General features: G+C 39.5%; 13 protein-coding genes across 33 annotated transcripts in view; 6 read left to right on the top strand and 7 right to left on the bottom strand.

Moving 5' to 3' along the window:
* The window catches only part of LOC129718631 (cytosolic carboxypeptidase Nna1), a 331733-nt gene extending 289152 nt beyond the window's left edge, over positions 1 to 42581 (top strand). For all 6 annotated transcript variants that reach the window (XM_055669583.1, XM_055669580.1, XM_055669581.1 and 3 more), the window contains 15 exons: positions 12319 to 12471; positions 13613 to 13845; positions 15792 to 15944; positions 16024 to 16324; positions 26593 to 26697; positions 26753 to 26928; positions 26986 to 27148; positions 27219 to 27377; positions 27447 to 27515; positions 39679 to 39811; positions 40670 to 40773; positions 40868 to 41277; positions 41339 to 41530; positions 41590 to 41847; positions 41899 to 42581. In XM_055669583.1, the coding sequence (XP_055525558.1) occupies positions 13775 to 13845; positions 15792 to 15944; positions 16024 to 16324; positions 26593 to 26697; positions 26753 to 26928; positions 26986 to 27148; positions 27219 to 27377; positions 27447 to 27515; positions 39679 to 39811; positions 40670 to 40773; positions 40868 to 41277; positions 41339 to 41530; positions 41590 to 41847; positions 41899 to 42442 (2838 nt within the window). In that variant the 5' untranslated portion in view covers positions 12319 to 12471; positions 13613 to 13774 and the 3' untranslated portion in view covers positions 42443 to 42581. The remainder of the gene's footprint in view (positions 1 to 12318; positions 12472 to 13612; positions 13846 to 15791; positions 15945 to 16023; positions 16325 to 26592; positions 26698 to 26752; positions 26929 to 26985; positions 27149 to 27218; positions 27378 to 27446; positions 27516 to 39678; positions 39812 to 40669; positions 40774 to 40867; positions 41278 to 41338; positions 41531 to 41589; positions 41848 to 41898) is intronic.
* LOC129718634 (glutamine-dependent NAD(+) synthetase) overlaps positions 1 to 42919 on the bottom strand; it is a 162911-nt gene extending 119992 nt beyond the window's left edge. Inside the window, exon 1 of one of the 2 annotated variants that reach the window (XM_055669592.1) lies at positions 42610 to 42919. The gene's annotated coding sequence lies outside the window, so the exon portion shown is untranslated. The remainder of the gene's footprint in view (positions 1 to 42609) is intronic. The other variant, XM_055669589.1, reaches the window with a different exon arrangement.
* A 9871-nt stretch (positions 42920 to 52790) lies between these two features.
* Positions 52791 to 57031, bottom strand: LOC129718630 (uncharacterized). The gene is made up of 6 exons (XM_055669577.1): positions 56550 to 57031; positions 56117 to 56158; positions 55487 to 55761; positions 53841 to 54967; positions 53607 to 53777; positions 52791 to 53294 (listed from the first exon to the last, which is right to left on the bottom strand). The coding sequence occupies exons 1-6, from the start codon at positions 56670 to 56672 to the stop codon at positions 53086 to 53088; spliced, it is 1947 nt and encodes a 648-aa protein (XP_055525552.1). The 5' UTR covers positions 56673 to 57031; the 3' UTR covers positions 52791 to 53085.
* A 7764-nt stretch (positions 57032 to 64795) lies between these two features.
* On the bottom strand, positions 64796 to 78289 carry LOC129718629 (amyloid-beta A4 precursor protein-binding family A member 2-like). Of its 5 annotated transcripts, none has more exons than XM_055669572.1 (11): positions 77914 to 78289; positions 75806 to 76835; positions 74899 to 75751; positions 74331 to 74784; positions 74124 to 74271; positions 73787 to 74032; positions 67917 to 67953; positions 67391 to 67530; positions 66275 to 67159; positions 66071 to 66211; positions 64796 to 66001 (listed from the first exon to the last, which is right to left on the bottom strand). In XM_055669572.1, the coding sequence occupies exons 2-11, from the start codon at positions 76577 to 76579 to the stop codon at positions 65930 to 65932; spliced, it is 3750 nt and encodes a 1249-aa protein (XP_055525547.1). In that variant the 5' UTR covers positions 76580 to 76835; positions 77914 to 78289; the 3' UTR covers positions 64796 to 65929. The 5 variants fall into 5 exon arrangements, with proteins under 5 accessions (XP_055525547.1, XP_055525548.1, XP_055525551.1 ...); XM_055669573.1 differs by having other exon boundaries at positions 67391 to 67512; XM_055669576.1 differs by having other exon boundaries at positions 75628 to 75751; positions 77914 to 78288.
* Positions 78290 to 78298: 9 nt separating this feature from the next.
* LOC129716746 (uncharacterized) lies at positions 78299 to 90126 on the bottom strand. Its single transcript, XM_055666585.1, has 3 exons — positions 89973 to 90126; positions 89585 to 89896; positions 78299 to 78418 (listed from the first exon to the last, which is right to left on the bottom strand). The coding sequence occupies exons 1-3, from the start codon at positions 90108 to 90110 to the stop codon at positions 78299 to 78301; spliced, it is 570 nt and encodes a 189-aa protein (XP_055522560.1). The 5' UTR covers positions 90111 to 90126.
* A 48223-nt stretch (positions 90127 to 138349) lies between these two features.
* On the top strand, positions 138350 to 288349 carry LOC129718628 (echinoderm microtubule-associated protein-like CG42247). Of its 7 annotated transcripts, none has more exons than XM_055669564.1 (13): positions 154541 to 155117; positions 155205 to 155257; positions 164827 to 164958; positions 189028 to 190761; positions 265213 to 265398; positions 275473 to 275984; positions 276046 to 276195; positions 276256 to 276523; positions 276893 to 277030; positions 277091 to 277351; positions 277407 to 277827; positions 277892 to 278797; positions 285797 to 288349. In XM_055669564.1, exons 3-12 carry the CDS (start codon positions 164944 to 164946, stop codon positions 278443 to 278445), a joined length of 4239 nt encoding a protein of 1412 aa, XP_055525539.1. In that variant the 5' UTR covers positions 154541 to 155117; positions 155205 to 155257; positions 164827 to 164943; the 3' UTR covers positions 278446 to 278797; positions 285797 to 288349. The 7 variants fall into 7 exon arrangements, with proteins under 7 accessions (XP_055525543.1, XP_055525539.1, XP_055525541.1 ...); XM_055669566.1 differs by having other exon boundaries at positions 277892 to 278814; XM_055669563.1 differs by having other exon boundaries at positions 154542 to 155117; positions 277892 to 278497.
* A 4242-nt stretch (positions 288350 to 292591) lies between these two features.
* LOC129718627 (complex I intermediate-associated protein 30, mitochondrial) lies at positions 292592 to 293814 on the top strand. Its single transcript, XM_055669562.1, has 2 exons — positions 292592 to 293306; positions 293366 to 293814. The coding sequence occupies exons 1-2, from the start codon at positions 292755 to 292757 to the stop codon at positions 293780 to 293782; spliced, it is 969 nt and encodes a 322-aa protein (XP_055525537.1). The 5' UTR covers positions 292592 to 292754; the 3' UTR covers positions 293783 to 293814.
* Positions 293815 to 293834: 20 nt separating this feature from the next.
* On the bottom strand, positions 293835 to 295283 carry LOC129718626 (probable cardiolipin synthase (CMP-forming)). The gene is made up of 3 exons (XM_055669561.1): positions 295114 to 295283; positions 294260 to 295048; positions 293835 to 294195 (listed from the first exon to the last, which is right to left on the bottom strand). The coding sequence occupies exons 2-3, from the start codon at positions 294986 to 294988 to the stop codon at positions 293950 to 293952; spliced, it is 975 nt and encodes a 324-aa protein (XP_055525536.1). The 5' UTR covers positions 294989 to 295048; positions 295114 to 295283; the 3' UTR covers positions 293835 to 293949.
* Positions 295284 to 302211: 6928 nt separating this feature from the next.
* On the top strand, positions 302212 to 396080 carry LOC129718625 (progestin and adipoQ receptor family member 4). Its single transcript, XM_055669560.1, has 7 exons — positions 302212 to 302367; positions 313671 to 314605; positions 363406 to 363621; positions 382196 to 382299; positions 382520 to 382657; positions 383857 to 383997; positions 384349 to 396080. Exons 2-7 carry the CDS (start codon positions 314179 to 314181, stop codon positions 384457 to 384459), a joined length of 1137 nt encoding a protein of 378 aa, XP_055525535.1. The 5' UTR covers positions 302212 to 302367; positions 313671 to 314178; the 3' UTR covers positions 384460 to 396080.
* A 14738-nt stretch (positions 396081 to 410818) lies between these two features.
* On the bottom strand, positions 410819 to 532862 carry LOC129718614 (Ca(2+)/calmodulin-responsive adenylate cyclase). Of its 4 annotated transcripts, none has more exons than XM_055669547.1 (13): positions 532482 to 532862; positions 522147 to 522772; positions 446901 to 447233; positions 446488 to 446841; positions 445534 to 446346; positions 445068 to 445307; positions 417860 to 418126; positions 417596 to 417793; positions 417223 to 417494; positions 416812 to 417166; positions 414410 to 416748; positions 413615 to 414300; positions 410819 to 413556 (listed from the first exon to the last, which is right to left on the bottom strand). In XM_055669547.1, exons 3-13 carry the CDS (start codon positions 447099 to 447101, stop codon positions 413135 to 413137), a joined length of 6147 nt encoding a protein of 2048 aa, XP_055525522.1. In that variant the 5' UTR covers positions 447102 to 447233; positions 522147 to 522772; positions 532482 to 532862; the 3' UTR covers positions 410819 to 413134. The 4 variants fall into 4 exon arrangements, with proteins under 4 accessions (XP_055525522.1, XP_055525526.1, XP_055525525.1 ...); XM_055669551.1 differs by lacking the exon at positions 532482 to 532862 and having other exon boundaries at positions 414410 to 415181; positions 415317 to 416748; positions 522147 to 522913; XM_055669550.1 differs by lacking the exon at positions 522147 to 522772.
* LOC129718615 (uncharacterized) lies at positions 454565 to 469825 on the top strand. The gene is made up of 3 exons (XM_055669552.1): positions 454565 to 455187; positions 456203 to 456237; positions 469768 to 469825. The coding sequence occupies exons 1-3, from the start codon at positions 454873 to 454875 to the stop codon at positions 469802 to 469804; spliced, it is 387 nt and encodes a 128-aa protein (XP_055525527.1). The 5' UTR covers positions 454565 to 454872; the 3' UTR covers positions 469805 to 469825.
* A 7264-nt stretch (positions 532863 to 540126) lies between the features above and the next one.
* LOC129717508 (uncharacterized) lies at positions 540127 to 557374 on the top strand. Of its 2 annotated transcripts, XM_055667460.1 has the most exons (7): positions 540127 to 540749; positions 554314 to 554376; positions 554451 to 554579; positions 554647 to 554936; positions 555048 to 555113; positions 555214 to 555873; positions 555930 to 557374. In XM_055667460.1, the coding sequence occupies exons 1-7, from the start codon at positions 540699 to 540701 to the stop codon at positions 556459 to 556461; spliced, it is 1791 nt and encodes a 596-aa protein (XP_055523435.1). In that variant the 5' UTR covers positions 540127 to 540698; the 3' UTR covers positions 556462 to 557374. The 2 variants fall into 2 exon arrangements, with proteins under 2 accessions (XP_055523435.1, XP_055523436.1); XM_055667461.1 differs by lacking the exon at positions 555048 to 555113 and having other exon boundaries at positions 540128 to 540749.
* Positions 557375 to 569690: 12316 nt separating this feature from the next.
* Positions 569691 to 571068, bottom strand: LOC129729652 (AH receptor-interacting protein). Its single transcript, XM_055688390.1, has 3 exons — positions 570919 to 571068; positions 570221 to 570847; positions 569691 to 570163 (listed from the first exon to the last, which is right to left on the bottom strand). Exons 2-3 carry the CDS (start codon positions 570829 to 570831, stop codon positions 569818 to 569820), a joined length of 957 nt encoding a protein of 318 aa, XP_055544365.1. The 5' UTR covers positions 570832 to 570847; positions 570919 to 571068; the 3' UTR covers positions 569691 to 569817.
* Positions 571069 to 576716: the final 5648 nt, after the last annotated feature.

Genomic DNA, 576716 nt, shown 5'->3' with positions numbered 1-576716 from the left:
AAGTACCCTGCCAGTCGTTGCCATCCAGGGTGCGATAGGTCTCGTCGTCCAGCACCAACCTCCCGGCCAAGTGCATGCAGCGATTTAGCCACTTTTTCCTCGGTCTTTCTCTTCAGCATCCTTTGAAGCTTCTTGTCGCTCAGGGTCGTTGGCCGCCGGCAGCCGGGCTTTTTTTCGATGCTCTGATCGTTGTCCAATAGTGTCAAGATGTTGTAGATGCCGGAACGGGCATACCCGGCGTCCACAAAGTGCCGCATGATATCCGTTTTTGACGCAGCGGGGTACCGTTCTTTGAACGCGCACACGGAGTAGCTCCACTTTTTTCGCCATCACAGTTAGAGTTTGACTGATAGAGCTGTCAATTTTTTTTTGCTAACTCATGGGTTACTATGATTAATGATGCATGAGTAGTTTCGTCAGTGCGATTAAAGTAAACCCATGAAAAATCGGCAATTTTTGTCCATTTTTCTATCGCAAACGTTACCTACAATTTTACCACAGGCAGAAAGCTAATCAAATAAACCGTTTTGACGGTAAAAATATTATCAATTCCCCACAGAGTGCTCAATTGGAAATTCAATATATTTCTACAGCCAAAACGGTTTGTTTAATTGACAAAGTGTCTTCGGCAAATTTTTAAGTAACAATTTTGTCCTCCTAAAAAAATATGCCCATCGAAAACTTGACAACTTTTCAATAAATGATTTAACAACATTTTGATCATTTTTCAAAGCTGTCATTTTTTACGACAGTTCAAAATTTTGTTGTTGACTTTAGGAAGTTTTTTCTTTCTATTTTTCATTGATTTTTCGACAACTTCTCGGAAGCTCTTGGTAAGCTTGCGTATCAATATGCGGAGCTATGAGAAGTACTCCGACGAAGTCTTTGGAAGCAATCTTTCATTTCCTTCCACTTTACAAGCGGTGCAACTGGAGCCGGTAAAGAATGCCCTAAGGCTGAACCATCACAAAAACTCTAGACAAAAATCTAACAGGACATATTAAAATACTGAAAGATTTTTATATAAACGAACTTATAGCTGGAGCTGGCTAGAAAATAAGCCAAATTCCGAGACTCCCTATAAAATCATTGAGACCGAACGGGAATCTTGGGGAAAAGGAGGTCCAGCCGTTCGACGGGGCTCAATAGGTTCAAAAATTAATAAAGCCGCCGGGGCTGGCATCACCGGGCCAGGAATAAATGAATATATCTCTATGGGAAACCAGCCAACAGTTTTTCAAGCTGATTATTATTACGCAATTATGGAATTTCCATAAGTCTGTCTAAAGAGAAATTACCGACACGCAATTATATGTATCTTCTCCGACAGTCAGGCAGCACTCAAAGCGCTTAAAGCACCTATTTGCAAATGTGTGTAGTGTGAGAATGGTCAATGGATGCGGGATTGCAAGTGGATGCTGTGTACACGGACTTCAAGGCTGCGTTCGATCGTGTAAATTACAACATTCTTCTACGAAAGCTGGATGAACTAGGGCTCTCTGCCATGCTCGAGAGATGGTTTCGTTCGTACCTGACCGACAGAGTTGTATGTGTCAGTCTTGGGTCGTCACATTCTGAGCCATTTACACCGTTTTCTGGAGTGTCGCAAGGAAGCAATCTGGGTCCGCTTTTATTTTCACTATTCATTAACGACGTTGCTACTGTATTACCTCGAGGCTTCTTTTTGCAGACGATGTAAAAATCTTTTTTCTTTTGAAAGATCTTGGCGTAGTTTTGGATAGCCAGCTTACATTCCGGGCACATTATGAAGATGTCATTTTAGGAGTAAACTAGCAGCTGGGATTCATTTTTAGAATTGCCGATGGATTCCGCGATCCACTGTGCATGGAGGCTTTGTACTGCGCCCTGGTACGTTCGATGCGCGAATCAGCGGTTGTCGCTTGGTGTCCGTTCAACAAGGTCTAGATTGATCGCATGGAAGCTGTCCAGAAAAAAAACGTGCGCATCTTCCTTGGCATGATTTATTTTTCCTGTATGGGCTTCCTCACTGCGACCAGAATCGTAGATCTATTGTGCGATATGCCCGGGTGTCTGCTGTATCCCGCACTTCTGTTAATAGCAATACCTCTATTGAGAAGTGGCATGCTTATTATTATTGTTCATCAGTGCTTGTGTGTAATGTGCTACTCTTCCTTACACGCTTACTGTTCTACTATACCGATACTCGTTCCTCTTGCCAAATATCACCAATTATAATTCCCTGGAGAAGTTTCGTCGTGCGTCCTTCTGGCCAGTTTTATTGATAAGAGGGACTTATTTTTTGTTAAGAGGAAGTCACGCAAAGGTATTTGTAGATTCCAGCGTAAAGGAAGGGTAACTGGTGGGGAGCTTGAGAATAAACCCATGCTTAAGTCCTTTTTGACATCGGATGGCCTGATTCTACTAAGATTCGAACCCATGACCATCCGCTTGACAAAGCGGACTCTGTAACCTTGCGGCTACGCAGCTCCCCTTCCTTGGCATGATGCTACGAGGCTCAAACAGTCCACATGAAATGTGGACGGACCTCTATACATTTCATAGATTTGTTGTGCAAAATTGGAGCAAAGATTGTAAGAGGAGAGAAGACACATTGGTTGTTTTAGACTTGAACTTTTGCGTGTATACAAAAGAAGTTAAAAGTTAAATAAACTGTAATTGAGCTCGAAATAGAAAAAAAACTTTTAGAGAAGGAAATGATTTACCAATCACCGAAAAACACCTTTCTAAGCGCTAAAAAAGGCTAGGAATGACTCAAACTTAAGTGTAGAATCGACAAACAATGCTGAAGATTAGAAAGGAATAAGAAATTAAATGTTCTTTAATTAAACTAAGAACTTTTCTGAATGAGAAAATCAAAAGCGCTTGTACAGAAATTAAGGTTAAAGTAGGGAACTATGTAGAAGTCACAACAAGCGTTTAGTTGGTTTCCACCCAACCGTTATGTAAGTTTATCATTTAGGTAGGTCTGACACGAATAGTGTGTTTCTACGAACAATTTCCTCGCCGATGATAAAGGCTGTCCGAGTTTCCCTAATCTTGAGCTATACCAGTGGACTGGCTGCGAATGTAGCTGTCTTCATGTGACCTACAACATTTGCGTAGTACGATAAACCACTGCGGGTCAAGAGGCAATACGAATTCATAATGAAGATAACAACGAGTTTCTAGCGAAAACATCCACCGGCCAACAGCGTAGAATAAATATTTTCACTGGAAATGTATGTAACCATCTGTTCACGAATTTTATCAAATACTGTTTTTCTTAGAATTACGCAGCGCCGGGAAAAAACTACGACCGACGCAAAAAGAAGCATGTCATTAGAACAAATATTCACATCCATTATTTTTTTCCACAGTGGGCGCCAGTGAAAGTTCACTTTAAGTAGAAAATGTTGAAAGAACACTTACCGCCGAAGGTAAAACAGTTCAATAAACTGTTATCAACTTCTTCGCCGTTTTCATCTTCCTACGTAAATATCGCCGCCTTTTCGAATCACGGTCTTAGCCCGCCGCCCAGAAAGTGCTGCCTAGCGTGAAACTTCCTGTTCGAAATGGTTAGCCCATTGTTTTAATTACGAATTGCTCCGTCGTTCGTCGGGGAAAAAAACTTTCACTTCGAAGTCCTGACTGTTGGGGGCGCAGATAAGGAGGATTTTATTTTCTCTACTACCACCTCATCGCATAAAGTTATACCTGTACCGGCACTAAAACCCACCCGTCATTGATATTTCGACGTTTTTTCTTTCTCGACATAATTTGACTAATGTGTTCGGAATATATTTCCTTGTGTAATTAAACGAAATTCTGCTGCCTCCCGCCGTGATTATAATCTGAACCGTTCGCGTGTGCTTTCGAAAGTATGTAACGAAACAGGACCGGGTGAGCTTGCTTCGGAATTATATGAAATTATCAGCTACAGACAGGTTCAAATGGGTATTACCTTTTTTCGTATCGCCCGCTCGGAAAGCGACAATGGCATGTAATGCAATTTAAAAGTGAAGCTTATATTCGGCTCACGGTTCATTATCATTGGCGAGTCACTTAAACGGTTCATAAAATTAAATTACCATTGAAATTGTGATGATTGCTTCATTGTGATCCTTGTTTTCCTCGCGTCGAAAAAAAGTCAATACAGGCATTTTATCTTTTCCCATGGTTCACCAAATTAAATTAAGTGATTTCTTGCCCGGTGGACATAAAAAATAATTTGCATTCATTTTCAGCTGATTAAGTGACCGTCGTAAAATGCGGTTTTTATGGAGGATTCCGCTACTTTGAACATTTAATACCTGTTTAATGTACACCACCAAGCTGATGAAACGATTTGATGTTTGGCGTGTATTGGGTTCGCCACAGAAAGTAGAATCAAAAGGCACAATTGATCGGCGTGCAGCCAAACCGAACCAAGCGCCAAAAACATTATTTCGAGTAATCGTCGTTCAAAGGTAGTCCACCCTAAGATTTTCTGAAAGCTGCTACAGAGAATTTTTGTTATAACATCATTATGAACTAATCAAGTGATATCATATATTTATGAAAGATAGATTATTAATTTCCACGTAGACTGGTTTAACTATATTTTTCAAAACATGGAAGATGGTCTGGTCGCATGCCGACCAATTATTATGTAAGAAATTTGCAGAACAGAATCCTACAATAGAATCCCAGAGAGGCGAGTTGTGAAAACCTTTATTTTGGTTTTCAAAAAAAAAAAACAATAAAAAATATACGGCTATTCTGAGTTTAACTTGTTATTTCTGTTTGGCCTTTAGAAGGGATTTTTAATAATTCTGAAGGTTTGGGATCAGTTTTCACCTAACATGTGCAATAATTGTTGGCTTTTTCTTGCCGCACTATCAGTAGTAAAAAATAAAAATATTTACTTGGCTTGATATAGCTTGTCACCGCTATAGGTCATCAAGTGTGGGCAAAAAGGTTTTACGGTATCAAAATATGGCGCAAAACTGTTACAAAGTAGAAAACGCGTAAGAAAACCTAATCCTCTAAATCACTGTAGACACGTTTCACGTTGGGGTTTGGGGTTTTACCCCAAATATATTCTGTTAGCAAAAACGTACAGAACGAGTAATTTTTTTTACAATTGTAATCATTTTCTCACTATACGAAAACAAAAGAAATCCTAATCAAAATTCACAGCACAAGCCCATGTCAGTTTTCAAACAAGAGAAGATCGCTTTTAAGGCCACAAATATTTGCAATATAATATTTCAAAAATCAAAAATTTAAAAAAATAGAAATTTTGTCCCAATTTTGAAAAGATTGATTAGTATGTTATCCATTTCCGTATGCCCTGGTCTAACGTTTTAGAAGCGGCATATAACGTCCGAAGCAGGGCGAGCGGTAGCCCTATTGCGAATCAAGGCATCGTGATCTTCGTTAAGCAACATGCTTGAGTTAAGACGATAATAAATAGTTTGGAGAAAGTTGCCACAGTTCATGAATATATAAAGAATACATTGGTCGACAGAATTGAAAAAAAATTGGCCTGAAGCTCTAACTGGGAAAATGAAAAACTAAAGCTTTTTAAGAGTTTCTGTGAGTTTTGGTGCCGTTAACCGCCGCGGAAGTGCGTCAAAATGTGGCAGAGTAATTGTTGCCCGGGTTCGCCGTTACTCCGTTTACTTACAAGAAAACTGCATCGAAGTTGACTATGAAAAAAAAAAAACTCTTAAAATTAGTTTTCCCGATAGCAGAAATATACATATGAATCACGTTAACTGACCAGTAATCTATACATATAAAAAAAGAATTCTGTCTGTCTGATCCATATAGGCTCGGAAACTACTGGACCGATCGACATAAAAATTTGTATGTAGAGGTATTTGAGGTCGAGGAAGGTTCTTGTGATAGTTTGAGACCCCTCCCTCCCCTGGAAGGGAGGACTCCCATACAAATGAAACACAAATTTCTGCATAACCCTAGAACTAATCTAGCAAATTTCTGTGGTAGTTTAATACCCCTCCCTGCTCCGGAAGAAGTGAGGGCTCCCATACAAACGAGACACAAATATCTGTATAACTCGAGGTTTTTTCAAGCAAGTAGAATCAAATTTGGCGTGAATCAAATTTGGTGATTCACAAGAGAATGAAATATTTCTGTGGTAGATCGACACCCCTCCCTTTCATAGAAGGGGGGCTTCCAAACAAATGAAACACACATTTCTTCATAACTCATAAATTAATCAAGTAAATGGAACCAAATTTGGCACGCGGAGGTTTTTGGGGGAAAAAATGTTTCTATGGTGGTTTCACACTTCTCCCTTATCTGGAAGGGGAGCTTCCATTCAAATGAAGCACAAATTTTTGCATGACTCCAGAATTATTTGAGGGCAAAAAATATTTTCATGGAGGTTCGATACCCCTCTGGAAGGGAGGGGTCCCATACAAATAAAATACAAATAACGAATAAAATAATTTCAACACAGCTTAAGAACTAATCAAGCAAACTGAACCAAATTTGGCATCAGAACATTTTTGGGGACAAAAAATGCTTTCATAGTGGTTCTACACCCCACCCTCTTCGAAAGGGAGAGATTCCATGTATGTGAAACACAAATTTCTGCACAACTCGAGACCTAATCGAGCAAATGGAACCAAATTTTGCATGTGAAGGTTATTGGGGGTGAAAAATGTTTCTATGATGATTTGACATCCCTTCTCACTTTGGAAGGAGGGGTGGGGGGCTGAAAAACAACCGAAAGTGACCAAATACCACCAAATATGGGCTCGTAACCGTGATAATGCATAGAAGCCAAAATTCAACCTCAGACACTATTTTGAATTCTAAGATGGCGATTTCCGGTTTCTGGGAAATAGCCCAAAATGACCGAATATCACCCGGCACCAGAAAAACGCTCAGAGGCCAGAAACCGACTCAACATGCCATCTTGAAATCCAAGTTGACGACGTCCTGTTTCTGAAAAAGTAGGAGGTTGTATCCAAGACACGACCGCATAAATGACGTAGAACTACGTACACTATTAACAAATGCATTGAGTGTTTCATTACCCTAGTAACACAACTGGTTTTATCAAAGTTTCATAGCGCTTTTTTGGCTGTATTGAGCGCTATAAAACTTTGATAAAACCAATATTTTTACTTGGGTAATGAGTTATAATGTCTACTAATGAAGGGTTGTGAATTTCGTGAACCGGATTCAGCAGTTAGCAGAACGTGGCGAGTTAAAAACCATACACAGCACACACACACAAATCATACCATATCATAGACACACACACATCATACCATATCATACAGACACATACACATCATACCATATCATACAGACACACACACATCATACCATATCATCATACCATAAACACATCATACCATATCATCATACCATAAACACATCATTCCACATCAACTCACCATATCATACACACATCATACCATATAATACACACACAGCAAGCAAGCGACCAATCAGAGGACGTTATTTTTATTTCAACAAGGCTTGACAATTTTCAATAGTGCAATAGTTCGTAGATTATAAAACATTTTTCTGCATTTGGGCAGATGCGTGTATAATTTTCCAATCGATTGCTGCAAGAATGAAGAAAATCGGTTGAAAACCAACCGACCTATAAGCATTTGAAAAGGGACAAATTTCGTCCCAGTTTTTTAGTTTGCATCTCTGTGTGGTATGCTAAAGTAAAACGTAGTTCTACGTCAAAACAGTGGAAAGTGACCAAATACCACAAAATCTGGGTATTTCTGTATTCATGATGATGCACAGAAGCCAAAACTCCGGTTTTTGGAACCGAAGACTTCTTTTTCTGGAAATCATCTGAACATTACCGAATGTCATCCAATATGGGTATTTTTAGAATCGAAGTGATGTACAAAAGCTGAAAGGCAAAGATGTTTTCATTTCTATAAAACCAATCATTAAAAATGATTTTTCTTTTGAGTTTGAACGTATACAATGTACGATTCGTTATGCATTTGCAAATTATGTAGGTGAAATCAATTTAGATTGTTTGATATCATTTGAATAAAAAAAGCGAACGGAACGAAGTTTGCCGAGAAATCTAGTCACTTATAAATGACAAAATTTTTTAGTACGTAAAAGCGCTTTACACTGACTTCAGTAAGGCATTTGCAGGTTGGAAAAGAGACGAAATATTAGCAAGAATTTTGCTGTTTGGAGACCTTGTTAACCTCTGCATCTCCACAACGGTAACAGAAAAGAATTTTTTGTTAGTAAGAAAGGGTTCGTTGGAACAGGATTCACCTTGATAAGTGATGCGATCATACATATATTTTATATCCATCTCTTTTTAGCTATGTCCGGTTTATTCCCTGTTCAGCCGGCTGATTAGAGATGTACAATGCGGTGATTTATATTTGGTACCAGTTTAGACCAACAGATAGTAAAATACAGTTGCGGCCACTTTTCGATAGAACAAAAATTTGTTCAACTTCTTAATTTGAGATTGATTGTTAACATGTAACATGTCAACAGAGTGGTCATTATGTTTCGGACAAAATTTCAACATAGCTTTGAAGTTTGATTTTTTGAAATTTTTGAATTCAGGTTTTTGAGAGAATGCGCCCTTCAGACTTGAAAACTATAAAACTATTTTGTAAAGCTTGCTTCCGATAGTATAAGAACAAAAACAGTTGCGTGTATTTCAATTATTTATCATTGAATTCAAGATCTTTTTGTACACAAATGTAGCATTTTCTTCATACTTTTGAGAAAAAACAGGTATTCTACGGTATTTTTCTATATTTCGATGCTTCGGAGAAATCGTTTTCTGCCGATCTTTCGCACGCTTCTGGGAATTACGCTTATACAGTGCCTCTACAATTATGGCTCAGGCACAATTATGGGTCACTTTCACGCAAATACGTCACGGAACTGTACAATTTTCATTACACTGGTGTTTTTTTATAACTCAGTTGTAACCCTTTTTATACGATTGATGAAATTATTGTGATGTTCGTACAAATTCTCAATATATTCGTTTATTTCCTAAACGGAACTGCTTTCTGCTGTTTATTTACTAAACGGAAAATCTCATCTGCCGCCTGTATGTCACCGGTACGGTCTTGGAATGAAAATGACGGTAAAATGTCCGAATGGTACCTTATATATCAAGGTTTCGTCAGTTACTTGGAAAAAGGGCGGAGCGCAGCAGAATAGAAAATGACAGGAAGAGTAAATTATTTTTGAAAACTGCCTGGTCGCGGTCACAATGAAAAGAAAAAAAGCGAAAACGCGATTATATGCTTATTTGCATGGCTTTAGCACCTGGCGTCCTTATGTTACCGGTACGGTTTTGGAATGAAAATGATGGTAAAATGTTGGAATGGTACCTTTCATAAATTTCCAGTAAGCATGGTGTGTGTACTAGAGCGAGTAAAACAACGACAACAACAAATCGTTCCGAAGTCATGTCGGTTGTATACTTTAGTGTCGGCTGTGCTTGGGTGGTGATTGGTTTGCTCGGTATCATTTTATATATTCGAATTGATGCACTTAACTTCAAGATAGACGTAGTCATAGGACTATACGGATAAAAGTATCCGTCACAGTATCGAAGGATTTCTTGCACTTTTCCTTTAATACTGTGTACTCCGCCTAATGCATCGTTCGGCCATCTTATTTCACCAGGCCTTCGTTTGATTAATATCTTTGACCTTTTCCTTTGACTTGAATCTCCTCTTCATACTTTATTCTTTATTATTTATTTGTAAAAAATTCATCTGACAAAAACAGCCTTGATGAATCTGCACTTGTCAAGTTGCCCAGTTTTTCTTAATAGTGCGGAACTGGGGGCATTTGGATGGATTAAGGTCTTTCGAAACAAACTGGACCCCTTTCTCTGCATACCATTCTTGAACGACTTTGCTGTGATGACAGCTCGCCAAATCTGGCCAAAACATCACAGGATGGTCACGGGATCAAAAATTCGTTTTGGAAACACTCTTTTTAGTACAGTTCCGACGTCATCGTCTTATTTGTAACGAAAACTTCCGTTCTCTGCCACAGCTGCAAGTGCCCTGCCACATCATGAATGTTCGTGCAAATTTGTCGGCTAAAACAAACTTGAAATTTGCCCGAAGTCAACCTTGACATAAGTTTCATCGTCCATCAGAAGACAACCGTCGAACTTGGTCAGCACCTAGTCGTAAAGCTTCCGAGCACGGATTTCGGTCACACTATTCTGTTTTATGGACTCGATACGACTTGATTCCTTTCCGGAGTGGAATTCTCATCACGGTTCTATGGGCAGCACCGAATTATCTGTCCAAATCGCGGTCTAAAAGATTGGGATTCCTCTTGATGGTCTTCAAAATCTTACCACGCAGTTTCCGGTTGATAGTTCCACTCCGATGATTAGCTTGAGGCTTCCGAATTGTCGTCAATGTTTCCTTTTACCGTTCGATGACGCACAATACGGTATATCTGGGCAATTTTAGCTGTTAAGCTAGCCTATATGCAGACCACAATGGATTTTCCAAATAACAGTGCACAATTTGTTCCCTTCTTTCTGCTTCCATGTTGATTGCATTTAAAATACAGTCGTTTTGCGGAATGTCAAAAATACATAGGTGCCGCTGATAAAATTACCGTTACGTGGGCGCCAAGAACTTCCAAATTCCTCCACCAGCAGCGCCACAAAATGAGCAAAAGTTTGTTCCAATTCTATATGAAGCAAGTTTTATTAGGTATTTCTAGCTTCCAGCTAGTTCTACACTATGTTGCGAGTTCTGTGTTGGCTCCAGTTATATCTAAAAAACAGTACGCTTTAAAAACGATCTTTCAACATTTAAGTCCACTTCTTTTCATTTTGTATGTAAATGTCATTTCCCTCATACTAAAAAAAAAAAAATTATTTGAGTTTACGAAGATGACGAAGATATATTTATGTTATCCGTTTGTTATAATCGTTCGATCGGGGAACACTTAAACTCCAGCATAAGTAAAGCAAATAGTCTAGCATTAAGCCGATTATCCACGATTTTTAGGACCCGCTCGCTATCGAAGTATTGATTATTACATATGTAAAACCCAGTAGTTTGTAGCGGGCCTAAAACGCCACACTCCTAAATCTCCGTATCTTCAACCAACTGGCTTTAGCGTCACCTCGAAGAGGGCCACTTGTCCGGCCAAAAATTCCGCCTCAGGACGGGTCAGGGTAATAAGCTGGGAGAAACGAGAAGGCACATGCACTAATCTAAGGTACTCCTTCTCGAACGACGCTATAAACATCAAGTGAATATTACTTCAGAAAATTCCGAAATCTCCAACACCGTACTCGTGATTTTTCATCACTGGACCAACTCTGTACAATCAGATTACCGTCCAGCTTACAGAAATAAGAGTGTGGGGATCGTTACCCAGGCAGTCCACCTGGAGTACCAACATAAATAAAATATGGAGTACCAAAATAAATATAAATAAAACAAGATACCTGGAAATCAACTAAAGAGACACGAGAGACACATAAAACTTGCTGATAATTGGAGGGAAAATCCCGGTGAGGTAATTAACCTCATATGGAATGCGTTGCCTAACTGGGATAAATGTATAATGTAATAAGGACATCAACTGAACCTGCTCGTAAGCTCAACTGAACCTGCTCGAATAAGTTGGGACATTCCCATGCCCGGATTAAAGGGGGGCGAAGGGGGCAAATGCCCCGGGCCTTTCGACACGAGGGGCCACCCTAGTCTTGGGTCAGACGTAAGACAGAGTGGAGACCTTTTTTTTGCTCGTCACCTTCCAGCGAAACGTTAAATCATTTCAACTAAATTTTTAAGAAAAGAAGGCTCCACGAAAATTGCTGTCCCGGGCCCCCCAGCTTCTAAAGCCGGCCCTGGGCATACCACAATAGATCAAATAATGGTAGCAGTCGTTCAGCCTCCGACAAGGGATGAAATGGCCCACTAGTGGGTACAACGGATCGGCGGAAAATCAGCAATATAAATCAGAGATTTTTGCCATTCTCAAAGAAGAATATTTTCAGTGGCGACTCGTGGCTGTTGAACCTACCTGTTCAACTAAAAGTTCTGAAAATCAGAGTTTGGAGAAGTAACTACAATTTAATCCGCGAATAAAAGCAAGTAATTCCCTATGTTACTACTTAAAAATAAAACTACAAAATAAGAAAATAAGAGCGTGAATTTGGATTTTAGATTCATGTTTTGCCTGACGTCCAAACGTGCATTGCACAGGTTGCACCTATGGACGAGTCGCCCCTGAATATTTTATACACTATTTTGTAAAAAAAACTCTATTGACTAACGTTTGTTCTTCAACATTTATTTTTTCTCGCAGGCCCTGGAGGAACGCATCTACCACATCAACTATGCTCCCGAATCGCCAGAACCTTACTATCAACCCACGGGGAAAGAGCTCCAGCCCCGGCCCGTTGGCGAAGAGAACGGAGTAATCCTTTTTAACTACAATCCAACCAGTGCCGTTCATTATGTAAGTTATATTTACCAAACAACAACTGCAGGATATTTTTCACACATGTCCCACCTCCCATCAATATCCGTTTCGTCTCGATTGTGCGTTGTGCCGATCTAATGCTTTTGCGTGGAACACTAATCAAGCAACGTTTAGGAGTGTCGGTTCTCTAAAAAAATCTTTCTTTTGCCACAAAACCCCTTTCTTTTCCACTTATCAACACACTCTCACACCAAAGACCCCGCCCAGTTCGCTCAGCTCGTCGCCGCCTCTGCTATCCCTGCTACCTCAAACTCCCGACGACTTTTACCATTGTTCTGCCACTAACGACTGTCACCTGCTGCTACAAGAATTAGCTTTGGAGTGCGTTCAATATCTTTTTCGAGAAGATTCCGCTGAATTCCACTTTCCTGCTACTGTCGATTTGAACGGTGATGCTGATTATAATCAAGAAATAATCGATGAACTCGCTCTAATTACCGATCAAGTTAGCCAGAGCGGTTCGGATGCAAGTAACACTTTCCCATTCGCACAGGACTACTTCTCGGACCGGTCGTTCACAAGTCCAGATTCGTACGATTCGCTGTGGCGTTACAATGGTGTTCGTCGAAGCGACAATGATGACGATGAAGATTCACACAGTAATTCTACAAGTAGTAGCTCCAAAGATGGGAATGTACTTCGTTATGACGCTAGCGAGTATGATGATGAAATAACGTACGAAGAAATTAACGATGAATCCGAGATTTTTACTCGGGATCAACTGGCCAAACTGGCCTTAGAGCAATTGCAAAGTGAATCGGAGATACTGAATAAGGAGGTCAGCCATTCTGACCCATGTCCAAATCTTCCCGAGGAACTGCCACTGGCGTACGCAGTTAGTAGTGATGAGTGCAGTGCAGAACCCAGTCTTCCCCGGATTCGCAGCTGCGACAGCAGCCACAGCTTCTACGCCAGCGAGCCGGAATCCGACAACGACTCGGAAGGCGAGCAGAGCAAACATGACGGGAACGACGAACCGCCACTCCTTCACATACACCACACTCGAGACGGCAACGGCAACGACGACGCCGACGCCGACGAAAACAACAACAACAAGCACACTTTCTCGTCTTCCACCGATAGCTCACCGACTCCTATCGTTCATCCTGTTCCGCAGTATACCCGCTCTACGGTGGGCGGATCCAAGGCGCAACCAACGGCACACCCGAATGCGTTCGAACCGGACGATCTGATCTTCGAGTCGCGCTTCGAAAGTGGCAACCTCGGCCGGGCCATCAAGATAACGCCGACCTACTACGAGCTGTACCTGCGGCCGGATATGTACACCAATCGGCACACGCAGTGGTTCTACTTCCGGGTGAAGAACACCAAGGCCAAGGTGATTTACAGGTGAGTGGGGGAGTTTATTTGCCTTTTAAATTCAACTATTGATAGTTGTTTGTAATATTCTATAACCGGTCTATTAAAACCGGCCTAGGTCTATATTAATGGGTCAAACACCATAGTGGACCACACCGAAAAACGTTCGTTAACGCAAAAAAGACACGGTTTCGGGCGAACAAGTGCAGTTTATTACTTTCCCGTTCTAAAAATAATTCTCACACGGTCGCTGCAGAAACGCACGATTTATTTTCCACCTCGACACAGGGAGCGCGTTTGTCCAGCCTTCGTGTGTGTGTGCGTTAGTATGACATCATTAAAAGCTGATACATGTTTGCCCGGAGGGCAACCTCCTCTTCACTATGCAACTCTTCAACGTACTGTAAATATTATGATTTTAAAACCACTTGTTGATGGTCGGTTTGATAAAAAGCAAAATAAAACTCACAAACTTTCTGTTTCAAAAATTCATTAGCATCAGCATGTACAGATCGATTTTGCTTTTAGAAGCGATTACAAACAACAGCTGCGAGGGTAATGCTGCAGGATGTTTAAGAATTGATGGTAAAAAAACTTCTGTTGCTGCTGTTGTTGCCTAAGTGCTTAGTTTCTTGGAAACATGAGTACAATTTTTTTGTTCGCTCGAAAACTTTACCCATCATGCGACGCTAACCGATCTCGCAAACTCTCTCGTGAAGATGTTTGTTATGTAGTAAAGTTTTGACGCAGCTGATGTGTTTGACAGAATGTTCTATTCAATTCACTTTAAACTTTTGCTTCATAACTTACGCGGAAGAAACGCTACAACTGGCGAGGGGTGGGCAGGCTGTAATCTCTTGATAGCAATCGAAGCGATATAGGAAATTAAACACACAAAATCACTGCCTAGGTGAGTTTGTTATTTTGTTGTTAAGAACACATGTACAAAAAAAAAACTTTTTTCAAAACGAGAAAATTCTTCCAAAATCAACTGCGATTTTTCCGAGCCCAACATCGACATGGCAAACGTTGGATAGAATTTCAAATGAGTTATTTTCATCCGTACCGTCAAAATAAGGCCGTATAAATTCACACTCGTCTCGCTCGGATATGACCAAGTCATATACTACAAATTGTAGAACTTTTCCGTTCCACGCTCAGTTCCACACGCTCACTGCTCCCGACAGCTGCTGTTGGATTGAAATAATTTATACGCCACCTTTAGGCGGAGGGCCGCGTGGACCCATTTATCAACAACAGACAGCCGCCCGAACGTAGCAGCAGCCGCGTTATTCACAGAAGGAGGTAGAGCTTTCCTTAGTCGACGAGTTGATTAAATCAGCAGGAGACCGAAGATCCATTCTGCGATGGTGAGTGGTTAACGCACGCACACACGCCCGGGTGGATTCACGCATTTTTTCTCAGCCTTCAATCCTGTAGTGCAATTTGCATACAAGAAATAGATATTAAAAAGATCCACTATGAAAGAGCGAAAATGAAGTCCTGGCAGGCAGTTTCTGTTATCGGTTTCGAGTCATAACTCAATTTTTCGCTGCATAATCAAACGATAAATATAGTTAAAATGCACAAAAAATTGAGATTTTTTTCGCAGCAGATGCTTACGTTTAATAAATTTGCTTCTATGTAAAAGAACACCAAATCATAATTAGTTTGATCTGCACATTTTTGGTGGTGCTCTCCGTTTGTTTTACAGCAAAGCGAAGGTTGCATTTTTTGCCTTCAAACGATTGCCTGCGGACCGGTAATTATGTTTGACGGTGCGAGTTGCGAAGAGTACAGAAAAAAGCCCATTCATCATCGCTACGACCTGAACTGGAGGGAGCTTGAGTAAATTTGCGTTCCGAAGTCGTTTCGATTTTTTTCCCATGATCAAAATAACAGTTTGGTGATGTGGAAGCTTTGTTTTGCGTTTGCTTTCTATGTTTATTCATCAACGGGTTTAATTTTCTCGACAGGTTCTCGATCATTAACCTGACCAAACCGGACAGCTTGTACAAGGAGGGTATGCGTCCGCTGATGTACTCCACCTCGGATGCCGAGTATAATCACGTGGGATGGCAGCGATGCGGTGAAAACATTTCCTACTTTCGTAATGATAGTGATAACGGGTAAGTTATGGTGCAGTGTGGAACAATCGAACTGGAAAATAATCTACTTTTCGGGCACTTTGGCGCATCTGTTTGGCAGGTACAACCACGGCAGCTACCATCACCGGCCAGCTGACGACGACGATGACGATTACATCGGAAATAGTTCGTTCACGCTATCGTTCAACATCGAGTTCCGATTCGATGGCGATACGGTTTACTTTGCGCACAGCTACCCGTACACTTATTCCGATCTGCAGGACTACCTGATGTGCATACAGCGGAATCCGGTCAAGTCCAAGTTCTGTAAGTTGCGGCTGCTGTGCCGTTCGCTGGCCGGCAACAACGTTTACTATCTCACGGTGACGGCGCCGTCGACGCACGAAGACGACAATCAGAAGGTAAGTGCTCTAGCAGAAATACCAGTTCGAACTTGCATTTCCTATCGCCATGGAGTCTTACCTGTAAAGGAATGAAGCAAAAGCTAATGATTAGACTAATTTTGTTTTTTTTATTATCATGTTTAGAAGGCATGTTGTATCTTGTGGACCCTGCCACTTAATTTTTTATATGGAAACAAAGAAAGAAAATTATTTTTGCACAATGTTTCCCATATCAATTATTTTTATACGTGATCATAATATAAAATAGAGCTAAACGTTTTTGTGAATTAATTTACATCTTTGAAAGGGTGGCATAGCGTGACCGGGTGACACCCGGGGGGCGAAAAATTTGAGTGTCACCCCTTTCCCCCTGGGTGTCACCCCCACCAGGTTGCAGTGGAATCATCTTGTTATCAAAAATCGTGGGAGTTAGCACGCTCGTTTTCCATTGCACTAAATCTAAATCTCATCTTTGAGAAATTTATACAATTTTCGAGGGTTACAGCTCGACCTTCACCTAATTGATAAAATTCTCCAATTTAAAACACCTGGGGCGGACCGCCCCCTCCGCTCCCCCCACGCTACATTAGTGGTCTATGCATAAGGGTCAATAACTAACGCGCCTAATGCGCCCGCGAGAGTTTATTTTAGAAGTTAAATATCAATTTTGAAACAATTATTTGCAGCGAGAACACTTTTCAAAATGGTCTGTTAGCATTTCTATTCATATTTTGGTTTGTATTGTTCTTTGAAATCTAAGACTTTTAGTTTCCAGAAAACAGCCTAAAATGCCACGTACTATCCAATATGTGTATTTCCAGCAACGGGATGATGCCCCAAAGCCGGAAATCGTTCTCACAATCCATGTTGAAATCTAGGGTGGCGGCTTCCGATTTCTGAAGAACAGTTTGAAGTTGCCTCAAAAGCCAAGCATAAACTTCAGACGTCATTTTGAAATCCCAGATGGTGACTTCTGGTTTCTATAAAACAACGCAAAATAGCCAAATACACCCCACTATGAGTATTTTCGACAGCCGGAGGCCAGAAGTCGACATCAAGCTGGCGACTTCTGGTATCAAAAAAACAGCATGAGATGACCTCAAAAAGGAGGTCTGAAGTGAATGAGTTTATAGAAGGTCGATTGCCTTATCAAATAATGACCTCAAATATTGATAATACCATCCAACAACAATGTTTTCTAAGCTGTGATGATATCCACAGGCCGGAAACCAGTTACAGATGCAATTTTGACTTCCAAAATGGCGTCTTCCGATTTCTGGTTGGATCAGATGGCCAAATTTTATACAACATGTATATTTCCGGAAACGCAATGGTGCCCTCAAGTCAGAGAGCGATCCCAGACGTCATTTTGAAATCAAATATAACACCTTCCGGTTTCTGGAAGGCTGAATGTCTGAAAAAAATATCTAATACGGATGTTTCGTTGAGCGGGATGATGCACAGAGGTCGGAAATCGATCTCAGATTCCAATTTGAAAACCAAGATTATTAAGGCAAAACGGTATCGGAGCCAGATGGCTGATTTCGAGTTTTCAAAGGCACAAGATTCGGAAAAAAAGTTGATGCACCACCTGTGAAAACACAACCTCATGTTCGCATCACCGTAGCTTAACAAATTGAATATAAATTGGAAATTTTAATTTTTAATTTTGCTTTAATAATGCAATGAACAAATATCAAAAGAAAATAAAAACAACTTACGAAATAATAATATTTTTTGGACAATTTAGTGTTGCCACGTACCACGGTGACGCAAACCTTTCTTTCCATAGCAGTCGTGAAAAGGCAGAGGTAAACTCGATCAACCACAACTGTTACACCCTCTTCCTTACAATGACGTGGCCGGCGCCGTTATCGATCTAAACAAAGCGGTAGTTACTGAATTGTTGTGCACTGGAAATGACAAACTAGTCCCAACTAGCCATATACGTGGTTCCTTGTGCAACTTTACTAGCTCAGATCGATTACGGAGGAGTAATTACGCTCAAGCTCAAGCTCAATTCAGCTTTGCTTGTTGATATTAGTTGAAACGTGGAGCCCGTTGTTGAGCTAGAAGTCGTTTTCACAAGGAATCGGTACTAGAAGAACAGTACTTCGACAGTTTTGGTTTTGAAGGCACGTGTTTTCCAAAACTCCGATTGTGTATTTTCTTTTTCAATTTTTTTTTTTTGATATTTCGTCCGTTGTGCAATTTTTCACATCATCATTTCCGCTAACGGAACATTTCTGGCCACGAAATGAACTCTACGGTCGACCGATTCTTCGTCATCAACTTCGAGGCAGTTTCAAACAGGCTCAAATGCATCGACATCTCTGACTTTCTTCAGCAAAAACTAGACTTGCCTCCGTAGAAAGGATGAATGAATACGGACAAATTCACTCTCTGCGAGAAGAAACCTGGAAAACTTGACCCGGCGTACCCAACGGCGTTCGTATTCTACAAATGATCCTTTTTAAACAGATTCCATTGCGGGCAGGTGTCGAGGGTCAAACGCTGTAACCGAAATGTACACTTCACCTGCGCGAAATATGCTCAATCATTGAGATCATCCGTTAATGATCGTCTAACTCTCGCGGCCGCCGCGGCGAACTAGGCCCAGTGAGACCAACAAAACTATCGACAAAAATAGCCAACGGAATGGATCCACGTCCTCCGTCTCAATTGCTAGTCAAATTTCAATCTCCTCGACCGGATTCCCAACCGAGACACCAACAAAATGGATACAGTGGACACCAACGGCATCGAATCACCACCTTTCTTTGGTGTTCCCATCGCTGAACTAAACAATAATATTTGTACTCGAAAAAAAACGCAGCAGACAAAAATGTTCGCCAAAAATTTATTCTAAATCGGTTTTTATTGAAACTTTCAGCGAATAATACATATGAATTATGTTTCGGAAAAATTGCTTTATTCAATTTCCAACTAATGGCATGATGCCAGGTCCGGCCAAAATAACGTCTCGCCTCCGTGGGACCACAGGAAGGGCAACAGACGCTTCTGGAGGCACTTGGGGTGGTAAATTTCGCTGTTGATGGAACTCGTTGTTATGTACGGTTTACTCAGTTTACCGCATTGGGATATGACCTACCAGAACAAGGATTTTTTGGCGAATTTGACCACTTACTCCTTCCTAATGTCTTCCAAAACATCGAACCGTGATTTGGCAACGTAGAACTCCAGCCCCGGTATCTGCTTTGCGTATGCCTTGATGTAGATTTCGTCATCCATAACCAAACACATCGGTTTAGTTAACCACTCTCGATACAGCTACCTTGCGCATGACCGCCGTATTTTGTTGATCCCGCCGGTACGGTGCCTTTTGGTCCATTACCGGTTAAAACGGCCCCAGCCATACGTTTCAAGTAGTGGTAGCAGGGCAACTATCACAGATGCATATACTAGAGAACGGATTCCAACAAAGTTCTGTTCTATCGGTCACTCTATTTCTCGTGGCAATGCAACCTGTCTTTCAAGCTGTTCCTAACGGAGTCCAGATTCTTTTCAACACCGATGACATCTTGCAGGTTGTGACTGCCTCTAAAAATCAACGCCTAGATCGGAAGCTACAAATTGCAGTTGACTCGGCCGTCAAATGGGCAAAAGCATCAGTTGGCAATATCACCGATCAAATCCACCATCTTTTATGGTAGTCCCAATCTTCCCCGAGCCAAAGAAAGAAAAAACTATTGACCACATCCCTGTTCTAAAAACGAATCAGCTTAAAATCTTGGAGGTAAGATCGAACTTTCTGCTTCAGATCCTACAGTAGACTGACCGTTAAAAATTGCACCACCAGACTACGCCTTCTGACCATCATTGAAGCAAGACAGCCTCCAGGTGCCCGTCACTCACTTTTGCAAGTAGGATCAGCGATTATTTCGGAGCGAGGCTGACCAACCATCACTAGCCCTCCACTCATCACTAGCCCTACATTCGCTATACTGACTGGTTTCTAACACCACTAACAACCGCCTGCAAGAAAAAAACTGCGAAGCTTCGAACCTCTCAGTGGTCCGCAGAACTCCAGATATGTTCATTGGAAAAACCAATTCTACTCCCAACATCTGCCGACGGCCTAGATCAACAGACCATGAATGGAACGCTCCGAAACCGCTCATCTTATGGGACGTAAAGCGGATGACCCTCCCGATAAGGTACGCCCTGTACGCTTACCCATGGGTTTCTGATCCAAAAATCTAATCCACCTGAATGCGAATGTTGTGGACGGTGGACGTCCGGCATATCTTGCTGAACTGCAAAAAATATCAAGACGCACGGACAAATGCCAACATCGTAGCATCGAGTCTACTAATATTCTTCAAGAACAACATAGATGATGAAAACCAAGCTATAACGTAACTCAAAGAATCCAATCTGTACAACCAGTCGTAATATAAGGTGGTAACAAATCATTTATGGAGTTTTTTTTTTTGGGTTAGTTAGACATCTTTAAATAAATATGATTGTTTGATGAAAATTGAGAAATTTAAAAGTATTTTCGTGAAAATAATATATCTCGGGATTGACTCATATTTCTCACATGAAATTTTCCAAGGAACACGATGAAATTATCAAATTAAAAAACAATGCTGCTTTTGACAAGAAAACGCAAAGTTAGGCCGGTCAGAAATGGTTGTCATCATCCATTATCTATCTATCAGAATTTTTCGGACGCCTTGCGTCTGAAAATTGTAAAGAAAAAGAAAAAGAGGTTTTGTACACAAAATGCGTAACTTTGCGACAAAGACGATGGTCCCACAGAGCGGGAGTATTCCAATCGACACCAACAATACGATTTTTCTAAAGAGACCCTAGATGATTAACTCCCAACACATTGAGCCAGGTCCGTGAAGGTCGTGGCCAACCGGTATGTAACATTTGCGGTAAAAAAATGGACTTCTTTCAGATGGTGGTGGAAAATGACTAAGACAGATAATTGAGTTTGATAAATTTCCATGGAAAGTAATTATGTTAGCTTACTTTCAAAAAAATTCTACGCCCTTGCGAGCGGCTTTCCGGAACATTCGCCATGGCTGACGAAACTATGTATGTAGGCATATTTTTGATGTCTTCCTTCGTTCTATTTAACAACTCCTCCTCAGTTTTCGGAACACTATTGTTGGACTAGATCTAACGCTTCAGGTTTCCCCAGAAATCCTCCATGGGATACAACTTTCCGACAGGCACTTCGTACTATAAATTTCCCCGTTCACAGTCAGTCCGGAGCAAAAGAAGAGCGGCTTTGACATCCCCTTCTCGCCAATTGTGAGCCAGAGCGGCATCTTCTTGGGGAACTTGGTGTGAGAAATGAACTTCACCTCGGAGCTCACTTCCTTCGTGGAGGAAGTAAAATACGAAGTGCCCTGCCAGTCGTTGCCATCCAGGGTGAGAAGGTCCCCTCGTCCATCACCACCGCCACATCGCGATTTGCCGGTTAAATCGACTTGACCATCTTATTTAGGCGCTGCTGCTGTGTCATTGCCAACAGCTGCGAGACCAGTGGACGAGACTGCCGCTTCCTAACATGTATATCCATGTTCGCCAGGTACTTTTTCACTGTTTGGCCACTTGCATTGAACTCCCGGCCAATTGCACTCAGCGATGTAGCATCTTGCCGTACAGAGTCCGCAACCGGACTATCTTTCGATGTCCAATAGTGCCAAGATGTTGTAGATGCCGGATCGGGCGTATCCGGTGTCCGTGAACTGCCGCATAATATCTGCATAATAACTCTGAGCGGAGTAGCTTCACTGTTTTCGCCATCACGGTTAGAGTTCGACTGATAGAGCTGTCAAATTTTTTTATGCTCGTCAGTGCGTGTGAAGGTAAACCAAAGAAAAGTACGGAATGATCAATATTTTTAAAAGTTTAAAGAAGATATTAATAATTGTTGGGCTACGCCAGTCCAAACGCTTTATAAAACCAAGCGTCAAGAAAAGCCAGCAATTGCTTAGTTTAAATAAAAAGGGACTAAGGACAATTACCGGACTGTTTACAGGACACTGTCCAAGTAAGCATCACCTGAAACAAATTGGTCAGTCAGATGACGAAATTTGTCGTCTCTGCGGGTTCGAATGTGAAACCGCAGAACATTTGCTCTGCCACTGCAGTGCACTAATACAGCGCAGAATAAGAGCCTTTGGAAAAGGAACTTTGAAGCCTTTTGAGGTCTGGTCTGCGAATCCTAATGAGGTAATACATTTCATACGAAATTCAGTGCCTAATTGGGAGAAAGGGTGCGATAGGACAACGATGATCACTCCCATCAATAGTGATATGTCTGCCACGAATACCTAGACTAAAGAAGAGGTATACCACAAAAGATCAAAATAATGGTCGCAGTGATCCAAATCTAACAGAAAAAAATAATTGTTTGCTGCCTCTTTCGACCTTCTTAACCGTTATGTGCTCGACGGAGTACCCGGGTACCTTTCAAGGTTTCATAAGATAAAATTTCATAGTCCACTGCAATCAAAAGTGATAAAACTCAGTGACATCTCAGGGCAACTTTTGATAACATTAGTTTTTATATAGCAACAACGGGGAAGGGCAAAGGAAGGAAGGTGGGCAGACTTTTTAAAATTCTTGCAACTTTGTCAATTTTCAACAGATTTCAATAGTTTTGGCACCAAAAGATTCCGGAAATTCGGATTTTCGGAAATATGTTCGAAACTAAGGAATTTAATGAATATTTGAAAAAAATTCTACAATTATTAGTTCAAAGTTCATAAAATTACTTCCACAGGTCATTTATAAGGTTTTGGATGCTATGGTCTCGTGTATTTTCAGAACCGGAATCATATCTAGAGATTGCAAAGCGACCCACGACGCCAATATGGATTCCAAAATGGCGACTTCCAGTATCTGGAATAAAACCAAAATTAGCCGATGGTTATGAGTATTTCCGGAATCGGGATGATGCCTAGAGACCAGAAATTAACTCCTGACGCCATTTTAAAATTCAATATGGTGACTTCCGGTTTCCAGAGAACAGCTAAAATTGTCCAAAAATCACCTCATATGAGTAGTTCCGGAATCGGGATGATGTCCAGAGCAGGGGCGACTCGTCCATAGGTGCAACCTGTGCATTGCACACGGGCTACGCCAGACAAAAACTATATTCCAAACGCAAATTTAAATTCATATTTTATCCATTTTTAAGTTTCACTTTCCAGCAGCAACAAATAGAATGACTTGTGTGTTTACGCAGACATGATTGTGATTACTTACTCAAACTGAGATTCCCAGAATTTGTAGTTGAACAGGCAGGTTCAAAAGCCACGAGTCGCCCCTGGTCCAGAGACCTGAAGGAGGACGACTTTCAGTTTTCTGAACCAAAACTGGCCGAATACCATCGAATATGGGTATTATTGGAATCGGGATAATGCCTGAAGACCGACATTCAACTCCAGACGCTATTTTGAAACTCAAGATGGTGGCTTCCGGTTTTCGGAAAACAGCTCATATTGTTCAAAAACCAACACATATGAGTAGTTTCGAAATCGAGACGATGTCCGGAGACCTGAAAACGACCACAGAGGCCATTTTCAATTCCAGAATGACGACTTCCGCTTTCTGGTAGAAAACTTGTAGGTCTCCGGACATCATCCCGATTCCGAAAGTACACGCAAAACTTTTCCTTATTACTTTAGAAGCAATAGCGCAAAATTCCCCTAAAGGTAACAAACCTATTACTTAAAAGGCAATAAAATTCTTCCCCAGTCAAGTAACAACACATACTGTCATTAATTTAGCACGTGTTACGGGAGTACGACTATCTAGTAATGGTCGTTTCAACCACATGCACGATTTTTTCTGTCAAAAACTGCTCCCTTTCCATCTCAAGAAAAAAAAATCACACACCGTCGCATATGTTGCACATGTTACAAGTTCCTTCAATCTCCAATTCATCCGGTGAGCGTGTATTAGTTCGCTCGTTGTATGCATACGGAGTAGAGAAAGAATATGACAAGAGCTGCCAAGCAGCATTTTCCCCGTCATAGAGTATGCAAACGTTGATGATTTCAAAGACTTGAAATGCGTCTTCAATTTACATCACGATCTGTAAACTGCGTTAGAGAAAAACAAAAACATTAGCTTTCTTGCAAGCTATCCAAAACACATACTCATTGGTTCATGGAAACTCATTTGCACCTGTTTGAAAATACAAAATTCGTGCCCATCCAGAACAATATTCGCAACTTCGGCAACTCTGTTCAGACAGTATAACATAATTTCATTTCAAATAAACACTGCGGGACAAAACGAAAGTGTTTCTAATTAGACATTTGAGGTTGACGGGTGAGATTCTCATTATGTGTGGATGAAGAGGACAAAAATTAATCTGATCGTTGCATCAATACAAATGCAGCGAGTGAAGTTTTGCTAACACATGCATTGCGGTGCTTGGCTGTATGTTATCCTGCAGAAACACATACAAGCGTGTGGCCGTCATAATTTTTGTTACTTTTCGGTTATTACTATTTGTGTATAATGCGCAGTCATAAGACACAATAAGTAATAAAAAATTGCCCCAAAGAAATAAAATGTTCCCCGTTTGCGTTGGGTGTACTTATAAGAGGTGATATTTGGTCACTTTTGCCTGTGTTTCAAAAACCGGAAGTCACCATCTTGAATTTCAAAATGGCGTCTGGAGTTGATTTCCGGTCTTTGACAAATCCCAATTAAGGTGAAACTCCGTGCCCGAATTTTGTCCAAATTTTACAAGATAATTTCCTCGAAAATCGTTGAGATCACAAGTGTAAAACTTTGATCGGTTGTTTGCCCTACCGACGCATGCATAGAGTAGCAATTCGGGCCCTATTTATTAAGTGGAAGCTGAGATTTTTACGCTCAAAATCGTCAAGTGATATGAAACCTAACCTGAAAATTGTACAAAATAAAGCCATCGTCCCGTTTCACCTTAAGCCATTAGGACAATATTCCAGTTCTCATCGAAAATGTAACAGTGGTTCTGCTCTTTTGTTAGGCTGGCTTTCCTAATTCCAAACGAAACGTTAACATTTAATCATGGGAGTTTGCTCCCCAGTAGCTTAAAAAAGGTTTTTTCTTAATATTTTTCGAGGTGAACAGAGCGATACAGAGAAATATTTTTTTTACATTCACTCGGTCACAGTCATTCCAGTATTATCTGGGATCTGGGTCTGTTAAGCATTGTGTATTTTCTCGAATAAAGGGAGGATATAGCAAAAATAAGGCATAATCTGTTTCCAGTATCACGGGCCACTTTAGAATCAGGTCGACATTATGGGCCACTGTTCCCTGTAATAAGGGTCAGTCAGTTGCTCGTCCAAGGAAATGAATAATATTTTTACTTTTTAAATAAATGAAACTTGCTGAACATCACCAGAAAAAGTTGTTTGAAAAGTTTGGTATATTGTAAATAGACCTGAAAACGGTCCAACCAACAAACGTAACATCATCATCAATTCAATCTCGTGTCAACTCGGGTGCAATAACACAAACGGCATTGGCAATTAAAATGCTACATGACTTACAAAATGCCAGTTGAACGGAGAACGTAAATTTTCCAACGACTAAAACTACCACTTCAATACGATGAGACAGAACTTTTTCCCCCATTAGAATGAGGCAAAATTATAATTAGTCAGGAGTGTAAATCCTCCTCCGACCTCCTCGTAATTCGCAGCTGTCGCCATCGTTTTTGCCTTGGTTGAATGGAATAAAGTAAGCGCTTCCCATCATGAAACGAGATACATGGCAAAACAGCTGTCTTTTCTGGTGAGCAAAGTTGAGATTTTACTTTTGTCATAAAGTTGAATCCATGTTCAGGAACGGAAAACGAGGTAAACGACGCCGCCACCCAGTCAGTCAGTCAGTCACTCACTCGACCGAAAACATCCCCTCGGCGACAACACGGTGTAAACCGTTTCCCGGTGACGTAGATTTCGCGGCTACGCCAGCCGCTCGTTAAGTAAATTGAGATCGACAACAATTCGATCTATGTGACAGTGACATCAATCACGGTTTCGCGGTTCGCGTGCCAATTTACCGCATTCTTGTGGGGATGATTACCAGACAGGAACAGACCAATGATCAGCTGCATTTGCGGTGATCTAATCGATTACGTTTTTGGTCTGTTACTTATCTATTTCTAGACGAGTAGCGACATCTGGTTAATCGTGTGACCAAACATTAATGCTAGACATAAGATATTTCCTCAGGTTACACGACAGATAGAATGTTCCTTAGATTACGTGATTTGGTCTATCTATTTTCAGAAGAAGAAAGCGGTTATCATCACCGCACGTGTTCATCCTGGCGAAAGTCCTTCCTCGTGGATGATGAAGGGTCTTATGGACTTTATTACCGGTGATTCATACGTGGTGAGTATCGTCTCCTTTCCAACAACCAGATTCTTCTAACCAAAACCCCGCCCAGGCGAAAAAACTTCGCCACAAGTTTATATTTAAGCTCGTGCCTATGCTCAATCCGGACGGCGTAATCGTGGGGAACACCCGCAGCTCCCTGACCGGACGTGATCTCAACCGACAGTACCGTACGGTGATCCGGGAGACATATCCGTCGATCTGGAACACGAAGGCAATGATTAGAAGGTGAGTGGCCAGGTTTTTCCAGTGCAGTAATACTGAGTAATGTATTCCACCCAACAGACTGATGGAGGACTGCGGCGTGGCCATGTACTGCGACATGCACGCCCACTCACGCAAGCACAATGTGTTCATCTACGGCTGCGAAAATCTGAAGCGACATCCGGACCGGCGACTGCTGGAGCAGGTTTTCCCGCTGATGTTGCATAAGAATGTTGCCGATAAGGTTCGATCGAAATTCCGCACCGCATTTCGAGTGAATCCTAACGTTTTCATTTTCGTACTTTCCGGGGTAGTTTTCTTTTGAAAACTGCAAATTCAAGGTGCAGAAGAATAAGGAAGGCACCGGCCGGATCGTGGTGTGGGTGCTGGGCGTCACCAACAGCTACACCCTGGAGGCTTCCTTCGGTGGAAGCACGATGGGAGGCCGGGCTGGGACGCATTTTTCCACGGCGGTGAGTCCGTTCATTGTTTACCTTTAGTTTGAGCAAATTGTTTAGTTTTCCTATCGCTATCCCTCGCAGGACTACGAGCACATCGGCCGGGCGTACTGCGAAACGCTGATGGACTACTACGACGATAATCCGATCAAAGTAAATTTTCATTTAAAACGCTTGCGAAGGCTGCGCAGGAAGGAGAAAAAACTGCGCAAAGCCCGACGCAAAGCCCAACAGCAGGCCTGGTGGTGGATTAATGAGAGCTAGCGATTATTTATCTTATTTGACACCGTTCGAAACGTTATTTAATTATTAACATTATGCTAAATCAATTGTTGACTGGGAAGTTTATCAAAATTCAAAATTGGAAATTTTGGTTGGTTACAATAAACATACGAGAATTTTTCACAATGACACTGTCTTGCGGATGGCAAAATTTTTCAATCAATTGTATTCTATTTGATGTGCTTTCAACGTTCCACAGTGAACCAAACTTTACCACCTACAAAACTAATAATTAAAAAAAGTTTTCAATCTCAAAGGTTGAACAAGGAAAAATCTGGACACACAGAAAAACGCACCCAGTTGTATACTCTATGAGCTAGTTACATATGGGTGCATAGAATCGCAGTGGGCGTTTGATGTCAGAACAAGTTTCTCGTTTACATCACAGAGTTACTGGAGAAATCGCATTACAAGTTTGCGCAATATTTTTGCACGTTCTAAAACTTTGCCAAATTAACCATTCCTTTGTCTCTTAACACAAAAAAGTTAGTATTTTGGATATATGAAAACCTACTGTAACATACGATCGCCGTACTTTAATATGGGTGGATTGGAACAAATGGAACATTAAGGAGTTTATAGTTTTATTTCTTCTATCTCTTAACACAAAAAAGTTATTTTTTTTTATTTTTAGTATAGTAAACTTTTCATACTTTTTGATAGTTTGCGATTATGCGGGTCATTCATATGAACAATTGTTTCGAAGATCTTATTAAGCTAAGATGAAGGTGAAAGGCGCTATGGAATTAAGTTCCACTTTTTGCCTTACCACTGTGCACCGTGAGTTAGATGAAGATGCGGTGTGTGGACACGTTGTACTCGCGATCTGTCGGATTGAGAAGATCTGATCTGTGTTGGCACGGGCTCCCATAAACCCGCTTAGTACTAGTGATAGACGACGTAACAGGATCTGTGAGGGCATTTTGTAAGCGGCATTGATAAGTGAGATACCGCAGTAGTTGTTACAGGTAGTTGTAGATGAGGCAGACGACTTCCTTTATTCACTCGTCTGGCAGCTTTCCCTCCTCTCAAATCCTGGAAATGACTCATTGCAGCGCTCTAGACAGTGCCTCTCTCCCATGTTTAAAGATCTTGCTCGGCAGTCCGTCTTTGCCTGCGGCTTTGTTGTTATTCGGATTCCCGATCTCACAAAGAACTTCATGAACATGGGGGGCTGGAACTCGGTGTCATCTGTTGCTGGTGCTCCTAGGTCAGTTCATGCTCCGTTTCTGTCTACTGTTGGATTAGGTGTCTATCGAAGTACTCCTTCTACCTGTCGACCACCTCACTGGCATCTGTGAGAAGGTTCCCATCCGCGTCGTTGCACATGTCGGCTTGCGGCACATAGCCTCTGCGAGACTTTACCTTGTCATAGAACTTCCGCGTATCACTGGCACGGTACAGCAGCTCCAGCTCTTCATGTGCACGATCCTCTGGTGATTTTTTCGTCTGAGAATCGTGGTCATGTCGTTTCGTGCCTATTTGTAATTGGCCGTGTAGCCGTTGCGGTCTCCCCAATAGCTGTGCGAATGCTGCATCAGCCGTTTTCGAGGGGCGATGCACCAAGCCCCCATGCGATGTGCCGTGGATAGTACCGCTTCGAGCTGTTGCGCGTATTTCTCCGCAGTCAGAGAGCTGCTTGATGTTGCGCCACGGGGTTCGGCGATATCGCACGTGGTATACGATCGACAGTTCTGGGCGCAAAGATACCGCAACTAGGTAGTGATCCGAGCCAATACCCGCACCGCGATTGGTGTGTACGTCGATGGTGAAATCCAGGTGATATCCAGGTTGTTTCGTGGATGTTCTTTCGGGGAAAATAGAGCAGCTCTCGTAGAGTTTCTCCAGCTGGGCGTAGAGCGCTTCTTTCTCTACATCGGGTTTTCCTTCGTGAGGGTAGAGTACATTTAAGATAGTGTAGTTTCAGAACCGGCCTTTTGTTCTCAACACCGGTACACAGCTCATTCGTTGTGCGGCAGCACTGGTAATACTGTGCGCTGCAGCCACAAATCTTACGTGCTAAAAAATTCAGTCAAATCGCTTCAGTAGATGCTGAGGAAAGCTTACCATCAGTTGAAAAAACATGGTTTCGAGAAGCACACCCAAACCCAAACATTTCGCATCCTAAAAAAAACACGAAAATTCTATATTTCGCATCTTTCCAAAGTGAGGTCCACCTTAAGACTCACAGTTTGTCAGATTTAAATGAATTATAACAAATTATAGCACTCATTTAAATAACCTGATTTTTACCAGAAAAACAAAATAAATTAAGTTGACAGAGAGGGTGAATTGACTTTTTTGCAAATCCTTTCGCGAACGGTTTACTAATTTTCTTCTACTTCAACTGGAATCTCATGGACAACTGCAAAACTTAGCGGATGTGTAAACAAGAAAGTCGTAATAATTTTCGGTTGACCCTTTAACTTTTGAAAACGCATAGCTGATATTATCATAATATCATCATAACTGATGTTGAATTATATATTATACTAGCTGACCCAGCAAACTTCGTCCCGTCTATTTTAGTGTTCAATTTAGTAATTTCAAACATTTCAAATTCATTGATTTCTTGAGATTTGTTTATATCGTTTGAAATGATTGGTTTTATCGGAATGACGACATCCTCGACTTTCAGCTTTTATACATCACCTCTGTTCCGGAAATACCAATATTGGGTGCATGTCAGTTATTGTCGTTGTTCTCCAGAAACTGAAAGTAGTAATCTTCGAATCCAAAATGGTGTCCAGGGTCAATGCTCGGCTTCTTTACACCATTTCGATTACGGAAATGTCCATATGTAGTAGTAATCGGTTATTTTAGGCTGTTTCTTAGAAGTTGCCATCTTACAATTCAGAATGATGTCTGAGGTTTTAGCTCCTTGCATTATTCTGGTTCCGGTGATACTCATATTGGGTGGTATTTGGTCACTTTAGGCTATTTTTCAAAAACCGGAAGTCGCCATCTGGGATTTTAAAATGGCATTTGTAGACAGTTTCTAACCCCTGAGCGTCATTCTGGTTTAAGAAACACCCACATTGGGTGTTATTTGATCATTTTCGGCTGTTTTCCAGTAACCGAAAGTCATCATCTTAGAATTCAAAATGGTGTCTGTGGTCGATTCTAGCTCCTGTTTATCATTCTGGTCTCGAAGATACTAATATTGGATGGAAATAGGCCATTTTTAGCTGTTTTTTAGAAACCGGAAGTTGCCATCTTACAATTCATAATGGTGTGTTTTCCAGTAACCGAAAGTCATCATCTTAGAATTCAAAATGGTGTCTGTGGTCGATTCTAGCTCCTGTTTATCATTCTGGTCTCGAAGATACTAATATTGGATGGAAATAGGCCATTTTTAGCTGTTTTTTAGAAACCGGAAGTTGCCATCTTACAATTCATAATGGTGTCTGAGGTCAATTTTCATTGCATTATTCTGGTTCCGGAGGTACTCATACTGGGTGGTATTTGGTCACTTTAGGCTATTTTTCAAAAACCGAAAGTCGTCATCTTGTACTTTAAAATGGCCTGTGAAATTAGTTTCTGACCTCTGGATGTCATTCTGGCTCAGGAAACATTCATATTGAATAGTTTTTTGTTATTTTCGGCTGTTTGGCAGCCACCGGAAGTCGCCATATTCGAATTCCAAATGGTATCTGTGGGTTATATTGGATGGAAATCGGGCATTTTTGGCTGTTTTCCCGGAACCGGAAGTTGCCATCTTACAATTTAAAATGTTGTCTGAGGTCGATTTGTGACTTCAGTGCATCTTTACGATTCTGGAAATACCCATATTGGGTGGTATTTGGTCATTTTCGCTGTTCTTCAAAAACCGGAAGTCATCATCTTGGATTTCAAAATGGCATTTGGAGACAATTTCTGGCCTCTGAGCGTCATTCTGGTTAAAGGAACATATTGGGTTGGTATTTGGTCATTCTCGGCTATTTTCCATAAACCGGAAGTCGCCATCTTGGATTTCAAAATAGCATTTGGAGACAACTTCTGGCCTCTGAGCATCATTCTGGTTAGAGAAACACCCATATTGGATGGTATTTGGTAATTTTTGGCTGTTCTCCAGACACCGGAAGTCGCCATCTTACAATTCAAAATGTTGTCTGAGGTCGATTAGTGCCCTTAGTGCACCATAACAATTCCGGAAATACCCATATTGGCTGGTATTTGGACATTTGCCGCTGTTTTTCGGAAACCGGAAGTCATCATCTTGGATTTCAAAATGGCATTTGGAGACAACTTCTGGCCTCCAAGCGTCATTCTGGTTAAAGAAACACCCATATTGGGTGGTATTTGTCATTTTTGGCTGTTTTTCAAGCACCGGAAGTCGCCATCTTATAATTCAAAATGTTGTCTGAGGTCGATTAGTGGCTTCAGCGCATCATAAAAATTCCGAAAATACCCATATTGGCTGGTATTTGCTCATTTGCCGCTGTTTTTCGGAAACCGGAAGTCGCTATCTTGGATTTCGAAATGGTATTTGGAGACATTTTCCGGATAGAAACCGGAAGTTTCCATCTTAAATTTAACAATGGCGTCTGGAGTCGAGTTTTGGTTCCTGTGCATCGACCCAATCATTTTAGGCTGTCTTTCGGATAACCTGGTTGAAATATCTGTTTAGTATGTATGGGAGACCTCCCATCATGAAGTGGGAGAGGTGTCGAACCACCAAGAAAATATTTTTGGATCCCAAAAACCTCCACATACCAAATTTGGTTCCATTCACTTGATTAGATTTTGAGTTGTGAAGGAATTTGAGTTTCATTTGTCCTCTCTTCCAGAAGAGGGAGGAGTGCCGAACCACCATGAAAAATTTTCTTACTCTCAAAAACCTCAACATGTCAAATTTGGTTCCATTTACTTGGTTAGTTGTCGAAATGTGCAGAAATTAGTGTTTCATTTGTATGGAACCCCTCTCTGGAGAAGAGGGAAGGATGTCAAAACAATATAGAGATATTTGGTACTCCATTTGGTTCCATTTGCTTGGTTAGTTTTCAAGATATGCATAAATTTCATTTGTATGGAACGCCTCCCTTCTAGAAGAGGGAGGGGTCGCGAACTGTCTTAGTCACATTTCTCGGCCCCTAAAACCCCTTTATACAAAATTTCACGCCGATCGTATCCGACCGTTTGTATCAATTCCAAATTCTTCAGTTGTCAGAATCACAGCAAGAGCTTTCGACTGTGTGTCATGTGACTCACAAAGTGCTCGAAAATAATACAAAAGCTTTTCAATTGAAAGCGACGGGTCGAAGCGTCACTATAACCTGATAATTGTCAATTGAAAATGACTTTGTCAGGCTCTGGTCCAGAGAGCGAAGAGGGCTGGAATTTTTCTATCTATTCTATCGGAGATTAAAACTATCGGAATTTAATTTCGACCTTTAGCTATTGTAAGCCCGTAGAATTGTATGATCCACTCGTGAAGAAACTCAATCTTGTACGGTTTCGGATTCGAAATTTCATCATCGGTATTTTTTCAGATTTTTAGCCACCACTAAAATTTGGAACAAAACAACCTGCGAAACAAACAAACAAAGACACTGGAGTCATTGTGATACTTTCTCTCGTTTGAACCAAAACTGTACAGGGAAGCTTCAAAATCTGTATTTTTTAAATTATAACCTCCACCAGTGCTGTAAAAAGTCGTGTTCGTCAAGCAGCACAGTTTTCTCTCCTGCTTCCTGCGCTCAACTATCGTCCCTGTATTGGTAAACCAATAATCTAAGCAAGGCACGCACAAGCAGTAACAAAATCAAACTGTTTGCAAGCAATTGTTGTACAACAGTAATGAAAAAAAATTAGGCAAACATAAGATTCTCCGTAAATAATAGCACCAACAATTAGTCTTTAGTTTTTATTTCTGTTAAGCACGCATACGACCGAACAGAGTCAACAGAAGAAGAATGAAAAACGAAACTCAAACTCTGACCGACGGAGAGAGCGGATTTTTCTTTTTACTTACGCACAAGTTTCAGTTAGTCCGGATGCAGGCAACTCGTACGTAGCAGTCGGCTTCTGTATGTGTGTACAGCTGTATGTTTGTGATGTTTATTGTTATTTTCGTGGTAGTATTAAAAAAAACTTGTTTCAGAATACATCTACTGTAAATAATAGCAACTTAAAATAAATGAACACTGCTTCAAAAACAGTAGCAGTTTATATTTTTACGAAGGCAGCACGATTTTTACTCATTGTTTTTAGTGTAACATCGTAAGAAAATTTTCACATATACACAAACACGTAATATTCACCGGTACTAATAAACATCCTCCAATCAGAACGCGTATCGTCGACTCGCCTGCAAATACTTGCTGCTATTCGAGGAACTAAACTTCGACCATCTGTTCGAGCTACCAAACTTGGCCGCCATGCGGAGCCAGATGGCCGAATTTCTACGCTATCCGGTACCACGAACCGATGAGGAGCAGGAAGTTTTACGCGAGGAGCGAGCCGCCGCTCGAAAGGCACGCCTCGAGGAAGCTGAAAGGCGACGCGCCGAGCAGCCGACAATGCGGCCACCGACGCCACCCACCGTGTTTCGCTTCGACTGGAAGAAGTTCTACTGGGCTTCCAATCGGGGGCACGGTGGATATCGCTAAATAGGCGTCCGTTTCACAACGGTGTTTGGTTCTCAGTTGTCTTAAAAGATGGTTTAGAATGCAATAAAACTTTCTACAGTTTATTACTTGCAAATTTTTGTTGACGATTTTACCGATACACTTCTTCGTTGGCATGCATTTGTTTATCGACACACATTACTGGATCTGTTCTGCAGAATACGACCTACATTGTAGTTGTTTTTAGAATCACCCGAGGTCGAATTTAAGGTTTCATTTCAAACAGTATTTGTCCGTGAATCAGTGACTGTGATTTCAATGTCTCCCAAAACAGCATGCTTAACATATACGTATTAGCTTATAGTTATGAAAATTATCGCAATTTCTTTTGAGTTTGTGAACCTCGAACTGCTACTACCATTTTTCTTCTGGTATAATTTTTGTTCGAAAATTTGTTACTTCATAAAAATCGTCCTGAGAATACAAGGAGGAGCTACCAACTTGAGAATTTAACTTAGAGTTAGTTTCCATTTTAGTATTTTTTCAACGACCCACTATCGAACCCAGATTTAGATCGCTTTTTCGCCTTCGGACAAGTCTTTAAGTACCCACGTCTGATTGATCTTCAATGCTGCGATTTCCTCTCTCATAGCAGCTATCCACAGCTCACGGTCTGGTTTATTCAACGCCTCGTTTTTCGTAGTTGGATCGCTTATTCACTCAATATCCCGAGTCGCAGCATTTTGTGTGTCACTTGTGGGAAAATTTTGACCAGTATGTATACGTACTATAGGTAATACATTTATTGTAGTTGCCTCCAGCGTTCCCGAACGCTGCGCTTTAACTCTAGCTGCTTGTCAGCCGGTCTTCCAAGTTGCGGTGGGAGCGCAATTTCGTCGTCCGCATCTTCAAATTCTCCCGAACTGCTGCTTACGTTTACTAACGACTCAACAGTTGCTATTGCCGCCTCATCACCTCCCAGCAAACAAATTGGTTCATATAACTTGCACTCAACTCTGTTAAGTGAATTCTTATTTGGTAAAAAATGACCATATAAGATGCATGAAATGCGCCTATGTATACAAATCTGGAGGCCATATACGTGCATTGTAAAAACAAAAGTCTTACGATTTTGTATAACTTCGCAGGCTATTTTAAATGGCCTCATTTGAAACTTCAAATTGCATTCTATACGACTTAGAAGAATGACGCGTTTTACAATTTTATATGACACGATAAATTACTTCATATATAATCTGATATTGCGACTTATAAGATTTAAATTTTATACGATATAAGCAAATTTTATGTTGCATCTTAAGCAATTTTAAACTTGGCATGCACATTTGAGCGACTTAGAAATAACATTCTTATACGACTTCTGGTTTGCTGGGCTGGTTGTTCTGGTAGACTGCCAGTTGCCTCATCTTCGGGTCGTACTGCAGTCTGCAAACCACCACACGCCCTATCGACGCATCAGAAAATTAGTTTTGGCCTGATGGTCTGATTCATGCACTCCGCAACGCCGTTTTTGCTCAAGTGTATACGGACAGGATTTTTGATGCATTTCTTTGTCTCGCTTCTACTTGCCTTGAATCGACCATTCACATATTATCGCCCTTTTCCGCTGTGGAAACCATCGTAAAACCTTTGCTGTAGGTTTTACTACTGATAACAGATTTGTCGCCAGCTCTGAAACATCCAGTACGTCTTGCACTTCCTCTGCTTCATCGAAGCAATCACGACACCCTTTACCTTGGCTGTCATGCAGTTTTTGTTTGCTGTGCCAACTTTATACGAGACCTCCTGCTCCGCTTGGAAATTTGATCCAGGCCTGGCCATGTGAGTAGTAGCACCAGAATCAGAGTTGCCCGGCACACATTGCTCGTCCGTTTTCGGGACAATTTGCTGCATGATGACCATGCTTCTGCTTTTTCAAACCGCCATCCTCGCGACGTCGCTGCTACTCCGCTGTAGGAAGCTTCTTCGTCACTACTGCTCCGCGGTTCATGCTTGCATTTACGTCGTGCAAGTTTTTGGCCTTTACGGCATCCACCTTCAAAGCCTGTCCAGACGCTTTCAACCCCATTACCATCGGTGCATAGTACTTTGGCAATCCTATCAAAAGTAGTGAAGCGAGCCGCTCGTCAGCCTCTGGAAACTTGCTTTCCATGAGCTTATGACTGGTTGAGACCAACGCATCCACTTTCGCTTCCGTGCTGTCGTAATTTTCGAGCCGAATCGACGTTAGGTGCTACAGAAACCCGATTCGACGATTGATTCCGTCGTCTTGAAAAGCGGTCTTGAGCTTGTTCCAGGTTTCTTGCGCATTTTTCGCATCCATCACCAGGCTGTTATTTGTCTTTTCGAGGCGTCCTCATCTACGACATTTTTTCCTTCGGTAATACAGCGCTTCCCTTGCCAAATCGACGTCATCTTCATGGCGAACGCCCACGAAACATAATTATCACGTCCTTTCAGCATTTCGATGGATAGTGACACACTGCTCCCACCGGCTGCACGAACCGTTCTTGAATCCGAACCTCCAGTTCTTGATCCGGATGTCTCCGAACCGGTAATAGTATTCCATTGCAAGAATTCAATTTTTTCTTGCTCTTAAAAATATTTCCAACTACTTCGAGAATCGTTTTGGTGAAAAAAATCACCACTTCTCTTGGATCGTGGATCACTTGTTTGCCAACATACACTCTGAAGTTTTTCTAGGCGATTCTGAATTAAATTTGGAATCTTTCTCTATTTCTGTTCCGTTTGGTCTTTTGTTTTTGCTCAATTTCAGATTTTTGAATTGGAAGCCGGAATAACGTTAGTTTCACAAGAGGGTATTTCTAAGGCTGTAATTTTCTCTGTGGCTTCGAAAACGGAATGTATCTGTATTTGTATATAATTTATCTAGCCTAGGTTCACATGAGTGAGGATAATAAATCGTTTCATAAAAATCTTCACTTAGCAAGTTGTTGTCTAAACATATATGACGGCTCACAAAAATCGTAGAGGTCTTCCACCTTGAGAAACATGCAAATGCAGGAGGTTAGCGGTTCGTTGAATCTAAACGTAGTGCGATGAAAACTAGGTCTTAGTAATCCAGAAGATCCAAGGTTGCGCTGTGAGGCACAGAAATTTAGCAGAAACGAAATTTTCGTGGAGTCGATTTAAGTATTGAATCAATGGCATTGATGATTTTAGCTCTAAGAAGCGCTTGATTAATTCTCCTGTGTCAATCAGAAGTGTCGAGTGCAAGTAAACGACAGCGATCAGGATAAGGAGGCAAGTTAATCGGGTCCTGCCAAGGCAGATTTTTCATTGCAAAACGAATAAACCTCTTCTGCACACGTTCGATGCGAATGTTTCATACTAGTTGATTAGGGCACCAAACAATGCTTGCGTGTTCAAGCTGAGGCCGTACCAACGAGCAATGCAATGCTTTTAACAAGTAAATGTCGTTGAAATCACGACTAATTTAAGAAATGAAGCCAAGTTAACTTGTGGCTTTAGCAATAATGTTGGAACGATGCAAATTAAAAGAGAGTTTCGAATCCGATAAAACTTCTAGGTCGTTGATAAGATCTACTCTCACAAGTTACTGGTCATCGTAATGATAGTCAAAGAATCATTGCCATTAAGTTTAACTTTACTGCGTTTATCAGACGTTATAGATTCGATACCGTCTAGTATCGTCCTTGGCAATGAAGCCAATGTCTGAAGACGTTAGCGTCATCATTTCGCTCTCCAACCCAAGTTCAGAACTCCGAAGAAAACACAATTATTTTAGTACCCATTTTGTGTGTGATTAATTTTGTGTACGATAAACAACAATCCAGCCAACTCCTGGTGGTATGTTGCTCACCTACGTGTAAGCATCGCATTCCCTCAACCACACACTACCCACCTACTAACACATGACCACAGAGAGACTACAAACACTTTCACATTACCACCACAATCACTAGAGTATCTACCGGCAGACCGTGTGCAAGTACATTTGGTTCATATCGAATTTGTACAACCCCAACCCGACGGCACCGAGTGAGGACGCCATCCAGCGGCGACTGGCGGAATTTGTTCGCATTCCGGTGCCGCGATCCAGGGAAGAAAGACGAGCCCATCGAAGGGAACGAAAAGCCGTGGTCCGGGAGCAGCTCGAGAAAAGGAAACGTCGAGAAGTGAAAAGTGATGAAACAAATACTGCACCCGATATGGACGATAATTCTGTTAGCTCTCAACAACAGTCAGACACAGGGCCGAACATCGGACCAGACTGAGAAACATGACCATGGTAACAACAAAACGCTAATTGATGTGTCTGTTATTTGTTATTGTTTGTAATGGGTTTGGTGATTGTTTTAGTACACGTTAAGTCTGAGCTTAGGACAGGTTAGTTTATGGTAGAGATCTTCAAATAATACTAGATTCTGCTTTCTCTCTTGTTTCGAATCAATCATAACATTATGTATCATAATTTCACATCGCACTTGATATTGGCAAAAATACTCATTGAATAGCGTGTCTATCGGCACAAAGTGCGCCAGTGTTTACACTTCTGCCTGAACCTGGCCAAGCCGGACTCGGTACCACCTTCGCGGGAGGCTATCCAGCGACGGCTGTCAAAATTTCGTACCATTTCCATTCCTCGCTCCAATGAAGAACGGGAAGCGCTGCTCCGCGAACAGCCGCCACGGGAGCAGGAGCGGATAAAGGAAAAGCAACAACGGGAAGCAGTGAAACCGACTCTGCGACCGCCACCGAAGCCAGTTCCGTTCGTTTTCGACAGACAAAAGTACTACTGGACCTCGGACAGACTGAGACGCTGAACCATCTTTTAAACCATCTTTTTGTTTCGGTCTTAGTGATCAGTGATTATCTTAATTTACGTTAGGGCACAACAGCTCATTTAGTAATTCTAGATTCTGCTTTTTTTGTTCGCGTATACTATAATTATACATCGCACTTGCTGTAAAACAAAAACAAAAACATCGAAATCATCAAACAGCGTGTCTATCGGCACAAAGCGCGCCAGTGTTTGCGCTTCGTGTTGAACCTAGCCAGGCCGGACTCGGTGCCACCCTCGGAGGAGGCTATCCAGCGGCGGTTGGCGTTCTTTCGCGCTATTCCCGTTCCTCGCTCGAAAGAAGAACGGGAAGCGCTGCGGCGCGAGCAACCGCCACGCAAACGCGTCGTTCGGCGTACGGTGAAGGTGGTGAAGCGACCTCTGAGCCCACAAGAAGAGATACCGTCCATTATTCTAGATTCCTACTATCTGTGAATTTATAGTTTTGTTAAATTACTTTAGTTGTAAACATTAATAAAGTAAGCATATAGGCCCAAGGCTGCACGTAGTTTTATTTGAGTTGGCTTAGTTTGCACAGCACCGAACGCACCAATAAGGAGACTTTTTGTTTCGCAAATGTCGGTATTCTTTCAACTTTGTCTACTTGTTCGACTTGAAGGAGAAACTTCGGATGAAGATCCTTACGCGGCTGTCCAAGGAAGGTTCCAGTGCAGAGGAACCACTCAATATTCCACTGTCGGACTATTCCAGTGACGAGGGGGACACCAGCACCAGCAGTTCGGAGGATGAGGGTGAGTACGATGCGATGTAATTAAAAACTAAAAATAGGTTTGCTCTCAGTTTGGGAATGCGCGTCACTACAAGCCCTTTGTTTCTAATAATGCTAAAGTTACTGCATTGATTCGCAGTCCGATGGGTTCAGTTTCCATTGTGAGATCATTTGAGTACGATCCACTCTTCTGGTAGGTTTCCGCATTTCAAATCGTAGGAGCAAGCGATCCTCTGCTGTACTTGTAGAGCTTCACCTCTTGAGCATACTTTGTTCGTTCGTTGTGCTCTGCATTCCTGAGATGGGCGGCGATTTCCCCCTTTTTAAGATTATCTTGACTCCAGTTTATTTTAAATCTGTCAATGCATGAGTAAGTGTTTTTTCAATTTTTTCAATGCTATTTTTTGTTACAATTTTTCTTCCATGTTACCAACCAACTGGTGTTCATAATCAACTTCAGCTTGAATCTAATAATGCGTTACTGGCTGGATTTCATCCAATCTCGATCTTTACTCCACTGAATATGGGGTAGGCTTACACGTACAATTGATTCTTCCATGCTCAGTTCAGCTGAAATTCGTGAATTTCGAAGCTCCTGAGAATGCCAGTTGGTTCCAAAGTATGATTAATTCCAAAGTATCAGGTCCTCACTCTTATTGTTGACGCCCGAGCTGCCTCAAATGGTGTTAAGCGTTGAAATCACAACCTAACAGAAGAGGTTTGTCAATGACCTACAAAACTAGCCACAAAATTATTTTTTATACCATTACGTATCGTAAATTCTAATTTATTATTATTAGCTATAATCTGTATCCACAAATTACATTGTGCATTTGCAACCAATGAATGAATAATGCTATGATATCAAATTCGACTTCAGCGGGCAAAGACAGTATGGCCGAACTGGAAGGACCGTGCTGTTCATCACTCAGGGTACCTCCATCTTCGCCGGTTCTCCCACAGAAGCTTAAGGATAACAAAAAAGTACGCATCTTCTATCGCCATGTATAATAATAGTAATATAAAAAAATACATTTTCAATAATGAGAAAAACACATTATCTCACTCAACCCAACAGAGAAAACAACCCCCCAAATCCTTCCGAAGGCGGTCTCGGAACGCACACCGAATTGTGCTGGACATTCCTACCGCCGAACCGGCCAGTGATTTCTTCGACTGCACATCCGATGAGGAGTCACCGTTTGGCCACCACCGTTTCGCCGCATCCGACACCGAAAATAGAGTAAAAAAGAACTTCCGACGTAGATACAAACGCCACTCGGACCGGATAAAGAAACTCACTGCCCTCGGTTGTGAAACACAGTTTCTAATGCCACCGGAGTTGATAGTTCGTTCGGCCACCAGCCGGTACGTTTCGGAGGACGAAGACGACAAGAACAAGATGGTGATTAGTATAATCAAAGAATTCCCTCCCGTGATTGGAAAGGAACGTGCGTGGCAAAACTTTCATCGTTCTCATGCGGAGAGGTCTATTTGCTAAATGTAACATTTAATGTGGGTAATAATCTTGAAAAATATCTTCCCACAGAACTCGAGAGCTTGGGAAGCCGATCACTCCGGATAACTTCTACCCTCAGATATCGTTCCGAAGATCGATCTGGACGGGGACACATTCTGATGGCTATGTCAACGAAATTACTTCAAGCCCGAAGCCTCTCTCCTGGCGCGTTCCCGCAGTGTTGGTTAAGTCCACACATTTCGATAATGAAGCTTTGCTCACGTAATAAATATTATTAATAAGGCTAAAGCATCCAAATTATCATCATTCGTCTTTTGTAGGGCCTGTTCCCAGAAGCTTGCTGCTTGGAAGGATGAAAAGCGCCACTTAAAGGAACGGCATCACAAAAGCATGTCACGGTTGGCTGCCGCTGCTGGATCCCGCGGAGATAAGGAGAATCGTTCTGCTATTAGCAGCGCTGCACCGCGATCAAAAGTATCATTGAGCGACCAGCATAGCAAGCAAAAACTTACTGTCGATAGGAAGCTAGGCGACAGTTTTGATAGCTCCGGAATGGTGAAAGTTCGAAAAAAAGCCCGGTTAGTAAAATGTTCTCAGGTCGTTAAAATATTAATCAACTTTATTTGTAGAAACACCCTCAATAAGATTGCAGAAAAGGCAGAAATTATTTCTAACCTTTCACGAGGCTCCCGTTCCGGTCAGTCACGCCGCGTAGCGGCCGCAGCATTTCTCTCAAGCGGATCACCGCGGAAAGTAACCAGCAGTAACAATTTGCTGACTGCCAGCTCTATGGTACAAACCATTCCGACGGGTGCTCCCCTGATGGTCTCCAGTCAATCAATAAAAACCTCAACCCAGCAGGGAAGCGGAAGCTCCAAATTTAAAACCGGAGGAATAGTTGTAACCGCTGCCCAGCCATTCCCAAAGCGCAAATCAACCCTGCGAGCTATACGAACCCTAATCACAGCCCTGCCATCGGCCGGAAACAGCAATCCTTCGCCTACGAAACTGCCTACGGCGCCAACAACGCACACAATCGATCTACAGCTGACCACACTTTGTTCCGAAACGGAATCGGAGAAGAACCTTCGGGTTCAAATTGCTTCGAAGAAGCATAAAAAGAAACGTACAGCAAACAAGGATAAAGCGTTCCGAATCATGGCATTGAACTGAACTAGACTTGCGAAACCCCCGTTTGAACGTTCGACCCACTAGAAGAGAAAAAAAACTCATGTTTGTCAGTGTGAAGAAAAAATAATCCTAGTCTATTCCGTGCAATCCAAAACAAATAAAGTTGCAATTTTTGAAGAAATTTTTTCACTTCAATTGATGACACTAACCTGAGTTGAAATCCTGTGACGATCAAATCACGAAACTGACCGCTCCAACACTCGAAACAAACGTGAACAAATTGTGTGCGTGAAATCCAAATAATTGATTTTTTCTGGTTTTGGTACACAACAGCACTATCTAATCGTTAATTTCACTGTCGTTACGTACGTTTTGCTGTTCTTTTAATTTGACACTTGTTTTGCATTGGCGAAATTCTGCCGGAGCGAATGAAAGTAAACAAAATAAACAGGTGTATGTGCGCAGAGTAAATGGAAAAGGCGAATGCTTCAAAAGAAGAAACGCGACAAAAACAAACTGGGTGTTCTGAAACAAAACGTTCACATCTTTCTTCCCACCAGCGTTGCCAGGTATCCAGATTTAGCTAGATTATCCAGATTTTTGAACATGTTTCCAGGTAGACAGCTTTGATGTCCAATTATCCAGATTTTTCATGGATGATCCAGATTTTATCCAGATTTTATTTTCTCTGTTCCGCAAAAAGGTCATCACTTCAATTTTGGCGCGAAGTTTTGCAATTTTGTCACCTCAAATTTTGCGTACCCCAAGACTTTTATTCGAAAAATTAACCTTTCACCCCACGAAATGACTGCCAGATTTTTTCCAGATTTTTATTTTGCCTTTTCCAGATTTTTGAAAAAATGACCTGGCAACGCTGCTTCCCACTGTTGCACAGTGGGACAAACTGTGTGCAAGAGCGGTCTGTATTGATTCTGTCGACTCTGATGATCTTTGATTTATTCGATTTAGCTTAAGAAAGTGAATGAAGCAAATATTTTTACAAATATTCAGAAATTAGTAATTAAACTCGGTACGCGGAAAAGTTGTCAAATTTTCAAGTTCAATACATTTGCCGAACAATATTGCATTTTTCGTCGTTCGAAAACGTTGGGAATTGTTTAAAGGTTTAAAAAGTTATGCATCTTAACCTGGAAAAAATACTGGTTTCCGAAAACGTTTTGTTCGGATTTTGTTTCGCTTGTGATCGTGTAAAATCATGATCAATATTAATTTGTTACGACTAAAAATGTGATTGTAGACAAGCTCGAAACGCCCTCAACGCGTCCAAGAAACATCAACTGTGTCTGTTTGCGTGTTATCAGTTTAGCACGTTTGACAAGTCATTTCTGTAGTTGTTATTGTCAAGCCCGTATTTGTTAGTTTATGCACATTACACACACACATCCACCATTAATGTTTCTAGGAGTTGTTTGGCGGTGCCACATTATTGAAAGTTTGCAAGGTATATGAGAAAATCTGACACTTCTGTATTTTGTTATCTCGTCTTTGATTAAAGACTATTTTTCGCTGGACTTGGTAGATTCATAAAAAAATATATCCTTTCGTAGAAATTTAGAATTTTTGCCACAAAAAGGTTAAAAATCCGTGATGAAATAGACGTATGGATAACAATAGACAGTAAATCTATGGGCTAACGGTCAAATTGCCGCAAACGCATATGCAACGTATCGATTGTGTTTGGGCCTTAACTCAGCCTTTCTGTATAGGAATGAAAATTTAAGCACAGAGTCTGTGCTTAAATCTGTATCTATGCCACAGACAAACAGACGTACACACTTAACTGCATAATGTTTTCTCGGTAAAGTAAAATACCGAGCTACTTGTAAACATTTTCGTTTACCGTTGTTCCGTAACAAAATTACTGAGAAATCGGAAACCGAATATGTTTACCGGAATACCGTAAATCTTTTTGCCGAAAAAATCCGTAAAACAGCAAATTTCCGAGTTCAGTAAACTAAAATACCGAATCTCGGAAGCTTGACATTACTTAACCGAGATCTCGTTGAACCAAAAAAGCTCTTACCGAGATTCCGAAAAATAGAACTGTCAAAATAACGAAATCTTCACTATCGGTTTTGTTCGTGTTTCGGCTTAGATGTAAAGGGAAGAGGTTTCGCGGTTAATCATCATTCCGGAGGAATCTGTAATATTCAGATTAACCTAAATTGTTGGTGAGTATACAATATTATTTCTCAGATCTTGTTTGTGTTTATTGCAAATATAATGCTAAAAGAGAACAATGAATTCTTCCCTTACTCAATTTTGTAGGTTAACGACTCGCTTCGCAAGATGGAAATTGCAGTGACGGATGTTGTTTTATTTCCAGGAAGCAACACAACTCTCCTGTTGCTACCAATGCTGTAATAAGTTGAATCATTTGACAAAATAATTAATAAAATTATACGGATAACTAAACGTTTTAATCATTTCCTGGATTTAACTGAGAAATCGCAAAATGCGTACTTCAGTAAATTTTACCGAAATTTTCGTAATAATTCGACAGTTGAAATTTCCGAGTCCCGGTAAAATGTTACCGAGAATTTCGTTAAAGTTTGACCAGTTGTCAATTGTTAATTTTACAGAATCTCGGTATTTCAATGTATTACCGAGATTTTTACCGAGATCTCAGCTGTTGAAATCTCGGTAATTCATTTTACCGTACTCGGTGATATTATCTAAGTGTGTACCAATCCATACAAAATTCTAAGAAAATTGTTGTTCCGACTAACTTGTGCGACACCCACTGGACATATTCCGCAAAAGAGAAACTTTCAGTCTTTCTGCTGTTTTGGCAGCACGGCGCTCAACAACTGTCAACTGAGTTCGACAGAAAAAAGCACACAAGCGCCACCACCGCTGCGGTGGGAATATTTTTTTTATTACTTTATTAGGGTGGCTTTCAGCCACAGGCTGGTTCGCCACCAAGAGGTGGGAATATTCCGCATAACTGTAACTCATTTGAATAGGGGCTTTTGATATAGCTGATTTGTACTAATTGATGATTGATCTTCCAGTAGGCACTACGTATTTTTTTCCTAAATCTCTACGGTTTTTCTTTGATTTTTGAATTAAAAAATTAGTTTTTTTCGAATTTTCACTTACTGGCAAGTATTGCACAAAGTGACACTTCTGCTGCTGGAAAATATAACTCTGGTAGAGCACAAAATGACATTTTTGTTACTGGCTTATGGAAAATATAACCCAGACAGTGCACAAAGTGACATTCGCTTATTTTTGAGTACCTGCACTGAATTCATTATAAGGTATAATTGGATGCCTTTATTTCATTATCATCAATCATGATGTATAGATACATGGTGTAACAGTTTAGTCAAAAAGAAGGCGCGCGGTGAGGTTGCTTTTTTTGCACTGGAGGAATGGAGACGAGACGTCGCTAAGTGACAGCCAGCAAATTACCGAATAACAACAGTTCATTTGTTTTCGCTGGTTATGGTAGTTATGTTTCTTATTAAGAGCCCCGCTTCAAGAGTCCTATTCCGAATGTGCCACTGCGTGCGACTTTTTACACTGAAGATAAAATACGCGCGTAACTAAACAAGAACCTAGGACCACAGAGAACAGACATTCATGTTCATATAAAGAAATTTGAAAATCGTGTGTAAAAATTTGAATCAAAATACGTTAATACACTAACGACATCTGTCTTGTGGTGCCCCAGTTGCACTGCATGAATATTGCTGTATCGATATTTTATCGATATCAATGCTGGGTTTGTAAGTGACAAAAGCGCCACATAGCGGGAGCATTACCACTTAGTGGTAAATGACGGTTGCAAGTTTTTACACATCTTTTGAAAAGAAGATGAACGTCTGTTCTCTGTGCTAGGACTTCAAATCTGATAACGATAAATGAAATTGCATTCTACAGAATCTACCACCAGAACAGCCGTTCATATTATACCTTGAATCTGGTTGAACGAGAAGCAAAACAGCCGCCCAACCTTGGACTGAAATGTATCGAGAATTAGATAGAATATTTGGAACAGCACTGAAGGTGTTGGAGGAAAAATGAAGCTCCAGAAATCTGAATTAAATGCTGCAATTGCTGATTTGCAACTACGTGTTGCCATCTACATTATTTAGTAGGATTTCGTAAACACCGGCAGAGTGAAAATGTGCTTTTGAACCGTCATAAATATCTCAATCATTTTTTTCCGGTACGGTATCCGATAAACTGAAATGGGCCGGATGATCGCCCCCGTGATTTGTTCCGGTAAGCGCTAGCAGAACAGAGCTAGTTTTACTTCATCCACTGCAGCTGAGTTATTAATTATTGTTTATAAACAATTCGATGACATGTCAACTGATTTGTCAACATGGCTGACTATGCGTTTTGACGTACCGTTACACCATGTATCTATAAACCTTCCTATCTGCGCTAGTGTTAGTGGTCGATTTCACTAACACTAGTTTGATTTTGGTTGCAAATAATCAACACGCTGGTAGTAACAAAAAATTTCCTCCTGCCCCGAGCTTTTATTCAAGTTGTAAGCCGATTTTTAGTTTTATTTCATCTGGTTTTCCAATAAAACAAAGTTTGTTAGAACAGGTAACACTAATGAACTAGGATTCATAGGTGCAATATTTTTCGAAATTGAATATCAGCTGATTTTTTGGTTGAAAACAAATCGATTTTATTAGGATACAGACTAAGCCTGTATTGGTGAGATCTGGCGTAGAAAGCTCTATACATCATGATCATCAATATCAAAAACTCCATACATAGAATTTAGTATTCGCATTTTATTAGGCTGCTGCGTTGTTTTTACCAAATTTCATTGATTGTTGTCTGTCTATGTCTGTATATGAATGATTTCACATTCAGGCATAGACTAACAGACATAACACTTCGAACAAACTTTCAATAAAATCATCGTTTGGATTTTTCTAGTACTTTACGTTAGTAACACTAGCACCATCTGCTGCCGTGCTCGCGCTGCCTCATGTATTTTGACATCAACGCTAGCGTTATTGCATTTGTCAAATGAGGAACCACAAAATTTGTATGAGATTGCATCACAGCGCCTCAGGCGGCGTTTTCGCGCGACGACTGTTATTCGATTAGAAATATGAAATGATCGTTTTTTTGTGGCAATGGAGCTAGGTTCCAGTGTTACGTCTGTTAGTCTGTGATTCAGGCTTATGTGAATGTATGCTGTTTTTGCGTATTCGCTTGGTAATATTTTCATAAGCTTGTATTACACTCTTCGACCAATGGTCAAATATTTGACCTTTTGACATAATGGTCGAATTTATTCGGCATCATGGTTGTTGCACAGACTAACAGACATAACACGTCGAACAAATTTTCAATAAAATCATCGTTTGGATGATTCCAGTACTTTACTTTAATAACACTAGCACCATCTGCTGTCTTGTTCGCGCTGCGCCATGTATTTCGACATCAGCGCCAGCGTTACTGCATGTGTCAAATGGGGAACTACAAAATATGTTTGAGATTGCATGACAGCGCCCCAGACGACGTTCTCGCGCGTTGACTGTTATTCGATTGAAAATTTGAAATGAACGTTTTTTGTGGCGATGGAGCTAGGTTCCAGTGTTACGTCTGTTAGTCTGTGGTTGTTGTTTGCCCCATGTTAAAATTGGAGAGTGACAAACAATTATCTTTGACCAAACTTTTATCTGTCAAACAGTGACAAATATTTTACGCTTGGTCAAAGAGTGTAATTCGGATTATTCGCGTTGAAAAAGATTTTGGAGGCTGTTCGCACTTATGTTAACTCTAATATGTTAACATAAGTTAACATGTGCGTGATGACAAAAGCAAAAATATTTCCTTCCTTCTTTTTCGCGCGCAAAAACCAAACAAATATCAGCAACACCGTCAACGCGAGTACAGCCTTTAAGCCTGTATTACACTGTTTGACCAAGCGTCAAATATTTGGCACTTTTTGACAGATAAAAATTTTGGTCAAAGATAATTGTCCTTCTCCAATTTTGACATGGAGCAAACACGGGCAAACAACAACCATGATGCCAAATAAATTTGACCATTATGTCAGAAGGTCAAATATTTGACCATTAAACAAAAGCCTGTAGTACACTCTTTGTCTAATGGTCAAATATTTGACCTTCTGACATAATGGTCAAATTTTTTTGACATCATGGTTGTTGTTTGCCCGTGTTTGCCCCATGTTAAAATTGGAGAGAGACAAATAATTATCTTTGACCAAATTTTTATCTGTCAAAACGTGACAAATATTTGACGCTCGGTCAAAAAGTGTACTACAGGCTTTAGAGTGTACGTCATCAATGTCAACCAACAAACAAAGGCCCTTTAAAAGAGATACACACAAAAAAATATTACCAAGCGAACACGTAAAAACAACGTTAATCTACGTAAACCTGAATGTTTTCACTAATTTAGGTAAATACACTAAAGTTGCTTTTCACGCGGGGGATACGTGCCGCGTAAAAAAAACGCGTAAATTCCGGAATCCGCGTAAAAAAACCGCGTGAATTCCGGAATCCGCGTAAAAAAGCCGCGTAAAAAACCGTTTGAAAAACGCGTATAAAGCGACCTTAGTGTAATACGCATAAAAGTTGGTGAAAACAACGCAACAGCTTAATAAAATCCAAATGCCTAATTTTGGGTAAAAATTTGTATGGAATTTTTGATGTTGATATTGATGATTCAAGGTACCTTCAACTTGACCTAAATGATGACTTCCGTGCAGGTACTCAAAAGTAGATAAAATTTGACCTGAAAGTATTTACCGTCCCGCACAGAAGGGCTGATTTGCGTCAAAAATACGCATATTTGTGTGTTTTTATTTTTCTGTGTAGACCATTTTACGAGACGTTCGAAATTCAATTCATGAATGAAATTTCGACAGGTCACACTTAAAATGAAACACCGAATTCGGTAAAATTTTACCGGAATCTCAACAGCTGAACGTTCGGTGAACTCTTCGGTGTTTCCGAAAATTACCGAACAGTTTGTGTAACCACCAACTGAGTATTCGGTAATTTTCGCAGCTTTTTGGTAATGTTCCAAACCGAGCAGCCAGTAAAATTAACCGAAAGAAACTGTAAAAATGAACAAAAATACCGAACGCACCTGTAAAAAATACCGGTGGCAGAAGAAGCCGGTTATAAACGAGCCTGCCGGTACCGTCTAAAATCAAACTAAACTAACCAGATTACTTACGAAAAATGTTAGCGACTCGTACATCCTGTTTCAGTAATTAACCATAAACACTTTCCAAATTATAAATATCCTAAGTTCTACTCGCAACAACAATTAAAACAAATCAGCAGCACCAGTAGAAAATATTCGCGTCTTGCACGGTTGCACGTATGAGAAAAATAGCCATTACATTCACAATTTTGCATTTTTCCAGATTGTTCTGTAAAAAGTTATACAGATTCCGGAGAATGGAAAATTAAGCAAATATTTCGGTAAAAATTAACTAAATTATGGTAAAACTTACAGAACTTACAGAACAGTTGTTAATTTGATGCTTTTTTGCAGGAATACCTGGTATTATTACACTTTACCGATGGGTTATTGTAAAAAAATACCGAACTTTTTTTTTTTGATTAAGTGTGCAGCACTGATCCGTTGACATAACGCACTGCTAGAGTCAAAGACTGTTACGATGCTGCATTTTCATAGCTTCCTTTTTTGCTCTTCATAGACAGTATTGTTAAGGTGAAACGGGATTGTGGCCTTTTCCTATACAATTTTGAGGTTAGAGTTCTTTTACTTATGTATTTTGATCGTAAAAAATTCGGCTTCCACTAAATTAACAGCACTCAAATTGCTACTTTAGGCATGCAACAGTTGTGAAAACAATTGATCAAAGTTTCATGTACGTAGTCTTCATAAATCAAGAAAAAATTAGATTGCAAAATTCGAGTTGATCGCGACCACGTCCCGATTCACCTTAATTGCGGGAGATTTTTTTTCGCAAGAGGCATGAAAACCGCATTAGAAGTGCGCAGGTATCGTGTTGGTGTCTTTCACAAAAAGTGCGCAAATCAAATTTCCGTGCTGTAGAAAACATTAACACGATTGGTCGTATAGGCGCATTTCTACAAGGTTTTTCCGCTAGACAATTTGAAGGAATCAACTATAATTTCCGATTATATAGTTTCTCTCCAGTATCGAGAAAATATCGGGGCGATAAATATCTGCCGTCGACTATTACCATTTGCGAAGCAGTTCATGAGGCACTACCAGGCGGGATTCATGGGTGCCCGCGCCACCACGGCTCAGATATTCACGGTTCGGCAGGTTATGCAGAAATGCCTCGAAAACAACGTGCCCATACATCATTTATTTTTCGATTTCAAATCGGCGTACGACACAATCGATCGAGACCAGCTATGGCAGGATTCCCAGACACACTTACGCGGTTGGTCAAAGCGGCGGTGGATCGAGTGATGTGTGTAGTTCGAGTATCGGGGGCACTGTAGAGTCCTTTCGAAACCTGAAGAGGTCTATGGCAAGGTGATGGTCTCTCGTGCCTACACTGTTTAACATTGCCCTGGAAGGTGTCATTAAAAGAGCGGGGATTAACACGAGTGGCACGATATTTCAAAAGTCAGTTCAACTGTTTGGTTTCGCCGACGATATCGACATTGTAGCTCGGACCTTTGTGGAGATGGTGGATACGTACATCGGACTAAATGCCGAAGCCAAACGGATTGGGCTGGTCATCAACGCATCGAAGACGAAGCATATGAAAGGAAGGGGTTCACGAGAAGACAGTGCTAACCTCCCACCTCGAGTTCAAGTTGGTGGTGATGAACTCGAGGTGGTCGATGAGTTCGTGTATTATGCATTAAGTTGAAAATTGGAGTTGTCGACTAGCGACATTCGGTTTTTTCTCTCATACCGTACATTATACCTAACGTTGGATGTAATGCGCTGTATAGCAAATCAGATGCGCTATACAGCGCACTACTTCCGACGTTAAGTATAATGTACGGTATGAGAGTAAAATCGAATGTCGCTAGTCGATAACTCCAATTTTCATTTTAATGCATAATATCTGGTCTGATGACTGTCGACAACGATACCAGCAGAGAAATTCAACGGCGGATTATGGCAGGAAATCGAGCATACTTTGGTCTCCGGAGGACGCTCCGATCGAGTAGAATTCGTCGCCGCACCAAGTTAGCCGTCTACAAGACGCTGATCAGACCGGTAGTCCTCTACGGGCATGAGACATAGACTATGCTTTTAGAGGACCAATGCGCCCTTGCGGTCTTCGAGCGGAAAGTGTTCGTACCATTTTCGGTGGACTGCAGATGGAGAACGGAGTGTGGAGAAGGCGAATGAACCACGAACTGCAGGAGCTGCTTGGGGAACCATCTATCGTCCACACCGCTAAGATTGGCAGGTTGCGGTGGGTTGGGCATGTTGTAAGGATGTCGGACGATAGCCTGGTATAGATGGTTCTTGAAACCAATCCGTCAGGGACAAGGCCTGGTGCATAGCGGGCAAGGTGGATCGGTTAGGTGGAAGACGACCTGCGGGTCCTACGCAGACTGCAGAGTTGGCGAACTGCAGCCATGGACCGAGTGGAATGGAGACGACTCTTACACACAGCAAAGGCCACACCACGGCTTGGGACTGTTTGATAAGGTAGAGTATCAGGGCGAAAGTATCGATCCAGCTTGATATCGACGCTGCTTACATCGATAAAAAGGCGATATTCAGGCCTCAAGGCATCGGCACCGAAAATATCGATACGGTATCGGCCAATGCTAGTTCTAGAATGTCTCTGGAGTACCGCAAAGTATCAATCTTGGACAATTATTTTTTCGTGTTATTCGTCAATCATGTTTCTTTACCACTTCCGGATGGTTAGGTATATTTACTGCGAACAGCGATGAGCGACTGATCTTACGTATGGTGGGCCTAAAACTTAGTTGTACTTTTCTATCGTACTCAGGAGCTTATCTTGTTTAACCAAACTGTTTCTCGTCAGCCTCTACCTATAGCGACGCAGGTTCGAGACGTGGTAGATATTTAGATCAGTTGAGCATAGCTCTGTTTCATGTTCAAGATAACATATTTTTGGTGTGATCCATTTTAGAATCCTGCATCGTTGTCTAAAGCAGCAAATCACCCAGTTAATGTTAGAAGGACGAAGCCGAAGAGGAGGTAGAGAAGGTCAAAAGCTTCGTGCCAGTAGAGTCTTCAACAAAGATCTTGGTCATCAGTGTCATCAGAAGTTTCTCGAGCACTCGGAAGCGAAAGTAGTCGTACAAACAGAAAATTAAACACAACAAAAAAATAAATTGTTTGTACGTCTACTTTCGACAACAAACTAGAGACGTGGTCATCAAACAGCAAACGCCAAATTTAACGAGCGACACATGTTCGTAGTATATATTTGCATAAATTGTCCTGACACAATTACCGACATTTCAAATTTCGCATGGAGTAATAATTTCAGCGAAAGAACCACTTCCGCATGCCAGAGCCGGCGGGTTGTTCAATGAACAGTTAATGATAATGAATAAATATAGAACTAATACAACTAACAATGTATAATAATGCAGAAAAAAATAAATGTGCAATAAAAAAAGTATGTGGAAGATCGGTGCCGTAGCGTTGTACTTGAGTTGCGCTAAATCGCACCACATCATGTGGTGTGCTTTTCTATTCTATTGTTCATGATGCCTTAAGGAACTTAAGCAGTTCAGCAAGCTGGAAATCTGATCCAGCGTTTGCTTTTCCTGGTCCACCAACCGCTGTCGCGCCGTTTGTTTCAACTGGTACAATTCTTCCATGGTTTGTTTCCTCTGCTGGAGCTGATCGTTGCGTGCCCTCTGCAGAGCGTTGCGTCGTAGCAGACGTTTGCGAAGTACTTGGTCTATGATGTGCAAGGGATAAATTATAAGTAGGATGGGGTTTATGTACAAGGGGGAGAGGAAAAGGAAAACAAACGAAAGCCAAACGAAAAACAAAAAAATGGAGGAAATGATAATATAGTAACAGATGTGAGTCACCTAACTATCGGTGACGCACTATGCAGTTGTATCGAAATCAAAGTGTCTAGGATAGTATGAAACTGTACAATAAACCTAACCGGGAACGTTCACTACTGTCGATTCGCTACGCGAATAACAAACTATTACGGGCGTTCCGTGAATGAAAAAAAAAAACTAGTTATGTTGAAATTTACCCCGCTGTTGGTTCTGCTGAGCAACGGTCGCTTGTTGTTTCTTCTGGAGGCATACCGGACATATGTTGTCCCTCTGGCGCAGTAGCTGCGGGTTGAAAATGCTGTTACTGTGGCAGCGCAGATGATAAATGTTACAACAGTACACACAGGCACTGAGAGTGTCAGAAGAACCTGCCAAAGAATTTTTGTTTAAGAATAAGCTACAGTTTCCGTTCTGGTAATAATATTACTAACCTGATTTACTACAAACAATGCAGATTTTATTCTCGAGCTCGGTTAATACAAGCTTGTCGCCGACTCGAGCTGTCGATGCTGGTGCCGCTGTTGTTGAGGAAGCCGACGATGACCCTGACGATCCGGAACCGGAACGGATGGTACCAGCACCGGTGCTGGACGCTATATTTTCGAAATGCTCTCGTTTTTTCACCCCACGAGTTGCCGGAGGGGAATACAGGATGGGGCGTTTGTTTCTCCGACGGGTAATGTGGTGCATCTGCTGCTCGTAATAGTCGATCTTACCGTAATGAAAATCCTTCCGTTCCGTGCTGTTGCAGCTGCGTCGTTTACGCTCGGTTTTTCTTGTGGCAAGTGCTTTGCTTTCCTCCAGTGTCAAGAGTCCGAAAAACTTTAGGAATACCGGCTGTTCCAGCTCGTAGATGTCATTTGGCTGGGGTTCGATATATTCTTCGATCGGATTGGGAGCACGATCAACGGAATCATCGGAAGCCTTAGCGGAAATTGGAGTGGAAGAGCGAGAGTTTGGCGATGAATCCGATGAGCCACCGACGGAGAGACGCTTGCTCGGCAGTGGATCACTCTTGGTCTTAGTGATGGCTTTTGTCTGGCGTGTGAATACCATGGCAGTAGGTTTCGAGGCTTCGGCCGGTTGGCTCATGCTCAGGCTGCTGTTTTTTGCCTTGTTCAACGCCTGCCGCAAATTAAGGCGACTTTTTTCGATGGCTACCGTTGCCGGCAGTTCCTGAGGTTCGTAGTCGGTTTCAGACTTGATTTGTAGCTCTTTTGGGGGTGCTTTAGTGGCGATCGGACGTGGCAGCGCTTCCGAAAGTGGGGGCGGTAACGCGCGGATTAGTTTCTTCGGTACGACGATCAATTCCGGGGTTATCTGATTGAGGGCGGCCTCATTGACGAGACTTTTGGCGTTGGAGAACGTAATATTGCTGAAGGGTGGCTGGGTGGCACTGGAAGAGCTTCGCGAAGCGACGCGTTCCTCTTTCGGTTTCAGCAAAGAGATCTGCTTCTGATTGTTCTGGTAGATCGTGGTTGGCGAGATCGAGGAACTGGTGCTGCTACGAGACTCATCCTTTTCCTTCTTTGGCCGTGGATCGTCGAAGGAGGCGAGCCTGTTAGAATAAGATAAGAATGAGCCATGAGTAAAAAACAAATGATCTTGCTGATGGCAGTAAAGTTCACTCTACAAAACTTTTTGTAAATGGTGCGTTTTAAGATTTTTATCAAATGTGATTTCATTGTGTGGCAATTGCGTTTCATCTTGATTATTATTTGTTTTTAATTCATATCATGCGCTAGAAAAGGCTAATTTCTTGTTCGCTTTTCGGCCCAAAAGCTAAGATCAAAATAATGGAAGGCTAAGTTAACTGCAGATTTTATCGAAATAGGTACAAGAAGTAAACATTCACGGTCGTCTCAAAATGGCACAATGAAGACATAACAAAGAAAATGTAAAAGTTATACATAAGCTATGATTGCTGTTTAAATTTAAATCTGAAAACTAAAAATAATTTTCCAAATGTTTACAATAACTAATAACATTATTTCCTACCAGACTTAAGATGACTTTAAAACATTTATCACCGGTTTAAAAAAAAAAACGAAACAGTAAAAACATTAATTCTACTTACTCATACTTATGCACCAGCTGGGCTTCGTTCAGCCGTTCGGTGACATTCCGGGGCGTGTACTTGGTGTTGAAGGACATCTCATAGTGCACGGACAGTGCCCGGGTTACGTACCCGTACGCAATTTCCCAGTCGTCCTCCAGCAGCTCCGAAGTGGCCAGCTGCTTTAGATAACTTCGAATTGACAGGTCCAGTTCCTTAACCAGCGGTCGCTGCTCGTTGCCAATTTCAACTATTTCCGCTTCCAGTTCACGCAGGTAACCTTTCAGCTTATTAGTCTGTGCGGATTAGTAAGACGGAGGTCAGTAACAGTAACAGTACAAAGAATGCTTCTTGAATTGTGGCTGTGCGGGTTTGCAGAATCCATCGTCGAGTGTGAGTGACGTTTCTCGTTTAGCAACTACGTAAGTTGCAAAACAAAATAGCTTAGCCCTAATTTCAATCTTCTGCTGGAACTCAACTCGTGTTTTTTATGATCAACAACAGTGTTTTTTATGATCAACAGGCTAACGTACAGTTTAAAAACAGCCTAATTATGGTATCACTTTCGATGGAGATAGATTCTGCAAATCAATTCAGTGTACTGAATATAATTTTTACCGGAGCAAGCAACAAAAATGTGCACCCTCTCACCTGACTCTGATTCAATCCATTGGATAATTTTGCGGCCAACAGCTGAAAGAAACAAAATCAAACACGTACCGTTTCAGCAATTTTTATTTATGAATGATTTACATACAGCAGTGCGTGATTTTGCCATACGTTGCAAACAAACAGACAAAGCCGTATTGATTCCTCAGTACTAGCAATAAGATATTAGATTAGAAATGTGATAATCTTATCTCGGAAGGATCTAGCTAATCAACATGGCAGTAAAGTTTGCACCACAAGAACTGTGAGCAGCATGCCCAACCGGAAATAGTTACTAACAAATCGACTTTTCGGTCATGCTGCAGCAGCCGATAATGTGACCGTGAACTCGAGTTCATCGTAATAAAAAAAAGTTAATTCCAATTATTGTTCCTTATACGCATGTTTGGCTATAAAGCCATTCTCTTTAAATTACCTGGTGCACTTTAACGAAATGACGCAGGGATCGCTGACAGTACACAAGATCGTCCTTCAGTTCGGTCGGTATTTGGAACCGAAGCATTTTCTCCTTCAGCCCTGCGACGTTCACCATTAGCATTGACTGCTCGCCGTAATTAGTTTAAACAAAATGAACACACTTCTTGCTTTGCTTATCACCCGAAAACCTAAATGTTGCACTTTAAAACAAATAACAGTTCCGTCACGGTGCTGCCAGCCAACTAACAACTAGACAAATTTAGTATCAAATTCTGCTACCCACTTCACACTGTACTGACTGACAGACTTGACTGACTATCAGCACGACTCGAGCGAGTAGTCGTCGAATAAGGAGAGTATAATAGGTAAGTTTTCATGAGGTTTTAAGCTGTGCTGCGGTGGCTGTGAGAAACCGAATATTGAGCTCCTAAACTACCCGACCGAGCCAGCTTTGGCAACTTTGATCGACTAGACACATAATGGTGTAGGTATGGGTGTAAGAACTAACCGGGAGCGGAGCGGAGTGGAGTGGAGTGGAGCGGAGCGAGACCGGGACGACGAGATGCGATTCTCTCAAGTGATTTGGTACGCCCTCTCCGCTCAGCGCATGAGTTTGACAAACCAAACGCGCGCCCGATAGCCATATGTGTTTTATAACAACGGTACGCGAACGGAATTTAAAAATATTGTTAACCGTAATTCGCGTTGACGGTGTTGCTGATATTTGTTTGGTTTATGCATGCGAAAAAGAAGGAAGGAAATATTTTTGCTTTTGTCATCACGCACATTTTGACAATTGCATATGAGAGTTAACGTAGGTGCGAACAGCCTTCAAAATCTCTTTCAACGCGAATAACCCGAATTGAAAGTTTTGAATATTTGTTTTTAGCTTATTATCTCAAAATTCAAGATAGACTCTTTGAATAAGTACTGTTTTGTGAATATGCTTGACCTGAACTCACGGAAGGGGTTAACGAACGAAAAATGCATTCACCTCGCGTGTATGCTCCATTTTGATAAAACCATGGTTCGCGAATGTACGGAAGGTTGCCCGCACAGTGTCAAGCGCTTGCACTGGAGAGCCACGTGAAAGGGAAATACACTGAGGGAAAAAATCGTTGTTTTTGATAATGTATCAATTCTCGCTGAACATGTGAAAAGGGCCCAAGTGCCATATGTAAACAAGCCACAATTTCACGTTTTTCAATGAATACAAGCTTAATCTACTCGTACAAATAAGATTGTTTGATTGAGAGTAAATTCTTTTTTCAATAAATCTTATTGGTAAGAGCAGATTTCGCTTGTATTGATCATAAAACGAGAAAATTTGGCTTGTTTACATATGGCACATGGGCCCTTTTCACATGTTTGGCGAGAATTGGCGTTCTGTGCTTTTATACATTTCACCCTAAGAATAGTTCGTTTCGGATTTTAATAAACACCATTTCTCGCGTAATTTTTCAAAGCGACTTATCTAACATTGAAAGACTCTCTTTGTTTACTTTTTTTTTAGCCAATAATAATGTTTTTTTTTTTCATATTTCATAACATTCAATGCATAGTAAGCAAGACAGTATTACTATCTCTCGATTAAGGGGAAGAAAGCTTAGAAAATATATATAATGACGACGTAATTAACGAAACACAGTGAGAGATGAGAGAATCTGTCATTGTTACTTAGGTCCCTTTGAAAAATTACGCGAGATTTGATCAAAATAAAATCTACTTTTTTATGCCAATTTATTTTGTCACTAGAAAAAATAAGATTTTAGGAAATCAGAAGAAAGAATTATAAGTTTCCGTTAGACTCTACTCTACTCTACTCTACAAATGCGTATTTCGACTGTGACATACAGTCATCATCAGTGCTTATGTGGACTGGTTTAAATTTTTAAATACGATTTTGTTTATTTTATTGAATAGATGTATATTTGCTGTACACATTCATACTTGAATTACCTTTCAAAGCGATCTTTCAATGGTTTGTTTTCATTATTTCCTCGAAACTTATGTCAGTAAGAACTCATGCTTTTTGGGATCGTGACTTCCTGTGTTTTGTCATCGCTCGCGAAAACAATTACAAATCAAGAAGAACTAAGCGTGATCTCAGACTCCAAAAACAACGAATCAAGGGGTAATATCCACCAAAATATTTGGTTCTTGTTATTGTTAATTGGCTGAAATCATACTAAAACTATCCTAGAATTTAGTTATTTTGTTAACTATTAGAAGTTACCTATGATCGATATCGTGTTTCAAATTTGAAGTATAGAGGTCGCTGCATAAAGTCTCGACTGTTATAGCGTTTCTCCAGCACGTGTTTACGTACAATTTCCTTTTGTTTAGTCGATCAGCCGTTCTCGTTGTGTACGTTCTTTGTTTGAGTTTTTCCATACTTTTCACTATGAGTTATATTCGAGAAGTACTTTAATATGAGTGACAAGTTCGAGTTTTGCGTGGGATCGGACGCCAACCGCGTCGAGGTCGCTGAGCATCGCATGTCTCATATCGCGAAAGAGGCTAGGCGCAACCTTACATCAGATAAAAAAAGGAAGAAAAGGAAAATAAAGCCCAAGACGGCGCAGGGATAGCTGACTGAAGGTAAGAAATATATTAGGGGCTTTATTATTGCGATTCTTAAGGTTTATAGCATTTTGAAACTTTAAACGCGTTTTTCTCAAAACCATGTTTTTAAAATCGGCGAGCAGTAAAACTGAAAAAGTTTACATCCGATTGACTTGAAATATTAACTGTAGCTTCTTCATTAGATTGTCTAGTAAAGTACACACGATTTTGGCGATTGATTAACAACAAAAGTTATAAAAAATTAAAGTCGACTTTTTTTGTCGAAAAAGGTTTTTTTTGCAAACCGTTGCCATTGCGAAGCAAAAATCTAAAAATATAATCATGTGAACTTCACTGGGGACACTTATGTAGATAGTGAAAAAAAAAAACGTTTTGATTATAGATGGAATTGGGCACGACTTCTACTGCTCGCCGCAGAGAAAAAAGCGGTTTACGGCAATCGCTGCACAGCCGCCATTTTGTAAAAAATAGCAATAACTTTTTTTCTATTCTCCATGAGTTGCTTAATCCAATGATATATTATTTATATACCTTACATCTCAAATGTCCTTTCAAAAAATAATGAAAAAGCCTTTTTTAGCATTTGGTCGATATTACCCCTTAGAGCATCGCTTAATTTTTCTTCTACGCCTTCTTCTCTGAAAATGCTATCCATATGATTGCCTTTAAACAAACTTTCAAACGCTTTAGTCTGTTCGTGCCTGTGTTAGTCAACCCACCTAAAGATAGATGATTCACATAACTACTATGGTACGCATAAGTAGGTAAGTGAATAAAGTTGGTGAAGTTATCACCAAAATAAGGATATTTGACTCGGAACTTTCTAGTGATAGCAACAACTACATACTCGAATCAGTCCTCTTCAGTGGTTAGCTTTCGTTTTTTCGTTTCGGTTTCAATCATAACTTTTATGTTGCTATAGGGCGTAAACAATACAGGGTGGCATTGTGCAGCTCAATTCGAACAATTTTCGAGCACGTCGCATACTGCCAGTTTTGCTTTAAGCTCAAAAGGAGCTGTCATTGTCATTTGTTCTTCGGCTCATCTAACCCGAAAAGTCGAAAAAATACGATAAACGAAACATAACGCCTATCAGCGATCATTTAAAATTAATAAATGTGATCATTCAAAATTAATAAAATTAACATTTATTACTGCCTAAAATAACGTGACTCGACGACTGATTAAAAAGGAAGCCAAAAATTAACAATAACCGTTCTGGAGTACTTCGTGATAAGGTCGTATGTCTGAACGTAAACAAAATGAGTGAGAGATGATTTGTGCTTGTGAAGTACAAGGGATATAACTTTCATTCGTTTTGTTTACGTTTAGACATACGACTTTATCACAAAGTACTCCAGCATTGTTCTTCTCTTGTCATATATGTGCCTACTAGCATCGTCATAGTGACAGAAACTGTCTTTCGAGAGCTCAGCGTCGTGGAGAGCGCACTCTCAAACGGGGGGCACTCCAACAACTACAGTCGTCACTTCCACTCATAAAGGTCGTACGGATCAAATCATGTCGACGGCCGGGTATCCCTAGAAGATTGCCCAGGAATTGGTACCACTGGATCTGCCTCAACTGCTTATTCAAATTCGGTTGAAGCGGACGAGGTAGACGTTGATGTTGTTGGAGACTGAACAGATAACAACGGGGTTGATACATGACTGCACAGCTGATCAAGCCGCGGAGTGGTTGATGATTGTTTTGGTGTAGAGCCTTGCAATGTTCCAGATGACGATGGCAGTGTTTCGAATGGTGTTGGCGTTGCCGGAGTTGGAAGCGAACCTTGCGGGGTTGGACTAGGTTTAGACAAACTCCAGGCTTCAAGCCATATAGCAAAACTACCGTTCGTCCATGAGCTCGTGGTTGATTTTGACAACAGCTCAAAATCAAGACGAGAGCCGTGTGGTCCAAAGCTGATACGCAAAATACTCATCAAGGGGGATCAAGGTTGCAAAAAGTAAGATTTCTCTTTTAAATCAGCGCTGAAGAACTGAGTTCCATTAGCTGACACTAAGATTTCGGGTATTCCCAAGAGAGCAAGTATTCCCCGTAGTATGTTGGTGGTAGCGTGAGAAGTGATACGTCGAGTTTGTATCATCTCAGGCCATATTGAGAAACTGGCGACGGCGATAAGATGATATTCACTATTGACAAGACCAGTGAAATCAACAACAATACTGACAAGTCTTGCCGAAGGCACTTACTTCTTCGTCTAGTGAGGACCCATAGCTTCTGAAGAGTGCCTTCATCCTTTGAATCCCAGGATGACCCAAATGTAATTGTTTTAAACATTGTTTTCGATATTGCACCGGGATTACGAGTCGTCCTTCAAACAGGATATAACCATCCACCAAACTGAGCGAATTATGTACAGCTTGGAATCGCTTGAGGTCCGGCTCGATGGGTTGCGTTACCATCTCTAACATACCGAAAGACCGTCGTCCGTGGACGCGGATGTTCCCTTGAGTCTGGCAAGTATTGTGTCGATGGATTGTTGGAATGCTTCTGGAGCGATCTTCACACCCGGCGAGAGACAATTGTAGTGTTACAATCCACGGTGGGTATTTACAGTTAACAACCCACGGCTTGCTTCATCAACCTCCGCTTGCAGAAACGCGTCGGAGATCAATCTGACTGAATACTGTACAGCTAGCCAGTTTGGCAAAAATATCCTCCGGAAGAGGTAGCGGGTATTGATGAGGCTGCAAGGAGCATTTTAAGCCCGCCGAATAATCTCCGTAAATTCTAATCAATCCGTTCGCTTCACGTACTACATCTATCGATACGGCTCATTCGCAACAATCCACTGGCGAAATAATATTCAGTCGCTCTAAACGATCGAGTTCCTGATTCGAGCTCGGCAGAACAGAAAACTGGTTTACACTGGTCTTTCAGTCCCGTTTTTATTTTGGTTTTATTACACAAGCCACGTTCATCACTGAACACCTTCGAAAATGTTTTCTACAGGAAGTCAGTAGACATAGACACACGAGGTCACTTTAAAATGACTTACGGGAACATAAGAACTAGCACAATAATCGCGAACACAAACGGAACACGACGAGTGATCAGGCAAGACAGTTATTGCTCTTACAGATATAAAAGGATAATATAAAAATTAGGTACCTTTCGTGTACCGGTTTCGGGCTACACACTGCGCACCGACAGGGCGAGATCCCATGTCCAACTGGTTGAAATTCTCGCACGTTGTATCGCACGCGTCGAAGAGAGTGAGCTGGGTCCCCGTTGTCAAGTTGAAGAGAAATGAGTTGATCGGCGTATCGTCATCGTTTATCAATGGTTGTTTAGACGTCGCAATGTAGATTGACTCCCAGGCATTGAGGATACCAATTTTACTGATGCTTTTGATCAGACCCGCCAGACACACGAGATAGCTGACAGCAAAATGTGTCATCGGCATGGACCAAAAATCAAAACTGTCTACTAAATCAGATCCGAGGAGTTGCAATTGTTTATCAGTTACTCGAATCACTGCTTTTTTGATATCTTCGTTATGCTCATTTAACAACAAATTTCACCAAACAAGTGTCAAAACACTCCCCGAAGCTATCTTCGTTTTCACTGTAGCTGGAACCAACACTGGAATTTCCTCTCTTCTGCCAAATCTTCTTGCTGATTACTGTTATGTCGGACGCTGTATCAAGCTGCAGTTGTATTTCAACTCCAGGGAACGAAACAGAAACAAATCTTCGATTTTCCTCATCTGCATGGATTTACTGTAACCACTTTGCTGGTCACAGGATACTTCCCTCGCTTTCTCGCGATTTCTGCATTAAAGTGACCAAAATTAGAAGTAGACTCAATCATTGCCCCATTCCCCGATTCTGGTAAGAAGTCTCGTTGTTAGATTTTAGTTCGTAATTCGGCATCACTTTCAGGTTTACGTTCACATACATATATCAGGCACTTCAGAGAGTTTCCCTAGTTCGAACTGGCCACAGAATTTATTAACCCGGAAAACGAAGACAATGTGTTCTTCAGTTGAGTTTGTGGAAACTTGGAGACATCTGTACCGTCGGCTGATAACAGATTTTTTGGCACCAAAAAGTCCCTTTAACTTTTCTACCGTTCTACCTTCTACCAGTGTTCCACCTAAATGAGAAGAATCCTTTTCAAATAGGTCGTCATACCGCGAATACCATCAAGCGAATGTTGAATTACTTTCTGCCTCATAGTGGAACTCTTAAGTAATTCCCGCAAGAGAGTCCAAAATTTGTTAAGGGTTAAAGGTGGAACTTGCACGTTAATTGATGACGCTATATTATGGAATAACGCTTGTTGTCGATCTTCGCTCTGAAGGAATCGTTCTTCTAACCGCTGTTCATTTTGCTGTTGCCAGAGAAGAAGCGGATTCAACTGCTTCTGGTACTGCAACTGTTGCTGCTGCATCATATGCATCAGCTGTGCGAGAAGGTTTACTCATTCATCTTTTAAGAAATCAAGTTCTCTCGCGAAAACCGTTAACAAAACCGACACGATCATCGCCACTTTTGTGTCGTTATTGGGCGTACATAATGCGCGGATCAAACGCTGATTTACCAGATAAAAAATAAAATTGATTACTGCCCAGAATGGTTTAAAATTGGCTGGTTAAAACGGAAGCCAAAATGAACAATAACCATTGTTCTTCTCCTGTCATAAACGCGCCTACCAGCATCGTAATAGTGGCAGAAACTGTCCGTCGAGAGCCCACTTGTTCCAAAGTATTCGATTGATCTACCCATCATTTTGTCTTGAACTTCCATCATTAAAAACTCCTCTTCAGAGAACCTGACCTGACGAAACAAACTGCAATTTTTACCAAGAATGATCACTCTCAATCGCTGCAAAAATTTCACTGCCATGGGATGATCATTTCCCCCACCTCGTGTCCGCACTGCTGAAAACAAATTTTCGAGAGCGTCTTGATTTAATTTTGCTGTCGTTACGTATTAGCTTTCAAATCCCTACTTCATTATTGTCACATAATAAACGCTTTTTGGAATATCTGTAAGAGATTGAATGAGTCATTGAGATTATTCAATAAATTTCAAATAATACCTGCATATACGACTTATTGATTGGAATAAGCTCCACTAATGGATTCAAAACTTCATCCTGCTCGCGATGACACATTCCGTGTAACCTCTTCAACCTGGTTATCTTCTGGGCAGCGCGAATTCTTCCCACCAACTCTTTATGATAAGAATAAAATTTACTAAACGTTTGGCCTCGAAAGTGCTAACCCTACGCTGCAACGCAGCGGCACATTTCACGAATTCAGCTGCCCATTGAACAATTTAGAGTTTTTTTTGACACGTCGAATATTGTCCTTGAGAAAGAATATATCAGATATTTCCAAGGAACCTTTGGATTCCAAAGAGAATCACGCTTAATAATAGTACTACTGTTGGTCTTCGTCGTAGCACTTGTTTGGCCGATTTTTGCATTAGAACCTCGAATGTTGGATTGAACTCAATAAATTAATTTAATAATCTAGTAGTTCCCTCCTGACGAGACTGCTAGCTCTCCCGACACTGAAAGCGTACAGACGACGAGTGGCATGTTGGACCAACATCGTCTCTCAAACGTAGTCCTATGCGTTAACAAAGGACTTTCTTTCATCATTATTCAACACGAAAGCCAGAATGATTGCTTCGACTTTATAGCGATTTGTTTTCGTTCAATATTGTTTTTTTTTTCTCAACAACCTTTTTTTTCTTGCTGCTGATTGTTTTGGGATGATTACTTGCTTATTATCACATTAAATATTTATTCTTTCAGTTTGCTTTTTTCATTGGTTTTTGTTTGTTTGTATAACATACATTGTAGTTTCTCTTTAAATTGCCATCCACTATTATTCCTTTATTCGCTTGCTCGCCACTATTTTGTTTTAGTAACAGGTGATTTTACACCGAAAAAAGAAAACGAGAGTCTCGACAGTATGAATCTGCCGTTTCTAGCGTACTTGTTTGTCCCTGTTAAATATGCTCCTGCGGGCTGCAGGCACCGCTGCGCGATACGTATTTATATTACTTTACTAAGAATAAATACTTCTTTGTTTACATTTTGTTCTCCGATTGATTCTGTTCTGCCCTATACCGTGAACTCTTGTTTCCTGTTTGTTATCAAAGTTACTCTGTTGCTATTTGAGAGATATTAGAGATGTGATTCAGATTGCTATGGTGTGTATCTGTGTGCCGAAATTTGATGACTACAGTTAGGCATTTTTGCTTGTAAAGAGTATTTAGTAGTTTTGGCGCAAAACTATGCAGTCCATTGCTAAATGTGGCTTGGAAGATAAATGCGTTCAGTGAGTTGTTTTGTTCGTGGTTTGCGTTAGAGCGCGTGTATAGCAATTTTAGTTTAGTGGTTAGGCCTCAAAACGTGATGTTTCAAGCTGAGTTTGATCATTGCATTGGTTTTGAAATTTTGATCCACCGAGGAGCTTGCCCTTTGAAATCCACTCGTCGCAATGGTAGATTTTGCAAAGTTCCTTTCTTGTTTTAAGTTTATAGAATATTTTAATTTATTTATATAACAACCTAGCATCTTCGTCCTCTATTGGTTTGCCTTCAAAAATTTATTGTATCGACATTAAAGCGTCTTTGCTTAACAATTTACATTATCCGGTGAGAAATGGTCAACGCTGAGCCAAACACGTCGAAAACTTCTCCGATAATGTCCCCCTTCTTCTAGACTATAATGTAACTCGTTCCGAATTATTCGCCTATACGGATCGCTGATCCATTTTCAATGCCGTTGCCTGTATCACATTCCCGCTTAAATGTAGACGGGATTTTCCTGCCCAGTGAGCAACCGGAACATAGAAGTGGGCATGGTTTTCATGTGAATCTATGAAAAAAAAAAAGATATTTCATTGCAAGACAGACGTTAGAGAAAACCTTTGCATTCGATACTTACCTCACCCACCGATGTTGCCAGCAAGTTCACGATTTTTTCATGCGGCACCGCCACTACACTTTGACTATTAATTTCTATAATACGGTGACCAACGCGAACTCCGCCTCGCTCGGCTATACCACCCCGAAGTAGACTACAAATCTGTGAAATATTGATGAAGATAATAATTTTGAGTCCAATAAACTCGTAACTCAGTCTACCCACCACTCCATTCTGTACACTAAAACCAAGCTGATATTTAGTGTTGGGCCGCTTGATTCGGACCTCCACAACCGGAGCGCACGGTACAACGGTGAACTTAACAGCCGTCTGATTCTTAGTGTTCTTGATGTATCCCTGACAGGTGGACAGCGGGAGCCCCACCAGGCTCAACCCATTGATGGCGATAATTTGATCCCCGATGTTCAGCTGGCCGCAGCGAGCAGCCGCTCCGGATGATGACAGATTCGCAATCACAACCGTCGGTAGCATCGATCCCCAGCCGGACTCCACAATCACAACCCCCAGAATTTCGCCCTTTGTTTTCGGCACCACAACCTCTTTTTGCAGCTCTTTTTTAGCGAAAATTTCCAGCTCGTCACCGAAAATTTCCTGACTGTTTAATACCTCCTGGTAATCCATTTCCTTCATGAAGCTGTGATCCTCAATTCCGTTCGCCTTCAGGAACTCCATATAAGCTACTTGGAAGGCCTGGCCGATAGACTGCGCGATGAACTGTGCCTCGTCGCTTTCGAACACATGGCAGATCATTTTGGGCGTCCGATTTCCTCGCGCCATAGATTTTTTCGGCGGTGGACTGCTACCTCCAACTCCATCCGTGGCTGTGCTGTTGTTGTTGTTGTTGAGGGTTGATTGTTGTGCACTGGTAAGGGCCGCTGCCGGATCTGCCCCAGTGTCACTGGCATCCTGTGGAACAAAGCGCCGTCGGGCCATCAGCACCACGAGATCGCCGATGTCAGCAATGTATGAAATTGTACGCAGCGCGTGATCCATCATGATCTCCTTCAAATCAGTGTTTAGCACCATAATTTTCTCGGTCGATATAAACAGGTCTACCTCAGTGCTGGGCTGGGATTCCCCTTCCGGTGCCTGTGGGGTAGAAAAATAAAAAAGATGAATATAAGCGCTTCTTAACGCGGGGAAGACAGCTTGAAATCTAGCGTCCTTACCAAAGCCTTCAGCGTTATCGAGATTAGCGCGCGCAAGCGAGAGCAATTTCGGAAGAAAAATAAACAGTGGGAGTTTTTTCTTGGTTAGCGCATCTATGTCGCAAATATCTGAGCTGGATGGGTGATATTCGAGGGGGAGCTGATTGCTTACCTTAATTCTGGACACGGCTTCCTCGGCCTGCATCATGCGTGTAGACTTGGTAGGTTGACCTTCGCAGACCAGCTGAGTAGAACCGAGGTAGCGTGCGCGAAATAGTACGCCCTCAATGAGCACTGCCGGATCCAGGAGATCTGAAGAGTAGGTTCAGAACAAATTACGTTTATTGTTATGACCCGATCGGAGGAGATTATGCACTGAGTTAAAAGCAAAAATAGAAAAACGATGTTTTCTCGTATGGTCTAGTGCATAACAGAAGGCAGCGTTAAACTTTAAAACTGAATTAATAAACAACTCGGGGACACTTACAACATTGGAGAATAACGACATCCACGAATAGAAGGAGGCGTGCAAAAAAAGTTGGCTTTTGAATATTTTTAAGGTGTTTTTTTAGAGTACGCTAGGAAACTATGTTTGGGATTCTTGAACATCTGTTGCACAAGCGGTTTATATTTGGAAGGTATGAATAAACTTGTGACATTGAAGCACACACAAAGCAACAATTGAACAATCTACTTACCCTCTTTCGTTTTGGACTTCCCCTTCTTGTCTGGATCCTGGAAATATGAAAACAGTAGATAAGCGTAAGGAATAAAGAGACAGTCAAGTTTGACATAACTCACGATGCAGCCTCCAACAACAAAACAGCAAATTTAAGTGAAAGTTTTACTTTCAGACGTGTTTATGGCAATTGTCATGATAAATTTTATGTATATTAAAATAACGTGAAATAAGGGATTTTCTGGCCCAAAAGCGTGTCTTCCGGAGGATCTCGATAAGTACTAGTTAGTCTGACCAGTATCGTAGCTCGACACTCGCTGGGAGGCTGGCTTGCCTATCATTTTTTTACAAATCTGTTTCCGCAGCCTCCGTAATTATTACTCCTATCGTTGTACATGGCATGGTTTGACAAAATCAGATTCTTTGTTCGCTGAATCCCTTATCATCCAAGTAGCAAGTTTGTGCTCCAAAAAATTGTATCTTCTGAGAGCTCCACGTCTCATTCGCACACTACGGGTTGGCGCGTGGCGATCGCCGAAGGCACGCAATATGATCGTAACCACTGACATTACCCAACAGTCCCGGGCCATCGGCAGGAGATTGCCTAGGGGTGGTGAAGGTCGTACACTGGATCGTCGATTCTTCGCAAAAGCCACAAGTATCCGGAGGCATCTCTGATGAAGCAAGTAGTGCCGATCCCATCAACCAAACGCACTAATTCGCCCATTGAAGCTGAAGCCGGTAAGGTCCCAATTATGGCAACTGGAGCCACAGGAATCATATCCGTTCGGATTTTAGGAAGGTACGTATCCTTGGTTGGAAAATGGCTGGACACGTGTAACTTGAGACCCTAATGTGGTTTTTCACCTCTGTCCAACAACTCCTATTCCAACCTCCACGTGGTGCCGACCGGGATACGAGTAACCTTAGCAGAGATCGGGTAACCAACCCCCGGTGGAAACTATGGTCGTATGCTGACTGGGAAGGGGGTCGTACGCGGCTGTATCCCCAAATTAGGGGCGGCGTACTACAGCGTCTGACTCGAAACGGGCGGCTGAATTATGGAATGCTGTATTCCGCCAGCTACACCTAAGATGGCAGCCCCATCAGCAGTATGTAGGTATCGCGACCCTGGCAAGGTAGCATACCGAAACCTTTCTTCAACCACGAACAACGAAATTAGAAATACGGAACGGATCAATCGGCAAAGACCTAGGCTACGAACACGGAAAAAGATTAAGGTAAACGATTGGAAATTGGGTACTTGGAATGTCCGATCTCTCAATGAACCGGCGAGGGCTGGCTTGCTTGCTCAAGAACTACTGCGGCAGGTAGTCGAAATCGCAGCGATTCAGGAGGTTCGGTGGCCAAATTCCGGAGAAAGGGAATTCCGTGCAGTAGACCCTACTGCACGCAGTTCTTTCAAGTATCACATCTACTACAGTGGCGGCAAAGTAGCGGAACGGGGCGTCGGTTTCGTAAGGCTGGGAAATCAGCAAACGAAAGTCATCCGGTGGAGCACCCGTAGATGATCGTATACGCGTGTTCAGGATTAAGGGCAAATTCTTCAGCTACAGTGTAATCAACACCTACGCACCGACAAACGACAAATCTGATGAAGTCAAAGATGAGTTCTATGACAAGTTTGAGCGAATCTATGACGAGTGCCCAAAACACGACGTAAAAGTCGTCATCGGAGACGCAAACGCACAGGTTTGGAGGGAGGAATTCATCCGTCCGGTCATTGGAAAACATAGCCTCCATTCGTCAACCAATGAAAACGGCCTGAGGCTGATAAACTTTGCCGCGGCTAGAGGAATGGCCATATCCTATTTCCATATATTGGGAAACACACCTGGAGGCATCCAAATGGAGAAGCCTGCTCCCAGATCGATCACGTACTGATTGACGGTCGGTACTTTTCGGATGTTACTGATGTTAGGTCTTTTCGGGGACCAAACATTGACTCTGACCATTATCTCGTCGTTTGTAAGGTCCGCGCACGGTTGTGAAACGTGCTGAAATCTCGCACAGAGAGGACGAAGCGTTTCAACATTAAGCGGTTGAAAACTGATGGCGTGGCAGCAGAATACGCCAGAGAGCTGGATCAACGGATCGCAGAACAGCAGGAGGAAGGAGTGGAAGACATAAATGGGCTGTGGAGCAGTATCCACGGCGCCATTGAAACGACTGCGAGAGAATTGGTAGATCGACGCGTGGGAGACAGCCTCATAATCGAGTGCTTGGGGAATAGGCGTAATATCGCTGGCGACCTGAGTCTCCTCCTGCCACAAAATACCATCGATGAGGCCAGGAAAAAGCACGAGGAACGAGATTGAGTGAAGGTGGACGATCAGGACTGGGAGGGTGACTGCATCCAAATAGGTGTAGACAGACGCCCCCTCGTTCGTAGCGGTCTGCTCTATGAAGAAGGCTGGTTGTGCTACATCCGAGGGATGACACACCAAACGGTTCAAGTTCTGCCGAACACCGGCCATAGTGGAGGTTGCGGGAAACGCTTGGGTTACCGTAGTAGGTAGAAAGCGTAAGGAAGATGCGACGCACCAAGATGGCGGGGCAGCCAAAAGACTAGAAAAGATTAAGAATACGTGGAGACCAAATGTGCATTGGGGGTCTATTCTAGTAGCGCGCAGCTCATGGTTGATGCGTCTACGCCATTCTCCGTCATCAGTCTGTTCTCCACCGTTGATGGTTCGCAGTACCTTCCGTTCGAAAACTCCAAGGGCACTGAGGTCCTCTGAGAGCAGTGTTGTCGTCTCTAACCCATACAGGACCACCGGTCTAACTAGTGTTTTGTACAGCTTCAGCTTCATACGGCGGCGCATTCGATTAGATCTCAGCGTCTTAAGAAGTGCAAAGTAGGCACGATTTCCCGCTTGAATGCGTCTCCGGATCTCCTTGCTGGTGTTCCTAAGTACACGAACTCGTCTACCACCCAAGCCCATCGCCGTCTACGATGATCCGGGGTGGAAGGCTTTGTTTTTGATACAGGCTGCCTTGAAGTCGATAAAAATGTAATGCGTGGACACGTTGTACTCACGACATTTTTGCAAAATCTGTCGGGTTGTACAGATTTGATCCGTGGTTGCGCGGGCTCCCATGAAGCCTTCATCCACTCTTCCGGCAGTTTTCCTCTTTCTAGATCTTGGAAATGGCCCAGTACAGTGCTTCACCCTGTTTGTAGAGCTCACCTAGCAGGCCGTCTTTGCCGGTGGCTTTGTTGCTCTTCAGCCTTCCAGTCTTCCGCTGAATTTCTTGGAGGTCGGGGGTTGATACCCGGTCATCTACTGCTGGTGCTCCCAGGTCCGTTCCAGTTCCGCCTCAGTTCGTTGCATCGCCATCCAGATGTTCATCGAAGTGCTGCTTCCACCTGTCGACCACCTCGCTATCGTTCGTGATGAGATTACCTTCCGCATCCTTGCAAAAGTCGATTCGCAGCAGATAGCCTTTACGGCACTGGTCAATCTCTTCGTAGAACTTTCGCGTATCATTAGCAGGGAATAGATCTTCTAGCTCTTTATGGTCACTATTCTCCTGCTGGCACTTTTTATGTGGTCACGCCTGTCTATACTTGACCAGGTTCTTTCTCGACTTTACCCTCAGATGATTTACACAAGTCAGGCTTTTCTTTGTCACCGCTGCCTCGCATTGCCGATCACACCAGTCTTTTCGACCACTTGACGCCTCTGTTCCTAGTGTCGTCGTCGCGGATTCCCTAATGGCCATGCGGATCATGATCCAGCCATCCTCAAGAGAAGCTGCACCGAACTCCTCTACCGAGTAATGCCGCTTCAAGCTATTGCGAGCGACTTCGGCAGCTTGTGGGTTCCGTAGCTGCTTAATGTTAAGCCGTGATTTCCAAGTGGCTTTGTGGATGTCCTGGCGGGGAAAGAATGTACTTCGGACTACCAATTCTCGGGAAGCTGCAAAGTTACGCATCCTTGGCTGTCGTAGTTCGTCTCGGTGTGCAGGCTTTCGTGTTCGATCACCGGTTTAAACAGGTTTTCCCTTCCGATTTGAGCGTTTATATACCCGATAATGATCTTGATGTCCCGCTGCGAATATATGTCGTCCTCCAGCTGTGAGGCTTACTCTTTAACATCAGGTCTTCCACAAGGCACATTGATGATTGAGTAATCGTAGAACCGGCTTTTAATTCTCAATACACACATCCTGTCGCTGATCGCCTACCACTTGATCACACGACTTGGCATCCTGCCCAACACAATAAAGCCGGTGCCCCGCTCATTTGCTGAGTCACCGCCCTGATAGTGCTGGGCCCTGCAGCCACACTTACTCCGTAAATTTTCTCGTTTCCGGTAAAGTTCCTGCAGCGCTACGATGTCGAAGTAACGGGGTTCCAGATGTTCCAGTAGGATTCTGTCGCCCGGGTTGTTTAGCGGTCTACAGTTTCATGTTCCAAGCTCCCAATCGGTGTTTTTTATTCGTCGCCTAGGTCGTTGCCGATTGTTCCCATTCGTTTCTTCTTCTTGGATATTCGTAGTAAAGTGTTATTGCCTTGTCACCTTACTAGGGTGGCGATGGCTAACCTCGTGACAGGGTTGCCGTCTTGAGTGTAGCTGACGCGACAGCGCATTCTTTACTTCAGCCGCTCGTCTGGAGTACAGACGCTGTTTGGGCCGCTCCTACTGGAGAACAGGCGCACCGAATTTTTGGGCTAAGGCACTTATGGCGGCACTGACTCGCCTTTTTGGAGTCGTTAGGAGTGTAGAGCTCACTACGCCTCTCCCGGCCCTAACTAACTCCTGCTTCTTGTTTCTGGGGTATCTATTAATAACATTCGCAGGTAACTTCCGTATCTGGGAGTCGTTTCGCTATCCACAACCTGCTACTCGTCAAGTATCTTAGACATAGTCCAGGGGTGGTCGGCCAACCTGCTGAACATCTAATCTGTGAGCGATGACAGCCGAGGTTATGAACGAGAAACTCATCATGATAGGCCTATCTATCTGCAGAGGATTCTCCTAAACAAACACGAAAGGTGTAAACGGTAGGGCAAGCAACCCGTTTGGTTCCGGAAGGGAAGGTCCACTCTGGATAATATTGTTTCTGTCACCAAGACGTCTGAGGTAATACGCCAGCCAAAGAGAAATGGCATCTACTATTGCGCAATCGTCACGCTCGACGGGAAGAATGATAAGCTTGTAAGTTAAAAATTCGAGTTGACCACAATCTGATAAATGCCGTTCTTCATTTCTTTTACTGCTTTCTTCGCCTTTCAACTTTGCTAGATTTTTCAATGTCGTGTTAGTTCTCTTAGCATTTGTGCAACTTGATCCACCTGTTTAGCTCGTTACGCTACCATACTTGTCTTACCGACCGGATTCATGACAAGCACAATTATCGCAAAACTACGGGTCATATTCGTTAGCCCAACTTATTCGCTTTTGGGTCATGCGACAAACAGCTCAATGTTTATCAGCATCTTCCTGATCACACAGTAATCATCTCTTTTTTTTGTGTTGTCCATCGGACGGCTAAGACCAATGTTGGTCCATCTCGCCACAGCAATCATCTTTGGTCTTTAACTCCTGGAAACCTAAATTAACACACTCCGCTGATAATATTTTGCTGGCATAGGCTCAAAGGTTCGCTATTAATCGTCTTGCGTCGGTACGAATTTTTCACTCTGAATGTTGTTTAGTTGTATGTCATTCAAGCCATCCTGCACAACAAGTCAAACTGTTTTTACCCAAACTTGAAATCAAATATTACAACTTTTATGAAACGGAGTTAAGAAATACTGTTAAATAAATGTTATCATGAATAAATACTTAAGTTGCTGCTGGAGGCTGTCTGACAGCAAGCTGACGACACACAAGCCAAAAACACACAAACTTAACGCACACTTTTATGCATAGGGCTGGACGCCTCCACCACCGGCGAAAGCTGTTTCAGATCATCCGCGTCACCGGGGGACGCCATCTTGACGCTTCCCCCATTACCGTACACATTCGTTATGCCAACATTGTTCACCGGTGATTCGACCGACAGTTGCGTTCCGAGACCAGCTCGGATGGCGGTATGGTTTTTGCTGATTAGCGGTACCGTGGGTGAACGGGCCGAGCGGATTTTCGGCCGTTCCGTCCAACTCTGTTTGGGTGATGAAAATGGTAGGAAAAAGAGACGCAAACGAGAACACCGATGTGAACATAGACTGGTATATTATGTATATCAATTTTACCTTATCATCCACGAATCCGTGCTCATCTAGCCGCTGCTGGCCGAGCAGACGGTCCGTTTCCAAATCCGTATCTGCTTCTTCCTCATCCGCACTGAGTAGCTTTGCCGGGAGGTCCGAATCTAAACTTTCTCGCGATTTATCGTAGGATCTAAAAAACAAAATAGAACTAAAATAAATTCACTTCTGCCTTGAAAAAAAGTTCAATACCTTGGAACCCACACCGGCGAATCGGAACACATTTGTTCCAAATCCGGGTTCAGTGTTGAAGTCCCTTCGGTTGAAGGCAGTATTTTGGTTTTCTGCAGAGCAGCCTTGATGTCCTTGATTGCTTCTTGCACCTCATCGCAAGAATCGAGGTGCTGATTTTCGTCATCCTGCAGCTGCTCTGAGGCCGACTTAATGGAAGATAGAAATTGGTGACTGGTGTCGTGTTCCCCGTCAGTCGCCGTATCGGCTCCGGCCGCAATCGCTTGTTGGTGATCCATTACGATCGAGATACCGGACCCGGGAAGGGGTAGGTTATTCTCGTTATCTGAAGCATGACCACTGGATAGACCGTCCTCCAAAATTGGCATGCTGCTGTACAACCGAGCGTAGTCCGTTCCGGTTTCCCCATGCCCACCTACGTGTCCGGGTAAACCATTTAAATCCCCAGAAAGACCTGAAAGAAGTAGGTGTTTCAATTTTTATAACCGTACAATTTATCGATGATTTGGAAAGAATAATTTCTAAACTAAATTCCAGCATGCGAAACACACAAAACAGTGTTACCAACCGTATTCATTGCCGATGTAACGAAGCGATACCTCTGAGTCTAGATCACCGCAGTTGGAATCGTAGTCGGTTGTTTCTGGAGAGAGGGTGAAATTTCTCAACTTGCTGTCATCTTGCAACTGTTGATGATGATGCTGCTGTTGCTGCTGCTGTTGTTGATGCTGTTGGTGGTGGTGCTGCAGATGATGATCCGTTTCCGATTCTCCACCACCACTGCTTCGACTGCCAGAGTCAATGTACAGTTCAATGTCCTGTGTTTCCCCACCACCAACTCCATAACCATGATAATGAGAATTATGAGAATGATAATAGTGCTGTTGATTATGAGCTTCAGTTTGATGCGATGCATTACTGCCACCATAGTGATACTGACGATTGCTATTACGCTGATAGTATGGATAACTATTGCTGAGATGAGCTCCGATTGTCCCATTCGAGTCTCGATCATCTTGCTCGTTACTACAATCGTTCATATTGGGTGGAGAAGCCGATTCGCTTTCCCACTCCAAATTTCCGTCGCGCGGCTTAGCAGCTAACCGCTGTCCGACATAGGCATTGCTTTGAGCGTTTCGGTTAGTGGAAGCGTAGGCGAAAAAGTAATCATCAACTCCGCCACCGTCGTTCTCGACAACACCGGTTAGTAGGTTAGTCGGAGTCGGGTTACTGCGATCACCCTCGTCCAGATCATTGTTAGAGGCAAAATATTCTGCGTAAGAAAGGTTGAACTTACTCTCATCCGCTTTCCTACTGAGTCGCGAGTCTTCATCGTCGTTAAGATTGATCAATTCCGAGTTAGATTCACTAGTTGCGGGTCGCTGCTGGTGTGTTTCCGAAGAACATGGCGAAATTACCCTCTAGAAAATAAATCAATCAATTAATCGAAACTATCTAAAAGCGTGATCACCTACCTTTGGAAACCCTGGTCTCGCCATTCCGGATGGCTTGTTCACCACGCTACCGGAGTCGCTTTCGTAACGGTCAATATTTCCGAACCTCCTTGGGGAACCCTCGTATTCCGCTATCGTCAAACCACCAATAATCCGTTGGATCTTCGAACTATCCACATCGTAGTAATTTCGTTCGTCAATATCGCCATCGCGGCGCCCTTCGCCGGACCCACAGCTATCCTCATTTTCCGAAGGCACCGGTGAACTGCCGAGAATGTTTCGATCGTCGCTCATTCTCCAGCGGCCCCCACCAGTAGTCCCATTTTCTATGTCGTCGAACACGACCATTTCTCCATCGGAGAGCATCGAGAAGGATGAAAACTGCTGCTGTCCTCCGCTTGGGATACTCGCTCCCAGCCCACCGCCCATCTGAGTTGGGCTAGAGGGATTCGTAGAGTTATTGCTATCATTGTTTCCTCCGGAACCAACCGGACTGCGCCCGACCTTGATCTGGTGATGGTGCATCAGCGAGCTGTGTTGATAGCGCAGTTTGCTGTCCAAATCGGTTAGATCGGGCGAATTGAGAACGGTGCTGGCCGGAGTCGTGTTCGGAGTCCGGTGGGTTGCCCGCATTTCCCAAAGCAACCGATCGGAGTCCTTGCTGTAGATTGTATAATTTTGCGGGCGTCCAGGTGGTGGTAACCGTGGCCCAAGTGGAGGACCGGTACCACCACCACCGGTGCCAGTGGGCGCACCGCTGGACGGTTTCATCTGGGTACCGTTCGTGTAGGACATATCGAGATTACTGCTTAGTTGAGCGATTTGCACCGGGCTGCTGAACGGATGAAGCGTCAATTAGTGCACGCTAGTTGATCTGGTCGTCCGGCAGGAGACGCAAATTTGTTGTTATTTCTGTATGTTATTTGGTTAAACGTAATTCAGTCTTGCTTATTTGCTGCAGTGTAACAACGTGGCGGCAACCGTTGAGATTTGGTAGAAACGTTGCTGTGATAGGTGATTCATATTGCTTGCAGTAGAGGAATTGTTGACTCTGAATAGAAGAGAAGTAATCGTTAGTTTCGTTAAAACAAGTGTAAAAGTTTGTGATATTAAACAATAGATTAAAAATTGCTTCCCCGCGGTTTGTTCTCGTGCCTAGATTGTGCAGACTTGAAATCTACATTATAATGAATCCATATAACATTAATGTATGGGTATTTATAGACTTTTTGAGAACAAAGAATGTTTTTTTTCTGAATTCCGGTATTGTTTTTTTTTTATTCAGGATTGTCGTTCTACCTAAACTGTCTTGTATTGTTTGTCCACAACCAGCTCGATTTCAAATCTTGTACATTCTAGAAAACTGAATCGGTAAAAGTTGCTTTGAATCCAGTAACTAAAAGATGTATTTAAACTATTTAAACTAAAGAGTTTTTATAATTGTTGGAAATAATTCAGAGACCAGAGACAAGGTCTCATTACAGTTTATACGTTGTTACTATAACATATAACAATCGAGTCTCACTAAAGATATAGCCAAAAAAGCTCGCACTTTCATTAGAATAAAACGTGATTAGAATTCATATAGATATATTCTACTTCTCAGTGCTCGGAAATCGATTATTTGGCACGTTCATCTTGGCGCCCATTAAAACGCGAACGCTTACGGAATGATTAGTTAACTCACAACATAGCACAACGACTAATAAGTCATCCCGAATGATCTAATGCCAGAGGTGTGTCTAATTTAAATATGTAATTATAACGCTAGCTTCCAGCTGTAACAATCTCCGACCAGCGAGGAGATGATTCAGTCTTCCCTTCAAAGTTCCACCTCAATCATAACTTTGCACTATTGCTCTGCTATAGTTGTTGGTAGAACGCAGAAGAGAAAAACCCAGCGGCCCTGGCCTATGGTCGCGCACGTCACGCCAAATGTGGCTCGTTTCACGGTACCGCAGCGGCCTTCCCCGAATAGCGTGAAAAGTCACACTACTTCTATATTTGGAACAATATTTTTTCATCTTTCCAAAGTCTTGAGGAAAAATCAATAATTTATCGTCATCTCCACACCATCGCAGAATGACTGGCGAGACCTGACCCAAAGTGGAACACAATGGAAAACTTACCCGTTAGCGTGAGCTTCAGGCCAGATCGTTACGGCTAATCTGTGGTTGCATTTCCGCACGATGGCTGCAAACTATTTCCGAAACACATAAGTCCCTAACCCTGGGCAGGGGGAACGAACAAGAATTTTCTCCTTATCACCGCGACCGCTATCAGCCCGAGCGAAAATTCTCACAGACACATCACACGCATTAAACTTGGGCACTATGCTGTGTAGAACGTTGACACACGTCTTACTTAGGACGAGATTTGGGGAGAGGAAAAACAATCACCACAACCGAACACACACCCCGACCGAACTCGTATTTCCTCAATATAAACGGAGCTGTTGCGACGTTCGTTCGAGACAAAACAACACTTTGCTGGCTGGTTGTTCTGTCAAACATTTCATTTTGGTGGCCGTTTGACAGTTGCTGGCATTCTCTCTTTTCTCTTGCGACCCACTGCAAAAAATATGAAAGCAGTACATGCATTCACACCAAGCTTCACATCGTGGTACAGGTCTGTCTGAAAAATACGTTAAATTGTTAAGGTTTTAGCTTGAGTTTTAGTTAAATAACAAACAATAACTGAGAGATGAAATAAATGAAATAAAAATGATGCTACGTTATTAGCTTAAAGTTTGATAACATTGAAAAATATTAAATGATCACATATTTATAGTAGATAAGGGTGCGTTAATGACAAGGTATTCTGGACTGACCAGTGCATCCGTAGTAGCGAGGCTGAGACGTGTTAGCTTTGCAAGTTGCATAAAGTTGTATAGAAAATTTGACTAATTTGTTCATTGTAGCGTAAAGGAATTCTATCTTAGGCTTCTTTGTAATCAAAACCTTGTGTTATTTAGAGTGCCTCTGTCAGTAGACATAATCTTAATCTCTCAGAAACCGTCATTTATTTTGGTTGATTTTACTTAAGTCTCGTGTACACTATTTACTTAGAGAATTCGATAAGTGTAGTTTAGTTTTAAGCAGTGCTGGGATGTATGTTAGAGCAAATTTCTCAACTACAGTTTAATCAACACCCACGCACCGACAAACGACAAATCCGATGAAGTCAAAGATGAGTTCTATGACAAGCTTGAGCGAATCTATGACGAGTGCCCAAAACACGACGTAAAAGTCGTCATCGGAGATGCAAACGCACAGGTTGGGAGGGAGGAATTCTTCCGTCCGGTCATTGGAAGGCATAGCCTCCACTCGTCAACCAATGAAAACGGCCTTAGGCTGATAAACTTTGCCGCGGCCAGAGGAATGGCCATATGTAACTCCTATTTTCCACGCTTTAATATTCGAAAGCACACCTGGAGGCATCCAAATGGAGATGCCTGCTCCCAGATGGATCACGTACTGATTGACGGTCGGCACTTTTCGGATGTTACTGATGTAAGGTCTTTTCGGGGACCGAACATTGACTCTGACCATTATCTCGTCGTTTGTAAGATCCGCGCACGGTTGTCGAACGTGCTGAAATCTCGCACAGATAGGACGACGCGTTTCAACATTCAGCGGTTGAAAGCTGATGGCTCGGCAGCAGAATACGCCAGAGAGCTGGATCAACGGATCGCAGAACAGCAGGAGGAAGGAATGGAAGATATAAATGGGCTGTGAAGCAGCATCCACGGCGCCATCGAAACGACTGCGAGAGAGGTGATAGGTACGACGCGTGGAAGACAGCGTAATGGCTGGTTCGATGCCGAGTGCCAGAGAGCGACAGATGAGGAGAACCGTGCCAGGAGCCGCATGCTGCCTGCGGCTACGCGTGAGAACAGAGAGAGGTACAGGGTGGCAAGAGCTGCCGAAAATAGAACCCACCGTCGGAAGAAGCGCGAGTACGAGGAGCAGGTGCTCGCCAGCGCAGAGGACAGCTATGCTCAAAACGACGTGCGGAGATTCTATAGAACTGTCAACAGAGTCAGAAGCAGGAATTTCCCTGTGTCGGTCATGTGTAATGACAAGAACGGCAACCTGCTTACCGACGGTTGCAGCCAGGTGGAAGAAGCATTTTCAGGCGCTATTCAACGGTGAGGAGCCGGATGAGCAGGAAGCCAGGTGGAAGAAGCATTTTCAGGCGCTATTCAACGGTGAGGAGCCGGATGAGCAGAGCAGGAACAGTATTACGATTATGAGTGACGAACAAGCTGTGAAGCCACCAACTCAGGAGGAGGTGAAAAAGGCGATTAATGAGCTGAAAAACGGTAAGGCCGCTGCACAGTGGTTTAAGATAGCAATTTCGCGAACTTAATTCTATAGTTTCTAAGTGCTTCACTTTAGGACTATAGTGTCTTCGAAGCAATTGCTTATATTGAAATTGCTCACATTATGGTGTTATGCACAAATGTTCAACGCTCGTTCTCTAAATTGTGACGAGTCGGACGAGTAACTTTTCCACCTCTTTATAGTATTAGTCTGAAGCTTCAAAATGACGGTGAGTGTAAGCTTCCGGGCGTCCCCCTTTTTCTCCAATCCGCAGGTGAAAATAGAGTAAATTATTGTTGAAATTGCTTATATCTTTCCAACTAAAAGGAATCTCAGCCCAGTGTCTTTGTAAAAATTTTAGAACATGATAAGGCCTGAAATTCTCTAGAACATTGTGTATAGAAAAAAAATCAAACAAAAAAGTTAGAAGCAAAAAACTGAATTTACGAACATTGTCATACGAAATATAAGTTTTTTCAAAAACTACAATACCTAGAGAAAAACTCTTGTAAACAAAGTTGTTTGTAATAAAATTATCTACAACTTTGCTGAAGACAACTTGGAGTTTCATGCAGAAACAAAAAAAATACAATTTTTATTTTTGCCATCGTAGGCTATGGATGTTGTTTCATAACACCATAATGTGAGCAATTTCAATACAAGCAATTGCTTCGAAGATAGTATAGTCCTAAAGTGAAGCACTTAGACACTACAGAATTAAGTTCGCGACATTACTATCGTAAACCACTGTGCGCTGGGACGGTAGGGCGGTATCCCGGCCGAACTTCTAAAAGCGGGAAGCAAGCGGCTGTACTATGCGATCCACCAGATAATACTAAGGATCTGGGTGGATGAACAAATGCCGAAAGACTGGTTGGAAGGCCTCATATGCCCTATCTATAAGAAGGGCTATCGAGGCATAACGTTGCTCAACTCCGCATATAAAGTGCTCTCCCGTATCCTGTTCTTCAGATTGAAACCTTTAACGGAATCCTTTGTAGGCGTACACCAGGCTGGTTTTCGACAGGGACGTTCCACGACGGATCAAATATTCACCCTGCGACAGATCCCCGATAAGTTCCGGGAGTACAACTTACCGACTCACCATCTATTTGTGGATTTCAGGGCGGCATACGACTCAGTGAAAAGAAACGAGCTGTGGCAGATTATGTTGGAACACGGTTTCTCTACTAAACTAATTAAGCTGAGTCGTATGACGCTGGAGGGATCAAAATCGTGCGTGCGGATAGCCGGCGAAACATCAGCCGCAACCGTAACGTTGGATGGACTGAGGCAGGGCACATAGGGGGAACTGCTAACAAAAATTGATTCAAAAACTGGCCCCTTTTAAAACCTATGAAAGTGGTATAACTAGTATAACGGGGCATCGATCTGTCAATTTGAATTGTGACAAAAAACACTCACACGCAGCACTTGTTCCTGTTAGAGCATCTTCAGCGATCTATTTTCGTAACAAATTTATACTAGACTAGTTGAACGCTCCCGGCGATGCACGGGATCAGAGGTTTCGAAGCCAAGATTTTTTGTTTGCTTCATTGTTGCATTAGCTCAACCCACTTAAAAAATATTTCACATCTTATATGTCCATCATCACTTTTAGTACTTCAATATTCCGAGAACGCACAGAACGGAAGTTTCCTTATTGGATTGCATTTTGTGATTTAAGGCTGATTTACAGAAACTGGAAGTCGCCATTTTGGATTTCAAAAAGACGTAAGGAGTTCTACTTTTGGAAATATTGAAATTGTTGGCCAAATAGCTCTTTAGGTTATTTTGCTGAAACCGGAAGTCGCCATTTTTTATTTCCATTTTTATTGGCACTCACTTGTAACCTTATTCACACGATTGAAATGATTTAATTTTGAAAATGTCACCGAGAAAAATAATTCTGCTCCGTGCATTAAGTAAAGTGACCCATAATTGTAGAAATGCTACATTTTGCGGTGTTTTTATTACTTTTGCATGATAATACATCACGACTTAATGAAATGATCAAGCTTTTACAACATTATCAAGCTTTTACAACAATGAAATAACTTTTTAGATAACTTTTTTTGATGATTTTATAGACTAAATGATCTTGAATGCCGAAAGCGACCCATAATTGTGTATTTTGCTATGCAAATGATATTTTTCTTCCTAACCGATTTACACACATCAGCTGCAATAAAACTAATTGTCGATCGAAAGTATACATCAGAACACAGAAATAGATAGTAAAGCATTCGTGGTTGATAATTTTTCCGATTTTATATTCATTTTTGAACTTTCAGGCAACACGTTGACTGACCCATAATTGTAGAGGGACTGTATAATACGTATAAATTTCAAAAAAAGTATTTTGATGCGTTTTTCTGTATTCTGTATTCCCCGTGGCTCTGTGGTTAACGATGTCGATTGGCTCTCACACGGTTGTGATATCGGGTTCAATCCCCGATCAGGTCGAAAAGATTTTCTTCGGCTCAGCACTGGGACACGGTGTATCGTTGTACTTATCCAACAACATGCAAAATGTGCTAAAAACAATATAGATAGCGAATTCTCCCAACTAATCTGGTTGATCAAGAACGCTATTAGAAGGCTAGCGTGCGATATTGTTGTGCTGTATACATAAATCATCTTCAAACATACGTAGTTTTGTGAATTATATCTCAACTTCAGCATTGAGTTACCTTCTATTTTTCCTCAAAACGAACGAACATTTTAATGAAAGAGTAATCACATGTCATCGCATTGAATTTTGATTTAGAGGCAAATTCAGCTAAAAACTCATGATTTTGCATGTTTTACGTAGTTTTGTGAATAATATTTCAAGTTTTAGTAATCAGATACTTTTTACTTTTCCTCAAATGTCTTTCCTGAACGTTAACAAACATTTTAATGAAAAAATAACCACATGTCATCGCTTTGAATTTTGATTTAGAGGCAAATTCAGCTAAAAACTCATGATTTTGCATGTTTTACGTAGTTTTGTGAATAATATCTCAAGTTTCAGTAATCAGATACTTTTTACTTTTCCTCAAATGTCGTTCCTGAACGTTAACAAACATTTTAATGAAAAAATAACCACATGTCATCGCTTTGAATTTTGATTTAGAGGCAAATTCAGCATAAAAAGTCATAATTTTGCATGTTTTACGTAGTTTTGTGAATAATATATCAAGTTTTAGTAATCAGATACTTTTTATTTTTCCTCAAATGTCTTTCCTGAACGTTAATAAACTTTTTAATGAAAAAATAATCACATGTCATCGCTTTGAATTTTGGTTTAGAGACAAATTCAGCATAAAAAGTCATAATTTTGCATGTTTTACGTAGTTTTGTGAATAATATCTTAAATTTTAGTAATCATATACTTTTTATTTTTCCTCAAATGTCTATCCTGAACGTTAACAAACTTTTTAATTAATAAATAATCACATGTCATCGCTTTGAATTTTGATTTAGAGGCAAATTCAGCATAAAAAGTCATAATTTTGCATGTTTTACGTAGTTTTGTGAATAACATCTCAAGTTTTAGTAATCAGATACTTTTTATTTTTTCTCAAATGTCTTTCCTGAACGTTAGCAAACATTTTAATGGAAAAATAACCACATGTCATCGCCTTGAATTTTGATTTAGAGGCAAATTCAGCATAAAAAGTCATAATTTTGCATGTTTTACGTAGTTTTGTGAATAACATTTCAAGTTTTAGTAATCAAATACTTTTTATTTTTCCTCAAATGTCTTTCCTGAACGTTAGCAAACATTTTAATGGAAAAATAACCACATGTCATCGCTTTGAATTTTGATTTAGAGGCAAATTCAGCATAAAATGTCATAATTTTGCATGTTTTACGTAGTTTTGTGAATAACATCTCAAGTTTTTGTAATCAGATATTTTTTATTTTCCCTCAAATGTTTTTTCTGAACATCAACAAACATTTTAATGTAAAAAAAACATGTCACCGCTTATTATTTTTGATTTAGAACGATTCAAAATGATGATGATTACTGTACACCTCAGAGACTGAGGGAATAATATCAATAAGATCAAGCGTTACGGAATTCCATTTTTATATAGTAGATTTAACCAGCGAAACCTGAAAAGAACCAACTAATATAGACCAACTTTACGTTCTCCGCTGTTGTATATTTTGTTGTTTAAAACCGCAGACACTCTGTGAATCATTCAATACCCCATGCTATTAGTTTCCCATGAGAGTTGTTATAAAAAGCACTCAATATTTAACAAACGGAAATTCGATAATTTTCACGTACATTGAGCGATTACTTTGGCAAGCCACTTTATATCCACAAGACTTAATGGATTTGATGATTTAAGCCAAATGTCAGTGAAATTTTTCAGGATGGATTAGTACAATCGAAAAATTTCTGCTGCAAGTGAGCTTCGAAGGTAAGCGAAAAATATTTGATCGCGTAGAAAATCGACTTCCCTTTTTGTTTCATCAATCTCGTCGAATATTGCAGTTCTTTAAACTTGGGTTCGTTTTTGAGAATATTGTAACAAGCCTGCATTTTAACGTTTCCATTTCAGTGTCTTCGGGGAACACTTTTTTGGCCTCTCGAGACTGATCGTTCTTGGTAGTCCCACTACAATTGAGGCGGTTAACGAAGGCTAGATAGCCAACGTATTTGGCTACCTAGTGGCTGATGGTTGCAAACCAAATAGTTGAACCAAGGCGTGAGCTGTTCATCGTCTTCTTAGGAAAAACCACAAAAATGAATTGTGAATTGATGTGAAAATTTTTTGTTTTGTTTATCCCACATCACTCGCAAAACGCTTATATGGAAATAGCTGAAAATGTAATATTCAATTAAAATATGACATTTTGCACACCCGCAATTGGTGGTAGCGTGCAAAGAGCTTTAGAACGATTTATTTCAAATTTTAGATCAAAAAGTGACAAAAATAGATCAAAACGTATACGAGTTTTGAAGTTTTTCAGGAGTGACATTGTGCAGCTCGATTAGAACGAATTTTTCTATTTTCTAATCTAACATAACGCTCATCAATGGTACGATTTACTCGAAACGAGATGCGCAATGTCACCCCAGTTTAAATCTGGTATCTATAAAACAAAATTTGCAATAGCGGTGCTTCAGTGAATTTGAGTTTGTTCCAAAAAAAAAAAAAAAATAGAACAAAACATCGATTTGCACCACCGCTGAAGATGCCCTTATACTTGTCTTTTGAAGTTGATCGTTCAAGAGCAGTGTTGCTCACAATATTTTTTTGAAAACTGAAAGAATATTGTTTGGGTTTTACAGTTTTCATTTCAACAAAAAGAAATGTTTACAAACATAAGTACATCACTAATGTCGTTATCGATTTTATGGGTCACTTTTCTGTACATGCAGTGTTCGCGAACCACTCTAGTAAAGCTGCTGTCAAATTTATCATGTGTTCAGTTTTTAACGAAAAACGAAGTTTTTTGAACTGACAGTGAATGGCGGTGATTGTTCCCAACAGTAGAAGATAAATAATCAATCAAGAGTCAAAACAAACCATCGTTGACAATATTTGACTGGCAGTATTGGTGAATTTCTTCTTTGTGCGGGTGTATTCAGGTGCGGGAAAAGTGAACAAAATGAGCTATACTAAAATTTTAAACAAACCGGTTCTTGTACAAAATGTGCAATAGTGTGTGCTACACGCAAAAAAGTAAAACGATATACTTAAGTACTTAGCATTTTGTAGATTTCATCAATATAACTCAATAAACCGGTGCACCCGATGCAAAATCTTTGAGAGCTCCTGAGCTTATTCTTCAGTAAGTCCAAAGTGATGTACTGTTTTTGCCAATTCATTAAAACTCAAGTAACCATTATCAATAGGCATATGTAACCAATACTGAAGTGCATTATATATGTCTGGTGATCAGGTGGGATAATCTCTGATTTTGCAAGATTTGTTGATTGACTTAGACGACTTATCTCCATATTTTTGGACATTTATACAGTAGTTTTATAAGCTATGAAGCACCCAATTAGGATACATCAATTCAGCTTAACCTCTTAAACGATTACAAGTAGTTTAAAATCCGTATACAGTAAACGTCATCTGCTACAAATAACAGTCATCATTATTGGTTTCGAACCATCAGTTAAGTATAAGTTATTCTGTGAATCTGGCGGCACTGCTTGCAAGTTGAATAATATTTCAGTAGTGCTTGAAGGCATCAACCATCTGAGGGGTGCAAAAATTGATTTTTTTTCATCTTTTCGATAAAATAACTTTGCTAAAAAATATTTCCATAAACTGATTGATTAATCATCAAAATACTGCCGAAAATAGAATACTGATTTTAAATTTTTGTACCGCTTGTGGTATGATGTTGAAATGAAATAAAGGGTTATGTATTTGGAAACTCTAGTACCATCGACAACTATATATGTTTGTAAATTGAGATTTTATTTGAAAACCCAAATTCCAATTCTCCAATAAATTAATTTTGATAAGTAAATTTAGTGAGCACAAATATTGTTAGGAGATTAAAATCTAAGATGTATTTAATGCATGAGTATATTCACGCTTTTGGTGTTGTTTCCGCGGCTGACGCGTGAAATTTATTAAGTTCGAAAAGGTCTACAACCGCGTTATGTGTGAACAAAAACCTTCAAAACATACTGGGCTCAAAGTATTCTTCACTTTATTCAGTGTTGTTTACTGTTTTCTACCACATGCTAACCCAAAAATGGGTGTTTCGACAGGGTTTTGTTTCATTTTTCAAAAAGATGCAAATGTTTCCTTCCAATTAGTCATGGTTATCCCGAAAATGCAACTCCAAGTTGCTATAAGTACCTACATACTATTATTTCGTTTATAAGTACATACTATACCGCACTTGTAATAAAACTAAAAGATTTTGGTTTTTTATCCAATAGTCTGGTGACTGTTCTGTATGAACAGTATGAACAAGTGTCGCGAACATATACTAGCCTTATCATCAATTGCTCGACTTTGGGTTCTTCCTAAAATTTTCAATAAATGTTGTAAGAACTTAGAAAAGTAAAAATGCTATTGCATCGTTGTATAGCCCCTCGGTAGTATTAATGCTGGTATAAAAAAAATTGACATTTCGATGCCCCACTATACCACAGAGAAAAATTTAGCTGGACCCAATTTTTTTCATCTAGTTCCCCCTATGTGAGCAGGGGGATGCGCTCTCCAACTTATTGTTTAACATCGCTCTTGAGGGTACAGTACGAAGAGCAAACGTGGAAAGAAACGGTACGATCATCACGAAATCTCACATGCTTCTAGGTTTTGCGGACGACATCGATCTCATCGGTATCAACCGTAAGGCCGTAAAGGAAGCCTTCGTACCTTTTAAGAGGGAAGCAGCGAGATTGGGGCTTGTCATTAACTCTGCCAAAACGAAGTACATGGTAGCTGGCAGAGAGCGTGGAAGTCCCCGTGGTCTTGGTGCTGAGGTGGAGATAGATGGGGAACGATTTGAAGTGGTTGACGAATTCGTTTATCTTGGTACGCTTGTGACATGTGACAACGATATGAGCCGTGAAGTGAAACGACGAGTTGCAGCTGCGAACAGGGCTTTCTACGGACTGCGTAACCAGCTAAGGTCCCGTAGTTTGCAAACTCGCCCATACACATTTTTTAAAATCTAATTAGAGCGTAGATTTTGGTCTGAAAGCCTCTCCAACTTCCTTTATGTCAACGTTTACAGAAACATTATCTCATAAATTTATCTAATGGACAATAACAAAAATCTATGTTTCTTTTAACACCTGAAATATTAGTATCATACTTTAGCCTATGAATATTCCGTCGCAGTCACAGGATTAGTTCAAACACGCTGTTAGTTTCAGCTTTGAAGGTTTACAAGACGCAATATAATATGTTTCACTAGAGTACCATCGAGGATAAAGTAGCGAAGCAAGTAGTATTTACAGCAAAGAAATACTTTCACTATGAAATGCTATGCATTTGCAGCACTTCATCAAAGCTAACACGACTGCCACCCAACTAGCGAATCGTGTCCGTTAGTTGGGCGAGCTGACAGCTGGGCAAATTTTTCACAGGGGAGCGCCGATTGTTTGTTTTCTTCCTGCTTTGAAAAGATTTCCTAATTTCATTGCGGTAAGACTAGAAAATAAACTTTGCTCTTCTGTCTTGCTGCTGTGGTGAATATTAAATGCATTTGGTCAATACTTTTTTATACTAAAAATCCAACGAGAGGCAAGGTGATAAAGCGCAAGCACATCACTCTGCTTCTTGCCTATTTTTTTTCTTGGTTCCCCCATGGCTTCAAGAAATTTACGTGAATTGGATACCCAATTCCTTAAATAAAAACCACCACAAGAGTGTATAAATTTTACCACACTTGCAATTTTGAAAACTTGATCTACTGAATCAGCACCATCATAATAGGCTGCTACATCTCAAACAAGTCTAATCTTTCCTGGTTTTCCCGGGTTTCGTACCACATTTAGCGGAAGGTGTCAAATCCTGGCGGGTTGAGACTCCGCGAATTCTTCGACAGTAGCGTTAAGGGGATAACCCTTTGTAACGTAATCTCGAATCTGTGGATGTACGCTTTCAAATAATTCAGGATAAGTTTGGGAAAATTTAATTGATTCCTTTGGAGGCCTCAAAAATCATAAACTTATCGGAAGTCGATTACTAATGACTCCGCTTGGCGCATTTCATTTCAAATCTATTGTATGACTAAACCTACTTTTTGCATCCTTGATCCACCCTAATAAGTATTGAGCGCATCCGCTTTCGACCACACGGCTCTCGCCCCATTTGAGGTGTTATAAAAATCAACAGCTCGAACTCATGGACGAATGGTAGTAAGACACAATGGAGTTATATAGAAATATAATTTTTTTAATAAAAATAGATTGCGTTTAGTCAAAAACATCATATCAAGAAGACTGGGAACTCTACCTGAGATCGAGCGACAGTGTTGGCAGCGCAGTCTGTTGATTAAAAGTGGAACTGACGCATGCTAGTGTGTGTGCTGGCGATGCGAATGCAAGCCGAACGCACTGGCTGGACCACCACATACGCAAACTCTATCTTCGCAGTGATGTAGTTCATAGCAAACTTCCACCTTTGAAAGATGGAGTGCGCTGTTTGATTTGGCGCTTTTCATTTGTATGGGATCAATCCAGAAGTATGATGTTTTTGGTTTAGTAAAAGCAAATACTAAAAAGTTAGAACAAGATGTATAGAACGTATTTGATAGTTGTTTTCTTGATCAAAGTACAAAATAATCGGAGAAATTTCGATTTCACTATCACTGGGAAAAGCGCCATCTCTTGCCACTGGAAATTTTTTCAGGTGTCCCATTATAAGTTTAAGATAAAATTGCTCGTATATGAAATAAAATATGCATATTAATTTCACTGTCTGTAACTTGGAAACATAACGGCGGAAGCCTTTTCACACACAAAATAGTACTCATCCCGGCAGTTCCTTACCGCCCACTTGAAACCACCCAGTTCGGTCTGGTTGCCCAGTAGCACACACCGATCGTCGTTCCGGGCGTCATCAGACGTTGGCAGTGGCAACAATTCGCTCCAGTTGTTCCAAACGATTCGAGTGCCAGTCGAATGCCAGTGGAAATTTCCCAATTCAGCCAAATCGCTACCACCGATCCAGAAAGAGTTATTTCCGAACTTGTCCGTCTCTTTCAGCACTTTGGTGATCGCTTCCTGCTTTTCTGCTGAGGTGACAATTACCAGGTTGCGTCCCAAATAGTGGCAGTACTCGGTTGCCTTGAACCAATTGGCCTATTATTTTTTAGTATTACGATAAGTTGAATATTAATCAAGTAAACTTTAAAAGAATATTCCGCTATATACCGACCTTGAAGTTTGGAACCACCATCGGAGCGTTGGCGTCGCATTCATTTCTTAGATCTTTGTCATTACCGTTGGGGGTGACTATTGAGGAACTGGAATGGAAACAGTATGATAACATTAAAAGTAAGCCCAACAGCATCATTTCTAGTCTGTTCGATGCAGTTTCCACAGCGAATGAAGAGCGTTAGTCAAATGTGGAAAAATTGTTTCTGTTTGGGATATAATGATGAGCAAGATCCATGTCAAACGATATTTTAACGTCAGCAAAGTATGTGAAACTAAAACCGGATGATGATTCGATAAGTAAATCGTACGTGGTTGGGTTACCAGTCAGTTTCAAATTCTACAACACTCGGACTCTTAGTCAAGAAATGATGTTTTTGTGTGCTGATTGGTCAGTTCTTGTATGTACATTAAAAGTTGTTTCATTTTGTATACTTATCAAAAAGTAAATAATAAATTCTGTTTCATTAAGGCTGATTTTGAGGTCAATACCAGCAAGCTTGATTTTCCTTTGTAATTTATCATCATTTTCGGTGTACGTTTCATATACACGCAGTATTATCGACTGATATGGAGAGGCACAGAAACAAGTTCCAATGCTAAAATCGTTTGACTACTTTATGATTTTCGACCTCGACATTATTACGCACCAGTGTAGTAGGTACGCAGCACGATGGTCACGTCGAATTTGCGCAAATCGCTATAATCAGTCATTTAAGTTATTTTTTTTGTTTAAAACTGAGCAAATGTGACGTGGTGTTTCTGTTAAGCCTACTTTAAATTTGAGGAACAGTTGAATCTGTTATCATTTTGCGCGGGAAATAAAATGTCTTAATGTATGTTGCATAAGAGCTTGCGCCAACTGAATGTGAATCAGAAAGTTGAGATTTACATTGTAACAGAATAAACACAAGATCCCATGAAGGTAAATATTGTCTTATAAGTCATGATTATCTTCACAAAATATGGTAAATTGCACTGCTTGTTTGCACTACGAAAGACGGTCATTTCATTCAGCCATTACTTGTACTGCGGTAAATGAAAACGCGTGAGAACGGTAGTAATTTCCCTATCAGGCATCTAATTAGTGAACACATTTATTTACCACCGCTTACCGGTCGGTTACACAGTCAGCTGGGGTTTTCACCTGATTCTGTCAAGGCCTTGATTCACTTTAATCAAATTACTGGACGCGTTGGTGGCACGCAACGCAACAGTCGCCGATGAGAGCGACGCTCACATAGTGTGGCTAATGGTAGAAGATACGAGCGTACAGGTTTATATTGAGCTGCGGGTTATAAAATTCTTGGAACCCATTCGAGAAATTCTATGTCATATCAAGAAAGTTTTATTTTTGTTTAATTTGTTATTTCTGATTTTGATCAAGTTTTGCACAGTTGTTTGAGTTTCATGAAAATACCATTTCACTTTCTCCTAGCAGGCAAAGAGTCGTTTCGAAAAGGGCACTAATAAAAAAATATATGTAAAAGCTGGAACTAAGTATGAAATTTTTGTTATTTTTTTCACACAGTTTAATTTGCTGTGTGAAACTTATTATATTTTCAGCCAAACCTAATAATGGTGGAATGGAGTTTGGTTCAAATTCGTATTTCATGCCAACCTAACTGAGGGTCTGAGAGCACCCTCTCAGAATATAATGGAACATTGTGGGTGTGTAGGCGTTATTAAACTAAGCCAGTTTGCAAATTTATCCTGACAAACATTTGATAAAGTCTTAAACCAGAAGAATCCCAGAAAATTCATAAATTGTGCCATGGAAAATCAAAACAAACAAGGAAGAAAACAACACAGAATAAAAATAATAAACCTATTGTTATCTCACTTTAGATGTCGTCATGTGTTAATCGTTGACCAAAAATTCACATTTTTCATTATATTTTTACCCCATTATTTATTCTATCTTCAGAACCGAGAAAGAATTTTTTGAAAAAAGTACTAATTTTCATACGAAACAATTTTCTTTAATAAAATAATAGAAAAGACTCTATTAGATACACACTTATTCTCGTTTTAATTGTTCAGTAATTTTTATTACGGTCATATTCAGTAAATTTGGAAAAATACTGATCATTTCGTAATTTTCTCAAAAACAACTGATGTCGGTTGAAGTTTTTACCGAATTACCGTTATGCAAAAGGCACTTGACGAGCTCAGCAAAAAACATTACTGACCTTTTCTGTAAACTAAAGTATGTTCTGCACTTTCATAAAGTTCAGTAAATATTTGACGATCTGTCAGCATCTTCCTAGGTGTTGCTGAAAACTCTTCAATTGTTTAACTGTACTCTTGTTGTTTTTTACTTTATTGTTCGGCAATTTTTCTGCATCTGTGAAAACGAAACATCAAATGTCCGCCATTTTCAAATATTCAGAGTTCCGAAGCTGAGTTTTTAAGTGTTTCGCGTGTGATTTTCAAAAAAAAAATGGATATCTTACTTTCAAATCTACAAGAAAACGACGTGGAGGTACACGATCTATTCAGTCAGCATATGGAAATTTTTCCACCACAGGAGAGCAGTTTACTAGAAGCCTGCAACAAAAAGCCTGTATTCATCATAACATTAAACGTATCAAGTTTTTACTCGAATGTGCTGGGAACACCAGTATAATCGATCTAAACAATCCGAAACTCCTTTCTAAAATTATTCAACAGTTGCAATAGCAACTTTCACAATGGTTCATATTTCTCTCGTAACCATGAAAAAACTTTACGTTTACAGAATGCTCGGTTATTTGTGACGAATCGTCAGCTTTGTAAATTTACAGAACGCTCGGTAATTCGTGACGAATAGTCAGCTTTGTAAATACCGAATCATGCATCAATTTTTGATGAACGCTTCGTAAATTTTTACTGAGCTATCTTCTATGTTTGACGTTTCAGCGAGAATGAAATATTACCGAGCACTCGTCAAGCAAATAAATTGCTGAACAGATTGCTGATGGCTCAGCTGTTGAGAACTCGTTAAAAAGATTGCTGAGTTCGGTAAAAGAAACTAAGTGTGTAAATTATTTTTATTCTTTTTGCAAGCTGCATCTGTTGCAAAAATATTGAATGGCGAAATAGACTCGGCGACGCTCCTGTTCCAGCTAAACTGCCGTGCCTCTCAGCGTTCTTTACGATCAACTGGCCTACTACGCACCGCATCCCATCGGACGTCGTGTGCATTTCACGAGCCTATAATCGCTGCAATCAGGACCTTCTCGAGCGTAGAAGAACTGTTTGAGTTTGGTGAACCATCCCGCAAGTTTGTGAATAAGATGAACAATTCGAATATTTTGTAAACTTGACGCTAATTTTTATTATTAACTAAGACTACATACTGTCAGAGAATTTATTGTGAATAAAATTAAAATTAAAATTGAATCAGCAGAAAAAAAACACTGTGCGTTGCCATCGTTGTCTTTCAAAATGGCGCCTGAAGTTGTTTTTCAGATTTTGTTTGTTTACTTTAAAAACCGGAAGTCGCCAATTTGGTTATAAGGATGCTGTCTAGATTTAATTACCGGCCTTTGGACATTATATCTCGGTTTCAGAATTACCTTTTTTCCCTTCTACCTTCTAGAGACAGGGAGTTGCCAGTTCAGATTTCAAAATAGAATCTGGCGTTGATTTTTTGGCTTCTGCGAATCATTCCGATTACGAAACTCTCGATAAAGCGCAGCTAGGGAACGCTCCATCTCCTCTAACGACTGCTAAAGTAGTGGGCCGACGGCATTTATGGTTTTTTTTGATGAACGATGGAACTTCCGGCAGGCATTTCTTATTATAAATGTCCCCGTAAACGGCCAGTCCGGAGCGAAAGAAGAGCGGCTTTGACATTTCCTCCTTGCTTATTGTCAGCTACAGCACCACCTTTCTGAGGAACTTGGTGTGTCAAACAAACTTTACCACGGAGCTCACTTCCTTCGTGGAGGAAGTAACATACGACGTGCCCTGCCAGTCGTTGCCATCCATATTCGCCAGGTAATTATAACCGGTTGGCCGGTGGCACCACCGACCAAGCGCACGCAGCGATGTAGCCGCTTCTCTTCCTCTTTAGCATCCTTTGGAGCTTCTTATCGCTTGGGGTCATCTGCCGTTCGGAACCGAGCTTTCTTTCGATACTTTGAATGTTGTCCGATAGTGCCAAGCTAGTGTAGATGATAAAACGGGCATATCCGGTCTCCAAAAAGTGTCATACGAGATCCGTTTTTGTCGCGGCGGGGTACCGTTCTTTGGACGCGCCCCCTCTGAATGAAGTAGTTTCACTGTTTTTGCCATCACGGTTAGAGTTCAAATTACTTTTTTTCTGCTGACTCATAGGTTACTATGATTAATGCTGCATAGGTTGTTTCGTTAGTGCGTGTAAAGGTAAAACCATGAAACATCGACAATTTTTGTGCACTTTTTTAATGCAAACGTTAAGGCTCAACAGTTTTGTCTCCTCCAAAAAAATATCATGCAAAGTTTAAATCCAATCGGACTTCTGGTAAGGCTTCACTTACAGTAGTGAAAGTCTCACTTTTTTGTCCAATGAAAAAAATGCAGAAGAGTAGCTCTTGAAGTTTTCGAATTCAAAATATTGTTTGATAGCAAATCGATTAGAATCGATGCATAAAATCCAATCAAATCGATTAGAATCGATGCATAAAATCCATCAATCCATCAAAAAGCGGTCGTTCGCATATGTTCGCGGCAATTATAACTTTCGAACATAGAAAACATAACATTTTATTCGGTTTTGTCCGATAATTCTGTGTGGGCAAGTACCCACAGGGATGTTTTCCGAGTGGGTACTACTACCCATACTACCCACATTAACCGCCGCACAGTGTGTCCAAATCGAGAAACGGACGGCAAAAATATTTTTTCAAGTCCTATGATACCCATATCTTCTAGGAAGTTATTTCGTTTACTGATGTCCTTCATATGCTTCAATGGAATTAGTTACAAATTTCGCCATATAGAGGGCGCCATACCTAACTTTTGAACGTGACTTACTAGATGAATAGTTTTTTTCGCAAAGTTGTGTAGAATTTTATTACAAAACTATTTGCTGAATACCTCGAACCTCTAAAAATTGAGATTTCAGAGCTACAAGACGTTTTTTAAAAAGGCTTTTTATAGACTGTTCCGAAAATTATAAATACATCTTCTTTCTTGAATAAAACAAAAAAAAAACAGGATTTTTCGGGTCATTTTATTCTGAAATATAGATAGTAAGTGTTTTCTTTCCAGTTTCAATTCAAGTTGGGAATATTTTTCGAAGGATACGCGAGTTCTCTAACTTTTCTCTTAACACTCCTAATAAGCTTTTGCACAGTGTGTTCTTCGACCATTTTTTCCACTTTAAGCCAATCTTTTTTAAATTTTTCAACATTGTCCGCTGGTTTGACATATTTCCTCAGCTTTGCCTTGGTCAAAGCCCAAAAAGTTTCAATAGGGCGAATTTAAGGGCAGCTTGGAGGATTCATCTCCTTTGGGACACATGTGACATTATTTGTTTTATACCACCCTAGTGCATCCTTAGAGTAATGGCAGGAAGCAAGATCGAGCCAAAAGATTGGGGGATTATTATGCTGCTTAACCATGGGTAACAACCTTTTCTGCAAACACTCTTTCACGTAAATTTTACCATTCATTGTGTCATTCGTAATGAATGGACGAGATATTTTCCCACATTCACAAATGGCCTGCCAAACCATTACCCTCTTGCCGAATTTTTCGGTGTAAATGGCTTTCACTGGTCCAAGGACATCCTTTCCCTTCGGCGATGTATAAAATTGCGGTCCTGGCAGAGTCTTATAGTCCAGTTTTATGTAGGTTTCGTCATCCATGATAACACACCCCATTTTTTTGGTCAGAAGTTTGTCATAAAGCTTCCGAGCTCTCGGTTTCACAGATTCAGCTTGTTTTGGATTTCATTTTGGCTGCTTCTGCTTCCGACGGGTCTGCAGACCCATTCTTCCCTTGGCACGCATAACGTTACTCGCCGAGGTTCCGAGCTTTCTCGCCACATCTCGTACTGATACTGAAGGATGCCGCTTGTAGTATTCCTTAACCTTTTTGTCCATTGTGGGATCAACAGGCCCGGGTTTTCTACCACGTCTTGGGGCATCAGTAAATGTGCACTCTTCACAATACTTCCGCAATGCGGTTTGAACTGCTCCGACACTTATACCTTCTTCTCTGGCTAATTTTCTTATAGAAAGACCACTCACGGTGCCCCATTTGTGCACAATTCGCTTTCTTTGCTCGGGAGAAAGGCCACGCATTTTCAAAATTTCGCACTAAATGTTAGCAAAAATGACAGCATCTGTTTCTTTTGGATGTAAACAACAGGACGCAGCCAACGTTTGGTTGAATACTGCACGTTATTTGAAATGACGGTTGATCGTAAGTGTATTTATAATTATCGGAACGGTCTATAAAAGCAGTTTTTCATTTATATGTTTAACTCTAAGGCCTAAAACATGACTGTATATAATTGAGAGTGACGTGGTAAATCAAGATGAACAATTTCTAGTTATATATTGGTCATTATATACAGTATTCATGAATTAAAACTGGACAACATTGGACTTTGACCACTGTTATCAGTATCTTCTAGAAAGTTGTTTCGTTTACTGTTATCCTTTATGGGCCCTTCCACATACCACGTGGACAGCTTTGGGGGGGGGGGGGGGGGGGTATGTGTAATGTCCACGGTCCATACGAAAATTTTAAAATTTATATGAGCAGTTGTCTACCGGGGGAGGGGGGGGGATCCAAATCGTTCAAAATCTGTCCACGTGGTATGTGGATGGCCCCTTATACGCTTCAATGCAACCCGGTACAATTTTCACCATATAGAGGGCGCCACACCTAAATTTTAAACGTTACTTGCTAGACGAATGTTTCTTCTGCAAAGTTGTGCAAAATTTTATTACAAAACTGTTGAATATCTCGAACCTCTAAATATTGAGGTTTGTTTTCAAATTAGTATTTTTTTTTTGTAAAAGGTGCTGTATCTCTAAAATCTCAATTTCTAGAGGTTCGAGTTACTCAGCAAACAGTTTTGTAATAAAATACTGCACAACTTTGCAGAAGAAACTATTCGTCTAGCAAGTCACGTTCAGAAGTTAGGTATGGCGCCCTCTATATGGTGAAAATTGTACCGGGTTGCATTGAAGCATATAAAGGACAACAGTAAACGGAACAACTTTCTAGAAGATACTGATAACATTGGATTTTGAAATTTTCTATTTCCGCCCGTTTCTAGATTAAGCCCCATTGTGGTGTCTGTTTGTTGGGCTAGAAACGGAAACATAGTATACGCGCCGGCCTTTGTGCTATAAAGAGCGCACAAATGCATGTAAAAATCGGTAACTTCAGTTGGCCATTCATTCAAAACTACAAATAACCTATTGTAGTTTTGTGTTTTTCTTTTAGTCAGAAAGATACTCTATCGGATGGCTTCATAGAAGCTTAGATTCGTTTGTGCCTTTTCGAGTTTCAACTCAAATAAAAAGAGCCTTTAAAAACACTTTTCAATTTCAAAGTCCAATGTTATCCAGTTTTTATTCATGAAAACTGTATATAATAACCAATATATAACTAGAAATTGTTCATTTTGATTTACCACGTCACTCTCAATTAAATACAGTCATGTTTTAGGCCTTAGAGTTAAACATATGAATGAAAAACTGCTTTTAAAAAGCCTTTTTAGAAAACGTCTTGTAGCTCTGAAATCTCAATTTCTAGAGGTTTGAGGTATTCAGCAAACAATTTTGTAAAAAAATTTTACACAACTTTGCGAAAAAAACTATTCGTCTAGCAAGTCACGTTCACAAGTTAGGTATGGCGCCCTCTATACGGCGAAATTTGTAACTAATTTCATTAAAGCATATGAAGGACAGCAGTAAACGAAGCAACTTCCTAGAAGATATGGACAACATAGGACTTGAAAAATAGTGTTGCCGTCCGTTTCTCGATTTGGACACACTGTGCGTCGCACAGTGGCCGGAAGCATCATCTTCACTTTTGTAAAATGTTTGGAATACCTATTGAGTGGTCTGAAAAAAACTTTTTTTTTGCATAAATGTATGCTGTACGATCTGACCAATCGGTTGACACAGGTCGCTTAGTATGCATTTCATAGGAAATTTTCTCTTCTTTTCGAATATTATGGTCTCAATTTGCCCCTTTCTGCGCCGCTGAACAAAAATTTTAATTGAAAATAAAATAGTTTGAATGAAGGCGCATAGTGACTTGTGAAAGTTACGTTGTTTTACAGAAGTAGTTAGTAGTTTCATTCAATTGTTCTAGAAGAACATCATCGGCTTACGTTCAGATGTGGAAACAAGGTAAAATAACACATATAATTATATTAAATTTACATAGATATTCATTTTTCAAACCAATGCATTAGGTTTTAACATTTTACTCGTCATCGTCAGTATCGTCATGACTGAAAATTAATAATCCTCCACCTCTTATGTGAAAGTGCTTTTCGATTTGTTGTTGTGTCTAAAACTCGGAACTACCGGATCTGACGCAATTAGCAGCTCACGAAACATATTACCGAAAGTGCTCTCACGTGATCCTTTCCAGGCATTTATTTTCTCGTGCTTTCCGGATTGCTTTATTCATGCTTTCTTGGGCTCCTTCCGAAAGTTTGCCAATGGGACTCGAAGATTAAACGATTATTTCACATCCTTGAATTAGTAATTTGTGTACTGTTGTTGAACATCCATACAATTTTACGTAATAATGAACGGTAGCGTTGGATTTGAATTTTGATGCATCAATTCTTTCGCCACTCGAAATCGTTGCTAGCAGCGTCTGAAATCGCTGGATTAAATTTAAATCGACTCCTGTTATCTCCAAAGAAAATTCTGCATTGGGAAAAACGTATTACTGTAACACCGTTATTGCTATTGCCGAAACCAGCGTGCAATTTGTCGACATGTAGACCAAGTTTAACAAAAAATTCTTTTTTAATTCGCTGTTTGATGCTGTTGAGCTGATCGATGTTACCTGTTATCAAATATTGAGAATAGGTAATATTTCCATTTTATTCTACTCCGAAAATTTATTATGAAATTTAAGTTCAATGTTCGATCGCAGACAGACGTCCAAGCTGAGTTCCAAACTTGTGTAAATATTTTTGTAGTAGCAATTCGTAACCAGATAGCGCTACCAGTGACGCCAGGAAAAAAATGTATTGTAGCGATAAGGTCACCAGGTGGCGTAGTATTCAAGTGATTTTTAACGCAATTCTCTTTGAAAATTTACACGGAATTTTCAATCAATTTTGTTCTTTCTTGGACGTCTGTCTGTGGTTCAATATTAAATTTAAATTCAATATGAATTCTGCTATCTGAAAGAAACTGCAAATATCGACAAATCAATAAAAGTCTGTATACGGACTCTAAAAATCTTAATTTTCAGATAAATTTGCATATCTGGTATCCCTGATTACTATAATACGATGGTGACACACCACAAATTATGCACTAACGTATATAGACACTGTATTTTTACTAGTTCGAAAACACATAAAACTGGCAAACCCCCTTTTGACCATGTTAAACGACAAATGTTTACTTAGACTCAAGTTTTTTAAATCTATTCAAATGGGACCATTTTGCATATTTCAACATATAATATACTGTATAGTTCGTTTCGAATGCACATTTCTCTTAAAATAGTATAGCGTGAAAAAAGACAGAACAGTTAATTAATGGCAGTGGATTTTTTTTAAAGACAGCTAATTACACACAACATTGATTTTATATGAATGAATATTTCTTTGTTTTCTGCTCACGTATTTTAGAATAACGTATTTAACATTTTGTTTCCTAAATTAATGCGTTGTTATAATTGAGCCAAAAATGATATCTATTTCAATACTACATGATCGCAGTTTTCCAACTGCGAAATTTGGCACACAATCGGCTGGTTCACATTTTGACAGTTTATACTGGTTTGCTATATTCGCTTCGCCAGAAACTGACTATACTGACACCGTACTTATTTAAATTATATTTATAATTAAAATTTCAAATTATAATTTTGAAATGATTCATTATTATTGAATATTTTATATTTTATACTATCATCAGTTTCGCTGATGACTACTGGATCCTCAAACATAACAAAAGATGGGAATATTAATGAATAATGATATACATAAAAACACTACGACGTAATTCTAGCCATAAGAGAATTTTAATTGCCCTTCCCGGACGAACACATAAGATTCTAAGAATGCCCAGTCTATAGGGCTAGGATTCCTGAATGAGCATCGTGTAATGAGAATCCTTCAGATTCCCTAGGATTCCTCACATTGGAATCGTGAATCGTCCTTGATAAGGAATCCTGAAAAGGAATCCTCAAGACTGCCCTATCTATGGGGTTAAAATCCTTGAATGAGAATCCGTCGAATTCCCTAAAATTCCTCACATAGAAATCGTGAAGCATCCTTGATAAGGAATTTAAAAAAAGGAATCCTCAGGAATGCCCTGTCTATGGTGCTAGGATTCTTGAATGAGAATCGTGTAGTGAGAACCCTTCAGATTCCCTAGGAATTCTCACATTGGAATCGTGAATCGTCCTTGATGAGGAATCCTGAAAAAAAAAAGCCTCAAGACTCCCCTGTCTATAGATCAGGATTCCTTTTAGCGGACGCTATGCGAATCTTATATGTTTGTCCGGATATGTGTATGATTTTTTTCTATCCGCGACGTAACCTGGGCGAACACACAAGTATCGCATAGAGTCCGCGATGAAGAATCCTGCGAAAGAATCCTCAGGATTCCCTAGGATTCCTCACATTGAAATCCTTGAAAAAGAATCCTCAGAAATGCCCTATATATGGGACTAGAATTCTTGAATGATAATCGTAAAAAGAGAATTCATCGGATTCGAAAGCTTTCACTTCAAAGGATTCTCGGAATTGGAAACGCCAGGAGATTTTCACTCAAGAATCCCAGTCCCATATACAAGGCATTCTTGGGGATTCTTTCGTCAGGATTCCTTATTGCGGACGCTTTACGATCTCAATGTGAGGAATCCTAGGGAATCTATGCGCAACCTATGGGTGCGACTAACGTATATATGAGCTTATTCTAACCGGGACGTCAGTCATGTCGAATAGCCTGTCCTCGTTAGAGTCAGTTGTTCAAATTTGTAATTCTGTTCGCATATTCAAAGAAGTTTGTTCGAATTCTAATAGGTTGAAACAATTTCGGCTTGATGCTAGAAGGACGCAAAAAAACCACGTTAAATACGCGGAAATCTAATCTGCGTCGAAAAACCGTGGTAATCCGAAATCCCGCGTAAGAGACATGGTTGATTCAAAAATGCGCCTAAAAATACGCGTTCATTCAAAATACAGCGTAAAAAATATCCTCGTAAAAACCGCGTAAAAATATTCTATTAGGATCGCAGAGACGATTCCTCTCACGATTCTGTCGACGAGTCGCCGAGATTCCTAAATTTGGATTCTTGAGGTTTTCCATAAGCGATCCGAACAGATTCTGTTCGTATCGCAGAAACGATTCCTTTCACGATTCATTTGGATTCTGTAGGATTTCATGAGAAGGTTTTCCATATGCGACTCGTATAGATTCTATCCGTATCGCAGAAACGATTCCTCTCACGATTCGTTTGGATTTTTGAGGATTCTTGAAAAGGTTTCCCGTATGCGATTCGAACAGATTCTGTACGTATCGCAAAAACGATTCCTCCCACGATTCCGTCATCGAGTTATAGGAATCCTGGGAATTCTTACTCAGGATTCTTAGCGTGTTAGTTAGGGTTTAGAGAGATATTTTGCCAACTTTTTGAATTTTTGATACCAAAATTGAATTTTTCGTAAAAAAAATCAACCTTATATGGATTTTTCTGCTTTTAAATGAACATTTTGGGTTTTGTCCGACTTTTGTTCGGAGACCCGCCACTGTGCGTCGGTCGGTCTGGAAGATTTTTGCGGCGCGTTTTATTGATAACTTTCAGTGTTTTCGATTATTGAAATTAGTGGCTTTAGTAACAGATTGTAATGCATGTGAAATACTTGTGTTAAATGTTGATTATAAGTGGAACAGTGATTTATTCATTCGGATTTCCACTGAATAAAGTTCGAAGGATTTCTAAATGAATTGACTTGAGAGGTTGATATTTGACATCAATTGGTTTTTTTGGTGAGTTTTGTGCGTAACACAAGGCATCTTTTGTATCAGCTTTTCCTGTTGCTACTCGCCCGTGCGTTGCAATAATATCAAGGAAAGGCGGGAATCAGAAGGGTAAAGGCCCAAATACACACACGGCGTAATGACGCTTTCTTCATACAAAATGGAAGGCGGGATAGCGATCACGCCTTCTATTTTGTATGGAGAAAGTGTTATTGCGCCGTGTGTGTATTTGGGCCTTAAGTATTGATATTGGTGTTGGTAATATCCTACATGCGGTGAGAAGTAGAATTTGAAATGATATCAATGAGCTGTTGTGAATATTAGCGAATTTCTTCATTTCACCAGTTCACCTCGTTTTTACCTGGATCTAACCGAGCTGCTGTCAAAACCCTTTTTCATTCGCTTGATTTTGACTCAGTATAGATCTGGCGTGCTGCCAGAAGCGCACTATGAAATTTGTCAGTTTCAACCCTTAATAGAATGATAACACATATTAATGAGAACTCAATTTTTGCAAATGAGCAGTTTGGTTTTCGCCATGGGCATTCCACTACTCATCAGTTACTTAGAGTAACAAATATGATTCGAACTAGTAAATCTGAAGGCTATTCGACTGGAGTTGCTCTTCTAGATATAGAAAAGGCATTCGACAGTGTTTGGCATAAAGGTTTAATAGCTAAAATGTCAAATTTCAGCTTTCCGCTTTACCTCACAAAAGTGATACAAAGTTATTTAACTGACCGCAGTCTCCAGGTTAACTATCTAAATGGTAAATCTAATAGACTGCCTGTTAGAGCTGGTGTACCTCAGGGGAGTATCTTGGGCCCAATCTTATATAACATTTTTACTTCTGATCTTCCTGATTTACTACAGGTTGTGAGAAATCTCTGTTTTGTGACGATACAAGCATTTCCGCGAAAGGAAAAAGCCTTCGTGTTATATGCAGTCGGCTACAAAAAAGTTTAGATATATTTCCTTCATACTTGCAGAAATGGATGATTTCCCCTAATGCTTCTAAAACACAGTTAATTATTTTTCCTCATAAGCCAGGAGTTTCATTTCTCAAACCCACCCATAACCACGTTATTAAGATGAACGGTGTGGTCTTAAATTGGTCTGATCAAGTTAAATACTTCGGGCTAATTTATGATAAGAAACTTACTTTCAAAAAGCACATTGAGAATTTCCAGTCAAAGTGTATAAGTATATCAAATGTTTATATCCTCTTATCAACAGAAATTCTAGACTTTGTCTCAAGAATAAACTGTTAATTTACAAACAAATTTTTAGGCCAGCAATGTTATATGCAGTTCCCATCTGGACAACTTGTTGTGCAACCAGGAAGAAGACACTTCAAAGGATTCAGAATAAACTTTTGAAAATGATTTTGAAGCGTCCTCCCTGGTTTAGCACGAACGAGCTACATAGGCTCACTAATGTAGAAACATTAGAAAATATGTCAAGCCAAATTATCAACAAATTCCGACAAAAATTGACAACGATTAGCTCACTTTATAGTCAGTAAGATAGTTTCAAGTTTTGTTATATATAATAGTGTTTAAATGTCACCATTTGTGGCAGAATCATTTCAAACATTCAAAAAAAAAAAAAAAAAAAAAAAAAAATATATATATATATATATATATATATATATATATATATATATATATATATATATATATATATATATATATATATATATATATTTGTACGCTTTTTATATTATTGAATGTTATTAGCTTTCGCAGTTCAGTTGAAGTAATTGTAGGAAAATTATCAAACCTACTTGTCAAGGAAAAAAAAAGAAATAAAACAAAACTTGAAACAAGTATTTCACATGCATTACAATCTGTTACTAAAGCCACTAATTTCAATAATCGAAAACACTGAAAGTTATCAATAAAACGCGCCGCAAAAATCTTCCAGACCGACCGACGCACAGTGGCGGGTCTCCGAACAAAAGTCGGACAAAACCCAAAATGTTCATTTAAAAGCAGAAAAATCCATATAAGGTTGATTTTTTTTACGAAAAATTCAATTTTGGTATCAAAAATTCAAAAAGTTGGCAAAATATCTCTCTAAACCCTAACTAACACGCTAAGAATCCTGAGTAAGAATTCCCAGGATTCCTATAACTCGATGACGGAATCGTGGGAGGAATCGTTTTTGCGATACGTACAGAATCTGTTCGAATCGCATACGGGAAACCTTTTCAAGAATCCTCAAAAATCCAAACGAATCGTGAGAGGAATCGTTTCTGCGATACGGATAGAATCTATACGAGTCGCATATGGAAAACCTTCTCATGAAATCCTACAGAATCCAAATGAATCGTGAAAGGAATCGTTTCTGCGATACGAACAGAATCTGTTCGGATCGCTTATGGAAAACCTCAAGAATCCAAATTTAGGAATCTCGGCAACTCGTCGACAGAATCGTGAGAGGAATCGTCTCTGCGATCCTAATAGAATATTTTTACGCGGTTTTTACGAGGATATTTTTTTCGCTGTATTTTGAATGAACGCGTATTTTTAGGCGCATTTTTGAATCAACCATGTCTCTTACGCGGGATTTCGGATTACCACGGTTTTTCGACGCAGATTAGATTTCCGCGTATTTAACGTGGTTTTTTTGCGTCCTTCTAGCATCAAGCCGAAATTGTTTCAACCTATTAGAATTCGAACAAACTTCTTTGAATATGCGAACAGAATTACAAATTTGAACAACTGACTCTAACGAGGACAGGCTATTCGACATGACTGACGTCCCGGTTAGAATAAGCTCATATATACGTTAGTCGCACCCATAGGTTGCGCATAGATTCCCTAGGATTCCTCACATTGAGATCGTAAAGCGTCCGCAATAAGGAATCCTGACGAAAGAATCCCCAAGAATGCCTTGTATATGGGACTGGGATTCTTGAGTGAAAATCTCCTGGCGTTTCCAATTCCGAGAATCCTTTGAAGTGAAAGCTTTCGAATCCGATGAATTCTCTTTTTACGATTATCATTCAAGAATTCTAGTCCCATATATAGGGCATTTCTGAGGATTCTTTTTCAAGGATTTCAATGTGAGGAATCCTAGGGAATCCTGAGGATTCTTTCGCAGGATTCTTTATCGCGGACTCTATGCGATACTTGTGTGTTCGCCCAGGTTACGTCGCGGATAGAAAAAATTCATACACATATCCGGACAAACATATAAGATTCGCATAGCGTCCGCTAAAAGGAATCCTGATCTATAGACAGGGGAGTCTTGAGGCTTTTTTTTTCAGGATTCCTCATCAAGGACGATTCACGATTCCAATGTGAGAATTCCTAGGGAATCTGAAGGGTTCTCACTACACGATTCTCATTCAAGAATCCTAGCACCATAGACAGGGCATTCCTGCGGATTCCTTTTTTTAAATTCCTTATCAAGGATGCTTCACGATTTCTATGTGAGGAATTTTAGGGAATTCGACGGATTCTCATTCAAGGATTTTAACCCCATAGATAGGGCAGTCTTGAGGATTCCTTTTCAGGATTCCTTATCAAGGACGATTCACGATTCCAATGTGAGGAATCCTAGGGAATCTGAAGGATTCTCATTACACGATGCTCATTCAGGAATCCTAGCCCTATAGACTGGGCATTCTTAGAATCTTATGTGTTCGTCCGGGAAGGGCAATTAAAATTCTCTTATGGCTAGAATTACGTCGTAGTGTTTTTATGTATATCATTATTCATTAATATTCCCATCTTTTGTTATGTTTGAGGATCCAGTAGTCATCAGCGAAACTGATGATAGTATAAAATATAAAATATTCAATAATAATGAATCATTTCAAAATTATAATTTGAAATTTTAATTATAAATATAATTTAAATAAGTACGGTGTCAGTATAGTCAGTTTCTGGCGAAGCGAATATAGCAAACCAGTATAAACTGTCAAAATGTGAACCAGCCGATTGTGTGCCAAATTTCGCAGTTGGAAAACTGCGATCATGTAGTATTGAAATAGATATCATTTTTGGCTCAATTATAACAACGCAATAATTTAGGAAACAAAATGTTAAATACGTTATTCTAAAATACGTGAGTAGAAAACAAAGAAATATTCATTCATATAAAATCAATGTTGTGTGTAATTAGCTGTCTTTAAAAAAAAATCCACTGCCATTAATTAACTGTTCTGTCTTTTTTCACGCTATACTATTTTAAGAGAAATGTGCATTCGAAACGAACTATACAGTATATTATATGTTGAAATATGCAAAATGGTCCCATTTGAATAGATTTAAAAAACTTGAGTCTAAGTAAACATTTGTCGTTTAACATGGTCAAAAGGGGGTTTGCCAGTTTTATGTGTTTTCAAAAAAAAAAAAAAAAAAAAAAAAAAAAAAAAAAAAAAAAAAAAAAAAAAATATATATATATATATATATATATATATATATATATATATATATATATATATATATATATATATATATATATATATATATATATATATATATATATATATATATATATATATATATATATATATATATATATATATATATATATATATATAATAGTGTTTAAATGTCACCATTTGTGGCAGAATCATTTCAAACATTCCCCCTATAAAAAAAAAATCTGGTATCTCTGGTAGATTTGTCCTGACGCAGAGCAATGACGAAATTCGCCATATGTTAACGCACATACCTTTTCTTTCGTTTCGCCTATTGTGGAAAGTCCGGCTACGGACATTTTACCTAATTATATACTGTTGTTTTATGATTTTCTTAGCTTTTGTACAAATTTTGCTACACATAAACAAATTTTATTTAATTATATTGAAATTGTTGGTCGACGTGACAATCGACCATAAAAACCAGAATTTGATTGCGATTGTTCTTGAGTTTTCCCAACCAACAACTGAAACATAATAGAAAAATATATTGTGATCATTTGTTGCACTAATGAAATTCCAAGGTTTTAAGAAACATTTTTTGTTACTACGATGAAATTGTAAAGAAACAAGCAACAACTAAAGCTGCATCGCTGCTTCAAAAAACTTAACACCAACAACGTCATTCGCGTGGTTGGATTTGTTGTTAGAACGTGTAAACGGCATTTGAAAACCCAACCTTCACTGAATAGATCTAGTGGGTGGAGCATAAAGGTTGCCAACGTGATGCTTGCGAGATACACAAAACAAACACACAAAAATACTTCTAAAAGTTGCTGTCATGTTCTGAAGCCATGTAACAGCAACTTTCGATCGTTCGCCTTCGCCGAGGTTATTTACTGCGTTGTAACTTTTGCGTACTTGAACTAGAAGTCGTCCAAAAAGTGTTTGCTTTGAATTTCATTACCACGCTAAGGTGCTGATGAATTGAAGAAACGAAATTAAAAACTAATATAATGACCATTGGCATGATAAGGGAAGCTAAATTTGAGCTGAGCCATAAACTTGCGAATGTTTCTACAGCAAATGACGTAAATCAATTTTTTGGAAATACACTAAGGTCGCTTTTTACGCGGTTTTTTTACGCCGGTTTTTTACGCGGGTTTTTTTACGCGGGTTTTTTTTACGCGGCTTACGGAATTTACGCGGTTTTTTTTACGCGGATTCCGGAATTTACGCGGTTTTTTTTACGCGGATTCCGGAATTCACGCGGGTTTTTTTTCGCGGCACGTATCCCCCTCGTAAAAAGCGACTTTAGTGTAATCAAAAATAAATCGCTATACAGACAATCTTTTACCAATCTGACCATTTGCCGTTTAGTTTCTATTGCACCCTAGTTCGATGCATCTTCGTAGCTGAAATTTTATCATGCAGCATTTACCATGTTGTTATCAAATTCCATGCATAACTTCATACACATTACGGTTTCATTCTTGAAACTTGTGTTGAAACAACGTAAATGTTGCAATTGGCTCCTGCGCTTTTTTTGTCATTGTATAAGAAACTGAGATGTAGCTGCAACTTAGTTTCGCATAAGAATTTGTTGCTGTGATGCACAAAGTTCATAATCGAAACATATTTTGCTGCTTGGGTTGTGAATAAACGTAGAACTCTGTTTTGTTTGAAATGCATATTTACTTTTTGCTATGTTTTTTGGCTATGAATGCATGGAACTTTGCCAGTTTTTGTACTCAGTAGGTGTTTTAGTTCAATCATCTGACAGATGAGAGATTATCAGTGCGAAACGCCGTGTCTTTGCGCGTCTGCTTCGGTAGTAAGGAATAGAGCGGTCGTCCATAATGGTCCGGTGCAAACGCGTCTTCGGCCCGGGTGACTTCTGCTCAACCTTTCAGCCGGAGACTGCTCATATGTTGGTTCTGTCTAAGCACATCGCAAACCAGAGGATATTTCACTCGTCCGATGAATATCGCGATTAATCTTATGAGTATACCTTTCAAAAATCCGCGTTTACATAAGTGCGTTTGCTTTCTGGAAGGTATTCGGGATTGCTAATAGTAATGGATATAGTTACTTGAATGCTTCGGGTGATTTTCGGATGATTTCTGCGCGTGTCATTCGCAGAGGATCGCGGTGTTTGAATCGTTCGTTCGTTTTTGTCATGAACTAGCTTCGCGCGCAATAGAGTTCAATTCCGTCAATTACCACGGATTTTTTTCGTAGTTGTAGAGTTAGAAATAAACTCGGTCTCGGTCTGACCTAAACGGAGATTGTTATGGATCTATACTAAGCGAAAGTTACTGAATTGTTGTACAATAAATATGGCAAACTAATCCCAAGTTGCCATATACGTTGCTCCCTGTGCAACTTCACTAGCTCAGATCCATTACGGAGGAGCAACTACGAAATGTACGGTCGTCAAGCTCAAACTTGTCTATTTTAAGTGACAGGCTTGGTATGTATGTTATTGAGCGGTAAGTATAATCCAGGTTTTTCGAGTTTTCAGGTAACAGTTCGGCGATGATGTTGTGTTTTGGTGTTTTGCTGTTTTTGGTTTTTAAGTCGGCACCGCAGACTTCTCGGGTAGCTGTTGAGATTGACTTGTTTGTCGATTACTGCATTATTTTCTGCATCTTCCAGGTTTGTTGGTTTAATGTACCATTCAGTTTTAATTTGTTGGTCGTCAGTTCGCAGAAGGAGCATATCAAAAAATGTAATGCGTTTATCAATTTCCAGCTCGTACGTAAACTGTATGTGTGGGTTATGCTTTTTGAATGAGTCCAGAACCTGTTGTATTTTGTCAGGTGGGATCGACATCAACAAATCGTCTACATATTTTCATATGAATGGTGGCTTGAAATCTAATGTTCGTAGTACGGAGCAAGGATGGAAAATATCACTCACTCGGAGACTCCGATTTTTAATCGCACGGAATACTTTTGTTAGTTCTCATTTATCAACAACGATTCGGCAGCTTAGCTACAGATATGAAAAATAACACTGGTCGGCGAAACGACATTCCAGAAGCTCAAACCGGAAAAAATGAAAGATTATAGCTATTCAACCATTACGTGAAAGTGTCGCAAAGAGATTGCTCGCCGGTTTCGTCGCTTTTACGTAATGTTTACGAGGAAACTCATTTAAGTCTTTAAATACTACAAGGTATACAGCCCTAGGGTTGTATGAAATGGTAACGTGGGACTAAACACTGTAATTAGGGGATTTTTTGTTACAAAATATACAGAGCCTGCAGACTTTTTTTCTTTCAAAATAATATAGAAGCCCTTACGAAGGTTAATTAATTGGAAAACATAAGAAGATATGTCTAACAAAAATATTAACAAGTTCCAGCAAAAAACTACAACAATCAACAATTCAATTTTTGTTTTTTGCTTGATAGTTTTTTTATTTACCTACAACTGCATTCGCTGTTTTACGAAGACTGCTAATATACATACGTTTATTATGGTAAAGCTTTAAATAATAATATATCATCTAACCATTTTGAAATGTAAAAGGAGATTCTGATGAATCTTAGTAAATAAACCAAAAATTCACAAGCATTCGCAGGCTCTTACTCTTCTATAAATGTGTATATGTGGAGTTTACTCTTTCGATACTATCCGGTCACGATTATTTAGTGAATATCGAAGATAAAATGGAATAAATATCCGTTGCAAAATTCACAATTCTTGTGGAATAGTTTATGGTAATCATATTTATGAGATAAACTTTCAATCACCATCAACAGCAGCATTGCAGTTTTTCCTCGATTGCACACGAATAGAAATGTACGAACAAAAGTCTACCACTGCAACATGAATAGTACCGCTGCAGTACGAATAGAAGTGTACCGCAGAAATGTACGAATAGAAGAGTACCGCTGCAATCATAGACGACGAGAGACCTGCGGTTCTTTACTCCACTGGTACTGTTGCTTTTGCCAGCATGTTTTCTTTCAAGACATCAGTTTTTAAGAGGTTTTGAAAGCAGGTTTAGAAATTGTTCAGGAATCAAGATTGTTTCAAACTTTTCGGAAAACTTTTACCTTCGAGACATCATTTTAGTCTAAGTTCATGGAAGCAAAAATAAATTGACCTATTGGGACGGGGAGACTCTGTCACTTTTTATATCGATATTGATACAGGGAATATCACGGGGAACGGATGGTGTCCATTCACGCCGTCTGTGCTAGGGATGCTCGCATGTAATTGGTTCATTGTTCGCGTAAGTTTTCCTGTAACTTTTTATCAACTTTCACCGTTGAGCAGTGAAGTAATAATGATAACTAGCGTTTTATAAAATTGTTACACATTTTATCTATCCAACAACATATTGGTTATTGTTATCCATCTTGTGGTTATGCTGCTATTAACGTTTGAAATCTGACGCAACATTTGCTAATTTCATTTCCAATTTTACAGAATGCATCCCAGTATAGTAAACAAAGACGTAGTCCCACGTCAAAAAAAAAACCGGTAATGGCTAGGAATAGCTATTTCATTTTTGCCGGTTTTAGCTTCTGGAGTGCACCTGCGTTGGCCAGTGAAATCGTTAATGATAGTTACAGGAGAGTCAGTGCTGAAAATTTGAAAACGAAAATTTTCTCACTGATTTTTTTTTCAGTTTAAAAGTTTTATGTTGCAATTTTTGCAATCGTATTTCAACAATGAATCGATGATGTACATACCGTATGTACACATTCTTGACATTTGTCGCAACATTGTAGAACATCGTTTTACTCTATCTGCAAAGATAAAAATATTAGATACAGAATTTCTACGACAATTTTTCTCTAGAATATTACTACCGAGCTCTAGATCTAAATTTCCCTCTAAACTTGTTCTCTAGAACAATGTAATTGGCATTTCCATCGGTTCAGCAGGGAAAGGCGGCGCGCGATTAACGTTCGCGTTGGAGTGGGTGGAAGCTTTTGACGCGTTTTTGAAATGGCTAGGGGCACCAAAACTCTCAGGAATTGTTGAACAGCTATAATCTTTTAATTTTTCCAGTTTGAGCCTCAGAGTCGCACCCGTAGTTTTCTCCTTGAGATTTAGTAAAATAACTCTAAATCGGTTATTTTGAAAGATAGAAAAAAATACTTTTCTCTACAAAGTTACGCGAAATTTGCGGGGCTACAACGTTGTAGAACATCGGTTAACTCTATCTGCGAAAATGAGAATGTTAGATGCTGGATTTCATCGAAAATTTGGGTCACCCTAATATGTGATTACAGAAAAATGTGCACTACATCATATTGCACAATTTTGTACAATAAAGTTTTTCTCGAGAATATTACTATCGATCTGTATATTCAAATTTCCCCTTGCGCTCGTTCCCTAGGACGATTCACTTGGCGTTTCCATCGAACAGTGAAAGGAGGCGCACGACTATCGTTTTCGTTGGAGTGGGTGAGAGTTTTTGTCGCGTTTTGATAATGACTAGAAATATCAAAATTCACAGTAATGGTTGAATAACTATAACCTTTCGTTTTTTCCGGTTTGAGCTTTGGGAATGCACTTCATTTTCAGGGCGGCGAAAAACTTTCCAGAATTGAATTCTCTGATTTTCCCTGATATTCTCTAAACATAACATAATTTTCCCTGATATTTTCCAGCATTCAGCACATAAAAGTGCAACAAAAATGACGCAACTCTGGAATCCCAGTGAAAAAAGTATTCGATTGGATATGAAATCAAACAGTAGAGGTCTCGCATTAGTCTTTTATACTGAGAACATCCGTTTTAGCGCTTATAAGCCATTAAAGAAAGATTTGCGTCTCGTTTAAAAAAAATTCCCTGATTGTCTTTAAGTTTTTTCTGATATTCCCTGATTTCATTGACCAGTGTTATTGTTTTTTTTTTCATTCAATTTATTTATAAAAAACAAAGTCTGAATTAAAAGCGACTTTTCACGAGGTTTTTCCAAAGTGGTTAGTTGAAACTCTCAGAATAAAACATTAACAATGCGATCTGCCTTGGTAACGTCTCCGCCAACCACGCTCGACGCCTGGGTTCGAATCCCACCGCCGACATAGGTGTCGATGGTTGTGAGGTGGCGTGATCCACTCACAACCAACCCAACTGGTCTAGATTCAATCCTAGCCGACACCGGGAGATTTTCTGAGGCGAAAAATCTCTGGGATCACGCCTTCCATCGCATGAGGAAGTAAAGCCGTTGGCGCCGGTCCTTTAATAAACGGGTCGTGAGTTAGGGTCCTGGGTGTGGAGTCGTCTCCCTGGGCGTCGGTGATTGGCCACAACAGTGGCGGAACTAGACCGACGGTAAATAAGAGAGAGTAAAAAAAAGTAGGAGGGTGGTATTCAAGACACGACCGCATGACGTTGACTACCGTATTCTTAAAAAAAAATATTCCATTGAAGCAAATAGTAGAGAGAATTGCAACGCTTCTTTTACAAAACTTCTGTAACAAAATTTCGAGGCTCCAAAAGGTACCAGTTTCCGATTATTCTCGTCCAGAATTTCAGCCATTTTAGTATTTTGCAGTAGCCATTTATTACTAACAGCCACCAGCATAACGGGTGAAACCGGCACGAGATGACCGGTACTATTTTGTCTTTCCTCCTTTCAGCTGCTAACACCTCGCGCTGTCGTGAAATTAACATCAACATAAACATGCATTTTTGCAAGGTTTTTTTCTGCTGGCAACAGCAGTTGTAAAACATAAAATTCAACTAACCGCTTCTATTATAAAACTGCGAGGCACCAAAAGGTGCCAGTTGCCGATTTCTTGTTTACTGGTTTCCGTCCAGAATTCCAGCCATTTTAGTATTTTGCAGTAGCCACCAGCATCACGGGTCAAACCGGCACGAGATGACCGGTACTATTTTGTTTTTCCTCCTTTTAGCTGCTAACACCGAGCGTCCGTATGTACCCGGTACGGTTTAATAATGAAACTGATGGGGTGAAATGTTCGAACGATACGTTTTATACCAAGGCTTCGTCAGATAATTAGAAAGAGGGATGGGCTACATAGATGATGGAATGCTAGAGACAAATGTTTCTTGAAAGCTGCGCCGGCCGCTGTCATAATATTAACACCAACACAAACATGCATTTTTGCAAGGTTTTTTCCGCTAGCAGCAGCATTTGGTAGAACAGAAAATTCAATTTGCCGCTTCTGTAACAAAATTTAGAGGCACCAAAAGGTGCCAGTTGCCGATAACATTGTTGTTTTCTGGTTAATCTACTAAAAGCCACCAGCATAACGGGTGAAACCGGCACGAGATGACCGGTACTATTTTGTCTTTCCTCCTTTCAGCTGCTAACACCTAGCGCTGTCGTGAAATTAATATCAACATAAACATGCATTTTTGCAAGGTTTTTTCCGCTAGCAGCAGCATTTGGTAAAACAGAAAATTCAATTAGCCGCTTCTGTACCAAAATTTCGAGGCACCAAAAGGTGCCAGTTGCCGATTATAGTTTCCTGGTTAGTCCGTCCAGAATTCCAGCCATTTAAGTGTTTTGCAGTAGCCATTTACTACTAAAGCCACCAGCATTACGGGTGAAACCGGCACGAGATGACCGGTACTATTTTGTATTTCCTCCTTTCAGCTGCTATCACCTAGCGTCCGCATGTCACTGGTGTGGTTTTGGAATCAGAATGATGGGGCGCCGGCCGCTGTCGTAAAATTAACACCAACAAAAAGATGCATATTTGCAAGGTTTTTTCCGCTAGCAGCAGCATAAACATCGGAAACAGAAAGTGACAACAACAATAACAACAAAGTCAGATCGATTGTATCCGTTAGTGTCGACTGTGCTTGGGAAGAGAGGTAGTGATTGGCTGCGCGGTATGATTTAGACAATCGATATTAATAACCAATTTTTCAATAGTGTATCTCAAACAATAGTTTGTTTTTGTTACATAAATTTAACCGTAAAAGAATTTCTGATCGATTGATGCCAAAACCTCGAAAACCTGATTATAGATGACTGCAAAATGAGCGCTCAAAACCTGACCACTTTTCTCTGGTTTTCCCTGGTTGAATTACTAGATTTTTAAATTCAGGGGCCTAACTTCGATATAGACGTTAGTCAACGTCAAAAAAAAAAAATGCGATCTGCCTCTAGCGGTGATTTTGTAAAACTGTGTCAAACCACGAACAATCCGAGAGTTTTTTTTCTGGGATAAAATATTTCGATACTGGTAAAATGAAGATGAATTGATGTTCTGTAACTAAGTTGAAGTTTTACATCATGGGCTGTAATACGGTAAAAATGATTAAAGAGGTTTCTTCGGTGGAAGTACACCGTTTCACATGTTACTATCTTTAAAGTAAATCATGAAATTTTTTCTGGCTACTAACAGAATCTATTTTTTTTTTGACAATTTGATGAAGGCATAAAGCCAATTGATTGAAGGCATAAGGACAATTGGTCATAATTCTACAATAATAAATAAGTAAATAATAAATAAATAAATAAATAAATAAATAAGTAGAGACATTCATTTAGAAGCATTAGAATCATAACAATAACACTAGAACAAAATGAAAGATTATAGCTTTGAACCAAATTTTGGTGCCCCTAAAACAGACAACTTTTCCAGAGACTTAAATGATTTTTTTCGTAAACATAACGTTAAAGCAATGAACCCGGTGAGCAATTCCTCTGCGAACTTTTGACGAACTTCTGCATACACTAAGACACCAAAATTAACAGGTGTGGTTAAAAAGCTATAATCTTTTTAGGGAAACTTTTGAGCATTAGAGCACAATTTTTTTTTGCTTTGTCGACTAGAATTACAGTGATGAACTAATGAAGTTAATATTTTTTTTTGTTCTTACGGTCACATTTATCTTTTTTGAGGCTGTGAACCAATGTGTAAAAGTTTTGATCATTATTTCCATTATGCCTAATAAATCTGGATTTTTTTCTGATTATTCTTAAAAAAGTCACCACGATACGCCATATTGCGATACTTACGGGTAATGTAGAGGTATTCAATTAGGAGTGGATTGATTAACCAACAACTCAAATACGCCGCTTGCGCAAAAGACCAGTAACACGGTGGAGAAGAGTTTCCGTACTGTCCTTGCTGTGCTACGACATCTGATAGAGTCTCCAAAAACCAATTCGAATTTGGGTCAAGTTTCATATTTACATACGTATTTATGCTGCCTCTTGACCTTCAGCGGCAGGCAATAGCGTCTTTATGGTCGCCATGGCGGATCCGTCTGGTTAGGCAATAATATAATTTGCCTGTGCTGTGTAACCCTGTACCTACATTAATGTAAATATACAGCACCCTCTACGAATAACAATAACCCCAACCTTCTTATGGACGGATTATTGTGCTTATGATTAGCTTTGCTTTAATTATGCAGATGTACGTAGCTCCGAGTGGATCGAAAAGTTCTTCACGAGAGAAAAAAAACGTTGTGATTATACAACAGAACAAATCGAGGTGCCACTGAATTAGTAGTAGAAAAATCGGTTCCTACCAGTAGAGAAAGGCAACTGGTTAGGCGCGCGTGACTCTGGAGGTGTTGCTTCGGGCACTGCGGCACCTGTCCATTCAGTGCCACTAACGGTTAACACAGGAACAGTGCGGTGGAGGAATAGTTGACGCAGTGATAGCAGTAAAGTGTCATGTTTAAGCTTGCAGAATGGCGCACGGTTACTTGGTAACCCGGACTTTAACGGCAACGATTAAGGTAAGCCATAATAATGTTCGTTTGTTCAATGGATTGTTAAACGCTATAATCTACTTTTAAAATTTATGCTTTAGTTAAACGTAGGAAAGCGAATAATAAAGTATTTTTGGTTTCATTGATTGTAAAACCAGTTATTTTACTTTTGACCTCTGAGGCAACAATTAAGATCATCCCCCCTTCCGTTTTTGATATTCGTACAAAAAGATCGATTCCAACGAACTGGAAATATTATTCTCATTTTCAAACGAATCGAATGAATAAAATCAAACCACAGTGTTCAAACTGATTCGTACAGAAAAACGTTTGTACACTGGATTCTTTTTTTACGCGATTGTCTCTTTTACGTAATTTTATTTTACAGGATTTTTTTACACGTGGCGGATAATTTTATCAAAACGACGTGATCTTTTTTTTAGATGAATTGTTGAAAATTACGCGACTTTTTTACGGGATTCTTTTTCTGCGAGGACGCATCAATCGCGTAAAAAAAGAATCCAGTGTACTAAAAAAGAAATAAGGGCCTACGTATTATGAAAAGAATATATGAACATATACTATAGAAACCAATATTGTTAATACTGATATTTCTTGGGGGGTATTTTTGGGATATTTTTTGGGGAGATTTGCTTCTATAAAAAGTTAACAACTTTTTCCTGTTTTCACAAATATTATTATAAAAAAGCGTCACACAATGAATATTTAAAAATTATGATTTTACTTTCATTTATTTAACGGACTTCTGAGAGCTACTCGCATAAGGCTCGTTTTTTTTTCGAAAAGTAGCCTCAACACTCCAATTGTGATTGAGAAATTCTGTTGAAAATAAAAAAATCCGTTATTGTTCTTGTTTACTGTACATGGCCAGTACAGAAACATCAGACACATGCCATTTGATTACACCAATCGAACAGAATTTGATTTTCTTCAAAGTTAACATATCGATCGTTGACCTAGAAGAATGTTTCTGTACTACGTTAATCTCAGCTGGTTATCGAAAGTATTTTTTCAGTAGAAATTTCTATTTGGGGGCACAAGGATTCGTTTTTGTCGAGCAGCGACGAAAGCGAGAAACGAGTCATTCTGGCTGGGGCCTACGATAATTAACATTCCTTTTGAAGGACACCAAGAAAACATTCGGATATCTAATTGGTGGTTCACTTGGCCGAAGATGGAACAAAACAAAACAAAACGGTATGGCCATGGGCGCAACTACGGGGGGGCTGAAGCCCCCCCTAAAACGCGTTTAGCCCTCCCTAGAATTTCCCCGAGAATGATTGTATTCATTGTATACACCCAGCGCAAACGGGGAACATTTAATTACTTTAGGGCAATTTTTTATTACTTATTGTGTCTTATGACTGCGCATTATACACAAATAGTAATAACCGAAAAGTAACAAAAATTATGACGGGCACACGCTTGTATATGTTTCTGCAGGAGAACATACAGCCAAGCACCGCAGTGCATGTGTTAGCAAGACTTCACTCGCTGCATTTGTATTAATGCAACGATCAGATTCATTTTTGCTTCCCTTCATCCACACATAATGAGAATCTCACCCGTCAACCTCAAATGTCTAATTAGAAACACTTTCGTTTCGTCCCCCAGTGTTTACATGAAATGAAAATATGTTTTACTGTCTGAACAGAGTTGCCGAAGTTGCGAATATTGTTCTGGATGGGCACGAGTTTTGTATTTTCAAACAGGTGCAAATGAGTTTCCATGAACCAATGAGTATGTGTTTTGAATAGCTTGCAAGGAAGCGAATGTTTTTGTTTTTCTCTAACGCAGTTTACAGATCGTGATGTCATTTAAAGACGCATTTCAAGTCTTTGAAATCATCAACGTTTGCATACTCTATGACGGGGAAAATGCTGCTTGTCATATTCTTCCTCTACTCCGTATGCATACAACGAGCGAACTAATACACGCTCACCGGATGAATTGGAGATTGAAGAAACTTGTAACATGTGCAACATATGCGACGGTGTGTGATTTTTTTTTTTAACTTGAGATGGAAAGGGAGCAGTTTATGACAGAAAAAATCTTGCATGTGGTTGCACGACCATTATTAGATGGTCGTACTCCCGTAACACGTGCTAAATATATGACAGTATGTGTTGTTACTTGACTGGGGAAGAATTTTATTGCCTTTTTAGTAATAGGTTTGTTACCTTGAAGGCAATTTTGCGCTATTGCTTCTAAGGTAATAAGGAAAAGTTTTGCGTGTATATACATTCCATACTACTTATCAGAGCATCAAAACCAACACAAATTGAGATGTCGTCATTCATTGGCTAAGAACTAGTTCTGCACCCAGGATCGATTCTCAACCCTTGCTCTCTTACTCACCTTACCAGTCAGACGAGAGCTGTAGTAACTCGTGCTGTATCAAGAAGTCGCCAGTTTACTCGGTTTTGGGCTGTGTTTCATCAGTTCCCCAGACGTCTCATCACTCGCAAGTCTCTTTCGATCTAGTCGAGCCATCATGCATGCTGCGCCCCTTAATTTCTTGTGCCGGTAGGGTTGCTGAAGAGAAGCGATTTCACATGGTTGTCGTCCGGCATTCTTACGATGTGACCGCCCAACGCAACCTATTGTCTTTCGCCAGGTGTGCAATGGGGTTCTCTCCAAGCAGCGCTGGTTCATGCGCTGTAGCCATTATCGTCGTCCGTTTGTGCTCCACCTGACTAGATAGTCACCTTCTGTTCGCCGATAGGCTCCTTCTGATCGAAAATATCAAAAGGACTTCCGTAGAGGACTACCGGTTATCGAGGTTTTGTAGTTTTTTGTATCGAAGTGGTCATGTCCGATCATCACCGTGATTGGTGCGTACGTTTGTAATGTCTGAGAAGAACGGGCCGTCGTTGAGAACGTGGTCAATTTGTTTTGCTGTACGTTGGTCGAGGTAAGAAGGGACTTTGGACTGCTAATCCGCGGGAAGCTGCGAAGTTGGTGCACAGCAGGCTGTGCGGGCCGATAACCGGCTTATATAAATCTATCCTTCCGTTCATGTCCCCAACGACGATTTTGATATCTCTACGCGAGCAGCTATCGTAGAGTTTCTCCAGCTGTGCGTAGAACGCTTCTTTCCCTGCATCAGGTTCTCCTTCTTGAGGGCAGTGCACATTGGGAATAGTGTAGTTGTGAAACCGGCCTTTCATTCTCAACAAACAGAACCTGTCGCTGATTGCCTGCCGCTTTGGTGGTACTGTGCCTTGCGGCCACAAATCCACCGTACCTTCTCTCCTTTCAGGCAAAGCTCCTGGAGCGCAACGATGTCGAAGTGGCGGGGTTCTAGCTGATCCAGCAGAATCCGGTCGACACCCGGGTCGTTAAGCGATCTACTGTTACATGTACTGAGCTTCTAATCGTCGTCCTTATTTCGTCGGCTGGGTCATTGCCGATTGTTCCGGTTCGTTTTGAATTCTTGATTCTTCGTAGTATGTTTATTTCAGTATGCTGCCTTACTAGGGCTGCGATGCCTAGTCTTGCGACGGAGCTGCCGCCATGGATGTAGCCGGCGAGACACCGCATTTCATAGTTCAACCGTCCGGTCCGGATCAGTCGCTGTTTGAGCCGCCCCTAGCCTGTGGGGTAGACGCGCAGACAACCTGCTCTCTAAGAAGAACAACTACCCCACCGGTTCACCGGTTTTTCCTTGATTGCTCGTATCCCAGTCGGTACCACGTGGAGGTAGGAATAGGGCATTATGCCTTGAACCACAGTGGGGTTTATTTTATTCTAATTAGTACGGGTGAACTGTTAAAAAGCACTGCCCAGCCGTTTACCAAATCTAGCTCTCCTCAATATCGAATCATTGTTGCTGAAAGAGCTTGGCGTTGACGGTGTGTTCAAGATATCAGTACATCTTCGAAGATTCTATCCCGAAGTGATTTTTTCTGCTTTTACGATACTATTTTAAGCGTCATTAAATAAGCATATTCAAACTCTTTTTTCTCTTTTTTAAAATGACATACATGAAAACTAGCCCCCCCTAGAAATTTTCCTTAGTTGCGCCCATGGTGGCTGACGGATGCGATACATACCATTTGCGTCTGGTGTCGCGTATTTCACTTAGCTAACCCTCAGTTTTATTGACACGAGAGGAGAAGCATTGAAGGTTGGGTGAGTTATCAGATGATGTATATCAGTACTATAATTAGTTTATTGGCGCTTCATTACTATTCTGCAGAACATTGCCTATGTCTGGTTTGGCAAAGCTAAGCGTCACTCTAAACATTCTTATAGCGCGTGCCTAAGGTGAAATGCCCATTATCGTTCTGTTAGACCAATTCCAATATCTTTTTCTGTCTGATGCTTTTTTATTGTAATTGGCTGGGTTTTCTGGAGTCCTTTCTTGATACTGCGGATTCATGTCTGAATAAGTTATTATAACACTCGCCCCTGATTGCTTTTTTATCAATGTTGCATGCGCATCCTAGAAAATCGATGCCATTGCCTTGCCAGCGACAATCTGCGTTACCATTGTTGAATTTTAAATTTGAAACGATGTTAAAGGTAGAATTTGTGTCAATTTGAATTGCTTCAAACATGGAATTTGCCAGCAACATGGCGTTCATAAGATCGAACATTGCCTGTTGCAGAAAAGATAGTACACCTGCCGGAATGAGTCCCCAGGAAGTTTCGAACTACCTGGATTTACCGGTATTACGTTCGAAATACCTACAATGTTAGTATATGACAGGCGTGCAATGTACAGGATAAGTGATGCAATTGGAGAAATAGCAAAATGTTTTGAGTTTGTTTCAATTAAGAGATAAAATTTTGTTTACCTTGCTTTGCCCTAACAATATGTAAACGGACAGAGCATTGATAGAAACTTGACATATGGTTGCCGTTACAATTAGCACAACGAAAATTTTTATTCTCTTCCAATGGATTCGTGTTCTTTTTGTGAGAAGAGTTTCCACAAATTAAAAACTTTGAGTCAATGTGAATGAATTATGGCATGGCAAAAACGACATGCTTTTCACCTCCGCCAAATTTCCTATTAAACTCCAACTTCACCCGCACATTATTTAGGTTTGGGGTTCTTAGTTTTTTTTTCACTATTGGGGTTCTGCATTATTTTTTATCAGCGTGCCAATGGAATGTATGGGAACAAAATCGTCATGCAAAATTTCAACAATGGAATCTCAAAGCGCTCATAGTTTCACTTCTTTGACCGATGAAAAAATGCGCAGAAATTGTCGATATAAAACGGTCGAAATCCATTTTTTTAACTAGGTGTTTTAAAAATACATAAAGCAAAGAAACATTCTGTTGTCTCAAAAAAAAAAATGGAAAAAAAACTTTCTGGAGGAATCATTCAGCTCGAAAACTTTACGACTCCTCGATGTCGATTCTTTGAAGAAGATTTTTAGACATTTAGCATAATAATCCGATATAGGAAGTTTCATGTTTTTTTTTCTTTGATCAAAAAAATGAAACTGTGACTATTTTGAGGCACGACTTCCGAAAGTCCAATTGCAAAGGCTATGTTAATCTTCAAGACCTTTGTCAGAGACTTGTAATACTCAAGTACTCGTACGTGCGGAAAAAATAACGACCACCCGGAATCAAGTAGTTTGCTAGATTGATTTTATTAAACAAATTCTACTTAATCCTAATCTTCTCAAACCCCGGAGGGAATTAATTCTCTTTTCCGATATTTTTCCCTGTGATTCTCTAGTATTTTAATTCTTGGCCTTGTTTCTATCACCTATAGTTACCAAGAAAGAAAACTTCATCGTTTGTTTCATCGCCTACGTATTTCGATACCATGCGGATGTCGTTGTTTTTCCCTCGGGAAGCAACGTGTCTAGTATGAGCAGTTTTTTGTGGCGAAGGAGTCTCGAGAAAATATCCTTTTTCAGACTACGCAACAGGGGAAAGAACCTGTGACCTGGTTCTTGGAAGGATGTTGCTGCACCCCGATCAGAAGAGCATAACTAAAAAATTACAAAATTCTATCAACGCGAGATAAAAAAGCAAAGCCTTGGTGCTACATTCCGATTCGGAACTTGACCTTCTGTTTACTATACACAGACTTCGCAGCCAACCGTTAAGTGTACAGGACAATTGCGGGGCTAGCGCTACGATCCTACTGACACTAACAGTCTCTCCCGAGACAAGACTTGAACCTACGACGACTGGCTTGTTAGGCCAGCATCGTACCTCGAGACCAGCTGGGGAGGCAAAATCAACGCGAGATACAAATAACATATTTCGATACAATTTTGTATTTTTCCATATAATTTTGATAACAGAATTGTATCTGAATGTGTTATAATAACAAAACCTGAAATGAAGTAGTTCTGAAACAAGTCTAACTAATTTTTCGTTTTCATCAATCAAATTATATTGTTCTATATGCTATCTTGTTTTGTTAGAAGGCTGATACGTTAGTAACAAATTTTGATATGTGTTTGATACTAGTAGAATTATTTCTGTTACATAACGGGATTAAATTGAAAACACAGCCTGTAAGGTTTTTCCCGTAACAAACTAACAGCTTCTGTTACATTTTTGTTTTTCTTTCTGATAGGGACGATACAGCTAAACTAAATTCGTAGGTCCATTTTCATTGGCACCCTACTGATTAAATCATGCGATAAACAACAATTCGAATGTTGTTCTCGATTTACCCATTGACTGAACTACGCATCGGTTTATTTAAACAGCACGCGCGTTGCACGGTAAGCGGTATCGCTAAACGTAGCAAGAAAACACTGCATCTTATACGTTTTTCGCTCCTATTCTCTCTCTCTTTAATATTCGCCCGCACTCATATCTCTACTACAACGCAACCCGTATTAAGAGTGAATGATGTGAGCGCGCCAAACCACTGTTTTTCCAATCCAGTTGTGCTACATGATAGTCTTTGATTTAGGTTACTCTCTCTTTAATATTCTCAAAATTCCCTTTTGTTGTCGAAAATCACAAAGAGATGAGTCCTTTTTCCTCCCTGTAGAGATGCGTGGTTTCTTTTTTAGCCCTACAATTTTAAGCGATATGAAAAAAAATTGAAAAACAATATCAAGTAATAATATAAGTCTTGAGACAGACTAACCTGGTTAAAAACCGCACTGTCACAAACCACAAACTTTGAAGTTATAAGTAGTCAAGGGCCAATCCACAAGCAACCGAAAACATGTTCGAACTGTAGGACAGCTTAAACCGCACTGATACAGTTTAAATAATACACTTCAAACTACTTCTACCCGAATTGCCAAAGAAAATACTCACAGGGTACTAATATTCTAATTCGAGGGGACCGACTCTCACTCGGCTTCAAAAGAGGTGTTTTTTTTTCTTAATTTTTCGAAATGACAAAAACGACACAGAGAAAAAAAACTATTGCACTAATTCAAAGGGAGGTTAAGACAAAAACGAATTGTTTTTCTCTCATATATTTAACGCTGTTTCAAAAAAAAAAAAATACCAAAAATAAAGTAATTTTCTCAACAATTCATCTTATATTGATATTTGTTTTTTTTTTCATCCTTGTGAGTTACAGGGGAAAAAGAAGGTTTAATTTTGCACCGCCGTGCGAGATTGTTGAAAAGTCCGTCATTTGGTTTTTAATTCGATTTTTTTGGTCAAAACCAAATTTACCTTCAAATAAATGCAAAAGTTTATTTCTCTGTTTTCGCTTTTTTCTCCTCGAAACCGTAAACTTTTCACCGTAAAAAACTGATGAAAAGCTGACGTTCATAGTCATAGTCTCTTACGGACCGTCGTCGAGTTCGGACGCGCGTGCTGCACTATAGTATATATATACATTTTTTTTTACTACTTAACTTTTGTTTGTACCTCAAAAATTTTTTTTTTCATCCAACCGACGACGTGTGGAACGCGCGCAAGCATTCAAAAGTAGTTTATTTGTTTTTACTTGATACGGTCATTTGTTAACGTCGCGAGTGCAATGAAGTGCGGTATCGTAAACTGTGCGCAAGGTGACAATCGCTACCTCTGGCGTTGTCACGGAATCTGTAACCGAACATTTCATGCTACGTGCATAGGTGCACAAAGAAATCACGAGGAAATCCTGCGGACTTTTATGCTGCCGCTATGTCAGGACTGCCAGGAAAAGTTCGTGACCGACCTAAATCTTAAGGCTCTGACATCTCATCTCAGAAACATCTCAGAAAATATCGGAAAGACGCTTGAAGTAAACCATAAGCTGCTTTCAAATTATAAAAATCTCAGCGCGACTCATGATAACTTGCTGGAGCATATTGAAAAAAGCCTGAATGAAATTAAACTTACCATCACCAACGCCGCGAGCAGCAACAAAGCCAGTGCCGCAGAAATAAAAAACAAAATGTCAACACTTCTTGATACACATTCGGACACCTCAGCAGCTGTTGAAGCGATGGCTAAGTCAGCAGCGACAGCAGCAGCAGCAGCAGCTACAAACTCAACGACAGGGTCAATAAACAAACTACTCGCTACAATTGAAACCGGTTCAGCGCAGTCTAATGCTGATTCTGCTCTTCGTGAAATTCTCGACGAGGTAAAATTTGTCTCTGGAGCTATTACCAGTCTCCAAATTAATCAAACTAGCGCATCACAACAACACAAGTCACTGCATGAAGAATTAAATCAAACTTTGGCAGCTAACAATAAAGCTACGAAGCCCATAACGGACCATTCTTCGCCAGGATGGCGATTTTTGGGCAATAAATGGCGCTGGATGCCAGACTGGTCGGATTATGATGCTAGACAACGGACTCGTAGGCTCCAAGAAAAGGCTGCCGAAAAATCTAGACGAAACAAGAAACGCAGGAGGCGACAATATATTGAATCGAAAAACTTCAACAACAATCGAAACCATACCACCAACAGCAACAGCAACAGTAACAAGACAACGAATAGTAACTATATCAACAACAACCACAAGTTCACACACACTTACCAAAACGACCAGATCCGTGTCAATGGATCGGATAAACAATTACTGGCAACCGCCAAAGTTAAATTTGCCAGACCACCATCAACTATTGACCACCCTATAGCAGGCCTCGCAGTTCCAAATTTCATCAACTTCCGGAAGGGTGAAACCATAAACCCTTACCGTTCAGACAACCAGAACCAACATAATATTGAATCGCCACCAAATGAGAACACTACTTCGAAAGCAACATTAGAATCGCACCCAACATCGTGGTCGCTCGATCCCATGCGGCCTCCTGTTGTCAACCTAACACAACAATCAGCTGTTGAAGACGGGCGTTTTCTTAAGGCGCGTTTACGAGATCCAAAAATTATGCACCTTGTACGTCTTTACCTTGCGTACATGCATGACAAAGACCCAACGGTTTGCTACGACGGTATGACGAAAACCAGCATACAAATTACTTTGGCATCAGAGGGACTACCAGTAGCTGCGGAGGAGCTCAGGAAATTTTTCTTCGAGGTACATGAAGAATTCGGCGTACCGAAACAAGCGGCTTCCGAAGACCTCAATTCTTATAGTAGACACTTGAACAACCAGAGGATTCAATCCCTGCAACGCGCAAGGGAAAGTGCCGACAAATTTTATAGACCGATTTTTCAGAAATAATGACTCCATTCGATGAGAAAGAGAGTAATTCAAGAAGTGGCTCTGAAGAGTTTGTAATTTATTGCCAGAATTTTAACAGAATGAGTAGTTCAAAAAAATTGATATTCTTAGTAAAAAGATTAGTGGTTGTATGTATTCAATCATTATAGGAACGGAAACAAGTTGGTCTGAAAGTATAAAGAGTGAGGAGGTTTTTGGAAACAGTTATCAAGTATTCAGAAGCGATCGTGATCTTTTGTTAACTGATAAAAAATCTGGTGGCGGTGTACTAGTAGCCGTCAAGACAAAGTTCGATGCAGAGTTGGTCCCAACGATGAAGTATAAAGAATTTGACGATGTTTGGGTCAAAACTGTATTAAACGGTCAATGCCACATTTTTGCATCAGTATACTTCCCTCCACAATTTGCAAAAAAAAATATTATGAATTATTTTTAGAAACCGCCAACTCAGTAATTTGTAACTCTGACCCGGAAATTAAAATTCATATATACGGCGATTTCAATCAAAAAGATGCAGACTTCATCAAGGACTGCGATAACGAATCACTGTTGCTTCCTATAGTAGGAGATAACGAGGCACTACAGCAAATTTTCGAAACGACCAGTCAGTTAGGATTATATCAAGTAAACGCAATACGAAATGAACTAAACTGTTTTTTAGATCTCTTGTTCACAAACTGCTAATATAACAGAAATCGACCGTAAACTCAGTGTAGTCGACTGGCAATCACTTTTGCGAGGCAAAGAGGATATTGAAAAAGTCGCGAATACGTTTCTCTCTCTATTATACGAAATTATAAATGATACAGTTCCTAGGACGAAAAAACGCACTAACTTTTGTTTCAAAGATCCCGTATGGTACACGCAACAGATCAAAAACTTGAAAAACAAAAAACAGAAAGCCCATAAAATGTACAAACACCATAAATGTGAGACCAATCTGGAACGATACAAGAACATATGCAGCGAACTAGATGCAGAAATCTTATTAGCTTATGAGAATTATAACTCTAGGGTAGAAAGTAATATCAAATCTGATCCAAAGCAGTTTTACCGTTTTGCAAAGGAAAAAATGAAAACTAATAATTTTCCATCACGCATGCATTTTGAAGGTAACGAAAGTACCGAGTCTCAGCTTATTTGCAACCAATTTGCGATATTTTTCCAGACCGTTTACAAAAACCCGGATGAAAATAGAGATTTTAACTACTTCACGCATTTACCTGAATGTACCAATAGCGTATCAGTTCAAAATATAACTGTTTAAGAAATATTAACATCATTAGAATCCCTAGATGCATCTAAGGGTGCTGGGCCAGATGGAATCCCACCATCTATGCTTAAAACATTTGCTTCTTCTTTTGTAAAACCACTGTTTTGGCTTTTCAATCTTTCAATCAAAACAGGTGAATTTCCTTCCATGTGGAAAAAATCATTTCTCATCCGGATCTTTAAGTCAGGTAAACGCTCTGATATAAAAAATTATCGCGGCATAGCAATCATCTCTTGTATTCCGAAACTATTTGAATCAATCGTTAATAAACGAATTTTCGAACAGATGAAAAATAGTATTACAATCAACCAACATGGTTTTTTCAAAGGAAGGTCCACAGCTACTAATCTATTAGAATTCGTTAATTTCACACTCGCTGCAATGGATAGAGGTAACTACGTTGAAACATTATATACCGATTATAGTAAAGCTTTCGATAGAGTCGATATAACATTACTGATTTTCAAACTAAAACGCATTGGACTAGATAACCAACTCGTGAAATGGATTGAATCTTATTTGACGAACAGAACACAATTTGTCCGTTTCAAAGGCCATCTCTCTGATCCAGTGAAGGTAACATCTGGAGTTCCGCAAGGATCACATTTAGGACCCTTACTATTCATTTTGTTCGTTAATGATGTAACCCTTTTACTTAACCAGATCAAAATTTTAATCTATGCCGACGATATGAAATTGTATATGGAGATTAAAAACCAGTCTGACCACGAATTGTTTCAGTTGCAGATCAATACCTTCTATACTTGGTGTCTGAAAAGCTTACTTGATATAAATATTAAGAAATGTAATGTCATATCATATACAAGAAAACTTTCAATGCAAACTATGAACTATTACATAGGCCAACAACTTGTAGAGAGATGTACCAAAATGAGAGACTTAGGAGTGATCCTCGATTCGAAACTCACTTTCGTGAATCATTATAACACAATAATCAACAAAGCCAACAGTATGCTTGGTTTTATTAAACGTTTCAGTTATCATTTCAAGGACCCATACACAATAAAAACTCTTTTTGTGAGCTATGTTCGATCAATATTAGAGTACTGCAGTATAGTTTGGTCCCCATATCAAGAAGTTCATATCAATCGTATTGAATCAGTTCAAAAACAATTTCTGGTTTTTGCATTAAGAAAACTCGATTGGGCATCATATCCTCTCCCTTCTTACGAATCTCGCTGCATGCTTATTAATATCGAAACTCTGAAGAAACGACGAGAAACAACCATGATTACCTTTGTAAACGATATGATCTCACAACGTGTTAATTCACCAAATCTGCTGGAAACTCTTAACTTTTATGCTCCTTCTCGTCCTTTAAGAACGCGCAATATTTTTACTAACAATAATTACCGGTCACTGTACGCCAAACATGGACCAATTAACAGCATCATGAACGCATACAACAAACACTGCGAGATTATAGACGTTACCATGTCCCGGAACGCATTAAAAAGCGCATTACGTGCTAGAACTCGATAGCTTAAGATTAACGTATACATTAGAATTGTAGTCTACATTGATTGACGAAATAAATTCTTGAAATTCATAAGAAGAGCGTAAGAGAAGTCACGCATGGGCTGAAAAATCTCTGGCCTGATATAGAGATGGCGTTGCAAATGAAAAATCTTTGGGGTTGTCTGAAAGTACAATTTAGAATGAATGCTTCAAAAAATTTCATAATATGTTAAAAACTCATTTTTACGTTATTGCTGTCGAAGTGATAGCTTTGAAATTCACACATTAGAAGTAAACAAACCAGTTTGAGGGATCAATTATACATAAATTTATTCCTAACTATCAAACTATTCGCATTACCAAAAGAAAACCTCTAAGGTTCCAGAAACCTTATCCATTCGTTCACCCACGGTGATATCGTTGGCCGGACAGATTCCGGAACTTATCAAACATTAGTACAATGCCTCGCAAATCTTTCATTTTGACCATGTCTCGCAAATCTTTCACACAGTTGAAAGTTCGTGTACATCGAATCGTAGAAAATAAAAAGATTCCTCATCGCGTGTGCACTTTAGCAGTTCGGCAGACAAGTTTATAAGGTAACACAGTAATTTTTCGAACTAAATTTCTATTTTCAACAACGGCTTTTACCCGTTAACATTCAAGTTCATTAAGCAGACAATGTGTGCAGTAGGGAAAGCGAAAAATAAGCGAACTGGAAATATGATACAGATTTGGAAAAATATACCGCATCCCGAAGGGATTCGAACCCGCAATCTCCCTGTCTCCGGCATGGTGTTTTGACCAATTAAACTATGGGGGACGGTGGTACTGTTCCACAATCTATATGCGTATCACATTTTGAATGTTAACGGGTAAAAGCCGTTGTTAAAAATAGAAATTTAGTTCGAAAAATTTAGCCCTACGGAGCACCTTCCGTTCTTGTGCCGCACTAGCAAGCACGACGCAGACTGGCTTTGGTCTCGATCACACAGGTCTATAAGAGTTAACAGCATCAGCTGACTCTTCTGTGTGTGATGAGACATTCCTTTCAGTCTATAAATAACGCTTGCACAACAGTGTGTGTGTAGTTAGGGATAAGCAATAGAATAAGTCGGCAGTGGAATGTGATACGCATATAGATTGTGGAACAGTACCACCGTCCCGTGTAGTTTAATTAGTCAATTGCGCATATAGATTGCGGGTTCAAATCCCGTCGGGATGCGGTATATTTTTCCAAATCTGTATCATATTTCCAGTTCGCTTATTTTTCGCTTTCCTTATTGCACATATTGTCTGCTTAATGAACACAGTAATTTTTTTTTGCAAAATTCAATTTTATTATTCAACATAGTTGCCTTCGAGGGCGATACAGCGATTATAACGATCTTGCAGTTTTTCGACACCATTATTATGATACTCCTTCGGTTTTTCCTTGAAATAGCCCTCAGTTTCGATAATTACTCCATCATCGGTTTTAAATTTCTTGTCAGTGACCGTTCTCTTCAGGTCTGGGAACAGAAAATATTCGCTGGGGGTCAGATCTGAAGAATACGGTGGATGCGAAGCAATTCGTGCAATTCTGCCATCATCGACACGTTGTTGTTTTTTGATCGATTGAGAGCTCGCGCGGCACCCATTTTGCACACAGCTTTCGCATGCCCAAATATTCATGCACGATATGTCCAACACGCTCATTCGATATCTACAGACTCTTAGCTTTCTCGCTCAACTTCACTTAACAGTCGTTTTAAATTATTTTGTGGACTTTTTTATGTTTTCTGGATCAACAGCCTCTTTTCGACATCCACTGCGCTCAGCATCAATTGTGCTCACACGACCAGTTCAAAATTAATAAAACCAATATTCCACAGTTGCAATAACTGGAGCAGAGTCCAGATAATGTTTGTCAAGCTATGCTTTCCCTTTTTTTCACAATAACAAAAGTTGCTTTACTCTCAATGCTTCAACCAACGAAACAATCGACCGATTGCTGTCAATGTTTGACACGTATGGTGGATGGCGCTTTGTGATATTGAAGTAGATTTTCGCGAGATGCGCCATCTAGACATCAACCTTATAAATTTTTCAGCCAAACCGTTATACTCGAATCGAGATCGGTATTAAAGTGATCTAGCAAACAACATGTGCAATTGATCGCGCATATTCAGCTGTTTGGCAATTGGCAATTGTTTACGGAGGAAACACCCACGGTAATATCGTTGGCCGGACAAAATCCGGAACATATCATAATTGAAATGATCTGTTGTAATGGAGAACTAAACTGCATCGTCCGAAGGTAAACAAAGTATCTCTCGAACTCAGATTTTTTTTTAATAGGGGGATTTGTTAGTAGCTTAAGTATTAATGATAAATATTAGTAAATAATGAGTATGTGTGTCCAATCACAAATGGTGACTTCTCAACACTGTTAGTAATTTGTAATTTTAATTGTTAGGATTTGTTTGCTTTCGCAATTAGGACTTATCATTCGTAGGGATTTAAAACTACTTGTCAAGAAAGGAAAGTAAACTTACAACTAACTTAAATGCTAACTTATTGGCTATAAAGAGAGCTTATCGTAGCAATTGAGGATTGCAACGATTTTTGTCAAAAATTGTTAATAATTTTATTTGACATGATGATTCTAATGGTTCAACACCAGTAAGTCTATGTAATTCGAGTGTACCAAACCAAGGGGGACGCTTCAAAATCATTTTCAGAATTTTATTCTGAATCCTTTGGAGCGTTTTCTTCCTTGTTGAACAGCAACTTGACCAGATCGGTACAGCATAAAGCATTGCTGGTCTAAAAATTTGTTCGTAAATCAAAAGTTTGTTCTTTTAACAAAGTTTAGAATTCCTGTTAATGAGAAGATATAAACATCTCGAGTATTTGATGCACTTGGCTTGTATACTCTCAATGCGCTCTTTGAAAATAAGTTTTTTATCGTAAATTAGTCCCAAGTACTTAACCTTGTCAGACCAACTTAAAATAACCCCATTTATCTTGACAACGTGATTACTGTTTGGCTTGAGGAAAGAAGCCCTAGGCTTATGAGAAAAAAATATCATTTGAGTTTTAGAAGCATTGGGAGAGATTTTCCACTTTTGCAAGTAGGAAGAAAAAATATCTAAACTTTTCTGCAATCGACTGCATATGACACGAAGACTTTTTCCTTTTACGGAAATGCTTGTGTCATCGCAGAACAATGACTTTGTGCATCCTGGAGGCAAATCAGGAAGATCTGAAGTGAATATACTGTACAGGACTGGACCCAAGACTGAACCTTGAGGCACACCTGCTCTGACAGGAAATCTATCAGATTTTGAATTCTGATAGACAACCTGCAGAGTTCGATAAGTAAGATATTTTTTTAAAATTTTGATTAGGAAAATTGGAAAATTAAAAGTTTGCAATTTCGCAATCAAACCTTTATGCCAAACACTGTCGAATGCTTTATCTATGTCTAAAAGAGCAGCTCCAGTGGAATAACCTTCAGATTTGTTAGCTCGTATCATATTAGTAACTCTGAGTAATTGATGAGTTGTGGAATGCCCATGGCGAAATCCAAACTGTTCATCTGGAAAAATTGAATTTTCGTTGATGTGTGACATCATTCGGTTAAGAATAATTCTCTCAAACAGTTTACTTATTGAAGAAAGCAAACTGATTGGTCGGTAACTTGAAACTTCAGCTGGATTCTTAACCGGCTTTAAAATTGGAGTAATTTTTGCATTTTTCCATAATTTGGGAAAATATGCAATTTTGAAGCAACAATTGAAAATTTTCACTAAAAATTCCATTGTGCTCTCAGGGAGATGTTTGATTAGTATATTGAAGATTCCATCGTCACCAGGTGCTTTCATATTTTTGAAATATTTAATAATTGATTTAATCTCATTCAAGTTAGTTTCAATTATTTCTGCAAATAAAAAATTCTGGGAAGAAATTAAATCAATTTGACGTGTGACTTCATTTTCAATTGGACTCACAAAATTCAAATTTGAGTTATGAACACTCTCAAACTGCTGAGCAAGTCTTTGAGCCTTTTGTTCATTGGATACAAGTTCACAATCTTTTAAAACTGGAATAGGCTTTGAAGGTTTCTTAAGAATCTTCGACAGCTTCCAAAAGGGTTTTGAATATGGTTTCAATTTTTCAACTTTAGTCTCAAAATTTTGATTTCTCAGAAGAGTAAATCTATGTTTAATCTCTTTCTGTAAATCTTTATAAATAGTTTTAAAAACAGAGTCACGAGAACGAGAACATTGACGTCTGCGAACATTTTTAAACGAATTAGAAGTTGAAGATTTTCGTCAATTATTGGTGAATCAAATTTCACTTGAGCCTTTGGAACAGAATAATTCCTGGCATCAACAATTGCACATTTTATTGCTTCCAAAGCGGAATCAATATTTACTTCGTTTTGCAAATCAAGCTCATTATTAAAATTTCTCTCAATATGAGTTTCGTATCTTTCCCAATTAGCCTTGTTATAATTAAAAACAGAGCTCATAGGGTTTAAAACTGATTCATGTGATAAAGAAAAAGTTATTGCAAGATGGTCAGAATCAAAGTCAGCATGTGTGATCAAATCACTACATACATGACTTTGATCTGTTAGCACCAAATCAATTGTTGAAGGGTTTCTTACAGAAGAAAAGCATGTAGGACTATTCGGAGACAAAATAGAATAGTATCCTGAAGAACAATCATTGAACAAAATTTTGCCGTTGGAATTACTTTGAGAATTATTCCATGATCGATGTTTAGCGTTAAAATCGCCCATTATAAAAAATTTCGAACGATTTCTGGTGAGTTTTTGTAAATCACCTTTAAAATAATTTTTGTGCTCGCGTGTGCATTGAAATAGTAAATATGCTGCGGCAATAAATAAAATCCCAAGTTCAGTTTGAACTTCAATTCCCAAAGTTTCGATAGCTTTCGTCTCAAGATGGGGAAGAGCACGATGTTTGATTCGGCGATGAATAACAATTGCAACTCCACCGCCGGAACCCTGAATCCTATCATATCTATGAACCAAGTAATTGGGATCATATTTCAATTTCATGTTAGGTTTCAAAAATGTTTCAGTAATAATTGCAATATGCACATTATTTACTGTTAAAAAATTAAAAAGCTCATTCTCATTGGCCTTCAATGAGCGAGCAATCCAATTTAAAATTTTGATCGGTTTATTTAAAATCATTGCTAAATTTTAAATTAGAAACAATTTTAATAGTAAAATTTGTGCCTATTTGAATGGCTTCAAACATTGATTTTGCCTGCAACATGGCGTTCATGAGATCGAACATTGCCTGTTGCAGAAAAGAAAGTTTACCTGCCGTAATAGGCCCCAGGCAGTTGACATTAGAAAAAATATTTTCGGCAGCAATATTAGCTGGAGTAATACGTGTACAATTATTTTCTAGCGTGTTTTGCTTACCCATATTAACGGTCATTTTCGAACTACCAACATTAGGCGGTAGAATGTTCGAACTACCTGTAACCTATGCATAAGTTAAACGGGTATGCAAAGGAGTAGGTAAACTATGCGTCACTGGTACGCTTGGAGAATTTTGTTTTGAAGTTGGTTTTAATTGAGAAATTGAATTTTGTTTACCTTGCCTTGCCTTAACAATTGCTAAACGGACTGGGCATTGATAAAAATTTCGCCTCGTGATTTTTGTTTCATTAGAATTACTTGGGTAGGGGCTATGCCAAGTAATTCTGTTAAAGTAAGTTTGATCTTATCAACGGTTTGATCGTTGGTGAGACCTTTCAAGACAACCTTGAACGGCTTGGCGTTCCTGGTGTCATATGTAAAAAATTTGTACATCTTGTCAGTTGAATACTGAACAAGACGATCACGACCCTTTACTGAGTCGGCTCATAAGCGGCATTCACCTCTACGGCCAATTTGATAGGTAACTTTAACGTCAGAAACAAACGTTGAAAGTTCCTTTTTGAATATATTAAATTCAGAAGAAATAGTTACCACAACAGGTGGAACTTTCTCCTTTTTAAGATTTTACATTTTGTATAGTTTCATTATTAATAACTAACATTTCACCAGCTTCTCGCTCAGGCAAAATATCAAAAGGATTGTCACTGCAGACACTCGAGGTGTCAGAAAGAGATGCCTCTCTTTTCCTCCCCGCAGCGATGCGTGGTTTCTTTTTTCGTCCAGCCATTTCAGGTGATACGAAAAAAGTTAAAACAAATGTTAAATTCACTAGTAGGTAGTCTTGAGAAAGAATGATGGAAAATAATTTTCAGGTAGTCTTTAAAAGACACACTGACAAAACACAAACTACGAAGCTATAGGCAGTCAGTCAAAGACCAGTCCACAAGCAACCGAAAACACGTCTGATTTGTAGGACAGTTCAAGACGCACTGTTCTCAAACTCAGATGAGTGCCACTACCGTGCGATGGTCTATTGTTCACGGAGCAGGACGCAGAACATATACTATCATGTCCGGGTGTAATTTCCCGCATCACATTTTATGTACTCATCGTTAATAATTGTTTTTCGAGAGATTTTCTCTCCGCTAAAGCATAGGTACAAGCATGCGATTGAAAAGCTATAGAACACAAATTAGCTATGTGATAGTGGAATTTATTGTTGATGAACAGTTTTGCGCGAGAAATGTGCCGCGCAGAATTACCCGCTATCACGGTATTTAAGTGCTTTTCTCGGAGAGATTCTAGACAAGAGAGTAGTTTTATTGTTCACGGAGCTGGACAAAAAGGTACGCATATACTGTCGTGCATGCAGGTAATTTCGAGTAGCAATTTTTCTATGCACTTATTAAAAAAAATGTTTTTCAAGGGTAAATATTACTAAAACATAGTTAATTTCTGTATTATCCGCGCAGGGCATTCAGAAGCTGTAGATCAGAATTCAGCTATGTTCAAGTGAAATATACTATTGAAAAAAGATTAGAATATGAGTGCGCGGTCTCAGAGAGACTGTTGAATCAACAGATTCAAAAAGGAGAAAAAGAAAAGAAAACCAATGATTGCTCCAACTTGACGGAGTTACACTTCAACTAGGAAAGATAAAAAATAGCGGTTAGCGGCGATTCTAAACTTCCGGTTTTTCAGGAGTACAGCGAGAATACCATTAGGTCCAGATCAGAACGACTGTTGGCTTTAGCAACCTCTTCGTTATTAATTGTGACGATTTCGGCGTTGAATCCTCACGATTAATAACGAAAAGGTTGCCAAAGCGTACACCTCTACATCCGAAAAAAAAAACGTACGAAATAATGGTAAATAACCGGAAAACTAGGTTGTAAATTATCTCTTGTGCCCAGTTTTTCCTAAGCCGGTAGCTCATTTAAAACATAATTTTGAACAAGTTTGTATGGCAAACTCGAAGTCCTTAAGTACCGTAAACTGGGGTGACTTTGATCACTTTTTTGATTGTATCTCAAATATTTTCAGAATATACTGAAAACAATATTATTCGATATTTTTAAAATAAGTACTGGCATGCATTGAAAAAGATTCAGTCACTACTTCAAAAGTTCAACAACATTTTCGATGTTTTTAAATATGCTCTAAAAATTTTACACCAATCATCATTCCGGGGTGACTTTGATCACTTCATTATTTGAATGAATTTGGTGTAACACTTTGCTACTTTCACTAAATTGAACAGCCTTAAATGGCTTAAACGAGTTTATAAATATGGAAAGCAATTTGGGGGCTATTCACATTCTACGTGAACAGTTTATAATGGCGAATGTACAAGATTCATACAAAATTTTAAGAATATATATGAATTGTTATCCAGTGAGAGAGAAGGTGGTCTAAAATCATCAAAAACTAGTCCACGAGGAATATGACTTATGAAATTGGCCAAATTTGCATGTTACTTCACGTCTTGGGTTTTTGTTAAGAAGAAATATATAATACGCTGTGAAGAATATTGGGACTCAACATTGCCTTTGAGGAAAAACTTGCAAAAATAACTATAAAATGTATTGTTATAATATTTGTTCATCTTAAGAAGTAATCTCGGAACAAATTAAAAAAACTTTACGTATTGTAACTTGTTGTTTTGAATCTGCTTGAACCGATTGTTTGTATGCAACAAAAATCGCCAAAAATACACTTTATTTTCAATTAATATTTTAGCAAAAAAAAACACTCTTGAAATAGCAGGAAATGCATGAGTAGTAGCAATGCGAACATATATCCACGCATTCAGTGAAGATTACGACAAGTCCCAAGCACTACGAGCGCTTTTTTACCACATTTTCAAAAAAGAGGTACAGTGATCAAAGTCACCCCGGTGATCAAAGTCACCCCAGTTTACGGTACTACTGCAACTTTGCCGATGAAAGCATTGCTCATACGCAAACACCGGAGCTGCTACAGCACAGCCTTGGAAAATTATCGCGTAAAAATCAACGTCGTACAAAGTTGTTTCAATCAATCAATAAACAATATTATTGTACATTGTTGAATCGATTGGACGTTGAAATCAAGGTGAAACGTATGTATATGTTGAAGAAAAATAGTGCTCTTACACCAAGACAACGCTCCAGATCATTTTGCTCGCGATAAGACCAAAACAATGAAAAAATTGCACTGCAAACTGGTTCCTCACCCCCGTATTGCGACTCGTTTCTGTTTGCCCGATTGGAAATGTGTCCCTTGCACAGACAAACAGACGTGCCTCTTCAAAAAAAAATCCTGAAAAATACACGTCCTTGTCCTTGAGAACAGAGCTGATAAAGTACAATCTCAGCAAATAATCGCGTAAAATTCAACATCATATAGAGTGGTTTAAAATGTTGCAGTTTGGTTTAAAATATTCGTTAGATTTAGCCCCGAGTGACTATTTCCAGTTTTTCCGGGTGAAAATATGGTTCGTTGGCAAGTGTTTGAAGAGGTATAATTGGAAACAAACGACTATTTTAAGAGACTTAACGCGCTGGTATCAAAATGGTAGAGGACTACTACTACTTCTGGATGGGGCTATGTCGAAGAATAAAACAGTTTATCGCTTTTTTTTTCGTTAAAAGATCAAAGACTTCTCAGCCCTTGTAGTAATAATATGTTATTGAATGAACAAGCGTCTTTTTGTTGCGCGTATTTACAAACCAGAGGAGATTGAAATTGATTTACAGTCGCTCATTTAACTAAATCATTGCGCCTAGCTACATCTCTACGGCAGGCAAATGCCAAATGTCTAAAATATGTTATTTTTTTAACAGACTTTAAACGGGATATTACTAAAGCATTGTTAATGCGGGAGACCCGGGTAGGAGAGCATAACAAAATCATAACTCATCAATAACATATTTAGCTATGAGAACTTATCGTGTTATTCGAAAGATATTAAAAAAATTTGATATTATATATCGCTATGCCTTTAATAAGATATTTGAGTAACTTTCAAAATATCTCATTAAAAGTAAGGTTATAAGTGAAAATTATTCGTTATTGATTATTTATACAAAATTATATTCAGTTATGCATTTAGTTATCATTAACTTGGAAATATCTGAATCGGTCACTTTTGTGATTTTTAATGCAAATTATTTTTTAATGCAAATATTCACACTCATAGTAGTCAGAGACATTATTCAAAATAATTTAAAGCTGTTGTACTGTTTCTGAGGTCCAAAGATTTGAAGCACTAACTAATAAAAATGTTTTGTTTTCAGCGCACAGCTCACAAAATGCTTAACACCTTTCTCTGGTGATCGGACCATTCGCTAGAGTACTATGATCAGCATAATACGAGACAATTTCATACCGCGACAAGCTGTCACCGTACTATCCGACAGCAGCATCAGCAGCGGTGACGAATCACCATGGATGCCCCTCGGATGGAAGCCCAGGAGGCGTTTTTCTAACCGTAGTGCTGTTAAAGTTCTCCAAGGGGAGGACCGGTCTGTGGTACTAGTGAAAAAGTCTCCCGGCACTGAAGAAGTTCTGCTTAAAATTCAACTTCTAACGGCCACCGGTAATCACGTCGAAGTTAAGGTAGGTAACGATTTTTAATAACGGTTGCTGCTGTTCAAGGACCACATACAAGTAAATGAAAAAGAAGTTCTCTCGATTTGTGAGGGGAGAGTTTGTAGTACCTTTACCTAATTGAACAAAACTGTTTAAGACGAATTCTATATAAAGAAATAGAGCGTCACAATTTGTGCACCTTTTCTTACGGGAGCACTCTCCAAATGAAGGTTAAATGAGTTGGTATTTCGAGCATTTTCTTCTCCACTGCAGTAATGCCTACCTTGGAAACAATTATACTCGCTGCTGTTTCCGAAATAGGATGGAAATATAACGTAGGCTGTGCTACTAGAAATATTATGCATTTATCACGATTGCCGTAGGTTTTGGTTAACGTCGTTGACCTCTACCATAGTGAAAAAAGACCTTCCCTTGTACACTCGCTGCCTTCTGAAGAAGTTTTGAGCGTAAACAGAGAAAGGTAAACAACGGTTTGTCTCTTTACAACTTTTATGATAATTTTCTTGTGGTTGTGCTTGTGAATTTGAAGTACATTTATTATTTAGTGTCAATGAGGCTGAAAATTGCACAGATTATCAGCGTTTGTTTTCTTTCGAACGAATCAATATAAGACAAGGATAAACTGACCATTCGATGTAATGTTGGCAACACATCAAATGTATGGTAGCTGGCAGGCTTGCCATCCCCGTGATGGAATGATGAGTTGAGTTATTTTGAGGTTTAAGAACACAATTTAACAACTGCTCGGTATTATAATTATAATTAAAACGAGAGAAAAGCCAGCCCTAACCTGAAAATAGTTCGATTGTTAGTATTTGATTTGTTTGTGTATGTCATGTACCACACAAATAATTTTCTGAGAGACCAACCCTTTAAACATAGTTTTTTAGATGGATTTGCGAAAATTCGCGGAGCAACATGACTGGTTGGAAAACAAATCAACAAAAACATTTTTGTGATTCGCCTCAATCCGCGGTCGGCGATCTAACAAATCATTGGAAAGTGTTACCACAAAAAAAAAAATCGACACCAACTCTAATCAATGTTAGCCCGAGCGAGATAAGAAACGGAACAAATCAGCTCTAATAAATCAACACAACTGGGTGCTCCGGCGGAAGTTTGTTCTGGTTTCGCCTGCGGTGTTGTTTAATTTATCCACCCTCCTCCTCCTGTCCTCCGGTAGTTTTTACGACTTGTCGATGTAAATTTGGTCAACACGAATTTCTACAACTGTGCGCGAAGGTCAACATTCCATGCCAGCGAAGAGAAACTTCGCCTGGCTGCCTCCCGTTAGGACTAATGAGCAACCATCAGCAATAGTAGGACTGTTTTGTTTTGTTCTAGTGAGCTTTATACTTAAAACTACCGTATGAACATAATTAGTTACAGCGAATTAGATTGAAGGATGACATGCTTCGAGCACAGACAATCAGACAGGAAAGTTGCTGGAAGATTAAGTTTGACAACCAAAACCGGATTTTTCAGCTTGATTTGCAGGCCATTGAAGTAAAAAATGGTAGACGTAAGATTATGTGAAGCCAGTTCACAACAGGGTAAAAACTACTCAGATGCCAGAGTGAACTTAAATACTTAAAAATTTTCCGAGTCGGTTGATAAATCATATAGTTCTAAGCATGTAAATGCGAATAACATTTCGTGACGGTCCTATTTTTTGATTCAATTTCTGTACCTATCTCTTAAACGTGATTCCACGTTAAAAAGACGTTTTCAATTAGATATCATAACACATAGTTAAACATCTGTCTGCCTCTGATAAGTCTCCAAATCCTCAAATGGTAGTACCACGAAATGACACTCCAGAAGGTCTGGGGAGAGAGACATTAGCTCGTGTCGAAAAAAATCTATAGCCCTGCAGCCCACCTTTACAAGTCAGCTACACGATTAATTAGTTTGGCGGTCATCATCGATGGAACTATTTGCACCACGTGCCCGCAGGTTGCCTCGTGCCTAGGTAATTTCGAGATACCAGTCAATGCCTGCCGATGGACAGCTCTCTCTCTCTCTGTATATAAACAGGAAGAATTCCGATTGCCGCTGCTGGCCGGGAAGCATTAAAAGCTCACATTTTTATGTTCCCCCCTTTCGTCGTTTCACCAGGGTGGAGCGAGGTCAAGGGATCGCAGCAAGCGCTCAAGCTGTCGGTTTCCTCCGATGGTGACGCATGGTCAAAAGTGCGCAGCGTTGGTAGGGTGCTGCCTGGTGTTTGAAGCTTGCACACGCGTTGGTCACCACAGCGGGAGCTGAAGCGCAATGAAGACCGCGCGCGTTAACTGGCCCCCGAACGTATTGAAACCGGTCGTCGCAGGAACCACGGTCAGTCTGGCAGAGCCCGTTTGCTGGACAAGTTGATTCGGAGTAGGTGTTCCTTCACCGATGTTTGCATATCCGCTCTGTTTCCTAGAAGCTCTCAAGTAGGGTTTCAGTACCTAGGATCGCGAGTGTGTTTCTCGTGGAATTTTATCCAGTCGTTGAAATCTAAAAGTGTAGTTTTTTCAAAGGATTTATTACCGTGTCTGGTGAAATTTATTGCAAAATTTATCTAATAGGACTTCGAACTATTTAACGTGCTGAGTAAGCATGCAAGTAATTGTTTTCTTTTTCGAAACCCAGTGTTTATAAACTTCTGGTTCCAGTGATGCTTTAAGTGAGTGATTTCAAGATAACCGCCATGTGAATGAATCAGAAAAAATGAGTTTAAAGTTGAGTGAACTGAACCCCAGCCGCGTACATAGAGAAGCTTCGAGGAAAAAATCCAAACACTGAACTACAAACACTAGCGCAAAATTACATACCAACACTACGGAACATGAGGGGAAGAACTCGCGAGGAGGGTATGGCACCGGACAAGAGCTAATGTTTCGCTTCGGACGGCTACATAAGTCCACCTGGGCGTGATTTGTGTGACTCAAGTTACTGCATGACTGCTGGTTTTTCTTTCGCTGGTAATCCTTCTTTCACGGAGTTTAGCACATACACTTGAACTGTGGGAATGCCGCGTCCTTATGTATGAACTCAGCATTACCAGGTTCAAATGACCCTTTGGAGTATGGCTTTCGCAAATGTCGGAAAGTGCAACGGTTTAAAAAATTTTCACGAAATTGGGGATATTTCTATATGACAAAAATCAACCGTGGTTTGAAAAAGGCAATCAAAGGTTTGCGTGATTCGAAATTATTCTTTAATAAATCACTTTTTCAACGTGCCGGCGATCATTAATCAGCCTGTTCAGAAAAAGAAAGCCAAGTTTGTTGTTATTAACACGCTTATTGGTGGTTCATGCAACAAAAAAAAAAAAAAAAAAAAACGGATGAATAAAATAACCTACTTTATTGTTTATAACTCAATCTAGCGCTGTTTCCAGATTAAGATTGTTTCTATATAAATCCTAATAAAAATTTACAAGTTGAAAATGTTATTTGAAAAATAGCAGCAATAATGTTTGATATAATTAATCAACAATTATTAAATTATATGTTAAATGCCTTGCGGGCTAAGAACAGGTTTCTTACATTGATTGTACAGGTTGTAAGGGGCCATCCACATTCCACGTGCCAGCTTAAGAGGGGGGGGGGGGGATCTGTGTAATGTCCTTGGTCCATACAAAATTTTTAGAATTTATATGGACAGTTGTCCACGGGGTGGACACGGGGTCGTTAAAAATCTGTCCACGTGGAATGTGGAGGCCCCTTACAACCTGTACAAACAATGTAATGATGCTTCTGCGAAATTCATTATTATTTATTAATCATAAGTTTAGAGTTCCAAGCGAAGTAAAAATGTCATACAAGATGTTAATTTTTTTACGCGCGTGGAAAATACAACCTGCAAAAATTTCACTTCGCTTGGAGCTATAAACAATTTCGATCTAGCGAAATCGAACGATGTGGATCGTCGTATCTATTTCAGTTGGGTTCACTTTTTTCACGCATGCACACACTCGTGAAAATAAAGCAGCTAGTGAAAACTTGGCGTTTCAGTGCGTTTATAATCTGTCAGTTTCGACCAATTTCCACTCCGCTTGAAGTGCAAACTCGCGAATTTCGCTCCGCTTGAACTGTAAATTGCATGCTGGTGAAATACCTAAAGATAACACAAGTTTCGGGTTTTCATGACAGATTTCGCTTGCGAAATTATAGGCTTTTTCACTTGTCAAAATTTTTACTTCGCTTGGAACTGTAAACCATGCTTCAAGTAAAATTATATTAAATATATGTTTGTTTTGTACCGCTCATAATGATTTAATTGGGAATTAGTAGTTCATAATGTATTCGATAAGCTTCGGTGTTTGAATCGTTTCCTTATTCGCTTTTCCACAAAAGCAAGGTCATATGAACGGCTCGTGAAAATAGTTACTATATTACTGTTCTAACCACCTTCTTTTACCTAAGGTCAAGTGAACTAAAATATTGCAGTCCTTAATAATTATGAAATGCTGACCATTGTCATTGTCATTGTCAAGTGTATAGCCCGTGCTTTCCGCTAAGTCAGCATATCTAGGGACTAACCCCATTCAAAGCCTTCTAACCTGTTTCATTCAAAGATGTTAAAGAAAAAAAAAACTTTTTGCAACAATATCGATCAATAATACTTACGATGATAATAATTATAATTATGGATTTCCAAGAAATATTAATAATAAATAGGTATTGGCTTATCTGTTTGCGAACCCGATGCTCGATTCCTGGGTCTCTATCTCTCTTTTTATTCTATCGTGTATTGGTGGGGATCGTGGAAATGCTCGTGAAAGGTGCGAATTGTGAGAGAAGGAATGGAAATATTAGTGAAATATGTCGTGGCTGGTAAAATGAAGGAGTTAACATGCGCACAGGGATAAATTAAGAGGCTGTTAAATAAAAATAAATGAATGAACAGATAGCAATATTAATATTGATAATAATAAAAATGATAACAATAAATCAATAAAATAAAAATAGTAATGATAACTTTAAACAAATATACAAGTTAACTTCAAAGATCGGTCTGTCCGTACATACAGCTCTCCCCAGCACGGCCACTCCAGAGCACCACAGGTCCGGACGCAAAAAGCCCCCCAAAACATCCACCAATCCTACTCAAAACGCATAAATAAATTCTTGAACAATAAATTGATTATTCAAGAACACACCCACGCATCTCGAGCAGGACCGGCAAATACCCCCAAAGGCCCTCCGCCTCCAAAACCTCGCTTCTCTAGAGCAATCATGGTAAAGAGAGGGTTAAGTAAACTATACGTCCTGAATCAAGTGGGAGTTAAAACTTCATTCCAATCAACCCGGTCACGGATGAGAGAGTGCCTGCCGTGATATGACATTGTGACGATTATCCAAGTGATCAGTTTTTCAGTACGGCCCAAAAACGAATGAATTTCTCACCACTTTTGTATTGAAATGGGTGCCTACTAGGGTGTCCCAAAAAAATCGATGTTGAAAAAGTCAAGGTGCTCAGCCCTAAATTGAAAGATAATGTTATTTATACCATTTTTGTAGAACATTTCCACTTTCTAAAAAATTGTTTTCAGGTTGCCCAAACGTGATTTATGAAAAAATGACTTTTTCAAGCGACATTACCACTCTTTTACATTTTTTTCAAATCTGTTCAATTCCTACATTTTTTCATATATTTTTTTATTTGTTTGGGGTTGTTTTTGAATATTTTTCATGGTTCAGTTCTGCATTGCATTCAGTTTTTATACTCACAGAGCCCATTAAACATCACAGAAAAAATATTTTTTCTAATGATTTTTAGATAAAACCCTCCAAAACACAAATAATAAAACTTTTGATCAAGAACTGAAACTTCCTTTGAAAAACGGGATTTACGACGAAAATTTATATGAAAAAAGATACTAGATATCTTATCGGGGGGCTGAGATATTGGCAATTTTATATGTGATGGAAAACTACGCATTTCAACAAAAATGTTAATAAACTGTTTTATTTTGAGAGATAAAAAATAACGATGTTCAGAAAACAAATGTGTTTTTGGATGACTGATAACTTAGTAGAAGGTTGAAAAATACGGCAAAATCTGCGAAAAAAATTAGAACGAAAATTGTGATTATTAGTGCCTTCTAATAGAAAACTCAATGTTGCTCGTAATATATAAGAGATAGAAACATGATGTCTTCGGTAAAGTTTCTTGTTTTAAAATAACCTAAAACTTTGTCGAAGACACTTTCCGTCTATCTCATTGTGATTCAAAAATAAATTTTTTATCCCCCCATTGGTGGATTGATCACCAATCTTCCTACATTAAAAGATGTATTTTTGAATTTCCTGAAACTTCTTCGAACATACCTTATGGCTCAAATCAACATCCTAATCACTATTTAGGAAATTATACGCACAAACGGCAAAATAAAACACTGTGCAATGGAGATATAGTGCTTTTGACAAAATGCATAGTTTTCCATCACATGTAAAAACGTCGATATCTCAGCCCCCCGATAAGATATCAAGGATCTTTGCTCATGTAAATTTTCATCTTGAGTTCCGCTTTGCAGTAATAATTTCAGTTCTTGATCAAAAAAATTTTTTATATGTGTTTTGAAGGGTTTTATCTAAAAATTATAAGGAAAATTCACTTTTTTGTTATGTTCAGTGGGCTCTGTGAGTCAAATAATTGAATGCGATGCTGAACCAAACCATGCAAAATATTCAAAAACAACCCCACAAAAATAAAAAAAAAAATATATGGAAAAATTTTGGAATCGAACAGATTATAAAAGAGTGCAGAAGAGTGGTTTTGTAGCTTGAAAAAGTCATTTTTTCATAAATCACGTTTGGGCAACCTGAAAACAATTTTTTAGAAAGTGGAAATGTTCTACAAAAATGCTATAAATAACATTATCTTTCAATTCAGGGCTGAGCGCCTTGACTTTTTGAACATCGATTTTTTTTTGGGACAGCCTAGTGCCTACGTCACTTAGTATGTTTTTTTTTATTTTTTTTTTATTTTATACAACAACGAAAAGGAAGATACCAAAAGACAGGTCTTCGAATAATGAACAAATTGGCATGAATAACCCATGTTTGAAAAAATGACCTTTATGTCACTTTGTCATCTCACGGCAGACAAGCTCTCCCACGCTCATCTTTTAGCGCCAGCCGGGGGAGACTTGGCCCTGTACCCGATGCTTTCCTGATCTCCGTTTCGCTCATTTTATAGCAATCTTTCGTGATATGATGAGCGAAATATTATGATTTGAGATTATTATGTGCAGACGTCTTCCGAATTGGGAAGATCGACAGGTAATCGGTGGGTGTTCACCTGGCTCTTCATAGCACTATGCTAAGAAGAGGGCCGGAAGTTTTGATGAGCTTCACCCCCCCCGCCCCCATTAAGAAATGCCGACCATCACTCAAAAAGCTTTAAGTAAATCAACTCAACCGAAAAAAAAATCACAAGGGCTATGTGCAAAGCCACGACCGCGAGGTTGACGTAGAACTACATAAGGTTGTTTGTTACCATTTTTGCGTTGAATGTGTTGTAAGTTTTGAGCAAAAGAGGAGTTGCAGTGCTACCGAATTTCAATTTGCATATAGAAATATGACATCACTGAACAGGAATGGAACAAATACTATGCAGTGCAAACAAATTTCAACAGTCACAGTGCATGCAGATTGAAATAACATTTTACTTTTCATTACAGCGCAAAACGAGAAAATATTAAATCTAACGACAAACGTTATTCAATTTAATATTCGATGTAATGTTTATCGCATCTCTGTGCAACTCTGACAGTGGGGGTTGAGGCACACGGATGGCTTCTAAAGCATTCTTCTGAACACAGTGAAGAGCTGTTTTCAATTGGAAAGTTGATGGCCCACATATATTGATTGCCAGCGTCCCAGAGCATTTGTATGTTGTCAAAATAAGGCAACTTTTTATTGGAGGAAGTGCGGCATAAGTACCTATGCTGTCCGCTACCGCACGAAGGCAGTTTTTTACTAGAGGAAATGCCTCTGTACCAGCTGGCTCTGCCACTATCGCTGCTGATACCCGCTGCCACTGCTGCTGCTGCTGCTATCCACTGCCACTGTTGAAGCTTAGGCAGAGACAGGCTCTTATATAGGCCAAATAGTACATTCACATCTCCCAGCTGGTCTCGAGGTACGATGCTAGCCTAACAAGCCAGTTGTCGTATGTTGGAATCCCGGCTCGGGAGAGACTGTTAGTGTCAGTAGGATCGTAGCGCTAGCTTCGCAATTATTCTGTACACTTAACAGTCGGCTGCGAAGTCTGTGTATAGTAAAACAGAAGGACGAATTCCGTACGAAATGTAGCACCAAGGCTTTGCTTTTTTTAGTACATTCACGATTGGACTTTTAGGGTTGTCTTACAACACTCTAGTTTTTTCTGGGACTTCGAGAAGCGTGCAATATCAATTTGAGGATCATTTTTAAGCAGACGAACCGCGACTTTAGAACGTCTACAGCAAATTCTGTTTTAATTTGTTAAAAAACCAACCAATTGTTACATTTTTCTCCAGAAAGCATCTATTTAGAACCTACTGTGTTAGATTAAACAGTTTTTATGGTAAAATATTTGTTGTATTAGACACAAAAATCAAATTTATTTCTAATTTTTTTTTTCAAAGTATCACTCTTCACATAGATCTTTTCACATAGATCTTTTCCATGCAAAATAAATAGAGTTTTACTGTTACATTTCAATTGCTATGACAATTTTCATAATTACAATGAAACAAGCTTATAATGCAAGGGCTAAATAAATGCTACCATCGTTTTTGGGGTTAACGAGCAGTGGCAATTATGCGTTAAGTTTTTATAAAAATCAATGAAGTTTTCCCGTAAGCAAACAGAGAAACTATGAATTCGGCGAGCAGTCACTCTGCAGTCTTCAATCGCACTTCCGAGGCGGCTAGGGGCACCAAAATTCACATGAAATGTTGAAAAGCTTCATTTTTTTATTTGTTACAGCTTGAGCTGTAGGGCAAAACTTGTGTTGACCAGTGTTATTCATCAAGCTCTTCAATTATGCATGTGGTGGTCTCGACAAGGACCATTTTTATTATTTTCTTATGGTCGAAAATGGTATTGGCCGCTTCTAAAGTGACTCAAGTGACTCATTGTGAATGGTGTTGACTTCGTTTTACACAAATTCGTTCAACTTCATTTAAAATATTGAAACGTTTCACGGGGGAACCCTACTCTGGAAGGTCGACAAATATTAAAGTTTAGTGAGTGTTCGGGTATTTTGATTATTGATTAAGGTATATTTGAAGATGTAATTTGCATGTCGTGGATGCAAATATGTTGCAGTTCGACTTCATAACAGTATTTCAAACTCAGAACAGAGTTTCGATATCCGCCAGTCGCAGCGGCAGGATGCAACACGCATGGCGGAGAGTGAAGGCCCAAGCACAATGGATACGTTTGCGTTGATTTGACAGAAAATGTTTGGGCTAACTGTCAAGTTGCCGCAAAAGGGCTGCAACGTATCTATTGTGTTTGGGCCTTGAAGCATTTTTATTGTCTGCTTTCATTGATTCAACAAGGACTAAGTATTCTTGGTGGTCCCCGTGGTTCTGTGGTCAGCGATGTCGGTCGGCTAGCTCTCCCACACGGTTGTGATATCGGGTTCGATTTCGGATCAGGTCGAGGAACTTTTTTCGAGCTGGAAACTTTCTCGTCTCAGCACTGGGTCACGGTGTATTGTTGTACTTATGCTACAACATGCAAAATGTGCCGAAAACAATATCGAAAACGAATTCTCTCAACTAATCTAGTTGATCGAGACCGTATTAGCCCCCAGGCTAGCGTGCGATATTGTGTTAAGAGCCAGTTCGCGAGAGCCGCAACCGCCTTTCTGAGGGACGTTGTTTTGATGTTCTCCGATTGGGCTTAAATTTTCAGCGTTTGTTACTCTATTCAAGGTAGGAAGTTTTGCAAAATTTCAATTTTTTTCGTTGAGGTTAAGTGGGGTGAAACGGCTCTTGAAAATGGTATGTCCAAAAACGTCCAAATACTAAAAAGTGCAATAACTCCTGCTAGACTTGATGGATTTTTCTAAAAATTTGTGATATTATTCTACACTAAGAGTACTTCAAAACGCATGGAAACAATATAGGGTAAAGAGGTAACATGACGAAAAAAACGCATTTTTCTTTTAAAAATTGTCAATTTTCAGGGTCATCCTACTCTTTTCAACATCGCTAGAAAAAATTTCTGAATATGGCGTTTTGTAGAGCAACTCAAGAGCTTTAATGTCATGTATAAGCCAAGTGTGCCAAATGGGGTAAAACGGCCCTAGAAGGTTTTATTCAAAAAACCGTCAAAATCACTAGTATCACTATAGTTCCTGCTAGACTTAAAAGATTTTACAAAAAATTTGAAATTTCACTGTACCTTACCAGAACTACCTACTTTACCAGAAGATACGCAATTTGGGGTAAAACGTTCCTTAAAGATTTTTTTCGAAAAATGCCGTCAAAATCACTAATACTGCAAGAACTCGGGTTAGACTGGATAGATTTACTGAAAACTTAGATAATTTCTCCAAGTTAATACGAACTTAAGGGCAAGATGACAAAAATGACAAAAAGATTTACATAAAGAAAAAAAAATATTTTTCTTGAGAAATACTTGGCGATTTTCGGGGTGCTATTTTCTCTACAGAAAAGGTTCAGAACCAGAAGTTAGCATTTTATAAACAACTACAAAGCTTTTATTTGGCATAATATCCAGAAGCATCTTTTGGAAACTGACTAAAAAGGACTAAAGTTTTCCTTGACCTCACGAAAAGCTTCAAACAAGGTAAAAGATATTATCGATATGATGGTCGCGAAAATAAATAATTCCAACCGAGTTTCTACTTATCCGTGGAGCAAATAAAATCGTTATTTGCACGATTCCCTGCAATATTTATGTAGGCAAAACTTAGCGTTAAGGAACATGGTGCTTTGATGAACTTTGAAGAACATCATGAGTATGAATTGTAAAGCATTAGTGTTCGAAGTCGTGATTTTTCAAAATGATTGTTCATTTTTATTGATACAACAGCAACCAGAGTAACATGATTTTTTGGCCAAATTTCTGGAAAAAAGCGAAGAATGAGACTGATGACAATTAAGTTAAAAATAATCAAATTGAAAAGATTCAAATTGAATTTAAAAACAATCAAATTAAAAAGTTGAACATGAAACTCAAGCCATAACTTACTTCATTTGCTTTAACAAAACTCGAAATATTACAGTCTTTCAGCAACAGTCCCATCGATATTGTCTTTTACAAGATTTGATGCTTTTCTTGAAACCTAGAGAAAAAGTCATGAAAAAGTTCAGTCCTTTTTAGTCAGTTTCCAAATGATGCATCTGGAATTGATATCAAATAAAAGCTCTTTAGTTGTTTCATAAAATGCTAACTTCGGGTTTTGGACTGTTTTCTGTTGACAAAATAGCACCCTGAAATTTGCCGAGTATTTCCCAAGAAAAATTCTTTTTTTTTCGTCATGTAAATCTATTTGTCACTTTAGTCATCTTACCCTTAAGTTCGTATCTAACTAGAGTGATAATCTAAATTTTCAGTAAATCTATCAAGTCTAACCCAAGTGCTTGCAGTTTTGGTGATTTTGACGGCATTTTTCAAAAAAAAAAAAAATCTTCAAGGAACGTTTTACCCCGAATTGCGTATCTTCTGGTAAAGTAGGTAATTCTGGTAAGGTACAGTGACAATCCAAATTTTTTGTAAAATCTTTTAAGTCTAGCAGGAACTATAGTGATTTTAGTGATTTTGACGGTTTTTTGTAAAAAATCTTCTAGGGCCGTTTTACCCCATTTGGCATTTGGCTTATATATGACATTAAAGCTTTTGAGTTGCTCTGCAAAACGCCATATTCAGATATTTTTTCTAGCGATGTTGAAAAGAGTAGGATGACCCTGAAAATTCTAAATTTTTAAAAGAAAAATGCGTTTTTTTCGTCAATTTACCGTTTTACCCTATATTGTTACCATGCGTTTTGAAGTACTCTTAGTGCAGAATAATACCACAAATTTTTAGAAAAATCCATCAAGTCTAGCAAGAGTTATTGCACTTTTTAGTATTTGGACGTTTTTGGACATATCATTTTCAAGGGCCGTTTTACCCCACTTAACCTCAACGAAAAAAATTGAAATTTTGCGAAACTTCCTACCTTGAATAGACAAACAAACGCTGAAAATTTAAGCCCAATCGGAGAACATCAAAACAACATGCGGTTGCGTCTCTCGCGAACTGGCTCTTAAGTATTCTTGGGAAAGATGTCCCCGCGCCTAACGAGATATTGTTAACTGAACTAAACTTCTTCACTAGTCATACCTTTTTGGGGTGAAATGCAAAATCATAGGGCGACTTTCACTGATACCCTATACAGAATCACTTTTCGTACATTAGTAACCTACATACGGAATAAAATCTCTTTACGTCTTGCGAATCTGGGAAGTTGGAATAAATTGAAAAAAAAGGTGGGACCTCTTACCATATGGGCCTAAACTAAGCATCGAGAATAGAAAGCGAGCTCGTAATTGTTCGGCCAATGCTTTTCCTATTTTCATGGTTTGTTACGGAATGGTATGCTACAAATCACAAGTTTGGGGGAAACTTCACCTATCTATTCAGTAATGCTATGCAAAAAAATACCTATCCGAAAAATTGATCGCTCCGATCACACTCAAAATCGCTCTATGTGTTCTCTAATCGTAAAATTTTAAACACGTATCACCACTTGAGGTAACACCTTCTGTCTTGAAGTTACACAAAAAACCGACTCTTTTTCAACTTTTCGTTTAAAAAAAAACTGAAACTTTTGAGCCGCCTAACCGATTTTGATTTTTTTTATGTAATTTAAGATAATAAATAGACCTTTCTAGGAAATTGTAATTCAAATAGCAATAACCACGCAAAAATTGATACACATCGTTTTTTGCCGTTTTGGAGGGTTTGAAACCCAGAGACCATGTCGTTTGATGATTTTTTTTTTTGCAATTACTCAGGAAATTTTACATAAAAGATTGAATTTTCACTGAGGCATATTTGTTTATTTTGAAAATAGATTTTTTTTATCTTTAATGTTTACCATAACCACCAATGTGTTTCCAATGGAAAAAGTTACTGAAAATGGAGTATCATGGCGCGAACCGTTTGTTCTGGAAGGTTTTAGACCCAAGAGACCCAATCATTTGAAATTGTTGCTGCTTTTCCTAATGGACACGCATGGCGGTTAAAGTGGACATTAATGATTTGAAAAGTCGACATTTTTCAAATTTCTTTTGTTTCAAATCATTTTAACTTTTGAGTTGCTTAATCTGTTTTGAATTTTTTAGCATCAATTTTAAGGTACTTAATGAACCTTTCGAGAATAAATATTAGATTGTACTTCAAACAACAATAACCATGCAAAAATTATGACACAAACCGTTTTTTGCCGTTTTGGAGGTTTTTCGACCCAGGAGATCACATCGTTTTATATTTTGTTTTTTTTTATTTCACTGGAAATTTTTGCACCTCGATCAAGATGATGACATTTGAAACTTGTTCAGCGATAGTTACATAATGTGCATTTGAGGTGGGCTTGTTTTTGTTACACTTTCCACAACACTCAAAATTTTCCAAGGTCAAGGGAACCACTCTTATATTCATCTCATAGCTCTTATTTGTCAAACTTTACTATGTTTCTTCAAGGTAAAACTTCCTATCACTCGGTTGAATTTGGAGGTAAAACTAAATTTACTTTTATTTTGAAAAATGGTAAAATTTTACGGCAAAATGGACGTTGAAATGAATATAGGATCGGTTCCTCTACACAAAGTTTGAACAAAATCGGGAAGTTGGTCTACCTATTTTTCAGTGGCGGACACCGCTAACTGAAAATTCAGCGACGCTAATCGCTAATCCGCTAACTGAAAAATTTAGCTTGATAATTGCTAAACGCTTAACTTATATTAGCAGAACTTTCGTTAATCGCTAATACTTAATATAATAATATACTTGAGTAATTTGTAAAAACAAGGAGCAAAAAAAGTGATTCTGCTTGTATGAAAAAAAAAAACTCATTTATTATCTGACTCGGACGTTTCAAGCGCATTGCAATTTACAGAAAATTTTGGCGTGCTAAAAATTTCAATCTAGATCACCTTGAGCTTGATACATATTAATGTCGTTTTCGTTTTTGCGGTGTAGCTACTCCGCGGACTACACTTTGTCCTAGAGCTGTTTTTTTTTGCATTTTCCGGACTATCCAGGACTGCTCTTTTTCTGTCCCGGACAGTCCGCGAAAAAAAACAGTGTGCAAATATCAAAAAAAAAAAAAAGTGTCAAAATCGGTTTGCTTTGATTATCGTTTTTCGCATCAGGTTGGATTTTTTTTGTTTTATTTTGTTATTTTGTCCTTTTTCAGTAAATTGACAAATTTTTTGTACAGTAGCACAAACGCGACAAAAAGACAGTGGCGATGATGACCAAAACAAAAGTGACAGCTATCTCTTGTATAACGCACACCAAAAATCCCACTTAACACATTAAATCGGGTGCGGTTAATCCACCGACTATTTGGCTTCCACTTCTTCACATTAGAGCTAAAATGTCTTCGAAATTAAGACATGTCTTCGCATTTGGCATCCCTGTCAACACGTGAACCAGGGTTATATTTTCCACAGGCCAGCAGCATTAATGTCACTTTGTTATATTTCCCATGAGCCAGCAGCAGAAATGCTATTTTGTGCTCTACCAGGGTTATATTTTCCAGCAGCAGAAGTGTCACTTTGTGCACTACTTGCCAGTTAGTGAAAATTTATAAACATGTAAATCTTTCAATTTTAAAATCGAAGAAAAATCTTCAACATTTAGGGAAAACACGTAGTGCGTACTGAAAGGTCGGTCATCGATTAGTATAAGGAAAAGCATATTTTTTTTAAACTCCCTCTGCATCGGTCTGGTTCCACTTGTTGTCAACGGAACCGGTTGTAAAATGCTAAATTGAAGAGTTTTCAGTTTTGCAATATTATTTTTCATCCCGGGTAAAATAATCAATAACATTTGTTGAATGTGTACTTTTTAAATATTTTAATAATATGTCTTGACCATTATAAGGTTCCAAAAATTATGTTATTACTCTTCAGTTCACTTAGTTGTTGATTGATTGTTGCTATTTGGAAGCAAATTGCAAATACACTTAAAACACTTTGTCAAATATATCTAGAAGTTGACAAGTTTAGTTTTGAAACCTCACAGCCACTCCCTGTGCATAACAGAATGAACAAACGTAAAAAAAAAAAATGTAAAATAACTATAATTACGAAGCCAGTTAGCGTGCCATGTAAGTTTTAAGCAATATTGGAGGAATTGGTTTCTCATTCAAATGATCATTTCTGCACACAAACGAAAGCTTGCTTAGAAATACATAAAACAGCAGGTAAACTACCGGCAGCTCACCTACAGACACACTGTACCTAAAGCAAATCCAACCGCACAGTACACTCCGTGAATTAATGCGACTGTAATGCAAATCCTCGCTTATGTTATCCACCACAAACAAAACTCCAACTACGTGTGTAGTACATAGACCGTTATTTACTCGCGCAGTAAAATTTACATTCGCTAGGCCGGAACAATGACCGTTACCGTTTCCCGCGGGGTGTGGGCCAATTTATATGTCTGCCGTTGGGAGGTCGAGCTAGGAATGGCTCGCACCACCCAGGGACAGGATCCTCCGAGTCCGAGCTGCTCTGTCCGCCGGACACAGTCGCCAAGACCGGCTGCTAGCAGAAACCGGCAGCAGTGTGCACACTTGTGGCTTGTTTTCCAGAGGGTCAAGCCGGTTGGTTGGTTGGTTGGCCCAGAAGATGCATTAGTTTTTACGGCACTCAGGAAACTGCTTTGGCAGTTAGAGATTCTAACGCCATGGGTCCAGTTTTTTTGGGTACCCGCTGCGAAATTTTAGTCAATAAAAATACTAAGTAATTTAACTATGCAAAGACCCCGAGTGAAACATTAGCTCTTCGAACAGAATAACTAAGTTTGGCAAACTAGGTAAAATTGTAACAATTTATTATTTAGGACATACGCTCGAACACCACAGAAATTCGCCTGTATAAGTGTCATAACCTCAAAGTGGAACATTATTCGCTAACTGGCGAACTTGATGGAACGAGAGCACGGTTACACAGTGAAAAGAAATCTGCAACAACTACGCAGTTGGTTGTCGGTAAAAAAGCAACATTTTATTCCTACTAGGACAGCAAGGAGCGGAATTTCATGGTGCGAAATATGCGTGTCAATCTGAGATTGCGTGAGGTGACTGCGTAGACGATAACTTTGGTAAAACAAACCCCCTGTGGAGTAGAATCAGTAGCTAGGTTGGATAATTAATACAGCTACAGAATTTGGAGCAAAAGTGAAAAATTAAATAAAAATAAACTGGGCGGTGTGTGTTGTGTTTTGTGTTAGCTTCGTTTATGTACTGTAGTTAAAGAAAAAAATAGTGAAAACGAACTAGAGAACAGCTTTGTGTTACAGTGATACCAACGAAGAGCAGCAGTTAAAGTTTCCAGCAGGTTAGTGTTATGTGTACTGTGCTAGACAGAGATTTTCCCTGTAAACAATCCTCATCGAATCCGAACCATTCTTTCTTTCTCATCCAGCCTTGTGTGTACTATCATCTTTTTCAGACGCTGTGTGGCAAGAAATGTTTTCTGTAAATATTTTTCATCTACTCATAACATCTAATCTACTTAGAAAAGTAAGCGGTTAGATTTTGTTCAAACGAAAGATGATAGCAATTGAAAGTGATAAAATCGATCTGTTACATCTAATGCTCTATCTTATTAATCATCTTTTCAAAAATCGTAGACAACTTGTTACATTCTGGTTTACCGAAAAATTCTTAACAAGAGAACAAAAATATTGTTATGGACCCCTATTATAGAAGACGAGGCGAACGAAATGTTGTCTTAGGGAACGCGAGTGGAACATGGCTGGTGACAGCGGAGTGACAAACAACTCGCCATCTGCAATACTAAAATTGGACAGACATTAACTCGTCGCTCCCTCGTCTTCTGTAATAGGGGCCATAATCACCAAGCAAGGTTGGCTGCGAACACGGTTATGAGCGAAAAAGTAGAAGATAATTATTACCACTTCGTGTTCTCTCTAGTTTTGTCTGTATTTTCTTATTGTTTACTCTTCGTTTCCGCTTTTCTACTATTTTTCATCCCGTCGCATCGCATCTATCGCATTTGTTTTAAACTTCCTTGTTTTTTTTTCGTTTTCTCTGTGATTCAGTGTATATTTGTCGTTCTTTTCACTTAACTTTATTTTCTATTGGTATTAGCTGCAGTTTTGTTGATTAATTGCACTTGTTCGACTGTCTATCTAACCTTTTCTCTATATTTGATTCAATTCGTTCTTCTTGCTCATCTGTATTTATTGTCATAATTTTTCCCTTGATTACTCTCTTTTTTTCAGTTACTTTATTGTAACGTGTAATGTGTTCTGTTTAACTTTTATAAGCAGTATTTTCCTTACCTTCTCTCTGATTGATCTAGGTTTTCTATCATTTTCTCCCATACTTTTTGTTAACGAAGTCTGTTTTTTCTCAATTTGTTCTTTTGATTGTTTTTAATTTTCCCTATGTTTCTCGTTTGCTTGCTTCCATCATTTTTCTTTAACTAACAACCATTCCTTATAATAAATTTTTCTTAGTTTTCTTATAGTGCTATTGCACTTTTCTTTATTATTTCTTCCGGTACAATTTCTTTTACAATTCTTAATTACTTTCAATTATCTCTGTTGTGGTTAATTTTTTGCTTTTTTTTCTTATTTGCTCCTCTGTTACTGATCGCTTTATACCTGTTCTATATCCTTGTGTTAATCATCCAAACAGTATTATTACTTTCATTTTTTTGTTCACTCATATATTTTTTGATTTTCGTTTCTTGTTTTCCTAGTTTTTCTCTGTATTTAATTATTCTGATGTTTATTTTTTGCTTTATGCACATTTTGTCGTTATTTTCTAGTTCGCTGTACCGTAAGCGTTTTCTCCATTATGTAATCATTTTATTTGGTTCGACAATGTTGGCACTGTTTTCTTTGTTTTATTTCTGTTTTTTTTCTTGGTTCATATTTATTTTTATTTTCGTTTCGCTTTATCTCCTACCTCTTTAATTTTATAACTGCCAGTTTGCCCAATTTTGTGTTTTATCAATTTGGTTTGTGTTTTATTATTTTTTATGACATCGATGCGCTCGTTACGTTTCCTGTCTATTAATAAAATACTAACATTTTTTCACCATCACCTACTTTGGTTCTTTATGTTATATTTGATTAAAAGCGACAACGCTTTTGCTCGATAATATTTCCGTTTCCTATTTTGAACTACGGTCAAACCTCCATGAGTCGATATCGAAGGGACCATCGACTCATGGAAATATCGACTCATGGAATTTTTTTGAAAATGTTTGTTTTTGAACAAATATTTTTCATAGTGTGGTAAAAACTGTTATCTTGTTCAAAGTTCAATAAATTTTCAGTCAGGATTTCGAACTCAGGAATCTTCTAATTTATTTTTCAGCAAAAAAGCTTAAAAAAGAAATTACGTAATATTCAATACAAACACTAATTCAAATGTTTCCTAATGGATATGTTTACAAAAGTTTTTAGTAAAACAAGAAACATTGAGTTCAATATTTTATAGTTATCTCTTTTAAATTTAATTTGTAGCGGTGATTTTGAAAAATATTACATAAATATCACATCAATTGAAGTTATATTTACGGGTAAGAAAATTTTCAACTTTATAGAAATGTTCAAATATTTCAACAGGAACATTGTCTGTGTTGTGCAAAACTGATTGCAGGGTCCTTAAATTCATTTTCACACCCTCCGTCTTCATTTCAAAAGACGGCTCTTCTGCAACTTCCATGACGTTGCATGTGTTTGACGATGAGTTTGGCAAAGTATCTTGAAGCTAATGGCTGCAGTACGGACGTTGCATTTGGTGGAAAAAATACAAGATTGATGGATTTTAGTTTTTCCTCAACAGCTTTGGGATGTGCCGTGCAATTGTCTGAAAACATTAAAATTTTCCTGTTCTCGTCACTCATTCTTTTGTCAAGCTTCAAGATCCACTCTTCGAACAGAATGGAAGTCATCCAGGCTTTTGAATTGGCTTCGTACTGAACCGGTAATGATTTCACAGCCCTGAAACAGCGAGGTTTTCGACTCTTTCCGATCACTAGTAATGGCAACTTGTCAATACTATCCGCATTTGTTGCACAAAGAACTGTAAGTCTTTGTTTGGAATATTTTCCGCCATGACATGTTTCGGATTTGAACGCGAACGTTTTATGTGGGAGATATTTGTAGAATAAACCAGTTTCGTCAGCGTTATAAATGTCTTTCAGCTCATAATCGTTCAGAAGCCCTAGTAAAATGTTGGTCATCCAGTTCTGAACCATCGTAGAATCTAAGGCAGCGCTTTCTCCGCATATTTTTTTGAATGATATGTTGTGCCGCTTCAAAAATTTGTACAGCCAACCACTACTACCCTTGAAACCAGAAACTGCGAGTTTCTCTGCTAATTGGCAAGCCTTTTCCCGTATTATTGGTCCTGAGGGAGGAAGGTTGGTGTTTCTAGCTTGTTTCACGAAAACCAACAGAGCCCGGTCTAGCCTATCATCGACAAGTGCTCCTGTTCTTTTTCTCTGTAGGTTTTCATTCTGAGATTTTACTTGCCATTTTTCACGGTTTTTCAGGATGGTTGAAACTGTACTTTGGGGGACATGAAATTTCTTCGCTATTTCTGTCACTTTTCCACGACTTGAATCAAACTCTCCGATTATCTTGATCCTTTGGGAAATGTTTAACACATTCAGTTTCCGTTTCTCAGTTTTCTTATTCTTCAACACAATTTTTCACGTCTTCCGAACTTGAAACTTGAGTACGATATCGACTCATAGAAACCAAACAATGAGCATAGTTACCGAACGGGACCATCGATCAAGGGAGGCATCGAGTAAAGGAAATATCGACTATGGGAGGCGAGCTTATTTGGTAAATCGAAGAGACTGAAGATATTATCGAGTAATGGAAAATATCGACTCGTAGAACATCGACTCATGGAGGTTTGACTGTATTACCATATTGCTTCACATTTTTGTTTTGTTCTAGTTTCTCATTCTTTCTCTGTTGTGTAGCTCTATTATATGTTTTTTTTATGTTTCCATTTTCATTTATCCTGTTTTATTTTTGTATAGTTGTTCAGATTTTTTCTATTAACACCATTATTGTTGTTCAATTTGTGATAAATTTCGAAAAGCATTTTTTTTTTGCTTATTACAACAGAACTGTAATAGTTTTGGTTTTTCCCATTTTTTTCTATGTTTGGTTTTCTTCTGCACATGAATTTACTTTAGTTCGTGTGTATTTTTCTTCTTTAGTTGTTCTCTCATTTTTCATCCCTCCATTTTTCTTATCTCTCTTTTTTTTTTTGTTTTATATTTTCCTTAACCTTCCAGTTTGTCCTTCGTACTCTTCACCTTTATATCGCTGTTTTCTTTCTATTGGTTACTGTTTTTGCTGTTTCGTTTGAACTTATGGTCATTTTCTTATTGTTTTAGGTTGGGGTGGTTTTCCACTGTTTTTCCCTTTAGTTGTTTTCTCATTTTTTCATCTCTCTATTGTTCTGATCTCACTTTGCTGTTTAATACATTTTTTTTAGATGTTATTTGTATCTTCTCTCTTATATCTTTCACAGACTTTTCATTTGTTTTAAATTTTGTTTTTGATACCTTGTTTTTTTTTTCTAATTTTATCTCTCCTTGGTATTATTTTCTCTCTAATCGCAGTTTTTTTTAATTTTCATACTGTTGTTTTTTTATTGTCTGGTTAAGAGTTATTATCCGTTTGTTTTAGATCCTATGTTTTCACATTCTTTCAATTTTATCTGTTTCTAGTTTATTGTGCTTATTACCCTCTTCTATTTGTTTGTTTTTTTTCTGTATTTTCTATGATCTTGCAGATTGTTCTTCTTTATTATTATCTCTTTTTGTTGGCTTCTGTTTTTCGTCTCTGTTTTCAACATTTGATCTCTTTCTTTTAGTTTTGTTCGATTGTTTTCTTTTCCGTTTTTGTTAATTTCTTCACTTCCTCATATAATCTTACTCTTAAATTTCAATTTCTATCTCTTAGTTTCAGTTGGCGCAGCTCTGTGTTTTTATTTTTGTTTGCGTTTCAATAATTTTCTGTTACATGGTTTTGGTAATTTCTTTTGGCTATCTATCTAATTTTTTTTTTAAGCTCACGAGTGTTGTCTTTTTTTTCATATACAGTCATACCTCTATATAAGGCAATTTTTTTTTCGTTACGTTATATCGAAGCACGAATTTTTTTTTATTAATGCAAAATTGTTGAACGCTGCCTTAAAGTGCGCAAACATTTATCACCTATTAGCATATATAAACCTTTCACATGACAATTTTCGTTTACAAATATAATCAGTCACAAAACAGTGTTTTGTTTCAAAGATCAATCTCACCCTATTTTACGGTACTTATACGAACTAAAACCATTTATTCGGAACATTAAACATCCCAAAAGTAATGTTTGTACTTTAATTTTAAGATATCTAAAAAAGTTACGTTATATCGAGGTAAAAGTTACGTTATATCGAGGTTGCTTATATCGAGGTCGCTTTATATCGAGGTATGACTGTAACTGAAAGCTTCTCGCTTTTGCTTCTTTTGTTTTTTTTAATTTATCATTATCATTATCTTGATTCAGGTTTTTCTGTCACTTTTCTCAGTTTCCCATTTTCGATTTTTTTTTGGATTTCACATTGTTTTCGTTTGATTGTTTCTTTACGATTTATTTATTATTTTATAATTAAATTTTTTTATACAGCTCTATAACTCTTTTTTTTATTTGGTTCGCTGATTTCTGTTTTTTTTTCTACGTTTAGTAACCTTTTTTTCCTGTTTAACATAGCTGTCATCTGTTTTCTTTTTGTTTCTCTTTGCTATATTTTCTATATCTTTGACTTTCTACCTATCATGATGATGATGATGATATTTTTCGGTTCCCCATGTTTATCAAAGTTCTCTAATTGTGTTTTTTTTTTTCAGTTGAATTTCACTAAACACGTCTCGTCTTTGCTCGATTATTCGTTTTTTCTATATGTTTTTTTTTGATTTTGTTAACTTAGTATTTTTTGATCTAGGTTTGCTGACATTATGTTCTTAGTTTCCTTTTCAGGTTTTTTTTTGTTTCATTTCAAACTTTTGTTTCTTTATGTTTTTATTTTTTTCCAACATCAATTCTTTTTGTTCGTTCTTCGTGGCATGCTGTTTTGCTTCTGAATTAAATTTTTTCTGCTATTTTCCTTTCATAACCTAATATTCTTTCAATATTTACTTTAATTTTGCACATTATTGTTGTTCTGTCTGTGTTAGATTCAACTTTGCGTTAAATTTATTTTCCTCATTGCAACAGTTATTTGTTATCTGTTTTGCTTCTGCTTATTATTTCACTATAGTTTGTATGTATTTTTCTCCTTTGGTTGTTTTCCCATTTTTTTTTCGCTTTGCCATTGTTCTGATATTTTTTTTTCTGTTTCCCTTTTATATACTTTTCTAGAAGTATTTTTTTCTTCCTTTTTAATACATATCTTCTACATGCTTTTCGATGAAGTTTTTTATTTTTTAAAACTTTGTTTTTTCCTAATTATTTTTTTTATAAGTTGAATTTTACTAAACGCGTCACGGTTCGGCTTGATTAATGTTTTTTTTTTGTTAATTTGGTATTATTTTAATTCAGTTTTTTGCTGACATTTTGTTTTGAGTTTCCTGTTAAGGTTTTTGTTTTATTTCATTTTGTTTTCAAACTATTGTTTCTTTAAGTTTTCGTTTATTTTTTCCCGGTTTAATTTCTTTTGTGTTCATTTTTCGTGTCATGTTTTTTTGCTTTTAAATTAAATTTTTTTCCTGATATTCTCTTTTTATAACCTAATATTTTTTCAATATTTACTCCAATTTTGCACATTATTTTTGTTCTGTTTGCGATAGATTCAACTTTGCGTCAAATTTATTTTTCTCATTGCAAGTTATTTGTTATCTTTTTTGCCTCTGCTTATTATTTCCCTACAGTTTGTACTTATTTCTCTTCTCCAATTGTTTTTCTCACTTTTTTTCGCTTCTCCAATCTCTGTTTTACTTCTCTATACATTTTTCTAAGTATTTTTTTATTCCTTTTTCATTTCTATCTTCTACATACTTTTCATTGAATTTTTATATTTTTTAATACCTTGCGCGTCTCGTTTTTGCTCGGTTATTCGTTTTTTTTTTCTAAGCTGTTTTTTTTTGTTAATTTAGTATTATTTTGTTGAACTTTGTTTTTAAACTTTTGTTTTATGTTTTCATTTATATTTCCCGATTTATTTTAATTTGTGTTCGTTTTTCGTGTCATGGTTTTCTGCGTTCCAATAAAATTTTTTTCCTGGTTTTTTCTTTTCATAACTAAATAATTTTTTTAAATAATTATTTAATTTTCTTGACCCTTGTATTTTCTTATTTTTTGTTTCGAATAGTTTCCTTATTTTTTTCTTGTTGTTATTTTCTTATTTTCTTATTTTCGTACTTTTTGTTTTCGCTCTCAGATCTCATTGCTTTATTTTCTCACTTCTTTGCCTATTTTCTAATCGTATTGTATCTTCTAAGCATTTGTTATTCGTTTGATTTAATTTCTTTTTTTTTTTCATTTTCTCTCGATTCAATCTCTTTTTATTCCATTCTTTCCATTTTTAATCCATTTTTTCTTTTAAATTTCTAGTTTTATTTACGTTCAAATATTTGCTTGTTATATTAGTTTGGTAATTTCTTTTGGCTTCCTTTTTTATAAAGTTCTCTCTGTATTTTTAAATTGTTGTATTCACCTACAAGCCTCTTGCTTTTGCTTTATTATTTATTTTTGCTAAACTTTTTTTTTTCAAGTTTACTATTATTTTGACTCAGGTTTTTTGTCATTTTTCTCACAGTTCCTTGTTTTTGGCTATTTTTTGAACTCTGCATTGTTTTTTTGATCGTATGTTATTTATTTATTTTTTATGGTTTAATTTTTTGTATAACTTTACTTCGTTTTTTGGCTTAGAATTTCTTCTGCTTCTTCTATCTGGTTCGCTTTATCATGAGTCTTTTCTACATTTGGTAACCTTTTTCTTTTTGTTTTTCTGTTAAACATAGCTGTCATTTGTTTTTCTTCTGTTTTATACCTTTAGCGAAAAGATTTGCTATATTTTTTATCTTTTTGATTTTCTATCTCTCAGTTTTTCGTTTGATAATTTTTGACAACATCGTTTTGTTATTTTTTGGCTCCTCATTTTGTTTTCAAAGTTCTCTAATTGTATGTTTTTGTTTTGTTTAACTGGAAGCGTCTCGTTTTTTTTTTCGAAAATTCGTTTTATCAATATTTTTTTCCTAACTATTGGTTGATTTAAATGATTCAGGTTTTCTAACATTTTGTTCTCAGTCTCCTGCTTTGTTTTTTTTATTTTCTCTTTGTTTTGAAACTCTTGTTTCGTTATATTTTTATTTTTTTTTTCGATTAATTTTTTCTATGTTCGTCTTTTGTGTTACTATATATCATGTGTTTGGTTTGAATTCAATATTTTTCCTGCTATTTTTTATACATTAAGTTTTTTGCAATACTAACACCAATTTTTTACAATATTTTTGTTCTGTTCATGTTAGATTCTACTTTGCGTTAATTTTATTATAGTCATTTCAGCAATTTTTCTTTATATAATAAAAACAATAGATTTATTATTTCAATAAACTTTGTTTTACTTTCCTGTACATTTTTCTATTTTATTTTTCTTTTTCTTTTTTATCTTCTACATACTGTTTATTAAGTTTTTTTTCGTAATTTTGTTTTAGATCGTTTTCTCATTATTGACCTTCTATTCTTTACCCATTATCTCGCTGTTTTTTTTTCTGTTGGCTTCTGCTTTGGCTGTTTCTCTCTATATTATGGTCTCTTTCTTATTGTTTTGGGGTGGAGTTTTCTACTGTTTTTTCGGTTGTTTCCTCACTTTTTTCATCTCTCCATTGTTCTGATTTCTCTTCTGCTCTGTTCTATATTTTTGTCTCTTTTTCATACTTTTAATATGTTTTCAATTTTGTTTTCGATACCTTGTATTTTTTCCTTAATTTTTGTATCGCATCGTTCTCAGATTTTTTCTTTCTTTTGAATTTTGGTTTTCTTTCTCTGATCGTAGTGTTTTCTTTTTGTCACTTTGTTGGTTTTTATTGTCTGATCGTTTTGTATCTGTTTAATAGTTATTGTTCGTTTGTTTAAGCTTCTGTTTTTAACTTTAATTCAATTTTATTTGCTTCAACTTTCTGTGATCCGCTTTCCTCTTTTTTGTTTATTTTTGGTTTTATATTTTTCATGATATTGCTGTGTGTTCTTTGTTCTTTACCCGATATCTCTCTGTTTTTGTTCTGTTTTTTTTTTTTGTTTTTTTCTTGGACACATTTTATGTGTATGTGTTTGTTTAATATATGTGCTTTATGATCTTATCGATTCTTATATGTTTCTTGTTACATTTCATTAGTTTGCTTACTATTCCCTTATGCCTACAAACAGTATCTTATGTATGTATAACATACATTGTTTTACTGATATAATTGATTTGTTCACACTTTTCACTTTTATGATAGCTGTCATATTAGTGATACTTTTGAACGTTCTGACAAAGACGTGAACTTTGACGTTTTTGACACTTCCATCATTTTTGATTGTTATATTCTTGACATTTGATAATCTGCAGTCCCTGTTTGAACAAAGTCTAACCCGCAGTTGTACAAATCCGAACGAACCCGCACCGGCAGTAATTTCCCCGTACCTACACCTACTAAGCCAACCACAAAACCACAATTATTAGAGTGAAAATGGCAAACCACCACCATCCCGCTAGATCCGTATTCCCTGTAAAGCAAAATTGTTCTCCCAACCTGCAATTGGCATCCATTGTGGACAATTGGAAACAACAAACCTACTCCGCAACTGACAACAGCCCACGAGTAGACCCGCGAAAAGTGGTAAAGACTTTCGTGTCCCAAAACGTAGGTGTTCCTTTTGACTTCTTTCGAGATATTCTATTTCCATACGTATATATATTTTTCCAACCTGTTTCGAATGCTAAAACTCATCTTTTTCTAGTGCTTAATGCCCGTATGTCCTACATAAAAAGCAATTTTTCTTATACCATAGTTCGACCTATCATACCGAGTACCCTGGCTACTGGTTCGTAACTACTAATGCATGCCAAAGATGGCGTCATCTACATTTGTATGATAGAACAGTTTTAGCGTAGCGTAGAGTGCATTCATGATATATTTATATGTAAGTAAAATGCTGTAGGAAGAAAGAAAAAAAAAACAAGTAAGTTTGGCTCTGGCATCCAAATCTAACCTGTTCTTGTTACTTGCAAGCACGCCGCATCCCTGCATTCGCCTGATCTTAGATACTGGCTTTTCTGTTAACTTTGATTTTGTTTCATTTATCATTATAGACCGAATGTTGCCTGTCACCCCGTTATGATTGATATGACTTGTGTTCTAGAATAGAAAAAAACAGCAGCGTTACAACATACCTGCTAATTACAGTGAAAACCGCTTTGCAGAAGAACATTCCAGTACACGACAAAAAAAACAGCCTGTCCAGCAAAGAAAACAATATATGCGCTACACAATATAAACCGACCAATCACGACACTTCTGACATCATCGTGTTCCACAAGGGGGCAGCACCAAAACGGCACCACGCCACAAGCAGGAAGCAATCGTGTATGTGTCAAACGATAAACCGACCGATACAAAGTCCCCAAAGTCTTTGCGGAAACGAGAATAGCTAATTAGTGCTTATTAAAAAATTAGGTTCATATTTAAATTATTACCTCAGAAATTGCTACGACATAGGCATACACACACTGCACCGTAGGCCGCAGCTATAGACCAGCAACATTGTAGTAGCGTTTTTTTAAGTGGACGATACACCGATTTGATCAGTTGGTAGCAGTTTTTAATTGTGGGAAAAAGCTTTCCAAAATTCGTATGGACTTAATTGCACTTTGTTAGAAACTAGGACATCTTTGTAATTTGTATTTTGGATTTTGTTTAATTTCTAGAACACTATTTTTCGTTAGAATAATACTAAGGGTCGTGAGATAGGACTCTACTGAACACTTTTTAAATGATGAAGATAATTACTTCATAACAGAAAGCATAATTCTCTGCCAGTGGACTTATGAAGCAATCAAAAATCGAGCCTAATAAAAATAGTTATATACGTTGTTGCTTGTTATGAAATTTAGAACGAAAGAGATAAATACGTGATAAATACGATAAATACGACATTATGTCATGTGAGCGATTCAAGTGATAGAATTATTTTAGTTTTCGTTTCTCCTAAAAATAAATACCATTTGCCTCACAAACTCGCTGGTAACTTGAGACTGTAGCAGTAAAAGGCAAAAAGATTGTTAAGTACATATCGATTTCATTCGAATTTTCTGTTAGAAAGCAACGCCCACTAAACTATTTTTTTAAAGAAAACAAATCAACTAAAACTTCAAAAAAAAAAAAACATTAATTGATAATTCATATTCAAACATCCCTTTATTACCGCTTCATGTAAACCCGGCACGGTTTCAACTCCTGACTGTGTAAAGTGAATCTACCGCGAAAGCCGATACCGTCTCAGCAAAATAACACCCATAAAATCCGATGGCATCCGGCCACCAGAAGTCATTTACCGGAATGTATAGAAAAGCACACCTGCTGTAAACTTTTTATGATAACGCCCGTAGCGCTACAAAAAGAGTCATACTAATAGAATCGCGTCACTGAATCAGGACTTTCATGATATACTCTTGAACACCGTAAAATCATCTTGTCGAAAATTCACAATGAGATAGCTATTCCTACACTATCGGTCATTATGCGGCGGCGGTGATGCATAGAGCCGAAAGTTTTTTTATTGGATGAATGTTTAGGCTTCGACGCATCACAAATCTCGCCAAGCGTATGAAAAGACCCCATTTGTCAGAATGTGAACATTGAATAACTGTTAAGAGGAAAATCACATCAATTTTTAATGATGCCCATTTTTTATGTTTCTCATAAGGTTTTGTTGTCATCCTATCCCCCATTTTACCACCTTGTAATGCTTGACATGTTACAGAAGTTCTAAGGTAAAAGATAGAGGACACTAATTTTATACCTCTTGCAGTCAGCAGAGTGCCCTGGAAGGCTCAAAATAGGTCTAAGTTCCCAATAAATTTGCTCGTTCAGCAAGCAAGCAACTAATAAAATATAATTTCCTAACTTTCGGAACCCCGTTAAACAACTTTCTTAATTTTTTTTACTAGTACCTAATGAAAGCTACGAGTGTGTAATTTCTTTTAAATCAAGATAATTCTTTATAATTTAATCAAAATCACAATAGCCATCCGTTAACACCCCCTTTGCACCGAATAATATGACTGCACTAACCTGGCTACGGCCACCTGGAATGACCAAAACTTATTCCCGTACCTTCATCAGAACCATAAAAATTTAAAGTCCTAAACAAGTAACCTAGAAAAACGAAACCACGTCCACCAGTAACCTAGCCCCGAGAGCCCGATTGCACTGCGGCACTCGACCGACACTCCTCAGTTCAAATCAAACCAATCCAATTTGCATAAATTAGTTTTCCGTTGCCAAACCCGAACCGGGACCCTAAACAACTACCCGGCCCCCGGTTGGCGTGTGTAAGAATGGCACCGTGCACTTATTAATTTTAATATTTCTTTCGGAGGGCACTTCCACATTGACAGCTCAGCTTTTCCAGCGAAAAAAAAACTCCCTGCGTGATGGCGGAAAATTCACGACAATATTCCAAGCATACTCATTACATGCTAAGTGGCACTCGAGTGCTTTACGACGCCGAAGGTCGTTTTATCAAGTAGCTATTTGGTAACCAACAAAAAACTTCATAGATTTTGGTCTTCAATCCGACTGGCAGGATGCAGAAAGGAGAATTTTAATTGCCAGAAGCTTTTTCTGATTGAGTTTGCTCTACCCCCTACGACTAGGGACCATTTGGGTATGACGACGGTCTGGATTTCAATTTAACCACAATCTGTTGACGGCAGATTAGCGTTACACCGCCAGCGGCGGTACCGGAATCAAGATAAGCGCCAACAATTTTCATTCGATCAACCTGGGACGATGAGGTATGAAGCACCAAGTGACGCAACATAAGAGGCGGAAAATATGACGCAAAGAACTAAGTTGTCGTGGTAATGAAACATGTAGGAAATCTGGAAACAGGTGATTCGTTTAGAGGAATGCTGAAGCAAAAAGTGAAACAACCGGTGCTCTATCGGACGAAAGTGGGTGTTAGTGGCTTCGAATAAGGTCACAGAAATTTTGCTTTTTTACCTTTATATTCAGGTGGTTTGTTCAAGACATGTTTTTATAATGGGGCTAGCATGTCTCCGGAAAACGTTAGAATTACAACTCTCATACTTTCGTCATCATTCGGTTTTTTTCCACAAAACTAATTCATATGTCAACTGTTTATCAATCGTCTCAAACGTCTTAAATAGACCCTTGTGGCGGCCACTAAAATTAGGATTAATAAAATTCGATAGTGGGTAAAAAAATCGGGAAATGGTTCCACTTTAGACAGGTCCGGAACAGATATTTTCGTGGGGCCCTCTCTTTTACCCTCTTGTTTTTTTTTTTTGATTTTTATGTGAAATGATAAACCGTAAAATGCGAAAAATATTTTTAATTTTTCAGGCTTAATGTATTTCTGTGTTTCTATTTTCCATTACTTGTTATTTATTTTATTCTATCTTTTTCAATTGTTTTAAATTTTGCTTTGTTGTTTATATTCAAATTTGTATTTTTTGTCATAGATTTTTTTTGATAAAAATTCTTCTATTTTTTCTGTTTCTTTACTTTTTTCAGCTTTGTTTCATTTATTCGTCAATTTCTTATTATTTATATCTCTGTGTTGCCTGTAATTAGTCTTTTTAATTTCGATATTTTTAGTTTTACTTCTTTAGTTTCTGTTTGTTTTTTTTTGTTTTTCTGGTGAAATTTCCCAATATTCTAACTTATTATTTATTTCTATTTTAGTTTTTTGATAGAGAATCATAATAGTTTCCTATTTTTCTATTTTCAGATTTAAATACAGGTCGGACTCGATTATATACAGACTCGATTATATATTGACTCGATTATATATGATTCGATTATATATAAAATTGTATATAATCGAATCATAAATTTTTTTTTCTATTTTAAATATAACTTACCTAAAGCAGCAATGTCGTATTGGGATCGTCCAAAAATACGTAACGCTTAGGGGGAGGTAGAGATCTGACAAAACGTCGCAATCAATACTAAAAATTTTGAAGATCTATACAAAGAGCGTTGCCTAGAGGAAAGAGGGGGTCGAAAATAGTTTTTATTCACGATACGTAATTAATGGACGTTCCCTTAAGTCCAATATGACGTAACGCAACCTTTTTTTGACTCAAATGATTTTTGAGCCATAATATTTCAAGTAAAGTAAAGCTGATCTAAAACAGAAATATCGCGAAGGAACGTTTACAAATTATGTAACGCTCAGGAAACGGGAAAGAGTGTTGGGTTGGCAAAGTGTTGCAACCCATACGGAAAATTTAAACAAAAAGCATGGCAAAGGGGGAAAGGAGATCAACAATAATTATTCTTGCGTTACGTTATAAATAAGCGCTTCCTTATTGATTCATAAAAGTCCGTTCCAATGTTACATAACGCAAGCAGGGCTGAGGAAATTTTTTATATCTAGTGTGCTGAGTATTGGAAACATGCTAGACAAAGTGGTGAGGGTTTTCCGGAAGTCCAATATTTATGTCACGTTTGAATAGACCCTAATATTACTATTTCAATGTTAAGGTTGAGGTGATCGAGATTGACTCTTTTCAAATACTTATTTTTATGAAGTTGAAATCAATACTGGTGAGCAAAAATTTAAATAAATAAAAGGCAATGTTTTTAGCTAATCTACTATCTACCCAATAAGCAAGTCGAGTCTATGAATAATATTGGATGAGGAGGGGATTGAAATGAAATGATGAAGATGTATAGTTTCAAGTACTGTTTCTATAAAGTATTGTTATGATAATTTTAATGGTGGCTTTCGTTTCATTTTCCAAAAAAAAAACTTGTAAAAATCGAAAAATTTCTGTTTTTATAACACCCGTGCAGCACGGTGTAGTGTTCTTGCCATGGCTGACCGCAATAACATAATGAATAACTGTTTGAGTAGAACAGAATTAGCGTGTTACACATATCCCGTTATTGTAGCATCGCCCAATACAAGAATAGAAGTGTCTCGAAGCAAATCGAAAAAGGACGCCGATAAATTTGTTTGAGTTAAATACGGGTTTTTTCAGTTATTTCTTTACATTTTAAGTTGCAATCCTACAGTTAACATTTCGTCATCAATTTTTTTGGTCCTTCAAGCATCGGATAGTATTGAATCACGATGGAACGTTTGATTGCACGTCGAAATGCATTGCTGACGCAATTAAGATGGGAGCATATGAAAGCTGGTAAACTTCACGAGAGGAACGCATCCCTCGGGGAAGCAAAAGATCGGCTTGAGCAGCTAACGGAGGTGGCTGGGAGCTTCCGCCTTACACAGCGAGAAATCGAAGAAAATCAACCCGATCCAGATGCAGTTGCATCGGTACACAATTATCGAGAGGAATTTACTGCGCAATATTATCAGGCGAAAACATTTTGGAAGAGTATATTGCGCAGTTGGAGGAACATAACCTAGAAACGAACTCGGTGGCCAGTGATAGGACGGTTGTTGATACATGTCAAGACCTGAAGGAGGCCATGAAGATGTTGATTGAAGTGCAGCGAGCGATGCTGCTGAGTCAGTCGGCAACAAACAACAATGTAAACCAATTGTCAGGGCAGTTAGCGAATGATCAAGCTGGAGGAGAACAGGTATCGAATCGTTCACCTTTTTCAAACGTTAGGCTACCACCGATAAATGTACCTACGTTCAATGGAGAGAGGAAGCATTGGATATCGTTTAGAGACATATACGAAACCACAATTCATTCGCGAAATGATCTGAAAGATTCTCATAAAATGCAATATTTGATGTCGTATCTCGAAGGAGATGCACGACGTTTGATAAGTTCTTTTGCTATTTCGGATGCTAACTACGGTGAAGCATGGACAGCGTTAACAAACTTTTACGATAAGAAAAAATACACAGTGTTCGCTCTTGTTCGTAAGTTCGTGGACCAGCCAGCCATAGTTTCTGCCACCTCCAGCAACCTACGCAAAATCGTCACCACATCGGATGAGGTCATTCGTCAACTAAACGCACTTGGTGATGTGTACAACACTCGTGACCCATGGCTGATTTATGGATACTCGTTCTTTGTGGGCGCAAAGAATTGTCGATATAGAGAATCCATCATTTGACGAATTTCTAAAGTTTCTGGATGATCGTTGTGATGCTTTGGAAACATGTACGGCGTTTTCTAAGAAGTCTGGTGTTGATAGTAGAAAAAAGGAAAATTTCAAAAAAAGTCTTCCAGTGGAGCGGAAGTATCATTCATTACATACATCGACGGTTGCAGAAAAGTGCGCGAAATGCTCTAGTGAGCATCCGATATTTCAATGTGAAGAATTAAAAAAAAATGGATTTGCAAGGGAAACGTGAACTTGCACAAAAAGCGAGGTTGTGTTATAATTGTTTGTGATCATCGCACAATGTGAAGCAATGCTCTTTAAAGTCAGTGTGTCATAACGCAAATTGCAAAAAGCGACATCATACGCTTTTATGTCCAGCAGGTGTTGTCGATTATAAACGGCCAGATAACAATAAGGAAGCGAAACCGTCTACAGAAGAAACAGAACCTGTAATCAATACTTTGATGGCGCAGGTGCCAAAAGACGTAAAATTGGTGCCGATATTGCCAACAGCAGTTATCCGTGTACGAAACGCTCATGGTATTCTGGGACACGCTCGAGCGCTGATAGATTCGGGATCCGAGGCTTCATTGATTACGGAGCGTTGTGTGACTAAGCTCGGTCTGCAGCGTACCAATGGAAAGTTTGTGGTTTCTGGTCTTGGGCAGCAACAAACTGGAACTACACGGGGCATCGTTAAACTTGCATTAGCCAACCGATTCAGTGACACGGTTCTTTTGCAAACGAAGGCTTTCGTAATGGGTAAACTGACGTCTACACTACCGGCTCAAAGTTTAAAAGTCAGCGCAAATCTCTTGGACAAGCGAGTACAGGAGCATTTAGCTGATCCGGGTTTCAACCAACCAGGACCAATAGACATAATTTTGGGATCAGATGTTTTTCTTGCGCTTTTAGCACCAGGCCAAGTCAAAGACAACTCTGGATTTCCCATAGCGCAGAGCACCATATTTGGATGGATTGTGTCTGGGAATCACGCAATTTGCACTCCTGGAATTAATGCCAATCTATCAGTGATAAATCTGCACACAGAAATTGATCTTAACTGTACTTTACAGAAATTCTGGGAAATAGAGGAAATTCCAAACCAAAAACAGTATACTCCAGCAGAAAAGAAAGCATTGGATTTTTTTCATGCTACACTCTCGCGAGATAAGTCAGGACGTTTCATGGTACGACTTCCTTTCGACGATTCGAAACTAAATTCAGGAAAATCCCTCCCTGCAGCTCTCAAGCGGCTTGTGGCAATGGAGCGGCGTTCTCATACGGATTCAGAGTTTGCAAAGCAGTATTCAGAATTTCTTACCGAGTATCTTGCATTAGGACATACAGAAGAAATCCCAGTGAGTGAAGTGGATATAAAGGACAGCGAATGTTTTTACCTTCCCCACCATGCAGTAGTGAAGGCAGAAAGTACGACAACTAAACTAAGAGTTGTTTTCACGCATCTAGTGCGTCATCAACCGGAATGTCTCTGAATGACCGACTTTTGGCGGGACCCAACGTCAACCAAGATTTGTTATCGGTTTTTCTACGATTTAGAGCTAACAAGGTGGCCTTTGCCGCGGACGTTGAGAAAATGTACCGTCAAGTGTTGGTTCATCCGCTGGACAGAAATTTTCAACGTATTGTGTGGAGAAGTAATCCAGAGGAACCAATTAAGCACTATCGCTTGTGCACGGTTACGTACGGAACGAAATCTGCTCCATTCTTGGCAATTGAAGCATTAAAGCAAGCAGCTCGTGAATATCAAACTGTTTTTCCTGAGGCGGCACGGAGAATAGAAATGGATACGTATGTTGAGGACTTTCTTTCTGGAGCGAAAAACATCGAAAAAGCACGAGAGTTGAAAAACCAGGAACGGAGATTCCACATTCGGCAGGCTTTAATTTGCGTAAATGGACTACAAACTGTCCTGAGTTACTTTGTGACGAAGCAGATGGCCCAGAATCAGTTGATGTGAAATGGGTCGATCAACCAGATACAGTCATGGCTCTTGGTATACGCTGGTTACCACAAGAAGATGTCTTTTCGTTTAATATATTTCAGCCAGTCAGCACTGTGAACACCAAACGGCAGCTACTTTCGGACTCTTCGAAGTTGTTCGATCCATTTGGTTGGATTTCTCCAGTAACAATTAGCATTAAAATTCTTTTCCAGCAACTTTGGCTATATGATATGTCGTGGGATGATCAACTCCCTCCAGTAATAGAATCAATGTGGACAGACATTAAGCAACAGCTTTGCAATATCGAACAGGTTCGCATTCCCCGGCAAACTACAATGGGAAAATGGAATTACACGGGTTTTCAGACGCATCGGAAATGGCATACGGGGCAGTGGTTTATTCTCGTTCAAGAGATGAAAATGGCAAGATAGTTATCACTCTATTGGTAGCTAAAACCAGGGTAGCTCCAATAAAACAAGTAACTTTACCACGACTCGAATTAAGTGCAGCAGCTTTACTAACAGAGTTGATGAAGCAAATCACAAATGCCTTTTCGAATTTACAATTAGAACACTGGGCATAGACAGATAGTTCAATCGTCCTTGATTGGCTCTCCGCTCATCCTCGAAAATGGCAAACGTTCATTGGTAACAGAACGTCAGTGATTTTAAACTTTCTTCCAAGAGATCGTTGAAACCATGTGTCAAGCCAAGAAAATCCCGCAGATTGTGCATCAAGAGGTCTAAATCCGGAGGAGCTTGTAACACATCGATTATGGTTCCATGGACCCGAATGGTTAGGTAGGGACGTTAAGCAGTGGAATTCGTTTTATATAAAGCGTATTGACAAGGAGTCAACTGAAGATTGTAAGGTCGAATCATTACACGCAACGATTCTCAACGTTAGAACTAGTTTCATTATAGAATCAGAGTTGTTGAGAAAGAGATCGAGCTTTACTGTAATTGTTCGCACATTGGCATATATTAATCGTTTTATACAAGTATCCGAGAAACTGAGAAGCGAAGGAGGGTTAACACCTAGTGAACTTTACCAGGCAAAGATACAATTGGCCCAAACAGCACAACACGACATCTTTGACAGGGAAATTGAACTCCTTAGACAAGGCAAGGAAATACCATTCAGCCCACTAAACAAACTTCATCCTTTCATGGATGATGGTGGAACATTGCGCGTAGGAGGACGTCTACAGTTTGCACCGCATTCATATGACATTAAACATCCGATAATTTTGCCTCGTGATCATCGAGTGACCGAACTCTTGATATTAGATCTCCATCTACGAAATTTTTACGAGGGACGTAATCTGCTCTCTGCTACGATCAATCAGCAATACTGGGTAGTTTGTCTCAGTACAGCTATTCGTCGAGTAACAGATGGGTGCATTCGTTGTGTACGACTTAAAGGAAAGACAGCAACCCAGTTAATGGGTAACTTACCCGTTCCTCGCGTAACTGCCACACGTGCTTTCACTCATGTCGGACTACGCTGGGCCAATAAAAATCAATGCATCCTATGTACGAGGTATTAAAACAACTAAAGGATATGTTGCAGTTTTTATCTGTTTTTCAACAAAATCAGTGCATTTAGAAGTTGCCAGCGACTTATCTACCAATGTGTTTATCGGTGCACTCAAGCGATTTATAGCACGCCGTGGCTATCCCAGTGAGATTTGGTCCGATAACGGGACTAACTTTGTTGGGGCAGATCGGTGGCTTCAGGAACTCAAAGGTAATTTGACGGCTGGAAAAACAGAAATCAATCGATGTTTAACGTTTAGTGGCATCAAGTGGGTATTCAACCCTCCGGCATCACCTCATCGGGGTGGAATTTGGGAGGCTGCTGTCAAAAGTGCAAAGAAACATTTGGTTGCAGTGCTCGGCACAACAGCAGTTACTTACGAGGAGATGTCTACGATCCTATCGCAAATCGAGGCATGTCTAAATTCTAGACCGCTGTGTCTTTTATCCAGAGACCCTGACAGTTATGAAGCCCTAACCCCGGGACATTTTTTAATAGGACAACCACTCAACCTGATTCCAGAACCTGACCTTCGTTACATTTCATCCAACCGTTTGGACAAGTGGAAATTATTGCAGAAGCAGACTGTGGAAATCTGGAGACGATGGCGGGACGAGTATTTATCGAATCTACAACTACGTACAAAGTGGCAGATAACTAAGGCAAACGTTCAAGAGAATCAGTTGGTATTGGTGAAAAATGATAACGCCCCCCCAACACAATGGGAGCTGGCTCGTGTTAAAAAGGTGCATCCAGATTCTGTAGGGATAGTTAGAACGGTTACCTTACAGCGTGGCCAGGCAGAATATCAACGACCAATTCAAAGAATATGTTTGTTACCATCAGATGCAATTGAAACTGGACGTTTCAAGGCGGGGGAGATTGTTTGAGTAGAACAGAATTAGCGTGTTACACATATCCCGTTATTGTAGCATCGCCCAATACAAGAATAGAAGTGTCTCGAAGCAGTCGAAAAAGGACGCCAATAAATTTGTTTGAGTTAAATACGGGTTTTTTCAGTTATTTCTTTACATTTTAAGTTGCAATACTACAGTTAACATTTCGTCATCAATAACTACGAAATCTATACATACATATATTTTTGTAAGAAAGGTTTTTTGTGACTTTAAGGGGGTTAGTCAAAAAAATTCTACTTATTTATTTAAAAACAACAAAAGATGTTTTGCAACAAAAAATTTTTTTTCTGATGCGATTATATATACATATATTTTTAAGAAAGGTTTTTTGCCACTTTAAGGGGTTTAGTCAAAAAAATCCTGCTTATTAATTCAAAAACAACAAAATATTTATGCAAAATAAACAAAAAAAATTTTTTTGCTGATTCGATTATTTTCTGGAGACTGTAATAATCGAGTCCGACCTGTACCGTGGAATGGGGTGAAATTGATCACCTGAAAATTCGTGATAAAAAATACTAATCAAAAAATATTGCTCTTACAACACCAGGCAATGTTAGCGTGTCCTTAAACGCCACTTTTGCATGATTCACATACCTGTCAAAGTTAACCCTTGCATGCCCGGTGCAATTTTTCATATTTTCGAAAAATTCTTCTAACTCAGTCAATACTCAATAAAATTTGATCAAACAAGTTTCCAAATAATAAAAAAAGTATTGAATTTACTCGAAGTAATCTTTGTTAAGGGTCAATTATGTTAAATTTGGAGAAGTGAGTAAAGCTTGATAGAAGCTCAAAAAATGTAATTCTCAACAATGATTATTCCATACCATTAAAGAAATACTGATGAAATCGCAGGAAACCTTAAAGATTTTAATTTCAAAACTAGTTTTTGAGCTTTTGCAACAAACCGAATTGAAATCGGTCTAACGACGATCAAATAAGAGCAAATTTAGCAACAAGCAGCTCGTGACCAGAATAAACAAATTTTAACCTGAAATATCGTTATTTTCGTTTCCAAACTAACTGTAAATGATATTTTTCAGTACAGAAATCATCATTTATCTTGAACATATCGAAAAAAAATCACAATGCCAAAAGAATGTATGGAATTTAATGGTGATCAATTTCACCCCAATTTACCTAATAGTACCTTATAGAATTATCGAATTTATTTCATGAAGAAGACAATAGAAATTTCACCAATCGCCATAGAGATTTACTGGAGCACATACCAGTACTTGTTTTAAAATTATACTATTTCGAGCAAAATGTACATGAAGCTAGTTATTTGGAAATTGTTATGAAAATTGATCAATTTCACCCCATTCCATGGTACTTGTTCATGTTTATATTTTTAAATGTTTTGTTTATTTTTATATTTTTGAAATATTCAAACTTTCTGTTTGTTTTGTTTTTCTTATTTAAAATATTTGTTTTCATTTTTTGTTTGTTTTGTTTTTCTTGTTTTAAAAATTTGTTTTCATTTTTTCGTCTTTCTCCTGCTTTTCTTATGTTGTTATTGCAAAATTTGACTTTCTGTTTGTTTTTTTTCTTATTTTACGAATTTGTTTTCTTTTTTTTTATATCTTTCTTCTGCTTTTTATATGTTGTCATTGCAAAATTTTGCCAATTAATTATTGAAAATAAAATAATTCATTTCTCAACTCTCTTTTGAATTGTAATTGTTCACAACTTTGAAACATTATAACAATAAAAACAAATTTTCAGTATTTCAAACTTATTTTTTTTTTCACATACACTGATAAACGGTAATAAGTAATTTTGATTTTTCTAGTTTAGTGAACCTCCATGTTTCCATTTTTCATTATTTTCTACTGTAGTATATTTCAATTGTTTTTTTTTTATTTTCATTCCTCTTTTTCCATTGTTATAAATTTTGCTTTACTGTTTACATTGCCATTTGTATGTTTGTTATGTTCTTCTGTTCGTCTATTTTCTCGTTTTTGTGCTTTTCTACTTAACTATTGCTCTGTTTCTTACATTTGTCATTATTTAGGTAATACTGGAGTATTCTTTTTTCTTTTTTTTTCTTTTTTTTCTATTATTTAAATATTTTTGGGCCATTCTGATTTCGATTGCTTTCTAATTTATTTTTTTAGTTTTGAGTTTTTCGTTCCTCATTCTTTTACTTCAATAACCAATAATTTTTGTTTATTGATAAATATTTTTTTTTTCATTTCGATATTTTTGTTTCATGTTGTTTAGTTTCTTTTTATTGCTATTTTGTGGGTGAAATTTTAATTTTAAATAAATAATAATAATTAATTAAATTTTATTAGAGAATAACAGTAGTTTTCTATTTTTTTTAGATTTAGATAATTATTTAAGGTGAAAATTTCTTATGTTTTTTTTTATATTTTCAAAATATTCAGAGTTTCTGTTTGTTTGTTTTTTCGCTCGCCTTGCAAAATTGTTCTAATTTTTTTGTTTTTCTTCTGTTGTTCTATGTTGTTATTGCAAAATTTTCCAATCAATAATTACAGAATGTACTTCGTTTGCCAACTCTAATATTTTAAATGTTTTTTTTTTTCAAATTTTATGTAAACGGTGCAAAGTTCCTTCAGGTACTTTATCTGTATTATCTCTTTTGCCATTATTCAAAATATCGGATTGATGTTTCATATTGCTTTGATTGTTGATATTCAAATTTCTATTTTTTGTTATGTTCGTTTACAGATAAACTTTTTCTTCTATATTTTTATTTTTCTGCCTCTACACTCAGCTACTGCCCTGTTTTTTTTTGTTTCTATTCATTAAGACAATATGGGAAAAATTCTAGAAAATATACATTATTTGGCATTGTTGAGTTTCTCAGTTTTCTGTTGGCTTTCTATGTTTACTATTTCCACTGTTTTTTTTCCTGTTGGTATTTTATTTTCTATTTCTCTGGTAAAATTTTCCAATGTTTCAGTTTTATCATTTATTCAGATTTTCGATTTTTGTACAATAAACGGTAAAAAGGGAAATTTTGTATTGTTCGTTAATTCTTCTGGTTCAATGTTCTTTTGTGTTTTTTTTTTTTATTTTAAAATATTTTAAAATAGTTTTCTATTTTTATTCTTTCCTTTTCCAATGGGTAAAATTTACCATGCTAATCATATTCAAATTTGTGTGTTTAATACATTCTTTTAAAAAAGAAATATTCTTATATTTCCCTGCTGTTCTGCTCCTCCCTGTAGCTATTACTCTGTTTTTATTTTATTTGTCGTCGTTGAGTTAAGTTTATGTTCTCTGTTGCCTGTTACTATTACTAAATTGGAGATTTTCTTTTTTTTTGTTTTTGTTTGTTTTTTTTCTTTTACAATACTTTACGATTTATTTCTGTTCTCGAGTTTTACAATTTATTTCTGTTATCGAGTTTTATAAGAAATACATAAATGTTTTTTTTTGTTTTTTTTCAGATTTAAACATTTTTTGTTTATAACTTCTTTTTCTTTTCTAATTTTCGAAAAAATAATATTTTCTGTTTCTTTTTGTCTTTTCAAACAATTATTTTTATTTTTTGGCTTTCTATTGCTTTGAAATGTTGTTTGATATTTTGCTACACTGTCTATATTGAAATTTGTATTTTTTGTCATGTTCTTTTTTTAACAAACTATTCTTCTACTTTTTGTTTTCTGCTTCTCCACCCAGCTGTTATTCTTTTTTTGCCATTGTTGAGTTTGCCAGTTTCCTATTTTCTTTCAATTTTGTTATTTATCATTTGAATATTTATGTTTGAAGCATATTATTTTTGTTTTCTTTCAGTTTTTCATTCTTTTACTGCAATTCTTCGTTTGTTTATTGTTGTATTTTTTGCTTCCGTTTTTGTTGCTATTTTACTATTGTTGTATTTGTCTTCTTTTCAATTTTACGTTTTTGTACTACACTAAGGTCGCTTGTTAGGCGTTTTTTTACGTGGGTTTTTTACGCGGATTTCGGAATTTACGCGTTTTTTTTCACGCGGATTCCGGAATTTACGCGTTTTTTTACGCGGATTCCGGAATTTACGCGTTTTTTTACGCGGATTCTTTTCAATTTTACGTTTTTGTACTACACTAAGGTCGCATTTTAGGCGTGTTTTACGCGGATTTTACGCGGATTCCGGAGTTTACGCGGTATTTTTTTTCGCGGATTTCGGTTTCCCTTCACTCGGAATGCAAAATTAACGCTGTTTTTTTTACGCGGACTCCGGAATTTACGCGTTTTTTTACGCGGATTCCGGAATTTACGCGGTTTTTTTACGCGGCATGTATCCCCCGCGTAAAAAGCGACTTCAGTGTATTTCAATAGTTTTATATTCTTTTATATATAAACTTTATATTTTCATTTTTTTATTATTGATGTCTTTTTGTTGCCTGTTGCTATTTTTTTTATTTAGATAATTTTGGCATTTTTATTTTATTATTCTGTTTGTTTTTTTTTTCGGGTGAAATTTCCGAATATTTTATTTTACCTTTTATTTTTTATTTGCCATTGCTAAATTTCCCAGTTTCCAATTTTTCTATCTTTATACTTAATTATTTAAATATTTATTTTGTAACCCTTCTATTACCGTTTCTTCTTTCTGTTTTCCTCTTAAATGCATTTTTTTATTTTGAATTTTCGTTCTCATTCTTCTATCGGTTATTAATTTTTTTATTTAGATATTTTTGGTTTTAATTGTTTTATATTCTACAGTCATACCTCGATATAAGGCAACTTTATTTTTATTTTCGTTACGTTATATCGAAGCAAAAATTTTTTTTTTTAAATTTATGCAAGAATGTTAATGGTTACTCAAAGATGCGCAAAAACCTGTTTTCCATAACCTATCAGAACTTTTAAACATTTCTTATGCCCATTTAGAAATATTTTCAGAAGCAAAATAAATATTTTTTCCAGCTGAGAGGTCACTCGAAGATGCGTGAAAACCTATTTTTCATTACCTATTAGTATTTTTAAACCATTCTTATGCCCATTTAGAGAAAATTTCAACAAGCAAAGAAAATTTTTTTTTTAATTGATGCAAGACTGTGAATTGTTACTGAAGGATGCGTGAAAACCTATTTCCCATCACCTATCAGTATTTTTAAACCATTGCCCAACCTATGCCCATTTAGTACAATTTTCAATAAGCAAATTTTTTTTTGATTGATGCAAGACTGTTGGTGGTTACTCACAGATGCGTGAAAACCTATTTCCCATCAACTATCAGTATTTTTAAACCTTCCTTATGCCCGTTTTGGACAATTTTCGCATTGGTTTCATTGGTTTCAAGACTTACTACAAACATTTTTTGAAGCAATTTTGAAGCCTAAAAACAGTTGCTGTATCATTTATTTCCAATTTAAATACATTTCAAAAAGTTACGTTATATCGAGGTAAAAGTTACGTTATATCGAGTTACGTTATATCGAGGTTGCCTTATATCGAGGTATGACCGCATTTGTTCTTTTCTCTATTTTTCTGGAGAAATTTTCGAATGTTTTATTTTACCATTTATTTATTATTTTTTATCTTGGGTTTTTTTATTGTTTAGTTTCCCATTTTTTTCTATTTTTCTATTTTATGACTTGTTTTTCATTTTCTTTAATTTCTAAATTTTCATTTTCTTTAGGTTTTATTTCTTAATTGTTTCTCTATTTTTGTATTTAAAATTTTTTCGTTGTTCATTATTTTACTTCAATACTTTATTTGTGTATTGATACATGTTTTGCTACGTTGGCAATTTTGCCTTTCGATTTTTATAACTTTTGTTTTAGCGTTCCTTTCATTTGTTCATTTTTCTATTCTGTTTTTATTGCTACTTCACTGTTGTTTTATTTTTATACTTTTCAATTTTACTCTTTTACTTTTGTTTTATTTCAAGAGTTTTATATGCTTTTATATATGTAATTAAGATTTTAATTTTATTATCATTATTATCATATCACTTTGTTGCTTGTTAGTAATTTTTTATATTTAGATATTTTTAGTTTTTTTTGTTTTATACTCTATTTGTTTTGTTTTTCTATTTTTCTGGTGAAATTATCAAATGTTTTATTCGACCATCTATTACGATTGTTTGATTTGTCTGTTTTTATAGTTGTCATTGTTGAGTTTTCCAGCTTTTTATTTTCTTTCAATTTTTTACTATTTATTTTAATATATTTTATACCCCTTATGCTTTCTATTTCTTTCTGATTTTATCTTAAATGCTTTTCTATTTTTTTTTTAATTTGAGTTTTTTGTTTTTAATTTTTTTTTTCAATACTTTATTCATTTGATGATACACGTTTTGCTTCTTTGTTCTGTTTTAACTTTCATTAGTTTGGTCATTTTCCTGTTCTGTTTTTGTTGGTATTTTATTATTGCTCTTTTCTTCTACTTTTCAATTCCACTGACTTTTAATTTTACTCCATTTTAATAGTTTTATATTCTTACATATATGTATTTTATATTCACCGTTTTTTATCCCCTATATCTCTCTGCTGCCTCTAACTGTTTTTAATTTTGATAGTTTTGGTTTTCCTTTTCCTTTGTTTGCTTTTTCAATTTTACCCTTAATTTCTATTTTCGATTTCAATGAAAAAATTCCAATAGCTTGTTTTTTACTTTTTTTATATTTGAGATATTATTTTATGGCTATAATTTCTTATATTTTCTTAATTTGTTGTTCATTTTTAAAATATTCAAACGGTTCTGTTTGTTTTTCTGATTTTACAAACTTGATTTAATTTTTTTCTAATATTTTTAGTTTACAGTTTATTTCCAAATTCGAGTTTCATCAGAGATTAATTACGGTTTTCTATTTTTTTAACATTTGGTCATTTCTTTGTGTTTATAGTTTCTTGTATTTTCAAAATTATCAGACGTTTTGCTCGTTTTTTCTTATTTCACAAATTTGTCTTAATTTTTTTTGTCGCTCATCTGGTTTTTCTATTTTTCAGTTCTCTCTTCAGGCAGTTTATTTTTCATTTTCTGTTTTTCAATATTTGTTTGTTTTTCTATTTTGATCATGTCACCGAACATGCTGTAGAAAAAAATCGTCAAACTTATAACAAATTATTTCTTTTGAATACTACAACTTTCGGATTTATTGTTTTTGTATTCACATTGATAATTTTTTCTTATTATTTGTATCCCTCTGTTGTAACTAGGGTAGGGAACAAATTCTAAGCAGCTTTAGGAACCGCCTGTGTATTCAGACGAAATATTTGAAATGTGTTGGGTGAAATTCAAACAGTAGTATATCAATCTGTTCTTTATCGTTTTCTCTGTCAGAATTTGTTTTCAGATTGTAAAACTAATGTAGCAAACTTTAGCAATAATCAATTGAAGTTACCAATCCAGGGACACTATTCCAATCACCCCGAACCTAATTTAAGCACTTTCCATCTGTTTTACAGGCGTTTATTTTGCGGCACCCGAAGTGGCTCCTGAATGGCTGCAATACAGGTCGATTTGTTTCAAATGCTGTTCGTTTACAGATTTCTTTGTGATTAACGGTATTTTTTATATTCGTAAGATAGCTAGACAATCGAAGTTTTCGTTTCCATCATTGAAATTGTAGATATTGATCAAAAAGCAGTAGTTTTGAGGCCTGTTTTCTGCGACTGATTAAAATAGGCGCTACTGAAAGAGAAATATTATTTTAAGATCAATAGTAAATATGATAAATATTAGTAAATAATGAGTATGTGTGTCCAATCACAAATGGTGACTTCTCAACACTGTTAGAAATTTGTAATTTTAATTGTTAGGATTTGTTTGCTTTCGCAATTAGGACTTATCATTCGTAGGGATTTAAACCTACTTGTCAGAAAAGGGAAAGTAAACTTACAACTAACTTAATTGCTAACTTATTGGCTATAAAGAGAGCTTATCGTAGCAATTGAGGATTGCAACGATTTTTGTCGAAAATTGTTAATAATTTTATTTGACATAGCTTCTAATGGTTCAACACCAGTAAGTCTATGTAATTCGAGTGTACCAAATCAAGGAGGACGCTTCAAAATCATTTTCAGAATTTTATTCTGAATCCTTTGGAGCGTTTTCTTCCTTGTTGAACAGCAACTTGACCAGATCGGTACAGCATAAAGCATTGCTGGTCTAAAAATTTGTTTGTAAATCAAAAGTTTGTTCTTTAAACAAAGTTTAGAATTCCTGTTAATAAGAGGATATAAACATCTCGTATATTTGATGCACTTGGCTTGTATACTCTCAATGTGCTCTTTGAAAATAAGTTTTTTATCATAAATTAGTCCCAAGTACTTAACCTTGTCGGACCAACTTAAAATAACCCCATTCATCTTGACAACGTGATTATTGTTTGGCTTGAGGAAAGAAGCCCTAGGCTTATGAGGAAAAATTATCATTTGAGTTTTAGAAGCATTGGGAGAGATTTTCCACTTTTGCAAGTAGGAAGAAAAAATATCTAAACTTTTCTGCAATCGACTGCATATGACACGAAGGCTTTTTCCTTTTACGGAAATGCTTGTGTCATCGCAGAACAATGACTTTGTGCATCCTGGAGGCAAATCAGGAAGATCTGAAGTGAATATGTTGTACAGGACTGGACCCAAGACTGAACCTTGAGGTACACCTGCTCTGACAGGAAATCTATCAGATTTTGAATTCTGATAGACAACCTGCAGAGTTCGATCAGTAAGATAATTTTTTAAAATTTTGATTAGGAAAATTGGAAAATTAAAAGTTTGCAATTTCGCAATCAAACCTTTATGCCAAACACTGTCGAATGCTTTTTCTATGTCTAAAAGAGCAGCTCCAGTGGAATAACCTTCAGATTTGTTAGCTCGTATCATATTAGTAACTCTGAGCAATTGATGAGTTGTGGAATGCCCATGGCAAAATCCAAACTGTTCATTTGCAAAAATTGAATTTTCGTTGATGTGTGACATCATTCTGTTAAAAATAATTCTCTCAAACAGTTTACTTATTGAAGAAAGCAAACTGATTGGTCGATAACTTGAAACTTCAGCTGGGTTCTTATCCGGTTTTAAAATGGCAGTAATTTTTGCATTTTTCCATAATTTGGGAAAATATGCAATTTTGAAGCAGCAATTGAAAATTTTCACTAAAAATTCCATTGTGCTCTCAGGGAGATGTTTGATTAGTATATTAAAGATTCCATCGTCACCAGGTGCTTTCATATTTTTGAAATTTTTAATAATTGATTTAATCTCATTCAAGTTAGTTTCAATTATTTCTGCAGGTAAAAAATTCTGGGAAGAAATTAACTCAAATTGACGTGTGACTTCATTTTCAATTGGACTCACAAAATTCAAATTTGAGTTATGAACACTCTCAAACTGCTGAGCAAGTCTTTGAGCCTTTTGTTCATTGGATACAAGAAAACGTTCACCATCTTTTAAAACTGGAATAGGCTTTGGAGGTTTCTTAAGAATCTTCGACAGCTTCCAAAATGGTTTTGAATATGGTTTCAATTTTTCAACTTTAGTCTCAAAATTTTGATTTCTCAGAAGAGTAAATCTATGTTTAATCTCTTTCTGTAAATCTTTATAAATAGTTTTAAAAACAGGGTCACGAGAACGTTGATATTGACGCCTGCGGACAATTTTCAAACGAATTAGAAGTTGAAGATTTTCGTCAATTATTGATGAATCAAATTTCACTTGAGCCTTTGGAACAGAATAATTCCTGGCATCAACAATTGCACATTTTAATGCTTCCAAAGCGGAATCAATATTCACTTCGTTTTGCAAATCAAGCTCATTATTGAAATTTCTCTCAATATGAGTTTTGTATCTTTCCCAATTAGCCTTGTTATAATTAAAAACAGAGCTCATAGGGTTTAAAACTGATTCATGTGATAAAGAAAAAGTTATTGGAAGATGGTCAGAATCAAAGTCAGCATGTGTGATCAAATCACTACATACATGACTTTGATCTGTTAGCACCAAATCAATTGTTGAAGGGTTTCTTACAGAAGAAAAGCATGTAGGACTATTCGGAGACAAAATAGAATAGTATCCTGAAGAACAATCATTGAATAAAATTTTGCCATTGGAATTACTTTGAGAATTATTCCATGAACGATGTTTAGCGTTAAAATCGCCGATTATGAAAAATTTCGAACGATTTCTGGTGAGTTTTTGTAAATCACCTTTAAAATAATTTTTGTGCTCGCGTGTGCATTGAAATGGTAAATATGCTGCGGCAATAAATAAAATCCCAAGTTCAGTTTGAACTTCAATTCCCAAAGTTTCAATAACTTTCGTCTCAAGATGGGGAAGAGCACGATGTTTGATTCGGCGATGAATAACAATTGCAACTCCACCGCCGGAACCCTGAATCCTATCATATCTATGAACCACGTAATTGGGATCATATTTTAATTTAATGTTAGGTTTCAAAAATGTTTCAGTAATAATTGCAATATGCACATTATTTACTGTTAAAAAATTTAAAAAGCTCATTCTCATTGGCCTTCAATGAGCGAGCATTCCAATTTAATATTTTAATTGTTTTATTTAAAATCATTGCTAAATTTTAAATTAGAAACAATTTTAATAGTAAAATTTGTGCCTATTTGAATGGCTTCAAACATTGATTTTGCCTGCAACATGGCGTTCATAAGATCGAACATTGCCTGTTGCAAAAAAGAAAGTTTACCTGCCGTAATAGGCCCCAGGCAGTTGACATTAGAAAAAATATTTTCGGCAGCAATATTAGCTGGAGTAATAGGTGTACAATAATTTTCTAGCGTGTTTTGCTTACCCATATTAACGGTTATTTTCGAACTACCAACACTAGGCGGTATAATGTTCGAACTACCTGTAACCTGTGCATAAGTTAAGCGGGTATGCAAAGGAGTAGGTAAACTATGCGTCACTGGTACGCTTGGAGAATTTTGTTTTGAAGTTGGTTTTAATTGAGAAATTGAATTTTGTTTACCTTGCCTTGCCTTAACAATTGCTAAACGGACTGGGCATTGATAAAAATTCGACATATGGTTGCCGTTACAATTCGCACAGCGAAAATTTTTACTCTCTTTCACAGGACATGTGTCCTTTTTGTGAGAAGAGTCTCCACAATTAAGACATTTTTGGTCCATGTTACAGAATTTGGAACCATGGCCATAACGTTGGCAAGTACGGCATTGGGTGATATGCTTTTCACCTCCGCCATACTTCCTATAAATTTCCCACTTTACACGCACATTATACAATGCATGTGCTTTTTCAAAAAATTTTAAGTTGTTAACCTCATTGCGGTTAAAATGAATTAAATAATTAACAAGGGAAATTCCAGTTCTCTGACTGTTTTCGCCTCGTGATTTTTGTTTCATTAGAATTACTTGGGTAGGGGCTATGCCAAGTAATTCTGTTAAAGTCAGTTTGATCTCATCAACGGTTTGATCGTTGGTGAGACCTTTCAAGACAACCTTGAACGGCTTGGCGTTCCTGGTGTCATATGTAAAAAATTTGTACATCTTGTCAGTTAAATACTGAACAAGACGATCACGACCCTTTACTGAGTCGGCTAATAAGCGGCATTCACCTCTACGGCCAATTTGATAGGTAACTTTAACGTCAGAAACAAACGTTGAAAGTTCCTTTTTGAATATATTAAATTCAGAAGAAATAGTTACCACAATAGGTGGAACTTTCTCCTTTTTTAAAGATTTTATATTTTGTATAGTTTCATTATTGGTAACTTCCATTTCACCAGCTTCTTGCTCAGGCAAAATATCAAAAGGATTGTCACTACAGACACTCGATGTGTCAGAAAGAGATGCCTCTCTTTTCCTCCCCGCAGCGATGCGTGGTTTCTTTTTCCGTCCAGCCATTTCAGGTGATACGAAAAAAGTTAAAACAAATGTTAAATTTAAAGTAGGTAATCTTGAGAAAGACTGATGGGAAATAACTTTCAGGTAGTCTTTAAAAGGCACACTGACAAAACACAAACTTTGAAGCTATAGGCAGTCAAAGACCAGTCCACAAGCAACCGAAATAACGTCTGATCTGTAGGACAGTTCAAGACGCACTGGGCGCTACTGATTAAGCCGTTCCTTAGCCTATCTATATACATTTTTATAAAAAGATATTTTTCTTATTTTTCTCAGTTATGGTTTTATTTATTATGAAAATTACTTTTATTTTGAAAATTTTCAATGCTCGTTTTTAATGGAATAACATGTTTAAATGTTTCTTATTGTCAATTTTTTGCTATAAATTTTTACAATATTTTTTTATACCATTTTGTCTATTTTTCATTTCTTGAAAGTGATATGTTGTTTTCACATAAACTAATACTTCTAATTTGAATTTCCATCGGAAGCTGTGGAATTTCACTAACTTGTATCAAGAACATCGAATTTGATGCAAAATATTTGCATATTCATATACCAGTTTTGTATAGATTTTAATAAAATATTGAAACGCGTTTCCCTGTCACATTGACTATTGAAACCAAATTGAAACTTTAAAACACTGCACAAATTATAGGTTATGAATAAAAAATAAGTACATTTTGCGCAATATTATTTACGTATCAGCAAAAGCCAATGCGATTAAAAAAAATCTCAGAGACTGCTGCGGATTTGTAAATATCGTAAATATAGTATAGCAAAATTTCCTTCTAACTTATCGAACTGTAAAATAGACTCAAGTAATATAAATTCATCACGCTAATATCAGTTCTTCAGAGTAAAAATACACACTGAGACACTTGAAAAATCGTGGATTTTGATAATGGGAATAACATCGCGATTTTTGTCTAACTCTATTTCTGATTGCTTTAGGCTCCAGGTCCACTGAATTATTATTTTTATACGTCGGAAGTGTCATATTTTGTAAGTGGAATAGAAAAGAAACTGGAACACTGACATGCATATTGTGAGTTTCGATTTTTGCTGCACCTCTGTACGAAATAAGTAAAAAAACCTCAGGCGAGATTGGTTCAGAAACAGGATACAAATTATTGAATTAAACGATTTTTTCTCTTACCTTGCTTTTGTGAACACTTGTCTTTTCTGAAGTAGTTAATTTTAAGGAAGAATTATTGTGCCAAACCGCTTGAAGCGCTGCCCTAAAACGCCGTTACACGTATTTCGCATTCTGTGCCTTGTACCGCAACCGAGATCCTGATTCATTCGCTGCGACATTGGCCTAACACACTTATTTTCGGTCTCCTCAAGCTATATGACACCACCAGTTTCAGTTAAAGTAAAATTAATACGCACCGCCGCCTATGTTCAACACTTGCTTTGATTAACAAATAATAAAGTATCAGTTCCAGTGCGTGCGAAGCATGAAATAGAATTAATTAATCTAGCCTAAAATGTTGTCGCATTGGTTTGTTACGGTGGCACGCATTAAAAATGGCTTCATCGCAATTGAGAACAACTTTCCTATGCTAAAACCCAGTAGCTGGTAATGGCCTTTCCACCTCTTTTTTCTCTTTCTCTCTCTCTCTGACCTGCTTCTTCCTATGCCTACTGTGAACCATTAAATAAAACTAAAACCCCCAAATCACGACAAACCGAACGAAATTCTACCAGAGCTCACCTTCGGAGACGGTCTCGAGCAGTGAGTACTACGAGGAGGACGACCGAGTAGGGGCCACTGAATACCAGGTGGCAGCACCAGAACCACCGCCATACGTTCCAATTCGTTCGTACAATGTCAACAAGTACTATCGTAACTTCGATGGAAACTTTGGCTATCGGGCTTCCTCAGTTGGACCAGCGAATCTCCATCAACCGGTAGATGCCACCCACGTCAATGGCGGACCTGCCCTGCCCTACCTAGCAGATTCGCGTGAGAACCATCGCGAGTGGCACGGTAGCACCAGCTATAGACCCCCTGATCAGCACCAGCTAAGGAGAGGCGAGTACCCCAACTATAGTAAGTTCCAAATGATGTCCAATGAAATCGGCGCAGACGCCGAACGAAACGCGAAAACGCCCCCCAACAACAACAGTTTCACTGGTGGTGGTGGTGGCGGCGATGATGGAGGCAATACCAACACAAGCGCACCACCCACTGGAGGGCCACCATCGATGGCTTCGGGAGAGAAAGGTCCGGCAAATCCAGTCAGTGGTTTACAAACATCTCCGAGAAACACACCGTACGGAGTCGCAGCTGCTACGAGTGGCAATACTGCAGGACCGACTTTGGCCCAGCAGCAACAACAACAGGCAAATAGCATCAATAATAACAGTAATACCAGTGGTCAGAAGGAGGCCAACGAAAGTGAACCAGTGCCACCCCCTGCCGCTGTACTTCCGCCAAAACCAAGACCGTTAATCAAGAGCAAGGGATCGGTGTCACCGTTACCGTTGAAGCGTATCGTGAGCAAGCCAACAACGCCCTTACGGGACAACAATGGTAATAACTTTGACGCTAGTCCATTGAGGGAGAACGACTCGCCTGGATCGGCAGCTGGGGATTCACCCCAGGGTAATGGGATTGGGATTCGAGGTCCCACGAATCCGACTCTTCCGACGCGTCCGCTTGGTGGTAGTATAAAACCTCGCAAAGGTGGCTGGAAGGCACGGATCGAAAGTGAAGCATTTCAAAACTTTTCACCGACAGACGACGAAGACAGTAGTCCGGGGGCTGTCGGACGTGGTGTGAATCCGGTGATAACGAGTAACGTGGTGGTGAATCGCAGTAAAATCGGCTCGAGTGGTGGTGGAGCAATCGGTGGTGGTGGCCGCGGTGGTTGGGGTGCAAACCAACGTCGTACAGCTGCAACCGGCAGTCCGGTATTGCAAAGTCCCTCCGGTGTTGGTGCTACTACTCCGTTGATACCGGGTTCAGGTGCGGCAGGAGTGCCGCTGCCGATGGACATTCCGAGTGAAAACTCTTCCTCTCAACTGCAAGCAACACCGGTTCATCCGGCTGTAAGTGGTACGGTTGCGCGAACTACGTCGCGCGCCGATTCCTTGGAAAACATTCCCGGTCCGTCCGGCTTATTGCCGCACAACCCGGGCGTACCCGGCACCATCGGGGGCAATCCGCAATCCAGATATTCAAACCTGTCGTTCTGGAAGGCAAGACGGGTGCTATTCTATCGGAATGGCGATCCCTTCTTTCCCGGGGTGGAGTTCCGCTTCAAACCCGGGCGTGACATTTGCACACTGGAGGCGCTGCTGGATAAAATCTCCGCCCGGATGGATCTGCCCCGAGGTGCCCGCTACATCTTCTCGATGGACGGCGACCGCAAGTACTCGCTGGATGAGCTGGAGGACGGTTCCAGCTACGTAGTGTCCTCGTTTAAAGTTTTCAAGGTAAGTACCCTAAAAGTGTGAAAATAGGTTGTTGTATTTTCGCATTCCACAGGACCACCCACGCAAACCAGTGGAGAATAATTTATTTATAAATCCTTTGCAAAGAGCAAAATTTAGCTAATGCCAGGCTAAATCGATGGCCACAAAACTAGAGAACAGAGAATCAAAAAAAAAAAAAAAAAAAACACACACGATTGAGAAAGAAAGAAAACACAATCGGGGCGGCTTTCTAGGTTATGACACGTTTATTTTTTTGTTCTTTCCTAACATTTCGTGTTGCGTGGGTTGGGGGGCAACTCGTGGGTAATTAGCAATGCAAATAGGGCAGACCAATCTTGTCGCCGTTCACGCCGTCGTCATCGACGTTGACGTCGACCGTCGTCCTTATTATGACTGGGTGTGTGTGAGTGTTTGTGAACTTGTGTGCAAGGGTTTTTTTCTTCGAAAGAAGAGTGAGGGTTAAAGACGCAAGCGCGATGTGAACTAAAATAAGGTTGACATTTACCGAAAGCCGCATCTTGGAATTTTTACCGTTCCACCGAATCTGATGCAGTTCTGATGGGTTATTCTCCTTAACAAAGCATTTTTTCACAGGGTTTAGGATGGGATCCACCTGTTGATAGCAAAGTACTCGTGACAAACACATTTTACTTATTATTAAACTGAATACCATGTGTTGCATAGAATCCCAAAGTTTGAGTACTCCCGATTACTTAGAAATTCAGTTTAAGTATCGTACGAAAACAATAAAAACAAAAAAAAAAACAATATCGCACGCTAGCCTGTGGGGCTAATAGCGGTCTCGATCAACTAGATTAGTTGAGAGAATTTCGTTATCGATATTGTTTTTGGCACATTTTGCATGTGTAGGATAAGTACAACGATACACCGTGCCTCAGTGCTTAGTGGAGAAAATTTCCAGCTCGGAAAGATCCTCGACCTGGTCGAGAATCGAACCCAATGTCACAACCGTGTGGAAGAGCTAGCCGATCGACATCGCTAACTACAGAGCCATGGGGACCACATGATGAAACCAACTCACATAATATATTTAAACTATTTTAAATCAGTTTTACCCAACGGATCACAAGTTGGAGCAACTTGACAGCCTTTTTACAACCTGAAAATTCTACAAATTATTACAATTAACGTTCTATTAATTGTAAATGTTTATTGGACATAGGCTGCCAGCCCGTTACTCCTTTTAAATCCGGATACAATGCAAATTTGCGTCTTAAGTACATTATTGATTACTTAGATACAATTTTAGTCTTCTTCGAATCACTTCTAGAGTCATATTCATAGAGATTACGATTAGCAGCTCAATGAACTAGTTCATAAATTTGTTTCATGGGTTCGTGCTGTGTGTAGTTTCTTATTCTCAAAGGAGGATCAAAGACTCTCCGACGACGAAGAGAAACCGGGCTTTTATTAAGGTTGAGTCGGTCGAATAGGTCTACGTACAATGCAGAACACCATATCTGCGATCTTATATCTGTTACTAATTACTTCAAGGTCTAGTAGAAAACAACGGTTTTCGTATTCTGGTCGTTCTCTATTCCATCAAAATTTTACGAATTAACAATGACCTGATTCCAGTCGTTGCTACTGTACGCCATACTTCAGTCGCCAAATCATACTCGCGAAATCGAGTTAGGTTCTGACAAGGCTGATATAAACTGCATAAGTTGCATGAAGGTCCGTAAACTTCCATCAGAATCGTCGAGTGAGAGCAACGAGTTGCATCGATTCCTTTACCATTCTATCGATATGATCGTTGAATATGAGAGATAGATCCATTGTCACACCCAGGTCTTGAAAAATGAAAGGTCCTAACATGTAGTCAAACAATATCGTTAGAACTCTTCTGGTGTACTATATGACAGAGCATTTACTAGCATTTATGCTAAGTCTATTTCCATCAACAAATCTCCCAAAATTATTTGGATCCTCTTCAAGCAGTTTGTAATTTTGAGTAATTATTGTTAATAGGAAAATTGTCATATCATCTGGGTAAATTGGTACTATAAGTTTAACAATATATTCATAACCATTACAAATAGCAATGGACCCAGGTGGCTACCCTGTGGGACAGCTGATTTTACATCAAAGGTGCTGGACGTTTTGTTGAATACATTGGCGTATTGCATTCTGTCCTGAAGATATGTCTCAAACCATCCCAACAACTTTCCTTTAATACTGAATATGAATGGGGCATGCAAAAAGCTATTTGATTCTTGCCGTCATTTGTTTCATTTATGAATGGACTACAATGTGGATGAAAATGAAGGAAATTAAAAGTGCATAGAAAAACATCAAAAACTATATTAAAAAAATCATCTCTGTTCATTCCAAATTTGTTAAAATTGTCTTCATTGTAGAATAACGCAATACAATTGTATACCAGATGTGCAGACTTATCTACAATACGCACAATTTTAGAACCCGTGTGCATTTTTTTTATGTGCAGATATTGGCAGTTTCTTCTATAGGTTTTGTGAATTTTTCTCTAAGATGTTACTCCTATTAATCAGATCTCGGATACTAATGTCTTAATCGTTTGGTGAAATTTTCCCTAAACTTTTGGTGTAATAATTGGCGTATCTTCCCAAATGAAACCAACGGCTATCAAACTACGAGCTCGCTTTCTGTTTCTGATGTTTTTTTTTTTTTTTCAAAGTTAAGTTGTGAGTAGTGCTCTGACCAATCCTTTTTTCTACCGAACACAAAAATATTAGTCATTCAATTTCATCTTATCCGTTTTGTGCGAGACTTCGTACACCGTTCGTCTCTCCGAGCTATCGCGTTCAATTTCGTTGTCAGATTGCAAAATAAAACGAACGGGCATTACGATCATCTCGTTTCCTCTCTAGTGTAGAATCCTCGCTCATCTGTTCGCACTACTGTATGACGATTTTTTTCGCATTTTTCTTTTGTTCAATATCCAATGATTTTTAGTTGCAATGAACGACCGGGAAAAAAATTATTGATCGGCAGTCGCTGTATGCTTCTGATGCGTATATTCTGTTACAGCGTTTTGGTGGCTGGAGACGCTTGTTTTTGTTGTTGTTGTTGTTAATGTTTAGCGATTATGGAAAAGTAAAGTGTTGAAATTGTTTGATTAATTCTTCATACATCTCTCGAAGCATCCATGGAAATCAAAGCATCGCGTTTGGACATGAGCAGTGTAGTTACATCTGCCAACGCGACTAGCACTTTATGTTGCGTAGCTCGCGTCGCGGCAGTGGTGTACTTTGTCCGAAGCTAATTTAGATTTTCGCATCGCTAAGTACAGGTCGGACTCGATTATATATAGTCTCCGATTTTTTCCCACTATATATAATCGAATTTTATATATAATCGAATCAGAGAAAAAATGTTTTTTATTCATTTTACATGAATGTTTTATTATTTTCGAATAAATAGGAAGAATTTTATTTTTGACTCATCCCCCTAAAAGTCAGCAAACACAATTCTTATAGAAATTATACATATATCTTGTAGTTTTTCCTGGTGTAATTGCTGTCAAATGGAAAGAAAAAGTTAGATCAGTATATATTGATTTGTCAACTCGTTTGTTTTTAATTTCTCAAATTTTTGAAAATTTTCAAATTATTTATTTAGTTCTGAATTTTTTAATTTCTTTATTTATTTTTGAAATTATTTTTATAAAGGTAATTTTGTTGAGGTATTTTAATTCCGTTTAATTTTCAAATTCTTCAAAAACATTTCAAAATTTTCAAATTATTTTTTATTTTTTTCTATTTTTTTCCCTTTATATCAAGCGTAACGTTTTTTCTGTCCATTGAGTCCGACCTGTATATCATCGGCCTAACAGATAGATACTTTTAAATTCGATAGTTATCAGGAGGCTAATTTTCAAGTCAATTTGTATGCGGGAAATTCTTTCTCGTTATACATTAATAGTGTTCTCCATACATTGTTGATGATCCTCTTCATGCAACAAACATCATTTTTGAAGTCCGCCTGCTTCGCCTTCACCTTGATCCGCTCCTGGGTACCAGAAACAACTAACAACTCACAACTAAAATTGAACTAGTTTCAACCATTCAATTTAGGTGGCCTCTAATGTTTCTGCTGATTTACAGAGAGAAGGTACGATCTACCTTTATTTAATTTTTTGCATCTAAAAAAACACAGTTTGTAAGACGGTTATCAACCAATACATCACAAAACTATCAACTCAATTGTAGAACGTGATTTGTCGGGGCATAAAGATGACATTTTCCGCTATTTATGCATAACGAATCAGAAAAAAATTGACTGAAAAATTAGCATACTGAGGGCATCTTCAGCGGTGGTCCAAATCGTTGTTTTGTTCTATTTTTTTGGAACAAACTCAAACTCACTGCTGCACCGGTGGTGTAAATTTTGTTTTATACCAGATCTAAAATGAAAAAAATTGAAACTGGTATACGTTGTGGTCTATTTTCGTCACTTTTTGGAACAAGAAATAGATCGTTCTAAAACCCTTTGAACGTAGCCAATAGGTGGGTAAAATGTCATATTTCAATTGAATACCTCATTTTTGGCTATTTCCATATAAGCATTTTGCGAGTGTTGGGGAATAAACAAAACAAAGATTTTTTATGACAACTCACAATTCATTTTTGTGGCTTTTCTGAAGCAGAATATGAACAGGTTTGTCGTTTTTGGCTTCAAGGAAACCGACCAGCAAAAGGGGGAATTCTGAAAGACCACAACCGTCGCTTTAATTGTATTGGGACTAGAGGAGAACTTAAGAGGCCAGAAAAATGTTCCTCGAAGACACTGATCTGAAAACGTTCAAAATGCTGGGGAGACATTGCGCATTTCGTTTCGAGCAACTCGAACAAAACTAAATGATCGCTGGGGGCCTCATGTTTCGTTTTTCGTATTTTTCGACATTGCGGGTTAGATGAGCCGCAGGACAAATGACAATGACTGATCCTTTTAACCTTGAAGCATAACTGGCAGTAAGTGACCTACTTGAAAATAGCGAAAATCGTTCGAATCGAGCTGCGCAATGCCACCCAATATCCTCAAAACCCAAACCAAGTTTGAAGAACTGCAAGATTTTAAAAGATTGATGAGACGAAAACGGAAGATGAACATCTATTCGATCAAATATTTTTCGCTATTCTCCTTGTAACAGAAATTTTAGATCATACCAATCCATCCTGAGAAATGTCACTGACGCTCGGGTCAAACCTTCAAATCCATAAAGTCTTGTGGATAGGAAGTGTCTTGCCAAAGAATTCGTTTAATGTGCGTAAAAATTATCGAATTTCCGTTTGTTAACTATTGAGTCTTTTTTATTATAACAAGTCTCATTGACTGATAGCATGGGGTATTGAATTGTTGACAGTGTGACAGATGTCAGCGGTTTAAAACAACAAGATATACAACACCGGTGCGGAGAACGAAGAGTTGGTCTATATTAGCTGGTTCTATTCAGGTTTCGCTGATGTAAATCTAGTATAAAGTTGTTTCAAAAATAGACCACCGCTGAAAATGTCCTGATAACGATGGATATAAAAAGTATAGAGTATATATCGGCCTATCTGTTGGGCCAATGATATAAGCGAAGCAAGAATCTGAATAAGTTTCGAAAAAATATAAATTACAGCCGTGCGCAACGCAACATATGGTATAATGCTAGCCGCGTTGGCAGAAGTAAAAACACTACTTGTGCCTGTCGGCGCTTTGCGACGTAGAACTACGACGGACTTTAGCATTTCGCATGAAGAAATATTTAAACTATACTTCCACCTCATTTGTCCTCAAGCAATAATCGCTAAACATTAACAACAACAACAAACTTCTCCACAAAAAAATAACGTGCATCTGTAAGCAGTGCCCCAATCCCATCCGATACAGCGAAAAAAGCATTCATCGACCGTTTTTTGACCGTCCAGACAGCCAGTCAAGAACCAGTCAAGAACGAGAGAAACGAAAATAAAACACGCCACATGCTGCCGATCATACTCTAGTTTGCTCCGTTCAACATACATTGTAAATGATCGAGCGAGAGAGTTTTAAAATCGGCTTCTCCGAAACTGCGGTCGCTATCGTTAGAAAAAAAATCGTCACACGAGAGAAAGAGAAAAACTTTTTTTCGTTCGACCGATCGTTTCTGCCGTTCAAATCAAACGAAAAAAGCATGTGCATTCATCGCAGTCACAATCAAATTTCGATCCTTTCTCAAGCACTGGTTGTGAGAGGCTCCGACTTTTTCACAACTTCTTACAGTTAATAATAAAATAAATAAATTTCATTTCGTGTTAGTATCCAGCGGAGCCGGACCGATCGAGCTCTCACAAACGCATCAATATAACACGTATCGTGTCGTGTTACGGTTTGGTTGGAAGATAATCAAATTGCAGTTGTTGCGTGTTGCGTATTGCCTATGTGCGACTGGGTGAACATTCTGTTCGTGCTGACATTGACTAGTGGCAGACATGAGTATGAAGTTCGAAATTCTGCTGTGATATCAAACTATAACTGTCTTTCTCTAAAACTTTACGTCCTTTTTAGTGTTGTGAAGTTTCTAAAACGGATTCAGTTTCAGTTAGAAAATAAAAAGATATTACTACTATTACGAATTGAAGTATGGCACCAAGCTCGAAAAAGTAGAAGCAAACCTTAGCTTAGTAAAATTGTAAAAATGAAGCTTACCTATAAAAAGTTTTATTTCGATGAAAAATATGTACATAAAAACCACTGAGTTCATATTCATGTCTCACATTTAACTTATATTTATCTGAAGAAACATGGAAAGAGGGTATTTTATGTACTATTAACTTTTGTTTGCTAAGTTTGCGTGGGTTGCAAAATCGTCGCGGCGATTAGACTATCATACAGAATCTTTCAACCTTACTTTTAGAAAAATAGTGGTGCCACAGACAAACAGACGAACCATTCCATATAAAATTCTAAAAAAATGTTAGTAGAGATGCCAATGTTCCAATTTGAACTAGATTCTTCCAGGTTTTTTTTCGAGTAATCCAGTTGAACAGTTCAATCACAAAATCATCCAGTTTTTGTAAGTTTTTCCAGTTTCATCCAGATTTTTTATCAGCTCAAGTTTCCATTGTTTTTGTCTATTTTGGAAATATTTTTTAAAATAAAAATTGTATCTTGTTGCATCTCAAAAAGTTCTTTAAGAGGAAGTGAATAAGGACTTCACTCATTTTTTTTTCTTTCATTTCTCTGCTCGCACGACTTCAGCCAAATTGATAGCAACATGATCCTGGACCGAGACAACTACATATTAAGTGATTGGTTCCTTGTCATATCTGTGGTATATAATCTCCATTTGCAAAATTGATTAATTTAATTAAATTTAAAGAAAACCCATCTGAAGCAAAATCTTAAGCGAACGAATGAGCTTTTTTAGATAAGCTTTTTTTCCTTAAGAGTGCTCTTTTTGGAATATTCCGAAGAGTTTTAGACAGTGTAAATGTCTATCTAAGAACCTAATTTGGTAAAAATCAGAGATTACCGTTTTATAAATCGTTTTTTGTTTCTAAAGTTTTTTTTTCAAAAACTATTTTCAAGTAATTTTTTTCAGTCCTTTTCAAATGTTAGTCCAGAAAATATTTTGAAATAGATTGAATTCTAAGAGAGTGCTGCCAACTACTCAGTCGAACTGGTGCGAAATCCTTCAATATTAAATTCTAGGTTGCTAAGAGTAAGGTTGCAAGGCTTACCGCAAAATCCGCACTATGAAGTAGTTAAAACGCACCAAATCCGCGAGAAACGTAAAATCCGCAAAAAAAGAAAATCCGCGCCGACGGTAACAACCTTGTTATTAGCAGAACGTGCCAAAAAGGCCTATTAGGTTACAATTGCAATTCTCATTCAGTTATCACATAAATGCGTCATGCTCAGACCGCGTACGATATCAACAAACAAGTGACAAGAGAGAAAGTGGGTCGAAAATGCAATTTTTGCGTTACGTAATTTGTGGACAGACTCAAGGTAAAGTCCTCACTCACTCGTACAGGTAGTGGCAACAATTAAACACTACACACACAGACACACAATAGAGGCTCAGTAGGAATGGGCTATAGTGACAAAAGTATCGATACTTTGGTATCGCGATTTTTCAATAAACTTCAATAGCAGTTATCAGAATATCGGTTGAAAGAGTATTGATACTCGATACTTCGACAGTATCGATATCAGACTTACATTTTTTTCAAAAAATTGCAAATATTCACGACTCAACAAAAATCTGCACACAAACTCTAAAAATCTGCGTTTTGCAGACACCTGATATCGCTGGAGAGAGGCAGCTGATGGTAAAAATAAAAATCTAGCGATACTGCAAGTATCGTTTCGAAAGTATCGATACCGGTGATCATCTCTCGCGGTGAGTATCGATGCCAAAATATTCGATACCGCGATTCCTAGTAACGATACCGTTGGTATCGATGCTGGAATCGCCCATCCCTAAGGCTCAGCATATTGCGTTACTTTGGTGTTGGTCGCGCGTCATGAGTTGAGTTGTTCGAAGCGTCGTAAACGGATTGGTGCTTGAGCATCCGTCTATTTGGTGACTCTTTTGTGATACTTAGTATCTAGTTGCGATTACGACACACCAATGGCACTTTTTAGCGCCCCGGAATCATTTAATTTATGTAGTTCTTATTTTTCTTCAACTCGCCAAAACATTGCAAATAGTGATAGTTGGGTTCATTAAGCAGACAATGTGTGCAGCAGGGAAAGCGAAAAATAAGCGAACTGGAAATATGATACAGATTTGGAAAAACATTTCGCATCCCGATGAGGCAGTTATTTCTAAACAATCTCGTTTTCAAAATATTTGAAATTACATGCAGGACTACAGCCAATATAGCTCTCTGAATTCGTTATATGACAAATAATTTCAGAATCTGCCAATTCTTGTTTAAATCGTGCAGACCTCCAGTTCCAAGTATATTCGTATTTGCAGTTTTTTAAAGATGGAACTATGCTGAGCGCGCTGTCACGAATGCAACCGTCTATCTGGAAGTTATGATGACACATTTGGACACGATTTTTTTCCACATTATCCGTAACTGGTCGTTCATAAACAAACGCCCACTTGTTGTTACCTTCACCCGTCAAAAGTGTCCCGTATTGTTAGATTACTGAAGAGTGTCGAGAAGAGGGCCTAAATCTTTAAGTCGTACAGGATACCATCGAAAGCTTTTCCATTTCGCATATCTTCATTTCGCTGATATGAAGAAAAATTTTATACCTGATAAATGCAACCATTTATTTAATAATCATTTTTGTAATTTTAGGTTTTTAGCGTTACGTAGTTTGTGTACGATGCCTAATGGCAAGCGACAACAAATGATAATTTTAAACAATTTTGACAAATGGGCACTTTTACACTTTTCTACATAGATGCTCATGATAACAGACTGATGAATATGTGAAATGTTCCTTCATCTCAGATACGCTCTCACAAAATCAACGAAAGTTACGCGGAGAAAAAAAGCTGATTTTTTCGCCTTAACGTAAGCGAATTTTGACGACATTGACCGACGCCAGCACAATGACGCATACAGTGTAACGGTTTCCAATCTAACACAACATCTTGATGCACGCAAATAACGCACCAACTCACAGCATACCGTTATGATCAGTCGTAGGTAGCAAGCTATTATTAGCAAAGCGTTGGATTCATAGTTTTTGCTTGAAACCAAAATAGTACCCGCTAAAATTTAAATCAGCGTAAATCAGCATTAGAAAACTCGTGATTTAAACAAAAATATCACTGTCCTTTGTTTTTTAAATGGAGAATAAACCTACTGGAAATTATTCAAATGACAGTAGATACATCGGCGAACTGCCATTTAATGGTTTCTAGTAAACTTTCATTTTTCATTTGAAAATCTGAAAATGACGTTACAGATTTTTTTTAAAATCACATTTTACTCAGAAAACGCATCTTTTTTTCAAAATGGAATACACAAACCAGTTTTACAACCCAATCAACCATTTCGACATCTGACTAAAAACGCCCCAAAATCAAACCCTCATTTGTTTAATTCGTGATATCCAAAATCAATCTTTATTAGTTGCTAATGACCTTCTTCTTCCGAATTGACTTCTACCGGGGTTTCGTTCTGCATAACCTTGCCAGATAGGCTAATTAATTACAGTCGGAACTCGGACACGCTAATAAATTGGAAAGCAATTTCTCGTGGAAGTTTTATTCGTTGCTTCCGTTGCTACCTTCGCATGGGTGCAGCAGTCCAGTGAATAGAAGAGACTGAAATGGATAATCAATCATTTCCTTGGACTATTTTTTCGCTCTCCTGTGGCAATTTAATTTCAATCTAATAGTCTTAGTTTGCTAAGCCGGCAGGGGCAGTGTCCATTTTCAAGGTGTGGTTCCCACGATGGACTCAATTTGGCTGATTAGCATAATGATCATCTTACATGCAGCTCAAAACGATACTCACAAACGGCAATACTTATTTTTTATGAGTATAATACGGATGATGATTGTGCAGGATTTGTGTTTTTCACTGACGCAAAATTTGAATGAGAACAAGGGCGAAGGAACCGCTGCTTCGATGCGGGTGCCATGTTTAATTTACTTTCAATACACCTGAATCGTGCCTTTCACTTTCATAATTTTTTCCTCTCCACCTTGTGCCCCCTGTTGTTAGTGTTAGTTTTTGTGTTATGTAGTACCCGAATACTGTTGCGTAGATGAAGGAGAAAAAAGAGCAGTTCCTCGATGTTCTTTATGAAGGTGACAACGTCAGCGGTGGCCACAGAAACTCTTGGAGTTTGCGTGCGCAGAATAACCGATCGGTGGTTGAAAATCTTACGAGGAAAAACGTGTGACGCGAAAAATGTGACACTGTCCGTCCTAACACAGTAAGCAGTCTAGTTAGCAACAATTGAGAGTTTTTAGGCCATCTAAGATACCGGTGTGTTTATTATTGCGCTGTAAAGTGTTCTTCAACGAGTGTGACCCAGTGTTAAAATGGTGGCGATTTGAGATTTCGAGCAGTTTGATGCATCACACAGATTACCTCGATGCGGATTGAGGTTCGAGTGAAAGTAAGTTTCAGTGTTTTCGATTATTACTGGTGTCCAATTTGCTGTATTTTGTCAATTCTACTGCTGCAAAACAAATCTTACTGCAGTACTGAATATCCGTGCCACTCGAGCGAAGAAACGCAACCAAATTCCACAAGATACAAATTGCGTCCAATTTTCATAATTCACCCTCTATTAGCATTCCCGTACTGATCCAGTGGTCGATATTAGCTCCGACAAACGGCATCACAGTCCACCGGAGCAACATTGACCCCGTTTGCTAATTGTATACAAAAGTCCACTGGAGGCAAAATCAACAACAAACCCTAGCCTACTGTGTGTCTAACACACACGGAGAATTCCATCGACTAGCAGGCAGTCTTTTCCATTCATTTCTGCACCTGCGGACCCCACAAACGACGTCCTTGAGGTGTTCTATTAACACAGGTGAAAATTAACCCTCTTTCCTTTCCTTCACGCTAAACCGTCCACGCTATGCCTTATCTAGCCCTCCACATCACCCCTCTTGAGTTCGAACTCGACATCAACGTCCACTCTAGTGACCTTCTTTCAACCGGGCAGCAAGAGTTAGCCCCTTTTTTCGCAGGTGGACTTCACTTTCGTTCAAGCAACGTCAAAAATTCCTTATTCTTGCATTGATTTTCCGCGAACGAAACTCCAAAATGGGGTGAGGGGCACGACTGACCAACTGACCAGAAGAGTTCCGTCGGCAATCTTCGGTTTTTTGGTTCGCTCTCTGAGAAAAATAAACCGCTCTCACAAACCTTAAAAGAAAACTCTGCGTTTATTCTCTTGCGAGCGTGTGCTTGTAGTGGTGTCATCGACAGTAAACTGGAAAAACTTCCCCTCCACTTGGATGACTGACGTTTTTCACGACTATAAACACAACCACAGCTGAGTTCGGGTGCGCCTTGACCAATCCGGGTTTCGAGTGGAGTAAACAAGTTCAGACCTGACGCAAAGACGGCACTCGACAAGTGGCATCCTTCCGTTTGTCGCCGCGCGCTTTGCGATGTTACTGAGTGTCAGTCTAGTCCGGATCCAGAAGCCGCACCCGATTGAGGGGAGAGAAATAAAAAAATGGAGTCCATCATCATGGCATCCCATGCGATGCGAGAACGGTTTCGCACCGCGTAGATGGTGCAGAATCAGACCGGAGTCAATTTGGTGATTGAACTATCAGCTATCCTAAATCGTAAGGATATTCTCTAAAGTCTTTATAAATGTATCATGTGTTGAATAATTATACTGCCATGAAATGTTCGTTATATGGTAAAACAATTTATATTTCGACAGATATAATCCCAATAAAACATTTCGTTGATTAATTGCTTTTGAAGCTGCTATTAGGCATATTTCGGCTAAATTGAAGCATAATAAGAAACATAAATCATTAGCATAGTTCACTCCCCTATTTCTCATTTTTCGGAGAGACGTAAAAATGACCCCGTAATGAAAGGCAATTATTTATTGTTCACATTAATTGAGCGTGTGATCGATTTTTTTTTCACACAGCAAACTATATCATTCAATTTTAGACTCAGTTTACTCATTTCTATAATTTCATATAAAGTGAATTGTGTATGAAATGAATTACATAACCACATACATAAGACATATATAACACTCGAGAAGAAATTTGATGGGTTTATCGGCTTAATCAGTTAAGCCGATAAACCCATCAAACTAACCGTTTCAGTCGTCATATAAACAAACTCGAGAAGAAATCTCCCAAAAAAGTTGGTACAATATGAACTACACTAAAGTCACCGCGTAAAAAGCGATCTTAGTGTACTCGAATGGTACCAACCTCTGAAAATAATCACTGTTTGAGTAGTTTATGGAGGTTGTGTATCTGTGCAGCCCTACATTTGTCTCGTTCCCACTCAAAACATGCAGCATTGGTTTTGTAAACAACTTCTTGACAGTTTCTTAAGAGATTTTGTTGAGGGCTCGAGTGAAGCCGGGATGAAGAAAATACATTCCGTTCATTTTCGTCGAGTAGTTCAAACTGGAGTTGCTAACGGGTGATGTGGGACAGAGAGAACCAAAAAAAATCGCCAGTGTTACGTATGTCTAAGTATGTGACATAACTGTAACAATCGCGGAAAAGTAAGTTTTTGTTTTGTTTTGTTTTACCAGAAAATGTTTAAAAACAATAAACTGGTGAAGCTGACTGATAATTCGAAAAAGAAGAACCAAATAAACAAGATACTTAAATGATGCATAGAAATTCAGTAACATTAAATATGATTACTAGAGTAGAAAATATATTCATCCCATCATTTGACTTTCGCCGAGAAAATTACGATGCTATTAATACGGCACTGCGCGCGGTGTTAAGAAGAATTCAATTATTCACTATAACTACGTAGCTGTGCTGTGTTAGCTAAGAAGATCTCTTCTGAGCTATGAACGAGGATGTTGTGAAAGCTATCCGAATTTTGAAGCAGTCCTATCGTTTAGCCCTGACGACATTCTGGCTGTCTTTGTGAAGAGCTATCACAAGGTTGTCAAGCTCTACTGGCATCTATTCTCAACAGTCAACAATTCCTTCGCAGCTGAAAGGCCTACCAAGGAAACGTTGGAGGTTCTTATGAACACCCACTTTCCTGGATCGACAGAGACCGAAGAATTGAATAGTGATGGGTCGCGGCGGGACAATTCGAGACATATGGCGTCTCGGGAGTCCATCCTGCTGGCATGTCGACTGTTCACGGAAGCTTCAATAGGTTGGGCTCTAAGCTCATGCGACCCTATGAAGTCTCCAGGCCCAGGCGGCATACTACCCATCTTTCTACAAAAATCGGCCACAGCTATCAAGTCCGAACTCATGAACCTCTGTAGAGCCAGCTTTATCCTGGGCCATATTCTGGATAACTGGCTGAAGGTGAAGGTAGTGTTTATCCCCAAAGTTGGAAGAAAGGACAAAACTCTACCTAAGACTTTCAGACCCATAAGTCTGACTTCATCACTTCTCAAGTTGATGGAGAAACTAATGGATAAATATATCCGTGATGAGTTTCTTAAAGACTCCCCGCTGCATGGGAACCAACATGCCTATCAAAGCGGCAAGTCTACAGAAACTGGTCTTCACAGCTTAGTGACGTTTATTGAAAAGTCCCTAAATTATCAGGAGACGGCGCTATGTGCCTTTCTTGATATTGAAGGGGCCTTCGATAACACGTCCTTTGCATCAATTGATACCACTCTCTTCAATAAGAAAATCGACCACACTTCAAGGAGCTAGATACACGCAATGCTCTTTAGCAGAGTGATCACAGCAACCTTGGGAGATTCGTCTGTAACAATGTCGGTGATCAAGGGATGCCCGCAAGGAGGATTTCTCTCGCTCTTGTTATGGTCACTAGTTGTCGACGCACTTCTCAATAAGCTTTCACAGCTTGGTTACGACGTCATTGGATACGCTGATGACATCGTCAGAGGTAAACACGGCGCAACTCTGTCGAGCCGAATGCAAGCTGCAAGTGTCACCTATGCTGCTCTTGTGTGGTGGCCTAAGGTGAACGAAGTGACTGCGCAAGCCGAACTCAAAAAAGTTCAAAGACTTGCATGTCTTTCGGTTACCAGCGCTATGCGAACAACTCCAACTGCAGCCATGGAAGCTATGCTCTGCCTACTGCCTTCATGTGGAAAACGAAGCAGAGCTTGGCGCTCTAAGGTTGCAAAGGAGGAAAACTATACTTGAAGGGAACCAAGTCGGCCACCTTCGCATACTTAGGGTGTTCAAACTAACTCCGCTATTAACTATAGCCTCCGACTGGATGGACGCTAGGACCAACATGGATATTCCGTATAGAGTTATGGAAACAAACCGCTCTATGTGGAACAACCTTCCACCTGGCATCGTCGGTTTTTATACGGATGGCTCGAAAATGGGATCCCTAGCGGGATCTGGTAAATACGGACCCGGTATCGGGGAAACGTTTTCCCTGGGCAAATGGCCCACCGTTTTTCAAGCAGAGGTATATGCCATATATATCTGCACAAAAATATGTCTGAAACGCAACTACAGACATGCGAAAATCGGTATATTCTTGGACATTCAAGCAGCAGTTCTAGTATACTTGAGTCCGTCAAATGCGCTTCCAAACTTGTTTTGGAATGCATTGAAACTCTACGGGAACTCTCCCGGCAGAACTCAGTTTTTCTGTTTTGGGTGCCCGGACATTCCGGAGTCGAGGGTAGCATCCCAATGGTACAGGTGCATTGTTGTAGACAAGCTAAACAGTTTATCTATCCGAACCCTGGAACCGCCAGAACGTTACTTAGTCTAAATCGAAGTGAACTACGGATAATCACGGGACTCCTTACCGGGCACTGTCCCGCTTCTTATCATTTAAAGAAAATCTGTGTAGTTTTGAACGACACCTGCCAATTCTGCAAATCTGAACCAGAGAGTTCAGAGCATTTGCTTTGCTCTTGCGGAGCTCTTGCTTCCTCTAGGTACAATTTCTCAGGAAGATACCTTTTAACTCCATACCAAGTATGGAGCTCTAATCCCAAGCAGGACATTAGTTTCATCAACTATGTTGTACCTAATTGGGGTACAGGTTTACAACAAAACAGTTCTACTCCATCAATGAGTACGAGCAATCCGTAACCTGTCCACAGCAATCGGGGCCCGCACAAAAGACAATCAGCAAGAATGTCGCAGTGGCATTTCAGTACCCAGTGCCCTTCAGGCATACAGAGAAAAAAAAATAAGACCGAGGTTCCGGGAAAGGGTGTGGCTTCGGCACTTCGGGACCTCCATGGGAAGTATCGCGCCGTCTTTCAACAAGACGGTGCACCGACTCACACGGCGAATATAGTCCAAGTGTGGTGTCGGTAGAATTTGACTGATTTTATCGATAAGACTTTGTGGCCCCCCAGCTCCCCGGTCTTAATCCCCTGGACTTTTATGTATAGTGTATGTACATGGTGTATTTGTATCTACGTGTGCGCAGAAATGCCAGTAAGCTGAGTACGTCGTAATCATGCTGGTTCCGTAGCAGCTACGGAGTACCTCAAGGTAGCGTTTTAGGACCTCTACTATTCACGTTATTCAATAATAACACTGTGCTACAGCGATTTGGAACTTCTGAAGTGACCTAGCGTAGGTTGTAGGTCTTGTTGAGTGTAACATTCGCTCATACTAGAAATTTTCCAAACACCTCCAAAATCTGAAGTTATGGTCAAAATACGGTTTTTTGGACCTCAGTTGGACAGATCGATTGTATCCGTTAGTGTCCACTGTGCTTGGGAAGAGAGGTAGTGATTGGCTGCGCGGTATGATTTAGACAATCGATAGTAATTACCAACTTTTCAATAGTGTATCTCAAACAATAGTTTGTTTTTGTTACATAAATTTAACCGTAAAAGAATTTCTTATCGATTGATGCCAAAACCTCGAAAACCTGATTATAAATGACTGAAAAATAAGCGTTCCAAAACCTGACCACTTTTCCCTGGTTTACGCTTCATTAGTGTGGCGCAAAAAACCAAATACGCTACCACTAGAACAAAGTTCAACGACTTGCGTGCATTGTTATGATAGCCCCCCGTCCCCCATTCAAAAACTTCGAATGCAATCCTCAATCTGCTTTCGTTAAACGAATACGTGCAACTAGAAGCAGAGAAAAATGTTCTGAGACTCAAAATAACAAAAACTATCTTGTCAGGTGATCTTGTCGGTCATCTGACTATACGGAACTTTTCCAAAAGAGAGCCAGTGATAAGTATAAAGACTAGATGGCGCCTCAAGATAATTATGACATTACCTACAAGGAATGCGAAACGTCACGTACATACTGGAAACTCGGAGTTCTCGGAGTTCCAAACGTTCGCCTAGGGTTTACAGATGTTTCACAGCAATCTTTCTCAGGCAGCGTTGATAGCACTCAGACTCACAAATATACATTCAAGATTGTCTGGGAATGTTCTCATATGTATTGCGACAGCTTTGTCAAACGTAATCTCAGGTAATTTGTGGAAGACCAAAACGTGATGACCAATTAGTTGGCTGTCAAAAAGTGTCACCAATCAAAAAAGTGAGGTCTCCTAACATTTGCTGTTCAGCTGTGGTTCAAAAGCACAAAGAGCTTTGGTCGTTGAATCTTGAAAAGGTGAAGCCAATCTTCATAAACCATATTTTACCTTATTGGGAGTATGTCGATGCGGGTGCCTGATCACTTCCCTATAGTGATCATTGTATTTGCAAAGAGATACGTATAGTATTTTTTTTCCTGTATGAACTTCCTCATTGCGACCAGAATCGTTGATCTATTGTGAGATATGCCCGGGTGTCTGCTGTATCTCGCATTTCTATTATTAGCAATACCGCTATTGAGAAATGGTATGCTTATTATTATTTTATCAGTGCTAGTGTGTAATGTGATTTTATTCTTCCTTTTATACATTTACTGTTCTACTATACCGATCCTCGTTCCTCCTGTCAAACATCACCAATTATAATTCCCTGAAGAATTTAATAGGTGCTAGGGGAAATTGGAGAATAGCAGCCCAAGACCGAGTGACATGGCGACGTATTCTGGATTCGGTATTGGATCGATAATCGGTCTGTCGCCCTAAAAGTGAAGTAAAGTAAAGCAGTAAGCTTGAGTAAGGGTTGATTTTCTTTCTAGGACATTTCTATCCTACAGAAAAAATTATAACCAATTTTAGGCATGATTTAAGATTATTGACTATTGAAACTTCGGATTTTTTTAGCTTCTCTTACTTAACAACAAACGTGCTCAGAAAGAAATAGAGCATGTCTATGTCAATTTTTCTGCTCATAGCAGTATTTTTTATTTTGTTTTTGCATGTTCAGATCAGTTAAAAATGGCGTTGAAACAAATAATGTAATACAAGCGCATTATAAGCTCTATGAACTGCAAAAAGTTCACAGTAAACAATTTTGAAAGCGAAAATATCCCGGTATCGACTGTGTTTAATTTCCTGCAAACCTCAACAACAGTTCGTCAGGAAGGTAGTGTAGGGAATGGACAAAAAGAACTTCACAAACGTTCCTGAATAACCATTCGACCCTATTTGTACCCAATATATGCAACCCAACGAATGTCCCCCATTGTTGTTCATTCCAAGATTTCTTTGGAATTTTAGGTTCTATAGTGTACAAAAATAACTGGAAAGCAACGAACTGCAAACAGTTGATTGACACAATCAAAAGATGCTTTTGTTTCGGCATGACGAAGAAGCTTCGTTGGAAAATCGGCAACGGACCTTTCTCAAATTTTTTTGACAGCAGTAGAATGAAATTTTCAGCATTTCAGTTGTCACGAATTAGAAAAATATGTTTTGAGCTGTCACCCGTTAGGTCTTTTCTGGCCATTGAGCAAGTGTTTCGGAACTCGATTTCGGATCATTTTCTGTTTCAATTTAAAAGTGCGTTTTCAGTATCTTTGAGTTTTTCAATTAGGAATATTTTTTTATTCGACCCTTTTCCTTTTTTTAGAATCATTGTTCAGTGAATGTGAGCTAAATTTAGGATCACTATTTTGATTTTTTTAACTTTTATATACGGTCTAATGAGATCTAAATATAGGCTTTGTCAGTATTCAGACGCGTTTTGTTGCGATTCATTGTTGTTTCGGAGCGGTTTTTCTATCATTTTCCAGCAGTTTTCGAGTTCAATTTATGATCTTTTTCTATTTTAGTCTTTTGTAGGAGAAATTACGGGCTGATTTGCTATCCTTTTTGTTTGAACCATTTCTTACGTTTACATGCGTTTTGCGGCCCCCTTTGCGAAGCGTAATACGAGGCTGCATTTTTAGTCTCATATCGTCGTTATCTTGGTCCTTATACGCAGAAGAGTTCAAAATCCGCCTAGATCAGTCTCGCGGCCTTCTTGTATGTCGCGAACCCTTGGTTAGGAACCATTGGTTCAGACCATTTCTAGTCTTTCTTTAGTAGCATTCTTCGTGGATCTTAAATTTGAGACTTCAGACGCGTTTTTGTGAGCTTCGGCGCAATACGGGTTTTCTATTTTGGACTTTTCTGACCTCTAAGAATATTTTTAGCCGATTCTGAGCTCATTTTGCGAACATTTTCCATATTGTTTCTTTTTTGCCTTAAGGTACGTTTTATAGGCATATCTGAGCCCATTTTGAATCACTTTTCCTTTTTTCAGACTTCTGGTCTACGCAGTTTAATATGACTGCAGTTCCAGCTGAAGATGAGTGAATATTTGTGGTTAAGGTTGCCTATAATAACACTGGTCGACAAAAAAAAAGTTGCCCCAAAGCTCAAACTGGAAAAATGAAAGATTATAGCTATTCAACCATTTCTGTGTACTTTGATGCCCCTAGCTATTTCAGTTACACGACAAAAGCTCCCACCCACTCCAACCCGACCGTTAACCGTGCGCCTCCTTTCACTGTTGAATCGGTGAAGACGCTAGGTTAATTATACGACAGCCTTGTAAGTTGTAGGGAACGAGCTTAGGGGAAATTTGGGTCTAGAGCTCGATAGTAATATTATAGAGAAAAACTTTCTCATACGAGGTTGTTACATATGATAAGGCGGTTATTTTTATATTATCATAAATTAGAGTGACAAAATTTTTCTATCAGATCAAATATCTAGCTTCCTTATCTTAGTAGATAGGAGCCTCTCAATAGTTACGTAACTGTAAAATGCACGAAAATTCGACATGAAGGATCTTGTTTCAGCATCTTAAAAATATTTCGTCAGCAAGCTGACTACGGACCATTCTTATATGCTCAATTTTTTTTCGATTTGCACGAACTTCAGAGTTTTTATTCCAGTTTTTCTAGAAGAACGGCCTGAATTGATTCCTCGGGCTTGTGATTTATACCAGCTTGACAGCATTAGCAGTAAATCAGTAATGTGTATATAGCATTTGATTACTAAGAATTGCATTTGAATCAGTAACCAATTGATTAGCTGTTCGTCCAAAGTAAAGCTATAATCCTATTTCGAATGATAAAGATTTAGGTCAGTGTGCTGAACCTCAAATTACGGATGTTGAATTAATAAAGTATGGAGAACGAATAGTCGACATTTTTGAAAATTAAAACAGTTCATAATTGATATGCGAAGCGGATGTTAACTAGAAATCTGGAGTATACTTATTTTAACAAGGCGCCGCCGCCATTATCGCCGCCGATGTTTTACGACCGTTCATAATTTACTTAGTGTCAGCACGAAAACAACCACAGAAAGTACGTTTTTTTATGGATGGCGTGCCGCAAACGGTTCTCGTTTTCAATTTTCATCGGGTAGTTTGTCCTTTTTATTGCTCTTTGGTGGCACTCATTGTTGGTACTAAAAACCGAAAACTTGTGGTTTTGTGCAACCGAATGGCTCCTTGGGGCTGTCCTGGAGGTTACAGATTGTAGCACAGCAGGTTCTGCAGTTTTGATTTAATCGGTGAACTAGTTTGTAATGCTCTATCGCAATTAATTTTATCAAATTACATTGAATAGCTATATTAACGTTGAATGTAATGTTACCACCGCAGTAATGCACCTGAAATCTAACAGCCAACAGCGACTAATAATCTCTTTTTCTTTTCTTCTCGTTATCGTTAACTTGAAGTGTCCCTTTTTCGATAACGCCATGTCCAAGGGCGACCTTCTCTACCGGACTTGGGTGAGTGAAGCGTTGAACGTTCGAGCACTTCGTTTAAGCTATGCGAATCCATTTACCGTTGTTATCATCATCTTTTTCCGCAAACCCACCTGGCATCTGGTTTCCCCTCAAACGAGCATCTTCATGAATTCGGTTGGTTGCAATACTATCGCCGACGATTGCCGGGGGTTTATTCGGCACAGAAGTGCGTCTGATTAATTCACCGGCAATTGTTGGCGTTAGCAACCGACCAAAGTAGGACCTTTTGGCACATTTCTCACTAATTCAAATCGCGTTCATCTCTGGTATGTATGCAATCAATCACCATCAAGCAGGTAAAGAAAAACCTAACGTTCGACAGTCACCAACATCACTTTCTCCGATACAAAAGCACCCGATTTGTACATACCGCGAAATACTTGTACATACTCTTCATTACTAACAGATGTCAAACAAACAGCTTCAATCCAACAAGTCATGCTACAGGCGGCCGTTCGACCTTGTCATTATTACATTACCTGCCTAGCGTAATAACCCTTACAGCAGTCAAATGAAAAATGCTGACCACTGCTGACCGTGCAGAAAAAAGAAACATCGATTTTGGGAAATCCCCATGACCAGAAACCGTTCTCACACTCTTAGTTTTCGTCTATTTTCTTTTCGCAAAACAAGCATTATCTTGATCATGGAACCTCCGCAGTACAGTTCTCTTACCCTTTCTTCTTCGCAACCCTAATCGTTTGCCAGTCCAAACAACCGGCATTAAACCTTGACCAGCGCCGAACGTCGTCCTGTGTTCGGACGGTGAACCTCGTTTAACGGTTGCGCCACGGTGGCGGCCTTCACTTTGCTGCTAGCACCACATTCCAAGGACGGACTAACTTCCGTCGATTGCTATTCGATGCATGGCGCGTCGTGGTGCGAATCGTCAACTCAAGAGGGTGTGACCTCGTTCACTCCGTCACAACGGAAACTAATTAGCCCTGTCATCTTACTATCGTTACTCTAACCATCAACTGGCTGGTGCCTTTGTTTAGCGACCGGAGTGGGCTGGTATCTAATTTGCACCCTACTGTATACATAGCAGTAGAATGATGTTTACGTTTGTGATAGCTCGTTCCTAGTGCTGGGCACTGAACCTTACTTGTAGAACGTTGACTTAGATGGGGGCGCTTGGTTATGGGTTTAGGGGCACAGTTCAATAAACAACTCCCATGGTCTATGTTATTCCTAGTCCAGATAAAGATTCACGACTTTAATTGTGTGTTATTGTGAATCTAAGAATCTCATACTAATTTACGAAAACCGTTTCAAAATTCATATGAGCGGGTGTCCCAGGGGGTAGAAGGAGTGGGGTAAGAATCGAAAAATCTGTTCATATGGAATGTGGATAAACTCTTAGCCAATTATCCAACTTTTATGTTAAAAAGAAATTCACAAATGTTCCTGAACGCCAATATATTCAAGAATCTGTGAGAAAAAATTAATTGAACTAAAAATGTCCTTTTTGATTTTTTTTGGTTCCCATAACATTTCTTTGATTTTTTAATGAAAAAACTCTAATAGTTGCAATGTAAGATTTTCCAAGCCATGTGAGAAATTGTGAATACAGCAAGATTTTTACGCAGAACCCCATAGAAAACACATACAATACATTCATTGGGAAATTAGCGTTGAAAACTGCGGTCATTTAATAATTCGCGTTTATAAAAAAACATCCAAACATTTCCGCGTACGAGCGTGTAGAATAAAACTTGCATGTATAATTTAATATTACTTTTAAACTAACTGTTATTACATTTCGAAATTCTGTTGTTGTATGTAATCTATGGATGACCCGTAATCAATGAATGATTTTGATTCTTCTGAAAAAGTCATACTTTTAGTTACACTAACACTCATAGGGGGAGGAGGGTAGGGCGTAGGGTGTGATGTCTCAACATTTCAACTCAAAAAAATTTAAATAAAAAAGACGCACAAAGTTTAACTTTTTATGATACTTGCATCATTCATTCATAGTTCTACGATGCCTTTTTTGTTATTTGCTTTAAATAAAATAAATGACGTTTTTTCTGTTCAAAAAGCATAATGTTAGTTAGTTCTGTTTTACCTTACATGTTTGTTTTTGAATGACAGTGCAATTTTATTCATATTTTAATCAAAGTCAATCCTACTAACATGTGGAGAAGATTTTGGTTGCGAATTGATTGAAAAAAAGAAACTGAATATGGATGGTCTTTCAGAAATCAGCAATGATACTGCCTCGGCTTTCTATGTCGTCAATATGCGATTCCATTAACAGAATCCTTGGACTAAGGATTAAACGCTTTTTCTTACTACAAAAGTTCACATCAATGGACAACGAAATTCTAATACCCTAACAAAAAAAAAACGCCTCTTCTAGTTTTTTTTTTCGTCAAAAACACTTCTAAATGTAAACACAAAAATAGAAAATGATTTCCAACTGAACTTAGAATCACTGAAACGGACGCGTAAAATACTCGAAAACTGCGTCTTATGATCAGAAATGCCAAAATAGAAATTGAGGTCACAGTGGCTGAAAAAGTTTTTCAAGTTTTTTCGCAGTCGTCGGAAAACGCTTCTGAAGGTCAGAAAACTTGAAACAGAAGATGATCCTAAGTTGAGCTCAAAATCACCTAAAACACTTCCGAAAAGGCAAAATAGAAAATTATTCCGAATTGAGCTGAGAGTCATCAAGGAAACTGGAGCAACAATCTTATAGGTATACTAGGTGTCCCGGCAATCTTCGTTGCGCCTGATTTTTCATTATTTAAATGATTTCAAACACTCTAAATTGATTTCACTTACATTCAAAGATTTACCATCCGATTTGTTTATAGTCGGCGAATGCATACAATCGGACATTGGATACGTTCAAACTAAAAAAAAACCTTTTGAAAAGATTAGCTTTATCGGAACGAGAACATCCTTGCCTTTCAGCTTTTGTACATCACCTCGATTTTAAAAATACCCATATTGGATGACATTCGGTCTTTTGCAGTTGATTTACAGAAGAGGAAGTCGTCAACTTGGATTCCAAAATGGCGTGTGGAGTCAATTTCTGACCTGTGAACATCAGTCTGATACCGGAAATACCCATATTGGGTGGTATTTGGCCATTTTAGTTGTTTTCCAGAAACCGGAAGTCGCAATCTTGGATTTCAAAAGAACATGTGGAGTTCATTTCTGTCTCTGATTTTAGGTCTTTTTTGCTGTTTTCTAGAAAGCTTAAGCCACCATCTTAGAATTCAAAATGGTGTCTGAGATCGATTTTTGGCTTCTGTGCATCATCACGATTACGGAATTAATCACATTGGGTGAAATTTGGCCACTTTCATCTGTTTTCCAGTCCCCCTTTCCTTCCAATGTAGGGAGGGGTGTCAACCCATCATAGAAACATTTATTACTCCCAAAAACCTGCACATGGCAAATTCGGTTCCATTTGCTTGAGTTGTGCAGAAATTTGTGCTTTATATATGGTATCCCTCCCTTTCTGAAGAAGGAGGGGTGTCAAACCATCATGGAAGTATTTTTTGTCCCCAAAAATCTTCTCATGCTAAATTTGGTTTCATTTACTTGATTAATTCTAGAGTCATGCAAAAATTTGTGTTTCATTTGTATGGAAGCCCTCCGTTCCAGAGAAGGGAGGGGTGTTGAACAACCATAGAAACATTGCTTACCAAAAACCTTTACGTACCAAATTTGGTTCCATTTACTTGATTACTTTATGAGGCATGCAGAAATTTGTGTTTCATTTGTAAGGAAACGCCCCTTCTAGAAATAAGAGAGGTGTCAATCTACCACAGAACTATTTCTTGCTCTCGTGAGCCACCACACGCAAAATTTGGTTCCATGTGCTTGATTAAGTGGGGAGGGTCCTACTCTGGAAAATTAAAAAGATGGATTTTGCATGTTGTGGACTATATTTAAGTGAATATTACGCTGTTGACAGCTTTTTATACGAAACCATGGTTTTTCAACTGGTGCTACGTTTTTCTGTAGCAACTGCTGAACCGGTTCAGCTGAATTTTTTAGCATGTAAAAATATATTATCTAGCTTGTTACATAGCAGTTTTTCGATATCTGAATTTTAAAATGTTTTATAAATTTTTAAATAGGGAGCGATTTTTCATGAATTTTTTTTCTAAACTGGGCGTTATTTTGGCTATTTTGAGAGTTAAAAAAAACGGCTATGAAACAAGTTAGATAATCCATTTTTACATGCCAAAAAAAAATTCAGCGAAATCGGTTCGATATACGCTGAGAAAAACGTACCACCAGTTGAAATACATGGTTTCAAGAGAAACGCTACCAACAGCGTAATGCTTACTATACAGGGTGTTAGGTAGCTCACTTAAAATCCTCTAAGGGGTGATAGAGGACCTTATTTGATGAAAAAAATCCTTCTACGCATATGGTCAAAATTCAACTACTGCAGAGTTATTCACTTTTTACAGTTTTCGGTTATGTTTGCCTTAAACGTGATCTAGCACAAGAAGTTTGATAACTAGCTCAATTCTGTTGGTTTCTTTGGGAAGCTGTGAAAATTTCCTAATCAATAGTGTCTTAAAAACGTCAAACTAGAGAAAAAAAAGAAGCACTTAGAAAGAAACAAATGTGAAACCCAATTTTTTTGAAAACTGAAATGCAATTTTCTCGCTGAAATGTGTGATAAACATGGATTTTGTTGTTGACCAAATTAAAAATTGAAGTTTACTCTACAAGTTGTTCTTTGACACCAAGCACATAACTCTTTTAGTTTAGCCGCTATTTCACTTTAAAAGCTATAAGCTACGCCTTCATTCAATGACGTGTCTATGTGAACAAAGTGAAGCAGAAAAATATGATCCTTACAACACTGAATGAAGGCGCGACTTATTGCTTTCGAAGTCAAATAGCAGAGCAAAACTAATAAAGCTAGCTGCTTGATGTCAAAGAACAACTTGAAGAGTGGATTTCAATGTTTGATTTAGTTAACAACAAAATCCATGTTTATCACACATTTCAGAGATTGTGTTTGCAGTTAAGTTCTCAAAGAAACATTTGATTTCACATTTGTTCCTTTCTAAGTGCTTCCTATTTTCTCCAGTTGGACATTTTTAAGACACTATTGCGAAATTTTCTCAGCTTTCCAACGAAATCAACAGAAATGAGCTAGTTATCATACTTCTTGTGATAGACCTCGTTGAAGGCAAACATAACCTAAAACTGGAAAGGTGAATAACTCTGCAGTAGTTGAATTTTGACCATACGCATAAAAGAATTTTTCGCATCAAATAGGGTCCTCTATCACTCCTTAAACGATTTAAGTGAGCTCCTTAAAGTGAGCTACCTAACACCCTGTATTGTTATCCAATACATGCAAAATATATATTTCTAAATATACTATAGTCAATAGCCAAAATACCCGAACACTTCACTTTACTCTAAACATCCGAAAAAAGTAAGAAAACTTTTAAATTTTGCGATTCCTCAGAGGTTCCCCCTTAAATCTCCAGTTATAAGATACTTGTGTTTCGTTTGTATGGGAGCCTTTCCCTCCAGAGCTGGTAGAGGTGTCAAACCACTATAGAAATATTTCATGCTTCCTAATACATTCACGTGCCAAGTTTGGCTACATTTGCTCGATTAGTTCTAGAGTTATGCAAAAAACTTGTGTTTCATTTGTATGGGGGCCCTCCCTTTTTCTACTGCTGTCAAAAAAATGATATGTATCTCAAGAAAAACTGATTTATTTTTCATGGAGATACATTCATTATCAACGAGAAAAAAAGTTGAACATTTGAATAAGGTCCGTGACCGGCTTTCCGATGGAGCTTTTTCATGATGCCGAAACAAAAGCGTTGTACGGCCTTTACGTCCACTTTTCGAATGCATATCTTGATTCTACGAATCAACTGTCCGCAGTTCGTTGCTCTCTAGCTTTTTTTGTACACCATAAAACCTTGGAGTCTAAAGAAATCTTTGATTGGACGAAACTGAGGCAGATTCACTGGATTGCTGAGTATATTGGATACAAATGGGGTCGAATTGTTGATCAGGAACATTTGTGGTTTTCGCGGTAATGTGATGATGATTTATTTGGCCAAATGTGAATCAAATGTTTCTCCGTTTGTGAATCAAATGTTTCTCCAAAATATTTTTTCTAGTACATGTCTTGATTGATAGTCAAACCTCGTTTTTAAAATGGTTTAGCGTTAACTTTTTGCCAAAATTTTTGTGCAGTTCAGTTGGAACTGTACAATGCACTTGCACAAAGTTCCTTGTTTCGATGTTCCTTGTTCCATTTTGAACAGAACTGAGCTGCCTATAATCGCATATCAGTCCCATCTAGAAAATCATCGAGTTGAGAAAACAGCACTTGAAGATATTTCTCTTGTTTTGGGTATTTCATCTGTTTGGGGTGGGTAATTCTTATTTTTTCGCCATAATGCAATGAAATAGACCTTTATCATAACTTTTTCATTGAAGAATTCCCTTTTTCGTGGAAACTACAATAAAAAATAAGGAAGAGACATATATGCGATTATTTAGGCCAGCGGTTCTCAACCTATTTTTGTCCGCGTACCCCTTGGCGATATTTTTCATATCGATTGTACTCCCTGGCTTTGAACTTTCTCGCAGAATGAGAGGAAGAGAAGTGGTAGATCATGTTGTGGTAGTCTAGTTCAGGTTTAAAATTGAACTATGATTTGTTTGATTGCACAGTCATGTTGTAAGGACAAGATTGAACAACAAATAAAGTATTATGAAGAAAAATTCCTTAGTCCGCCATTACTGATTTTTCTTTCGCGTACCCCCTGAAGGCTCTTGAGTACCCCCAGGGGTACGCGTACCCCAGGTTGAGAACCGCTGATTTAGGCCATCGAGTAGCAAAATTATCGCATTAGTCTCACTTTCAACCGGTCGGTTTAGGAGTAGTCATATTTTCCTCGAGCATTTTGAACATGGGCAGACGTTTATAACCGTAGACAGCTTCATTGCTTGCTGCATGAAGAATGGCGGAGACGTCCACCTATTACTTACCCCGACTTTAAGGTCGTCGTTGAAAAAGCAAAATATGAGGTTAAAGTCTTGGATATGCTACTGAATAATTTCCTTTCTTACGTCTCCACGTATTGCAAAATACGTACCGAAAAAAATTATTTCGTATTAGCCCGTGCATTTAGCATTTTGGATAAGTGATACTGAAAAAGGGAAGTTTCCAATTTATTACAAGAGTGACTTGACGGAAGACGACAGCGATGAAAAGAGGTGAACGCTGTTTTCAACTAGGCAACTAAAAATGATTTCTTCTGAGTTCTGACAATTCCAACGGAAGACGACGGCGATGAAAAGAGGTAAACGCTGTTTTCAACTAAGCAACTAAAAGTGATTTCTTCTGAGTTCTGACAATTCCAACTTGAAAATCATTTGAAGTCAGCAGATCATCTACAGGAAATTAATCTCTTACAGAAAGCAGCATTGCTCAGGCTACTGTCTCACTGATTGACAAAACCAATAACCTTTCGGGAACAAACTTTCAGAAAAAGATGCAGTTTCAGTGTCTACTTAAAAATAACTTTTGTGTGGAATTCATTTAAAACAACCTTGCATTTATCAATTATTTGATGTTTTTTTAATAGTAAAAAGCTTTAAAAACAGCCCCAACTAGTTGTTGAATTGAATCGAAGAAAAAAATATGGCTATACTCAGGAAAAATAATTGGTGGGACTGATATGCGATTATTTTTAAGATGGGAAAATTTGACCTCACATTTTTTTCTGACTTTTTCAAACAACACATACTTTTTTGTTTCCTCTATCGATAAAAGAGCTAGAAGTAGATGAAATCTGTGTTTAACTCAAAAACGATGAAAATCTATACGGGACTGATATGCGATTATAGGTAGTGGGCATGCATGAACAAAACAAGCATATGAAACGTAGAATTCCACCTGGTTTGTAGGGTAATTTGGACCCCTTAAAGCTTCTGATATTACGTGGCCTGTGTTTTCTATCCCAGAAATGTAAAATATCACAGTTATATTGATCTATTTTCTATGATTTTAAATGAAAAAATGATGATATTGAGGTCAAAACAACAACAACAACAGAAAAGGAAACTAAAGTAATGATTTTGGGACAAAAAACTGGTTTGGAATAATATGGACGATGTTTGAGGGGATGTGGTCAGAGTAAAAAATGTGATTTTAATAGTATTAATGGTTGTTTAGTACACCGTGCTGTTACACTAGGCGTATGGAATGATAATTGTAATTCTTACGCATTGCCCAGTGAATTATTAATAACTAAAACCTGAGTGTGCGTTTGTGAGTCGCGTGTGTGTGTGTTCGTATGTGTGAAACTTCAAAGGCATGGCCTGTAGTTTGTTGTTGCTTCGGGATTAACTTGAGTGTAGCAGGAGTTATCCTGGCACGTTGTGATATCTGCCGAAGCGCTTCCTCACTGAACACCTCCTTACTCTTCGTTTGCCTCGATCACCTCGGGACCACTTTTAGGCGACTACTTCGGAGGGAGGCTGTGCCCTTGCATTTGCTAGCGTGCTGACAATTCCTCCAGCTTCTTTGCAGCTCTATCATGATTTGTGATACTGCATCTCGTCTTCACACATTTGTGCAGCTATATTCTCAATATTTAGTGTTGAAATGTCAAATCTTGGGCATTGAAAAACTAATGCTTCAGAGTTTTTTTCAACATCCCGCACAAAAAGCAGCCGTTGCATGCCCGAACTGATGTAGGTAATACCGGAAGCAACTGTGACCGGACAGAAACCGTGTCAGGTAAAAGTTCGCCATGTTTTCTGCTCATCCAGGTCATGAGTCGGTACGTCCAACGGCCCTTTACAGTTCCTATCTCGTTGTTGCTGACTCTGGTTTTAGCATCTTTCCAACTCCTTCGGTGCTTCGTCGGTGGAAACACTCACTTTCTTCCGGCAGAGTAATACCAATTGACATCATCCCAGCTATGACACATACTACCTCCGAATACCTTGCAACTCAATCCTCTCTTGGATAGTTGCATTTAATAAAAACAACACTGCCTTGAAACTGGGCGGTTACTTCAAACAAACGCACTATATTTTACCTTTCGATTAAACAGCGGAAATGTACTACTAAAAATTATTCTATATTTCTATGAGCTAACTTTCAGTTGCATATAATTATAACTTCTGGGCGGTTTTCCTGAGTCGCTCTTGTTAATGATCGAAATGGGAAGTGATCGTTGCGCCTTCCTATTAATCCCGATACCGATCCTCCTCTATTGGCAGATCAGCAATCTCGCTCTCACGGTGGTGATAAGGGCTCCCCACCACTTATCAGCTGCGGGTTCGGTTGACACTAACGATGATAATGATTGGTGTGTGATTCTGCTGCTGTACCCGTTTCAGTTCCCGTGTACTGCTTGCTTTCGGATAAAGTAGCCTGTCTCTCGAGTGCCGCTTATTTTCGGATATATATGTAATGGACTATATAGTTGACTCCAACCAGGGATGAAGTGTGTGGTGAATCTTGTTGATGTTTTTCTGGTTTCTCTTAGTCTTTAATGCCACAAATCAGACTTGACCTCCATATCGCAGTATCAAAGATGATACACTAGCCAGTAGACGCCGCTTACTACTGTCAGGGCCGTAGCAATTTGGCCTGGCTATCGCGTCGACGGCTTTTGCCGCCTTCTCGTAGGCATAATCGACGTAACCGTTAGAGTTCAGTCGGTCATCGATGAGGCGCGCGTTTCGAAAGTATGACATCCTCGCCGATGGTGATTTCTGCCCGCTGAACCGCTTTACAGTTGCTGACCAATAGCACCTCCGTTCGTGATGTGCAATCTTCAGCTTCACTTTCTGCATCCAGTTTTCGATCATTCCGATCGCCTCGGTCACCGATAGCACAATATCATCTGCAGAACTAACAATCGCCACCCCTTTGGGCAGATTCAGTGTCAGCACTGCACATATTCCGTTCCAAAGTGGTGGACCGAAAATTGTACCTTGCGGAACTCTAGCTGTAATGTTCAAGCTCTTCTGTCCCTCGGCATTATCGTATAACAGGACCCAATTCTGGAAGTACCGTTCACAGCTAGTCGCGACTCGACGGTGGCCTCCCAGCTGGCACTGTTTAAGGTGTTCATGACGTCGATTGTACCTACGGCACAATAACGATTAACTCTCGGTTTCTGTTTGGCCGCCTTCTCGGCTTTCTCAAGTACTGTACGGATAGTCTTAACTGCAGACTTTTTCGGCAGGCTTCGTTCGCTTTCCGTATCTTATGTCAGCCTATTGAGGATAATCCAGGCATACTAGCTCCAGCAGACAAATCGCCCTGAACGAAGTGGTTTGCCAGAGTTGGGCAACGCACTTACTTCTGCTTTTTCTATTTGGCCGAAAACTGAGGATTTCGTTTGGACCAGGCGCCTTTTTCGTCTTCAGCTCTTCATTGGAGACTTCGGCCCATTGGCGTCATTGTTATCTTCTTTGCCGTATGGTGTAGTCGGCCAAGTCACTGGATTATGTGTTGGGAAAAGTTCTTCAGAGATCGTTTCCAACTTTTCTGGACTTTGATCCATAGCCTTCATTGGTTCTTTAACCCTCGACATAACGATTTGGTATGCATCACCCCAGAAATTGATATCATCGTCCCGACACAGCTCTTTGTAGCTGTTCATTCAGCTCTCTGGACTCGTCTCCTGTCCCTGAGACAACTAGCTCAGAGGATACTAAGTTGTTCGTTCCACTAATAAGCAAACGACGTTTGTTCCTCAACTCCTGTTTCCTGGGCATGACTGCTTTGCATGCCCCAGCCAATGCACTCATTAGCTCATCCGCGTTTTGCCGAACCGGCCCGCCATCGATACGCAGGCCTCAACGAAAGGTCTTCATCGAAAGCCTTCGTTTTCCACTGTCGTTCGCAAGATCTTGTATTCTGTACTACTACATGGTTCTGCTAAGCAGTGCAGTACCGAATCAACTGGTGATCGCTATGAGTATACCCCTCACACACTTCCCAATTCCCGTTTGACCTCCCGTCCATCTTTACGAAAAGTGCTTACAGCAGCTTTGTTACATAGTGAGACTTCTAGTTTCACCAGATTTTCTAGCAAACTGTATCCTCTAACGTTTGTATATCTGCTACCCCACTCCAGGACCCAAGCGTTAAAGTCTCCGCCGATAATAACCTGTTTTTGTCTGATTTTCTCGGTTAGATCATCCAACATTTGTTGTAACTGCTCCATGGTTCATTTTGGTGTTGCATAGCAGCTACACCAAAAGATTTCGTTTATTTTGGCAATAAAAAAAAAAAGAAGTGAGATAACAAAGTGACGTAAATGCTATTTTTTCGAATATGGGGTTTTTGCCAATTAGTTCGTTATTCGAAGATCCATCTTTTGGTACCTTTCTTTCAGTTGTTACTTATTCGTACGTTGCATAAAATCAAGAACCAAGTAACCCGTTCGTTTTTGGGCAGTATTGAAAAACTGATCAAATGGATGTACGTCATAATGTCATATCACAGTATAGTATAGGGAGTATAGGGAATTTACCCATAGCGTAAATCGCGGCCATTGCCGCTCTGTCCTTCACCCACTTGCCATTTTCGCGAGGAACTCGATATGGCTCTGCAATCATTGCAGCATTGCATCCGGTTTCGGGTTATTCTTCAGCTCAAAAATCATTACACCTCTTTGGGTGCGCCTTGTCTCCACCACCTTTTTACTTAACTCTTTTAATTGTCAGTATGTGTGTGTGCGTCCTTTGATTTTTAGGATATTAATGACTGGGTCTTCATGTAACGGATCAATGTTGACTGGAGAATAGAAGACACATTTGATGCTTTGTATATATATAATCCATTGCTTTGTATACAGATAATCCATTTGTATGCCCGCGTCATCTATAATCAGTTCGACAAACGAATTTACCACAAACTCACCTGACCATATCACCTCAAAAATACTATCCATTTTACCTCAAACAGAACGCCTTTCGAAAAATCAAATTTCTTCACTATTTTCAATCAAACTTATCGTAATCTTTCATCAAAATGTAGCTTTTTACTAGACAAACACGGCTGCATAACTGAATACTTAGACCAAAAGATTTTAGGTCCAAATTTTCGGCTGCAGTCAAACACTCTTCAAGTGAGATTAGAGTGAGTCTCTCTTGGGATGCCTTTGATGACTTTCGTACGCATTTCTTGGCACTGCAAATTTGAACGAACAGCAGCGAAAGAAAACGGACTGATCTTTTTGAGGTTATGTAATTGTTATTGTGCGAGGTTAGACGCAGTTGTCAGCTCAGAAAGTTATACCGTACTGCATCAAAGTTCGAACACTTAAGCTATGTTGTAACTACTTGCACTAAAAAATCAACTAACATTGGATTTCTCGTCGATCTCAAAGGTTTAACATGTTGGTTATTTTGTTTTTGTAGCAATTAAGTGCAATTTATATAGATTCAAACATGTTTTGTTTATCAAATTAACGAGAATTCAGAACTAGGCTTTAATTCAAATTCCGAACACTTCAATGTAATCACTAGGAGATAGATTGGCATATTGTCTCAACACTGACTATCACTTTTTTCAACGCCTGCTGGTCCCCTGGAAGTGCTATACTGCCCCTGTTTACATAATTGACTTAAGAGCCAAAATGACCAAAATGCACTTTTTGATTCGTTGATTCAGCTTCCTTTCCCTAAGATACATACACTACAAACGAAACGAAAACTAATTTGTTCTGAAACTTTTGAGAAATATTGGAAAAACGTTTTGGCGTAACTGCCAATTGGTTGCAAAACTGGCGTCACTCCATACTAGGTGCAATTGTCTAAGTTAAGTCGTTTTATTCGACTGTCTAACTAAGTCTAAGTTAAGTCGTTTAACTCGACAAATATTCCAAGGAAAGAGAAAAAGGGGAAAGGGGGATTGGATAATTGTATTGTATATAAATATTTTTACTTAACACTCAGCCTCAGGAAGGTCTAAAGTCACCGTGTCCTTTCCTCCTACTAGTGGATATTTGCATCAGATGAAAGAATTAAAACGTGTGTATATATTATTGTGTGTAAACTTAATCGATTTGCCAAAACGTTTTTATGATTCTATTTGAAGCCCCGAACAATCCTGACACTGTCGGAAGTGGGTTGAACGATAGCTAGAAACATGCGAAAAAGTTTTTTATACTAATTTTCATACAAATTTATGTACATGCATATGTAATGCACCAATCAGAGGCACGAGTAATCCATATACGGCAGGTTTAGCATTGTCTGGGGGCCTAAATTGAACAAAAAAATACTTTGTCCTGGCTCTGTGCTGTCAAGTTGGCATTTTTCCATGTAACGATTGCCCACCTTAGCGTGAATGTAAGTCTTTATGCATGTGTTTGTGTGTGTGTGTGTGTGTGTGTGTGTGTGTGTGTGTGCGTGTGTATGTGTGTGTTTGTATGTGTGTTTATGCGTGTTTGTCTAATTGAAACTGCCGATGAACAATAACTGACGTTTGACCGAAACACGATTGATAAAACTGACTGCGAGGCAGAATAGGAAGTAGTAGAGTTTTTACGCCAAGCTATGCGAACAATCTGCGAGAAAAATGCATGTTTATTTGCATAAACTAGCGTAGCGGTTTTTCTGGATCAATTTGCACGGGCAGACTCGTTATAAAAAGTTGTATAGAAAATGATCCCGAATTGATCTCAAAGTAGCAAAATATGCTTACAAAGAGTAGATCCAAATGATCTTAAATTGAGCCCACAGCCGTCGATAACGCTGCTGAAGGCGGCAAATTGAACTCAAACTCATCTAAAACACTTCTCAAAGCCAAAATTCCAAAACAGAAAATTATTTTATATTGAGCGCGAGTTTACATAGAAAATGATCAAAAATTTAGCCTAGAAAAACTATTTTTAGGCCAGAAAATTGAAAATAGAAGATGATTGAGCTCAGAATCACCAAAAACACTCTAAAGTCCAAAAAGATAGAAAAAAGGTATAATTGAGCCCAGAGTCGTCAAAAATGCTTTAAAGAGCAAAAATTCAAATTAATCCCAATTAATTAGCCTAGAATCTTTACAAACGCTGCTAAAGACGAGAAAATTTGATCCCAAATATGAGCACAAAATCATCGAACAACACTACTAAAAATCAGAAAAACCAAAATAGGAATTGACTCTAAATTGAGCGCAGAATCACCGAAAAACAATTTTGCGTTGCTTCTAATTTGATGACTGTCAAGGCCAAAAATGGTCCAAAAATAAACTTCGAGTCACTGAAAAGCACTTCTAAATGTTAGAAAAAGCTTAAGAGCAAAATCATTTCAAATCGCCTGGAAATACGCGAAAATTTAATCGACCATTTTTGATTTGAATGAAACTTTGCACACGTTTTTGGCTTAGCAAACTGAGCATTTTTCACAGATGGAGAGATTTTTTACACCCATGAGTTACATTCTAAAAGGGCGTATGCCTTTTGGCATAGGTTTTATTCGAAGCATTGTAGCCCAGAAACCGTTGGTTGTATAGAAAAACTGTCTGTGAATGAGTTGTAGGGAATTAAAAATGCACCATAAAAAAATATACACTGTACAAAAAAAATTTTGTTTTGACCAAAAATATAAAATAAAAATAAACATTAAATTTCAATTTAAAAAAAAAAAAGAGTTGAATTTTTTTTTATTTTTTTTTTAAGAAATTTGACGTTTATACGCAACTTTTAAAAAACAGTCCAGGATGAAAAACGGTCCAGGATGAGAAATGAAAAATATTTTTTTTATGGTAGATTAATTTTTTTTTAAAAATTCTAATTCAAACATTTTTCAAAATATTTGTATTCCGATGATTTTAAAAGATGCAGAGAGTCATTTTGAATCAAAAAGCTCTTGGTAGTAAACATTCTAAAGGCATTGGTTTTCGAGTTATTTCTAATTTAAGCTCGAAAAATTATAATTATTTAGAAAAATACACGTTTTTCTTAATTTGTCCATGGTTCTCCAGCAAAAACCAAACATTCATTGGAATGCTTGATCAAAAATATACAATTCATTCTTTGACAACAAAACGATTGGATAAATAACTCAAGTGCTAAACCTTAGCCTACCTACACGTTCCCCCTTGCCGAATGTTTTATAAAAAAATATGTGAATTTGAGGACAAAATGAAATTAAATTCTAATAGTCGGTGAAGCGAGTCGCAGAGCGCGGGCCTAGTGTGGTTGGTAACGTCTCCGCCAACCACGCTCAACGCCTGGGTTCGAATCCCACCGCCGACATAGGTGTCGATGGTTGTGAGGTGGCGTGATCCACTCACAACCAACCCAACTGGTCTAGATTCAATCCTAGCCGACACCGGGAGATTTTCTGAGGCGAAAAATCTCTGGGATCACGCCTTCCATCGCATGAGGAAGTAAAGCCGTTGGCGCCGGTCCGTTAAAAAACGGGTCGTGAGTTAGGGACCTGGGTGTGGAGGCGGCTCCCTGGGCGTCGGTAATTGGCCACAACAGTGGCGGCAATAGCCGACGGAAAATAAGCGAGAATAAAAAAAAAAAAAACGATTGGGCGAACGGTTCTCAAGAAAAGAGTTAAATGTTCTAAGTGATATAAATATATATAAGAATCAAATATTTACTTTCGAGTTTTATTATCTTAGGAACATATTTTTTTATGACATAGATACTTTACAGAACTAGTTTCACCTTACATTTTATATACATCATAAGTATATGATTCGTCATCTTTTGAAAACAGCTTCGTTTGTATCTTATTTTCTGAAATCGGAACAAAAGAGTAATACTTTTGTGTGGCAGCTATTATTATAGATTTTTTGAAAATATTGCTCCATTCTGTTACTCCTTGTTCATATTCTTCAAATTATACCCAACTAAAACATTTTCGATGAATTTTTATTACATTCATACAATTCTTTTGCGCTTGTAATGGGATGTTCATGTTCTTTAGCTAAACTTGCATTTACTGCCATTCGTTTTAATATGCCACCAATTGCATCGCATGGGCCTTTACCATGAGAAGTCGCAAAAAAAAATGCTACTCTGCATCGACGTCATATTTTGTTTTGAACTTGCAAAGACTTGCAAAGTTTTTTTTATTTTTATATTGTGAGGCAACTCCATCAGACATTAATATCGCTTTTTTCAACTCTATTGTTGTTTTCAAAAAACTCATTAATTTGGCAATGAACACCTGAACCGCAACAGTATCATGATGGAGTACTTCCGATATTATGACGAAGCTGGTATTCTTAAGTGTTCCAGATTCTGAATAGTAAACAACGAAGGGATGAATGGTGGCTTGACTATCATTCCAATAAATACACGAATCACAAATTGATAAAGACGTATTAAAATGAGCTTGACTGTTCAGCATTTGGGCTTAGTGTATTCCATTTTCACTTTATTCATCTTCACAAAATGCAAACTGTTACTAACACATCTGGAGTAGTGCAACCGTATTTATATACGAAAACAGATATTATAGGTAACCCAGTAGTTATTGGTTACGTACTTTACAAACAGTTATTATTAGTAAACAAGTAGGTAGTGTTGCACGACAAACATATTTTTTTATAAAACATTCGGCAAGAGGGAACGTGTAGGTAGGCTAGGGTTTAGCGCTTGAGTTATTTATCCAATCGGTTTGTTGTCAAAGAATGAATTGTATATTTTTGATCAAGCATTCCAATGAACGTATGGTTTTTGCTGGAGAACCATGGACAAATTAAGAAAAACGTGTATTTTCCGAAATATTAATAATTTTTGAGCTTAAATTTAAAATAACTCGAAAACCGATGCCTTTAGAATGTTTACTACCAAGAGCTTTTTGATTCAAAATGACTCTTTGCATCTTTTAAAATCATCAGAATACAAATATTTTGAAAAATGTTTAAATAAGAATTTTTATAAAAAAATTATTCTACCATAAAAACTTATTTTTCATTTCTCCATCCTGGACTTTTTTTTGAAAGTTGCGTATTAACCTCAAGTTTCTTAAAAAAAAATAAAAAAAAATTCAACTCTTTTTTTTTAAATTGAAATTTAATGTTTGTTTTTAATTTTTTTTGGTCAAAAAAATTTATATAAGCATATTTTTTTATGGTGCATTTTTAATTACCTACAACTCATTCTCAGACAGTTTTTCTATACAACCAACGGTTTCTGGGCTACAATGCTTCGAATAAAACCAATGCCAAAAGGCATACGCCCTTTTAGAATGTAACTCATGGGTGTAAAAAATCTCTCCATCTGTGAAAAATGCTCAGTTTGCTAAGCCAAATACTTGTGCAAAGTTTCATACGAATCAAAAATGGTCGATATTCGACCATAGGTCATTTCGCGCGATCTATAAATAATTATAATTTTTCGAGCTTAAATTAGAAATAACTCGAAAACCAATGCCTTTAGAATGTTAACTACCAAGAGCTTTTTGATTTAAAATTACTCTCTGCATCTTTTAACATCATCAGAATACAAATATTTTGAAAAATGTTTAAATTAGAATTTTCATAAAAAAATTAATCTACCATAAAAAATTATTTTTCATTTCTCCATCCTGGACATTTTTTTAAAAATTGCGTATTAACGTCAAGTTTCTTTAAAAAAAAAATATAAGAAAAAACTTCAATTTTTTTTTTTAAATTGAAATTTAATGTTTATTTTTAATTTTTTTTGGTCAAAAAATTTTTTTTTGTACAGTGTATATTTTTCTTATGGTGCATTTTTAATTCCCTACAACTCATTCACAGACAGTTTTTCTATACAACCAACGGTTTCTGGGCTACAATGCTTCGAATAAAACCTATGCCAAAAGGCATACGCCCTTTTAGAATGTAACTCATGGGTGTGAAAAATCTCTGCACCTGTGAAAAATGCTCAGTTTGCTAAGCCAAATACGTGTGCAAAGTTTCATTCAAATCAAATATGGTCGATTAAATTTTCGCGTATTTCCAGGCGATTTGAAATGATTCTGCTCCATAGTTTCTTACTGAACTGTTCTAGAACCCAATTTTTCGTTCAATAAAACACCCAAGATCGCATCGCTAGCGAAAATTTTCTTCGTTGCACTCTGATTCCGCAGGTAGTACTGGTGACATTTTGTAGAATAAATTTAACGGGCCTACAATTATATATGCAAATGTTTTTCAAACACGTTCGAAACAATAATCTGCATCGCACGGGGCTCCGTTCACACTCTGTTTGGTCACCCTCATTATTCGCGCACGGCATAGGTTTAAAGTTGACAGCGGCGACTTAAATCTACTCGCTCTTTTTTTTTTTTTTTTTGTTTATTTTCAGGATATCGCTAAATATTTACATATCGTTTCGATTAACTTGTAGAAAGGAAGGGACAGTGTATAATAACCGATAAGCGAAACCGGATATTTGCGTCACTGTACTTTGGGCAGCTGCAATACGTAAAACCAGGGGGGAATGAGGGGTGTAATGTGTATTGCGGATACGTCTGAAACAAATTTTCTAATGTAAAATAAGATAAACCAAACCATAGTGTTTAGCATTCTCTACAAACGACATTTTACGTAGTGTGGAAAATGCTAAGTATATTTTACCCACGCGTTTCGAAATGGCAAACGTTTTGGATGGAACTTTGTCACGATTTTCCACGATGAATGACGGCAGGTGTATGAAGCGAAGAGAAAATTGACGTGCAACTTTCTTCTCTTGGATTTCTTAATTTGAAATGTTGTGCTATGCCAAATTTGAAGTGTATGAAATACTTAAGAGGATCAAAATATTCACTTAACTGAGAATGGCTATGTCTGTCAACATCGTTTTAGCAACAGTAACGCCATCTGGTAGAACTTTGGTGAAATAGCACACAAAAAGAAGTTGCGTTTTAGTAAACCAAACAATGGCGGCACAGAGAACACATGCGATCGTAAATAATTATGGACAATTTTGCATATAATCACTCGATCTTGTGTTTTTTTTCTGGTGTTTACTGTCGAAGCAAATCATAAAACTATGCTCCAGTTCGTAGCAGCCGTAAACAGTGTTCGATATGAATGCTAATTCTCAACAAGTCTAACGTAATCTCTTAGAAGTCCAACGAAAATAATTCAAACATTTTCTCCATTAAGCTCAGAGTCACATTACGTGGTTCTACGAAAGGACGATAACATCTTACGCCTAGTGTCCGCTGCACACCCCGAAGACACACATCGTATTTCACAGCTGGCAGAAAAGAAGACCAGAGTGACTGCAGTAGTGCCCTCAAAAGTTCACTGCATGCAGTAGGCTCTCGGCACACGTGCTGCTAATTTGCTTGTATGTGTGCACTGGGAAAAGAACAAAAAAAACCGTTGACGGTCAGGGTTATGCAAAATCCTGTGGCTATTCGTATTGTTCGGCATTTGCATATCTGCGGGCGTTCGTGTGGCTTCCCGTGAATACGGCGCAGCAGTCAATGTACACAATAGTGAATGACCGTACCGTACCGTTGTAGAACCGAAACTTTTTTTTTCGTTAAAGGACGTAAATGATAGACTGCATGAAACTGTAAAAGCTGCCGTGTTACAACCTGTCAATTTGTTGTGTTCATCGTGTACTCTGCAGACACAAAGCTGCTGAGTGCTGACTGTCCCTGACCGAACCGAAACAACGACGCCAATTTGCATCTTATCGGCTCTCGAAGGTGAAAAATTTGGATATAATTTATGTGAAAAATGCGATGACCCAACCGTTGCGGAGTGTGTTGTGTAGCACAATGAGAGGGAAACAAAAGGATGTCAAGTCATTTCGTCTAATTTGATGGGCTGCCCGCACGGAACGGTTTTTACGCAAGAGCTCGCTACGCGACGGAACGGGGAATCGCGAAATTTCAAGGTAAACGCGTTTGATAAAAATCGTATGTCACCGCAGAGAAAGAAGTATAATAAACGGATACTGATCCGATCGGAAATTGCCTCCCGCCGTGCGTTGCCAGGATTTCCGTTGGGTGCGTATTTTAACTTGTCAATGGGGCAATGGGGATTGGACTTCCAACGAGCGATCAAGCAAATTATATCCAGCTTTTTACGCGCCATAATGGCGGACGCTATTATGAAAAATTAACAAGGATAACTAAACCTTCCCAATTAAAGATTGAGCCAACCTTGCTTTTGGTCAAAAAATTAATGTTAATTATTGACAGATTTTGACACACATTCTTACTTTTGTCTTTGTTATGATTTTACAAGAAATACACACTTAGATTTTACCGCCGAGACTTTAACAGCTGATACGCTCAGCAAATATTCTATAAATTTTCGGCAGAATTTACAAGAGCTTCGCCAAATGAAATGTTAATACTTGCTGGTTTACGGTAAATCGATATATTTGCTGAATGTTCGTCGAAATATATTACTGACATTTGTTGAAAACTTCGTCGAGCTCAATCAGTTGTTGGGTGTTTTTGCATATTCAAATTTAGGGTACTTTTACGCCGCGTGCCGACAGCTCGCTTCATAAGTACAATTCAGAAATAAGATGTATGACAAACTTGTAGTCCCTAAGTAGTACCACAAGTTTGTCGAATAGTACAATGCTCTAACTCTTATGTCTGAAGCGTAAGAGCCCATATTTAGTGCAATATTCCCGCATCGGAATGTAGCACCAAGGAAAAACAAATTCCCGCTGAATATGGGCTCTACTACTTTAGGCACAATAGGAAGAGCATTTTTTTCTTCAACAAACTTGTAGCATTCATTCGTTGTTTTGCTTTCGTCTCGATTAGACGCAAATTGTTCATCTCCGTTTGAGTTCGCAAAATAACAATACACGAGTTATCGTACGGGTGTTTTTTTTTTTTGTCGATTAGTTCTTGTGCTGCGCGATAACAATAGCCTGCAGTTTATCGGCAGAAACATCTTCTGCACACTGGTATGGGCAGGCTACCCCGCCAGTGATCTGATACGCAGCTGATATATCAGCAAGAATAATTCTCCCGCACGGACCACCATACGATCGAGTGAGTGGAAGTCAACTACAAGTGGCATCTACAAGGTCGCGTGTAGGATACGGCCACTGTGTCACAACACGAAGCTGGATCGTCATTGTTTGTTCTGTGGAGACGCTCGATTAATCCTACTATCAGCCGTGAGGTCGTGACTTAGACGTTCGGTGAAGTATTCACTTTAGAATTTTTATCATTATTATTAATATTATTATTATTATTGTTATTATTATTATTGTTATTATTATAATTATTATTATTATCATTATTATTATCATTCGTTGTCTTGCTTTCGTTTCGAACAGACGCAAATTGTTTTACTCCGGTTGATTCGAAATATAACAATACGGCACACGAGTTGTCGTTCGACGGGTATTGTTTCATCGGTTCGTTCTTGTGCAGTGCCCTGTGCGACAACAATAGCCTGCAGTTTATCAGCAGAAGCATCTTTTGCGCACTGGCAGGCTACCCCGCCAGTGGCCGGTCCGGTCACGCAGCTGGAATCATAGCAGCAAAAACATTCCCTCGCACCGCTGGTACCCCGCTAGCAGCACGGATCTCCATACGGCCGAGTGAGTGGATTCAACTGCAAGTCTCATCTACAAGGCCGCGCGCAAATAAGACCACCGTGATACAACACAAAACGGGATCATTCGATGTCGGCATTGTTTGTTTTGCTGAGACACTCTTCCTGATTGATCCAACTAGCAGCCATCAGGCAAAAGACCGTGTAGGCAAAAAACCTAGACGTTCGGTAAAGTATTCGCTTTATAATTATAATTTTTATTTTTATTATCATTATTATAATAATTGTTGTTATTATTATTATTATAATTATTATTATTATTTTTCGTCCCCAACACGATTGTCTTTTTTTTCATTTGATCCATCTTAACTTGAAAAATTGTTTTTTTTATTTAATACCAATTATTTGATCCCCCGTATATTCGGATAATTATCGTTTGTGTGCGGTAGAGCGTAACGCTCCCGCAAAAATGGACAACAACCAGATGGAACTATTTCTGGATGTGGAAACAAATGGGGAAGAGATTGAAATCTCCCCCTGCAGTTCCCCCCTGCCTTCCCCTGTACCATAACCGCTACCTAGCCCTGTACCAAGGGTACCTGAAATACGGGTGAAAACTTACCCAGATGCTTCGAAAGGTCCGTTCATAGTTTTTTTTAAGGCCCATTAAGAAGCCTCTTAATATAATACAAATCGGCAAGGACCTGACAAAACAGTTTTCGGACGTAACCGAAATGATTAAGGTTAGACCGAACAAACTGCGAGTTGTCGTGAGTAGCTTGAAGCAAGCAAATGCAATTGCTAGCTACGAGCTCTTCACGAGAGAGTACCGCGTGTACATCCCTGCCAAGGACGTGGAGATCGACGGTGTGGTTACCGAAGGAAGCCTCACGGTCGATGACATTTTGCGTCACGGGGTTGGCTGCTTCAAGAACCCCCTGATTCAAGATGTAAAGATACTGGATGTCAAGCAATTGCATTCAGTATCCATCGAAGAAGGGAAGAAGAAATTCTTCCCTTCGGATTCCTTCCGTGTAACATTCGCCGGATCCGCACTGCCGAACTACATCTCTTTGGACAGGGTTCGTCTGCCTGTACGCCTGTTCGTTCCGCGGGTCATGCATTGCCAAAACTGCAAGCAGTTAGGTCATACAGCCACCTACTGCTGCAACAAGGCACGCTGCAGCAAGTGCGGAGGCAATCATGCTGAGACCGCTTGCAGTGAGAATACTGAAAAGTGTCTTTACTGCGAGGGAACTCGGCATGACCTTTCGGCGTGTGCCGCGTACAAACAGCGCGAGGAAAAAATTAAGCGTTCCCTCAAGGAACGATCAAAGTGCTCTTTCGCAGAAATGCTGAAGAGTGCTGAGCCACCCTCGACAGGAAACATCTTTTCCTTTTTGCCAACCGATGAGGGTACATCTGACGATCCCGTCGAAGGGTATTCTTATGCCATGCCAGAAGGATCTAGGAAGAGGAGAATGATCAACTCTCCTAATCTTTCTCGCAAAGGTCGCAAGATAACCCCTAGCGGAATGACCAATAAGCCAACACAAAAAGGAAGCGGTGAAGAAAAACCGAAGCAAGTACCTCCCGGTTTTAATTTTAAATCAAACCAGGAGTACCCACCGCTTCCTGGGGCACCAAAAACCCCTCGTGCACCCATTTCTCGATCAGAAGATAAAAAAGAAACAGGGTTCATAAAATTTCTGATATTGTGGACTGGATATTTAAAACATTCAACATACCAGATCCCCTACAAAATATTTTTTTGCCCTTCTTCCTACAGCGAAAACCTTTTTGAATCAACTCACAGCAACTTGGCCCCTCATTTCAGCTATCATATCTTTCGATGTCTAATACGGCGAAAGAGGTTAGGAATTTTATCACTGTATTACAGTGGAATTGCAGAAGTATCATCCCCAAATTCGATCTATTTTCTCATTTAATAAATACATACAATTGTGACGCATTTGCGCTCTATGAAACCTTTCTCAATTCAAACGATCAACTCAATTTCCACGATTTTAACATTATTCGTCGAGACTCACACGGTGGAGGGGTACTTTTAGGGATTAAAAAGTGCTATTCCTTCTTTCTAATCGACCTCCCCTCGATCTCGAATATTGAAGTCGTTGCCATTCAAACGAATATGAATGGAAAAGACCTATGCCTTGTTTCGTTATATATCCCTCCATCCGCGCGGATTGAACAGAGGCATCTCACTGATATAGCAGAGTTGTTTCCCGCGCCTTTTTTGATAATGGGAGATTTTAATTCTCACTGTTCGCTATGGGGGTCGCTGTACGACGACAACCGATCTTCTTTAATCTGTAACTTAATCGACGACTTCAATATGACACTTTTGAATACTGGGGAAGCGACACGTGTACCTAATCCTCCAGCACGCGAAAGCGTGCTTGACCTATCCCTTTGCTCGACATCACTAGCGTTAAATTGCCAGTGGAAAGTAATCAATGATCCCCACGGTAGTGATCACCTACCAATCGTTATCTCAATTGCTAATGGGTCAACTCCAACGGATCCAATCAATATTGCGTATGACCTCACACGTAACATTGATTGGAAGTCCTATGAGACCATAATATCGCAAAGAATCGAGTCCCACGTGGAACTTCCTCCGGAGGAAGAATACGCGTTCCTTTCTGGCTTGACCATCGACGCCGCGACTCAAGCTCAGACGAAACCGATACCCGGGGTAACGATTAGACGGCGCCCTCCCTCCAAGTGGTGGGACAAAGAGTGCTCAGACCAGTACGCGCGGAGGTCCTCGGTGTATTTGGCCTTCCGAGAACAAGGCACTATCGATTTGCTCCGAAAGTACGATGTACTGGATAGACAAATGAAGAGCTTGATAAAAGCAAAAAAACGCGGATACTGGCGGCGGTTTGTGAACGCGTTGTCGAGGGAAACAGCGATGAGCACTCTTTGGGATACCGCCAGGCGCATGCGAAATCGTAACGTTTCGAATGAGTCCGAGGAGTATTCAGATCGCTGGATACTCGATTTCGCCAAAAAGGTCTGTCCGGACTCGGTCCCCGAACAGAAGACCTTTCGCGACGCGTTTTTAGTAGCTATCCAAAATAATTGAGAAGTTGACTAATATCCAATATGTTTCAACCTGTGGCATGTTCACGAACCAGTGTATTATTACTGTACAGTGTTTCGTCTATCTTTCGAAAGTGTGTTGTAGCCTGTTGGTTATTGGCAACAGGTGAGCGATCGTAAGGCCCTTGCATCAAATTTGACTTTTTCACGAAGAATATTTGAAGCTACAAGAATTTATTTGTTGCGCTGCAAAACCCAATGATCAAAACGTGTGACTGTTTCCTTCTGTCATTAATCTTTACATTTAAAAAAATGCTATTTAGCTCTTTGATTAGAAGTAATATTAATAAAGAGAAGATTCATATTTCATTTTGGACTTGATGAGAAAAAATAGGAAAGTCGATTGTGAGATCATTATGAATTAATGATATTTTTGTTATATTGTTATATTGTTGCACGTAACAATTGTCTCGTCGTCCATTTCGTCCTCACTTGTGCTTCCGTGTTGTTTTATGAAATTTAAAACCATTTTTTCTCACCAACGAGCACGAAATAATTCACATCGTATGGATATTAGCCAAATTGCACACCGGTTTGTCAACTGACCTTTCGTTTATAATTGAAAAAACGGCTACTGCGTTGAAAATACGTGGCGCATGGAATTTTCCACATGGAATTTGGCGCATGGTTCCAGCATATGTGAAGGGTGATATACTAAATAAAAAAGTTGTTATTAACAGTCAAAATATGTTGTACCGACAAAAAACTTTAAAATGCGTTTTTCTCGATTTGATACCTATGGCAAATTAGCCAATTTTTGAATTATGGGCAGACATGGTGATTCGACAACTTGCCGAATTAGTTACATGGGTCTTCCCCAGGGCTCATGTTTAAGCCCTCTCTTATATAATTTTTACGTCAATGACATCGATAAATGTCTTGCAAATTCATGCACGCTACGGCAACTTGCAGACGATAGCGTTGTATCCATTACTGGAAGCGAGGCTAACGAACTGCAAGGACCATTGCAAGATACCTTAGACAATTTGTCTGAATGGGCTCTTAAGCTGGGTATCGAATTCTCTCCGGAGAAAACTGAGCTGGTCGTTTTTTCCAGGAAGCATAACCCAGCTCAGCTGCAGCTCCTACTAACGGGTAAAACAATCACTCAGGTTTTAGTCGCTAAATATCTCGGGGTCTGGTTCGACTCTAAATGCACCTGGGCTTGCCATATTAGGTATCTGACACGAGAATGCCAACAGAGGATTAATTTTCTTCGTACGATTACCGGAACCTGGTGGGGAGCCCACCCAGGAGACCTTCTAAGGCTTTACCAAACAACGATATTATCTGTAATTTAGTACGGGTGTTTCTGCTTCCGCTCCGCAGCAAACACACATTTGATCAAACTGGAACGAATATAATATCGTTGTTTGCGTATTGCCTTAGGTTGCATGCAGTCGACTCATACGATGAGTCTTGAAGTGCTAGCGGGTATTCTTCCGTTGAAACATCGTTTTTGGAATCTCTCTTACCGGTTGCTGATTCGATGCACAGTTATGAACCCATTAGTAATTGAAAATTTCGAGAGGTTGGTCGACCTTCAATCTCAATCCAGATTTATGACTTTATATTTTGACTATATGGCTCAAGATATTAATCCTTCTTCATACGATTCCTCCAATGTCGCACTTTTAGATACTTCTAATAATGCTATATTCTTCGACACCACCATGAAACAAGACATTTCTGGTATCCCGGATCAATTGCGACCCCAAGAGATCCCTAAAAATTTTTCCAATAAGTTTAAACACGTTAGTTATGATAAAAGGTTTTACACTGACGGATCTAATCTAGATGAGTCCACTGGCTTCGGTGTTTTCCACGAAAATTTTACCGCCTCCTACAAACTTGATGCTCCTGCTTCCGTGTACGTCGCAGAACTTGCTGCCATTCAGTACTCTCTTGGGATCATCGAAACCCTGCCCATAGACCACTGCTTCATCTTCACAGACAGTCTCAGTGCCATTGAGGCTCTGCGATCGATGAAGACTGTGAAGCACACCCCGTATTTCCTGGGGAAAATACGGCGGTTTTTAAGTGCTTTAACAGATAAAAATCACCGGGTTACCTTAGCGTGGGTTCCTTCTCATAGTTCCATTCCGGGCAATGAAAAGGCTGACGCTTTACCTAAGGTGGGTGCTATTGATGGCGATGTTTATGTAAGACCAATTGCTTATGATGAATTTTATAGCATTTTGCGTCAGAGAACACTCAACAGTTGGGAATCATCATGGAACTCAGATGAACTGGGACGGTGGCTACATTCCATTTTTCCTAAGGTATCGACGAAAGTATGGTTCAAGGGGTTGGATGTAGGTCGGGACTTCATTCGCGTGGTGTCCAGACTTATGTCCAATCACTATACGTTAAACACGCATCTCTTTCGTATAGGGCTTGTAGACAGTAATCACTGCGTTTGTGGCGATGGCTACCATGACATCGAGCATGTTGTTTGGTCGTGTACCGAATACTGTGGTGTTAGGTCTGAGCTTATAGATTTCCTTCGGGCCCGAGGAAAACAACCGAACGTACCCGTTAGAGACATTCTGGGAAGCGGTGATCTCCAGTACATGACACAGCTATACGGGTTTATAAAAAATGCTGGCATTAAAATTTGATTTCTCTTATCTATTTGCTAGAATACAATTTCTGTCACAAACTGAAAGAGAATGATACAACCGGCTGGAGACACTAAAACGAAGACTCGGCATCTCTATGTTTACGCAGACACCTCAGACCAAAACTGCTCAAATAGAACATCACTGGTTAGCCACGTACAAATGAATACATTCTGTAATATAAAATAGTTAAAAACAAAATTGTAACACCCCTCCTCTCACCTTAAATCCCCACTAGCTCGTAGTCGGCCGCGAGAATAAAAAAAGGCCTCCCTCTTTTCCCTGCTAATTTAGAATTTAAAAAAAAATGTACTTGGCTCAGTTAAACATAAATTGTATCGTGCCGTGTCAAACAAACCATTTAAAAACAAACAAACTTGTAGCATTACTTTAGGACTGCAAGTTTGTCGTACATCAAGTTAGAAAATTGTACTTGTGGAGCGAGCTATCGGCACGCGGCTAATTGAATGGAATTGACACCCCGAAATTGAATATGAAACCTTGACATTAAGTGTGTAGGTATAAAAACCAATACCAAGAGAATCAAGAAACAAATTTGTTTAGTTCCGATCAACCATTCAGGAAAAAATTTCAAAGTTTTTTATATATAAAAAGAAAAATTATCGATATATCTATGCATTCCACTATGCAGTCCTATGTCAATCATTTATTGACATAGGACTACGTCTTATTCCTGGTAATCCTGTCTTTTTAATAGTAGAGGATCGTCCGTTTGTCTGTGAAAGAATAAACAGGAAGAAAAATCGTGCGAGTTACGAAGGCTTTTTTCGGAGTGTTAAGTTTAAAACAAGAATACCACCCGTGTCCAATCGGAAAACTACTGTTTTAAGAGTGCGATCGTGGTGAAATACCCCTTGATACGAACCGAGCAAACCGGAAAAACTACTTAATTCACCAAATTGGTAAAAGTGTAGAAGACCAAACAGGCCGGCATTGTTTTGCTAATACAATAGCCGACTGTACGCAGTAACGGGTCTTGCATGGAAGATTGCAACTAACAGCACGAACCAAGTACGCTATACCATTAAAGTCGACTGATCTGCGGCATAGCATACCGTAAGGCGTATGAAAGCGACTAAGTGGTGAAAACCAAACAGTGGCTGGAACAAACTACCGTCCGACCACTTTTGTGTGAGAGAGGAAAAACTTGGTTCTATAATAGTCTGACCACTCGATCAGAAAAGCGAATCAGACACTATTCGATTTTTATTTACGTGTGAAGGAAAATAATTTGTATAGTGCCGTAGACCCTACATCGTCGAGGCCATATGGCCTCTACCAGTGGGGATGGCTCCGATGAGCCCCCTGGGAGAAGTTTTCCTACATTATACGATCACCAAAACGAATTTGGAGCAGTAACAACTCTACTTATGACAGGGAGAGAAGAAGGCCCTCTGCCAAAAAATCCCCTTATCGGAAAAAGCATTGAAACGCAGGTTGGTCATATCGAAAGTGCCAGAACAGTAGGAAGAGGAACACAATACATGCTTAAAACGAGAAAACCAAAGAAGATTGAAAAGTTGATCAACCTTACTCACTTATTAGACGGAACAGAGATCGAAATTAAACTGCACCCTACACTCAACTCTTGCCGCTGTGTTATCGCATCCTGGGATTTAATCGATATGACGGATAATGAACTAATGAGCGAGCTGGAGAGCCAACGAGTGAGAGCGGTAAAACGCATAAAAAATACCCCAGTCATTATTCTGACCATGAACCAAACAACATACCCCAAGTATGTGAAAATAGGACTACTACGAATTGCAACACGAACATATTACCCTGAACCGATGCTCTGTTTTCAATGTTACCACCACGGACACACTAAAGCCAAATTTCCTGGCCCTAAGAGAGGTACAATTGCTCCAAAACGCACGAAGATGACAGAGTAACATGTGAAGAAGAGCCCCATTGCCTCCACTGTAACGATAGCCACAGACCGTCGAACCGAAAACGCAGAAAATACAAAGAAGAAAAAACTATCATCCAAACAAAAATCGATTACAACCTCACCTACGACGAGGCAAGAAAAAGAACAATTGATGGACACACTACCTATTCTCAAGCGGCTGCCCAACCACGCCTCGACCGAGCCCAACTGGATGCACTACAGGAAGAGAATAAAAGAAAAAATGATACGATCGCTCTCCTCAGTGAGAAAGTCAAAAAAGTGAAGCACTAGAGGATAAAATAGATGCAACCCTTAGAGCACAAGAAGAAAAAGACATTAAATTCGTCAGCTTGCTTAAAACATTCCAAGAACAAGAACAAACACTCAAACAACTCGAAATAAAAAACACCGCCATGAAAAAGTACATCCAAAAACTTCAAGACAAAATTCAATCTGAGGCACGTAATACCAGCGAAAATGAAACTGACCCTAGACGAAAATCAAAACGCGGAAATGTTCGTGTAACTTCTTCTCGGAGCAATCAGGAAAGTTCTCCGGAAAACAGCCAACCTCCGCTTAAAAAATCGCAATTACCAATAAAACATCAACCTCCCCTCTTAACATCGCAGGAAATAACGGTAGAAATTTCAGATTATGAAATAGACATTGGCGAAAATTCCTCTCCTTCTTATGGCCAAAAAACACAATAAATCACAATCAACTTGTAACAATCAGCCCACTAAACTCAAAACCGTTATCATCAATGACGAAAACAACAACGACGAAGAAGTGCAGCAGAGTACCATACTTATCCACGACAATCCACCCACACCCAACATGAACGAAAGCAAAACCAGACCACCACCGACCACTATCGCCAAATCTACTATTAACAATGAAGACTACCAACCAACGCAGGAAACTCTTTCGAACGATACTGACCAAAGGTCCGTCAACCCCAGGCATTCCCTCGCACCGATCCCGACTGTGGATGTTCCCGAATCACGGATTGACCCTACAGCGGCTACCGGTGTGGGGAGCCTTCTATCGCAGGCATGTACATTAACTTTTCCAATAAACCGCCCAAACTTCCTGGCTGTCTTTTCCTCACCAGCTATGCGAGATTTATACCTAAGGTGGGATTCGGGAGAAGGTCCAAGCTCCCGACCGTCAGCTTCAATCTTCCATCAGGCCTCGCCATCGCCTAAACCATCGTTTAAATGCTCACAAATCACCACGGCAGCCGGTTCGGGGTCCGTTAACCCCGGGCAATTTCTCCCACCGGTCCAGACTGTAGAAGTTCCCGAACCTCGGATTGATCCTACAGCGGCTACCGGTGTGGAGGGCCTGTTCCCGCAGGCAAGTACAAGTAAACCTATTAGCAACAGACAGTTCTCTCCAGTCATCCTACCCACAGATGGTGAATCCAGACGAGTACGAGACAATGAATGTGAAAGCCAACTCAGTGACCTTTCCGAAGTCAGCATAAGCACACGATACGCTCCCCAACATCTTCTATCGCAAAAGATGGCTTTTCAAGGATGCAGACTGGACCGGTTTCGAAGCGGAAATTGATAAAAAATCATCAGCGGTGAAAAAAAGAAGAAAAGCTTTGAGGGCACTACGGAAATTGCAAACAGACCACCCAAATAAGGAAATAAATAAATAAGGAATATCTCGAAATAAATGAGGAAACCAGAAAAATAATCGCGGACGCTTAACAAACATCATGGGAAAAATTTGCGGAAATCTTTGATGCAAATGCTAACTCGTCGGAATTATGGCAAAGCTACCACAAGCTTGCAAAGAAAAAACACACTGGAGCCCACAGTATCTTTATCGATGGAAAACGAACGGACAACCCCCAGGAAATCGCTCAACAGTTTGCCGAATTTTTTGCATCAACTTCATCCACAATGAATTATTCAGAAGAATTCCAACAACTAAAACGAGATCACGAAGAGATCAATCCCAACTACAACTTCGAGGAAACCTCACCTCTAGGCAAAGAATTCTCCATCGACGAACTACTACAGGCACTAGATGGCACCAAAGGCTCGTCAACGGGTCCTGATAACATCGGCTATCCAATGCTCAAACGACTTCCACTCCATTGCAAATACACTCTCTTGAATGCCTTGAACCACATTTGGTGCAATGGCGTAATCCCGGAACAATGGAAGCAAAGCATTGTGATACCAATACCCAAATTTGGAAAAAACAGCAAGGAGATCAACCAATTTCGTCCCATCTCACTGACCAGCTGTATGGCCAAAACCTTCGAAAGGATGGTCAACCGTAGATTAACTACCCATTTGGAAACAAACGGAATTCTCCGACCCACACCAATTTGCATTTCGAAAAAGGAATGGGCACAAGTGACTATCTTTCGGAGTTAGATCACGTGATAACGGAAGCAGCAGAAAAGGGAGAGCACTGTGAAATTGTCGTTCTTGACTTAAAAAAAGCTTACGACCGCGTGTGGCACCGTCATGTGATGGATATGATTACTAGCAACCACATGGGTAAGAACATGACGAAATACATTAACAATTTTCTCGCAGAAAGATACTTTCGAGTAAGTTTTGGAGGATCGTTATCAGAATTTAAAACCCAAGAAAACGGGGTGCCCCAAGGCTCAGTGCTATCTGTGACACTGTTCCTTTTAGCAATCAACCCTATATTTAACGCTGCTCCCAAAAACGTTAAAGTTTATGTATATGCCGACGATATTGTGATCGTGGCCACAGGGAAAATGGTCAAATACTTGCAACTAAGATTAGAAAGAGCAGCTCAAGCAATCTCAGAATGGGCTGCTAGTGTTGGCTTCGAAATTTCAGCCGAAAAGTTTTCAACTATGCACTGCTGCAAAATGAAAAAACACAGGAAATGGCACCTGGAAGGAGGGAAGATAGCTCTGAACGGAATAGAACTTCAAAGACCCAAAACTACTAGGATCCTGGGTGTGATATTTGATAAAAAATGCCTTTTCAACAACTTTTTGTTGGAAGACTGCAGAAGCCGTCTAAACCTACTAAAAGCTATTGCGCAATGGGCTGACAGAGCAATACTTGAAAGAATCGGATGCGCAACTGTTCTCTCTTAATTGACCTATGGACTCGAAGTACTAAGATGGCAAAACGTCGTGCAGCTCACCCCAACCTACAACGCTATCATCCGGATAGCGTCCGGCGCTCTCCGAACAACACCAATTCAACATATGATGGTAGAAGCAGGACGACTTCCGTGGGAATGTGTTGCAACCTTAACACTAGCAAAAAAGGCTTGCAGGATTATGGAAAGGGAAAAAGCTACAACCAAAACAATATGGGACAAAACTAATCCAGCGCTAGAGACACTAACCGACCAAAAACTCCCAATGATCACAAAAATCTATACTAAACTAGATAGACCGTGGTACCAACCGAACCTAAAAATTGATTGGTTTATAAAAAAAAGATTTAAAGTGGGTCAAAGTCGGTCGATTGCCCAACATTTATACAACAGTCATGTACAAAATAAATACTCTGGCTATGACTTTTGGTTCACAGACGGATCGCTAGCACAATGCAAAGTTGGAGTTGGAATCTTGGGTCCAAACTACCGGCTAAGTAGAAGTCTGCATAACCAATGCTCTGTATACTCTGCGGAAGCTGCAGCAATTGCGGAAGCAGCAAGAAAAATTAAAAACAGAAGTGTTATCTTTACAGACTCAGCAAGTTGCTTACAGGACCTAGAAAAAGGAAAGTCACGCCACCCTTACATTCAAAAAATCGAAAAAGAGTTGAAGAATAAGGAAATCTCACTATGCTGGGTTCCTGGTCACCAGGGAATCGCTGGAAACGAAGAGGTGGGCAGTATTGCTCGAGAAGGACAAAATGCTGAGCTGATACGTCACTCGGTCCCTGCACAAGACGCGGTTAGCTGGTGCAAAAGAATATTGCGGAAAACACACCAAAATACCTGGAATACCACAGAAGCGAGAGGCATAAGACTCGTCAAGAAAACCATCAAAACATGGAATGACAGAAGAACAAGGCGAGAGCAGATTGTCCTTACTAGACTACGCCTGGGACACACTCGGTTTAGTCAAAAACATCTTTTCGAGAAGAAAACCCCTAATATGTGTGATACCTGCAACGAACCAACAACGGTCAACCACTTACTACTCGATTGCTCTAAATATAATAAGGAAAGGGAGAGAATTGGACTACCTAATAACATTAAAAGTATGTTAAGCGACAACAACAAAATGGAAGAAAAAAATTTAAAATTTCTCAAAGACATTGATATGTACAACCAAATATAGCATCTGTAAATATGTCCCAAAATTATACCAATAAACAGAGGCGAATGCCAAATTAGGCAAAGCCTCTTTAAAATAATAAAAAAAAATAGTAGAGTAGCAAAAAGTTGAGTTATAGTTGAACAATTTGATCAACTAACCGAATAAACAAATAACCAATCACTCTTTCTCATTTCACTGTCTCGTGTTGTATGAATAATCGTTACTATCGCCAGCTCAACCCCATAAATATGATTGATTTTAACAGTATTGTCATTCGTGAGGTGCAGACAGTCAGAGCGAAGAGATACCATTAATGCTGCAAATAAACCATCTTTCTTAACAACATGTTTTTTGACGTAGGACCACGTCTAACCGCACTATATCGAGATACATTCTGCGGAAACTAAAACTAAGGTGTAACGTCGGAATGAAAGATTTCAAGCGGTAATAATGATGTAACCACATGATGGATCACAATAATCAATATGTCGTTAGATTCGAATTTTCGAATTTTCACGAACAATGTACCAATCACATGCGAGCACGTTTGGCACAGACCTCATGAGTATACACCAACTGCCTGCTGTGATATCTTGTATAGCAGTAGCATTTTTTTTGCATTAGCATCTACAAGAAAATATTTCTTTTTATATCTTTACTTGTAATTGACTTACACTATGCCCATTTTTCTGATCCTGATTGCTGATCAAATGTTTTGACTGGCCTGAATGGAATTTCAACATGTTCATAAAATTCTATGTCAATTTCAAATTTTCTGTGAATATATATTTTCGACTAAAAACTGTAATTTTTCATCGTTATTTTTTCCACGAACTTGTAACTGCAGGAAATTTTTTTTATGTGACATCTTTGCCGCTTTGTGATCGGTGAGTGAGCCATCTTTCACTAGACAACTAAATATAGAAGGAAGTTTAATTTCTACTAAATCTGCGTAGAAGGTTGCCTTTTCGCGTATTGAAGAAAATTGACTGTATTAGAAATCATCAATATTAAAGAGAATATTTCTTCTTCTAAAATAGAATGCTGCAAATGAATTATCAATATACAAACGTTCGAGTTTGGCAATAGACCAGCATTTTTAGTGTTGCTAAAATCGAATGATGCCAAAAATGACGGTTCTCTTTTCATGACTTTTTTCACTTTTTAAATGGCTAAATAGGACCTTGACAGTAGATATGGCCACCAATGAACTAGTTTTAGGTTCAAGTCGTTTGAGGTGTCGTATGATGAATTTTAGGCTGACGACCTAGATACTTGATATTACCACCCGAGTAATTAGAAGCATAGTACCATGGAACGGGATGAAATTGATCAATTTTTATAACAATTTCCAACTAACTAGCTTTATGTACATTTTTCCCGAAATAGTATAATTTTAAAACAAGTACTGATATGTGCTCCAGTAAACCCCTATGGCTATTGGTGAAATTTCTATCGTCTACTTCATGGAAAAAATTCGATAATTCTATAAGGTACTATGAGGTAAATTGGGGTAAAATCCATGCATTCTTTTGGAAATGTGCTTTTTTTTCGATATGCTCGAGATAAATGATGATTTCTGTACTGGAGAATATCATTTACAGCTAGTTTGAAAACGAAAATGTTTCAGGTTAAAATTTGTTTATTTTGGTTCACGAGCTGCTTGTTACTAAATTTGCTCTTATTTGAACGTCGTTAGACCGATTTTAATTCAGTTTGATGCAAAAGCTCAAAAACTAGCTCTGAAATCAAAATCTTTGTGGTTTTCTGCGAATTCATCAGTTTTTCTTTGATGGTATGGAATGATCATTGTTGAAAATTACATTTTTTGTGCTTTTATCAAACTTTACTCACTTCTCCAAATTTAACGTAATTAACCCTCAACTAAAATTACTTTAAGTAAATTCAATACTTTTTTTGTTATTTGGAAACTCGTTTGATCAAATTTGATTGAGTTAGAAGAATTTTTCGAACATATGAAAAATTGCACCGGGCATGCAAGGGTTAACTTCGACAGGTATGTGAATCATGCAAAAGTGGACACGTTGACATTGCCAAGTGTTGTATGAGCAATATCTTTTGATTAGTATTTTTAATCACGAATTTTCAGGTGATCAATTTCACCCCATCCCACGGCACTTAGTAATTAGAAGCATAGTACTGCTTTAATAATGATCATTATATTACCTGAACATGTTACATGTTGTTATAACTCCGGAACTGTTTTACCGATTCTGGTCATCCACTTCGGCAACATCGAATTTTCACGATCTTTTCTGGTTTTAAAAGACGCTTATGGGACATTCTGACATATTATTTTGTTAATTTTTTCTAAACATTTCCTGACTTTTTTCTTAGGTCTCTTCTAAAGCTAAATTTGGGATCGAAAGTGTGCATGGTCTTTTCTGTGACTTTTAGGAAATTTTCGTAGCTTTTGAGCTAAAGTGACATTTTTCTGAGCTGTTTTTAAAGCTTTTTAGAGGTTTGCTTCAGAATTCTGCTTTGCTTTTTTTACCTTTCCTGATCTTTAGAAGCATTTTTCAAAGATTTCGGGAACGTTATGTACTTTCGCCTTAGAAAACATTGGCAGCCTTTTGTAAGGGTTATGAAGGTTTATTTTTTCGTTTTTTACGGCCTTTTTAGTTCCTTAAAACCAGGGTGGCCACTCAAAATCGATTTTCGATTTCCCGGTTTTCCCGATGAAATTAATTAAAATTTCCCGGTGTTTAAATTAAAAAAAACTATGATACAAACATCAGTTATCACATGTTTATTTATGTCCTTGCAAAAATAGTGACATGAAACAATGAAAAATATTTCTCCTTCTTCGCTTTTAGCTGTTTGCGACTTTAGCAAGTATCTTCATAGAGACCTCTGGCACAATTTTCATCCTTTTCATCTCCAAGTCGTTGACAATCTGCGCCTTCTCGTGCTTTCTTGATTTCTTCTGCTCTTACTCTCTGTCAACCTGCTCTTGAGCTTACAATGCTTCTGAATAAGAGTGTCAATAAATTCAAAACTTCGTTTTGCGTAAGGGCTTAGATGTTATTTTTTCTCGAAAAAAGTTCTCATGCAAAATTTGATCTCAGACTTTGGGAAGAAGAGCCTTAAGGTGACTGCACATGAAATTTTCATAATTATTTTTCCTGATGACAAATGTCTTAGAAATGCACGAAACTTCGAGGTCTGTTATTTCTAACCAATTTTTTTTCGAAAACTTCGATCCTGGGGCTTTCGAGCTGGGCCCAATGGCATGTATGAGAGTTTTCTCAGACCCGTAAAATAAATTCAACCAACATCTGAATAAACAATTTCAAGGGAAATACGGCTTTTTCAGTCTTAGAGGTGTATCAAAACGCTACAAGGTGTTAGGTCCGACGTATCGGCCTTTGAACTTGGCCTTCCTCAGGGGATAAACAAATTTAAAAAAAATATATTTAAATCAATCAGAGTATGGTGTTAGTTTTTCTGGTAATTTGCATGACAAACAATGGAAATTCCGAAATCCACAAAAAACGAGCGAAAAATAACAGCAAAAACAGTATAAGGAGTGTTATTATTTATTATAATTCATCTGACACGTCTTAATGAATAAAAAAATTAAACTGCTTAAATTTAACAGGTATTAAAAAAGTCTAGCTGATAGCAGTTTCTGTTTATAAATATTCGAGGAACATCCAAAATCAAACAGTTGACTAGTTTTGTTGAAGGTACGGTTTATTCTGGAGATTGGTTCAAAGTATCCTAAGACAGAGCGGTGGACAGCGTTATAAACATTTCATCCAGTGATCTGTGTTGAATTCGATCAGGAGCATTCAGGGAAAACTTGCTTAGAAGAGCCGGGCAGTCGATTTCACCATGAATAACTTTAGCAGCAACCATTGCCTGCTGAATTTTACTTCTACGTTCCAGAGAAGCAATCCCTAACAGATTACAACGGTGTTCATAAGGAGGTAGGTTCAGCCTGTCTGTCCAAGGAAGTCTACGAAGTGCGAAACGGACAAAACGCTTCTGCAGTCTCTCAATCCTATCAAACCAAGTTGTCTGGTATGGTGCTCACACCACAGCTGACGACTCCACAAGCGATCTCACTAACGCCGAATATAACGATATCAGGCAATGGATATTAGTGAAATCTTTAGACACCTTCATAAGAAATCCTAGCTGACGACTTGCACGGTCAATAATATTGGCTCGATGCGGCCCAAAAGTCAATTTATCATCAAGTAGTACCCCAAGGTCGTTAATTTCATTGACACGAGCAAGAGGTGTACGTCCGATTGTATAAGTGGCTTTTATGGGATTACTACATCGATGAAATGAAATTACAGCACATTTCTGGACTGATAGTCATTAGGTTTTTTTGACACCAATCCTCAAAAATATCCAACAAATCTTACAGTCTTTGGCAGTCGGAAAATTTATCAATGACCATAAATATCTTTAGATCGTCAGCATAGAACAGTTTACATCCTCTTCCAAGACGGAATGCGACATCATTTATAAACAAAACGAAAAGGAGCGGTCCAAGATTACTCCCTTGAGGAACGCGGGAGGTGTTTGTAAATCGTCGGGATGTGCAGGATCCAAGTTTGACTCTCAGCATTCTACCACTTAGGTACGATTGCAACCATTTAACCAGGTCGTCGGAGACACCCATTTCAGCGAGTTTTTCGAGTAATATTCGATGATCAATTTTATCAAACGCAGCTTTCAAGTCTGTGAATACAACATCGACCTGCTTCCCGTTTTCAATATGAGCGATACAGTCCGAAGTAAAACAAAGCAAATTAGCTGTCACAGAACGACCAGGATAAAAACCGTGTTGATCACTGGAGATGATGCTTTTTGTAAGACGCAATTTGTATGTATTTCTGAACAAAATTATGACAGTTTTTCAAAAATTTAATAAATGTGAGCCCCTTTTTCAAAACCGTATGCAACACATACTAACATAATCGTCTTGAAAATTTCTCTAAAATAAGAAATACTAATATTTTTCATTTTTTTGCATTGAAATGCAGACTAATTGATATGTTCCATTGTTAAACATAAATGGAAATCGTTACGTTTCAAATTTTTAGGGCAAGATACCACATTTACGATTTAAAAAAAAAACTTTTTTCTAGATATCTGACATAACATTTTAATTTCAAGGCTCTAAAATAATTATCCTCCTTTTTGCGTTGCTAATGTTTGGTTTTGATATAGAAAAAAATGAGAAATCTTTTACAAATAGCTCTTCAAGGTGGCAATAGAGTAGTCAATATGACGAACACAGAATAAAAGGATAACTTATTTTAATTCTGCAAAAAAACGCAAAAAGACGTATAGAGTTTGTGGAAAGTTTTGATATATTTTTTTTAAAATATGTCACTTGAAATGCAATAATAATGCTCTTTCATAAAAATGCAAATCAAAACACCGACAATATAAATGTCCTGCTTGTGATTAAAATTACATTGAAAATCAAGGTTTTTTTTCCTTCGGACTTTTTCCGACCTCAGAAGTAGAATCCGGGTAGGTCCGTTCCGGTTTGGTCCGATATGAAATCGAGCTTTGAAGGGCAATCAAAGTTTCTTCCATCTGGTTCAAACCTGAGCAGTCCTTGTTCACATAAGAAGGGGGTTGGATATGCAAGATGAGAACGTACGACCATTTTCCTGACAAAACATGTTACGGAACAGCAAAATATGTTTATTCGTCTGATCAAGCTTGATTTTATCCAACGCTACGAGAACTACGAAGCCGCTGCTAACTTTGGCTGAAGTCAACAAACAGCATTTCCATAACTGGCAGAATCATGCCAATTAGGTCATCATGCAAAAAAAAAAACAGGTTTCCACCGCTGGCATGCAGGATCTTGATTTTCCCGGCGTAAAGCCTGATTTCCCGGTTTTCCCGTCTCTTTCCCGGTGATTTGCTTTTTCCCGCTTTTCCCGTTTTTCCCCGCAGAGTGGCCACCCTTATTAAAACCCTCCTAGCTGGTCTTGAGGTACGATGCTAGTCTAGCAAGTCAGCAGTCGTATGTTCGAGTCCCGGCTCGGGGAAGACTGCTGTGTCAGTACGATCGTAGTGTTAGCCCCACACTTGTCCTGTACACTAAAACAGCTCGCTGCCAAGTATGTGTATAATAAACCAAAGGTCGAGTTCCGAATCCGGAAAGTAGCACTAAGGCTATGCTTCTTTGGCTTCTTAAATCCATGTTTTTCAGATATTTTTCCGTCTTTTGTTACTGGCAGAGGTGCATTCCAGAAACTGTGAAAGATCATTTTATTTGCAGCCTCCTGTTTTTCGGTTCAATTCTGAGCTAATTGAAAAGAACGCGACGCTTTACAAGACACAACACTTATCGTTCTTACATAAAATAAACATATTGAAATTTACCTTTAAAGGTCGGTCGGTTTCATCAGATTTCCTGTGTCCAACTGATTACGATGGTATTCGTACGCTTTTACGTACTCGTCCAAGAGTTAAGAGAGGCTTCTTTATCCTTATGTTCGTCAGGTTGAAGAGATTTGATGATATTGGTGGGCATAGGCGCCGACTCCAGAGAAATAGTAAGGGGGCAGGAGAGTTTCGAAAACATCTGATTTATTAAATTTTTTTTCGCATGCGTAATGTCTCAGAATTGACGTTAAGTAATTGGAGTGTTGAACATAACTATCATAGACCACAATTTTGCAAAATGGCGTGGGGGGTTTGAGGTTTAAAAATAACAAACAAAACTATTTATTGAGGAGGCGCAAAATGAAACGTTGCCTCTCGGAAAAATTAATGGGGGGGTGGGGGTGGGGGTGTGTGTGTCTAAAAGTGCCTATGTTGGTGAGTCATCTTCGCTCATCAATGTTTCCCTCGTAGTATAGATGATGTGGAGAGACTCCCATGCGTTTAAGTGTTTTTCTTACAGTTTTTATAAGTTCAACATTGTTCCAATTTATAATATGATTCGTATTCGTCGTGTGAGTCACTACTACTGATTAGTTATGTTTCCTATTTTTCACAGCTTTTCTGTGTTCCTTCATGCGAGCTTCCACTTTTCGTCAAATTTGTCGAATGTAAACGGAAGGACAGTCCTTGACATGGAATCCAATAAATTCCGGACTGTTCGTCAGAGGGATCTTTTCCATTAGTTTCACTTTTGTGTACTACCTTCAGGCCGTGTCGTTTGAGGGTAGATTCAATTGGGTTTGGCACTTTCGAATAAAACGGTATTGTTCTATTGGATGTAGTATGATAATGTTTTGTTGATGCTTCTTTCTAAGTTTTTTTTTTATGTGTTGTCGGCAAACTTCTGTATCCATTTATTTCAGTCGCTTTATAGATCGATTTTTCTCTTCGGTGAACTCTTTCTTCTCCATGGGGATGTTGTAGAGACGATGTGCCATCCTGTGGAAGGCAGCGGTAATTTTCCGTCTATGTCTTTTTCAATGGCGAATTTTATTGAGTTGTGTTGAGGGTTTGTTCTAAGTGGCGCCTTCACCGGTGCGAAAACGTCATCGACATAGCGATTCAACACACGAGGGAAAAACCTTGTTGTTTTCTACATTTACTTCGAAATCGATTACATTTGCCAGGAGAGGCGAGAGCTTACTTCCCATACTTAATACGAAAATTTGCCTATAGAACATTCCCCTGAATGTAAAGAGGCTATTTTTTATTGTAGGAGCCCGCAGCCTTAGGGTTGAAGAGTCCGTTTTAACAAACGATTGGCAAAGGATTCGAAACTTAGTAGAAACTGACCGTTTGGTGTCAGAGGAACTTTCAAGCATAAGTTTATTCTCGAGTTCCCTCGCACCTCTCTACTTTGACCATTTCCTCGCACTAAATCCAAAAAAAGGGAAAGCCACATAGTTGAATGAATATTTCTCCGGGCAATAACTAACAAGGCTCGGTAAAAAAGAGCAGTGGAAATTCTATAAGCATGCAGAGAAAGGGTAATAGTATCAAAATATCTGTCACATACCACGGTAGCAAAGTGACTAACTTCTCTTCCGTAACAGTCATTAGAGATGCAGATATAACCTCGATCTCTGGATTTTTTTCTTTCCTAACTAACCGTAAGTATGTAGCCGGCGCAACTAATCCCAGATTAGCCATCGCACGGTGGTTCTTTGTACAGTTATTGATGTATTCTTTAGATCCATCACGGAGGTGCAACTACAAAATTTGCGGGTGGTCGAGATCAAGGTTAGATTTGCAAAAAAAATGCTACGCCCTTGCGGGCAGCCTTCCGGCAGCTAACCGGAACATTTTGGGATTTTTGGGAGTGTGTTCAATCACTCCAAACACTGGGTTGTAATAATCAAGTAGACTTATACTGGGTTCCTGGTCACTGTGGAATACATGGGAACGAAAGAGCCGATGAATTGGCAAGACTTGGATCGTCTCATCAGTTCATAGGACCAGAACCCTTCTGTGGTCTATCCGCTTGTTCCCTTGAATGGAACTAAAAGCATGGGAAACTCCGAAAGTGGAATCCAACTGGACAAACACCTTCATCGGTAGGCAGTCGAAACGGTTCATCACTCCGAACGTTTCTACGACTCGTAAAATACTGGATCTTTCAAAAAAAGATCTAAGCACGTATACTGGTTTAATAACAGGGCATTGTCCGAGCCGTTATCATTTGAAGGTTATGAAAAAACTTCAAGATGATACATGTCGAGTATGTGGCATGGAAAAAGAAGACTCGGAACATCTGTTATGCCGATGTCCGGCAATTTTTATCAAAAGATATAAGTTCTTCGAGAGAGGTCTTCTGGAACCCTCTGAAATCTGGAGAACAAATCCCAGTACGGTTGTGCGCTTCATACGAAGTATAATACCGGACTGGACTAATGCTATTGGCCAGACTATAACGACCACTTCCAATAGTGATACGTTATCCTGACTAAGCAAAATTAAAAAGGGGGAATATGTCACAAAATATCAAAAAATTGGTCGCAGTGACGAAAATACCCAACACGGAAGAAAAAACCGGAACATTCGCCATGGCGAACGAAAACATGCATGTAGGCATGTTTTTGAGTTCTTTCTTCGTTTTATTTACCAATCCTTATCAGTTTTCGTGACAACATTGTTGGAATAGATCTTACGCTTCAGGTTTGCCCCAAAATTCTCATTGAGACGCAGCTGGAGAACGTTGAGCGAGTTCACCGACTTGGGAGGCATACTGATATTCAATCGCTCCATCTCCGGTTCTGGCCAGAACATCGCGTCTTCTCCTCAATGGTATTTTTTGATGAAAGACGCAACTTCCCGATATAAATTTCCCTGTTCACGATCAGTGCGGAGCGAAAGAAAAGCGGCTTCGACATCCACTTCTCGTAGATTGTCAGCCACACCAACACCTACTTGTGGAACTTGGTGAATAAAATAAACTTCACCTCGGAGCTTACTTCCTTCGCGGGAAAAGAAAACACGAAGTGCCCTGCCAGTCGTTGCCATCTAGGGTGACAAAGGTCTCGTCGTCCATCACCATCGCCACGTCGCGATTCGCCGGGAAAATCGACTGGACCATCTGATTCAACCGCTGCCGCTGTATCATTGCCTGTAGCTCCTAGAACAGTGGACGGGACTGCCATTTCCCGACATGTACGTCCTTGTCCGCCAGGTACTTTTTCACTGTTTGGCTGGTTGCGCCGACCTCCCTGACAAGCGCACGCAGCGATGTAGTCACTTTTCCCACGGTCTTCCTGTGCATCATCCTTTAGAGTTTGTGCGTCCGTAACCGGGCTTCTTTCGATGCTCTGATTGTTGTCCAATAAATGACGGAACAATGTCCACAATGTACCGTTTTCGATGCGGCGGGGTACTACACTTCTGAACGGAGTAGCTTCACTGTTTTCACCATCACGGTTAGACTTCGACTGATAGGGCTATGATTGATAGATTGCTGCATGGGTAGTTTCGTCAGTGCGTGTTAAGGTAAACCCATGAAAAATCGGCAGATATTGTACATTTTTCTTTTTATGCAAACGATATACACTAAAGTCGTGGGGGATACGTGCTGCGTAAATAGGAACCGCGTGAATTCCGGAATCCGCGTAAAAAAACCGCTTAAATTCCGGAATCCGCGTAAAAAAACCGCTTAAATTTTGGAATATGCGTAAAAAAAATTTGTAATGGTCTCAGTTAGGGAGAATTTTCCAGAATGTTTTTTTCTGCCATTTCTGGTCTTCTTGAACCTTTTTTTTTTGCTGTTTGGTGGTCTATAGAAGAGTTTTTCAGGATTTTGAGCTAGATTTGGGATTCCGTTGGCAGAAGTTTTTCGAAGATTATGTATTCTCTTGTCTCATTTTAACGCCTTTCCGGCTCTTTTAGCAATTATTTGTTTAGAAATTCTAAACTGAGTGTTGGATACCTCGAAGGATGTGGGGTATTTTAGAGATAAATTAGACCTACACTGACCTGCAGAAGCGATTTGTTGTGATTTTGAGGTTGATTCGGGTTCATATTATTTCATCGCTTTTGAAAAGCATCTTTCTGTAAATTAATCGATATTTATGGCTCTTAGAAGCGTTCTCTGGCTATCTTGAGAGATCATTTTACTTTCAGGCGGCTTCGTCTATTTTGAACTAAATTTGTGACATATTTACCGTTACAAATCATCATTAGATTTTTTGATGATTTGATTTTTGTTACAAGAAATGTTTTCGACGGTTCCACGCTGAATTCATAACTATTTGCGAAAATAGCATTCAAGTTGAGAAGGGATTGGTATTCGAAGTACCTACTGTAAAAATGCATTCATGCAGATCAATCAATGCAAAGTAACAATAAATTATTACTATTGTTACACTGCTTGGATTCGAATAATATCCTTCTCCAATCCGATATAGCGATGATGTATGCAAGTTGCAACACATTACCAACAGTTTTACCCATTTTCCCACTTTCGCTCAAACCATCAGATCGGGTTTCGTATCCCGAGCTGACCCTGAAAATGTTTACGACCAATTACCCGTCACGTGCATGCAGAAAACCGCATGCACGGCGTAGAGTCTACCTCTAGCGCCTGATAGGAAATGTTTAGCATGAGTACGTTATTGACCTTAACAGTTAAATTTTTGGCCAAAAAGACACAGAGGCTGTCCAAATTCCACCGATTGACCGCAATTTAGAGTCATTAAAGTTGAATTATTCTAGTAAGTGAAAAACATTCCGCCCAGTTCCAATGTCGAACGAGGACGGGGAAAATTGAAATGCAATCACAAAGTGGTTCACCGCCGCGTAGTGGTAGTGATTGAATATAGAGCAAGAGAGAGAAAGCAAAGTCAAAACATTTAAATTAATTCATTCCGCTGTTTTCTTTCTCGTCGCCTGTTTCGAATGCGGAGATTCCTTATCGCAAGAGTGCCTTCGCTGGGAAAACTTGTACGACGAACAAAAAGCGAACAAACAAATCAAAAAATGCCCAAACGACATGCAATACCCGCTCTTCCGCTCGTTGCACTTCAGCTGGTGTCCATCATTGCCCTGTGCACATGTCCTGTAGGATTTGTGCTATCCTCACAGGACTAGCCATTGGTGGGGCATCTACTAAGAACATCAGCAGAAGGGAAAACAAACAAAACCCGTGGTGCTTGATACACGCCTAGACCGGGCCGGGAGCAGGCAGAGGAAGATAGTACTTCATCACGGTGACGACGACGTCGACGAAGACGACGGCCATCGGCAGAGAAGCGACCAGAATGCGGGTCAACTTACACACAGCACAAGGGTCGATATTTTGCACTGAGCTGATGGAGTAGAATGCGCCAAGATACATGTAGAGTTAGGGTGGTTTTGTTTATTATAATTTAAAATTTTTAATTTGAACTTTCAATTTTAACTTTTTAAAATCCTAATAGGAGACGAAATTTATTCACTTAATAATTAGCAAATGCTATAAGCTATGCTGTATAAGTGGGGTAAAACTGATCCAAAATCTGACCAAAATTTGTTAAAACTGTAAAGATCTGCAATAACACCTGAAAAAAGCACATGAGCTCTGAAAATTTGTGTTTTGCAAACAAATCGGTACTCATGAATTCCAAAAGACGAAAAAATAACCTACTTGGTAAAGTTAAAATTACAACTGAAGCCTTGGAGAGAGTCACGAATACTATACATAAAATTGACCGACATAAACTTGTCATGCCATAAGAAAAGTTCGAAAAATTAATCAAACAAGCGACGCGTAAATCCATCTTTTTTGTTAAGCGTGTAACTGCACATCTGTGGTCATCCGCGCATGATTTGAACGATAATATTGTTAGTTTCTTCATTTCCAGAGCCCGCCTGGGGCTGGTGCGGATTTGCACTGATCCGTCGGCCGATTGCGTGAAAATTTGCATGTAGAAGTATTTTGTGCTAAGATCACTGTGATAGTTCGAGACCCATCCTATTGAAAAGGAGGGTGCTCATACAAATGAAACACAAGTTTCTATATATCGATATCTAATCAAAATAACACAATAACAGTGGCGGAACATGAATAAACACTGAAGTCGCTTTGGAGTTTACGCGATTTTTGAATTCCGAAACATTCACTTGAATCCCGGAAGTTTAATTTTTTTCTGGTTTCCATCTTGATGCGAAGGTATTTCATTCTTTGACAGTATTAACTTTCTGCTGGTTAGGTTTGTCTTTAGAATTTACGTTTTTTTTGCATGTGACGGAACTCTGGCGGCTCTTTTTGCGAACTAGAGGTTGAATTTGGTTCTGTACCAAGCCTTCTGAAGCCATGAGTTTATTTATGAGCCTGCCGCTATATAAATACAATGAAATGCCCATTCTCAACTTAGTGAAGTTCAACCTGCTGCGTTATTTCTAATAATATGATTTTCGCGATACCCTTGTATCCATTTCACTAATGGATTCAAAGAGCACAAAACCGTTGTTAAGCTGGCATTGGAATATTTCCAGATCGCACGGTAATTACATACAGCAGCATTGTGCTGCCCTAAAAAATGATTGACTACCATCGAAATCCATTCTGCCTCGAACAAATCGATTGTGTTTGAATAATATTTTCAAGCCCGCAGAACCTCTCTATTCCACAAGTATGAACCTCTCACCACCCAACCGTCTTCCCTTGCCGATCGTCCACAAGGATATCCAGGTGCCACTCGTGAGGCATAAGAAAAACATAATTACATGCCACTTCGTCGTTTTTCGCCACCGCCTGTACTTCCTAAACTCCTTCCGGTCGATTCGGTCAGTGCAAAAAACAAGCAAGCACAACAGGGAACGCGAACACGAGCCCGCGAAACTAAAACCGAATCGAGCCGAATGTCGCACCCGGGTCGCCCTGGACGCTGCTGGAAAGGACTCTGAATGGTGATGGCGCGTGCCACATTCGCGCTTCAAACTTCAAACCGTGCGAACCGACCACGACGACCACGTGGTTCTGCCGTGGCGGTGTATTTTGTATGGGACCTCGGCCGTGTTTTGTTCTTACGCTCTGTGAACTGTGTGAACTGAAACCAGCGCTCTCGCGAAGCAAGTGACAGGTGAAAGTGTACACGATAAAACTTAATTATTACACTGTCTTTGTTTAAGTAGAAACAGAAAGTGTCAAAGGAGTGAAAAAGGGCGTGCGAAATCGCGTTCCGGGAATAACCACCAGCACAAATGTTTGATAGCGAGGAGGAATCAGCATTTGTCATATTGACGCCACCAATGTACAACCATCATCTGCATCATCATCACTACGCTTATAGAGAGGTTAATACGTTATCGGATAAGTGATTTGGCTTAAGATAGGTTTGAGTTGCGATCGTGTGCCAACTAGTCGTGAGTTGAATAATACCCATTAATTTTGACCTGCAGAAAAGAAAAGCATAGCGTGACGTCGAAAAACTCCGTTCAAGTTATTGCACTTTTATAACAACGACGTGACGACAAACGCGAGGACTTTGTCGGTCAGTTGACCGGATTGAGAAAAATGTGGATTATGCTCTAAAAATTTATTACCTTCATATTATGAGGTTATCGCGCATACATCTTTCGAGGGAATGAGTTTGAATACGTATTAATGCTACAATAATTTATTGCAAATTTCAACATCGTGAACAGTTTATAATAAAACTGGAATACGTTAGCTGTTAATTCAAATAGAATAATCTGCAAACAAAATAAGCGATATTGCGTTGCATTCCCGTGGTCGAATTGCGCCAGCTTCTGTGTTCTATATTTGAGCAAAGCCAGGTCAGAATTCGCTGGAGAAAATCTAACTAAAGTTGATAGATTTTTGAACCGTTAGCAAACAAAAAGAAATAATTATTTCTTTATTCTTATTTTTTATTATGCATCTAACAAGCAATCATTACAACCATAATTTTCATCATTTGTCATGTTGTATTCCGAAGATAGCTAATTCGAGTCCTGTCACGGTCGCCATATAGTATAGTCGGTTTTACTTTGGGAGAAAGCAGAAGTTCTATACTTCGATGGATTCATAAAGTTTATTCGTAAGTCCTATCAAAGGTGTTCATGCTTTTTCCTGTCTCAACATTTCCGGGTAGTGAGCGCATGTTTATCGAAAACAACGTCTCAACACGACACTGCACTTAACGTGCGTACAATGTTGCACATTCAGCAGTGTCGCTCGTCACGGGAAACCGCTCACCTTGGTATTTGTGCCCAGCTAATGAGACCCTTTTTTTCGGGCGAGTTACGTTTTTTTTTTCAAGATTGCGGTTTTCAAACGGTGTAACGTTACTGAAAATGACCTTAATAGATTTTAAAAAGCCTACCAGATATGAGAAAACAAAAGCACGAAGATACCAGTTTGGCCAAGAAGATTCTGCTAACCGTTTATCATCATTGAAGTGAATTCTCGCTTGCACATTCCCCCCAAGTTGACAGAACATTCACATCTCATAGTTGTAATTTGGTTCAAAAACTGGACACAGTTTTCAAACAACAGTTGTTTGATTTCTATGACTTCCAAACGAAGTTTTTTTTTATTTTTTGTTGCAAAACTACAAAGAAGTCACTCAAGTGTTCCAGTCGCAACAGTTCCAGTATTTAGTGAAATGATGAAATTGCACCAATCTTTTGACAAACTCTACTGATGATGTACTAGATTCACCCTAGGGTTTTAGGTTCTAACCAACGTCATACCACCACAGTTCAAACTTATGAAAGTTAATCGAGAAAGCTTTTAAGTGCAGTTTTCAATTTTTTTCAGTTTTAGTTTCTCTGTTACAATATTTAAATTAGTGTACAGATTTTGAATAAATACAGTTGTTTTTCTTTTTGAAAAATCTCACAAAAGTTTCAAAATATAATTTTTCATCTTTCATCTCTGATATTTCATTTTTCATCTTTCATCACTTATCCTTCATCTTTCATTTTTTATATTTCATCTTCCATCTTCCTTTATATTTATCCTTTACCTTTCATCTTTAACCTATTACCTTTTTCTTTGTACCTTTTATCTTTTATCCTTTTTCCTGTGTTTCTCTTTATAAATACCTCTATCCTCCTCTCTAGTTTTTCTTTTTCACTTTCCTGTCTATCTTATTTTTTATTCAGCTTTCCCTTTACCTATTATCTTTTTCTCTCTACTATTTAGTATTTTTTTACTTTTATTTTTTGCCTTTTACATTTAATCTTTTACCTTTTGTTTTCTCTCTTTTACCTTCTACCTCGTACCTTTGAGCTTTACCTGTGGACCTTTTTTACCTTTTACCGTTTACCTTTAACCTGTTATTCTCATCCATTACCTTTCACCTTCAAACTTTGCTTATTTTTCATTTTATTGTTTGCTTCCCGCGTTCCACCTATCACCTCCACCGTTTTCTTTCTTTTCATCACCTGTTACCTTCTGCACGGTTTTTTTCCTTTTTTACCCTTTGCTGTTAAACTTTTACCTTATACACTTTAACTTTGAACTTATACCATTGACATTTATCTTTTTCTTTGCCTTCGCCTTTTTCTATTATTTTCTTTTCTCTTTTACTCTTATTACTTTTTTTTAATTTTTCAAATTTTCATTCTTATGATTTTATCTTCGGCCTTTTATATTCACATCTTTTATCTTATATATCTTGTTTTATGCCTTTGTTTGTTACTTGTTACCTTTACCTTTCACCTTTTATTTTATTTATTTTCATCAATTCCATTCCAGAATCTTTTCAGCAATTTCAACACAAAAAATTTTTTTTTCTTCTGTCTTCATTCATATGTTTTCCAGTACTTTTTATTCTATCATTTTTTTATCTGTTTGGGTTTTACTTATTTTTTAACCCTTTATTCGACGCTTTCTATTACTTTTTTAACCTCTACATTTTTCTATTACTACTTGTATCTTTTCATCTACCCTTTTTATCTTTTCATGTTTCGTTTAACATCTTCTGTTCTAATTATTGTAACTTTTTTACTAGAGAAGATAAAGATCTCTATTCACATTCGCTTGCTACCGTTTTTGTTTAATTTTTTTTTCTTTCAATATTTTCTTCTGTCGCTTATTGTTTTATGCTCTTGTTGTATGTTTTTACTGACTTTTGTTCTAGTTTTCTTTTCATCTTTATCTCTATTTCTTTTCTAAAAACAGAAACTTTCTAGTTATGTAAAATAGAGACGCTATAAAAACAGTTTATTACTTTTTCTCCATCTATATATTTTCTAATATCCACCTCAAATTTTTTCCACTATTCATTTCTTTGACTTTCCTTTTGCCCATTTTCAACTCAATGGGTTTTATTACCTTTGTTGTTGCCTCTAACTTTTTGTTTTTTTTCTATTTTTCCTTGTTTCTTTTCTCCTATGTTTTCCTTGTCTTGTTTCCCTCTATGTTTATATCGTTCTATTCTGCTTTTTCGCTCCAGTTTTACATGTCTTTTGCTTTGCCTTCATTTTTCCCTCTTTTTTCGTAAACCCTGCTTTTGTTTTTTTCTGTGCTTTTCGTGTATCTACTTTTAACTTTTTCTTTTTTTTTTGTATCTTGTTTTTTTTACTATATTTTTTTAGTCCATCTTCAGTTCAATATATGCCTTTTTATAGTCCTTTGTTCGTTTATTTTTATTTCCCCCTAAATTTTTTCTTGTATCCTTCCGCCTGTTTTCTTTTTTTTCTTTTCCTTTGTCTGCACTGTTTTCTAACTATACTTCTATTTTCGCCTATCCTCCTCCATTCTTTTTACTACCTATTTGTAAGACTTTTCTTGTTTTTCCATTTTTAACTCCAAGGTTTTCATAATCTTTTGCCGTTGCCCCTTACTTTTTGTTTTTTTTTTTTCTCGTACGGTTTGTGTTTCTTTATTTTTATTTTTTCCACTATTTTCTCTTTCATGCCTTTTCTTTCTTTTTTTACTTCATTCATAAACTATTTTTTCATGTTTTTATTTATTTTATTTTTTATCTTTCACTATATATTTTAGTCTATCTTCCGCATATATTAATGCCTTTTCATATTCCTCTGCTCATTTCTCTTTATTTTCCTCTATATTCTCTTGTATCTTTTCCTCTATTTTTCTTTTTTTCTTTTCTTTTATCTGCACTTTTATCCTCCACTTATACTTCCTTCGTTTTTTTTAAATATTTTTTTCTGTCTTCTGCTCTAACTTTTTCCTTTCTGGTTCTCTTGTTTTGTTTTCCCGCTTATTTTATTTCATGGTTTTCATTAATTTTGCCTCGTCCTGTTTTTTTTCTTTATTTTTTCTTGAATCTTTTCTTCTATCTCTTCTTTTTTCTTTCCCATTATTTTCTCCTCTTTTTGACGTATTTGCTTTATTAATATTGATCTTTTCTGCTTTTTCGTTCTTGTTCCACATGTCTTTTTCTTTGCCTCCACCTTCTTCTCCCTTTTGATATTTTCCTGTGCTTTTCGTATATCTTTACTTTTATCTCTCTCACTATCGTCTTCTTTATGCTTTTTCTATCTCTTTTTTTCATCATCATATGATTTCATCTGTCTTATTTTCTTTTATTTATTTTATTTTTCAGTTCATCTTTTATTTAATATATGCCTTTCCATAGGCCTCTGTTAATTTATCTTCATTTTCCTTTATATTCTCCTGTATCTTTTCCTCTGTTCTCCTTTTTTCCTTCATCTACACTTCTCTCTCGATATATATTTTCTCCTTTCCTCCTACATTCTTTTCTGTATCTATTTCATTAACTTTTCCTTTCTTCCTATTCTTCAACTCTATATTTATTACCTTTGCACTTCCTTCTAAATTTTTGTTTTTTGTAGTACTTTTCGGAATGTCTCCACGTTTATCTTTTTCACCATTTCCGCTTTTATTTCTTTTCTTATTTTTTTTTTTTTACATCATTTATTCAAGCTTTCTCTACGTTTTAATTTTCTTTATTTTTTATCTTTTACAATATTTTTTTTAATTTAACTTCTGTTTAATATAGGCCTTTTTATAGTCCTCTGTTCATTTCACTTTTTTTTCTTCTGTATCTTTTCCTCTGTCTTGTCTTTTATCTCTACCTTTATCGGCACTTGTACCGTCTCTTCCATCTTTCTTTCATTTTTTCGTATATTTCGTTTTAAATTTCTCTGTATTTTCTGCTTTGTCTTTTTTTTCTGTTCTCTAAATTTTATTCCATGTTTTCCATGTTCTCTAAATTTTATTCCATGTTTTTCATTTACTTTAACTTTCTATTTTTCTCTCGTATCTTTTCTTTTACCGCTTCTTTTTTCGTTTCCATTATTCTCTTATATTTTCTCCTATACCTTTTTTATCGATCTATTTTTCTCATTCTCCATATTCCTCAAACATCTTTTTCTTATCCATATTTTTTTTATCTTTTTACTTCTTTTCTGTTTCCTACACTATATTTCCTTTCTATTTTTTCTTCAGTAACTTTCTCGTCTTAATTCTCTCTTTTTTCATCTACCTTCTTTTGCATTTCGCCTTCATTTTTTTCCTACATTTTTCCTACATTCACTCTTAGTAATGTACCACCGTGAACTTTATATTCCGAAGCAAAAACCTTCGAATCCATCTAGCACTAAACACCTGGAAACGTAACAAACCCAAAACAAAAACCGCACATTCAACAAAGTACCATGCGTTCACTCGAAACCATTATCTGTAATGGAGACCCCCATTGTTTGGAGAGCCAAATTGCACCGCGCACAGTTTTCTTGAAAGCTCTTCAGATCGGAAATTACCGATTACTTCCATTCCAGCGTGGAAACCTCCAAGTCACTTTCAATTTTCATGGAATCCGCCACGCCTCTCTCTGTCTCTCTCTCTCTCTCTCTCTCTCTCCAGGAAGGCAATCAGACGCGTTCTCATTAACATTTTCATTCCGGCCCAACACAGCGTGGCACTAATTATTTCCTCTCCGCTTTGTCTCCTCTGACCACACCGACTGTTTGGATTAGGATTTTCCAGCTCATTTTGTCCGTAATGGAGGAACTCCATATCACAGAGAGAGTAGAAAAAGTAAACTTGTTTTGCGTTTTTTTGTTGTTATTGTTGAAACTGTTACCGCAGTTCCTTGGTTGGAAAGTTTAAAATCCATACGGTCCACATTACCGGTATAAAATATTACCCCGAGTGGAAGCACAAATTTTCCACGCCGCAGCAGGTCAGTTAGGTCACGAGGCACGCTCTGTCGTCTTGTTTGACGGCGGCCAGTATACACGAGGGCAAGTGACATGCTGGTGCTCCAATTTTTTGCCAGCACTAAACTGAGTGTAGCAAAAAGCCGTTATTTAATACCCCCAAGAGGCACTAAACTATTCGTCTTCGGTGCCTTTAAACACTAGTCGGCGCAACTTGCTAGTAGGTGGACATGATGGCTTTTTGAAAGTTAGAGAGGATTGAAATGATACAGAAAAAAACGAGACATTCCATTGGAGCAAACTCGTTGCTCCAGTTTTCATTGACATTTGCAAATCAATGTTTTTTTGTACAGTTTCTGCTTCTCACAATTGACGAAATTGCTACTTGACGATTGAGCTTGATTTGAATGAATTCCGGTTGTAATACAAATTTTCTAAATAAATTACCCCTCACCAATTACGGAGCGTTGGATTTTCCGTTCGTGCCAACGAAACCAAACCGCACAAAGGTTTGCGTGCGTGATTATAGCACTCAATTTTACACCACTTGATACTGGCGGTCTGGCGTGAGTTTCAGGTTTCAAGACCAACTTTGCTAGCAATCAGTCACTCCACTCAGGGCCAAACGCAACCCCCGTGGAAAACGTATATAAGAGTACAGGTTTGTGCGTGTGTGTGTGTGGTCCTCGACGGTTAATTTTCGTCAATATTCGCTGGAAAACTGTACTAATATAGGATTTATTTTCTTTTCTAATGAAATGCATTTCGTGTACCCCGATGAACACAGCCCGCTAGTTATGGTAAGAAAAACGGCGTCTGGTACGCTTCACCTGGGAACCAGGGCTGGGGTGGCGGTAGCCGCCTTAGCCGCAAACCGTCCGTAACCGAGGTGGACAACATGCCGACGGGTAGTCTGAAACCGAGCGCCGGTCGGGTCATCCGGATTATCAACAGTCACGATCACAGTGTTCAGGTAAGTTGCGAACAATTAGAATTAGAAGTAACCACCTAATAGGAGGGTTTTTATATTTAAACTCCTGAATTCAAGTTTTTGTAATCCAGCGTAAACCAACACAGAAATCTTTTTGTTAGACCGTTCATAGTTGCAAAATTAAAAAAAGGGTGCATATAATAGAGAACATGCCATTAGAAGGAATTTTATAAAAATGCTTCTTAAGATCAGAAACACACAAAAGCTACAGAACAGTAAATTTGGCTGTTTTTGTTGTCCACATATACTAATAGAAACTATTCATTTCTTATACCTTTATGCAATATAGAAACTTTACACAGCCACGAGGGAAAAAGTATGATCACGTTCGTCTTTCACGTTCCATCGTCTAAAACTTTTGATCCACTGACTCGAATTTGATGAAACTTTCACCACCTTTTAACGTTATTTTAAGGAAAGGGGGCTCCACAAAATATCTGGCCCGAGCCCCCCAACACTCAAACCCGACGGTCAAACCGAAAACAGAATCAGAAAATTAAAAAACCATTAATTCCAACAAAAAAATTGAAAAAATTCTCAATGTTAACAACTTCTATCCAACACTATTTATTAGTGTAAATCTCAGAAAATAAAGATAAAGATTCAAAATAGCAGCTGGGATTGAATAACGGCCGACAGATTTTGATTGCCAATATCCCAAAAACGCTTGTGGGCTGCCAAATACGACTGCTTTTCACAGAAGAAAGTGCGAGCTAACGCTGCTAACACTGCTACTGATATCCGCTACTTAGTTCGAATCATCCTTGTCGTCATCCACTAGTAAAATGATTGGTTTGAGCAGAAAAAAGCTTTTATATAGCCCGATGAGCTTATTTCCGGTCAACTGGATATACTATTCTTCTGTCAACTGTGTTTGGGAAAAGCAAGCATCAAGCGACCAATCAAAGGTCGAAATTTGCGATTCAACAAGGCTTGACAATTTTCAGTAGTACAATAACTTTAATAAACAAATTACAATTTTCTGCATTAAGGCAAATGCATAGAAGAATTTATTAAAAACTAACAGACTTTTTTTCATTTTGTAGATTTTCATTTTACCTAAGTAGCTGAACTTTCTGAGAGACGTCCCTTCTAGAAGAGGGAGGGGTGACAAACTACCTTGAACATATTTTTTACCCCCAAAAATTTTCACATGCAATATTGATTGATTGATTAATTCTAGAGTTCTGCAAAAAATTGTGTTTCATTTGTATGAAAGCACCCCTTTTCAGAGAAGGGAGGGTCTTCAAAGCACCATAGAAACGTTTCTTACCACCAAACTTCCACATGCCAAATTTGGTTCCATTCACTTGATTAGTTTATGAGTTATGTAGAAATTAGTGTTTCGTTTGTGTGGCAGCCCTCCCTCACAGAGCAGGGAGGGGTGTCAAACTATCACAGAAATATTTCTTTCTTCTTAATACGTCAACGTGCCAAATTCGGCTTCATTTGCTCGAATAGTTTTTGAGTTATGCGAAAATTTGTATTTCCTTTGTATGGGGGCCCTCCCTTCCAGAGAAGAGAGGGGTCTCAAATTTTTTTTGTGAAAAAATGGCTTAAACGAAAATTCAATTTAAGACAATGACTGTAAGTTAATTTTTTAAACCTTCAAATTTGAAAAAAATGAATATAAGAAATTTTAGTACGTTTAAATTTAGGTTAGAAATTAAATTCTCTTATGGAAATCAGCATTCGACAAATTGGCATTTAACGACAACTTGCTTACTTGGCTTCGTTTATACCTGACTGACAGAACTATGACTGTCGAATTCGGTGATTACGCCCCGTTCCTCTACTTCGTGTCATTCAGCGTTCCTCGAGGCAGTTACCTTGAACCGATTTTTTTCCTACTGAAGTTTTTTTTCCTACTGAACTACTATCGAATTTTTAATAGTGAAGATTACACCAATGTTTGCAGATCACTCGAAAAAAATGCGTACATTTTGATTGCTTGCAGTCTTTTTGGCATATACGATACCAAACTTCGTGTAGACTTCAATCAGCTGTCCTGTTTTTTTTTTTTTTTTTCATTTGAAGAGCTTTTGAGTGTAATTCCGTTGTCGCAATCCCTAGGCTTTTGTTTACGAAGATACGTTTGTTAGTGGTGAAACCGAGATTCGTGAGTGAAAGCTTCCGAGAGCGTAAGTAGCGAGCAAAGAATTCATTTCGCCGGCGAGTTTTAAATGTGTTCTGCTGTTCTTTGCCCGAGTTTTTTCGAAGTCATTTGCTGTGTATGATCTGAGCTTGTCCTTTTCGTTTTGGTAAGAATATAAAGATTCTCCAGCAATTTTTTTTTAAATCCTTGAAAGGAAATCGTATACCTCTTCTTTTCTCTTCGTAAGTTCGTAAAACGCAATGTTTGAGTGAATTTGCATATAAGTTGCAAGAAATCCTTAAATTGATCAAGTCATAGTTTTTCGACAGCAAACAGCCCTCTTTACACTAACTTTTGAAATAATGATTAAAAATTGATTAAAAATGAGTGAAAGGCATCATAAAAACAAAGTTTTGTTTCGATCGGAGACATTCACTTTTAATTTGATAGACATCATTGGCCAGCTTTTCAGAGAACACTGTGTTCATTGGGTTCGCTAGTGGGAATAACTTATTATTTTGTTAATTTGTGCAAAAAAGTAGGTTTTTTATTCCTATGATAAAAGCGACTTTCGAAACAGTCACACTTTCACTGGCATTTCCCTACTCAACCAACCAATTAATAAAATTTTCGAAAACTAAAAAAAATATTGATATTTCCAGAATCGGGATTATGGCTAGGGGCTGAAAATCAACCTTAGACATTATTTTGAAACCTCAAAAGGCTACTTTTGGTTTTGTCAGTTTAGAACAGCCAAATATCATCCAATATGGATATTTCCGGACTCAGAAAGATGCTCATATGCCAGAATCTGACCACAGGCACCATTTCGAATCCCAAAATAGCGAATTTTTTTAATAGCCTTAAAGGAACCAATACTATTTAATATGGATATTTCTGAAGTTGTGCAGATATCCAAACACCAGAACTTGACCCCATACATCAATTGAATTTACAAGATGACATCTTCGGATGCCTGTCTAACAATACGGGCATTCCAGGCAACTTGACATGTCTTGATATCCAAATAACCTGAAAAAGTCAAATACTATCAGATGTATTTCCGAAATTAAGATGATCCCCAGAAGCTTCAACTTACTTCGAACACCATTTCGAAATCTAAAATACTTCCGATGCCTGGAAAACAACCTAAAATTGTCAAATACCATCCAATGTTATTTTTTTCCCGAACCGAGATGATGCCCAGAGGCTAAAATACTACAAGGTATACAGCCCTAGGGTTGTATGAAATGGTGACGTGGGACTAAACACTGTAATTACAGATAGAATTAATTCGTTTGTTCAGTTATATACGTATTTTATATATCATCCTCCCCAGAAATATGTTTAATAACGCTTGAAAGAACTTTAATGCACACTTGGATATTGTGCCTGTAATGTTTATTTTGTGTGCAAACAACATTTAACAATTACAACGAAGTTAAAGTTTTGCTTCACAACTTTGTTTCATTTGCTAACAATTACAGGGTGACGAAAAAGTCCGGTCACACAGGAAAATCTCAATATTTCAAAGAATAAGAAGAAAATCTGAATCTGGCTTTCATAGCTTTATTCAGTAACTCATAAAGATACTTCACAGACGATATCTCGGAATTACACCACCTTTCTCTGATCGAACCAGCTTCAGGCGTCTCGGAAAGTCGTCGCAAGCGGCGCGCACGTGCTCCATCGGCATCTCGTCCCAGATTTTCATTATAACTCGCTTGAATTGCTCCAAATTTGTTATTTTATAGTCGTTCAGCTTCGAAATCATGTATCCCCACACGGAATAATCCAGTGGATTCAGATCCGAAGACGACGGAGGCCATTCATTCTTCGAAATGAAATCGGTCAAGTTTTCCTCACACCACGCCTGAACAACCTTTGCGGTGTGAGATGGGGCGCCATCTTGCTGGAAGCAGTAGTAATCGTCTTCAAACAATAGTTCAGCTTAAGGCAGAACATTTGTATTCAAACCCGTGTCCAGGTAGTACGCTGTGTTGATTTTGACCCCTTTATCGATAAAAATAAGAGGCAGTTTACCTCTCTTGCAAATGGCTCCCCAAACCATCACTGACGTCTTATTTTGGAACCAGGAAACGTTCAGCTTGTCCGCAGGAGCTTGCTGGAGGCTCAAACTCCAAACTCGATCATTTTGGCGATTGACTGTTTGCTCCAAAGCGAACAGCTTCTCGTCCGAAAAAATAATCTCGTCATCTGCGCGCCAACCAAGCAACTCCCGCGACCGTTGGTACCTCTTGTCCTTTGTAGCTTTGGTAACCCCATTAACCACCTGTTTTTTGTACGGTGTAAGTTTTAAATTCTTGCGCAGAAGCAGGCGGATTGATTCTCGGTTCATTTTAAGGTTCCTGGCCAGCTTCCGTGCAGATTGGGCGGGATTCCGGCGAATCGTGCCTCGTCCTCGGTGCCTCCGGTCTCTAGGTACCGATTCATGGTCTGGTACACGAATTTCCGGTTGATTCCGAGCGGTTTTAGGTGTTTGAATATGTGTCCAGGTTTGTACCCTTTCACATATTCAGCGATGACAGCTGCTCTTAACTCTGCCATGGCTCACAACTCAATGTAAACAAACTGCACAGAAACGAAACTCTGCCACTTTAGGCAGCAAAGTTAACCCTTTCATTTGACATATAGATGGCACCAGAGAGAAGCAACGTGTAGGCTACAGGCGACCCCAAAAAAGTGTGACCGGACTTTTTTGTCACCGTGTACATTCACTGTATTATGAAGACAGCTAATATAAGTATAATATATTATTTGTAAAGTTAAAAATAAAAGGTATCATCTAACAAAGTTGAAATGTAAAAAAAAAGATTCTGAATAGATTTTACTTTTCTATAATTTAGTATTTTTTAGGAACTTACTCGTTCCATATTATGTCGGTCGCGATTATTTAGTGACTATCGAAACTTAAATTCAATAAAAATATCTTATAACTTATAGCCGTTGCAAAAATGTTCAATTCTTGTTGAGTTATCTATGGTTTTTATGGTAACCAGGGCCGGGTTTAGGTGCTAGGGGGCCAGGGGCAAATTTGTTTGTGAGGCCCTTATTTCGTAAAAACATTTAGAGGTATCGTTCTGGAAGGTGACGAGCAAAAAAAAGGTCGCCCCAGGACTAGGGGGCCCCTTGAATCGGGAGGCTCGGGGCATTTGCCCCCCCCCCCCTTAAATCCGGGCCTGATGGTAACCATATTCATGAGATAAACTTTCAATCATCATCAGTAGCAGCACTGCAGTTTTGATTGCACGCGAATAGAAGTCGTGGCCGCTGCAATTATAGACGACGAGAAACTAGCTGCTCTCTGCTCCACATATACTCTACCTACGGTACTGTTGCTTTTACCAGCATGTTTTCTTTCAAGACATCAGTTTTTATTACGCTCTAACAGCAGGTTTATAAAATGTTTAAGAAAAAGGGTTGTTTCAAACTTTTCGAAAACCCTTTACCTTCGAGACATCAAATTAATCTAGCTACATGGAAGCAAACATAAATTGACCTATTGGGACGGTGAGACTTTGTCAATTGGTTTTTAGATATTGATACAGAGAATATCACAGGGAATGGTTGGTGTCTATTCATGTCGTCTATGCTAGGAATGCTCGCATGTGATTGGTTCATTGTTCGCGTATTTTTACCGCTTTGCAATGAAAAAAAAAAAAAAATGATAACTAGCGTATTACAAACTGTTGATTGTATTACAAATTGTTTAGGTACGAAAGTGAGACCGTTGACTTCGTTCTACTCCAGGACATAATTTGAATAGTGGACACGAAGCTAAAGGGTGATTTTTTTGCTATTTGCTTTTTCGTGTATTCAGATTTGACAGTTCACGCGGGAATTCTGACAGCTGTCAAAGTCTAATGTACTCAGTTTGATTTGTCATTTCACCATGAACAGACTTACGCTTGAACAACGCTTACAAATAATCGAATTTTATTACCAAAATTCGTCTTCTGTGAAAAATGTTTTTCGCGCATTACGACCATTTTATGGTCGTCATAATCGACCTACTGAGCAAGCAATTCAAGCTATTGTGACGAAATTTCAAACCAGTTTTACTCTGTTGGGCATAAACCCACCAACACGTATACATAGAGTGCGTACAAAAGAAAATATTGCTGCCGTATCAGCCAGTGTAGTGGAAGACCGTGAAATGTCAATTCGACGCCGTTCGCAGCAATTGTGCTTGTGTTATTCGACTACATGGAAGATTTTACGAAAGGATCTTGGTGTAAAACCTCAAAAATACAGCTTGTACAAGAATTGAAGCCAAACGACTTGCCGCAGCGTCGAATTTTTGGTGAATGGGCCTTAGAACTTGCCGAAAATCCACTTTTTTACCGAAAAATTGTGTTCAGTGACGAAGCTCCTTTCTGGTTAAATGGGTATGTTAATAAGCAAAATTGCCGCATTTGGATCGAAGAGCAACCAGAGGCAATACAATAATCGCCAATGCACCCAGAAAAATGCACGGTTTGGTGCGGTTTACACACTGGAGGTATCATTGGTCCGTACTTCTTCAAAGATGATCAAAATCGCAACGTTACGGTCAATGGCGCTCGCTATCGCGCGACCATTTCAGATTTTTTTGCCGGAAATGGAAGAGCTGGGTCTTGTTAACATGTGGTTTCAGCAAGACGGAGCAACGTGCAACACATCGCGCGAATCAATGGACATATTGCGGAATGAGTTCCGCGAAAGGGACTGGTGAACTGGCCGCCTAGATCATGCGATTTAACACCGCAAGTTTTTTTTTGTGGGGCTACGTTAAGTCTCTCGTCTATGCGGATAAGCCAACAACAATTCCAGCCATGGAAGACAACATTGCACACGTTATTCGCGAAATACCAGCCGAAATGCTCGAAAAAGTGACCCAAAATTGGACTTTGCGTATGGACCATTTAAAACGTAGCCGTGGCCAACATTTGAATGAAATTATCTTTAAAAAGTAAATGGCACCAACCAATTTATCAGCTCAAATAAAGATTTATAATTTTTATGCGTTTTTTTTAAAGCAAAATTCTTAAAAAATCACTCTTTAGATCCAGCCAGAAGATCGTAGGTCCCTCATGTTGCTTTAACAGAGGAAACAGACGCTTCTGTAGATACTCCTCGAGGTAGATCTTCTCGTTCACAGTCCCGGTGTATTTATGAGCGGTGGACTCCTTTTGCCTCATGAGCAGATCATTTGTCAAATTTAATATTTCGTGACAAATTCTGAAATTTTCTGAGTTTCTGCTTGCTTATTTTCTGGGCAGTGAGACAATGAGGCTTCGTCAGCATCTGGATGTGCAGTTTCCGGGCCTGTGACTACCCCGCCGTATTTTGCAGTTCGTCACGATTTGGAGCCTTCAGCACTTTATATTATATTTTCAGAACAAAAGACTCTGACAGTTTCAATTTTTCAGCCATATTTCTGACCGAAGCATTGGGATACCGCGTAATAGCTATCACACCACTTTTATGATCCAGATCACCATAATAACATGCATTCTGACCGCATTTCTTTTTTCGTTCGATGCTCAGAGTTTCGAAGTAACGTTTAGTCACACAACTCACCGTTGATAGCATGATTCCGAGTTGTTTTCCGATGTCCCGCCGATGAGAGTGTTAACGATTTTCCAGGTGGTTGCGCCAAATTAATTGACGACGTTGCTTTTTTATGCTTTTTGTGTAACGGCATTTTTTTTCAATTGTCGGAAAACTGACAGCGATAAAAATATAGTGTACACAATAGACTCAAAACTAATTGTACCCAAATTTTCAAGACAAAATACTGGATAACTTTCTACAGGTTGTTTTCTGTGATGCAATGTTACGTGGGAAACCCTTCATGGATATTTCCGGCATAGCGATGATGCTCAGAAACCGGAAATCAATTCCAGTTATTCTAGAATACGCTTTCGGTGTCTGTAAAGCAACCTTGATGGGACAACAGGATGATGCCCGCAGACTGGTTATCGACCGTAGGTGCCATACCAAAGTACCAAAAAAATGATATGAAGGGAATGTCGAGCTACTCTGGTACCATGGTGTCGACAAGAGGCGCCTTGAGCGAAATCCTCGACGTAACTAGTGCCACTAAATTGACGGTGGATCTGCAAGATTAACATCAGACCAAGGTCTATAAGATCTAGAAGGGAAGCGAAGATACTGGTATAGAGGGCCACGGACAACCTTTTCACCGTACAACAGCTAGTGAAAAAGCAGAACGACCAGGCTCGTTCACTTCTATGGGTTGACAGTGTATGAGTGAATCCGTCAAACTACGTAGAAATCCGTAGAACTTACGGAATAACACGAAATAGTTTTGACAACTCTGCGAATGACAAAATTTGGTTGACAGATAGATCACGAACCTAGACGTGCTGACGGCTACCACGCGACAGAAAGCAGTATTGGTGATGATTTAGGACGGAATCACCCGTGATGGCCAGACTCCGCTGGCCGTCACGGGTGTTTCCGTCCTTAGATCAACTAAAATAAATATCGGGAATCAGTTCTAGAGACGTCATCGAACCATGGGCCTGTCGCCATTTTGGTACGAGGGGTTGGATTCTCCAACAAAACTCAGCGTTAGCTCTGGATATTGGTACATTTTCTAGGGTTCATTTCGAGCTCGGAATGGCCTGCGATTTCGGCTGACCTCAACCCTATGGACTCTACCGTGTGGGAACGATAAAGATTTAATTTTCAAATTATTGAATCCGATTTTTTTGTGATCCAATCAGTTAACAATGCTACTGTTAACTGATTGACTGACTATTTGATTATAATTTAGACGTCTGACTGTTTTCAGTGGCATCATTTTTACTGTAAAATTACACTGAAGATCAGTTTCAACTTGAGAAAAGATTAAAAAAAACTGTTGTGATTTTCGTTTTGCAGTTTCGAAATTCTGCAGCACTGGATTCAACCCAGGCCCAAACAAGACCGTTTGTACCACACACGCAAGTCTTTAGCTGTGAATAATGTCTCTCAATTTGTCGCACGTGCAGAACCGCAAAACGTGTGAACAAAACTAGAACCTTATTTCATTGTCTGGTTTCTACCACCAAAGAGGCGGATAAAATGGTACCTCGTACCAAGTCGTATTTCGTCTTACCGCGCGTGCATATGTTGTAAAGAGACCTGACAGTTCAAGGTCGACTACAAGTCGACCCAAGTTTTGCTGGGCAGGAAAAGGCTCGACCGGTACAGGATTGAGGCCGAGTGTACCTAACCAATTGGTGCCTTTCCAAAGTAGCAATAAATCACAAACACGAAAAAGACGGTTCTAGACGACTGGCCAAATTTCTGACACATGCGGAACATCGTAGAATCTATACTATCGAACGTGACTGACCAGCAGAGCAGCGAGCGGCAAAGTGGCCTAACCGATCGATACCCGAGCCGGCTCTGGGGCGCTCTGGCTTCACTGCTAGGCTGACTGTGCATGGAATAATGTTTGAATAGCTAATAAGGAGACGCGTCGACATGCAAATTTCTTGATTGAATGCTTCCGTTGCTGCACCTGACCACATTTTTCTTTGTTGTAAAGCGGAATTACGCTCGATGGGGGGGCGTTACAAACCGTTTGGGACGATGCGAGTGAGAGGAGGAGTTTTCATTCATTTCCTTTGGTGGCCCACCAGCCAAATGATCAGCCAGCACAACAGCAGCTGGAGCTTTATGGTTATGCGTTCATAGTTTGAAAGTTATTGCACGTAGTTTTCATGAAATTATGTTCTCTAATCAGCTTTCAATTTATTGTAACGGTTACTCTGCCAAATACTGCATAAACCAGTTCGGGTTGTCGACAGATTAAGGTTATTTAAAAAAATTTGAAATGTAGCTGGGAATTGAGAGATCTTTCATCTGATGTTAAATTTGTTTTGAAAAAAGATTAATCCTCCTTAAGAACCTAAATTGACACTTTTCTCCGTTTTTTTCTACAGTGCCGCGTATTGCTAAATCTACGTACATCGCAACCATTCGAAGAGGTCCTCGAGGACCTCGGCCAAGTGTTGAAGATGATCGGCGCCAAAAAGATGTATACCAACCACGGTCAAGAGGTACGCAGTTTCTCCCAGCTGCGGAATGAGTTCGCAGAGGTGGATACGTTCTACCTGAGCAACACCCCGAGTCTGCCGATCGGAGCCCTCGGTCCCGGTGTGATTCCACCGTCGCCGGCGCGCCGCTCTCGGTCCCGGCTGGGTGGGTCCGTTCCGGATGATCTTTCCAAGACCACTGCCCGGCAGCGTGCCCGCAGCAAAAGCAGACCACGCGCCCTGTACGCTCCGGAGAACGAATTGGTTCGGGCATCCTCCGACTATCCGCTGCTGGACGCCATGAAGGAGGAACCAACGCGCATCACTATCCGGGGGTTGCGACGTACGTTCTATCCACCAATGCATCATCCGCCGGTAGACAACGCACCACCAGATAAGAAGCTAACGTTGTTCTGGGTGTAAGTATTTGCCCGGGCGCTGCGAATCCATAATGGTTGACAATGTTTGTTTTGTCTTTAGGCATGGCTATCGTGGAATCGACTCCAAGCGAAATCTTTGGGTGTTGCCCTCGGGAGAGCTTTTGTACTATGTAGCTGCGGTTGCTATACTTTACGACCGCGAGGAGGAAGCTCAGCGGCACTACACTGGACACACAGAAGACATCACATGGTTAGTGAAGTTGCGTTCTAAGGAGTACAATTTTCAATAACTTTTTCGATTTTCCTTCAGCATGGAGGTACATCCTTCGCGAGAATTGGTTGGTTCCGGCCAACGCGGTGGTCGTGATCGAAAGTCACAGGCTCATGTACGCATCTGGAGTACTGAATCGCTTCAGACCCTGTACGTTTTTGGAATGGGAGAACTGGACACCGGTGTCATCGCTGTAGCCTTCTCGCAGCTTAACGGCGGCAGCTACATTCTGGCCGTGGATGCTGGTCGTGAGAGCATACTATCGGTGTGGCAGTGGCAATGGGGACATCTGCTAGGAAAAGTGGCGGTGAGTGTTTTTTTAATGGTTATTTTTATCATTTTCCGACTGCAGACAGAAACTGGTGCCCTAGTTTGGCAAGCTGCAGGCTAAAATTAAAACTAAGCTGTTTGCAAACAAATGGGCAAAGTTTGGGTACAGCCGCTTCATACTTGATGACACGTGTGGGGAAGCAAACTTTCCGCTATAAGAAAAACTTTTCGACCGGCAACGCCTCCCAGTCATGCAATGGCGTAAAATATTCGGTAGCGTCTGTGACGGAAGTGCTTGATAGTTTTGCGTTCCATTCTTTGTTTTTCTTAGCTGTTTTAAATAATGTCTGTGTGTTGATTTTCGCTTCTTCCTTCCACCCTCCTGCGCTGAAATGCGCTAAAACAGACACTGCAAGAAGGAATCTGGGGTGCGACATTCCACCCACTGGACGACAATCTATTGATCACACACGGAAAGGGCCACCTGGCGTTTTGGCACCGCCGAAAGGATGGATTTTTCGAAAAAACAGACATCATCAAACCGGTAAGTTTAAAATTCTCAAATCAAACGCTGCGTAACCTTTGCTGTTGTCACTACAAAAAGCCCTCAAAGACATTCGTGACGTGTGTGCAGTTTGAACCGGATGGTGACGTCATAACCGCAGACAGCGATGGTTTCATTACAATCTATAGCGTAGACGCCGACGGGGCCTATTTCGTGAGGATGGAGTTCGAGGCACACAGCAAGGCAATCTCCTGTCTGGTGATGCTTTCCGAGGGTACTTTGATATCCGGAGGCGAGAAAGATCGTAAAATTGCCGCCTGGGATTCGTTGCAGAACTACAAGAGGATAACTGATATTAAGGTACATCCGGTGTGATGATTACTCTGATCTTTTCCCGCTAATCATGTTTCCACAGCTTCCAGAAACGGCCGGTGGAGTACGCACTATTTATCCGCAGCGCCCAGGCCGCAACGACGGAAACGTTTACGTTGGCACGACTCGAAACAACATCTTAGAGGGTTCACTGCAGCGTCGCTTTAACCAGGTTATGTTTGGTCACGGTAAACAGCTGTGGGCATTAGCAGCTCATCCAGACGACGAAGTCTTCGCAACGGGTGGTCACGACAAGTATGTAGCCATGTGGAGACGGCACAAGCTGATCTGGACATCGTCGGTGGGCTACGAGATAATAGCGCTAGCGTTCCATCCGTACGGTGCAGCACTGGCAGCAGGAAGCTCCGAAGGTCATTTGATTGTGATCAATGCAGAGAATGGAGCCACGATGCTGACGATTCGCGTCTGTGGATCGCCGCTGAATTGTGTGGAGTTCAACCAAGGTAATGTTATTCACTATCGCAGACTATAGAGAGAACTTGTGCTTAAACGAATCCCATTTTCCAGTGGGTGACATGATTGCCATCGGATCGCAGAACGGCAGCATCTATCTGTTCCGCGTGTCGCGCGACGGTTTCTCGTACAAGAAGATCAACAAGATCCGTGGTTCGCAACCGCTAACGCATCTCGACTGGAGTTCGGAAGGTAACTTCCTCCAGTCGGTAACTGTGGATTTCGATTTGCTCTTCTGGGACGTGAAATCTCTCTCGCCGGAAAAGAGTCCGATAGCCATGAAGGACGTCAAATGGATGACCAACAACAACACGGTTGGCTTCATGGTGGCCGGCATGTGGAACAACCGCTATTACGCAGCGCCAGCCAATACCATCATTACGACAACATCGCGAAACGCCGCTCAAGACCTGATTGTGAGCGGCGACAGCGACGGTTATCTGCGTTTGTTCCGCTATCCATGTATCACACCGCGAGCCGAGTTCACGGAAGCCAAGGTGTACTCGGGCACACTAGCGTGTGTGAAGTTCTTGCACGGCAATCATAGCTTGGTCACGGTCGGTGGCACCGATGCTTCCCTCATGATCTGGGAACTCACCGAAGAATAGCCACTGTGGCCACCGTGGCGTTCAGGTGCCGCGCCACAATCCCCGTCACCAGGTAATCCTTCTAACACTAGCCTAGTAGCTCTCAATCATCAAAAGGTTAATAAGAAAGTCCCAAAAACTCACATCACCGCCACTTCACCGATAATCAGTAAAAATCCACTCAGTCGCGACATAAACGATTCAAGCGCTAGTAACAAGCCTATTCCAAATCAACCATCAACTTCACTTCAACAACCACTTCAACATCTTCAAACGCCGGCAAGCGTAGCCGCCGTCGGACCGGCCGACGAGCAGCAGTCCAGCAACGTTTCCTCTACTCCGGCAAATCCTGCAGCTGCGGATACTGCAAACGGTACAGCTGATCAATGGGTATTTATGAAATAAGAACCAGAAACCAAAAGTTAACTCAGCCAGAACGTGCGAAACGTTCAGCCAGTTTATCTCAGTATATCCGTTGATCCATTCCTGTGTATACTGTTTTGGTTTTCTCGCTCGCTAGCTTACTAGCAGCCACCCACACCCCGGTCACCAACCCACTTAGTATTTTTCTATATATTTTTCTCTACTTAGATTCATATCCGGTCCGCTATATTACGCTCGCATGTTTTTTATCTTTTTTCCTAGCTCTAAACGCTGCATGACTAGCGCATATCACGGGTTTCGCTTTTTGTGATATTCGAACATTTTTTTGTTTCGATTACGGAGGAATTGAAGAACATTTGAAAAAGTTATTATATGTATGAGCATATTCGATCCTACAGACCTCAATGTTTGAACAATTTTCTTTTGAAATCTAGACTTACAATTTTTTTCTCATTTTACGATGCCATCAAACCTAACGTGGGCATACCTGCATAAAAAATAATTTAGTTTGTTGACTAATAATGATTATTAGTAATGTAATTCTATTAAAACTGAACTTTAACAGTCTTATCTTACCAATGGCCTCATTCAAAATTACAGCACTCGTGCGCTAATTGCACGAAAGTTGCAGTGCGATTAACGGATGGGCTTTTTAATTGCATGAACTCAAAACTGTCAAAAATTTTTAGGGGGTGCGCTAATGTTTTGTTTTCGTGTATCCGTTTACGAACCACTTTTGAGCCAGTCAGATTTTTTTCATGCATTGCAAGTTGAAGTGTAACGAACATTACTGTATTTCAGAGAATTCGACGTTTTCAGAAGCTGTTCAGTGTGCGGACAGTGGGGTGGGGAATCGTTATATGGAAAAAATGAAACTTGATAGCACAAATCCAGAACCAAGTTTTTTTGGTTCCATTTGGGGCCCCAAACAATACTAAACTTACCGGAGGCCGATTGGTTTTGTCTCCGCTTGGCGCATTGCATTTCAAATTTGTATGTGAAGACCCACTTTTTTGCATTTTGCTCTCTAGAGAGCTCAGAAAGGCTTAAAATATACGGTTTTTTGATGCTTAACAACTTTGCCGAAGACAGTAAGGAGCTACCATGTCCATTAAAAAAGCTATAAATGTTAAAAGTTGTAATGTTGCAAGTAGGGCCCTAAATATTAAGCTTATTTTGTTTGCCTAGTCTAGCTCACTGTATGAATTCGATACGAGAGGTTACTTCTGATAGCAATCCTACTGACGGCGGTACACTGGCAATGTTGGCAAAAAAATGATTTTCAGCATTTGATTCGACATACTCAACTTTGAAGCTATAGCATTTTTTTCGGACATCCTAGCTACTAAAGAGCTTCGGCAAAGTTCTTAAGCATTTAAAATACTATACTTTTACGTAGTGTAGTGCATTAATAATGCTGAGCTGAGCTCCCCAGAAGAGAAATGCAAAAAAGTGGGGTTTCCCATACAAATTTGAAATGCAATGCGTCAAGCGGAGACAAAACCAATCGACCTCCGGTAAGTTCAAGATTGTTTGGGGCCCCAAATGGAACCATAAAAACCTGGTTCTGGGAAATTGATCACTTTTCCCCTCCCTAGTGGTTAATGCGTCATTTCAGTGAGGATCCGATACAAGTGATCAAATTGAAATCAATTATATAGACTATAATTGAAAACAAATGGGACAAACGTGCAATGTGATTATGTATATTTGTTATTTAGTACATACATTCGAGATCTAAAATAACAAAATTAAAAGATATTAATTTCTTTTCCAATTAATTAAATATTTCGTGCATTCAGTATCCCCTCGCAAAACTTGACAGAGAGACGTTAGCTTTAAAAACCACGTGTAGTTTGACGCAAAACTGCTTTTTGATTGCACTTTCGTGCAACTAGCGGACGTGCAATTAAAACGCAGTGCAACTAAATCGCGTGCAATTAGCGAACGAGTGCTGTACATATTTAACTGTTTACGTACGTTTCTCGTAAATAGTAGTAGCTTTTCAACGATCTGCCCAGCGGCATAGAGGTGGTTTTGTAGAAAAAAACCGAGGCACTTTCTGTTAAACTATTTTGAAATTTTAACAAATGTTTCTCCAAAGACTTTTAGATGAGATTAACTTATTAAAATCAAACTTTCAAATTTTTCCCAACGACGTCCGACGGAATGAAAATTGAATGCAAGTTTACAGTGACAAAAACGGTAAAGTACACTGTCGGTTAAAAATACTCTTTCGCACGTTTCCCTTTTCTTCCTTCACTCAGGGATGTGCATATTTGTGTTTAAAATTCAGATTTTTAGAATCCGTGTGCAGAGTTTTAATAATTTACAGATGTTTGCAATTTTTCAGGGTTTCTGCAGATTTTTCAAAAATGTGTGCAGATTTTCAGATACTTTTACCTGTGCAATCGTATTTTTTCGAGTTGCGGAAAAATTTTCATTAGCTTTCAAGCTTTTTTTTCTCGACTTTCTAGCAGTTGTAGACTTTTTTTTTGAAAACTTAGGCCATCTCTGCTCGTGATATATTTTTTGAAGGACCTCGAAAATGTATTTTGTATTTTGCGGTGAGACCATAGAATACACCTAGGGACAAGACACTGTTGATATATTACGAAATATTTCCAATATCCAATATTACAAAGCATTTATCGTTTCATTTTTGAGCACCCCTCTATTTATATCATAGCTCATTGACGTTACATCACGTTACATCATCGTTGGAATTATGTCAATGTGACAGATAAACAATAAATATCAAAATATATTTTTCATGAATATAAGGGTTTCTAGCCTTTTTTTTTTTTATTGTATTGCGAATTTTCCCCAACTTAAACTCAAGTGATTTTGATTTCGTACTGTCTAAATTTCGCACTTGACTTCGAGCAGGGACACCAAATGCATTTAGCTGCGTTCGTCTCATACTTGGTATTTGTTGGTATTAATTCTGCAGATACCAATTGCACTTTTACAACTCGCCGTCATGCCTTCAGAAGCTTATTCTGATTGACCGCAACTTTTGAGGAAATAATAATAGGGTGTTTTAGGGGTATTTTATTATTTTTTCTGTTGATAAGAAATTTCAAAAGAAATACATATTCTTCTGACTTTTCTTAATTTAAACAGCAGAACTATTGATAAAATCGATTGAGAATTTTAACAACAGTAAGTGGTTTTAAGACATACCCTACCGTCAAGAAATCATGACATAGGGAGGCCAGGTCATTTTTCAAATATCTTCACACAAAACAACCCAAGTAACCATAAGCATAAGGAGATAGCATTTTATTAGCACTAATGCAGCCTTGTTAATGCCAAATAGCTTAATATTATGTTTTTTAATGTCTAGGTTATTATGCCAAACTAGCATTACTGAGAGCAAAATATGCGCTTAAAGGGCTACCGGAAGCGCTACGATGTAGTGTTTTAAATGCATATAGAAGACGCATTACATTTTTTCGTAAGTGCCAATAACGAGCGATATCGAATGCTCAATTAAAAATAGACGGAACATGGATACTCCACGTAAATGGAAGAAAAGTTTAAGGAGTGGGAATTTTCGACGCAAAGTTCGGGTATATGAAAGCGTGAAATCTTCCGAAATACCCAATACATAACAATTGCACTAGTTGGATCCAGGATCTACATCTCCTGGGCTCGTGGTTTCTGAACCGCCAATATCAGAAGATGCAAAAAGTCCCTGTTGAATTCCAAACGATGTCGCGGAAGAACACATGCACAAAATAAACCATATTTATTATTTCTGAATATTTTTTTGCATTCGTTCCAGACACCAAATAATTAAGGTTCTAATTTTTTTCGTTTGTTTTCCTAACTAACATGTCAGAAAAGTGAAATCTCATGGGTGCTCCAAATCAGCAATAGTGATGCATATTAATGGTTGCCCCTGCAGCACTTTATTAGCTCGCTATTTCGCCTTTTTAACAATATATCAAATATAGCAAATATAGCATTTAGGTCAGAATAAGTTCTTACCCAGAATTCTGTAATCAAATATAGTATTGTTGTTGGGCAATAATTCAGTGCTTACTGGTTACTTGGTAATGTCTTCATACATAGGAAATCTGTAAACACGGTCCCCATTGAAAGTTTACAATACTTCCAGTGACACATTAAATCGAGTGCGGTCATTTAACTGACTATTAGGCTTCCACTTATTCACACGCGCTCAAATGTTTTCAATATTAAGACATGTCTTCACATCTGGCATCCCTGTCATGACCGTCATGACACGTAAACCAGGGTTATATTTCGCACAAGCCAACAGCGGAAATGTCACTTTGCTTACTATCAGGGTTACATTCCTCAAAAGCCAGCAACAGCAATGTCACTCTGTGCACTACTTGCCAGTTAGTGAAAATTTAAAACAAATATAATTTTTCAATTTTAAAATCAAAGAAAACTCGTAGAGATCTTTGACAAATTACGTAATGCCCACTGGTTTAAGGAGAAGGCTTCGAATTTTCTGGAGCTTGGTCCCGAAGACCCATATGGGGACCAATGGCTTTTTTAATAAAAATAGACAAATTTTCCAACCTTTGATGTTTGCTTAGCGGGTAGCAGCAAGCAATTTTGGGTAGCGTTTTCTGAATTTCGTGAAGGAATATAAAGAGCAACAGACCGTACACCGTTGAATCAGCTCTCCGCTGCTCTTCAACTATCGCAAGCATGTCCCCCATGCCTTGAGTATAAAAAAAACGTATTTATTAGCTTTAGTATTCAGTTAGCTATTACAAATGTTTGATTACAAAGATTCCACACACTATCCGTAATGTCGCTTAGCTGTCAAGGTCAATTTTGCAGGATGACCAATTTCGTATCAAAACTCTAAACAATGACGAAAACCGCAATAACACACTTATATTTTATTGCCGAGAATTTAACAGCTGATAAATTCAGCAAAACATTCCACAAGTTTTCGGCAAAATTTTCAAGAACTTCGGCAAATGAAATGTAAATGTTTGCTGGTTCACGGTACATCGATATGTTTGCCGAATGTTCGTTGAAATATATTGCTGACATTCGCAAAAATATTCGAAGAGTTCGATCCAGTCGTCATGTTTCAACAACAACACCGACAATAATTTTACCAAAAAAAAACATTGTCAATTACTTATGAATGTATGGAAAAAATGCTTGAAGATCTCTGTTGAAATACATAAGAAACTCCTCTTTTCCATTGTGAAAATGGCAAAAACGATGTTTTTATTGTTCTGGATAATGATGTATTTACAAAAAAAAAAAAAACATATATAACTTTGTACATCAACTTTCAAGGTTATGCAAACTTTCAAGTATATTTAATGGTAAAAGTATTGAAAATTACTGAAACGGCAAAAAAAATGGAATTGAATTGCACATAAAGCTAATTATGTCCAGCAAATGCATTTATTAGAGCCATATTATAGTTTTGAGTTGTCATCGAACATCGTGCCGTTTTCGTTCCACACGCACAGTCACTGCACTAAAATTGGCCGAAAATACCATTTCATCATTGCCCATGCCCATTTTTCTTTCTCACTATAGTTTGCCTGCATAAGCCATTTCTACTCACAAGAGGTGAAACAATTTAAAACGTTCTACAAAATACAAAAAAAAATCTAACACGAGACTTAGAAAAATCTGCCATAAATCCGTACTTAACAGTAGCTCCCAAAATTTCAATAGTCAATGTTTTTGTACGAGTTTTTATAGTCAACATAGGCTTTTTACGATGGAGAAATCATTGAAGAAACAGAGTTATCGTCAATTTCACATCGACATCTACTATGATTTGGAGAAGCCTTTTTTCCAGTTATCGGCAGTTTTGCGAAATGTATAAACTTCATTAACAATATTTTGATTCAGTTTCAGACAAAACAAGAAAAACAGTCTAAGCAGAAAATCGAAAACTGACACATTATTCTCGTAAAAAATGTATTTGACTGTCTTACTCCAAATTTAATTCGCTTTAAATAGTTTCACTTCATTCTATAGACCATTTTACGAACTGACAGGTGTCACGGATCCTGCTGATATTGATGCTGCTTTTACGTGCATTATGTCAGCGGTTCCGAGCTTTCTGTCAAAATTTCATTCATGAATTGAGTTCAGAAACGTCTCGTAAAATGGTCTATTCACTAATTTTCCACTTTTTACTCTCCATGCTTCACACCTTCTATGTATGGTTTTCAATCAACTCGCAATAAATCATCGATCCAGTATATCTAGCAAATCTCAGCTTCTCTTCTTCGTATTTTGTACCGTACCACAATAATACACGAGAATGAAATAATCTATGGAATGATTGGCATGATTTTAAACATACCTGATTTAGCTGTACTGCGAAAACCCACCACCGAATTCGAGTAGACCGACCACGAGCTACAAACGATCCTGTTACAGATGCAACCGCAACGTAGATTCCACCCATCCAGCGCATAAACTGCTCGAATAGGGCATTAGTTTTAGTAATAGTTTTAGTTTTAAGATGGTGGCAGCTGAGTGGTTTGCCTTCTTGAACACGAAACATTTTCGAAAGCCAAAAACTAAGCTGTCACCATCGACGGTTTAAATTCAATAATTTATTTAAATTCAATTTCATATATTACATCACGACTAATGAATTAGATCCAGTTTTCTGTAGGACACAATTAGTATCGTGGGTCATATGATCAAATAACAAAAGATTGACTGTTTACTTCCAGAAAGCTGGAAAGTCTTTTCTACAGTAAATAACCATAACCATAACCATATCTTCACCTAAATTTCAAAAATCGCTTCCCACCTTGTTCACTACGCTTCTTATCGCCATGCTCTCATATAATAAAACCAACCTGAAAAACGGTGTCAACTGTCTCTGTTAGATTCATCTACAACTGCCGAATCTAACACTTTTGTTGCCACCGAGAGTTTGACAGTATACTAACCAACTGTAACCTTTCCCGCGCAAAAAAACGGAATCCTACCTTCCACTGTGACCCGGTAGCACCAGGAATCAGCCGCTGGTACCGAGGGGGATGATGACGATGATGAGGAACAGGAACTGGAACACGAAGGCGACGACGAGGGAGAAAACGAGTCGGACGGCGAGGACGTCGCTGCTGGAGGACATCATCATCACCAACAACAACAGCTGTATGAACGGCCCCGGCGCCTTCGGTCCCGCTCGTCACGCCGAGCACCGCCCAGTGTTCGCTCGGTGACAGCCGTGGAGCCATTCCCGGCTTCCCCCCTGGAAGACGAGGAAGGCGGTGTTGAGTATGCCGTCCTGCTGCCCGATTCGTTTGCCGTTCTGGATTCGTCGTTTTGAACATGCAGTTTCGCAAACAAATAAACCAAAGCATTTGTGGTGTCGCTCTTGACAGCAGCGCTGTCAAAACTGACACATAACGTTATGCAGTGATAAACGCATCCTAGCCTCTTCCTACCATAAAAGCTAATCAAAGTGGGTGTTGTTGTACATGTGAAAAAAAAAAACTAACAGTGTAAAGCGATTTTTTCTAAAAGCAAACGCACTCTAACACGGGCACTTGATCACAGAAGGGGCAAGAATACTTCTTTTTTGAATAATTTATCTAGCGAATAGCGTAGTTTGGAGGTGAACAGTGTTTGCCATTCTACAATGGACATTTTTAAACCGCAATATTCACAACAAAAAGAAGTCAAAGCAATTTCTAACAATCATCGTCACAAAATCTGTAATTCAAAAAATTCAATTGAAATGTTGTTCGTAGTAAAAATTTGAACTAAAACCGCTTTTTGAAAATCATTTGAAGTTTTACTTTTTGCGGCAGTGAGCGTTCTGTACGTTCAACTTTGAGGCGAACGCTAAAGATACAGTCGGCTCGCCGAGCCGAGCCGAGCAACTAGGAGGCACTTCTCATTTCAACTTCTCTAAAGTGACACCATCTATATCAGTCCAGTTTTTTGCGCATTATAATGATGTGTGTTTAAATTGTATTTTGAATACATACACAACAACTAAAAAATTGCGTATGTAGAGAGTTAAGAATTTCATCGTAACAATATAGTGCGTGAAATGCTGGATATAAAACAAAAACAGGCAAAAGAACATTGAACCAATGAACCAAAAAGTAAGCTTAATATAGTACCAGACAACTGGAAGGGTAAGGACTTTGTGGCTGGTTTATTGACTGAAATTAATAGAATTGTTTGCGGTGAACAATGATAACTTTGAATTAATTCCGTACCTTCTACTCGGCACTCATCGATTGGCCGAAACTGAAGTGTCACGCAAAAAACTGTCATTCACCGAAAATACTGATGACAGTTGCCTGTTACTATTTTGAGTGAAACGGATCAGTTTCCATAAACACATCAATTCATCCAACTTTAAGTCTTGAAAATAACAAAAAAAGGAACTACCACAACATTTTGTCTTTTCGGATCTAGTTTGTAACACAAACACTAAAAGCATACATTTTATAAACATGTCAACTGAGAAGAATACTGCCAATAGGTGTAAGTACACGATTTTTGTAACACACAACCACAAACAAACACAGAAAGTATAACCTATTAAGTTCCAGTATCGCAAACCGAATGGGATTCATAATTTTGTAGCTTAGAATAGAACACAAAAGTGTAGTTACCTAATCGAATCGAAAGAGGAAGCTGAAAACAAATGGTTTGAAAATATCGACCGTGGAAGTTTCAAAGTAAACTGACAGTAAACGGTGGTTGTGATTGGCATAAACAAATCAGTAAAAAAAAAAACATTATAAATGGTAATTTGAAGAAACCAGAAAAAAGAAGCAAAAACACGCCAGTGTTAGTCATTTTAAATCAAAATAAACATGTGAATTACCAACTAGGGCCTTACGTTGAATTGAACTCCACATTGTGGACACATCTGAATCACATCTTTGTAAAGAAACATCGTGTTGAACTAAGAGAGTAAACAATGCAAAAACCAGTATGTTTTCTAATCACTAATTTTAAAGTTAAGTTTCTGTTTAAGTGTCAATTAAATTGCCACACTTGTTTTGAGAGAACGTTCGAGAGGAATGTTACATTTTTAGCTGACAGAGTACAGAAAAAGAACCATAAACCATGAACACATTACAACAAAACAGATTCAAAAATCTTTCTATACAAAATATACCACTAAGCGATGATTAACTAGTTGTATTGAACCGAACTCAGACGTCCCAGAGCGTCTGTTTTTATTACATCAATAACGGAGTTTTGTATTAGTATAAATCCAAGAGAAGCGGATTGTCGATAGTATTTTTACTAGAAATGTACAAGCAAGACCAATTTTGTGATTGGTACCCCAGTTTGGCTAATTTCACTCCAAACGTATAATTGTACGTTACCTCTGTTAGGAGATAGTCATACGTGGTCATACTATCGGCATCCCGTTTTCAGTATGTTATTTCTCTTAGTTAAAAGTATATATTTCATTTACGATGAAACTATGATAAAACTAAATATCACACGAAACAAATGGTAAAATCTGTAATAAAAGAAAAACAAATCTTAACCATATATATTAAAGTATTTGGAGCAAGTTAAATTGTCTATCACTCAACTTTAGTTTTGGTTGTTCTGATTTCCAATTTAGTATCTATGTAAAATTGACAGTCAACCCGCAATCCGCCAAAAAATTTTATTCGCTCAAACGATGTCTTTTAATTTTTAAAACCGATCCTCATTTAATTTTTTTTCTTTGGGGCTTTAAACAATTGAAACAAAAAAAAACGAAAAATGCATATTTTACCCTATCCTGCCGAACACACTTTTTTTGCGTTTTACCCTTTTCCTCTTGGGCCATCATCATTTTTTAAACTGGGCAGTGGTGGATTTTGTTCAATGAGGCAAATGAAGGTGGGGAGATAGGAGAATGCTTATGCTACAAGTATGCCATTATAGTGTTTATGAAGACAATAATAAACTAAACTTAACTAGGCGAAATCTCACACTCGAAACACGAACCGTGTTGTTAGATTCACGTTGTTTTTCAACCATGACGTTGTTAAGGATTTACTGTGTTATGTTGACTAACTTTTTTTCCGCACCTTCATGTGCATCGCATTGAATAATGTTTTGACATCGATTTTCTGGCAACTGTTTTCTGGTGAGTGCAATTTTCACTGTCGGAACCGCTGCAACGGCAAGCTTTAACAGCAGTAGCAGTACCTAAGAGTTGCAGTGGAACCAATGCGTTAGATGAGCCTTTTACAACGGGAACTGGAACGTTAGAGGCAATCAGTATTTTCGCAATGGAAATATTTCCGCTGGTCGCTTTTGGAAGCGATTTCAACGCAACGTAACGTAACAACGGTGGCGGACTCAAAGAATCGCTCCTTGCGTTATGGCACTTTTGGAAATAGTGGAAATAGTCATAGTGTTCTGCTGCAATAAATCAGCCTGCTTCGGGGATTACGAAGACTCAAAAAAAATTTCTAACAAATAGTTTATTTCATTAAACAAAAGTATTTTCCTCTGGCTTTTCGAGTGGTGGTTCACATAGTTTTTCTCTATAATATCAAACTTTCGATTCGTTCTCGGCTACGGCAAAATAGCTTAGCATATCGTAGCGGCCAAGATAACTAAGCAAACGAATGTTAGTGATGATTTTTAGCCTTCCATACATGTTCGTGTCCAGTACCGATATAATTACTCTGCATGTATTCTAATTAGATATTGTATCGGTCATCCATAATTATTAACTCGATAATTTATTAATACAAAATGCTGTTGATTCTACATAGTGGCTAAACGGGCTTCCAAAATCAGGCTCGTTTCAGAGGTTCGAAGCAAGAACTGTGAATGCTTATGCAACCGGAGAAAACAGTGTTGGCAGAAGCATTTAACGGTGAACATTATTTCAGAATTTCATTTTTTCACTGAAAGGTTTTTTACCGCCCTTACGTTTGTTCAATTTGGCTATTAAGAGGCACATTAGTGAGTAAAATGTTACTTAACAGAAAGGCACGATGTCCCAGCGAAAAAATGTGACATTCGTTGGTTCATATTTGTTGAAGCCGTGGGACATTTCAAAGACGTGTGAGATACTTTCGATAAACGTGGGACACTTCGCGGGACGTTTCTCAAGTAGGACATTTTGTTGAATAGCGGGACTGTCTCGCAAAATGCGGGACGTCTGGTTGTTTTACTCAACAACTCATGCGCCTTGATTTTGATGATTTAGAGGAATTGGCACAGAAGTGCATCAAAGGGCAACGATAAAGCTTTTTAGCAGCAGTTGCATTATCCGGCCCAGGAACAACGAATGAGTACGAGTGATAAAATGATACGGACGTGTGTTGGATAGGATTCTCTGATTGGTCATCAAAATCAGCGTGTGATGGTCACGGTCATAATTTACTGTTTGTCCGAAAAGGGTTACAATCCGGATAATAGTGCGTTTTCACAAGTTTTGCGAATACGATCGCCGATCGGTTGGAGAGCATACAAGCATTGAATCAAGCACCGGTGAGGAATCTTGCCAAACTATCTTGCACATTTGATTGCCGAAGGTGGATTTAGTGTTATCAGTTCAGGTGATAAATAGAATGATAGTTGATGGAAAACGACAAAGTTACGCTTTGGTTGGCGAGACAAATTATATTGGGAATTCTACTGATGAAGGAGTAGATTCAGTGTCTCGAGGTTTACATTAAATTCGTTCTAGTTTTAAGCTGAAAGAATTCAAGGATAGTTTGCCACTATTTCTGAAACATTTTCTGAAGAGAGGAAATACAGTCGCAGCAGCAACGAATTAGTCTAGCTGAACGGATACTAGATACCCCAGAACCGAAAGTTAAGTTTTAGTCTCGTTATTGTACGAGTTGCGGAAAGACTTTTTCGGTGCAGTTCTGAAAGAATTTTGTCAGGTAATGTGTTAATTCTTACTTGAGCTGTTGACAGAATCTACACACTTTCACACCACACTTTTATTTCACTTCACTTTTTAATTCTATCACTTTTCACTTATCACTTGCAAATGCGCATTTCGACGCTTACATAGCGCCTTCTTCAGTGCTTAGATGGACTGCAGTTCATAAGTGAACAGTGAAAAGTGATAGAATAAAAAAGTGAAGTAAAATAAAAGTGTAGTGTAAAAGCAGGTAATGTGTTATCAGAATTTCCGTGCAGAAATTTTTTCATAGTAAATAGAACAATGCCTGGTTTTGTCAACAATTCCAGTACCAAGAACATGTCAAAAATGACAATATTGCCAAAAAGTTGGGGTGAATAATATTTTGCAGTGCTGCAAGAACGTAAGCATTGCAAGTAAGGTGAATGCAAGGTAAAAAAAAAATATTCAACATTCATGCATTTTCAACTTTTCAACAAATAATAGTAAATTTAATACTCATGGGAAAACTTTGATTTTAGCGGTAATAATCTTTGAATGCAAAGTATTTCGAAGAATACTAATATAAAAATAAAAAATATTATAAAAATAGGAGGTAAGGTCCGACGGGAAACGTCTATTCATTGTTTAAAAATGTTTGTAAAAATGTGTGAAAATAAATATCTCTTCTATTCTACCTAATTGCAACACCTCTCAATGTGTTACCTTTCTTGTTCGTTTGGCTCGGATTTTGACATGTTCGTTTGAGTAACAATATTCTCTTCGTATATCTCTCCCTCTGAGTATTGCTAATGCGAACCTCTCTGCTCATGTAAGTTCTACCCAAAAAAATGAAAATATTACCAAGCGAACACGTAAAAACAACGTAAACTTACGTAAACCTGAATGTTTTTATTAGTTTAGGTAAATAATACGCATAAAAGTTGGAGAAAACAACGCAACAGCTCAACAAAATGCGAATACCTAATTTTTGGTAAAAATTTGTATGAAATTTTTGATATTGATATTGTTTCAAGGTATTCGATTTTACCTCAATGATGACTTCCGTGCAGGTACTTAAAAGTAGGTAAATCAATTTTAGCTAAAAGTACCTCTCGCACAAAAAGGCTGATTTGCGTCAAAAAATACGCATATTTGGGTAGTTTTATTTTTCTGTGTGGGATTAGTAAAGAATAGGCAACACAAATGTTGTCAGATATATTTTTCTCTTATAGCGAATTTCTTTATTCCTCTGCGTCAGGGCAAATCTGCAAATCTGAGTAAGAAAAAGATGCCAGACAATTGTTCACGAACCCAGCACGTGCGACGGTAAGTTGAAACTGACAAATTTCACGGCAGAGATGCCAGATGGTTTTGAAAAATGTCTGCAGTTGCTCGAAAAACCGGAAAAATGTGCTCGAAATCTGAAAAAAAAATCTACCCGTGATCCGAAAAATTTCGTTCACGCGGGCAAAAGTCTGTAAAAATCTGCACACATTTTAAGAAAATCTGCGCAAATATAAGGAGACTCTGACAAAAATCTACAGAAATCGTGGAAAAACTGCAAATATCTGCAAATCACCAAAAATCTGCACACGGACTCCAAAAATCTGCGTTTTGCAGACAAATCTGCACATTTGATATCCCTGTTTCACGGTGCGTTTCGGGCAGCACGCCAGATCAATAATGGGTCAAAATCTAGCTGGTAAAGAAGGGTTTAGACAGTAGTTAAGTTAGCTCCGGGTCGAAACAAGGTGAGCTGATGGAATAAAGAAATTCGCTGTAAGAAAGGACCGATTGCATCTTTTAGATTATTAGGCCTGCTAAAAAATATCATGCCATTTTTCTCTGTGTGTGTATACCCTGCACAGAATTAGGTACCTAAATCGTTGTTACTTTGAACGAAATGAACGTCGGTTACCGGTTCGAAATCATTATTTCTTTCGTTTGTTTTGATTACTTCAATTCGCATCCTCCAGTGGAGTGGCTTTTGCAGTGTTGTGTAACCGGTGTTCTACCATTTTTATATCGTTATATCAATCAGATGTGAGAGTTAAACATTATTACGTGAGTTCGAACAGGCTATGCATCCACCTATTTCTGCCCGAAACACCATCAAATGAATTCAATCTTGAGGACAATTCGACCAGCTGTCGTGCTCAGTGATGCGACGTCGTTCCGTAGTTATTCTCACATCCCACGAACGGCATCTAGTGACAACACGGTCCGTCCGTACCTACATCCAGCAAGCAGACAGTTCGTCCCACTGATCCCGAGCAACAATCTGTTCTGGGAACGAGACCGCAAGGGTGGCTATCAGAGCACCCAACCAAAAGTATCCCGATGGCAGATGATACGGGATGGAATGCGTGAATTGAAACACGAAATCAATCTTTTCCACCAGGAGTGGAAGGAACGGATAGCTTGCGATGCGTTGGTCGTTTTTCGGCCAGGGGAAACCGATGTCGTGTTCAATTTCGATTCGAATGCTGAGCTGGATAAGTGGATTGTTACAACGGACAAGGACCACGGAGAGGGTTATTCAGAGGCGCAGCTGGAGCTTAGTCCAGCCGGGTTTGGTTTGTTCCATGGCAAGTTGGAATCGCGGGTTCCCAAGGATGGTCGAATAAAACGGTCCGGATATGCGAATATTACTCGACAGCGGATTAGGGTTTGTTTAACGTTACTTTTCGGACATATAACAGCTGCTATTAATTTGATTACTTTTAGAAATCTTTCAAACGTGACGCCTTTTATGAATGGGAACAGTACAACACGCTTGTGCTGAGAGTTCGGGGCGATGGTCGCTCCTATCTTATTAATCTCGCATCCGAAGGTTACTACGACATCCTGTGGAACGATATTTATCATTACGTACTCTACACTCGTGGTGGCCCGCACTGGCAAACGGCTCGAATTCCGTTTTCGAAGTTTTTCATGGCCTCGAAGGGACGCGTGCAAGATAACCAAGCTGCGGTGCCACTGAACCGAATCAGCAGTGTAGGTTTTTCAGTCGGAGCAAAAGGCGGCCACGAAGGTCAGTTTCGGCTGGAATTCGACTACATCGGAGTGGAGTACGATCCGTCTCATCGGGAGGAATTTGCTTACGAAATGTACAAACAGCAGAAATATATTGTGGCTACCTAGATGAAATAATAAGCTGATAAAGTCTCTTATCTATTAAACGCCCCACGAAAAGTTAAATTAACATTTAACTTTATTGTTACCAATGTTTTTTTTAAAGGTTTGAACCAAAATTATAAAACCGACACGAAACTTCAGGATTTTCTCAGCTGCTATGGCTGCTACTGCACCTATTTTTTCTTCAATATTTTATATGTGTCTTTGTTAACGATATAACTCAAAGCGGCTGCCGCTGTGGTTACTCCGGTCAGATACCAGAGTGCATGCAGATACGGATGATCAACGTAGCTCCAGATTGGTGCTCCCAAAGTGATAGCAACAGTGGCCAATTGTACGGCAGTATTAACCTTACTGATTAAGGTTGGCGCAAGTTGGGCAGTGGCGTGCGTCACGTCAAAATAACGCGATAATGTACGCTGTAAAAGGTCAAAACTTTCAATCAGAACCTACTTTTCCCGCATTGATAACAAATATAATCACCGGCTGAGGTAGACTAATGTAGCGAATAACGAATCCCGCTCCGATCAGAAATACATCGCGGAACAGGATCATACCTGAGAGCCACAGGGGAAGTAGCTCTACGTAACTCATCGAAATAACCAGAGCACCAACCAGTATTTTATCTGCCATTGGATCCAAAAAGGAACCCAGCCGGCTGGCTTGGCTAGGCCATTGCCGCGCGATGAATCCATCCGCAAGGTCAGTCAGTCCGGCAAAAACCAGCATTCCCATGGCAAGGCGAAAGTCCGATTGCACAATTACGTATCCCAGGTAGGGGGACATCACGATACGGCCGATACACAGCAGATTCGGAATCGTCGCCACATTCTCCCGCTCGATTACCTCCTCCACACGTTCCTTGACCTTGTCCTTGCGCACCCGAATGTCTTGTATAATGACGTTCTTTCGCTCCTGCAGTAGCTGTTTGTTCTTTTCCAGCACATTTTGCAAAATTTCCGCCCCTTCGACAGATTTGATGGGAAATTCTTCCGGCTTCTTCAATGAAGAATAAAATCGCTTCGTATCAGCTGGCAGACATTTTGCTGCTGTGAAAACCCGCTTCCGGTTGCTATCGTTGTGTTTGTAGCATTGAGGTGCACTCAGGAATGTGCGACTCGCAACTGCTCTGTAACAGAATCGGAAGTTCGATCCAGTCTTTGCGGAACTCAATACAGTTTCCGCTAATCGTGCAAAATTGGTTGAAAGCATATCTGGTTTTGGTGCCTTCTGGTTGTGCTTTTATCGCTGCACCGAGTCCTAAAGTTGTAGCTATGTAAAACAGCAAAACTGTCACACTTCCGTAATTGGTGCTTTTTAATTACAATAGAACTCACCATTTTATCTGGTAGGCTTTTTAAGATCCCGGTACATTAGGCACCGGCTGACGGAAATCACCTTTTGTATATTTTTAGCACAATTCTGCGCACTTTCGTTATCGGTCGGGATATTTTTTTACATAATATTATTCTTATTGTTTTTGTTGGCTGCACTTTGTATGCACAGGCACACGCAACGCAGTGATAAAGAAAACGTCAAAAATTAGCGGTGTCAAGTCAGATGTTTAGAACCGGTTCAAGTACGCAGCCATAAATTACGTTGGAAAACTTGGTTTTTCGTTTAAGGTCAATGAAAATTTCGTTGACATCCTCAAACAATATATTTATATCTTGGTCACTAATGCGTTTATTATCAAAATCTTTTTTTTATCGACTAAACATTTCATATTCGACGCTAGTAACTATTAACAACAACTTTTGTATTTGAATCAAGTGAAACGAGGCATATTGAAATTTGAACGGCAAAATTTTCCCCACGGAAAGCATCAAATTTTCATACCGACATAGGAAGTAAACCATAGACTAACAGATGTAACACTAGATGCCAGCTCTTTTGCCAAAAAATGATTATTCAACGAACAACGGGCCGCCCCGGAAAACAATATGTTAAAAACAACGTAGGAAATTTTACGGATCGGAACAATCGGCATGGACTGAAAATCGCTCTGCTTTCCAGGATGCGACAGGATTATCTACGACGAGCTACATCCACGCAACTTCGAAGTCGTAGCGCTGCAGCAACTTTATTGGACAGGAGACCAGGTGAAGATCCGATGACGAGAAGGAAGCGTTCTACGCACAGCTGGAGCAGGTCTACGATAGCTGCCCACGACAGGACGTGAAAGTCGTCATTGGGGACATGAATGCTAAGGTAGGACGGGAGGCAATGTACAGACCGGTAATCGTAACAGATAGCCTACACGCCGTGTCTAATGACAACGGCCATCGGTGTGTAAACTTCGCGCTCTCCCGTGGTATGATAGTCCGAAGTACCTTTTTGGCGCAGCTACTCTTGAAAGTGGCTGGAGGAGCATCCCATCCACCATAGGTAGCACTGCTGTAGCGCTACTAGACACAAGGGCTCCAAATCACAGAAATGACTGAATCATAGAGAATGCTGCAACACAGTATGAGAACGAACGTGGAACGATATAGACAGGCACGGAACAGCCAAAACTCAGTCCTCCGAAGGAAGAAGCACCAGTTAGAGGACCAAGATCGCGTAGCGATGGAAGAGCCGTACCAAGTTAACGACACTCGGATGTTCTACGAGAAGCTGAACAGCTCCCGTAAGGTTACGTGCCGCAAGCCGATATGTGCAGGAGCTTGGACGGCAATCTTCTTACGGACTAGTGTGAGGTGATGGAAAGGTGGAAGCAGCACTTCGATGAGCATCTGAACGGTGATGCAGTAGGCCGCAAGAACGGTACGGCAGATGATCTTGGTGCCCGAGCAGAAGACAACAGGATACCAGCCCCCGATTTCCTGGAAGTGGAGAAGATTGGCCGGCTGAGAAACAATAAAGCTGCTGGAGTTGACCACCTTCCCAGCGAGCTGTTGAAATACGGTGGAGAAAGACTGGCTAGAGCCGTGCACTGGGTGATTGTCAAGATTTGGGAAGAAGAACGAGTAATAAAGGAGTGGATGGAAGGTATTGTGTTCCCCATCTACAAAAAGGGCGACAAGCAGAAGTGCTGCAGTTACCGGGCAATCACTCTGCTCAACGCCGCCTACTAAGTACTCTGCCATCGACTATCACCATTTGCGAAGCAGTTCTTGGGGCACTAGCAGGCGGGATTCATGGGTGCCCGCACCACAGCGGATCAGATATTCGCAGTTTGGCAGATTATGCAGAAAAACCGCGAACACAACGAGCCCACTTATTCATCGATTTCCAACCCACATACAACACAATCGACCGAGACCAGCTATAGCAAATTATGCACGACTACGGATTTCCGGATAAACTAACACGGTTGGTCAAAGCGACGATGGGTCGAGTGTTTGTGTAGTTCGAGTATCGGGGGCACTCTCGAGCCCTTTCGAAACCCGAAGAGGTTTGAAGCAAGGTTATGGTCTCTCGTGCCTACTGTTTAACATTGTCCTGGAAGGAGTCATTAGAAGAGCGGAGATTAACATGAGTGGCACAATATTCCAAAAGTCGGTTCAACTGTTTGGCTTCGTCGACGATATCGACATTATGGCTCGGAGCTATGTAAAGAAGACGGATACGTACATCGGACTAAGAAGTAGAATTCGTCGCCGTTAACCATCTACAAGACGCTGATCAGACCGGTAGTCCTCCACAAGCATGAGACATGGTCTATGCTTCGTGGAGGACCAACGCGCCCTTGCGGTCTTCGAGCGGAAGGTGTTGCGTATCATCTTCGGTGAACTGCAGATGAAGGACGGAACGTGGAGAAGGCGAATGAACCACGAACTGCAGGAGCTGCTTGGGAAGCCATCTATCTATCGTCCACACAGCCAGGTAGAGATGGTTCTTGAGACCAATCCGTCAGGGACGAAACGGAGAGGTGCAGAGTAGGCAGGGTGGATAGATCAGGTGGAATATGACCTACGGACCCTACGCAGACTGCAGAGATGACGGACTGCAGTAATGAACCGAGTGAAATGGAGACGACTTTTACGTGCAGCAAAGACAAAGGCACACTACGGCTTGGGACTGTTTGGTAAGGTAAGTCACGAGCAAAAAAGGATACCTTCTCTGGGGGAATGTCTCTTTTCTCTCTGGGGTGATGTCTCATATGTGCCACAGGAAAATGATTGAATTTGATAAAAAAATCTTCAAATAGCAATGCAGAGTAATTTTCATATCCATTTGATGAAACACTGGAATGGAGCGTGCGCAGTTTTTTCAGTGTAGACAGAAATAGACCAAAATAACACCGCCAAACGAATGACAGTGTGCAACTCTAAGATGCGCGAGTGTCGATTGGCCATCCTGCTCTTTCTGTGAGAGGCGACGATTATTCTACATTTATGAGCGAAAGCCTACTGTGACCTGGTCTTGGAGCTGTCAAAAACAACCAACCGTTGCGATCTCTACGACCGAAACAGAATATCAAAACGCCCATTGTTTGTTGAAGTTGCTTTGCTACGATACGACGTTGTTAAATTTTCTACTCCGTTACTGCAATTTAAAATTTCGTGACCTACAGAAAACGTCAAAATTCGCCATTACCACTCGTAGAAAGCTGGATAGGCTAACCGACGCCAAGGTATCGACGTCGTAGTAAAGTTGTTTGCAAGAGGTGAGCGACTCGGCGACACATTTCGGCGGTTGAAACCCCACGAGGTGAAGCGGAATTTCATCTATACCACCATCCGTCAATACCGGGATACGGGCTCAGCCACGGAGCGTGCGAGATCTGGCGTTCGGCCTGGAAAGCCTGGATAGATTCAAACTGATTTTGTCGCGGCACGCTGATCAGGAATTCGTGTTTTCTGATGAGAAACTCTTGGCTTGCAACTGCTGCACAATGTTCAAAAAGATCGGCTGTGAGCGAGGACGTTGGCCAGCATCATATATAAACATCTCGCGGTTCTAGAGTGCCACGTCGATGATGGTTTGGGGTACCGTATTCAGGCGTGGTAAGCTCTCAACCGTGTACAGGATGGCAACATAGAAATGATACACTTATCTGAGTGCCCCTCGTTGTGTTTTCTGTCACAACATAACAAACATCTGAGCATGTTTTGAAAGAGTGACGTGTTTACTGTTTATTCGGAATAAATATAGTCGCTCTCAAGAAATTTGCAATGGATTCAAATAGAGAACAATAAAAGTCTTGCGGCTGCAAAGATTAACTAACAGCGAGATCAGGAGGAAGCTATCACATCTGAATTTAAGCAGATTATTCGTCTACAGGACCAGGAAACGTTTCGAGGATACAGGCACGGTTGGTCCCAAGAAAAAACCTGGTAAAAACGGAGTGTTCGGACTCCAGCGGTCATCAAAGTAGTGAAGGAACGCTCCGGTGAAATCCAGCCCGTTCGGCAAGAAAAATGGCGTGTGAAATGAACATGAGCCACACTTCCATGCAAAATGTTATCATAAAGGACCTTGAATATTCAGCCTTTAAGAAGCAGAAAATTCACGGATTAACTCGTAAAAATATTGCCGACAGGGTTGCTAACTCTCGGTTGCTGTTGAAGACACACGCTGCCCACAACATTATTTTTATCGGACAAAAATCATGTCTTCGTGATATAGCAGCCGATAAAAGAACAGTTGATCGATATTAAAATGCGTCAGATAGGTAGATTGACCAAAAAGAAATTACCATTGCTGTTCATTGCAGGGGCGTGAAAATAAACAAGAAGTACTGCTCGCAACACGTTATCAAAGGCCATTTGCAACCTTGAGCTAAAATGCTTTTTTGGAAAAACAGTTTTTGTTTTCAACAGGATTCAGCACCAGCGCATAAGGCATTGATCGTTCAGAAATGGTGTCAGCAGAGTTTGCCTTGTTTCATCAGTTCATCTGAATGGCCCGCATCGTCACTGGATTTGAGTATCTGGAGATACATGCTAGGAAAGTTAGACGACGTTAGGCATTTGAGTTTGGACACATTTGAAAAACGGGCCGTCCACGGGCCGTTATCAAACACACAAGGGAAAGATTAGAACTCAACTAACTACATTGTAATTTTACTACCCATAGATGTGATTGAAATCGATTCCGAACAAAAATAAAAACTGGTTTGAGTTTCATCAGCCAAATAAAATGTATCACTTTCACGTTGCCACCCTGTATATCGTGAAAACATGAAAATCAACGTTGCGTACTATAAGACTGAGACTCTGGAGAAGGTTTTGCCCCCGGCACTTCGGGACCTCTACGGGAAGGATCATTACGTCTTTCAACAGGACGGCACACTGGCTCACACAGAGGATATCGTTCAAGCGCGGAGTCTGGAGAATTTGACGGATTTGCTGGTTAACTTGATTTTGATAAGACTTTGTGGCTCCCAGCTCTTCGGAACTCTCTGGAAAATACAGTGAGAGTACTATGGACCAATTTACGGAGCTCATTTTCAGGTGCGTGCCCCGTGAGTTTCTCTCGACGAACGTCTCCAGCTCGTCACACAGCACGAAGAGAGGTGCTCCAAGATTATATTATTTCGTGAATATTCCCAATGAATTTTGCCTCAATAAAAATTGACTCAGAGAAGAACATATTGTATTTTTATTTTTTAACACACTGTAGAAAACAGTAGAATGAAGTGTGACATAGGCATGCTACATGCTGGCCACGTGGTACGAATGTCGGAGGAGTGACCAGCTTAGATAATATTCAACAATGAGCCTGAGTTTGGCGGCGATAAGAGATGACTAGCCCAAGACCAAGTGAGGTGAAAAATTGAAAGGATAAACTTTTTCGTGAGAGTTCTTAAGAATATTTATAAAAAGTAGAGAAAGTGTTGCGGTGAAAAATCAAAATTTCAATTCAATTTGCCAAGGATTCTGGAGAAAAAAAAAATGAAAATAATTTTGTCTGACTACTCGAAGAGTGTTCTCTGATGATTTTTTATAAATACAAAAAAAACTAAGATCACCAAAAGAAAATCAACATTTTTATTAACTAAACCAACGAGTTCGTTAATATTTTTTATATATCGTCTGTTTAAAAAAAATCAAGTTGTGAATCAATCGGTGAAACTCCACGAGCTAGCGGTGGTAGTTTGAAATAAAAACCCCAATTTGATGTGAGTCTAGTGGATATACTGTGCAAAGTAAGCAACCACAGACAAACAGACGTACCACTCCATACAAAATTCTCAAAAATATGTGGTTCCGACTTACTTGTGCGACACCTACCCGACATATTCCGCAAAAAATAAACTTTCAGTCTTTCTGCTGTTTTTGCCGCACGGTGCGCAACAACTGTCAACTAAGTTCAACAGAAAAAAGGACACCAGCGCCACCACCGCTGCGGCGGGAATATTTCGCATAACTGTTGCTCATTTGAATTGACCGTTATTTTGACCCACGAAAACAAATTTCTTAGTACGTCTGTTTGTCCGATGCTTTTCGTTCAGAATAATTGTTGTGATTTGTATATTTTTTGAAACACCTGAATTTATGTGTTCAACGAAAAATGTGTTACTTAAGCTCGACAGTATCAGTGATAGATTGAAAAACAAAAATATTGTAAGTATTAGATTGAACAAGCTTTAGAATTTAAAAATATATATTCATAAAATTTCGAAATTTTATTGCACATTCTGGTGCGTACGGAAAGTTAGGCCAAATCAGGGAAATGACAACATGCTATCTATTTCTATGTTGAATGAGTGGAGAGTCTTCCCGACTTAAGTGATAAGTATATGAAACTTTTACTGGGCGCCTGCCTCAGGGCTTTATTTTTAAATAAAGCCCCGGTATGTTGCCTACTGTCAAACGTGTACAGTTTAGATAGGGCTGCCATCCCCTTGGGCCAAATGAAATCCGGTTCCCAGAATTGTTTGAAAGAAAATATTAGCCAAAGAGTTGCTATTTTTACTGCTATTCTCTTTGCGAATCTGTTCCTGACACCTGTAGTACTACATTGGATGGACTTCACCTTGTTCGACAAATTTGCATATGCTTCCTGTACCAATATTGACATTTGACGTCAGAGCATACACTCGCATCAGCAGCCACAATGAAAACAGCCGCAGTCACGCACTCGCAACTCAGCACACGGTTCCGTGAGAAATCCCGCTCACCAAAGCACAACTTCAAACTGGATCACCGGCATTTGTAGAATCTCACTACACATACACACCCACTCCATACGATTAATTCACCCCCAGCCCAGCCCAGAGGCACCGACTACCAGGCGGAGAGCGATCTGCTTATCTCGCGCTCTGCTCTCCCGAGAAAATTGTCCGGAAAGCAGACTGACTGAGGATACGGAAGTAGGAAAACCCCCGCGTTCACCCCTGACCGTGGTTGCCCTTCGCAAAAACTTTCATGACGTACGATATGTACGTATAGCGACACAGGGAAAGTCGCGTGCTCACTGATCTCGGGTCGCGGTCGCTCGCTCCGTCCTTTCGGTGGCACATTTCAGTCAGTCTTATCCCGTCCGTTGAGTGAACAATACGCGAGCTTGGTACGATAAAACCAGCGGCAGAGCATCGCTGCCATCCTGTCAACCAGAAGTCTGCTTTGGTGTTTGTGTGCGGTGAAAAAAGAGGAACTGAAGTTTTTCCACCATTCCAATCCTGTCGGCTGATGCGCTAGGTAAAACGCGAATGCAGTTACAGTTTCTGTTTCTTTTTGTGCAGTCAAGGTTACTACTGAAATGATGATTGAGAGGCTTTTTGCAACAAAAGTTTTTGCTGCTGGAAATGTGAAAATTTTTGATCCCCACTCCATGCACGGCTGGGCGAACACATACAGACACATGCTGTTGGGGGGGGTCGAGAAGCTTCACAGAACAGAACAGGAGTCTCGGCGAGTTTGTTCTTGGAGTTAGGCATTCAACCTTTTCTGCGCGAATCTGGGTAGAATGGTGGAATCGAGCAGTGTGTCGAACTTACTGTGAGCAACCCGCAGTGTAGAAAGGTTATACAGTGCAGTTGAGAACAAAAAGCTGTAAAAGGATACAATACTCTTGCGAGCGAATTAGGAACTAGCGAAGTTGGTGGGAAAAAATCTGAGCTCTAGATTGTATGTGAGATTCACCATCGTTTGGACACAAGAGTAAGCACGAGTGTACGTGCATTGCGCAAATTTTGCGAGATTTTGTGAATAGGTCACACGTGTCCCTTTGTGAACGAATTCGATGTAAATGGCTATGTGTCTGTGAATGGGGAGCAGTGCGTAGGAGATGCTACAGCATCATATGATTGAAATTTGCGAATTATTCTCTATTTAATGACTTCATTTTTACTTAGCTGGTAATCCTCTTTGGGAAAGATTAAGTGTTTATCCAGAGACAATTTGGCAACCAGCATTTTTTCGGGATAAAACAAAACAAATACTAAGCTTCTGATCAACGACCGATAGATAATACAATTCTGATGCCAAATCAATGTAATTTATGGTGTATGTATAATTTTTTAACCAATTTTACCGGGATCACCACAGAGAGCATAATCACGGAAGACAGAATCATTAATTCTAGGTCCAAATAACAAGAAGGAAAAACAATAAGTCTTAAATGCTTTTAATGACCTTAATTGTATTTTTTTATATTTTTGAAAACCTTAGATGTAAATTAACATCCACAAAATCATACGACGAAAACGCACCATCAGGCTTAAGAGTTTCGTCTCAGCTAGACCTGTGCGCCGACCATATCATCGGCGGCGGCGGCGGCGTAGAAAACATTATATTTCGGCGGCGATCGGCGAGCCGGCGTGACGCCGTTGGTATTTATCGGCGGCGGCGGCGTGTACCAGCGTGACACGAATTACCACTTCTAAAATATTGCGCATAGTGTGTACACTCTCATGTTCGGTTTTTTTAATTCAATATAAATAAATAAAAATATGTTCATTCGGGTTGACTGGTTGTCAAAAAAAAATTAACAACCAGCAAAGAAATGACTATCGGCGCGGCAAAAATTTCCTCGGCGGCGCGCCGACTCAAAATCATCGGCGGCGGCGGCGTGCTTAAAAGTGTCGGCGGCGGCGGCGCGGCGTGGCGGCGCACAGGACTAGTCTCAGCATCTTTCCCAGAACTAGGCATAGACACAAAATTTTATTCCTACAGGCAGACAAACTTCAAAAATGGTTACAGAGTGCACCGAAAAAAGTGCAAGAATTCATGGTTTTTTTTATTTCAAATATTTGAAATATTGTCAAGCAAAAATATCAACATTTTCGCATTTAGTTATCTGTATAAGGTCTAATCAAACAAATTTATTCGATGTGTCGTCCATTTCTAGCAATGACATCCTCGAGACGACGCCGGAAGCTAGAACACGCCTCAAACGTAGTCCTCCGGCGTCGACCGCTATGTGTGCGCTATGTTAGACTTTAGGGTGTTCTCACTAGATGCGATGTTTTGCAGGCTCTTACATCAACATACGCCCAAAACGAAAAATCTGGGTTGCTAGGAGGCCACAAATCTTTCGGCCAAAATTTCAAACTTTCCATCAGTCATCGCTAGGTTTGATTTGACGTATGCCATGGCGCTCCATCCTGTTGTAGCCCAACGTATTGATCCTCAGAGAAGTTTGCCTCCACCCAGAGAAGCACTGGGTCTTTTGAAGCACCGATATACACTTCGGTATTGATCTCACCACCAGTATCAATAAACACAGGCGGCATTTTCACCCGTTGGACGCTATCAAGTTAAACATCATAGCTAGGTGTTTGTTCTGGAACTCAAACTTTACTTTCTCAAGAACATCCTCAACTTTCTTCGGTAATGATCTAGTCTATGTGGCTGTTGAACACAATATCGATGCTGAACAGCTTTTCGTCGGAGAACTCTTTTTTCAGCAAAGAGAGCAATTTCGTCGAACGAGTCAGTTCGTAGTTCTTTTATCCGCTCCGTGATCAAGGGGCGTTTCGTTCTAGCTCTGGAAGCTGTGTGCAAGTCTTCCTGCATAATTCTTCGCATGGATTTCTCAGAAATGATGGCATCCTTGGCAAGTTTTCTTGAAAAACGTATCGAGTTGCAAGCAATCTTTGCACGGACCGATTTGATCACGATTTGCGTACGTGCAAACAGAGGTACTCCACTTCTCGGCTTTCGCTGCTTAGAGCCATCCTGTAGAGACTTTTTGATGCGACAAACTGGAGCCAAATGACATCTAACGGCCTCGGTAATCATTTTCGGCGTCTTTTGGGCGAACAATAAACTCGTATGCTAATGTTTGGCGTACATGATCACTTATTTGCAATAAATCGATTTCGATATTCTGTTGCAGCGCTTAAAGTAAATGTAAACAAATACACTGTCTAACAAAACAGGTCATCAGATACACAAATTAACTCAAACTAACGTTTGAATATTTTTGCTTTTTTTCACTGCCGCATACGGTAGTGTATTTTACCGACGTTTTTCGCCAGTATAAAGTGCTGATACTAGACACCTTGTTCCCCGCGGTATAAACAACAACGACCGCATTGCAGCGACATGAGTAGGCAACAACACAAGAATAATGTAAAAGTTTTCGAAGCCAAGATATAAAAAAGCTAGAGTAGGACAGGGAGAAAAATAAGGAAAAAGTTTTTTTTTCTCTCCGGGGTTTCAGTAGATTTTGTTTAAAAAATCCAACTTGCAACAGACTTGATCCGGACAGACCATTTTGCTCCACGGCACAAAAAGCTTGAAAATCTTGAAATTTAATTTTTAAAATATTTCACATTGTGACATAATATTTGTAGAATTTATTCACGAAAAATAAATAACACCGGAAAAAGGAACATCTTTGATAGAAGTTTGTATGCAATTCATGACGTTTGTAACCTGCGCACAAATAAATGTTGAAATACAACGTTTTATTATTATTACTACTATATACTTCCTAACTTTAAAAACACGTAGTCAGCCCGCTTTATTGTCTGCTGGACGAACCGCTTTGACGAATCGAGCTTTTTGGCCACGTCTCAGGTGGAAAGGTTTGGGTTCTTCTTAAAGTACTGCCTTATCTTCTCTGGGTATTCCGTTTTCGGTTTTCGGCCTCTTCCAGCTCGCCGCTCGATGGTATTCGTCTCCCGGAACATAGGAGCCATTCGCCGATCCATGATTATCGATCACCGCGTCCAAGATTTGCTGGCGTAGCTCTTCTTGTTTCGAATGCATCTCGGAAACTATTCAACCGATCGCGATAAAATTTTGCACACATAAACATAACTCTCTAATCTAGTATTGCTGGTGAAGTTGAAATCTAGAATACAGCGGAAAATAAAAATGACACTAGCAGCTGCCAAATCAAGAACACTGATAGAAAACACGGCAAAGTAATTTGATGAGTTTCATCTCTCTTATGTTTACAAAGAATATTTGAGATAACACATAAATAAAAAAAGTAATGATGTAATTTAAAATTTAAAATAAACGTTATGCAACAGAACCATTTCATATTTGCGTTCGGAGCGAAACACAACATGTATTTTCAAACTGCACAAATATTCAACAATTGCTCAATGGAAATAAATGTGTGCTCCGTACATAACCCACACTGACTGATATCTTGTGATATCCAAAGTTGAATAATATGACGCCATGTTACAATTTGCCATTACTCCAGTCAAAAGGTCTTTTTCATTATCTCTATCTGAAGAAGTGACAGACTTTGCCGATAATGTTCACGCATGATACAAATTCAATCGTAGTTCTGAATAACTGTCATTCTTTTTTTTTTTTCAATTTAAGACCCTGACAACTATCTGCAACCCGTATGTTTTGTTTAGACTTTATAAAAGATCTTATGTAAAAAATATCATTGATTATCACTATGAAATTTAAAAAATCGATCGCTTGATTCTAAAACCAACAGCACGATTTCTTACAGTCTTAACGGATTTGATAGCTGCGGTTGTCATTTGCGGATCTACCACCGCCGGCGCCGACCCATTGGGTTGTTTAGCTATATCAGTTTTTTATATCATCTGAAAGATCTGCATTTTCTAAGTAAAACGTGATTTAAAATTTTTTTCTATCGTTGTCCTTCGCTTTTTTAATCGCGATTTAAAACTGCTCGAAATCTGCTCGAAATCGCTACAATGACAGTTCGTCCATGTACCAACTGTCATTGTAGCGATTTAGAGCGAATTTTTATTCTTCAATCGTAGGATAATGATATAAAGTTTAAAAAAATCACGTTTTACTCATAAAAAAAAGTGTATCAGATGATATATAAAAATCAGAGATCCGTGAATAGCTAAACAACCCAATCCCAATTCTAATTTTTAACCGCCCAGGCAATATTACCCAAAATTTTATTGATTTTTACTCACGCGATAAAAAGTTAGACCCAAAACAAAGTGTCGCATTTTTTCCGAGTCCGATCTTTTTTTGCCGTCATCTGAGAGTTCCTTCTATACCATCAGAAGGGCCATTGCTATATGAATTGGCGGAACAATGACATTCAACTTCTCTGGTGCCTGGTGTTTATTAGTTCATTTCAAATGAAAGTGATGATTGTTTCATTCGACAGAGAGACTGGTGCAAATTATGGCTCTTTCCTTTACTCCAGGGTATCAATTGAAATTAGCACCGCATCACGTCTTTTGATGATACTTTTCTAACGCGTTAGCAGTTTAAAATCGGAATTAATCACATTGTAATATGCGTGGGGTGAAAGGACCCACGGCTGCTCGTCGATCCACTTTAAACCGCAGTTGTAACTGCAATAGCATCCATTAAATATGGCTCCGATCAATATTTCGGAAGATTTTTTAGTTGTTTGATTTGGCCATTGAGAACTGGTGCCCCGCTGGTGATGGCGTTGACAAAAATCTCTCCCGCAGGAAAGTATTAAATAAATTAGTTACGAATTAATAAAAATCTGCACACAGACTCTAAAAATCTGCGTTTTGCAGACAAATCTGCACATCTGGTTTCCCTGCAATCAGGCATCATTGCTTTTCGAGTCCTTCAACTGTCAAACTCATGCAAGAGCATTCGAGCAGTTTTCATGTGACTCACAAAGTGCTCGAAAATGAAACAAATGTTTTAATCGAAAGCGACGGTTGACAGCGTCATCATCACCTGATGATTGGCAATTAAAAATTAACTTTGTCAGGCTCTAGTTGTGACGCTGCGCTGCAAACTGTTTCCAAAGCTGCATGTTCTACAATGTTATTTGGTATAGCAGAACAAACAATGTCCGCGAAGAAAGTTTTTTTTTATCTCACATATTTCTCTGGTTATTGACGATTTTTATTAAGATAATGCATTAATATTCTAACAGATATCTTCAAAATCTGCAAATATCTGCAGACTAAACCATTTCTGTATTGAAGTACAGGTCGGACTCGGTTATCCGGAACATCAAAAAAATTTTCATTCCGGATAATCGAGTTTTCCTGATGAATCACACAAAAACTAGTTAAATTTTGTGATTAACGAACATAAAATAAATATTTCTTTTCTTTGTTTTACTTGTATGATGCAGTGGCGTAACCAGAAGTTATTTCTGAGGCAAAAAGGGGAAAAATCTTGAAAAGCAAAAAAAAAAATTGGATTATTTTCACTTAGATCGAACATGTCCCAAATATGCCGGAAGTGACATAAATGGTAACAAATATGCCAGAAGGGATGGTAAAGGCAAAATTTCGGAATAAAAATTGAAAACGGACACCAAAAAAATAAAATTCCGGGTAATCGGGTCTAAAATTCCGGATAATTGAATTCCGGATAATCGAGTCCGAGCTGTATAACTAAATCATCATGCAATCCGGAATCACTATAAAAAGTTATATCAATGAAATAATTCTAGGGGTATTCTAGAGGAAACTTCACAATAGTTCGTTTAAATTGACAGATAGAAATATGGTGTCTTCGACAAAGTTGTTTTTTTTTATAAAATATGCTCAAACTTTACTCAGCAAAGTGGATTTTTATATGCAAAAATGAGAAAAATAAAATTAGTTTCTCTCTTTTGGGTAGATTAATCACAAAATTATAACTTTCATAAAATGAAGAATAAATAACGAAACAACTTTGCTGAAGACACTACGGCTGCAAAATCAATTTTTTTTAGTAAAAAGTAATAAGTGTGAATTAGTGCATTATTTAAGTATAAATCGTCAATAACTAAAAAAATATGTGAGATAAAAATAAACTTCCTTCGAAGAAATTGTTTGTTTTGTTATAGAAAACAATATCATAGAACATTGAAAAATTGTAGAAAACGAAGTTGTTTCTCATTAAATGTGCTACAAATTTGTCGAACACGATGCATTTTCATACACAAAAGTGTACATTTTTCACTGTTAAGTGAATTGATCACAAAACTGTAACTTTTAAAACATGGAAAATAATTAATGAAACAACTAGTGAAGACACTATGGTTCTAAAATCAAGATTTTTGGGTTAAAATAATTTCGATCACGTTTTTGCAGCTTTGGAAACAGTGTGCGCTGGTTCATATAAAATAATATAAAATAAAATAAGTAAACTCGGCAAAGGCCAAAAGCTGTCATTGAAAATTATTTATTAGTACCAAATATTTGAAAACTGGACCTAGAAAACAGGTTGAGGTAATTATTTTGTTGAAAATAATGCACTGAATTTAATTTTACAAATGCTTGGCTGCAAAAAAACGTTGAGTAATTTTTAAATTTGAAAATTGAAAAAAAAAACAAACTGAATTCTCAACTATAAACTTTGTCTGATATTAGCACAGTATTTGTCGGACTCTAGGGAAACTTTTTATTCTTTTTATCGATTTTTTTTGTACGATATTGTATTGTTTTGTGGGGGAGGAGGGGTTGTTGAAACAGTTACGTAACTGTGATTTTCCTTCAAAATCAAATTTCTTTTGGTGTTTAGCGTTACGTAATTTTAGGGGGGAGTATTTTTTTACACTTATTCACATCGCGATCATGACTAAAGGGTGTCACTCATCAAATTGCATCACGGAGAAAATTACCTAGTTAACCGATTCTTTTCAAACTTTTAGGCAATAAAATATTACCTAGTAAGCTTCTGGCATATCTATTTCATTCAATTTTAATGCCATAACCGTATGTTCACATCTTACGCTGAACTCCACTCATTAGGTTTTGTACAACATCTGGCTGCAGCTTTTTCTGTACCGAAACCAACTTTTCCATTATGTCCTCGTCAGATTTGACCACATTGGAATGCTTTCGTAGTTCCTGCTTCAAACAGCCCAGTATTTTTTGATAGGCCCTAGTTCCGATGCGGTGGGGGGGAGGTCTTTCATGTCCTTGGATTTGTGGGGGCGGAGGGGTTCAGGTAACACGGCTATCGTCAGTACGTGTGAATTGTCTGCTTAGTAAAAGTTTACATTTCAAATGTTTTTTCATCAGTTTCTTTGCTGAAATTAATGTGTTTGGTGTAGGTGGTTGCTACAGGCTACAAAGGCGCTCATGCAACAATTTGAATGGATTTAGGAAGTTAAGTACAAACTATTGTTTCGTACGTATGTTTGCAAACTGGTAGTGTGGAATACACGGTATTTTCTGATGTTGATGTTTCTTTTAAGTGCGCCATGCCAGCAGTTCCATGTTTTCTGTTAAAATTTTATTCATAAATTGAATTCTGAAACGTCCCGTAAAATGGTCTGTAGCCGTGTAGGGTCACTTCTGTTTCGCTCGACCTGTGAATCGTTGTATCTCGGTGCTCTGATTTTTTCACGTTTCGTCGATAACGTTCATTGTTGTGGTAGATACGTGAACGTGTGGATGATCTGTTTGGACAATTTCATGCGGTGAATGGTTGTAGCAAGGAGCGACACGTCTCACACTGTTTCCAAAGCTACAAAAATGTGATCGAAATTATTTTGACCCAAAAAAAATATTTTAGAGCCTCAACAATGTTGATCCATTAATTATTCTCAAACAGTTAAACAGTGAGAAGCGAATTTTACTTTTTTCATTTTTCCATATAAAAATTCACTGTGTTCGGCAAAGTTGTAGCATATTTTTTATGAAACAACTTTGTCAAAGACACCACACTTCTATCTGTCTATTCAAATGGAATATTGTGGAGTTTTCTATAGATTGCTTCTAAAAAATTAGAGTGATTTTCTACAAACTCTCAATGTTCTACAATATATTGTTTGCTAGAACGAATTAAACAATTTCTTCGAAAAAAGTTCAATTTTATCTCACTTTTTTTTGATTTCCAACGGTACCCGTGGTTCTGTGGTTAGCGATGTCGGTGGGCAAGCTCTCCCACACACGATTGTGATGTCAAGTTTCTTTTTCCGATCAGGTCGAGGATCTTTTCGAGCTGAAAATTTTCTCGAGTCGGGTCATTAAAAGATGCACAGTGAGAAGATATTACCACTTCCAGTCGTTCTTTCAGTTAATTCATTTTGCATCTTGAGTGGCTCGGACCTATCACGGAGTAGTAACCATTGATATGTACAGTCAGAACGAAGCTAAGCTTGGGTACGAAAATGACCCCGTTGTTGGCTTCATACCACTAATGCAATATGAAAAAGCAAATTTCAATACTGCGTAACTTCACTTAGACCGTCTGCATCTCCCGGTTGGCATGAAGTATTGATTGTTATTTTATTTTATAATACTGGTAAAATTCAAATTAAAATGAATTTTAGATTGAAAGAGCACTTACATCTATAATTTAGCAGATATTTTATTTGGCCAGTTACAGAAATTATTATGCTCTTCTTTTTTAGATGATTGGAAATACTTCGCCTGCCTGTAAACTAAGAAAAAAACAATTTGTATGCATATGTTTTAAGCCTGTTTCTAAATTAAATTAAACTTTTTTTAAAAATAAATCGTGTGTACGGGTGTGGTATGAGAATTAATCTTGAATATTCGAAAGACTGGGACTATTTAATTGGAACATTACTAATAAAAAAATCTAGCGCTCGTGAACGTTGACACAGGTATTACAATTGCCGTTTTCCCCCCTATAATACTTTCGCAACCAAATTGGTTCCGATATTCACGGGAGAAAAAAAGACTGAATCATGCTTTCGCGTCGAGTGAAAACCGTCAATCTGTCTAGCAGACCTGGCTCTGGCTAATTGATTCTGCGGCAAGCGGCGTTTTTTATATTTTATTTTTTTTTTTTCCTTTTACTCCGAGTGCGAGACCACCCAACGTGGCACTGGAAAGTTTGTTTATTTCCTCCGGAAATAAATCAAAATCGTGATGAGGTTAACGAACTTAATTGGTGGTGGTGGCGACGGTAATGGCGATGGTGGTGTGGTTCACTAAATGATTCGTTCGCGTTTGGATCATATTTTTTTTTCAGCAGCTTAAAATGTTTGGTTTGTCCTTTACCTTTCAGTTTGATTCGTTGAAGGCAGCTGTATTATGTATGCTGTTATTTGTTTTGTTGAACCATTCGTGTGGAATGCCCATTTATGTTATCATCCACCATCCACTAGGCTCCAGCTTGCCCAGTGTGGAAAACCTTGGTCCATTCAATAGTGACTCTATAATTGAACGTCAAACTGCATGTTTTTTTTTTGTTTTGACACAAAGTGTTACACCATCATGGAGCAAATAAATAACAATTGCATGTAATATACCGTGTCATTTTCGATACAGTTTTGTACCATCATTCCCCCAAATCACTACCTCTAATTGTTCCCAGGCACAATGACGAGCCTAGTTTTTCACACCGTAGGAGTTGCTGCTACTGTCCTGCTGTAATAGGCACCTCCTTATTGCCACACTCTGCCACAAATAGGCATAAAGTAAACTGCCACCACCCACTCGTAGCACGCTAGCGGGTGTGAAATTTCCTGCCCACATAGGGCAAGCATTAGACTCCACCGCAAATGGACGGGAATTCGTGCTATGACGGAAACGCATTTTCTGCTCCATCATCTTCACACGTGCCTCGTCATGATCGTCGTCACCCATCATTATCTGTTTCATTTGTAATTTCTCAAGGTCGAAATATCTCATCACTGTAATAGCTTATCCACCCGTCAAGCTTCGCTTCAAGAAGGCGACGATAAAGATGCTGAATGATGGGTTCTTACAAAGTGAAGGTGCTGAACCGGAGAAAGAATTTTTTTCTGCTTTGCCTCCTATTTACTACTACCCGCATAGCTGTGCATAGGTTTTTTTGTGGGTGGGGGAGTGACTCGATTTCTTACAGAAAAGAATTTTTAGAACCTTAAAGTATGCTGAATTATGCGCAGAAATTGTTTCACTTTTGGTTTCATACGACACTTTGACGGTTGATTAGAAATATTATTACTATTGCGCTGTTTGCCACGACTGCTGGTTTCTCAAATGAATTTGCAAATAATCCAATCAAAAGTTTGAGCTGGAAAGCTCGCTCATTTAAACCAAATATTTTAGATCCTACTTACATAGAATAGTTTTAATATCGTAGTATCTTTTCCCCGGAATAATGTTCCAGTATTTCTTTCAATGGAGATCCCCGGTTATTCACGAACTCGAACGCTTCCAAATTCGGATAAAAAAAAAACAATCTTCGGTATGAGTATTTTAAATTCTAATTCTATTCAGTACATACGTTTCGATCAATGCTATTCGGAAAATGTGGAACATATGTATACTGAATCCTAATGACTGTCGGTTGAACAGATGTTCCGCTGTCTGTGGAACGACATTGTAGCTCGACCCGTTTATCGTCATCACCACCCGCGCGCGTCATCATCGGTCGTATGTCGTAAAAAGCCTGGTTGGATATTAGCAAAAAAACAACGAGAGAATGAGAGGGAGAGTAGAAATATTTTCGTCAAATGCACCACAAATTGGCTGAAAGGTATCCGGATAGAGAAAAATGCTTCCCCCCGTGGCCGCTCGCAAATGCAGATTATCACGGGATTTTATTGCTCGTCTCGTGGAAACTAATGATCTTTTAGCAGCTCGTCGTAAATCAACGCATCACAATCTAATTTACGGATACTTTTTTTTCTCTTCTCTTCGCAGGAGGCGCACAGTAAAACATTGAGATGCTCAAGTTCAGATCCGCAGATTCGCTGTGAACTAGTGGCCAAAAATCTATCCTTTTTAATGTTGTCAGGTCGTCAAGTGAGCCCAAAAAACACGTGAGTTAATGTGTGCGGGTGTGTGAGTGCCTGATGCCGTTTCACGTGCGGAGCATTTGGATGGGATTACATAAAGATTACGCGATTGTCGTTTTCCGTGCTTCCGTTCGCTCTGGGTGAAGAAAATTCCGTGGGTGTGTGTGTATTTGGTGAGTACAAAACGCGACTGAGCGTGGAATTGAGCCAGTAAAGTTAGTGTGCCAGAGGAAGCGCATCAAAACAGTGATCAAATCTCGTGACCTATTTGCGCGTGTTTGTTTATTACACAAATATTTAGTGCTGAAATTACGTGAATAATTTTCGACTGAAATTGAAATTGGTGCTTTCATCAGTACGTACGCACAGAGCTGATCTCGCCGTTCGAACCCAAGCTGGAGGAATTGGACAAAATGCAACCGTCGCTAGAGGCCACGGGGCTGGTTACTCCGATGGTGGTCATGACCACCGCCAACATTGTCCCGACAGTGCCATCGCAAAGTTCCTCCATGGCGGCAGTGAAACAGACACCAAAGAAAAGTGCTCCACCGCCACCTTCGAAACCGCCCGAAACAACGGTACTGTCGAAACGCAACGGCGAAGAACCGGCGAAAGTGACACAGGACGACGATGATGAGGGCAGCCTGCGGCAGCCACTCATCAAGCAGATAAACAAGTTACTCACTCCGCCGGACGACCTGCTACAGTGGAAGGACATGCCGCAGCACCTGCAGTTTAACCCCTATGTTCTCACCGGGTACCGGCCTCTGCAGGGCGTCAAGGGGTGCCTTAGCAGTCTGTTTTACGTGCACAATGAGACGATTAATATCCTAACACATGGTGAGTGATTATTGTTTTACACAAAAAATACTTAATTTTTTACTGTAGGAAACGCAACCCAAAATTTAGATTTGTTCAAACAAATTTTAGAACGAATTCTGTTTACTATTCCGTGTTCCAAAGAGTTCATTTGGAATTATAAACTTCCAAAACAATTCGTTATAATTTATTCACTTCTGTTCGTGCCACCGAAGTGAAAGTAGGCACAATTTCCAGCCTGGCATCTTAGAATCTCTTTACTGGTGTTATTGTCCGCGGTCACCTGTGATCCAAAATACACGAACTCGTCGACCACCTCAAGCTAATCACTGTCTACAAAGACTTGAGTTGGGAGCAGGCTTGCCAGATCTACGGATTTATCCGTAGATCTACGGATTTTTTCCCTTCTACGGATCTACAAATATATGGGAAATTCGTAGAAAAGAAGAAGAAAATAGGGAAATCCGTAGAAATCCGTAGAATCTACGGATTTTCACGAAAAAGTTCTGGCATCTCTGGTTGGGAGGCTGATGATGTTCTCCCTGGACCCTCGCTCGCGGGTATTTCGTGTTCAACGCATTAATTCGCAGTCCGATTCGTACGGTTTCGGCTTTCATTTGGGCGTAAGATTCCTTCGCCGTCGCAAAGTTATATCTAATGATGTCAAAAGTATCCGCGAAGCCCAGAAGCTGAACAGAGCTTGTATAAAACGTGCCCCTCGTGTGGATGCCCGCCCTTCGGATCACACCCTCAAGGGCGATGTTAAACAGCAAACAGGAAAGTCCATCACATTGTCTTAACCCTCTTAGCGATTCAAAGAGGCTTGAGAGTATCCCCGAAACACGCACGTAGCACATCACCTGAGCCATGGTGGCCTTGATCAATCGAGTCAGTTTATCCGGTTTATCCGGTTGTCGTGTATGATCTGCCATAGCTGTTCTCGATCGACTGTATCATAGACCGCCGTTAAGTTGATGAAGATGTGATGTGTAGGCACGTTGTACTCGCGACATTTTTTCTATCGGATCGAGAAGATCTGGTCCATGGTGGCACGAGCTCCCACGAAGCCCGCTTGGTACTGGCACATAACCCTCCTGGTTAAAGGTGACAGACGACGGAACAGGATCTGTGTGAGTATTTTGTAAGTGGTATTGATTAGTAATTAGGCCGGAGATCGATACAAAAAAGAATCGTCACCATCCGTATTGGATTCTAGTCACACGATTCTCTCCTATAGAGAAACGTACAGTTGAACGCTACTGTCGCAGTCTGCAAGAGAGGCAACAGTACTTTTCGATACGGTGTCATGCAAAAATGTCAACTGTTCGACACACTGGTTATGGATTGATAATAAGAAATAAGAATGGTCAATTTTTTTCATCATCAGATCAGATGAGCGGACATGTGCTACACTGGATTCTAGGAGAACCAATATATAGCCTGGAACTCCGGGCTCAATAATATTCGTTCACGTGAACACAACGGGAGCGCTACGATGTCAAAGTGGCGGGGTTCTAGCTGATCCAGCAGAATCCGGTCGTCACGCGAGGTGTTCAGTGATCTACAGTTCCATGTACCGAGCATCCAATCGTCGTTCTTGTTTCGTCGCCTAGGTCGTTGTTGACTGTTTCGGTCCGTATTCTTTTTTTTTTAAGGGGGGGGGGGGAATGTTTGTAATGATTTATTTATGTACTAATATCTATTCAGAATTAGTATTGTGTGTTCTGCCACAAATGGTGACATTTCAATTATATATATATATATATATATATATATATATATATATATATATATATATATATATATATATATATATATATATATATATATATATATATATATATATATATATATATATATATATATATATATATATATATATATATATATATATATATATATATATTTGTACGCTTTTTTATATTATTGAATGTTATTAGCTTTCGCAGTTAAGTTATGGAATTGTAGGAAAATTATTAAACCTACTTGTCAAGGAAAAAAAGGAATAAAACAAAACTTAAAATAAACTTAAAACTATCTTACTGACTATAAAGTGAGCTAATCGTTGCAATTGAGGATTGCAACGATTTTTGTCGGAATTTGTTGATAATTTGGCTTGACATATTCTCTAATTTTTTTACATTAGTAAGCCTATGTAGCTCGTTCGTGCTAAACCAGAGAGGACGCTTCAAAATCATTTTCAAAAGTTTATTCTGAATCCTCTGAAGTATCTTTTTCCTGGTTGCACAACAACTTGTCCAGATGGGAACTGCATATAACATTGCTGGCCTAAAAATTTGTTTGTAAATTAACAGTTTATTTTTGAGACAAAGTCTAGAATTTCTGTTGATAAGAGGATATAAACATTTGATATACTTATTGCACTTTGACCGGATATTTCCAATGTGCTCCTTGAAAGTAAGATTCATATCATAAATTAGCCCTAAGTATTTAACTTGATCAGACCAACTAAAGACTACACCGTTCAACTTAATAACGTGGTTAGGGGTGGGTTTGAGAAAAGAAACTCTTGGCTTATGAGGAAAAATAATTAACTGTCTTTTAGAAGCATTAGGGGAAATCTTCCATTTCTGCAAGTATGAAGAAAATATATCTAAACTTTTTTGTAGCCGACTGCATATAACACGTAGGCTTTTTCCTTCTGCGGAAATGCTTGTATCGTCACAAAACAGAGATTTCTCACAACCTGGTGGTAAATCAGGAAGATCAGAAGTAAAAATGTTATATAAGATTGGGCCCAAGATACTCCCCTGAGGCACACCAGCTCTAACAGGCAATCTATTAGATCATTTAGATAGTTGACCTGAAGAGTGCTGTCAGTTAAATAACTTTGAATCATTTTTATAAGGTAAAGCGAAAAACTGAAACTTGACATTTTAGCTATTAAACCTTTATGCCAAACACTGTCGAATGCCTTTTCTATATCTAGAAGAGCAACTCTAGTCGAATAGCCTTCAGATTTATTAGTTCGAATCATATAAACCAAACTGCTCATTTGCAAAAATTGAGTTCTCATTAATATGTGTTATCATTCTATTAAGAATTATTCTTTCAAAAAGTTTGCTAATAGAGGAAAGTATACTAATTGGTCTATAACTTGATGCCTCAGCTGGATTCTTTTCGGGTTTTAAAATTGGAGTGACTTTAGTATTTTTCCATTTCGTAGGAAAATGTGCTAGTGCAAAGCATCTGTTAAAAATTTTTACCAAGAAATTTAAAGAGTTTTCGGGAAGTCTTTTGATGAGGATATAGAAAATCCCATCATCTCCTGGTGCTTTCATGTTTTTGAATTTTTTGAGAATAGTTCGCACCTCATTCAAGTTTGTTTCCAATACCTCTTCAGAAAGAAATTCTTGGGTGGTGATCTGATCATACTTTTGGTTCACTTCATTTTCAATAGGACTTACTACGTTCAAATTGGAGTTATGAACACTCTCAAACTGCTGAGCAAGTTTTTGAGATTTTTGTTCATTCGTTAAAAAAATGCAATCACCATCTTTAAGGACTGAAATGGGCTTCGAAGGTTTCTTAAGAACCTTCGAAAGCTTCCAGAAAGGTTTTGAATAAGGTTTTAGTTGTTCAACTTCTCTCATGAAATTTTCATTTCGCAAGAGAGTGAATCTATGTTTAATTTCCTTTTGTAATTCTTGAAAAATAATTTTCAAAGCAGGATCCCGAGATCTTTGGTATTGATATCTCCGTATGTTCTTCAAACATATAAGAAGTTGAAGTTCACTGTCAATAATTGGTGCATTAAATTTCACTAGAGCCTTAGGAACTGATAAATTCCGGGCATTGAGTATTAAGCTGCTAAAATTATCTAATGCTCTATCAATGTCAGCACTATTTTGTAAAATAATATCATCATTCAAATTTTCTTCGATCGTAGAACGATATCTATCCCAATAAGTCATGTGATAAGTTAACACAGATCTAGTGGGATTTAAAATAGTTTCATGGGAAATAGAAAATGTTATGGGAAGATGATCAGAATCAAAGTCAGCATGAGTTAATTAATCACTGCATGAATGACTTTGATTTGTTAGTACCAAATCAATTGTAGATGAATTCCTAATAAAAGAATAACATGTAGGACCATTTGGAAATAAAACTGAATAAAATCCAGCCGAGCAATCCTTAAACAATATTTTTTCATTGGAATTGCTTTGAGCATTATTCCAAGATCGATGTTTCGCATTTAAATCACCGATGATTAAAAATTTAGATTTATTTCTTGTGAGTTTTTGCAAATCTCCCTTGAAATAATATTTTCGCTCACCAGTGCATTGAAAAGGCAAATACACTGCGGCTATAAATAAAATGCCAATACTTGTTTCAATTTCAATTCCCAAACTCTCGATAACTTTGGTTTCAAGATGGGGTAAAACACGATGTTATATTCGACGGTGGATAACTATTGCAACTCCACCACCGGCAACATCAATTCTATCAAACCTATGAACCATGAAATTTGGGTTCTTTTTTAGTTTAATATTTGGCTTTTAAAGCGTTTCAGTCACAACTGCAATATGCACGTCGTGGACTGTTAAAAAATTAAAAAAATCATCTTCTTTCGCTTTTGAAGAGCGAGCATTCCAATTTAGAAAATTTACAGCATTATTTAAAATCATTGCTGAATTTCAATTTCATAACAATATTAGTTGTAAATGTTATACCTTCTTGAACAGCTTCGTACATCGAGTTACAGTTCAACAAAACGGACATCACCTGCAGCATGGATTGTTGTAGGTATTCAATCTTTTCTGGAGTTGGACTACCTAAATCAATACTGGCTGACTTTCCACCACCAAACACGAATGGTTTGTTACTGTTTGAATTTGAAATATTACCTGTAAGGACACTGGCATATGAACAGCCTGGTGTTGCCTGAACATGATTTTTTGTCTGAAATTTGTTATCTGAATTTAAATTATTACCTACAGACACACCTGCTAATGAAAGAGCTGGTGATGCCTGAACAGTATTGGAAGTCTTTTGTATACCTACATTGACAACAGGTTGCTTAGAATTCCTACGTTGTCTGGAAGCAATAATTTTTGACCTTACAGGACAATAAAAGAAATTAGATTTGTGATTTCCCCCACAACTTACACATTTGAAACTATTAGTGGTCTCTTTCACGGGGCAGATATCTTTCGTGTGACCAGTGTCACCACAAATCATACATTTTGCTGCCATATGGCAGTTTCGAGTTCCATGACCATAGGCTTGACAATTCCGACATTGAGTAAGATTATGGATTTCTCCATGTCTCTTGAAATTTTCCCACTTTATTCGCACGTTAAATAAAACACGTGCTTTTGCCAAACGTTTAAAATTATTTACTTTGGTACGATCAAAATGTACTAAGTAATTTTCCTGGTGTATTCCAGTTTGATTAATTTTGGCATTTGCCTTTCATTTTATCAAAATTACTTGGTTGGGAGCAAAACCAAGTGATTCTGACAAACATTTTTTAATTCCTCAATAGTTTGGTCATTTAAAAGACCTTTCAAAACAGCCTTAAACGGTCTCTCGTTTTTGGCATCAAAAGAATAAAATTTATACATCTTTTCAGTCAAATACTGTAAAAGATGTTTATGGCCATCAAGAGATTCGGCCAAAATACGAATTTCGCCTTGGCGGCCAATTTGAAAATTAACTTTCACATCCGACAGAAACGATGAAAGCTCTGATCGAAATGCTTTAAAATTTGCTACAAATACCACAATAGGTGGAGCCTTAACCTTCTTCATAACGGCTTTATACTCAGTATGAGAAGTTTGAATTTCTTGATCCCTAACGGAAGAAAGAATATCATACCTGTTAGTCGAAATTTCAGTGTCACTTGGAGGAGATGCCTCACGTTTCCTTGAAGCCGCATCAAAGTGAGCTTTTTTATTTTTTTCCAGGCATAACTGGAAAACTTCACTACACTTTCACTTCACTATAGAATTTAAGTAGAAATATCTCAAACCAAATTTATTCACTAAACACTCGTTAAAGTTAAAAACAAATTTATTACTTTGCGTTTCAACAGGTAGTCTTTCAAAAAGATTGCCTGTTGAAAGTGAAAAACAAAATTTCAATATCTCTCGGTAGTCTAAGACTTAGCCTCGAGCTGTTGGTAAAATGCGACCGTACTGTACGACAGTTCAAGTCGATCTGTCGGTCCGTATTCAATTCTTGATTGTTCGTAGTATTTGAATTTCGGCATGCTGCCTTACTAGGGCTGCGGATGTCTAGTCTTGTGACGGGGCTGCCGCCTTGGGAGTAGCTGGCGAGACACCGCATTTCGTAATTCAGCCGTCTGCTCCGGATCAGACGCTGTTTGAACCAACCCTAACATGCAGAACAGACGCTCAGGCAAACTGCCCTCCTTGAAGGAGAGCTCCCCCTTCCCTGTTAGCATACGACTAAATTCCCACCGGTTCATCGATTTTCCCTTGGTTGCTCGTCGGTACCACGTGGAGATAATTGCGGAGCATTCAGCTTTAGGGTATACAGCTGGTACGCACTGCCCAGCCGTTTACCAACTCAGATCTCTGAAATAAGTTTTTTTTAATTGTTCCACTTCACTTGCTTGGTCAGCATGTACGAATATACATAAAAATCAAGGGGATTAAGGTCCGAGGAGCGGCAGGCTACAAAGTCTTATTGAGAAAATCAGTTGATTTCTCCCAACATCACGCTTTGGCGATATTCGCCGTGTGAACCGGGGCTGTCAAAGGATGTAAAGATCCTTCCCGTAGAGGTTCCGAAGTGCCGGGTCCCCACGTTTGACTATTTTCCAGAAACCGCAGATCATCATCTTAAAATTAAAAATGGTGTCCAGGGTCAATTTTTGGCTTCTACGCATCATCCTGATTACGGAAATATCAATATTTAGTGGTTTTCTGGTTTCCAGAAAGTGGAAGTCGCCATCTTATAATTTAAAATGACATTTAGAGTCGATTTCTGGCTTCTGCGCATCATACCGAACTCGGAAACACCCATATTGAGTGGTGTTCGGTCATTTTTAGCTGTTTCCCAGAAACAGGCAAATGGTGTCTAAAGTCGATTTTTGGCTTCCTGTGCATCATCGCGTTTACGGAAATGCCCATTTCTGGCCTCTGAGCGTCTTCCTGGAACTTTCTTATTGGCTGGCATTTGGTCATTTTCGGCTGTTTTCCAAAGTCCGGAAGTCGCCATCTTAAACTTGAAAATGGAGAAATTCCCCTCCGTTCCAGAGTATGGTAGAGTATCAAACTGTCATAGAAACATTTCTTATCCCGAAAAACCTCCACATGCTAAATTTTATTCCATTTGCTTGAATAATTCCCGATAGGGTTTGCAATATTCCCGGGAATTGATTTCCCGGGAAACGAGAATAAAAAATCTCATTTCCCGGGAATTCCCGGGAACCGGGAATGGAAAACAATTCTTAGCAAAAATGAGATTTCAAAAAAAGTTTAATAATAAATAGTATCTAAAAATCGTTAATAATTTCATTATCAATCCGAATGAAAAACGAATTACAAAACAAAACTTATTTAAGTTTACATCGCGAGCCTCTTCGCTAATTTTTATCAAATGCGAATTATTTTCAAAAAATAAACTGCATAGTAAATCTAGTTTCAACAAACAACAAACTTTTGTAATTGGTATCACCATTGATTAGAGAGAAGGATTCCATGTAGGAATTTTAATTGTTCAACTAGAACGTCATTTTGCCTCTCGGTCGTTTTCTTTGAAAGGCCGAGACAAACTAGAAGGAAATGAATAAATAAAAATCTGTTCAATATAACTCTAAATAAGTTAATTTCAAAGCATTTCGTATACGTAATTAATCTTAGAGATGATTTTTCATGTGAAATTGCGGCCACGACCCAAATTACGCTGACTGAGTTTTGATTAAATTATTTATTTCTGGTCGCATTGATCCACGGGTTTCGGATATTCTAAATCAATTCAATTTAATTTTCATCAATGGACAAAGAAAGAAATCACTATTCGCTCAGTTGTAAACTAACTGTCAAAGAACGACATTGGACGAAGCAAATAATCGCCTAATTTTTCGTTTACTGAATAAGACAGCAAATATTTTCGACAAATTACCGAAGCAAATAAATTGATAGTACTCGGCAAGTAAAAATTGACCTTCATTTCAAAGAAATATTTACTTCGTTTAATGCCCACTTTAAAGCTGTTATACACTTTAACGACGCAAGTTTCGTGTTTTGATAGTATATTACGTTTTATTGCAAAATTGTATGGGAAATTATAATAAATCTTGCGAAATTTTATGAAAAGCTCGGGAATCCCGGGATCCCGGGAATAAATATTCCTGTTCTCGGGATCCGGGAATCACGGGAAAAGGTAATTCCCGGGAAATCGTTCCCGGGATTGCAAACCCTAATTCCCGAGTTATGCGGAAATTTGTGTTAGTTTTGTATAAGAGCCCTTCTTACAAGAAAAGGAAGGGGTGTTCAGGTTTGCTGGACTATCAAAAATTTTAATAAATTTTGTGTTCATCATGGTCAACATTCACTACTAAACTGCCAAAATTATTAGTTGCATTGAGAATCACGGTATTTTATTACCGTTTTATTATAAATGGCTATTATTTTGACGGAGTCAATTACAGTCTGTTCGCCATATTTGTCAATTACTTATTTACTTATTGCATTCTCGGAGATGAATGCTTTCACCTGAATAAAACTTTTTTAAACTTTTCAAGACAAACAATTTTTTTCTGGGATAGCCCCCTCTCCCGTTTGACAGCTGTTTGTTTACATTCAAGCATTATGAGCTGATTATGAGCTCGAACGGATGGAGATATGGCCTGATACTGAAGTGAAAGACAATCCAGTGCCACCTCCTATGAAACGCAAGCTACAAAAGCTCATAAGTAATAATAATGTAGTGAAGGATTTTAACAACGTTCACAAGCAAATGGTGGTTACACCGGAAGAATTACTCATAGGAATGAATGCTGCATCCAAGCCCATGGTTAATTGCTTAACCTCCTTGTTCCTTTTACATGTTTTCAATTTCTCAAATCGGTTATAGGCTAGGGCCTTAAAACATGAATGAGCAAAATTAAGAAATGCAACATAATGCATGGAGCAAGGGCATGAATACCATATTTTGATGCTTATTCACAACAACAATATACACGCTTGAATGCTTTGATTTAATATGATGAAGGTTGACTCGACTTGACTTGAGGAGTTAGTTGTTTGAATGAGCTTAATTTTTTTTTGTTTATTTTAGATTCTTTTCTTTCACGAATGTTTTCTCTTTCACGAGACAAAATGGGATTAAGAAAAAAATTTGGGCACATTTTCAAGATAGCTTTATCTTAAAGATAAGTACCATAAAAATATAGTAAAACTCTCATGAAGTTGTATGGAAGTTTCTCATAGGTATTTTAAGAAGGATATTAAGTGGGTTTAAAAACCACTCCTCAGGTTCGTTAGACTTGTTAATGAAGAAGTTTTATGGAGGACTCTTCAAGTGTTCGTTAATTACTCTTGGAAACTACTCATAAATAAAAACCACAAGTTCTTAAAAAACCTTGTGATAAAACTCGATATCTTCAATAATGTTTTGATAAAACTAACATAAAATTTAAATAAAACTAAATCGCATTAGGATTGTTACTTGGGCTGTCTTCCAAAACTTCCAAAAGAGGGAGGGGTGTCGAATCACCATGAATTTTTTTTTACTTGCAAAATCCTTCCCATGCCAAATTTAGTTCCAATTGCTTGAATAATTCTGCAGAACTTGTGGTTTATTCGTAGCTCCTTCCTTTCAGAAGAGGGAGAGGTGTGTATTTACTATGTAAATATTTTTTGCCTTTCGAAACCTTCACATGCCAAATTTGGTTTCACTTACTTGATTAGTTCTCGAGATGTGCAGAAATTTGTGTTTCATTTTCCCTTACGGAATGAAAGGGGTGTCAAACTTCCATGGACATATTTGGTACCCCTAAAAACATCCACCTTCCAAATTTGATTCTATTTGCTTGATTGGTTCTCGAATTGTGCTGAAATCTGTGTTTCATTTGTATGGGACCCCTCAACTCCGCCTGTGACGGTTCTCTTTAGTATAGTGTAGCCTGTACGAATAGACTTAAATTATTGAGAACTGGCGCAGAGGGTCCAAAGCCCCTGGAAAAGAGGATGGTTGTAACAGCTCTTAACCATGGCTGTTACGTAAAATAATGGTTAAACCCCTAAGCTAAGGTGTGACGCGACCCGTGCCGAGAGATGACTGGTGGGGGGGGGGTTAATAAATTCCCAGCCGCTAACGGAGCCTGTGGAATACCTGGCGCCCTTCCACAGTAACCTAGCCTTCTGCGTTAGGCTATCGTGACACGCAGATGACCCCTTCTTTCGTGGCAAACTCGTGGGACTAAAAACTGGAGTTAAACAAATTTTCAAAAAAGGGCCCCGGCAACCTCAACCTGTCGGAACAAATGGAGTCAACACACTCCATGGCGTGCAGCCCCACAAGGCTGCACGCTACAGGCAGAACCGAGGAGATGGAACTGGAGATGGACGGAGGACCTTCAGTTTCATCACTAATCCTCGGTTCGCCAAGCGGGAAAGAAGAGAGCCCGACGGACAGTCTTCCCGATCCGGAGACACAGCCGATTGACAAGGGGAAACCTAAGTCACCTCGTGCTGATGTCAAACGGCTCTCCCAATCGCAACGGCGGCGTCTTAAAAGACTGCTAAGCCTGGGTCACTCACGCGAGGAGGCCATAGGCATAGTTCGTTAACCAGTCGACCAAGCTGACCGCTCAGGTCAGGTCGCAACCAAGCGACAGCGGTCGACTGAGACAGCGTCGCCAAACACAAGCGCTAAGGGCCCGAGCAGCAAAAAGCCCCGGGACTTGGCTTGCGCGGAGCCCCCTGCACCGCGACAAACGTCAGGGGTAACATATAGGGAGATGCTGGAGGCCACGAGCCTGTCTATCACAACGATAGACTATCCAGCCTCCCTACTTACCCCTGAACAGTTAAAAACTGTTCGAGATGCCATTCTGGACTGCATTGCGGACCAGGAGTCACCGGCCAACAGGCCCAAGTTTAGGAGCTGCCGCCTAAAAAACGGTACCCTACAACTTGACTGTGCCGACAACGACACAGTTAGATGGCTGGAGACCACGGCGTCTTCTCTCATACCGTGGGAGGGAGCACACCTTAGTGTTTTTCGCACGAAGGACCTGCCGAAGGCCCTAAAATTTGTAGGGTACTTCCAGGACAGTGTGGACACCACAAATGAGAGAATTCTCCGTCTTCTCCAAAATCAGAACGACGGTTTCTCCACACGTGCATGGCGAGTATGTCATCGCAACGTTACTGGAAAGACTGTCGAATTGATGGTGGAGCTGGACCAACAGTCTACTAACCTCATAGCGGCACAGAGCTTCCTGCTGAACTACAAGTACGGCAAAGCACGCATGCGGCAGGTTGGCAGAAAGTCCTCAAACACAGGCACGAAAGGTTCTGGTGCGAAGGCAGGAACGGTACGTTCGGAGACTCCCTCAGGGAGTGTACCGCTACCACCTGCTCGACGCACTCCCGCGATAGCGAAGAAGGTTCCGCCGAAAAATCGAAAGAGGAGTACGCGTGAGCATCTGAACAGTCGCGACCCTCAGAGCCAAATTCCGCCGCCTAAACGTGTGAGTAGCAATTCTGTCGCCCACCGTCTGCTGCAACGGGAGCCTGTTGCTGAGGGTATGCAGACTACCCATCCCAGCGTCACCGCTGATGGCAACCGTCCGCCAATCGGATCTCAACTAGATCCGACGAAGGACGCGCTGCCAACAAAATGAGCAGCATACGCTGCGTTCAGGTGAACCTCCATCACGCAAAGGGCGCCTCTGGTGTTCTTTGCCGGAGGTTCACCAAGGATCAGCTATCCGTGGCGCTGATCCAGGAACCATAGGTCCACGACACCAGGATCCTTGGCTTAGCCAACACAAACAATAAGTTGGTCTATTGTAATCAACAGTCAAATCCCAGGACTGCAATTCTGCTGAACAGAAAAATTAAATTTGTTCCCATTACAGAGTTCATCCAACGGGATTTGGTTGCCATTGCGGTGGAAGTCCCGACAACCAACGGCACTCAAGAAGTGGTTGTTGCCTCCGCACACTTCCCGGGGGACGAGGACGATATACCGCCATCCGAAGTCGCAGCACTTGTGCGATACTGCCGAAGCATCAACAAGCCACTCATCGTCGGCTGCGATGCCAACGCGCATCACACAGTCTGGGGCAGCTCGGATGTCAACACTCGAGGTAGGTACTCACCTTGAATACCTTACTTCTAACAATGTTAATGTATGCAATGTGGGAAACGAGCCAACTTTCAGTAATGCTATTAGACAAGAGGTCCTAGATCTCACTCTATGTAGCGCCTCGATAACGGAGAAAGTCAAGAACTGGCATGTCTCTGATGAACCCAGTTTATCAGACCATAGACACATCAGATTTGACGTCGAGGCTACTCCTCTGAGAAGAGAACATTTCAGGAATCCTAGGAAAACCAACTGGAACTCTTTTAAGGAACATTTGGTCAATTCGAGAACATCCTGCCACCAAAATATTCGAACTCCAGGTGAACTGGACATCGAAGCAAGTGACCTACAGCACAGGATCACGGAAGCTTTTATGTCAAACTGTCCGTTAACAAATCGAGCAGTCTGCCGTGATGTGCCCTGGTGGAATGAAACTCTCAGCAACCTTCGTCGGGAAGCTAGACGCTTGTTCAACAGGGCTAAAATCACGTCCAACTGGGAAGCCTATAGAGCATCCCTTACAAAATACAACGCTGAGCTACGCAAAGCCAAAAGGAGGTCTAGAATTCGATTCTGTGAAGACATTCAAACTCTACCTGAGGCAACGCGACTGCAAAAAGCGATGTCCAAAGATCACACGAATGGTCTTGGGCAGTTGAAAAAGGAAGATGGTAGTCTGACTGTCACCACTAAGGAAACGCTGGATGTTCTTATGAACATTCACTTTCCTGGATCGACAGCAATCTCCGGTTCGAACGTCGAAGAGTTACAGAGCCTCGAATCCAGACGCATAACGTCACGTGACTCCGCAGCGCTCGCTCGTAGAATCTTCACGGAGACTTCTATCAACTGGGCACTAAGCTCTTTTGAGCCTATGAAGTCACCAGGACCGGATGGCATTCTACCAATCTTTCTACAAAAATCGGACGGAGTCCTTATGTCCGAACTCATCAGCCTCTTTCGAGCCAGCTTTACTATGGGACATATCCCGGTCAACTGGCGGAACGTTAAGGTGGTGTTTATACCAAAGCCGGGCAAAAAAGACAAAACATTGCCCAAAGCTTTCAGACCTATAAGTCTGACGTCAACTCTTCTCAAGTTGATGAAGAAAATTACGGACAACTACATCCGCAGTGTGTTTCTGAAGGAGTTACCCTTACACAAGCATCAATATGCTTATCAACAGGGTAAATCTACTGAAACCGCTTTGCATTGCCTAGTGACAAAGATCGAGAAGTCCTTGAAATATAAAGAGACAGCGGTCTGCGCTTTTCTTGATATTGAGGGAGCTTTCGATAACACGTCCTTTGCATCAATTTACACGGCTCTACAAAATAAAAGAGTCGACGATACTACAATGAGCTGGATCCAAGCAATGCTTTCGAGCAGGAAGATCACAGCTGCATTGGGGGATACGTCTGTCACAGTAGGGGCAGTGAAAGGGTGTCCTCAAGGAGGAGTTCTCTCTCCACTGCTATGGTCACTGGTGGTAGACGTTCTCCTAACCAAGCTATCACAGCTGGGCTTCGAAGTCATTGGATATGCTGATGATATAGTCCTTATTGTTCGGGGAAAATGTGATGCAACTCTATCTAGTCGTATGCAAACGGCACTTAACACCACCTCTCAGTGGTGCTCAGAAGAACGGCTAAACATTAACCCCGCTAAAACGGTCATTATACCATTTACCAAGCGAAGAATGCACACAATCATTCCTCCGCTACTGAATAGGGTAAGACTATGTTTCAGTAATGAGACCAAATATCTTGGAATCATTCTGGATAAGAAGCTGAACTGGACTGCTCACCTAGACTACGCTATCAAGAAGGCAACTTCAGCTATCTGGGCTTGAAGTACACTGTTTGGCAAGACCTGGGGGCTAAAACCACAATTAGCGCTCTGGTCTCACATCACCATTGCTCGGCCACGTATAACCTACGCAGCCCTCGCATGGTGGCCTAAAGTAAATGAAAAGACAGCTCAGGCGAAACTTACCAAAGTCCAACGATTGGCCTGTCTCTCAGTTACCAGTGCCCTGCGCACAACACCGACAGCAGCCTTTGAGGCCTTGCTTTGCTTACTTCCTCTACATCTCCATGTGAAGAAGGAAGCAGAGCTTGGCGCACTAAGGCTGCAAAGAAATACAACGATGCTCGAAGGTGACCTAACGGGTCACCTAAGCATCCTAAAGGAGTTTAAGCTGACACCTTTAGTAACAACAGTCTCGGACTGGATGGAAGCGAAGCCAAACATGGACGTTCCATATATAGTGATCGACACAGATCGCTCCATTTGGAACAATGGAGGGCCGAGTCTTCAATCGGGCACAATCCGCTTCTACACGGATGGCTCAAAAATCGGACCCCAGACTGGTTCAGGGATTCACGGACCAGGTATAAAGGCCACTATCTCAATGGGTAAGTGGCCAACCGTCTTTCAGGCGGAGGTATACGCAATATATATCTGTGGTATAACATGTCTACATCGCAAATATAGACATGCGAAAATCGGAATCTTTTCGGACAGTCAGGCGGCACTAAAGGCATTAAAGTCTGCTACATGTGTCTCCAGACTAGTCTGGGAGTGCATCGCAACACTCAGGGAACTCTCCCGCCTCAACAAAGTTATGCTACTTTGGGTACCCGGTCACTGCGGAATCGAGGGAAATGAACATGCCGACAACCTCGCAAGACAAGGATCTGCTCAGCAATTCATTGGACCGGAACCGTTTTTGGGTACTTCCACATCCGCCATTAAAGGCGAACTAAGTACATGGGAAAAGCTAAAGATAGCATCTCAATGGCAACATGCGCAGAGTTGCAGGCAAGCTAAACAGTTTATCTACCCTAACCCTACGGTTACCAAACGGCTACTTAGTTTAACTCGTAGTGAACTACGCATCATCACGGGACTTCTCACTGGACACTGTCCTGCTCTTTATCATTTAAAGAAAATCGGCAAAGTCCTAACCGACTATTGTCGCTTTTGCAACGCTGAACCTGAGAGCTCAGCGCATTTGCTTTGCTTTTGCGGGGCTCTTGCTTCATCGAGGTTTAACTTCTTTGGAAGTTACCTCTCAACTCCATACCAGGTATGGAGCACCAATCCCAAAACGGTCACAGGTTTCATCAACCATGTAGTTCCGGATTGGGGCACAGGCTTACAACCAACTAGCTCAACTCCATCAATGAGTTCGAGCATCTTGTAATCTGTGTAAAGAAATCGGGACCAGCCACAAAAGACAAACATTCCTGTCGCAGTGGCGCTTTCTACCCTATGCCCTTCAGGCATACAAAAAAAAAAAAAATGGGACCCCTCCTTTCCAGCAGAGAGAAGGGCTTCAAACCACCATGGAAATATTTTTTGAAGGTGTATTTTATTTTGTATGAGACCCCTCCCTTACGAAAGAGCGTGTCGAACAACCATTGCCATTTTTGTTACTCATAAAAACATTCACATGCCAAATTAGGTTCCATTTACTTGATTAGTTCTCGAAATGTGCAGAAATTTGAGTTTAATTTGTATAAGACCCTTCCCTCCCTAGAATAGAGAGAGGTTTCGAACTATCTTTGTCACCTTTCCCGGCTTCCAAAACCCCTGTATATAAAATTTCACGCCGATCGGTTCGTATCGGATTCGGTACACGCAAAAAAAAAAAAATCAATCAAATCAAATAAGTTTTGGTTTGTAATAATAAAAAGTTTGGATTGTTTTCTGATCAACTAAATGGACAGTTTATTTCAATAAAACCGTTTTATTATTTCAATAAAATCGTTCGCTAGGAACGGATGAACAGATTTTATTGAAACAATACGACATTTTAATGAATCCAACAAAGGCCTTTTTCAAAGTAAACAGGGGTTTCTGTTTAATTAAATCAAACCTTTTGTCCCATCAAATAATTTTTTTATTAGCTTAATTTAGATAAAAGCTCAATTTTAAAACAAATCATTACAGTGGTAAAAAAGATGATCAGTTTTCTACCTGGTTATTATATTGATTTTCGAAATTGATCTCATATTCGCGAGAAATCAAATACCGTAGGGTAGCTGTTTTATTATTTATCTCAGCCCATATATTCATCTTATTCAACATGAAAACACGATTAAAACCAGGAAAAAGTGCATATTTTCTAACTAATCCAATTCACCAATCCATGGAAAGGACTTTTCTTAGTTCACTTTAGATTTCTCAAGGAGTAGAATTTTCAAAAACTCACTTAAAAGATCTAAATTTGATATTATAGTCGGGCGTCTGCACTCAAAAACTCATTTATTGCAATCTCCTACCTCAGAAAAAAAATCCACGCATAGCTTTATACGGCTACAACGAGACTCTTTCAGCAGCCAACTAAAGTTTTTTTTTCATCATTAACGAACCACTTTTTATTTTAATCACTAAACAAAACCGTTCACCACACTAATAATACATTAATCTTCAAAATGTTCACCTCAAATTTCCGAAAACAAGCTTTAATTAGCAGGAATATATAAGATGAATTTCTACAAATCCCAAATTTCAACTGAATGTTTTTTTTTTACATTTGTCACTTTTTGAAGATAATCAAAAGTTGCCAAATCAGTTTCTGTAATACGAAAAAATCATACTGAAAATGTTGAATTATTCCGACATAATTGACATAAATCGATAGCACTGCAGTGGTTACCTAGGTTACCAATTTAGCACGTAAACAACTACAGCGAATACCTAGGTAACCTACTACGACGGGCTACATTCAATCATGATTAACAGTGTGATGAATATGAGGGCGTCGTGAGATGAATAATTGAGCAGTGATTTAAGTTTCGAGATGAATATGAAAACGTTGTGAAAAATGATTTTTTTTACAAAATTCAGGGTAAATCTAGCTAAGTTTACTGAATTTCCAATGCTAGGCGATTCCATAAGAGCATTTAAGCGTATTTTGTTTATTTGTTCTATGATTTCGTGAAAATTTGGTATTTAATCCGTGCATTCTTCGTTGAATATCGGCTTAATAAGATGAATAATGGATCAAATACCCTAAACCGTAATGATTTTGCGCACCCAAGGCAACCTCCGTAAAATGTTGAAAAACTCCAAAATCAATTTTAATTCGAAATTTAACCGAAGCAGATTGTAACGCTGAAATGCCATGAATTCACCTCGTGATGATCATTGGAGGTGGACAGCAGAACAATATCAAAAAAAAAAAAAAATGGTAATTGTTTCGATAAAAACACGATGGCAACAAACAAACCATTTTTATTAAAACAAATGTAGCGTTTCGGGCTTGTTTCAAACTATGTCGTTGGTTTGTTTTGAAAAAAAAAATGTTTGTATTGAAATGTATTGAAACAAACCAAATCGTTGAATTGATTAACAATAAAACATTTTATTGATTCAATCCAAAGAGTTTTTTCTGCTTGTAGTTTTCGAGTCTAAATGGATCAGCCAGACAGACAGAGCTGCATTTTTATATTATTTACGTGCATTTTTATATATTTTGCTAGATTTAATCGAAAATTTGGGTCACCCCAATTTGTGATTATATCACTCCATCATACCGCTCCATCATATGTAACAACTTTGTAGAAGAAAGTTTTTCTCTAGAATGTTACAATCGAGCTTTAAATCTAAATTTCCCCTAAGCTCGTTTTCTAGAACTATGCACTTGGCGTCTCCATCGATTCACCAGTGAAAGGAGGCGCACGAGGCGCGTACACCGCATTTTTTTGAACGGTCTTTTTTTACACGCCTTTTTGCACGATTTCTCGAAATAACATGATCTCGTTTTTGCACGGGACGCATTTCCCGTGTAGAAAAAAAATGTGCACCCGATTCTTGTCTTGCTCGGTTTTATTTTACACGCATTTTTTTAAACGCCTGTTTTTTGCACGGTTTCTAAAAATAACACAAGCGACCTTATTGTACACAGGAATGGTTGAATAGCTATAATCTTCCATTTTTTCCAGTTTGAGCTCTAGAGCAAAACCTGTGTGGACCAGTGCAATCAAAAGAAATGGGAATCTATAGAAAAACTCAACCTATCATTTGGCACTGAAGTTGTTGAGTTCAGTCCAGGTATCTTTGGGAAAACGAGTGAATTTGAAAAGACTTCGAAACACGTTTCTTTTCATAATTTTGAAATAACATGTTCAATCATTTTAAAGTCGATTTTTCAACGGTTTCAAAGACAGCCCATTTATTTGAAACCAATTTTATTCGAATCAGTTGAGTAGTTTCAGAGATAATAGAGTTTCATAATGTTTACATTTCAATACATAACAGACACAGTTACAGTCCGATTACAATGAAATGAGTTTGAGAAGTCTTTGGAATATCTTTCACAGCTTGATTTCACCTTTTTAAACAGAACAGACCAAGTAATAGTCCGATTGTAAAAAAAATCGATAAAGACTTATGGACAACTAGACCTTCCATATGACACTAATTTTTTGAATTTTGATTTTTGATTTTTCGGTCTAGCCATTTCTGAGAATATTGAAAATATCCGAAAAACTATAAAAAGGTAACGTAAGCCTACTATTTAGTAGGCTATTTAAGTGGGAATTTTATTTCTCCATAAAAAAAGACAATTTCAAAGTTTTTTTTCTACGTTCGTGTAAAATACGGCGGTATTTTCGAGATTTGCGTAAAACACATAATAACTGTGCAAACAGCGACACTACCCAGCAAACCAGAAGTCGTATAAGGATGTTAATTGTAAGTCGCTCAAATGTGCATGTCAGGTTTGAAATTACATAAAATGCAAAATTAAATTTGTTTATATCGTATAAAACTTAAATCCTATAAAACGCAATATCAGGTTATATATGAAGCCATTTAACATGTCATAATCATAATCATAAAATTGTAAAATGCGTCAATCCTCTAAGTCGTATAGAAAGCAATTTAAAGTTTCGAATGGGGCCATTTAAGAGAGCATGCGAAGTTGTAAAAAATCGTAACCAATTTTTTCTTACAATGTACGTATATGGCCTCCAGATTTGTACACATAGGCGCATTTCATGCATCTTATAAGGTCATTTTTCAACAAATAAGGGTTCACTTAACAGAGTTGAGCGCGAGTTGTATGAACCAATTTGTTTGCTGGGTAGGAAATTTCGCCAGAATACAATTGAAAGGCTGAACCTTCAAACAAAAAAGGCATAAGAGCGATTCAGCTAAAATTGGGAAGACTGACTGACAAATGAAAGATTTAAAATTTCACAAAAACAAAGCAAAGCAAAGCCTTGGTGCTACATTCCGTATCGGAATTCGACCTTCTGTTTTACTATACACAGACTTCGCAGCCGACTGTTGAGTGTACAGGACAATTGCGGGGCTAGCGCTACGATCCTACTGACACTAACAGTCTCTCCCGAGCCGGGACTCGAACATACGACGACTGGCTTGTTAGGCCAGCATCGAACCTCGAAACCAGCTGGGAGACACAGAACATCTGACACAAATTTATAGAAGAAATTAAAAAAAAAACGATCACTGAATTTAAACACAAAAAAAACCCTAAAATAATAATAATATCTATATAACGGTGGCGAAAAAAATAAATAAAATAATGATGCAAGTGAATGAAAAAGAGATGACTTTTAAAAGGAAAATATGAAAGGAAATGATAGTTATAAAGAACAGTAAAATAAACATACAGACAAATAATAAAATCAGGGAAATATATTTAACGATAAACGACTAATAAACATAAAATAAGATTGATAAGCAAAATCATAAATGTGATATAAAAAAGTTAGCACCTAAAAATATAGTTTACCAACAAATGCAGAAACAATAGAAAAACAAAATAAAAACTGCAAAAAAAGAAGAAAAATATGTAGGGTATTTTACTAATTCTCGACAGTTTACATCAGTTGTTGTTTTAAACTGCCATTCTCCTTGGGTAAGTGGTCAAATTTCATCTAGTATTTTTAATCATACTTTCTCCCTATAAATCTCATGAAATTCGAGTAAATGTAGGAGAAATTGGATCGGAGTTTAGCTGCGAAATTTTTCTCTATAAGTTTCATTGTAGTCAACCAAATTCTATAAAGGTAGAGCTAAGTGAACTGAACTTGGACAATAATACATGCAACCTAATGAAGCCAAGAGAATACACTAGGAATATAAAAAAATCAATGGAATTACAGTTAGGGATACTGGGGGTAAGCCCGGCCCCCTAAGGAAAATGATTCTTTAGTAGCACTTGATGGCGAATATTGTTATATTTCTTTCACAGAATCATTGCCCAGATTGTTTTCTACAAGATTTTAAGGTTTTCCGTAGGTACTTTCAAACTGTTATTTCACAAGGAATAGTGAAGTTTTGAAACTAAGATAAAAACGACGTTTAGCAATCAGTGCGGGTGAAACCGGCACCCCTTGGGGGTAACACCGGCACCTAAGTTTGTTCATGAATTTACTCGAAATAACTGAACCAATTTGCATTCGGAAACCGGCAAATGAGAGATCTTACATTTCTGTATGTTACTGTTGAATTTGGTTGGTGTCGGTTAGCTGGTTCTGGGGAGATTGCCGGAACAAATTCCGGTGAACATTATGTATAAACAATGAAAGAATTTGATACTCGGCAAGCCAATCATGCGGCACTTTAAATCATATTATTAACTAGTTTAACCGAAGCCAGGATCATATTGACCACACCGACACCTCTAATAACCCTTGGAATAATTTATAAATCACAGAAGAGCTTAAGTGCATGGTTCCAAGTCGATTAATCAATTTATTTAGCAGCGAGCCATCGGTAATAGATGAGAAATATGTGTCAGTAACATCCAACTAGCCTCACACAATTAGGGTTTGCAATCCCGGGAACGATTTCCTTTTCTCGAGCTCCTCTGAAAATTTTCCATACAATATTGCAATAAAACTAAATATCGTATCAAAACACGAAACTTACGTCGTAGAAGTGTAGAGCAGCTTCGTAGTGTGCATTATACGAAGTAAATATTTGCTTGAAACGACGATCAATATTCGCTTGCCGTGTAATATCAAATTATTTGCTTAATTTATTTGTCAAAAATATATGCTGAATAAGACAGCCGACAGTAAACGATAAATTAAGACATATTTTCTTCGTCTCATGTCTTTTTTTGCTAGTGAGTTTACTAAAAAGCGGATTTTTTCTTTGTTTATTGACAAAAAATTTTGAAACCTGTAAATTGATAAAAAAAATAAAACCCGTAAATCAATGCGACCAGAAATAAATAAATTAATAAAACTCAGTCAGTGTAACTTGGGTCGTGGCCGCGATTTCACATTAATTGCGTAGGCATTCAAATGCTCTAAAATCTGGCTGCCAAACACTCAGCTTTATCTTGAACAAACTAAAAGTATTGGACTCTTCAGTTTCTAATGAAATGTAGCAAAAGCTGGAATCGGTGATTTAGAAGTATTTTAGAAATCAGACACCAGCGGTGATTCAGCGATCTAAGCAAAAGTTTTACAGAAGGGAACTACATTATTTGAGTCTAACGAAAAATTGTCAGCGGAACTGAGGTGATTGATAGACGATTGTTCATGAATTTCTGGAGTGAACTTGAATAAATTTTGTTCTTCAATTGATAATTAAATTGTAAACGATTGTTTGAAACTTTTTATCAATAAACTTTATTTGCAGTCTCATTTTTGTTAAGGATTTTTTCCTTTCCCGGTTCCCGGGAATTCCCAAGGAATGAGATTTTTCATTCCCGTTTCCCGGGAAATCCATTCTCGGGAATATTGCAAACCCTACACACAATGTCGGGCTTACCCCACTCACTGGGTGACGGTGTTACCCCGACAGCACACATTTTTTAAAAAAGAGTATTTCTACAAATTTATCGCTTCAATTTACCTCAGATTGAATTCCTGTGATTGCTTGCAATACAGGCAATAAATTGTAGAGCAACGAAAAATTGTTTTAGTCTTTTCAAATGATTAAAAGCTTAAGTTCCACTCACGAAAAATTACATCCGTTTACGCATCAGCTGCAGTAGCGTATGTTTTGTCTATTATTTTGACGTTTGACGTTTCTCGTTTGACGTTTCACGTTTGACGTTTCGATGTATCTTAAAATGTCTACAATACCAACACTTCACATATTCCAAAACACAGTTAATTAGCGTTTTCTAGTCAAATCCCAGGGATGACGGTCTTACCCTCAGTGCCGGGCTTACCCCCAGTACCCCTATATGTAACATTCAACAACAAAAGGAAATTGTATGCAAAGTTTTCACAGATTGGTTGAAGTTTAATGAGGTAGAAAAATAAAATGACAAAAAATGCATTACAAATTTGATAAAACTTTAAAAACGTGCCATATTTAACCCTTTAACGGGCCGAGGCAAAAAAATCCATTGAATTTCATTTGTTTAGTTCTGATCATTGATCATGGCTCATAATTATTAAGCAGAAAAAAAAACAAAAATTGTTGGTGGCAATAGAGTTGCCACTGCTTTACAAAGCGTTGATTTATTGACAATAATGTCATCAGAAATGTGCGACTTTCTCAAATCATACAATTTAACGATTGAAAGCGCCAAAATTGGCGTAAATTGAAGCGAAGCGCCAAAATTGGCGTAAATAAATAAAGCAAGCTTTTCAGCAATAACACGCTTAATTAATTGATATTTTAATCATCTGCTTCCCTAAGCCTAAAGTTGAAAGGTATTGTGAAAACAATAGTTACTCTATTTGTTGGAAAAGTTTCCCGTTATCCACACAATTATAGTGAACAAAGGGAATCCATTATCGCTGCAATAGCCCTATCATGCTTGATGTGCAACCTTTCACGGCCTGTTCAAACATTCGATCAGCAGCGGCCAATTATAGTTTCCCCGATGAATATTAAATGTTGTTTTTTGTCCGTACTGTTGCGGAATGCATAGCGCGGCACCTCGCTTCCTGTAGCGCTAACGAATGCAACGATTGTTGTTGTGTGTATGATTTATCGGAAATCCGGCCTAACCGTCCTTGACTCGGTAGCTAGCGGCACGATGATGATTGCAATCTACTACACAGGCACAGGTCTTTCTAAATGGCTTCCTGTAAGCTGGCGACCTATCGGCACATTCAACCAGGAATTACAGCTTTTTCCTCGGCTGAATGCAAACCAGGCCGGAAATTATCACCAATGTTCACGGGAACCGCCTCGATCGAATGCACGGTATGCCGACGACTGCCACAGTCTGTCGACTGCATATTTGATGATTTTGTGATACCCTCTATCCTTTCGGCAGCTGAACCGGACCAACAAACGGAGGAACGTTTATGGAAATGGGAAATTAATTATTAATTTACGTTGACTCCAGCTTAGACAGTGAAACGGGGCTCTGTGTTGTGAGGCGGGCGGTTTGTTGGTTGGGTTCTATTTATAAAATAGTTTTTGGGTTTATCAATTATTAATGGGATACCGGATAATGGGTGTAATTTTGTAGTTTGTTCATTTTTCTTTAAAGTTTGTAGAAAAGGGGGACTTTTACCGTACCGCAGACCAATCACCGAGCGTCCCCATAGTAGCGTTATTCAGTGTGGACGCATGGCCATTTGATGAAAAACCCCTCTCATTTTTTCATTACAATAAAAAAATGCATGAACTGAAAGTACCAGCCACAAACCAGAAGCATTAAATACCGCTCATTAAACGACACTAATTCCGTGTGACAGCCGGCTGTCACCGTCAATGACGTCCGGATTTCACTTTCGCAAATCCGCCACAATTGTGCGCGGGAAAAACTAAAGCGGCTCACCCTTGAAGTTGCCTTTTCTGCTGCTTCTTCTTCTTCTTTCTTCCATTGTAAGTTGGTACCGCTGTATCAAGCCGTATTCGATAAAAAGAAGGGAAGGAAATAGGCCACCGGAATCCGAACGGAGAAATGTGTCAACGGCAAACCGCACTAAAACAGAAAAAAGTTACATAACAGGACAAGAAATAAGCAGCCTCGGTGCTTGGCAGTTGGCGGTACGATTTGGTGACCGATTGAAGCGCCCGGGTTTTTTTTTTGGTGTGGCCAGCTGGACTCGTAAATTGAATTAGTTATGATATATATCGATGGGAAGTTCTAAATTGGGATGGAATTATAGATGGTAAAGGACTGAATGGGACGAACTTTTTTTGGGTATCGGAAGTAGCTAAAAACGTTTATAAAATTTGTTGAATTTTGTATGACATTTTCAATATATAATGGGGGGCTTTGCAATCTCTTTGAAAAGCTGGTATTGTTCTCTTTAATTGTGACTTTCGTGTTTGTGTAACATCTCTTCTATTCAACTGAACTAAGTAGCCAAACATTAAAGCTTCTAAGAAAATGTTGAAAATAATGAAAATAAAACTTGAAAACAACAAAAAGTTATGCTAGAAAATGCGATCGAAGGCATTGGCTATCGGCGATGAATGGCGTACGGAAAATAATCCTTTTAGTTCAAACGCGCCTCTGGTTGCAAACTTATTAAATTTTTAATTAGTTTGCTGATTGTTTTCATGCATATTCAAGCTCAGAGCTTACTAGGCGGGAGCTCTCCAATTACTGTTGTCGAAGGGAGTGAAGTGATAATGACAGCACTCGTAATTTGATATGCTCGTTTTGTCACGAAACTGGACACGGGGTAATTCGAGCTTCGGGCAAATTATTTTTTTTATTGTGGGTATCAATGTTTGGTTGCAATTAATCGATAATTGGTGAAAATCTTTATAGTCTGTCAATATTTTTATAAGAATGTCATAGGACATGATTCAGTCATTTTAAAATTAACAAAAAAGTAAAAAAAAAAATATTAATAAGAAATTGCATTGGCTAATTTTTTTTTTCGTATGTAGTCATGTTTATTAAATTATTATTTACAAATACATTTCAAGTTGGCCCTTAGATCATTTGTATCTATTGCGTTATTATCACTTATAATATAGTCTATATAAATGGATACCAGCTTCAGGATTTTAGTTTTCACCATTTTTGATGTTCTCGTCATTGTTGGTTTTTCGATATCTGAATACGCTACTCTCCGTCGACCAGGTAAGTACCTTGCGATGAACTGCTGTAGTGTTGCCCAAGCGCTGATCACCCGCGGGCACTCCGTTAGCTTATGCTCCAACGTTTCGATTGGTGTGTGACAGTGTAGACACTGTTCGCTATCCACACGGTGCATAATATGCATCAAACGACGGTGTTCTGTGTTACCGTTTACAAACAGAAATAGTGTAGTTTTTTGTTGCGATGTTAAACCACGGTTTTGCAAAATGTTGGACCAAATTAGGCGCCAGTTTGTTGTTAGGTCCTCCCGTTCCACTTTCGGTTTTTCAGTTCCCTCTACAAAGTGTCGGTGTATACCGTCGGTGGACAAATTTTGCAGGACTATCGGCGGAAGCAAAGCGATATGTTGCCGTATTCGTTTCAGACACGGACAGTTCACCGGTAGTTGTAGTCGCGGGGTGCCTTCAATGAACGCTTTATAAAAAGGCATGTATTCAAGCTCGCGGAGGTGTCGAATAATCAGCAGCGCTTTACATTTAAACGCTGACAGATGTAGTTTAAGCCCCCCTTCTTTATGGTCACGTGACAGCTGTGTTATTGGGACACGCGCGGGAAGGCCTCTCCAGAGAAAATTTCCCATCGCTGAGGTCAGTCTCGCAACATGCATATTTGTCGGTGGTAAGATAGATGAGATGTACCAAATCTTTGAAGTAGCAAATGTGTTAAGGAATGCAACCTTTTGCAGCAATGTTAGCGACCTTATCGCATGTGAAAATAGCGTTCTAGAAAATTTTACTACTATTTCGTCCCAGTTTAGTTTAATCATTGTACGAATTGAATTAGCGTAGATTACTCCAAGTATTTTTACCGTCTCATCAGTCTGTAGCCACTCTACGTTGATTAGTGCCCCAGTAGTGTCCCCCACGTCAATGGAGGTGGTTTTTTCCATGTTCAGTCTCGCTCCTGAGACGACGGAAAACCGACCAAAGAGATTATAGGCGGCTTGTATTTTTTCGGCAGACGAGACAATCATACTAATGGCTAATGACATTTTTATTTTTTAAAAAAAAAAAAACAATCTTTTTCTATATGAAGGCATTTGATGGGTATCTAGGGTTAGGAACGGCTTAAGCAACGGCGCCTTTTTCAATCAGTCGAATAAAACAGCCCACGAGCTCCTGAATTTTGATCGCTATCGACAATTTCAATGACTAGAACGAACACTCCGATTAACTAGCTGTCTTACAATTATTTAAAATACCGTTCAACACAAAAATTTGTTTGAATAAACATCAGTCAAAAAAAAAACTTACCATAATTGCAGCCATTCAGGCGCCATTTCGGGTATTGAAGAAAATCCCCTGCAAAACAGATGCAAACTACTGAGCATAGGTTCAGGGTGATTAGAGTAGTGTCTCGCGATTGGGAATTTCGACTGATTTTTACAATCTGAAAAGAAGTGCTGACCGAGAAAACGATAATGGACAAATTGACATATTCATTTTGTATTTCACCTTACACATTTCGAGTATTTCGTCTCAATACACAGACGGCCCCTAAAGCTGCTTAAAATATGCTCCCTACTCTAATTATATTCAAATGTTTCCAGAGGGAAAAATTCAAAATTTCAAATTTTTAAACTGTTTTAAACTTTACAGCAGCTTTTTGAACTCAGAACAAAATTTCGTTATCCCCTAGTCGCAGCCGCAGGATGTAACACGCAACAGCGTGATATATTGTTGCGTAGCTTAGGGTGTTACACTCCCACAATCCACTTCCATCCGAGAAGAATTTAACTGGCTTCCTACCAAGCCATGGCTGAGATCTCCATCGGCCCGGTTCTACTGTTTGCTATTACGAAATGAGTTCAATTTTTCATACACTCGCATTACATACAGAATAAAAGCTTTTTGTGTATTACGAAACTGGGGAAATGACATGACTTGAAAAAAAGGTGGAGCCATTTACTACATGAGTCAGTGCGAATATTGTACGGAGTCTTATCATCAATTTTTTCTGCGAAAAATGAATGTTATTTGCAATTGTAATACTTTGGGGCACGGACTGATGTTAAACGATTTTGACCACCCCCCTCCCCCGCCTAAGTTGTCCACGTGGAATGTGGATGCCATCTTACATCTTACTCAAGGTGTTAGAACTGTTTTAGAAAGACGGTCAATTCAAATTCACAGCTGGATTCTGAACTCCATTCTCATGTTTTAACGTCACCACGAAAGAAACTTGTTGTCGCTCAGCCGCGCAACTGCAATATGCAATACCCAGATGTGAAATCAAATGCTGAGTGGCTAAGAGTGTGACACCTCCTGCTAGAAGAACTTGATTGTCTTTCCTCCAAGCCGCCACACGATACAACGTGTTGTTTGTTGCGTTGCGGAAAGCTGCATTGCACAGTGGTTCGAATTGTATGACAAGCAGGGATGTCATGTAGAAAACCTCATGTAGTTTTCGACGATTTTTCTACGTAGAATACCTCTGGTAGAATACCTAACTAAAACGAGTATTCTACGAGCATTCTACGAAAACCTGCAAAGAGATTTTGTGGTGAATTACATTATAAGCCTGAAAAAATCTTCTTGAAATCTGAAAAAATCTATCTGTGATCCGAAAAAATTGCGCTCGCGCAGTAAAAATCTGCACATATTTAGAAAAGTATTATGAGACTCTGACAAAAATCTGCACAAACTATGGAAAACCTGCAAATATCAGCGAATCAATTTTTATCTTTTTATTTTTATCTGCGCACAGACTCTAGAAGTTTGCAGACAAATCTGCACATCTGGTATCCCTGACGCAAACAAACAGGTGTGTGAAGCTTCAAGCCGTCATGTCTGATGAATAATAATGTAAAGCAGGATCAGAGTCTTCTTATATATACGCTCTTCTCTTCTTATATATTCTCTTCTTTTATATACGCAGAATGTGTGCAGATTTTTGCAGACTTTTGCCTGCCCGAGCGCAAATTTTCTGAATAACGGATAGATTTTTTTCAAATTTCAAGCAAGTTTTTCCGGTTTTTCGAGCCATTGTAGACATTTTTCAAAAATTTCTGGCATCTCTAGCACAGAGAGACTGTAGTTTCTCTATCTGTAGTAGACATCATTCTATGTCTTTCCAAAGCGATAGTACACGGTCGTGAATATTAACTTATGAACTGAGCTACTTTGACTCGATATTCGTGGTTGTTAGGAAATGAATAAAGATTCTTTATGATTCTGAGTAACCTTTACTCTCTTTTTGGGTTTCCTCCGACTAATTTAGTTTTGAGTAACGTCGAATACAACGACGCTTCGGTTGAATTTGTTTTTGATGTGCTTCATAAGTTTTCGGACCAGAAATACCTCCCGTTTGCAAAATATTCTAGGGCTTTCTAGCCAGTACAAACAACAAACCCAGGTATATTAAATTCTATCTTCGAAACTTCATATAAATTTGTAAATTAAATTAAGTAGCAATTCAGAACCCAAAAAATGAGTGATTACTCAACCCAAAACTGAGTAAAAAGTGAGTAACAATCACTCAGTTTTTTAAACGCCTTGTTACTCAATTATGCGTATTTACGGAGTTACTCAGTCTATGAGTTGTTCCACTTTTTACGAAAATGCGTCAAATCTTACTCATTTTAGAGTTATTTTTCCCGAGGGCGTAAAGAATTCTTCCTGCAACAGTTTAACGCGTGAGGAAAAAAATCCGAACAACTTTTAAATTGGTCTACGATTTCAAGGTGCTGCACAAATCGAAAAATCCTTTTCCACAAAATGAAGATCCACTTTTATATAACTGGTAACACGACTAGTCGATTCTGTCAAGTGACGCTTAGTTGGGAAAAAGGCGTGGTCGAAAGAAGATCGTCGTAAATTGATTTGTAATTTTTGTGAGCGAAATGAATAAAAATCTATAATTAAAGTGTTCCACTATTCACAAGATCTTGGATATAGAAAAAAAAAACATTTATATACATTATTGAAAAACTCTTCGAGAATGGAAATACCTTCAAAAAAATCACAGGAGGGTTGTGTGCAAAGCCACGACCGCAAGATGAAGTAGAATACTTTTACAAGAGAGATAACCCGGCTGCTTGCGTGTCAGTCATTTTTCCTAGTAAATAAATGTTGACCGCTCATTGGCAGTATTCTGTGCAAATGAAGTTGAAGTACTACTCAATTACAGTTTGCACATATAAATACGACCTCACTGAACAGGAAAAGTACAAACTCTTGGCGGCGCAAACAAGTTTCAACAGTCAGAGTATATCGTCAGTTGAATTCAATACTGGCACAACTCAAAATTCAGAGTTTCGAAAAAAAACGCGTTTGAAAATTTGCGTCAAAAATTTCTTTTTTCATTGTCGTGAAAAATCCCACTATTAAACTTCCCATTTTTATTGAACTTGTTTGGGTATATCATGTGCATGTAATGAGCAAGTTATAAGAACTGTAACCTCATTTATCGTTCTTTTTAGGGGTATTTTAGATTTGTGCAATAAAGGCACATCTATTTATATATCTGGAAATATTGTGAATTCTGAAACAAGTCTTTGTGAGATGAAACTTTATAGTACCGTCATCCGGGGTGAGATTGTGCCAAAAAATGATGCTTTTTTGATCTTAAGCTTCTAACGCACACATTTAAACAAAGAATTCGATCCAAAATACACCAATGCATCCTAGAATGTTTTGTTATCAACTACAACAAATATGGTTGAGTTACAATAAACTATAATTTTGCTAAAAATACATGAACTTTGGCTCAATCTCACCCCTTCTATGGGGTGAGATTGTGCCAAAAACAAAAAGTTGAATTTAATACCTGTTAAATGAACAGTAGTGTGTCTACGAATAATCCACATGACTAACATGATAAAACAGTAAGTATAGGGACGACCATAAACAACGTGGACTATTAAGGGGCTTTAGGGGGTTGATCAGAAACTATGCACCATATGAATTATATAAAAATGTATGGCTAGATCAAATTGATGCATAGAGTAATTAGTTATGAGAACGTGGCTTATATACAGTCTCTATACACATAGTGGCGTCTCCAGGTAGCCTAAAAAGGGGAAATGTTAGGACATGAAGTTTGAGAAGACTTTTCGTTTTAATTATTATGTGTCATTGACAACTGTATATTTCATTGGAGATCTTAATACCTCTGAGAACGTACCCACAACCCTCCTTCTTTTCTTAAAAGTCATCTGTTTATATAGAATTGGTGTACAAAATTTTGCTACATTCCATAAGTAATATCAATAATTGAAAATTTCTATATAACAATTGAGAACAGTAAGCTTCTCAAGCTTTTAGTCATTATTTCAAAGAATACCATAGCTAGACAACATACCTTATGCTGTGGGGACAAAAAACATACCCTATGTAAACAATGCAAGTGTTTTAATGTATACTGATATAATTTTGTCGTGAATATGAATTCCGCACACTGTGCCGTTCAATATAGCTTGGCACAATCTCACCCCAAAAGGGCTCGAAGAGTGTACAGTTTGGAAAAACATTATTTTTTGAGCCGGCACAGGTTCAATGCATAATATTTCCTCAACACATTGGAGACGACATCCTAACGTACCAACTGAGCAGTAAGTTCTTGTGATTTTTTGATCGGGTTGGTTTTCCTGGGACATTTTTGGATAACGTTATTTGCGCATGTTTTTCACCCTGTACTTTGAAACATTCTTTAAGCGAAACAGTTCACTGATATTATCTATATTCCATTTTAAGTTGTGAATAAATATGTCATGTTTCATAAAGTATTGAATTTAAGGTATTAGGTTTTGTAAATCTCAAGTAATTTAACATACAAACATTTCCCGTTTTGGCTCAATCTCACCCCCGTGGCTTAATCTCACCCCGGCAGACGGTATTTGGCATCGTTTGCCATCAATAACTCAAAACTGCAAAATTTTGAGTTGTGACAATATTGAATTCAACTGGCGATATGTACATGTGATTTCAAATTAAGATAGTTAACTTTTGGTTAAAGCTCAGAACAAGAAAATATTAAATCTTCAATTCATTTGTTTCGTTGTCCTAAAAAGGACAGTTAGTTGTTTAATTTAAAATCAGATATGACGCTGATTGCATCTCTGTGTTACGCCGATAGCCGATTAACCTACGGCCGGGCGAACCGGTTCGCGCCGCTTTTCGCGTTTAGCCTGGCAGAGGCTCAATGCGCACGGCCAACACAATAGAAAGGTGTTTTCACATTGTCTACGCTGCTATTGTCTGTTATTGCTGAGTGCTGATATCTGCTGCTACTGCTGTCAACGTTGTGGACGGTCCATCCAGCTCACCTTCCGACTAATGAATGTAGCTAGTTTTCTCAGAAACACTCTTTTATAGCCGAAGGGCGCTACGAAATAGGCCACGCCTTTCTGTTCAGTTTTACCATTTCCTAATGTTCTTTAGAGGAATTATTCCACAATTCGCATTTGATTTTTGTATCCAGCGAATAAACACCGACGGTGCTCTCACACACGCAACGGTTTTAACCCGTTTCTTATTGCGGTTTGTAACATCAAGCGATTTCTTTTGCTCGCTGTTGCGTGTTGCATCATGTTGCAACTTGGCAGCTGGGAGACGACGAAATTCTGTTAATGCTGATTGATTGCATCGACTTCATATTAGCTCTGCATAGTCGAACTAACTGTCTTTGTGAATCCGGTCTAACAGGGCAGTTTGCTATTCAAAGTCGGTTATGCTGATCGCAGCCTTTGCGCTGCCCCTACAGTGGGGGGTTTACTAAATAAAGTAAAAATTAGACAACTACAACAGAATTTGATTGCACCCGCACAGAATGTCTGCTTGTGTTGATGCCAGAAAATTATTAACCTTCAATTATTTGTTTATTTGCCTTGAAAAAGGCATTTTGCGGTTCAAAATCGTTTGCTGATCACAACCTTTGTGCCCTAACAGTGGAGGAATTAAGATTCACGGACAACATGCACTGTGGAAGCTATTTCATATTCAGTAAATTAGACGGGTGCGACAAATTTAAATTGCTAGGATCCAACACAAAATCTTGCTTGCGTTGTCAAAAATTATTAACTTTCAATGACCTTGTTTATTTGCCTTGAAAAAGGCATTTTGATTTCCAAAATTGGATTTCCTGATGGCAATCTTCATGCTGCCCCAACACGGGGGGAATAATATCAGTCTGGCGACACACGCTGAGAAGAACCACGCTGCTCCTGAGACGTATTGACCAACCACAGGGCTAGTGCTGCTGCTAAGGAAGGACGACTGCTGTTTTCGCTGTCTAGAACTATTATGAGCGGCTTCGGCTGAAACAGGCTCTTATATAGGCCAAATAGTATGTTTTCAATTGCAAGGTATATGATTCTGTCGACCATGCTTGGGAAGCAAACATATAACGACCAATCAGAGGTCGAATTTTTCGTTTTGACAAGGCTTGACTATTTTCAATAGTACAATAGTGTGAATAATAAAATTGCAATTATCTTATATTGAGAAGAATCTTAGAAGATTTTCCAATCTATTGCTGCAAGAACGAAGGAAATCCATCGAATACTAACCGATTTATTAGCATTTGAAATTGGACATATTTTTCACTTTTTTCGGTTTTAGATTTTCATTACACATCCCTATGTAGCCGAACTTCTTGAGAGAAGTATTCTACTTCAAAAATCTGGTACCGGACGAAAATGCACTTTGCAAGAGAGCAAAGTTTGAGCGAAGTTAAAGGTGAAAACGCCTGGTCGGTCGGCGTAATCATATCGTGAGCTGGACAATAAATATCCGATTGATTAAAAAACGATGAACTAGTATCTGCATAAAATGGGTTTAAAACTATAAATATAAGCACTATAAAAATGACAAAGTAGTGTTTTGACCAGACCTTGCATTGTCAAACTATGCTAATGCAACTTAAGCGGATTTGCGGCAAGGCAATATCGGATTTATTCCGAAAGAAAACAATCCTCAAAATGTGCCACTGCTGGGCTTCAAATGGTGAGTCGACAACTTGGAAGGAGCGTCAAACTTAGCTCCGGTCCTCACAAGTTCCTATCTCACGCCTCCACGAATCATATGATACAATAGACTACCAGTTAAAACATGGACACAACTGGTTGGCGTTGCCTGGGCAATGTTGCCATCCGACAATAGCTAAGTGAGAAGGTGCGACGCGATCGTTGGCGCGATAACCATATCTCGGCGGTAGAGGAAATGCTTCGCCAACCCGAGCGTCTGTTCACCAAGATGGTGCAGCTCAAAACAGCGTCTGGTCTCCATGTTAGGAGCGGCTGATCAACGTCCTGGTGTCAGCGTGGGACTCTAATCAGAGCTGACACGATGGCCCTCCGGCGAGACAGGGGGTTGGGGAAGGCCCAACAAGCCGCCCCGAAAAACACCAAATGTTGCAAATATCGAAGAAGTTAATACGGATCGGAACAATCGGCACAGACCTAGGCGACGAAATAAGGACTACGATTGGAAACTCGGTACATGGAACTGCAGATCGTTAGGCTTTCACGGCTGCGACAGGATCATATATGATGAACTAAATCCACGCAACGAAATCGTAGCACTGCAGGAACTTTGCTGGTCGGGACAGAAGGTATGGAAAAGCGGACATCGAGAGGCTACCTTTTATCAGAGCTGTGGCACTACCAACGAGCTTGGGACGGGCTTTATAGTGCTGGATAGGATGCGCCAACGCGTGATCGGGTGGCACCCGATCAGTGCGAGGATGTGTAAGTTGAGAATTAAGGGCTGGTTCTTCAACTACAGCATCATCAACGTGCACTGCCCACACGAAGGAAGAGCCGACGATGAGAAAGAAGCGTTCTATGCGCAGCTGGAGCAGGTGTATGATAGCTGTCCGCAACGGGACGTTAAGATCGTCATCGGTGATATGAACGCTCAGATAGGACGGGAGGCAATGTACAGACCGGTGATAGGGCCGAATAGCCTGCACGCCGCATCAAATGATAACGGCCAACGATGTGTGAACTTTGCAGCCTCCCGCGGTATGGTAGTCAGAAGTACCTTCTTGGAGATCACCTGACTTACAAGTGGAGAACCAAATCGACCACGTTCTAATCGATGGTAAATTCTTCTCTGACGTCATCAACGTTCGCACCTACCGCAGTGCGAATATTGATTCGGACCATTACCTTGTTGCAGCATGCATGCGCTCAAAACTTTCGACGGTGCGAAACACGCGTCAAAGTCGCCCACCGCGACCAAACATCGGGCAACTACGGGACGCCGAGGTTGCACGGGAGTACGCGCAGCAGCTGGAAGCAGCATTACCAACGGAAGAGCAGCTTGGCGCAGCTACTCTTGAGGATGGCTGGAGGGACATTCGATCAGTCATAGGTAGTACTGCTGTAGCGGCGCTTGGTACTATGGCTCCGAACAGGAGAAACGACTGGTTTGACGACGAGTGCAAACAGTTAGTGGAAGAGAAGAATGCAGCACGAGCGAGAATGCTGCAACACCAAACGAGGGCGAACGTGGAGCGCTACCGACGCGCACGGAACAGGCAAAACACGGTCTTTCGGAAGATCGGGATCGCGAGGCGATGGAGGTACTGTACCGAGCGAATGACACACGAAAGTTCTACGAGAAGCTGAACTGTTCCCGCAAAGGCTATGTTCCACAAGCCGACACGTGCAGGGACCTGGGCGGCAACCTTCTAACGAACAAGTGTGAGGTGATTGACAGGTGGAAGCAGTACTACGATGAGCACCCTTATGGCGATGTAGCAGAGGACGACGACGGAGTGGTAGTAGATCTTGGTGTACGCGCAGATGACGACAGAATCCCAGCCCCTGACCTTCAGGAGGTTAGAGAGGAGATCGGCCGGCTGAAAAACAATAAAGCCGCTGGAGCTGACCAACTCCCCAGCGAGCTGTTAAAACACGGTGATGAATCACTGGCTAAGGCGCTACACTGGGCTATTGCCAAGATTTGGGAGGAGGAGGTAGTACCGGAGGAGTGGATGGGGGGTACAGTACAGTACAGTGTGCCCCATCTACAAAAAAGGCGACAAGTTGGATTGCTGCAACTACCGCGCAATCACGTTGCTGAACGCCGCCTACAAGGTACTCTCTCAAATTCTGTGCCGTCGACTATCACCGTTTGCAAGGGAATTCGTGGGGCAATACCAAGCGGGATTTATGGGTGCCCGCGCCACCACGGACCAAATATTCGCGGTACGGCAGGTCCTACAGAAGTGCCGTGAGTATAACGCGCCCACACATCACTTGTTCATCGACTTTAAATCGGCATACGACACAATCGTTCGAGACCAGCTATGGCAGATTATGCACGATTACGGCTTTCCGGATAAACTGACACGGTTGGTCAAGTCGCCGATGGATCGGGTTATGTGCGTAGTTCGAGTTTCGGGGACACTCTCGAATCCCTTCGAATCTCGGAGAGGGTTACGGCAAGGTGATGGATTATCGTGCTTGCTATTCAACATCGCTTTGGAAGGTGTGATACGTAGGGCTGGTATCGACACGAGGGGCACGATTTTTAGAAGGTCCGTTCAGCTCTTTGGCTTCGCCGATGACATTGATATTGTAGCACGAACCCTTGAAAAGATGACGGAGACGTACATCAGACTGAAGGCTGAAGCCGGACGAATTGGACTGGCCATAAACGCATCGAAGACCAAGTACATGAGAGGAAGAGGTTCCAGAGAAGACAGTGTCAACCTCCCGCCACGAATTCATATTAGCGGTGATGAAATCGAGGTGGTAGACGAGTTCGTGTACCTGGGCTCACTGGTGGCTGCTGACAACGACACCAGCAGAGAAATTTGTCGACGCCTTATGGCAGGAAATCGTGCCTACTTTGGACTCCGGAGGACGCTCCGCTCGAATAAAATCCGCCGCCGCACGAAGTTAACCATCTACAAAACACTGATCAGACCGGTAGTCCTCTACGGCCACGAAATCTGGACTATGCTAGTGGAGGACCAACGCGCCCTTGAGGTTTTCGAACGAAAGGTGTTGCGTACCATCTGTGGTGGAGTGCAGAAGATGGATCATGGCGGAGGCGAATGAACCACGAGTTGCATCAGCTGCTGGGAGAACCACTCATCGTTCAAACGGCGAAAATCGGGAGACTACGGTGGGCTGGGCATGTCGTTAGGATGTCGGACAACCCGGTGAAAATGGTTCTTGATAACAACCCGACTGGAACAAGGCGACGGGGCGCGCAGCGAGCAAGGTGGCTCGATCATGTGGAGGACGACCTGCGGGGCCTCCGCAGACGACATGGCTGGCGAGCTGCAGCCATGGACCGAGTTGTATGGAGACGACTTCTTCGAACAGCAAGGGACAATTCGGCCTGGAGCTGACTGGTATGGTATGTATGTGCCACTGCTGCAGTCTAATGAAATTTTCCGAGCAAATTCGAAGCGAATGGTCTACCATTAAGGTTACAGAGCAAAAAACTTCGATTGTTTGAGAGAAAAATCAAGAAGGAGCTCAAAACAATTGAAACATTCGGAAATAAGGAAGCTATAAAGCAAGTACCCCAGAGTATCAGGAAATAAGCGCGATGTGGAGCTGAGTTTTTCCTTTGAGGTTTGTAGATGAGTTACATTACTAGAATAAACAAACAAGTATAGAAAAATAAGTTGCGCAAGATTTTAATTTGGAATTGAAAGTTTGTTCGGATTTTTTTCCTCATACGTTAAAGTTGCATGGAATTTTTGATCCCCTTTTTTATATATGCCAGGAAAACCATGAACCAATGAGATGTTGGGTACCGTAAAACGGGGTACCATTGATCAGCAGGGTAACACTGATCAGTTTTACCCTTCTCATGAATAGTTGAAACAAAACTGCTCCGTGATTACTTTTGCTAAAATTGAGTATAACATCTTGGTTGAAATTTTTATTGTTTTGATTACCAAACTTTAAAATTAATTCGATCGTTATATTTCTTACTCTCAGTAAGTGCCAGAAAAAGCACTTTATACTAGTCGAATATTGAACATTTCGTATTATTTGACATGTTTTCCAAATTCGTTATTAAATTTTCTCAATCAATCAGAAAAAAATTTAGTCAAATTTATTACATTCAATGTTAATTAGTTTATATTTGTTAAGCAAGTCCAGTTTAATGCTCTAGCCAAGACAACATCCTGCCCTACGCCAGGATGTTGTCTTGGCTAGACCATAGAACGTAAGAGGCTAGAGCTGGCCTATTGATACTTCCGTTGTTGAAAAGGCCTTGCATATAAGATCAACATACGTTTTCTGAACATAAAAATTTTACAACGATTGCACATAAGACGGTCCCTATATAAAAGAGTGGCCAAAATTACCAAAATGCGAATTTCATATTCAGGATGTTTTGAGCACATGATTTTGCAGTATTTTATCTATATTTTCATAATTTTTGAATGAAATTTTGATACAAAAAACGGTTCATGTAGAAAAATGCCTTCAAAGTTACCTATTTCAGAAACGGAGAAAAATAGATTTTCTGAATACTTTGGGATATATAAAAACCTACAAGAGCTATCATGGTATGTTAACATATGATTGAAAGCTTATTAAATTAGTTTCCTAAAACAGGATGGGTAATGGATTTCAACCCTACAGAGTCAGTCGCAGGCCACATTGAAAATATGCGTAATTTTCCTTATTTTGACCATCAAAAACATTAAATGTAAGCACGTGTAAGCACAGCACCAGATAGTGTGTCTGAGACCCCTACTTGTGCCCTTCAAGAATATGTGTTAAAAGTTTGCGGAAAATTTGCGTTTTGGTAGAAAAAGATGATTAAAAATGTTCCTTTTTTTGCAATTTTTGAATTTTTGAGGGGATTTATCATCAAAGTTTTTCGTATATTATACCAATTTGGTTCAAAACACACTAAAAAAACGTGAAATTATTAGATTAATTGGTTTATCAAAATATACGTTGCTTAAAACATATGTTAAAAGTTTGAGTAAAGTTTGCGTTTTTGTAGAAAAAGATAATTTAAAATTTTTAAATTTTTATGTAATTTTTTGGAGTTTTATGGAGACTTATCAAAGTATGTCATAGCAATTAGGTCCAAAAATATACTGGAAAAACTTAAAATTAGTATGATCATTCATTTGTACACACTTAATAAAAAAAAATATTTTTGTTTGGAAAAAAATGTTTAATATTACTAATAAATTGATTTTCGCGTGTATCTTTATTATTTTCAAACGATGTTTTTTATTCAACCCAAAGTTTTGTTCTGCAATTTATTTTGTTAACCCATTACAACATCGCATTACGATTATTCATATGAAATCATACTAAACCGAATAAAAAATGAATTATTATCCCAAAAATAATTCCCAGTGTTTGTTTTACGAAAACACGGCCATAAAACACCACACGCAAACTTCTCTCACCAAACACAAATATCACTGCCAGAGTTAAAAAATTAGTTCGAGCTTGCATTTGGGCAAATACTTGTCAGTTACAGCTGAAGTTAAAGCTGTGTACCGTATATGCCGGCATAAACAAATGGAGTTTCTCATGGTCGAACTTTTCAACATTGCAGTCAGGTTTTTCATACACAAATTCCATTGAGTTAACCGTCAATCTCACAACTACTCTCACGCGTAAACCCGCAATCGCACACAAATTGTTATGCTCTTGAATCATGCGGCTCATATGTCTTTTATGGCTGACTGATTCTAGTTCATACCTTTGAGGTGGTCTGATTGCTTGTGTATGTGGGGAAAATAAAGTTTTATGTGTGCTTTACAGTTCTGAAGTTTTATTCAAGTGTTTTACGAAGAAACGAGCAATGACTTACGAGGAAGGTAATAAGATCGATTTAGTGAGTTTGTTCATACAACCTAGAACAGAAAATGTTATAAATGATTGCATTGAATTGATCAAGCATCGTTTATGAACAGTTTTTTACAAACAAGACCATAGGAAAATGTATCAACATTTGGTGGCTCTACAATCGAGATTTGCTAAATCGTTTCGTCTTCAGTAGTTTTGTTTGAATTGAATAGCTTTGCTGAAGAAACCATATCTTGGATGTTTCTATCAAAAGTTAAATTCGTGCGCCATCTCTGCGGACAAATCGCGAACTAACTCTCAACGTTATGCGAAGCGTTTTACTATTATGTGCATCTTTGCTGAAAACAGTAATCGTTTATCTCGTTCCACTAACGAGTTATTTACGTTTATTGGAAAACACATGACATTTGCCTCAGTTTACGTGGTTTATAAACAGCCCCTTGTCAGTACAAAACTTTTCTTAAATGTCATAATCATCTGCAGTGGAAAACCAACAATTTGGCACAAAAAAATGAATTTTGGCCCGAAATTTCAATTTTCCGACCGTTGTGGATTGTTGACTTACAAAATACTTCTAGCAACTTTCGCGACCAACGTTTACGTTTTTCATCATCGAAAGGTAGAATTAAATATGGCATAAAAATGCCTCGCAGTACATACCGCGGCTAAATTCAAGGACAGGACTATCCTCCGCAGTAAAAGCAGTCAAGGAGAACGGAAAGCGTCTCTAAACATGTTATCAAAGCATTATCTAACATTTTGAGTTCAAAAAGGTTTCAAAACTATTCAAAATTGAAACTGATCAAAGTTACCCCAAATAAGGAAAATTGAAACAACGACGAAAAATAAATGTTTTTAATGTTCAGGATTTTCGAAGGGCTTTGAAAACTAACTTCTCAAGTTCTAAGGAAGCCAGTACTGGTTTTAAAAATATGTAACCTGTAAATTCAGTTGTAAAATATATAAATACTCACGAAAAAGTGAAAAAAATTATCAATGGTACCCCGTTTTACGGTACGCTCTAAATATATGAGATTTGACAGCGATAGCATAGTTCTATAGAAAACAGGCCTTAGATGCGCCTTTGTTGTTGCACTGATTTTGTATGTGACGTATATTATGCGATTTTGCTTTCATTAGCATTTTTGGATGACAAAAAATATGTTGTTAAACCGTGAATTACGATTGAAATTATTGAGTGAAAACTTTGTTTGCTTTTTTGAGTTTCTTTATCGTCGTTTGTTTCGCCATAATCACAAAGTAGTCCGGAAATACACTTTCTTGCTGCTTCGTGTTTCCTTTTTTTTGTTATAGGGGAACTACTCCATTATTCATCTCCGCCCATATATTCATCTCATACAACATGAAAACACAATTGAAAACAGGAAAAAACGCAAAATTTCTAACTAAACCAATCTGCTAATTCATGGAATGGATTCTTCTTAGTTCACTTTAGATGTCTCATGAAGTAAAATCCTCAAAAACTCACTTAAAAGCTCTAAATTTGATATTAGTCGGGCATCTGGACTCGAAAACTCATTTAATTCAATCACCTACCTCAGAAAACAAAATCCGCGCAACGGTCTATACGGCTACAACGGGACTTGTTCAGCAGCCAACCAAAGTTTTTTCATTACTAGCGGACCACTTTTTGTTTTAATCACTAAACAAAATCACTCACTACACTAAGAATACTTTAATCTTTGAAATGTTCACCTCAAATTTCCTAAAACAAGCATCAATTAGCAGAAATATATCTGCTTATCACGGGAGTCACTTCACGGTGAAATCAGAGTGAAGTGAACAAAATCCTATTACGGGACTCACGTAAGTGAGAAAAACGTTGCAAAGTGACATCTGCCACGGAGATCTGGGTTATTATGAGTGTCATATCAGTGGGGTGAGAACGGAAAAAGCGACGTTTCGCGTGGAATTATTTCACGACCATTTTGAACGGCGAAATGATTCCACGAAGATGCCATAAGTCTTAAAGTTGATTGATTTGTGATCTAATGGTAAATATTGGATTTAATCTTCAGCAACGAAACGAATCAAAGTTTGATCCGTGCCTAAAAGCGGTCAAATTTTCATTTTTTGCCCGATGAAAAAAATGCAAACTAGTTCAGGAAATTTTCGATAACGAAAAAAACATTTTTTTTGATGCCGAATGTCTTAGAAATGCAGAACATGTCAAGATCTGGTGTTATCAAAAAAAAAAAGGAAAAACCGACTTTCTGGGACTTACAGATTTGAGCTGGGAAACAATCTTATTTCACTCGTCCTATACTCAATTTCACTTCACTGCCAATCTCACTCCACGGAGGTGATTTTTGTCACCTCACTTGAGGTGGAATCGGGAATAGGTCTAAAAAAGTGAAGTGAGCGTGAGAGTGAAATATATTTCACCGTGAAGTGACTCCCGTAATAAGCACCAAGATGAATTTCTAAAATTCCTAAATTTCAACTGTATGTATTCTCATCTGTTTTCACTGCGTTGAAGAAAAGCAAAAGTTGCCAAATCAGTTTCTGTTAATACGAAAAAATCATACTGAAAATGTTGAATTATTCCGACATAATTGACATAAATGGAGAGCAATGCAGTGGTTACCTAGGTTACCAATTTTGCACGCAAACAACTACAGCGGATATCTAGGTAACCTACTACGACGGGCTGCGGCATGATAATGTGATTCATTCATGATTAACAGTGTGATGAATATAGGGGCATCGTGAGATGAATAATTGAGCAGTGGTTCAAGTTTGGAGATGGATATGGAAGCGTTGTGAAAAAAGGTTTGTTTTACAAAACTCAGGATAAATGTAGCTAAATTTATTAAATATACAATGCTGAACGATTCCATAAGAGCACGTAAGCGTATTCTGTTTATTTGTTTAATGATTCCGTGAAAATTTGGTGTTTAATCCGTGCATTCTTCGTGAATATCGGCTTAATGAGATGAATAATGGAACAGTTCCCCTATTAATTCTCCCGTTACTTAAATACACCTAATCAGCGCAGCGAATGGCTTTTTGTGACTCATACTGTGAATTTTCGAGTGTTTGAGAGTTTTCTACTCGCAATTTACTCAATAATAGCCAGAAAACAAAAAAAAACTTTTTTTCTATTTTTGGCCTATGGGCGAACCACTGTGCATCGGTAATATTTTACTTGTAATGTGATTCATTTTTCGTACATTCGTATACGAAATAAAAACTCTGGGTTTGGTGAAACTGGGGAAATAAAACTATAAAAAAGGCGGCGCCAGTTACAACATGGGTCTGAAAAAAATATCATAGAAAGAAAGCGAGCTCGTGATTGGTTAGCCGCTGCTTTTTAAGTTATTTTTTCACTGATCTCCAATCGAAGAGATATGCTAATTATTATACCAAAAGTAAGGAAAAACTTCACCTATCGTTTAAGATCCGTGTTTAAGATCCGTTTGGTAAAAGCAACACTGCATACATTCAAAACGGCACATGACACCTGAGGTTCTACGCTATATCATCCTGTTCTCAGCTCAAGAACCGTACTGGTGATTGATTGAATGCTGCAAAACGGTGGAAAAAATAGTTGATTTTTAACGCAATTTTTAATTAATTTACTATTGTAAAGAAATGCCAACCATTATACTGGAAGGTTGGGGCAACCTTCACCCACAAAAAAAAAAAATACTACGAAGATCTTTGATAAAAATTTGTATGCAAATTACGAAGTTTGTAACCTGCACTCAAATAAATGTCGAAAATAAACATTGTCATTTCGCTTGACTTTTAACGCCACTCTCACTGTCACTGGACTTATTGAATGCCAAATTATTCGGCATGTACGCTGTCGGCAGGTCGGCCGAACTGGATCCGAGATACTGGAATATCGGACGTGGGACTCGACTGCAGCAGGCCAAGCACTGGACTCGTGGCGTTAAAAAGTCCTCTGATGATACGCTCCAGCATCGCTGGTGATTGCGCTGCAGGCGCCAGCGCATCTTTGGATTTGGCCACTACGATCCTGTAGGCGTCACCCCACGGATTCGTATTGGCACTCACGAATTGCCTATCTAAACATGCCCTTTTGCTTGCCTTAATCGCACTCTTTAGCGCAGAACTAAATGCTGTGCGGCACTCAATTCTCTGTTCGTCTGTTCGCGCATGCTGCATCCTCCGTCTTGCACGGAGGCACGCACTGCGGAGGGCCGCTATACCTTGGCATTGAAATGCGATGTCTTCAACCCGTCACTTGCTGCGTCGCGTTGTTGCCTACACTATAGCAAACCGACTAATTGGTGTAGCCTTTGTCTACCCTCTAGTTCGTTATCAGTCCTGGGCTGGAGAAGGTCACATCGATGATCGACTCCGCACCGTTTCTGCTATAGGTGCATTTGATCCCAACGTTGACCAGATTTAAGTTGAGCTTTACCAAAGCCTCAAACAGGATCTGACCTCTCCGATTTGCAGAGCGAATTCCCCACTAAACAGCCCATGCGTTGATGTTGACGTTAAAGCCACCACCAACAGCGTTAGGTCCGTTACTTGTTGGGGGACCCCCCAAAATCCTCTGTTTTATGGCCTGCACATAGGCGTAGCCAGGCGGGCAGAGGGGCCGATGCCCCCCCCCCCTATTTGTTGACATTGGTGCAGAATTTCGTTTTCAATAACTCCAATAGCACACAACGTCATCTTTAGTCCATAGAAACATCTGTGTAAAATATCAGCAAGATCAAAAATAATTGATTGAAATGCTTGCACTATGTTGCGTGGAATTGCACAGGTTTTTCAGTTGATTCACCAAGGACATTACAGCGGCAAAAGTACCGGGCAAGCCCGCCTGCATCAACTAGCTTGGAGTATTGGAACCGAGCTGTGACTATTCCTTACTTTGATTCTCTTGTAACCTCACTGGAAACACGGTTCGGTAAAGATAATGCACCTGTCTACGCGTTGTCCTTTCTGCATCCCGCTAACGTAATATGCATATCGTTGGAAGAGTTCAAGTGCAAAACCGAAGCTTTCGTAATTTTTTACGGAGTTGACAATTATGTATGTTGGAGAGGCGGATGTCTGGTACAGGTCAGACTCGATTATATACAGACTCGAATATATATTGACTCGATTATATATCATTCGATTATATACAAAATTGTATATAATCGAATCATAAAAAAAATTATTTTTTTTTCAATTTTAAATATAACTTACCTAAAGCAGCAATGTCGTATAGGGATCGACCAAAAATACGTAACGCTTGGGGGAGGTAGAGATCTGACGAAACGTCGCAATCAATACTTAAAATTTTGAAGATCTATACAAAGAGCGTTACCTAGAAGAAAGAGGGGGTCGAAAATAGTTTTTATTTACGGTACGTAATTAATGGACGTTCCCTTCAGTCCAATATGACGTAACGCAACATTTTTTGACCCAAAACGTTGGTTTTTGAGCCATAATGTTTCAGTAAAGTAAAGCTGATCTAAAACAGAAATATCGCGAGGGAACGTTTACAAATTATGTAACGCTCAGGAACCGGGAAAGAGTTGGCAAAGTGTTGCAACCCATACGGAAAATTTAAACAAAAAGCATGGCAAAGGGGGAAAGGAGATCAACAATAATTTTTCTTGCGTTACGTAATAAATAAGCGCTTCCTTATTGATTCATAAAAGTCCGTTCTTTGTCTTTTTTCAAATGATACACAGTCTTTTTTTAAATGATACACAGTTGCTTCAGCAATGTTGTATTTTTGTTGTACGTCACGAACCTACAGACCTTGTTCGAGATCGTAAAGAACTTTTGCTTTTTGAGCAAAAGTTAAAACGTTTCTTCGTTTCCTGGCTTTTACGTAAGCACTTGCCATTTTTTGTTCTGAATTGCTTGAAAACGCAGCACAACAATATCAGAACTAAAAGAGTAAACAAACACAATACACACTGATCAAAATTTTTTCTTAAGGTTTGCTGCAATCAGCCATGTTTAAAACACGCACTACGGAGAAAATATTTAAAACACTACACGGCGTGTATTGCAACTTGCACTGCGTAATGTGTAAGAACGACCGTACACGCCGTGTAGTGTTTCTATGCAAAAGTGGCACCCGTGCAGCACGGTGTAGTGTTCTTGCCATGGCTGACTGCAATAACATAAAGAGTAACTACGAAATCTATACATACATCAATTTTTGTAAGAAAGGTTTTTTGCGACTTTAAGGGGGTTAGTCAAAAAAATTCTACTTATTTATTTGAAAACAACAAAAGATGTATGCAAAATAAACAAAAAAAAATTTTTTTTCTGATTCGATTATACATGCATATATTTTTGTAAGAAAGGTTTTTTGCGACTTTAAGGGGGTTAGTCACAAAAATCCTACTTATTTATTCAAAAACAACAAAATATTTATGCAAAATAAACAAAAAAAAATTTTTTTTTCTGATTCGATTATATACAGGATTCGATTATATACAGTGAAAATTCAGAGACTGTATATAATCGAGTCCGACCTGTATCAACATTGTAGTAGCATGAGAGCAGGCCGTAAGAACTTGGAAGAGCTGGATCTTATAGACCTGCTTGCTAAAGTTCGTTCTTTCTTCTCTGCGACTGAGAAAGAAATTTTTTTAATAGGGGGGATGTTTTATGATGAATTAATTATTTACTAATATTTATTCAGAATTTATATTGCGTGTTCTGCCACAAACGGTTACATATCAACACTATTACATATACTTTTAAAAATTTTATTTCATTAAAAAATAGTAATAGCTTCCGCCGTTAAGTTAATATAATTGTAGGAAAATTGTTAACCTACTTGTCAAGAAAAAAAAAATGAATTTAAAATTAAACCTTAACCTAATCTTACTTGTATCTTATCGACTATAAAGTGAGCTAATCGCTGTAATTGAGGATTGCAACGATTGTTGTCGGAACTTATTAATTATATTGTTTGACATATTTTCTAATGTTTCCACACTATTTACTGACTGAGAAAACAATCATATTTCGCACTTGCTCTACCATGTACAACATGCACGATTAAACGCTCGTTCAGCACATTACGTCGGGTGCACCTGGCTGAGGTCAACAATGGTTGAAAAGCGGTTGAGTGCTCTCTGCTTGCTAAGTGTTCATCGGCAGATTTGCCGTGTGCTGAAATTTTGACGTTAGCGCCAGAAGCACAAAACCGCTCCAGAAGCGATTTGTTTTAATTCGTTCCCAAATTAACAGAAGCGCTTCACAACGTAATCTGATCTGATAGAATCTGAGTAAATATGTTAAAAAACGTATCCCATTGCTTGAGTCAAGTGCAAAAACACTTGAAGTAATCGAGACAATTTTTTTATAATGTACTATGTAAAATGGCGCTAAAGACGCTTTTTAGTTTTGATATTTCTCTGCTAATTTTCAATATTTGTAAAAACGGCAACAAACATCTTGAAGGAGATTACCCGTACTCTAGTAATAAGAAAAAAAGGAAATTTGAAAGTTCGGCGCTTACGTCAAAATGCCAGCCCACGGCAGAGATGGTTAACAACAATCGTGAAAAATTTACTGAATCAGCGCTATACGATTTGCGAAGTATAAAAGGAAATATTTAAAATTCTGGCTACGCCCATGGGCTTACACCAACGCCTGCATAACTGGCTTCTATTGGGCCCCTTCCTGGTCCAGGACTTAAGTACTCTCTCAAAGCAAACGTCCGGTTGCTGGAGTATACCCAGAAGGCATACTGACCATCCGACCTTCAGCTTGCCTTCCTTCGGTGCCAGGTCCGCATCTGCCGACGCTAGTCGAAAGATGCCTGCAGAACCCTTTCGAAGGTGGATTGATTCAGTGACCACCTCCACCCCGCATGTCTCTTTAAGGGCTTGTCCAACATCGCACCCCTCAGTGATTTCATCCTGGTTCTTAGGCTGAAGAGTCACCTCCGCTGTTCTTCGCATTCTTCCGGAGCTCAAGAACAATCTGGCCAGTGCGACGAATGGCTATCTTGGCACTTTTTACCTTTCTTTCCCGCGACGGCTGCCTCCGCTACCGATCAAAACAAACCCACCGAGAACAAATTCAGCACCGGTTTTTCGACAGCTAGAGGAAAATCGCGAAATCATCCCAATTCCAAAAGTACTCATATGAGATGATATTCGGTCGCTTTTGGTTGTTTGCCGGAAACCGGAAGTCATCATCTTTCAATTAAAAAGGCGTCTGGAATTTATCCCGCTCTCAGGACATGATTTAGATTCAAGAAATACCAATATTCAGGGGTGTTCGGTCATTTTTGGTTGTTTTTTAGTAATTCTTGGAATTCAAAATGACATCGTCGTTTTCCGGTCTCTAGATATCATCCCGGTTCTGAAAACACCCATATTGGATGATGTTCGAGAATATATTATTTTATTGTTTCTATGGCCACGTGTGATCTGTTTCGAAACAGCAAGAAATGACCTGTGGAAGTAGTTTTATGAACTTTGAACCAATCAGTTCCGGAACATATCTTCGGGAACCCGGATTTCCAGGAATGAGAAAATTATTTCGGGGGCACCGCTGACACTAGTTTTAAAGCAGCTAAGTTGTCGAATCTTTCACTGCTAAAACTGTTTAAATCGGATGAAAATTGCAAAAGTTACAAGAATTTCAATTTGTGGCTACCCAACTACTCCGTCGGGCTCGCAAGGCTGTTTTTAGTGAACCTGTATCTTAGAAAAATGACAAAGCACTCACCGTTAAGGCAACTGTCAACATCAAAACGGGCGAGCTGTATAATTTTGCGTTGCCGTTATCCGTTTTGATGTTGACAGTTGCCGTAACGGTGAGTGCCTTGTCATTTCTCTAATATACAGGTTCACTAGGGTGTTTTATCCAACTTTCCACGAGCGGTAATGGCGGAAGGGTTTGACATTTAATGTAGGTTGTCAAACTACTAATTCTTTGGTTATTTTCATTGAACTAATAAAGTTCGTTAATAAGTCTATTTAATGTGTATTTAAACCTAAACGTCGGTTCTGTTGGCCAATATCTGTTACAAAATGGTGACAATTGACATTTGTGTTGTAAATTTTAATAGATAATTCAGTTCAATTCAACTAAAGAAAGCCACCATAAAGTGCTCCTTCTGAAGCTTTCCAACAGAGGCAAAGAAAAATTCTGGAAATTTTTGCCTATTTATAATAGCCATTATCGTCACGGCAAGCAAACACAAATTACGTAAGCCCCCCTCCTCGTGCCGTTTGTCAACTTGACCGACCCCGTTGTGACGCTTGCTGTGGGCTTGATGCTGTAATGGGAATTCATGAGCCACTAATGAAGCCGCAATATTTTCTGTGCGTCTCCGGAATAAAAAGGCAAAATTGCTCAAAAAAACATCAACTGTGGGCGCCACAAACTGCGAACCGACGGCAATGTGGGCGACCGAACAGTCTTTTCAGATCGCACCGGAAATATGTCCGAAAGTTGAACAAGTTGAACTTTCAAGAAGCTATTTGCTGCCCATAAAGGCCTGTCAAACTCGATTACAAAATCTCTTCAAAAGCTACAAAAGCAGTTACCATTACAGCGGCCTACTTTGTGCGCCCTGAAAGCATATGGAAGCAAGGGCGGATGTTACTCATTTCTGACCAAGACGAAGATAAATTAGGTTTCATTGTGTATATGTATCTTCAACTTTCTAGAAGCCACCCTCCGGAAGACTCCGATAAAATCTTTCACTAAACTTTCTCATTATCATTTTCTTTCTCTTCTTCTCTTCGGCAGGCATTCCAATAGTGTACATCTTGGCAACAGTTCCGGCAATGATGCCATGGGAGGAAGAATATCGCTTTCTCTCGTGGTGCCATCTGGTCGGTTCTGTTGCACCCTGGTGCGGCAGCTTCGTCTATCATCTCTTCATGAATCTCGAGCTGGGCGAGGGAATCTACTACCGGCTACTGCAGCTGGACATGTTCGGAATCTGGATGAGTCAAAGTTTCGGTAAGGCGGTATGACGAGCGGCAAAAGTGTTTGCAGTCCTGCGTGGGTAAAAAAACGCCCACCAGCAGCAATTGGCAGAAATAAACTACGCGACAGGACTAGAAACACTAGCTCTAAGTGGATTCAAATGTCTTAATGCGTGGACTTTCAAATGATTGCACAGAACTTCGAGCTATGTGGCCTATGTGACAATGATTTTAGAGCCCAATCTAACTAAATGGTTTAGTTTACCTCCCTTTCAGTCTGGTAACGAATCGTGAACGTAAAGACATCATCAAATTTCCTATTTAGAAAGAGATGAAAACTAACAACAAAAAACTAAATAAAAAACTAACAGAACAACAATAACTTTTGTGTATGAAAACAGGAAAATCATAAACAAGAGTGGTGATCACTAGTATTTATATGAGTGGTGAAATTGAGAGTTGAAGAGTGGTGAAATTGAATGATATAATGCTAATGGAAACTAGTTGACTAAAAAACGAGCCAGACCAGAACCAGAAAAACCAGAACCAGAAAATAAATGCGGCTTTTGGCTTAATAAGGGGCCATCCACATACCACGTGGACAGATTTTTAACGATTATTACCCCCCCCCCCCCCCGTGGACAAATGCCCATATAAATTCTTTTTTTTTTTTGCAAGGACCGTTTTTCCACAAACCAAGCCCCCCCCCCCCCCCCCCAAGCTGTCCACGTGGTATGTGGATGGCCCCTAAGCAGTTTCGACCCAGCGTAACATTCAAGGCGAATTTTTACCGTTAACTTTTCATGCCTTTTTCCCAATATCAACACGGACGCCCCTGAAACAATAGCATAGTAGCGGCAGTTCTCGGTTTATTTAAAATAATCGTCATTGATAAATCATGCTATTCATAAAGTTCATGTTTCTCCAGCGAAAAAACAAAATTTTGGTTGACAAAAGAAAAGTCAATTACCCATTCAAATCGAAACTGAAAGAACTGTGCCAGCTTATGCAAACAAACTGTCTCTCCATCAAGGAGAAGACAAAACGGCGCTTTTCGAGATCGATTTACATTCGACTGCTCTTATCGGTGAAGTGGATCACAGTGTTCTAGAGGACATTCGAGCCGCTGCTGGCAAGTGAAGCTAGAGAATGTCGCCAACGCGTCTTTGACGCTTATACAGTTATTCGGAAATTAGGGATATTGTATTTCACATTACAGAAACGGGTGACAGAAATTGCCTGTGTCTTCTGTGTGGGCGGGGGAGGCGTAATGGAAAATGCGAAGAATGTGAAAAAAATATTACATAAACAAGGATCTAGCTTTAGACACGAAGGTCCAAACCCCTTCCCGCTTACATATAATGGGCGCACAGTTTCAATAAAAGCATTCCCGATTGCCATTTGCCAACATTGCGACATTCTGTGACATTGTTGGCTTTCCAATACCATCACGTAGCCGTTCGGTGGAATTGGATAGGAAACTCAATATAGATCGAGCAGCAACTTTTTATGTTACATGCCGACATTCAATGTTCGATGTTAAATTGTAGACGAAAATAATGCGAGATGACATAACCGGGTGGCGATGTACCGGCAGCGGGTGGCAGTAAATTTGTAATACAATCTATTCGAAGCGGCTATAGCTTTATTGCTTGTATAAATTTTTGAGTGATAATCAATTGGGGAAATTCAGCATAATTGAACTAGGTACATCGTTAATTTTGAGCCAAATGCATTTTTAAACCTTGCTCAAAAAAAGTACGAAGTTTAGTACGAAGCTCGGTAAGAGCGGTTCTACAACTAAGAAGTTAGTTTCGAATGACAAATGGATTGTTTTCCAAGTTACGACTGTTTGTCCAAAAGAAATCAGAAAAAATTGCTAAAAATTCAAGTAGAATTAAGTTTATCAAGTTCAACAGAATGTCCCGGTTTTAGTGTCAGCTGAATAGCATTGACAGTAGTGTTTTTAGTAGCCTTGGTTTGGTCGAAGAAAAAAAAAACGGAAATGATATATTTCTGCTTTTGTTTATACGCCTATTTTATCAGCACTAGCAATCCTTTTACTGATTCGGCAATTCCGAGGTAAAGTGATTTATAGCTAATTATTGCGTTAATAATCATAATTAATGGCTATCAGAAATCATTAAGTATTATTGGCGCAATGATTAGCTATAGCTTCACAAAATGACATGTAATTTTTGTGTAGTCAAATCGATTGATAGTGCTTACATATATTTAGCAGTGATTTTAATTCGAACGAATTAGCAAATGTTTTTTTTTTTTTCAACTGAGACAAGCAAAAAGACGTTTAAATTGACTAGAAAATAGGATGTTAGGAAAATGAAAAGTAGGAACACAAATTGTTTGTATGAATTTTATAAAAAACTATATATTATTATAGATTACTAGCTGACTCGGTAAACTTTGTCCCGCTCATTTTTCTACATCATTTTATTAATTTTGAAGATTGAAGGTATGAGAATTCTAAATTGATTTCACATACTTCCAAAGATTGCTCTTGTGATTTGGCTGCTGCTCTCCAATCCCTGGGACACCGTGTACGTTCCGCCAGATCTCGCTCCACCTGGTCTACCAATCTTGCTAGCTGCGCCCCTGGTCGTCTTCTTCCTGCCAGATTCGGGGCAAATACCATCTTCGCCGGGTAGTTGTCCGGCATTTTTGTAACCCAGCTTATCCGTCCAGCTTTGGCCACCGTTTGAATACTGGGTTCGCCGTAGAGTTGCGCGAGCTTATGGTTCATTCTTCGCCTCCGCATTCCGTTCTCCTGCACGCCGCCAAAGATCGTCCTTAGTACCCGTCGTTCGAAAACTCCGAGCACTCACAGGTCCTCCTCGAGTATTGTCCACGTTTCAAGCCCGTAGAGAACAACCGGTCTTATGAGCGTTTTGTACAGGTTACACTTTGTGCGGGGCTTAGTCTGTTCGACCGCATACGCCTCCGGATCTCACGGCTAGTACCATTGTCCTCGGTAATTATTGAGCAAAGATAGACAAACTCGTCGACTACCTCGAACTTATCGCCGTCGATCGTAATGCTACTGCCTAAACGATGTCGGTCGGCTTCGGTTCTGCCGGCTAGCATATACTTCATTTCAGACGTATTTATCTGCAACCCAATCCTCGCTGCTTCGCGTTTTAGTCTGGTGTACTGTTCTGCCACCGCCGCAGTTGTTCTGCCGACAATGTCCATGTCATCAGCAAAGCAGACGAATTGACTAGATTTGTTGAAAATCGTACCCCGCGTGTTGACGTCCGCTCGATTCATTACGCCCTGTAGCGCCTGCGGGATTCAAATGGACCCGACAATCCACCCGAAATCTGCACACAGCACTACGTCCCATCCACCGTAGCCTTTATCAGTCTAATCAGCTTCCCTGGAAAGCCGTTTTCGTACATGACCTTCCATAGCTCTTTTCGGTCGATAGTGTCGCGGCTTTTAAGTCCATGAACAGGTGGTGCATGGGAATTCTGTATTCACGGCATTTCTGGAGGATTTGCAGTATGGTGAAAATTTGGTCCGTCGTAGACCGTTCTTCCACGAAGTCGGCCTGATAACTTCCCACAAATCTGTTGGCTAGGGGTGAGAGGCGGCGGAAAATGATTCAGGAAAACACTTTGTAGGCGGCATTCAGGACGGTGATCGCACAATAGTTTCCACAGTCCAATTTGTCGCCTTTCTTATAGATGGGACAGATAACTCCATCCTTCCACTCCTCCGGTAGATGTTCTGTATCCCAAATTCTTGCAATCAGCCGGTGCAAACAAATGGCCAGCTTTTCCGGGCCCATCTTTATAAGCTCCGCTCCGAGGCCATCCTTGCCAGCCGATTTATTGTTTTTTAGCTGCTTGATGGCATCCCTAACTTCGCCTATTGTTGGGGCTGGCACGTCTTCTATATTGGTTGCACCGGCTTTCTCCGCCGCCATGGTCTCCTGCCTGGGCGCTATTCAGGTGTTCGTCGAAGTGCTGCTTCTACCTTTCGGTCACCTCACGATCGTCCGTCAGAATACTAACAATACATCTTTATCCTGGCACATTTCGGCTCGCGGCACAAAGCCTTTGCGGGATGCGTTGAGCTTCTGATAAAACATTCGCGTTTCCTGAGAATGATGCAGCTGTTCCAGCTCTGGAAAACTCCTCCTCCTCCAGACGGCGCTTTTTCTCCCGGAAGATTTGGGTTCGCTGCTTTTTTTTTGAGCGAATGCGCGTAATTTTCGGCGACGTTAGGCTGTTTCAGTCACGCGAGATCTAACCGAACCGGGCGTCGGTAATGAATGTTGTTAACAACGGAGAGTTTTGGGCGCATCTTAACCATCACCAGATAGTGGTCCGAGTCGACGTTAGCGCTTCTATAGGATATGACGTCGATGATGTCTGAGAAGTGCTGACAGTCAATCAGAAGTCGATCTGTGTTTCTGTTTGATTTGGTGACCTCCAGGTGTGTAGGAGGTTGTGCTGGAAGCAGGTACTACGCACGGCCATGTTCTTGCAAAGTCGATGAGTCTTAGGTCCATTTCGTTGGTCAGCTGGTGCGCACTGAACCTTCCAATCACCGGTTTGCATTCCTTTTCCTGGCCGACCTGAGCGTTGAAATCCCCGATGACAATCTGGTTACCATGTTTTGGGCAGCGGTCGTACTCACGCTCCAACTGCGTATAGAATTCATTCTTGTCGTCTTCGGTACTTCCGAGGTGAGGGCTGTGCACGTTTATGAGGCTGATGTTGAAGAAACGGCCCTTGATTCTCAACCTGCACATTCGAGGGCTGATTGGCCACCACCCAATCACCCGTTTTCGCATCTCGCCCATCACTATAAAAGCTGTTCCCAGCTAATGCGTGTTGCCGCAGCTCTGGTAGATGGCATGGTCATCCCGGAACGTACGTACCATTGAGCCCTTCCAGCACACCTACTGCAGCGCTACGACGTCGAACCTGCGAGATTTTAATACTTCAGAAAGCACACGTGTGCTCCCTTGGAAATTGAGAGACCTGCAGTTCCACGACCCGAGTTTCCAATCGTTAGTCCGTTTTCGTCGCATGGGTCTATGCCGATTGTTCCAGTCCGAATTTCTTTATTCTTCGTTTATTACTTGTGAGTATTTTACGGTGACGGCTTGTAAGGCCCGAGTATACAACCCCATGTCTCGCCGGAGGACCATCGTGCACAACACTGTTTAGAGTCCCACGTTGGCACGAGGACGGTAATCGGCCGCTCCCAACCTGGAGTACAGACGCCGTTTTGAGCCGCTCTTAACATGGAGGACAGACGCTCGGAAACTCAGAAGAGCCCTCCTTACCTTTCAGCATAAGACCAAGTTCCCACCGGGGTTGGTTACCCGATCTTCCCTTGGCTGCTCGTATCCCAGCTGGCACCGCGTGGAGGTTGGGAAAGGGGTGGCTGGATAATAGGCTAAGGACCACATGTGGGGTCTATTTTCTTCCAGTTGGCGCACTTGGCCCCGATGGTACGCATTATCTAGTCGTTCAGCCAGCCGGCATTTTCCATAATCGGCTTCGAATAAAAAAAATATATCGAGAGTGATCCCTTCACAAAAGCTGGTGTAACAAAAACAGAATCAAGGAAAACTCAATTCCCGTTTAACTCCCTACTTGGGATACTAGAAATCTTAGTTATGGATTTTGTAGCAGAGTCGACGGAACTGATGCCGGTCGGATTTTCCCCGAATATAGAGATATCTGTGGAGACTACGAGCAGATATGAGTGTTGCGAATAAAAGAAGTGGACCAAGCTCTACCTTGGAAACCGTGCAAAATTTGGAAAGCTATCAAGATGCACCTCGGTGCACGTATCGAGAAAGCCAACCCTGGGGGGAAAGGAGTATCCTATATGAAATAAAAACCACCCAATCAGAATCCGCATAGATAAAGCTCTCATCGACATAACACGCAGGCCAAAATGGCTATACAAAGACGCTAACTGGACCGTCTATTAAACAGCAGCAATCAGACGGTGCCAGATTAATCCTCCGACCAGTATGGAACAAATGATAAAGTAAATCTTCTCTGCTGCCGCGAAGGTAATTTTCTTATTTTGGCGTAGTTAACATGATGGAAGACTTGGAACATATTGAACTAGTGAACGAACTCGTACATGGTTGATGAAACTAGTGACCGTTTTGGGATTTGCTCTCCATACCTGGTATGGAATTGAGAGGTAACTTCTGAAGAAGTTGATGACATGTTGCCAATGAGATGCTATTTCTAGCATTGCCCATGTTCTTAGTTTGTCTTTAATGGCGGATGTGGAGGCACCCAGAAACGGTACAGGTCCAATGAATTACTGAGCAGATCCTTGTCTTGCTAGGCTGTCGGCGTGTTCATTACCTGCGCTTCCGTAGTGACCGGATAAAGTAGCATAGCTTCGTTGAGGCTGGAAAGTTCTCAGAGTGTTGCAATGCACTCCCAGACTGGTTTGGAAACACATGTGGCAGACTTTGTAGCCAGTAGTGCAACTTGACTGTCTGAAAGATTCCGATTTTGGCATGTTTAGAGTTGCGCTTTAGACATATCGTAGCACAGATGTATATTGCGTATACCTCTGCTTGAAAGACGGTTGGCTACTTACTCAAAGAGATAGTGGCATTTATACCCGGTCCGTAGATCCCTGATCTAGTCTGGATCTAATTTTTGAGCCATCCGTATAAAGACGAATGGTGCCCGATGGAAGACTCGGTTCTCCATTGTTCCACGTTGAGCGATCTGTGTCAACCGCCCTATATATAACGTCCATGTTTGGCTTGCTTCCATTCAGTCCGAAACTGTAATTACTTAAAGTGTTAGCTTGAACTCCGTTAGGTCACCTTCGGCCATCGTTGTATTACTTCGTAGCCTCAGTTCGCCAAGCTCTGCCTCATTCTTTACATGGAGATGTAGAGGCAGTAAGTTGAGCATGGCTTCCATGGCTGCAGTCGGCGTTGTACAAAGGGCAGTGGTAACTCAAAGACGGGACAATCATTGAGCTTTAATAAGTTTCGCCTGGGTTGTCGTTTCATTTACCTTGGACCACCATACGAGGGCTGCGTAGGTTATACGTGGCCAAGCAATGGTGATGAATGGTAAGACCAGAGCGCTAATTGTGGTTTTAGACCCCAGGTCTTGGTAAACAGTGTACCGCAAGTCCAAATAGCTAAGGTTGCCATCTTCGTAGCGTAGTCTAGTTGAGCAGTCTAGTTCAGCTTCTTATCCAGATTGATTCCAAGATATTTGGTCTCGTTGCTGAAGCTCAGTCTAACCCCATTTAATAGCTGAGGGGTGATTGCTGCGATAGCTTTATTATGAAAACGTCAACCACCAGACTCGGATCGGGAAGATAGTCTATCGAACACTACTTTTTCCCACTAGGCCGAGGACTAGTGATGAAAAAAAAGGCCCTTCATCCAGCGATTCGCTGTCGAAGTTGCTGTCCTCCTCAAATTCCATCTCCTCGGTTCTGCCTATTGCGTGCGGCCTTGTAGGGCTGCGTGCCATGGAGCTTGTTAACTCCATTTGTTCCGGCAGAATAGGGTTGCCGGGGCCCGGCTTTGAAGTTGATTGTTTTTGTATTTTGGAGTTCATTTTTGATCCCACGAGTTTGCCAGGAAAGAAGGGGGTCTTCTGCGTGTTACGGTAGCCTAACGCAGAAAGCCAGAATATTGTGGAAAACGCCAGGTATTCCACAGGCTCCATTAGCGGCGAAAATGTTGAAAAAAAAAAATCAAAAAATGTAAAAATGAAAAATAATAAAGAAAAAACAAAAATTCTATTAAAAATTTCGAAAAACTATACAAAAAATGGCGAAACTAATATGACAAACCTACCGAAATTTTAAAAACGAAATTGTTAGATTAAGGAGTCTTATATGCAATCCCAGTTGGTCTCGAGGTACAACAAGCCAGTCGTCGTGGGTTCGAGTCTCGGCTCGGGAGGTACTGTTAGTGTTAGTAGGTCGTAACGCTAGCCCCGCAATTGTTCTGTACACCTAACAGTTGGCTGCGAAGTCTGTGTATAAGGAACAGAAGGTCGAGTCCAAATCGGAATATAGCACCAAGGATTTGCTTTTTTTTTAAAATATGTAAAAAATAGAATAATAAAAAAGAATACAAATGTTTATCAGAAAACATCCAATATTGGTTGAAAATATATCAGTAAATTTTCAGAATAAATAAACAACAAAATGTTTTTTTAACGTGTGATGAAAAAAATCCGAACAACTTTTAAATTGGTCTACGATGCTGTGCTTCACAAATCGGAAAATCCTTTTCCACAAAATGAAGATCCACTTTTATATAACTGGTAACACGACTAATCGATTCTGTCAAGTGACGCTTAGTTGGGAAAAAGGCGTGGTCGGAAGAAGATTGTCCTAAATTGATTTGCAATTTTTGTGAGCGAAATAAAGAAAAATCTAAAAGTGAAGTGTTCCACTATTCTAAAGATCTTGGATAAAAAAAAAACATTTATATACATTATTGACAAACTCTTCGAGAATGGAAATAGCTTCAAAAGAAAATCTGGTTCCGGACGAAAATGCACTTTGCAAGAGAGCAAAATTTGAGCGAAGTTGAGAGCGGAAACGCCTGGTCGGTCGGCGTAATCATATCGTGAGCTAGGCAACAAATTCCGATTGATTCAAAAACGGTGAACAAGTATCTGCATGGAATGGGTTTGAAACTTTAAATATAAGCACTATAAAAATGACAAAGTAGTGTTTTGGCCAGACCTTGTATGGTCAATCTCTGCTAATGCAACTTTAGCGGATTTGCGGCAAGGCAATATCGGGTTTATTCCGAAAGGATACAATTCTCAAAATGTGCCACAGCTGTAGTCTATTGAAACTTTCTGAGCAAATTTGAAGCGAATGGTCTACCATAGAGGTTACAGAGCAAAAAACGTCGATTGTTTGATAGAAAAATCAAGAAGGAGCTCAAAACAATTGGATCATCCGGAATTCAGGAAGCTATAAAGCAAGTACCCCAGAGGATCAGGAAATGAGCGCGATGTGGAGCTGAGTTTTTCCTATGGGGTTTGTTAATGAGTTACATTACTTGAATAAACAAACAAGAATTGAAAAATAAGTTGCGCAAGATTTTAATTTGGAAATGAAAGTTTGTTCGGATTTTGTCCTCATACGTTACAAGCATGAAAATGTGTGAAAACAAATTAACAGGTGGTATACTTCCGGTACCCGTCTTACTGTCCCATACTAATTTTAATCACTTTTGAGGTATCATCGGGAATCGACTTAATTGTTATCATATTTTCCGAAAAAAAATCTAAAATTGACACTTTTGTGTTTGTCCCATATTGAAAGTACCCGCATTACAGTTCCACTGCATAGTGGTACATACTGAGAACATATAATCTTGCTCCAGATTAGTGTATATCGGAAAACTTTAGGCATATAGAAGTATGTCATTCAATTAACTAGACTAATGTTGTTTTTCTGTAGTACAATCTACAATGTCAATGATACTGCCAGTTGCTGGTTGAATTTATATGGGATGGGACAAAATATGCGAGTACTTTTGAAATGTACCCGCATATTTTGTCCCATATTGTTTTATTTTCAGGTTATATAACGTAAAGCCAATTCCACCCACAATTTTTTGTCCTCAACGTTAAACTTGTGGTGCCATGAAACTGTTCTGGTCATTGGTTTTGGATGTAATAGCTGGAAATCAGAAAATATGGATAATATTGAATTATGGATAATATTGAATTATGGATAATATTAAATCGCCGTTATCCGGGTACCGGCAGTATATTGGTGTTCAAACAAAAACAATAATAAGGCTAAATAATTACGGGGGTTGCAGAAATTACAAAATTTTAAATGTTAAATGTTTTTTTTTTAAGGACTCGTATTCTTATTTTCTGACATACATCTAAACATATAAAAATGCAGCTCTGTCTGGCTGTCTGATTCATATAGGCTTGGAAACTACTGAACCGATCGGCGTGAAATTTTGTACATAGTGGTTTTAGGGGCCAAGAAAGTTGAGAAACGTTTTAAGGACACCCAACGCAAACGAGGAAAATTTTATTACTTTTGGGCAATTTTTTATTACTTTTTGTGTCTTATGACTGCGCATTATACACAAAGAGTAACAAACAAAAAATAATAAAAATTATGACGGCCACACGCTTGTATGTGTTTCTGGAGAAGACCATACAGCCAAGCACCGCAATGCATGTGTTAGCAAGACTTCACTCGCTGCATTTGTATTGATGCAACGATCAGGTTCATTTTTGTCCCCTTCATCCACACATAATCAGAATCTCAACCGTCAACCTCAAATGTCCAATTAGAAACACTTTCGTTTCGTCCCCCAGTGTTTACTTGAAATGGAAATATGTATTACTGTCTGACCAGAGTTGCCGAAGTTGCGAATATTGTCTGGTTAGGCACGAGTATTGTATTTTCAAACAGGTGCAAATGAGTTTCCATGAACCAATGAGTATGTGTTTTAGATATCTTGCAGGAAAGCGAATGTTTTTGTTTTTCTCTAACGCAGTTTACAGATCGTGATGTCATTTCAAGACGCATTTCAAGTCTTTGAAATCATCAACGTTTGCATACTCTATGACGGGGAAAATGCTGCTTGGCAGCTCTTGTCATATTTTTTCTCTACTCCGTATGCGAACTAATACACGCACACCGGATGAATTGGAGATTGAAGAAACCTGTAACATGTGCAACATATGCGACGGTGTGTGATTTTTTTTTTGCTTGAGATGGAAAGGGAGCAGTTTTCGACAGAAAAAATCTTGCATGTGGTTGAAACGACCATTATTAGATAGTCGTACTCCCGTAACACGTGCTAAATATATGGCAGTATGTGTTGTTACTTGACTGGGGAAGAATTTTTATTGCCTTTGAAGTAATAGGTTTGTTACCCAAAAGGCAATCTTGCGCTATTGCTTCTAAAGTAATAAGGAAAAGTTTTGCGTGTAGACTTCATGACTCATTAATGAAACACCTACAGCAATGCATTTGTTAATAGTGTGCGTAGTTCTACGTCAGTTATGCGGTCGTGTCTTGGATACAACCTCCTACTTTTTTAGATTGACGGGCCTTCTCGGACTTTTCGCGAGTTGCTGCTTTTTGTTTGAGATTGAAAATTCTATTGTAAATCTTTCCTCCCGGGTTTCGTTTATTGCCACATCGGGGAATAAAATAGGACTCCTATACGAAACACGAAAACTAATTAGAGCTAATTTGAACCAAACGGGAATACCTAAATGCTGCTACGGAACTGATTATACTCATGGTCTTTACGCAAGTATCGTAAAATATAGCAATTGTTACCTTTTTCTCCTGTTTAAACATAAGCACAATCGATGAGGCGTTCTCGTCTAATACGTCCTGTGTAGTTCTTATGCCGAGTCTGAGATGATATTCTGCTATTATGCCAACAAGCTCTTTCTGGCTTTGGTTAGAAAGCTCCGCTTCCGTCGATCGTTTTAGAAGAGTTCTCCCAGTGATAGATGATTTTAGTAGTGATAGTAGTTGATTCGGACAAAAAGTAACGCTCATCCGTTGTGACCGCACTGGTGTACATAAATTCTCTTTGGTTATGAAGTCAACGGAGCTCTTTGAATCCTGTGAACTTAAACGTTCAGAATGATCTATAACGTCTGTAATTTCAACGGCGGCCAAGCTGGAGTTTGGACTATAAGTCCACTCTTCCAGAACCGCTATTTCTATTTGCGGCTGCTTCTCCGCCATTTTGAACACTTTTTTCACTTGTAGTGCTAATCAATGAAATGTATGTGCAGGTATTGATAGTTTTTTTTGTCATAAGTCGGTGCATTGAAATTATATGTGCAGGAAATATGGAAACTATACGCACTGTCATAAAATTAGTGTTGAAATCAAATGCAACTCAATTGACGCACGTAAAAGCAAATCAGAAGGGGTCGAACCATTTTTATCTGTTTTCCGCACATAAAATAAAATGGTCGTTCATTTTAAGTGCAGCACCCCGATTGCAACCGGTTACGGGGAAAAAAGAAAAACAAAAATGAAGCATCCAAGCCTAATTCAAGGTCTAGATTTTGATCACTTCAGAGACTGAATTCCCCTTATTGCAACAAGGATGGGCGTCAAAGTCCATAACGGAGAGTCTGGAATGCCGGTCTCTGGGCCTTCTCGGACATCCACCACTCTACTCTTCCACGTTTCCTTCACCTCTGCCAGTAGTGGGGTTTCTGGCGAATTGCTGCTATTGGAAAGTAGGCCTAGCATAACTTAGATGAGGCTGGAAGGTTCCCTAAGTGCTGCAATGCACTCACAGACTAGTCTGGAAACACATGTGGAAGACTTTGATGCCAGTAGTGCAGCCTGACTGTCTGAAAAATTCCGATTTTGGCATGCTTAGAGTTGCGCTTTAGACATATCGTAGCACAGATGCATATTGCGGATAGTGGCATTTATACCGGGTTCGTAGATCCCTGATCCAATTTTTGAGCCATCCGTATAAAAATGGATGGTGCCCGATGGAAAACTCGGTTCTCCATTGTTCCACATTGAGCGATCTATGTCAACCGCCCTATATGGAACGTTCATGTTTGACTTCGCTTCCATCCAGTCCGAGACTGTAATTACTAAAGGGTGTAGCTTAAACTCCTTCAAGATGCTTAGTTGCCCCGTTAGGTCACCTTCAGCCATCGTTGTATTTCTTCGCAGCCTTAATGCGCCAAGCTCTGCCTCATTCTTTACATGGAGAAGTAGAGACAGTAAGTGGAGCATGGCTTCCATGGCTGCAGTCGGCGTTGTACAAAGGGCAGTGGTAACTCAAAGACGGGACAATCATTGAGCTTTAATAAGTTTCGCCTGGGTTGTCGTTTCATTTACCTTGGACCACCATACGAGGGCTGCGTAGGTTATACGTGGCCAAGCAATGGTGATGAATGGTAAGACCAGAGCGCTAATTGTGGTTTTAGACCCCAGGTCTTGGTAAACAGTGTACCCAAATAGCTAAGGTTGCCATCTTCGTAGCGTAGTCTAGTTGAGTAGTCTAATTCAGCTTCTTATCCAGAATGATTCCAAGATATTTGGTCTCGTTGCTGAAGCTCAGTCTAACCCCATTTAATAACTGAGGGGTGACTGCTGCGATAGCTTTCTTATGAAAACGTCAACCACCAGTGATTCGGATCGGGAAGATAATCCATCGAACACTACTTTTTCCCGCTAGACCAAGGACTAGAGATGAAACAAAAGGCCCTTCATCCAGCGATTCGCTGTCGAAGTTGCCGTCCTCCCCCAATTCCATCTCCTCGGTTCTGCCTATTGTGTGCGGCCTTGTAAGGTTGCGCACCATGGAGCTTGTTAACTCTATTTGTTCCGGCAGAATAGGGTTGCCGGGGCCCGGCTTAGAAGTTGATTGTTCTTGTATTTTGGAGTTCATTTTTGATCCCACGAGTTTGCCAGGAAAGAAGGGGTCCTCTGCGTGTTACGGTAGCCTAACGCAGAAGGCCAAAATACTGCGGAAAAACGCCAGGTATTCCACAGGCTCCGTTAGCGGCGAAAATGTTGAAAAAAAAATATCAAAAATATGTAAAAATGAAAAATAACAGAAAAAAAACAAAAATTCTAGTAAAAATTCCGAAAAAATATACAAAAAATGGCGAAACTAATATGACAAACCTACTGAAATTTTAAAAACGAAATTGTTAGATTAAGAAACTAGAATGAAAAATATGCAATCCCAGTTGGTCTCGAGGTACGATGCTGGCCTAACAAGCCAGTCGTCGTGGTTAGTGTTAGTAGGATCGTAACGCTAGCCCCGCAATTATCCTGTACACCTAACAGTTGGCTGCGAAGTCTGTGTATAAGGAACAGAAGGTCGAGTTTCAAATCGGAATGTAGCACCAAGGCTTTCCTTTTTAAAAAATATGTAAAAAATAGAATAATAAAAAATAATACAAATGTTTATCAGAAAATATCAAATATTGGTTGAAAATATATCAGCAAATTTTCAGCATAAATAAACAACAAAATGCTTTTTACAAGCAGTACCCAGTGAGGGAGGGGTTCCAAACAAATGAAACACAAATTTCGCACATCTCGAGAACTAACCAAAAAATGGAACCAAATTTGGCAAGTAAATGTTTTTAGGGGTAACAAACATGTCCATAATGTTTCGACACCCCTCCTTCTTGTGGAAGGAAGAGGATCCACATAAACGAAACTTAAATTTCTTCACAACTCGAGATCTAATCAAGTAAATGGAACCACATTTGGCATGTCGAGGGTTTTGGGAGCAAAATATATTTTCATGGTGGTTCGACACCCCTCCCACTTCTTGATGAGTGGGCTCTTATACAAATCAAACACAAATTTCTATGGTGGTTTGCCACTCCCCCTGAAGGGGAGGGAGGTCTTCCATACAAACTAATCATATTTATTTCAACCAGTTTTTTTCGAAAAACAACCTAGAATGATCAGGTCGATGAACTGGAGCTAAAACTCGACTCCAGACGCCATTGTTAAATTTAAGATGGAAACTTCCGGTTTCTATCCGGAAAATGTCTTCAAATGCCATTTTGAAATCCAATATGGCGACTTCTGGTTTCTGAAAAACAGCGGAAAATGACCAAATACCACCCAATATGGGTATACCCGGAATTGTTATGATGCACTAAAGTCACGAATCGACCTCAGACAACATTTTGAATTGTAAGATGGCGACTTCCGGTGTCTGGAAAACAGCCAAAAATGACTAAATACCACCCAATATGGATGTTTCTTTAACCAGAATGACGCTCAGAGGCCAAAATTGTCTCCAAATGCCATTTTGAAATCCAAGATGGCGACTTCCGTTTTCTGAAGAACAGCGAAAAATGACCAAACATCACTCAATATGGGTATTTCCGGAATCAAAATGATGCACTGAAGTCGCAAATCGACCCCAGACAATATTTTTATTGTAAGACACCATTATCAGGCGATTTCAAAGATGGCGACTTCCGGTTTCAGGCTAACAGCCGTAAATGACCAAATACCATTCAATATAATTGTTTCTGGAGCCAGAATGACACCCAGAGGTCAGAAATTGATTTCACATGCCATTTTGAAGTCCAAGATGACGACTTTCGGTTTCTGACAAACAGCCTAAAGTGACCAAATACTAAGGTTTGCAATATTCCCGGGAATTCCCGGTAACCGGGAACGGAAAATTTTTTTAGCAAAAATGAAATTTTGAATAAAGTTTATCAGTAAAAGGTAACAAAAAATTGTTTAAAATTTCATTCTCAATCCGTATGAAAAACAAATTAAAAAATAAAAACTTATTCAAGTTAACATCAAAAATTCGTGATCGATTTTTGTAGCATATATTTGCAGAAAAGACGGATTAAGGGTCTTCATGTCGTCAATTCATACAATCGCTTCAGATCCGCTGACAATTTTCCTTTAAGCTAACAAATGTTATTTCTTTCTGTAAAACTCTGCTCAAGTCCGCTGAGTCACCGCTGATGTTCGATTTCTAGAATACTTTCAAATCACGAATTACAGCTCTTGCTACATTTAATTGAAAGCTGGTGTCCGATTCTTTCAGCTTGTTGAAGAGAAAACTGAGTGTTAGGCAGGCATTGAACGAGAAAAATATTTGCTATATTTGGTACAGACTTTTTTGGGCAAAATATTTTTTTAACTACAGTAAGCATTTACTGAGCGGGGGCAAACTCATTCGCTATTCTTTTATTAAAGATATTTGCTATGCCATTGCCTACACGCGGCGATTTTTTTGAATAAACTGCGTCTCGAATCTAGTTCTCATTGACATAACAACATTTCAAACCCTTTTGTAGTTTATATCACCATTGATTGAATCGTAAGATTCCGAAAAAGAATTTTGGTTGATTAACTACCATATTTCGTTATTTCCCCATTCGGTGGTTTTATGTGCAAGACCAAGACAAACCAGAAGGAAACGATAAAATACTAAATACAGTAAGGTCCTTTGTTAAACGGTTTTTTTTACGCGGGTTGCTTTTCTTAATTACTCAAAAACAGTACAAGATATCGACCTCATTCCGTTTTCCGTTTTTTGCCATAGGGCATCCTATACCCATTTTCGAAAACATTCACAACTTTTGGTGTAAATACTGAAAATTTAAAATGTTGAATTTTGGTCTCTAGATTGACCACTATCATATTCAAACGAAGGTCAAACATTTCAAAACGGTTTTCTTCGTTATATTTGCAACTCAAAAAAGTCTTTTTTCACGAGATCCCATACAAATTTGGGACGCATCCTTCGTGTGAAAAAAGACCTTACTGTAATCAGTTCAATACGACTTAAAATAAGTCAATCTTAAAGCATTTGGATGCCTACTAATAAACAGATGATTTTTACGTTGAAATACTATACTGACTTTGAGTTATATTAAATGATTTATTTCAGGTTGCACCAGTTTGACGACGTTAGTTTCGCGTTTTGATAGGGTATTTGATTCCTTTGCACTATTGCATAAGAAACTATAGTAAATCTTGCAAAATTTTTCGCAGAGCTCGGGAATCCCGGGATCCCGGGAATCAATATTTCTGTTCGTTCCCGGGATTGCACACCCTACCAAATACCACCCAATATGAGTATCACCGAAACCCGATTGATGCAAGGAGCTAAAAATTGACCTCAGACACCATTTTAAATTGTAAGATGGAAGCATCTAGGAAACAGCCGGAAATAACCGAATATTTCTACATATGGATATTTCCGTGATCGAAATGATGTATAGAAGCCAATCATTCACCCTGAACACCATTTCGAATTCGAAGATGGCCACTTTCAGTTTCTATAAAAACAACGAAAATAACTGAATACCATCCAATATGGGTATTTCCGGATTAGAGGTGATGTACAAAGCCAAAAGTGGATCATTTCAAACGATATAAACAAATCGCAAGGAATCAATGAATTTGGAATGTTTAAAATTATTAAGTTAATCACAAAAATAGGTGGGAAGAGGTTTGCCGGGTCAGCTAGTAGCAAAATAAACTTACAAACATTTTTTTCAGCAATATAACATACACTAGAAGTCTTCATTTGAGTTTGATACAAATACCCAACGGCCAACCGTATAAATATTCAATTCCATTAGGGAGTCTTCATCCCTGCTATTCTTATTCTGTCTAAAGTTGGTATTAACAAATAATAATTGAAAATTATAAATGAAAAACATAAATTTAGTAGCTTTTTTTTTTCTTTCGAAGTACAACACTTGTTAAAACCAGGGTTGCACAAAAATTTCTGCACAAACATTTGAATAGGGGGATTAGGGGCATAATGAGCACACGAGGCGAAATGGGCACCCCTCTTTTATGCGAAACTACGCATTTTTTAATACAATATGGTATGTGGAACTCTTCCGTAGTTACTATAGTATCTCTTTATGTCGAACAAAAGTGGTTTGTCTGTTCAAAATATTGAAAAATATTGAAAAAATCAACTTGGTTCCTTGATGTTGGAAAAATTATTATTATTGCGCATTACAAAATAAGCTTCTACGGTCGTTTAAATGGCTCAATCAAGTGTGTAGACACATCAATATGGGGTATGGGTCGTACCTCAAATTTCACCATCACTAAGGTTTTAATTTTAAGTTATAATTAGTGTTAAAATCTCATGTTAACTTAAAATAATTCGATAGTGGCGGAATGGTCACCTTTAGGTGGGGTGAAATGAGCACACCTTGTCACATAAACTTACCTGAAATTCATCTCAGTAGACTTGTGAGTTTGTCTGTTTCCATAGTCAGTGTTTTTTTACAGTGTTGGTGCGAACATATATTAGAAAATCTTTGAGACCGAATCGGTCAGAAAAACTGTAGGCAGAATTGGCCACCATAAGGCGCGACGGGACATTCACGAAACAAACCGCCAAGTATCACGGCATCCCGCGACAAACGTTAGCCCATTAGTTGTACTTCTATACATTTTCAAGATATGTTCTATAAGAGTGCTCATTATACCACGTGGGTGCTCATTATGCCCCAGTGGGGTGCTCATTGTGCCCCACATGTCGACTGATTGCTAATTTTTGATACATGAATCTAATTTGTGTTTTTCACCACTATACGATAAACTTTTCGGTTTGTGAATAGTGTACCTTTAATTATAGATAGTTAATTCAAGTTTTGCACTGAAGACAGTTTAAAATTTTTGTCGCTTAAATCAGCAAAGAAGTTAGGGTGCTCATTATGGCCCTATTCCCCCTAATCAGAAATCGTTGCTTGATTTTTGGTTCTGCATTATTTTTTATTAAATATAGAACTGTCGAGAACTGTGTAAATCGAAGAACATCACAATAGAGAATACAAGTTAGGAAAAAATCCATAATCGTGTGTTGTCACAGAAACATGTCGTAATGAAGAAAATGTATGCCTCTGTGAACTTGAAAAAAACCTGCGACGACGTAGTCATAAGAAGCTTCAACTGTATTTTTTTTTAATTTTTATTTTCTAGCTAAATATAAACAAGCCAAGCTGACAGTCCATTTATTCTGCGAAACAAAAATCACACCACTTCAACTCTTACCATATTGCCTCTTCTCTCTCTCCCCTTTCTTTCTCTCGCGCGAATAGGTGCCATGCCAATGGTAACGGCCACGGTATACTGCCTGAGGTGGCCTCTAAAATGGTTCCTCATCATAGCCTACTCACTGTTGTGCATTTGGGGCCTGTACAAGGTAAGTTTTTCCACCCACCGGAGCGCCCAATTGAGTGGTTGGTACCGTCGTCGCAGCAGTGCTTTTCTCTGTCTGTGTGTTGGTGTCCAACTTGTACGGCTTTTGTTATATTGAATAAATGTCATGTGTTTTGCAGTAGAAGGGCACTTGACCTTCCAGCGGCCAATTCCTTGACATACACGCTTCCTACATGGTTTCCGTCCGGTTTGTTATTTTTCAGGCTATGACGGCTTCCTCACCGTGGCAACGTAGGCTCTGCTTCCTGAGGCCCTTCGCTATGCGTACCATGCTCACCCTGCTACGGATATCCAAGCTCGGAGGCGGGAATCCCACCTCGCTAACACACGTCTTTCTGCAGGTAAGTGCCGTACTGCTGCTGCGGCTGCACCGGAACCAGTATATATCGTAACAGAATTATTATACTCTCTTTATTACCACCGGCTTCGATGTGGATCGAAATCAAAGCCAAATGGCTTGTGTAATTTAGTTGCATGTCTGGTAAAAAACCCCAGAATGAAGGCTCAGTGTTTCTTTTTTTCTTCTTCTTGAAACTATATACTTTCTTACCGAGGCTCATAAAGCACTCCATGCCAATCGGAATCGATTATCATCGGTGGAATAAGTAATACATCAGGTGGAAAAGGCAATATGAATTCATGATGATGTTGATCCCACACAGCACAGCAGGAGCCGGCTTCTCGCAAACGGGAACCGACCGCCGACACTGTAATGGATATACAATGAATGGACTTTAGGGCTTATAGCCGACAGCCGTCCTAATGGTTCCCGTACTTTACCGTCGTTAGCTGATCAAAAGCTTGATTATTCATTTACCTGCTGCTGTTGCCGGTCAGATCGCCGGATAAGCATGAATTCATGGGTCGCAAAGGAGATTATTTTCGTCTACTGATTTTACTGATAATAATAACATTCTTAGGATATACCTTAAAGTCGACGGAAAATGGAATCATTTTTGTGGCTGCTTTTTTCGCCTCAAATAGAAAATTTTCGTCGGCAGCGCTTGTAGAAGCTAGTGCAGAATTAATACCGCATGAAAGCAACCGAAGCTGACGCCGAGGTTTGTACTTTTCGTGAAAGTTTCCTTGCACTTCGAATAAACGCGCCACAGTACTTCAAGGTTAATCCAATAGTTTTGTTATCTCCCTAAACCGTGCAGAGCTGTTTTCAAACAACTAAACGCTGTCAAACCTTGCATACCAAACCGCTGATAGCTTCACTATTGCCCTAGTTCCCGAATAATGTTGTTTTTCGCTAAATTCGTTTCTTGAAATTTAGAATGAAGACATTGTTTACTGCCTCGGTTACTATCTTTAGCCTGCAAGCACACATCGTTACACGTGCTCACGAACCGGTCCTTGAACAAAGGGTGCCATACCCGCCAGCGGTATTCTGGCGTTTGTCACACATGTTCGGGCGAACGTTGTTTACTCCATAAACTAATTAGCAGGCTCGTAACGAAGGCGACGACGAGGACAATTCTAGTTCAATGCTGCTCAACTCTCTATACACTTTGTCTTGTCTTTTCTTCGTTCACAGGACGCTGTGTCGGCCATGGGTGGCGTAATTGGAGCGATGCACATACCGGAAAAGTGGTTCCCCGGTAGCGTGGATATCTATCTCAACTCGCACAATATCATGCACGTGCTTGTCGTTATGGCCGTCTACTCGATGCATCAGGTGAGTAAATCGCGGTAGCTTGTTTACTGTTTACTTCGAAATTTAATTTCTATTCCTCGAGTTCCTTTGATGGAAGAAAAAAAAATCCGCCGGAAGCAAGCACGAGAAACCTTTTCCACTTTCTAGCTGACAGCGGTAAATCGATAGTTATTTGCATAAATTTAGCAAAAGCTCAGTACGTAACTTTTTGCCGGCGGAGAGGATGCTACCTTTGTCAAAATAGTGTCCCCGTGGGTATGGGGACTTTACCTTTTTGTGTGACCCAACGTCACTTTTCCAACCGATTTGTTATGCTTAAAACCATTACCTTGCCCCACCCTCATTCACACCTTTCCATTTCTCCTTTTCCAGGCCACCATACAGGACATCGAGTGGATGCAGCGTGCCCAGTGCTCTGGTCCTAGCAACCAGACGACTCAGACGAACATAGAAGCCTTCAACGGAACCCATCTGGAGCTATGACCAGTTGGCGCCAGCATCACTTTCAACAACCGTCGGCTAGAACTGTTCGAGCATGTTCGGTGTACCCTGCTGCGGTCACTTGGTGGCCCCTCTTTTGGGTCCCGCTGCGGTCAGCTGGGACTATCGTTCGATGGTTGGTAGGCGAGAAACTCTCACTTCCATTTCGCCTGCCCCCGTTAGAGTAGAGCCAGTCAGGCAGGCCGGACTAAGGCAGAGCGTAGGTTAACTGGAGAAAGGCAAAAAAATACCTAGTTTTATTTGTTGGGGACCTGCTGCAGAGCGGTAGCTGATCCTGCACAGTTTGGGTGTTTGTATGACTGATAACCGAAAGGTGTGCGGTGCGTTCTTTAGTTGAAACAATTTTGCTCCATCGGGGTACGCGCCGTGGTTTGTTCTGTTTGTGTGCACTCTACTAATTTGGCTCTCTCGTTTAATTCCAAAAAGCAAAAACTACCGATAAACGTCACAAAGCCTACTACTATGAACGGCTAGTTAAGCCAAGATTATAATTGAACAGTAGGAAAAAGTTTTTGAAGAACAGCGTAAATGTCATAGGGCCCCACTTGCTTCCTTGTGGGACCCCCGATGATGAACAGCAAATACTACTGAACTGAACAATCTTCTGGGATGCTCTAAGCCTTGGGATTTAATTCTTTGAACTTTACCCGAAATATTTGGTTAAATATAATTGAACTAACATTCCGAATTTCAATCTGAGAAATGCAAAAAATGACTCAGAGTTAAAAAAATGTCATCTTATCGTAAACTGGTTTAATCGTAATGCAAGCTACATTTGTATATTCGTTTCCAATGGGAATGAACTAATATGGAATTAATGGAGCTTCTAAAGACTATGTTTTTGACGTAGGACTACGTCAGTTTTCTTTACACTGATATAGATTCTGTAGAAACTGGAATGAATATGGAACATTTGAGAGGGGAAGATTTCAAAAGTTTATAGCTTTCATACAACTGGACGGAAATTTTGAATCGATGTAAAATATACAAGATTTCTATGATGTGGTAATTATTACCACCTTTTTCCATTTGTATGCTGAAAATTACTGAAAAGTTCCAAGGCCAAATATCTTCATATATTTTCTTCGCGATTGTCTCATTCAAAAAAAGTAGTCGATCCAAGTATAGCAAATTGTGTGTAATATATATTGTATTAGAATCAATTTAACTGGAATTCCCTTACGGCCGTTTGAGGTAAAAGAAAATGAAGTTTTTCCGAATGGTGATAAACAAATAACTAAGACAGATAGTTGAGTTTGATGGTCTTCCGGCAGTTAACTAGAACATTCGCCATGGCGAACGAAAACATGCGTACAGGCATGGGCATGGGTGCAGGGAGTTCTTATTTATAAATTCCGCCTCAGTTTCGCGACAAAATTGTTGGAGTGGATCTTACGCTTCAGTTTTCCTCAAATGGACGCAACTTGAGGACGTTGGGTTGGTTCGCCAACTTGGGTATCACATCGATATTCAGCAGCTCCATCGCCTCCAACGATCGCTTCGAGTAATAGGTCGACGCCAGATCCGGTCAAAACACTGATTATCCGGCCTTATGGTATATTTTTATGACGACGCAACATCCGACAGGCCCTTCGTACTATAAATTCCCCCGTTCAAGGTCAGTCCGGAACGAAAGAAGAGCAGCCAGGTTGCAAAAAGCTCTGTCTAAAGAACATTCCAACGGTTTAGGTAGATTGAAAAAAAACTGACGGTACTTACACCACAGATTCTCAGGAAACACTGGAAATTATGATGGATACTGATGAAGTGCAGGATCAAACTGGAGAGCAGCTAAGCTCACATGCGACTTGGACTGAATCCCAGGAACTTATCTGTACTATATTCAGTAAATCGAAGGTCGAATGGGCAATAGACTCTTTCCAACCATACAAATCTCCGGGAGTGGATAGAATACAACCAGTTATGTTCCAAAAGAGCAAGCAACTGTTTATTCTAATTATTACGGAGATGTGTAAGGTGAGCTTAATACTAAATTATATTCCATCTAGTTGGAGACAAACTAGAATTATTTTCATACCAAAAGCCGAAAAACGAGATAGAACAACCCAGAAAGCGTTTAGGCCAATTATTTTAACTTTCATCTTTTTGAAAACTATGGAAAAATTAATCGACTATCATATTAAAACAGTATATATGAAATCCAATCCATTAGGCAAATTTCAACTTGTTACAAAAACAACACATCAACCACTGACGCGCTACATATGTTAGTAGGAAAAATAGAAAAATCCATCCATGCCAAGGAAATTTCCCTGGCAGCCTTTCTTGATAATGAGGGAGCATTTGATAATGCGTCTCACAACTCAATGAAAATATCCATGGATAGACAGGAACACAACAAAGTGGATTCATGCCATGCTAACAAGTCGCGAAATAACGGCTAAACTCGGTGGCACGTCCCTAACAAGAAAAACTACAAAAGGATGCCCTCAAGGAGGGATATTATCTCCCCTGTTATGGTCATTATTCGTAGATAATCTTCTTTGGAGCCTATCGGAAAACGGCTTCGAAGTGATAGGTTTTGTATACGACGTAGTAATTTTAGTTAGGGGGAAGCACGACTGCGTTATTTCTAATAGAATGCAAACTGCACTTAATCTCACAGCTCAATGGTGTAGGCGAGAGGGGTTGAGTGTAAATCCATCCAAAACAACTATTTTTCCTTTCACTCGAAAAAGAAAATACATTATTCCTAAATTGCGATTGGAAGACACCGATATAAAGCTTTTCACTGAAGCCAAATATTTGGAAATCATACTTGACCAGAAACTAAGCTGGAACACTCAAATAGAACAAACAATTACCAAGGCCACAAACGCCCTATGGGTATGCAGCAGAGCCATTGGAAAAAGCTGGGGTCTCAAACCCAGTATGATACATTGGATATATAGAACAATAATCATACCCAGAATAACTTACGCCTCGTTAGTTTGGTGGCCCAAAACCAATGAAACATCCACTCAAGCTAAGCTAGGTAAAATCCAAAGATTGGTCTGTGCATCGATTTGTGGAGCTATGAGAAGCACTCCATCAAAAGCCCTAGATGCAATACTTCACCTTCTTCCACTTCATCAGGTGGTTCAACTAGAAGCGGAAAAAGTGCTTTAAGGCTAAATCGACAGTGCAACCTAAAAGAAGGAGATCTAACAGGACACCTGAAAATACTAAAAGATTTCCAAATAAATAATCTAATAAAAAGTAAGGAGGATTGGCTGGAGAGGAAACCAAATTTCGAAATTTCTTACAGAATAACAGAGATAGAACGAGAAAGATGGCAACAAGGTGGATCCAAAATTTGGGACGGTTCACGTTGCTTCTACACAGACGGTTCTAAAAGAAATGGTTCCGCGGGTGCGGGATTCACAGGACCAGGAATTAATAATTTTTTTCCCATGGGACACTGGCCAACAGTATTCCAGGCGGAATTATACGCGATAATAGAATGCACGAATACGTGTCTGAAAAGAAATTATCGACACGCAACTATTTGCATTTTCTGTGATAGTCAGGCAGCACCTAAAGCCCTGAATTCTCATTTCTGCCACTCTAAACTAGTGTGGGAATGCATCCTGTCGCTCCGAAAGTTTGCTATGAAAAACCAGGTTAACTTATACTGGGTTCCTGGCAGAGCCGGATTTAAGGGGGGGCCCAGGGGGCCCGGGCCCTCACATTTTTGGGGCCCCCACAAAACGAGAAAAAGTTCTTTTCTCTATCAAAAATGAGATTCAATCAAAAGTTCAATTTACAGTAAGAAAATTTGAACAGACCATTTCAATCTGAAACTTTCCTTCAGTGTTATTTTTTCGCGAGCGCCAATATCACAACCACATCCATAAGATTTCACCTTCGATTCTCTTGGAATGGCACACATTAACACACCATTTGAATCGAACCAGCGCGCATGGGAGATCAAGCAGGAAAGAAGATAATCCACAAGTTTTTTTAATACATTGCTGTTGATTCCGAAAATAAGTTTACCTGTCCGAATCAGGGATACTAGATTTGCGTTGCATAATGCAGATTTTCAGAGTCCGTGTGCAGATTTTATTGACCTGCAGAAGTGTGTACCTAGTTTTTTTCTAGGTTCTGTAGATTATTGCCAGCGTAGCCTTATATTTGCGCAGTCTTTCTCAAATTGTGTGCAAATTTTTGCTTGCGGATCGCATTTTTTTCGAATTGCGGTAGGTTTTTATTTTTCAGATATCAAGAAAAAAAATCCGGATTTCGAGCAGTTGCATACACTTATTTATTTGAGCCTAATGATCTCGAACGCAACTGGAGAAAGGTCTTTATCGAAGATGAAACTGATTGAAAATAGGTTGCGTACGACTATGAAGAGTGAAAGGCTGTCAAACTTAGCATTGTTAAGTTGAGAGTACAATATTCTGAAGGAGCTGAATGTTGATTATTCAATCAATAAGTTCTCTGCAAAAAAAACTCGTAAGAAAAAATTCTAGCAAATTTTTGGTAACTTTTCAATGAGAAATAAGTGTTTTTAACTCGTACGATAAAAAAACGGGTTTGTTTTATTCTGGGGCCCCCACTGTAAACTGGGCCCCGGGCCCCCACAATCGTAAATCCGGCTCTGGTTCCTGGTCATTGTGGAATCGAAGGAAACGAGAAGGCCGACTTACTAGCCAGACAAGGGTCATCTACTAACTTTGTTGGCTCAGAACCTTTCTGTGGAGTCTCCCCGAGCGCTCTAAAAGCTGAACTCGGTGAATGGGAGAAAGCGACCATCAAAGCAAACTGGGATGTCATAAGCGGATTACGACAATCGAAAAGATTCATAGAGCCAAATCGCGAGAAGAGCCTCGTGTTGCTCAGGTTAAATAAGAAAGACTTGAGGACATTCACAGGTCTTATTACAGAACTCTGCGTATGCCGAGTATTAATACAAGGCAGATTGCGTATCTTCAGTAAGGGACACATAGAACCTACCGAAATTTGGAGGGAAAGTCCTGGTGAGGTAATAAACTTCATACGAAGTGCGTTGCCCAACTGGGATAAACGTGCAATGTAGCAACGACATCAACTTGCCAAATAGTGATGTACCTGCTCGTACGCACTTAGAGTAAGGTGAAGCATACCACAGTAGATCAAACAATGGTCGCAGTGGTTCAGTCTTCTACAAGGGAAAAAAATCGCTGTCACTTTCGTTGCGATTCGGGACATGCAGTATGGAAGATGAACAGGGTTGGCTATCTGAACCGAAGTCGGTTCGATAGATTTTTCGTTTGGCGTCGTACACAAATTACGTAACGCATGAAGGGGGGGAGGGGGGTTGAGTCTGCGTTACTTATTGTTACATAGGGGGGAGGAGGATAGTAGGGACAGTACCGTAACTACAATGTTGGCTCGAAATTGAAAATTTTGAGGGGGGTCACATTGTTCAGCGTTACGTAATTTTAGGGGAGGGAGTCATATCGAACGTTACTTATCGTTACATAGGGGGGGAGAGGGTCTGAAATCTAGACTTTTAGTGTTTCGTAATTTGTGTACGACGACTTTCCAAGGAAATCCACCAACATTTTCTCTAGGGAGCTTAGTTACCTCCGACATAATTGTTATACCTTGACGAAGTTTAGATTAGATTTTTCCTTGACGTTGCCGGATGTTAACGGATTTAGCTTCACTACAACCTAGGATCTTTCAATAGGCCGCGGTTCTAAACAGTTTGGTGGGTTTCCCATTTTGAACAGAATCGTCTACTTCACTCCGGAGCAATATCAAATTGCCAGTAGCATAGTCAGCAGACGCTAGATCCGTCCAAAACAATGGAAGAGTAAAAGTTAAAACCAAACCAATATCAACAGAGTCGTCAGGGCAAATTCGACGTACGTTTTATCCAGTGTTGCCACAGATACGGATTTATCTGGTACAGAAAGGTACACACTTAATTTATCTCGGCAAACTTCCCAACAGCTGATCGAGCTCGGCGAAGTTTTCAACAAATGTCAGAAATATATTTAGACGAACATTCAGCAAATATATCGATCTACCGTGAACAGGCAAGTACCGACATTTCGTTTGCCGAAGTTATTGAAAATTCTACCGAAAACTTGTTAAACATTACGCTGATTTCATCAGCTGTTGTGTTCTCGACAATAAAATTTAAGTGTGTACCGATTTTTTCGTTTTTTTATGGTATAGATTCTGTAAGGTCCAGATTACAGATTTTTGTCGTAAAATACAAATGGGTACAGTTTTTTAAGGGTCCATCAATTAAACTGATATTTTCACTTGATATTTTTACTAGTGTACTTGAAATCATTTGAGATGCATCCCTTCATGTTGGTACTTACCCTTTGTGTTAATGTCACGAATAGGCTGCCCTAGAAAAGACTTGTTGAGTTACTTCCAATACCACAGGAGAGCAACACGTCGGCCGGTGAAACTTTTTCCTTGGCACCCGGTAAGCACACAGTTGTCACAACTATCTCTTGCTGGCTTCTTTTTCAACGAAAGAGCTCTGTAAATGAAGAATTGTTTACACCCTAATTAAGAAAATTCACAGTCGTTGGTTTAAACTTACCGCATTTGTGTATTAAACCGAGATTCCACTCGTAAGTAATAGCCATCGGTTCTAGCTTGGATTCAGAAAAAACTGTGCACTTTTTTGGAGGTTTGCCGTTGTTAATTGGGTTCTTGGCTTAACATAATACCGCGTCGTCTAATCGCTGTCACCTGAACTTTTGTTGAACTACCTGGTTACTTGCTTCAGAAGACTGCTTCGGCTGCCGCGGCAACACAGGTCCCATTCGGAGAGTCCTTTGGTGATTTTTTTCTAACCGCTAGATGGAGTGTGATGCAGGTGTTGGCGAAGCTTCTTCCAAGTGATGTCCCGGGCGCGTTATACATGCTATTCTTGAAGCTGTGAATATACATACAGTCAAATCTCTTTATAGCGACATCGCAAGGGACTGTCGTGATAGCGAAATGTCGCAATAAAACGAAGAATTTTAGTATAAAACAGAAGGGACTATTGAGAATGTCGCTATAGCGAGATTTGTCGCTATAAAAAGTGTCGTTATAGAGGGATTCAACTGTATCTTGATATTGGCTGGAAGCGTCTCCATTTTGGCAACGAAAACAACAGCAGAATACTATTATAATTGACATTCTCAATTTTGTAATAACACAGCTAGCAGCAAAAGTTTCTACTAGTAGTAGTTTCTCGGCTTGAAAAAATAAAATGGCAGTCTTGTGGTTTTCCTTTAATAAAACAAGAGCCTATTGGTAGAGTGAACCCAAAAACGTTGAATAGACGGAAGAGGCTTCGTACCAAATTAGAAATAACCTACCTGACATCCAAAATCATGGAACTATTAGACGCTCTCTCTCTCTTCTTGAGACTTTGACTCCTTATATCAAAAACTCTCTAGCAAATTAGGCACAAACCTTTAGAGAGAGAACACAAAGAACGTAAATAATAGACAAGCACATCGGTTGAGTCCAACTACGATTTAATTACGCTAGTTAGATCAATTTTAGGATTGTTTGAAAAAAAGAACTAAAACATATTACCCACTAGTTTAAGTACACTGAAGATGCGCGAAAACTAGAACAAACACAACAACAACAACAAGCTGTAAAGACTTACAACCTCCTGCTAGCGCTGTCGAAACAAAAAGGCTGTTTACTGTTAATTTAGAACAGTTTCTTATTCCTCAATTGATTCCTAATGTGATCTGGTGTAAGATAGGTAGCTATGCAGATTTAGCATATATCAAGATGGCTTGACAAAGTAATTTTTTTTAATTCTTTTATCACCAATATTTAGTGGTTAATTTGTGAGTTCGAAATCCAATTTGTGGTTAAATGGTTTGCCGAGAAATTTTCAAAAAACTGAGTCAAGCTATCTTGAAACATGATTTTGCTTCAAATGAATCGGACAACGATGATATATGCATCAATCGAAAGCTCTTAATTTGTGGTTCACGAAACTGTAATTTTTAAAGTCACAATTACTAGTGTTTGTCGGAAATTTGTGTTTTATTGTTCACGTAGTTCTACGTTTTGTTTATTTGTTGATGACGCTGCTAGCCGCTAGTGACGTTGGCTGTTTGCGGTGTTTGTCACTGCTATACTGAGCGTGCGTGTGGGGAATATGGTAAATATCGAGATTCGGGGAACTTAGGCGTCGTACACAATTTACGTAACGCGTAAAAATCTACATTTCAGACCCCCTATCCCCCTATATAACGATAGGTAACGTTCGATATGACTCCCCCCCCCCCCCCCAATTACGTAACACTGAACAGCTTGACCCCGCTCCGAAATTTTCAATTTAGAGCAAACATCACAGTTACGTAACTGTCTTAAATACTCCCCCTCCCCCCTACGTAACAATAAGTAACGCAAACTCAACCCCCCTCCCCCCTCATACGTTACGTAGTTTGTGTACGACCCCTTAGCCAACACACTTGCTATTACAGGTAGCCCAACAGGCGCAGAATGGATATGTGTAAATTTGTTGTCAAAATGGATACCGGTAACGAAAATGTACTTTCAAAGGAAAGCAATCCAAATTCGACGGTTTATTTTTCAGAACCAGTAGGTATTGCAAACAATAAATATCACTTTTTCATCATATCATTTAGAAAACTTCTTAAGAGTAGCTATATTTTTTAATATCGGAATTTCAATCAACCGGTTTATTAGCATTGAACATAAAGAACCCATTTGGTGCAAAATATTGATCAATTGTCATTTTTTTGACGTCTGGCACAACTTGATACTATAAATGGTTCGATTCTCAAAAAATGCTCGAGTAGCAGCAGCGTAGGCTTTCGTACAACGTAAATTGACGACCATGTTAGGAGGGTGGTATAGGCCATCTTTCGACGATCTACTGCGACCAACTCTGGGAAACAGCGCAGTGACTAGAAGAAACGGAATATTAAAAATGTTAATTAATTACATCAATTTCATTATTTCAAATGGTAACTACGTAATCGATGTAGACGAATTAGAATTCATTTTGAATCTGAGTAGCTAATTATTCAATATCATCTGATACATTTTTTATAAACAAAGCTAGAAATAAACTAAATTTTACAAAAAAATAAAAAAAAAATGTTTACAGCGCTCCCAGCATATGATAATACCGTTCAACGTTAATCGAGTGATGGTACTTTGTGAAGCATTTATTCAAGATGCAGAAAAAAATATAGCGGCACCAGAAGGCGACAAAAAACTTTTTTCTTATTTTGGTCAGCTTTTGTTCTAGGTACTCCTCTGTGCGACGGTGCCACTAGTAACAGACCCGCGGACAGCTTTATTACTTTGCTCATAAGATAGCACATATGCATGGAAAAATAACAGAAGAGCAACATTAAGTTGGATCCCGGCAGCTTAATTGAACATTTGTTTAAAGATTACCGAAACATTTCTCAGAATCTAGGTGATGAAAAAGTGGTAATTATTGTTTGCAATACCTACTGGTTCTCTGAAAAATAATCCGTCGAATTTGGATTGCTTTCCTTTGAAAGTACATTTTCGTTACCGGTACCCTTTTTGACAACAAATTTACACATATCCTTTCTGCGCCTGTTGGGCTACCTGTAATAGCAAGTGTGTTGGCTAAGTTCCCCGAATCTCGATATTTACCATATTCCCCACACGCACGCTCAGTATAGCAGTGACAAACACCGCAAACAGCCAACGTCGCTAGCGGCTAGCAGCGTCATCAACAAATAAATAAAACGTAGAACTACGTGAATAATAAAACACAAATTTCCGACAAACACTAGTAATTATGACTTTAAAAAATACATTTTCGTGAACCACAAATTAAGAGCTTTCGATTGATGTATATATCATCGTAGTGCGATTCATTTGAAGCAAAATCATGTTTCAAGATGGCTTGACTCAGTTTTTTGAAAATTTATCGGAAACCACCTAACCACAAATTACCACAAATTGGATTTCGAACTCACAAATTAACCACTAAATATTGGTGATAAAAGAATTTAAAAAAAATTACTTTGTCAAGCCATCTTGATATATGCGCAGATTTAAATATTTTTTTTTTGTTTTCCTAAGCTTTTTTGTTTGATTTTTGTTTTCGATTCTAATGAAATAAGCACACTTCTGAATGCGTTCTTTGCCTTAACAAAAAAGCGACCGTTTTATTACTTCAAAATCGAGTCGAAAAAATCAGTAGTTTTAACGGCTGGGCACATAGCGCTAGAATTTGTCACACATTTTGGCCAACTTCAACTCGCAAAAGTTAGCTCGAAGCTAGCTTGAAGCTTACCAAATTGACAATTAAGTGCTGAAGCTCAAAGCATCGACCAATAATTGTAGCAGGAATTAGAACAAAAATAAAAGAAAGAGTACCAGTAAGTAAATAGATTGCGTAAAGAAGACCTAACCCTTTAATGAGTATAGATAACCCCTTCGCGATAGAACACATGAAGCAATAAACGATAGTATTACGCATACCAATTACTAGTGATAAAATAACCCCAACTCAATAACTAATTTGCTCTAGGCAGTATTTCAAATATGAAGTTGATGATAACGTCATTTCCAGACAGCATTAGAACGAGAAAGTGCTCGAAACAAGTCGGGTTTCCTTCGCAATTCTGTGGATCGCCAACTGTTGCAATTTGACACACTGCTAACAGCTGTCAAACGTAGAACGCAGCCGTTCAACCCTTCCACATTTATTATGCATTGGAACATATCACTGAAAAAAGTAGCTATCATACAGAGATTATCTTCCCTTACTTTGCTGTAAAAAAATGCCCACACAAATTAACTATTGATTGACGCGAAAGGAGGACGGGAAAAACGGAAGGCAACTAAAAGCATCAAAACTTGTTGGTTTGTTCTATCGAACAATGTAAGTTACTGGAAGACAAAAAACCAACTTTGTGATATAATTATAAAGCTAATTGAATAAATAAATAAATAAATAAAATAGTAGAATAATGACGCTCATGACATGAGATTTACGTTAAGCAATTACAGTATAATAGAGAGTTTGTCCAACAGTTTTAGTAGTTTGGGATCCAGTCCCATCCTTTTGTATAATACCTGTACATTTCAGCCCAATTAGAAAAGTATAAAAAATCCTCAAAAATAACGCTTCACAACCTACTAGCGGCACAGATAGCCGAATTTAGATACTCAAAAATCGATATAAACATCTCTATATTACGATTGATTTTAGATTAAAAATCGTTCTGAAAAAAAATCTTCTTCTCTCGTTACGAGTATTAACCGAAAAACCGATTGAACAGTTTATACAATCAAACCATTCGCGTATTATAGTTGATTTAGGTGTGTGCAAACAATGTTGTCAAATAATCAAACTCATCCACCTCACAGATAAATGTGAGTGTGACTCATACGAATCGCATTTTCGCTTCGACGTTTCGGACGTCGTGCATTCATCTTCTGCATTCATAGTACTCCGGTCTCTCTCTCTCTCTCTTCATACCAAAAAAAGATAGAGGAGTGGAATCACACTATGAAACAAAAAGTAGACACTCTGTTGCACATGAACTTTCAATTAAATTTATCCCACGCTAATCAATACTGGAATAAATTCTTTTACAAGAAACTATCAATTCGTTTTTTTTTGGTATTTATGCGATGTCGTATGTACCCTTCCTGATGAAACCGCGAAAACCATCCCTAAGACTTCCGAAAAAAAGTACCGTGAGTTTTGCGTCAAGAACAGAGAATGGTAAATGTTTTTCGTTGTAACCATACAAAAACATGGTAATTTCATTGTGAGCTTCCAGTTATTACCATGTTCCAACAACGTTTTTTGGATCCACCACCAACAATAATTTTACCATGAAAAACATTATCAGTGACTTCTAAATGTACGGGGAAAATGCCTGAAAAATTGCTGTTAAAATACATAACATTATCAGTTATTTGTACATTTGTATATTTTACTCTTGCATCATTTTTACCCCCTGCATATCATTTCTTGTAATACTATACCCCTTGCCCCTATGTAATAATAAGTATTGTTCAAAATAACTCCCTCCCAAGCAATTACGTAACGCTTTAAGACTTGCCCCCTCCAAATTTTCAATTTTCACGGTTATGTAACTGTTTTAACCCCCCCCCCCCCCTCTTCTAAGTAACAATAAGTAACACAGACTCAAACCCCAAAGCTTCGCCTTATGAAATTTTTAAATCAAATCCGAAGTTGCTTTTTTTGTAATGTCAAATGTGAACTTTGCTGTGAGCCTTATATTTCATTGCGGTTTTAATTTTTAAAATAATTTTTGATCTTTTTGGCAGTGTTAACATATGAGTTTTCTAAGAAATGAACCATTAATCATTTTAAAAGAATCTTGTAAAAAGTTTAAGATTCAAGACAATTTTAAGATATTTTTGATACAACTCTAAAAGTAGTTTAAGTAGTCTTTATGTAAAACTATCTCTTTATGCAAAACTATCTCGAAACTATTTGAGATAATTTTCAGACAATTTTGCAAGAATTCTTTGACAATTTTCAGATAAATTTGAAATACAAGATAATTTTAAGACAATTCTAAGGCGACATCCATGAATTACGTAACGCAAAAAACTCAATTTTTGGAATCCCACCCCTCATGTAACGAAACGTAACGCCAACACCTAACCCCCATAAAAGTTACGTAACGCTGTAGAATAATTTGCTTAATGAAAATGCTCGTTTTTTGGAGAGTCTTTCCAGAGATTTTTTGTTACGTAACGCTGATCTTACCTCTCTCCCTCCCCTATGTAACAAATCGTAACGCTTAGTGATATCCCCACCCCCCCTATGAGCGTTATGTAATTTATGGATGCCGCCTAAGACAATAAAAAAAAAATGAGACAATTTTGGAACTTTTTTAATACAGTTTCAGAAAGAATTCTATATCTTTATTTTCCTTTACTTACCAATCAGACGAAGACCAGTGTAGCTTTTGCTGTATCCATTGTACTCGATCCATGGCTGCTCATCGCCACTCTTGCAGACTGCGTAGTCTGCAGAGATCTCCTTCCACTTGGTCGATCCACCGTGCACGTCGCGCGCCACGACGCTGTGTTCCTATTAGGCCACGACGCCGTGTTTCTATTAGATTATTATTATATCCAGAACCATTTTGACCTGGTTTTCGCTCGACATGCTTTGCCCACTGTAAAAAAAAAGCAAAAGCAAAGCCTTGGTGCTACATTCCGATTCGGAACTCGACCTTCTGTTTATTTATACACTGACTCCGCAGCCAACTGTTTGATGTACAGGACAATTGCGGGGCTAGCGCTACGATCCTACTGACACTAACAGTCTCTCCCAAGACGTGACTCGAACCTACGCCAGTCGTCGTAGGCCAGCATTGTACCTCGAGACCATCTGGCTTTGCCCACTGTACCCTTCCAATTTTAGTCGTATGGACTTTAGTGGGCTCCTCCAGCAACTGATACAACTCGTGGTTCATTCGCCATCTCCATGTTCCATCTTCCATGTGCACTCCACCGGAGATCGTACGCAACACCTTCCGTCCGTTAGAAACCACTAAGGGCACGCTGGTCCTCCACGAGCAAGATCCATGTTTCGTGGCCGTAGAGGACTCCCGGTCTAATAAGTGTTTTGTAGATGGTCACTTTGTGGAGCGACGAATTTTGTTCGATCGAAGCGTTTTCCGCAGTCCAAATAAAACGCGATTTTCGTCCACAATTCGTCTTTTAATCTCTCTGCAAGTGTTATTGTAGGCGGTCACTAGTGAGCCCAAATACACAAACTCATCTACCACCTCGATTTCGTCACCTTAATTTAGAATCCGTGATGGGAGGCTAACAGAGTCCTCCGAGCCTCTACTTCTCATGTATTTTGTCTTCGACGTGTTTATGACTAGTCCGACCCGACTGGACTCTGCGTTGAGTCTGCTGTACGTTACTGCCAACGTCTCAAAGTTGCGTGCCATAATGTCAATGTCATCAATGAAGCCAAGTAACTGGCCGGAATTCCTGAAGATCGTACCACTCGTGCGACGTGTCTATCTCCCCTCTTCTAATAACACCTTCCATTTCAATGTTAAAAAGCAGACATGAAAGCCCATTACCCTGCAGCAATCCTCTTCCAGATTCGAACACATCACCATATCTATCGTTGCTCAGACCAATCGCGTAATTTTATCCGGGGACCCGTGCTCATGCATAATCGGCCAGAGCTGATCTCGTTTGGTTGCGTCATACGCCGCTCTGAAGGCAATGAATGGGCGGTGCGTAGTTACGTTGTATTTGCGGCATTTATGTAGTACTTGCCGCAGTGCAAAGATCTGATCCGTGGCGTGGTGACGCGGACCACCATGAACCCCACCTGGTATTGTCCCACGATTTCCTATGCGATAAGTGATAGGCGGCGGCATAGAAATAAGAATATAGTGTAGGCAGCGCTTATGTTAAGACCTGAATGACCCCTCAGGTTAAAGGCTCTATAATAAAAATCAATCAATCAAAAGTAGGCAGCGCTTAGCAGTGTGGTTACACGGTAGTTGTAACAATCAAGCTTGTCGTCTTTTTTGTAGATGGGACACACGGTTCCTTCCATCCATTCCTCCGGTAACATCCTCCCAGATCCTGATAATCACTTAGTGCAGCGCTCTAGCCAGTGCTTCACCACCGTGTTTTAGAAGCTCCCTTGGCAACTGATCACTGCAAGCGGTTCCTCTGGATTTCCTCCTCAATCTCCTGGAGGCTTGGGGCCAGGAGCCGGTCGTTCCTGATGTATTCCTAAATTGATTGTTGTGCCACCTCAGTCTGCTGTAACAACGCCGTTAAGATGCTCGTCCCAGTACTGTTTCCAACTTTCGATCATCTCACACCCGATCGTCAGGACATTTTCTCCCAGGTCGCGGCAAATATCGGCTTGTGACAGTTTCTCGTAGAACTTACGGGTATCGCCAACGCAGTATAGGTGTTCCATCGCTTCACTTCGTTTCTCCTGTTGGCGCTTTTTCCTTCGAAAGATCATGTAATGCCTATTCCGCGGACGTTTATATCGTTCCACATTCGCTCTCATAAGGTGCTGCAGCATTTCCGCCCGTTCTACATTCTTCTCCTCTCCTAACTGTTTACATTTGCCGTTGAACCAGTCGTTAGTGCCGCTATAACCGTGCTTCCGTTGACCGTTGCATTCGATACGGCGTGAAGGCTTTCCGACCCAACCAACGGTCTATACATTGCCTCTCGTCCTACCTGAGCATTCATGTCACCGATGACAATTTTAACGGCCAGCTGCGCATAGAACACTTGTAGAGCAACATGTCAAAAGGATCTATCTGCTTTGATCGATTTTTTGATCGATCGGTTTCTTTCAACCGCCACGGCTTATTAAACACGTTTCATGATATGTCCTTTACACCATTTGATAGCGGAGAATCTAATCTAGCTTTTTAAATAAAAACCACGTTGGGAATAGTTACTTTAGCTGAACTGTTAAACAAATGAAAAGCCAATCAAGAAAATCGATGAAAGTAGATAGACCCTTTTGACATGTTGCTCTACACTTCTCCTTTCTCGTCGTCGGGTCTCGCCTCGTGTGGACAGGGCAAGTTGATGATGCTGTTGTTGAAGAAACGGTCATTAGCCTTTGTTTACACATCCTAGAATTAATCGGGTACCACCCGATCACAGTACTACAAAACCGGTTCCCGGCTTGTTGGTAGTGCCGCAGCTCTGGTGTCAGCTCTGTTTAGAGTCCCACGCTGGCACCAGGACGCTGATCAGTCGCTCCTAACATGGAGATCAGACGCTGTTTTGAGCCGCACCATCTTGGTGAACAGACGCTCGGATTGTTCCTTCTCATTTAGCTATTGTCGGATGACAACATTGCTTAGGCTACACCAACCAATTGTGTCCATGTTTCGGCTAGGAGTTAGCAACTTGTGAGAGCTGAAGCTAAATTTTATTAAAAAAAAACTGTTTATCTTTTTTTACTTGCACTTTCAAGGAGACAGGTCGACCCACTATCAAATTTAGAATACGTCTTCACGTCGCTTGGGCTAGTGTTCTCCAATCACCACCAACACCGGCTGATCGCGCGTCCTCATCCTGTCTGTTTTACTATTTTGAACAGGGTTTGCCACCTTCAAAATTATTTGACAACTTTACCAGTTTTGCAACTTCAAACAGTTCCAACATGACGAACGCGAAACTTCTGGTAGTACTTTTCTTTTGATGTAGGACTACGTCTTTGTTTTCTATACTAGATTACATTTTGTGAAATTGAAAATGAAACTGGCAAATGTTGCGTCAGATTTCAAACGATTATAGCAAGCGAACGACTCAATGCATCTTAGTCATTTATATGTCAGTGGATAGATGAAATGTGTAACAATTGTTTTATATAATGTTTAACATTGTTGTTTTACTGCTTAATGGTGAAAAAAGGTGAAAAGTTCCAAGGTCAAGCTTTCCCATACATTTCCCGAGAACGGATAACAATAACATGGACGGAATAAATTCCACTGCCTACATATTTTGATTCAACAAAGTGTTTTGTTCCGTTTGTCTTTCTCTAAGCTGCGTGGCAACGCCCTAATGGCAAAAATCTACGCTGAACTCGATACAAAAGACTGCGTGTAGAAAATTCAGCTTAAGTCTAGTTTCTCACAATAGCGATTGGAGTATAGCTGTTAGAGGTACGCTATGAGAAACGAGAGCTGCATACGAGTCATCTTCCAGGCACTGTGGAACATGTTACCTTTATAATGCATACGGCAGCAACAGTTACCATCGTACGTTGCAGAATATTTAGCTGGCACAGCTACTGGAGGGCACAGCGGAGAGCAAACTTTATTATGCGCGGTCAAGCAAAATATTCAGTGCTACCGATGGTGCGACCATCAGCGTTCTGTAGCACGAATTTCTAACTGAAGATTATGGAACCGGTTCTTTTTAGAACTATAGATGCTTGAGATAAGAGTTATGAGAATTTTCGCAACTACTACTAGTGTAAATTTTTTATGTATTCATGCATCGTTAGTTTTACAATAACGACCACCAAATATAAGCGGTAGTGTTGCCTATGAACAGTTTATCGCAGCATCTATACCTATAAAAATGCAGTCCGGTCTGTCTGTCTGTCTGTCTCATCCATATAGGCTCGGAAACTACTGAACCTATCGACGTGAATATTTGAATGTACGAGTTCTAGGGGCCGAGGAAGGTTTTTATGATGATTCGAGACCCCTCCCTATTCTGTAAGGGTGGGGTCCCATACAAATGAAACACAAATTTCTGCTTATCTCAAAAACTAACCAAGCAAATGAAACCAAATTTGGCATGTGGATGTTTTTAAGAGTATCAAATATGTCCATATTGGTTCGACACCCCTCCCTCTTCTGAAAGGGAGGGGTTCCATACAATGAAACACAAATTTCTGCACATCTCGCGAACTAACCAAGTAAATAGAACTAAATTTGGTAGCTGGATGTTTCTAGGGGTAACAAATATATCCATAATGGCTTGACACCCCTCCCTCTTCTATAAGGGAGGGTTTTCATACAAATGAAACACGAATTTCGCACAGCTCGAAAAACAATCAACCAAATACAACCAAATTTGGTATGTGAATGTTTTTAGAGGTAACAAATATGTCCATAATGGTTTCACCCCCCCCCCCCTTCTGTGAGGGAGGGGTTCCATAAAAATGAAACAAAAATTTCTGCTTATTTCGGAACTAACCAGCTAAATGGAAACAAATTTGGCAGGTCGATGTTTTTAGGGGTAACAAATATATCCATAATAGTTCGACACCCCTCCCTCTTCTATAAGGGAGGGGTCCCATACAAATGAAACTCAAATTTCGCACAGCTCGAGAATCAATCAAGCAAATATAATTAAATTTGGCAAGTGAATGTTTTCAGGTGTAACAAACATGTCCATAATGTTTCGACACCCTTCCTTCTACTGGCATATCTCCAAATACCATTTCGAAATCTAAGATGGCGACTTCCGGTTTCTGAAAAACAACGGCAATTGACCAAATACCACCCAATATGGGTATTCCCAGAATTGTTATGACGCACTGAAGCCACAAATCAACCTCAGACAACATTTTGAATTGTAAGGTGGCGACTTCCGGTGTCTGGAAAAAAAGCCGAAAATGACTAAATACCATCCAATATGAGCGTTTCTTTAACCAGAATGACGCACAGAGGCCTGAGATTGTTCTCAAATGCCATTTCGAAATCCAAGATGGCGACTTCCGGTTTCCGAAAAATAGCGGCATATGACCAAATACCACCCAATATGTGTATCACCGGAACTAGAATGATGCAAGGAGCTAAACATTGACCTCAGACACCAGTTTGAATTGTAAAATGGCAACTTCTGGGAAACAGCCGAAAATAACCGAATACTACTACATATGGATATTTCCGTAATCGAAATGATGTATAGAAGCCAAGCATTGACCCTGGACACCATTTTGAATTCGAAGATGACCACTTTCAGTTTCCAAAAAACAACGAAAATTACTGAAATGCATTCAATATATTTCCGGAATAGGGGTGATGTACAAAAGCCAAAAGTCGAGGATTTTGTCATTCCGATAAAACCAATCATTTCAAATGATATAAACAAATCGCAAGGAATCAATGAATTTGAAATGTTTAAAATTATTAAATTGAACACTAAAATAGGCGAGACGAAGTTTGCCGGGTCAGCTAGTATAATATATACGTCACCATTTCATACAACCCCTAGGGCTGTATACCTTGTAGTATTATTGTATTTTTTTTATTTTTTCTATACTTTCGACATTGTTAAGTTTTAGGCTCATAGATGCTTTTTTAAGTTTTGTGGGTTTAGATTTTTTTCTTTCAATTAAGTTTAACTTTTCATTTTGAATCAACGTAATCCTTCATAGAATTAGATTTGATTTTTCTGTTATCGAACAATTTTACTCAATTTGTTCAATATGGTCAGGATCGGATTTAGACCTAAAACGGCCTAGGGGCCTAGTACCTCGCGGGGCCCTATAGCTGTTAAAATTTCGATGAAGAAATATGTCGTACAAAAATATCAAAAGTTTAAAGAAGGTTTTAGAAGGATTGTGGAGGTTTTTTTAAAACTTCAGTTATTTCAAAGTGTCGCGAAATTTTTTGGCCATGGCTCTCCTGGAGACCACTCCCTTCCTCCTCAAATCCGGAAATCCGGCTAGGAATATAGTTCAAACCTTGATAAATCTTCAGTTCTAACTAAAGTAGAGTGGAACCAAACGGCTGGGCACGTGAGATCCTATTGTGGTCATCCACCTCTGTTCAGCAACTCCTATCCCAATCTCCACGGGAGAATGTGAATTCCGGGCAGTAGATCCTATTGTGGACACCTCATATAAGTACCACATCTACTACAGTAGTAGCATAAAACCAGAAAGAGGAGTCGGTTTCATGCTAATTGGGAAACAGATGAAGCGTGTCATTAGATGGAGGTCGATCAGTGACCGTATATGCGTGTTGAGGATTAAAGGCAAATTCTTCAATTACAGCCTAATCAATGTGTACGCACCGACTGAAACTCGATGACGAGAAGGAGGAGTTCTATGATCTCCTCGAAAAGACTTACAATAAATGCCTAGAACATGACATCAAAATCTTTTTCGGAGATGCAAATGTGCAGGTACCACAATTGGTAGAGAAAGCTTCCACCCTACTACGAACGATAATGGCCTGAGGCTTATCAATTTTGCTGTAGCCAGAGATAAATCTATCTATAGCACTTATTTTACACGCCGGAATATTCTAAAGCACGCCTATATAAACCCAAATGGGGTGGCCTGCTATCAGATCGATCATGTTCTGTTCGATGGCCGGCACTTCTCAAACGTTACAGACATAAGATCGTTCAGAGGACCAAACGTTGACTCGGATCACTATTTTGTGGTATCTAAAATCCGCACCAGATTGTCCAACATATTAGAATCAAGGACAACGCGAAAGATACGGTTAAACGTCCAGGTTATCAACTGGAGGAGTGCTGCAGAGTACTCATAGAAAGTTAGTGAGCGGATCGATGAGCAAATCGGAGGGCACCTAAACGAACAGTGGAGGCATATCCATAGCACGATCAGCACCACAGCACGAAAAGTGTTGGGTACAGCTGCGAGAACCACGCACGAGTGGTTTGACACTGAGTGCCACCGAACGACGGATGAGAAGAACCGCGCCAGATTTCACATGTTGGTTACGGCTATGACATTACAGAGCGTATCTTGTCTGAGGCGAAGGGCTGCTTATCCATGCACGACGCGAGAAGCTTCTACAAAAAAGATTAACGGAATCAAGAACCGAAACGTGTCTGCCCCTGTCATGTGTAACGATAGGAAGGGGGACCTGATTACCGATTACAGAGGGTTAGAAGATGGAAACAACATCTCAGTGTGCTGTTAAATGGTGAGGAAGACAGAGATGTCGAAAGAAGCACGATTAACATTGAGAATGATGGACAACCTGTGGATCCAGATGAAGAATGCAGTGCAAGAGCTGAAGAACTGAAAGGCAGCTGAGAAGGACGGCATTCCCGCCGAGCTTTTCAAAACCGGGAGCGAACATCTGTATCGTGTCATTCAACGGATCATACTAAAAGTGTGGACTGATGAAGAACTGCCCTCAGACTGGTTGGAGGGTCTCATGTTATGTCCTATCTACAAAAAAGGCCACAGCCTGGACTGTAGTAACTTTCGGAGCATAACTCTTCTCGATGCTGTGTACAAATTACTTTCCCGCATCCTGTTTCATCGATTGAGACCGTTGCAGAAAACCTTTGTTGGCGTATACAAATGTGGTTTACGAGGGGGACGCTACACCACGGATCAAATATTTATCTTGCGACAAATCATACAAAAATCGCGACTTGCAGACTCACCATCTGTTCATAGATTTCATGGCAGCGTACGACTCAGTTAGGAGAAATGAGTTATAGCAGAGCATGGTTTGCCAACAAAACTAGCTAGACTGCTTCGTGCCACCCTTGACGGTTCTACATCAAGGGTCAGAAAAGCCGGTGAGATGTCGGACGTTTTCGTGACGTTAGATGGTTTCAAGCATGGTGACGAACTGATACATTTATTGTTACGGATCGCCTCGGAAGGTGCTATACGGAGGGATGGCGTGCAGAGAAGCGGCATCATCATGACGAAGTCTCACATGCTCCTAGGTTTTATATATCTTGATATAATCAATGTCTTGATGTTCGCAGCTAAATATTCGAATTTTCTTATCACTACACTACAGCGATGCAGAAAGATAAAACTGAAACATTGGTAGGTATGACATAGTACTTTTCTTAGCAACGGTAGTGTAAATTAGCCCTGACACAAGTACACGGTGACAAGAAAGTCCGGTCACACTTTTTTGGGGTCGCCTGTAGCCTAAACGTTGCAATTCTCTGGTGCCATCTACAGTACTGGACAAAAATAAGTACGCACCCACTATCCTAATGTTGAACTCCCTGTATCTTTTTAATATAAGGTAAATGAACTCGATGAATTCGGATAAGTTGAAGTATTTCTAATATACTAACGATTGGTATAATAATTTTGTCAAAGAATGGCATATTAAATTCACAATTCAGCATAATTGTAATAAAGCTCTATTTTCGCTTGGTCAAAATAAAGTACGCATTCTTTATATCATCATCAGTTTACTATTTCTCAGCTCAGATAACTTAAGATTCCTATTGCTGCAGAGAAACGTCGAAGCAATGTGTTTGATTATTTGTTTATCATTATTAGTGCGCGGTACAATCGGATGAGATGGGGAAAAAGCAAATTTCCGTAGATATTCGTAAACTTATAGTTAACAACCGTCAGGAAGGTCTTTCTTATAGAGAAATTGCTCGAAAATACGATTTAAGTGAAGCAGGAGCACGAAAAATATGCAAAAAGCATGGAGAACTGGGAAGCGTAGCCGATCGGACCGGTAGAGGAAGGAAGCGGAAAACTACAACTAGCGATGATCGCAGAATTGCTCGAGAAGTGGCAAAAAATCCTTTCGCTACCAGCCGAGTGATTCGTGAAAATGCTGATTTAAATATCTCTGAACGAACTGTGCGCAGAAGACTACAGGAAATGGGTTATAAGAGTGGATTTGCCCAACGACGACCTTTGATTCGAAAGGGTAACAGATTTGTTTACTTCGTATTCAGCATACATTTTTGGCTGAGTTTGATTTCTGCAGGATCAAACGCCTCAAATTCGCTCAAAAATACATCGACAAGCCGATAGAGTTCTGGAAACAGGTTATATGGAGCAATGAAAGTAAATTTGAACTCTTTGGCCACAAACAACGAGCACGAGTTTGGACGAAACCTGGTGAGAAACTTGCCGATAAAATATTCAGAAGACGGTCAAGCACGGAGGTGGCAGTATCATGGTGTGAGGGTGCTTTGCTTGGTCGGGTGTTGGTAATATTGAGAAAATTGATGGCATAATGACGGCAGACTATTACATCAGCATTTTAAAGAGAAATCTTACAGAGTCGGCGCGAAAGGTTGGCTTAGAGAAGAAGTTCACTTTTCAACAAGACAATGATCCTAAGCATAAAAAGCAAAGCAAAGCCTTGGTGCTACATTCCGATTCGGAACATGACCTTCTGTTTACTATACACAGACTTTGCAGCCAACTGTTGAGTTTACAGGACAATTGCGGGGCTAGCGCTACGATCCTACTGACACTAACAGTCTCTCCCGAGCCGAGACTCGAACCTACGACAACTGGCTTGTTGGGCCAGCATCGTACCTCGAGACCAGCTGGGGAGGATCCTAAGCATACCGCCCACAAACCCACTGCGTATTTCCGTGCTTCACGTATCAAGCTATTGGAATGGCTATCACAAAGCCCGGACTTAAATCCGATAGAAAATTTGTGGTCGATTTTGGATCAAAATGTCGACAAGGGAGATGTCACCAACCGCGACAAACTGTTTGAAGCTTTGGAAAAAGCTTGGACAAATATCGACTCCCAACATATTAAAAACCTCGTTGAAAGTATGCCTCGACGCCTGCAATCCGTGATTGAAGCTAAGAGGGGGCCAAACTAAACACTAAAATAAAGAAAAATCAGTTTGAACGTTGAATCATTATAATGCGTACTTTATTTTGTCCACAAGAAAAATGACAATTTCCAAATATAAGCTCTTTTATGTTTATATGTCGTTCTCATGTCGCTTTATCTAACATTTTTCGAATGTACACCTCCAGTACTGTCTTTTGTTAGAACACTTTGGTTATCCATCTGCCATAGATTCTGCCTAAATCAAGAAAGTTTGAACATATCACAGGTGCGTACTTTTTTTTGTCTAGTACTGTATATGTCAAATGAAGAGGTTAACTTTGCTGCCCAAAGTGACAAAGTTTCGTTTCTGTGCAGTTTGTTTGCATTGAGTTGTGAGCCATGGCAGAGTTAAGAGCAGCTGTTATCGCTGAATATGTGAAAGGGTACACACCCGGACACATATTCAAACACCTAAAACCGCTCGGAATCAACCGGAAATTCGTGTACCGGACCATAAATCGGTACCTAGAGACCGTAGGCACCGAGGACAAGGCACGATCTGGACGACTAAGGTCTGTGAGAACTCCAAGGCTGAAAAAGATTCTACAAGACCGGATTCGCCGGAATCCCGCCCAATCTGCACGGAAGCTGGCCAGAAACCTTAAAATGAACCGAGAATCAATCCGCCTGCTTCTGCGCAAGGATTTAAAACTTACACCGTACAAAAAACAGGTGGTTCATGGGGTTACTAAAGCTACAAAGGACAAGAGGTACCAACGGTCGCGGGAGTTGCTCGGTTGGCGCGCAGATGACGAGATTATTTTTTCGGACGAGAAGCTGTTCGTTTTGGAGCAAACAGTCAATCGCCAAAATGATCGAGTTTGGAGTGTGAGCCTCCAACAAACTCCTGCGGACAAGCTGAACGATTTCCGGTTCCAAAATAAGACATCAGTGATGGTTTGGGGAGCCATTTGCAAGAGAGGTAAACTGCCTCTAATTTCTATCGATAAAGAGGTCAAAATCAACGCAGCGTACTACCTGGACACAGTTTTGAATAAAAATGTTCTGCCTTAAGCTAAACTATTGTTTGAAGACGATTGCTACTGCTTCCAGCAAGATGGCGCCCCATCCCACACCGCAAAGGTTGTTTAGGCGTGGGGTGAGGAAAACTTGACCGATTTCATTTCGAAGAATGAATGGCCTCCGTCGTCTCCGGATCTGAATCCACTGGATTATTTCGTGTGGGGATACATGATGTCGAAGCTGAACGACTATAAAATAACAAATTTGGAGCAATTCAAGCGAGTTATCACGAAAATCTGGGACGAGATGCCGATGGAGCACGTGCGCGCCGCTTGCGACGACTTTCCGAGACGTCTGAAGCTGATTCGATCAGAGAAAGATGGTGTAATTCCGAGATATCGTCTGTGAAGTATCTTTATGAGTTACTGAATAAAGCTATGAAAGCCAGATTCAGATTTTCTTCTTATTCTTTGAAATATTGAGATTTTCCTGTGTGACCGGACTTTTTTGTCATATGCAATTGTCAATTTATGTGTGAAAACAAAAGCAAAAATATTTCCCTCCTTCACTTTCGCAAGTGAAAACCAAACCAATATCAACAGAGTCGTCAGGGCCAATGAAATCATAGCAGTTTTACACATGTACCAGTACAACTATGATACCATTGCCACAAAGGGATGACATCATGCTATCTCTTTCTAATGTGAGAGTGAAGAGTTATTCCCGCAACAATTTCAAGTTAAATGTAATTTTTGCTGAACTTTTTTCATATCTGTCAGGCGAATCGCGGACCGTTGAGATGTTGGGTACGCAGCAAATATTTGATTTATTTATTCACTGGTCTTCGATAGTATCGTACAGACAGTCCTTAATATTAGCTTATTCTAGATTTGAAAGTAGTCCTATTCACATCGAAGTCATAATAATCAGATACAACATTAAATACACGACAACACATATCAATTGGATTGTTCTGGCCAAACAAAGTGCGATGCATAGGAAGTCTGAAGAAAACCGTTCGTCTGGTGGTTCGATATGGCACATTAAATTGAATTCGTTCTAGCAGTTCCGGACTATCAACATTGTTTCCGAGAAGGTCAAAGATGAACAAGCGTTGTAGTAGACTTCTCCTGTTAGTCAGAGTTGGCAGCTGGATAAGAGCACATCGATGTTCGTAAGGTGGCAAACGGATAGAATCTTCCCAAGGCAGCATTCTCAGGGCGTACCGAACGAAATTACGCTGGATTCGTTCAATCCGGTTGATTTGAACAGCATGATAGGGTGACCAAACGAGTACTCCGTATTCAAGTATACTGTCTACTAGCGCACAGTGGGACTTCAGGCAATAAACATCATTAAACTGCTGCGTATTTCGTTTTATGAAGCCTAGTACAGCATAGACTTTAGCGGTAGTAACTACAATGTGCTGAGCAAAACAAAGTTTGCTGCCCAGAAGAATACCCAAATCTTTCACGGAATTTACTCGAGTCTGTCTCCATCTTATACTCGAACAGAGCGGTTTGCCTGTTTCTGCAGAATGAGATAACATGACACTTCTGCACAATAACTTCCATACCATTCAGCGTACACCAATTCAGCAGCGCATCAATATCGGATTGAATGGTACAGCAGTCAACTGTGGACGATACTACACGATAAAATTTCAAATCATCGGCGAACATATACTTTGGAGATTTGATAGTTGCGCACAAATCGTTCATAAAAAGAATAAATAATAGAGGGCCCAAAGGGCTTCCTTGGGGCAGAGAACTAGTGCCGCCTAGACTAACGAATGCATTGCGATTGGTGAGATACGACAATATCCACCGTGTTAGCCACGTAGGAAACCCCATTTTTTGTAGCTTCGTAACTATTTGAAGATGCGGTACTCTATCAAATGCCTTGGAAAAGTCAACATATACGACATCGATTTGCTGGCACTTCTCGAGCGCTATGTGCTTCGCAGCACATCACTTAACGAAAAGTTGAAAAGCGGCATGTTCAAGTCGAATAGCGGCAAACTGCCAAAAACTGTCCAAAAACTTCATCTCCGAGGTCGGCAAGGTACAGGTTCCTACAAGTCAAAGTGCTTAGAATTCAAAATCATATTATTCTCGAAGATTTTTTGTTACGACATCTCTTATTTCAGTTGCGCAATAGTGCAGGACCCAATACAACTTTGTTTAAAGGTTCGTTCTTTCCTCTCTATTTCCTTGCTGATCCATAATTAGCGTGTTTCTCATTCCATCATCCTATACCGAGCAGTAGTGTCATCTGGATTCGAAAACTCGACTTAATATGTACTGGTTTTTTAAGTATTTATTAAAGCAACCCCCATCGGCCGAAAATGATACCGACCGACAGTTTACCGGTTGCTCTGAGAATAAATTCCATAAGACTATATTTTTTTCTTCCTTCCGACAGGTTTTCGTTCGACTTGCTTGGTACATTGCGTTCTGTTTTTTGTTTGTTTGTTTGAAATTCCTGGGTTTGCATTTTGTTTTAATGTTTTTGCTTCAATATCCATCGGTTTCATAACAGCAGCATTGGAAATTCAAGTTTCTTTTTCGCGAAATTTCGTACTGAAAATAAAAGGAGGGCTAGCAATTGACTTGATTTTTGCATTCTTTTTTTTGTGATCGGAATTTTCCACTGATTTTTCTCTGAGCAATTTTTGTTGTCATGATGAGTCGGGAAATATGATGTTTTTTTCTTTCCTGCTTTGTTAGGAATAAATGACACTCGCAAAGCAGTGCTTTGCTTGCACTTTTTTTCTTTATAAAAGTATCTTTTTTGTGTTTGGTATAAATTATTTATAGTTTAATAACCAAAACTATACTCCTAAGTTCCTATTTTTAATAGAGAAAAAACAGATAGCTTTCAGAAAGCAGCACATGGCCTGGTTTCTTTATTTTAAGTAGAGCAAAATTGGCTACAATATGATTTTTTATTCCAGCGTGCCAAGAAGAGGTGGGATTGCGAGTGATTTTGATAGTTTTACACCATGTTTGAACATAAAAAAGTAAACGATTATCGCACATCCTTCCTTAATTATGTACAGAGATTTACAGTGGATAGATTCGCAAAATAGGTGAGAGCGATATACTTGATTTGTACAACTAGAATAGAAACACCTACAAATGTCTATATATATATATGTAGCAAAACAACTAATATGTAATAAAGTTTCTACCGGTTCAGTGTTATTTTTCTCAACAAAAGGCATTTACGGTGCCCAGGCTATGAAACGGTTATCCACAGTAGTAGTGGTTTTTTGTTTGTTTGCTTTTTTTTAAATAATTACAATACAATTACGTTGTAAGCGGATGCGTTTTGATTATACTGTGTGTCTCCTCTTTTCCCATCAATTGTTTAAGTCTTTTCCTCGTTCAACATGAAGCATCGTCGGTTCTTTCGCCGAATATCCTAACACAAATTAATCTCGTTCCAAATGGGAAGTCTAGTTTAGTTGGTTTTGCGAGATGGAAATCCAGACTTATGAAATCAAATCCTGTCCTGCAGTCATCGCTGTATTTCTTTGCAGATTTATCACATGGTATACGGTTGCGCTTTCTTAACCTTTGATCGAAGATGACCGGTTCATTCGAAGATGCCTGGTCATTCTGTGTATGTAAATCTTGGAGAGGAAAGCGGCTCGCATCCCGCTAAAAATATGGGGACATTGCTTTTTTCGGCCATCTGTTGAACTTTTCTATAGTAAACCCTTATTTGTAGATTCTGCTTCTGGAGATTTCGCGCGAACTCGTTCAGTTGGCAAAATCCATTTTTTTTGCACTATGCATCTTACGTTTCACATGGTTGGAAAACTAATCAAATTTGTAAAAGATGTGTATTTTTAGTCATTTACTAGAAAAAAAAGATCAAAATGGTCGTTTTTTTGAAGCGGGCCATGAAACTGTTGTCGATCTGTGTAATAAAACTTACGATGCAACAACACAAGCGCTTAGTGGCACCGCTAACAACTTATCACTTTTGAAACCAAAATTCTTCAACTTTTATCGCATATTGGAGTACTACCTTAGAATTCGTCAAATATGGTTTGGTGCATTTTTACTGTAAAGTGAGGATTTCATCATATAACGCAGGTTCTCTTTCCTAAAAGAACTAAACAATTAGATTCTCGAGAATAAATACCGATTGCTTTTGCTTTTTAGAACATGAATTTGCCCAATATTATGAGATATTATCTCACACCAAATAACTAAGATTTTTTCTCCGTGAGAAACCACGTCCGATACCGTACCAGAATAGGATTAAAAAACATCTGTACTTGCATCTGGATATCCCAAAAAATTTACCCATCTAATAATCCTACAAATGCAATATCCTATTATGCGTCTAACACAAGCAATAAGAAAAATGCCACTGTTTTTTTTTTTTGTTTGTTTTCGTCGTTTCAACTTTCAGATCACTATTATTAATAAGTTATATATTACATGATAATTACCTTTGTTTTTCTTTTCTTCATCAAATCGCAGCAAAAAGCCAAAAAACTATCTAGCCTTACACGTAGTGTGTTGCATCATGTTTGTTAGTGTGCTCCGCTTGCATACATGTCAGAGTGCCCCCTAACTAAGTCTCGCCTTTCGTCTCGTCTTACCCCGTTGAGGAACTGATCGGCGGGGTTGATCCGTGCGCGGGTGGCACAGCAGCCGGTGTTGACGTCGCGGTCGTCGCGGTCGTCGTTGCCGGTGGTGTTGTTGTACTGCTGGAGCCACCCGCCGCTGCCGCCCCCGGGCTCGGTCCAAACTTACTACTAATCTTGTGCGACACGCTCACGATGGCCATCTCGTGCTTCGAGTCCAAATCACAGTCATACAGCCCACTCAGGGAGTCCAGGCTCAGCAGTCGGCTACTGGCACGGGAAGAAATCGAAGTGTCATCCACGTCCGGTGCATTGTACAGGGAGTTGACGTCCGACAGAGCACCCTCGGCGTCCGTTAGCCCGGCTTCGTTTAGTAACGAGATGTTTTCCAAACCGGGCTCATCAGTTATATAACCGGTGCTTTCGGCTCCACCTATAAAAACTCCAATGATTTCTCAAAATTTCGATAGATGTTTTGAAGCACAGCTTACCTGTAGCTTCTTCTCGACCTTCATCGTCGCTCCACTCTGATTGACTTTCAGCATGATTAGAATCCAGCGACTGGTGCTGATTATGGTGCGAACTATGGCTATTGTTGTGGTGACTATGGCTATGATGGCTGAGGTCCCGTTCCCGCTCTGCACGACTGATGTGTCCCGCGCCATACTTCAGCTCGTCAGAAATGTAATTCCGCGTGGCATCCGAATTACTCCTTCGTCGTTCCGCTGCAATGCCAGCAGCATGTCTCCTCTGCCGGGCACCGATCTCCTCGTCAGCATCATCATCGTCGTCATCGTCTTCATCGTCATCGTCGTCCGACTCTTCCGGCTCATCATCATCGGGCTCGTCGTCGTCCAGCATATCATCCGAGTCTCGACCTCGACCCCGATAGATGGCCTCGTTCGAAAGCCGCAGATCTTCATCCGCCTCAATGTTAGACGATGTTTCATTGGAGGACTTTTTCGTCGCATTGCAGTACTTTTGCTGATGATGTAAATGACTGTGTCGGGCATGCAACCGCGGTGATTGTGTCATTTGTTGCTCCTGTTGTTGATAATGGTGACCGTGGTTGTGACTGTGCAGATGCGAATGATGGCGACTGTTGCTGTCCATCGAACCGGTCGCTGAGGGCCGGTAGTCATGGATTATCTCGCACGATTCCGTGTCGGAGGTTTGCCTGATTGGACAGAAAAATACAAATTTAATTAGGTTGTTCTTCTATCAGAATCAGAATGAGAGAAATTTAGAGTGGAAGTTTGAGCGCATCCGTAAAGGAGTAAACTTACATGTGACTCGACTCGCTCGGATTCTTATTGCGGGTAGCTTCCTTAATGGCTTCCAGTGTGCCAGGGTGCTTGGCCAGCATCAGGTTGTTAGCGTTCTTAATCTTCTCCATGGATTCCCTCCGCACCGGCGGATGATGTTGCTGTTGTTGCTGCTGCTGCAGCTGGGTTTCCTGCTGATCAAGATTGTTGTTGAGACCACCGGCGAGCATCGGTCGGGATTGTGACTCCGCCAGTCTTCGCTGTAGTTCCCTCTCAAACGGTGACTTAGGAAAAAGCGGAGGAGGCTGTTGCTGGGTTGTCCCGTTGTTACCCTTATCCTGATATTCGAAACTATTACACGATTCTCCCTTGTTCGGTACCGACGATTTAGTTTCAGCGGTTGTCGATACCTCGAAATCTTTCATGTTAGCCAAATCGATGGGACTCACCTTTGGCGGGGAAGATGGGTCCACCTGGATGTCACCAGGGTACAGGTACTGCAGGGGGTTGTTGAAGTTATTGACGTAGGAAGCGTGATGCGGAGGAAGTGGTGAGTGGCCATCGAGATCCTCCCCTTCGGTGGTTTTCGAGTAGCTCTCGTCCGAGGAACTTACCGAGGGCGAACGAGGTCGCGAACTGAGGTCATCCGTGGAGGACATCTCTCGAGATTCGTCAAATTCATGGGGAAGCTTTGGAAGCGGTTTGATGTACTGTTTCAATAGTTGTTGCTGCTGCTGCTGGTACAGTTGCTGCTGGCGGGCGTTCAACTGCTGCTGATGTTGGTAGCTTGACGCTACGGGGAAGTTGTAGTTGGTATTATTGCTGGGTTGATGGTATTGTGGGAAGGCTGTGTTACTCGTCGCATAGCGAGGGGGTTCATACTTGGGAATCTGTTGGATTTGCTGGATAGGTTTAATGACTGCATTACCTACGATTCCAGAGCCTAGCAGTGGTTCGTTTTCGGCTGCCGTTACGTACGCGCCCCGATTGCTCGAATTGTGATTTGCTAAGCTGGGTCCCGACGCGCCCCCATCCTGCCGATGGTGATGATGGTGGTGATGATTTCTGTTGTTTCGTACTTTGTGCCCGTTATGGTGATTCAACATATTTAGATTGTTTTCGTCCATTTCTTTAACGTTGGGATTTTCGATAATGTTGAAATTTTCACGAATATTATAGTTTGGTTGGTGCTGACCAGCCGAGTTACTGCTGCCATGGAAGTACTCATTGCGTTTATTGTAGTTGTTACTATTACTGGTCGGTTGATTCCGATGGTTTCCATGGAAACCACTGCTAATGTGATTATTGTTTATATTATTGTGTTTATGCGCCACTTTTGCGAGGGCTTGCTGTGGCAGCTGATGCTGTTGTTGCGACTGATATTGGTGCTGGCCTACCGGCTGTTGCTGATGCAGCAAATTTGGACTCTCTAGAAAATTGTAACTCTCTTTTTTCGAGAAACTATCATTTCCACTCTGCCATTTTGAATTTTTTACACTTCCACTATTCATGTCCGAGCGTTTCATATAATAACTTTGTGGTTGCAGGGCCGGAGGAGCAGGCGCCTGAAAACATCCCTGCTGACTTCCATTAACGTGATTTATATTCAGATGGTGGAAACTATCTGTCTGATAATTCGAGATGATATTCGGAACCGGCGTTTGTCTATCTCGGTTTGCCGTGCAATTCGGCCCCATCGCTGCTCCCCCCGCTCCATTAAGCATATTTTCATTTTGCTCACATAAAAAATACGTCACCATATCACCCTTACCCTTCACCTTAATCTGACCCCGGCATCGAAATTCGAAATGGCTACCCTGCAGGCTGTCAATCACCTCCTGTGTCACTTGGGTATAACCCGGAATGCCGGTTGAATCCATTCGACTGGCAACGTTAACCGTATTTCCCCAGATATCGTACTGCGGCTTGCGTGCACCGATCACTCCGGCCACTACTGGACCTACATTGACCCCCACACGCAGCATAAAATTATTATAAGAGTTCTCATTTATATTCTGCAACGTAACTCGCATCGCTTTAACGAAATCTATCAGCGCCGTCATCAGTTTTCGCGTCGAACTCTGATCGTTTGGTAACATCTTGAACTCCGGAATCAACCCGACCGCCGCCATGTACGTACTTCCAACCGTTTTAATCTTATCGATCGCCTGAAAGCGTTCATCACACAGCAACTCGTCAAAATCAGCGATGATCTCATTGAGCAACCGCAAACACTCAACGCCCTGATTCGAACCATCCAGCTCCGTGTAGAACTCATGAAAGTTCGGCACACTGGCGAAGATAACACCAACCTTGCAGTAGCTTTGATGGTACAGATCCTGGTTGGCGCCAAGCGTACCCTGTGGATAAAAGCGGAGCTGTTGTTACACGCACTTTCATCAATTCAAAAGCTGTAAGCTTACCATATTATTTCGACTGAACTGATTGTCCAGAAAGTGTGCCGCCACATGCGAAGGCAGCAGATTGTACAGAATGCGCCGGTTCGACTGCTGCAGCACGGACATCTCCTTCTTCTCTTGCGACGCCTGCAGCTGCCACAGGAAGTCCAACCGTGCTGTCCATTCCACCTGGCGACCGTGAGCCAAGATTGCGATCATGAAAATGATGATTCTCGCCAGCGAGATCGTGTGCAGTGGGATGGCCGACTCGACCCGCTGATCGTAACAGTCAAAGATGCTGGCGTGCGACAGTTCGATAAACAGACAGTACATCACACCCATCAGCGTGACCAGGAAAGTCTTCACCATGATCGGTAACCTGAAATGGAACCGTAGTTTGTGAGTAACTGCTAGTCAGTGATTCGAATAAATTACCTTAGGAAAATCGATACAGTCAGGAAGGAGAAAGCTGCCGATAGAGCGATGTACTGGGGCAGAGCGCATTTTCGGTGGGCATAATGGTTGAGCATCGCCGCTTCCGGTAGGGTACCGTGAGGCGCATCAGCAGCGAAGGGCAGGCTCGTTTCGTGCGACGCTAGTGCAGCGGAAGGATCGTGGTGGTGGAGATTGTTAGCTTCAAGCGGCAAGTCCAGCACAGCTCTGGTGGTGAAATTGGTTGTGCACGGGTGATCGGAGAGACACGTGAACTGGAAGAAGGCAATAATAAAAAAAGTGTAAAAAATGTCACAACTTATTCTGATAAAACATAAGCAAAGATGGAATAGTACAGATTTTTCGGTCTACTCACCACATTGACTTGTCCCACCGAGTACAACAGCACGATTGTGAACACCGTGATGGCCAACCGCAGCGAAAAGCTCTGCGACAAATCCCAGAAGATCCACTTCAACCGAACAGCCAGCAGCAGCATCAAAATGGAGCTTATCCAAACGAAGGCAGTCAAGAACAACAGTAACAGTATTAAGGTACGTGGTAGAGCGGAGATCTGAAAGTAAAAAACAAACGGTTAGCGACTGCAGGAATAGACGAAAAGTTCTAGTGCTAAACTAACCTGCAGACCGGCGCTGAGTATCAACAGCAGCAAGCTGCACCCCATGGCGGTGGTGAATCCCAGATCGAAGTCTTGGTGGTACTGGCGTTCCTTTTCCTTCTCGCGGAATTGCAGCGAGATTCGCTTGACGTGAACGGACTTCTCCCGATCGACGCTGCGCGCTTCGATCGCCTGCGACAGGAACTTGTTGACCCGATTCGAGGGCTGGTGGTAGACACTGGAATGACGCTTCTTGAACGGTCGTTTAAACTTGTCCGTTACTTTGTTCTGTGCAGTTTTTTTTTTGGGGGATGTAGTGACGTGCAGCAAAATGGTAGGGCGCCCCCACCGAGTGATGGAATAGAGTTTCGAGAGAGAGAGAGGATATCCGTTAGATTTTTTTTGAATCGATCAAAAATGTCGATCACTGAGCTGTGAAATGTGGATGGTTCGATTGTTGCTGTTATAATTAATCGCAAAACTACCAGTGCAGTGCAGTGAAATCTACGTCCTAACATCATGTGATCAAGGCAAACACACACACAGAAAATTGATTTTTCCGAAATTGTAATTGTGCTGTTTAACTCTTAAGCATTATTTACAGTTCTAGAGCTCCGAAGCTCAAATGGTGGGATTTCTATTCGATTCAACCCCTCTCAGACTTCAGTAAAACTTTGTGAGTTTGGTGACATCGGCAATGCAAAATTTTGCGTACATGAAATCGCAAAAATGAAAAACCAAAATTGTTCTAATTTTTTTCGCTGTCTATAAAATCTTGGAATAAGAGTGAAATACAACAGTTCCACAAACAAAAAAACATACGATCTCTTAGGTTTTTCAAAACATTTATTCCGACAATATTTTTGATTAATAACTAAAGAATCTTCAAACTTTGTTTGAATTGTAAAAAGGTTCCATAATGAAAAAAATATTCTACGAAAAACTGGCGACTTCAATAGTTAAAAGGCATTTTTCTCAATAACATTCTGTTTTTCAGTATCCAATTATTTCGACAAGTGTAACACACTAAATCCACTTATTAAAAATTGGCCAAAAATCAGTGCCGCTTTACAAAACATGTAAATTCCAAAACCAACAGAAGAAACCGTGTAGGTTTCGTAATACTTTAAAGTCTTTTTTCACGCGGGGGGTACGTAGCGCGTATAAAAAACCGTATAAATTCCGGAGTCCGCGTAAAAAACTTCATTTGCTAAACGTTTTTAATCATTTTTGCTAAATTCTTTCGAAAAAGAATCATTAGTAGTGTTATTTCGGCATGCAAATCGAGCTGAATATCAAGTAAAATTATAAAAAGGTTAGACCAAATCAGTGAATATTCAGTGATTGGATTGAGTAACCTCAGCGGACACTCTAAACAAGCGATTTGAACACGAAAAACCAATGAAAACCTGCCGCGTAGAAACGATTTTTCAGAAAAATCCGCGTGAAAAAAAAACACGTAAACTTCGAAATCCGTATAAAAAAACTGCGTAAATTACGAAATCCGGGTAAAAAAAATCCGAAAACCGCCTAAAAAAGGCCGTAGTGTATGCCTTGAAAAACTCGCGTAAGTTCTGAAAAAAAATCTGTTGGACACATTTTACAATAACTGAAAAGAAGGGTTGGTTAACACTTAATTGTGTCGAAAAATAGTATGTCTACCAGGCATTCCAAAAGTACAGCCTTTTTTTTCACTGTCTTCTCAGAACATTTTTCTGTTGCTGTGGGTTCGCGATAACTACCCGCGCTAGCAGTCGGGAAATCGCATTTTCGTTTTTACGCCTTTTTTTCGGTGCATGAATTTTTAAAAGTAATTATTTTATGAAAAATTATGCGGTTTCTCAGAATTTCATTATCTTGTATAGGCTAGTTAATCGGGTCCCTCTCGCGTCCAACCGATTTTTTATGTTGAAAATTTGAAAAATGAGAAGAGAAGAAGTAAAATTTTTTTGTAAAATAGACAAATGTTTAAGCCAGAACGGTTAGTTTGATTGGTATAATGTCTTCAGAATAGTTGTAGACAGTTATTTTTTCTTCCATAAAATATGTACACCGTAAAACGAAAAAAAAAGAAATAAACACTGAAATTATAATTATAAATTATATATCAAAACATTGATTAGTTGTTGGGAGGAATAAAAATGTCAAAATCAACAGGTTTTTTTTCAGATCTTTTTCACAATGTACACTAAACTCACTTTTTACGCGTAGAATACGTGCCGCGTAAAAAAAACCGCGTGAATTCCGGAATCCGCGTAAAAAAACCAGCGTTAATTCTGCATTCTGAGTAATAGGAAACCGAATTCCGCACAAAAAAAAGAAATACCGCGTAAATTCCGGAATCCGCGTAAAAAAAACGCGTAAATTCCGGAATCCGCGTGAAAAAACCCGCGTAAAAAGCGACCTTAGTGTATATTTTTTTAGAAGACAAGATTATTATCTACAACTTTGCCGAAGACACTATACCGATTAAACAAGCCGTTTTGAGCTTGACGACCACACATTTTGTAGTTTCTTCTCCGTGATGGATCTGAGCTAGTGAAGTTACACAAAGAACTACGTGTAAGACAACAATTCAGTAGCTTCCGCTTTGTATAGATCGATAACGACGCCGGCTACGTTCTTACGGTCGTTAGGAAAAAAAGGAAGTTAAAAGGCTGGAGGTGCAATAGTCGTTTTTGTTGGAGATCGAGTTTACTTCTGCATCTCCACGGTTGCAACGGAAAGAAATTGAAAAGTGTATACTGCGTAGTCATTAGATTAATCGTGATACCTGTCGATCGGACAAAACCTACTCCGATTTACAACGCTAATAAATACAAATGATGAACGAGCAATCTCTGGTTAAACGATCAGACCGAGGTTCATCCCTGCAGCTCCCCGACAGCGGCGGAAAGGAAGATTTGTGTTCAGCAAGTCCACACAACTTCGCCAATCGATGCTGATCTATCATTTCCGATTTCGCTGAAACTTTGTACAGTGGTTCCTTTTCATAAAGAGGTCATTCTATAATATCAGTTCTTCATGTAGACTCACGACTGCTGTTTCAAAAGGGCCAAGAATGTGCCTGATGAATAAAATCTTTTACATCAGTTAAACGGTTTTTTTGATTTAAATGGTGTCTTAAGTAAAGTTGAAGGTAATAAAATGGCGGTTCTAGAAACACTATATACACTGCAGAATTTTTTTTTCTCGGCCAAATTTTTAAATTGTCACAAAATATCGAATATTTCAAGAAGTACTTTTTACTGAAGAAGTTATGATTTTTTAAAAGAAACAAAAAAATTTCCAATTTTTTTAGTGTTTATTTTTATCATAACTTTTTTAGTTTTTATTCTTTCATGTCACAAAAAACGTAAATGAGTTGACGATAATATGTAATTTTTGTAAAAAAATAGATCTTCAAAAAGTAGATTTTTGCAGATGTTCAATTTTCAAAGATTCCTCTAACTTTTTGTTAAGAAGAAATTCTTTTTTCTTGTGGTATTTTTTTTTGGAACGACAAAAATGCTTTCTACAACTTTGCTGATGACATATCATAAATCAGGCGAGCCAAAAAAAAACTTTTGAAATCCTTTACTTTTTTGTTTTTATTTTACCATCAACAAATTTTGATGGATTTCAGCAAAAATTGTTGTCTTAAATCTGTAGAAAAATGAGATTTTTCAAAGAGATACTTTTTGAGATATTTAATGTTATGTGACAATTTGGAAAATTTGGCCGAGAAAAAACAAATTTTGCAGTGTATGAGTTAGAATTCCAGATTATTCGGTACGTTTTCAATAAAGTTGAAGCTACAAGTTCGTGACCTGAAGGCCCAAACTGGACTGATTTATTTTTTTGTTTCACAATTATCAAACGCAAAGGTTGTTGACGTGCATTCTATCAACTCGGCAGCCTTGGTGCTATTGCATCGATGAGCGGCGCGAACAGAATGCTACCTTGTTATTACCTACAACTTAGCTGAAGACACCATTTCAGTCAAACAAGCCGTTTTCCTGATATAAAAGATTTTTTTTATCACTCACATTTTTTGATAGGCTCTTTCGAAACAAGAGTCGTGGGTCTACAGGAAGAACTAGGGATGTTACGGATATCCGCATCCGTTAACGCGAAACATTCGCATGAAAATTGACATCCGCATTCACATCCTCATCCGCACCATACTATGCGGATGTTGAGAAATAAATATTGCTTCATAAAATTTTGTAGAAAAAATTTCTTTGGTGTATTTGCTGCTCGCCCATATGACTATTGCACTGGGAAATGGTCATGCGAAATTAGCAAAATAAAACACAAGGAAAGCTACAAATATCCGCATCTGCATCCGTAAATGCGGAACATCCGTCCGCATCTCCATCTGCATCAGTCATCATGTATCCATCCGCATCCGCATCCGCATCTGCAGATGTCTAAAAAATCTCATCCGTAACATCCCTGCGAAGAACTGATATTCTAGAATAACCTCTTTATCCAAAAGGAACAACAGTACAAAGTTTCAGCGAAATCGGGAATGATACGCTGAAAAACCTATATTTTTTTAAAATTTATTTTCCATGGAATTGCTCTGTTATAATGTTACCACAGACTAACAAACGTAACAGGCCTCACCTAGCCCTATCGCCACAAAAAGCGATCTCTTTAAATTTCCAATCGTATAAACAGTCATCGCGCGATAACACCGTCTGGGGCGCTGCCATGCATTCTCATACATATTTTGTAGTTCTCAATGTGACACATGCACGTACGTTAGCGCTGATATCAAAATACAAGACGCAGTGCGGACACGGCAGCAGATGGTGCTAGTGCTGCTATCGTAAAGTACTGATATCACTCGAACAATGATTTAATTGAAAATTTGTTCGACGTGTTATGTCTGTTAGTCTGTGATGTTCTAAATGTTGTCTAAAAATAATTTTATCATTAATAGATAACATGTCAGAACGAATTTGCTTCACCGCAGCAAAGATAAAATGGCGTTTTCACAGGTGACGCATTTACTGTTTCTGAGCAGGGATACCAAATGTGCAGATTTGTCTGCAAAACGCAGATTTTTTGAGTCCGTGTGCAAATTTTTATTGATTTGCAGATATTTACAGTTTTTCTACGGTTTCTGCAGATTTTTGTCAGTGTCTCCTTATATTTGCGCAGATTTTCTTAAAATGTGTGCAGATTTTTACAGACTTTTGCTTATGTGAGCAACAATTTTCCGGATGTGCGGTTTTCACATTTGTGCGGTTTTCGAGCAGTTGCAGACATTTTTCAAAAACATCTGGCATCTCTGTTTCCGAGTCTTGTGCTTTTGAAGATTCGAAGCGGTGGCTCAAAATCGGCCATTTTTGGATTCAACACCATTTCACCTTAATCGGAAGGTCTTCGGCAAAGTTGTACATAATAGTTCTATCCCGTCAAAAAAATATACACCGTAAAAAAATAAAAAAGATTTTTTTATAAAATGCTAACACTAATTTTCATTTTTCCAAGTTCAGAAACAAAATTTAAAATCCTAAATGTTTTTTTTTTTTGGTTATTTGATTCTATTTTTTTCTAGTTTCGAGTTATATCAGTTTTTCTGTCATACGGCGTATTTTTTTGTTTTTTTTTTTTTGAAGGACAAAATTACTGTCTACAAATTAGTCGAAGTCTTTATACCAATCAAGCAAACTTTTTTGGCAAAAACCACTTTTTCATCTTTTGGAACGGTAGCAGTGGCCATAAGCTCTCACAAGAAAATGACCAGACAACCTCACTATTTACTATTCACTATTTAACAAACGTTTTGTAATTTTCATTAAAAGAAGAAATAAGAGCTTTTTGAAGTAATTGATTTTGATTTTGATTTTCATTGTTGATGCTAAAAAAAGGGTTTTCGTGATGTACCGTTCCGGCTTCAAAAATATTTTAATTCATCAATACTATTTTTATACAGGGTGCGCCATAATTATTGCAACAAAAATGCAAAGTCGGTTTGCGGGTCGATATTTGATGGGCCCAGAAAACGAATAACAATCAAAACTGGACCTTCATGCAAGACGGGGCCCCGGCTCACACAAAGAAGCCAGTTCAAGACTGGCACAAGTCCAACTTTCCATCTGTCATAACCAAGGATGAGTGGCCTCCGAACTCGCCAGATTCCAACGTGATGGACTTCTCGGTTTGGGGGTTGTTAAAAGCAAAGGCCTGCTCACGAAAACACACAAGTTGTAGGAGTCTGCTCTATTTTCTGGAAGGAAATTCCTCAAAATGGCAATCGGTCTGCCGTCGAGTCACATCCTAAGCGTCTCCGAGCTGTCGTCAGAGCTAAAGGAGGACACATTGAATGAGTTGTCGTTTTTTTAATTGTTTTTACTCAATAAACGATTTTCGAGTTTTCTGTTTCGTGTTGCAATAATTATGGCGCACCCTGTATATACCCCATTCACAAATTAGTCGTGATTTAAAAAAAACTTATAATACAGAACTACATCGTTAGCCCTCAAGAACATATACACTAAGTCGCTTTTTACGCGGGGGATACGTGCCGCGTAAAAAAACCGCGTAAATTCCGAAATCTGCGTAAAAAAACCCGCGTTAATTCTGCAATCCGAGTGAAGAGAAACCGAAATCCGCGCAAAAATAATACCACGTAAATTCCGGAATCCGTGGTTTACAATTAGGACATTTTAATGGAATTGCTCAGGTCCTTTCCTCATCCGACAGGTTTATAATGTTGAAAAAATTTTAGGCTGCAAAAAATTTGCTCAAAAAAACGCAATTTCCTTAAAACTTTTTTTTATTCTGATATTTTGTTAATGAGGGCACATACAACAATTTCCCAAAATTCGTTTATATATTGTAAAACAGGCACTTTTATTTTATTGGCAACAGCTTCGTCGTAATTTGGTTTTTCATGTGTTTTTTTATTTGTTGCTTACAACTATAGAATCTACAGGTATGATGATGGGAAATTGTTGAAATTTTTAATCGAAAGTGTACTTGAGTTGCTTTTTACGCGCCTAGTTCTTGAATTTGCGCAGTTTCTGATTACATTTCGGAATTTCAGCGGTTTTCATGCAGATTCAGGAGTTTCCCGAGATATCAAACACGGTTTTCAAAATTTAACCACTTTTTTATCATTCGGATTTTTCAATGAGTTGGTTTTTTCGCTGGTTTTTCATTGTTTTGTTTCTAAATCATTTATTCAGAGTATCAAGTATGCGATTTCCCTTAATGTTTCATTTTTTGTGAATTTGAGTCAATAGTCCTTTTCAGACGTGTTTAGCATACAATATGAACAAAATGCTTCAAGTGTAGTTTTTTACGCACATTTTAAAAAATACACTCTTCATTATATTATCTTTTTAATCTAGTAAAACTAAGCAAAATATGGAGAGAAATTTTTTTCCTGGAAAGCATCTATCTTACAACGTATGGATGGCTTTTAGGTTATAACTTTCGGACTACATTTCGATTTCGCAAATATTTTTTTTAATCTAGAAGCATACCCATCTTTTAAGATATGGGATGGACTTTCAGGATATATTTCATGGATTTACAGAAAAATTATACCGAATTTCAATTTTTTTTTGAGAAAAATGCCTTTTGATTTTAGAAGTCAAATTTATTTAACCCTCTAGTGCCCAAATTAATTTTTAGACGGACCTCGAAAAAATCACTATGAAACTTTATAAACATTTTTTAAGTTCTTTTTGAAGCTTTTTAAAGGTTCAACTGAAGGCCGTTTACAGGCGGCACTGGGCACTAGAGGGTTGAGTTATAATTTATTTATAAGATTGCTATAATTGTTGTACCTTCTAAATGAAAGATGAACAAGAAAAACGTTTTTGTTAGAGTTTTTTCTAGTAAAAGCACCCATTTCACAACGTATAAACAAGTTAACAGATGTTAATGTTTCAAGTAAACTAACTTTGGCCACTTTTAAAGAGATGATTGGCGCGACATTTTATGAGATTCGTTAAGTATGCTTAAATACCCAATGTCATCAAACTCACAAGCTTTTACTAAAATCTGAGAGAGTGTTGTCAACTCCATAGAAGAGTTTGCGCGGAATCTTTCAAAGCAAAAAAAAAACGTTAAAACTGCAAAACCAACTATGTAAGTTGTAAGCAACTTGTAAGAGCATTTTAATGCATCAACGTGTAAGTCAACATCAAATACCATTAAAATTTCACGGCCACCGCAGGTTGCATTAACTTACGTGTTTTTTCTTCATACACTGAACAAAAGTGCAAATAAAAGTTTCACGCTAGAATTAAGCGAGTGCAACAAGAAAAATCCGGTTTCTACTGCAACAGTTTCACCGTGTGACAGTAAATCCCTTACAGTCGTGCGTATATTTGTGCGTGATGCAAAATGTTTACTGGGAGATTCGGTGTTGTGCAAAGTGCTGGATGCGAACAAGCGGATGTGAGTTTTTTCTTTGTGTTTGGTGCATCGAAGCTGATATTGCCGTGGATGGTGGAGAGCCATTAGTGGCACTGAACAAGAATGTGTGTGTGTGTTTGCTAAAAGGTGTACAAAAGACGGCGGCAATTCATTAGGGATGCCTTTTGAAAGAGGAAGAAAAAAACGAGCAGATAAAAACACGGCTAGAAGATAATTAAAAAGTAGTCTAGGAAGAAAAAAAAATAACATTTTAGCCACTGAGTAAGACGAAAGCTTTTCTCGCTTTTTGTACCGAAGTGCAGTGAATAAAAACAACGGAAAAGCGGCAAAACCAAATTCTTAGTACGTGGTAAAGATAGAAATTAAAAGAGGAAACACAAATACCAAAAGAGTAGAAAGGCAGTAAAAAAAACAAAGGAAACTGGCAATCCTCTCACTCTTAGTGTGGTGCTGATATCCGTCTCGTACTGAGCGGAACCGCTGTAGGAACCGCTGCCACCTCTGCGGACACCGTTTCCGGTCGGACCGTCGGAATTGCCGCCAACGGCCATCAGACCGGTACTTTCTGCAGATTCGGCTGCTGCTGCTGCCGCCGCCGCCGCCGCTGCAGCTACGGCGGCTTGGTACGGAGTCGCATGAAGCATACGTTGCAAGTGCAGAACCTGGATGGTTGCCCCACGAGACACACATGGCGGAAATGTATAAAACATATGTTCGTGGGATGGGGCTGGCATAGAATGTATAATTTGTTCGCATTTTTTTTTTTTTCGTTTGAACAGAACCCGTTTGCCCGTCTACTGAGCAAGTTCAAATCTTGAATGTGTTTAGACGGCACAGCTTCCTATTAAATTATGTCCAGGAAAAATGATGATTAAGCATGCAATAGTTGACAAACGACTATTTTCATCATTACTCAGCTCGAGTCAGTCCACCAGTAACAAGCGTAACGGAAGATGAATATATTTGAGGATATTTTGGGCACAGAAAATCGAACATTCGAACGAAAGTGAAAAAAGAAAAGCAATTGAGCAAAAATAGAAAAAAATCACCTCTTCGTTTTGTGTGGGGTTCAAGATTTAAGAATGATACCTTGTTCAAAAGAATGATAATTTTTTGTTAGTCTACAGTTTCGTACAAAACGCAAAAAATTATTTGTGCCTTTGGTAACAACAAAGGAACAGAAATTCTAAATAATTTATCACTAAATAACTTCTGTTATCATTCAATCAATAACTTCCCGCTGCTTGAACATTGCATTGTAACCAAACAAACTGGAGTGAAAACAATTTTCTATTATAGGAATAAAAACGACAACAAGAGAACAAAAAGAGAAAATTTCTAAAAGCATGTTTCCTTTGAGACGTCACTTTTAATTGAATTTTAACAAGGAAATTGGTCAATAGGATATTGGTATAGACCAATAGGAAATTGGTCTAAGCTTCTGGTAGTAGACATAAATTAACCTGTTGGGGTGAAAATGCGACGACGTTATCGAATATCAATCATTGTAAGTTCATATTTCACCTTGAAACGTTTTATTTATTTTCGCTACTGAATAGTGAACAGTGAATGTTAACTACTGTATCACAAAATTCTTCTACATTTTATCAGTCCAACGATTTATATATAATTGAAAACTATTATGTGGGTAACAAATTATGACCGATGAAAATCCGATGTGAAATTCCTGTCGGATTCATTTTCGTTTCCACACAACCTAGTATAGAAACGAAAACGTAGTCCTACGTCCAAGAATCATTTCCCCTCGATTTCTCACCCTGAAGTCTACAAATAATGATAAGAAATTACCACATCCACCGTGTTTCGATATCATAAAAAGTATCAGCGTTTTTTAGTCGTGAAGCTGTTAATAATTAAAAACAAAAAGGATTTAAAGTTGCTGTTACGTCAGTTAAGGAACTCGTTGCAGTCGGATCGCTGAGATCCAATTGATCGTTATACATTGAAGTTGATTACCGATCGAGATACCATTTAGAATAGTAGTAGTAGTAGATTCCTGGCAGCTGAGTGCCTTCGCATGTAGGGTAGGTCAGGATTGATGAGTCAGTTCCCTTTGGCATACCGGTCGTGCAAGTCGTACGTGATTAAGCTAAATATACAGTCCGCAATCGAATAAAGTTTATTGTTCATTATTCCGAACCCAACCACGTTTTTGGGCAGCACGCGTTTCCACTTCGGACATTCTGCGGGAGCCTTGCCGGACAGTGAAGTTATTTATACTAAACATTTTTGGTCATTCGAGCCGGATTTGGCTAATCCGCAGGATCGCGTAACGATCTCTCGAATTTCACGTGGTTTTTGATACTGTGCGAAACGGCCGTATTTCGTTGTTTCTGCGTTGGAGATAAATTCAGTGCTAACCGATACCGTGCCCAAGGTGGCATCTCTTTGAAAATGTGTACTGATTGCCGTTTGGATTTGTGATATATATTGTTACCATTAAGTGGTATTCAATTCGATGCGATCAAGCACCGCCGACAATAAATCGGAGCAACTGGCGAAATTTTCGGACATCTACCATCGATCAGCGAGGAGTCAGATAAGTAGTCATTGTGTGTGATTGTGTGGTTGAGGTGGCCTGGTTGCTTATAACTTGCATGAGACAATAGAAATATAGAAGCGCTGTGCCTTTGTACTATTAGCATGCGCAAAATTACCGCACCACGTTGCGAGTAGAATAAAATTTGATTCGCGTTTGATGAGAATATGTTTGAGTTTCTCCGGTTGATAATTTAATACACGGCCTTTTTACAATTTGCCGTTTGATCAATTCCCACGGTTAAGTGGTTTGTTAATTGGGCTGTCAATCCTGTCAATTCGTTCCGCTTGAGGTCTCGGGAGTGATTCTATTGTTCAAACAGGGTAAGTGTCACTTTATCGAATCCTTTAAAATGCCTTCTAGGGACCTAAGGCAGTTGATTAAGCAGGAGAAGCAGTTGAGATCGTCATTAGAAAATGTGGAAGAGTTCTTAAATAACTACGACAATGATCGCGATGAGGGTGTAGTGGAATTGCGATTGACGAAGCTGGATGAAATCTTTGAAAAGTTTTGTGCAGTTAGAGTCGAAATAGATGTGATCTTAGACGAAGTTGATGCTGGCGATACATATGAAAGCGCTGCTGATGATGATGTAGGTGTCGCAGGCAGTGATGCCGGGAACGTTACTGCGTACAAAGAATTTGAAAATATATATTTTCGTTTGAAATCTGCGTTGCTTGCCAAGCTTGCTAGAGGCACAAGAATTGTTGCTGAATGCCAGCCGAATGCTGCCAATCCAGGACAAACCTCTCGCATAAAATACCCAGAGTTAAAGTTACCTACCTTTTTGGGCAAATTACAGGAGTGGATTAATTTTCGGGACAACTTTAAATCACTGATTCACAGTAATGAGGACCTGAGTCCAATGGACAAGTTCAATTATTTGCGAGCTTCTTTGCGGGATGATGCGCTGCTTCGAATTAATCAGGTGCAGGTTAGTGCAGCAACATATAATATTGCTTGGGCCATTTTGGAAACGAAATATGAAAATCACAAACTGATAGCTCATGAGCACCTCAAGACATTGTTTGCTGTTCCTGCTATGCGATCGGAATCTTTTGATGCACTGAATACCATACTCATGACGTTCAAGGTAAACCTACAACAATTAGAGAAATTAGGAGAAAACACAAGGAATTGGAGTACACTCTTGGCCTTCATGCTGTCGCAGAAACTAGACAACACAACGCTACGTCACTGGGAAACACATCATGCGTGCAAAGATATTCCACGATATGCAGACATGGCTGACTTTTTAGAACAGCACTGTGGGATTTTGCATTCTACGTCAGGTCGAAGAGAAGTTGAGCAGCGGCGGTCCTTCAGGAGCCCTGCAATCCACACTGTAACTCAGAGTACAAGTGTCTGCCCTATCTGCAATGGAGGTGCGCATAGCATTGAACAATGTCGTCGGTTCAGCAAAATGAGAGTGGTCGATCGGAGAGTTGCTATTCGGAGACTTGGTTGGTGCTTGAACTGTTTATCTCAGGGACACTTCATGGCTGATTGCTCTAGGCGTACCTGTGCAAAATGTGGACAACGCCATCATTATTTACTACATCCGTTTATGTCAGCCAATTCGACGACACAAGGTCAAACCCAGAACATCCCGAACAGGCCTCAAGTCGGTAACGCGAACGTGCAAATGCCGCATCGTCAACAGTCCCAAACTCAGCAACAACCACATTCACAGGGACAATCCCGGATGAATAATGCTCAGTTAAATTCTCAACCCGCAACAGTACAGAACACTGCATCGCAACCTACACGACAGCCACCTCCCACAAACACAACAGCTACTCTTCACCACACTGCTACTTTACACAACATTCGCAGTCACCGGAACACAACACTTCTGTCAACTGCAATCGTGAATTTTGCTGATCGCTCCGGCAATACGACCCTCGCTCGTGTGTTATTAGACAACGGGTCCCAAATATGCATTATCACGGAAAACCTTTCCCAGAAACTAAACTTTAAACGGTTCCATGAAAATCTTCCAGTAAAGGGTGTTGGTGATGCTTTGACGGTGTCTAAACAATCTGTGTTAGCAAGAATCCTGTCACGAAATTCATTGTTCGAGACCAAAGAGCTGAAGTTTTATGTACTACCTCGAATCACGTTGAATTTGCCGCAGCATAGTATCGATATCGGTACATGGAAGCTGCCGACTGATATTTGCTTAGCTGATCCAAGCTTCTACGAGTCTGGTGGAGTTGATGCAATTTTGGGTGTTTCAGTCTTTTATGATCTGTTGCTGGGAGAGCAGATGAAGCTGTTGGAAACAGGTGTGACTCTATGTAATACCCAACTCGGTTGGATAGTAGCGGGAGAAATATCGGACAACTCTGAAGCTAGCTATAGCATTGCCGTCGTAAATGTAGTCACAACTGAAGAAATCAATGAACAACTAGCGCGTTTCTGGGAGTTAGAGACCTGTAGGACAAAGAGCTGTCTATCCATTGAGGAGACTACTTGCGAAACTATCTTCGAACAGACAACATCAAGAGATGCAGATGGAAAATTCCGAGTAACACTTCCCAAAAGGGATTACTTGATGGAACGATTGGGAGAGTCAAAGTCAATTGCAACCAAACGATTTATGGCACTTGAAAGGCGATTGAATGCTAATCTGGAAATGAAGGCTCTTTACACGGCATTTATCCACGAATATTTGCTAATGGGTCATATGAAGGAAATAAGGGACGAGGAAAATGAACCAAAGTGTAGCTACTACATGCCCCACCATGCTGTTATGAAACCAGACAGTACCACGACGAAACTGAGAGTCGTTTTTGATGCGTCGTGCGCCACAGACTCCGGAATTTCGTTGAATGACATTCTGATGGTGGGTCCAGTAGTTCAAAATGATCTGCTGTCTATCTTGATTCGGTTTCGACTCCATAAATATGCAATTGTCGGCGATGTCGAGAAGATGTACCGAATGATCAACGTCGTGGAACAAGATCAGCCACTTCAGAGAATACTTTGGAGAGAATCAGTGGATGAGAGGTTGCGAACATACCAATTGACCACCGTAACGTATGGCACTTCATCAGCTCCGTATCTTGCCACAAGGAGTTTGAAAAGATGTGCTGAAGAGGGAGAAAAGACACATCCAGTTGCAGCCAATGTGATCAAGAACAACTTCTACGTTGATGATATGCTTGCTGGGGTACATACTGTAGATGAAGGGAAGAAACTTTGCAGCGATGTGCAATCGCTTCTCGGGTCCGCTGGGTTCAACCTGCGGAAATGGCACTCTAATCAACAAGAGATTTTGAACAATATACCAAGTTACTTGAGGGATAAACGTGACGTTCTTAATATCGATACGACATCTACCGTAAAAACACTTGGTCTCACCTGGGAACCAGATTCGGATCTTTTTTGGTTTAAAATGCCACGCTGGAAGCAGACGTCTCCGATAACGCAACGTGTTGTACTATCTGAAGCCGCACGTCTTTTCGATCCATATGGACTAGCAGGACCCGTCATTGTTCAAGCGAAGATGTTTCTCCAAGAGCTTTGGAAAGGAAAGTATTCTTGGGATGAGCCTTTAAGCATGATGTTACAATCACAATGGCTGGAGTTCAGAAACAGCTTGGATCGACTCGATGCAGTTTCCGTGCCACGCTGGATTGCATTTGGTAAAAATGTAATTTCATGCGAACTTCACGGTTTCTGTGATGCCTCAGAAAGGGCTTACGGAGCAGTTATCTACCTAAGAAATGTAACACGAGAAGGTCAGGTATCAGTTCGTTTAGTGATGGCGAAATCGAAGGTGGCGCCTTTAGAAGACTTGAATAAGCGGAAGAAAAAACTGTCGATACCCAGACTAGAGTTGTCATCAGCATTGGTACTGGCACACCTGTATGAAACTGTTGCCGCAAGCATCCAAATTCCAACTAAGGCTTATTTTTGGACTGATTCGACCATAGTGAAGTGTTGGCTTTCATCGCATCCGTCTAGATGGCAAGTATTCGTAGCCAACCGAGTGTCGGAGATTCAGCACATCTCCCGAGAAGGCGTTTGGAATCATGTGCCCGGCGTTGAGAATCCGGCTGATATTATTTCCCGGGGTGCGACACCGCTTCAACTAGCAGAAAGCTCTGTATGGTGGAACGGTCCCAGTTGGCTTGGGAAAGATTGCAACGAATGGCCGAAAACGTATGAAGCTCCAGACCAACAATTCGATTCAGTTACGTTGGAAGAAAAACCCTTAGTTACAGCAGCGTTACAGATGTTACCTCCTAGTGAAATCTTCACTCTTTATTCGTCATTGTGTAAACTGGTCCGGTTGACGGCATGGATATTACGTTACACACATAACAGCAGAAAAATCAATCGAACAGTCAGACGAACAGGAGTGCTCAGTGCACGAGAACATGACGAAGCATTGCTCGTTTTAGTGAAATTGGCACAATCCGAATGTTTTCCAATTGAACTGTCGGATCTAGCAGCGAGAGGAGAAGTTAAGCCTACCTCTAGATTACATTCCAAGGATCCTGAGCTACGAGACGGTGTGATTCGCGTTGGCGGTAGACTTCGTCATGCTCCAGTTACGTTCGACAGAAAACACCCGATAGTGTTGGACAGCAGTCACCCATTAACCAAGCTGATAATGAAAGAATATCATCATAAACTCCTCCACGGAGGACCGCAGCTTATGCTTTCTTGCATGAAGGAAAGATTCTGGCCACTTTGTGGGCGAAACCTAGCGAAGAAAGTAGTTCATGAATGTGTTCCTTGCTTTAGAGCACGACCACGCGTCCATGACCAACTGATGGGCGATTTACCGTTGGAACGGGTAACTCCAGCTCCTGCCTTCCTGCGAGTTGGAATTGACTATTGCGGTCCATTTAGTCTCCGCCACACGTCGCGAAAGACCATTCCGGCTAGGTGTTACTTGTGCTTGTTCATCTGCTTGGTGGTCAAAGCTGTCCACATAGAAGTGGTAGCCGATCTTACGACCGAAGCCTTTATCGCAGCACTAAAACGTTTCATTGCCAGGCGCGGCAAACCTGAAGTAATTTTTTGTGATAATGCCACCAATTTCGTAGGCGCTCGGAGAGAACTAAGCGAATTGCACCGACTGTTCCGCTCTGAACAATTTCAAAATCCGATAGTTACAGAGGCAGCAAAAGACATGATCGATTTCAAATTTATTCCTGCGAAATCACCGAACTTCGGTGGGTTATGGGAAGCAGCCGTGAAGTCCCTTAAGGGTCACATGCGACGAGTCATTGGACATAATTTACTCCGTCCTGATGAAATGTTCACCGTTGTCACGCAGATCGAAGCCTGTCTCAATTCGAGACCAATCACTCCACTAAGCAACGATCATCGAGATTTGGAAGCCCTTACTCCTGGGCACTTCCTAATACAGCGCCCTCTCACCGCCATTCCAGAACCCAGCCTCACGGATATACCGGAAAACAGACTAAGCAGGTGGCAATTAGTCCAACAGTTCTTCCAAAGGATCTGGAAACGTTGGTCAACTGAATATTTGTCAGATCTCCACAATCGAAACAAATGGACAAGAAGGAGAAAGGTTGTTTCATCGGAACGATGGTGTTGGTAAAAGACGATAATTTACCCCCACTGAAGTGGCAATTAGGACGTGTTACAGAAATTCATCCAGGAATCGATGGCAACATAAGGGTTGTCACCGTTCGCACCCAACAGGGAACATATCGGCGAGGCATTCAAAAAATATGCATTCTTCCGATCCGTGATAATCAACCGCATGTCGAGGATACCCAGTAAATTTTCTAACATCAGTTAGTGTGTTTGCCGTCGCTATTTAAAATTTAAGTTTTCAAGCCCCCACTGGGGCACTTTGGGCAGCTGGCGACGTGAAATATGTCGTTTTTTGCCTGGGGGCAATCGTTAAGTTATGTTCAACAATTATCACCGTTTCGTTGGAACCTACTGCGCTGTTTTTCTTTCATCGCTAGAAATCTGGAGACCTGCCTTGGATCGCAAGCTTACCTGATTACTCTGCATCTCGTGTTCAATGTTTGGATAAACCGTAAGATAAGTACGCCCCCACATGGGGCAACTGTCGGCAATCTGCGGTACAATCGACCGCAAAGCCACGGGGGCAACATTTTAGTTACGTCGATCCACATTCGTAGTTTTTCTGGATCCAATCGCTTCAAATATTTTCGCAGATATGTCTGATGTTCGTTAGCCGTTCGTATGTTGCTATCCCGATTCGAATAATCGCCAGCCACAAGATGTCATCCCGTTTGATGTACCACGTTATGAGGATCAACCGTCGCTACCACTCACCACATCGAGGCATCGTATCCTGGCTGTTAGTAAGATGAGTATTTATTGCCCCCACGGGGCACACTTTGGCAAACACCGGATATATTATCCTTTTACGCCAGGGGGCCGAAGCTTAAGTTACGTGTCTCCTCCGAAAATCATTGGTTCGGATTACAATCGTATTTGTTTTCAACAGGCATCGATCAACTTATGGTAAAATTTCTGCATACACATAACGCATGATATCAGTGCACGGATTCATCGTGTTATGCATGTCGGATATCGTCACCAATAACCAAGAGAGATCATCTGGACCATTCAACAATTCAATCAGCGAACAACAACGATGTGTGGTAAACTCGAGACAGATGAGCAGACAGAGTCTAGACAGCGTCTATTGTTTTATTGTTTGTATTATCTAAGAATAATTGTGTTGAGTGAACTCAAGGCCGCCGGTATGTTACGTCAGTTAAGGAACTCGTTGCAGTCGGATCGCTGAGATCCAATTGATCGTTATACATTGAAGTTGATTACCGATCGAGATACCATTTAGAATAGTAGTAGTAGTAGATTCCTGGCAGCTGAGTGCCTTCGCATGTAGGGTAGGTCAGGATTGATAAGTCAGTTCCCTTTGGCATACCGGTCGTGCAAGTCGTACGTGATTAAGCTAAATATACAGTCCGCAATCGAATAAAGTTTATTGTTCATTATTCCGAACCCAACCACGTTTTTGGGCAGCACGCGTTTCCACTTCGGACATTCTGCGGGAGCCTTGCCGGACAGTGAAGTTATTTATACTAAACAGTTGCTTTTATACTGTTTACAAATGATTGTTTGACAAAGTTTCCCAATCGAACATGGCGGTCAAACTATTTTGCCCGTTTTTTGGCATTCAGAATCATTCTTCTAACGGGTGAGTCATAAGCTGGACTAAATTTATGTCACTAGAGAGTGGTTTTGTTCTCCTCTTCGTGAACATTGTTCGTGCTCAGTGTGTTTTCGTTTATTTACAATAATGTTACGGAACAGAGCATTTTCATTGAACAGCATCCGAAATCGAAGGTGGCGAGGTACTTGCTAGAGAAGGACCATAATAAATCCTAAATTGAAAACTGCAGCCAAGAACAAGATTGGCGCCAGCTCCAAGAAGTTGGCCAAGCAGTTCGACACGTCTCTGTGCAAGGTAGTCAAGAACTAGAAGTCGGAGGAGGGCTTAAAACGTTGCAAACGAGCATTCAGACTGAAGTACATGAAGAAGCAGCTGCAGGAAATCCTGGGAAACTGCCAGTAGCTGCGCAGTACATAAAAAAGAGAATAAGTCAGAAAATATGTAGAGAACAAAATCCCCCGAACGTACTTCAGGCGTGGCAAATTGAATCGAATTGTACTACAACTGTCCCAGTTGTTGTACGAAAACGGTTGAGAAGCTACCACAGCTAAACAACTTAAACTCCGTATAATCAGATGTTCCAAAAAGTGGACCACAAGTTGGTCCAGACCATGAAAGCGAGCATTCCGTTAATCTCGAGGAAGATTTCGAATGAGGGTCCACTATCTGTCTAATTATTTCACACCTTGAACGAACTTTGTATGAACTTGTAAAAATGCAATGAAGAATTGAATTAAAAAAAAACTCTTTTACCAAACGTGTTTTCATTGAGTCCATCTACTTATTACTCACACGTTAGTTTAGAGTTTTTAGGAACGTTTTAGCCTCTTTTGCTTTCCTCTAGAAAATATTTCGAGGGGTCCCCTATCGTATTCGGTATTTTCGATTTTTGTGATTTAACGTCGTGATTTGTGATTTAACGTCGTTTACCATAGCCTTTTCTATTTATTGGCAGTCTTCGATATTCTTCGTCGTTTCTTAAGCCCTTTTTTCAATTCTGAGTCTAATTTTAAGTATTTGTATTCATTACTTTTTTGATTTATTCTGAGATTGTTTTGGAATCCTATAAAAATTTTCTAATGTTTTTCTAATTTTACCTCTTAGCCTTCGGAATCGTTTTTACCGGCCTTCAGAAACGTTTGCAGATTTTTTGCTTTATATAAGTTTTTTTGCGCATTTTTTTAAGGCTTTGTTCTGCGATTATCAGCTCAATGTAAGATTGTTTTTCGACGTTTTCTAACCTTGAAAATTACTGACGGATTTGAAACATTTCGGAATCATTCCCCGTTTCCATCTTTTTGATCTACAGAACCGTTTTTTAGTGATTTTAAATTATTTTAGGACCATTAACATTTATTACCTATTTTGGGCTTTAAAATAAGATGTTGGACAGTTTGGCTTCGAATTTGGTTTTGAGTTTAACTTGGTTGATATAAACTCAATTTGGATTATTCTGTGTTGCATTTTTCAACTTTTCTGCTTTTGCTCAATAAGTTCGAATAAAACTTTTTATCGTTATTAGCTGCTCACCATGTGCATTATGTGTATTGGTATTGGTGTCAGCTTTAGCTCAAGATCTGGGACGAGTTGGACCAGATGCGAGCCACGTGCGATTTTTTTAGAAGCATCTCAAGCTCGTCATACAACACAGAGCGATGGTCCTTCCAGCCAATATTTATGTCGTAAAGGTTCTAAATAAACATTGCTTCAATTAAAAATTAACTTAGAAAAAAATATCTTGTTATTTTAAAAACATTTCAAAAGTGTATTCGAATCTATTGAGCACCCTGTAGAAACGATTTTCAACGAATTGATTTTCTTTTTTTTATGTTTTTCAAAGCGTTTATGTTGAATTTTTTACATTTGTAAGTAATGCTTTCAGGCGATCTTAAGACTGATTTTGAACCTCTTTCTTTTCCGGATTTGTTACTTGTAAAGGATATTTTTCTACTTTTGAAAGTAATTTTCGTACATTTTTCTTTTTCATGTTTTCTAGCTTTTAGTAACATTTCCCGGACAATTCTCCGAGGATCGTTTCTATCAGTCACTTTTTTTTAACAACTTTTTTCCCACTTCAAGAACGATTTCCAGCGATTCAAATTTGTTTGTCTTTTTGCGTTACGAAAATTGTCCAATGTCAAATGCTAATAACTCATTCAGTTTTCAACGGATTTTTTGCGTTCTTCCACCAATCGATTGGAATATTAGCTAAGCGTCTGGAACGGTATTTTTGAAATCGAAGTCCAAATCGATCATATTCGCCATTTTGAAGTTTCAATGATTTCTCATGAGAAATCCTACTGGATGGTTTCTCATGAGAAATTCTACTGGATGGTTTCTCATGAGAAATCCTATTGATTACTGAATTTCATCACGCGTACAACGCGATGTTTTGTATCGTCTCGAGACGAGAACCGATATGACAAACGAAATGTCGAAAAAATACACCGTGGACTTTATAGTCTGTTAACTGTATGTGAGTTAATCGCTACTTGCTTATACGCTGTTTTGGATTTCCCATCGGCTCCAATCGGTAATTCATTATTGTCTTCCAATTCGATTTACCGGTGCAACAAAAATCTTTGCAATGAGCAACTAAAAGACGGCAAAGACCAGCGCTACCAGATTTACAGAGTTGTCTGTGAAATGCAGATCTTCAAACTACGTGTGCAGATTTTTGTGTGCGTAAAATACGAAATCTTGAATAGAAATTTGTATGCAACTTACAACGTTACAATAACACTTTTTCATTGTCATCAGTTATTTTGCTTGCCCTTTGACGACTCGTTGTTGCTAAATTGAACATTTACGCTGTCGAAAAACCAATAATAACGGCTTTTTTCTTACCTCTCCAATTTTCAACAATTTTGACAAAAAATGAAAATAAAATTTGTATCGTCCTTACTGCCAACACTTGCGGCTCAGAAAGAATATTTGATAAATGTTCAAGTGATCGCAATCGCTTCTCTATTCCGATAATCATCGTCTCGTGATTTTTCTTCTCCTGTATTCACACTTCGCTTCTTTCAATGGAGAGCGAGTCAACTTTCTGAGGGAGAATAAATCATGTTAGCGAATCTCCGAATTTGTTCACTCTGAGTGGCATCGTATATGAAAACTGTCAAAAAGACCAAATGTTTATCACTGATTTCATCGCAGATCACCAACATTGCTTCCGGGTTTGGGAAAACGGACTAAACCGGCCGATTATCATCCAATATGCATGTTTCCGGATTCGAGATGATGCCCGAAGGCCGAAAATCGACTCCAGACGCCATTTTGAAATTCAAGATCTTCAGTTTCTGGTAAACTGCCAGAGTGGCCAAAAATCATTCAATTTATCCATACTTTTGAAGCTAGAATAATACCCTAAAGCCGGAATTACAAGATAGTGACATCCGGTTTCTGGAATATAACCAAAAATGACCAAAAATGAGTAGGTACTTCCAGAATCGGGATGATGCCCGTATTTTGGGTATTTTGGGAAAAAACAATTTTCAAGGAACGTTTTACTCCGAATGGCGTATCTAATGGTAAGGTAGGTAGTTCTGATAAGGTAGAGTGATCATCCATATTTTAAACAGAATCTTTGAAGTCTGGCCGGAGACATTGTTATTATAGTGATTTCAACGACTTAAAAAAACCTAGAGCCGTTTTACCCCATTTGGCACATTTGCCTTATGTCTCCGATTTTTTTTTTCACTATGCACGCAAAAGTTGGAGTGTGCGTAACCAGATCATTAATGAGCGAAATTAGCGCATTTACTGATTAAAATTGGAACCAGTACAACGCATGTGCGTTGGGCATAACGCATTTGATGCTCTAGCCTATTTTGAATGTATTGCGCAACTCCAAACCACTACACTTATAAAGCATCAGCCGATGTTCAGAAAGTTGGCATCGTTAAAACAGTGCAACCAGCAATCAATACTGATAAGTTGGGTACTGACTCCATTGAAAAAATTATTGTCTGATCGATTCACTTTCACGAATCAGGTCATTCGAAAACATCATTCAATCATTAACAATAAACAAAAACATGAGATTAGTCATAAACATTTTGCATTTAATTATTATTCTGGTTCCATTCACATGCATTCGGTTCTGCGTTACTGGCACCAGCGTCAATAACTTCCGCGACAGCAAGGCTCGCTATTGGCTGTTCCGGTTGCTGACGATTTTTAGGGATGCACGAGCCGTTGATACGCACCAGCTCGCGAAAGTAAAGAACGGTATTTTGAGCGCCTCGAAACTGATCGTTCGCCCGAAGCCGAAGTTTACCGAGACATTACGATTTTTGTGTATATGATACATATACTGATTTTGATCTCTGTCAATGTATTCCTTGTACAACTTTTGCGTCATGCGTATCACGCATTGGTTGTGCAAAGTCAGAGCAAATTCTGTGCGAATTGAAAGGACACATTGAATGATTAAAGCTTGAACTTTTGCGTGTATATAATCGAATTTTATATATAATCGAATCAAAGAAAAAAAAATTTCAGAAAACACATTTCTTACAAAAAAAATACATATCTTTTAGTTATTCCTGATGTAGTTGCAGTCAATTAAAATAAAATTTTTGGATATATCATCCATAAAAGCCGTTAAGTGGTTAACCCCAATGAAACAAATTGAAACTTTACATAACTTCCTACCTTGAATTGACAAGCAAAAGCTTAAAACTTGAGCCCAATCGAAAAACATCAAAAAAACGTCCCTCAGAAAGACCAGGCACGTTTCTCGCGACAAGCTCTCAATATCTATCGTAATATTAGCGTCAGAGAAAATTGAAAGAGAATTATTACTGACATTTACCGCTTCAGCCCATGAAATCCATTAATTTTGTGACAAATTTGACAAATGACAAGATGTCGTAATTCTACGTAAAACTTGCGGTCGAGTCTCATACACACCCTTTTAAACTTCTCCAACTCTCGGAAACTTTCTAAAGAATTTCAAGCTCAATTTATTAGCTGTTTCCGGTTAAATAAAACATTTCGAAGTCTTTATAATTTTGTTTTGTTTTAATATATATTCTATACGCGTTTTTTCGGAAGCGTTGCTCGGTGATTCTATGCTCAATTTGAATTTATTTCTGGCGGTTTCTAACCGTTTTCTGGTGGTTTGGAAATTATTTGGTTTTGTTTTCTGTTTTCATCTCTTTTTTGGACTTTCAGTCAAGACTGCGAAAGCCGTATTTCGTAGAAATAGCTTTTAGGAAGGAGCAATTTTTGTATAGTTTTTTTGCAAATAATTTCTAGCCTTTAGTACCTTCTCTCGATGATTCTGAGCAGAAACATTCTCTTATTTGTTTCCGTTTGCTGGTTTTCAGAAACGATTTTGGGTAATTCAGCGTTTCGAAGCTTTTTTTTCGGTGGACAAGTTTAGGATACTAGAGATACCTTATTTTGTTCAAAAATCACAAGAGTTGTGTACAAAGCCACGACCGCAAAGTTGACGTAGAACTAACTACCTACAGATTTTTTCGAAAATGCGAAAAATAAACACTTTCACAGAAACGCAACTAACGGAAGAGCTCCGTTAAGCGTTAAGGATTACTTCATAAACTAATTAAATCTTTTGTCCTATGACTAACATTTTAAGTTGTAATCTTGAAATGTAAGTCATAGAACCAAAAATGTGATTAGTTCATGAAGTAATCCCAGCCTTACAGAGCTTTTCTGTTAGACGCGTTTCTGTGGAAGATCCGCAAATCACTTAGTCTTCTCTCTACATCAGATATAGTAAGTCACTATACAAGTGTGAGAGCAACAATCGTTCAAATACAAGAATAACTTTTGTGGAGCCTAGCGCAATAGTGAAGGGTGATCGATATTGGTTTAAGGGAAACTATCTCTCCCAGTAGTTTAATTGGCCGAAACACCATACCGGAGACATCGGAGATTGCGGGTTCGAGTCCCGTCTGGACGAGAGAAAAACAATTTCTACGTCTAAATCATATCCCCAGCCTGTGTTCATTTTTCGCATCCTGGAAAAAATCACATACATTGCCTACTTTGCAACATAACATGTAAGTCATAGGACAAAACAAAAATTTTTTCATGAAGTACATACAGATGTTTGTTACAATACTTGCATTGTTGCATTCGAGAGTGATCGCAAATGATAAGTTCGAAGCAAATTTCCTCTAAACAATAATTCTTTGAATGATAGAGGCTAAAATTAAGGCTGACTTACTTATACCATTATCAACGATAAACAAATAACTCTCTGAAAATAATGTGATGGCCCAAAATGAATGAGGACAGATTTATTGCAGTATATGACCATTTTTGGCTACTCTCCAGGAACCGGGAGACAACATCTTGAATTTTTAAATGACCATCAATCAATCTCAGAGGCCATTATGAATCTTTTCAGTGTTACCACATCAATGCCAGAGTTTGTTTATTAGTGTTGGATAAAAGTTATTGTTATTGATTATTACAAACAGGCATATGTAGTTCTACGTCAACTTTGGTCGTAGCTTTGCACACAAACCTTTTGTTATTTTTTACTATGGGAAGTACAGCTGCACTTACCGCTGTTAACATCCTTACTGCTACTGGCACCCGAAGATATTAGCTCTTCAGTCAAGTATTTATTTTGTCCTCAACAGGACAACTTGTTCAATTTAATATTGGATATGAGGCTGATAGCATCTCTGTGCTATCCTTGACAGCAGGAATAGGCATTATTTTGGTAACACAGAGACCCGCTACCACTGTTGCTGCTTAGCAAGTAAGAATTAGGCAAAAGCACGCTCTTTTATAGGCCAAGTAGTACATTCCCGATTTACTAGGGCTATAATTCTGTCGGCCGTGCTTGGCAGAGATGCCAGATGTTTTTGAAAAATGTCTGCAACTGCTCGAAAAACTGGAAAAATGTGCTCGAAATCTGAAAAAAAATCTACCCGTGATCCGAAAAAATTTCGCTCGCGCAGGCAAAAGTCTGTAAAAATCTGCACACATTTTAAGAAAATCTGCGCAAATATAAGGAGACTCTTACAAAAATCTGCAGAGACCGTGGAAAAACTGCAATTATCTGCAAATCGATAAATATCTGCACACGAACTCCAAAAATCTGCATTTTGCAGACAAATCTGCACATTTGGTATCACTGGTGCTTGGGAAAGTAAGCATTAAGCTACCAATCAGAGGTCGAATTTCGCGTTTTGACAAAGCTCTACAATTTTCACTAGTACAGTAGATCGAACAATGAAATTACAAGTTTCTGCATTTGGGCGGATTCTTAAAAGATTTTCTAATCGATTGGTACAAAAACGAAGGAAATACATTGAAAACTAACCGACTTATTAGCATTTAAAATTGGACTTATTTTTCACTTTTTCCGTTTTTAGATTTTCATTTTACATCCCTATATAGTTCTACGTCAGAAGAATTCCGAAAATTCGAATATTTATTAAGCAGACAGTATTTGCAGTAGGGAAAGCGAAAAATAAGCGAACTGGAAATATGATACAGATTTAGAAAAATATACCGCATCCCGACGGGACATTGCGGTACATTTTTCCAAATCTGTATCATTTTTCCAGTTCACTTATTTTTCGCTTTTCTCACTGCACATACTGTCTGCCTAATGAACTTGTGTGTTAACGGGTAAAAGCCGTTGTTAAAAATAGAAATTTAGTTCTAAAAATTCGAATATTGTTTGAAATATATGTTGGTTATAATTATGGAATAAAAATACGGTCTTGAACGTTTGGTTAACCAGCTGAAATTAAGGACAATTTTTTTCTTCGAGTGGATCCCAATATAATCTAACATTGCCGACCCGATTTGCCTCGTTTTACTGTAATTAGGAACGATACATACTTCAAAAGACGTCAAATTAAGAAAAAGCACCTTTATTTTTGGGATTAGCTAAGTTTGAGGTAAGTAAACAGTGATTTTTTTTATGAATTAAAAGAAAAAAATCTTTTTATGATGAAATCGAGGCGTGGTTATGTAATGAAATACAGTCACGTATAACCTTCAAAAGTATGTGAAAATTGAGAGAAGGCCTGCTTCTTAAACTGACACCGCAATTTGGATATGGGTTTGGACTTATTTCTAAATTCGTTACGGATAATAAACAGTTTCAATTTCAAATGAAGTTCTGATTCTTACTGATGATGTTTCAATCCTTCACCAACTACAGTAAAGTGAGACGTAGGCCATAATCCATGAAACACTTCCCCTATACACGGAATCATCACATGTAGCAACACTTTCGAGCTTTCATTAAGAATTTTCCGTCGTACTGTTGCACAGCCCCATGCAGGCGATAAACTCGAACAATAGAGATGGCTTGGAAACCTTCTATCTTCAACTCATGACGATATGTTTTTATTCGACACCCCTCCTAGTGATAGAAGTGCTATGAAGCGAAAATATTGACGTTTTTCCTTCCGCACGACTAGCCTGCTCTCCGTTCTGATGGTAGCAGTTGGAACTTTCTACTCGACTTTGCGACATGTGCCTTGTTGTGTACAGTGCGATATCAACTTTGGTGCTTGATGAAACTGTGTCTGTAAAATGTTTTCAGTACATCTATCAACCATTACAATCTCTCACTAGGCTACATCGTTTTAATCATTAACCACTTCTATTTTTCACTGAACATAATTTACATGTTTTTTTCGTTTGTACAACATGGAAAGCATTAGAGTTTGGATACCGATTCTAATAGAAGAGATGCTAGCAACAGGCTAAACTACTTACCGGGTCCTAGATTAAAATAAAAATAATACGAAAAAGAGAAGATATTGAAAAAATAATATATACAATAGTTAGCAGCTTTGCAGGGTGGAATCTCGCTCTCTGCACATGCCAATTCATATAGTTTTAGAGTCATTCTACAGAAAGTATCGATTAAGAGAAGAGATAGCATTGATAGATACCGATTTTTTGCCAGTTGCAGTATAGAAGCATAGAAGCTACACAATTTCAGCACTCGGTGGAAACCGTGGAAAGCGAAGTAAGGCGGGGGAAAAAGCGCGCAACATCGAAAAGCAGCTTCTCTAGTCGATAGCAGCACAGCAGTCAATAGAATTTAAAGCTATTCACGCCAGGGAGCAAGAAACGATACGTGGTGGTAACATCAAGAAACTTACCTTGCGAGCATTTTTATCGAGAAACATTCCACCGCCAGCGGCTCCGGCACTGCCACCGGGTCCACTTCCGCCTGGGTAGGGCGAGCCTCCGGTGGCCATATGCGAGAACGGCACCGGTACCGAATATTTGATGGTGTGCAGCAGCTGGACGACCACATTTGACACATTTCGGAAGGACAGCTTTCGCCGATTGGCCGCCCCCAGGGCCGACCGCACACCTAGCGTGTTGAGCATCAGCGGCTGTGGTGTGGCACACAATCAACATGTATAACACACATACATAGGTGGGTTTGAAGATGGGCGGGAGTAACAATATACACACGCACGGTCAGTCCAGAAAATGAACGAAAATAAAACGGATTAGTTTACAGTTGGATGGTCCAAACCGAAAACGGAAGGAATGTAAGGGTATGGACACAGGACATTATTCAGTTAATCAGGATAAGTTTATGGTTGGCGAAAGTACCTTTCTTCGGTGCGCTGGAGGCACGATGAAGTACGTGTCGATTTGGTTGTCCCGCAGATACGAATCCCGCGTATCTCCATGACCTGCTTCCACTTCGTACTCTCCGCCGAGAGCGTCAAGCGTCGCTCGGGTTACATGAACCCTACCCGGCTCCCCGCCACTCTCCATGTGGTTAGCAAGCGTTACGTCATTCGACCACACATCAAACTGCCACTTTCTAAGTCCCAGTACACCACACAGCACCCGTCCAGAGTGGATTCCAACCCTCATATTTAGTACGACATCGGTTTGCTCCACCACTGAAGCTATAGCATCGATCATATCCAGACCCATCTCTACGGCACACCGCGCATGATCAGCCCTCGGATCGGGAATGCCCGAAACGCAATAGTAACAGTCCCCTAGAATTTTAATCCTCAAACAATGGTTATCGTGAGCCAGCTGATCGAATCGCCCGAACAGTTCGTTCAGCAACCGCACCAACTCCTGTGCACTGCACTGCGATGCCAGCACCGTGAAACCGACGATATCCGCAAACAGAATGCTCACGTTCTCGTGCTTCTGGATGTAGATTTTGTGGAACTGTCCTTCGACCGGCGAAAGGATATCGTTCTTCATCTCCATCGCAACGTGCTGCGGTAAAACGGACAGCAACAGCCGTTCCAACTTTTCGTTTTCGTCCTCCATCTCCAGCCGGGCTGCGATGCAGTTGCGAGTGTCGAGAAAGGCACGCCGCTGAGCTCGTTCCATCATGACGTTCACCACCAGCCCGGCCACGTTGACGCCGACGAAGATTACGATGTTTGCGGCCAGCTGCAATACCGGACGAAAAAAAAACAGTTATTAGTTTTATTTTTTAATTTTTTGATAAATTTCACGCTAACTCGTCAATGAAGTTGACATCATCTTCTTAGATTCCAAGACGCGAGATTCATCTTTGAGATCACAACTCACCTGCTGATACGCCAGATACTGAAAGTTCCCATTGTAGATATTATACCCGGTCAGTCCGATGTGAATCGAGGGCAAAATGATTCCGAACAGTACGGCTTCCCAGATCTGCAGTGGCATCATGGCATAGGCCAAAAACACCACAAACACAATCTGCCAGACACCTTCGGCCATCACTTCACGTGTGTCGACCGGAAAGACGATTCCCACTGTTGGCATCGAGATGAAACAGAACGCCGCCGTGAAAAAGAGAATCCCATAGCAAAGATAGGGTAGGTGCGAGTCCCGAATCAATCGGAACTGGAGCAGCGCGAGGATCACTGCAAACAGGAGGCACATGAAAGAGTTGAAAACGTTCTGAAAAAAAGACGCAAACTTTAAGCAAACAAAATACCTTAGAAACAATTAGAACTTACATGTAACGTCGGTGCCTGGTTGTACCCGAGACTGAGACCGGCCATTACACCGCACAGTACCACCACCAAAGCTACCACCCCCGTCACGGAGAAGCGCTGCAGCTTCAGGGTGTACCGCTGATACAGACATTCTAGCTCGTTGTTTTCGAAACGCAACTTGTTCCATGGTCTTCCTCGGGCAGCGTGAACCGCGTGATCCATGACCTCCTCCGGTTGCTGGTGCTGCTACGCCTGCGGGGCAAACGGGCGCACTAATGGCCCACCGGGCTACAGTAGACGTTCCAGCGTGAGAGGATGAAAGTGCTGCAGCAGATGACAGCTCGCTCGTCAGTCCTGGAAGATCACGAAATCAGAGAAAGAGATACACTTGAGTGATGTTAGTGCTTTCAATCATGAAGATCAATTTGCATAGTAAATTAGCGTCTTGGTACATGTGTCACCGCGCGCCACCCCGCTTCGCAAAACGGCTTTAGTAGTAAACAAATAATGTGTGGATTTAATAGGCGCAAAAATCGCTGCAGCTGGAAGTACGTGGGGAGACGGTGAAGTGTAAACAATCTTCTCATTACCGGGCTTAGTGGTGATTAAACAATACGTTACTATTTTCCCCGGGGTGTTGCGTAGTAGTGTTTATCGCATCATCTGACTGCTGAATGCCTTCGCATATGATCGGACGGACAACAGCGCATCAAATCTAAGTAAACTTATATGTCACTGTCAAGGCGTTGGAATGGCAAATGTATTTTCACATTATTGCAGCCTCCTCACATGCCGACGCTGTCGGTTATCGACGAAAGTCACTGCTCACGCGCTGATTGAATATGGTTCGTAATTTCAGCGGTACACTTATATAGATTGTGTTCAGTTGGAAATAAATAGCACACCAAACCAGCGTCGTTGTGCGTCGTGATATCCCGCTGATAGTACTGTAGAGAGCGACGAACAGAATTGGTCCTCCCCTGCTGTGACTTACCGGCTTACAGCACTGAATAAAGCTCCCTGAACTGTCACTGTCACCGGCTTGTGCGGTTAAATGATTGACGCAACATTCGAAGCTTGCATGTTTATGAACGCTCTGGTGCTTCAATTTATTTGCGGTTCAATACCACGCTGAATGTATGAAGTGTAGTTTAACTTCTCTGATACAAAATGAAATTAAAGCTCACCCGGGACTCAGAAAAAAAAACTTTAAGTAAAATTCATAACCATTAAGTAGGTATCGAACTACAGGTTATCACTATATTATATTCTCTCTTGTTTGGTTCTATGCTTTCTGATACACGATATTTATAATCGAATGTTTTGGTTCTAAGAATGCTTTTTTTGCTAAAATGTGGCAAGTAAAGTTTCGTTACTTGTCATTACTAGGCATTACTGAGGCATTTAAAAATGAACCGCATTGACATTTTAGAGATCTTATTGTGGTGTCTTTTACTTTTGATTGTGTTAAAATGTCTGATCTCTCTATCTGAGAAGTGTTACTTTTCTCATCTTATTCACAGAAAATGGTAGCTGAAGCGCATCGAGAACTGAAAAAAGTTTACGGAAATTCTGTTCTAAACAACGTGCCGTTTTTGGTTTCGTCGCTTCAAAAATGATAATTTCGATGTCGATGACTGTCCGCGTGAATGAAATCCAAAAACTTTTGAAGACGCTGAGTTGGAGAAATTTATCGCGAGCACAACCAACCAAAGACAATTGTTTCAACCCATTTCCGGCGTGTGATGCCATATGGCATCATCTGACATTCAAACTCTGATTTAAGTTTAACAACTATACTTGAAAATTTGCACGATGAAACTATTCAGTATGATTGGATAACAGATTGATCTTTAATATGCAATAAAGTTTGTATTAATTGTGCATACAGTTGATGTGTAATAGGAGTTTGGCGTTTATTTTTCGACGTAAAAACTGATTTCTCTCCGCTGGGATTGGAGTAAGATGTATTACGGTGATTGCGGAGGCCGGAGGGACAGAAAATATTTCGAATGGGGTATCGGACTACTTCGGCAGCGGTGTGTATTGTAAAGTTCACCAAAGTAGTGCGATCGGCTGTCGGCGCACGAACTAAAACCGGGTAGATGAAGAAGCGCTCCGCCTAGTATAGCAATTTTAGTCGAGTACTCCAACTTGCAAGCAGGTACTCGCGTACTCTTTCACAGTCACTGAGTGGCAAGACAAAAGAGTTTTTGCGTGCCGGTGCAACAACAGCAGTTACTCCGGCGAGTGCATGAAGAATAAAGAGCATATGTCTCCTTCTCTTTTTAAAGCAAGTATTTTAAGCTGCAGCGCAAAATTTTTTCGCTTTTATCGACCAGTGTTATCAACCTAAAAGTGAGAAACAAATTTTACTTTCCTCATTTTTGCATATAAAAACCCACATTTTAAATTTGCGCATTATTTTATTACAATCTTCAATGAATAAAGAAATGTGAGAGATTGAAATAAACTCCTTTGATGAAATTGATGTTTTGTTATAGTAAACAGCAATGTAGAATATTTAAAATTTGTAGAAAATCACTATAAAAAGTTATATTGGAATAATAGTTTTTATGGGGCTAGTGTAGAAAACTCCACAAAAGTCTATTTATATAGGCGGAAGGATGTTAGTGTCTTCGAAAAAGTTGTTTTTTTTTTTACGTAGGACAACGTTAGTTAGTAAGGTCGACGTTTAGGGGAGCTCCGTAGCCGCAAGGTTACAGAGTCCGCCTTGGTAAGCGGGTGGTCGAGGGTTCGAATCTTAGTAGAATCAGGCCATTTGGTTGCCAAAGGACTTTAGTATGGGTTCATTCTCAGGCTTCCAACCAAGTACCCTTCCTTCAATCTGATATCTACAGTACCTCTGTTGACTCTCCTTTTAACAAAAATAAGTTCCTGTTATAATAAAACTGGTGTGAGTAACGTATGGAAGTTCTGTAATTAGGCAATATTGTTAGGATGGACAGAGGCTCAGTATAGTAGAGTAGTAAGCTTGAAACGGAAAGGTTAAACTTACACAGGAGCACGGAATGCAGAGTCCAGAAATATGAAGTGCAGAGTCCAGAAAACACCTGGGCAATATCACAATAGATCTAATCTGTGGTCGCAGTGATGAGTCCACACAGGAAAAAAAAAGGAAAAAAAGGTCGACGATGGATTTTCTTCGTTCTTGCAGCAATCGATTAGAAAAACTTCTAAGAATCTTCCCAAAAGCAGGAAATTGAAATTTTATTATTCGAACTGTACTATTGAAAATTGACAAGCCTTGCCAAAACGCCAAATTCGACCTCTGATTGGTCGTTATATGATTGCTTTCTCAAGGACTATCGACAGAATCATAGACCATGTAATTCGGAATGTACTCTATGGACCATAATGAGCCTGTTTCAGCGAATACTGCTCATATAAATTAGCAATGGCAGCGGATAGCAGTGGCAGCGGAGAGCAGTGGCAGCGAATACCGCCCGCAGCTATGGCAACGGATAGCGGCAGCAGTTGCAGCGGGTATCAGCATCGATAGTGGCAGGGCCAGCTGATACCGCGGCACTTCCTTTAGTAAAATGCTATGTTTGTGCAATAGCGGGTAGCATCAGTAATAGATGCATCCAATAGAAAGTTACCTCATTTCGACAACACACCAACGTTCTGGAAAATTGGCGTTCAAAATACATGAGCCGTTCAGTTTTGTTCAAACAGCTTATCACTGTGTAATCTATCACAAGGAATATTTTATTCGCACGGCCAGTGATAACGCAAAGTTGTGATCAGCATCTTGTCCGATATTCAATTAAACAGCAAATTGTCCTTTACAGGATAAAATAAATACCTAATTGAAGAGTTGATATTTTTTCTTAGATAAATTACACCTACAAATGATGGAACAGTTAAAAATTTAACTTCATCTCCATGCCTCAGAACGTACTGACTTACTTACTTACTTAGATGGCCGTACTGAATTACTGAACAGAACGTACAGAACGTACTGAATTCGCGGCAAAAAAAGTTGAAATTTCGCGCGTGGCAAAATAGAAAATATTCAAGATTCGCGATAATTTCGCGGCAACCCTTTTTTCCAGAAAATACTAAATAAAGTGATACACTAAGTCGCTTTTTACGCGGGGGATACATGCCGCGTAAAAAAACCGCGTGAATTCCGGAAACCGCGTAAATTTCGGAATCCGCGTAAAAAAACTGCGTGAATTCCGGAATCCGCGTAAAAAAACCCACGTTAATTTTGCAATCCGAGTGAAGAGAAACCGAAATCCGCGCAAAAATAAAAATACCGCGTAAATTCCGGAATCCGCTTAAAAAAACCGCGTAAATTCCGGAATCCGCGTAAAAACAAGCCGCGTAAAAAACCCGCGTAAAAAAACCGCGTGAAAAGCGGCCTTAGTGTATTCTAATATGTATGCATGGGTTGAATGAATGCAATGCAGTTAAAAACCGTTTAACAAAAAAAAAGAGATATGTATGCAACACCCGAAGGGGAGCTGCGTAGCCGCAAGGTTACAGAGTCCGCTCTGTCAAGCGGATGGTCGTGGGTTCGAATCTTAGTAGAATCAGGCCATTCGATGTCAAAAAGGTCTTTAAGAATGAGTTTATTCTCAGGCACCCCACCACTTACCCTTCCTTTACGCTGCATTCTATAATACCTTTGCGTGACTTCCTCTTAACAAAAAATAAGTCCCTCTTATCAATAAAACTGGCCAGAAGGACGCACGACGAAACTTCTCCAGGGAATTATAATTGGCGATATTTGGCAGGAGGAAGGAGGCTCGGTATAGAAGAACAGTAAGCGTGTAAAACTAGGGGAAGTACATTACACACAAGCACTGATCAAAAATAATAATAAGCATGCCACTTCTCAATAGCGGTATTGCTAAAAATAGAAGTGCGGGATACAGCAGACACCCGGGCATATCTCACAATAGATCAACGATTCTGGTCGCAGTGAGGAAGTCCATACAGGAAAAAAAAAACACTCGAACAGCTTTTGTTACCTGCATAAAAATAAGTTTTCACATAATCAAGCCTTAAAAATGGTCAAGCCCTAATAAGGAAAGCAACTATACTATTGAAAATAGTTTATCCTTGTTGAAACGCAAATTTCGATTGATCTGATTGGCCGTTATATGATCATTTTCCCAAGCACGGTCAAAACAATTATAGACCTAGTAATTTGAAATTTGCTATTTATCCTATATCACAGCATGTTTCAGCCGAAACTGCTCATATTAGTGTAGACATTAACAACAGCAGTCTTCGCTTAGCAGTAGCAGCGGCAGCGAATAGCAGTAGCAGTTGCAGCGGGGGTATCCTCTTCCTCTAGTAAAAATCTGTTTTGTGCAGTAGCGGGCAGCATCAGTAGTATGTACATTACCCGGCACTTCCTTTTATGAAAAAATGCCGTATTTTGACAACACACAAACGTTTTTGGATGCTGGCATTCAAATTATGGGCCATCGAATTTTCAGTGTTCAACTCCTCTTTTGCACAAAATTTTAAACATTTTCAATACAAGTAATGTAACAAACAACTTTATGTAGTCAACCGTCAACCTCGCGGTCGTGGCTTCGCATACAACCCTTGTGATTATTTTAATGTACCACAAGTTTGTCGAATAAAATGAACTTTTTAATTCAAAAATAAAGACAATAAAATTCGTCTCCCATTTTCATGCAGATTAAGCACAGGATTATACCTTCTGTAAAATGAAAAATAATTATTGAAGGAACTTTGCTACAGCTCTCTCACTGAGTCGGTGGCTTCCTATCAAGTAAGTACCGTATCATCAATATCTTTTCGCATATCCCCATGCTACAGCGAAGATGGGTGTGGCCAGCAATAATTACTGTCAGGCCTACTTTAGCTTAGATTGACTCGAATGTGACTCCCAAACATTCTTCGAGCAATCTGGCTGAAACTAGTCTGCAATCTAAGAAATATACCGTGCTACGCTACGCTGTTCTTTATAAGCAAGACTTTTAACTAAATTATGACTAAATATTTTAAACCCCTGATTTTATTTAAACCTCTTTTGATTGCTTGAAAACGCTCAGAATACCACAAGAGACAACACAGGATCAATTCTCTTCATGATATTGCTCCAATGGCCGGGCAATATAATCATCACATTCCAAATTCGTTTAACTGTAATCTCCTCTTGACATCTTGACAGTATTCTTTTTCCTGTGACGGTTTACGGATAGTATGGACAGAAAGCCAAGCTTTGTTAGCGGAACGCTATATTCATGCGAATGATAACCTCACATTTCGCTAAATTAGAATGGCTTAGAATCACGTCAAAAATTATTCGTAGTGCAACTAGTTTGCATATCAACTATTCTCTCGGTCGCGGCTTTCGTTCTAACCAAAACGCAAGACGTTTTTTCTCCGCCGGTTTTGAAGACATTGTCGACACCGATGAACAACATTCCCATGAAGTGGTTAATTTATTTTCGAAATTCATTTCGAATGTGAAGCACACACATTGCACGAATGATGTCATTTTCGTTTTCTAGGGCCGAAGCTGCTCCTATGTGGAACACACCATTGTCAAAGTGCGCATATTTATCAAGCAATGATGGCGTGTGCGCACAAAACGCAACAGGCGCCGGAGTAAGTGCATTTCTCATTCATGAAGCGAGTGATGATGGCATTTTGGAGGGCAGACACCCCCCGGTTACGAAACGGTCAGCTCAGAAGAGGGGACGGGAAAAGGGTCTTGATTGATGGACGCATCAAGGGCTTCTGTGAATGTTTTGCATTTCGCAGCAGGGTGAATAAAAAACGGTTCACTTGCTGTCGAAGAACGCTGACATCCTTCCATCAGCTGGTCACTGCCTGCCTGCCTGCCTGATTGCCTGCACTTCACCGAATTTGTCGAGCGTGTATCCGCCAATAAATGAAGATAATAAATATGTATAAATAAACAGTTTTCATTCTTTATTACTCGGTCGCCCGATGGAATCTCCGCCACGTACCGCGGATCGGATCGCACCGATTTGCATTAATTCTGTGCGCGTTCCTCGTACACATCGGAAGGACGGACAAGTGCCGTGCTGGTGCTGCTGCTGCTGTGCACCATCAGAATGCGATAAAATGCAATAAACTAAATGCTTCAGAAAGTATCTTCCCTTTAGCCCCACGGACTCTGTCGACGCTTTCGGATCGGCTAAATGCGTGCGTATAGTTTAGCAGTGATGGCATAAATGTCGGCTCCTGTTGTGCCTCTGAACTTCAATGGGTTTTGTGTACTGCGCTGGATTATTGCCAATTTAGTTCGCCACCGAATGCGATGCGGTTGGAACGAATAGACCTTCGCTTGCACAGGTTGATTGATAGGTTCCATTTATCTGATTAGGGAGCAACATTAAATGAATAAGCTCAAATTTTAATAGTGCGAGCTACTGTTATTTGTTGCGTTTTTTTAATGGCCGAAACCACCCCCGTGCGCATGGCTATACCAGGGAGAGCACTGAAAGTGTGTAAATAAATCGCAAAAGAGACAATTCCACCTCGAGCAGTCGTAGTTGCTTCATGGCCTAAACTACGCGCGAAGACTCATTATCGATTCCGCTGTTTAGTGGCAAACACCTCACCATGTTTATTTATTGTTATTATTATTTTACTATTGCAAATAACCAAACTATCAGTACCCTTGAGTAGGTAAGGAAAACATCCAACATTTCTCCCTTCGGTCGGTGATAGCCACACTATTTAACGACAGTTTTGATGACTGGTCGCAAGTGTATTGTTTACTTCAGAGAAGCCATTCGGTAAACAGACAATCTAGTACTGTGTATTTGTTTGTTTGCGAAATTGTCAGAGACAAGATCTGCGTGCGAAGCAATCTTCAGTGATGTACATTCCTTTGATTAATCAATTGGCTTTATTATTCGGGCTGTCGAACACACATACTATCATTATTTCCTGCAAACGTTTCGTGTTAACAGTTGGCACTAGCGGCCATATTGACTAGCGCCAACGCATGCCATTTATCTTTCAACAACAGCAAAATATCAAACTAGGATTTAGGAATCTCTCATCGTCTGCCACTATCGGAGGAGTACACCTGTTGCCCACGCTTCTTACGCGAAAAGAAGACACCCGAGAGGCGCGAATAAACACGCGTACAACAATAAACAAACAAATAAAAACCGAAATAAATTACAACGTGCCGAAAGATGACATCACCGTGTCAACACGACCGCCGCCCCGGGCCACTTTTGTCGAGAGTGTCACTTGCCCTGTTAATACACGAACACGAGCATGGAAGTTCATTTTTGTGCATCTAATATACAAGGTAAATACAGTAAAATGAAATCGAAAGTTTGTTTGAAATTTGGTTCGAAAAACTCAATCCTCGGAAAACATTGCTTGGCTGTCATCAGTGCTGACAATAATGATCATTCTTCAACCTAAATTAGCAGAGTTTGATTTTTTCTAGTATCAGATTTTTTTCGTTCAAATGAATGTATTTCCAGAAAACAATTTGGCAAAAATTTGTTCAACCCTCGCTGCTCTGTTTATTTTAAATCACGTCGCAGCTGAAAATCCCTTTCATTCCTATCTTGGTGGATATGAATTTCAGCACCGATGAAACCACTGGATTTATCAACCGGTCGAGGTTAACCTAACATTCGTCAATTTTACAAGCATGGCTTTTGGCAAAAACTTTGCCATTCAAAATAAATACACTAAGGTCGCTTTTTACGCGGCTTTTTTACGCGGGTTTTTTTTACGCGGCTTTTTTTACGTGGATTCCGAAACTTACGCGGTTTTTTACGCGGATTCCGGAATTTACGCGGTTTTTTTACGCGGATTCCGGAATTCACTCGTTTTTTTTACGCGGATTCCGGAATTTACGCGGTATTTTTTTTTGCCCGGATTTCGGTTTCTCTTCACTCGGAATGCAAAATTAACGATGGTTTTTTTACGCGGATTCCGGAATTTACGCGGTGTTTTTTTACGCGGATTCCGGAATTTACGCGGTTTTTTACGCGGATTCCGGAATTTACGCGGTTTTTTTACGCGGTTTTTTTTACGCGGCACGTATCCCCCGCGTAAAAAGCAACTTTAGTGTACTCTTTTTGATGAGTTTTATCATGCCAAAAAACATTTCAGGTAAACAACGCTTATGCATTTAAAAATTAAAAGCATTGCAGTGAACTATATCATTTAAAATGCTGTGAAGAACATACCTTGCGGTACACCCGAACAAAATTTTGTTCACATCATAGTTTTAACTTTTTTAACGACTGTTTTTTTTTTAATCTTTTGTCATTGCATCTACTTTTCCATCATTTTTTTACATCTAGGAAAATCTTTACATTCCCGATGCCTTCGAATATAGGTATGTATTTTATATTTTCAATTTATCGACATTTTTTGCAAAAGTGTAAAGAGGCGAAGTACCCCAACTTACTGCTCTGAGGTACACCTGATTTATAAGCATAGAAGTTAGAGGATTTCAGTGACGTGATTTTCAACATTTACTTCATGAAGAACATCTTTATAACACTTTTAACACATTTCTGGTCATTTTTAAATTCTTAATGTTTTTGCATTTTCGTCTTTCGAATATTTCCGACATTTTTATCGTAAATAGGCTAGAGGATTCATTCTCGACATTTCCAACTTTTTCTTTTCTTAGATTCCTGATTTGTTTGATTTTGACATTTTATAAATTTTCGACAATGTTACATTATTAAAATTTTCAATATCATTAATATGTTTGACAATTTAGTTGGTTTTACGCCAGATTTTTGACATATTTTCGTTGTATTTATGATACATATTCATCACTTTTTTGATAACACTTTCCAAATATTTTCAATATTTTTTTCACATATTTTTGATACTTTGTTGACATATTTTTAATTTATTAATGACATTTTTCCGACATATTTTAAACCCATTTGTATCATGTTGTTGACCTGTCTTTCAAACATTTCTTTGGTAATTTCTTCACGTATTTTAGTCATATTCATGATATTCTGACATATTCAAAGCAAAGTTACACAGTGTTGGCAAATTTTTGTTATGCGACTCCACCCAGGACCCTAACTTACGACCCGTTGTTTGACGGCACCAATGGCTTTACTTCCCCATGCGATGGAAGGCGTGATCCCAGAGATTTTTTGCCACAGAAAATCTCCCGGTGTCGGCTAGGCTTACATCTAGACTTGTTGGGTTTGTTGTGAGTGGATCACGCCACCCCACAACCATCGACACCTATGTCGGCGTTGGGATACGAACTCAGGCCACCAGCTGATGTTACAAACTACGCTAGGCCTCCCGCCCTACTTTGATTTATTCAGAAGAGTTTTTGGTAGCTAAATTGTCAATCTAATATAAAAAAAAATTTGGAAATAAACTGATATCACCAATTCGTTTGAAGTCACATTTTGTTTTTAAAAATTGAATGTTTTTTTTTTCAAGATCTCAAATTCAATTTTGTCAATATTTTTTTTATAAGAGCTCAGACACTTTTCTTAAAATCATTTCACTCTCCAACTCTAGTCAAAGTTTGACCAAACATGCTATAGCTGTACAATATCGAGTCTTTTTTCCATTGGATGAAATCATACAACATTTCTGGATACTACCTGTCAGTAAGTTGTTGGAAACGAGTTGCGTGAAAATTGTCGACTAGTCGCTGGAGTTTGACAAAGTTTGCAATATTCTTTATAGATTATATTAATAAGATTATAAGTTATAATCTTAAACTTTATTCATATACAACACAAAAAGCAGTGGTCCCAAATTACTGCCTTGCGGAACGCCCGATAAATTCTAAAAACATACGGATTTCTGTGTTTCAATCCTAATGTATAGCGTTCTATCCACCGAATGAGGTTATGCCTCTGTAAATCCGTACATCGCGTTTGTCCTCTTTTTTGTGCACAGGGAACATGACCGACAATTTTTGGGGGCGCGTCTAAGCGGGCGTATAAATTCGGCTTCACATTTTCTCAGAACGGTACAAGGAATGCAATCAGGCCCGAAAATAAAATAGGAACACGTTTCATCAATTGCAGTTTCCACTTGCCGGTTGGTTATCAGGAATGAGCTGAAGTCAACGATGTCACTGGGGATTCTGTTAAAAGCTAAGTCGAACTCTGCAGTTGTGGCAATTGAGCTACGAAAAATCTGTGTTACCGTGACGATCACCCAAAAATATGTTACAATACATTTTCAACACATTTTTTTTCAAACGAGTTTATTGTCATAATTTCAACTTATTTTTTAAATATTTCGATATGTTTTCAACAATACTGGTATACATTCAACCTATTTTTAAGTATTATGTCGAGTCAAATAAATGTTGTGTGAACAAAACAACCTATTTTTGACACATTCTTGACATAATTTCGGACACAATTTTTACATATTTCTGACGCATTTCTCGACATATATTCTGCTTGTTCGGCACATTTTTGACCTATTTTGGACATATTTTGTTGGTAATTTTCAAACATTTCGACGTATTGTAATGATGCCATATGGCATCTTCATTTGACACATTGCACATTTCTCGAATTTCAATGATATTTCCATCATTTGGCAATATGTACTTTCATGAACACTAATAAATACTGTTTGATATAGACAATCACCTCAAGTTGGTTTAATTTTGTATTTGGACGCAGTGGTTATCCAAGGATGAAAAAAAAAACACGAAAAATTCACGAAGAATTCTTCGCTGATTCGGGTTAACAAAACATGATTAAAAAATATTAGAAGTATGTTATAAATATGTCTGTTTTACCATCATCAACTCAATTTTTTCTCGTATTTTGCAAATTTTCTCACTATTTTTTTACTAATTTTTTAATTTGTTAATATTTCATAATGTTTTCGAGTATTTTCAGTGTTGTTAGTGTCGCTCGTAAGCAGCATGCAACACCTCATGTGAGGTTCCCGTTGCTACCGCCAGCACAAACTGGAAAATTGTCCATGCTAGCTATTTCTCGTTCTTTTTCGCTTTCTTTCTTGCTTGCGTTCGCTCCCGAGATCATATGCAAACACTCCCGTCTACTCTTCGCGTGTGTACTCGCGTGTACCTACTCCCCTACTCGCGAGAACGACCAGCCAAAGACAATTGTTTCAAGATGCTTTGCGATGGTTGCAGAGGGACAGAAAATCATAGAGTATCAGACAGCTTCGGCAGCGGTTTGCTTCGGCTGGTTTTGCATTAATTAGACTGCTGTAAAAATCTCACCAAAGCAGTCCGATACCAAACACGTTGCGACACTTTACATATTCTTCGCTCCACTGTCGTCTGTCGGTGCATGAAGCAAAACTGGGTAGAAAGCTTTTCTGTTTACGAGCACAGTTTTTCAAGCACTCCTCCTAGTCGAGCAGATTTAGTCGAGTATTCCTACTCGCAAGCAGGAACTCGCGTACTATCCTACAATCGCTGAGTAGCAATACAAGAGTTTTTGCGTGTCGGTGCTCGCTTGCTGCTACTCAGGGGAATGCATTAAGAATAAAGAGTATCGCGAAAGCGTGTGTGCAAAAGACTTGAGAAGCGTTGCATATGTCTCGATCTCAAGCGTAGAGGAGGATAAATGTTTTGCTTCTTTCTCGCTTTGCCAGCCTTTGAGTGTTTTCATGACTAATATAATTTAACATAATATTAACATATAACATACAAAACATACAGAAAAGTTTGAAACATTAAAAAATTCGCTTACATTTATCTGAACATATGAAAATGCAGCTCTAACTGAATGACACCAAATGTGGGTATTTCGGGAATCAGATTAATGCCAGAAAAACAGCTGAATATGACCGAATACCACTCAATACGGATATGTCCAGAATCGAGAAAAGGCGAGGTTGTTGTCATTCCGTTAAAACCAATAAATTTAAACGATTTATCTTAAATTATTTAACTTAACACAAAAATGGGCGGGACGAAGCTTGCCGAGTCAGCTAGTAAATAATGAAAACATAAAAACAACAAACTAATAATAATAATAAACAAATGCACGAATGACTATCATTTTACGGAAATTTTGCTGAATATCAAAATAATCAATGAACATTAGATGAAAATCTAGAAAAAATCTTGAAACAATAAACAAAATAGAGAATACTACCAGTTTTTGCAAAAGACAAAAAAATGCGTTACAAGCAAATGAGCAGAATTATTATAAGAAGCGGATAAAAAAAGCAAATGATTAAAAAAATATTTTTTTAAGAATCTTGTTGAAAACGAAGCCAAAATAATGAGGAAATATTTACTAAAAATTAATAAACAAGCTGAAAATAATAAATAAAAGATGAAACAATGACAATAGAGTGAATTGCCAAAACAAAACAAACAACAAACAAACTATGAAGCAGACAAGGATACAAAAAGGAATTCACAATCAAGCGTGTGTTGAAAAAAAAAACAAATTTTAGGGCGCGGATTAAAAATACGAAAAAAACTACTTAATGATCTTGTGAAAATTTACCAAACTAAAAAAAAATACCAGAAATGTGCAAATCACTAAAAAGTGTAAACGAATACAAAAAAAAAATAAAATGTCGAAAAAAACGAAATTGGAAGGTAAATACTAATGAATAAAATATAAAAGTTTGATAAAATGGCAAAATAATGTTTATAAACAGTTAATAAATAAATTGAAATTAAATGCACAATAAAATGAATTACGGTTATAACGCAAGAGAATAAAGAATTTCAACTGTGCCATAATCGGTAACAAAACACTATGCATAACGTATCATCAACAAAGAAATTGCACCATAATCGAAGAAATACTCGCAAATTTGTAAAGTACATAGATATCACACATCTGTTTCCTAGATTTTGCGCGTAAATAATCGCAGATTTCGAGATTTCTGCAGAAATTTTGCGATTTTTTTTTGTGCAGGTTTTCCAGGTTCCGCTGATTTATATGTACCTACTTGACATTTCATTTTTTTTTTGCTTAATTTAAATTTGGATTCGCAGGTGGAATCATGTTTGCTCTTAAGTTTTTCTTTTCGGAAATATTTAGTAGACATCGTGAACTATTCAAAAGAAAATTTTACCCGGATTACATAACTTACTCGCTTTTTACGCGGATCTCGGAATTCAAATGGTTGTTTACAAGGCACGTAAATAGAAATGAGCAGATATAAAAAGGCAAAGTGTTATGTTGTATAAAATACAGTAAAAAAGTAACAAGCTTATTGGTTCGAAAGAGCTGTCCAACAGTTTAAGCAGAACTTTCCAATGTGTAACTTTTTTCCATCTTTTTGCCTTCACGCCTCCAAAATGGTCTCATCTTTCTCACATCGATAACCGTTGGAGAACTTTTCCTGCAACATAGTAATCGTACACGATGTGCCGCTGTGCAATTTTACTATTCCGACAGTTGAAACTGATGATGATTGTCTGCAACTGATAGAGAATTGATGATTCTATGCATTGTCGGCTGCAAAGCATGGGTCATCGACTTTTCACTGTTGAAATTACTATCCTATCTAAGCACTTCCAACAGACTGGTAGAAGCAAAACCCGTAGCAAGAACAAATATTCTTCAATTTTCAGCATGCGTAATAAGCAATCAACAACCAGCAAGGGCTAATGAGTAATTAAGCACATTCCAGTGATTCCAATGGCAAGCAAGTGTCCACTTGTGACGAGAACTTTGTTACGACGACACAGAAGAGACAAGGGCCGTTGTCGCGTCAGTTGAAATGGACGAAGGGCAGTAGTGAAATCCCTTTTGCTTCGACAGCGTGCCAATTTGTAGCGAATATTTGTATGACAACTCTAATGCCATTCGTTGCATGCATGGGGTCTCGCGAGACGCTGAATGACACCCGGGGCACTTGTTTACTTTTTCCGCACAAAAGTATCACACTTCAAGTCACGACACGATGTTGTCTGTCCCACCGCCCGTAGTGTCCCCCTCACCACACTGAAAGCTGGTGGTTATTTGAGAATATGCATTTTGCACTTAAACTGGCCAACTTTAGGAATCGTAGCAAAAGTGGCAGCGCGTGTTCAAAATCCTACTATTCGGGCAGCCACAGGTGACGGAATGATTTATGACCATTCGACCGTTCATATTTCATGGGAAAAATCGTCCATCGTATTCAAGCAGCAGCTCTAGTTTTGCCCGAGCATAAATTAGCAGCAATAAATTCGAGGCTAAGCTATTGATCATTCCCAGCAAACCAATGAATGTAATTATTTTCACTCGTAAGTGTAACCCTATCCGTGTGGACTCCCGTGTCAACGCCCACCAGCGTGACTGAACTCGTCGCAAGTTCTAACTTAATTAGAAATAACATCCGTGCCGTATCAACGCACATCACTGGTTGTTGTCGTTGAAGTAACTTTATTATAGATCCGTCTGCTCTCTACAGTCCAGGGGCAAGGGAAAGAAAAACATCATTATACCCGACAATCAGTCTGCTATCTGTTACTCGCTAAGAATTTGATACTTACACGAGAGTAAAGCCGTACCGCCTAGCCGCACTTCTTCTGAAATGCCAGTGCAACGACGCAAAGTAAATTAGTACATTCATGATTGACAATGAATGGCTGTAATTTGTAGTACAGTCGAGTAGCGCAATGGAAGGAATTCTTGGAAGATGTTTTTTTCAAAAATCCTATTCAGTGATGTAGAATATTCGCAACAACACCTATGACTACGGTGATTTGCTAATCATAACAAATTTGAAATTGTCTAGTGGTTTCAATCGGAGATTCAGCTCCAATAATCAATATATACATTCTATTTCAATTCTGTCGCTCATTTCCCATTCCCAGTTGGAAGAAACTTTGCACACGTTACCGATATAAAAGTCTTCCATGGGTGAAAAGAACATCGGTGGAAGTAATTTTGGCTAAATTTATGACGTGCTAGAGAACATGATAATCCATGTTTCTCAAGTTTAATTTGTTTGTAAATATAGCTTCGGTATGTCAAAACATCGCATGTTATCTAACAAAGACGGATTGACAGCTTCGCTCTGACTGATCAATATTTTATCATGCCACACTTTCGCTTGTGCTCGGAATCATTTCGATGAACTCAGGGCAGAACTCGGGCAAACACGAGAAGCGAAAAAATTTAGCACCCCGCAGCTGCAGCACAATTTGAGCGTGATTTTCTCACGTGCGTGCACGAAAGTAGAAGATCATCCTCATACTGGCTGGGCAAAAAAACAAAAGCAAACAAACAAACTATTCGGCTAGTCGTTGAGAAGTTAATTATTCGCGCGCGCGTTAATTACAGCCGAGCATCAATTTAATGAAAGCGAAAGTGTTTCGTTTCGTGTGTTGCCGTTCGAAGCGGTGAAGTATTGTTCTTGTCGTGCGTCGTCGTTTCAAAGTGGTCATAACATTGACACCAATAGGTATGAATTTAGTTGAACACAATTTATTTTGAATGGCTCCGATATTCACTTTGCCGGAAAAATCTTTTCACTAGTAAATCGATGATTGAACACTGCTGATTTCACTCCAGTACCGAACGGTTCCAGCTAATAGAAGCTTGAATTGAAATTGCCTATTAAATGGAAACTGCGTGATAACCGTCATCTTCATCATCATTCCAGCTGCGATGGTTACACATTTCGCATCGTGAACGATGCTCACCCCAGGATTCGACGGATGGAGACGCTTCATTTTGGATGAGCACAAAATACCATACCCTTTCGTTTAACCTACTGCCTGTGGGGTGCATTCCCCCACCCTACCCATGCTATCAGCCGTATAAAATAGTTTAAAAATAAATATTTTATGTAGAAGCATGATTGAGCGTGATGCGTTATGATTAATCAATATAATTGCCCATCAGAGTTTTTCCCCTCCAAACTGAGGGGGTGGGGGGCGCAGTGGATTAAGTAACGAGAAAAACCCAGATGAAGATCGATTGAAAAAAGTACTACGAAACTAGACCTACCACTGCGGTCGTCAATTTTCCTCCATCAAATTCGGTTCGGTGCGGACATGGGGCCATGTCATATGGCCACGATGACGCACACCGAGGACCGACGGGAGCAACAAAAAGTATCACTGATAAACTTGTGGTTGGTTTGTTATTAATAGAACCGACCGGACCGGCTGACCGATGACGGTTTGCGTTGCGGAACAGCCGAAAAAGTTGGAAAATTCTGAGTTCGATCACGCTTGGTTCCACATAGGAAAAAAAACTTGAAAAAAAGAAACGCCAAGCAAGAAAGTGGAATGATATACGCTTTCCACCTGGCTAACGGCGCCGCCGGACCGGCTTCTGGGAACAATTTGTCGTGGTGAATTTGCTTGCCAGAGTTCCACAAACCATTTTGCGGCTGTTTTGTTGGGCAGCAGTTGAAGAAAGAAGGTAAGAAATTTCGCCGCACCGGTGCGGCTGTCATTTACTGCGGGACCGTAAATTATGTAGCTCTTCAAGTATCGGATTAGTATGGGAGTTTCTTTTCTAAATTTTTGTAGAGTGAAACAACTGTCGATTAATATTATTATGGCTGTCCTTAGAATTTTTGGGCTTATAGCATCATTAAAATCCTTTTATTATTGACCTTTTTTTAAGTGGAGGATATTTTAGGATTTTACTTATGAAATTTTAATACGTCTGTCATAAGCTGACATTTTCCATCGCCGATCTTATCTAGGTTAACCATGGTAAGCTGTGTGTGTATAGGTTCTCTTCTGCATGCTGAATTGAACTGACGGGCCGGAAACGAGTTGCTATTTTCAGCGCAATTGCCAACTGCCATGCCATGATGCCGAGATATTAGTGCACCGGAGGTTTTCTCCATCCTTTGACGTAAGCGGCTTTCCACATGATTGGAAAACGGGCGTGTAGCAACCACTTGCGCTAGGGGCTAGGCGGAAAAATGCATACACAGTAAAATCGATCATAATTTGTTTACATCACCGTGGAATCTTGATAAGAATCATTGGCTACCTAATGGGCACTTACGATGCGAGTAGGGCAAAGCGTGAGAAAATTGCGCAATTGTGCATTCGATAATATCAACTACAAAAGAATAGTTGCATAGCATACCGAACATTCCCGAGCAGTGACTGTTATCTGCGGTCTTTCGATGGTTGTACGGAATGCCAAAAAAAGTTGTAAGATATATTAATAGCTGCATAGTAGATGCAAATGCGTTTTAATTTTATTAATAGTTAAGGGGACACCCTACTCTGCAAGGTCGAAAAATAATGAATTTCGTGATTTTTTTTTCGAATGTTCAGAGAAGAAGTGAAGTGTTGGGGTATTTTGGCTATTCATCAAGGTTTGTCGTGAAAGCAAATGTTTTGGCAGTTGGGAATGTGGGTTCTCTCTATAAATTAGTACCTAACATTGTCCAATCCATTTTTACATGCTTAAACAAAATTTCAGCCACATCGGTTCATTAGTCGCTGAGAAAAACTTACCACCAGTTGAAAAAACATGGTTTCGATAAAAAACGCTGGCAACAACGTAATACTCACTATATTTGCATCCCGACATCCCAAATACTTCTTCAAATATACCCTAATCAGTAGCCAAAATACCTGAACACTTCACAGTACTCTAAACAGCCGAAAAACAAATCACGAAAATTCATTAATTTTCAACTTTCCAGGGTAGGGTCCCCCTTACCGAAAAAGGGACAAAACTTGTATCTTTTCAAATGCTCATACACAAATCGGTTTGTTTTCAACCGATATCCTTCTTTCTTTCAGTCATCGATTGGAAAATAATACACACATCCGCCCAAACGCAGAAAATTGTTGTTAGATTATGCGAACTATTGTATTAAAAATTGTGAAGCCTTGTTGAAACGAAAATTACGTCCTTGATTGATTGGGCGCTTGCTGGCTTTTCCTAAAAAGGTCGACTGCTTCTGGTCAAAATAGTTACACTCTGTGGAAATAGTAGTAGCATCAGCGGATTGCGCCAGTATTAGCTGGCTTTCCGATTTTGCTTTCGGCTTAAACAAAGCACTTGCCAATGCCGGTTGGTCACATATCTCAGCAGCAGCGCGGTAACAGTTTTCAGTTTACCGGTTGGGGACTTATGCCTTCTTCCCTGCGATGAAATTTTACCTTATTTTCGGGTCTCCTACGAAAGGCGGAAAATTTGAATCACGAAAGAATCACGAAAAGCAGAATTACGGAAGGCAGAATATTTCATAAGGCAGAATCACAAAGAGCACGAATGGCAGAATCATAAAATGGCAGATTTGATTTTGGTTATGTACTTTACTAACAATGTGTCATCTATTTTTCCTTTAATTCTATAAATCTAGTAGATCAGTCGTTTATATGCGAGAGGCCGCCGCTTCCGACGGTGGGTCGGACTGCGGAAACCACGGAGGCCTCTCCAAAACAGCCAAAATATAAAAAATCGGTTGAAAAATAACCGTATTAAACATAAAAATGTGAGCTAAGGTAAAAAACAGGGTTTTAAACATAACTTATAATTTTTGGGGTATTTGAAAAACTTTAAGTAAACGCGCAAGTAACACTTATCAAAAGCTACAACCCACACTAAGTCACATCAAAAGTTGTCGCATTTTTCCATCATTTGTAGCACCGTGAAATAATTGTGCGATCGGAACCAAAAATTCTGGTTTTCTTAAAAAATATATAACTTAGCTAAAACTACTTTCATTTGATTCGGAATTGAATATACTTTCAAAATTATAGTGTATATGTGGTATGTTTCTTGCAAAAATAGAGGGCAAATTTAAAATAAAATTGAAAAATTGCGTGGAAAAGTCTAAAAATTTAGATATAGACTCAAATAACTTAACATGTTTTATTGATATTAGAACAAACCTGTATATATTTTGAAAGCTTCATTTGTCCTCTTTCTAAAACTGCTCAAATATTGAAAATCGTTTAATAAATGGCTGAGTTAAAAAATATTATATGCGCTGAGGTCCAAAAAACCGTATTTTGACCATAACTCCAGATTTTGGGGGTGTTTGGAAAGTTCTAGTATGAGCGAATGTTACACTCAACAAGACCTACAACCTACACTGGGTCACTTCAGAAGTTCTAAATCGCTGTAGCACAGTGTTATGATAAGAAGTAACCCTCAACCCTTGATTCACGTATGGTCTACCTTATTAGAAAAAAAATTGAAATTTCAAAGGGCTGTAATCGTCTCTTATAAAAAAAAACATTGCCCTTTTGTTGAAAACATTGCCCTTTTGTTGAAAAGTGCTGGACAGGTCTAAACATATAAAAATGCAGGTCTGTCTGTCCGTCATATCCATAAAGGCTTGGGAACTACTTAACCTATCAGCGTGAAACATTGTATATAGGGGTTTTAGGGGCCAAGAATGGTGACTAAGATAGTTCGAGACCCCTTCCTCTTCTGGAAGGGAGAGGTCCCATACAAATGAAACATAAATTTCTGCACATCTCGAGAACTAACCAACTAATTGAAACCAAACTTGGTAGCTGAGGTGTTTTTAGGGGTAAAAAATATGTCCATAATGGTTTGACCCCCTCCTACTTCTATAAGGGAGGGGTCCCATACAAGTGAAACACAAATCGTACAGCTGGAGAACCAATAAAGCAAATAAAACAAAATTTGGCATATGAATGTTTCTGGGGGTAACAAATATGTCCATGGTTTGACACCCCTCCCTCTGCTATAAGGGAGGAGTCCTATACAAATAAAACACAAATTTCACACAGCTCGAAAGCCAATCTAGCAAATGCAACAAAATTGGGCATGTGAATGTTTTTAGGGGTAACAAATATGTCCATGATGGTTCGACACCACTTCCTTTTCTGGAACGGAGGGGTTCCATACAAATGAAACACAGATTTCTGCACATCTCGAGAACTAACCAAGCGATAGCAACCAAATTTGGCAAGTGAATGTTTCCAGAGGTAACAAATATGTCCACAATGTCCCTCCCTCTGCTATAAGGGAGGGGTCTTATACAAATGAAACACAAATTTCGCACAGCTCGAGAGCCACTCAAGCAAATACAACAAAATTTGGCATGTGAAAGTTTTTGGGGGTAACACATATGTCCATAACGGTTCGACATCACTCCCTCTTCTGGAAGGAAGGGGTTCTATACGAATGAAACACAAATTTCTGTACATCTCGAGAACTAACCAACCAAATGGGACCAAATTTGGCATGCGAATGTTTTTAGGGGTTACAAATATGTCCATAAATGGTTTCACACCTCTCCCAAACACAAATTGCGCAGAGCTCGAGAACCAATCTAGCAAATACAACCATATTTGGCATGTAAATGTTTTTAGGGGTAACACATATGTCCATAATGGTTTGACACCCCTCCCTCTTCTGGAAGGGATGGATTCTATAAAAAAAATGAAACACAAATTTCTGAACATCTCGAGAACTTACCAAGTAAATGGAACCAAATTAGCCAGGTGAATGTTTTCAGGGGTAACAAATATGTCCACAATAATTTGACACCACTCCCTCTGCTGGAAGAGAAAGGGTTTCTTACAAATGATACACAAATTTTTGCACATCTAGAGAAATAATGAATTAAATGGAACCAAATTTGGAATGTTGAGGTTTTCATACCAGCAAGAACAATTTTCATGATGATTTGACACCCCTCCCTCTTCTGGAAGAGAGGGCTCATACAAATGAAACTCAAATTTCTTCAAAACTTCTGGATGGGAAGGCTCATATACAAATCAAACACAATTTTTTATGGTGGTTTGACACTTCTCCGTTCTCTGGAAGGGAAAAGAGGTTTTCCATAAAAATAAGACAGATATTTCAACCAGGTTTTCCAGAAAAGAGCCTATAATGATCGGATTGATGCACTGGAGCCAAAACTCGACTCCAGGCGCCATTTTTAAATTTAAGATGCAAACTTCCGGTTTCTAAAATGGGTGTTTTCGGAATCAGGATGTCGTGCAGAGGTCAGGAAATTGTCTCCAAATGCCATTTTAAAATTCAAGATGGCGACATTCGGTTTCTGAAAAACAGCCTAAAGTGACCAAATACCACCCAATATGAATATGTCCGGAACCAGAACGATGCAAGGAGCTAAAAATTACCCTCCGACACGATTTTGAATTGTAAGTTGGCAACTTCTGGGAAACAGGCTAAAATGACAGTACTACTCAATAATGACCGAAAATGACTGAATACCACCCAATAAGGGTATTTCAAGGATAGAAAAGATGTACAGAAGCTGATAAAACCAATCATTTCAAACGATTTGTCTTTTGACTTTGATCATTTCTTATGGCCATTTCGTCGTGCATTTGCAGACTATAAACAAATCGCAAGGAATCAATGAATTTATTTATTTAAACACGAAAATGGGCGGAACGAAGTTTGCCGGGTCAACTAGTACATAATAAATGTACTGAAGACTCTATTTCTTCAAAACAAAAACAATGAATATCATTTTCAGCCTTTCCAATCAACTTCAGATGTTATTTGGCTGGACAGTGTCCTGTTATCAGTAATATATAGGTGCATAGGTCTTTTTTAGATAGAGCAGGAACTTTTTGTGTGTTTGGTGCATGTGACATCATCACAAACTGTTCTGATTGCCGGGATGTGGTAGAATTTTTCCAGTTTGAATCTATAATCATCTTTTCCCAGTTTCTCAATTCCATTTTTAAGCAGCATGGAGAGTCACCACAAAGTGGTTTTGGTCCAATAAGCTGTTTACAAGATCGTAGTTCATCAGGTTTTTCAACACCTTTATTATGTTTTATTTTATATCATTTATTTCAACTATTGAAGCAGCTGAATGCGTTCCCATACCAGTTTTGACGTCCATGTAAATAATTCTAACGCATTTGAAGCTGCATGACTGTCAGAGAAGATACAATTTGGCGATTTCTGTATTTTGGCAATTGTTAACCCGGTGCTGGAATCATTGAACGTTATTGTTTTGGTTAATCCAGAGTCGAGAATGAACGTACGCAGTGGATCAAAAAGTAAACATCAACATCAACAAAAAACAAACAACAACACAAGGCGTTACGATCGCTTCGATGCAGCAATATTGCATGTGTGCAACTGACTCAGTTTTCTTTGTCGCGTAGTGATCCATAGCGGCTCGCAGGTGCTTTTTGGGGTGAGAGTCATGTATAGTACAAAAGGAGTACGAATTACAGGTATGATCGCATCTCTTATCAAGGTTAATCCTGATCAAACGTACCCTTCCCTACTAACAAAAATTCCTCTCCTGTGACCTTTGTGGAGATGCAGAGGCTAACACGGTTTCCGAATAGTAAAGGTCACGCTAACATCCCTTTCCTCTTCCCACCTGATTGCAAAAGCGTGGCCGGTGCCGTTATTGATCATTTAAGAATTGAGTTACTAAAACTTGTACATGAGAATGGTTGACTACTCCCAGCTCAATTCAGTTGATTAACTGTGGGATTTTACTGATTCGGAGTAGCAACCATTGATATGTGCAGTCAGTCAAGCTTAGCTAAGCTAAGCTGCTAAAAATTAAAGGGAAGTTAGCTAGAATATTGTAGGACAACTTTTTTCTCTATCTACAACGATAAAAAGCTAGACTTATGATCTCATCGAAAACTTTGATTGCTTCAATTTTTGATAACATGTAAAAAAGCGTTTCATCATATGTTACAACTTTGCAGAAGAAAGAGTTTAGCTTTTTAACCATTCTTCTGAAATTTGATGCCCCTAGCAAGCTCGTAACTGCGTCAAAAGGCCGCAGAGTAATTACTAGCTGGGTTCGTCATTTCTACGTTGGCCTACGGGAAAACCTCATTTAAGTCTCTGAAGACTTTACGCAGTCTTCCGAGTAGGTAAAAAAAGCACCCAAATTCACAAAAACGGTTATAAAGTTAGAATTTTTCATTTATTTTCAGGCACGTACGTTTCACGTAGCAAGTTACTCGCCAGCTGTTGTGCTGCAGGCCGATATTCCCTCGGCGGAACAATCCCGTAAAATCCCGTACACAGCTCAATGCGAATAATAGCATAAAGTGTTTTTGTTTGTGCAGCTCGTGGCATCAGGCGTCTACCTGTTGACCCGCACAGGTATATACGGTTCCGAGACGGACCCTTCGTCACGAGTTATACAAATTCAGGATTACTGTACCTGCAATGCTTTAAATAAAGTGTATGCTGTAATCAAAGCCACTCGAAATTGGACGATAGGTCATTTGGTACGCTGTTTTGGGCAACGAGGAGGAGCGCAACCTGAGTACCGATTGGACGTCGGAAGTAAGAATTGTTGAAGAAACACAAATAATACTCCTGATTTTGTATAATAAATACTCTCTCATTTTGCTTGTTAAGCTTGAGTAAATTCCACAATAAATTTTCAACGGTTGAGATGGATCATTCACTCGCACATTTCAAAGTAGTGTACGAATCAGTCAGGCGCATCAAGTTGTTACAAATCATGTCCGAAATTAATCTGATTCGTGGGCCCCCTCGTGCATCGGTTTCAAATTCAGACCTGTTCGTAACTATTGATTGACTGATCGATCAACACATCGTATCTTGAAGCTTAGGCTCCTAATAGCGGGCCTTGAGATAGTTTTTGTCATTGATTGAAAAAGATTTAGTGAACAGTAGCATATACAATCGCTATGCACAAGTTTTTGTGGTGATATTTAACTTCTCATTCAAGTTTGGCGCCTTCCACAATTTGTAAAGTCGTATTCCCGATCGTATCACTACGTCTCAGTGTTGTTCCAATTAGTGTTAAAAATGTTAACAGCAATTGATGAATATTTATATCCGATTGATAATTACAGATAAATATACATATCCTACTAAGCACAGTCTAATCGTAGCTGTTACCACCGTGTTTGTAAGTACCTGTAAGTAGAAAGAAGAAAAAAAACCTATAAAAATCGTCTACCCAAATATGATTTAATTTAAGCGATTTTCCTATTGATATGCCATAAAACTAACAGTTAGCAATTCAAGACGGATTCACTAACCACCGAGTGAACCCATGTCAAACAGTTTATTTCTGACCGTACTAAGAGTTTAGGTTTGAGTCGACAGCAGACAGTACCGTTCCTTCCCTTTCCGCTGCCAATCCGAAGTCAGCGAATTGCTTGCATCGAATACACACAATCGCATTGCTTGCATCAATATCGCTTTCCAGCTGCGACCAAGGCAGCCATAAATTAAATGAAATCAATTTAAAAACAAACGATGGCGTTGAGCACCACTTCAATCTGTTGCCACCGCCGCCGTTGTCGTCGTCGACGTCGGTCGAATGGGAGATTGAGTTATTGATTGAGTTGTCAAGTGCCACCGATATTGATCTCCTCCACATAATAAAAAGCCCGCTCCGCGTCTGCCAGGCAGCACGCACGCCAGCCAGTAGATTAAAAGGTCTGCGATTGACCCCTTTGGGAACTATCGCCTGGACAGATGGACGGACGGTAACCTTGGAACCGCTACCAGAAACATCCTGTGCAGCAACGAACGGCGAAACAAAGACATTGAGCTTCGGCAATTGAACACAAAATCAATTAATCTATGCCTTTTTAGATCAAGCACATAATCCAAAATTGTACGACCGGAAGCCGATAAATGCAATCGTTTTATTTTTTTGTTATTATTCGGTATGGCTGAGTTTGTTTACGAACGTGGCGCACATTCGTGCGAAGCGGTCGTAAATAATCGTTGGCAAAGAAAATAACCATACCGTTGTTGAGACCAGAATGTAGTTTGATTCGATCTGATATAACATTCCAAGAATTTTAGTAGTAAAAGCCGCCGAAACGCAACATACGCGACAGTTCGGGAACGATTGTATGGAAATCTAACCTAACCTCAGTTCGTCTCTGACTACCAATTCCGGAAAATTAATAGTAAACTAAACAATAGCGGCACCTCACGGATGGAGAAAACAATCAATGGTGTGTTCCAAAGAAGCCCGGCTAACAGTCGCAGACCGAAAGGCGAAAACAATCCACGGATATATATGTTAATAAAATTGCAGTTGCAGTAGAGCTAACTGACGATGACGACGCCGACGATACGGATTGGGATTTGGGTCAGAAGACAAACGGAAGGCAAACCCCAGAGAGACGGTGGAAAACTATCAACAAACAACAAAGCCAAGCCACAGCACAGCACACTACCGCAGGGGTGCCAGTGCAGAAAAAGAATTAATATTTCGACCTCGTTTTTCGATGTGATAAACAACAGGCGTTGAAGGAAAACTTTAGACGAAGACCGACAGTTCTAGTCGCAGCGGAAAGGAAATTACGTGAGTTTGGAACAATGGGTATCGTCTCGGTTGTAAAGTTCTGCCCCGGTTGAGAGGAAAAGTGGCAATTGCATCTGCCCTTTTGCAATGGATATGAGAGCTGTGAAAACGTCCATTATTGAGATTTTGCATTAAACAGGATGACACAAAAAATTTACTTGGTGTGAAGCCAATTGGCGGAAAGAGGTTGTAAAGTACTGTTATTTCTCTAAATTAGCTATTACCTCTGGGAAAAATCATCTTATAATGCATCACACAAATTAAATCGCACGGATGTTCACATGAATGCCAAATGCCATAAAATGCATGAAATATTTTGCTGGTATATTTTTACCATTAGTGGACTATTCTCATATAAGAGGATGTTGTGCCAGGCTAATTAATTGCTGGTTAACTGGTCACTTTTTTCCGCTTCTAGAAGATATTTCGATTTAATGAATTTGAATAGAACAGAACATCGACTATGAATAGATAAATATCGGGCTATTTCGGCTGAGCGGTCTTGCAATTTTGGAAACAACTTATTTGATTTCGTTCAACGTTTCGTCACTGGTTGATGTTTTCATCAGGGTCAAAAAATCTAATTTTGTTAATATTGATGGCTTTGGTATTTTTCTGCTTTGTTATTCAAAAATCTGTGGTTGTTTAAACGGTTACGTTTACTATAGTGGTTTTAATTTGATAAAAATCCCTTTATATTTACTCTCATATGGGTGGATTGGAACAAATGGAACTTATAACAATTTTGTAATACTTGAGCTAAGCAGAATATTGCCAAAATGCCTCCATCAACGGTTCCTTAGAACAATGTTTTCTTGTGAAATGCAACTAAAGAAATTTAAGTAAAAACACTAAATTTTAAGTAACTTCCATACTTCCATATAAAATACTCTATAACTCTGTACTCAATGAAAATAGGAATTTTGTTTTATTTATTTTACATGTTCTAAATTGATAATTTGAGATTATGCGAGTCATTTGTACAAACTTTTGTTTCGGAGACACCATTGAGCTAGGTTGAAGGTAAAAGAAACCAAGGATGTAAGTTCCGATTTTTTTGTTCTTTTGGTCCACATGAGATCTGAAGACTTTTTAAACAGAAAATATAGATTTGCATCTGACATCCGTGATAGCAACAGCCAAATAGTGCAAAAGTAGATGCTAAAGTAGATTACTGATACATCGACCATTCTGTGTTTTTAATTTTTGACGTAGAACTACGTCTTCTAAGGGAGGGTGTAAAAATTAGTTACGCGTTCACCAAAATGCGAATATTTGTAGTTGCATGATGTAAACTGTTGACTATTCAAACATGTCCAGCTTCGGTTTGAACGCAGAACGACCAATCAAAGCTGAATACACGGTCAAATACCGTCCAGTATGGGTATTTCTAGAGATCGGAAATGGCTTTTTGAATTGTTTCCGGGAAACAACCAAAAATGGCCAATTACTATCCAATCCAATATCTCCAAAACGAGAATAATGCATAAGACTTCAGACACAAATTTTAAATCCACTAAAGGCAAAACAGAATTTTGCCGATTTCGTGCTCTCAAATAATACATTTGATTTTAGTGATATAGGGGTAAGGAACGGCTTAAGCAGTAGCGCCTATTTTAATGAGTCGCAGAAAACAAGCCTCGAACACCTGCTTTTTGATCAATATCGACAATTTCAATGATGGAAACGAAAACTTTGACTGTCTAGCTGTCTTACGAATATAAGAAATACCATTAATCACAAAGAAATTTGTGAACAAACATCATTTGAAACAAATCAACCTATATTGCAGCCATTCAGGAGCACTTCGGGTGTTGCAAAAAAACGCTGGCGGTTCCTAAAGCTGCTTAGAATAGGTCTTACCCTAGTTTATTCGGAAAAGTTTCTATAAACAGGTCGGACTCGATTAAACGGAGTTTTGAAAAATATTTCGCTCCGGACAATCGAATCCTCCAGATAATCGAGCCATTTTTATTTTTTTTTATTTTTAATATCTTTCATTTAGAATAGTGAATTTTCTATTATAGTATGTTGTACACAATACATGTGCCGACTAAATAAATTAAAAATTGTCTTTAGACTGTTTGTTGGGGTTTGTTATACATATATACGTAATAATAAATTATGTTATAAAATATAAAAGAATTTGATTTGATTTAGGTATTTATCTGATTTATTGTCTTAAATGTTAAGAAGAATTGAGGTGTTACATATACAGACCCAGTTCGATTTTGACAACACTCATGTTTTTTTTTTTTATTTCCTAAGTGACCTACAACGACCTAGACGCTTGATATGGCCACTAATGGGCTACTTTGCGGATTTCAAACCGTTATTGATTTCGCTTGATGAGTGTTGGTTCAATAGTCCAGAAGTATCCGGAACACCACCAAAACAGGCCAGCTTGTGGTTCTAAGTACACTAAAGTCGCTTTTTACGCGGGGGGATACGTGCCACGTAAAAAGCCGCGTAAATTCCAGAATCCGCGTAAAAAAGACGCGTAAATTATGGAATCCGCGTAAAAAGTATACCGCGTAAATTCCGGAATCCGCGTAAAAAAGCCGCGTAAAAAAACCCGCGTAAAAAAAAACGCGTGAAAAGCGACCTTAGTGTACTGCATTGATCATCGCCACTATATTACAGAAATATGTTCCGACCATAAATTCGAAACCGGTTGACCAATAGTGGTTGTCCTCATCGGCAACTGAAAACCATAATACCTAGCTTTTGGAGGTTGTTCAGTAAGAATTGGTTGAAGAAATGACGAGAAAACTGCTAAAAACGAACTACCTAAACAGAACGGGGCATTGTTGTTACAATTTTGAACAATCCCGAAACTCCCAATGACCCGGAAGACAAAAGTACATTATAGAATTACAGAAGAAAAAAAAATACTCCGGATAATCGAACCATTTTCTCCGGATAATCGAGCCCCCGGATAATCGAGTCCGACCTGTATTTGATTGCGCCTCGTCTTTAAAAATGGACGAGTAATTATTTTTTCAGGACAGTGAGGTAGACAGCCAGTGTCTTCGAGAAAGTTGTAGCAAATGCTTTTTCTAGCAACTTCGTCGAAAGATATAGGTAGTTTTATCTGGAAAACTTACTCATACATAATTTTTAACATAGTTTTTTTCCAAGATTTTCTGCATATTTTATATCTTCTACAAAGTTATTAGCCATGCAAAAACACATATTCTCGCTGAGTATTTCACCTCGCTATCATTCAAAATAAAAAAGTTATTTACCCATTATTGGGTTTTCAACGGTTCTTTGAAATTTAAATTACCTATTCGTACGCAAATATACGCAGATAACTAATTAATGTTCCTAAGGGACATACATTTTACTTTCAAAAGAATATAAAATCATTTGTCTAATAGAGTATAGAGTTTTTTGTATGAAAAATCGTACTTTTTCAAATACCTTTGTTATTTTTGAAGACAGCCATTTACAATCTTCGCCAAAATTATAGGCCCACAAAATTGCACAATTTTGAAGAAGTATTTAATAATATGAAAAATCATGGGAAAAAGTTACGATGAAAAATCATCAGCAGGGCAGCGCAGCAAGTGGTGATTTCTTATGCTGCGCTGCGTGTAGCAATTGTTTGTACCACACTTCTTTTTTGTTTTCGGTCTCTGGCGCTCGCATAAGAATAAACACACTTGCTGCTTACAGCACAGCTGATCAAAATAACTGCAGAGAGAACACACAGGAGTACACGACGATGGGCACTGATGAGATAAATTCCATAACATTCGAAGAGAAAACATTTTTCGAGATGTTAAGCAAACAACGCTATCTACTTTCTTACCTAGATGCTTCCCTCATTTGATGTATGCTTAACAGATACACAGTAAAAGCACTGCAGTAAGCTCTGTTGTGTTGTTATTGAGTGTAATGTCCTTTCGTGTAAGGAAGCACACACCAGTTTATCATCTCTGTAGAAAGATACCACCACCATGATATTTTTCTACATGTATTTACCCGAGTCACTGCTCTCTTCAAGTAAAGGCATTACTTTGCCCCCCACTGTGAGAGCAGTGAAGGATATTCTCCTACACGCTAGCAATTCTCTGAGGAGAAACGACAAGCCTGTATGTGTGTATGCAACATTGTCTCCAGTCATCCGCTGTATGGTTTTTGCTGGAACAGTCGCTCATTCGATTGCAGCATTTCATAGGGGACGGATCAGCAGCACCCAGTGGTTTAAAACGTGAAAAACGTGATCGTCTGCCTTTTGAGTATGAAACATTTTAAAGTCATAGTTTATTCGACAAAGTTTTTGTAGATCTCCAGGGGCAACTTTTGATGTAAATACATTTTTGATTAATTCACCTAAAGTGTAAAAAAGTTTGATTTTATTAATTACTTGTCAAATTAAAGTGAGATCTTCAGCAAAGTTGTGGGCAATCATATGTAGAGAAACTTTGTTGAAGGCACCTTGGTTCTATCTATTGAAATCTCTTTTTTGCATATTAATCAAAAATTTATTTGCATCAAAAGTTGCCTCTTGAGATTTACAAAACCATTGTCGAATACACTATAGCATTTAAATAGCATTTTCACACTGAAAAGGCTGACGAACACATTTTTCACGTTTTGAATCACTGTGCAGCAGAGGAAACCGGCGGACGGTAATGATAATGGAAGATCACCTTCCATAGCACTAGATTGTGTATCTCCTGTCCCTGTGGGAAGCACCGTCATACAGTCATGTCCAAGTGCGTGTTTGCTTTCAGTTGTTTGGGCACTGCTAATAGTTGAATATGCGTGTGCTGGTCACGTGTATTGTAATATGAGCGGTTTGCTTCCTTGCAGTATGTAAAGAAATAATACAACAATAAATTAAACAAACTTGCCAAGGTAGTTTCAGTGAGGAACAAATAAAATTCCAAGGAATTTTAGCGCCACTTTTTTTAATCGCTTGAAATAAATGTAGAACTGCGGCCACACGTTTTATAGTTTACAAGGTAACAAAATTTACATTGCTTCAAGAACGTGTTTGTGGCCCTGAGCAGCGCCGATTGTAATTTGTGCTTGGTAGGAGGAATGAAACAATTTACTCCGAACCTTAGCTTCGAGCCCATGCGTGCTTGGCTAGGTCTCCTGTCTTTGGTGCTATATAGTTGACGAGAAATTAATGTACTTCGCGCACAACGTTCGTCTGTATACCTGTGTGTGCAAGGCAGTCCGTTTTCTTTTTGAATTCTTCCATTCTATCACCTACGCCGCGCCGTTTAGTTGTTGCGTAAGTTCTTTCAGTGGTATTTAACACAGTCACACGAGGTTTTTCATAGCACATCGCTATTCCGTTCACTAGAATTTGCAGGATACGATGTCTGGTCGTGGCAAAGGAAACAAAGTCAAGGTAAAACCGCAAGATAACGTAGAATTATGACAGCTCGTTTTATGTCAATGTGTTTCTTGCAATAGGTTTGGGAGCACACTCGATTGGGGTCAAACAACTTGATGGTGTAAAGTGGTAAATTCCATTAGAGGTTCATTTCAATAAATTTTTTAACTCTCTCTTTTTTATAAATATTTCCTGTTGTTATTTCACCTGTATGATGCAGTGGCGTAGCAAGACATTATTTCTGAGGAGAAAAGGAGAAAAATCTTGAGAAGCAAAATTAATAAGTTAGACATTGATTACACAGTGGAACAAAAATTGACTTTTGTCCTGCCTTGGCTTCTATATATAATTTTTTTGTGTATTTTTATGCAAAACTAAATTTCCCCGAGTTTGAACAAATTTTAACTTAAGGGGCAACAATGGCGCCATTTTGAGTTTTTGAGAAACCGGTAATTTTTGATGTTTTTTCGACGCCATTTTGTTTTAAGACCAAATATCAAAATTCTAAGAGTTTGTCCACATATTAGCATCTTGGTATATTTCACAATGCAAAATTATATCGATTATTTCTGAGCATTGATGGTGATTCGTTGATATCTTAAAGTGGTAGTCAAATTATATTTTATTTTGAGTGAAAAATCTAAGTAAAATGTCAGCAGATAAACCTATTTTTGTATTGTAGGGAAATTGGGGCAAAATCGAAATTTAGTAAAGGGAAAATTACGAAATGCAAAATAAAAACGAGCACCAAAAAAAAATTCCCGAAAATCGAATCTAAAATTCCGGATAATCGAGTCCCCAATAATCGAGTCCAACCTGTGGTAGGAAAGTGTTATCCAGGACACAATTGCGCAGTTGACTTAGGAGTACGATATTTGTATACCTTATCAGAAAAATTTACAAATGGAGAGCAGTAATTTGTTTTCTCTACAATATCAACCCAATAATTTAAGCCTTTTTCTCGGTATTCCTTAGTAAAGTAACAAATTTAATACATGGCAGGTTCAGAAATTCTTTGTCAATTAACAAATTTATATTAGGCTAGATTAGCATGTAATTTTACACATTCGATAAACGAGATTGTTTCAAAAATAACTCTTTTAATCACTGTTGGCATTGTTCTGACGAGTGGCAGAAAAATATTTAACTACTTCACAATCAAATGATTTTGGGGGTGCTAAAAAGCGCCATTGGTTTGTCGCAATAGAGACACCCGGCAATTTTGTTTAATTTCTCATCATTACAGATTGCCATTTGCATGTACCGAGGGATGATTCTCATTCTGCTGTTATTTCGGCAACATTTTCAATACGTTAGCAGCAACTAAATATTCCGCAACAGCCACCAAATAGACCGATGTTCCAGCACCGATGTGTACGCTAAATTTGAATCATCGGAAAAATTAGAACTTAGCAGGAGATGAACAAGATTTTGCCTCTCTCTTCTTTCCGCGACTTGACTTTACCATCCGTACGGTACCGTTTTGGGAATAGAAATAGGGTGAAATTTCTGTTTGCTGCCCTTTATACCAGGCTTTCGAAGGAAAATCTCAGTGAAGGAGGAGTTACTTTTGAATTTTGTTCCGAAAGTTTTCAGCAGACATCATTCAAAGCATTCCAAAAGACACGTCGATTTTTTAAGAATTTTTTCAAATTTATAGGGTTTTTCATACGCGGATTTTTTTTAGAAAAGTCGGCTTTTACGTACTATGTTTTACTGATTTTTACATTTACATTTCATCTAGGAATACACCGTGATTTACTAAATCGAACGCAGTTTTCTGGTCATGGACCTGGACCATCGGCTAGAAGTCTAAACTAACTCTGGTTTCACATACAGTGAGAAATGTGTCAATACCAGGGTTGCAATTTTCACTATCAGTGATAGATTCTCAGTTGAAACTGAATACTACGAATATCAGTATCAACACGAACGAGCTGACAGTGATAATTGCTTGCATCGCCAATCAGTTGACAGTGGTAATGCTGACTAGCAGCATTACTGTGATTTCGCACACGCTATGTTGCTCTAGCGATGTTTATGCAGTGTAGGATGAAGGTGCCTACCTACTTCATTGACTTCATGCAATAGATTGGCTCAAATAAAATAATTTCGATATTTATTAAGATATATCATTTATATGACTGACATGATTATTGACTGATAGTTGACTTGGGTGACACTCAATATCAGTTTGAGATGAGTGAGAGTGAAACTGCTGTTGGATCACTTTCATTTTTTTGTGTCGAAATTTCGCAACACTGGTCAATACTCAATAATATGCACAACTACGAAGAATTCGAATAGTTTCAGTTTTATGAAATGGTTGAACGAAATATGAAGTCTGATTTTTCAAGAAATATATTGGAATTGGACACTTGAATTTAGTATGACCAAATGATTCAATGATACGTAAAATATTACTGGCTGATTCAAATCCATGGGAGCCTGACAAATATAATTGAACTCTAAAAGTATGTAATAAAGTAAGTCGGATAAAATACGATGAATTTAAAAAATGAACGATTACTGGTTTAATTCAGATGTGATTTGTATAAATAATTATGACCAACGTGTCATTGATTATTAAATAAGAAAATCACGATAAGGCACCAAGAAATAATGTTGACATGACAGTAAATCTTAACATTGGACTGTCTAATGACTCAACACAAGAATTTTTCTTTCCGCTCCAGTAAAAATTCTAGCGCTCTGCCAGTCGCTTAAAAAATTGACTCAAAACTTTGCCAAATTGCCTGATTGTCATAATAATGGCACGCCCTTTTCAGGTTTCAGTCTAGTCGTATGTTGTTTTTTTTTCTTCTTTTACAATTGCAACGACAACAACGACGGTGACACGACGGCGACGGGTGCGCAATGTTTTCAAAACATTGTCATATGTGCCGAACCGCACGATAGTTCTCCGCGTTCCGTTTTCGTAGACTGGTTCGGTTCGCAGTGACTTCGATTAACGCAAGCTTGTGCGAACTGAGATTTTTTTTTCTTCCGTTTCGGTCGCGTTACTCGTTAGCGGCGTAATTTATGCGTCGCGTACGAAAATAGGAGACAGTTTCGGCGCGGATTTATGCTTTTATAATAGGCCATATTTTCTCTGGAAAAGTGCTGAATGATCATTTGTTTTTATATGCCCGATCTGATGCGATAAATCTGCTGCTATTGCCCAACTAATTCTTTGCCAAATAAAAAATATTTTAACTCATTACTTCATCTTTTGTGAAGCAAAAAAGCGCAAAAAAGGATATGCTACACTTCGTAATTCTTCAACGCATGAAACCCAAATCTCATCCGGGCTGATGACTGCTCTGCAAATTTTAGCAGACCCAGACAAGAATCGAATCACTGAATATTTATGGAACCGTGTCATGCAACAAATTAAAAATAGAAGAAGAGTATTGCTTTCCCTCCCTGTGTCAGGCATAAAAATTCGAGAGCAATGTTCCTTGCTCCACACACTCACAAGGGCACCTCTTTCGTACAAGTTGAGTTGATTTCGGCTGAAATCAAGAAACTTCCATAGCGGAACAGCACAGAATTACAAATCCCTTTCGTCAGTTTTTCACCTCGCGCGTCGCTTGCCAGCTGATATGAACCCAAACTGGCTGCAGGAATGAAGCCTTTCGCTTGTAACAGTGGTAAGACCTGTGGGGTGGGTGGGAAAGTGGAATTTACTCGTTACGGTTGAGAACCGTGCAGAAAAAAAATGAAAGAAACACGTGCGTTCTGGGCATGCTATCACTAGCAGCTCCGCGAGCACTCGCTTTTTATAATCCTCCCGGAGTGTGTGTGCTTCATCCGGTAAACCCGATGCCTTCGTGGACTCCGTGGAACGTGAACGTGGGCAAAGCCGTTCGGTTGCGTTGTTTTTTTTTTCAATCCCTCCAGCTAAAAAAAGACCTACCTTCTGAATGCATTTCGCCAGCGCGCGCTATAACGTGCGTTCTGGGGTCGATTTTTTCCTCAATGTAATTGCAAGCAATGTGCAAGCTGATCTCATTTACTGTTGCTAAATGAAAGTCGGGCACATCGCGTTGTCGAATCGGATCGGTTTTGTGGAAGCGGTCGCGAATTTAATCCGATGCGCTAACTTATGGTTTTAATTCTTTTAAAATTGGATTTGATTGTATTCGTTGGGGACTTTCGTTCAAAATGTATAGTAAAATCTGTGGAGATATGTTGTTGTTAGAAATTCATTCTGTAGTGGTCATGTCCAAGTGGCACGTATGCAATGATCCATATAGAAGTACAAATTAAAAAACCGGACACATAGTGAAATGTTTAAAACTTAGTCGGTTTCCAAGCGACTTCCTTTATTCTTATATCAGTTAGATCAGTTTGTAGTTTGATTATTCGAACTATTGTAGTATTGAAAATTGTCCAGCCTTGTTCAAATGCCGATTTCGACATCCGATTGGTCACTTAGTGCTTGCTTTTCCAATAGAATATTATACCTAGCTATATATGAGCCTAGATCTGCTCAAACCAATCAGCTTACTAGTGGATGGCCACTAGGATGATTCTAACTAAGTAGCAGCGACAGCGGCAGCGAATAGCAGCAGCGATATACCCAATCACTGCTGTCAACTGGTTCGACCAGAATCAAGCAGAGCTGCGGCAGGCGGTAATTTTAAACATCTCACTGCCTTCCCTAGCGGACGGGCCATCACAGTAAGCAGTACCTTCCACAACGCTAGATTTTGGATCTCTCTTCTGTGATTTCAAGTAAAATTAAAGTTCATAAGTACTTTAGCTGAACTACAAGTGAGTTTGCAATTTCAAGCCAAAGTTGGGATATTCACAGTGTTTTTTTTTTCGATTTTATCACGGTTAAAAAATCTCCGTAAATTTTGAAAAATGATAAAGATCGTTATTCTTTTTGGGTACAATTTAAATTGATGATACTTTGAGTGAAAAAATACACTTTCATAGTTTAATGGAATCTAAGTATAAGATTCAAACGAATAAACACAAAAATGTAAGTTTACAATATTTTTTTCATAGTAATTTCGCGAACTTTTTCATGCAATATTAATTTGATTTTATTCTGGCTATTCAAGCATAGTGGAATAGGAAAAAAATCACAGGAAGGTTGTGTGCAAAGCCACGACCGCAAGGTTGAAGTAGAATACTTTTACAAGTAAGATAACCCGGCTGCTTGCGTGTCAGTCATTTTTCCTAGTGAATACATGTTGACCGCTCATTGGCAGTATTGAAAATTCTGTGCAAACGAAGTTGAAGTACTACTCAATTTCAGTTTGCACATATAAATACGACCTCACTGAACAGGAAAAGTACAAACTCTTTGCGGCGCAAACAAGTTTCAACAGTCAGAGTATATGTACATGTGAATTCAAATTATGATAATTAACTTTTGGTTAAAGCTCAGAACAAGAAAATATTAAATCTTCAATTCATTTGTTTGGTTGTCCTAAAAATGGTTCGATTTCTCCTACCTCTAGTAGAAGGCCCTTCTCCAGCGTCCCAACCAGAGGTTGGACACGTGTTACCTCTGGCTGCTTTTAAATTGACCTCCGCACTGGTACTTGTTTTCTTCGATGCACTTCCTCCATGCTGGTCCTTCGCGCGTTTCCGAGCATCACGCTTGTATTTGGCGTTTATATATTTAGACATAGCACTGAATACACTTCCGATGGATTTCTCAATAAATGCAATAAATGCACTCGTAGTCTCTTACCCGAGAATAATAAAACACTCCAAAGAAATGTTGCACTACTGCCCATAATTCAAAAATTGGCTAATATGCCGTAGGCATCAAATCGAGAAAAACGCCTTTGAAAGTTTTTTATCGGTACAACATATTTTGACTGCTCATGACAACTTTTTTATTGAGTATGTCACCCTTCATATATGCTGGACCCTTGCCGTTGAGTTGAAACAGAGAAATCTGTAGAATAATTCCATCCGCCACGTATTTTTAACACAGTAGCCGTTATTTTTTTCAATTATAAACGAAAGGTCAGTTGACAAAACGGTGTGCAATTCGGCTAATATCCATACGATGTGAATTATATCGTACTCGTTGGTGATGCAAATGGTTTTAAATTCAATAAAACAACACGGAAGCACAAGTGAGGATGAAAAGGACGACGAGACAATTGTTACGTGCGGCAATATAATAATATAACGAAAATATTATTATTCATGGTAATCTCACAATCCACTTTCCCATTTTTCCTCATCAAATCCAAAATGAAATCTGAATCTTATCTTTATTAATAATACTCCTAATCAAAGAGCTAAATATCATTTTTTTAAATGTAAAGGTTTATGACAGAAGGAAACAGTCACACGTTTTGATCATTGGGTTTCGCAGTACAACAAATAAATTCTTGTAGCATCAAATATTCTTCGTGAAAAAGTCAAATTTGATGCAATGGTCTTACGATCGCTCACCAGTCGCCAGTAACCACCAAGCTACAACACACTTTCGAAAGTTAGAAGAAACACAGTTCAGTAATAATACACTGGTTCGTGAACATGCCATAGGTTCAAATTGGATATTGGATATTAGCCAAATTCTCAATTATTCTGGATATTAGCCAAAATTGTTTCACGTTTGCTGCCTTCTCAAATGCATTTTTTGACAATCGGCTTCCGTAGGGACCTTGTTTAGGGTGTGTACCATCACGAGAAACTGTTTTCTCGATTTTGGTAAAAATGGCATATTAGCCAATTTTTGAATTATGGGCAGGACTAGTAAAAAGACAATTTCCACGTGTTGTAACGTGCTGGAGCACGAAATCTATGTCTGTGATAGGGAACCTTCACGTTCACGAGGCATGACTGAAGAAACGCGTCTAATAATGCGGTAAAATTTTGTAATGTCTTTTTGTGGAAATTATTTTTTTTTTTTCTTCATCTATAGTTTATTTGACACGGCACAAATACAATTCAATGTTTAACGGCGCCAATTATATCTGGTAGCTTACTTTCTAAACTATCTTAATAACTAAAAGCAAATTTTTTATCCTCGCTGCCGACTACGAGCTGAAACTAAATCTAACTTAAAGCTAGAATATTTTGCATTAAAAGCACAGGTTTGCTGTTTGATGGTTTTCATTGCCATAGGTAAGCAGCATGTTAAATTTGTTCCGCTGCTGGGCCAAGATATTACGGACTGGCATATTGGGTTGTTTCTATCGGGCCTTGAAAGTATCGTGCGGGTCTGATTGCTGTTTCCGGATCCGGGGTCTTAACGTGTTCTTGTCGTTTGGTTGGATGTAGGCGGAAGGGGATAGGACTAAACTGGGGCGTGGATGGATTTCAGGAAAACGTATATAAGGGACATGTAGGATAGGTCACGGCTCGCCAAGACATCACGAACAGGAACAGCCGGCTGCCAACCTTCGGCCTGCAGGGAAGCTATTAATCTAGACCTGGCGTCACGGTGCACAAGGCATGACCAAACAACGTGCTCTATGTCGTGAAAACCTTCACCACAGGCACAGATACCACTCTCCCCGAGCCCAACACGACGGAGATGCGCGTTAAATCTATAGTGATTGGACATAAGCCGGGACATCACGCAAATGAAATCCCGACCTACATCCAACCCCTTGAACCACGGGTTCGTCGATACCTTGGGGATTATGGAATGTAACCACCTTCCCAGTTCCCCCTTGGTCCAAGAATTTTGCCAACTGATGATCGTATTCTGACGTACAAATGCGAAAAATTCATTAAAGGCAATTGGTCTTACATAAATATCACCGTTTGTTGCGCCCACCTTAGCCAAAGAGTCCGCTTTCTCATTACCCGGTATCGAGCAGTGAGAAGGGACCCACGCTAAGGTAATCTGAGTAGATTTTTCGGATAAAGCACTCAGATGTTCCCGTATTTTCCCCAGGAAATACGGAGAGTGCTTAACATCTTTCATCGATCGGAGAGCCTCAATGGAACTGAGACTGTCCGTAAAGATGAAATAATGGTCCGTGAGCATTTTTTCGAGAATCCCTAGGGTGTACTGAATTGCAGCTATTTCTGCAACGTAAACAGAAGCAGGATTATCGAGCTTATGGGAGACGGTTAAATTGTTATTGAAGATACCGAAGCCAGTGGACCCATCAAGAAGTGATCCGTCAGTGTAGTACATATTGTCGCAGTTGATGTTTCGATATTTATTGGAAAAAATTTTGGGGATCTGCTGCACGCGTAAATGATCCGGGATTCCACGAGTTTCTTCTATCATGGATGTATCGAAAAACACAGAAGAATCAGAAGTATTTGATAAGTCGACACGATTTGGAATATTCGAAGAAGGGTCAATATTTTGGGACATGTGATTGAAATACAATATCATAAAACGGGTTTGAGAATTAAGTTCGATTAACCTTTCAAAATTTTCAATCACGGGACGGTTCAAGACCTCACATTTGATTAGAATACGAGAAGACAGGCTCCAGAAGCGGGTTTTCAATGGTAGTACTCCAGCTAAGATCTCCAAACTCATCGTATGGGTCGATTGCATGCAACCCAAGGCGATACGCAAACAACGATATTGTATTCGCTCCAGTTTGATCAAATGTGTGTTTGCTGCGGAGCGGAAGCAGAAACACCCGTACTCAATGACAGACTATATCGTTGTTTGGTAAAGCCTTATAAGGTCTCCTGGGTGGGCTCCCCACCATTGTCCGGTTATTGTACGAAGAAAATTCACTCTTTGTTGACATTTTTTCATCAGATACCTCACGTGACAACCCCAGGTGCTTTTAGAGTCGAACCAGACACCAAGATATTTGTGTACCAAAACCTGAGAAATCATTTTACCCATTAATTGTGTTTGAAGCTGAGCAGGTTCATGCTTCCTAGAAAAAACTACTATCTCAGTCTTCTCCGGAGAGAATTCGATACCTAGCTGTAAAGCCCAAGCAGACAAATTGTCCAAGGTATCTTGCAATGGTCCTTGCAAATCGGCAGCTTTGGCTCCTGTAACAGAGATTACACTGTCGTCTGCAAGTTGTCTTATCGTGCATGAATTTGCCAGACATTCATCGATGTCATTTACATAAAAGTTGTAAAGAAGGGGGCTTAAACATGAGCCCTGGGGAAGACCCATGTAGCTAATGCGAAAAGTTGCCAAATCGCCGTGCGTAAAATGCATGTGCTTCGGACAACAAATTGTGCAAAAAATTGTTCAAAATTGGAGTAAATCCTTGTCGGTGAAGTTTACCCGAAAGAATGTCAATAGAAACGGAATCAAAAGCCCCCTTAATGTCCAAGAACGCAGACGCCATTTGTTCTTTGCGAGCATACGCCAGCTGAATATCTGTTGAAAGCAACGCAAGACAATCATTCGTCCCTTTGGCACGGCGGAAGCCAAATTGAGTATCTGATAGAAGACCATTTGATTCGACCCAATGGTCTAAACGACGGAGTATCATTTTTTCCATCAATTTCCGGATACAGGATAGCATTGCAATCGGCCTATAAGAGGAAAACAAGTTCAACAAGCGCCTCTTGGCATTGCTGGGTAGATTCTTCAACAAGTTGAATTTGATTCTATCTAACCCAGGCGCGTTATTGTTACAGGACAGGAGGGCAACTGAAAATTCTGCCATCGTAAAAGGTGATTCTATCGCGTCGTGGCCCGGAGACGCATCACGAACAATATTTTGCTCAGGAACAGAGTCCGGACATACTTTCCTGGCAAAATCAAATATCCACCTACTTGAAGACTCCTCGCTTTCGTTGACCGTTACGCGATTCCGCATTCTTCGGGCTGTGTTCCAAAGAGTGCTCATCGATGTCTCCCTCGACGTCTCGTTCACGAACCGACGCCAATATCCGCGTTTCTTTGCTTTAGCCAAACTTTTAAGCTTGGTATCAAGCTCCGAATACCGTAAATAGTCGCCAGGTATACCTCCCTTCTGGTAGGCCTTAAACGCGTCGGATCTTTGCGTGTAGACATCGGAGCACTCTTGGTCCCACCACGAAGTGGGAGGCCGTTCTTTGATCGTTACGCCGGGATATTTCTTCGTTTGGGCTCGCAACGCGGCGTCGAGAATCAAGCCCGCGAGGAGGTTGTATTCTTCAAGTGGTGGATGATGTTGAATCGACTCGACCGCTTTTGAAATCATTTCCTCGTATAACTTCCAATCGACATTCCGTGTGAGGTCATACGGAATGTCAATTGGTCGCATGCGAGTCGACCCGTTATTAATTGAAATAAGAATAGGCAAATGGTCGCTACCGTGAGGATCAAGGATTACCTTCCATGTTCAATCCAACCGTAGCGACGTCGAACATAAGGATAGATCCAAAGCGCTTGGGCGCGCTGGAGGTTTCGGGATACGTGTCATTTCACCGTTGTTTAAAATAGTCATGTCGAAGTCATCGCAAAGGTTATAGATTAAAGAGGAGCGGTTATCATTGTATGGGGAACCCCAAGCCACGCCATGAGAGTTGAAGTCTCACAAAATCAAACGTGGCGAGGGAAGAAGTTCTATTAAATCAAAGAGCAACCGTTGCCCAACCTGTGCTCTGGGAGGAATATATATTGAGGCAATACAAAGCTCTTTACCTTGTATTGTCATTTGACATGCGACAACTTCGATGCCTGGAATCGAGGGGAGGTTAATACGATAGAAAGAATAGCACTTTTTAATCCCTAAAAGTACTCCTTCATATGGGGTGTCTCGATCAAGGCGAATAATATTAAAATCATGGAAGTTGAGATCAATATTTGAAGTAAGCCAAGTTTCACAAAGGGAAAATGCATCGCATTTGTTTTTATTTATCAAAACTTTAAACGAATCAATTTTTGGTAAAATACTTCTACAATTCCACTGTAAGACAGAGATAGAATCCTTCATATACGCAGTTGAATTAGGCATCGAAGGATACAATCGCTGTAAGGAGGGGCCATTGGGCAGTCAACTGCTTCAAAAATGATCTAACTGTTGGGAGGAATGCTGTAAGAAAAATTTTAATTGGATCGGGTATATTGAAATTTTCAAAAATCCAGTCCACAATGTCAGAAAATTTCACTAATCCAGAGTTTGTTTCATCAACTGGATGTGCAAAAGGAACAACTGGGGTTTTAGATGTTCCTGGCAGTGCTGGTAACTCCTTCTGGGACTTTTAATTTGCAAGCCCAGGAGGAGTTTGCTTCGGTTTTTCCGCAGCACTGTTTGGTTTGTTCGTACTTTTCATTACACTTTGGGAAATCTTAGGACCTTTACGGGGAAGTTTAGGAGAAGAAACATTTTTCCTCTTCCTAGACTCCCCAGGATTGGCATAAGATGTTCCCGCTGATGAGTCGTCAGAATCGGTTTCATCGGAGGGCATCAGATCAAAGGGGTTCGATGTTATGGTAGAAGTGGTCACGGTCTTCTTCAGCATCTCAGCGTAAGAACGCCTTGAACGCTCCTTAAGTGACCGCTTGATTTTATCTCTGCGCTGCATGTACACCGGGCATGTGGAGAGCTCATGCTGGTTTTCCTCACAGTGAATACATTTTTCAGCATTAACACTGCAAGAATCTTCCGCATGAGTCTCCCCACACTTGCTACATCGTGCCTTATTGCAGCAGTAGGCGGCTGTGTGGCCTAACTGCTTGCAATTGGTGCAATTCATAACACGGGGTACATACAATCGCACAGGCAGACGAACCCGGTCGATCGAGACGTGGCTAGGGAGTGCAGATCCGGCAAACGTAACGCGAAACGAGTCTGACGGAGTGTAAACTTTTTTACCGCCGACGAGAGACATGGACCGCAATTGCTTACAATCCAAAATCTTCGCCTGTGTTTCGGTATTTTTGAAGCAACCGGTTGCGCTTTTTAGGATACACTCGACAGACAGACTCGAATCGGTTATGACACCGTCGATCTCCACGTCTCGTGCGGGTATGTAAACGCGATACTCGCGTGTGAAGAGCTCAGAGCAAGCGATAGCATTGGCCTGTGCCAGATCACTGACCACGACACGGAGCTTGTTAGGTCGGACCTTGGAAATTTCGGTCACGGCCTTGTACCCCTTCGTCAGGTCTTTTGAAATTTGCAGGATGTTTAATCGCTTTGAATTCACTCCTGCCTTTGGACGAAAATAAACAGTATAGCTGCCCTGTTGAGATCCGTTCGGGTAAAGCCTGGGGCGAGGGGGGACTGGAGAATGAACAGGGGAGGGGGTAACAGAAGGGTCAGGGTCAGGGGGGTTCGGGGATGGTGGCACGGGAGGCGAGGGATCTATATCAATCGCGCTAAATGTAGCGCACTAGCGAACTAGCGCCGACAAGAACACGTACCTCTTTACTTCTTCCTTCCAGCAGTGGTTGTCCGATCGTTCGAAGCTGCACCCAAAGCAGCCAGCAGCACCAGTACAGCAGCACCAATACAGCCACCAGCAGTGAGCCGGGTGTGAGATCACTCAGCACAGCGACACGGACTCGACTGTCAACTGATGGCCTTGAATAATACACTCTTTTGTTTGGCTATTCGTACACACGGACCGGATTGTAATAGAACGACCACTTTGCACGTCCGTTTCTGTCGAGTGTTCGACGCGGAATGTTGTGGAAATTATTGTACTCAGACAAAAACCTGTTTTGAATTGGATGAATTTTTAGTGAATGAACGTTAACCGTTTGTTATTCAAAGTTGGTCATGCTGATCGCAGCCTTTGCGCTGCCCCTACAGTGGGGGGATTACTAAATAAAGTAAAAATTGGACAACTACAACAGAATTTGATTGCATCCCGCACAGAATGTCTGCTTGTGTTGATGCCAGAAAATTATTAACCTTCAATTATTTTTTTATTTGCCTTGAAAAAAGCATTTTGCTGTTCAAAATCGGTTGCTAATTACAACCTTTGAGCTGCCCTAACATTGGGGGAATCAAGATACACGGACAACATGCACTGTGGAAGCTCTTACACATTCAGTAAATTAGATGGGTGCGACAAATTTAAATTGCTAGGATGCAACACAGAATACTTGCTTGCGTTGACAAAAATTAATAACTTTCAATGACTTGTTTATTTGCCTTCAAAAAGGCATTTTGATGTTCAAAATTGGATTTCCTGATGGCATTCTTCATGCTGCCCCAACACGGGGGGAATAATGGCTGCCTGGCGACACACGCTTAGAAAACCCGCGCTGCTCCTGAGACGTGGTGACCAACCACAGGGCTAGTGCTGCTGCTAAGGAAGGACGACTGCTGTTGTCGCTGTCTAGAACTATTATGAGCGGCTCCGGCTGAAACAGGCTCTTATATAGGGATGAAAATAGGAATGAATTATTTTTCGTATGTGGTGGAATGATATAACTTGAAAAATATGTGTGACTTCATTCCGGCTCAGAGCGATCATTTGATAAGTTCCACCTCTTTTTTCAGTCTCTGAGGTTTTTCCTCAGTTTCGTAGCACGGATGCACAAAAATGATTTCTTGTCGAGCCGGACCGATAGCACTCTCATTGAAGCAACAAAATAACATGTTTTGTGTCGTGTTGTGCAGCTTCGTTGAAGAAAATGTTCCCGTCCCCGTGTCGCATGTAAGCAGATTATTGCGTTCAGTAGACAGTAGATAGTGTATCCAGCGAATAAACAACGATGGTGCTCTCACACACGCAACGGTTTTAACCCGAATCTTATTTCGGTTTGTAACATCAAGCGATTTCGTTTGCTCGCTGTTGCGTGTTGCATCATGTTGCAACTTGGCAGCTGGGAGACGACGAAATTCTGTTTATGCTGATTAATTGAATCAATTTCATATTAGCTCTAACTAACTGCTTTTGTGAATGCGTTCCAACAGGGAAATTTATTATTCAATGTCGGTTATGCTGATCGCAACCTTTGCGCTGCCCCTATAGTGGGGAGTTTACTAAATAAAGTAAAAATTAGACAACTACAACAGAATTTGATTGCATCCCCGCAGAATGTCTGCGTGTGTTGATGCCAGAAAATTATTAACCTTCAATTATTTTTTTATTTGCCTTGAAAAAAGCATGTTGCGGTTCAAAATCGGTTGCTAATTACAACCTTTGAGCTGCCCTAACATTGGGGGAATCAAGATACACGGACAACTTGCACTGTGGAAGCTCTTACACATTCAGTAAATTAGACGGGTGCGACAAATTTGAATTGCTAGGATGCAACACAGAATGCTTGCTTGCGTTGACAAAAATTATTAACTTTGAATGACTTGTTTATTTGCCTTAAAAAAGGCATTTTGATTTCCGAAATTGGATTTCCAGATGGCAATCTTCATGCTGCCCCAACACGGGGGGAATAATGGCTGTCTGGCGACACACGCTGAGAAAACCCGCGCTGCTCCTGAGACGTGGTGACCAACCACAGGGCTAGTGCTGCTGCTAAGGAAGGACGACTGCTGTTGTCGCTGTCTAGAACTATTATGAGCGGCTCCGGCTGAAACAGGCTCTTATATAGGCCAAATAGCATGTTTTCAATTGCAAGGTATATAATCCTGTCGACCGTGCTTGGGAAGCAAGCATATAACGACCAATCAGAGGTCGAATTTTTCGTTTTGACAAGCCTTGACTATTTTCAATAGTACAATAGTGTGAATAATAAAATTACAATTACCTTATTTTGGGAAGAATCTTAGAAGATTTTCCAATTTATTGCTGCAAGAACGAAGGAAATCCATCGAATACTAACCGATTTATTAGCATTTGAAATTGGACATATTTTTCACTTTTTTCGGTTTTAGATTTTCATTTCACATCCCTATGTAACCGAACTTCCTGAGAGAAGTATTCTACTTCAAAAACTGTAGAACCACTGGATTCTATTATTTTCAGATCGACGATCTCCGAACACCAAACTGCTCGGCAATTGGAGGTTTGAATAGATCTTCGTAATTTTTGCTTCAAAGTTACAGAACTATGACACAAATAAATTGTAAAAGGTATGACACTTGGGAGGGGGTAGGAAGTATGCAAATGTTCACGCTTGTGCACGGAAGTAATGATGATATCCACGTAATGATGATATCCACGTAGGCACGATTTTTCCAAAAAATGAAAATCTGCAAAAAAATACTTTGGCATATTAAAAAAATTTACAGATATTCTGGTTTTTAGATATGTTGTCAGCTATACCCGATCAAACGATTATAACAAACGGGTAACACAAATATATCTGAACTTGATAGAAATAACAAAGCCTGTAATGTTCTTGATATGCCAGAATGATAAAAAGTACAAAATTATATCAAATTCTGTTATCATACACTTAAATGTTCGAAAGTGTGTTTTTAAAAGGATGTTCATAACAAGATTTGTTATTCAATTAAAAATCATTGTACATTCTACCTAATTCTGATCTTTTTTCAGGATACAAAACTTGCTATTATTTGTTATAATCAGTAAGTAATTTCTAAAGGAATTTTGATATTTCAACTATTAACGAGACCAAGTTTAGAACACAAGTTGATACAAAAAGTTCGTAACAAAATATCAAGATTTGTTATAATCCTGATATTTTCGACTGATCGGGTACTTTGTTTTCGGAAAGATTCTTCAGATCTGTTGAAATGTTCAGATGTTGAGAACATTTCAAGAATTTCGGGTAAATTAGGATTTTTTTGTTTTCTCTTGTTAACAGAGGTACTAAGTTTTTATAGGATAATTTGAAATAATTTTTCTTTATTTTTCCACTCTTTTAGGCATTTTCAAATAAGCTCACAACTGAATTCGGATTGAGTTTCGTCATAGGTCTCATTTATCTATAAAACCACTTCTAGTAGTTAGTTATTTTTTAATTATTTATTATTTATTTATTTATTTTCCTATAATTTATCTGACCCGTCTTAATAAACATAACAATGTTAGAGTGTCAAGTTTATAAAACGTTCGTTCTTTTAACCTTCTGCACAAATTTATCCAAGGGTTCGTTGAAGTCGAATAGATGTTCAACACGAGTAAAAGTTCTGATACGGGTGGTGACGGGCTCATTATAGCCAAGCGATGTACGAAATCCAATTGAACGCAGAGCGCGTTGTGAAGCTCGAAAGTTCACAAGAGACAAAAGCTTCGGTGAGTCGATTTCTCCACAAAGCAGTTTGGCTATGAACACTGCTTGTTGCAATCTCCGGCGGTGCTCGAGAGTATCAATATCAATCAAACGGCAGCGGTCTGGATACGGTGGTAAGTTAGCGGGATCACGCCAAGAAAGCTCACGTAATGCAATGCGGACGAATCGTTTCTGGATGCGCTCAATCCGCAGGTTCCATGTTAGCTGGTAGGGAAACCAAACCAAGTTACAATTCTCAATCAGTGGACGTACTAATGAACAGCACTTGCTTTACTTACTTTACTTTTAAGGCGACAGACCGATTATCGATCCAGTGCCGAATCCAGAATACGTCGCCATGTCCCTTGGTCTTGGGCTGCTATCCTCAAATCGCCCCTAACACCTATTTCGCTTATCTATATAGCCTTCGCTTGACGCTCATCCGGCATTCTCGCTACATGCCCAGCCCACTGAAGCCTGCCGTGTTTTATCCGCTTGACTATATCCGCCGATTTGTATGCCTGGTACACTTCATGGTTCATGCGTCTGCTCCAAACACCATTTTCAAGTTTGCCGCCAAGGATTGAACGCAAAATCCTACGGTCAAAAACACCAAGAGCTCACTGATCAGCCTTGATCAGCGTACATGATTCATGCCAATAGAGAGGCACCGGAAGAATCAGTGTTTTATAGAGTGCAAGTTTAGTACGGATTTGCAGACTGCGGGACCTTAGCTGGTTACGTAATCCGTAAAAGGCCCTGTTTGCGGCTGCTATCCGCTTCTTTATCTCACGGCTAACCTCGTTGTCACATGTCACTAATGTTCCCAGGTAAATAAATTCGTCGACTACTTCAAATGTTTCCCCATCTAGCACCACCGCAGACTACCACGCACTCTGCCAGCCACCATGTATTTCGTTTTGGCAGAGTTTATGACAAGCCCTAATCTCGCAGCTTCCCTCCTGAGAGGTCCGAAGGCCTCTTCCACAGCTCTACGGTTGATACCAATGATGTCGATATCGTCCGCAAAACCGAGAAGCATGTGCGACTTCGTAATGATGGTGCCGCTTCTCTGCACACCAACCTCCGTATAGCACCTTCCAATGCGATGTTGAACAATAAGTCATCTAACGTCACGAAAGATTCCGATATCTCACCGGCTATACTGATGCTTGATGTAGAACCTCCAAGGGTGGCACGTATCAGCCTAATCAGCTTTGTTGGGAAGCCATGTTCGAGCATAATCTGCCATAACTCATTTCTCTCAACTGAATCGTACGCTGCCCTGGAGTCTATGAACAGATGGTGCGTCTGCAAGTTGAATTCTCGAAATTTATCGAGGATTTGTCGCAAGGTAAACATTTGGGCCGTCGTGGAGCGTCCTCCTCGAAAACCGCATTGGTACTCGCCTCCAAAGGTCTCCTGCAACGGACTCAGTCTGTGGAACAGGATGCGGGAGAGAATTTTGTACACGGTATTGAAAAGAGTTATGCCCCGATAATTGCTACAGTCCAGGCGATGACCTTTTTTGTAGATCGGGCATATGAGACCCTCCAACCAGTCCGAGGGCATTTCTTCATCCGACCACACTCTCAGCATGATCCGATGGATGGCACGATACAGCTCTTCGCTCCCGACTTTGAAGAGTTCAGCGGAAATGCCGCCCTTTTCGGCTGCCTTACAGTTTCTCAGCTCTTTCACTGCTTTCTTCACCTCGTCCATGGATGGTGGATCCACAGCTTGACCATCATTCTCAATAGTCATCCTGCTCCTTTGAACTCCACTGTTTCCCTCACCGTTCAACAGCACACTGAAGTGTTCCTTCCAACGCCTGGCCACCTCTGTTTTATAGGTTATCAGCTTCCCCTCCCTATCGTTGCACATGACAGGGGCTGACACGTTTCGATTCCTGATTCCGTTGACCTTTTTGTAAAAGCTCCTCGCATCGTGCCTGGAGAAGCAACCTTCCGCCTCCGCAAGAATACGCTCCCAATGCTGTCGTTTCTTCCGGCGATGGAGTCTCTTTTCAGCGGCTCTAGCATCTCGATATCTACCCACGCTCTGACGAGTCACAGCCGTGGCCAACATGTGACCCCTGGTGCGGTTCTTCTCCTCCGTCACTCGCTGGCATTCAGCGTCAAACAACTCATTGGACGCAGCTGCCGCAGTTGTACCCAACACTGTAGTGCGCAGCTGCCGCAGTTGTACCCAACGCTGTAGTGCTGATCGAACTGTGGATGTGTCTCCACTGTTCATTCAGGTTCCCTTCAACTCTTTTCTCAATCCGTTCATCAACTTGTATGTAACATTGTATGTCTTTTCCAGGAGCTCATAGAACTCCTCCTTTTCGTCATCGGGTTTCTCGTTGGTCGGTGCGTACACATTTATTAGGCTGTAGTTGAAGATCGGCCTCCATCTAATGACACGCTTTATCTGTTTTCCAATTAGCACGAAACCGATTTCTTTTTCTGCTTTCACGCCGTCCGCAATAGGATCTACTGCCCGGAATTCGCGTTCTCCCGATTTCGGCCACCGCACCTCTTGGATAGCTGCAACCTCCACGTTCACCTTCGCAGCTCTCTAGCCAGGATACTTGCTTGCGCGTGCCGGTTCGAATAGAGTTCTTATATTCCAAGTACCAAGTTTCCAATAATCGTTGTCTTTTTCGTTCGCCTAGGTCCATGCCGATTATTCCGTTCCGTATTTATATCTGGATTGTTCGTAGTATTTAATATTCGGTATGCGGCCTTACTAGGGCTGCGATACCTAGTCTCGCGACGGGGCTGTCGTCTTTGATATAGCAGGCGAGGCACCACGTTTCATGATTCAGCCGCCCGCTCCGGATCAGACGCTGTTGTACGCCGCCCCTAACATGGGGAAACAGCCGCGTACGTTCCCCTTTCCTAGTCAGCATACGGCCAAAGTTTCCACGTGGGGTTGGTTACCCGATCTCCGCTAAGGTTACTCGTATCCCAGTCGGCACCACGTGGAGGTTGGGATAGGAGTTGCTGGAAAGAGGTGAATGACCACAAAAGGATCTCAAGTGACACGTGTCCAACCATTCGCCAACCACTAATGAACAGTACAGGGCCTTTAAGCAGTCTGGATCTTTGAAATCAAGGGCGAATTTAAAAATGAAGCCGAGCTGGCGTGTATCTTTTGAAATAATCGTAGCGTGATACAGGTGGAATTTAAGTCTACTGTCAAGAATAGAACACCAAGGTCCTTTACATGATCGACCCTCTTCAGTTCCAAACCGTCGATGCGATAGGCGGAGATAACCGGTTTTAGGTTACGATGGAAAGTTATAACTTCGCATTTAGAAATACTAACCACGAGCCAGTTCTTTCGACACTAGTAGGGAAACACATTCAAAAATTCGATAGTCCGAACTTCCGAGAACAGTTTCAAATCATCTGCATACACCAGCTTGCAGCCTTCACCTAGCAGCAGTGTCACATCATTGAAAAACAGTGCAAATAACAAGGGCCCCATGTTACTTCCTTGGGGAACTCCTGACTTGTTAGTTAATTGCGATGATATACTTCAACCGAGCTTCACGCGTAGAACTCTTCCACGCAGATATGAGCTGAGCCATTCAACGAACTGATGGGAAGCACCATCAAATTAGAACCGAATTCAAGATCATTTTAATTTTTGGTTTCAACTGGTTTTTAGAAGTAATTTCCTTTTTTCACTAAACTTAGATTTTTTTTGTTTAGAAAAGGTTTTTATTTTTTTTTTTTGCTTTCGATGCATTTTTAGGATTTTTGTTTTGTTTTCCTCAACGTGTCACTTAACGATATATTTAATTTTTTTTCGACTTTTGCCGAATTTTAGGCAAGTTTTTCTAAATAAACTTGTCTCGCGTTCAGAAGTGTTATCAATCATTCGAGGCATGAATTGTGATTATATTTCTTTTTGTTTCTACTAGACTATAACAGGGTGGCGAAAGTTTTCAAAAGCAAATTCCCTGATTTTCCCTGGAATATAATATTAATTTCCCTGTTCTTTTTTAGCATTCGGCACAAAAAGGGCAACGTAGATTAACGCAACTCTGAAATCCTAGTGAAAAAAGTATTTAATTGGATATGAAACTAAACCATAGAGGTCCCGATATTGCCTTTTATGCTACAAAAATCAGTTTTTCGCTAGAGAGTCGTTTAAAAAAGAATCGTTTCTCGGTTGTAATTTTTTCCCTGAATATTTTTCAGTTTTCCCTGATATTCCCTGCTTTCCCTGATCGAACAATGAATTCCCTGATTTTCCAGGTTTTTCTAGGTTTTCGACACCCTACTATAAAGCCGTTTGCAGTTATTTGAATTTCTTCGCTATATATGAGAATCAACCAGTATGAGATTGAGAATTTCAGTTCTTTTTTTTTTAACAAAAATTTCCAGCAACATTTATCAGCCCTGTTAAGTTGAATTTTGACTAAATTCATTACATTCATTGGCTTTCTGGTCTAGGGTGTTTAAAGCTGAATCTGAAATTATTTTTGTTATACTTTTGCTGGGATTATTTATGTCACTAAACAAACCACAAAAACAAACGTTTTTATTTTTTTTTTGTAAAAAAATGTCCACGTGGACAACGAGGAAGGCGGGGGGTGTTTCATCAATGTTCACGGTTGTCCACGTGGGTGTACGGGGGGTTTGAAATGAAGATTTATCTGTACACGTCTAATGTTGTGCGTACCATCGGTGACAAGTGCACCTAAAGAAATAAAATAAACCTCACACGTGGTTCTTAGCCTCTTATCCAGCCACTCCCATCCTGACCTTCGCGCGGTGGGATACGGGCAACCAAGGGAAGATCGGGTAACCAACTCCGGAGGAAGCTTGGTCGCTGACAGGGAAGGAGAGTTCTTTTAAGTGTTATGAGCGGCTCAAAGCAGCGTCTTTGCTCCTGGTCAGAACAGCTACCGGAGAAGTGAAAAGATGGGGTTTACTGTCATATCTATAAGAAAGGCAACAAATTGGACTGTGGGAACTATCGTGCGATTACCATCCTGAACACCTCCTACAAAGTGCTTTCCTAAATCATTTTTTGCCGATACTCACCGCTAAATAACAGATTTGTAGGAAGCTATCAGGCCGATATCGTGAGAGGACGGTCTACGACGGATCAAATCTTTACAATCCGGCAGATCCTCCAGAAATGCCGTGAATACCGAACCCCCACGCACCACCTATTCACCAACTTAAAAGCCGCGTATGACACTACGACCGAGAATAACTATGAAAGGTTATGGGCGAAAACAACTTTCCGGGGAAGCTGATTAGACTGATCAAGGCTACGATGGATGATACGCAGTGCTGTGTGCGGATTACTGGTGGTCCATTTGAATCCCGCAGTCGAGATCGACGTAGTCGACGTGTTTATCTATCTTGAACAATAATACCAGCCATGAGATCTGGAGGCCGTATTATCAGCAGAAGTCGTGCCTATTATGGCCTCCACAAGCAATTGCGGTTGAGCGGACTAAGCCCCCGTACGAAGTTTACCTGTACAAAACGCTCATAAGACCGGTTGTTATCTAAGGGGAACTTAACGTGGACAATGCTCGAAGGAGCACCTGCGAGTGTTCGGAGTTTTCGGACGACGGGTACTCAGAAAGATCTCTGACGGCGTGCAGGAGAACGGAATATGAAGACGGAGAATGAATCATGAGCTCGCGCAACTCTACGGTGAACCCAGTTTTTAAAAGTTGGTTAAAGCTAGACGGATACGCGGGGCAGGGCATGTTGCAAGAATGCCGGACAACTACCCTGCGAAGACGGTGTTTGCTTTGAATCCGGTAGGAAGAAGACGAGCAGGGGCGCAGCGGGCAAGATGGGTAGACCAGGTGGAGCGAGATCTGACGGGGAGTACACGGTGTCCCAAACAGCGGCAGCCTCGGTTATTGGCTGGAATTGGTAAAACTTTGTAAATCAGGCCATGTCATTATGACGAAACGTCAGATAAATAAAATAAATAATGACATTTTTTTGCCCTATCCATAAGGCCGTTACAAATTTTATTTTCCTTTTCTGTCACCCCCCCCCCCCCTTTAAAAATTTTGAATATTGGAAGGGGAAGAAAAAAAGCTCAAACCGTTTTGTTCATTTCATTGATTTTCCGACGGCATAAATGCTTAATTTAGCAACAAACAAGTCAGGTGACAGCGAGAGTGTCGTCGAAAGCCAAGCGAAATGAATAATAATAATAATAATAAAGTGTTATTTTTCAACGTGTTTTTGAGTGCATGTCACAAACGTCATAACTTACACACAAACTTTGATCGAAGATATTCCTTTTTTTTTCGTCTCGGTGCTATTTATTTTTTGCCACCCCCTCTGCTAACTTTGATAACCTTGGACATAAAAAGAATTCGAAATTTGTATCAGCCTAAACATGAGTAAATGCCTGGCCTGCGTGTGGGCGTGGAGAAGGGGTCTTCCAAATACACAACGCAGGCAAGTATGATTCTGTTTCACACTTGACAAGATCTGATCTGCCCATCGCTTTCAGCATTTTCTCGCTACCGCCTACCATAACTCATCCACCATCTGTTACGCATCATTACGCATCTTCTACCAAAACGTTCGTGGACTCCGGACAAAAATCGACACTTTCTTATTTGCTGCTTCCGACTCTGAGTACGATGTTATCGTTCTCACTGAAACATGGCTGGATGATTGCATTTTATCGCCTCAGCTTTTTGGCAGTTCGTTCACTGTATTTAGAACGGATCGCAATAGAGTGAACAGTCGAAAATCGCGTGGTGGTGGAGTATTGATTGCCGTTTCCTGCAGGCACTGCTGCTGCTTAGACCCAGCACCGATAAGCAACACGCTCGAGCAACTGTGGGTGAAAGTCCATCTGGATAGGTCATCCGTAAGCATTGGAGTGTTGTATCTGGCCCCCGATCGTCGAAATGATCTTGATGTTGTTCAGAAACATGCTGACTCAATTGGATCCGTTTTATCCCGCTTGAATCCTCCTGAACGTCGTGCTGTTCTATTTGGGGACTATAACCATCGAGAGCTACATTGGGTACCTTCGGAAAGCGGTGGCCTTGTTGTTGACACGAGTAAATCGCGTCTTACCGCAGCTGGAAGCGCTCTGTACGACGCATTCTGTTTTAACGGTTTGACGCTCGTGCTCGAACTCTCGACCTTGTACTGGTGAACGAGCCAGCGCTTACTTCTCTGTGATGGAGGCCGACGATCCTATGGTGAAAACCGTGGCCGTGGCCGAAGTAGTGCCTATTGCATTTGATTTAGCTCCACAACATTGTGGATTCGATTTTAAAAAGGTTGATTACGATGTATTGAACGAAGCGCTATTAGCAATCGACTGGCAGTTCATTGATTCGCAACGGGGTCTGACAGACATTGTCCACACGTTCACCGAAAAAATTCGAACAGTAATTGAAGTTCATGTTCCACTGCAACGATCGCCGAGGAATCCGGCTTGGGCGAATCGACATCTCCGTGAACTGAAACGTCGTAGACGAGCTGCTCAATGTAATTATAGAACAAATCGCACGTTTCTAGCCAAGTACCGGTTCAAACTCGCAAGCAACACATATAAAATGTACAATCAATTCCTGTACTCTCGCTACACTGATCGAACTCGAAGAACTCTACGTCAACATCCTAAAAAATTCTGGTCTTTTGTTCGCTCCAAACGAAAGGAAAATGGATTACCAGCTTCCATGTTTCTCGGTGATTTGTCTGCTAACACAGCCTCTTCAAAATGTGAATTATTTGCAAAACATTTTAAAACCGCTTTTTCGTCTTCAGTTGCTATGTCGGATCAGATTGACGCTGTATTACGCGATACTACGCAAGCCAGTTTCGATTGTGGAGTATTTCAAGTGACAGCAGCGCACGTTTTGAGCGAAATTCGGAAGCTAAAACATTCTACTTGTCCAGGACCAGACGGGATCCCGCCATCTATGTTGAAAAATTACTCGAATGAACTGGTGGTGCCTCTTGTGAAGCTGTTCAATCTTTCTCTGCAACAAGAGTTGTTTCCTTTTAGTTGGAAAAATTCATTGCTCACACCGATTCACAAAAAAGGGGACAAGTGCAACATCGCTAATTATCGAGGAATTACATCATTATGTGCCTTTTCCAAAGTTTTCGGAATAGTCGTCAAAACAGTGCTGTTTGCAGCGTGTAAAAATTACATTTCTTGTGACCAACAGGCTACGGCTACGTTCGATCGTGTAAATCACAACATTCTTCTACGAAAGCTGGATAAACTAGGGCTCTCTGCTATGCTCGTGAGATGGTTTCGTTCGTACTTGACCGGCAGAGTTGTATGTGTTGGTCTTGGGTCGTCACGTTCTGAGCCATTTACACCTTCTTCTGGAGTGCCGCAAGGAAGCAATCTGGGTCCACTTTTATTTTCACTATTCATCAACGACGTTGCTACTATTTTACCTAGAGGTACACGGCTCCTCTTCGCAGACGATATAAAAATCTTTTTGATTATAGCCTGCCTTGGAGACTGTCTGGAACTACAAAAATTGATTGATGCTTTCAGTGATTGGAGCAACCGTAATCTTCTTACCTTGTGTGTGAAAAAATGTAATGTAATTACCTTCAGCAGAAAGCTTCATTCAATTAGCTTTCCATACAGCTTGTCTGGGCAAACTCTCCAGCGCGTAAGCCAAGTGAAAGATCTTGGCGTAATTTTGGATAGCCAGCTTAATTTCCGGGCACATTACGAAGATGTCATTTCAAGAGCAAACAAGCAGCTGGGATTCATTTTTAGAATTGCTGATGAATTCCGCGATTCACTGTGCATGAAGGCTTTGTACTGCGCCCTGGTACGTTCGAATCAGCGGTTGTCGCTTGGTGTCCGTTCAACAAGGTATGGATTGATCGCATGAAAGCTGTCCAGAAAAAAATTGTGCGTATGGCACTAAGGCATCTTCCTTGGCATGATGCTACGAGGCTGCCTCTCTATGAGCACCGCTGCATGTTATTAGGGATTGAGACGTTGGAGAGAAGAAGATTTAACGCACAAGTTATTTTCGTTGCGAAGGTCATGAAAAATGAAATTGATTCACCTGCTATTATCGCGGAATTGAATCTCTACGCTCCGGAAAGGAATCTGCGCAGACGTCATCTCCTGAACTTGGAGGCAAGGTATAGTCGGTATGGCCAGTATGATGCGATTAGGTTTATGTCAATGAGGTTCAACGAGGTTGCTGAACTATTCGATTTCAACGAACCCATCAACACGTTTCTGCGTCGCCTGAGGATTCGCTTATAACATTCAAATATTTTATTGTTAATCGTATCTAGTTTGTAATTTTATTCATTAAGACAAAACATTGTCAGATGGAATTTTAAAATATAACTATAACTATAACTAAATAAATTGTGTTTATAAAGCTATACACATGCAATAAGGCACATATGAGAATAATGTTTTTAATGCAATTGATCCACATGTAATCTATCGAACGACACATTACATGATTACAATCTATTATATGGTTGAACAGTAATAAACATTCGAAAGCTGATGCAAAATCTTGACGGTTCCATTTTCGCATTCACAGATTAGGCCTGAAACATGCTAAGCGCCAACGCGAGCGATCGGGCGAAATTCTTGCCGTAGGTTAATGAACAGTCGTAAGTAAAGCTGTTCATTAACCTATGGAAGAATCTCGCCCGATCGCTCGCGTTGGCGTACAGCATGTTTCAGGCCTCATACTCCAGTATAGAAAACAAAGACGTAGTCCTGCATCGGGACATATATACACTACAGTTGATTCTCATTGGAAAAATCACGCCGACCAAACATTGACACATGTAAACAACCTCGCTATCCGAACTACTAGGTAATAATCAATCTGCAGTACTGATTATCATCAATTCACTGCTTGCGCTATCTACAAATTAGTAATTGGCGTAATGATTTCTTCCGTGCCGTTGCCCGGCGCATCGGTTGGCCGTCGTCATGCTATCTTATCATCGTAGGTAATATCAAAACATAAACAAAAGGCAATCAAAACGGATAGGACGACACACACACACGCGGAATACCCTTCCACTACCGGTGCTCATTATCTGGACGGTGGTAAATTGCTCCAAGCCGGGGTTTGACCTGCGAGTGGCAGGTGATCACTTGTCATCATCTTATTCCTGTCTATTTTTAGCGACCTGAACCATAAGAGATGGATAAGTCATCGCCATCTGAGCCGTTCGCCGCCGGCGTTCTACGCTGGGAAATTACCCATCCAGCCGAGAGCGGATTTGAAATTGGGTAATACGTCGCGAATGTTTCCCGACAGTTGCCCACGCAAACCGATTTACCATTCCGAAGCGCGCATCTGCAACTTCATCCTGCTGGTGTAAAACGGTCATTAATTTTCCCTGGGATAACGAACCACGTCGCAAAATTATTTTACGAGTGTTGCGCAGTGCTTGCGGACATGTCACCGTCTGGGAGTTATTCGATTTCCTAGGCGAAATGATGATGGGATTTATTGCAATCAATGGCGTGGTTAGAATTATTGCGGTACTTACAACCTCTACATGTGTTCGCAACTTGTGAACTGAGAATCGATATGCACATTCCATGCGTTCCGCCTATTATTCTTCGTAACTAAACAGCAACAATACCAGTAATTAGTATGTGTGCTTCACTTAACCTTTGCAAAGGCTAGCTCACTTTTTCCAAAAGGAGATACTGGCTATTGAACAATATGTTTAATTAGCTTTGATGAAACTCTCCACTCTAAAGCTTAAAAATTTTGAAGACTTGTTTTACAAAGCACCCAACACATTAACAGATGAGATTCAAAACCGGTACGTTTTCGGAATGTAAATAGTGAACAAATTAACACTGCGCTCTGCTTCTTGTCATTCCACGTTTACTCTTTCTCTGCTCCGTCTGTCGGCAGCAGTGACCGTGGCAACCGCATAGCTTTTTGACGGGGGGAACGACGACTAAAAGACGCGTGGCTGAATAACTGACTAAGTGAACAAACCGGCGGCGGTTTCTTTCTTGTTGTGTGCTTCCATTGGTTACTGGTTTGGTAGTGTACAGTAAATGAGAAAATCTATTCCAATCTATCGATCGAGAGATGTGTGAAACTTGATGTATGGCTCCGGTACATATTCGGCAGGGCACTTGAGCTGACGTTTGCTATGCGCTAGCTAAGCATGATTACGATCTCGATTGCGTCTGCGTCTGCGTCTCCACGGACTTGTTAAATTGAGTTAATTCAGTCGAGAGCGGTAATCAAAGCATCTGCGATTGAAATTCCAGATATTCGGCCGGTTGTCTTTTTTCGGTCGGGTGTCGGTTTGAGGGGTGCATAAACTGTGCGTTGTCAGACACGTTAGAATAGCGTTAGTAAGAAATAGGATTAGGAATTAGCTATTAGGAATTAGCTATTAGGAATTAGCGATTGAAGTTCGGTTAGAGTTCAAAGCGTTTGAACTATTGAACATTGCAATCACGACTCAAGATGCAGAAGCCCGGCAACTAAGTTCTATGGTAGAGAAATGCTATTATCATCAACTGTTGAACATAACCTTATAACACGATGAGGCCATAATTGGAATTGTTGGATGCTGGATCACAAATTTGCATGGTAGGCAGAACCACGAAATCCGAATCACGAATCAAAACGATGTAATTGTAAACAACGACTAAATCACCAAAACATAAAAATCAGAATAGTATGTAAACAACTAATGCCAGCAAACTCACTTGTTTGGTTTTTTATGGCATGTAACAAAAAATTTATCTGGGCTTAACAACACCTCTGCAACTATTTTCGCAGATAAATTAGATTTCCGACCTGCCGTCGAAAGCGACGGCCTCTTGCAAGCATCTACTCTACTCCTAAGTAGGATTTATCAATTTTATTTACTTTCAATGAACTTTTCGAGCTGGAAATTATCTCGACTCAGCACTGGGGCACGGTGTATCGTTGTACTTATCCTACACATGCAAAATGTGCCAAAAACAATATCGATAACGTATTCTCTCAACTATAATCTAGTTGATCGAGACCGCTATTGGCCCCAAGGCTAAGCGTGCGATATTGTTTATTTGCTTTCCTATAGTGAAATCTGAACTAGCGACAGCAAACTTCTTTGTTAACCTGTACTGTTTTGCTTAATCATTTTTACTGAGCAGTACTAAAACAGCTTAAAATTGCTACTTACTCGAGATCGTAGAATAAAATCTCTATCAAGCACAAACGATTGTAAAAAATCAGATCTTGATGTGCTGCAAACTCAATGGGACATTTCTGGATAGTTTAGAGAATACAAGCAATTTCATCATAATAACTTAGTATTTCCTTCGACATATCCACAATATTTCAAAAAGATTGAGTTTAACATTAGTAGTTAATAGATTCAAGATTGAAGATAGGTTTGTCCAAGATGCAATTTTCTGACAACGATGTTTTGACAGCTACAGCGAAACTAAAGCCCTCCTCATCCCCTGGACCAGATGGGATTTCAGCTATTGAACTCAAAAAAATGCAACACTGCTATGCGTACCTCTTAGAACTAGTTTCAACGAATCGTTTGCCTAGTCAGAGTTTAAATGTCAGATTTTATATATCCATTATTATGGAAATAAATCATTTCTGCTCTCTGTCTTTACGATTGGCAACAGGCGAAACTTTCTAAGCTATCGTGGTATAACTTCGTTATGTGCAGATTCCAAGTTGCTTGAAAAACTTTTTCGGAAACCTTCTATCACATACTGTTAAACCGTACATTTCTGAGGACCAGCATGGCTTCTCTCTCGGACGATCGACAAAAACAAACTTGATGCAGTTTACCTCACACTGTATTACGCACAATCCTATCTCACAAATCGATCGGTGAAATTGGGAAACGCCGAGTCCTACAGTATCGTAAATTTATCTGATGTAGCTCAAGGAAGCAACCTTGGTCCATTGCTTTTCTTGTTATTTTACAAGAATATCTGCCTTGTTCTGCAGCTAGGATGCAGGCTGATTTATGCTGACGATCTCAATATATTGTCAATAAGATCTGTTGCTGAATGCCATGAGCGGCAGAGGTACGTTGACCTTTTCTGCGACTGGTGCTACAAAAATCAGTGTGTTTTATGGTAAGTATGGATACCCTAGCCAAAAAACAAAAGATATTCGGAGCTGTTATGGTTGGTAAACTTATGACTGGCTTTATACTGCCTCTAATCGCATATCAGTCCCTTCTGGATTTTCATCGTTTTTGAGTTAAATATCAGATTCCATCTATTTCTTGCTTTACTATCGATTGAGGAAACAAAAAAGTATGTTTTATTTGAAAAAGTAAAAAAAAAAGGTGGGGTCAAATTGTCCCATCTTAAAAATAATCGCATATCAGTCCCACCAAAAGTTTTTCCTGAGTATGGCCAGATTTTTTTTTCTTCAATCCGTATAACAAATATTTGATGCTGTCTTCAAGCTTTTTACTGTTGAAAAATCATCAGATAATTGATAATTGCAAAGTTGTTTCAAATAAATTCCTTACAAAAGTTAATTTTAAGTAGACACTGTAACTGCAACTTTTTCTGAAAGTTCGTTCCCGAAAAGTTATTGGTTTCGTCAATCAGAGAGATAATAGCCTTAAGAATGCTGTTTTCTGTAAGGGGTCAATTTCCTTTACATGATCTGCTCACTTCAAATGGCCATTCAAGTTGAAATTGTCAGAACTAAGAAGAAATCGTTTTTAGTTACTTAGCAAAAAAGAGCTTGTACCTCTTTTCATCGTCGTCGTCTTCCGTCAAGTCACTGTTGTAATGAAATTGGAAACTTCTTTTTCTCAATACCACTTTTACAATATGCCAAAAGCTCGGGCTTATACGGAATGGTGCTATTCAGCACTGCGGAACACTAAAAAAAGAAAATCTAGCAGGATATCCAAGACTACAACCTTACATTTTGTTTTTTCAACGACGACCTTAAAGTTGGGGTAAGTAATGGGTGAATGGGATGGATGGTGGAAGTCTCCGCCATTCTCCATGCAGCATAAAACCTGTCTGCGGTCATAAAAGTGTGCCGAAAGTCAAAATACTTGAGAAAATTATGACCACTCCCTTACAGAGCGAATGAGAGTGAGACTGGTATGCGATTATTTTGCTACTTGATGACCTAAATAATCGCATATCAGTCTCTACCTTGTTTTTCATTGTAGTTTTCACGAAAAAGGCAATTATTTAATGAAGAAGTTATGATTAAGGTCCAATTCATTACATTATGTCGAAAAAATAAAAATAACTCACCCGAGACAGGTGAAATACCGAAAACAAAAAAAAAAAACTTTAAGCGTTGTTTTTTCAACTCGATGCTTTTCCAGATGGGACTGATATGCGATTATAGGCAGTATAGGTGTCTTCTGTGTCCTGTCGTAAATAAACATCAACGTTTCAGCTAGAAATTTCAGATCAGTAGATATATTTAGACTTGACTTCTTTGTCTGTATATGAACAAAGTTATAGTTTGTATGTACATCAGACTTTGGTATTTCTAGTGTTACTTGTAAAAATAGTTTAAGAAAAGTTCTTTGACAAATTCTAAATATGTATGTACTAGCATACGCTAATGGTAAAAAAATGTTAAATTTAATTGTTGAGTGTTATTGCATGTAAATTTTTTACATGCAATAACATTTAACAATTAACACTTAACATTTAGCATGTAACATTAGCGTAATCAAAATGAATGTTAAAACTCTGGCGAGGTTCTACGCCCGTTTGAGACAGGCTCTTGGCTATCCACACTGGGTTTTTCCCATACTAGAAACCCATTTAACCTTTAAGGCTAGATGGTCAAATAGAAAAATAAATAAATAATAACTGGAGAAATAGAAACTATGTCGAAATAAGAAAATTTTTACAACAAATTTCACAATTATGGTGACAATAAATAGAACATAGCTGAATCAAGAATTTACTCGATAAATGATAACGAAAAATGGTTAAAAAAATGTCAAATGCAAATTTTATAGAATTTGCTTGAAAATCCCACCACAAAAATCCAAGGAATTGTCAGTAATGAATAAAAAAATACACTCAAAAATTGACAATCCCTAGACAAAAATATAAAAAGTAGAATAAACTCATTCTTGATATAGGAATATGAATGGCTTCTTGCTATGAACCATATTACAGGGTAGCGAAAAATCTTTCACAATTAAATTCCCCGATTTTTCCTAATATTCCCTGAGATATAACATGAACTTTCCTGATATTTTCAGCATCCAGCACAAAAAAGTGCAACGTAGATGAAAGCAACTCTGAAATCCCAGTGAATTAAAGTTCATTAAAGTAGTTCGATACCACTCCCTTTTCTGGAAATGAGAAATTCCATGCAAATGAAACAAAAATTTCTGTACAGCTCAAGAACAAATCAAGCCAATGGAACCAAATTTATCAAGTGGAAGTTTGTGGGGTAAAAAATGTTTTCATAGTCATTTAACACCCCCCACTCTTCTGTAAGGGAGGACTCCTTTACAAATGAAACACAAATTTATACACAACTCGGGAAACAATCAAGGAAATGAAACTAAATTTGGCAACTGGAGATTTTTGGCGATGAGAAATGTTTATATAATGGTTGACCCTCCCTCCCTGCTCTAGAAGGGGGAGGGTTTCCCATGCGAATGAAACAGATATTTTAACCAATTTTCCGAAAAACAGCCTAAAATGATCGGAATTATGCACCGAAGCCTAAAATTTACCCTTGACACCATTTTTGAACCCAAGATGGAAACTACTAGAAACAGCCAAAAATGGTTGAATACCACCTAATATCGGTTTTTTCCGGAACTAGAATAATGCCCAGAGGCCAAAAATTGACTACACATGCCATCTTGAAATCCGAGATAGAGACTCCCGGTTTCTGAAAAACAGCCGAAAATTCTCGAATACTATCCAATTTGGATATTTCCAGAATCAAGCTGATGTACAGAAGCCAAAACCGGGGATATTCTCATTCCAATAAACCAATTTATAATCTTTTGAGTTTGAACCAGGCCTATGAAAAGACGCCATCTTTTTATGACTGGAAAATAACAAACAAAATTATGGGACCACGGTGGGTTCGGTATAGAAATGGAGCCAAAAAAATGTCACATACAACCCAGTGCAAAAGCATAGGCGCATCTAAGGCTATAAATAAACCGCAAGGTAAATATTTGGATGTATGCGGAATAAGTTTAGCATGTCTATAATTATTTGATAAATACAAAAAATTAGCGGGGCAAAGTTTGTTCGGTCAGCTAGTATTATTATATTTTATAGTAATAATTTTGTGATGATATTTTTTACTTTTGATGACAATTCAAATATACCAAGTAATAACAAACTCTTCAGAATGTCAGAAAAGTTTGTTATTGCTTGGCATATTTGATATTTGTTACATTTTAAATTATTCCTAGATTCTAATCACCAATTGTAATGAAACCAAATATACTGTAATGAATTTCAACGCGGTGAATACGCAACGCAAAAAAAAAACGCGCAAAAAGAACCACATAAAATCCGATATTCGCATCAATTCCGATATTTACATGAAAAAAAACGTAAATTTTGAGTTCCACCTACAAATTTTCAAACAATTTGTTTACGATGTCTGTCAAATACTTTAAAAAAGGCTTTTAACTGAATTCATTTCCCTTTTCCAATCAACATAAAAATGCTGCAAAAAAAGGTCAGGTAAAATTAGTGCATATTTGAAAATTTGATTTTGAAAATTAAGCCGACACTCCGAATAAACGATTTGGTAAAGGAAAATCATTCAAAAACACGTAAATTACGGAATCTGCATAAAAATTGCGTTAATTCCACAATCCTCGTAAAAACCGCGGCATATTATCATTTTTGTGATTTTCTGATGTTTTCGACAACGTCGTCAATTTTGTGACATTTCTCGCGTAACATTTCAGTAGGACCTTAGTAACATCGAGCAACTCGTTTTGTTCGCTGTCTGTTTGATTAATACCCGTTTTAGCATACCCTAAGCAATATTATAATCTTTCGATATATGGCAAGAAATCGTTCAAAACTATCGTAATGACGCTTCAACTGATGAAACAGGGTGAGAGAGGAGAGAATCTTAGGTCCTTTTAAAAAGTTACGCGAGATTTTTACAACTCTTTTCATGAAAATAATTTTTGATATATTTTTTTCTTTGCTTATAATTTTTACATTCAACAGCATATTCATTATTTCTGACAGTTCGGAGGTTTCAAGCATGTTCGACACTTGGTTTTTTTAACTTTTTGATTCGCGTAATTCATCCGACAAATACAGCCTTTTTGAATAACATTAAACTGAAGTATAATGAAGTATAAGGTCTAATCCTATTTGCAAATCGTCCAATTGTCTCATTGAAATCAGAGTGCTCTTTCACAGCCGTAAACGCCCAAATACTTGTTGAGATCGGGTCATTTTGATCAAACGCAATAACTTTGCATTCCGAAAAGTCCAGTTTGGAATGCGAAAGTTCAACCTTTTCAGTATTTTGGGGGCATCAACTTCACCGTACACCGGACGGTAGTACAATACAAAGACTTCCTATAGTAAGAGCTCGAGAAATACCTTTCAATCCTGGAAACGAAATCTAACTGCTGCGTTGCTTTGCAAATGATCCTCGCTCGGTGTGATTCAAAACTCATTTTGAGATCCAATTTAACTTCCAAATTGGACACTTCGGACTCTAGGAAGGATTTTCCCTCATAATTACATTCAAAAGAAATTGGGTGTGATGTGCATTGAAACAATATGACCTGACATTTATCAACACTAATTATAAGTTTTTTTTCCAGCGGCACTAGTCAAAACTGCATGGTAAAAAAAAAACAAAATGAACAGCAGCGGGCCGAAATTACTACCGTGAGGCACCCCTGATTTGTTTGAGAACGGTCTTGATGCGAAACCGTCAATTTTAACACAAAGTTAACGCTCCATTAAATAGGATTCCAACAAAGACGTTAGTTACGAAGGAACACCTGAATAAAATTTCCAAATGTTGAAATTATCACATGTGTGCAAATGTCAAAAATTATAAAATTGTAAAAACCCAAATCAAACCTGACTAAAATGTCAAAAATTAAAAAATGCAGGATATGTTTTTTAGTTTTCAGCTGTCTTCAAATTGCTGGGGATAGCAGTGAGCGATGTAATTCTTATTTAAGGCATTTTCTATTGTCAAATCAAATTCTGTTTGATTTTTTTTTTTTAATTGGAAAGAAATGCTTTAGCGCCTCTCGAATTTACATTAGAACAAAAAGAAAATCTACTCCAATACAGCTGAACAAAACAAAACTCAAGAAAATTTCAAAAGGTAATAATTACTAATTGCTTTTGCTTAGATCGTGAATCAAAACTTTATTCTAGTTCGTTCGATATCAGCATTTTTTTTTACATTTGGTGCAGATATATGAAATCTATTAACATCTCAAATTTTCTCCTGTTTACATTACAAGCTCATGACAGTTTTCCAGAAATGTACCCCAGTACAGGGAAGATGTTAGTCATCCGAAACTACAAAAAAACTACTACCCAACATACAATTCGGAAAACAACCATCTCTTGGAGTCCCAAATGAAAACGGTTGAAACTCATCTAGCTCCCTGTACCTGTAACTATAAGCCCCTACCGATGAACTAATCCATCGCAAGCATTCCAATCGTTGTTTGTCCTCACGTCACCACGGTTTAAGTAGTTAGCAGTCAATGAGGATAATTATAACCAGCGGAATAAGATTACAGCCACGAGGTACAACTTGCGTCCGGTGCTAATGTCAAAAAGTAGCACAGAGTCTTAACAAGGGGGCAATCGACGCAGATGGGCTTTCCATGCAAATCAAAATTACAGGTTGACCGGAGATTTATTGTCCACCCGTCGTTTGCTGTGTATGATAATAGGCCACCAGCAAATTGCTTTTCAAATGACGCAATGCGCTCCGATGGAATGAGGAAAACAGTGCTTGCGGAATCTTAAAGCCGGAATTTTGCTGCTAGCTAACAACATATAGCTGCCACAAACAGTCGAAATTTATTTGCGTTGTCGAGCATCACCCGACACACCCACCGAAGGTCAACCGTGTATGTTTTCTGCTAAAAATATACCGAATTGGATACTATATCATCGTTATATTGCTGTCATTTAGTTACGAGGGGACCACTCCACCAACTGGAGGATATTTGGCGTCATATTTTCGGCTAATTTTATCACTGGATTTCATTGCTGAAGCTCCAATTTTTGTTACAGGGAAGTTGAAACTAACACCCGTTGACTCGCATCTAGTTGTGTATATATAATCAACGAACAACATTTTCATTCCATCCTAGATCCTGATGTTCCGAAAGGGTATGGGAGCATCGCCTTGGGATACGTAACCTCGCATATGTACAAAAGCACTGGAATGGAAGCAAATTTCTTGTGTAGGCGCCAGTCCTGTGGGCGACACTGCCGGGAAGGCAGGAAGCTCGCACAGTTATGGAGGTATGTATGATTCAACGCAATTCGTAATAGTGTGGCACAAGAATCGGCATTCCTCTCTCTACTGCTCCACCATTCGCCACTAACTCTGGTTTTAAAAGCCAATGGAGAGAACGTAATGCATGCCCTGTGTGCCATAACTGTGGAACCAGGGCAGTTAAGTTCGTAATCTTATTGAGTATTTTTTAGCTGACAGTGCTGAACTTTCTTCCCCAGTCGACAAATTATTCAATATAGGAAGAAGAGTTTCCGAGACAGCTGCTGCACTTAGTTTGTGTCACAAAGTGTTGTCACACGATTTTCTACTGTTTACCATCACCCTGAGATAAACAGTGTTTGACTTTCCGCAAAGTGCAGTGCAAAACCGCACCCCATCAAGGTCGACAAGTTACATCTCGCCGTATTTCGCTACTAATTGCGGGACCAGTTTCGGTTCATCAGGTGTGTTGCCTCATGTTCATTCGTTCGTCCATTTTATTGTTCCATAGTTTACAAACAGTGCGACAAACAGTAAAGCTCCTGTGCACCCACCCGTCTGTATGCGGTCTGTGTACAGTCGTAAAACCACTCGTAATTCCCGGAACGAGACCGGCTTGCTTGGGTACAAGCAAATAGTATGTTGTATATAAACGGTACAAATCTCTTTCCAATAAATTTTGTTTGTTTATTTCGGAGCCGTCGGTGTATGATCCATACAAGTGTAACTGGTTTTACTATCATGAAGTAGCGATCAGATCTTTGTGATATCTTCATGTGTTTTACTTCCTTCGGCATCGCTTCTGCACGTATGCAGTTCATTCCAGTCTAAAATATCAAACGCAGATAGAAGTTGGAAATACAAAACGCACTCTCTAGGGCACATGTGAAATAAGTTTTCTCTTTTACGAAATAAATACACTATGTAATTGCTATTGTGTTACATTTGCAAGATCATTACTTGAATCTTCCTTCTTTCCACAGGTAATAGCTTGTTTCCTCCCGCATGTAATCCGACAGATCAACGTTTAAGCAGAACTTTATTATTAACCAGTATTTCTCAATTGGTTCCGGCGTGTTTCGGTATACCGTGAGTCCGGCTAGAATAGGAACTATTTAGAAAATTTCGAATCGCTCACATTCGGAGACACCTGGAATTTGAGTCAATCAAGGCACCATATAAGATTCCTGTCCACTATAAACTCCATTTTGTCCACCATCAACATAAATGGCAACCAACAGTGAAATCCAAGGACTGCAGTTCTGTTGAAGAGAAATATTTAGGAATGCTCGCTATGATTGGGTCATTGTTCGCGTAAATTTGTCCTTGACACTTTTTATCGATTTTAACCGCTTTGCAATGAAAAAAATAACGATAACTAGTATAGAGATTGGAACGCGCAAAAATTGGTCGACTTCAAATTGGTGTATTTCGGTTTAAAAAGCATGAAAAAAAAACCTTGAAATGTTGCTTTTAGAAATTGAGTGTATATACAACGGTTGCCAAAATGAGTTTTCACCGGTTGCTCTCCAGTTTTCAAAATGGCGTCCAAGCAAGAGAAACAGCGTGTCAAAATTTTGCTCGCGCAGCAAGAGAATCCGACGTTCTCGCACGCCAAGTTGGCAGAATTGCTGGATGTGGCCAAATCGACCGTAACATATGTTTTAAAAAAGTTCGAGGAGCGTCTGTCGACCGCCAGGAAGCCTCGAAGTGGCGGCAATCGTAATTCGGATGTGGCAGCGACGATAAAGAAGATGGCAGCGAAATATAAACGGAACCCTAACCTCTCCATCAGATACGTCACTGGCAAGCTCATTGTCTCCCATAATAATGTGCAGCGGGCCAAGAAACGAGCCGAAGGTGACGAACCCAGATTTTGAACAAAACACCTAGGCAAAGCGGTGGTCCGGAAAACTGTAATCTGCTTACAAAGTTCGACTGTGGGTGACGAAACTTATGTGAAGGTTAATTTCAAGCAGCTTCCGGAACAGGAATTTTATGTCGTACCAGATAAAGGGAAGGTGGCCTAAATTTTCAAAACCATCAAACTGTCGAAGTTCCTGGAAAAATACCTCGTCTGGCAGGCCATATACATGTGTTGTCTAAGAAGAGGCGTTTCCATCACTACAAAACCATCAAACAAGAGATCTATGTCCAGGAGTGGCTGGAAAACCGGCTGCTACCAGCCTTAGAGCAATATAACAGACCTGTGCTGTTCTGGTCGCACTTGGCAACCTACTACTATGGGAAAAAGGCGATCGAGTGGTATGATACGAACAACATGGTTGTGGTACCCAAAAACCACAATCCTCCCAATAGCCCAGAACTCCGCCCTATCGAACAGTATTGAGACTTGGTCAAACGGAATATCAAAAACACTAACAAAAAAATGCTCTTCGACCAGTACAGGTCAAACTCGATTATCCGGAATTTTGTTTTTTTTTTCTGTTTGTTTTTAATTTTTATTCCGAAATTTCACCTTTACCATCCATTTGTTACTATTTATGTCACTTCCGGCATGCTTGGGACATGTTCGAATTAGGTGAAAATAATCAATGTCCAATTTATTTATTTTTTGCTTCTCAAAATTTAACCCCTTTTCGCCTCAGAAATAATTTATGGTTACGTCACTGCATCATACAAGTAAAATAACGTAAAATAGAGTAAAATAATTTTGAATATTTTTTCTGTGATTCGATTATCCGGAAAACTTGATTATCCGAAATGATTTTTTTTTTTGATATTCCGGATAACCGAGTCCGGCCTGTATTTGAAATTGCCCTTTTATCGGTTTTCCGGATCTTTCAGAGAGTAGAGGTTTTTTTACTAAGTTTTTGTAACTAGCAGGTCAGAGCCAGCAATGCTGAGACTCCCTACTACATCGTATCAGGGTCGGTAAACGTTCTGGTGTGTTGGTCAATTAAACGCTCAAACTTCGTCTCAAACAACTCTTTTATTTAGCCTGTCTCCACTCCCTTCCTTCCTTAGCTCCATCTTCTACCTCGTCTTATCGCTTTCTTCACATTCGGGGCCCCTTCTTCGACGTCTGCAGTCTTCTTCCTTGGCCACTGCTCAGAGACCGTTGCCACTCTAATTCCCGGTGTCCAAGTTTGTCGTGATACTTCGAGGAGCTGGCTACTTTCAACAGTCGAGATAGTTCTCCAGGTTATTGGGCTGGGTTCTAACAGCTTTCATGCAGGAAAAAGAGGTCCTGAGGACATAATGAAGGAGTTGGATGATGTTTCTTTCTAAGCAGTTACGCCCCTGATTGACCAGTTTCATGATACCTTCACTTCACTTCCAAACTGCTCTTTTAGTATTTTTTCCCAGTTTTAAACTTTTTTAAAGATTTTACCAAACAATGGTCGCAATGTCGCTTTTACTTTAACTCATATTCGTTTTCCGTACAAACTTTCTTCTCGAGATTTTGTAGGTTAGTGAAATCCAAACGATGGTTGGCGGTTGATTTTTGGCGCTCTCCACTGGTACACCCATTAACTCCGCCCCCATTTCCAGAGGTTTTTTCACCTCCGCCTCCATGGTCGTTTTATTAAGTGTGTCTCCGGTGGCAACTAGTTGCATCTCGAAGACGTCTACTGCTCAGGGTACCGCTTTTAACTGGTTCAAGGTTTACTTGACCCTTTCTCTCATCATTTGAATAATTATTCGCGTAAATCGCGCTCTTTTTAACCTCTCCTGTTACATCTTTTACTCAATACATTACTAGACGTTTTGGGTTCTTAACCCGCGTTAATTCCAAAATCCACGTAAATATACACCATAATTCGAAAATCCACTTAAAAAAACTAGGAGAAATCCGCGAAAAAAACCTGACTGTTCTTCATTGCTCAGCAGCGAAAATTGAAGAGAAGTTTCAAGGTCGAAGCATGCCTTGAACAGACGCCTGCTGTGAAATCCTCTGTATCAGTATCAGAATTTTTTTCGGTAGAATCTCCCCGTTCCGACAGGTGAACTAATGTTTGCTATAAGCCTAGACTATTTTGATGTCTCGAAGGTAAAGCTTTTCTGAAAAGCTCGTAACAACTTCCTTTAACAGACGATAAAATGCCATCTGTGGAGAATATCGTTCAACCGGGACGAACACCAGGAACTAACAATGCAATGATTCATAAAGGAGAAAAATGCAAAATAGGTAACTCTAATAAATAGGAACCAGGAGCACTAAGAGCGGTGTGTGCTTTACCAAACCGAGCTGAAGACGAGCAGACGAGTGTTCAGTGCTGGTCTTTGGCTCAGCACGCAACGGATGAAGAACAGCACCACACCGTGAATATCTCTTTCAAGGTGTCTTTTCTACGGTTACATGGAGTGACTGAGTTATTGTCAGCTTTTTTTTTTATTTTTGCCTGTATTCTGATTTGCGTTTACACGTTGTAACTCCATGTTGAAAAGTGGGGTATTCATTTCGCAATTAGAGCGTTGATAACGTATGCCGGCAACTGTAAATTTTGTGTTGTTTCTGAAAATCCTGGAGCTCAATAAACAACCACAACAGGCACACTACCAAAAGTGTTAATTAAGTTATTTCGGGTGTTGTAGAATATATCATGAAGGAAGGATTCATGGGAAGCCTAAAAATAAGCTTGCGCAAGTCACTGGACAAATGGCCTGATTCCGTCAAGATTCGAACTTACCAATACCCGCTCGTCAAAGTCGACACTGTAACTTTATAACTGAAAAGCTCTTTAATTACTTTGTTTAGTACTACGTTACCATTTCATACAACTTCTAGGGCTGTATACCTTGTGACATTTTTAATTTTTTTCAAGTGTACATTTCATTTGTATGAACTAAATTAGTATCTACAACTTTGCCAAAGATACTACCTCAATTAAACAAACCTGTCTTTTGAAAGATTTCGATTAGGCACTCGGTTCAGAAAAATGGATTTATATATCAGCACGCAGTTCTTTGAGAAGTCTAACTTTGGGAATATTTCCTGAGCCGAGTGCCCATTAATAATTAAAATGTTTCCGGGTCAAAACTGTTTGTTTGATTGGCAAAGCTGTAGATGGTAATTTTATTCATTCAGCAAAAATATACACTGTAAAATAAAATTCTGAAAGAAAGAATGTTCATTTTTGAAAATTCTAACATTTTTTTTTTTTTATTTCTTCACGTTCAAACAACAATGTTGTTAGCCTACCTTGTGTAATTTTCGTAAAAAAGAACTAGATTTTTAAAGCGCGGGTTTATCAAAATATTCAATTTATAATATTTTTGTATTTTTTTCTTATTTCCTTTTTGTCCCACGATGTATTTTTTCTGGAAGAATCAAATTACTGTCTACTACTTTGCTGAAGACATCATACCAATCAAACAATCCGTTGCAGGCTTGATTTTGTTTTTTTTTTTGAAAATTTAAACCTTTTTCTTCATTTTTAAAGACAATTTGAACTAATATCGAACTATATAAAAAATTTCAAAGTGATCAAAATAATAAAATGTTATAATTGACAGCAAAACCTTTAAAACTAATAATCATATCATTATTCGCCAATATTGATTTTACCAGTATAAATACGAAAATAATCAATTGGATGCAGTACTGAAAAGCGTTGACGTTACATTCTATATTTACGCAAGCGCTTGATAATGTTTCCTGCCACTTAGTAGTGCCGTTGAGAATTACAAACCGCGAAGAGATCATCATAATATTCTCCAAGACATGCGAGATACATGTTTGAGGTTAATCGTATACAGAACATCGATTGATTACGTGCGGTTTGAGTCATTAGCAATCAAAATGATTCTAGAAAAATGCCGCAATGGGTGTCGCCTTTCACGTGTAATGTCAGTGTCAAGCATAGTGCCAGTGGTTGTACGTTGTACGAGTTATAACTTTTATAGAATCAGAGAAAATGAAATTTCCAACCTGTGAGTTGGAAATGCTCCGAATCAATCGTTACGAGAAAAGAGGCTCTGTCACTCCAACGAAGAAGTGTTATCCAATTATGCTTTGGGAACAATCAAACGTTTATTTTACAAAAAAGGATGAACTCCATAATTAAAAGAACAGATCTTCTTATTCTGAGCGGATATCGATTGACAATTTCTTTGATGGTGAAAAATGTTTTTACGCATGTAAAAAGTAATGTGCTCAGATGACTTTCTTGCAGTACATGTCAGATCAGAATTGTTCCGATCTTTACATACTAAACTTTAGTTTTTAGAGAGTTTGTATTGCGATGCGATGATATTGGTTCTAAACTGCGAAGATTGCACCTCACCCAGAAGAGTAAACTGACTCTCAGAAACAATTTAATAAAAAATGCACTTCTACAAATGGGGCATTGTCTGATCGGCAGCGCGGATTTTTCCACAATCAACGAGAAGCATTGTTGAATTACGTTGCAAATAGCCGACGAGCATATTTGCTTGCAAATAATAACGATATTATACAACAACTAGGTGTGCATGTAATCCCCGCTTGGCATGCAAATCGATCCCATTTGGGTTCACCCGCTAGCAGCGGCCATATTGAGTGCAGCAGCCTGCAAACTTTGGTCGCTCGTTTTGGTCGTTAAATTATATTACCACGTTTTTTCAGCCGGTCCGAAAACCGCACCACAATGATGATGGACAGATGAAGATGTTTCCAAAAATGAGGGGTATTTTTTTATTCGCCCACCACCAAGCAAAGCTTGCCAAAAACTACACTATTTGACTTGGCTGAAGATCGAGACAGGCGACTTGGCCCGGTGGAGGTATAAAATTTCGCCATAATTATGTCCGGCAGTACAGCGGGAAAAAGCCTTGCTCTGTTAAATTTGTTTCCCGGACGCAGATGGAGTGTTTGTAATGAGGATTTATTTTCGCGCTTTTGGTGTAACCGTAACTAATTAGCTCAAGTTGGTGTGGAAAATGTATGTTCGACAGCGGAGTAAAAATGAAATCTTTTGTCGTTTCAACTTTGGTGTTGTGTAATTGCTATTTACGCTTTTTACTGCTTCTCACGTCATTACACAGCGGGTTTTTGTTTACCGTATTGGTTCGGTAGGGACAATAATTCAATATTTTGATTTGGTTTTACGATTGGACTCTAGTCAACAGCAACATTTCTGCTCTCTCAACGGATCATAGTGACAACAGAAATATTTTGCTGCTAAACAAATAAACTTTAACCTATCACCCAAACTTAATTCCCGGGAAGAATTCATTATTAGTGTTTTCCTATTTAGGTATCTCTCTTATCAATCCGCGAAGGAATCCATTCTAGTTCACGGGCTATCATTCCAGAACATTCCGGCAGGAAGCTTGACCGATTTGGCATTAATTTTTCGCTCATCAATATGCATTCTGCGTACGACCCTGTGAAGAAGTTGTAACGCAGTGCCGCTAGTTGCCGCGTGAGTAACACAAACTCATCACGGGGTTGTTCAAAAACAACAAAAAAATGAAATGAAGTCATACACCATGCCAATCGCACTGAATGATGCACCGGATGGCTTGTCGGCTTGCCGGTGTTGTTATGTTTCTGGTGGCGATTATGACGTGCGGCGGCACCGATTGGTCAATCACTGATTCCGACTTAACGGCTTTATCAAGCCAGAAACCGGAGCCCATAATACTTTTTATGGCGTGCCACCCATAGTAGGCCCCGATTTTGGTCAAAAAGTGATTACTTCCAGCAGTGGTCGCGCGTCTCGAAATGCTATAACGACCACTGGAGCGGAGCTGCACCTAGCTGTGTTACGGAGCTTGGCTCTTTTTCAGGGTAAAGTTTTTGGGAACGTGTTTCGCATGACGAACGATCTTTTTTCTTGACCGGCATTTTGGGTACCCATGGAAATGAACAATCGCATTGGTTGACGTTCGTCAGCACGCTGACCGTGCATTTACTGCTTGAGATATCAAGTCAGGACAGTTTATCCATACATCCATCCTAAAAATTGATTCAATATTGAGTCAGTAGTTTCAGAATTTTAACTAACAAACCTAGCATCGCAACTCACTTTACTACAAGATTTAGCTAGCTAAATTCATATCGGAATTCCCTACGTCAAGAGCTTCGTTTAACAAAAAATACATTCTACTTCAAACTATTGTTCAATCAAAACGACGGATATCTGAAAAATTCTCACATCAAAGCCGACCTGTTAGTGCACTTTGAACTGTGAATAAATCCTAGTCCCAACCGTGTCATTGATGCTGCGCGACAGCCGACCCACCACCCCACCGTCACCGTACATCAATCAGCTAGCAGATACCTACCTTTGTGGCGAACGGCTTCTAACCGCCTCCTGTCCTGCCTCACCACCTCAGCGAATCAACTCGATCGGCTCGAGCTCCACTCACACACAGGATCGAAATTCCGGTTTCTTGGAAACTGCAACCTTGACTGCAGTAGTGAAACCCAAATTGAAAAGAACAACCACAAAAAAGAACTGCACACCGAAACGACACCACAATCTCCTACCACGATCACAACCAGCACCGATATCCGTCGTTCGTGCGGATTAGTTTCGAACGCACCGGCAAGTGTATCACACTAGGGACCGTCGGAGGCCTTTCCTTGACACTGACATTGTTGAACTCCTTTCATTTCTCACTATCACACGACGACACGGCCTTTCTTTTTTTTTTGCCTTTATCCCCGTGCGGCCCTCCTGAACATTAAACACTTCACCTTTTTCTTTTGGTTATTGAACCGGATGCTGCGCTTGTCATCGGATTTCTTTTGTAATATTTCGCGAAATTCACAACACAATAGCTGCGAAGCACGGCACACTGCGCGATTTTCCTCCGGATTTCTTCGTGGTTGGGTGGAACCGTTTGGTTGGGGACTTTGTGTGAGTGTGTATTTGTACCTGCGCTCGAAACTCACAGTCTTCTTCCTACTGTGGGGATTGCCATCCGTTTTCCAGTTGACCTTTTCCCGAACCTTTCAGGAGCGGACGACTCTATGCAATGATAGCGCGGCGTGTAGTCCGCGAAAGGACGGGGAAGGGCAGCTTGGGGACCCGGGATACCATGTCTGGCTGGTTGAACGTAAGCTGGGATTTAGATAGGTTTTTTTCCCCGCACGATTGCAGACTTTTCAGTTTTCAGTGTTCTCTTCCGAACATATAATAGCGCAAACCGACAGACATGCTTCCATACGACAGAACGAAAGTTGTTGTGAATAAATGTCAGGCTTCCTGAATGAAAGTTGCTGTTTAACAGCATAGCCACCCGGCAGGGAAATAACCTTGCGGTTTCTGATCCCGACAGTCGTTTTCCACGGTTGGTTATTGTATTTGTGTGTGTGTTAACAGCGGAGTAGTGGTGCCTCTGGACAAGTAAATTAAGGAAGCTCGGGCGAAATGGTATGTATGAAGTCATCTTCGGTGTGGCAATCGCACGTGACGTCGCGGGTACACGTGACTTGTGTTTCGATTCTTTTCTCACAGCACATGAGCTTATAATAGCGAAATAGTTTTGCAGTGCTGTTGCAAGTTGATGCACTCCGTTTACGATATTGGAATGCAACAAACGAATGCAGCTTCTTAGTTCGTTATTAATCACATTGCAAGAAAATCACGGCGTGCATCGTAGAACAACTTTATTTTAAAAAATGGGCATCGCCAAAATCTTCACCATTTGAAAATATAGCTTTTTACCTTTCATTTGGGACCCTCCGGAAAATCATTCATCGCGGGCTTTCGAACAACTTTTTTTTTCATTAAAAAGTATTCTGACAACAAAGCGTCTAACTATCGAGAGGATAGTACGGTGCTACAAATAAAAATAAAAATGCAAGAACTTTTGAAGTGACACAGTGAAGGTTGTAAGTTTAGTCGAGTGCAACTTTCGCTCATACTATAAATTTTCCAAACATCCCTAAAATTTGAAGTTATGGTCAAAATGCCGGTATTTTGAACTCAGCGCATGAAAGTTATTTTCAATTCATCTGTTTTTCAACCGATTTTGAATGTTTTGGCCGTTTTGGAAAGGGGAAAAATGGAGTTTTTGAAACATATACAGGTTTATACTAACTTCATTAAAATATGTTGAGTTATTCGAGCGTAAATCAAATTTTTTAAACTTCTCCACGTAAATTTTTAACTTCACTTGAAATTTATCAGTTATTTTTGTAAGAAAAGTACTGCAAGTACACTAGCAGTTTGAAACTATATTCAATCACGATATTAAATAGAAGCTTTCTTTGTAAATTGGCTGATAATTCGCAGAGTAACATGTTTTTAAGAAAATCAGAATCTTTGACTTTCATCGAACAATAATATTTGGGCTGTTTATTAAACAGTGCTACAAATGGAAGAAAATGCAACAACTTCTGATACCACCTAGTGTGGATTGTAACAAATTATAGAGCATTTAAAGTACATTTTTATAAAGATGTGTGGAAATTTGTTCTCAGATTCAAGAAAAAATATATTTTAATTTTTTTAAACGTACACGTACACGTACACCTGTTGTTGTTGTTGTTACACGTACACCTAAGTCATATCTATAGATTTATCTATACATTTCGACAGCCCTATTTTTCGCCTTTGAGAACATTCATAAATGACGTAGCATTCGAGGGGCGAGGGGGGTTTGCAGTTTTGTGACGAAAGTTGATGGGGGGAAGAGGGGGGGGGGGTCAAGCCAAACTACGTAGCAATTATGACACTAAGAAAACTGCTACGAAGGGGTGGTTTGAAAAAAAAGCTACGTTCCCTTTCCAAAACGATCTATACATAAAAAATTGATGGAAAAGGGGGTATTTGAAAAACTTCAAGTTCGTGCGTAAGTAACACACGACTAGAGCTACAACCTATACTTGGTCACATCAGAAGTACTTGCAGTTTTTTTCATTTATAGCACCGTAAAATAAACAGTGCAAAGATTATTTTTCGATGAGAGTGAAAAATTCTGATTCTCTTAAGAAACATATAACTCATTTGCGTGGAGAAGTTTAAAAAATGAGATTTACGCTCGAATAACTCACATGTTTTAATGAAGTTCGTACGCGCCTGTATTTATTTTGAAAACTGTTTTTTTCCCTTTTTCAAAACGGCTTAAACATTCAAAATCAGTTGGAAACCAGATGAGTTAAAAATAATTTTCATGCGCTGAGATGGGAAAAACGGCATTTTGACCATAATTTCAAATTTTAGGGGTGTTTGAAAAAGTTCTAGTATGAGCGAAAGTTGCACTCGACTAAACTTACAACTTTCACTGTGTCATTTCAAAAGTTCTAGCATTTTTATTTTTATTTGTAGCACCGTATTATCCTCTCGGTAGTTAGACGCTTTGTTGTCAGAATACTTTTTAATGAAAAAAAAAGTTGTTCGAAAGCCCGCGATGGATGATTTTCCGGAGAATCTAAAATGAAAGGTAAAAAGCTATATTTTCAAATGGTGAAGATTTTGGCGATGCCCATTTTTTAAAAATAAAGTTGTTCTTTTTACACGCCGTGAAATATGAATACATGATCTTGAGAGGAACTTCTTAAGCATATTTCGAAAACACACATATGTTAAATAATTTAAATTATTTCTTCTCTCAAAATAGTTCGAAAAAATTTACAACACGCAACCAATTTTTATCGGGTATTTTTCCTCGATAATCTGCTGGCAATTCGGTCAATTGGACTCAATTCACTTCGGTGACACAGCAACGAACAAAAAGTATTTTTATATCAAGTGCCTTCGAGCAACCAAAAAAAACACACCGACAGCATCCAACCCGACGGCTTAAGAGCAGGCGAATCAAAAATTTTATTGGAAATGCTTCTTGAATCGAACGCAAAATGACATTATTGGGACAATTATATTTTACATTATTATAATGAAGCGTAGCTGAACGTTATGAGGCCGGTCCGATAATTGCTTAACCTCACCGATCAAATGCGCCACTATCGCAAGAGAGATTCACTATCATGTATTACATTCTCTTTAGACGACTGCTGTCGATATTTCAGCCAAATCAGACTCGTAGTTTTGTTTTCATCGCACGTTGGAGCGAGCGCGTCCGCGGATTCAATGAAGATAGAGAAAAAACAATATCGGTAGATGATTCGATTCTTTTTTTGGAAGAAAAAACGCACAGTGAAATTTAACAAATTTCAACATGGTCGCACATCGGTTTTTGATGAGTTACACCCAGGTGCTCCAAAAACGGTTACCACGGAGAATAACGTGCCAAATATCCATGATCTCGTATTGAAAAAACCGGCGAGACAGTGGGTTATATCCTGCATAAAATTTTGGGCATGAGAACACTGTCGATGCGATATATGCCGCGTTTGCTCACTCCGGACTACAAGTACAACCTTTAGACCACCTCAGAACAGTGTTTGACGCTGTTTAAATGCAACTTGAAGGTATTTCTGCGACGTCTTGTCACCGCCGACGAAATACGAATCCACTGGTACACAGCAGAGACCATATCCGGCGAACTTACTCCGAAGGAAGCGAAGACTGTCCCACCGGTCGGAAAAATGATATCCAATGTTTTCTAGGATTCACACGGTGTGATCTACATCGACTACCTATACCTTGTAAGGGTAAAATAATTGCAGGACTCTGCTATGACGAAATTATTGGGCCGATTTAATACCGAATTACATTAAGAAAGACCCCATTTGGCGAAAAAAAAAGCTTTTCCACCATGACAAGGCACCAGCTCACAGCAAATTGGGGCACGAACCGATCCACCGTGTTCTCCAAATTTCGCTGCGTGCGATTCCGTTTTGTTTCCAAACTTGAAAAAGTCACTCGCCAAGCAGAAATTTGTTTCGAATGAAGAGGTTATTATCGTCACTGAGACCTACTCTGCAGACCTTCAGAAAACGCATTTTTAGTGGGTTGAAGAAGTTGGAATATTGCTGGATCGTATCGAGGTAAAGGAAGACTATGTAGAGAAATTAATATATTCATTGGCAAGCAAGTACTCATCGGACAGCCCTCATATCATTACAAGGTACGGCAACTGAACACTCATTGCATTGCACACAAAACTGCATTGGACGACCCTTCGTCGCTTCATTTACATTGTACCTTGTGATCCGGAAAAATGGATCTTGAACAGAAACATAGTGCCTTGTTAGGAATCATACTTAAATGACGTAGCGTTCATGGGGGATGTTTCGGTTTTTTTTTTTTTGGAAGACCTTTTTCTCAAAAATTAATGACAGTAAATTTTACTGAAGCACGCCTGATTTCTGTACTATCATAGCAGGCTATGCTATGCATATGGTAAAGCACATAAATTAGTTGTGTTTTAGTGAAATTTATTGTTTAAAAATAGTTTTTAAGCTCTACAACGGCACGTGTCGCTTGTCTTGGCCGTGCATTGACCGACTTTTCCATTGACGTTAGCGCGGTTACATCAGCCGCCTCGAAGCTCAGGTCCTTCAATTCCGCTGGATCGGACGGCATACCATCTGGTTTTCTTTCCCATCAATAATCTACGTTTCGTAATTTTTCTCGGACCCGAATGTCCCCGGTACCGCCGTTACACGCAAAAGTTCAAGCTTACATCATCCGATGTGTCCTCTCAAAACGCACATTAAATGCTCTGGCTTTTACACAACAAACGTGTCAAAAGGATAACGCAACAATTGCGTAATGAATACAGAGATTGAAATCAGAATATCTATAATATACACAAAATCGTAGTGCTACGGTACACTTCGTTTTTGGGCAAACGATCAGTTTTGGGGCGCTCAAAAAACCGCTGGTTACTTTCGTGAGTCGGTGCGTATCAAAAGCTCGTGCATCCCTGATCACCGTCAGCAACCGAAACAGCCAACAGCGAGCCTCGTTGCAACAGAATGCAAATGCATAATGCATATGAATAAAACCAGAATCGTCGTTAAATGCAAAATGTTTGGAACAAATCCAATGTCTTTTTAATTGTTATTGATTCGATGATGTTTTTGAATGACCGGATTCATGATAGTGAATCGATCAGTTCATATATGCGTTAACCTAGTCAAAACCAAAATCATCAGTATTGATTACTGCTTGCACTGCTTTAACAATAGCAGCATTCTGGAAAATATTACCAATACCAGTACGAATCAGCATGGCACCGGTTAATACTGCAAAAGTGTTTTGATTTTGAGCCGTCCAATACATTGAACATTCGCTAGAGCACCAAATGCGTTATGAACAACACACTTCCGTTGTACTGGTTCCGAAACAGTACAGAAATTGCTCTGGAAAGACGCAATATTGATGTGGTTACGCACAGTCCAACTTTTGCGTGTAGGTATTGCTTCAGGGAGAAGGGCGAGTGTGCTTTCACACTCCCTATTAATATATTGACATTGCTGCTTACTTGAAGGCTAGGTTAGCCTTCACCGGCATTTCGATGGTTGTCCCGTCGATTGATGCCATGCAGCGAAGGAACAATCTGGGAAGCAGCCGTGATGACTGCTCTCCAGGTACCCTCGTCTTCGCACATCCTTCCCACTAAGTTTTCCGGAGAAGTATCCGGCTCCCTTACTACCAACATTTCGCTCCTTACTTGTGCGAAACGTGGACAAACAAATAGTGGGCAAACGTGGCTCATTGCTGTCCAAACTTGTGCAGGTACTGCTCAAAGCAGCCATGGCCTAACAGTATTAGTGTCAGATGGAAGTTAACTTCCTCATGGCGCCTCTCGATCCATCCGGCTATCTCCGGGATGGACGTCGTGTCCTTCTACATTTGGTAGAATTGGACCATTCCCGCTGCCACCTGGCCATCGAAGTTGACCTTCTGGTGGTTCGTATACCTCTCGTGTCACGTTGGTCGAAGCACTTTACGTCCTCTTTGATTGCGATAGGCATCATACCAGCCAGGACGCATATTTCCTCGTAAGACTCGATGGTTCGATACGCGCATGAGACCCTCATGCACATGAGCCTGTAGTTGATTTCCAGTTTTCCGCGGTAACTGGAAGTACTCAAAGCTTTCGACCACACGGGTTCGCCATACCTGAGTATGGACGTTGCCACGCTAGTTAGCAGCTTTCGCCTACTGCTCAATACCGCCGAGTTATTCAACGTCATGCGTGATAATGCTGCTATAGTCGTGGAAGCTTTCTTGCAGGCGTAAACGATGTGGCTCAAAAACGTGAGCTTGTCGTCGACCATCATCCCCAAGAGCTTCAAAGAGCACTTTAAGCTATAGTGCATCCACCGGCACTGATCGCCGCCTTCTGTCCCGATTTGCGGTTGTTCACCACGATGACCTCTGTGTTATGATGCGCTAACTCCAGATTCCTGGAGTGTATCCAATCCTAAACTACGCGTATGGATAGCGCGGCTTTCAACTCGATCTCGCTGACCGACTCGCCGTAGACCTCTACAGTTATATCGTCTGCGAAGCCCACAATCACCGCTCCCGGTGGCCCATCAGTAGTCTGGTTGCTCCAATGAATAATCTTTTCACTACATCTCGATCTGAAAATAACTACCGAGGAATCTAAGCTCTTTGAACTCATCTTGTTTGAACCACTTTCTCGTTCTTCAAGCTGTACATCGCAGATGAACACGGTATCATGCCTAAGCGATCTACAGCCACGAATCTCCTGACGCTTACATTTTACGTGATGGACAGTTTTGACGACCAGTCTCAAACGGACCTCCAAGTCGCCACCGTGAAGCTTGAAAAGCTCGGCATCGGAGGCCCTCTATTGAGTTTGGTTTAAATCCTACTTGACTGATCGGCATTTAGCAGTGAACTTCGACGGAGTATCTTCAACTTTGTTTTCTGCTCACTCTGGCATCCCTCAAGGTAGCCATCTCAGGCCATTGATGTTTCTAATCTACCTGAACGTTTCAACTTTCGGCTCCGATGCTCTCGACTATCATTCGCTAACGATCTTAAGCTGACATCGGATGCCGCTGCGTCCAGGATCAGTTATCGATTTTCGCAAAATGGTGTGTGGACAACCGCATGCAATTGAACGTCGACAAATGCGAGATAATTACGTGTTCAAGGAAGTTTAGCCTAGTGACCTTCGATTACAACCTGTCAAATACAACTTTACGAGGCGCAAACTGTGTCAAGGACTTTGGAGTATTGCTTCACTCTGAACTAACACTTATTTTTATTGAGCGATGGGACGCATCATCAAAAGCACCCTCTATGTCAAGAAACAGCTACTAACGCAACCCGAAAAAAGATTTACGATGTATTTTGCGGTGAGAACAGTAAACGGACAATGTTTTTTATTGTAACCATAAAAAACACGGTATTTTTACTGTAAGCTTGCAAACAATTGTTGTCATTACCATGTTTTAACAACGTTTTTTGTTGTTAAATCTACCACCGACAATATTTTACCATGAAAAACATTGTCAGTGACTACTAAATGTATGGGAAAAATGCTTGAAAAATGCTGTTAAGATACATAACGTTCCCCCTTTTTCATGGTAAAAATGGCAAAAACGATGTTTTTTATTGTTCAGGACAATGATATTTAATGTAAAATTGATGTAATTACAATGAAAAACATAGTTAAATTATGGTCTAACTATGTACAATTACAGCAACTTTTAAGGTTTTTTAATGTTATTTTTTTTCGGAAATCCCTTTATGTCAAGTGTATTTTCTATTTTTGTAACAAGGCTGTGCAATGATGGGACTGTAGATTTTTGGATTGATTAGCAATTATTAGCAATTATTTATTATTTTTTCATTATCCAACGATACGTTCATTATTACATTCCACACAATTATACACACTTAAATTTAATTGCCGAGAACTAAACAGCCTATTAATTCAGGAAATATTTTAAAAGGGAAATTTGCCGAGAAAAATAAAGTGTGTATAAAGGCTGTTGACATTTAAAATCATCATCTCTCGACGTCACATTCGCACTTCATGCAAATGAGAGTAAGTTATAATTGTGTTATCAATTTCTGGGGGATCTTTAGTTTTCAGTGGGGTATAGGTCAAATCCTAGGTTCTTGCTACGAAGCATGCTATACAAAAGAACCCTAAAGTATCACACAGTGGAATTAGGGACCCAAAATGATGCATTACTATATGAGAGTCATTCAAAATATTTATTCTGTGTGATAAAAAAAATCAATTCAAATGATAACCTATCAATCGGTTTTTGAAGGCTTTCGTTTAAAAATTAATACATTTCTAATCATACAAAAACGTGGCGTTAATTTTATCATTATTTTGCTAATATCAACAACTAAACATTCCAAATGTCACGGCTGAAAGTCAAAACGACTGGACCACATGTTTCGCATGCGTCTTGATTAATGGCCACCTCGTAAAATACAAGCTGTTCACGACTTTAAAACTACGTGATTCATGTACTTGTTTAGGTCGACGTTTTGAACGGTGGAATCGCTATTATAATTCACAGTCTCGATAATCATAAATTATCTCGTGTCTAGTTTAAATATTTTCACATCTATTCGTATAAAAGTTTCGAATAGCATTTTAAAAAAAAAGATAAATTTACTCAAAGCTATAGTTTCTACCTTCGCTCAAATTTGGAGCAAAGAAGTTGCCTTTCAAAAGGTTATGTGAGTCATTCTAGGGTTAAAACGATTAATTTGTTCGTCAAAAACAATAAGATTTCAAAAGTCGATCGCTTGGCTAGACTTCAGGGGTTTCATAATTTTGTCAAACTAACGAAAAAATATTTTCTTTTTGATTCGGTTGCACTGATTAAAAAATTAATTTTGTATGAGCTTTAAATTTTTGAATATGCCTTAATTGGCAGATTCAGACCCAAACTCCGGCTTAGGTTTCAAAATAAACAAACAAAAGTAATCAACAACTCCAGCCGAATGTTGTAAAGCACGGCTCGTCATTTCTATCCATTAGACTTAACTTCTACAAAATTGTTGATATTTCTGTTTGTTTGCTTTTTCACCAAGTAAAGCACATTTGCTTTTGAAACAATAAACAGAGCTGTTTGTTAACATGAAAGGAGTGTACAGTATGGCCTTTCTACAGATTTTATCAAAGTCAAACGGGATCAATGCCTTAACCCGAAGCAACAAACCGAGAACCGAAAAGACAAACCTCAAGAAGCTGTCGGTCGGGTGCCGCACAGACAGTGGACAGTATGAGAAGCGCAGTAATATTTCTGAGAACCGTGCGGGTCCACAATACAATGCGCCACAGCCAGCAACCCGCAAAGGAAGGAGAAAAGATGGGCGTTTGCAGCAGGAGCGCACTTGGTGTGCGTGTTTATTATTGCTTGCTGGATAGCCAGCCAGTGCTACCACTACCAGCAAGGCGAAGCCTGGCCATCAAAATCCAGTCTGCCAGTCAGTAAAAAAGAAAAGAACTCCGCTCCCAACTTTTACACCATGATTTACGATAAGAAATCCAATTATCGTATCGGTTTTGATTGCTCCAACAGGATTCATCGTCGGGAAACAAAGAATCGAATCAGATTTTTTGTTCTAATTGTAAACATTTTACTCCTTCCTAATGGCTCTCTCAGCTTCATGCTTGCGGATTGTTTTCTTCTCTTCACGGATATTTTCCGACTGGATACGGAATGTATATGCGCAACGATAGACGGAAAAAGAACATGGAAGCCATTCAGAAGGTGATTGTTTGAAAATGTGATTCTTCGTTGAAACTTACTTGTATTAATCGGAAACAGGTTTAGCACTTTATCGTTTGTAAAAAAAAACCAATAGCAGGAAATCAATAGTACAGCTCACAATTCACAACTGCTTTAAACTAGACATCAATCCAAGCAATCCGTTCTACGAAATATCACCAAACAAAAAATGTTTTATTTCTTCCCGCCCGTCTACTGGGATTAATCCATCAACATCTAGTAGAGTTAACTTATCACAACATTTAACAGATTCCTTTCACTCGACTGAAGATTCACAGCACCCAGACTCACTACTCTAGCAGTGACTCGATTAGCCGCGAAGAAGATCCACGCACGCACTACACTGGGCACGAACTGTTCGCCATCCGAGCTCTCTCCGAAGACTGAATCCGCTACGTCCGATAGGGACTTTTAACTCAACCTGCAGAACTGTCAAACAGCCGCGACAGCATGGCCAGCAGCAGCCTGTGAGAGCACAGAATAACAAAAAAACACGTAAAATCTCTCATTTACGCTGCGTTCGCTCGAAAAACCACAGCCAGAGGATGATTTTTGTGAATGCGGATGTGTGAGTATTCAAAGTGGCTCGAATGAGAATGCGATGGACAGTCGCGTATGATCGATCGCATTGAGTAGCCCCTGGATAGTTTGTTTACAAGCTTATGGATTAAATGCCCATGCAGCAGCAACAGTGACAGCGATGTCACAGCTGTCATGTCGCAGTCTGCACAGTGGGATGGAACTTATACGTTCTATGGGCAAATCGTGTACTCTGAAGTGGTTGACAACGCGATCATTGTTATAAAAATAAAATAAAACGCTTTTGAGGCTGCCTGTATTCCTACTTCTGACTGCAGTGGCATTCGGACTTGACTTTTCAGTGTTCACCCAACCTAATAACAGTAGCTCAAGTAGAAAGAATATTGCACACTGATACTTTAGAATGATATATACATATTATATTTCACCTGTTTTTTAAATTTTGAATCAGATCTAAAGATTAATTTTTTTGAATCGATCCCATATCAGAAATAAACCTAGTAAGACTTCATTTTTCGGACGTTGCTCGGTTTACTCGGTTTAAGAACACTGCTTTTCAAATGCATAGTATGGTATGGTGTATTTTTGTAAATAGTGTAACGTGTTCTATAAGCTTAATATAAGAGATAATATCAGGTCAAATTTGTTAATTTGTTTGTTGGGCCTACCATTGCTTTAAGCAGCTACTATATAGCTGGCTCAAAATCTTTGTTCATGGATGGAAATCAACAATCCTTATAAGGAACCAAGAAATACAGTCTACACACTTAAAAATGATTCTCGACCTCGGTAATGCATATTACCGAGCCACCACGGTTCAACTTAATTTTACCGAGGATTCAGCAAAAAAATAATAAAAACCATGATTCAGCATCACTGTATACCGAAATTTCAGTGGTTTGCTTATTTTATCGAAATTTCAGCAAAAGAGTTTACCGAGTGCCAACGTAAAGAGATTTTTTGCGAGATCAGTTATGTAACATACCGAAATTTGGTTTTTCTGTTTGTTCTGTTCCGAGACCCGGTTTTGTAGCTGTCACCCGCCATTTTCATTGCTTTGAAAATATTGAACACGCCGCGAAGAATAGTGCAAAAAATACGTGTGGTGAAAAAAGAGTGCAATGCCGATAAATTTAGTATATATTTCTTCTTTTTTACAGCAGGGAATGGAACTACCACAGCCCGATTTTCTAATCATCGTTGTATTGGCAGCGTCATTTGACGTTGGTGATTGCAATATTGTGTGGAGAGACATCGTAGTACCTGTGGGGTCGGATCTTCTAAATGCTTTCGTTCTGTTGCTGCAAACATTTGTTGTATGCAACGTAAAATGTCGCCCATCTGATAAGCTTTTCTATTCGTTCTTCTACGCATACTGCTTCAAAATCGGTTCTCTGAGTACAACTGGCAATAAGTTTCTCAGTCAATTAAATTGATAATCGTTTTAACATTAAATTTTCCTTGTTTTGTTTTCGATTAAATTTCATTGTTATTAGTATAAGGATTAATCTTAATTAGTTCAATAAGTGCTCATATAAATAGTCTAAGTTTTGTTATTTTTTTTTTTTCAACTTTGTTGAAGTAACATTGGAATAAACAGCCCGCATAATCAATAACCATAAACGGATGATAATCCATATGGTTTAACGATACCCCATACAGTTGGGACTATAACCCGAACTAGTTGTTAGGCACGTTTTATGGTTATTGATTATGCGGGAATGCGTAAAATTTCGGTTAGATCTCATCTGAATGTTTACATTAAATACCGAGATTTCGGATATTTCATGCCGAAACTTCAGTTAGGTAAAACCGAGATTTACGAAAAAATGCAACAGCTGTCATTTTCGTTTCAAACCGAGTGTCTCGGTAATTATTCTTCTACCAAGATCATTACTGAGCACTCAGTGGTGCCGTTCTCGGCAAAAAATTACCGAGATTCGGCTAAAATTTTTAAGTGTGTAGAGTCATATCACATACATAAGACATACGTAACACTCAGGAAGAAATCTTCCAAAAAAGTTGGTACAAAATGAACTACTCGAATGGTACCACGCTCCGAATAAAATCACTGTTTAAGTTGTTTTTTAAGGCAGTGTACCTGCGCGGCCCTACATTTTTCTCGTTCCTACTCGAAAAATGCTGCATTGATTTTGTAATTAACTATTTGACAGTTCCTTATGAGATTTTCTTTGGGGCTTGATAAAGCCGAGAGAAAGAAAATTCATTTTGTTCATTATTTGTCGAGCAGTTGGACAGGGCGAGGTACGGAGTACTATGGGGCAACGTGTACCAGAAAAAACGTCAGTGTCACGTATGTCTTATGTATGTGGTCATATATTACTGGTCTGGCGAAGTGGATTCGGGAACCAATTTAAACTGTCAAAACGGGGAGCAATCGTATAAACAGTTTAAATTGGCTCCTGAATCTACTCCGCCAGACTAACTAAAACATACAGTGACTATAATACAGTCCACTCGTTCTACGCTGGCATCATCCATAATTACATTGGTCAACACAGGTGCACTCCAAAAGCTCAAACCGGAGAAAAATGAAAGATTAAAGCTATTCAGCCATTCCTGTGAATTTGTATGTCCCTTACCATTACCGTTTTTTTTGTCAGAGACATAAATGAGTTTCCTCGTAAATATAACGTTGAAGCGACGAACCCGGCAAGCATTTTCTATACGACACTCTAACGTAAGTTGACGCGTTTTGGTAATGGCTAGGGACACCAAAATTCATAGGAATGGTTGAATAGCTATAATCTTTCACTTTTTTCCGGTTTGAGCTTTTGGAATGCACTTTATTTTTAATTTTGTCGACCAGCGCTATACAGGCATAGCTTTTGGAAAATATTTCATCGGACTATTTTCGAGCTCTCGTTTCAACCGTAGACCTACGGTAGGGTCGTGTTCGACTCAATCTCTTTCTTAAAAATCGATATTTTTAGAACCGATTATAATATTTGGCTAAAATTTTTTCACATTGTTGCTTGAACATTAAGGGATCGAAAAAACCCTCCTCAGATTTCGATCCGCCAAATTGTAGAGTGATTTTCATGTATATGACATTTCATCGTTCATTTTGATTTTATTGATTACACTCGTAGAATTATAATTAACACTATTTCAAACAAAGAAAAAAAAATGTTGGGTTAAGGTTAAGGTCGAGTGGTTAACCCTCTAGTTTCCAAGTTATTTTTCAGACGGATTCGGTAAAATCACTGTGAAACTTTATTAACATTTTTAAGTAGCTTTAGGAAGCTTTTTAGAGATTTTTTTTAGAGGGCGCGTGTCTGAAGGCGGCACTGGAACTAGAGGGTTAAGGTCGGGTTTGTGTTTGAAAACATGAAAACCGACAATATTAAATGAGCATAATTGTTAGATATTGATGCCTGACATCATGCAACTGTAAAAATCACTAACACTTTAATCACATACATAAGACATACGTAACACTCAGGAAGAAATCTTCCAAAAAAGTTGGTACAAAATGAACTACTCGAATGGTACCACACTCTGAATAAAATCACTGTTTGAGTTGTTTTTGAAGGCAGTGTACCTGCTCAGCCCTGCATTTGTCTCGTTCCTACTCGAAAAATGCTGCATTGATTTTGTAAATAACTTTTTGACAGTTCCATATGGGATTTTCTTTGGGGCTCGATAAAGCCGAGAAAAAGAAAATTCATTTCGTTCATTATTTATCGAGCAGTTTAACAGGACGAGGTACGGAGTACTATGGGGCAACGTGTACCAGAAAAAAAACGCCAGTGTTACGTATGTCTTATGTATGTGCTTTAATACTGTTCGAGGTTCAAAGCTTAAGGGCGGGCTCAAAAAGCTTTGGGGCGGGTTCTTAAAACCCCAAGTTTCTATGAAAATGTCATTAATTAACACGCACGACTTTTGATACAGATTTAGGCCCATCTTTTCACCTTTGTGGTTAAATGTTTATTTAACATACGAATGCAATACGAATCGCTTTAATGCTAAGTGACAGTGATAATGACCCTCAGTGAAAGTTCACCACTTGTGCACTATATTTATGTGGCGTCCTGATGAAATTCCTCACATTTCAAAAACAAACGATGAAAAATCAAAATACTTGAACGAAAATAGCCATAACTGTTAGATTATTATGTTTAAGAATAGTTTGCAGGTTCAAGGGAAGTGAAAATTAAGGCAAAAAATAGGTGTCGGAAAAAATCACTCGAAAAGAATGGAGTCAAAGCGATACTTATATTTAGATAGAGATAGAAACACATACATAAGACATACGTAACACTGGCGTTTTTCTCTGGTACACGTTGCCCCATAGTACTCCGTACCTCGTCCTGTTAAATTGCTCGATAAATAATGAACAAATGAATTTTCTTTTTCTCGGCTTTATCGAGCCCCAAAGAAAATCCCATAAAGAACTGTCAAAAAGTTATTTACAAAATCAATGCAGCATTTTTCGAGTAGGAACGAGACAAATGCAGGGCTGCGCAGATACACTGCCTTCAAAAACAACTCAAACAGTGCTTTTATTCAGAGCTTGGTACTATTCGAGTAGTTCATTTTGTACCAACTTATTTGGAAGATTTCTTCCTAAGTGCTACGCATGTCTTATGTATGTGGATAGAAATTTATTAAAGTCTGTTTACATTTAATTTTACTCTAAAGCTTCAGCGTCCTTATAACCAGCTTCAAACGAAGTGAACAATTGAGTAAGCGATAAATCATAAAATTTTAGTTAACAAATCCGGTCGTGAAACTCCGGCTGTGGAACACAAGATGCAGTTTGCCGTTCATTTAGAATGAAATCTGCGAGTTTCCATTTCGAGAGAAGTGGAAGTTGACAACTGTCAATGTATACAGGGTTGCACCATAGAAGTGATAGTGACGTATTCGAGTGCCTCTCGTTGTTTTTTCTGTCATAGCATGACAAACATCTGAGCATGTTTTGAAAGAGTGACGTGTTTACTGTTTTTTTTCGGAATGAATACAGTCAATTTTCAGTTCCGCTCTTAAGAAAATTGCAATGGATTCAAATAAGGAACAAATAAGGCACCTGCAAGGATTGACTAGCATCGAGATCAGGAGGAAGCTACACATCTGTGTTTAAACAGATTATTCGTTTACAGGGCTAGGAAACGTTTCAAGGATACAGGCACGGTTATTCTTAAGAAGAAACCTGGTGAAAAACGGAGTGTTTGGACTCGAGCGGTAATTAAAGCAGTGAAGGAACGTTTCCGGCAAAATCCAGCCCGTTCGGCAAGAAAAATGGCGTGTGTAATGAACATGAGCAAACAAAATGACCGTGTTTCTGGAAATGCCAAACGACGTCGTGCGTGCGGCTTGCAATGACTTCAAACGCGCACAAAGATGAAAGATTTGAACTCAACTAAATACATTGTAACCTTACTACTTATAGATGTTATTGAAATCGATTCCGAAGAGAAATAGAAAACTAGTTTTAGTTCTATGACATAACTAAAGTGAATCACTTTCACGTTGCCACCCTGTAAACACTTGGAGAAGTTATGCGTGAAAGAAGTAAACCTAAATTAAGTGATTCACAACTTTTAAATTCTCTTAACCGAATTGGGTACTGTTTCAAGCGCAATGAAATTATACTGGCTTCCACCGGATGACTCATGTTTGCTGATCACTACGAAGCTGTCGCCCCGTTTCGCAGTTTTACCACTGTAGTATATGTGGATCTTGAAAGAAGTGTACACAATAGGGTCTACAGCACGGGATTCGCTTTCTCCGGAATTTGGCCACCTCCTTAATCGCTGCGATTTCTTTTATCTATGCCGAAATTCCAGTTAGGTTGAACCGAGATTTACGAAAAAATGTGACAGCTGTCATTATTTTTAACCGAGAACTCAGTAGATGCCGTTCTCGGCAAAAATTACCAAGACCTGTCAATAAATTTTAAGTGTGTAGGGAATTTTATTTTCTAAGATTGTTGTGGCCTTTTCAGTAGTTGACATCGACTTACAATCAAAATATTATATGAGATTTCAGAAATAACGTTCACAATATTAATTTTTCTGCAATGTGTCTTCTGATATGTAATTCTCAATCATCAGAATAATCCAATATATTTCATGATAATTTTACAAAGCTGTGATAGGTGTATATCGTCCTAGAAAAGTAAATCAAGAGATCAACATGTTCTCCCGCTCTGTGTACTTTTCCCAGCTCTCAAGCACAGGCAAACAACTTTAACGCTCGTTGTTTTCCTCTCTCTCAAGCTTTACCTAGCTGATAACCTGATAACAATCATGAACATTCCAACAACATTCCCCACATACGAAATTTTATTCACCACTAACATAAATTGTATTGTTCCATCGTTCGTTCGACACTAGAATTCGCAAATGTTGTTTGGTGTCCTCACGAGACAATGTGGTCAAACAGAATTGAAAGTGTTCAACGTAAATTCGTCCGTTATGCGCTAAGGCAGCTTCCTTGGAGAGAGCAACAGTTTTTAACACTGTATGAAGATCGCTGTCGGTTACTGGGCATAGATACGCTTGACAAACGGAGGCATGTGTCCCAGGTCAGTTTTATCTCCAAATTACTGACTGGCGAGTACGATGCACCAGATCTACTGTCACAGATTGGTTTTTATGCTCCCACGCGAGCTTTGCGACCGAGAATGATGTTGCAGGAAGGAAATTATTCGACACAATATGCTGCCAACTCGCCTTTAGCTTCGATGGTTCGCCAGTTTAACCGACATGCAAATTTATTTAGTTTTAACGAGCCGTCCTATTTGTTCCGACAACGTGTAACTGCATCTGCCAACCAAATTATGTTTAGTTAATTAATTTTAAGCATTCATTCAGACACATTCAGTCCGATGAATAAATAAACAAAATAAATAAATTCACGGTGAACACAACAAATTGTACCCACAAAATGTTGGTAACAAAACCGTAATTTCTACATAATAATTTCTTGTAAACCATCTCAAAATTAATATCCGACTATATACAAAGAAAAAAACACACACGGCGAGCCAGAGTAAACACAACGGTATGATGTAATTGGCCATAAACAACCCTTCGGACCGTGTGGTGTGCACGCATGCGCCAGCTTCAACGTCTCACGCGGAGCAAAAATTCACATTCACAACGAAACGGCAGACAGATTTTGCCAGTCAGGGATGGTTGTCACTTTTTCTCCCTGTTCTGGAAAGTCTTCTGGCTGTTGGTGAAAAGTTCTTCTCGGTTGAAAAACGGTTTCATTTTAGGCCCATTTGCCTGTAACGAGGGTAGCTTCCCTACCCCAGTTTCGATTGTTTCCGCCATTCGATTTCATTGGGGCTATTATGATAAGAAGCATACAAAAAATCGCTCGCGGTTCCACTTGAACGCCTAGCAGCAGCAGCAGCAATTCCACCATCGCTTCGCGACACCATTCAAGTAATTTTTCAACCCATTTGATGGTGAGCTATTGCGAAGAAAAGTGCACAGTGAATTTTGTGACTCGCCTGAGTTAAGAAAAAAAAGGAAAATTCTACATCAGGAAAAGATCCCAATTTCCGGTCAATTATTCCAGCCAGCCTGGAGGGCTAAAAAGCGATGGATCGCCATAGTGGTATTCGGAAAAAATAGAAAATAAAAAGAGTGCAAAGCTTCGATCTGGGAAACTACGCCAGTCGGTTGCAGGAAGGAGTGCAGAGTTATCTAGTCGTCATGTCATCACTGGAACATGATTGCAACGCACCCGTTGATCCAAGAGTGCAGGTAAATTTTATTTTTTAATGAAAACTTTTACACCAAAGCAATTTTCGCCATGAAAATCCATGTCAAAAAGTGATTCTACACCTTCGACAACCTCCCCTCTTCTTCTCTTCCTTTCAATGCCTCGTCATAGTCATATCGCGTCAGTTTCGATTAGCACATGCACAGCATTGGGTGGGTGGGGTGGTTAAAAGAGGTGGGTTAAGGTGGGTGGTATTCAACACCTCATCGTTTGTTCGTCTGCCTTGATTATCCTGATAGTTTTGCTGGCGGGGATCAACACGGCAGCAAACTGACAAGCCCTGACTGGTGTCATGCCGTACGTCCTACCTATATCGAGTTAGTCCGCAATAACCTGCAACTTGATTGGCTTTTTACTGTTGTCGTCATAGTCATATCGCGTCAGTTTCGATTAGCACATGCACAGCATTGGGTGGGTGGGGTGGTTAAAAGAGGTGGGTTAAGGTGGGTGGTATTCAACACCTCATCGTTTGTTCGTCTGCCTTGATTATCCTGATAGTTTTGCTGGCGGGGATCAACACGGCAGCAAACTGACAAGCCCTGACTGGTGTCATGCCGTACGTCCTACCTATATCGAGTTAGTCCGCAATAACCTGCAACTTGATTGGCTTTTTACTGTGTGTATAGCAGCGAGCTTGTGGCGGCCGCTATAGATTGTTTATGTGCACGGGTGGGACAGCGAGAGCTCGATTCGCTCCAGTGTACACGACCGTTGGCATTATGGGAAGAAATAGGTAGTGGGTTTTGCACTGGTTTAACGCTCGGGTTTAGAGGAATAACAGCTGTTTTATGTTTGTGGGAATTTCAGGACTTCATAGCAGTTTTAGGTACTTACACACTTAAATTTTTTTGCCGGGTCTCGGTAATTTTTGCCGAGAACGGCACCACTGAGTGCTCGGTTAGAAAAAAAATGACAGCTGTCACATTTTTTCGAAAATCTCGGTTCAACCTAACTGAAGTTTCGGCACAAAATATTAACGGGCCGAAATATCAGTTAGGTGAACCGAGATTCACGAAAAAATGTGACAGCTGTCATTATTTTTTTAACCGAGCACTCAGTGGTGCCGTTCTCGGCAATAAATTACCGAGACCCGGCAAAAAATTTTAAGTGTGTAGGAATGAATGAAACTTTATTTGTAGCTGCCAATACATATGTGTTCTGGATGAGGATTTTCGTGACATATGTATTTGCACGTTTTTGGCTCAGCTTAACGATAAGATGTTCGTCTTAAAAGCTTTTGTTATAGGAAGATAAATTTGATAAATTTCTTTATAAAGAACTCTATTACAAAAGAACGAACATAGATTCATCTTTTGATTAGTAAGTCAAAATTGAAGTACTCTCAAGAATTCACGTTTCTAAGGTAGAATTAAGCTCTTTAAGGTCCTACGTCGTGTCTAAGACACAACGGCTGTAATTTCCAAGTTTTTGTGTGAAGAATTTGGAAAAGTAATTTGAGGCTTTAGCAATGCCCAACAAATGACTTTACTATAATCAGTACGCAAATTTTAGTAAATAACGATAGAAAAATTCACGTACAGAGATTCACGGCAGAGCTCTACACGCAAATAAGTTAAAACGTCATTAATTTGTGCGCAATAATAGACCTTACTGCCATCGTTTCCATATAGGATTAGTGAGCAAATCTACTACTAAAACTTGAGTCGTTCAATATCCGGACACACTGTTTATTTAATTGCAGTAGAAACTTGTGGTTGGATCTGGTATGCTTTGACAGTAGTTTGTTTTGAAATGTTTCCTCTTTCAGTGCGGAAAAGTTTGATCTTTTCGGCCCGTACGCAACGAAACAGGACACTAAAGCAAAACCTAGAGTTTAAAGACGGGCCCGGAGTTTGTAAAATTAAGTTCTTACAAAGGTACAAAGGATGCATGTTCTTAGACAACGCAACGTACCGTCAATCGCAAAATTAAGCGAAATATAACGAATAAACTTAGTTAATTCGTTACCTTTAATTTTTTCGAAGTTTACAACAGATAATTTAAAACAAACTTTTGTTCTTCATAAACTCGGCTTGTATTTTTGTTATGTAGCTTGAAAAAAATATAAAAATGGTCTCATGTTGTTTGTTTAAAAAAAAAACAATAAAAAAACATCAATTCAGACATGGCAAAATTGTGCGTATAATTTTAATATAATGAAATAAAAATCAGTTCAATATAAAATAATAACAATTATACAGCGCAACAAAAATTTACTTTTTCTTCTACCTTGGCTTCTATGTATGATTTTTTTAGTAATTTGATGCAAAAATAAATTTCCGCGAGTTTGGACCCATTTCACCTTAAGGGGCAACATTTTGAATTCCTGAGAAATCGGAAATTTTCGATGTTTTTTCAACGCCATTTTGTCTTAAAGCCAAATTCAAAATTCTTAAAGTTTGTCTACATATTAGCATCTTCTTACCCATCTTTAAACAGAAACAGATCTTAAATCCAACAAAAACTGAGGTTTTGGTCTGGTTTTAGTATATTTCACAAAGCAAAATGATATCGAGTATGTAGAGCATTAATGGTAAAGTGCTAATATCTGAAATTGGTAGTCAAATTATGTCATATGTTAGGTAAAAAAATCTCAGGAATCGATTGGTAGGTGTCTGATCTACGTAAAATGTCAGCAACATGTCGATTTTGCGCCCTACAATACTAAAATAGGTTCTCTCGACGTTAAATTAACACATTTGAAATCTGTTTTATATAATATCAAGAGTGTAAGCGATACTCAAAGATACGCTTCAGTTATGAGACAGAATCATCGCGTCTTCGATGAAATTGATTTTGAGCTGACTGGAACCAAATGCTGAACCTGGAGCTCTAATCCTGATTTTCTCCACACCATTTGTCTTCCACCTGATCCGAAGAGGTTGATTTTTTGTAAGATTTGGGCCACTGTAATCATTGTGTTGATCTTTTGTGGTGGAGGTTGATTTTAGGTTTATTCGTTGCCGCCATGTTGCTTGGTTTTGGGCTGTGTTTCGCCAGTTCCCCAGGCGTCTTATCACCTGCAAGTTTCTCTCGATCTGGTCGAGCCATCATGCACGCTGCACCCCTCTATTTCTGCTGCCGGCAGGGTTGCTGTAGGGAAGTGATTTCACAGGGTTGTCGTCCGGCATACTTACGACGTGATCGGCCCACCACAAACTATTGACCTCCGCCAGGTGTGCAATGGGGTTCTCTCTAAGCAGCGCGTGTAGCGTGGTTCATGCGCTGTCGCCATTCTCCGTCGTCCGTCTGTACTCCACCGTAGATAGTCCGCAGCACTTTCCGTTCGAAACTCCACGACCTTTAAGATCCTCCGTGAGAAGCATTGTTGTCTCGGTTCCGTAGAGAACTATAGGACTTATCAGGGTTTTGTACAGCGTCAAATTCGTACGTCGTCGCACTCAACTCGATCGAAGAGTCTTCCGAAGTGTAAAGTAGGCACGATTTCTATCCTGGATGTTGTTCTCCTCGAAGCCTCTCGCTCGCATGTATTTCGTTTTCGACGAATTTATCCACAATCCAATTTGTTCGGCTTCGACTTTCAGTCGGGCGTAGGTTTCCTCCGTCGTCGCCAAATTATGTAGTGATGTCAAAATCATCCGCGAAGCCAAGAAGCTGAACACGTGGTGACACGGGCTTCCATGAAGCCCGCTTGGTACTGGCTCACGAACCTCCTAGTAAAATGTGATAGACGACGGAACAGGACATGTGGGAGTATTTTGTAGGCGGCATTGATAAGCGTGATACCGCGGTGTTCAAAGAGCTCGCTCGGCTTTTCATTGTCCTTGTTCTCTCTCGTTGATCTGCCCAGATATATCGCTCAGGTTTGGGTTTTCTCATTCACCAATCGTTTCTGCCACTGCTTCCACTTCTTGTGTCGCCGTTGCGGTCTCCCTGATGGCTGTGCGAATGCTGCACCAGCCGTCCTCGAGAGGCGATGTGCCAAGCCCCGTCGCCGTAGGTAGTACCGCTTCGAGCTTTTGCGCATATTCCTCCGCAGCCTGGGTTTCCGGAGCTGTTCGGTGTTGACCCGCGGGGTTTGGCAATGATGCGTAGTATATGGTCGACAGTTTTGAGTGCAAAGATACTGCAACTAGGTAGTGGCCCGAGCCAATATCCGCACCGCGATTGTTGCGTATGTTTGTAATGTCTGAGAATAACCGGCAGTCGATGAGAACATGGTCAATTTGGTTAGCTGCTTGTTGGTCACGTGATCCCAGGTAGTTATGTGGATGTCTTTTCGGGGAAATAAGGTACTTCGGACTGCCAGTCCTCGGAAAGCTGCGAAGTTGACGCATCACCGGCTTGTATATGCCTTCCCTACCGACCTGAGGGCTCATGTCCTCGATGACGATATTGATGTCTCTACGCGAGCAGCAATCGTAGTGTTTTTTCAGCTGTGCGTAGAACGCTTTCTTCTCTAGATCGGTCTTCCTTCGTAAGGGTAGTGCACATTGAGGATAGTATAATTGTAGATCTACGTCTCTCAGGAAATTCGGCTACATAGGGATGTAAAATAAAAATCTAATAAAGAAAAAAAATTAAAAAAATTTCGATGGATTTTCTTCGTTTTTGCAGGATTCGCTTGAAAAATCTTCTAAGAATCCTCCCAGATGCAGAAAACTGTATTTTTATTATTCGAACAATTGTACTATTGAAAATAGTCAAAACTCAAACCTCTGGTTGGTCCATATGTCATTGCTTTCCCTAGCATGGTCGTCAGAATTATAGACCTAATAACTCAGAATGTACTGTTTGGCCTATATAAAAGCCTGTTTCAGCAGAAACTTCTCTTATTAGTTCTAGACAGCGACTACAACAGTCCTTACTTAGCATCAGCAGGGGCAGTTGTGGCAGCGGATAGCAATAGTAGCAGCAGTGGTATCAGTAGCGATAGTGGCAGGGCCAGCTGGTGCAGCGGCACTTCCTCTAGTAAGAAGCTGCTTTTGTGCAGTAGCGGGCAGCATCAGTGGCAAAAATTCCCGTATTTTGACAACACACAAACGTTTTGGGATGCTGGCATTCAAAATATATGGGCCGTCAAATTTTCAGTGTTGAAACAGCTTTCAATTGTAATATCCGAAAAATGCTTTAATCCCTACTGTTGGGGTCTACGAGATCAACATAATATCGGATATGAAATTAAACAACAGTTGTCCTTATAAGGACAACAAACAAATTCTTGGAGATTTAATATTTTGTCATTTTGCGCTAGAATTAAAAGTAAAATGTTATTTTAATCTGCATGCACTCTGACTGTTGAAACTTGTATGTGTTGGTGTTGTATAGTGTTTGTTCCATTCATGTTCAGTGATGTATGTGTAAACTGAAATTCGGTAGCACTTCAACTCTTTTGCACAAAATTTCCAACATATTCAATACAAGTAATATCACAAACAACCTTTTGTAGTTCTACGTCAATTTTTCGGCCGTGACTTTGCATACAACCCTTGTGTTTTTTTTATTCTCAACAAACACAACCTGTCGCTAATCGCCTGCCACTTGATCACACGACTCTGCATCCTGCCAAGCATAATAGCGGCGGTACCCAGCTCATTGGTTGTGCCGCCGCTCTGGTAGAACTCCTCTGTACCTTCTCTCCTTTCTGGCAAAGCTCCTGGAGCGCTACGATATCAAAGTGGCAGGGTTCTAGCTCCAGCAGAATGCGGTCGCCACCCGGGGCGTTCAGCGATCCATATACCGATCCATATACCGAGCTTCCAATCGTCGTCCTTATTTCGTCGCCTAGGTCGTTGCCTATTGTTACGGTTCGTATTCAACTCTTGATTTGTAGTATTTTAATTTTCCGGCATGCTGCCTTACTAGGGCTGCGGATGCCTAGTTTCGCGACAGGGCTGCCGTCTTGGGTGTAGCTGGCGAGACACCGCATTTCATAATTCAGCTGTCCGCTCCGGATCAGATGCTGTTTGAGCCCAAGGCGAACATGAAGAACAAACGTCACTAGAAGAACAGCTCCCCCTTCCCGGTAAGCATACGACCATACGAGGTAGGGATAGCAGTTGCTGAGCATTATAAACTACACTAGGGTCTACTCCAAGCTAACTAGTACGGGTGTACTGCTGGTATGCACTGTCCAGCCGTTTAATAACTAAATAGTTTACGATGTAAATCAGAAGTAACAATGTGATGAACATATTTAATTCAAAATAAATGGAAAGCCTTGCCAAGCCGCCACGTATACGCTCAATTTTGCGATTAACTGTACGTAAAGACAGATTATGGACATCTTCCCGGACAAAATTTCTGTAAAGCCACAGTTCGAAGTGATGTCCCTAACAAGTTCAAATTCGTTTTAATCTGGAAAATATAGTTATAATCTGGAAAATATTCACAGTCGCGGTTGACCCTTAATTTCTCTCAATTGAGAAATATTGGCCGATTGTCAGACAAAAGTCGAAGAAGAGTGAAAATGAGACGGAGAAATGGTGGAACAGAATGGCCGAGTGTCCATAATATCAGAGTCTATGTGTATAATATAGAGTCGCGTAAAGAGAAAATTTATCGTTTCGGCAACACCGTTTTTGTGCTGTTTGTTGCCAACAACTATACAATTCTGTTTTTCACCATGCATAAGCGAATATCATTTTTTGATATTCTTCACAAGGTACACAGTTTTAAAAGATTACACTAGTGATGCTTTGTTAAATTGAACTGAACCAGTGTACAGGTTTAGTGTTGGATTAAAATGTGTAGTTAAAACTTCGGAAAACACATATTCTTTATCACGCTTAATTACAACACTTTTCATCCACTCCTAACATTATCACTTTGTTTATTTACATTGCTCGATTGGTACCCTCGTTTGACACTGATTTGGTTCCTTTGGTTTCATCTTTGCGTGACTCTATATTATAAACATAGACTCTGCATAATACAATGAAACTAAACTAAGGGAACATACTTAAATGACGTAGCATTTTTTTCATGATTTTTAAGCCCCCCCTCCCCCCTCGTAGCATTTGGTCACAAAACCTAAACCCCCCCTGAAAAAAAACGTAGCATTCGAAACCCCCCCCCCCTTCCGCTTTTGAAAAAACGTACAGAAATACGTGCAGTCAGGTTTTTTACGCGATTTTTATACGCGGAATTTTGAAGTAGAATACTTCTCTCAGTAAGTTCGGCTACATAGGGATGTGAAATGAAAATCTAAATCGAAAAAAGTGAAAAATATGTCCAATTTCAAATGCTAATAAATCGGTTAGTATTCGTTGGATTTCCTTCGTTCTTGCAGCAATAGACTGGAAAATCTTCTAAGATTCTTCCCAAAATAAGATAATTGTAATTTTATTATTCAAACTATTGTACTATTTAAAATAGCCAAGCCTTGTCAAAACGAAAAATTCGACCTCTGATTGGTCGTTTTATGCTTGCTTCCCAAGCACGGTCGACAGGATCATATACCTTGCATTTGAAAACATGCTATTTGACCTATATAAGAGCCTGTTTCAGCTGGAGCCGCTCATAATAGTTCTAGACAGCGACAACAGCAGTCGTCCTTCCTTAGCAGCAGCACTAGCCCTGTGGTTGGTCACCACGTCTCAGGAGCAGCGCGGTTTTTCTCAGCGTGTGTCGCCAGACAGCCATTATTCCCCCCGTGTTGGGGCAACATGAAGATTGCCATCGGGAAATCCAATGTTGGAAATCAAAATGCCTTTTTCAAGGCAAATGAACAAGTCATTGAAAGTTAATAATTTTTATCAATGCAAGCAAGCATTCTGTGTTGCATCCTAGCAATTTAAATCTGTCGCACCCGTCGAATTTACTGACTGTTAAATAGCTTCCACAGTGCATGTTGTCCGTGTATCTTAATTCCCCCAATGTTAGGGCAGCTCCAAAGTTGTAATCAGTAACCGATTTTGTACCGCAAAATGCTTTTTTCAAGGCAAATAAACAAATAACACTGTGCTACAAATGAAAAAAAAAGGCAAGAACTTCTGAAGTGACCTAGTGTAGGTTGTAGGTCTTGTTGAGTGTAACATTCGCTCATACTAGAAATTTTCCAAACACCTTCAAAATCTGAAGTTATGGTCAAAATACGGTTTTTTGGACCTCAGCGAATATAAATTTTTTTAACTCAGTCATTTGTAAACCGGTTTTCAATATTAAAGCAGTTTTAGAAAGAGGACAAATAGAGCTTTCAAAATATATACAGGTTTGTTCTAATTTCAATAAAACATGTTAAGTTATTTGAGTTTATATCCAATTTTATAGACTTTTTCACGCAATTTTTCAATTTAATTTTGAATTTGCCGTCTATTTTTGTAAAAAACATACCACAAATACACTATAATTTCGAAAGAATATTCAATTCCGTATCAAATAAAAGCAGTTTTGTGGAAATCGGTTGATATTTGGCTAAGTTATATATTTTATAAAGAAAACCAAAATTTTTGGCTTCTATCGCACATTTATTTCACGGTGCTACAAATGATGAAAAAATGCAAAAACTTTCGATGTGACTTAGTGTGGGTTGTAGCTTTAGTCAAAAGTTACTTGCGCATTTACTTGAAGCTTTTAAAATACCCCAAAAATTATTAGTTATGGTCAGAACCCTGTTTTTTACCTTAGCTCACATTTTTATGTTTAATACGGTTATTTTTCAACCGATTTTTTATATTTAGGCTGTTTTGGAAAGGCGAAAAATAGAACTCTTGGAACATATAAATATGTCTAAAGAGTGTACCTATATGTGATGAATAGTTTTAAATAAAATAAGATGATTTATATTCAACAAAATAAGATAGTTTTTTTTTTCCAAATTTTACCTATATGTGATGAATAGTTTTAAAATAAATAAAATACCGCACCGCAATTAAATTCTGTTGTAGTTGTTCTTATTTTTACTTTTACTTTATTTAGTAAACTCCCCACTGTAGGGGCAGCGCAAAGGCTGCGATCAGCATGACCAACTTTGAATAACAAACTGCCCTGTTAGACCGCATTCACAAAGACAGTTAGTTGGACTATGCAGAGCTAATATGAAGTCGATTCAATCAATCAGCAGTAACAGAATTTCGTCGTCTCCCAGCTGCCAAGTTGCAACATGATGCAACACGCAACAGCGAGCAAACGAAATCGCTTGATGTTACAAACCGCAAGAAGATACGGGTTAAAACCGTTGCGTGTGTGAGAGCACCATCGGTGTTTATTCGCTGGATACAAAAATCAAATGCGAATTGTGGAATAATTCGTCTAAAGAACATAAGGAAATGGTAAACCTGAACTGAAAGGCGTGGCCTATTACGTAGCACCCTTCGGCTATAAAAATGTGTTTCTGGGAAAACTAGCTACATTCATTAGTCGGAAGGTGAACTGGATGGACCGTCCACAACGTTGACAGCAGTAACAGCAGATATCGGCACTCAGCAGTAACAGACCATAGCAGCGGGTCGCGCCTATGGCTGCCTTCAAATTAAACAAATCACTTGCCCTGTGGTTGGTCACCACGTCTCAGGCCTCTGCCAGGCTGAACGCCAACGCGAGTGATCGGGCGAGATTTTTGCGGTACATCAGCCGGCACTTCCTCTAATGGAAAAGTAGGATAATTTTGCTTAGAAGAATATTACTGTCGGTAATATTACAGAGATGCGATCATATCCGATATGGAATTGAACAATTGTTCTTTTGAGGACAAATAAAACACTTAATTTGAAGAGTTAATAGCTTTGGGTACCAGTAGCAGTATGGTAACAACCTCAGCGGTAGGTGCAGCCGGTTTTTCCCTAAGGCCGATGTAATAAGGAAGTAAATGGAAGCGGCACGGCGAAACAGTTCGGGTGTTCTTAGACGCGCGTCATTTTTCGTACGATAGCGGCGGTATTAGCGGTAGATGCATTTGCCAACACTTACTCCAGTAAAGCCGTGTCTAATTTTCAATGCGAAAACACCTTTCTATTGTGTTGGCCGTGCGCATTAGGCCTCTGCCAGGCTAAACGCGATAACCGGCGCGAACCGATACGCCAGCCGTAAGTAGAGCTGTGTAAAAGTATTCTACTTCAACCTTGCGGTCGTGGCTTTGCACACAACCCTCCTGTGATTTTTTTACGAGTTTTTTTTTACGCGGATTTTTTAATTACTGCGGTTTTTTACGCGGATTTTTGAATTAACGCGGTTTTTTAACGCAATACCGCGCTAATTCAAAAACTTTTTCGCGAATTTTCGAATTAACGTGGGTTTGGAACCAGAAACGTCTAAGTGTTTATCTAGTAGAAGACTTAGTCCAAAAAATACCCACCGCCCTCCGAAAGATCCGGAATGACCGTCAAAGAGTGTCCTCTTTAAATACTGGTTCTAGAGCGTCTCGGGTTTTTCTAAGCCCTTCTTGCTGGTTCACTTCACGCGGATTTTTGAATAACGCAGTTTTTTACGCGGATTTTTGAATTAGCGCGTTTTGTTAACGTGGATTTTCGAATTACCGCGGTTTTTTTACGAGGTACGTAATAAAAACCTGACTGTAGTAACATACATAAAAAAAATACTTGAAAAAAACCGTGTCTAGTTCAATTTATTTACAACAATAGACTCGTGACTGCATCTTCTGCTTCGAAGGGGTTGTGTTTTGGTACAAGGAGTAAAGGTGTTTAAACAACTTAGTATGAACCATGTCTGCAGAAAACACAGAAACTATTCCGGAAATGAAACGAGTATCTTGTAATTTTCACTATTAAAAGCCACAAAAAAGCAACGATTTTTGTATTCAAAACAGATTGTGTGTTTGAAAATCCAAGTGATTGTTTATGTAGCAGAGCTTTTAGAAGATTTCAGAATGCCACAAAAAAAACATTTCGACAGATCTCGCTGTAATATTTTGTGCAATGTTTGAGTGTATTTTTAGAATACATTTTCCCTGCAAAAAAATCAGTCTTTAAAAAAAATGCTACGTCGATTTTACTACCCCCTCCCTCCTTGTCACAGCTTGTCACAAAATGATGATATCCCCCCTCCCCCCATAAATGCTACGTTATTTAAGTATGGTCCCTAAAATATATTTTTTCCGTTATTTTTCCTTCACAGTGCAATGAATGATCATAATGAGTACTCAACTTATTTATTTCGTCAATTAGGTTCCGAGATAAATCCGTTTTTGCGTCTATAAATAAAATGACTAAAGCTTTACCCAATAAAAAGTCTTTTTGTTTTGTCTCATGCATAATACAAAAGATGATTATACACTGTATTTAGTGTCTGATCCACTGTGGAGTTATTCATGTCATAAAATTAAAACAGATAATTTTTTCCCTTGTTCTTTTTTATTATCATGGTAGAGCAGTTAAGTTACAGTTGAATCAGATCCCCCCTCGATTCAAATCTTTCGCCTTTGAGTTTAATTACAAGTCGCACGCACGACTTCGATCGGCATTTCATCCCGAAATTTCAAATCCGGGATAAAATGCCGATCGTAGTCGTACGTGCGGCTTGTGGTAATTTTTTAGCGTTTGCTGGCCGTGAAATCTAAGTCGAAAGATTTGAATCGAGCGATTCTTGAAAGTGTCCAAAGTCATATGTTTTACTTCTCCCAGCATTCCTAGCATGTATCCTCAAATGCTGATGTCGAATGGATTCAAATCGGAAAAGGACTCAAGCTATTGAAGGTGCTTTTAAAACACGTTGAATTTTTCGTTGTACAACCTACAAATGCCTTAGGCGTTGGCGCTAAATTGCTATTGAAAGCAGAAACGTTCTTCTCCAAAGAATTTCTTGGTGCAAGGCAGCAAATGGTTTTTAATGACGTGTTGTGGGTACTACTCCCTATTAACTTCCTCACCCCTGCCGATGAATAGCTGTGGCAACTTTCCTCTGTTGGATATTGATCCCCTAACCATCACTGGTGAAGAGTTCTGGAATTGTTCCATTCCTCTTTTATCGGCTGGAATATCACGAAGGCTTGCTCCATACCATTTAGCTTGTTCAATACAACCCCCAACGTAACGAATTCATCATCTGAAAAAATACACTGTGAACAGCGTGCTTCTTCAGTAGTAACCGAGATCTGGCAACCCTGGCGGCAATATTTCTGCGAGATAATCCGCGAATCTTTTGTTTCTTGAAAGATACATATCCATGGTCATGGTCCATGGTCATTTTTGATTATTTTATGCATAGTGTCTCATGTTCATTTCACGACCCTTTTTTCTTGTCGCCCGGTTTGAATTCACCGGATACGTTCTTTGAGGTGAAACCTCATTGAATCCAAAAATGGCCGACTTCGAGTCACCACTTCGAATTTTCATAAGCACAAGACTCGGAAATACTCATTGCGTTCCCTATGAAAATTCTATTTTATGTTTGCTTTACCACAGCAAACATATAATAGCATTTTCATAGGGAACGCTTTAACTATTTCCGAGTCTTGTGCTTTCGAAAATTCGAAGTGGTGACTCGAAGTCGGCCATTTGTGGATTCAATGAGTTTTCACCGTAAGCGCTTCTATCATCGCTGCAGTCTGCACACTCCGTTTTTGCTCGGTTTTCGCTTGGGAACAACCGTTCCAGTTTCCTCGAGCCGCTTGATGGTCCTGTACATTAATTATCTGTTCAAATTCAGATGTGACAGCTTCATTTCAACAAGAAACAAATATTGTTTAGTTCTCTACTTAAATCCATTGGAATTTTCCAATGAAAAAAGTGAAACACTGCTTTTATCACTCACAAGCGAACTATAAACATGTGTCGCAATCAAAACAAACACAGCTGGTTTACAGGCTAGGCCTCCCGATGCGATAAGAGGCACTCAAATGTGTGTATCACTTCCTCGGTGACACCCTGTACATTTAGAAATCCAACAAACCTGAAGTCTGAAACTAAACGCACATAAAGCAGACAGGATTACTAATGACAATAGTACTGTTGAAACGTAATTTAAAATTATTTTATGAGTCAAAATTCATTTTGCTTTTCGTGAGTTCTGTTGCCACCTCACTTCTATTCTAGCGAATGAATTGAGTTGGGATACAAACTAAAACTTTTAACTAGTTGTACTGCTCTGTACAGTGCAATGAAAAGATATAAAAAATCACGTAATCTAGTTGGAATACGTTAACTCTGATGCCAGTGAAAGAAGCAAATATCTCGTAAAAGTTGAACTAGTTTTGGCAACAGTTTGTTCACTTTTATCACTGATTAAATTTGAGTAACTCTGAAAAACTCATTTATCAGAGAGCAAATCTGCCTTGTCGCGCAAAAGGAACTTCAAAGGTTTGTTTTTTCGCTTTCTGTCACTTTCATTTTGCGAGAGAAATTAAACCAGGCATCATTTTGCGAAAATAGAGACACTTGACTAGTATCCATATAACCCTGCGCCATCTGAATGTGTTTTTAGACTGAAATGCTTTTTTTTTAGATCGATTCGAAATCTCTGTTAGGGGATATTTTGCGCCGTGAATATGTTTCAAACTGATTCACTTTTTGTTTCAATGGCTTGAATATAGATTATTCTTTTTTTTTTAATTTTCTTCTTTAGGTTTTCTTGTTCTGACTCTGTTTGCTGTTTATTCTTACCTATTCAAACTTTTTCCATTTTTTGCAGATCGAGCTCGAGAAGTTGAATGAGGCTACCGACTACATAAATAAATATGAAGTCGAGCTGGATGTAAGCTATTCCACATCGGCGAATGTCACTCGAGAAACTACAAACTCCTCTAATGTGTCCATGCTTTATTCCAGGAAGCCCGCAATGAGTTCCGTGAGCTGCTCAAGGAAAGTATGGAGAAAATCAAACTGGTCGCCAAAAAGTTGGGCAACTCCATCGAAACCGCTAAACCGTACTACGAGGCTCGGTTGTATGCATCGCAGGTAAGTGGCGTTCATATATAAAATTCAGTTGCACTTTTCTAACTCCTCACTTCCTCCGGTGAAACAGCTCGCTAAGGAAACGCAACAATCGGCCTTGAACTTCGACAAAGCAAAATCGGTGCACGCGGCTGCCAAGGAGATGGTTTTTCTAGCCGAGCAGGGTCTCGGGGAGAAGTCCACCCTGGACACGGCCTGCCAGGAAATGCTAACGCATGCTACCACCCGGGTTAATGAGTCGCAGAATGAGTGCACCGAGATGCGGAACTTGCTGCGAATCAGCGAGCTGAAGCTGGATGTCGCGAACAATCGTGTTACCAAGCTGCACTCCCAGCTGAAGGGAGCAATTCGGGCTTCCAGGTAAGACAGACAGACGCTGCGCTGCGGAGACTTTTGGACGTGTCGCTAAACTTGCAGTTCTTTTCCGGTTTTAGTTCTATTGTTTTCTTTTGCTCTTTCGTTATTTTGTAGTTTGGATGTTCGCAGAAACCTGCTACTGATGAATTTGCTTGTTTATCAGAATGAGTTATTGTTTTTGTAAGTATATGTGCATTTGGACTTATTTAGTTGTTCATGCTCCTGGCGGGTGATTGAATTTGATAGTTGATTACAACAAAGATACTGTGATCATTTCTAGGCCATACTATGAGTTGCGGGCAAACTACAACGCTCTCCTGCTGGAACATAAGCAGAAAGTGATGGATCTAGAAGCGAAGGTCTCTGAGGCGAAAATGACCTACAATGAGGCACTGACAAGTTTAGAGAAAATATCGGAGGAGATCCACCAGCAGCGAAAAGCGAGAACCAACAGTATCGACGAAGACGCATCATCCTCCTCTTCTTCGACGAATCCCCGGATCGGCCAGAAAACCGGTATCGGAATGCATCTGCCGTTTAGTAACTCACCGTCTGCAGCCAGAATAGAATGCAGTGATGAGTATTTGGAGTTTCCTGCCAAACTGGGACTCAAGGCAAGCCCCATAAAGCAGAGGTATCTGGACAAGCTGGATTGCCCCCATCTATTGAAAGATTTTGCACGAAAAACCAGTCCCAGCGGGGAGAGCGACTCCGATAATAACTATTTATTTTCGCCCAATCGGACGATCGATGACATCACTAACATGTCCTCGGAGGACATTGAACAGTGGACGGAGATTCGACTATCCCACTCGAATAGCACCAGTTCAGAGTATTCACAGCACAATTCAGCTTTAGACGACGATGGCGGAGATCTTCCACCAGAAGTTGTATCCGACTCAACCGAAACTGATTCCGACAGTACCAATTCGGGTCCGAGGTAAGAAATTTGTACTAACACGTAGGTAGCCTTAAATAAAACAATTATTTTCTCAGAATAAAAGCCCGTATCATAAAAATGGAGATATACGACGATAGCGCCAATCAGAATAATAAACGCGAAGGTATAACAGGATGGATCACGGGTCGCACAATCGGCCGATCGCCTTCGATTTCCATAGCGGGTTGCTCGCCGGTTCAGAATTTTAATGAAGAAACCGAGCCCAGCAGCTCTACCGGACGGCGTCAAAGCCTGGATATCATTATTGACACCGGAGATCGGGTGAAGGATGCCTTCACTCAGGGCATCCAGCGGATTGGACGATCTCTGGAACGGCGCAACAGTGAGTCCGAGATTGCCCGGCATGGTGAAAACATGGGCAGCGGCGGCAACGATAACGGAGGAAGCAGCGGCGGCATCGGGAGTAATGGCACGGGGAGTAACTCTGGAACGGGGAGTGATTTTTTTCTCTTTCAACGCTCGTCGGATACTGCGCGGGATGGCCTCTCGGATGAACAGGTTGAGAACCTACTTCTAGGTCAAGACTGTTCGGATCTGTTTCAAAACGTGGTAAACATATCCAAGTAAAAAAGTTTAGCAAACGAGAGATGTGTTTTCTGTGATTGGAACGGGAACGGGGCCATCTAGGGCGACGTCTGGCGGGCGTGCGGCGCATTGAATCAACTAGAAACTATACACTTATTAAGCAATTATTCACTGTAGGCAAGGTAGTATTTTAACTATTAGTGAGCTAAGAATATTCAAATTGTCATGAAAGATAAAAGAAATAACAAAATATTTAGGATATCAAACAAGGCAAAAATACCACATTGTTGCTTGGATCGAAGGACAGATGGAGTGACAGCTTGGTAGCAAGTATTCAGTTTTCACTCGTAATGGTGCCGTTCATGGGCGAATTATTCGAAACATAACTAGATAGAGGACGGAAAATGAGAACAAACCATATCGAAAAGAATATAACATGATATGATAGAATTTCAACTAACAAAAATCGCTTCTTTCAGTTAAATCGATGCATATGACTTCTGAGAAGTTGGAACGATGAGGAACAATTTCAAAGCCTACTATATATGAATAGAGAGAATAATTGGAGAGCAATTCTAGTCTAAACGTTTTAACACATTGCTGCAAAGTTGTCACTCGAATCTGGACGTTCGTCCTGTGAATTGTTGTTATATGAATCTTATGTGTAAACTGAAAAAAAAAACAAACTGAGACTATTCCGGCAAAACCGCATTTGCAATGGATCAATCGTGAATAATAAATGTTATAAATGATGGAAAGCGAGAACAAAAAACCAACAATAATGCTTACACCCAACTTAACACAACAACACAGATTGACAGAATTACGAGATTGGCAATGATCAGAATATTGACAAACATTGAGCAGGATTTGGTAGTGGTAAAATAAAGCTAGTATATATATGGCTATTACCAGACAAATTGTGAAGAATAAAGCAATTTTAGCTGTCCACAAACAGTGTTTATTTTTCTTTCGAACTGCGGAAAGTAATGATAGATTCTAAGATGCGTCCCGAAGAAGCCATCGCTACCTTCTAATAATTCATTTCTTGGTTTATTTTTCTACACATCTATTTTTTGATTAATGTAAATTTTGCAATTCACAATTCCGAGCGAAGGTCAAATTGAAATTGATTTTTTTATTATTTCACCCTAAACAAACAGAAACACCAACTTTTCGCTAGCTTTTGCGCTTCCCACTTATGTGTGCAGACGTGAACAAAGGGAACCCAAATGAAACAGATGTGATTTACAACCTTCGATTTAGGCTGGGTCAAATCCTTTTCTAATTGCGATATATTTGCAGTTTGCACTGTTAATTACTCTTCGCTCGGAGCTTCACGCGTTTGTTTACAGGGTGTTCAATAAGTTCGAATACAACTTTTCATTGTCGTGTTGGTGCGCACCGTGTGCATTCTATGGTATTGGTGTCAGCTTTACTGCCGCTATTCGCATAACAGTACTATGTGATGGTGAACGTTTTCTTGTATCCAATGAACAAAAGGCACAAAGACTTGCTCAGAAGTTTGAGAGTGTTCATAACTCAAATTTGTATTTTGTGAGTCCAATTGAAAATGAAGTCACACGTCAATTTGATTTAATTTCTTCCCAGAATTTTCACCTGCAGAAATAATTGAAACTAACTTGAATGAGATTAAATCAATTATTAAAAATTTCAAAAATATGAAAGCACCTGGTGACGATGGATCTTTAATATATTAATCAAACACCTCCCTGAAAGCACAATGGAATTTTTAGTGAAAATTTTCAATTGCTGCTTCAAAATTGCATATTTTCCCAAATTATGGAAAAATGCAAAAATTACTCCAATTTTAAAACCGGAACCGGAAGCTGAAGTTTCAAGTTATCGACCAATCAGTTTGCTTCCTCCAATAAGTAAACTGTGTGAGAGAATTATTCTTAACAGAATGATGTCACACATTAACGAAAATTCAATTTTTGCAAATGAACAGTTTGGATTTCGCCATGGGCATTCCACAACTCATCAACTGCTCAGAGTTACTAATATGATACGAGCTAACAAATCTGAAGGTTATTCCACTGGAGCTGCTCTTTCAGACATAGAAAAAGCATTCGACAGTGTTTGGCATAAAGGTTTGATTGCGAAATTGCACACTTTTAATTTTCCAATTTTCCTAATCAAAATTTTGAAAAATTATCTTACTGATTGAACTCTGCAGGTTGTCTATCAGAATTCAAAATCTGATAGATTTCCTGTCAGAGCAGGTGTACCTCAAGGTTCAGTCTTGGGTCCAGTCCTGTACAACATATTCACTTCAGATCTTCCTGATTTGCCTCCAGGATGCACAAAGTCATTGTTCTGCGATGACACAAGCATTTCCGTAAAAGGAAAAAGCCTTCGTGTCATATGCAGTCGATTGCAGAAAAGTTTAGATATTTTTTCTTCCTACTTGCAAAAGTGGAAAATCTCTCCCAATGCTTCTAAAACTCAAATGATAATTTTTCCTCATAAGCCTAGGGCTTCTTTCCTCAAGCCAAACTGTAATCACGTTGTAAAGATGAATGGGGTTATTTTAGGTTGGTCTGACAAGGTTAAGTACTTGGGACTAATTTACGATAAAAAACTTATTTTCAAAGAGCACATTGAGAGTATACGAGCCAAGTGCATCAAATATACGAGATGTTTATATCCTCTCATTAACAGGAATTCTAAACTTTGTTTAAAGAACAAACTTTTGATTTACAAACAAATTTTTAGACCAGCAATGCTTTATGCTGTACCGATTTGGTCAAGTTGCAGTTCAACAAGGAAGAAAACGCTCCAAAGGATTCAGAATAAAATTCTGAAAATGATTTTGAAGCGTCCTCCTTGGTTTGGTACACTCGAATTACATAGACTTACTGGCGTTGAACCATTAGAAGCTATGTCAAATAAAATTATTAACAATTTTCGACAAAAATCGTTGCAATCCTCAATTGCTACGATAAGCTCTCTTTATAGCCAATAAGTTAGCATTTAAGTTAGTTGTAAGTTTACTTTCCTTTCTTGACAAGTAGGTTTAAATCCCTACGAATGATGAGTCCTAATTGCGAAAGCAAACAAATCCTAACAATTAAAATTACAAATTACTAACAGTGTTGAGAAGTCACTATTTGTGATTGGACACACATACTCATTATTTACTAATATTTATCATAAATACTTAAGCTACTAACAAATCCCCCTCTTAAAAAAAAAATAACAGTCCTATGTAAAAGACCTATGTTTTCTTTTTTTTTTTGCGGGAATGGGTCAATTTTGGCATGCTCTACAAGAGTAGCCATTAAGATTGAGGTTATGGTAATCAAACCTTTTATTTTTACCTTTTGAAAAACATGCCAAAATGGACCCTATTTTCGCAAAATTTACACAGGACTTGCAACTTTTACATATGACTATTATGCGAATAGCGGAAGTTTAGCCTCATATGTATGCTTACCAACGACTTGCTGCCATTTTTGTTCGTTTACCGAGCGCGATGTAAAAGTACCACGACGTCCTAGTGAAGCTGTTTGCGAGAGGTGAGAGATCCAGCGACATATTCCACCGGTTGAAATCCTACGGGGTGGAACAGGATTCCGTCTATAAATCTGTCGGTACCTGGACTCGGCCAACTGCCGTGCGAAAGCCGGGCTGCTGCGTTCGGCGAGGACGCAGTAGCCATCAACATGGTGAGGGAACGCGTTCGTCGAAAAACGAACCGCTCGATCTGAAAGACCGCTGCTGACTTGAATTTGTTGATCGAGACTGCCAACACCGTTATGACGAAAGACATGGGATACAAGCCGTACAATCCGACTACGTGCGACTGCGGCCCGATCCAGCTCTTCGGTTTCAGTGTGTTACGGACTTGTAAGTATTTTTTTTATTGAAATATATTTTCACTCACTATTTTATTTTAATTACTCTGCTTACAGATGCGAAAATCAATTTAGAACTCCGGAATTTTCACTTCTCGACTCCTGACACTTAATCATAACTCAAAATTAACTTTTGGAATAAATCCACTTCTGCTCAATTTAAAAAAAAAAAATTTTTGATGCTTTTCTTCTCGTCTTCTTGCTAACAGATCGCTTCTGCGTTCGATTCGCCTTTTTTCATCCATTCGTCACTCGAAACGGTACTTTACAATTACACCAACTATAGTGCGGTGGTGCGGACATTCCCCTGCCCGTAACATCTGGTAGAGCCTCTGGCCTTTCCGGATTCTCCATCCTGGATCTTCATCACCGCCAGATTTGCCACATCTCGTGGATATAGTTCGCCATCCGCCGTTCTTACATCTGCTTGTCGAACTCGTGCGTCTGTTCCCTTCACGACTGCGTACGCGTCCTCGTCTCTAGTACTTCCTGCTCTTCCCTTCCGCAATTAAGGTACTTCTGCGATAACTGTTCCCAAAGTTTGTAGAAAGGTTTCCGATCAGTTATTCATGTTCCTCTTCGGTTCCCGATCGGTTACACATGTTCTCTTTTTGGATCTCCTGAAATATGTGGTCGAGAGTACCTGCTCGAGAACGGCTTGATGGCCATCAGGCAAAACTGCGTGCTCAAACTCTAGACTACGTCCAAATGCACAGCTCTTACAGCCATGTACGTGAATACCGCCAATACCACCGCCACGCTTACTGACGAAGCACGCTGAATATGGTCTCCCTGTAAGCATGGCCACACTTCTCGTGGTAGTGTAGAATCAGCTTTCGGGTTATCTCGTGTTTCCCCGATAAGATGATCAAGAATTTCTTGTCAAACGGGATCGCTTCACTGGACTCCGTTCTTTCTCGTACTTATTCAGTGTCCAGGATTGGAGACCGTTTGTACAGAACGCTGGAGCTCTCGATTCTCTTAGGTGGTTGACCTGCTTCTAGCTCGAGATTCGCTATAAGTACGCGCATATGATCCGGAAAATTGGCAAATGTGACTGCTGTCAGAGAATGGTATATACCTGTTGAAGCTCTTCCTGTTGAAGTGCTTGCTGAACCGCCGAAACCCTTGCTCGGATTAGAGGACGATGATGCTTCGTAGCCTGCAAAGTCACGATTGGTTAACCAGGCTTTTGGGGTGGCGGATGGCGACGCATCGGACTACTGTCGCGGTCATTCGTACCAGCTTCGTCCAACGAGAAACAGCACTCGAATCGACCACTTCGTGGAACATCACCAGACCTTTTGCCGTCTCGTTGGTATCTCCGATTGGATCGATCAGCGGCCATTGGTTGGGCGATCAGTCCATTCACCTATTCCGAATCGTTGCGTAACGGAGGTCCATGGCCCCGCTTGGTAAGCGCATCCGCGACGTTCTCTCATTTTGGTCAGCTCAAATACCAACTCTAAATGCGACGAACTGCTTATATTTTAATTGGCCTGACTGCAGCCACGACAGTGACGAAGCAATCCAATCCACTGCTGCCATAGGTTCCAGCCACAATCGTCGATTTCTTGGTCCCACTCGCAACCGCTTCGTTAGAGATGTTAGAGGAGCATCTTCCCATGAATGTGGACAGTAGCCCCAAATAGTCTAAGAAGGTTTTATCTAACATCTCGCGGATGTCCCCTCCGAAAGCGATCCACCACTCCCGTAAGTTAAGAAGCACCGACCACAGCGGCACTAGTGAGTTGAGTGTAATTTCTTGGACCCTTTTCCGCATCGTCCCAGATGAGTCAGATTTTTTCCAGTTTCTTCGGATTAAGGACCACATTTAGCGGGAGATACCATGTCTTCTTGGGGTCCACAATGCACGCGATACAACTCCGGCGATCATTCCAGCTTCTTTTTTTTAAAGCTATAGGGTAGCTTTCAGGAAAGCTTACTTCGTCGTTACTCCAGAGGAGTCCCGTCTCAAAACGGTTCCCTACGTGTTTCATGGTTTCCTCCAGTATCGACTGAGCCATTTTTTCCCCAGCTGATTCCTAGTACACCCGTACTAAAGATTCTTCGAGTGTATAGTGGTGCTCGGGGAGATCATGAAGATTTTCGTTAGGGACTTGCTTGTGGTAGCCCTGCAACTTAGGAGATGCTCGTAGTGGCCCGTACACCGTTCCGCCGAGTTGGCGCCGTGCTGCGATTGGCTCGCTCGTAGTTCCAATCTTTACTTTCAGTGAAGCGAAAGCATGAATATTGCTTAGCCCTATCAGTATTCCTGTTTGACCTTTATACGAATTGATCGGCAATCCCCGCTTGTGGTCAAACTGTGGCAATAGTTCGTCAGCCGTGAGTGTCTGGTGTGGTCGCCTAAGCTTGTCGACCGTATACACTGACCGCAATAATGTCTTTTCCGCATTGTCCTCATCAGCAGCGGAAGTCCACAGATTCATCCGTCTGGAGTTCTTTTCGACTTGATAAACGTCCGCCGTCCAGTCAAGTACTAGCTTTTTTTCACTCCGCCTAGTCCTAAACGGTCAGCTAACTCAGTTTCTATCAACGAGATTTCCATCTTCTTTGTCTAGGAACGCGAGCACAGCCAGCGCATAACTGCCGTTGTGGTCGGAAGAGTCAGTGGATTGTGCGATTCTCCGCAATCATCGACGTCGCACCGAATCTTAAAACGACTTTGCCCACTGTGTTCGTTCAAACAGACCTTGCACAGTTTGCATTTGCTCACGTTCATCATCCGATCTGCAAATAAGAAGTCATGGTTGACGTTCGCCTCGCAAGCATCGGATCGGACGAGCTTGGAGCTGAAATCCGTGAACGTTCGCAGTGTCACCTCCTTCTTCCATTTGTAGTGCAACCATTGTCGCTTTTCTCCGTTCGAAAGTTTATTGACCAAATCCTAAATCAGGATTGGATCCACAAGGTGCAGTGTGAGCTCGAGGCTGTGCTCGCAGAGCTGCTCTACTGCATTTCCGAAGAAGATAAAACTGGTAAACCGGTCTGTTTTAGGCGAATCCAGCTTCCGATCCCTCTCGAAGCGACTTTGAAGCATTTGCTCAGGGCGGCCATAAAACTGTCGCAGCATCTCGATCACTCTGGGAATCGATGTAGGGAGCACTAACCGACTCGAGCGCAGCACCCATCAATTTTGAAGAGGGACTACGTCTTTCTTCACTATACTAAGGTACATTCTGGGAAAACTGGATTGAACATGTAACGTTTTTGGTTGGCGGAATGGAAGATTTTAGATGCTAATAGCGCTCAAACAACTGTTCCGATTTCAATAGTTAATATACCGTTGGAAAGCTAAAACAAACAAGATTTGTATAACATGATAATTTTGCCATTTGCCATTTTGTCATTACTCCGTGAAAACTGCGGGAAAGTTTGAAGGTCGAATATCCACATACATTTTTCATACGATTGGTATATTTCCCTAACGCAGACTTCAAAAACATAGACGAAATGATTTCACGCATTCAGTCGTTGGCTAGCAATTCCAGCCAATTGGCGTCGCATTCATCACCCAACGCAAGCGACGGAGGAAGAGAGCAGAGATGCTTCCACGTGATTGGTTCTTCCCCCAATCACCCAAGTTCCCCACACTGAGTGACGTTATAAAAGGACATTCCGTGTTGAGAGAAGACCATTCCCTGGTCGACCGTCAAAGCGAACGGTTCGGCTTCCATTCGATCTGAGTTGGACCCCACCAGTGGTAATCTAATTCAGATATCGTTATTGGAATACAGCCCGAAACTGGACGTGATCGGCACTGGGGACCATTGGAAGCCGTTGGAAAGGACTATTGGAAGACTTGGAAGCCGTTTGGATGCTGCCGATAGTAATTTGTGTAGGTATAGTGTGTCGTAAACCAAGCGTGTGTGTCTGAGCAGCGTTAGCGTGTGTATGTGTGTGTGAGTAGCGTGTGTATGTGTGTGTGATAGCGTGTGTATGTGTGTGAGTAGCGTGTGTATGTGTGTGAGTAGCGTGTGTGTGTGTGTGTGTGTGTGTGTGTGTGTGTGTGTGTGTGTGTGTGAGAGGCGTGTGTGTGAGAGAGAGTAGCGTGTGTGTGTGTGAGTAGTGTGTGTGTGTGTGTGTGTAAGTAGTGTGTGTGTGTGTGTGTGTGTGTGTGTGTGTGAGTAGCGTGTGTGTGTTAGTAGCGTGTGTGTGTGTCAGTAGCGTGTGTGTGTGAGTAGCGTGTGTGTGTGAGTAGCGTATGTGTGTGTGAGTAGCGTGTGTGTGTGAGTAGCGTGTGTGTGTGAGTAGCGTGTGTGTGTGTGTGTAAGTAGCGTGTGTATGTGTGTGTGTGTTTGGTGTGTGTTATATACTATGGCCATTGCAGAATTGAATCTTTACACCCACAATAATCTCACGGGAAGCCTACGTTTGTGCACTCAAGCACATACCCTTCAACTTTTTCTTGGAGTGTCACCAAGTTCTCTACATCCGAGTAGCCACAAGCTGCGTTTGACGCTTTCCGGTTTTCCGGTAAAGGTGTGAAGTTTTCTGGTGAGATCAGTTTCCAAACAGTGAAGATTTGAGAAGAAAAAAGGTTAGTGCGCTTACCGCTAATTTGTAATTGACGCGATAGGGTAAAATATACATTTCTCAGTTTTTTATTATTTTTGTCAGTAGTTACAAGCCCTAAAGAAAAATAAATTAAATGGGACTTACTTTACTTTTACTTTTTTGGCTAACGGACCGTTCACCGGTCTAGGGCCGAACGAATTAGAGACGTCCAGCTTCTTCTGTCCACTTCCTGGTTCTCTACTGAAGATAGTTTTGGCGGCTCTCTCGTCAGGCATCCTGGCTACGTGTCCAGCCCACTGAAGCCTGCCCCGCTGTATTACCTTTACTATATCAGCATGTTTGTATAAAACTCGTGATTCATGCGTCTGCGCCACACCCCACCTTCCAATTTACCGCCAAGTATCGATCGCAGAACTTTACGCTCAAAAACTCCGAGCACTCGTCGATCAGCTTCCTTCAGCGTCCATGCTTCATGTCCGTAAAGGGCCACCGGGAGTATCAGCGTCCTATACAGCGCTAGTTTTGTGCGAGTTTGCAAACTACGGGACCTTAGCTGGTTACGCAGTCCGTAGAAAGCCCTGTTCGCAGCTGCAACTCGTCGTTTCACTTCACGGCTCATATCGTTGTCACATGTCACAAGCGTACCAAGATAAACGAATTCGTCAACCACTTCAAAACGTTCCCCATCTATCTCCACCTCAGCACCAACACCACGGGGACTCTCACGCAGTTAATGACAAGTCCCAATCTCGCTGCTTCTCTCTTAAAAGGTACGAATACCTCCTCCACGGCCTTACGGTTGATACCGTTGATATCGACGTCATCCGCAAAGCCAAGAAGCATGTGAGATTTCGTGATGATCGTACCGTTTCTTTCGACGTTTGCTCTTCGTACTGCACCCTCAAGAGCGATGTTAAACAGTACGGTGGAGAGCGCATCCCCCTGCTTCAGTCCATCCAACGTTACGAACGCGGCTGATGTCTCGCCAGCTATCCGCACGCACGATTTTGATCCCTCCAGTGTCATACGACTCAGCTTTATTAGTTTCGTAGGGAAACCGTGTTCCAGCATGATCTGCCCCAGCTCGTTTCTTTTCACTGAGTCGTATGCCGCCCTGAAGTCCACAAACAGATGGTGAGTCGATGAGTTGTACTCCCGGAACTTATCGAGGATCTGTCGCAGGGTGAAAATTTGATCCGTCGTGGAACGCCCTTGTCGAAAACCAGCCTGGTATTCGCCAACAAAGGATTCCGTTAGCGGTCTCAATCTGAAGAACAGGATACGGGAGAGCACTTTATATGCGGAGTTGAGCAACGTTATCCCTCGATAGTTGCCACAATCCAATCGATGGCCCTTCTTATAGATAGGGCATATGAGGCCTTCCAACTAGTCGTTCGGCATTTGTTCGTCCGCCCAGGTTCTTAGTATTATCTGGTGGATCGCATAGTACAGCCGCTCGCTTTCCGCTTTTAGAAGTTCGGCCGGGATACCGTCCTTCCCAGCGGCCTTGCCGTTTTTCAGCTCACTAATCGCCTTTTTCACCTCCTCCTGTGTTGGCGGCTCCACAGCTTGTTCGTCACTCATAATCGTCATCCTGTTCCTGCTCTGCTCATCCGGCTTCTCACCGTTCAATAGCGCCTGAAAATGCTCCTTCCACCTGGCTGCAACTGTCGGTTTATCAGTAAGCAGGTTGCCGTCCTTGTCATTACACATGACCGGCACAGGGAAATTCCTGCTTCTGACTCTGTTGACAGTTCTATAGAATCTCCGCACCTCGTTTTCAGCATAGCTGTCCTCTGCGCTGGCGAGCACCTGCTCCTCGTACTCGCGCTTTTTCCGACGGTGGGTTCTATTTCCGGCAGCTCTTGCCACCCTGTACCTCTCTCGGTTCTGACGCGTAGCCGTAGTGAGCATGCGGCTCCTGGCACGGTTCTTCTCATCTGTCGCTCTCTGGCACTCAGCATCGAACCAGCTGTCTTCCACGCGTCGTACCTACCACCTCTCTCGCAGTCGTTTCAATGGCGCCGTGAATACTGCTCCACAGCCCATTTATGTCTTCCACTCCTTCCTCCTGCTGTTCTGCGATCCGTTGATCCAGCTCTCTGGCGTATTCTGCTTCCACGCCATCAGCTTTCAACCGCTGAATGTTGAAACGCGTCGTCCTCTCTGTGCGAGATTTCAGCACGTTCGACAACCGTGCGCGGATCTTACAAACGACGAGATAATGGTCAGAGTCAATGTTTGGTCCCCGAAAAGACCTAACATCAGTAACATCCGAAAAGTGCCGACCGTCAATCAGTACGTGATCGATCTGGGAGCAGGCTTCTTCATTTGGATGCCTCCAGGTGTGTTTCCGAATATTCAAACGTGGAAAATAGTGGTAATTTATAAGAAGCGGTGGTTTTGGAAATCATTTAGAATAAATAGCGAGAAATACATATGAAGTGCGAACGAAAGGAAACACGTTTTTATTTGTGAAAACAAGGTTACAGTAGTTAGTTTAATGTGTAGGTAAAACTGTAATAAAACAGGTAGCGCAAAGGTGGTAATAACTAATGACGTCATCAAACTTCAATACTCCCCCTTCATTTCCACCGTCGCATCAAGAAACTGCGCGTCAATGAGCCCCATTTTTCTTGAATGCTTGCGAATTTTAACCGTCCCCAACGGTTTTGTTAATGCATCTGCAATCATTTCCTCCGAACATAGGTATTTTAGTTGAATAATACCTTTCTCGCATAGATCTTTTACAAACATTTCTTTTGTTGCAATGTGTTTTGAACGTTGATTTACTCGCTCCGAACCCACAAACATAATACAAGATTGGTTGTCTTCCTGTAGAAGAGTTGCCTCCATCTGATGAATACCAAAGTCATCAAGTAAACGTCTCAACCAGAGTTTCTTGAGCAGCCTCGCTGAGCGCTATGAACTCTGATTCCATAGAGGAAAGTGCTACTGTGCTCTGCTGATGACTTCTCCATGAAATTGCTGCTCCAGCTAAAATGAACACATATCCGGAGGTTGACTTTCGGGTACCGCGATCTTCTGCCCAATTCGCGTCTGAATATCCATAAAGGCACAACGATGATCCATCGAAAAATAACTTCCAGTTCATAGTTCCGCGTAAATACCTTACCACTCTTTTGGCAGCAATCTAGTCAGCCTCGGTAGGCTGATTTAATTTCCGTCCTAAAATCGAAACTGCAGCAGCAATGTCTGGCCGTGCGTTGACCGCGACATATAGAAGAGCTCCTACCAAACTCCTATAAGCGATGTTGTCAGCTAACGGTACGCTTTCTGATTCGCCTCTAGCGTAAAGTTCGTCCATAGGTGTACGTGCAGATTTTGCCTCACCCAAACCAACTCGTTCGGACATCAACTGTATGTATCCTCTTAACGAAATGCTATATTTCCCGGCTAGGCGCTCGATTTCCAACCCCAGAAAGTATCTAATTTGTCCAAGACATGTTATATCAAAATGTTTACTTAGCTCTTTCCAAACTCTATCTGTCTCTTTTTCATCCTCACAGCCGATTACTATATCATCGACGTACAATATGATATAGATTTTCTCTTTATTCCTTTCACCAACAAATAGGCGAGGGTCAACCGAGCTTGCCTTGAATCCGATGTTTCTGAATACTTGTTCTATCGTCTGGTTCCAGCAACGAGCAGACTGTTTGAGCCCATATATACTCTTGCGTAGACGACACACTTTTGTTCGCTCTCCAGCTGCTATAAACCCGGGGGGCTGCTTCATATATACTTCTTCGTTGAGGTGACCGTTTGATTTTTTGAAAAGCAGTTTTAACGTCAATGTGTTTTTAAATTATTCCTTTGTGACTAGCAATCGCCAAGAGTGTTCTGAAAGTAGTTTGCTTCGCAACTGGTACGTGTACAACCTCGAAATCCAAGCCTAGTTTTTGACGAAAGCCTTGCGCCACCAATTGCGCCTTGTGCTTAATTACTTTGCCATCCGTATTTCGCTTAACTTTGTATATCCAACGACTTCCTATTGCTTTTCGACCTTCTGGAAGATCAACAAGGTCCCAAGTATTCAGTTTCTCATGCGCTTGAAGCTCTTCTTTCATTGCACACAGCCACTGTTCCTTTCGATCACACAATGTTGCTTCTTCGTACGACTGTGGTTCGTTCTCCTCCTGGACCTGCACTGTATTTATTTCTTCGATCAGTCGTTGAAGACGCGTCGCTTCATTTACACGCTTTGATCGTCGTAGAAAATCGTCACATGGAAACCCTTCAAAATCAGATTCATTAGTGTCACTGTCTTCGGCAAATTCATCATGCACTTGTGGTAGAAAAATTTCTTCTTCATTTGGATCAACCTCATTCACAGTTTGGACGCCATCAGTATTAATTTCGCTCAATGATGGTACAACATCCTTTGTTGTTTCTATACCAGCAACCTCCTCTAGAAACCTAGCATAGCTGCTAATTGTTAATTGCAAGCCTTGGTGCTACATTCGCGATTCGGCACTCGATCCTTTGTTCATTATACACAGACTTCGCAGCCAACTGTTAAGTGTACAGGACAATTGCAGGACTAGCACTACGATCCTACTAACACTAACTGTCTCTCCCGAGCCGGGACTCGAACCTACGACATGTTAGGCCAGCATCATACCTCAAGACCAGCTGGAAGTGCAAACGGTGAACTATTTACTTAAAAAATGGCTTTATTCCCCTCAAATTCAGAGGTATCTATTTTTACGTTAATTTCTGGTCCAAATTCGAACAAGCAACCTCAAACCCGACTGAAGAACCCTGAAGTACAACCAGGCATTAAAATTGCTATGGAAGAGAACTTTGAAACCAGCATTTTTTTCTAAATACATAATACAATTTATATTCTCAAATTCATAAAAGCTAATGACATAGATACATTACATACATCTAAAAGACACATCCAAGTTAAAAACATTTGTACGCGCTCAACAGATGAAACCACTACATACACTCAGAACATTTTCTGAAATTTCAGCTTATCCTCGACATTTTTCAGTCGGATAAGTTCCTGCAAATTTTTCAGCTCCTTTGCGACAGCCGTCGCTAGGGTCGGATCCAATTCAGCCGTTCGCTCAAAGTCTTTTCTGGCTTGATCCGGATTCCAAGCTCCAACGTGAGCCTTGGCTCGACGAAACAACGCCTTTACGTTGTTTTTATCGTACTTCTCAAGCACCTCGCTGCAATGTTCGATCACTGCATAGTAGTCCTGATCCAGTAGCATGCATTGCGAGTAATTGAGCAGTAGAGGTACCTTAAGTTTTGCCAGTTCCAACCATTCCGTATCATTAGGCTTTTCTCTGTAAATAATAAAAGTTTCAAACAGGGTGCTTACCGTATTTAAATCGCAAATTTACTTCAGCATCAGCTGCTCTACGAGTCCAGTCGCATAGGAATAAGCTTCCGTTGCCCCCACAAAGTCTCTCCTAGCATAGCAATCGTTACCTTTTTCTTTCAGCTTGCTCACTTGTTCGAGCTTTTCCTCATCGTTTAGCTGCCAAGATTCTTTTTGGTATTCTTCTGGACTCTCGATGGACAAAATCTCCAGCACAAACTCCAAATCCTGTGGCTCGTTGAAGATCTCATCCAAATCTTTATACCCGATGCCTTCATTCTGAATGGTCATGCCACAGCAGTGCTTCCGCTGTTCGGCTGGCTTCAGCGAGTCACGAATTGTCTTCGCAACAAACGGATACTGCTGAACCACGGAACGGTCACAGCGAAATCGGGCCACTTCGTGCAAGGCCATCCGTTGGACGCATACTTCCCAAACTTCGAACTTGAACTTTTTCCCCAGCACCAGTTCCATAGGTTTCCCCAGCTTGCGACTATCATCCAAAACCGTTCCGTCCAGCTTTTTCGTTAGATAGTGGAAGCGAATTTTGGTTCCATCCTGAAAGGGTACCACTTTACTGCCAGCGTGTATCGTTTCTTTTACAATTTTAGCGTCATCCAGGGAAGGATCCATGTTGAAGCAATATAAGCTGGAAAGTAGGAAGTACCACTAAATAATCGCCGAAAAGGTTAATTAGGTCAAACAAATCAATATTCATACCGTTTCTTGTTGTCACTATCGAGCAGCGGCCTTCGATTGTATCTTGCTGTGTGGTTCCCAAGTAATCTTACTGCTGTTTCAACAGGCGGCTGTCAAGTGATTGTTTACCACCCACTTCTCATATATGTATGCGTACATTCGTACTGATTGTTTACTCGCGCTCTCTCATCTCACCTGCTGACGTTGGTGAACTGAACATCACTCACAACTCACAACAGGCCAATTTTTGATTCATACGCAATCAAACAATGATAATGGGTAGGAAAATAATTTGTCATACACAATGAGAGCAAGTATTGCATGTTATTTATTGTTTGTTTAGATATAGCCATTTTCATAATTATCAATATCGTGAATATTATGTTTTGTTCTCAGTTTTATAGCATATTTATTTAATATTGATGCCGCAGGTTTCGTAGATGTCCAAAATGTTTTCAAATGTGTATGTGGGTCATTCCATACGAAGTGACCACGAATAAGCATAAATTTGACACCGACCATCACGGCTCAAAGTTGGGGGAATTATTCATCTAGATTCACTTTGAAAAAATCCTAATTTCGGTGATTGTTTAATATTTAAATTCTAGGATATTCAAGTGTAAGTTTAAGACTAGGGCACATTAGCCTAGAAAACCAACACTAATTTTTGGGGGTTTTTGCCGCGGCAAGTTTCTGCTCACCACATCAATTCCCGCAAGGTATATCCTATAGGACTCCAAAAGAACTTCAGTCCAACTCCAACCTGGCTTTAATTTTTAGAACCGACTCCAAGAGGGAAGAAAAGATCCGGATATTCACTTCGTTGGTTAGCCCACAATTTCACTAAATAGAGATTTTTTTTATTCCACCAGCTCACCTCGTTTTGACCTGGAAGCAACATAACTGCTGTCAAAACCCTTCTTTATTCGATCAATTTTGACCCAGTATTGACCTGGCGTGTAGCCCGAAGCGCACTGTAAAATTTGTCAGCTTCAACCCGCCATTGCACGTGCTTATAGCGAATTTCTTTATTCCACCAGCTCACCTCGTTTTGACCTGGAAGCGCACTAACTGCTGTCAAAACCCTTCTTTATTCGCTCGATTTTGACCCAGTTTTGACCTGCCGTGCTGCCCGAAGCGCATTTGTCAGCTTCAACCCACTACTGCACGTGCTAAGCTCGTAAACAATTATCTGGCATCTCTTTCTTACTTGCGTCTCAAATGGCGATGACGTTTTATTATCCCTCGGCAGTTTTGCCCGCACACAGTGGAATAAAGAAATTCGCTATTAGTTCGTGAACAATTATCTGGCACTAGCTGACCCGGCAAACTTCGTCCCGCTTATTTCCAAATTCACTGATTTCTTGCGATTAGTTTATATCGTTTGAAATTATTGGTTTCATAAGAATGACAACATCCTCGCCTTTTGCGTTTAGTACATTACCTCTATTCCGGAAATACTCATATTGGGTGGTATTCACCCAAAAAACAATTTTGTTGATCAACAGCTTATTAAGCTATTATTTAGCGGATTTCGGTTGAACTATAACTTATTAAGTTATTATTCGACAAAATTGTTTGTTGGGCAGTTACTTTCGTTGTTTTTCAGAAGCTGAAAGTGGTCATCTTCGAATTCAAGATGGTGTCCAGGGTCAATGCTTGGCTTCTATACATCATTTCGATTACGGAAATATTCATATGTAGTAGTATTCGGCTGTTTCCCAGAAGTTGCCATCTTACAATTCAAAATGGTGTCTGAGGTCAATTTTCAGCTTTATGCATCATTCTGGTTAAAGAAACGCTCATATTGGGTGGTATTTGGTCACTTGAGGCTATTTTCTCCTGGGTATCATTCTGGTATCGAAACATCTCATATTGGATGGAAATCGGCCATTTTTGGGTGTTTTTCAGAAAGCGGAAGTCGCCATCTTGGATTTCAAAATGGTATTTGGAGACGATTTCTGGCTTCTGAGTGTCATTCTGGATGAAGAAACATCCATATTGGGTGGTATTTGGTCATTTTCGGCAGTTTCCCATTCACCGGAAGTCGCCATTTTACAATTCATAATGTTGTCTTAGGTCGATTTGTGGCTTCAGTGCATCATAACAATCCCGGAAATACCCATATTGAGTGTTATTTAGTCATTTGCCACTGAAGTTTAGGAACCGGAAGTCGTCATATTGGATTTCAAAATGGCATTTGGAGATAATTTTTGGTCTCTGAGCGTCATTCTGGTTAGAGAAACACTCATATTGGGTGGTATTTGGTCATTTTCGGCTATTTTCCAGAAACCTTAAGTCGCCATCTTGTATTTCAAAATGGCATTTTGTGACAATTTCTGGCCCCTGAGCATCATTCTGGTTAAAGAAATACCCATATTTGGTTATTTTTGGGTCATTTTCGGCAGTTTTCCAGTCACCAAAAGTTGCCATTTTACAGCTCAACATGTTGTCTGAGGTCGATTTGTGGTTTCAATGCATCATCACGATTTCGCAAATACCCATATTGGGTGGTATTTGGTCATATCTCGCTGTTTTTCAGAAACCGTAAGTCACCATCTTGGATTTCAAAATGGTATTCAGAGACAATTTCTGGCCTCTGAGTGTCTTTCTGGTTTAAGAAACACCCATATTAGGTGGTATTTGGTCATTTTCGGCAGTTTTCCAGTCACCGGAAGTCGCTATTTTACAACTCGAAATGTTGTCGGAGGTCGATTTGTGGTTTCAGTGCATCATCACGCTTTCGGAAATAGCCATATTGGGTGGTATTTGGTCATATCCCGCTGTCACCTTCTTGGATTTGAAAATGATATTTGGAGACATTTTATTGATAGAAACCGGAAGTTTCCATCTTAAATTTAACAATGGTGTCTGTAGTCGAAAATTTTTCTTGCTCTTAGAAACCTCAACATATCAAATTTGGTTCCATTTGCTTCAGTATTTCTCGAGATGTGCAGAAATTTGTGTGGAACCCCTCTTTCAGAAGAAGGAGGGGTGTCGAAACATTATAGACATCTTTGTTACCCCTAAAAATATTCACTTGCCGAATTTGGTTCCATTTATTTGGTTTGTTCTCGAGATGTGCAGAAATTTTTGTTTCATTTGTTTGGAACGCCTCCCTCACATAAGAGGGAGGGGTGTCGAACCATTATGGACATATTTGTCACCTCTGAAAACATTTACATGCCAAATTTGTTTCTATTTGGTGGATTGGTTCTCGAGCTGTGCGAAATTTGTGTTTCTTTTGTATGGGACCCCTCCCTTTTAAAAGGGGGAGGGGCCTAAAACTGTTATGGATATATTTGATACCCCTAAAAACATCCACCTGCCCGATTTGGTTTCATTTACTTGGTTAGTTTTCGAGATGTGCATGAATTAGTGTTTTATTTGTATGGGACCCCTCCCTTCAAGAAGAGGGAGTGGTGTCAAACCATTATGGATATATTTGTTACCTCTAAAAACATCCACCTGCCAAATTTGATTCCATTTGTTAGGTTAGTTTTCGAGATGTGCATGAATTTGTGTTTCATTTGTATGGGACCTCTCCCTTCCAGAAGAGGGAGGGGTATCAAACCATTATGGATGATTTTGTTACCCCTAAAAACATCCACCCGCCAAATTTGGTTCCATTTGCTTGGTTTGTTTCCGAGATGTGCATGAATTTGTGTTTCATTCGTATGGGATCCCTCCCTTCCAAAAGAGGGAGGGGTGTCAAACCATTATGGATTTATTTGTTATCTCTAAAAACATCCACCTGCCAAATTTGGTTCCATTTGTTAGGTTAGTTTTTGAGATGTGCATGAATTTGCGTTTCATTTGTATGGGACCCCTCCCTTCCAGAAAAGGGAGGGGTATCAAACCATTATGGATGATTTTGTTACCCTTAAAAACATCTACCCGCCAAATTTGGTTCCATTAGCTTGGTTTGTTTCCGAGATGTGCATGAATTTGTGTTTCATTTGTATGGGATCCCTCCCTTCCAGAAGAGGGAGGGGTCTCGAACTATCTTAGTCACCTTTCTCGGCCCCTAAAACCCCTATATACAAAATTTCACGCTGATCGGTTCAGTAGTTTCCAAGCCTATATGGAACAGACAGACAGATAGACAAACAGACAGACAGACAGACAGAGCTGCTTTTTTATATGTATAGATATCTTTCTCACTTGCGTCGTAAATTGCGATGTCGTTTTTTTATTGCTCGGCAGATTTGCCCGAACACAGTGGAATAAAGTAATTCGCTATAAGATTATCTTTCTTTTTCGTCACTATAAATTGAAGCAACCAGTCGCTTACGATTAGGAAAAATGAATGAAAGTCCAGCTCTCAGTTCATTAAACTTTTATCCAAGCGTTAAGCCTGTAGTACACATTTGTCTAATGGTCAAATATTTGACATTCTGACATAATGGTCAAATTTATTTGACATCATGGTTGTTGTTTGCCGGTGTTTGCCCCATGTTAAAATCTTTGACCAAATTAATATATTTGACGCTCGGTCAAAGAGTGTACTACAGGCTTTACTCTTTTTTCGATACTAATTTCGAATTGGGACGTATGTCACAGATTGGAGTACCTCTCGCTCTGTAGGACCTTCCTCTTTGTTGCAAATAAATGCATATTTTGTTCAAAATCTCTTTTTTTTTAAATTACGATTCATAGACGTATTGCACTTTTTTGTTATATATTGTTTCATTTTGCGGTAATATAAATTCAAAATAATTTTATTTCAATTTTCTCGTCATAATGGAATGAACAAATATGAAAAGGAAAAAAACATACGTAACAACAATTTGCTTACTTTTTTATTCACTTTTGCTTGTTTTTAATATTTTACTAAGGTTCAAAAATAATTGATTTGATTAAACAAACAGAGAAAAAATCTTGCAACACTGCTGCAAAAAAGCAAAGATGTTTTAGGATGCCTGTAAATTGATATGATGTGGCGACACTGTCAAAATTGGAATGAAAATTATCTGTCAGTGTCTGAGCAGCCTTTAAAATCTCTTTCAACTTCGTAGTCGCGAATTAAACTCGTGTGGGGAAAAGAGAAAGGATGTTCAGTATAATAATAATAATAATAATAATAATAATAATAATAATAATAATAATAATAATAATAATAATAATAATAATAATAATAATAATAATAATAATAATAATAATAATAATAATAATAATAATAATAATAATAATAATAATAATAATAATAATAATAATAATAATAAGTATATACAATATCACATACATAAGATATACGTAACACTTAGTAAGAAATCTTCCAAAAAAGTTGGTACAAAATGAACTACTCGAATGGTACCAAGCTCTGAATAAAATCACTGTTTGAGTTGTTTTTGAAGGTAGTGTATCTGCGCAGCCCTGCATTGTCTCGTTCCTACTCGAAAAATGTTGCATTGATTTTGTAATAACTTTTTGACAGTTCCTTATGGGATTTTCTTTGGGGCTCGATAAAACCGAGAAAAAGAAAATTCATTTTGCTCATTATTTATCGAGCAGTTTGACAGGACGAGGTACGGAGTACTATGGGGCAACGTGTACCAGAGAAAATCGCCAGTGTTACGTATGTCTTATGTAAGTGCTTTTGTTTTATACATTACATTTCGAGTATCGATTGTTTGTTTATTATTCAACCGTCAAAAGACAACATGTGTGCCAATGGGTGAAGGTTTTAAGTGCTGTCCTTAAGAAATCTCTGGTGAACACGAGTAAAACGTAAGTCTGACGTGATTTTGTTTGAGAGCTTCTAGAAATGAAAAATAAAAATTTAAACTTCATTAGTAAAACAAATACTTCGCAGAAAA

The sequence above is a fragment of the Wyeomyia smithii genome, chromosome 1 (assembly GCF_029784165.1).
Source record: "Wyeomyia smithii strain HCP4-BCI-WySm-NY-G18 chromosome 1, ASM2978416v1, whole genome shotgun sequence".
Classification (NCBI taxonomy): Eukaryota; Metazoa; Arthropoda; class Insecta; order Diptera; family Culicidae; genus Wyeomyia; species Wyeomyia smithii.
The sequence above is the reverse complement of the archived record's forward strand: the minus strand, read 5'-3'. Positions and strand labels throughout refer to the sequence as shown.

Coding starts and splice junctions, on each gene's coding strand:
- LOC129718630 (XM_055669577.1), bottom strand. CDS start 56,672: ATGCTAATGGTGAACGTCGCAGGGCTGAAGGAGAAAATGCTTCGGTTC. Junction 56,159..56,549: donor ATTTCGTTAAAGTGCACCAG/GTAATTTAAAGA, acceptor TGTTTCTTTCAG/CTGTTGGCCGCAAAATTATC. Junction 54,968..55,486: donor CAGCTGGTGCATAAGTATGA/GTAAGTAGAATT, acceptor TTATTCTAACAG/GCTCGCCTCCTTCGACGATC.
- LOC129718629 (XM_055669572.1), bottom strand. CDS start 76,579: ATGTCCTACACGAACGGTACCCAGATGAAACCGTCCAGCGGTGCGCCC. Junction 67,954..73,786: donor CCAGCCCTATGCATAAAAGT/GTGCGTTAAGTT, acceptor TCATATTTCCAG/GATCCAGACAAGAAGGGGAA. Junction 67,160..67,390: donor AAGCCGTGTCCAGAATTAAG/GTAAGCAATCAG, acceptor TCTACCCCACAG/GCACCGGAAGGGGAATCCCA.
- LOC129716746 (XM_055666585.1), bottom strand. CDS start 90,110: ATGATGCTGTTGGGCTTACTTTTAATGTTATCATACTGTTTCCATTCC. Junction 89,897..89,972: donor TGGTGGTTCCAAACTTCAAG/GTCGGTATATAG, acceptor AAAAAATAATAG/GCCAATTGGTTCAAGGCAAC. Junction 78,419..89,584: donor TGGGTGGTTTCAAGTGGGCG/GTAAGGAACTGC, acceptor CGTATTTTTCAG/ACAGACCTGTACCACGATGT.
- LOC129718628 (XM_055669564.1), top strand. Junction 265,399..275,472: donor GTCACGATCACAGTGTTCAG/GTAAGTTGCGAA, acceptor TTTTTTCTACAG/TGCCGCGTATTGCTAAATCT. Junction 276,524..276,892: donor ATCTGCTAGGAAAAGTGGCG/GTGAGTGTTTTT, acceptor GCGCTAAAACAG/ACACTGCAAGAAGGAATCTG.
- LOC129718627 (XM_055669562.1), top strand. CDS start 292,755: ATGAATTCAATCTTGAGGACAATTCGACCAGCTGTCGTGCTCAGTGAT. Junction 293,307..293,365: donor TTACTCGACAGCGGATTAGG/GTTTGTTTAACG, acceptor GATTACTTTTAG/AAATCTTTCAAACGTGACGC.
- LOC129718626 (XM_055669561.1), bottom strand. CDS start 294,988: ATGCTTTCAACCAATTTTGCACGATTAGCGGAAACTGTATTGAGTTCC. Junction 294,196..294,259: donor ACATTAGTCTACCTCAGCCG/GTGATTATATTT, acceptor GACCTTTTACAG/CGTACATTATCGCGTTATTT.
- LOC129718625 (XM_055669560.1), top strand. CDS start 314,179: ATGCAACCGTCGCTAGAGGCCACGGGGCTGGTTACTCCGATGGTGGTC. Junction 363,622..382,195: donor CTGGATGAGTCAAAGTTTCG/GTAAGGCGGTAT, acceptor TCGCGCGAATAG/GTGCCATGCCAATGGTAACG. Junction 383,998..384,348: donor CCGTCTACTCGATGCATCAG/GTGAGTAAATCG, acceptor CTCCTTTTCCAG/GCCACCATACAGGACATCGA.
- LOC129718614 (XM_055669547.1), bottom strand. CDS start 447,101: ATGGATCACGCGGTTCACGCTGCCCGAGGAAGACCATGGAACAAGTTG. Junction 445,308..445,533: donor CTCCAGCGCACCGAAGAAAG/GTACTTTCGCCA, acceptor GCCACACCACAG/CCGCTGATGCTCAACACGCT. Junction 418,127..445,067: donor TCGATAAAAATGCTCGCAAG/GTAAGTTTCTTG, acceptor AAAACTGCACAG/AACAAAGTAACGGACAAGTT.
- LOC129718615 (XM_055669552.1), top strand. CDS start 454,873: ATGCCATTTATCTTTCAACAACAGCAAAATATCAAACTAGGATTTAGG. Junction 455,188..456,202: donor TTGTGCATCTAATATACAAG/GTAAATACAGTA, acceptor TTTTACATCTAG/GAAAATCTTTACATTCCCGA. Junction 456,238..469,767: donor CCCGATGCCTTCGAATATAG/GTATGTATTTTA, acceptor TGGTTAATCCAG/AGTCGAGAATGAACGTACGC.
- LOC129717508 (XM_055667460.1), top strand. CDS start 540,699: ATGTCATCACTGGAACATGATTGCAACGCACCCGTTGATCCAAGAGTG. Junction 540,750..554,313: donor CCGTTGATCCAAGAGTGCAG/GTAAATTTTATT, acceptor CATTTTTTGCAG/ATCGAGCTCGAGAAGTTGAA. Junction 554,937..555,047: donor GGAGCAATTCGGGCTTCCAG/GTAAGACAGACA, acceptor GTTATTTTGTAG/TTTGGATGTTCGCAGAAACC.
- LOC129729652 (XM_055688390.1), bottom strand. CDS start 570,831: ATGGATCCTTCCCTGGATGACGCTAAAATTGTAAAAGAAACGATACAC. Junction 570,164..570,220: donor GTAGAGCAGCTGATGCTGAA/GTAAATTTGCGA, acceptor TATTATTTACAG/AGAAAAGCCTAATGATACGG.